Here is a 576,716-nt window from a genome sequence, read left to right as displayed (position 1 = left end):
ATAGACAAATGAAGCCCCCAGCTTACGTTATCACTAACTATACTCATAGTTAAGTTACGGGATTTCCCGTCGCCCGGCTTAACGGCCCCCGGGTAGAAAGGCGCGCCCATGCCAAGCGCGCCTTTACCCAAGCGGGTAGAAGGCTGACGAGCCGTCCCGCTGGCCGCTCCGAGGAGAGCGGCCGAGCCGAGGCCGCCGTGGTAGCGGCCGCCGCGCCGGGGCTGTGGAGCGAGAGTAGCACATGGTCCCGGCACAAATGCGGTTGGCGTTGGCATGGTGTGGTTTTAGTGGGTTCAAGTCCCACACACCTGTCCAGTCCCACACACCTGTCCGGCTTCCCGTGGCCGGATGGACGGGACGAGGTAAAAAAGGTATAACTATAACGTATATTTTCAGGCAGTCCATTTTAATACTCATTAATTTAGAGAACCTTAGCTATATTTATCCAATTATTTCCTGCTATCTTTTTTATATCTTTATCTTTTCTTTGGTTTACCGACTTTTTTTTCCGAGTGGCCCCTTCCATATTGGATATTGGATAAAGATAGCTAAGGACAGAAAGGTTTGGAAGAATATGAAGGAGGCCTTTACCCTATAGAGGGGTATAGGATTTCTATAAATCTTGGTTTACGAAAAAAAAAAAATTTACAGTACAACAAAAATGTAAGTGTTTATGGGAAATAAAGTGGCTTTATTATTGTTTATTATTAATTTAGAGAACAAGTTTCCGACGGTAGATACAATAAAATCTACATTAGTATACGTATCTCCTAAACTTAGTACCGAAATATTAAACAACAATCAAGAAATAAATATTGTAAGTCTGAGCTTGTTGAAGCCCGTAACTGAGAACAAATTTTGAGGATTTCAAACTGTTGTTTAAAAAGGATTGATGAACGAACGAACGAATGAACAAATGAACGAACGAATAAACCATTTATAATTAAGTAGTTGGGATTAGGATGGGATTTCTCTTAAATAAATATTCCTCATGTATAGACGCGAAAGAAAATCTTAATTTAAACCAATTTTTAATTAAATAACACCAGTATAAAGTTTCAATCTGTTTTCGATTCAGCTTCATTTAGCAAATATTTTCTAATCGATTAGACTAGAATAGACTTTAATCCTTTGTGATAAGGGTCAAAGTTTCGACGCGGCGAAGAAATTGTCAATTGAACCACGTAATTGTTGAGTCCCTGAAGTGCCTCTAAGTTTGGACGTGACCGAAAGATGGTGGATTGCCACATCGATGTCGATGTGTGTAATAGACATCTTAAGCTGGAAACATTCTATCTCATCTCCACATGTTTCGCATTGCTGGTTTATCAAAAGTGTTGAACAAAAACTCACTAACAAACTATGAAATGTATGTTGATTACTATAGCAAAATGAGTTTAAACGGTTCTCCGACAATTGCTTCGTCCACGATAGTTTCGTCGATGGAATGTTTCGACATCGGGCGTTTGAACGACAGAACCCTTCATCGACGAACGATGCGCTAACAGAATAGAGGAGACATTCTGTCGGCGAATCGTAAACGAAGCATATATCGGAAACCGTTACAGACTCTGGCAAAATCGCAGCCAATCTTTAAAAAAAGCCACAGTTGCGAATGTAACTTCTCGGTTATAAAAACACAAAGAACGGAAAGAAGCATTGCGCATACTTATATAAAAACTTAGTTATAGTTATTTCGCCAATTCCAATTAAATTCTATATGCTTCATTCAGTTTAGGATGATATACATCCCTCTAAATTTACTTAAATATCTACAGCCGACTTTCAAAGAGCAGGGAAGAAGGCGTGGTATAAATAAATTTCACCGCAATATTTTCTCCAAGGACGTCAATTAACAAATGTGATAAAAGATAAAATAAGTATATTTTATTTGCAGAAACACAGCAGTGTAAATTAATATCTACATAAAATCTTAAAACACAAACATGCCTTGTATTAGAATGGTGTGCAAATAAAGGTACAGTCTCAGCTATACATACTTAAGTAAAAATTAATAATAAACAATTTTAATATGTGAACTTATATTTTATTGACAGAGCGGGCGAGGTCTACAATTCTACTTGGGTAAAAATACATTTTTTGCATGTAGGTATGTGTCTGTTTGTATGCGATATCTTTCGAACCGTTGGCCCGATTTTGATGAAATATAAAAAGTAGGATCTGCCAATAGAATTTTAAGTTCGTGGGGCAACAAAATCGATTAAGCCATTTTTGAAATATTCAAAATTTTGTGAAAAAATATATTGTGTTCTCGAGTTCTAAGTTTGCGGCGAACAACTAGTCTTATAATAACTTGATTTGGAACCTTTCAATAATGAAACCTTATTAAAAAAGTTTTCGATTAAATCCAGCAAGACGAACAAACAAACTCGGGAGGCGACAACATATTTAAATTGTCTCCCTTGATGTCTGCAATTTCCCCCTCGTCCCATTTTCCTTATTGTTTTCGCCAATATAGGGTGTTTCCGCATTACAAAACGTAATTAAATACCTTTTTTGGATATACTACAGTCAAATAATACAGGCAATTTGCTTTGAGTTTGGCAGAGAGATGTATTTTTGATCGTACAAATGGAAAACCTAAGTTAAATTAAAAAAAAAAAGAAAATCGCCAAAAAATGCCAAAATGGCACATTGTCCATTTGTAGCTGAGAACACTTTAGATCGCTCTGATTGAAGTTTTCGTATTTTCGTAATAAAAAGTTATGTATTTTAATAAAATGTTGAATACTAGATGTTTTTCATCCATTATAACTGCAAAAGTTTTGATCAATGTTTTTGTTGTATGTATTTTTTTTTTTGACAAAAATGAGTGTGTAGAACTGGTGCCCGCGCTAGGTGTCAGAAGAACCTGTTGTATGTTTAAGATCTCATCTTGATCAATTTTAAAAACAAAGAAAAAAAGCTGTAATAATAAAAAAAAATAAATTAAATCTCAGAGCTAATCCAGCTCATGAGTTACGGGTTAATATGCAAGTTTCCCAGTACATGAAACTGAGTATATCCGCGTGCCAAACTTAGTCGATTTCTATGCAAATCACCAACCTGACGCGACAACGTATGCGCTAAATTAAACAATTTTGGTTCAAAACGAAACCTTTGTTTTTTAGAGTAGGCACAGTCTCTCTACTTGATGGGTAACTATTAAAATACAGATTTTTTCGGCATCCATTTTTTGCTATAAAGAGATGTTTGACTACAGTTTAATTCATAGCTTTCTTGGCCATCTTTTGTAATGTCCATATTGCTCGATCTTCTCCATCCCTACTAATAATATAAATACGAAAGTTTGTTTGTTACTTCATTCACACGCTTTGTCTACTGGACAAATCTTCTTGAAATTTTGAACACATGTAATTTCATGTACGGTGAAGGACATAGGGTAACTTTTCTCCCGGAAAAATAACTGCTTCTGTAGAAAATAAACGGGGGCGGAGCCGCGGCCGAAAGCTAATAGAATATAAGAGACAAGTTCACGAACCCGTAGTTTCAGAGATTAGAGCGCAGAAGTAAACAAAAAGAATAGGATACCTGGAATAATAATACCTGAAGTCGCTAATCATATCAGTCGACGTGATGTGTGAAACCTAGAAGGCCTATAGTCAGAAATATAAACTTATTCAAGGAAGAAACCGCGATGTCACATCACATATTCAACAAACTTACAGGTCACAAATCCATGTATTAAAAGGTTAAAAGTAAGTAGATTTCCTAGTTTTAACAACTCAATGAAGATTTTAATCTGTGTGGTAGAACCAGAGCGCTGGTTATGTATATGACGTCATAATTTTTGAAGATGTTCTCGTTGGATCTGTTTGATTCAATCCAATAGTAAAAACTTTAATATTATACCTGATTTTCAAGGCTCATTCGATTTTCTTCAAAATATGTACAGTTCAATACACCCACAGGATAGTTTCGTTCGAAAATCATATAATACCTTTAATTAATGCGATATGTAAGAAAATCAAATGTTAAAAGCTCCAAATTAGTTCCAATAGGGTAGTTGCCAAGGTCAGAGAATTGCAAAAAATATGTATAATCTAGATAAAATAAATATATTTAGGATCATTATGATAATTCATAGACTGTAACAATGCAGCTGGATATAAATACGAAGATTTAAGGAAGATTTTGGTTGGAAAGTTCATTTTCAAAAAGTATGAAATCATAAAAATAAATTTAACCATCATAAATAACAAACATTTTGTAACAACTTTTATTAAGATATAATAACCATAAACGTAATATTTAATGTAGCTGTCGAACAAACATATCTTTCTTCGCGAACATTTTCGCACGTTGTGACGTCACTTGTTCGTGTCATTCAGTATGGAGCATTTGGACGAGTCCAGAAATGTGTGATTTCATTTTTGTCATATCTTTGAAAGTATTATCATTATCACAGTATTTTTTTCACTGGTGTTTCTAATGATATAAGAGCCTTCGAATAGACATCAAAACAAACATTTGGCAAACTAGCCTATTCTGTCTGCAGACTATAGGTTCCACTATTGTTACAATTAATAATTTTGCTCACTTTGATCCAACGATTTATTGTAAAAATTTATTAAAAATAATTCATTCTTATACAGATTTCCGAAGCAGAATTAATAAAATTTTGAATAAGATTTAACATGAAGTCCAGTAGGTATTAAATCCTTTTTTACCACATGTCCTTGTTTTGGCAAAATATCTTAAGATGCACAAGACGTTAGACGTTTCAAAATTATACGCCACAAAAACTCCACCTACCAAATTAGGAGGGTATGCAAAGTAGCGCTGAATTATATCTGTCGCTTGCCTTATTATAATTCTCAAGGTTTTCTGTAAGAGGTTCTACAAATATAAGTGAACTAGATGTTGCCCGGGTCTTCGCTCCCGTAGGAATTTAAAGATAAAATTTAGTCTGTATCAATCTTGGATAATGTACCTTTGTAATGGTCAGCGAATTTTTGAAATCGGTTCGGTAGTTTCGGACTCAAACATATAAACTCACAAACGCTTACCTGTTTATAATGATAGTATGATTGCGAACTACCGTTATTAATACATTATATTTTTTGAAGCTTTTCAGAACTTTATGCCGGTTACTTTTACAGCTGTTAAGCGTCGAAGTCCAGGAACTGTTATATAAGAACTAGCAAAATTATTTTATGTTCATAATAATATAAGCTCGATAAGTAAGATTTTATATTTGTTAATTTCTGTTACATAAATGTATTTAACACTAGCGAGATGACTTTGAAACTATAATAAAAAAGTATGACTATAGTTTTGTCTATTTCTGTGCTGAATTTCATTGAAATGGGTCCATTACTTTTTGAATTTATTCATTACAAACAAAAATATAAATATTATCTCTTTATAATATTAGTATGGTTGTCTATATCGATAATCTTGTAATATAGTTATATCACTAAACTTGAACCGTTTTATAATTATATGCCTAGTAAGACGGTAATAAATTGTTTTTTTTATAACTACGTCCCAGCATATAATTATATCCCTAGGGATTTAACTATATTACGATTTTTCTATATTACTGTGACATATATAATGTTTGTGTATTTTCTTTTTGATTTTTTTAATTATTTTATTTTTATATATTATTTTATGCACACAGCACGCGCAAGGAGAAGTGGTACTTAGGTACCACTTCTCCTCTCACGGGACTTATGGAAGAGACTTCATCTGCAACAAGTATCACCCTTGTAATAATTGTTATTATGTAATTTACATTATAAGTTTCTCGTGTAAATAATTGAAAAAAAAATGAATCTATTTTTGTGCCAACAAAACACATAGCACTTTCTTGCGTAATCAATACATATAATAAAATTGAAGAAAGGCCAAATTTGTATATTGGATATTTTTTTAAAATTCTTCATGGAATATACTTAGTTACTGATATAGATGACGAAAATATAGTTTTGGAAATTTACCGGTTTTACATTTGTATCATGACCCGGTCGGGTCATGATGGAAAATGATCTTTATCTGATTGGCCCGGGTCTTGGATGTTTATATATATATATTTGTTATAAAATATAGTATCGTTGAGTGAGTATCCCATAACATAAGTCTCGAACTTACTTTGGGGCTAGCTCAATCTGTGTGATTTGTCATGGTGGCAATAATAGGATATGTACTTGATATCTACTGAGTACGCGATAAAAAAAATTACTGAGATTTTGCTATGAAATTTACGCGGGCGAAGCCGCGGTTAAAAGCTAGTAGGATAAATAAATAACGACGACTTCGGAATTATAGCTATATTGAGCGATCGGATTCAATTAAGTGTCTGTTTAACTTTGCCAATCAAAATCCGATTGTTAGCGATTTGATTTGACAAAATTTCATTAAGGGTGTGTATTACGTTTCTGAGATTTCTTTGTCGTTTATTTTGTAGACAATTTTCAATAAAATGTTTGGTTTTTAAAATGGATTCGGGGTGTCACAGCATGAATAAGAATGAAACCGCACGCTACATAAGAGAAAAGAAGAGACTTTTGCTTGCGTCTATTACGTGTTCACAAATATTTTTCTATAAATAAACAAATATATTAGGACAAATTATACAGATTGAGCTAGCTCCAAAGTAAGTTCTAGACTTGTGTTATGGGATACTAACTCAACGATACTATATAACATATACACATACAAGTCTTGTTCTGATTAGATCAGAACAAGACTATTTTCCTTTATGACCAGAGATCAGAGGCAATTTTTGAATTACCTATACATATACATATATATATATATATATATATATATATATATTATATATATATATATATATATATATATATATATATATATATATATGTATATGTATCTGTCTATCTATCATCTGTTTAGAACTTAACTAACTTTAGTCTATGAGGGAACTCAACATTAATAAACCAATTTTTTATCGTACAAAAAAAACGCGTTCGTGCTATAAGTAAGGCGTATCCATTGGATTCATGTAGACCCTTGTTGAAAACATTAAATATACTAACGCTTACATCTTTATACATATTAGAAGCAGGCATATTTGCAAAAAAGCACCCAATACTGTTTGGGAAATCTAGAGATCCAACTAAACATTAATATCCAATTACGTATTAAACATTATATAAAAAATTGTTATGTTATCGTTATAAAAAGATTCAACAAGATTCCAAAATTTATACGCGAATTGCCATTAAATCATTTTAAAAGACAATTAAATAAATGGCTTCTTGATAAATGTTTTTACACAATCAAAGATTGTTTGGATTGCAATGACATTAATTACCATACATGTAGATTGTAAGTGACATTTTATCTTAATTTAATCTGATGTCGTTTTATAGTTTTTTTAAATATGCCATTATTAACATTTGCATGGTGTTGACAACGGCTAAATAGGATTGTTCTAAACCATTATGTGGATATTGTATTAACCTACCCTATTTAAGCAAATAAAATGATTTGATTTAGATTTTATTATTATTCTATAGCAGCTTTTGCCCGCGGCTCCGCTTGCGTTTATTACGTGCCTCCGCTCATAACTTTGTCAGTATCTTAGGTTCTAAGCAACGTATATCTATATCAGATTTTAAGTTAGATCATCTCCTACAACTACAACAACTCTGAAAACCGCTTTTAATTCCATACAGTACTTTTTACGTGATGCGCGAACAAACATACAGACAGACAGACAAAAATGTAAAAGAAATGTTTTGGCTTCTTTTAGTCCCATAAAGATTATATATATATATATATATATATATATATTTATTTTTCTTCAATAACTCCGCACAGAAACTGCTTACAGTTTTATTAAAATTATGTAATTTATCAAATTATTTCCAAGTTGTAAACATCCACAGGATTACGAATGGTCCGGTTCTAGGACGGGAACCACAAGCGTAGACAAACAATGTAACAAATAGATTTGTGATTCTTGCCTTAAAACTTATATTTGCAACGGAAACTCGCTCTGTTTCAATTAACAACTGTTTCATGGTCGAGACACACTAAGACACACTTGCATGGTTTATGGAACCAACTTATAATCCTGTCGCTACTGTTAAATAATTGTCATTTTTTCCAAATTTGTTTGCCGGTTAATGTATTGTAAACTGCAGATTGCTAACACATTAATCGCTTATGCGCAACACACAAAATTCAAATTGCTTTACAAAGATAAGCTTATATTTACAAGTTATCTTAAAATGTATATTATTTATATTTGTACCTTTATTTATCACAAATTTATTCCCTATATGGAAGAGGGCCTTATTTTCTTTACATAAGTGGGTAATAACAATAATTTTTATGTCTTATTTTCTTTTACGTCCATCTTTTTTACTGAACACGTCTCAATCGACGTCTATTTTAACTTGACACGTCAACATGTCGTCGTTCCACTAAATCTAAAGTCATACAATAAAAAATATATTTGAATAGCTAATATATGATAAATATATATATTAGGACAAATCACACAAATTGAGCTAGCCCCAAAGTAAGACCGGGGATCGAACCCGGAACCTCTCGGTTCAGAGGCAAGCACTTTACCACTGCGCCACCGAGGTCGTCTAATCCAGGTTTCTGAAAATAGAAAGAAAAAACACAGATAATAGCAAGCGAAAATAAATAAATTCCATTGCACCCAAGTTTAAGTTACATCCCCAAGTTTAGTGCTAGCTGCAAGCATTTAGTGTGAAAACTCACTACTCATTATTTACAATAAACTTAGACGTGAACACTCAAACACTACGAAATGTAATATTTACACCGAGCTCAAATGAAGATTTAGATTTTGTGAGAAAACTATAACTTTGGCCACAATATTATCATTGAATAGAGGATTCACTTAGTGTTGTTATTATAAATTTTCCATATACCCACTTTATAAGATATGTGCGTTAACTTTAACGTGCGCAGTTAAGCTCAAAGTAAGCTATTTTGCCTAAAAAAATGTTTTATCCACAACGAAGTTATTGGGGTTCCTAATTGGCCTGAATTGCTTCGAGGATGCAAAGGATGGTACGGTCGTGCCGCTTATTTGGCTCTACTTACGGGGGCACTGCCGTGCCCCCCAGATAAATGAATTTGACGATGCAACTCACTCTAAGGTGTAATGAAATAAATTTGATCTAATAATCTTGACTCCAAAATTATTTTCATCCGATGGTTAGCTTAAAATAGTTGTAATTTTACAACCAAACTTGACCTTGTCACCATATTATTAACCTAGCTTCTATGACTTACCTACTTTATTAGACTTACTTTTGCAATAAAAAAAATAATCTTTTTATTATTATCGATTACAAAATATATTAGTTTAATTAATAGAAACTTGGTCACTTAAATAATTGAAATACAAAGAGAAGAAACTTATTCAACAAGAGGCTATTAACTTGCCAATGCCAAAATTTAAATCATATATTAAAAATGCTTTAATGGCTAATGCTTATTACACGATTAGCGACTATTTAAATGATAAAAAACCTTGGACCCTTCCTAAAACTTCCACCACACTTGATTTTAATTTTTTTATTATTATTTATATATTTTCTTGACATGTTTATTACATATATTTTGACATTTACTTGTAAAACATATACGTGATTTGTGATCTTCAAGTGTCTGAAAGTAACATAGGTATCTATTATGTTAGATTATGGAGATCGAGTATGTCATGCACATTCAAATGGTCAAACCGGTAGCGGCGTCGTGGATCGGGTCGGGAGGTTCCCTCTATTGTGGTTGAGCTTCGCGATGGCTGACTCACGCGTCAACTCGTGAACGGGTGCTGCCGGGGGAACTGGTCAGCTCGATCTTTTATTAAAAGTTTTTTTTTGTTTGGTTAATTATACATATATATATAAGTATATATATTTTCCTTTCATCAGCACTTGATCACAATCATAATATGTTTCAGTATACCTTTTGACCATGTACTTTATTATGTACTTATGTTATATTACTGATAAAAAATTATACATAAATTTACATTTAAAAAATGGTTAGCCCTTCTGGCATAATAGGGACCAACACTGTTTGAATGAGTTTCTTTCGGCATTTCTTCTCAGCAGTGGTCGTTCCGAAATGCTAGTAGTTTGTAGCTTTGGTAAACATCATTTAATTTAGATTATGACGTGAAAAAGTGCCTGTGAAGGCCTAATTTCTGAATAAATGATTTGATTTTGATTTTGATTTTGACAATGTTAAGGAAACGTGTACAAAACCCGGAAACTTACAAGTATTTTTCAATTATTATTATGTGCCGCAAAGTTTTTGTCCCCACCGTCAAAACTTGCCAAATGCCACTCCAACAATCAGAACACATCAGAAATATTTGCTGAGGTGAAATTATAACCACGAACTTCTTCGAATCTTGAGAAATATTTACAAATAAAAGATTTGAGTTGCAATGTTACATACATGTTTTGCAAATAAATAATCTTTGTCTTTGTATTAATTTATATTAGTGTGGTATTTAGTTATAATATGAAAAATTATGTGAGCAAATATTTTTTTCATATAATAACTAGATACGAAACTTATATAAATTAATATTATATTTCACAACAGAAAACAAAGTCACGTTGTGTTATTTCATACAGGATTAAAAGTTCCGTGACTGAAAAGCAAAGTTTAAACCGAGGACCGTCTCAAGTGGGATACGCGGTATGAATTTTAAGTGTTAATTTTCAATTTGTGCCCGGCACCCGGCACAGCCCAAATTCTGTTAAAGACTTTTTTTTTAAGAATGCTTTTTTATTTTTAATTATTTACATCGCTGGCTGAGCGATCCATTGAGGATATTGGCAGATTCTAAAATTTACAAACTCTCTCTTTCACCAGAGCGTTTTCTCGGTCCCTTCCTCAGCCGTTGAGCGTCGGAGCCCAGGGTCCGCTTTCCTACTATTTCGTCTCCACTACGCACGGTCGTCGGCATCCCTAGTTGTCAGACCATTGACACGCATGTCGTGCTTGACGACATCAAACCCATCTTTGATTTCACAATCAATACACAAATATAAATAAAAAACAACTCCCAAAGGAAATGTATTATATTTATTATTAAACAAATTATCGAAGCGGTGGGTGGTGTAATGATTATGACATATTATTCTTTTATCTATGGTTAAGACGCGCCGTCTGTGGATCGAAAGGTCTCAGGTTCGTATTCTCCTCGTGTCATATGAGTTTGTATACCAATCTGACTTATATATAGTAGTTTTCATAGACCACCACTTGCTTCCGGTGAAGGTAAACATCGTGAGGAAACCTGCACACTGGTGGACAATTTAGTTGTACACTAGTATGTATGCGACTACCTGCCACTAGATGGCGGTAAGTAGTCGTAAAAGTCATGACACAAGTGTCAGCAATAACACACTTGATATGATGATGATACACAAATTATGATATACAATTCTATTTATCAATTTTAATAGAATAAAGTGAGTAAAGTTGTTAAAATATGGACGATATCAAGCGTTAAAGAAATGTTTTAATTTTCATATACCATGGTGAAACATGTAGAGTTTTATATATAACATTTTCTATGTAACAGATGTTACATAGAATAGCAGAAGGTATATATGTACACAATTACACGTGTTTACGAAATATATTACTATTGTTATAAATGAAAGAAGAGGAAATACGATAATCACAAGGCAGTTACACACCATTACTGAGTAATTTATATGATAATAATGATAAGGCTTTTACAAGAAGGTTAATTAATTTTCCCAATTTACTAATAAATAGTGATGTTAAAATCGTTTATCACGGAGCCACAATATGTTATGCCAGCCGAATGAAGACATGTAATGTATGCTTGCGATTAATTGAATTCACACAAAATATCTTATTCTACTCGTAATCAGTAATCGTATACCCGACGGATAAGACCAAATTTCGTCCAAAAAGCAAAATCTCCGCATGTTCTCAGTTGCGTTCGGGGCTGTAGAGCCGCGATGCCCGGCGTCAGCGAATACAATCTTGACGACCTCGGTGGCGCAGTGGCAAAGTACCTACTTGCTTCTGAACCGAGAGGTCCCGAGTTCGATCCCCGGTCTGGTCATGATGGAAAATGATCTTTTTCTGATTGGCCCGGGTCTTGGATGTTTATCTAAGTATATTATGTATTTGTTATAAAATATAGTATCGTTGAGTTAGTATCCCATAACACAAGTCTCAAATTTACTTTGGGACTAGCTCAATATGTGTGATTTGTCTTAATATTTGTCTTAATATTTATTTATATTTATTTAATTAATCTTAAAATTTTGAAGATTCGCTTGTGATTTTACAATTGGCTTTTCAAGTTTTTACAACCGGCCGCCTGCCTGTCGTCAACCCTCCTCGGGAATACTATTGTTGCCCATCAACTGCCTAGGCTGTTTGTCCCTTAATCGCCTTGTACGACATCCGCGGGAGGATATGGAGTGGTCCCACTCTGAGGCTTTTTTTTTCAGAAAACAGTAAAGTATTTTGAAACTTGAAATAAATTACTGATTAAATGTATATAGATATTACATACATACATACACATTGTCATAAAAATTGTAAACCCACTTTGGGTTGCACCAGTTAACTTTAACCTGAGCAGTAAACCGTTTGTCATTTTATTTCAACCACAAATCTGACCGGTGAAACTCGCGTTTAAAATTTTAAGTAGGTATAAAAAGAAATCGATATTAGTTTCAATTTATCTGTGCCATCTATCTCAGAAACTAATCCGTTTTTGTGACGCTCAAAAACCAACAGAAGCGGGCGTCTTAATAGAATTATAAACTATTAAACTTAACTACGGCTTTGCTCGACTTAACCGCTCAAAGTTGAACTATAATTTAGTTTAACTTCGCAGCAAAAAAAGTTGCGAACCCTAGTCATTGTCAGCAAAACATTGTTAGTTTATACCGAGTAGTTTACAATCTTACGCCGACAATACAATATTGGCAAACAGTTTGTCGAATTTCGTGCGGTTTTGACGTACACTGCTGTTTGTTTCTTAGGTTATATGAAGCTTAATGCGATCAACGCAGTGTATATTAACTAGCTTCGCCACGAGACTTCGCTCCCGTGGGAACTTCGGGATAAAAGGTACCCTATGAGTTATTCCAGGTTATAACCTTACCTTCTACCCGTATAACAATCCGTCCAGTATATTTTGCGTGAAAAAGTAACAAGCATACATACATACACACATCCTCCACATTTGACGACCTCGGTCTGGCGCAGTGGTTAAGTGCTTGCCTCTGAACCGAGAGGTCCCGAGTTCGAATCGATACCGAACCGATCGGGTCATGATGGAAAATGATCTTTTTCTGATTGGCCCGGGTCTTGGATGTTTATCTATATATATATATATATATATATATATATATATATATATATATATATATATATATATATATATATATATATATATATATATATATATATATATATATATATATATATATATATATATATATATATATATATATATATGAAAGTTCAATGGCGAGAGTAAATTAAACTGTATTTTTTTTCTAACAAAAAATTATTTAATGGGAACTACAATTATTATATATTTCACATCTAGTATCTTATACAATAAATAATTACAAATTTGTTTTTGAAACTTCATTCATAAAGATGGACGTAAATCTAAAATTGTACGTGTCTCACTTCAAAAATAAGAAAAGTTTCATACTAAACTTTACTCCCTATTTCTCACCTTTCGGGATAGAATTTCGGGATACAAAGTAGCCTATATTCTAATCCAGGCCACATTCTATCTCTGTGCCGAATTTCATGCAGATCCGTTCAGTAGATTTTGTGTGATACACGTACAAACATGCAGACAGACAGACAGACAGACAGACAGACAGATAAACAAAAATTCTAAAAAAAAATGTTTTGGCTTCTATTGATCCTAAATAGTCCTCTCCTATTTAATTTTCGTAAATATCTCCTACGTACAGACATAGTCCAGTTACAGTTTTATTATAAGTATAGATAGATGTGGCACATCAAAAAAAAAAAAACAAAAATCAAAATCGGTTCAGCTGACAGTATATACTATACTGTATGATGACAAACACACAGACACATTAACTTAGTTCTTGTTCTATCGCCGGTGGTTAATTTGATATTGAACATTTTTAATATCTGTCTAAACTTGAACAATGAAATCATCCAAATATCTGAGTCTGCAATCTTTCCTAAGACTCGTAAAGTAGACATAACATCAAAAGGAGTATTAATTTATTACATCTATAGAAGTTTTTCCATTATCGACTTATCTACGTCGTTATTCATAGAAAGGCCGTTATGAGGGCATTACTGAGGTACGGGCTATGCTTTATCTTCAGGAATGAAGACCGTTCGGTTGAATGATAGGTTTCCTTATGGGTATTTGGCTAATAATAAACCTAGTGTCTGTTAGTTTACAATATGTTGGAAATCTGTTTTCTACATTGAAGAAGAGATTCATTGTCATCATGGGGTGCCATCTTCGGATTGAAGTTTGGAGGTCAGCATACGGAAACCCTCGCGGCTTTGGGCCGCTATTTTCAGTTGTATCTAAGTCCGATCCAATCCTTTATGTCATCAAACCACTTTCGTCGAGGGCGGCCAGGGATTTTGCCTTCAAGAATCAGTCTTAGAAATTCAAACTGGGGTCCCCTTTGTATGTGGAAAAAAATCAATGCCACAAAGTAGGCAACATGGGTGTTCCAGGCGTTGATAGGCTGTGGTGACCGCTTATCATCAGGTGGGTCCGTTACCTGCTTGGTAGAATAAGAAAGACATATCTTCTATGTGAAATAAGATCTGATGTTATCTGCCAAAATATCTGCTTTGTGGCTAACTTGGTAATTGATAGACTAACCTCTCTCTCATCTGAGCATTTTCCAGGTTTCATCCTCAGCAATTAAGTGTTTAAATTTTTCGTCTCCAATTCGCACGGTTCCTAGTTGTAAAACTACTTGTAAGACCATTGGCGGGTGAATTTCACGAAGGTTTTGAACTCTGCCGATGTCATTATTAGTGTTTACAGACAGTATTAATAAATTAAATTAATAAAATACATGCTGCTCCAATGTAAGTTTTATAAATGTTTAATCTAAAAAAAAAAAGTTTCTTTATTTAAAAAAAATGTCGGACACTAATGAAACGCTACACGCCGCGTTCAAACGCTTGTGAAATTCACCCTGGCATGCATATCATTCTTGACAACATAATACAGGTTGATTTCTTATATACATTGGCATTATTTTATGTACATACTCAGTGGATGGTACTGAACAACGTATGGAAGCAACCTTGAAATCGCGAAAAAAAAATTAACTGATCGATACATTTTCAACAACATAGGTATTTAATTTTGTATAGAAAAGCGATTTCGGAGTTACTCCCATACTAAAAGTAGTTCAGAATCATGTACTAAGCATGTAGACAAAATAAATATATATTAGGACAAATCACACAGATTGAGCTAGCCCCAAAGTAAGTTCGAGACTTGTGTTATGGGATACTAACTCAACGATACTATATTTTATAAATAGATACATATATAAATAAACATCCAAAGACCCGGGCCAATCAGAAAAAGATCATTTTCCATCATGACCCGACCGGGGATCGAACCCGGGACCTCTCGGTTCAGTGGCAAGAACTTTACCACTGCGCCACCGAGGTCGTCATTCAATCATATCATATCATCAAAATATTGCCAATGTATAAAAAGTCTTCCTGTACTCGTAGATATACTAACAACCTATCACTGATAATAAATCTCAATTCTATCAATTAGTCGACCACAACACGTGGCTGACTTAGTGGTCTACCCCTCAAGAGATATAGATAATACTATACCACAGGAGTAGGGAATCGTAACAGAGGCTAAGCTTCTAAGGAGCGTCTATTTTAGACGTTCCTTATGCTCCTACGTTGTTAGCTATTAAAGAAGTGTTGGGAAGATTTCAATAAAATAGACAAAACATTTATTAAGTTTACTTCTTCAATTTACACTTTCCTAATTACTCTTACACTTTTTGTTTCTCTATGTACACTTAACAGCACATCATACTACCCAAATTCATTGCAAAGTCGCCGCTATTACCGCGCGATAGAGGTTCATGCACGGTAACTTGATGTGCTGAATGTACATCAACTGTGAAAGATATTTTGATTAAAAAATATAATAATGTGTTTTTTTTTATAAAAATATATCTTTTTAAATATACTTCATTTCAGTGACACAAATAAACTCCTCGTATTTTTTGACACAGGATACTAAAACAATCCTGACACTAAACCACACTTGCACCAGTCAACTTGGGCGTTGACTTTAACCTGCGCAGAATAACGTAAATTTCACCTTACCGGTAGCGGTAAAGTTAACGTCAAAGTTGACTGGTGCAACAAACCTAAGCTATCCATTTGAAACCATTGACAAATCAGAGCTTATAATAATTAGGTTTCCTGGAAAATTGAAAAATCACGCTAAATTAAATACTGGCCAGTTTAATTTTTTGGTAAAGAAAAATATTGTGCTGGCTGGTAAAATAAATGCCTCGAGAAAACTGACGATTACCACAGTTTGAAATGGGGGAGGTAAAAAAAGCCATGAAGTATCTCTCTCATCCTCGCGCTTTCAGTTCAGGTTCCTTTCGGAGCTGTGACACCCCGAAGCCCAGGGTTCGCGTAAAATATCAACCATTGAATTTTGAAGATTTGCTTATTTCAATTTATATTAATTGCTATCAGTTCCATGATGTCGAACACAAATTTTCGTTGATGTGTTAAAACTTATTATTTCAAGATAGAATTCGGAACACAACTTTCGCTCCTATTACTAATAAACATAAGCATCTAAATCGAATAAACGAAAATTCCCTGTGACGTCAATGTTGTCCTTAAATACATACTTGGTTCAGTTGTTAGTTTAGGACCTTTTTAAACCCTCTGCTGAGCGATGTTTTGGAAGTCAAATAGAAGTTAAATAAATTGTGCTGCCATATCGTCTCATGGAAAAAAGACTTATCTGATATTAGTTTTTACCCGCGGCTTCGCCCGCGTTTAACTCGTGCGTTAAGTTCATAACTTATTTATCAATATCTCGGATTCTAAGCAACGTATCGCGATGAAACCTATACCAGATTTTAAGTCACACCATCCGCTATATAATTACGAAACATAGTATAGAAAAATATTATATTTTCTATAATATCTCCTTTGTAGAGACGTAGCCTACTTAAAATTTTTTTAAATGCTTTTTTTTCGAAAAATATACAGTGGCCACAACTTAGTATGTGAGAAAAATCAGTTTCCCGTGGGAATTTCAGGAAATCCATTCTTAGTGCTCCCCTAGGTACACTGTCCTAAGAATCTACACACCAAATTTCAGCTTTCTACGCCCAGTAGTTTCAGCTGTACGTTATCTGTCAGTCAACTCTTTCGATTGTGATTTTTCGTAAGTCAAAACCGTGTTAAACCTTATGAAACATTTGGAGATTGCCTTGTTAAACAATTAATTGAGATAACTAGAAATACTCTTTTAGAAAAGAGAGAGAGAGAGAGAGAGAAGCAGAGATTTGAGTAAATTACTGTAAACGGTTAAAAATATATATACATGTATACGCTTTTAACCTAAATACGTGCAATGTATAGACGACCATTTCTGAGCAAGCGTTCAACATACGCCCTCACATAAGTTTGTGTTTGTTTATTATATTTGATTAGCCTTTTAGATTCCGCTAAGTGTAAAGGCGTGTTTGTGACTAAATGACTCTATAAGGGCAAGAGCTTACCTAATGTTACATATTATTTTAGCTCAATAGTCGGTATACAAGTTTTTTTTTTCTTTTTTTAATTTATTTGACACAAACACAGTCATGAATACAAATTAAACACATATGCAGTTTCTGAAAAATTGACCAAACAGTGTCGAGTATTATTATAATAACTTTGCATGCATATAAACTGAGTGAGATGGTAACAGCTGTGTCATCTGTTGCCATCTCACGCAGTTTATAATAAATAAATATTAGTTATGCAATGAAAAGACAAACTAATTGTATTGAAGAAGTCAGGAATAATAATAATAATAACAAACCAGACATTTTGTTAGGAATGTTCAAATATTTTGATACAATTATTTTCGTATTGATAGTAAATTAAAATTAACTTAATTTTTTGTACGCTGCAATGAGTTAAAATAATTTATTAAAGTTTATTTCTTTACATTTCGATACAGCTTTTGAACAGCTAAAACAATTTTGATGAAATATACCTAAGAACCACTGCATAAAAATTACCTATCAATTAAATAAAACCGCATCCAAATCGGTTCACCCGTTGACGAGCTACAGTGCCACGTACACAGATACACTTAGCGGTTAAACTTATAACACCACTCTTTTTGCGTCGGGGTTTAACAATATATCGATTGAGATGAAATTTTGTATTCTCGTTTAGTTGGGATTGAATTAATTTAGCTCCGATAGCAATACATTATGGTAATAAGCAAGACCTGGTGGTCCAGGATCGGCTCCTAACGAGGGAACCTCTAAACGGTTTCCTGCACGGACATTAATTTTTGTCACATGCTGAATGAAACTATGACGATAATAAAGAAACTTGTGTCAAAAATATATTTACTTGATTTATATTAGAATAAACGTTGCCCGGGGCTCCCGTGGGAATTTTGAGATAAAATATAGTACAATCTTGGATAATGTATAGTCTGCCACAGAGAAATCAGACCCGCGGAGAAATCTGACTCCCCCGCGTACAAAACGCGGGGGAGTCAGATTTCTCCGTGGTGGACTGTCTAATCGTGAAATAATTTTTGAAATTGGTTCGGTAGTTTCGGATATTACCCGCCTCAAACATACAAACTCACAAACGCTTACCTCTTTATAATAATTGTATAGATTGAATAAAAAGCCACACATAGCAAATATATCTGCAATAAGATACAACACGAACGATTTTAATAAAATCAAATAGGTACAATTATCAACAATAATGGCGGAGCTTCCCTTTCTTCCCCTCCGTATACATTCCAAGTTGGGCGTAACTCGTGTCCATCATCATGATAAATGCACACAATATATTAGGACAAGGTTCAACGCTTTTTTTGCAGTCTTTTTTAGCCAGGTGATGTTCGTGCGCAGTGATATTAGGCTATTTATTAAGAGACATGTTTTGTATTAAATTTAGGATAGAAATCCCGTGGCCGTCAGAATTTTGAGATTTCAATTAACGTGATACAGTTAATTAGTCAGTTAACTTTGGGTTACATTTTATTACTTTTTGATTTTTTAAATTTTATTTTTGTTACTTTGTTTTGTTTTAAATTTATTTTAAATTTTGTTTTATTTTATCTTATTTGTTAACAAGCTTGTGTACGTTGACTTGACTAAATAAATCATTCATTCATTCGTTCGTTCATCCGTTCCTCCATCCGTCCGGCCGTTCGTTCGTCATCCGTCCGTCCGTCCGTCTGTACGTAATTATATATTAATAATGATTAGCTTTTTCACGCGAGTATTTCCCCCCCCCCCATTATAGTGATTTGTGGGTTGAATATTGAAAATATAAGTAGCCTATGATTGAAAGGAGGTCTTTAACTACATTCATACCAAATTTCATCAAAATCGGTTTAGCGGTTTATCCGTGAAAGCGGAACAGACAGACAGAGAAAAGATGTAAATAGTGGCGTGTTTTTCCGCTTTAGAATAGGACACACCCATGGATGTCGTACAAGACGACTAAGGGAAACATAGCCTAGGTAGCTGATAGGTAACAATAGCATTTTCGGCGACTGCCGGTTGTGAAATCACAGCGAATAAGGTTATACTTTTACGCTTACTCCGGGTTTCGAAATTGAGCGGCGTAGAAGAGACAGATTCGCCCTAAACAGATCATTACGCTATATTGACATGAATGTTTACACATAAATATTGTCACATAGATATATTCTACGCAGTCATCGCTATATCATTATACTATGTCTATCATAGCTGTAGGTATATGGCAATAACAAGGAGGTTAAACTCCTTTAGAGGTTTGAACGTAAATAATTAAATTAAATTTTAAGAAATATTAAATCATCTAAATTAATTTAAACTTCTTAAATAAAACATTAAGTACCTAAGGTTAAATATTTAGCTTGTTCTTATTTTTTTATATTTAAATATTTAAAAAGTATTAATGGAATTCAAACATCATTTACTTTTTGATGATTTTATTTGTTTTGCAATAGTTTACCTTATAGCATATATTTGTTAAAGAATTGTCTTCGAGGAAAAAACTAAAAGTCGGCAATAGACTTAATTTTATTTAAGTACATTTTTATGCAATTAAATGGTGTATACAATTCTTTCTTTAAATAAATAAAATTAAAACTAATTAAATTAAACTTACACTAAAAACTTGCAAATTATATATTTACAAAAATGCCAACGCAGCGCCCAGTCACTTGTATAATTTTTTTGGCGATGTAGAGAGATGACCTTAGTTGAATAAAGTTGAATAAAGTTGAATAAAATTGTTACTAGATCTTATATTCGTGTCGGCAAAGTTCTTGCTCTATAGAACCATGGAGTTTTATTTTCGTGAATAGTGCAAACTCTATTGGATTACTGGTCCTTGGATGTGAACGACACATATTTGAGAATTTCCGCGTATCGCGCCATATCTCAGGCCGTTTAGTATTCTGATTGTGAGCGCATCTTGTAGGTATATGTTCAAAACGTGGTAACTGCCTCGCGTCTTGCTAAATGTCAAAAGAAACTTTTTATTATGTAAATTACGAGTGTGACACAAATATGAATTAAAATATATATGTAATATTCCTAAAGTATTTTATATTTCTAAATACGAACATGTATGATGGTCGAGTTTGTTTTTATAATTTTATACTAAATATAAATTAAATATATTAGGACAAATCACACAGATTGAGCTAGCCCCAAAGTAAGTTCGAGACTTGTGTAATGGGATACTAACTCAACGATTTTATAATAAATACATATATAGATAAACATCCAAGACCCGGTCCAATCAGAAAAAGATCTTTTTCTATCATGACCCGACCGGGGATCGAACCCGGGACCTCTCGGTTCAGTGGCAAGAATCTTACCACTGCGCCACCGAGGTCGTCAAACTCATACTTACGTCATACTTGTTGAAAATTGAATACAAACCTTCATAATAATCCAGCATTGTTACAGCCTATGAATTATATTATTAATAATCTACATTACCTACTCTGAAGTTGTCAACCCTTGACGGCAGAAATCGTCGACTTCAAAGCGCAGGTGAAGAAGAAGCGGCGCAATAAACTTCACCGCATCCTTTTCTGAATATATTCAACACCAAGATGTCTAACATAGCAAATACAAGTTAAACAAGTATATAATTGTTAGTTATATCAAAGGCACCCGGGACGCAGATACTATGAGAAGGGATTCTATCCGATTATTATTTAAATGAAGGAATATATTTCGCGATACTCTGATTTATTTACAAAGGGTCCAAGTCTCTAGTGTAATATTGAAATCTAATAGAAATTCAACCTATCTTATCTGGTCATGAGTGGAAATTTGTCAATAAATTCTGAAATTCAATTAGGATTTCAGATCAAAACTAAGTAGACAATTGAGGAGATATTTATAGTTTTTTTTTTATTATCATTCGATTACAATGTTTAAGTAATATTTGACTTTAACCTAACAATGTATCTAAACTAAGCAATGTATCGCGATCAAACCTATACTTGATTTTAAGTTAGACTATCCGCTATACAACCGTTAAAACCACATCAAATTCCATTCAGTGGTTTTTACGTTTCGCGCGAACAAACATTAGCCCACTTACAGTTTTATTATATGTATATATAATAAATAGATATAGATAAGATTTGAAGTAAAACCTGAGTGACGTGCCCTAATATTCCAAAACAGTTTAATAAACGACCTCGTAATGACGGCAGTTGTAATAACGTTAAATATTATATTCTGTTAATAGCATTACAAACGTTTAATATCCTCGAAATTGATGGAATTTAATATTATTCGCTAATTTCCATATTAAAATTAAATACGCTATGATAATAGAATTAATGGGTGATTGTGGCGTGTGCTTCCGCCCTAGAATAGGACCACTCCATATTCGGATCCACTATACGGAGGAGGAAAGTTGGTTTCTTTGGCCACATACAAAGGGGACCCCAGTTTGAATTTCTAAAACTGATTCTTGAAGGCAAAATCCCTGGCAAAAGACCTCCTGGCCGCCCTCGACGAAAGTGGTTTGATGACATAAAGGATTGGATCGGACTTAGATAAAACCAACTGAAAATAGCGGCCCAAAGCCGCGAGGGTTTCCGTATGCTGACCTCCAAATTCAATCCAAAGATGGCACCCCATGATGACGATGATATACCTCGTGGATGTCGTACGAGGTGACTAAGTAAGCATATAGTATACAGCCAAGGTAGTTATTTAATAAAACCAAAAAATGAAATTTTTTGACACAATCTTTTATTGTTGTCAGAGAGATCTTAATAATAAGAATAATAAATACTCACCTTGTTACAGAAGGCCGTCATTCTCAACAACTGCCGTATTACTCGAAAATTCTTAAGTTCGTCTAGACTATCATCCACTATTTGTATTCAATAATCTCCCTTACATGCTTGGCCTAGGCCCGCATGTATGGTGTATACCCTCTTTCCTCAAAATAGGAGACAAATCGTTTCACGAATAAAGAATAATAATAATAATAATAACTTCGTCTACCTTCAGCATATAAAACTTTTCCCTCTTACGCTTGGCTTCGGCCCGCGTATGAGGTGTATACCCTTTTTTTATTTTTATTTAAAAAAAGGAGAAAACATTTATAAAAGTATGATAATAATAATAATTCTTTATTGCAGACACAAGATCCATATCACAAAATAAATAAATATAAAATAAAGTAAAAATACATAAAAACAACAGATGTTGTTCACTAAAAACTTATTTACTTATTATTAACTTAATAATAGGAAACTACCGATTACGAGACCATGCGTCAATTTAACCCAACACTTATATGTTATGGTCGTCAGCAGTCGTGTAGACAGGCTGCGGATAATTTCGTTTTTACACCTATGAGACTCTCGACATAAAAATTAATGCACAATGTGTGACAAACAAACATGTCCGTGCAGTAAATCGTTGATAAGTTTCCTCGTCAGGAGCCGTTCCTGGGTGCACTATCCAGGTCAAGCTTATCACAATAATGCATTGTAATACAAACTGTGTTTGTGTACAAAATTTCAGCTCGATCGGTTGAAGATTTACAAGTTACAAGATTCTACCCGAGCATACACTGCAAGTTGAATAGAAACTTGTAAATCCTTCAAACAGATTACTTATAAAATGATTATTTTACGACTTTGAAATTCGATTTTTAAATTCAACATTTGATTTCTCAAGACAATAAAAGAAAAAAAAAAAAAAGTCAAAACTCATCCCTTTTCACAATAAGGGAACACGATATCATAGACAAAACACAAACAATAACAATTAAAGCAGACAGTTATCGTCTCAATAACAATAGACGACAGGTTTTGTCCTAAGGGATGTGGTAACAATACCAGAGGCGAAGCCATCGCGCCTTAATTTGGCATAAATGCACCCATTTTCGTATGCACCTCAGGGTGAGTTGCACCGTCAACTTTGACGTTGATTGTAAACAGCGCATCGCTGACGTTTAGACAGAATGACGTAGGTAGTTTGCGTTTTTCTGCGCACGTAAAAGTGAATGTGAAAGTTGACGATGCAACCCTCATGCATCGTATATTATATATGTAAAGATTTAAAAAATAGGTAGCTACTAAATATTTTATGACTAGCTGTTGCCCGCAGCTCTGCATGCAGAAGCCTAAATTTGACCTCGATCGCTTAGGTATATTTATTTCATCAAAAAATTCATCGAAATCTGTCCATCGGTAAATCCATGAAAGCGTTACAGACAGACCTGAAGAAACTTTTGGATTTATATTATGTTCGTGAATAGTTCAAACTCTATTTCATTTTATCTCTATTTGAAATATGAATGAAATGAGTAGGAAAGTGTTGATAAAGAATGTAGCAACAAGGTCCCTGAGGACCACAAAACATATGTTTTATGTTTATATACAACTGTGGAATTTTTTGGGTATCTTTGAAAATGGGTGCGTTTCGCAAAATACCCAAATTGCTATAGGTTTTGCTGATGGCTCAGCAATCGTTTATATGGCCTTAAAATAATTGTTATTTACAAAATGTCTGATGGTTTAGTGTAATGGTTCGTTCAACAAATGCAAATTTAGATACTTAACCCAATTTAAGTGACAAGCAGAGCGTCCCGGCTTCGCTTGTGTTAAATCATACCTAATAAATTGTATACGTAAAACTTCCTCAGGAATTACTTGTATTACTTATGCGTTGGTGAGTTTATCGCGAACATAGGCAGACAAACAGATAGATGCGCCAGTGGACTTTGTTTTGTAATATGTAAACAAAATTCTAAACTTTCCCATTAATATACACACATTACATCTGCGCTTTGTCTACAAAATACTTTGCGTCATAACCAAGGGGCGTACCATGAAACATAAAACACGCAGCACGTCATTGCGTCCAAACGTTCTGCTCCCATTGCTCAGTCGTGATAACGGACGTTGTGGCTACGGTGTGCTTTTTTGTTTTCTATTTTTTGACACTGACGTGCATTGACATACATTAGGGATGGGCAAATTGGAAAAATATATCGATATATATCGAATCGATATTTTTCAAATGTATCGATAAATATTGACCAAAAAATATCATTATTATCTTGCTCTTTTCCTTTTTTTAGAAATCGGATTGGAAAAAATATATCCATTTTTATACGAGTTTGATATCTGAAAATAATTATCGAAAATCGATGTATCGCTGGAAAAATTTCGCTGATTTATAACGATTTATTTCTGAAAAAATATCGATATTTTGATACTTACCAATTTTTTTTTGCTCATCCCTAATATACATCGAAATATCATACAATTTCTGCGTTGCCCTACGTTGTCTGTCGACGGACGTCAAAATGATAAAACGCGTCATGGCTCGAACACGCTCAGAGATGAGAAAGTGATCTTGAAACCCACTCCGTAAAAATAATGTACAACTATCTGTGAAGTAGAGAATCAGTGAGCAATCGGGCTAAAAGCCGAGTGGCCGACACCCGCGTCTCAATACCAGCTATCCAGGCGAAGGTAAAACGAGGTACCGACAGCAAAACTATAATTTTTATTTCCTATATTGTAATCATGAGAATAGGTTTAGTTACATAGTGATTGTGAAGGTGTAATTTCAGAATAAATGATTAGAATTTGAATTTTGAATTTGAATTTATTAGTGTGTCTGTCACCTGTCACTGTCACTTTCACCGGTGCGTTGCAGACTTTTTGATAAAACGATAGACTATTTTATAGGGACCAACACTGTTCAAATGAGTTTCTTTCGGCATTTCTTCTCAGCAGTGGTCGTTCCGAAATGCCAGTAGTTTGTAGCTTGTGAGAAATAACTATAAATATAAAGATTGACGAGAAAAAGTGCCTGTAAAGGTCTAATTTCTGAATAAATGATTTGAATTTGAATTTGAATTGGTAAACTTAATATAAAAATTGCGTTGTTATCGTAAATTAGCAAAAAATTTCATCGTAAAGTAATAAAAAATTGAAATAACAGTCCTCAAAGGATTAAATTTTCAGTTACTCAATTTAATGATCATCGTTATTACTGGGAACAATAGGGCTCCCTAGCGTGTAATGTGCCCAAAAAGTTTTATACAGTGCGCGGTGTCAAAAGTGAGTGTGTTTAATTTTGGTAAGCGTAAACTTTTATAGCTACCAACCCAGTTCGACCTAGTTTTATATGCCGTTCAATTTATATCTAGATTTATGAATATTTTATAATATTTCGCTATCTATAAGCATAAACATTTAAGTCATAATGTAATATAGTATACTGTATTATGACATAATGATTTAGGAAAATTAAAAAGTAATAATGGTGGACTTAATATACTATAACAAAAATTCCAAACATTAAGCGTTTTCCGGGTTGCTTCTAAGCCTTTCAGCGTCGGAGCCCAGGGTTCGCTTACAATTTCGCACGGTCGGCATCCCTAGAAAGATAAACTCTTTGTCATTATATTTATCAATTTACAGAAGAAACCTTACTGATAAAATCAAAACATTCTCTAAGGTATAGGAATTGTCAGACCATTGGCACACTTATCGTCCTTGACGACATTAAGCCAAACAAGGAATATCATTTGTTCTTGTCCACATCTTTCAACACTAGGCTTAAATTTAATAACAAGCATTAGTAATACAGTAAAATTGCAAGTGACTGTCTAAACTAAGAAGAGCCTGTATCTGAACACCAAAAAAAAAAAATAACAGAAATATGATTTAATAAAACTTTTTCTGCTATCGGTCCTGGTGTCGGGTCTCATTAGTGGTATTGTGTGAGCGAGCGTTATCGACGCGTCGATTTCTCAGCGACTTCCACGAGCGATCTTCGTAACTTTTGCAGTGCAAAGATGGCGCGTGTAATGCTCGAAGGATTTTATTGCATGTATTTAAATAGGCAGTGTAAGTTGAACTTTGAAGACAAATATTTTATTTACTTATTTATGTTTAAATGGTTTTATTATACATGTCACACATGTTTTTAACGTCATACGCCGGAATGACGTTAAGAGAGGAACTCAGTGGTTGCGCACTGTCCCGTGTGGACATGACCGGGCGTGGTTTCTATTCCAGATTTTTCTCATCTCAAAATTACTAGCTGTTGCTCGCAGCTCTAACCATGATAGCTTAAGTTTTAACTAGGTTTTGAATTAACTGTATTCATTCTAAATTTCATTAATAAATTGGACTAAAAAAAAAAATAGACGGACTAACTTTCGCGTTCGTAATATTATAACGAAAGTTGATTTTTTTATATGTCAATCTCTGAATGACACACTCGTTCAGCTTTATCGATATGGCCACCTCTTATATCAATATGTTATGACAATTATCGCCAGTGATATTTTTTTCTTCTGATAATGCACCTTACTGTCCACTGAAAGAAGTGCGTAAATTTTCTTTACATTAAAGAAAATTCGCTCACGAATGTTTCGCGATTTTAGTAGCGCATTATGTACCCAAGTCACGTGGATCAAGTTTGGTATAAAAAGACGACGTGTGTTGCCTCTGTGGATTTTTTCTATTAGTCGTTCGATCTGCGACACGTTTTCTCCGTACCTTCTAATGCAATTTTTTTTACAACCGCGAGGCCCGGAAGAGAGGTGATTTTTCAAGTTTGACGTGTGTTTGGAGTTTTATATTGAGTTGCACGCGCGGGACTTTTGCAGAAACTTGTTTGTTTTCTGGAGTTATCCTTGTGCCGTATAGATGTTGTATGATGGATATAAATGTTGTTTGATGGAAGCAAAATAAAATGTTTATATGTATATATATTATTCAGAAATTGGCACTTTGCCACCTAAAGTTTTATATTATCCACAAATTTTCCAAAAAGCTGCAAACTACTGACATTTCGGAACGACAACTGCTGAGAAGAAATGCAGAAAGAAACTCATTTAAATAGGTGTTGGTCCCTATCGTGCCAGAAGGGCTTATCTGTTTTTTACTTTTTTTTAACTTTTTTTCTTTTATAAAAAAGTAAAGTACAAATGAAAATCGAGCGGGCCAATTCCAAAAACTCTAGATTTAAACCTGATTTGAAACAAAAAAAGCTCACAGCCGATTGGTTTATTTTTAAACTGAGCGAAAATGGTGCTAAAAAATAACCCCTACAAATTGAAAGCAATAATTCATCCTCCGAACAATATTAAGCAGACTACTTTCCATTTTTAGGAGCGTTATACAATTATAAGTATGAATTCGCACGGTACGGAGAAACTCACTAACGATAAAATAATACCCATTTAATAATAATTTACCGAGAAGAGAAAAAATGCCAAGCGCAAGTACGTCTTTTATTTTCTGGCTGGCAACACTAACATCGGATTGTTATGTAAAAAATGTAATCTGTCACTAGGACAGACGACATAAGAATTTACCGCCTTTGAGACATATATTTTATTTTTGTGAAAAACTGTTATAATTCCTGTTGAATGTTCATTCGTTTCCGTCTCGAAAAACTAGTTTAAACTCGATTTCACTGTTTGGTGCATGGCCGTGAGCACCTTGACATCTGATACGTGACGAGAGCATTCCTAAAGAGTGTTGACATGAGGCGGGCCGGTCATAAAACCACCACAGAATTTTCAAATTATTAAGATTTTTTTTCTTTCTTCTTAGGTTTCGAGTATGACAACTACAAATGAAGTCGGGTCGGCAAAAGGTTTTATGAAATCAAGTCATTAATTTATTTATACTATTATTATTAAGAGGTACTTAAGTGTTTGTGAGTTTGTATATTTGAGTAGGGATCTCCGAAACTACCAAACCAATTTCAAAAATTCGTTCACAATTAAAAAGGTACATTATCCAAGATTGCTATATTTTATCTCTCCAATTCCCACGGGAGCGGAGCCCCAGGCAACATTTAGTGTGTTAATAAACTGTGAAACAAGCCATACAAAACGGAACCCTAAAAGCCTAAAAGGGCAACAGGGTCTTATACGGCGGGAAATAAGAGAAGGCAGCTTTTAATTATAAAAGGGTAGCTCTGATTGGGCCAGCACTTTAGCTTTGTGGGTTTTACCGCGATCTTAAAAGTAGGTTATCAATTATATATTAAACGACAGGTATTAAATGCGCACATACCTTTTTTTATTTCCCAGACGTTTCACAGACGTAGGTATGTGCACGTTTAATACCTTTTGTTTAATATATAATTGTGCAATGCGAAAGTTTAAAAGTAGTTATTGGTTATTAATTTATAAAAACTTTGTATTTTCTTCGCACACAGAGTACCAAGAACGTGCAGTAACAAGATTTTATATATACATTCTACATCGCCCAAGTTAAACTTTTCACTATCATCCCAGATATCAGAAGGTGGTCTTTTCTTCTTAACTTTTACCTAAAAAATTAACTTGATGTTGCGAATGTGAGATGCAAATGGCTACCATCAAACATAAAATACTCTTTACACTTTGCGCACGAGATATGAGATACGTGTTATATGTTTGTGGCAAGGCCTTCTGAACTGGAAGTAAGCCCCCAGGTCACTTTATTTTTCACAGCATTAGCAGTAGACAATCAGAAAGCAAACCACTTCAAACACATTTGTTAGGCTCACGTTCTTCGCAACGCCTATTTACACGTACCTAGATGGGGTTTGGTGCAATTTAAGAGAGCATGCCCTGATTTTAAAAAAAGATATTTGTCACAAATTTTCACAATAGATACTTATTCTATCTCGTTTTCCCATACAAACTTTGAACCCCCTTTTTAGCCCCTTAGAGGATGAATTTTGAAAAATTATTTCTAAGTGCACGCCTAGACCACATAAGGAACCTATGTGCAAAATTTGAAGTTTCTAGACCTAGCAGTTTGGGCTGTGAGTTGATATGTTAGTCAGTCATTCAGTCCCCTTTTTAAATTATTTTTATAACATTTATATATATATATATATTAAAATATGTACTACTATGTACTATTATTTTTTATATATGCATGCACTAATTACATGCAATATCTTCTCCTTCTGGCAGAGATGTTATAACATTTCTGTTGGGATCGACTCTCCTAATCTCCAGAACAATCGCTGCAGAGTTAATCGCTGTTGGGTCGTCGTATTTTGGGTGTATGTACTTTCCATATAATTTTTCACCACAGACATCAATGTCATTCAGGGTCAATATCGGATCGAGATTTAGTATATTCTTTATATTATATGTAATGGTCACCTCAATGTATTCAGAGTAGTATCTCTTCTTGAAGTTTTAGACACATTCTTTAAATTCGGCAAAAGTGTACAAATCTATAATATTTGCTATCCAATTTCTATGTGCTGTCAAAGCTATATGTAACTTTGGTAGTATGTAGGCAATAATAGCATTTTCAAGGATGGTCAACGTCAGACAGACAGCCAAATCTTCACAATTTAGGTTAAAGTTAATAAACCTATCCGGCCGACCTAAAAATAGACGGGAGCACGTGGAAACATTTGAAATCCGCTACCAGCCTATCACTTGCTCTTCAAGTTTTCCAAAACAAACCCTGAGGGGAGGTTCTTCCATCGTGTATTTTATCTCTTATATTGCCGTCTTATCTTAAACGACTCGACTTACTGCTAAAGTCCCTAAGCAGGTAACACCAAGACTATGAGAGATTATTAAATGTACCATTAGTAATATCATGCAGTTTTTTGGAGTTCATTTTAACTTACTACATCAAAGTTAATGTTAACTTCTATATGTCGATACAATGCCTCTGTGATCTTCTTGATGATGTCTATCTTTGGCCTGATGAGCCATCATGTTGGTCATACAAGAGGTTCTAAGTTCAATCCTCGGTCAAGTTAAAATGGAAAATTATCGCTATTCTGTATTTGAGTAGTCATTTATTTTATATCACATTATCGTTTATTAATTATCCCAAAACACTATATTACTGCACTCATGTTTCGCACCAGCACCTACTTAGTAGTAAAGGATCCAACTGAAAATCAGTGTATTGCTCCTAGAGTAATAACATCACTGAGTTGTGGCCTGTTTAGATTACTGCAGTACACACACCCATAATCACTTTTTGTACTTGCCCACGTTTTGTTTTTTGTTTTTTTTTTTTTTTTTATTATTTTTATTTTCTTTTTTTGATATTATGTGTGTGTCTGTAGTTTTATTGAATAAATTTATTTCTATTCTATTCTATTCTAAACAAAACTTTCAATCTTCAATATCCGATTAACGTTTTATCGAGTGTTAAATTAACTTTATGAATCAATGTTACTAGTTTTATGCTACTCCTATATCTTCATATTTTTCGAATAGCAAGCATTTGAGTAAAGCTTACATTAGTCCCTATAAGTGATGTTCAAATACACACATTTCTATCTGCATTGAAATAAATCAGAGCTCTGAAACTACAAAACCAATTTAAATAAACAAATACACAAACCAAACAATAAACATTTGCCGTGCACGGAATCGAACGCGCACATCTTATGAATACGTAAATGTGACCTACGCTTTGATCTATCACTTGCAAACTTACGATTTCCGAGTAGGGTAATAGGTATATATAAAAGTTTGTATAGTTTGAAACGATAACGATTGATAAACTTTGAAAAATAATATTAACTATTAATGCTATGTAGTGAGAAGAGGAGAAGAACATACCGTTAATTGAACCTTGGTCATTTCTAACGCAAAAATGTGTCAACTGCCAGCGACGTGGCTGACAACCGTCATCAAAGTTTTGAAACGGGCTCGGCTGGACACGCAGACAACCCAAGATAGACCATCCTGGTGAATTCTAGGAGAGTCTCCTCCAAATGTAGGGATAAAGCAGTGAGGAAGAAGAAGATTTCAAACAATCTCATTCAAAGAACACAAATGAGAAAGGATTAGCTTATAAACAGCATATTTGCTTTAATTTTTCAAATAATTCTGCAACAATGGCTGAAATAATGCTGAAGTTTAAATCTAATAGGTCTTATTATACAGCATATTCAAGTTTACAAAATAAATATAAATCAAGACATTGTTTTAGCAGCACATTCAAGAATTAAATATAAATATTCATCTAATAGTTGTTTTAGTTCATGAAAAAAGTTTTAGCAAATTAATATTTCATGATAATTTAGGAAGAAAACGAAACTTGGTGAGTAATTAATTAAATAAATAAATAAATTCGGAAAAATCATACAGATTGAGCTAAGTTCGATTTTGGGATACTAGGTATATTTTACAATAAATACAATCAGAAAAAGATCATTTTCCATCATGCCCGACCGGGGATCGAACCTGGGAGCTCTCGGTTCAGAGGCAAGCACTTTACCACTGCGCCACCGAGGTCAACGAGGTCGAGATAAGAGGTACTTACGTTATGCTTCTCATTCTGCATTTATTCTAACAGGAAAAAGATCTATATACTGAAGATTTATTTTAACAACCGATGGACTTAGCAACTGGTTAATATTAGTAATCTCATTTCTCAAATAAACTCGCTGTTCAACGAAACGTAGCGTTCGAGTTTCGTGTTTCTTTGTGGCTCTGTCTAACCCAGGTATAAGGACGACATACAATAAATTTTGACAATATCCCACGTAATACAGCGGCTGTGTACTAATAATTTAATCTATCCCCAACAAACGTGAGAGAGAACGCTCCAGCGCGGCCTTAGTCACGTGACCAGCTTACCTGGACCCCGCTCGCAATGCGTTTTAAAGAGAATCCCATGAAATAGGGCATATTAAGTGAATTAGATGGGTCTTCCTTGATTGGCGTGGTGGATATATAGGCAGCACTATATCAGCCGACCCATGGAATCGTCAATCTCTTAGCATAGTTGCGGAATGTGTGGCTGTAATTCATAAGCTGGAGCGATTTTGCATTTGTCACGTCGTATGTCATTAAAATTGAACTCTTTGACGTATGTATTTATGTATTAGGACACTTTTTTAAAATTATATGATTGATAATTAAGGTTTAGTTGAAAGTTCTATTAAATTGCGAAATTCATTGAAATTTAATAGAACTTCCAACTAATCCCAAAGCCATATTTTAAATTGAAATACTAGGTTAGAAAGTACACAATTGATTGTTTTTTTGTTTCTAGTACAGTGCCTATAGTTGATGTTGTATCAAAATAAGTAGGTATATTGACAGATACAGTTGGCGTGTGGTTCCACAAGACAAGAACAAGACCACTCTATATCCTCCCGTGGATGTCGTACAAGGCGACTAAGGGACACACAGCCTAGGCAACAATACCATTCCCAAGGTGGGTTAACGTATAGCAGGCGGCCAGGTTGTCAAATCACAGTCGATCTTGCAAATTTTGTGGTTATTTCTTGATGCTGACCCCGAGCTTCGTGGCTTCACAACTCCGAACGCAACCGAAAACATGCGATATACATTGAGATAATACTAAGTAAGTAAATTATGTTATGGATGGTTTCAGTTTGCAACTAATCTATATATATAAAACTCTTCCGTTACTGAGTGACTGACTGACAGACAACGTACAGCCGAAACTACTGGGCGTAGAAAGTTGAAATTTGGCATGTAGGTTCCCTGGGTAGTGGAGGTAAGCATTAAGAAGGAATTTCTTGAAATTCTCACGGTAAACGGATTTTTACTCACACACGAAGTTGTGGTTCATATTGAATACTAAAATTTAAATTATTTTGTGTTCGATCAAATTTACAACTAGGTATATCAACGATTCAACGTTTAAAACGCTTCAGCTTATGAACAGATATGTTCTAAGGCCACACCCTACCAGCATATATCACAACATAGTGTAGTTTAACGACACTATCTTCGTCTCAATCGGCCACCAAAATTACGAGTCTTTGAAATTATTGCGTCGTAATTCCAAGGCTTCTGTATTGTTAGGGTGTGGGTATGTCGATTGATAATCTATACTATTATTATAAAGAGATAAGCGTCTGTGTGTTTGTATGTTTGAGGCTGAGGAACCCAATCAGCTATTTGGAAGTTCTATATTCGATTCTTAGCACGTGCAAATTATTTTTACTTTTAACCTATACTATTATAATAAAGAGGTACCTAAGCGTATGTGAGTTTGTATGTTTTAGGCGGGTAATCTCCGAGACTACTGAATCAATTTTAAAAATTCTTTCACCATAAGAAAGATACATTATCCAAGATTGCTATAGGTTACATATGATCTCAAAATTCCCATGGGAGCCAAGCCCCGGGCAACGTCTAGTTTATAATATAAAGACACGAAAAAATGTCTATAAATCACTAATTTCTGAATTTTTGGCCGTTGAAGCCTCACAATGATCACTAAGCAGAGCATAAATAGGTACGACATACCCAGAACCGCAAACAAATATTTGTGATTTTAGCTAAAAATAATGTGCCCGCGCTACAAGAAGCAAAGACAGGACTACCAAACAGCTGATCGGGATGGAACAAGGTTGGAACCATTTTAAACTTTTATTTATTGTAGAATTATTTGATTTATTTCTTTAAATAAAAATCAAATCATTTATTCAGAAATTAGGTCTTCACAGGCACTTTTTCACGTCATATTCTAAATTAAATGATATTTACCAAAGCTATACTACTTTCGGAACGACCACTGCTGAGAAGAAATGCCGAAAGAAACTAATTCAAACAGTGTTGGTCCCTATCATGCCAGAAGGGCTTACCATTTTTTAATTAAAAATAATTTATGAATCATTTTTATCAGTAATATAACAATGTAAGTACACAATAAAGTACATGGTCAAAAGGTATATTGAAACATATTATGATTGTGATCGAGTGCTGATGAAAGAAAAAAATATATAAAATATATTTTTTATAGATAAATACAAGGGATATTTTTATTTTATTCTTGTAACATTATATCCAATTAAATCTTATTCAGTTAGAATTCTTCATAGTCAGGTAAAAGCCTTTTTCAATTTCTACTCAAAAATCACAATTAATTATTTAACTCAATCTGTGTGATTTGTCCTATATTTTTTAATATCCTCCACTGTCTGGTATTAACCGGAAAATATGAATAACCAAAGTGTGTCCACACCCTAACCTCCTAGTTCTCAATTACCGTAGGCCCTTAAGGTGGGTTTGTCAAGTAGACGAGGGTTTATGTGCTCGTGAAATGGATTTTCTTCATTGTGCAAAAAGGCGTGAAGGATGAAGTCTTAATTACTTTTGTTCTAGTTCGAGTACTTTACGAGTTTAGGTGTAATTGCACACAAACACGTTTACATTTAGTGTAACTACGACAGCCAGTAAACTATTGCAGGAGTATTCAACGAATGACAAAAAAATCGTGGCCGCTCCTTGAACGGTTTTTGATACAAGCTTTATATAACAATTTTCGATAAGAGATTTTGTTGTATTCAACGCGTTACAAAAAATTATATCCATACAGTAACCTTTGAGGGACTCCTTTGTCAGAAGCTAATCTTGGTGAACTATCAAGTCATGTATAATGATAATTAGCAGCCCGCCCCGGCTTCGCTCGTGTTAAAACTTCATAAATTATGCACCTAAACCATCCTCAGGAATCACACTATCTTTTGGCGAAAACCGCATGAAAATCCGTGCAGTAGTTTTTGAGTTTATCGCGAACAGACAGACAGACGAGGTATAGGCCTTGTTTTATAATATGTAAGGATAATGTTCCATTGTCATGCAAACTAAACGTGAATACAAAATTTTAGCTCAATCGTCTGTAGATAAAAATGCCATTGAAATACTAATGAGTAAATTGCAAGTGAAATAACAACTTGTAATAAATAAATATAAAATGGGAGCGAAAGAAAAATGTGCTATGTGCCAGCTGTTTCTTCTCCGCATATTGTGAAAGTCAATCAAGGGAAGAGCTTTAAACTGCAGATTCTTCCCACAAGCGTTGGGTTATCTACATAATATATGTAATATTAATATTATTAATCCACTAACAATCCCAACTTACAACTAAACATGGCTTTCGAGCTACTTTTGGGTCTGTCTACCCCGTAAGAGACAAAGACGTGATATTGTATGTATATGTATGAAAATATGTGAAAAAATGTGTGAAAACCAATTTCAGACAATTGAACCATTAAAATATGAGCTGCCCGTTACCCGTTCACCACATTACGTTATTCCCTTCAAAATGTCCATATAAAAAATACGAAACGTAATGGAAGAGTCCCCTTTCAATATCCGCTTCATAAATATATATCGAATATATTGAAATGAACAGTATTTTTCCCTGGCAACACGTCATAACTGTGGCAATTTTTCAAACTGCGGCGGATGATGGAAACTATACTTAACCATTTAGCTATGTCACCATTTGATTGAGGCGAAGCAGCGTCTGTTTTCGGCTCCAGAATAGGTTCAATATATAATTCTTCCGTGGACGACATACTTACTGCAAGATTCTTATAGATTACGTTCCTAGAGGTCGATGATATCACCCGTAAAATCTATACATAGTTTTGTGTTTTCTATGACCACAAGTTTCACACACGTAACTGCAACTGATAACATGCGAATATGTAAAAAAGATATACATAATATGAGCAAGAACTGGGCTCTTATCATCATATTTTAATACGATTCAGTTCAGGACCAAAACAATTTTGATACTAAACTGAATCGTATTAAAATATGATCATACCATCAAATAATGCAATTTATTTCAGTTTCCTAAATTGAGTCTTTATATCTTGCGGTAAAAGTAATTGATAAATTGGCGTCACTAAATTTATAATCACGTTTGTTGTATTGAAACCCTTAAATATTGATTAATATATTTCATTTTTTATTTATACATCAATTATTGATGTAAAAAAATTACTTCAACTAAGTCTACTGCCGGCTTCCAAAGCGCAGGTGAAGAAGAAGCGGCGCAACAAACTTCACCGCAGCCTTTTCTCCAGAGACGTCAATTAACAAATGTAGGTCTTAGTATTAGCGTCATTAGTATTTTGGTGTTATAACGGCAATAGAAATACATCACTTGTGAAACTTTCAACTGTCGAATTACAGTTCTTATGACAGCTGGTGTCAGACGGATCGGCGGCGGAGTCTTTCTCGTTTATTACTATAATGTTCTTTATATGTATGGTTTAACCCTTTTCGTACGGAACACTAAAAAGGATGAATATCATAAAATCCTACACAATCGACCTGATATTCCCTTTCAGCGACCTTACGTCGCTAATAACTATGATTAATTATTGTCGTTTGCCAAAATAATTGCGACATTTCGGGTAAATAATGACATTATTTATTGCGTTTCGCCTCTTGTTGTTTGAATGTGTGATAAGTTTCATGTAATTACTGAGTGTATGTGTCTTACGCACATGTTACGAGAACAATTTTGGGTTATGTAAGTAGAAGGGAAAACTTGATCAGAATTATAAATAGTTTAATTTTGTTGTGTAAGGTTTTGACCAAAATAAAATATCGGCAATAATAAATTTAATCTTGTTGTACTGAATCCCATTGTTATTTTATAATCAAGTACAAAACTACAAATTTATTATTAATTAATTATTTTACGAATTAATTATTTTACGAATTAATTATTAATTAATTATTTTACGAGTTAATTATCAATTAATTATTTTACGAGTTAATTATTAATCAATTATTTTATGAGTTAATTATTAATCAATTATTTTACGAGTTAATTATTAATCAATTATTTTACGAATTAATTATTAATTAATTATTTTACGAATTAATTATTAATTAATTATTTTACGAGCTAATTATTAACTAATTATTTTACGAGTTAATTATTAATCAATAATTTTACGAATTAATTATTAATTAATTATTTTACGAACTAATTATTAATAAATTATTTTACAAATGCTTTTTCGATTAATACTCCATGCTTTGGAGTACCCAAAAAAAATATCTTCGATGAATGTATTTATTTTTATAAATTTTACTAATAATATTAATGCGAAAGTTTGTGTATGCGAATACTTCACGTGTAAAACCTATATACTTCACGTGTATACACCCAATTGATCGTTTAGCATACTAATGATATCATTTATCACCATGGATAATTAAGTATACTATTGTCTAACCTGCAATAAATAACAGAGCACTGATGGCAGAGTCGATTGCTTGTAATTTAGTCAATAGCCGATTAAGGGAATATATTGTATTGCTTTACGATCGAACCGTCTAATTAGATAACTGTGTAGATAGATACTAGTTCTATGAAAGATACTTACTTATTTGAAAACTTTAATTGTTTTGAAAGAAATTTAAGGAGTTTCTTTCTTCTGTTATTTTCCTACTAATAAAGAAAGTTTGTGAGGATGTATGTGTGTATGTATGTTTGTTACCACTTACCTTATCATTTGGCATATATTTTTTTTCCAGGTAGACGAAAAGGTGGAAACTATAGGTATTCTTCATAAAGTAGTACCAGTCGCTTTAACAATACAAAGACCACTGTTTTTATTTCAGCCACGTACCTTCAAAAAAGTATAATCTCACTGAAAAAAAAAACACTGTACGAATTCGCTTTTATGTCCGACGATCAAATTTTTATAGCTGTAGAGACAAGACGATTTCTAAATCATCTCGGCTTGTCCTCGAATGCTAACATCATTCATATTCCGGACACGGCTCCTTGAGCACGATAACGTGAATTACTGAGATCATCTTGTGACATATCATTGTTTTTTGAAACACATTAGAGAAAAGCCCCATTTCTTAGTCGAGCTTCAGCTCCGTAAATGCTCCGTTCTTTTTATAAGCTTTTTGATTGACGTGCGTTAACGTACGTTGAAACTTCATACAATTTCCACGTTGTTCCGTGTTGATCCATCGACGGACGTAAAGGAGAGCAACCGTCTTAGTTTGTTCATAATGAAAAATAGGGGTCACTGGCACTCGTCTTAAAAAAGTATGCTAATACTATTATCGACTTTTTCGTCGATAATCACGCACATCAATATTTTTCATTAACGCATAAAATCTATTTCTCTTACACACCAGCTAACAATTTCGTTTACCAGTGTGTATGTGACTGCTAAGCGGTGGTGGTGTAATGGTTAAGACGCCCGCCTGTGGATCGAAAGGTCCCAGGTTCGAATCCTACTCGTGCCACATGAGTTTGTATACCAATCTCACTCATGTATAAGTAGTTTTCATCGTCCACCACTTGCTTCCGGTGAAGGAAAACATCATGAGGAAACCTGCACACTGGTTGATTCTTATTAACTTGTATGTGAAATGGAGAAGGCAATGGCAAACCACTCTTGCCACTAGATGAGTGCAAAAATCAAATAATATAATGTTTTTAAACAACGTGGGTAAAATTTGACACCAGACAAATAGAAAATATCCGAACCCTATTATAGCATTAAGGAATACGGGAAGGAAAGGAATTAAAAAGAAAAGTTCATCGCTTAATTACAAGGAAAATAATCTATGACCTCAATTCAAAGTCGTCTTTAGGGAGGAGACATTGATTTAAGATAACGAACCCAATGGATATCCTTAATCAATCTGACATCAGCGTTGAGCCCAGTCCAGCAAACGCCTGGCCTTTCAGTTGTCTCACTTCCATTTGTCTTATACTGTGAGTGTTTCTAATGATAAGATACTACCAGTGTCTTTTAGGATACTTTTAGGCATGCATGTATATAGGATAATTGTATGTGTACAGCTTAGCTTAGCTTTGACAATCTCAAATAATTCTAATCCTAATATAATAAATACGAAATCAAGTTTGTATTTTTCACGCGCTATCTGCTTGAAATTTTACATACAAGTGGACAAGGACATAGGGTACTTTCATCCCAGAAAAAATATTGGGAAATCCCGTGGGAAATTTACGCAGGCGAAGACACGGCAAGAAAGCTGGTAATTTATTAAATAATTTTGTGGCGTTATGTCCGATAGGTAAGTTAGGTTTTATCACTCGTTTATCGCGTAATTATGCAATGGGGCCGATAGTTTCGCCACGTGATCATAAAATACCGGCGTCTATTTATTGGATAAGGTACAGATTCCTCAAATAATAATATAAACATATAATTATATCTTGAAACAGAACTCTTATATAACAAACGTAATCTAAACAAAGTACCTTATAGTCGCTGAGGTAACGCGTTTAGTAACCCTGGTTAATAATAATGTTATTTCTCTTTTAGACTCTTGTCTTGTTTTTTCAATGTCAAATAAATGACAGAAAAACTAATTATTATTCGACGCCTAATCAGTAAATAACATTTTTGTAAATAGTTTTATTATTATAATCACATAATTAAGAAGGTTATAGGACTGTTCTTAATACTTACCTATAAACTTTTGTCTTCTCATGAGACACGAGATATTGTCTTATCTTGCGGAGTACACTTGGACTGAGGCTTGACAGTGATCGATGTCAACTGAAAGTCATTATAATTGTAATTTATTTTAAAAGTTTTGACACACAACTACATATTTTTTGTATGAGTTAAGTAAGTTTTTGGTAATTTTAACAATTCTAATAATAATTTCTAACTGATCAAAAATTTTCATTTTTTCATACTGACCTGTCAACTCGTGAACGGCTGCTAAGGGGAACTGGTCTACTCGATTCTCATATTATATTGTTTAGTTCATCGTGTTTTATGATGAACTTTATTTGTCATCTATGGTAAACAAATAAAAAATTTAAATAATAAAAGCATAAAATATGTTTATTCAATAACATTTCGTATAACAAAACACTTTAAATAGCAGATGAATATAAACACTGACTCGATGTGTATAAAATTATTTACATTATCGATAAAACTGTTGAGAGTATATGGCATTATGCTTTGGCTGTATTCGGCACAATTTTTTTTTACGAAGTGTCGTGTCCACCTTAAATAAAAAAAAAACACATTATAATGATTATTATGTAAATATCTAAAAATATTTGAAAAGACAGTGAGGGCGAAATTAAAAAGTAGAAAATTTCACTATGAATGTCAAAAAGGTAGGTGACGTGATCAAAAACGTTAATTTTGAAACACTAAATTTGATGAAACTTTTCATTAAAAAAATTCCTTCCAATGCCACAAAATCCAATATTCATCTAATACAAGGAAAAATACCGATAATTTTTGAACATAAAATAAACTTAACCTAATTATACCACGAACTAACTACGGAAACAAATACAAATTTATGAGTATGGGAGTACAACTGTATAACAAATTGCCCAATGAGCTGAGAACTTGTTTGAGTATTAATTCATTTAAAAAGAAACTTAAGTTACTAGCACTTAAATTAAATTTTGGATGTACTTATTTTAGTAATTAAATATCTTATTTTAAGTGAAATGTAAATTTCTTATGAAAATAAAGTTCTTTAAACCTATAACATTAATCGTAACTAATATTATAAATGCGAGAGTAAATTTGTTACCACTTCACGCGTTATCTACTCAACCAATCTTCCCGAAATTTCACATATATATAATTAAGAGTATGGAGAAGGACATAGGGTACCTTTCATCTCTGAAAAATATAGTTTTCGTGGGATTTGTGAACAGCCGTAAATGCTAATAAATCCCAATCCCACTTTCATACGAAGAAAAATCTGCTCCGGGCATTTAAGCGGACGAAGCCGCGTGTATTGTACAACTAGTGTGAAAATATAGCAAAGTTCATTATGAAAAATATGCGTCATTATCGACTCGACAAAAATATGAGATCTAATAGAGTGTGCCAAGTTCTATGTATAAAATGATAAACTTATAGTTAAAACGCAATACTGTAAAATTATTACTTTGAGCAGGAGCATCTTACCAAATTAAGCAGTGGTGGTGTAGTGGTTAAGACGCCTGTGGATCGAAAGGTTCGAATCCTACCAATCTGACTCATGTATAGTAGTTTTCATCGACCAATACTTGCTTCCGGTGAAGGGAAACAACGTGGAAGAATGAAAGAAAGGAAAATTGTTTATTTGGCAACATTAATATCATAATTAATGATATATAATGTCCTAATGTCATGATACTCACTTCAAAATACCTGAACCCTATGATTTTCCCGATCGCACACGATAATATTCCCTCCGGACATGACAGCTATGCCTTCCAGTCCCTTGAACTCTCCATCGCCAGAGCCCCAAGACCCGAAGGCTCGGAGGAAGGTGCCGTCAGGATGGAAGATCTGAATACGGTTATTGCCGGAGTCGGCCACCACGATGTAACCCTGGTCGTCAACAGCTACACCCCTGGAGAGAGAAAAAGGGTTAAAATGGTATTTTTGGATCCCGGTGCTCCGTTGCAGAGGAAATAAAATTGTAAAGTCTTTCTCTCTTTCATATCAGCGTTTTTTCGTTGTCTTCTCCACCCAGGAGCATTGGAACCCAAGGCACATCTCAGATTGGAGAGAGAGAGCTGCTTTCTTAAGTTTATCTTGACTTTTAGGCCATGACAAACCTAAGAAATAGTAGGTTTGATTTTTGAAGTCAATAAGTTAAAATTTCGTTTTCGCTATTTTTTATTTTGTTTCTGGAATTTATGTGTTTTCAGCTAATTTTTAGCTTTTGTTTACTTATATAAAATAATAAGATTTTATTTTAAAAGTTTCAAATTAGGTCTTTGTAAAAATTACACTATGAAAAAATATTTTGAAAACTTATCAATTCGCTTTGTAAATTTTTCGGGATTAAGAAATAACAACAATTATTTAAATGTATAAACTGCACAACTTAAAAAAGTTAATAATCATAAGTTAATATCTAGAATAAGTTGATATCTATATATAATAAGTTCAAAATCAAAATCTAAATCAAATCATTTATTCAGAAATTAGGCCTTCACGGGCACTTTTTCACGTCATATTCTAAATTAAATGATGTTTACCAAATGTACAAACTACTAGCATTTCGGATCAACAACTTATTTAAGGCATTATTTGCCTTATCATTAAGTCTATTTTTATTAATTTGAGAAATAATATCTTCCCCGCAATGCATCAATGATATACAAACCTTGATCTCATTTAACATTTTGGGAAAAACATCAATCGTAGGAAGTTCATAAAATGTATTTTTAGGCACCATATATTTTCGCATTTAGGTCATAAGTTATTATTGTACAGACAAAGTGATTGCGGTCGAGGTTTTGGTAATTATAGCTATATATATATATATATATTCTTGTGTTAGAAAACGTCTAATTCTTATAGCATAAGAATTAGACTTTTATTCAGGGACGGGTTTAATATTATTTTTTATTAATGTATAAAAAACGACCACGGTGACGCAGTGGTAAAGTGCTTGCGACTGAATCGAGAGGTCCCGGGTTCGAACCCCGGTCGGGTCATGATGGAAAATGATCTTTTTCTGATTGGCCCGGGTCTTGGATGTTTATCTATATATGTATTTGTTATAAAATATAGTATCGTTGAGTTAGTATCCCGTAGCACAAGTCTCGAACTTACTTTGGGGCTAGCTCAATCTGTGTGATTTGTCCTAATATATTTATTTATTTATTTTATTTATTTATTGAGGAAAAAATTTTTAACACGTTCACTGGCTGACTTCGGTCAATTACAGACTGAATGTGTCTATTCACTTGTACCCGTAACGTCGAGTTATACGTGCGAGTGCAAATTGTTTAAAAGTATTCTATATTTTTGCGAGTAGCCGCCTCTCGCACCAATCGTCACGACTTACAGTTTTACTTTACAGTTGTTATCAACTTGAACTAAACATTCAGATACACACACGCACTTAAAATTTTTATCTCGGAATTCTCTTTCGACTTTCGGAGTTGTCTTCCTGAGCCATAGAGTATTGGAGCCCTAGGCATATCTCAGATGACAGAGAGAACCACTTTCTTAAGTTTCCCTTGACTTTTACGTCTGTTTTTCATTTATTCATACATGTACAGTATATAGAAATAGATGTTACAAAATTTCAAGTAATTGTTTGATTTCAGAAGTATATTTGTTAAAATTTTGTCAAGTGTGAAGTGAAAAGAACTAAACACTTGCCACTTATCAGTACACCTTCAGACACACTCGCACTTGACATTTCTATCCCGGAATTCCCACAGGACCCCGGAGCGCAGCTAGTTAATTTCATAAAAAGGGTGTGCTCGGCCCCATAACGTACCGTGATTTAGATTGAGAATTTGGGCTGCCGGAGTGAACGTGTTAAAACGATCTAGATATCATATATTTTGTGCTGACCGAACAAACCATAATGTTGACAAACTTTATGCCTTATGTTTTCAATTGCCAATAAAGTGTGGTTTTTGGTCTTCTAAATCCCCTTTATGATGCCCGAAGTTTCGTCCAGCATAGGCCTAATGTATAAAGTTTTTAGGTTATATCCCAGTCTGAGGTATAAATTTAATAGCTATTGTATTAATGTCCGAAGTATTATTACTTTAGTAATTTATAATTATAATAATTTGTGTCGATAAATTTATAACACATTTTTCAGTTAAAGATAAACATAACACTGAACACGGTTCGCTTACATTCTAGCTATTTATCAGTCTAAAATGCCGCGTTAATATATGTTAGTAATTTCAATTATATTGTTGGCATCTATGTTGATGTTTAAAGAATTTATATATGACTATAACATTGAAACATAAAAGAACAAATACATACATAAGAAATAGAACAAAAGTTATCGATGCACTACAACACTGCAAAAAATTAAAATGGAAGTTGGCTGGTCACGTGGCACGTATGAAAAACCTGAGATGGGCAAAAACGATAGCGTCATGGAATGGTCCAACAGGAAGGAGGAAGAGAGGTAAACCAGTGGAGAGATGGCTCGATGAAATTACAAAAATAGCTGGAACAGATTGGATGAAAAAAGCTACCGATAGAGAAATATGGAGAAAATTGGAGGAGGCCTTTACTCTTCAGAGAGGTCCTTAATGTTTAATATTACGTAAAATTTAAGTTAATGATTCAAATTTTAACCATTAAATAATTATTTTAAATGTAATTTAAAAATTAAAGATGTATTATTTTTTTTAAGGATAAATAAAGGTTTTTTTTTATTATTATTATATGACTAGCTGCGCACTGCTGCGGGGCTTCGATCCCGTGGGAATTCTGGGATAAAAAGTACCCTATACACACTCACACACATGTGTGTGTGTGTGTGTGTGTTTGTTTGTATAGGGTACTTTACACACATATGTGTGTGTGTGTGCGTGTGTTAGTTACTCTTGCACGTAAAATCTACAGGACGGATTGTTATGAAATTTGGTACACGCGTAGAATATAACCTGGAATAACACATTGGGTACTTTTTATACCAGAGTTCCCACGTATGTTACTAATATTATAAATGTGAAGTTTGTGAGGATGTATGTGTTCATCCTCACAAACTTCCGCATTTATAATATCAGTAAGATTATTTTTATCTTTTAGTCTGTTGTTGTGTTTCACTACATTGTTGTGAATTTGTGAAATTTTATAATCTTTATCTCTCATGATAATTTTATCAAAATTAACCAAATCAAAAACCATTTAACTTACATTACACTTTCTTCTGAGTAATAATATTTTATGATCTGTGGATGATTGGGTCATGTAAAGTGGATATATTTTAATTAAAATATGAATTAAATCTAGAATCCCTTTCCTTCACAACACGAAATAAATATGAGATTGAGCTAATACAAAAAGAATCATATTATATCAATCTTACCTCGGGAATTTGAACTGCCCGTCTTCAGACCCTTCATCGCCAAACGAAGACAGCACACGTCCATTGACGTCGAACACCTGAATCCTGTGGTTATTGGAGTCAGAAACCAGGACTCTGTTAGTGCTGGATACAGCGATGTAGTGTGGGTGTTCGAGCTGACCTAGTTTCGAGCCGAATGAACCGAATTTTCCCACAAACGTACCATCGGATTGGAACACCTGGAAGATAATATTACAATCACTATATTGTTTATAACAATTGTTATTCACCAATCAATTAAATCATACATAGGTTTATATAAATAAATTAGGATAAATCACACAGATTGAGCTAGCCCCAAAGTAAGTTCGAGACTTGTGTTATGGGATACTAACTCAACGATACTATATTTTATAACAAATACATATATAGATAAACATCCAAGACCCGGGCCAATCAGGAAAATGGGCTATATATTCATGGGCAATGAAAATGTAGATTTGATTCTTACGCATACACACGTTTCTTTTAATTATTACTTGCCTTAACCTAAAAATATACAGTCAAAATTCCAAACTGATTCGGAATGAAATTTGCTAAGGTCAAAACCACAAGTACTTTAAATCCAGTTGGGCCTGACAAAATGTTTATTGCGACAGCTGGCGCAAAGCCAAGAAGGAGTCGTGACGAGACACGTGTTTACGGCACGAGGTGGTCATCTGTGCTCTATTTAGTTTTACTTCTACGTTTTTATGTGGGTTTCTTTACATATTATAATACTAAGTGTTCTACCGTTTCTGTTGTGATAAACTCTAAAACTACGGCACGAATTTTTCACCAATAGATTTTGTGATTTTTGACGAAAGTTTAGTTGTATAATGTATTATGTTTTAACCAGAGCAAAGCCAGGACGGGCCGCTAGTCAATGTCTAAATATATACCTGTACCTATTGCCGGTTGACTTTAAGAAATTCCTACATGGGATAAGTCATCGCTAATGTTGAATAAACACAAGACTTTAATATCAAAATGACTAAAGATTCCTATTTGGTCACTTAGTTGACTAAGTGACCAAATGTCCCGTTTATAGTGTCCCGTTATTCTGCACTCACCTGAACTCTATGGTTTTCCTTGTCACATACGTATATGAAGCCGAGCGCGTCTGTGGTGATACCCCATGGGTAGTTAAACTTTCCGTCCCCTGTGCCTTGGCTACCAAATGCCCTCAAAAAGCGGCCAGCAGGGTCAAAGACCTGAAACAAGAATACATATAAGTATGGACAAATCATGCAAATTAAGTTCAGGCCCACACCTCAATTCGTCCTTTTAATTTTTAATATGTATATAAGACCTATATTTGTTAATTGACATCCTAGGAGAAAAGGCTGCGGTGAAGTTTGTTGCGCCGCTTCTTCTTGATCTGCGCTTAAGAAGTCGGCGGTAGACTTAGTTTAAATTATTTTTTGACGTCAATAAGTTATGTATATCATCCTAAATTCAATAAAGAATTTTGAATTTGAATTGAATTTGAATTTGACTTCAAAGTAAGTTCGAGACTTGTGTTATGGGATACCAACTCTCACTCAAAGTAGGTACGCCATTTTGTCTAAATGTCCGCGTAGCTCCGCTATTATTTTTTCATAAATCTTGTATCGCCTAAAAATTAAATCGAATTCCTTTAAAAATTTTTAGAAGAACATTTTAAACAATGCCAAATTTACTCCACGTGTTATTTATTTATTTTAATGTCTGTCACAAAATATTTCCTTTTTAATATATTGGTACAGAATCTCAGACAAACAACATTAATTGGACAGCTCCAATAGATTTTACGAAGCGGGTCGCTTTTCTTTCAATTTGTTTTTGCGACGTCACCCCCTAACTATTCCTTTGGGATACGTATAGAATTCAATAAATATTTGAACAAATACTAATTCCCAGTGTTATCCTGAGGGAAATTCGGTAAGAGATCGAATTTACGCAGTACTGATGGGAATTTTAAATGGTTATCTTATATTATGATTAGCCACAAAACCCTGAGGTGCGCAGGGCAACGAAATATTTAATACCTGTACTATTTTTCAAAGTTGTTTGTTTATTAAGTTTATTCAAAAATTACGACTTTCTCGATCTCTCGATCCTTTTTACGTTTTAAATTAACAATACAATATATTGTAACTTTTTTGGCTCAAAAATATTAACTTTAGCATGTTACAAATGTGCACTTGTTTTAAATACTTATTTTGTCTATAATTGATAGAGGTCCGATACGACTACTCCGATATAGCATTATCTGTGTCGACAACCAGTTATTTTCAGTCAGAAACATATTCATTTATATATTTTGTTTACGTTATAACATTTATCATTTGATCTAATTCTCTTAGTAAAGTCGAAAGGCTTATCTTTGCTCCAGTCCATTTGTCGCAGACAGCATACAAAAATCTTTTATCATCTACCCGTTCAATTATTTTATTGTATATTTTATTGTATATATATATACAGTGGTAAAGTGCTCGCCTCTGAACCGAGAGGTCCCGGGTTCGATCCCCGGTCGGGTCATGATGGAAAATGATCTTTTTCTGATTGGCCCGGGTCTTGGATGTTTATCTATAGATGTATTTGTTATAAAATATAGTATCGTTGAGTTAGAATCCCATGGCACAAGTCTAGAACTTACTTTGGGGCTAGCTCAATCTGTGTGATTTGTTCTAATATATTTATTTATATATTTATTTATTATTTTAAACATCTCAAGTCGCCAATTCCATGGCCAGCTTAATAATCACATCTTCAACATTTCCATACATTCTAAAACACAGTTTTTGCTGTTCTAATTAATCTAATATCCAATTAATTTGGAAACTAAAACCAACGCGAGTAAAGTTCATTGCATTGCCCGTAATCCCCGATGGTATTTTGCAGAACGGTTCACGTCTACACTGTCTTATGCTTTTAAGAATTTTCAATTAATTATGTTTGCCGGTAGTAATAGCACTAATATATTTCGTGAATCTTTTTACATTATTAGTTGCTTATAGATTATCCGATAGATCAATTAATTTTCTACTTGAGTTCTTAATATTATTTATCTGTATCTATTTCATTATGATGGTTATATATAAAACGTTATTTAATCTACACAAGACAAATACTACAAAGAATTCGATTGCTTTTGGAAACGAATTGTCAAATATATAAGAATATAACTGTTTATTCAGATAACTTCCATTCAAAGCATGCTTAAATTTGATACATTTGGGTTTATTTTTGAAAAGTCAATTTTCGACAATTCGATTTTGATTTCCATTACAGATTTTATTTATCGGATCACATATAGTTCTGTAGGTAATATAACTCATTACATAGAATTATATAATTTTATTTGGCTGGGGTAATCAAGGTGTAATTTTAACCATGTAATTTTTAACAATAATGTTATTTACAAATTTATAGTCTTATTAAATTTGTTACACAGCAGTCCACATCCATCCATCCAGTCCATCCCCACCTATCAACTCCACTTCCACTAAGTACACAATATCATACCTGAATACGATGGTTATATCTGTCAGCAATGATGTACTGCCCAATGCGGTTGACTGCCACGCCTGCCAAGCAATCAAACTCGCCTTCGCCACTGCCATACTGCCCGAACTCCTTCACGAAAATGCCATTGGAATCGAACACCTGTGTTGCAAACAAAATCTTTGTTTTAAAACTCTACTACAACGATTCAGAAAGTCTACGAAAAGTTATATAATCTTAAAGGTAACTAAACAATGTTTTTCTTAAACTATATATCGAATAAAGGTCGTTTATTCTATCACTTTCACAATTCTCAGCAGTTTGTAACCTATCTCTCATCTGAGCGTTATCTTGGTTGTTTCCACCGCCGCTATGTGTTGAAGCCTAGAGTCCGCTTTCCTACTTTTTCTTCTGTACTTCACACGATCATCGCCTCCAAACATTTATTGATTTTACCAGAGATTTACTACCCGCTGCCTGTTTGACGTCAACCCGTCTATTAAAAAATAATACTTTAACTAATCTTTGTTTTTTTTTTTACATTTAGCATTTTTTTTTGTAATAAGCGATTTAATGGACATCAAATACTTCCAAATTCACTTATTAATAGACTTCCACATTCACATAAAAAAATTGTCATGGTAAAATATAAAATTGGTGTGATTTCACAAAAGGAAATCGATTACAGTGTGAAAGAGTTGAGATTGTATAACTAAATATTTGATTGTAAATTCCCCTGAAATTTAGACAACGATAGTGGATATTAGATTTCCCAAAGGTGTTAGATGTCTGTCACCTCTGTCGACTGTGACCTCTGGCTGTTTAAATGAAGAGTTATCAAGATGATAATTTCATGTGAACAGTTATCAACAGTACTTTTTAGTCTAGAACTGCTGTTGCAATTGTTTTTGTCATTGATAAATCTTCACAAGGTACTAGCGAAAAAAGTAAAATTAATAGGGTCACCCATTAATTTCAACATTTTTTTAAAATACTAAGTGCTTAGTAAATAAATAGAAGCAGTCAATAAAAATATCAATTCATGGGATGGAATTCACCATAGCCAAAATTAAATTCAGTATTTTGTTTTACGTGTGAATTTTTGAGCTCAGATTGAGAAGTAACGAATTAGTTATCATTTGTGATATAAATATATTTTTACGAGTCAGAAAATTATAACTAAAATACCCAGAAACTCCATTTTGAAACGTAATTCTCAAAATGTGCACGATAAATGAACATAAAACGCGAATCTGGGAAGATAAGTTAATGTAATTCACAGTCGTGATTATCCATTAATTAGTTCTATTTACGTCTAAACCTCAGATTAATCTATGCTAATTTGAAATATTCGTAACTGCCGTAATCGGGAATAGAAATCTAAACATAGACATTTTCAACGGAAAAATCTAAAGTCGTATAAGATATTTATAAAAAAAAAATAACAAGGTTGAAAGTAAATATTATTCTATTTTTTAAAACAATCACAGTGTATAAGATAAAATCAAATCTAATAAAGATTTGGCTCATTAGAAACTACCTCCGTTATGTGTAAAATTATATATATATATATTATATTTGACGACCTCCGTGGCTTAATGGTCATCATGCCGGACTGCTACAGTGGAGGTCCCGGGTTCGAATCCCGGTCAGGTCATCATGAAAAATGATCTTTTTCAGATTGACCTGGGTCTTGGATGTTTATCTATATATGTATATGTTATAGAATATAGTATCGTTGAGTTAGTATCCCATAACACAAGTTTCGAACTTACTTTGGGGCTAACTCAATCTGTGTCATTTGTCCCTATTTATTTATTTATTATTATTTATTTATTATATTATATTATTTTATCAGCTTTTGCCAAGATTTAGTTTTTGTAATTTAACGAAACTTTCAAACTCATCTCGATGCAATCAAAACTAAATTCTTCTCGGCTAAAAAAGCACCTCAAGTCTTTATTAACTGATAAATGTTATTATACTTTAAATGATTTCTTTAATGATAGACTCGGATAGAATTTAGGGCTAGTATAGTACATTATAGTTCATTATAGTTTGTTTTGGATTTGTAGTGGATAGCATGCTCCTCTTTATTTAATTATATTTGCATACCTATATTCGGTAAAACGTGTAGGTCTAATTCATTTTGACTATTTGTACTCATGTTTTTGGCAAATAAATGTTTTCTTTCTTTCTTTCTTTCTTTCTTTCTTTCTTTCTTTCTTTCTTTCTTTCTTTCTTTCTTTCTTTCTTTCTTTCTTTCTAAGTAAATAATTTCTCGGGAAAACTTATATTGAGATTATTTCATAAATTTGCAAGTTCATTCTATCCTCTTATTATTTTGTGGCCTTGTCACGTGAAATTGAGTGCAAGGTCAGGCAATCACGATTATTTTCAGAGCGATGTAAACAGACAAATTCCAGACAGGAATAGGATACCTGCTCCTGTTTACTAAGTAAGCAATTGGACTAAATAACTTCATCAATCAAGTGTTAAAATACCAAAGGTTGTTTAAAATAAAACCTACATGAAGTACGTTTTGACATTATGTCTCTTTTACAGGAGAATTACCCACCTGAACTCGATGGTTTGAAGAATCAGCCACGACCATAGTATTGTCGGGGCCTACAGCGATACCACGAGGCCATGTAAAACAACCGGGTTCGCTCCCCCGGCTCCCCACGCTGAATTGTAAACGGCGTTTCTGCAGATACTGGCTCCTAGGGGAGGAACCTGCTGCTGCGAAACCTAAGATCAAAAATTACGATTAAAAAACAAACACAGATTATTAAGAAATACAAATTAAACAGAAGCGTCAAACCTATTTACACGCCACTCTCATTTCTAACCTGCTACCGCTGCTGTAGCCGCCGTAGGGGAGATGGGGGAGCCTGCCGCGTTTTTTGAATCGTCATCAGAACTGGCAAGCTCATTAGCTGAACGCAAGGGCAGCCCGAGAGACAGGCGACGCGACGTACTCGACGATGTGCCAGTATCTCGCTCTTTGCCCCGCGACCCGTATTTATTCTTCAAGTATCTAGCCCAAGAACTCAAGGCCGCTCCGTCTTTCTCGCCTGTCGTTGGTCTTTCTGGCGAGCTCTCTCTAGACTTCAATGCATGCGATGAACGGCTACGAGACAACTCCGAACCTCCTGTGCCGGAGCCGTATCGAGCCGCAAGATATGCTGAAGGTGATGCTGTAGTCGGAGACACAGGGTCATCTGCGTCGTCATCGTCGCCTACCCCAAAACCGGTATGACTGCTCTTACTCCTTGCAAGACGGTTACGCCTCTCTTTGAGAGCAAGATATCTCGATCGAGCGGTGGGGTATTTCGTTTCGTCATCAAATGAAGATGACGGCTCATCATCTTTTGGTTTGCTTCCATAACGGTTGCTATATGAAGACTGGGTATTTGTTCCATACCGAGAAGTAGGTTCTTCTTCAGTTTGTGATGAGTTTCTAGTACGGTATCGTGTAGATGCCGGAGGGTCTTTGGATTTGTTGTCATGGGCGTCGTTACGAGCATTAGTGCTTCGTGCTAATAGTGGGCCTATATCGCTACGAGCCATCGCCTGGCTCTCGGGCTTTCTTTGCGAAGCAGGCTCCTCTTCACTCTCCTCTGACGAGTCTGTTTCCTCTTCGGAACTTGTATCGGAATCTTCGTGAGCCGGCTCGGCGGGCGCCGGTGCGGGAGCCGGTCGCTGAGAACCAACGAAACGACTTTGTACCCGTTGTGCCCCGCCGGCAGTTCCATTCGTTGTAACTGGTGCGGTTCTCTCGTTGCCTGTGGAAAATAAACGAGTTGGTTTTGGTGGGAGCCCGTCACTACTATATTTTGCTTTCAATTCAGCAATTGATAGTATCGCACCTGTGTGTTTTACCGCCGAGCCGGAACTTTCTGTCGATGCGCTCGATTCAGTACTGGGAGCGCGCGCTGCCGGTCGGTGTGGGGCAGGTGCTTCAGATGCTGAGGGTCTCCGAGCTGGAGTTGCTGGTTTTTGAACCGGAGTTGCATTTTTACGCTGTTGTGTTCGTTGCCGAGATCCAACAGATTCATCAGATTCACCATCGCTGGACGCCTGAGAAATATATCGAAATTCGAATTGGACACCAAAACGTTATTTATTTGTCATGTGTGTATGTGGAATATATGTTAAACGTGGAGTGTATTTATGGAATGCCGTTAGTTTCGCTTTTTCCTTGTTAGTATCGATGATTTGTCTACGTTCTACGTTGTACTGTCGCTGTATAGTTTACTCTCTATCTTCTTCCCAACTCACCTCCCGAGCAGGTGTTGCTGGTTTACGGTTAACAGCGTTTCTTTCTTCTTCAGCAGCTCGTGGAGTGGCGCGGTCTGGTTCTTGAGAAGACGCTGCTCCTTTGTTTTGCCTCTTTAGACGTGTTATTTCATCGTCCTCACTTTGTTGCCTTTGCGTGGGCGGTGGTGGTCTACGAGGTTGAGGTGCAGGTTGAACAGGTTTAGGAGGTGGTGGTGGTTCTTTCTTCTCCTTTTTTTTACCGCTGTCAACATCTAATATCCTTTGCATAACACGAGGGCAATCGCTCAATCTGAATATTCCACTGAGTGGGCCACGAGTGGCATCTTCAGTATCAGCTACCTTCTCTTTTTCCTTTTGTTTTTCTTCTGCTTTGACAGCGCGACTTGTTTGTTCAGAGTCAGAATCATCTTGTTGGTGGCTCCTCACAAAACGAGAGCGGAACCTACGAGACGGTCTGTGTTCAGACTCGTAACCACTGTAATCTTCCGCGCCGTAATCTCTTGTGTGTTTCTCTGGAGGTGGTGGTCGTCGCTCACCAAATTTACGGCCACCCAATATTGGTTCATCATTCTCCGTATATCCTTTAGCTTCCTCTTGCTGGCGGAACTGTGTTGCCAAACGATGATCACTCTTAGACCTTGTAAGTCCAGATTGACTTTGTTGTACGCCACCAGAATAGGCATTAGGGTGAGTAACATTCAGCTCGCCGTAGCTTGCAACATGTAACACTAACTGATTCGGATCATGAGTCATTATAAACCTCATTCTACGGTTATAGTCACCCGCTTCATAATCAAAGTTTCTTAAAAATTCAACGGTCTTTAAAAATATTTCTTTAGTGTCTACTAATTCAGTGTCTTCCCATTCGACGTCATCGTTCATATATTTATCAGCGAGATCACAATTACTCTGTATGTTGCTTAATTCTAATTCTAGATTATCTTTAAGGTGTGTTAGGTTTCTGAGCTCAGTTGCAAGGTATCTGTCTACTTCATTCCTTAGGAAATCGGTGCGATCTTTCAATGCTTTTAATAAGCGTTTATGAATCTCATCAATCTCTCCGGCGACTGAAGCACAGTTTGTTTGAAGGTTTGTTGTGTTGCGCTCAACTATACCTAAAATATCTTGAAGCCTATTTATACCACGACGTATTTGATTATTTATTCTGGAGATTTCTCTCCTCAAAACTTCCATATGTGCTGCTTTGCAGTCTTCGCAGACTTTCTTGTCGCAATGGGCACATGGTGCGCAATATGCTTTTTCTGAGCAAACATTGCACCGTTCCATGACCTGGCCTGCAGTAGGATCCGGAAGTTCCCCTGCGATTTGAGCATGCAGTTCCAAGAACCGCTGCAGGGTAACATTCGTTGGGAACCCCTGGACTCCCTGGTATGGGATTCTGTGTTCTGCTCGACATTCTGGACATTTTACCTGAAAATACATTTAAGTGAGTAAAAAAATATCAATAAAATTTACTTGAAAATTACTACACTTTAGAGTGTGTAAAAAGAAAGTAAATTTTGTTTTAGCATAGTGTTTTTTTGTTATATGTAAATCTTGCGATAAGCCTTTCTGGATAAGAGCAGATATGTTGTGTGATTATTTTAAAGTGCAAGTTATTTCCAAATGGAAATGACTTTTTCTTAATTTGGAGCTCAATCCGAGTTATTTAATTTTAGGAGTCTAGCATAAAGAGGTATCAGGGTGTAAAAAGTATCGTTAGTTGACATAGTATTCTATAACACAAGTTTCGAACTTAATTTGGGGCTAACACAATCTGTGTGATTTGTTCCTATATGTATGTATGTTCCTATATGTATAGTGTGGTCTCAGCCACAAGTGAACTGACCTGTCTTCTAACATAATCAACCAAGCCGTCCATGCATGGCTCCATACAAAAGCTGTGCTGGCATGGCAACAGCTTCGGATTCCGATACCGGTCCAGACACACGCAGCACGTCAACAGCGACTCGAATTGCTCCATCGTTTCTTAGTGCTGCTTTATGTACCTGTTGAAGAGAAGACATTTCTGAATCTTCTAGAAACTTGTACGATAATATATATATAAATGGTAAATAAGAAAATAACCATAGTTATAATATAATTTGCGTTTGTTCCTTCTGGCGTCTACTATATATAGTATTCAACGTTTAACGGAAGTAGCATTGTATTTTATACATTAAGTTAAAGCTATTTACAAATCTTAAATTGAAAAATAGATAATATCTAGCTAGTGTCACCTCAAAATAGGCACGTGTGTGTCCCAATCACAATATTTTTTTAAATATCAGTTTTATATCAACTTTAATAAAGTAAGATCTAGAACAAATTAGGCATTACGTCGTTCAAACGTTGTAAAAATGTAAACAAAAAAACTGTATGCGCGTGTAATTTATTGGTGTCAAAATTTTAAAAATAAATATTGAAAATGTGTTTTGTTTATTTGTATAAGATTTTCCTTCTTTTAAGTCAAAACTGGCAAATGTTTACGTGAAGTAATTTAGTAGGTTGAAGTGGGAGTGATGTAAACTACTTTTTGCCGCAGGCAGACCCGCGGGTATCAGCTTAAATCTCAATCATTCCTTAGTAATATAAGTCTTATATACATATTCATAGTTTTATATATATATATTCCAGCCGGTTTAATTTAGCGTTAGCGTGAGTTTCCGCAAAGATCCGGTGGTTTATAAATAGATGCGTCTGGCGTTTCACGCGCTCTATACTTGAATAAACATTTAAATAACTTTCTGCTGTAGGATTTGCGACTCTCAATTCAAAACTCGAAAGTTCAATTTGTTTTGCAGTAAAAATAGATACTTTAAACAATTTGAAACTTTGTGGTGACGAAGCTAAAGATCGCACCGTATTGAACAAGCTCACTAGACAATGAAGCAGTAGTGTATATAGTATCAGCTAGTTTGAGTGTCAATATGAGAGTCGGCCTTGTTACCGATGTGTCAGTAGATGTCATGAGAAATGTGTGGTTTGGCATTGAATTTGCAGAAAAAAAATTAGTCACTAAGTATTCGTAGGCTACTTGTGTCTATTCTTCTTCATAGTCGTATTCCTCATGGCTAGGTCGGGTCTAGGAGGGTCTTGGTCATTACGTGGAATTATATACACACAACAACTTTCTTGGCATTAGTAATGGAGTGGTTTGCCATTGCCTTCTCTATTTCACACACGAGTTAATAATCAACCAGTGTGCAGGTTTCCTCACGATGTTTTTCTTCACCGGAAGCAAGTGGTGGACGATGAAAACAACGTGTGGTACGTCATGTGGCACGAGTGGGATTCGAACCTAGGACCTTTCGATCCACAGGGCTTCTTAACCATTACACCATCACCGCACCGACTTAGTGTCTATACGTATCTACAAATATTGTTTTCCGAAAGAAGATTTTTTAAGATGAAATCACTAATTTAACCATTTCATACAAGCCAGTGTTTTGATTTAGATTTGGTTCGATTTAGTAATTAGGTTATATTAAAGTATAAAACTAATTCGTTGATAGCTTCCTAAGAATTACAAGTATTTTATGATTTTACGTTAATTAAAAAGGCTTCACTTAGCTTGTGTCATAACTACTGTGTGTCATAAGTAATGTCTGGAGATATTTCAGAAATGATTCCTAATGCCCTTTTCTAGGGTAAACATTCTCGGCAACATATCACGTGAAAACGCAGACGCATGTATGCTGATTTCCAGTCATATCATGAAATGGTTAATGACACCCAACACATTTTCCTAGAAATCTGTGAGTTATACGAATTCAAAGTTTATTTTTTAAACGTGAGTAACATTTTCCGTTTTGTCTTTGGCAGGTGCTTTTCAATTTTTTTTACGTATTTGGCTGAGAATTAGATTACGTGATGCCTTCTTGGAAGTTTATTAATATGAAAGGGAAAAGAACAAAGATCAACGCGTAATTCTTTTGTTTCTGAGTATATAACTAGCGAATTTTCCCGGCGTCGCTCCGTTCAATTCAAACCATTATAAATTAAACACCTTATCCGTCCTCGGGAATAACACTATCTATTGGTGAAAACTGTACAATAATTGTGCTTCATATTTTTTAATGGCTTCAAATTGGCTATATACTAATGTATACATAAAAAAATACTTCGCGTTAGTTGCACCGAGTCAACATGAACGTAAACTTTAACTGTCGTTTAGACAAAATTGCGTTCTTTGCCTTTTTCATGTTAAAGTTAACCGGTGTAATCAACTCTTCTATAAATTCTGTTCCACGTAAAATATATGTATGTGTGTATTTGTATACATTTGTTTTAGTGTAATACTTTCGCGCTTTGACACTGCATCCACCTCCACAACTTCATACCGCAAGCTCCTATCTGGCTGTGACCATGGCGACTGCAAGTTTGTTGAAACGTCAGCAGCATTAAATAAATAAAAGTTCTTGATAAGTCCCATTAATATAATGTGTAGTTTTATTTATTTTAGTTTGAAATCTTCGTATTACGTACACTTCGTTAATTTTTATTATTTTTTTATTTATTCAATCGATTTATCAATATTTTTTATTTATTGCCTTTACCTTCCTTTTGTTTGTACCTATTTACTTTTGTATTGAGTAAACAATACCCTTATCCTTAATATCATTGATTTAATACTAGCCGCCCGTCCCGGCTTCGCTCGAGTAAAAACATAATAAACTACACCCCTGAACCTTCCTCAGGAATCACACTAGCTATTTTTAGCTTAGCTAGCTTTATTAAAAATATTACAAACAAACAAATGACTTTAGTCAGCTTCTATTGTACAGTCAGCACATCAAGTTACCCTACATGAACCTCTATACGGCGCGGTCATAGCGGCGAGTTTGTAATGAATTTGTATAAGTTGAGGTGCTGTTGACTGTACATAGTATTTGAACTATTTTAGAAAAATGGAATGAATGAACAATTTTCCAAATAGTTTCAGTTGTCAAAAAGGGACTGGCACTTAAATATGCCTGGTTGAATTTTTTTACATACCGGAAATCGAATTTACACATCTTATTGATAGCATAACTGTTTTACTATGTCTATAGCATATATTTTATGTTATACAACAATAACACTAATCACGAGTTGAACGTTTCGTCTAAAATCAACAAAAGTCAGCTTTTGACCGTTAAATCAAAACGTTGATATTTCCTAGAATATCTGACTTAATAATGTATTTTTGGTTAAACATGCAAAAGTATTTGAGAGTTTTTTTTTTGTTCGTTGCCGCAGAATTAATTAATGGATTTATTAACAAGTAACTAGCACTTCATTTTTGTATATATCAATGGCGATTTATTTTGATTATCCTGCAGAAACCTGGAGCCGTCTCTCTATGATAACTTTTAGAAATTTCTTGTCACTACATAAATATTTCTATATTTAAACAACGTACGTTACCATAAGGCATTTTTGTTAGTCTACTTTTGGAGGCTGTTCTCAGAGCAGATACGACCGCCGCGGCCGCGCTGTCATTTCAATTTTTCAAATTGTAACAAAGAAAAAAATTAATGTTACTATCTGACTTTAAAATAATTAATCTGTACTGTGGTAATGTCAATTTTATGAATAATTAATTGGAAATGATTCCTTCCAATGGAATTAGTAGTACTAATTCCTAAACACTAGTACAGACATAGCCCATTTACAGATTTATTAAATACTAGATTTTGCCCGGGGCTTCGCTCCCGTGGGAATTTTTAGATAAAATTTAACCTATAGCAATTTTGGTTAATCTAACGTTCTAATGGTAAAAGAATTTTTGAAATCGGTTTGGTAGTTTCGGAGATAACCCGCCTCAAACATAGAAACTCACAAACGCTAAACTCTTTATAACAGTACTAGATGTTGCCCGGGGCTTTGCTCCCGTGGGAATTTTGAGATAAAATATAGCCTATAGCAATCTTGAATAATGTACCTTTGTAATGGTAAAAGAATTGTTGTAATCGGTTCAGTAGTTTCGGAGATTACCCGCCTCAAACACACAAACTCACAAACGCTTCCCTTTCTATAACAGTATAGATAGATTATATGTTGTGTAACAAAGTTTACATAAATAAATACAAGTATAGCCATTTTGCTGTTAATGTTAAACTTAATTTAACCCTAAGGTATTTCGATCACGTGTTTCAGTAGTAACAGTTAACAGTGTAATGGGCACTAACGGTCGGTTTACACGTTAAACAGTTTATTTTTGTTGAGCAATGCAAACAAGCGAATTAAAACTCGCCCGGTATGTATTTTCACAATTTAAATTGCCGCATTTTGTGCTCAAACTGTAATGAAAGCCATTATATGTATATTTTTTTTGTTATGTGAGTGTTTATATGGGGTCTCGTGTAACCCGGTTACATTCGAGGCTGTGACGCCGCGAAGAATGTAGTCGACGTTAAAAATAAACTAAAATCATTAAAGATTCAAATGCAATTTTACAGTTGGCTTGCTGGACAAAAATACTCTTTGGAAATACTATTGTCGCTTATAGTCCTAATCTAGGGAAACAAGAAAGTAGGTAAGAGGGCCCTGGGCTCCGACGCTCAACGTCTATTATGTGGTAGCAATCGGAAAAACGCTCAGATAAAAAGAGTCCTTCTCGAGATTACGACGATCGACGACCTCGGTGGTGCAGTGGTAAAGTTCTTGCCACTGGACCGAGAGGTCCCGGGTTCGATCCCCGGTCGGGTCATAATGGAAAATGATCTTTTTCTGATTGGCCCGGGTCTTGGATGTTTATCTATATATGTATTTGTTATAAAATATAGTATCGTTGAGTTAGTATACCATAACACAAGTCTCGAACTTACTTTGGGGCTGGCTCAATCTGTGTGATTTGTCCTCATATATTTATTTATTTATTTATTATTTATCTACGAGTAGGTCGGGACCACACGCTCATTTTGTACGTAACGACTGACCACAGTTGTAAGTTAACATTACAATTTTCGATAGTGAGACTCTAAATTCTTAGGTATCTACTCTAAATTCCATCTTCATGTGGCGAGAAGCAATGATGATTTTTTTATTTATTTACTTTCAAAGGCAACACAACAGACATTAAATAAAAATCAGATAAGGTATTATACCTACTTAACGTCCCAAGCATACAAATGCACAGAATATGCTTGAGCAAACAAACAAAAGACAACGTTAAATATTAAAACAAATTAATCAGTTTTATAAGTTAAAACACAGTATCCTGTATTTTATTATTAGTGGTAGCAAGTTTTGAAGTAAAAATGCCTACATAATAGGAGCAGACACACTCGGCGCAAATCATTCTAAATTTTCTGCGCATGGCGTGTATTTTCGTTTCTAGTTAAAAATGCGCATAAAACGTCATGACGTCCAAGAACGTCACACTGAGATCATCTGCGATACGGTCAGCGGAGGAGTATGAGTTAATGAACAATAAATAGATGGAAAGGAAAGTTTTATCGACTATTACTTGGATAATACTCTATATTTGTCTGGTTAAAAATAAAATGTACTATCTAACATATCTATACATTGCTACGGTCGTAATATCAATTGCAAACGAAACATCCGGAACGTTCATTTCGACAAGAAAATTATTAATTAATCATTGAATTGATCGAATATAACTATAAAGGATAAAAGAAGGCGTGGACTTATATATATATATATATATATATATATATATATATATATATATATATATATATAGTGATATTTTTGACGAAGCGTGTGGTGGGTATTTTCCTGTCTTTAAATTGACGACGTAATTAGCGGATTTATTTCTGTACATTTATTCACGAAGCGTATTGCGGACTTTTTTTTTGTTATTCTGCAATGTGTGATAATTAATAAAGTGCTATAAACCATGGATTTATATTAACCTATTCAGCAACTCAGGATTTCTATAGAATAATATGTCTAGATATTGATAAGTAGGTAGATTTATAATGAAGAAATAAATAAATTAGGTTGAGTTGCACCGTCTTTGACGTTGACTGGCGCGCCGGTAAAGTTTAAACAAAATGTCGTACTTTCTCATTTTTCTGCGCACTTTTAATATATATTTCAAAGTTGGTGGTGCAACCCGCCCATAGAGTAACAAACATCCTAACTTTCGCAATATTGTCATTTATATTTCTATCGCTGTTGACAAATCCGAAGTGGAGCATCATGAATGCGGAAGAATTCAGGCCGAGGTAATAATGTATGAATGTTCTAACGAATTAGTCACGGTGGAAATGATACAAAAGTTCCCTGTAAAAACGTTGCAGAAAATATATTTAATAGGAATATAGATGATTTTGGAGATATTGAGTGAAACGTTGCAGATTGAAGAAATACAATAATTGCGACAGGTACTTCAGAACTACAATATTCTTTTATTTTTATTTTTCTCCACAAAAACCGCTTCAAAATAACACTAGATCAGTCAACTGCACATTAATCAAACGTTTTAAAAAATCACAATGTACGATCCTAATGCTAATATAAAAGTGACTACTAGAGGGACAAGGATGATTATTTGGTGCACTTATTATAAAAATCCGCCCTGAAACAAATCTCGAAATATAACCTGCTTTAAGAAAACTTATAACTTGAAATCTCTAGATTACCTACCTATTAATATCTATACCAAAAACGCCGTCGACAAAGAGTTGAAATTTCTCACGCAATAAATTTTCTTGTTACCTTTGTTAGGCAGTGAAGTTTGCATGACTTTCATTTTAGTGATACGTAAATAACGACACGCTTTGCGTTGAAGGTCGTCACATGGCCAACTATTCTTCGCTGTTTGTTTATTTAATTTGCCAGTTTTTCTATCTGCTTCCGTGGGATTAAGGATAAAGTTTCATACGTCCTTCTTGATTTGGACAAAGCACAAAATATATCAGAAGAAATGGTAAAGGCGATGAAAGCTGATCGAAATGTAGTGAATATTGTCGTAGATATCTACAATGATCAAGTCTTGAAACTTTTGAGAATTAAAGAAACTGAATCTTGTACTGAGAATGATTTAATAAAGGCCAATGACAAAGCTGTGCAAAGGTAATACAGAAATCTAGAAAAATATCAATATTTTAAGGTTGGTGGAAACCACCGACATGGAAAGAAGGGTAAAAAACGTTATGATGGTACATTAGTCCATTTAGTACATGCATTAGAAAAACTTTACACAAATTATTTTATTACAAACATAGATAATTATTATTTATTTTGTGATACTAATTCTATGATCCCTGAAGGACAAATCGATAGTGTATGACATGGGTAAAAGACGAATTTCTTCTTTGAACCACTGTTAATGTCACATGCTTTAGTAACCAATATCTGTTTGGATGAAAACTTTATCGATAGGAAAAAATCGTTCCAAGTTCCGTGGTCAAATGTTGTTTATGAAATTCATTATGTATTAAACATAATATTGATAGAAGTGTTCGGAAACAACAGCTTGTTCTCTGAGACAAAAAGAGAAAAGAAAATGACACTTTTAAATACGGCAGAAGCACGGCTCAAGATTCTTTTTTTGCGCTCCAAACCACAAAGCACACTTCTCTTTCAGAATGTATTCTTTAAGTTCTCTTTGTTTGATGACATATCCATAATTTCTACTGCAAAAAATGGGATAGGTAGCTATTATAACAGACGAATGAAATTATTATTCTTAAGTAATTATATATATAATAATTTCTCAACAATGATAATTTCAAAATTATTTTTTTTCAAAAATATATCATACCAACGTAAAACCCTGTCATTTCACAGCGACCAACGGAAGAGATAAACTGAATTTCACAAAGATGTTATATCAAATACTAGCGGCCCGCCCCGGCTTCGCTCGACTAAAACCATAATCACTTGTGATGGTTTCGTATATGTGCCAAATTTCGTCAAAATCTACTTAGTAGTTTTTGAGTTTATGCATTACAAACAAAAATACAAATAATTTCTCTTTATAATATTATATTAGTATGGATGGGATAACGTACGATTATGGGCAAAACACCAAGATTTCAGTATTGCAAATAAAGCCGATACTTACAGCTTTAGCAATCCGTTAACACAAGCAAAAATTAGGGGGTCAGGTTCAAAACACTCCAACATTACTTGTCATATTGCTGCATAGATGGCGGCACAATCGACTAGATTTATCACAGGCGTATGGGCAGGGAAACGCGCTAGGAGACACTGAGGGAACTCGATACGCCGTGCGCGGGAGCTTATTTTGGGATACAGAGTCGCGCACGCGCAGTTAGGATTTATTTTCTTCCCGTCACAGTTTACTTTTGGACGTGAAAAGGTCATTGGACACGTTCGATTGTTTTCGTTTATTGAAATGTTAATTTTGTGTCTTATTACATTAGCAATATCAATTTGATAGGTACAATTTTTTGGGGCCTCCCTTATGGTATGAGCCGTGACCCACCACGCCCGATACAGACCAGTAAGTTTTAAGGACTGCAGAAACTGGTTTGAAGTGCGTTCCTAAGAACGAATGAGTTCGAGAGAATAGATTTTGGTTAATCACACGATGACCGACCATTACGAAAATAACAGTTAAAATAAATGTTACTGCAAATATTAATATAGTGTCGGAAATTATCGAAATAATATTTTTCTAACAATGCTTACAATAAGCATATTATATTTTATCGCTATCATTTGCATGCAATATTCTCGTATTGGTTCCACAATTGCCCGCTGGGTCCCATTAGAAAATGGGACGCATTCTGTTACATAGTGCAACTTTATTGTTTATTGTTCCGCTTTGCCAAATATGTGGTCGTTTCAAAAATTTATCACCTACTCTAAGTTTTATGTATTTTTACATGATTTCATAACTTGAAACACGAATTTTCTTTCGTCTTTCTCTTGGTTTCAAATAGAATATTAAATTATTGCATGTAAAGTAAACATTCAGCATTTTTAACAGGATGTACCTAGGTACATGCGGTGGTGGTGTTGGTGTAATGGTTAAGATGTCCGGCTGTGGATCAAAAGGTCCCTGGTTCGAATCCTACTCGTGCCACATGAGTTTGTATACCAATCTGACTCATGTATAGTAGTTTTCATCGACCACCACTTGCTTCCGGTGAAGGAAAACATCGTGAGGAAACCTGCACACTGGTGGACAGTTTAGTTCACTAGTGTGTATGCGACTACCTGCCACTAGATGGCAGTAAGTAATCGTAAAAGTCATGTCAGATGCCTTTAGGCAACTTGGACAAAATCTGACACCAGTGTTAGCAATAACACACACTCGATATGATGATGATGAGGACAGGTAACACGCGTGTATGAGAGAGAGGGTTCCTCACCATTTTATGACATGAAAAATAAAGCTTTTTATGAAAAAAAAAAAGCTTCCAGCTCGAATCAATAATTTTTACATGTAATTATTATTACCAAGAACGAAAGTCAGAATGTATTCAAATGCAATGTGAATGTGTCCTCAAACTGCATGAAACGCATCAACACTCCCTTGAAGTTACCAAGAAATATTTGCTTGTGAAATTGCGCATTATTTTTGGAGACAAAGAGCGGCTCTAAACAAGGGAAGTAAACAACATGTATTAAATAAAGAAGATACGTTTGTTGTTATAACGTATCTGTTTTATTTTTAACCTTTTGTCTGTGTTTGTGCTATCTAATACGAAAATAATAAAATGGAAAATTAATTTCGAAGCACTGGGGGTTTTGATCACTGCGATCATGATGGAAAATGGAAAATGATACGTATCATTATGGAGATTGGTTTTTTCTCTAAAGGGTGAGTTGCACAAACAACTTTGACATTGACTTTAACCTGTGCGCCGCCGATATTGCACATGGTCCAAATAATGAGTTTATTTGTATGATTAAGATATGTATGCCGCAAGCCGCTAGATGGGCACGGAATATCACAACTTGGGTTCCTGAAGTGAAGTGAAGTCACACATTAGTGAACTAAACTGTCCTGTCAGAAGCCTTTAGGCGACTTGAATAAAATCTGACACTAGTTTTAGCCATAATAATAGACTCGATATGATGATGAAACTGTTATTTTAGACAATATGTTTCATTTAAATATTATATTTATAACACATTTATGTTCAATCAAATTATTACATTTTTTTTTGTATTTAAGAATTTATTTATTAATGTGATATTACTTGTTTAAACTTCATTTCTTTTGGTATATAGCTTCTTTTGCCAATTATATTTGTAACTATAGCTATTCCCGCCCGTCGACTGCAAGAGTCTTTTAATGGGATAAGTCCGCCGTTGCTAGTATTGTTTTCTATAATTTGCTTCTGTGGTTTATTATGCAATAAAGTAATTTCAAATAAACAAACGAAACGGACACTGAATCTGCCAATACACTTTCAATTTCTATCCACCGTACCTGGCATACATCAGCTAAATATAAACATAAAGATCCACTGTCCTTTCCGATACAAATGCCAATGAGTTCACTTTAAATACTGTGAGCTAGTGCCAAAATAAAATCTTTGATGTGAAACCGGATGGGTTGCCTTCCAGTTAAATATTAAACCTAGTTTTGTTTGACTGTTATTGCAAGGCTCTCTGAAATTTATTAATACATAGTAATTAGATTTGCTTGTAATAATACTGACAATTTTAGTGGTGTAATGGTTAATACGTCCATCCGCCATACTAATTGAAGGCTCATGGCTGATTTCCAGATTTGCAAAATAATAAAGATAAGGACAGATTTGGTATAATTAATTATATGAAGGTTTTAAACTTATAGCAAAAATTAAAATTAAAATGAAAGTCAGTTAAAAATATAAGATGTTATTACAGAATTATTAAAGATTCTTTCCATTTTTATGGACGATAAATTAGGATAGAAACTTGTGGCGTAGTTATTTTACTAGTTTTCACAGATATTTGCGGTTTTAATTACGTTTACAATACAACACGGTCAAATCCTCCGTGGCTGTCATACGAGGCGACTAAGGGACACATACCTTAATAGATTATAGCATTCCTAAAGAGAGTTAAAACGTCAGGCAGGTGGCCGGTCGTAAAAGCATAGTAAAATCTACAATTTTTTTATGGTACATTTTTTTACGCGAACCCTCTACTTCAGGGCAACACAGCTCCGATGTAACCGGGAACACGCGAGGTTGAGAGATACAACCTTAAAAAATCAAAATCTTTTAACATATTTCATATATCAAATTATATCTAAAGCTAAAATTCCTGAATACATTTTTTTGCTGGGAAAATACCTATTATTAGAAAGGCATTATGAACTATTTTTAGATGTCAAAAACGAAATATTAAACAAATCTAACGGGAAATGAAACTGATCATTCTGGAGTGGATTATATTTAACCGTTTCCATTTATAAGAAGATATTACACTCAGGATGTTTATAATCGAAAATTATAACGGATTCAACCCACGTACGTGTACAGTGGCGTCATCTATATCCGCCCACTGGGAAGCGTAAGCCGTGACGCCATAATTAAAAATAATAGGTTTGCCAACAAACTTATTAATCACTAGCGTCTGCCCGCGACTCACATCATTGCCAATATCTCGAGTTCGTAAGCAACGTATCGCGATAAAACTTATACATGATTTTAAGTTAGACCATTCGCTAGACAACCTTGAAAATCACGTAAAATTCTATCCAGTAGCTTTTACGTTTTGCGCGAACAAACATAGCCCAATTGCAGTTTATAAATATCTATTTGTGGGTTGACCTTGTCATGTGCATTTATAATGGTGAAAATTCTAACAAACTTTTTATTTATTGTGTCTCAATGTGTCTCAATTATTTTTCAATGCCCTTCGATTGTATCAGTAATTCAGTATCGAGATCCGTATAAAATTTTACAAGTATTTAAACTATATATTTATATAGACTATATTGCTATCACACGACTATAATTTAATGATAGCACAATAGACTGCCAATACCTAGAAAACCGCTACACTACATAGTTGAAGGAAATTATTTGGTAATTCCATATTTCTTTTCCCACTTTTCTTCATTTAAAATAAAATATATCTCTCTTAATTTTGTTCCCGGTAGCATTCGTGGCTATGGTGCCCATAGCCACTGACTCATAGCCTCTGGTTTGGCTCTGATTTTGTGACCAACCGCCTGCCTGACGACACCCCTTTTTGATAAAGGTTATTGCCTATCATCAGCCAAGGTTTTGTCTTTCGTACGACGTCGACGACATCAGTGGCGCAGTGGTAAAGTGCTTGCCCCTGAACCGAGAGGTCCCGGTTTCGATCCCCGGTCGTGTCATGATGGAAAATGATCTGATCTTTTTCTGATTGGCCCGGGTCTTGGATGTTTATCTATTTGTTATAAATATATAGTACCGTTGAGTTAGTATCCCATAACACAAGTCTCGAACTTACTTTGGGGCTAGCTCAATCTGTGTGATTTGTCCCAATTTATTTATTTATTATTTATTAATGTGTGTTAAATAAATAGCTTTGAAATGCCAAGAATATGCCAAGTTTTGATCTATATTTAAAAATTTATCCACAATATTGTGTAATCTCAAATTCTGTAACAATCCTCGCTTATTATCTTTCTACTTTTATTTTGTGTTTATCCTTGATTGGTGAGTTTACAGCAAATGGTGGACGGGAAAACATAGCGTCGTTGGTTTGCGCAGAGTGTGAGATATTTCATTATGCTCGATAAAAACGCAGTATGTGACATTTCACTGTGACTATTGTTTCTAAGATCACGACTGGACTTCTCTTCTCTGATTGGTCTAAAAAGTCTGGCAACTAAATTAAAACATTTTATTTATAAGACAGGTAAATGTCTACCATTTTTTTAAACCCCGTCGCTAAAATATGGATGTTATAAGTTTAACGTGTCTATCTGTGTAAGTGATTTTCGTTTATTTTTTTTTTGTGTCATGGATAATTTTATCCCGAGTGTTTTTAGTAATGTTTGATGAACATCTAACGAATAAACTTGTAAAATCTTTTGATACATCAATCTACTAAGATAGACAAATTAGTCTCTCAGGAGTGATCGTTACTAAATAGTACTTTGTAACTTTTAGAAATGTTACACAACTTAAAATTTGTCTGAAAAGAGTGCACGTTAGGGACTTAAAAACTTAAAATGTAATGAATGAATTGTCAATCATTTAAAGTTAATAAATAATATAAACTTTTAATATTGATGTTGATGATAAAATAGCTTGCTGAAAATAAATATAAGGATTTGAAATCATATAAAACAGGAAACACTGCCGTCTATCCTTGCATTTTATTACCCTATGTACCTAACAACAGATGAAAAAAATGCGACGATGCCAGAACACAATATCGTAGACAAAAAGTTTCCTTATTATGTTTTAGTCATTCCTGCCACTGATAACTAAATTTACACTCGCTTTATAAATATATATCTTTCAAAATAAATAATGAACCACCTATGACAAATTTTGATACAGAATTTACCACGGGAACAGTAATTTTTCCGGGATGAAAGGTCTACCCTTGTAGTATGTAGTACTACATGTACGCAAAATTTCAAGAAGATTGGTTGTGTAGATAGAGCGTGAAGTGGTAACAAACAAACTTACTTTCGCGTTTATAAGTTAGGATTAAATTATACACGGTAGCTTAAAAATGAGCCAATGCGATGTAAAAGTGTAAATCTTGGTAAAACATCGGTTAAAGTAAAGTACGAATTGGCTGCAAATATGTACGTACCTATACCCTATACATCTTGGACTGAGACAAAAGGTAAACAAATCTTGAACAAAAAATCATTATATCTCGTTATTCCTTTGTTAATTTTGTTCTTACTTTCTTTTAATATGAAATTTTTTGTTGTTGTTGTTTTATGGAGTCATGTCGCTTACTGAAATGTTTGGCTTTTGTTAATTTCTCGTTTCTTTTTTATTTACCTTTTGTCTCAGTCCAAGAGGAATAGGGTATAACTTCGACGTAAGTTAACTCGCAAAATGGTAGCTGCCGCGTTTTTCTTCACGGACGTAACGCAATGCACTTGCAGTCAACAGCCATTGTGCTTTTTATTTAACCTTTACTGCAGAAAACAAAGAGAACCCTGAGAAAAATTTACAAAATTAAACATGTTTTCTCGGTATTTGATTTGGTGATTTTTTTTTTACAATATATCGCGTTTTTCATTTATTAATTCATAATCGTTTACATTAACTCTCGTCGGGTATTGCGAAAATAAGTTGTAGACATATATATATATATATAATGACCGAAAAAAATTATAATTGACCGAGCGAGCAAAACAAGGTATACAAATCATCTTGGGGCAAAAATACATTTTTGTAACGCGATAACTTTCGTACTTTCGAAATACAAAAGGTATGTAGGATGTCAATAGATATTTATGTCAATAGATTAAAATTGGTTAATAAGTTTTCACAATTTTGTTAAAGTTTATTGTGTTCGCGAGCTCAAGTTCACAGCGAATAACTAAGTAGTTTATATTAATTTCCATATTTTAAAATCTCGGTGAAACCCCCTGAGGCATAGACTCAAGAATTGTTTTCAACACGTAGGTACACGTAGGTACTTAAGGTTATAATTAGCATACTTCTGTACCTCTTTTGTTGATGAGTTTTCGCAAGTCGAGAGTTCCTTTGATCACAACTCCCGAAGAAGCATTACTTGATGTCCTAGATAAGCAACAGCAACGCGACAAATCAGTGCGACGTCTATTTGAAATGCATGTATGAATATAATTTTATCTAGCTAAATCAATTAGTAATTAGATCATCTAGATAAATGACGGCCTGGACAAATCAGCGCGATGTCTATTTCAAATGTATGTTTTTTTTTTTCAGCTAAATCAATTATCATAAATAAATAATTTAGTATTTATGACTTCATTTCCTCTGCTGACAGACTAGTCTAGTGTCTGTATCTCAGAGGTAATTTATCAACAAGATGACATGGTAAAATTTTTAATTATAAAAACATATAAACTTATCGGCCGGTCAACGAATAGACGATTTTGCATTGGCTTTTAGCCTTCACGACTATGCCTGAACAAGGGGTTCCGCTAGAAAAACGAATCTCAAATTTGAAAATTTTGCTGTGGTTTTTCAACCAGCTGCCTACATGACGTCAACGCTCTTGAAGAATGCTGTCAAGGCTTTTCATCGAAAATGATCTGATAGAATATCCACGGGAGGGAGTTAGAGTGCATTTATTATATAGCAAGATCCACATGACATTATTACTTGTGGTCAGCATTGCATTTACTTTCACTCATATTCGCACAGCGTTGTTTCGCGTTGTGCACCGTTACGTCGCTTAACAAGGACGCAGCATTAAGCAAAATATTAATTCCTTGTTCAACACATGTCAAGTTTCGCTTCTCGTTTCGATTTCGGTGATTCTATTGTATAATGTCGTAATTATCAAGAAAATTTAATGGAACGTTGATATAACTTTGTCGAACTTAAATTAATTCGACGTCATAATTCAGCACATACGTGTACTAAATATAAAATGTCTTTTTGTCTTTCTGTGCGTCACGCTGGCTAACAAGTTGGGGCAATTACCTGTTCCCATGAGTACAACGATCGGGCAAAGCCGCAGGCAAAAGTTAGTGACAAATATTTTAAGAAACCATCTTTTTATAGTTTCATAAAGATGTTACCAACTAAATCCGATTCCAAGATAAACTAGTTTTGCCTAGGCCAAACTAATTCTTCCTACATGCTATAGGATAAACTGGTTTAGCCTAGGCTATACTAGTTCGCCCTATCGCATGTAGGAAAAATGAGTTTATCCTAGGCCAAATTAGATTTTCCTGATAGAAATAAACACACTCAGCTTAAACAGGAATGACCTGGTCTAAATTAATTTAGCCTAGTCCAGTCCAACAAGCTTAATTAAATAGTATTTTATCAAATTTACCTATTTATTTTGTCTTTCTAGATATTCTGTTTAGACTAGGCCATGCCAGTTTATCCTAAGAGTGTGTATTTCTATTACGATAATCTAGTTTCGCCCAGACTAAAACTGTTAATCCTATCCGGGCTTAGGACGAACTGGTTTAGCCTAGGTTAAACCAGTTTATCCTATCGCATGTAGGAAGAATTAGTTTAGCCTAGGCAAAACTAGTTTATCCTGGAATCGGGTTTGGCCGGTAACATATACAAAATTTGGTCCTTATAATGTCTGTGGAAGTATATTTTGCAACTGGTTTGTTAAGTAAATTAAAAATGTATAACTTATTGAAGAATTTAATTTAATTTTTCAGAAAGGTATATAACAATATTCAAATTTAAACAATAAGTTAGAATACTAGAACACTGAATAATATATCAACAAACTTGAGAAGTTACGAAGCAAAATTTTAAGTTGAACTTGTGAAGTTAAAACTAAACCTTAATATAATACGTTCTCACATGCGAAAGTTTGGTTCAAAACTAATTAACAAAATACGGACTGAAATTTATATTTCTACGCAGGTTAAAGAGAACAATCAACTATATGGTTAACTTTTTAACCAAATTATATTAAGCTTTAGTTTTAACTTCTAAAATTTGTAAAAAAAAGGGTGTTATAATTGACAACCCTATTATGATAGAAAAAATAATAAAGAACTAGAAAGACAAGTTTATTTGTTAGACAAATTAAAAAAAACCCTGACGTTCTTTTCGCTACAACTTTTGAACGGCTGAACCGATTTTGATCAAGCATCAAGATATGCTTGATCAAATTTTTAGATAAGAATTAGCTATAAATAAAAAACCGCATCATTATCGGTTCACCCGTTGATGAGATATGGTGCCATGTGCGCAGAAAGACAGACCTACAGGCAAACTTAGCGATCAAACCTATAACACCCCTCTTTTTGCGTCGGGGGTAAAAAATGTAAGGAACAGAGAAGAATGCAGAAGAAAGAAAAATTATTTTGCTCAACATTAATAGCTAAAATAACGAAATAAAGCAACAATTACAAGATCGGGATGTCAGCTATAAATTTAATTGCAGATATTAGACTGTGGCTGCAGGAAGAGAGTGTTCAATTGGCACTATATCTCCGTAATTACATTTCACGGGTCGCTCCTGTAGCGCAGATCAGAGGTGGAAGGAGATGAGGCAAATTATTTTCTCTAAAAAGCTATCCTTCTATCAACCCCGCGAGTGCACTTCTAATGGGGGCTAACAGGCTTGAAAAGTAACCTACAAATGTTGAGAATCAAAATTTTTAGGTTATTTTCACTTAACCCTCTTTGGGAATGTTATTCTTGCAGTTTAAAAAATGTGTGTGCCCTTTTTATAAAGCGAGACCACATGCTCAAAATGCTATTATATTTTGGAAAATACTGATGTATTTGGAGTGTGATTATTAATTTGCCTGAGGTCAGTTGAATTTGCGTTATTTTTCACCATCTAATTATTTGTGTGTTATCGGATCTTGGAAGTTTTGCTAAGTAACGAAATTCTAAATATTTATTTAGCATGCGCATTATTTATGAATGAAATGAATAGATGAATGGTGATGATTTTGAAGCAAGAAAATAAAGACTGTCGTGTAAAATACAAATATAATTTTATTAAGCGTACAAACAGTGTTCACGGTATCGACAGTAGACAAGAGAGAGAAAATCTACAGATTGGTTGCGTTCTCAAATCCCTAACAAATAGTTAAGATTAAAAAAATATTTTTTGTGGTAACACATATCATGACGGATCAAAATAAGCCAAATGTGTGTCAAATTCTAAAAATTGTGGTCTCCCACTGTTTTTTCACGAAAATTGCTTTACAAGACATTTTGTTTTGTTACAAAACTACATCTACCATTTCTTTGATCTCCAAAACAAAGTCAGCAATAGATAGCCGCAGTTTAATAAATGTCTTAGAATGTGAAGTCTTCCTGTATAAAATACTAATCAGCAAAGAATGTTACACTGGAGATTCTTGTCACGTATTTGCGTTTATAGTTTCTCTTCCTTATACATATAATTATTAATCTAATGTATAATAGTATTATTTTATAATTGTCTTTAACTCAAAATTTGCATTCGGAGTTTTTAAACAGCCGATTTCGTTGAGGAAAGGACACGGAGGGCGAATTTTTTCATACATTACTTTGTCTATAATTTGATACATATGAGAGAGAGAGAGAGAGAGAGTGAGAATGAGTGGCTCATCACAGAGATGATAGCCTGTGCTACATTTGTTGTATTACACGGCCCGATTGCTTTAGGAACTCGTCCATTTGCGGCAGTTTTTACGTCCGTGATATTTTTGGCTTATTCAGAAATATTATGCCTGCAGGTGAGGTTCTAAACAGTGCTGGCTTGATGTCACCAAGAAGGATACTCGTGAAACGTTCTAAAAATCCGAGCGCAACATCTTGTTTTAACGGAGACCGTGTGAGTTGGAAAAGAAAAAGTAGAAATTCGTTTGGATAACTGGAACCAACAGTAAACAGCTGATGAAGAAACACATCTGGCTTCTTCACCACGTGTTAGTGTCGGTTCCAGGAACAGACACTAACAGCTGGTACCTGAAACCGACACTAAATAGCTGGTGAAGAAACTGATCTGGCTTCTTCACCAGCTCTTAATATCGGTTTCAGGAACCGACACTAACAGCTGGTACCTGAAACCGACATTTAAAAGCTGGTACCTGAAACTGATATTTCACATCTGGCTTCTTCACCAACTATTAGTGTCGGAATCAGAATGAGAGGGCGTGATTATAACCAAATATGTTTTGAAACATCGAAGTCTTAATTAACAGCGTTGTTTGAATAGAAACAGCGTGGCAAAATGTCCGAACAATAATAACAAATGTCAAACTTCACACCCAGAACAATAGTTTGAAGTTTGGGAACTGTCTAAACTTAGTAAGTAGGGAACAGAAGGCGGTCATCAATTTTGGAGGGCCTTTGTGGCCACAATCGTTAATTAGATTATTCTATTTTAAGATTTATAATTATAATCACTTCAAAGTAAAATAAAATTTTATTCACCGCAAGAATTTAACCATGCACCATGTTAAAATTGGTTGAAGTCGGAAAAAAAATTGGCAGCTTTCTATTCATAACGCATGGCCCCAGCGTGTTGCAGTATCCTCATAACATATGTAATTGATTAACGACATTATTACGTATGTTTTGTACATTTAGCGTTTTATTTATTTATTTATTTTTTTGTGAGACAATTTTCAATAATTTTATAGGAAACACAACTTTTTTTTATTTTTTTTATTCATTCAAATTTTTACATTTTTAATAATATATAATAATAATAATAATATTCTTTATTTCGAGCATCAAGACTCATTAATAACGATGTAAATTTGTCCTCCTAATTTTTAATATATGTATAAGACCTATATTTGTTATATTAATTTGAATTAGTTGTAAAATTTATACTAAAATCGTTAATAAAAAGATGATGATATTATTTTTAATTAAAATTTTTATGGTATTTCAAATAATTTGAAATTAAAATAACATTTCTATTAAAAATAAAATCACAAATACGGAAATGGAATTACTTACTTACTATTCAGTACTTTACTATTACTGTTCTCGTCACAGAATACAAAAAAAAAAATCTATTGTATAGAAATGACAGATTTCATTTTACAAAGTAATGGTAAAATTATGGGGTCTACTGGAAGTGTCAGCTAAGCTCAGCCAATCACGACTGATTGGGTCTGAGTAGACAAAATAGAGGTTTGTTAAGATGACACAGATTCACATAAAAGCGAATGAATGGTTCTAACTTTTGATATCTTACCTCGGGAGAGAATGAAGTTTTTGTGACTGGATTTTATCGTCTCCCCGAATAAGGAACTGACAATGTTATATCATTTTCACCGACCTCGAAAATTGGTATTAATTATTGTGACGCGCATTCATTTTCACGATAGTAAAATTATTTCATACCAATTTAAATAAATCAATTAAGATTTAGTACCGAAAATTATCCTTATTTGAAAAAAAAAATACGCTGCACATCAGGCACACCATAAACCATTTACTAAATTTCACCTGATTCGGTCCAATACATTCGGAGCATATTGTCTGTGACGGACGGACAGACAGATGGACAAACTAATACTCCTATGAGGGTTCCGTTTCTTTCATTTACGTATGGAGCCCTAAAAATAATAAAAAATATATCTAGGTATAATAAAATATGAGCAGAAATATTTAACAAATATATAATCATAAACGTCCTATCAGGTTAAAAAGGACTTTATTTGGACATTCTCGGGTTTTACGGCGTCTTGTAATCTCAAGGGGTAATCGGCAATATATTTTAATAAATTCACATTAAGATTGTATCTACCCTCTGCTGCAAACCTTTAATATCAGCGAAAACATGGCCGCCACTCCCGCTCCGGGCTATGTTTTGATAAAGTGAATTGCCATTTATGAAATGTTGTCCATTTATGACGGTTTCATGAAAAACGTGAGAAAAAAATATGTAATTTGTTAGTCGTGACAGAAAATTATTTCTGTCACGACTAACAAATTACACGTGGACAAAAAAATCTGAATAAAATCATGACACGAATGTAGTAATTTTTGGATATCAAAGGAAATTTGGTAATGTCATTGTAAACTGGTTTATTTCATTCAATCAATGTCAACAACTTTTTCAATATTAGAATTTTATATAAGTTCAATCTGGGCCTTGGATTTTTTATGTAAATGACCAATAAATTCGCATAAGCTGACGTATGACAATAATTTATTACTAGCCCTAAATAAATGAACAAAATACAATTAGCTGGTTTTTTTTTAATTTTTATTTTTATTTATTTATTGGTGCACACAACAGTATTACAACTTAAACATTCTTAAAGTAAAACTCCACATACAGTATACAACGGCTGGTTGTAAGACCAAAAGTGGGTACACACAGCATGATAAACAATATTGTTCAACAAGAAAACATATGGATACGACAGTAGATTTATATGAATTTAGATTATATGTAAATAGTCAGAAAGTTTGGAAGCAGTAGCATAATTTGGTTTGACCGGTTACATACGATATAATACAACAAAATTAAATACAGTACTTAAGTATAAATTTAAAATTATACTTAAGTACTGTATATTGACAGAAAAAGGTTGTTTTTTTTTTTTTTTTGTTTTTGTGTGATACTAAGATATTAACAAGCGAACTTTGTATTTGAAGCTATTTAAGGTTTTTTATTAGATTGATATGACATCGTCATATATTTGCAGCTCTTGTCGGTTGAGTTCATTCTATTGTTTTTTATAACATATACTTAAAGATATTTATAGGTACAACATGAACATTACGATAAATACCAATTTTATGTAGGTACGAATACAAAACTATTTATTTTACACCCTTTCCTTCTCTTGCAGTGGTAAAGTGCTTGCCTCTGAACCGAGAGGTCCCAGGTTCGATCCCCGGTCGGGTCATGATGGAAAATGATCTTTTTCTGATTGGCCCGGGTCTTGGATGTTTATCTATATATGTATATGTTATAAAATATAGTATCGTTGAGTCAGTGTCCCCAATACAAGTCTCGAACTTACTCTCAATTTGTGTGATTTGTCATCAAATTTCACATCGAAGTAAAAAAAAGACAGAAAACAAAGGAAACAACATACTACTTAATCATTATTTATACAAGAATATAACCTTATCAAATCGCGTCTCCCCACCACTTAATTACGCGTCGACTGAGGCGATCAACTTCGAAATATGGCCGTATTATACGGAACAACCCTTGATGATACCCGAAAGATGCTTTCTACCAGATTGCATAATCAGAACTTTGTTTTTATGCCGGTTACATATTTATCGAGTGGCGTGTGGTTCCGCCCTAGGATGGGATCATTTCATTTTCTTCCGTGGATGTCGTACGAGGCGAGTAAGGGACACAGCCATAGCAGCTGATGGGCTACAACAGCATAGCCTACGCACTGTTTACTTTACGTCAATCCTCGTATGAAAATAAAATCACAAGTTTAATCTTTTAAAATTTAAAGTGTTTGTTTTTATGCGGACCCCGAGCTTCGAAATTACGCGAAAATGTAAGATGAAATTGACTAAGGGTGAGTTGCACCGTCGAATTTAACGTTGATTGTAACCAGCGCGTCGCTGACGTTTAGTCAGAATAACGTGCTTTGCGTTTTTCTGCACACGTTAAAGTCAACGTCAAAGTTGATGGTGTAACCCACCCTAAATAATAGGCAGCACTGTTTCAATTCCAAAGTTAAATTAAAAATAAAGCTAAGAAGGTAAACAAAAATGCGAAAAATATGCAAATCCGACGGAACCACTTTACGGTACATCGCTTTGTCCAAAATGTTTCTTTTATTTGAAATATCTCTCTTGTGTCCATTTGAGTTTAAAGTACACGGTCAAAAAGTAAACAAAAAAACATCGATCGAGTGTTAATAGAAACACAATATACCATAATCAAAGCACCACCCGACAGCGCCCGTTCCCGAGTTGACGCATGGATCAGCAATTGCGAATATGATGATTTTTATTTCCAACAATACACTGAATTGACGCCTCAAGCGGAGTTACATTTGAAAATAAACATTACACGGCCATTTTTATCCCCGCTGCTCTGATACACTATCACACTCAATAAAATGTTACGACGGGAATTATACTTTTTGGCGCACTTTGAAGAGTGGTTGTAATATAAATGTTAAAGGGCTGTTACAGTAATAATCGTTAGAGATCGGGTGTTGTAAGCCGTAACCGAATCTTATGGTGTATTTTATCTGTGGGATTTTCAGACGAGTTTTTAGTTCACGACCAAAATTATGTGACATTTTTTGTGTTGGTTTTCCAAAAACATAATTTATTTCTTACAACATTTAAAAATCCTGACTGGGATTGTTATGGCTACAAACATTCGGAGTATTACCATACAACTGTCCAACCAACCATCTAATGTTATGTGGTTACCGCAGCCTATCAACGCCTGCAACAACAGTCGCATGACACGCGCATTGCCTATTTGTGTTAGGACACAAGATTCCAGGGAATCTTTTGTCACAGTACCTTGTAAAAAATGATAATTTATTTCTTGTCAGTCGGTTAAGGATAAAGGGTGTGTTGCTTACATGCGACGACGCAATTTAAGTTAGATTAATCGACGGCTCTAAAGCGGTATTTCCCAAAATGAAATTGCCAAGATATTTTTAGAAATAGCCGTTTTTATCTCAATTATATTCTTTCTTAATAGCAATAAGGCTGATACTGTGACACGGTTGTGAAGCATGGACACCAACACTCAAAGAGGAGAGAAAGAGGAGCGAAAAATCTTCCGGAAAATCTTCGGCCCCACCAAGAAATTAGACGGAAGCTGGAGAGTCCGGAAAAATTTCGAAATAGAGGAGCTCGTGAAAGAGCGTAACATATTAGGCGTGATAAAGTCACAGCGATTACGCTGGCATGGTCGTCCAGAGAGAATGAGGAAGGATCGTGGCGTTAAATCAGCTTATTTGGGAAAGGTGTCGGGGAGGCGCCTCCCAGCTCGTGCAGATCAGCCTTCACAGCATCGCTCCAGCGATGAGCTGGAAGCGGTCAATTGGCAGAACTCCGTGCAGAATAGAAGATTATGCCGTACTCTTGTTTCGGAGGTCAAGATCCACTTTGGAGTCACTGAGCCAGCGTAGTAAGTAAGTAAATTCTTCATCAGAGCCTCATTTCTCTTGACAGCGGGTCGTAGTCATTGAGAGTAGGTTGCACCACTCAACTTTGATATTATAACTTTAATCTGTGCAGAAAAACGCAAAGTACGCATTTTGTCTATGTAAAAGTTAACGTCAAAGTTTGTGCAACTCGCCCTTTTTGGATTTAAAATATACAATGACTTTCTTGGCCACATTAATGAAGTGTTTCTTCTAAAGTTTCCTCACGATTCTTGGTGATTTATAAAAACTACTATTCATGAGCCAGATTGATATGCAAACTCATAGGGCAATTGAACCTGAGTCCTTTCGGTCTTTTAGTCTACAAAATGATTATGATTAAGTAGAAAACAAATGAAATTTCATCAGTGTTTTAAATAACCAACTCAAATAGACGTTACAATTTTATTATTTGGATTGAAGAAAAGGTTTTATTTATTCCTATTCATTATTTACTTAAAATTTACTAGTGAGACTTGTGCAAATAAATAAATTATTTTGATAAGCTGATATTTTTGTATAGTAACTACTTGTTTTTATTTGTTTTATGTAAATGTAAGTAAACATAGCAAATGAGAGTTTAATATTTTCTTACTGCATAAATATTTTAGCATTGCTTGTAAAGCGGGTAAACGTTGGAATGAAATACTATTCCTTATTCCAATGCTTGAAATGTAGGAATATAAATTAAAAACGTACCTAGAAATCTAGTTTAAGGCGCCATGTAATCACAGACTGAGCAATTAAAATGATCGTGATAATGCCACATTAGATAAATAATATTATCAGAAAGTATCAATTTTATCATTACACAATGTATTCATAGTTTATCTATATATGTATGTATATGTTATAAAATATAGTATCGTTGAGTTAGTAACCCATAACACAAGTATCGAACTTACTTTGGGGCTAACTAAATCTGTGTGATTTGTCTATATAAATTTATTTATTTATAGTTGACTAAATCGAAAACGGTGACCACCAATTGACTGTATAAAAATTCCGTTCAAATTCGTTTAGTCAACTGTCACCTTGTATTATAAAATTATTTATCTAGTGTGGCATAATATATTACAATTTTTTTTTGCTAAGAAGTTGATAGTGGCGCTAGTGTGCGACTAATAGCGCCTTAAAAAGTATTGGTTAAAAAAACTTACTCGTCTCGTCGTAATTGGAAACCGTGGTCTTTTTGTAAACACTGTAATTACAGGGTCGCAATAAGGTGCACGATGGCGTCTTATACTTTTTGCAAGATTAATGTTTTTATTCGTTTTGCTATTTATTTTAGCTAGGGAAGCAGACTTTTTAAAATATATTTTCAAGGCAGTTGTGTGGTTAGAACATAATGTCTATGAGCTGGATATGTTCGGATTCTTGCTGTTATGAGAATTAGATTGAATAGTAGAAATTTTAGAACAGGACGTTATAGGACAATGAACATTTTGACAAACAGGACCATTAATTATGAAAGTTTTAAAAGTGACTAAACTGACTAAGGTAATACATTTCCAGTCATAACTTTATTTACTTTTGAGATTTAGGCGAAGATGTAACGATAATATTTTAAAATTGTTATTTAAAGTATTTAATATGTATTCATAAATAATCTAAGTGTCTAATATTTGAATATGAATTAATTAAATCATTTTTTTTTTATAAATTTGTATCTATTAATCAATTATTTTAACATTGTTTTATATAAAATATACTACTGTAATGACTACATTTGCAATACTCGCTGAGTTGCTATGATAAGAACAAAATTGTACATAACACCTGTATTGTAATTATGACTCATAGTTGGCAAATAAATGTTTGAATCTTTGAAAAAAAAAAAAAAAAAAAAAAAAAAAAAAAAAAAAAAAAAAAAAAAAAAAAAAAAAAAAGGATTAAGTGAAATACAAGAAGAAAGGGATACAGAAAAACCCAAGAGGAAGGAAGTAGGAATAAGAGTTGAGTTAAATGATAAGTGACAGAATTACATGGAAGGAGTTGATATATACCGTGCAAGAAGAGGAAAGACCACTTAAGCAAGGATTGTTGATTTGACGATTGATTTGAGGATGAAGATTTGACAGCCTCGGTGGCGCAGTGGTAAAGTGCTTGCCTCTGAACCGAGAGGTCCCGGGTTCGATCCCAGGTCCGGTCATGATGGAAAATGAACTTTTTCTGATTGGCCCGGGTCTTGGATGTTTATTTATATAAGTATTTGTTATAAAATATAGTATCGTTGAGTTAGTATCCCGTAACACAAGTCTCGAACTTACTTTGGGGCTAGCTCAATCTGTGTGATTTGTCCTAATATATTTATTTATTTATTGTTAGCATAATATACCTATAGCCGTAGAAATGATCCCTGCGCTCTGTCTGTCTATTCCCTATATATGCTTAGATCTTAAAAACTACGCAACAGATTTTGATGCAGGTTTTTTTTTTATAGTTAGAGTGTTTCAAGAGGTTTGGGTGTATAATTTAATATGGTTTTAGCCGAGCGAAGCCGGGACGAACTGCTAGTCGTATCATAAACTATTAGACTTAGTGTTGGAGTTTATGTTCGAGCTGGACTGTTGCCGACATTGCATCTCAACCGGCATTGCTTTTGTCATAAAACTGCAGAGGTTTATGAAGCTTTAGTATAAGTCGTAAAAATAGGGGGTCTACTACGGAAATACTACGATTAAATTTAAAGAAAACAAATGTATTAAAATAAATATATTAGGACAAATCACAAAAATTGAGCTAGCCGCAAAGTAAGTTCGAGACTTTAGTTATGGGATACTAACTTAACGATACTATATTTTATAAAGATAAACATCCAAGAGCCGGGCCAATCAGTAAAAGATAATTTTGCACCATGACATCGGGTCATGGTGCAAAATTGATTGAACCCGGTGATTGAAAATCGGTGATTGAAACCGAAACCTCTCAAGTAAGTATAGTATTATTAAGCATGTGGCGATAACACGCCACACAGATGTAAAAAGCCGACCAAACGCAACGAATAACAAGCCACACAAGAGATCCACGACTCTACGGACAGATGGCACTACGGTCGACTCACTACCAGAAGCTAACAAGCCTAGACCGCGCAGACAGTGCGTTTTCGATTGGAAGCATAAATACAACCTCCGACATGACACCGTCGGAGCCGTGCGGTTCCCCAGGCGCAACACCTAGCCTGGCGGGAAGATCTTCCCTTAGCTATAAGTATAGTTAAAACTTGTTTTAATAGATAGCTCTTGAGCTATCCAAGCTGTACTCTTACGTACCCCGGGGGATCTCGGGTTCTAAGCAATAATACAATAATATAACAACCATACAACTTTGAAAACTGCATGAATTTCCATCCACAAGTATTTGCCTGATGCACGAAGAAACAAGTAGATAAACTGACAGATAGAGTAGACTTATATAACTAACTCATGTGGAACGAGTAGCTATCGAATCTGCGACCTTTTGATCTCTGGCAAAATAACTTCCCGCCACAAAATGGTATCGCTTGTATAGAATAATATAGAGGACGTTCGCAGATCGTTTCGACCGCTGCGCTCGCGCTGTCATTACGATCTCTCAATTTTCTTGAGCGAGGAATCATTTTCAAAATCGTAAAATTGACAATACCGACATCAATAATTTTGAAGACAGATAGTAAAACTATTTTTTGTCTTTGTTAAAATTTGAAAAATTGTAATGACAGCGCGGCCGCAGCTGTCGAAATGCTCTGAGATCCACCCATAGAGATATTCAAATTTCGCTTGCGTCATAGAGCATCAGCTAAATTTGAAAATCTCCATATGATTCCATACAAGCTATAATTTTTTGATAAGTCGTATCACGTCACGTCATATATGTGTAAATTTTATTTAATCATCGAATTAGTAGGCTACGGTGTACAGTCAACAGCGCATCAAGTTACCCCGCATGAACCTCTACGGCGCAGTAATAGTTGTGAGATTTCAATGAGTTTGGGTAGGTGGATGTGACGATACCTATTAATTCCATGGTCTGAATAAATAAAATTTTAAATACTTTTTAATAATCGTTAGAAGAGTTTTGTGGTAGGTACTCTTTTGTAGAGTGACGCCGTAATAGAAAATGTCAAGAATAATGTTGTTTATGGAGCTTTTCCTTACTGATGCATCAAATTGTTTACACATAGTAACGAATTTGAAATAAATGTTATTTTTTCAATAAAATAATTTTAAGGAATCATTGTCATTCTAAAAAAATAATATAGAAGTTAAAAATTAATAAGAATATTTTGCTGCATTGTTTTGATGAGAAGTGGTCACCCATCCCGTGACCGATCATTAGGAATGTTGCTTAACAACCACTATCAAAGACCACTAGCGCAAACCTTAGCGCTTTTTTTCAAAATTAAAATTTCCTCAACAACTTATTTTCCGAAATTTAATTACACCAAATTTGTCTACAATTTCCGTGACTCTTGGCTCTGTCAAAGTCGTACAGAAAGAAAACAGATGTTTACAAAATATTATTATTACTCTACATTGTCTCAAATACTTTCCAACTTGCTAGAAAATTCTACAACAAATATAGCCAATAACAATGATATTCCATTGCTATACTCCCCTTTACATTATCAAGTTTAGCCGTGTATGGTCTCAAGGCGGTACTGAAATTTTACTTACATTTATTTTGGGAGATTCAACCATATGATATTAAAGAGTTATTGAAGCTAAAAAGTAAACACTTAGCCTAGTTGTGGGATACAAAATAGACATAAATAAATAAATAATAAAAGTTGTGTAACTGCACTAAAATAGTAATTCCTGTCACTGATGTCATTCGAGTCGACAAAGGTATACAAATCTAAGGGGTATCAGTTTCAAAGAGAGTTGACGTCAGACAAGTCGACCTCGGTGGCGCAGTGGTGAAGTGCTTGCCTCTGAACCGAGGGGTCCCGGGTTCGATCCCCGGTCGGGTCATGATGGAGAATGATCTTTTCCTGATTGGCCCAGGTCTTGGATGTTTATCTATATATGTATTTGTTATAAAATATAGTATCGTTGAATTAGTATCCCATAACACAAGTCTCGAACTTACTTTGGGGCTAGCTCAATCTGTGTGATTTGTCCTAATATATTTATTTATTTATTTATTCAAGTGTCCGGTTGTAAAACCATAGCCGAATCTTTAAATGGTTTAGCTATATAATTCCATTAAAAGTATATGTGTAAACTCGTGATCGGGTGCTGCCAAGGGTAACAGGTCAGCTGACCAGTTATATATCATATAGGTATTTTGTTTGGTTAATAGTGTATATAGCTTAACAGCTTCACAGCCGTGAGTGTAAACGAAATCATGCTGAGAGACAGAGACACATAGCTAAGACACACTTTATCCTTGCGTTTTTCTGTTATCCAAAGAAAATTAGAAAAAGACGGAAGTTAAAAAATGTTCCATTCCCTTTTCATAAAGAAATAGTCAGTTGTGAGATATCATTGCTTCGATCCAGGAGTAATGGCATGCCAACTAATATAGATCAAAGTGGAGGAGACAGGGATAACGAGCCTCGCCGCTTTATGGCTGAGAAGGAAACCATAAAAACGCTCCGATGAAAGAAACTAATATATCGATCGAACGACGATCCATTAGAAACCTACATTCAAAGATAGATAAACTCTTTATTGCACCATTCACAAAGGATTACAGTTACAACAAGATATTCAAACATAATGAGTGCAAAGGCGGACTTGTCGCTAATGCAATTTCTTCCAGACAACCTTTGGGTGGAAAGAGACACAAGTAGACTAAGAGGGTGCAGTAAACTTAACAGTATTATATAATTAGACAAAAAAAAAAAAAAATATTAAAATAAAAAGATATAGAAGCTAAGGTTAATATTTAGTTACAATAAAAAATGCGTACTTTATTGCGTCGTCACCATAAGATATTATATTTTACCCTTATCTCTCTCTCCCTTATCTTGTTTTCCCGATTAGTTCCACAGCCGTTGGGAGTCAGAGCCCAGAATCCATACTAAACATGAAAAAATGAAACAAAGTAAAATTTTATCAAACAATAATTTAGGAACGAAAAAGCGAGAAAAGTCTAAAGTTATCTCTCAATTTTCACAATTAATTTACGTTTCGAAATTGAACGGGCTGCCCAAACAGCTTCTTCGGATATATTTTTGAAACAAAGCCGTTTTAACCCACACTTCTAATTTGGCTGTGTACTAAAAATTTGCATAAAACACTTTGCTACATTAAGATTTTGTAAAAGGATACCTGAGGAAGGCTCATTAAACTTAATGGAAGCAGGTAATTGTTTTTTTTTTCGCTAGCTTTTTTCGTAAAACGCTTTCACTATTTTACAAGATTTTATTCTTTTGTGTGCAATGAGATAGCGACCAATCTGACTTCTGCTTAGTATCGTAATACCTAGTTGTCGTCGTAGTTTCGACCTGCTGTGTCGTGTGGTTTCTGGCCTAAAATAGGATCACTCCATATAGATCTCATACGACGCGACTAAGAGACGTAACCTAGTAGCGATATTATTCCCAAGTAGGGTTGACATCTGTAAAATCATAACGTAACCTTTAAAATGTTAATTTTATATGTAGCAACACCTGCGCTTCGATACCTAAATACTGAGGAAGAAGCTGAGAAAACACTCAGATGTGAGACAGTCATTAGACGACGGCCGCTGTTATAAGCATGGATTTAGTAATTACTTCGTAGTAGCTACTAATTCCATGAAGTTTTCACTTTACCACACATTCACAAGAACTGTAAATCATATTAAACAAAGGAATATCGTTGTTTATGCCTTCTGAATTTATAACGCATTTTTGTTACATACAGCGATACATATTTAGGTATCATAAAATGTTAGATAGGGTCGCTCTAAATTTCGCACGCGGGCAACCTTTCGAATGAATTTATAATGTTAATACACATTTCGTAAATTTATTTCTTGTGATATTGTTGAACACAGATTTTAAAGTTAAGTGCGTATAGTTAATCTGTATGGTTAAGTGAGATTACTATATTTATATTTAAATATGGAAAAGAAATTAGAGAATCAGAAAACATGTTTTTATAACGTTCTTTTAATAATATTATGCTCATTTTCCTCTTGCTCCGGTAAATTGTTGGAAACTAGCCGAGTCATTAAAAACATCCAAAGATCAATTGAGTCTTACAAAAGGAGTTATTTTTTTAAGTAAGTACTTAGGGTTGGTTGCACCGTTAAATTTAACGTGCACAAAAGCATAAAGTACGCCATTTTGTACAAAAAACAGCGACGCGCCCGTCAAAATCAACGTCAAATTTGACGGTGCTGGGTGAGTTGCACTCATGAAATTAGTAGGTGCACCGTCGAAGTTCTTACTAAATCCATGATTGCGCTGCATCAAAATTAAAAATTACAAAAACAGATATTAAAAATGAGTAAATAAAAATATCGTCATGTACTTATACAATATTCCTAAATTCATATAAAAATTAAATATATGTGTAACTAAACTTTTTTTTTGTGTTCTTATGTTTTATTTTGGTATTCGTGGAAGACCAACGTCCCGGCTCTTATTCTCTTATCAGAGCGTTTAAATGGTTCCTATCATAGCCATTCTAGGGATTGCCCCTTCTGCCAGGGCCAGGCGCGAACGGCATCGCCAAAAGGGTGGTCCGCAGAGCGTTTCGACCGCTGCGCCCGCGCTGTCATTACGATCCCCCAATTTTCTTGAGTGAGGAATCGTTTCCAAAATCAATCATTCATAAAATTATCATTACCACAGTCAGTACACATTAATAATTTTGAAGACAGATAGCAAAACTAATTCTTGTCATTGTTAAAATATGAAAAATTATAATGACAGCGCGGCCGCAGCTGTCGAAATGCTCTGAGCATGGAATTGGTAGTCCGTTGTACGAAGTACTTATTAAATCCATGGCTCTGAGATCCACCCAGGCATTTATTCCCTACGTGATTTATCGATTAAAAAAACGAAGAAAGAATATAAGAAATTATTTAAAAAAGCACATATTGTTGAAACAATAAAAGGAAAGAACGAAATTAAAAACACAACCCTAGACTGCGAAAAAAAATATTTTTTTTAATGATTAATAAGATTAAAACTAAGTATATCTAGTAAAAAGTCAATAGGAATAGGAGTATTTTGTGATAAAATTTGATCAATAGCATGAGACGGAGTTAAAGTTATTTTAAACAATAACGTTTCAGTACTAGTAACAATAAGTTATAGAGCAAATAACAATAGACACAACAAAACTTAGAAATACATGGATTGAGCATTAACCATAGAAATCGGAATTACAGTTCAATAGAAGTGACGAATAGAATCGAATTTGAATTTACAAATATGTCGCTGTAAATGGAAACAAACATATATTGACCCCCTTCTTTACCGTAGTTCCCCCCTAATGGGAATCTTATTCGCATAAATGTTTTATCCTAATTTAATTTAGCATAATGAGTTAGGCACATATTGTTTTGACGTAATAATATTTGACATACTTTTCTTTTGGCATACATTTTAAATAAGCATAATTATAGTTTAGGCTAATGTTAATTTTACCATAATTTTGATTTGCATAAAGCTATAGTGTAGCAGTTGGTTAGGGTGCGGCACTGGCCGGTAATATGCTTTAGAATATTATGCTTAAAACTTGTTATGCCCATGGTAGGTATGCGTAAAAAAATTGTGTCTAAAACTTTATACCAAATTAATATTGTGCGTAACTAGTACTATGAGAAGTAAAAGTATGCCATGTTAAAATATGAATTGTTTGCATAAAAATAGGCGTAAAATCGGGGGTGCGGCCCCCTGGTGTGTAACGGCTATTGGCTTTTTTTTGTTGATGTCACACGTGCTAATTCAATTCGATTACCGTTCGTATGTAGATTTTTTCATCTCATTCAACGTTTTCAAAACCTTTTATCAAATTTTGTCATTTATTTGTTTGTTTGAAATAACTTTTTTCATAAGAAAACACAGGAATCATAAAAATCACTGTGAACGGTGGATTTATCCCATGGAGGGATCTTTTACAGACAACTGGCAGAAAAGACATAGTAAAAAATACATTCATTAATTTTCGTCATATTTTAATTCATGTGACATAAGTACAATATTTCTACAGTACGTATATTGTTTCAAAAAGAAGTAAAAAATTACTTAGCTAATTGACAGTCTCACCAATATTAAAAACTATCAAAAGTAATTTATTGTTTGTTCAACAGCAGCGACCTCTCCGGGACATACAAGATTGTAATGGAATGGCATTTCTATTATTCTTATTATTTCTAATTCTGTTGCATTAACAGTGGAGTGCTTTTGGAAAATTTCCGTGCGCTGTCAAACTGTCGCAAACAATGAAACTTTTCGAAAAATGACGTAAAAGAAATCTATTTTGCTTTTAAATAATACTTAACAATACTTCAAGAATCTTTAAGGGAATTTTGTTGGATTGGTTAATCGATGGTTGGAGAGTGTTTAAAAAGTTTACCTGTGGTCAGTTGAAATCCTAATTTTGTTATTACATTTTATTAGTCCAAGTAAAAATATATATTTTAAAAAAATGTGAAGTTAATGCCAGAAGTATTTCTCTCCGAGCGAACCATTAGGACAAAAAGTGTGCAGCGCAAAAAAAAAAAAAAAAATTAATGCTTTCGGATTACATGCGGTTTAGGGGATAATAATCCTAATCGTGCCTTCTAAGTTTTTATAAGTAACATGACGACCTCGGTGGCGCAGTGGCAAGGTTCTTGCCACTGAACCGAGTGGTCCCGGGTTCGATCCCCGGTCCGGGTCATGATGGAAAATGATCTTTTTCTGATTGGCCCGGGTCTTGGATGTTTATCTATATATGTATTTGTTATAAAATATAGTATCGTTGAGTTAGTATCCCATAACACAAGTCTCGAACTTACTTTGGGGCTAGCTCAATCTGTGTGATTTGTCCTAATATAAAAATAAAATAAATAAATAAATAAAATATTTCTATTTCGATGAATGAGATCTGTAATATAGTCATGGGAATTCAATATGTCATGCTCAATCGAATGATTAAACTGGGTGTCGTACCGATGTAAATCCTTTTGAAAAACACTGTATAATTAAAAATTTTACTAATTTGATTAGGCAATTGTTTAATTTATGAATATATATGAATTTTAGTTTGAATGGTAGCTAGTTAGACTTATTGTCAATAAAAGAAAAAGCTAAAAAAAACTTAATACATACATTTCTATGTATGTATTAAGTTTTTTTTAGCTTTTTCTAATAAAATTTAGAATTGTATGCTCCTAAAAATGAGAAGTACAGTCAACGGCACATCAACCTACCCAAATTTATTGCATACGTCGCTATTACCTCGTCATAGAGGTTTATGCAGAATAGACTTGATGTGCTGTTGACTGTGTACTACTTCATCATAAACGATGATTTTTAATCCCCGACGCAAAGAGTGTGTTATAAATTTAACGTGTTTGTCCGTGGTATCGTAGCTCCGAAACGGATGAACCGATTTTCGTTTAGTTTTTTTTTTTTTGTCATAGATAATTTTATCCCGAGTGTTCTCAGCCATGTTTCATGAAAATCGGTTCGGCCGTTAAAAAGCGGTAGCGAAATGAATATTGAAAGTCGGATGTTTTTTAATTTGTCTAACAAACAAATTTGTCTAACAAATAAATTTGTTAGTAGTATATTACTTACTATGTTTACAGTTATCTGTGGCGGGCCCACCAAGACGGCGGGCCCGCACGGTGCCGCTGGGTGCCGCCTCTCTGCTAATAGTTTTTATCGCCTCCTGAAATTGAGATGAGTTTTTAATTAATATAACTTAAAAAAAAACACATGGATGTGTAGCGAAGTTGAAGGGAGACATTTAATCAGCCGCGAGACACAATAGACTAATAAAAATTTTTTTTTAACGATTCATATAATATTTTCTATATTGACTTAAAAATATGTTAATGCGCTTCATAGTTTAATAAAGGCAATTTGGCGTAGCAGTTTCGTAGCATATGCCTACGACGAGCTACGTGGTCGTAGCGGTGCTACGATTTTATGTAGCAGATGTATCATTATTGTTGAATTGAAGATTATCATATCAAAACTACGTACAGTTTTGTTTTGATATGATAATCTTTTGACAACGTCGGTGGCGCAATGGTAAAGTGCTTGCTCCTGAAACGATAGGTCCCGGGTTCGATCCCCGGTCGGGTCATGATGGAAAATGATCTTTTTCTTATTGGCCCGGGTCTTGGATGTTTATGTATATATGTATTTGTTATAAAATATAGTATCGTTGAGTTAGCCTCGAACTTACTTTGAGGCCAGCTCAATCTGTGTGATTTGTACTAATATATTGATTAATTAATTTTTTTATTAGTCTTCTGACTTCTTAATAAAAGTTGTTACAAAATTTTGTATTTTTTTTTTAATGATGGTCGAGTTTGTTTTATAATTACATTACTTGTTGAAGATGAGCTTTCCAACCAACTTCAAATCTTCGTATAATGAGCTGCATTGTTACAGTCTATAAATTATTTTATAGATCCTAAATATCTATTTCATCTAGATTATATACATTTTTTTACAATTCTCCAAGCTTGTCAAGTACCCTATTTATGGTCTATTGATATAAATAAATGTTCAATATTTTGACAACTAGAATAGACTCGCATGAAGTTAAGTGTATGGTACAAACACTTTTACCGGTAAAATTTGTGTAATATTGTCGGGGTTTTATCGTGGGTTGGTTAGTAAATAGGCACTAGGCAGTAGGTAGTAAAGTAAGTTTATTATAAAACTTAAGGTAAGACCCTTATTGGGTCTGTTCTTATTATTTTATATAATGTATATAAATTTATCACGGCCACCCTCTTGCGTCGCTAGCTTGATCGTAATGTTTACGCGTCAAAATGTTCGAGCGGATTTCGAATTTCAAAATTTATGACAGTAGATCCAAATGTGCCAGCGCTGGCGAAATACATCGAAAGAGATTCCAAACAAAGCTTAGCTGCGTTACAATATAATTATTTTAATTTGTTTTCAGTGATATCTGTGACACTGGTGTCAGATTTTTATTCAAGCCACCTAAAGGCACCTTACATTACTTTTGCGACTAACTACGGCCATCAAGAGGTAGGTATTCGTATACACATTATTAAACAAAATTGTTGTGGTTTCCTCACGATGTTTTCCTTCACCGGAAGCAAGTGGTGGTCGATGAAAACTATTATACATGAGTCAGATTGGTATACAAACTCATGTGACATGAGCAAGATTCAAACCAGGGACCTGTCGATCACATGAGGATGGTCTTAACATCTGGATCACCATCGCTTCAATGTAATCAAATAATTTTTATAAAATCAAATATCTGTTATGAAGCATAAACTGAATAGGTATGTTACTTGTTAGTATTAGCTTATAATAAAATAAATTAATAAAAATGTGTGGTGATCTTTAGTTGCACACTAGCACAGCCGTCACATAATATTTATCAATTTATTTTATTTCTTAACGAAGAATAAAAACAATATCTTAACAGATTATGCCACACCACTAGATAAATAAATTTTGTATAATTTTCAATAACACAATGTGATTACAGTTGACTGAACTGATTTCGGTAGCCACAGTTTTTTTTTTGGTCAACTGTAACTATAGTGTTATGGAAAACTTTCTAGTAAAATTCTTTATATCAGCGTGGTATAATTTGTCAAGAATTTTTCTTTATTTTTCGCAAAAAAAAAATAAAAAAGATAAAATTATGACTACATAGCGCGTTAAGGGGTAAAGACCATGAATTTAGTAAGCACTTCGTAGGTAGTACCAACTAATTCCATGGTAAAGATTCTTTTCTCATCACCTTGCGCCACACGACAAGCATGGCGCGCCGCCAACCGCCTGTGGGAGCACAGATAAACGACAAAAAGGAAGCCTATTCACAGAACTGCGCCGTACCACTGCCGCCTAACAATCCGTAGCCATTTGAATGTCGTAAGACTTCTGGCTGGATTTACACTGGTTTTGATGTGGCATATCTTGTCACAGATATATAAATCACTAGCTGTTTATCCGCCGCTTCGCCTGGTTAAATGCCGTATTAAAATGGGATGATACATGAAATAAATTTAAAATATTCACAGGGCATTTATAATGCATACAGCGCCATCTAGTGCAAAGTATTTTTCATTATATATATAATGAGTATTAAATGAGTTACTTCTTCTTGAGTTTACTTCTTCTCGGCAGTGATCGTTCCGAAATGCCAGTAGTTTGTAGCTTTTTGAGAAATTTCTATATAATATATTAGCATTGGCCGGCGGCTTCGCTTATTATTAAATTCTAAACAACATATTGCGATGAAACCTGTAACAGATTTTAAGTTAGACCATCGACTATAAAAATCTGGAAACCGCATCAAATTCCATTCAGTAGTTTTTGCGTTATGCGCGTACAAACTTACAGATAGAACACCAGACAAAATTTTTGAAAAAATCTTCTTTTCGCCTCTATTATTACCATAAAGACATTCTATTATTTTTATTTAATATTTCCTATGTACAAACTAGCTCACAATTTTATTATATGTATAGATTCCGAAAATATTTCGACTTTTACGTACGAACAAAAAATAACTTTACCTTGAACCCAAAAAGGAACAATTTATGTCGTAAGTAAGCTAATACCTTAACAAGGTGAAATTAATAATAGTTTTAGTGAATCCGGAGCAACATGTAAGATCTGGAAGCTTGCCAAGTTGAAGTTAGAGTTACGTGGCAGCTGTACTAATGAAATGTGAAATATTAATTGTATTCCTTATCTAATTAACTCATTAACAATATGTACGGTGGCGCTCACCCGAACTGTTCATATTCATATTTATTTATTGCAAGTTACAAGTTTGAAGATGTTACATAAGTGGATAAGTACAAGTGACGCCCTGTAAGGGCACAGCAAACTGTTTCTGAAAGTGAGTACTTGGCTAGAAAAATCTATGTAGGCACACTACGGACATATATAGTGGTTTGGTTCGCAGAGCGTTTCGATCCGCTGCGGCCGCACTGTCATTAGGATCCTTCAATTTTATTGAAGAAGGAATCTTTACCAAAATCAATCATTCTAAAATTGACATTACTACAGTACAGATTAATTATCTTAAAGTCAGATAGCAAAACTAATTCTTGTCTTTGTTAAAATTTGAAAGACTAAATACAGTATAATTTGGCAAAAATAACCACATTTTGAAGTGTTCATATATAGGAGACAAGTATAATGATGTATCGCAAGCTCATCATGCAGGAAACTTATCTCGAAATCTGAACAAAAAGGACTCTCTCCAGGGAAATAATATGAAAAAGACAAATCGGCTCGGAGATTGCTCCCGGTCAGATTCCACTGTTTAGTCAGAGTGAAAAATGACCAGATGTACGGACGGTTGAATTTTTTTTAGGTCCCTAGCCAATGGCATATTACTTTTAAGATGTTATATTTTAGTAACATTCTTGTGAAAATTGAAGATTTCAATATAAGACAGGATAATCTCCAGATTATGTTCATAGGTTGTCACTATTCAATCTTAAGTCCGCTACAGATTATCGTGGCTTTCGAGTTTTGTAACTGTTGACATTGTGCAAAGGACAAAAAACGTATTGGATATTAAATACGGTTTTGAGGTATGAAGGGCTCAGGTTTGTATCTTACTCGTGCCATATGAGTTTGTATACCAATCTGACAGATATATAGTAGTTTTAATAGACCACCACTTGCTTCCGGTGAAAGTAATCATCGTGAGGAAACCTGCACTCTGGTGGACAGTTTATTTCACTAGTGTGTATGCGACTACCAGCCACTAGATGGAGGTATGTAGTCGTAAAATCACGTCAGATGCTTTTAGGCGACTTGAATAAAATCTGACACTAGTGTCAGCAATAACACACTCAATGTGATAATGAAGTATTAAATAAGAAATTAATCAAAAAATATTTTTGAATTAATTTGTCAATAAAATGTTCAACTGAAAAATTGTGTACTTACATGTTATATTACTGATAAAAAATGGTAAGCTCTTCTGGCATAATAGGGACCAACACTGTTTGAATGAGTTTCTTTCGGCATTTCTTCTCAGCAGTGGTCGTTCCGAAATGCTAGTAGTTTGTAGCTTTGGTAAACATCATTTAATTTAGAATATGACGTAAAAATGCCTGTGAAGGCCTAATTTCTGAATAAATGATTTGATTTTGATTTTGATTCAACAAAATTTAATCATGTACAAATGAAAGAAATCTTAAAACCACATGGAAATTGTATTCGGTACCCACATCAGGGTGACTGGCAGGTTCTCGACCCGATCTCATCTGGACATACATAAGTTTATATCTCGTGAGATGGACTTGAGACTGGATGGTAGTATGACAGAATAAAAATATATTATTTAATTTGTAAATTGTATGATAGAAACGGTGGTGGTGTAATGGTTACGACGCCCGCCTCTGGATTGAAAGGTCCCAGGTTCGAATCCTATTCTTGCCACATGAGTTTGTATACCAATCTGACTCATGTATAGTAGTTTTCATTAACCACCACTTGCTTACGGTGAAGGAAAACATCGTGAGGAAACCTCCACACTGGTTGATTATTAATTTGTGTATGAAATCTGATTATTAATTTGTGTCTGAACTCCATTAATAGTGCCAAAAAACTTGTTGTGTGTGTTTCATTCCACGTAATGACCACGACCCTCAGCCATGAGGAAATACGACTATCATGATGAAGAATAATAGAAACGATAGAGTTTATAAGAATTAAACAGAGGATCGTATTTATTTGTATTATCTTAGGCCAGCGGCTCGTCCCGGCTTTGCTCGGTTAAAAATATAATTAATTGTACACCTGAATCTTCCTCAGGAATTACACTATCTATTGATGAAAACCATATGTAAATTAGTTCAGCCAATCCCGTGCGTTTTCGATCGCGTCTTCTAACATGAAAATTTAAATAACATAGGTATTTCTGATTTATTGGATAAATCAAATATTTAAAAGCAAGATTTGGCTCAATTGGTTAAAGAAGTAGTTTCTTATAAATCAATAACGGTCTGATCGATATTTTCATTTTAGTCAAATATACCCAAATGTAGTGCGAAAGTAAATTTGTTTGTTTGTAAAATATAGTTTATAATAAGTAAATCTGAGTATGCAAATCCGTGCAGTAGTTTTTGAGTTTATTGCAAACAGATAGACAGACAGACGCGGCAGGAGACTTTATATAATATGTAAGGTATGTATAGATATAGCGTGAAGAGCGCGCTTTATTTACTCAGCCAATCTTCTTGAAATTTTGCACAAATATATTTTGAAACACGGACAAGAACAAGAACATATAAATATAGAACTTTTAAATTGAAAATCATGCGGGCATAGACGCGGGCAAAATCTAGTAAGTAAATAAATTTAAAAAACTTAATAGTGAAAAAGATCCTGATTCTGTATGCGATACATTCACCTGGGTGCCACGTAAAACCCCACCCAAACTTAGTTATCCAAAACCGTAGAGCCTACGTGAATGGAATTACGGGGTATATCCTGCTAGCGCGAAGCGTTCGTACTTTTACATTGTTCGAATTAGTCAAATGCAGCAATTTAGATACAAAATACCCAAAGTATTTTGTATCTAAATTGCTGCATTTAGAACTGGCCCTATGAGACTTAGAAAGATAATATAATTCCTTGCAATTGTAGAAGTTGCCAAAAAATATCCACATCCAATCATATGGACGATTTGCTAGGCACACTCCATGAGTTGGTTGCACCTGTCAACTTTGACGTTAACTTTAAGTCGCCATCATTTAGATAAAACTAGCGGCCCATCGCGGCTCCGCTCGGGTAAAAACTTAATAGATTATACTCCTAAAACTTCCTCAGGAATCACTCTATTTATTAGTGAAACCGCATGAAAATTCGTGCAGTAGTTTTTGAGTTTATCGCAAACAGAGAGACAGACAGCCGCGGTTGAGGACTTTGTTTTATAAAATGTAAGGATGGCTCTTGGCTCTGTCTGCCCCGTAAGAGATGAGGACGTAAAATCTTTAAATAACCTTGGATATCTTGTTTGTATTAAAATCTAGTAATATCATTTTAAACATAGCTTTGTGGTACAAAATATTGATCATAACTGGAGTCAAAATTTTATTACATTCCCCAAAAGTTTTTAATTCAACGAGATTCAATAAAACCGTTTTATGGTGGAGTTTTTTCTAGCAATGTAGCGCAGAAATGGCACAGAAAATAAAAGGAACGATTTGTCTGGAGCTTAGAATTAAGAATAACAAAAAGATAGAAATGTTTTAGCTGCATTATTTGCTCGTTAACGATAGAAATATTCAATAATTCTTACTTACAGTTCACTAAAATTCAATCAAATTGAATTTGAGTTTAGTTTCAAATTTATTATTAGTCGAGGGCAAATTTACGTCCAGTTTCGCCGGTCCGGCCACGTTTTTTGTAAGCCAGCAAATTACATAGGGAATAAATGTGTAACTTTGCCGTTTCCTCCTGATCCTGACAGGTACTGGCTTGATGTCGTCGATTATGATTATATAGATAATAATAATAATAACTTTATTCACCAAAAAAGGACAATAGTTTGACAGAATCATTTCAAGGTAGATTTACAATTTATAAGTTATAAATAAATATATTAGGACAAATCACACAGATTAAGCTAGCCCCAAAGTAAGTTCGAGACTTGTGTTATGGGATACTAACTCAACGATACTATATTTTATAACAAATACATATATAGATAAACATCCAAGACCCGGGCCAATCAGAAAAAGATCATTTTCCATCATATCCGACCGGGGATCGAACCTGGGACCTCTTGGTTCAGGGGCAAGCACTTTACCACTGCGCCACCGAGGTCGTCCAGTAATCACCAAAATAACAATTAGTCATCATATACATTAGCGATTTAATTTTTATAGGTTGTGTTATTGTTATTACACCACAATCTGTCATTATTTTCTTACGTGTTTGAAATTTGTAAGTAGCATTTCTATACGCCTTTCATTCGTAATTCTGTGGTACAGAGTAAATCTAGCGGATAGCGTGAATTATAGCAAGAAGCTGTTTATCTGGTAGCCGAGAGTTGCATTTGGCGATGTTAGCCTCGTGTTTGTGAAGCTTGATACTATCTTTCATTTATTTATTTTATTCTTGTAGTTCTTGTCGGAATGGATGTTATATACAATTTTTGATCGGTATACGGCTGGGTGATCACCCTCCTCCTTTTGTAATGAGTATACTGGGCTGATTTTGATGAAATTTGGCACAGAGATAAACGAAATCTTCAAGAGTAAGATAAGATTTTAAGATATTTTTTTCATCATAGTTTTGCCCTAGGGAAGCCGAGACAGATCGTTAGTTTTTATATATACAGTTTTATAGTGCACCGCAGGCTTTGCCCTCAACAACGAATTAAACTGGGAACGCGATCATCTGATCGCTAATTCATAGAATCTATCTCCCTTCTCAGATGAGAAGGGAGATAGATTCTATGAATTAGCTAGTATTAAAAATAAAAATAAAACTTTGTCTATGTGTTTTTGTTTGTATTTTTTTTTTCACATTACAAAAGAGCATTAAATTTAGATGATTTTGATGTGAAATGGTGTGAAAATATTTTTGTTCTAAGTAAATCAATTTAAAAAAAAAACACATCATTTAGTGTTTCTACTGCGGTCAACCATAATGCATATCGTGCTTCTCTTCCTAATAAATAGCTTAATTGGAAATTCAAGCTGCAATCTGGATTTTAATGAGATCAAAGGCCAGAAACCGAGACGTTTCCAAAGAAATAGAAGAGCAAAGACATCGGATAATGTAATTAATGTAACAAATTTAAGGGTTTTTACGCAAAATGTCACATTCGCAAAATGTTTTTTTTTTTTTTTGCGACACATTAAAACGCATACATGTGTGCCAACTTAGTTAAATTAATAGATATAATATCATGTCTTTAGCATTTACGGGGTAGACAGAGCCGTAAGTTGCGAAACTCGGAGGTGACGTTTGATGAGATATGAAACTACGACAGGTTGTAAGTATATCGCCAAGTTTTGCTTTAAATTAGCCCTTGACTGAGTATTTTTACAATCTACGCGGTAGGAGAAGTAGCAGTCACGACCTACGTTTTTTCACTCCCAAACTAGCTACCAAGTATTGTACCTACAAATAGTATATTACAGTCTTTTATTGTAGTATATTATTTGCATTTTCGTTTAATTTTTCTTCATTAGAAACGTTTTGTTAAATTTACCCAATGTTTCACTCTGACATTTTGCTTATAGAGTGAAACTTTGTTCACTCTGACATTTTGCTATACTGACTTTCTGCGTCAACATCGATTCACGTCTTGCGGAACAGACGTTGCTAACTATGTTTAAACTTGACCCGAGTTTATTCGTATTTCCACTGGTTCTTGGAACTTTTTCCAAGTATCTCTTGCGTTTCGGAAACTGGATGGATATTTTTTTATTGATGCTCGCGACTACAATATCTTGTGTCTTTCTCACTCATATGTTGACGATGGCTGTCACGGATATGAAGCCATAAAGCCCAGGATTTAAGTTAAAAAATGAAAGAGAAAAATGCAAAGAATTTATGAAAAACTAACTAAATTGAATCATTATATAATACTTCAATATTTTGACAAAATCCGTTAGAAGATTCAGTTCATAAAACAGAAAACAGAAAACACATTTGGAGCGAAAAATGGGTAGCTGAGAAATTTAACTCTTGCTCATTTTTCGCACCCCAATTTCACCCTCGCGATAAAAGAAAAAAAACATATGAAAAGTTAACGGATGGAGCAAGACGCAAGCTCGATAAAGCCTGTGATATGCTATTTATATTTTTGTGTAATATTTTTTTTATTAAATGAGTTTCTTTTTTAATACACTGAATGACTGACTGACATATCAAACCGCTGGGTTTAAAAACTTCAAATTGAACACGTAGTCACGTCCTTATGTGGTCTAGGGGTGCACTAAGAAAGGATTTGTCAAAATTCCTACTTTAAGGGGGTAAAATGGGGGTTCAAATTTGTATGGGGAAACCAATTAGAGTCTAAATATTTCACTGAAGGGAAAATCACGCGGGCGAAACCGCGGGCAAAAGCTAGTAATTATAATATAATGGACTTATTTAAATAAATTTAGTTTAGGGTGAATTGTACCAGTCATCTTTGACGTTTAATTTGACCTAACTTTCAAGCCGTTGACTTTCAGACATAATTGCATACGTGCGTGTTTCTGCTCAGGTTGAAGTTAATGTCAAAGTTGAATGGTGCACCCTTATTATATAGTCGTTTCTATAAAAATCGTGTCTATAAAATTCACAGTTCTAGTCGTTTCATTAATTATAATTATCATGATATTATCTTTCTATGAAATATATAAATTTTGTTTGAAACATACACAAATTTTCGTATATGTGTCCAAATCCTTAAATTTGTGTTTGTTTGAAATACAAATATGTTTTCTCCAGAAAATTTGTGCAATACATTGCATCAGATATATAAATTACGGAATAAAGTATTTAAATTACATGCATTTTGAATTAATGTAATAGCATAAAATATTGAAAAGAATGATCAAAGAATAGATTTTTACCAGCTTTTATTTAGTTTCATCTGTCCCGCAAGTTAGATTTCTCCGAATTCCAGTGTGCAGGTTTCCTCACGATGTCTTTGTCAAGTGGTGGTCTTTGAAAACTACTATACACGAGTCAGATTGATATAAAAACTCATGTGGCACGAGTAGGATTCGAACAAATTATACATTATCGATTAAAGATAAGGTTTATTAATTTCCAAAAGATCATATTGGAAGTCTGTCATCACCGATGCTCACTCACTCGTGAAATGCTCGTCTCTGGGTTAATATTTCTGCTGTCCTTATACTTAACATACTGAAGTTTAAGGTATGCTTTTGCTTTTTATATTAATAACAGGATTTAATATTTTGACCGGAAGTCGTTAAAATTAATTAATAAAATTATTTATAGATCAATAACTATCATCAATCATCAATTAATTAATCATCAATTAATTTATAAAACTCTTCCATTACTGAGTGAATGACTGACAGACAGACAACGTACAGCCGAATGTACTGGGCGTAGGAAGTTAAAATTTAGCATGTAAGTTCTCTGGGGAGTGTAGGTGAGCACTAAGAGAGTATTTTTGGAAATTCCACCCCTAATGGGGTGAAAGGGGTGAAAAACTTTTATATGAAAGTTCTACTCTGTTGAAGTTAGTGACGTGAAAATTTAGATTTTAGTTGATTAGAACAAATTTTAAATACGTGTTTCAGATTAAATAAATAAATAATAAATAAATATAAATAAATAAATATATTAGGACAAATCACACAGATTGAGCTAGCCCCAAAGTAAGTTCGAGACTTGTGTTATGGGATACTAACTCAACGATACTATATTTTATAACAAATACATATATAGATAAACATCCAAGACCCGGGCCAATCAGAAAAAGATCATTTTCCATCATGACCCGACCGGGGATCGAACCCGGGACCTCTCGGTTCAGTGGCAAGAATCTTACCACTGCGCCACCGAGGTCGTCAGATTTTTTTTAAATTAACCCTCAACCCGTTCAAAAGGGGGGTAAAGGATTGTATGGGACTTATTACAATTTCATCGACTCTTCATCATTTGTCTTAAAGAATGACCGAGATTTTACTATAAAATTCACGCGGGCAAAATCTAGTTTATTTATAAAATACACGAGATCAAATTTTACTCCAAATAAGATTTCGAAAGGTACGTCACAAGACATAGCTACAACAAGCATAATTTCCAAAGCCCACGCAATAAAAACCTAGTCTTACTACGAGTACGTAAACTGCGGTTAAACCGGTTTTATTCTATATTTAACCCAATGATCGTAGTAATAACTTGTTTTGACCATCTTTACGTTCATTTTGTGGTAAATGTCCCGCAAAGTTTCATACTATAACGTAACTCCGTTGGGACAGTGTTAAGGTATCACACATAGAGCTAGAAAGAACAGACATGAACAGTTCATTTTCATACAAATCAATAAAGTGGTGACGGTAAGCCTTTACGACAAATGGGTAAAGGTATGTTATTGATTTGTTGTATGTATATTTAATTCTGATGACAATATTTTTTGAGTAGCCAATCACAGAAATATGCGATAGATGGTAAGTAAAAAAGCAAAAATTCGATATCAGTTTTATCTAGTACTAGCGGCACGACCCGGCTTCGCTCAGGTAAAATCATAATATAATTATACACCTAAACCTTCCACAGGAACCACACTATCTATTGTTGAAAACCTTATGAAAATCTGTGCAGTAATTTTCGAGTTCAGAGAAAGGCAGAGACTTTTTTTTATAATATGAAAGGATAAGACGTTAAAATATTACAGTTTTTAGTCCCGTGATGTGATGTACTTCTCAACATCAAATATCGTGCTTTGTAAATCTCAAGGACTCGTTTAATTGAAATTAATTGGTACATATTCTCGGAAAACAGAGCAAAAATTTTACAAAAAAAAAATTATGATGAATAATTACGTCAAGTGTGGCGTAGTTCCGAGGCGAAACGAAAACACCATAAAAGTCTTCGTTTTATTTTTCCTTTCTTATCATTCATAGCTCTGTATGTCATCCCGAAGAACGTCGCGTGTGATCGCGCGGCACTAAAACTCAACGGTCTGGGTTAAAATATTAGGGCCGGGTCATCTTCATAACGCTGACTGGACTGGTGCATAGCTTTTGAATATGGAAATATAACATGGAATTGTGTAACTTCCTTTCTTCGAAAATTAGACGTAGATCTTTACGTATATAAGACGTACCTAGCACTGGAATACTTTATCTATGGTATTTCCTTTGACTAGCTACTTTATGGATGGAGAAGAATGAGTAGAACACAAAAGAGAGACAAGATGATCCATTATTAGAACTTTTTCACATGATATTTTTCAACATACGAAAGTAATACGAGTACAGTTAACAGTATAAGTCACCTGTATGAATCTCTATGGCGCTGTAATAGCGACGAGTTTGCAATGAATTTCGATAGGTTAAGTGATGTCTACTGTACATCTGTTATAGGTTCTATTATATTCATTATTTTTAAAGCGTGACTCTGTTTGCTTCCCAGTTGCATTCCAAAGCCCAAGGTTTAGCACAGCAAAGCATAAAGTTGCTAATTCTTTAACATTAATGACTGCAGTGTAATCTAAGGGTTGTAAGAATACACTGTGGATGTTTTGCTCGTAAAAACAAACTGATAATTGCGCTTATAGATGGCTTTCTATTTAATTTACACCCTATTGGACGGCGATTTCCTACTGGGTTTCTTTCGCCGACATTTTTATTGTTATGAATGAATATGGATTTGGCTATAATTTTACAACCAATCGCCTGTCTGATGTCCATCCTGCCTGGGAATGCTATCGTTGCCTATCAGCTGTTAAGGCTTTTAGTCTTTTAGTTGTCTCGAACGACATCTATTGACGACCTCGGTGGTGCAGTGGTAAAGTTCTTGCCTCTGAACCAAGATCCCGGGTTCGATCCCCGGTCGGGTCATGATGGAAAATGATCTTTTTCTGATTGGCCCGGGTCTTGGATGTTTATCTATATGTATTTGTTATAAAAATATAGTATCGTTGAGTTAGTATCCCATAACACAAGTCTGGAACTTACTTTGGGGCTAGCTCAATCTGTGTGATTTGTCCTAATATATATATTTATTATTTATTTATCCAGGTGAGGATATGGAGTGCTCCTACTGTAAGGGGGTTCCCCCTCACATGCCGCAAAATTATATATTTATATCATAATATACTATACATATATATTAGCAAATATGTATTAGATATAGAATTGAAAATTAGTTTTATTTAACTTCATGGCTAACTGAGTAAATCAGTTAATATGTTATGTACAAATGGACGATACAGCAAAACAGTCGATTGTATCATCCTTTCGTACATAACATTGAATTCAGTGTCGTAAAATTCAAGTAAAGGAAAACTGTTGTGTTCAGTAAACGCTCGAGAAAACTCACGTACGTTTTTATCAATGACTGTAAAATTGCTATTAACGACACAGGAACCCAAATCGGTTTTAGTTTTACGTTTTGTTCTGATCCCAAAGTCATGCCCAAGTTTTATGACTTATATATTGGCTGTACGATTCATCCATACTAATATTATAAAGTCGAAAATCTGCTTGTCTATCTGTCTGTTTGTTCTGCTTTCATGGCTAAACCTATGGACCGATTTTGATGAAAGTTGGTACGGAAGATGGATAAAGATCTCCATTCAAACATAGGCTTTTTTTTGTTTAAAAATTCAACCCCCAAATGATTTTCATGGGGGGTGAAAGTTTGTATGAAAATCATATCTGTAGATAAATTGACGCGGACAAAAGCTAGTAAAAATAATTAAATATTCAGCATTGACACATAGTTAAATACATTATCAATAAGCTTCAAATAATGTCGTGGATGTGACAGTTATTCAAAACGTACACTTGGACTATCGCCAACTCGATTTGCCGTCTGCATCATATGTGCTGGAATAATTTTCGTCTCCGCATATATACGGCTTTCGTTTCATATCTCGTAATATGGCAAAAGGATTTCATTTCTTCAGACATTGACATATATGTTAACAAATTGCGTCAAAGATAATTTTTTGCGCATGTATGTATGTAAAATTATCCTAAATATAGGTATATAATCTTGGTAAAATAGATATTTTACCTAGATTATATACATATTGTCTACGCCAGTACACCACAACACTAGGCACGTCCCGCCCGCGACCCCTCGCGCGGCAGCCAATGGCTATCGAACACGACAATTTAAATTTTATTCCTGCGCGCGCACTACAAATCTAGTTTATTTCTATTGTTTTTTTTCCTGTCATTCGATTCGATTTCTGTTTTTCATTATACCAATTTGTAAGAACAAAGAAAAATATAATTATCTAATTCTTAGCTCCAAGTATTTTATTTTAACTACCTATTAGTTCCGTAACGAACACATATTTTTCACAATTCTCTGACTTTGTCAACTAATATTGTATTGAAATATACACAATCACATTCAATTACAAGACCTCAACTATCCTAACAAATAATATAAATGTGAAAGTTTGTTTGTTACCTCTATACGCTTTATCTACTCGACCAATCTTCTTGAACTTTTGCATACATGCAGTTTGAAATACGAAGAATGTGCCTTTAATTCCGGAAAAAATAACTGCTCACGTAGAAAAATCACGCGGACGGAGCCGCCGGCTGAAGCTAGTGTAAAGATATACCTAACAACATTAATCGACTGAGTGAGCGAAACGAGTCAGGTCTAAATATGTATAATGCTGGGGCAAAAAATATTTTTTTGTATACATACATACAAAAAATGATTCTTTGTGTAACGCATATAACTTTCGAACCATTGGTCAGATTTTGATGGAATCTAAAAGATATCTTTTATTTAGGATTGAGGTTTACTTTTGGTGTCGGACATAAAGAAAAGTATTATTGATAATGTTTAGAGCTTAATTTTAAGTAATGTGTTTTTCATGTTGTACCGTGTATCGAACGAAGCCGATACGGGCCACTAGATTATAAATGATTCGAAAAAGATTTCTCGAATATCTCGAAGAATGTAAATACATATCTCAATTACAAATATTTTCTATATGCAAAACTCGACGACAAGTTAAAAGTATAAAGAGACCGGACCAAAAATCTTCAACTGTGTTTGTCTCCAGTCCGAGATGTTGAAACTTCTATTACGTCACGAGAAGTCCCTCCGATAAATTCATCGTGGAACGTTCAAAGTATTTCGTAAGGAAAATTGTAAATAAATTTGTTTGCTTATAGGGTTGGCGGAGTTTCGAATTTTTTTTTTTTCGATCCGGTTAATGCAAATATATGTCTTTACTTGAAGACTTGGCAATAAATATTCAGCATATTTTTGGAGAATACAAAAGACTTTTTCCATGACAAAGTTTTATTTCTTTTTTTCATATAGAAACTCGATAAAAAAAGAATGTAAATCCAAATATATATTGTTTTTTTCATTCATATTTAACAACGAGTCATTATGGTGGCCAGGCCACAATGACGTTGGTACGTTGTTAAATCTGAATGTTAAAAAATATGATTTTAAATCTAGCTTTAAATAAAATGATTTGTTATTGTTATATTTTAATCAACTTTGGCTTTATAAAAGTTATACACAAAAATATCATTTTTGAATCTTTTACGGATAAAAGTAATTCAAATTGTGACAAAAAACTCACGACCGTGCAGTATACCGTTCCCACAACTGGAACCGTTCCAAGGAGATCCGGTCCTACTTATAAAACGGTTGAAGATATCTGCTTCAAAATTGACATGAAAGATTCCACCTGAGACTTAGTTACATTGCAATTTAAGTAAAAGCTAGTGATATTATTTTGCATCTCTCATATTCGATAAGTAGGTCCTTATTACTCCCAAATGGGGCTTGTAGGTGACCAATAAGCGCTCTAGGGTAATAATGTAGCTAGAAAACCCCTAGGGCGGTAAGTAATTTAAAAAAAAACACTACACTCTCTCATAAAGTTCGCGTACATCTAACCATCATACTGGCAATAGACATCATGCATTCAGCCAATGACCAAAAAGGTCGCTTCGCTATTCAGCCTTGTCTTCGTATGAATATAGTCACCAATTTTAAATATCGAACGGTGAAGCTCAGTTCCGTTCTTGAAAAAAAAAAAATGTTCTTTACTTGTTTATTTTTAATGAAAAAAGGCGGGAATAGAAAAAACTTTTACTTTAAATATTGCTTGTTTTTGGGATTTTTTTTTTATAATTACGTGCGTTAGGAAAAGACAATTCTTGTAATAATGTTTTTTTTTTCTACTTACCTCACAATCGAGGTGTGATGCAGAGTAGTTAGCTCGGATGTAAGCATCAGTTGCAGCCTCGAACGTAGGGCTTGATATATCGGCCTGCAATTGATGCCTTACAGCCCTTGGCTACTAATCTACTATTATTTCAGTTAAATATAACATACGTACTGTATAAAAAATCTTGTGTTATTTTTTATTTAAGTGACAACCCTGCAATATAGTAGCCGGGCTGTAATATCAAGGTTTCACTTTAAACTCTAGAAAGATTGCAACCCTTGTAATAGCTTTTTTGATACGTGAATTTGTTTCTCTTAGGTCAATAAATCTCTCTTTTATCATGTTCTCGGTTTCATTTGGAGCTGTGACGCTCCGCGACGTTTGAAGTAATAAAGACGGAAAAATTTTTTTCTTGCTCAATGTACATAAAAGTTATGATTGAATTCTAATTTTTACCGTTTGAGCACTATTTGGCACTTTCTGTATGTGTATTTTATAAAATGTGTTTTTATTACTGAATATGTAAGGACATATTAGATAGAGAAAACAAAGTCATTTGCCGCTACTGTCTCTCTGTCTGTTCGCGATAAACTTAAAAACTACTGCACGAATTTTCATGCGATTTTCACCAATAGTTAGTGTGATTCCCGAGGCACGCTTAGATGTATTTTACCCCAGCGACACTCGTCGCTCACCTAGGACGCAATAAAGGCGTGGACAGTACGAAAAGGCTTATTATATTATCCTTATGAAATTTGTCAGCCGCCTTTGAATAGTATGCTCCATTGCGCTTGTATTACTGATGAGGGTGCGCGACGGACGGCCAGGATGGAGCAGTAAACTTTTATTGATAGATAAAATAATGGTTTGGAGTTTTTTGATTTGCATGGCCTGGCAATTCATAAAATAAATATTTTATCAGTAGAAAAGGATGAACAATATAATTAAGTAGAAGCAAAAATATGATATCGTTATGAAAATTGTTCTCTTTAAAAGCTAAAATGATTTGGAGAAAATAGTTATATTGATAAAGGCTGTGGACCTTGTGTGCTTGTGCGACGTTGGACAAAAGACTGCGATGAAGTTTGTTGCGCCGCTTCTTCTTCACCTGCGCTTTGAAAGCCGGCAGTAGACTTAGTTTAAGTAATTTTTTGACGTCAATAAGTGATGTATATCATCGTAAATTGAATAAATAATTTTGAATTTGATAAGTGATAATGATTGTTAATTCCTAACATGGAAATGTTGCTACTTTAACTATATCAACTATACTTTAACTACAAAAACGACACAAATATTAAGTTATAAATATTTATATATATAATTTAATTATAACCAAATATTTAGTAGTGTCCACCAAGTATGAAGTCGGGGGAGTTTCGCTCCCGTGGGAATTTTGAGATAAAATATACCCTATTAGCGATCTTGGACAATGTACCCTTTCTAATAGTGAAAGAATTTTTGAAATCGGTTCGGTAGTTTCGAAGATTGCCCGCCTCAAACATACCAACTCCCAAAGACACAAACTCACAAATAATAGAATAGATCATTTTCTTGTCCATAGATTTGCATGATTGGTAACTAAGTACTTGGTTACTAAGTATAGTAAAATGACGTGAAACCCAGTCAACTACGGATCCAAGGCATCACAAATTGACACACAAGACACATTTGTATAGCGATTACTGATAGGCCCCGCGTCTAATTAGCACGACAATGATTGAGTACTATACCCTAATGATGGCATTCATAATTGATACCAAATTGTTGGAGATTGTGAATGTAATGCAAATATACATTCAGTGAAAAGGAAAGCCGTCTTGCGAAAATTTACATCTATGGCGGTGGTGGTGTAATGGTTAAGACCCCCGCCTGTGGATCGAAAGGTCCCAGGTTCGAATCCTACTCGTGCCACATGAGTTTGTATACCAATCTGACTCGTGTATAGTAGTTTTCAACGACCACCACTTGCTTCCGGTGTAGGAAAACATCGTGAGGAAACCTGAACACTGGTTGATTATTATTAACTTGTGTGTGAAATGGAGAAGGCAAAGGCGAACCACTCCATTAATAATGCCAAGAAAGTTGTTGAGTGTGTTTCATTTCACGTAATGACAACGACCCTCAGCCATGAGGAATACGACTAAGAAGAAGATATTATGTACTATGTACTAGTCCAGGCTTCGCTCGGGTAAAATAAAAAATATCCTAGTCTCCTGAAGGTTTCTTCTCTGTGCCAAATATAATTTAAATATGCTCTATGTTTGAGTTTATTCATTACAAACAAAAATACAAATCTTTTCTCTTTATAATAATGGTATGGATCATGGATTTGAGTTTTTTTTTAGAAAACTTTGGAATATTGGGAATTCGACCATATTCAAAGTTTATAGTGGTCTCTATGACTATATCTCCTCTGTGTGATAGCGCACAAAAGTTCCGCATCAGAAACAAGCGACGCCGTGCGGCGAATGCTGAAGTTCATTACCACAATTGAAAGCTGGCAACACCGAGAGCAATTTCTGGAAATTTCCGACGATCAATACAGGACTGACAACTGGCAATACACGAGTCCGTAACTTTTGTTAGATTATTTATTTGCTACTTTCTTTTACATGATTAAATTACATATCACGTGACAATAACGTAAGAAAAGGGCGCATAGATCAACGCCCCATTGCTTAGTCGTGCTCCGTTGCGACAATGCAGAACGATGCTCTGTTGTTTTCTAAAGGTTTTGACATTGTTATAATGACATATGACGTATGTTGACGTACGTCGTAGATGTCTACATCTACAAAATACGTTGTTTTACGTTGAACCTTCAAAGGGACGGCGGACAAGGGAGCGCAACGGAGCAATGGGGCATGGCTCTCAATTAGATATGATATTATATACATTAGTCAATTTCTCAGTAAATAATTGTGCTTTTGACATGTGTCATTTTGTCTTACAGTTTCAGATTTTTTTGTTATGTTATTTTAGTCTCATTCTGTAACTAGGTAACCACAGTTTTAGTTGTCAAAACTTTTTACTGTCCAAATACATATTCCTATTCGTGTTATTATCTCCTTGTTTTGTTAGTAGATTTGCAATTTTACAAATAAATAAAATTAAAAAAAAAAAAAACAAATTATATTTATCAGCGTTTGGAACACATATAAATCACAAGAACATTCGAAACATAACACTTCTTTTTGGAAAGGCATGTAAAAAGGTGAGACGAGGTGTGAAGTGGCAACGGATTTCCTATGTCGGCTAATTGCCTACCCAAAGCGACGACGTCGTTTAAAAGCTTTTCTCATACATTCAACTCTCCAATCCCAAAAGTCTTAACTGAGCTTCGAAAGTGACAAACCAAACGCTGCGCGATAATATCAAACTTGTTTCTGTATTTACGTGTGTCTTATGCTGTCGCGAACGTGAAAATTCTTTTGGGTAAATTTAAATGAATATTTACCACATGATGTACTTTTTAACACTCAAAATTTTGACTAATAAATAATAATAATAATTTTAATAATAATAATTTTAATAATAATTTTCAATGACATATTTCGCATTACGCGGTATAGTGCTCAGACATTCAGTGAAGACGCTACCCATTGAAGCAGTAGTGCTGTAATGGTTAAGACTGTGGATCGAAAGGTCTCAGGTTCGTATCCTACTTGTGCCACATAAGTTTGTATACCAATCTGACTCATATAAAGTAGTTCATCGACCACCACTTGCTTTAGGCGACTTGAATAAAATCTAACACCAGTGTTAGCAATAACACACTCGATATGATGATTTAAGGGTTCCGAAGTAAAGAAGGAACTTTTATCAATTCGCAATGTCTTTCCGTCTTAGACCAACTTATCTCTGACACAATTAATAATCAATTGAGCACAATTTCGTGTTTTTGTTGTTTTATGATACCTACTTTTTAGAAACTATAACTGATTAATAAAAACTAAAACTTAGTGATGAGAAAATAATTTATAACTTAACTTACAGAATATAACTTTTAACACCTCAAGAAGTAAATTAACACGAGTAACCTTTCGTCCTAAGTAAGCAGCGTAAACTTCTTGTACAAAGTAAAATGAGTGAACAATCAATTTAAAAAATACGTATTCATATTGAAGCCCGATACTGTCCGAAGTGGAAAAGAAAAAATAGGCAAAACTGATGCTCTGTTGGCCTTAGAAAGAATCTGGGAAATCATTACAAGGAACGATTAAAAGCTATCTTATATGAAGGCGTAGCGCCGCGTCGCGCTGCTTTTCTGAATTTATCACTAATATAGGGCACCGTATAACGAAGAATTGAACAATTTGTACCTTTTACGCTTCAAGAGGTTTCTTCTTGTTACAGTTACAATGGAAACACTCTCTAAAGAACTTGAGTATTGAATTAACAGACTCCTGCGAATCACATCTGAACAAGTCAATTGTTTAAACTATTGTAATAAGTTACTGATGGCGAATTAATTTATGTTACCTATTTCTAATGAAAGAAAATTTATTTGCAACACACGTGCAAAGGTAAAATGTTTGAAAATATATAACAAAATTTTAATGAAATGGAAATAGATTTTCATTAAGACTATTTCTTCCTAACTACTGTTGTACTAACTACGTTAAAAAAATGGAGACGCTTGTTCATCACAACACAATCGAACGAATTAAAATTCTTTATTTAACTTTGGATGATATTTATTACTTGGTGATGTCAAAAATCCACTTAAACCTAATCTACTACCAAATTCCGAAGTGCAGATGAAGAAGAAGCGGCAAAACAATGATACAATGACAATCCAACAAACATTTCACACACATAAAAAATTAATAATAATTTATGTTCATTACTTTAAAATCTACAAATTGCTAGCACATCTGTGAAGAAACGCCTCTCTGTTTCTTTATATTTTAATGGTATGTTATATTAACTGTATATTTCAGTAATTTCAGAGATTCATTGTTTTTGCTCGGGGATTTTGCGTTTCTATTAACATTTTAATTGCTTTCGTTGAATGCAAAGTTATTCATTGCGACCATGATTGTTATGTTTTGTTGGATTTAAATTCATTTCGAATTTCCGGCGTACAACTGGCAAATGCATTAATTTTTACATACCGCGCTGCATCGCTCAACCTTGTGGTTTTTGTTTCTTAACTAGGACACCGGAAAAATATCATTACACTGCGATTGTTTAGTAAAATAATTTTATACAAAACAATATACAGTTGAACACAAATGAATAAAGAGTCGTGGGCCACGCCAGCAATCCAGGTTGACGTCAGGCAAGGTCATAAAAACAAGGACCAAATTTTAAACCATTTTGGACCATTGGACCAAGTTTTTTTTTTTTGTTCAGTTTCTGACTACGGGTGTCACCGTTTCGAATGAAACCTGTACATTCACACTATTAAAACGCAAATGTCTGACTGTTTTTCTGTCTGTCTGTCATGCTATCAAGGTTAATCAATCCGCTAGGCCGGTTTTCGTGAAATTTGGAACACATACAGTTGAAGACCCGAGAGCGTCAAAGATCGCGGGATATAGTTAATGACCAATCAAAGATAGACTACCGCGGGCGAAGCTGCAGGCAGCAGCTAGTTACATCTAAAATATATTCAAGTATTTCACAAAACTGGCGTTATACGTTAAGTTCGCTCGAAACTTTGCGTAGATTAACATTTGTGAGGGCATAAAATATGATTTGTTTTGTTTCCCCTCTGCTTATTGTGTGAATTTTAAATTTTCCGCTTTATCTATGGTCTTGCACTACTTTCGGCTTTTATTTTAAAATGGCTTTGAAAAGAGAATTATTCCCATTCGTTCTTTATTCTTGGGTCACGGGTGTTCGTAATTAATGATCTATATTTCTATTTGTATTTAGGCGCAATTTGAATATAATGTGTTTGGGATTTCATTGTCGTTTGTCTATTCAAAGTTTTTGTTGTCTTAATTTTTTCGAGTGTGTTATTATTAACACAGGTGTCAGGTGCTTTGTTCAAATTGTCCAAAGGCATCTGGGGGCTTACCATCATCCCTTAACGCGATCCACTTTAAGACCTACAACTGAACTGCATCGCAAATTCGTACCATCGAGTTAATTTTTAGTATGAATGCGATTCATTTTAGGTTCGAATTGATTATTCATTTAGCGATCAAATTGAACTGAGTTGCATTGGAATCGTTCTGTAAAAGTTGATGGTAGGTAGCTGATCTGTTTATTTTTACGACCTCCTACCGACGTAAACATAGCAATAAATATAAAAGAACTTAAACTATCGATCAGTGTGCAGGCTTTCTCGAATTAGATAATGATAAATTATCAAAATAAAATCTAGTTTCGATGGATCGAAAGTTTCGTCTGAATTTATTGGCTAATACCAAGACTCTGACTAAAAATCTGGATTAAACGATCGAAACCGACGGAGAATATTCGATTAGACACTGATTAAAATATAATTATCAGAAACACAGACAATTTCGTCCCGCTACCCGACAAGTGGTTCCCGTGGGCCGTAAAAGCTTTTGCAGGCAAAAAAAAGGAGTGCCCATCGTTTATTAAAAATCTACTTTGAGGCTATTTTGATATAACGCACTCGTAATTTTTCACTCGAAATAAAAACTTGAATAACACATTTATTTGTTAGACAAATTAAAAATCCCCCCCCCGACTATTATATAAATATTTATTTCGCTACAACTTTTGAACGGCTGACCCGATTTTGATCAAACATGTCTAAGGACCACCGCTTAAAATTTTTCCATCAAATAAAAAAATCCGCATTCAAATCGGTTCATTCGTTGATGAGCTACGGTGCCACGTACACAGAGAGACAGACACACTTAGCGTTCAAACTTATATCACCCATCTTTTCGCGCCGGGGTTAAAATGGAGATATCGATTGCATCATAGACCATCAGCATCAAAATTTTAAGTACCCGTTTTTAATTATTCCATGTAGCAGATATTTCAGCAACTAAAAGATGAACCTTAGCGCTTCGAGGGATACTTCTAAAATCACAAATTTCGGAGCAATCGATCAACTAATAATGAGACAAAAAATCTGGAATCGAGCGGGAACCCGCGCACCTGTCTATCCGGGACAGTGCTCTTGACCACTGAGCTATCGACACCATGCCAGTTCAGCTGAATTAATTCATCTCTTTCGTCTTACGCCGACGTACAGTATTTTCATTAGAGAGAAGCAGGCACACTTAACTAATCAACATACCGCTGTTACAAATAAGAAATTATGTTTTTTGAAAATATAAATATCTATTAATCAATCGACAAATTTAAGAACGACGTTCGTGTCGATGGAGTTTTTCCAGTCAATTCTGTTCCATGCCATAGATTTTATCAGCTTTAGCTTTCTAGACACAAGCTTTACCTCGTCTTTTATATCACCTAATAATTTCAGAGCTCAATAGAATCTACGATGTACAGAATCGCGCCGTCGTCCCAAGTAACAATCCCCGGTATGTACGATGGAATTTTAATGCGACCTAAACTGTCTCTTGGAAATCCATTAGCGTTCGTCTTCTTCACCATTACAGACACACGAACGGTATATGGACATGTTTGTGCGAAACCACGCACTTATCCGGCGTCCTAGCTGCGCTCTGATATACAGCATGACGCGATGCGAAGCGTGCCTACCACGAAAGCCTATCACGAAACCTACAAACGTTTAGCACTTTAATAACTTCCAAATCCTGTCTCTTTCTCCCGTATCGTGTAAAAAAAGTTAGAACGTGTGACCGCAATTACTTGATACGTATTTTACGTTTCACGGTAGTCGAAGTTTTTTTTTTTTTCACTTGGTTAAATACCGGCTAATCAAGTTATTCGTGATTGCTCCGAGCAAAAAATGTCGAAGATAAATACAAAAAATAAACAAAGCAGGTCACCAAATTTTTTATGTGTAACATTTATCATGGTAAAAGACGGATAGTATAACAGGAAACCGGAAAAACGAATTCTATTTAATTTAGGCTTATAACTAAGATTAAATCTCAGAGTTCTTTTGTTATTTTCAACTCTTCATATTCGTATTCCTCATGGCTGAGAATGGTCATTACGTGGAATGAAATACACACAACAACTTTCTTGGCATTATTAATGTAGTGGTATGCCATTGCCTTCTCCATATCACACACAAGTTAATAATCAACCAGTGCGCAGGTTTCCTCACGAAGTTTTCGTTCACCGGAAGCAATTAGTGGTCGAAGAAAACGACTATACTATGAGTCAGATTGGTATACGAACACATGTGGCACGAGTAGGATTCGAACATGGGACCTTGCGAACCACATGCGGGCGTTTTAACCATTACACCACCACCACCACCGCCATTTACCTTTACGGGAAGAGACTTTTGACACATTGAAATGGTGGTGGTGTAATGGTTAAAAAGCCTGTGAACCAAAAGGTTCCAAGTTCAAATCCTACTCATGGCACGTGGGTCTGACGTGTAGAAGTTATCATAGACCACCACTTGCTTCCGGTGATGGAAAACATCGTGAGGAAACCTGCACTCCACTCAATAATTTATCATCTAGTGTGTGAAATGGAGAAGGCAATGGTAAACCACTTCATTAACATTGCCAAGAAAGTTATGTGTGCAAAGCACACGTCGTGTGTTAAAGCTCACATGTCTTTCTTAATGATTGAACTTTCCACTCAATGACCACGACCCTCAACCGTGAGGAATTCGACTGAATTCAAATTCAAATTTAAAATTCTTTATTCAATTTAGGATGATATACATCACTTATTGACGTCGAAAAATTATTTAAACTAAGTCTACTGCCGGCTTCCAAAGCGCAGGTGAAGAAGAAGCGGCGCAACAAACTTCACCGCAGCCTTTTCTCCAAGGACGTCAATTAACAAATATAGGTCTTATACATATATTAAAAATTAGGAGGACGAATTTACATCATTATTAAAAATGTCTAAATTTGAATGAATAAATAAAATAAAAAGAAAATAAATAAAAAATTAAAAACTGAAGAAGGACCTCTACAAGAAATGATTTAGTAATCTATATCTCTACTCTTCTACCGATAGTTTTAGTATAAAATATACATACGTATGTCATAATAAATATTACCGAGCGTAAGGTTTAAAAGTATTTCCGTGTTGGGGAATAAAGTCATGTTTTGATGTATTGGCTTAATAAAATGTATGCATTTGACATGTAATGAGAAGTTACGTTGTTATTTTCATCTCTTGACTTTTGACGACCTCGGTGGCGCAGTGGTAAAGTGCTTGCCTATGAACTGAAAGGTCTCCGGTTCGATCCCCGGTCGGGTCATGATGGAAAATATTTTTTTTCCGATTGGCCAGGGTCTTGGATGTTTATCTATATATGTATTTGTTATAAAATATAGTATCGTTGAGTTATTATCCCATAACACAAGTCTCGAACTTACTTTGGGGCTAGCTCAATCTGTGTGATTTGTCCTTATAATTATATATTTATTTATTTATCTCTGTCATCGTCGCGTGTTCCTTTAGGTTAGAATTTTGGCTGTGATGTCTGAAGTTTCAAACTCGTAATTATTTATACAAATTAGGATGGTATATTAAACATCACTTATTAACAATGAAATTTGCTTAAAACTAAGTCTAATAACGGTTTTTAAATTATAGAAGAAGAAGCAGCGCAAAAATCTTCTTCATTTTTTATCCCCGACGCAAAAAGAGGGGTGTTATAAGTTTAACGTGTTTGTGTATCATTTAGTTTTTTTTTGTGTCATAAATAAATTTAAATCGAGTGATCTTAGCCATGTTTCATGAAAATTGGTTGAGCCGTTCAAAGGTTGTAGCGAAATTAATATTGAAAGTAGTTTTTTAACTCGTCTAACAAATAAACTATTAAAAGTTATTAATCTGCCTAATTTTAAAAGTTACTAGCTTGAGTGCAAGCTACTGTCATTTCCGCTTATACTAAAACCATAAATTTAAATAGATTTATATCAAAAAATAATTACTCTCTGAAATGTTATAAACATCTAAAAAGATTCCTGTTACAAGAGTCAATCATCTATTTTTATCCCGGTCGGGTAACCTTTCGCGACTTCTAAATTTATCAGGCTTACAGGTGGCGCACGGAAGTAACAGGTGCCAAGTGACTCAACAGATCACTCGTGCGATTCGTAATAAGGTGTGAAATGCATATTCTAACGTCAGAGAGATTCTATCAAAAATAAATATCCATCCAAAAATGTATGTTACTCTTTCACGCAAAATCTACTGGACGATTTGTTATAAAACACATGCGGAATACAACCTGGAATAACACATAACGTTACTCGTTATCCCGAATTTCCCACGTGAGCGAAGCCCTGGGGCGCAGATATATAAGTATATAATTTACAAGTCTCAATCATCACAAAGAAATATAATTTACAACTTCTATTATGAAGTCATCACCATAAATGCAATATTTCAGGTAGCTGTTGAAAAAACATAGGTTTCTATGCTAACATTTTACCAAATCGTGACGTCACTTCTATGTAATAAATAATAATAAATAAATAAATATATTAGTACAAATCACACAGATTGAGCTGGCCCCAAAGTAAGTTCGAGACTTGTGTTATGGGATACTAACTCAACGATACTATATTTTATAACATATACATATATAGATAAAGATCCAAGACCCGGCCCAATCAGAAAGAGATCATTTTCCATCATGACCCGACCGGGGTTCGAACCCGGGAGCTCTCGGTTCAGAGGCAAGCAATTTACCACTGCGCCACCGAGGTCGTCTATATATGTGTCATTTAGTATGGAGTATTGGGACGAGTTCAAAAATGTCATATATTTGAAAGCATTTTCATTATCACGGTATTCTGTCACTGGTGTTTCTATTATTATAAGGGCCTTCGAATTGTCATCAAAATAAAAAATTGTCATCTACTAGATAATGTATCTTATGTGTGTGTAAAGTGTGTTTCATAAATGATGAATATGACTACTGACCAATCACTTACCGCTGATTTATATTCTAATAATTACAACATGGATCTTAACTAATATTATAAATGCAAAAGTAAGTTTGTTTGTTACCTCTTCACACCCTATCTACTCGACCGTGGATCGTCTTGAAATTTTGCATACATGTAGTTTCAATTATGGAGATGGACACAACTAAAATAACACACCACGAAAATATAGATATTTACGCGAGCGTAGCCGCGGGAAAAGCTGGTATTTTATAATAAAATTGTGAAACAGGCCTTCAATTTTTTTTTCATGTTACGGAGCGTTCGCAGACGTGTTAAATGGTTTATTATATATAATCTTTAATTATTAATTATTTACCTTTTATCAAAAACCCGGGAGCATCTTCTTGTGTATTGAGACTGCAGTGAATTTTCACAGCACTGGCGCCGCACCTGTGTAAACATGACAGTTAAATATGATATTCGTATTCTAAATCGCTTTGTATCATTCCTCACGGCTTAGGGTCGTGGTCATTACGTGGAATGGAACACACACAATGACTTTCTAGGCATTAGTAATGGAGTGGTTTGCCATTGCCTTCTCCATTTAATACACAGGTTAATAATCAACCAGAGTGCAGGTTTCCTCACGATGTTGCCTTCACCGGAAACATGTGGTGGCCTATGAAAACTACATACATGAGTCAGATTGGTATACACACTCATGTGGCATGAGTAGAATTCGAATCTGGAACCTTTTGATGAACAGGCGGTCTTAACACATATTTTAAGAGCTTTGAGTAATTGAAAATTACATATTATGTTGACCTTCATTAAAAAAAACATAACTATATATACCACCAACGGTATATACAATTAGTATAGTAATTAATAAAAATGTGTTGTCTTTACTATGTTAATTCAAATGTTTTATAGACAGTATTTATATTTTATTATACAAATTAAATAATTGGTCCGGCATCGAAATATACGGCTTCACATCTTAATTATCTTATAACTATTAAATATTATTGTTAATAATATTATTTTGTACCTGAAATATTACAATTAAAATTAGCGGGAAAATATCTTTATTTGCTAATAAGAATCGCATTCTAAATTATTTGAATCACTTCGGAGCCAGTATTAATAGCCGCGACATCTGGCAACATTGAGTGTAGAAAAATGTGCTATTTTTTTCTGTTGTCAACACCCATAAAAACTGGGTCATTTTAATTGTCATGCGAACAGCTGTTGTCTCTGATTTTTACGATCGGCTCGTAAAAATTATAAAAAAAGTCTTACTTTTTTAATTAAACGTCAAATAGGTGATGTGTTTTATATTCAAATTTAAATTTATTTGCTTAAATGTAGGTATTTACAAATCATTAAGCCGTTTACATTTTACCCTGTTAAATAGTGCAAATATTATATGTTATTATATGTTAAATATAAATAAATTTTACTTAAACAATTTTACGTTTGACCTTCTTAATACTATCTGAAAATGTCGTTTCACTCATGGTAATAAAATCATGTGAACAAACCTCATAAGTTTTCTCACTTAGCAAAATATATAAGATACATTTTTAAAGTATTTAAAATATATAACAGGTACATTAATAGCTACCAATCTTTTTCTGAATTCACACTCTAAATAATGGCATGATCATTTCATTCAAAATAATTGGAATCCGATACTATCCAATTTGAATAAAATACCGGTCGAGACCATCCTAAAATAGAACCGACGACTGGGACCAATCATTCAGACTTCGCGCAAAAAAAATGTCGACACTATCACTTTTCACTTTCACTCCATTGGCTATCACTATTCACATTTTTTAAATTTCACAATGACATTATTTTATAAATTCGAATTTAGAACAGCTATTCCAATTCTAAAATCGATTTTAAATCATAATAGACTGGTTTGATTTACTTTTTAAGGCTGGCATAAAATATTTGCAAATGATGTAAAACTTTATGAAAAAAAATTATTTTTTTAAACTTACTGTAGTGCGCGCGCCTAACACAACGATACTGCGTTCGATAGTCACTGAAATTCGTTCGCTGAAGTCTAAAAAAAGACGCGACACTCGTACTATAAGTGTTAGGCATTAAGCATTCTTATCTCACCGTGAATTGAGTGAGTGTACGTATACATTCTTCTCTAGCTCAAAAATAGTCCTTGAAATAGTAAATAAAAACCACGGACCGTTGATTTTGAAAGATCAATTTACGAGAGTATTTTTATGATATTTTGTCTTAAAAAAAAGATAAAAAAAATATTACTATTTTCATGTACTTCATATTTTTAATAGGACAAATTTATTATGCTTAAATATTATTATAACACCTTCACAGGGTATATATAATTACAATATACTAGGTATCCTGATGTATTAATTTAAAAACTTATTGCAAAAAATTTAAGAATTTATGTACAAAGGCTTAACGCCATATGGCATTCTCTACCAGTCAACCATAGACCAGACAGAAATAGCAAGGTCATGCCATAAAGTGCATCTAAAAAAATGAGTTGAACTCCGGGAGTGCCGGCAGAAGTGAAAACTTGAATATTAACATTTTTGTCGTCTTACGAATTTTCGATCAAGTCACGTGTCACCTGACGCGAGTTTCAAATGTTTTACCCATCACAAAAAGCGCACAACGCCGCTAAAGAAGTTTTAACTTCAAAAATGTGCATTTATGAGTAATATGTGAGCGAAAAAAAAATCTAAATTAAACTGTTTCAATAATTGTCTTGGCTTGTAAAAAAAGGAAAACAAAATCCCGTATGTAAACGTCACTACTATATTACAGTCACGGAAATCAATTTAAAACAAAAAAACTTTCTATTTTCAAAAAGTTCCTAACGTTGCATTTTCTATTTCAGCTATCACAAATAAATATCACGTTCCAAATTCAAACTAAATCTTTCTGTTTTTTTTTTTTAAAGGTGACAAGCGCCAGTGCCATTTTCATTTTCGCCAGTACTTGAATGTTGAAACAGTTTGCTCTAAATTCCGTTATAAGTTGACTATGAGCTTTGAACGGTGCCCAGAGAAACTTTAAACAAAGCTTCCATTAGAGCTTCCGGCTGATTAAGAATTTTCCTCACTTTGGGACTCTGCATACAAAACGCATGTTTAGTTGAAATAAGTTTTTTTACAAATATGTCATTTGAGATACAAGTTTTCATTGTTGTCATTCAATGTGTGACAAAATAATCATGTCCATTAAATTTCGAAGACTCGATTATGATTTTACAACCGCCTGACGTCAACCCTCTTTGGGAATACTTTTATTGCCTAGCTATAGGTAACAATAGCATTCAAACAAAAGTTAAGGTCGTCGTGTCCCTTAGTCGCCTCGTACGACATCCACGACGGATATGGAGGGAGACTACACGCCACATAGATTTTTATTTATAAAAATGTGTTAGATACTTATATATTTAAACTTTATTTACCAACTATCGGGAAAAACTGATTGATGATTCTGAAGATATTGTATGCAATAGGTTTAAATAGAAACGTTGCAGTGAAGGAAAACATCGAGAGAAAATCTGCACACTGTTTGATTATTAACTTGTGTGTGAAATGGAGAAGGCAATGGCAAACAAGAAAGTTGTTGTGTGTTTCATTCCACGTAATGACCACGACCCTCAGCCATGAGGAATACGACTATGAAGAGAAGAGGTGTAAATATATAAAAAAAAACACTGTTTTATATGTGTATTGAATTTATATAAAAAATAGAACCAGTAATATGAGTATGTCTTAATGTCAACGCCAGCAAATACGGTAATGACTTGGCAATGAATATTGAACACCCTGCAGTAGGTACTTTACCTCAGATATGCGGCTGTTAGTAAACATTTGGCAATAAACGCGAACTATTCTTCATACATCGTAAAGTATGTACGCAATCAAAATAATGATCGCCCTTAACCCGCTCGAAATAGATAGAAACCCGTGCCAAAGTTTCGCAAGGGACTGGCTGGAAAAATTTTGAAATCAGAAACATTTATTTATTTTTCTTTTTTTTTATTATTTATTAGCCATTTATTTTATTATTCCTGCATAACAGGTTTTGTTTTTACACAGACGTCGTTTCCGACTGATGCTTTTCCTTGCAGTTGAGGAATTCCCTCGTCGGGACAGAGGTAGACGAGACGAACTGCGTAAGATAATCAATAGAATAAACTAATGACAAACATTTATAGATAATATAGGCGAAAAAAATAAATAAACATAAAAAACAGACTTTAGCAACTAAAATGTGTCTTCTTTTAAATCCTAACTAATATTATAAATGCGAAAGTAAGTTTGTTAGTTTGTTACCTCTTCACGCTCTATCTACTCAACCAATCTTCTTGAAATTTTGCATTGACGTACGGAGAAGGACATAGGGTACATTTTATCCCGGATAAATAACTGCTCCCGTGGGAAATCACGCTGCCGAAGCCGCGGGCCAAAGCTAGTCCACTATAACCTTAACGAGCTTGCCTTCGGGTTGGATACTACTCTTATCAAGATCAAACGCTAGATACTGTTCTCACGACACATCCATCAAAACTTTCTATATTTCCACCCTGATAAAAACCAGTACCTAATGAAAGTTTTGATTCAAATTGATCCCATGCGAGCTTTTAATAACATAGACTCATTTTATAAATGTTCAATAAAAAGTATTAGAGTTTTTAATATTTTTAAATGTACAATGAAAAATGTTTAAAAGGTTTTCAAAGCGTTTAATGCTCGAATGGAAATATCCATTAAAGTCACAAAATATGTTTTGTCACTGTCGCACTTTATGATATTTGACATTGACAGAAAGAGACAGCATACTTTAGCTTGAAGAATACTTAAACTTTTTTATGGATAACGGCATTAATATTAAATTTTGGACAAAATTTGGTAGATGATACCTCAATTAGTCTTCGTATTTATAATAATAAAATGAAACTACTTTTTATAATCAGGAGATGAAAAAACTGGAATCGAGCAGGATTTGAATCCACGCCCATGTCCATCAGGAATAGTCCTATCGAGACTTCGGTCGTGCGTGTTCTGCCGAATTAATTCATTGTCATTAGAGAGCAGTAGATAATTAATCTCATAACTATTCAACATACCTCACTGTTACAAGTGAGAAATTAAATTTTTTGAACATACTCAAGCAGATATTTGAATGGTTAAATCTAAAATTATATTCTATTTAAAAACCATTTAAAGTAGGACTTTAAAATCAAAAACAATAAACCTTTTGACAAACTTTTAACCATTTTCTCTTCTCTTCTCAACGACTTGGTAAACTCTGAAAATACTAGTAAATCAGTAATGCCACATGTTATTGGAAGATGTGTCGCTTTTTTATTTTTCTCGACCATCGAGTGTTTGATGGTGAATTAAGTACCATTTACATCTGTTCGTTGTCATAATAAATAATAAATATATTAGTACAAATCACACAGATTGAGCTAGCCCCAAAGTAAGTTCGAGACTTGTGTTACGGGATACTAACTCAACGATACTATATTTTATAATACATATATAGATAAACATCCAAGACCATTTAATAAAATCAAAAAAAGATCATTTTCCATCATGACACGACCGGGGTTCGAACCTGGGACCTCTCGGTTCAGAGGCAAGCACTTTACCACTGCGCCACCGAGGTCGTCATGTCATTAATATAACAGTATCTGTAGAACGACCTGTGTCTTTTATATCATCTACTTAATCATATTTATGGCTTTCTTCCATTCCCTCTTTAAGCCTCTATTCCTCTTCTTATCATCAATATTTTAAGTACCATTCTGAGAAATGTTAAGACTGTTAAATAAATACATAACAATTTAACATTAGCCGTCTAAAACTTCAACGTCTCTGGCGCGATCCATCCATCATCTATGAAGTTGTACCCGCTAATGTCGGCTTAATGTAGCATAACTAACGTGCTCGTAATCACTCGTTAAAATGTGGATGATACGGGTTATTGTTGTGTTAATTGGCATTTGGAATAAAGTGGGATACATGTGGTTATAGCCTTAGAATAGCACCACCAGATATCCCCTATAGTATATTGCAAAGAGGTAAGCGTTTGTGAGTTTGTGACTTTGGGAGTATGAATGTTTGAGGTAGGTTTTCTCTGGAACTACTGAACCGATTTCAAAGATTCTTTCATAATTAGAAAGGTACATTATCTAAGATTGCTATAGGCTATATTTTATCTCAAAATTCCCACGGGAGCGAAGCACCGGGGCGCAGATAGTTATTCATATTTTGACTGCACGGGGTTGCTCGCGGAATCGGCGCGTGTATTAAAGCTGTTATATAGCGCTGTTCTTGAACAAGAGCTGTCTGAATATATTTAAACATTTAATAAAAAGTATTTATACGTTTTGAATTAAATGATATCATTTTAATCTTTGACAACAGATATTCAACCATAGCATTCGTTAGGAAAACAGCTGGTTGTAATATCACAGTCAAAAATTCAAAATTCCCACATTTATATTTTACGTTGACCTCAGTCCTCACGGCGTCACAGCCCCGAATGGACCACGATGCAGTGTAGACATAACTTGAATACTACTGAAAATAAAATTGTCAGGAATGGCTTTGGGAAAATGCCCGACCATTTTGGTCAATTTGCCGTTTAATACTCTCTTTATACACCAAGTGATTCGTTATATATATTCTGTCTTAGATAGTTCGTGGTTCGTTAGCGAAAACTTGGCGATTCTCTCACCTAGGATTACAAGTTGGAGGATACTTGATGCATATTTTAACCAACTTCAGAAATGGAAGAGTTTCTTTGTTCTCATTGGAGAAAGAATGTACGTAGGTATTAATAATAAAATGTGGTACTGCATGTTACCGATACATAAGTCGTTCCCTGCATTAATTTATACTGTGGGCTGGCGGCAATGCGTATGCTTTTACTATACTGGGACACGCGCAAATAACGCGCCTTATTTGGTAATGTTCGCGGTCCTCGATCGTGATTGGCGCTCGCAGTCGCTATAGCCCGTTGATAGCATCACGCGTTCCCGCTTCCCGCTTCCCGCGCCCGCTCTCAAGTCAGTCTGTGTCGTCGTTCGTCTTGTAACAGTCGTGTGTGATAAGATAAATGTTCCGTGATTGTAAAGTGTTAAGGCTCCTCATTGTACGATAATAAACGCTGTTGTACCTACCTAAGTCCACTAATCTTTCATTTCTAACATCTGGTCCATTCGAGTCGGACAGTTAATATTAAAGTGCAACCGCGTCGCGTTCCGCGTGCCTCAGTCAGGACACCTACCAGTGAACTCGTTTCATCACAATGGTGGGAACAAGAAGCACGGCGAGGGAACCACTCGAGGAGCCATCGTCCATCACGGAGTCACCCCGACCTATAGTCACTAGCGGCGGCACTCAAGATGAAACGCTGCACGACACGGCCGCAGCACTGCCGCCCGGTGGCACTTCGGCACCCGTCGCTCCCGTCACAACTGCGTCCAATGGGTCGCACGCCACCACGACGGCGGGAGTACCACAGCCAAACGACACCAGCCAGCCGTTGAGAGACCTAACGGCGGCTTTATTAGAGGTAGTTCGCGGGGTTCGCCCCGCACCCGCGACTCACAGGTATGCTGACTTACCTTACTTTAATGGAAATACTGGTGACTGGTTATATTTTAAAAGTGCATTTGTCGAGTCACAGTCCGCCTTTACGGAGGCGGAAAATAAGGCCCGGCTTCGCAAGTTCCTAAAGGGAGTAGCTTTGGAATCGGTAAAGGGTTTATTTGTAGGAGGTATTGAAGCGCTAGAAATTGTGGAAAGGCTAGAAGCACGTTTCGGCCGACCACACGCTTTGGTTACAAACGAACTGGAAAAATTACGCCACTTACCAAAGTTGGTAGATAGTCCAAGGGAAGTCTGTATTTTTGCTTCTAAAGTAAATAATATTATATCTACTATAAAGGCACTAAATAAAATCGAGTACTTACATAACCCAGAAATTACTAACATTGTATGCGATAAATTAACGACAGTTTTACGACATAGGTGGTATGATTTTGAGGCTTTGGCGGATGCATCTGAACCTAGGCTGCTTGTCATTGCTCGTTTCTTAGACAGAGAGGCTGATCTCAATTCTAGGCATGCCAAATGTGAGATAGTCGAAGAGCGAAAGGACTGCAAGCGCCATCACTGTGGCACCACAAACACAAAAGTCAACATGTGCCCTATATGCAACGCCTCAAGCCATTATACCCCGGCATGCCCTAAATTTATATCCATAACCGCTTCAGAAAGGTGGGAGGCAGCTCGTAAAAACAAATTATGTTTTAGATGCCTTGGCAAACGGACATGGAATCACAGATGCAAAGGGAAGAAGTGCGAAGCGCAAGGCTGCGAGTACTACCACCACAAGCTGCTGCACGACGACGCAGCGCAGCCAATGAAGAGTGACAACGGCGTGGCGGCACCACGACAGCGAACGCAAAGCAACAGAGCCGGAGGTCAAGCGACTGTCTTCGAGTCGTGTAGCAACGCGACTACAGCAGCGGCGGGAGCACTGCGTTCGGTGCAAACCTACCTCAAAGTTTTACCAGTTCAATTATCGGGACCACATGGTGAGATAGATACTTATGCCTTATTAGATGACGGGTCCACCATTACATTGCTGACATCAAGTCTGGCAGACAAGATTGGTGTCGCTGGGCCAGCAGCACCTTTTGTCATAGAGGCCATAGCAGGAGCGCACATCGACGCTGTTAGCTCCCAGCGAGTAAAGTTCTCCATTAAAGGTAAGTACACAAATAATAAAATTAATATCGAGGCACGTACCATAGATAGTTTGAACATTTCCCCCCAGTCTGTGCCAACCGAAGCCCTAGCTCATTGTGAACATCTACAAGACATTAGTGACCAACTTGTCTATGCAACAGCGGAACCACTTATACTAATAGGACAAGACAATTGGTCCCTGCTCATTGCATCTGAGGTACGACGTGGTAAGCTAGAACAGCCAGTGGCGTCGCACACACCTCTCGGCTGGGTATTACACGGACAAAAAAGAGTATGTCCCTACGGTCGCGGTGGCTACATGCTGCAAGAGCGTTTTCATTGCAGCCATGCACATATGAAAGACGAAGCCCTTGAACAATTAATAAAGGAGCACTACGATTTGGAGTCATTGGGAGTAGAGCCGCGCCGACCTCAAGCTGACCCTGAACATCAAGAAGAATTTCCCGAAGCTGTAGATCCTATAATAAACAATCACTATATGGATGACTATTTACAGAGTTTTGACACCGCGGCTGAGGCGAACCGTGTGGCTCAGGCAGTGGATGCTGTACACCGTCGAGGCAACTTCGTGCTGCAGAAGTGGGCATCGAATGACAGCAACGCCATCGCCGGTCTCGCAGTAGAGCCCATGACTCCTAATGTCAACATCAATGAAGAAGAAAAAATATTGGGGCTCGTTTGGCGAATAGCCGACGACACCCTGGGTTTTAATTTATCTAAATTTTCCTTCAACAATAGTATTACTAAACGTCAATTGTTGAAAGAAGTTATGTCTCTCTATGATCCTTTAGGCCTTGTAACGCCAATTACCATCCAAGGCAAACAAATATTACAAGAGGCTTGGCGCAGTAACGTTGGGTGGGATGACCCCTTACCATTTAAATTAGAACAAGTTTGGCAGACTTGGTTAATTTCTTTACAAGGTTTAAAGGATGTAGCACTACCCCGATGTTACCCATTATTTAGTTCAGCAGAGACACTTGAGCTGCACGTTTTTGTTGACGCGAGCGAAGTCGCTTACGCCGCTGCGGCTTATTGGCGATCAGTAAACGACAAAGGCGAGGTACAGGTCTCGCTCGCGGCAGCAAAGGCACGTGTGGCCCCCATTAAGATTGTTTCTATACCTAGACTTGAATTACAGGCGGCTGTTCTGGGTAGTCGGCTGGCGCACGCCGTCGGGCTTCATCACTCGCGTCGCCCGGATCGTCGCGTGCTGTGGACTGACTCGCGCACCGTGTTGTCGTGGCTGCGCGCGGGCTCGCGTTCATTCAAACCCTTCGTAGCGCACCGCGTGGCCGAACTGGAAGAGACCACAACGACCTCGGAGTGGAGATGGGTGCCCACAGCTGACAACGTCGCCGACGACGCTACTCGTCGCGTACAGACCGACTTCACAGCTGCACATCGTTGGTTTCGAGGCCCGGAATTTCTATACAAAGAAGAAAAACTCTGGCCGCACGACAAGGACCCGCTCCATTCCACAGAAACTGGCGAAGAACGTGTGGCTGCGACCACCATTCGCCCGCAACTCAAAGATGCCCTACCCGATGTGTCGAGATTCTCATCCTGGATCCATCTAATCAGATCAACCGCACGCATACTGCAATTCATCGATCGCTGCAAAACCCACACCGTCACCGCCATGCGTAGAAAACGCACTCGCTGCACTCCATCTGAGGACCCTGACTGGACAGGAGTCCAACCCCGGTCATCCCGCGCTATCGCAAGAACGACTCCACAGCGCAACCACAGCAATGCTAGCGCCTCCCGCACCTACGTGCCCCTCGCAGCCTTTTACACGCGCCGCGCTGAACTCATATGGACACGCGCCCTTCAGGAAGACTGCTTTTCGTCGGAGCTACGTGACATCACCGGCGGGAGGAGACTATCTACTGACAGTCGCCTTCGACATCTATCCTTGACTACGGACCAAAATGGCGTAATGAGGTTACGCTCTCGAACTGCCGCCGCGACTGATATCAACGAGGAAACTCTGTCCCCAGCAGTGTTAGACGGAGACCACGCCTACAGTCGACTGTATATAAACTGGATCCACCGAAAGTTACATCATAGCGGCGTCGAATGCGTTACAAATGAGATACGCCAAAGATTTTGGATGCTACGCATTAGACCCACAGTAAGAGCAGTCATCAGACGATGCCAGCCCTGCAGACTGCGCCGTGCCACGCCTCCTGAACCGCTGACGGGGAACCTGCCACCGTGTCGCCTCACCCATCATCAGCGTCCATTCACACAAACAGGATTGGATTATTTCGGGCCGCTTTCAGTCACCATAGCGAGACACCATGAGAAGCGCTACGTTGCCTTATTTACCTGCTTGACGACAAGGGCAGTTCATTTAGAAATAGCGTCGTCACTCTCTGCTGATGCTGCTGTGCTCGCACTACGTCGTATGATGGCTAGACGTGGTTGCCCCGACACTGTATGGAGTGACAATGGTTCTAACTTCCACGGAGCTGATGCTGAACTACGAAAGGCAGCCCTAACCTCTATGAAACAAGAAGCGGACATTCGACAAATAAACTGGCATTACATTCCTCCAGGTGCACCGTTCATGGGCGGAGCTTGGGAACGGTTAGTGCGTTCAGTTAAAACCGCACTGACGGCTACATTGCACGAACGTCACCCTCACGAAGACGTCCTCCACACTCTACTTACGGAAGTCGAACATACGATTAATTCTCGACCACTGTCACACGTGTCGGTCGCACCGGAAGACGACACCGCCTTAACCCCTAACCACTTCCTATTAGGGGGTCCTTCAAAGGTTCCATTACCGGGCGCATTTACCAAGGTAGACGAGCTTGGACGGTCGCATTGGAAAGCTGCTCAACGATTGGCTGATCTATTCTGGCAGCGCTGGGTGCGGGAAGTCCTACCTCTCCTTCATCATCGGCGGGAGCCGCATGGTCACGGCGAGGCGGTAAAAGTAGGCGATGTGGTCGTCATAGTGGACTCCACGTTACCACGAAACGTATGGCCGAAGGGAAGGGTGGAGCAGGTCTATCCAGGCGCGGACGGAGTAATACGAGTCGTAGACGTCAAAACTAAGAATGGCCTAATGCGTCGCCCGACTAAGCGTTTAGTTATATTGCCAGTAGAATGTTAAGCTGCGTTGTTTGTATAATTCTCCAAAAGTCAGATTTGTAATTCATTTAGTCTATAACTTCAATGTAATAATTCAAGTTATCATTGAACTTTATTAGTTATATTCATAATTTGTTTAATCTGCCTATAACTATACTAGTTGTTGAACTGTAATAGTTGTTGTATACATGACGCGTTTTGTCGTGGGCTTGTCACGACATAGTAACTCAAATTATTCCTTACAATCGATAAGCTTATATTACGGTACAGCGCGTCATTGTATTCATTGGAATTATGTTCCTGTGTAAGTCATTGTATTCATTGGAATTATGTTCCTGTGTAAGTCATTGTATTCATTGGAATTATGTTCCTGTGTAAGTCATTGTATTCATTGGAATATGTTTTGTGTACGTCATTGTAAATGTTAGCATTTATTGTATATTTCCTTGTACACCGAGCTATAACTTGTACCAGTTAGCTAAGTAAGGACCACTTAAGTATTAACTTGTCATCAACGGGATTACATGTATCGGTAGCTGAATACTGCCTATATGTTTACTGCGTTCACACGGCGGGAGAGATGTTACCGATACATAAGTCGTTCCCTGCATTAATTTATACTGTGGGCTGGCGGCAATGCGTATGCTTTTACTATACTGGGACACGCGCAAATAACGCGCCTTATTTGGTAATGTTCGCGGTCCTCGATCGTGATTGGCGCTCGCAGTCGCTATAGCCCGTTGATAGCATCACGCGTTCCCGCTTCCCGCGCCCGCTCTCAAGTCAGTCTGTGTCGTCGTTCGTCTTGTAACAGTCGTGTGTGATAAGATAAATGTTCCGTGATTGTAAAGTGTTAAGGCTCCTCATTGTACGATAATAAACGCTGTTGTACCTACCTAAGTCCACTAATCTTTCATTTCTAACACTGCATCTAAATTTATATTTACATTCTTTATATAGGGACAATCACGTAGACTGACTTCGCTACAAAGTAAATTCGGGACTTGTGTAATGATATGACTAACTTAACTATAATATTTTATGTCATCTCGCCATTGTGACGCAACGACAACCAAACTGCAATGTGATTGGTTCTCGGCGTTTCACTTCGAATCGCGTTTCACTTCGAATCGATTCGATGGTGAGAAGTGAAATGCAAAGACTTCAAAAATGCATAACGTTAATATTCAAGTTTTCACTTCTGCCGGAACGAAACTAGTTTTTATTTTTTACTATTATTTTACTTATTACAAAGAAATAACAATATTATAAAATGTAATCATTACCTGAGACAACCAACTGTCTTTAATTTCTGTAATTCATATACCAATATTTTTCTTTAAAATTTCAAATCAAAAGCATTCCAGCGAGTCAATATTAAACAACTTTACGATCCTCGCTGGAGCTTTTAAAGCTCCTAAAGCTGTGTCCACACTCCCGAACATCGCATGTACTCTTGACCTTTCAACAATTTGCCGTAGAGTGTCAAGTAAACACATTACCTCTATCATACTTTAAATGTCTATGGCCTTTTCACTTTGGAAATTTTAATGAAAATTTAAATTTTGTTCATTTGTTTGTAATAACTTCATTGCACGAAAATAAGTATAGTAATCGAAATTAATTCAAGAAAGATACGTGAACAACGGCAATCCTATCCTAGTATGACTCTTATAGTCAGTAAAATTAATAAAGAAATGTTACCGTTATATACTGCTTTTAATCAAATCTAATCATTTATTCAGAACTAACTTTTGCCCACAACTTCGCATGTGAGTAGAAATCCGTTTCCCGTGGGAATTTCAGGAAAACCCTTTTCTTAATGCTCCCCTACACTGTCCTAGGAACCTACACACCAAATTTTAACTTTCTACGCCCAGCAGTTTCGGTTGTGCGTTGTCTGTCAGTCAGTCACTCAGTAACGCAAGAGTTTAGACCTTCACACGCAATGTGAACGTTCACGTCAATTATTATAACAATTATAATAAATATAATAATTTCTCCAACAACCAAAACCTACTGAACGACCACTGCTGAAAATAAATGCTTAAAGACACTCATTTAAATAGATTCGATGAACGCTTATCGAATTGCAAACATACAAATCATTTTTTAATTCTATTCATTTCAATTAAAATTTACGACCTCGGTGGCGCAGTGGTAAAGTGCTTGCCTCTGAACCGAGAGGTCCAGGGTTCGAACCCCGGTCGGGTCATTTTTCTGATTGGCCCGGGTCTTGGATGTTTATCTATATGTGTATTTGTTACAAAATATAGTATTGTTGAGTTAGTATCCTATAACACAAGTCTCGAACTTACTTTGGGACTAGCTTAATCTGTGTGATTTGCCCTAATATATATATATATTTATATATTTATTCGACATAAAAAACTCAGTACACTTTGTAACTTAACCTAGTAACCCCGAATATATTCTCTTCAGAAGTATCTACATTGTACACTTTACGACCAAGGAAGTAGTACTTTGGGCCCGTTTTTATTGTTTTGAAAGTTTCAGTTACTGCTTTCTCGTTTGTAGAATAGTAAATATACTTAAGTATATGTACTTAGCATTTACCAGAGGTTTTACTTGGGTTTATTTTTGGGATACCTTTTTTCGCATAAATTTTTTATACTAATTTAATTTAGCATAAAATCAAAATCAAATCATTTATTCAGAAATTAGAACATCACAGGCACTTTTTCACGTCATATTCTAAATTAAATGATGTTTACCAAAGCTACAAACTACTAGCATATAACGAGTTAGGCATATATTTTTTTTACATAATAATATTTTGACACGTTTGTTTTTTGCCTATACCTTTTCAAGAAGCATAATTAATGTTTAGGCTAATGTATTTTACCATAATTTTGATTTGCCTGAAGCTATACTGTAGCAGAAGATTCGGGCTGCCCCTGGGCCAATATGCTTTAGAATATTATGCTTAAAAATTGTTATGCTTATGGTAGGTATGCGTGAAAAAATTGTGCCTGAAATATTATGCCAAATTAATATTGTGCTTATCTATTATTATGATAAGTAAAAGTATGCCATTTTAAATTATGACATAAAATTGTATGCATAAAAATATTATGACATAAAATTGTATCCATAAATATAGGGAACCTTTATTTTTTTGTATGTTCATATAATTATATCGTAGTGAAATATATAGAAACTTGTGATCCGCTCGGGTAAAACATATAATAAACTAGCCGTGCCCCGGGGCGGTGCTCTCGTGGGAATTTCAGTATAAAAAGTACCCTATGTTTTCCAAGTGATTTGATGATATAGTAACTTTTATTCGATTTTGTTTTGTGGGATGCTCGTGTTAACCCTCTTTGGGAATGCAATTTATGCCCATATAGTGCAAAAGCTTTTAATCCCTTAGACCCCTAGTACGATATCCACGTGAGGATAATGCTATTAAGGCAGGCATTAACTCAGGGCAAAACAGGGCAATTATATAAAAATCAATTTACGTGAATAACACCTGCAAAATTTTTATGCGACTATTACAATCACCTAGGCACCTTGTGCCGCCATATTTATTTTCGTTTCACCTCTCCACGACCGGTCGTAAGTAGGTATGTCTGGAAATATCTCGCAAACATTTCGTGCCAGAATAGATAACCAACAAAAATAGACTAGGCGTGTGTGGGTTGAGTAATTTTAGAAATTCTCTATTCTATACTATACAGGAGATGACAGAAAAACAAGATTTTAATACACTAACCATCCGTCCCGGCTTCGCTTGAATAGAACAATAAAAAAATTGTCTATGTTACTATTAAACTGTTTCGTCTACACGTATCTCTGTGCCAAATTTATCAAAATCGGTATTTTAAAAACATCCAAATCTTTTCTCTTTATAATATTAGTAAGGACTACTGCTCTGGTTTCGCACGGCTGTAACATTATGCATCTTACATACATATCTAGATCGTTACATATCACCGTTGTTTAATTTCAAAGATATATATTATAAGATATAAATTATAGTAAAATACATTAGCCTAAACTATAATTATGCTTATTGAAAAGGTATAGGCAAAAAAAAATGTGTCAAAATATTATTTTGTGCATACAAAGGGACCGACAGACAGCGGGAAGCGACTTTTGTCTTATTTCACACATGTCACATGTATGTATACCAATAAATATTTATTTAATTCATATCCAGTGTGTTAGGTATTGCTAACAATGGTTTTAGATTTTATTAAAGTCGCCTAAAAGCATCTGACGTGACTTTTACGTAAACCTAGTGGCAAGTAGTCGCATACACACTAGTGAACTAAATTGTCCACCATTGTGCAGGTTTCCTCACGATGTTTTCCTTCACAGGAAGCAAGTGGCGGTCATTGAAAACTTCTATACATTAGTCACATTGGTATATATGTGGCATGAGCAGGATTCGAACCTTCAATCACAGGCAGACGGTCTTAACCACTAGACCAATACCGCTTCAATAAATACTAAAAACATCTTTATATTAGTCGCATTTTCAGGACCCCAAAAAGACCTTGAAGGTGTACTGCCGAAATATTTTTTCCCCACCACCTGATCGACAACCTACCAATGATTTCTACCTGTGATATATTGCTTAGCGTTTTTGTAACAAAACAACAGAGCACTGTTGTTTTGTTACAAAAACACACTGCCATTAATGGGGTGAAGCTCGTGTTGAGGCTGTGTTTTTATTGTTTATTGTATGTATTATTCCACATTTTGCATTTCGGGGGTGAAAATATTTCAAATATGATTTATTACTATTACTTATAATATATACCACTGATGTCATATTGAAGAAAAAAAAATTATTTATTTGGTTTCAAATTACATATATAATGTATGTAAGACTACATTAAACTATAATACAAGGTATATAATTAAATATATACCACTAACTAATAATAATTATGATTAAAATATTTACTTTTAAATAAAATGTTTCTCATGTCAAATTCAAATTCAAAATTCAAATTCATATCATTTATTCAGAAATTAAACCTTCACAGGCACTTTTTCTTGTCAATTTTTATATTTATAGTTGTAAATAAATAAAAAAATATATTAGGACAAATCACACAGATTGAGCTAGCCCCAAAGTAAGTTCGAGTCTTGTGTTATGGGATATTAACTCAACGATACTATATTTTATAACAAATACATATATAAATAAACATCCAAGACCCGGGCCAATCAGAAAAAGATCATTTTCCATCATGACCCGACCGGGGATCGAACCCGGGACCTCTCGGTTCAATGGCAAGAACTTTACCACTGCGCCACCGAGGTCGTCAAGTTATTTCTCACAAGCTACATGTGTAAAATGTTCTGTTGTCTCAAGCCAATATTCCAACCAAATATTATTAAAATTAATTATAATCGGTTAAGACGTGCAAAACGTTTCATATAGATTTTTATACTTATAACATTAGTTAGGAAACTAAAGTATGAACATAAAACTTTATCCCCACTGCAACATTCATAAACTTTTTCCCGCAATAAATAAATCCCGATTCGACACTTGCGATTTTGGGAAGCACTGAAACAAAATGTCGCTCACATTGTTTACTGGACGAGAGACGAATGGCTAAAATCCATTCGCGGCTCGAGTGATTCATGCTTTTGTTCGCAATAGTTGTGATTTTTAGGGTTCCACTATCTAAAATCTGAAAGTACCAATCACTGAAAAAATTGTAAGCGAACGCTTTAAAGATGACTTTCCAATAAACGTAATCTTGGCGAGTGGTGCAAAGTTACTCGCTTTAATCTTAGCTAATAGCATTATCTACCACTAGCTTTACCCGCGGCTTAGTCCGCGTATATTTTGCACCGTTGACTTCGCAGCTTCATACAATAATTCAACTCGATTGTATAGCACCGTAGAAAATAACGTCACTTATGAGACGTACGGAACATCACATATAAATAATTCATTCGGTCTTCTTGCCTCTCGCACCGTAGCCACTATGACAGAAATATGATTTTCGGAATCATTATGTATTTTATTCACGTACAATATACTATATGTACCCTTGATGCAATATAATTTTTGTTACTTGGGTCATAATTTAGTATAGAGTACTTTTGTTTGATTCTACGACGCTCAGAATTTTGCTATGAAATGCCTACGACGCTAAGATTTAAGTGTTTAACTTTTTTTTGTGATTCATTTTTTTTCTTATATATCTAATAATAATATTGAATTCTATCTAATAATATTGAATTCGCATATCTATATATTTTACTAGCTTTTGCCGGCGGCTTCGCCCGCATTTATTTCGTGCGTCCACTCTAATTATAGACGGGTTTTAAGCAACGTATACCAAAGTCTAACTTGAAATCTAGTAAAGGTTTCATCGCAATACTTTGCTTTAGTTACTCTACATGCGCAGTAAAACCGCATTAAATTCCACCTAGTAGTTTTTGCGTATAAACATATAGACAGACTTCGTTAATATATCTTATGTACAGACATAACCTACTTACAGTTTAATTAAATGTATACTTTTTTTGGGATACAAAGTACACTGTAATAAATTAAATTTACAATTTAATTTAATTCAATTTGTAATTTATAATTTGTAAAATAATAATTTGTAATCAATCAATCTATGGGCAAACGTCTGAAAATAAATTATTTTTATTTTATTTATTTATTTAAGCTACATGAAAAAAAAATCTTATTTCTTTCCATTTGTACACCCAGTAGAACATGTCTGGAATTATGACAAATAATGAAAATCACAGCTAATTTTATAAATGCGAAAGTGGTTTAGCAAAGAGAATGTAAGACAACAAACAAACTCTTTGCTACTCAATCTACCTACATGAAATTTTGATAAGAACGGAATATGACAAACTACTATTATCCCCGAAAAATGTTTTGTTCCTATGGAATATCACAAGGGCAAATCCGCGGGCAAATCCGCTGTTATTAAACGAAATATTGAAGAAAGTAAACCAACCGGTCAAATAAACGAGACTTTAAATGATCCACATTTTATTATTCTTCTCTTTGTAAAGGTAAAAAATCGATGAAGTGTTGATTGTGTCTTTGTCCACACTTTTAGTGAGAGCTTTATTTACCAGATATTGTGAAATTACTAGGAAAAATGAAAGTAAAATTACGAGAGGAATTCCGTGCAAAGCCGCAGGTGTAAACTAGTAAGTCTATAAACGAAATATTGAACAGACTGACGACACAGTAAGCCAACGACTTTCAATAATCCACTTAAACACACGGGACACGAAAGACTGGATGAAAGACTGGATTGATCGATCTGTAGTCTCGGGATCCCTCGGGAGGCGGCAGGAAGCATTTCGGTTATTGAGGGAACTGTAATAATAATGCGAAAAAAATGCCGCTTTTTTTTCTTTATAATTTACTGCTGCGCCCCGGGGCTTCGCTCCCGTGGAAATTTCGGGATAAAAAGTACCCCTATGTGTTATTCCAAGTTATAATCTGCCCGTGTACCAAAATTCATAACAATCCGTTCAGTAAATTTCGCGTGTAACAAACATACACTCTCACAAACTTACGAACTTTCGTGTTTATAAATAGTAGGTACTTAGTACGTACCTAACTTTTAATAATAGATAATTAATGTTTTTATCCTTTTCAATACTATACTTGTCTTTAGGACTCCGTTTTCTATGAAAATCATTATAAGGACTATAATGATTTTCACAGAAAACGGAGTAATTTTTAAATATTATCCATACAAAGTTTCAACTACATATTTGCACCCTCAGGGGGTGAATTCTAATAAACCATGAAACACGTGTTCAATTAAATATCTATATAATAATATAAATAGCCAAAATATAATAGTCTGAATCTTAATGTTTATAAAAATCGGTGCCGATTTAATGACTTTCCATACAAATTTTCAACCCATATTTAAATAAATAAATAAATAAATATATTAGGACAAATCACACAGATTGAGCTAGCCCCAAAGTAAGTTCGAGACTTGTGTTATGGGATACTAACTCAACGATACTATATTTTTATAACATATACATATATAGATAAACATCCAAGACCCGGCCCAATCAGAAAAAGATCATTTTCCATCATGACCCGACCGGGGATCGAACCCGGGACCTCTCGGTTCAGTGGCAAGAACTTTACCACTGCGCCACCGAGGTCGTCATACCTTCAAGGTTAAATTTTTCAAAATTCCTTCTTAGTGTTTTACTTTATGAAAATAAATATCTGTCCAAATTTCACGTTTCTACCATCAGCGGTTCTTCGTCATCTTCTCCTTTTATATATAGTTTAATACCTATTTCCTACAGTAGAATGTTTATACTTACTGCTAATTGCACATACTATACAAATTTTCCAAATTAAAGGTGATATCATATTAATGAATCACCATATGGCCCAATTTGTGTGTTATTGTACTCCCGGGATAAGAAAAGTTAAATTAATTTTGCCAAAACCATTGTAAATAAACCCCGCTCAGGCGGTGAAATAAATTTTAAAATTTATTGACTTCATTATAAATTATTCATTCGGTTCGGAAGTATTGAGATAATTAATTATAAATTCAATAAACTAAAGTATATTGCACTTTAGTTTATTGAATTTATAATTAATTATCTCAATACTTTTCGAACCGAATGAATCTGTCTGTCTGTCTGTCATCTAAGAGTTTTCCCAGTTTCTTCATCAGCCGTAATGTATTCTTCACTTTGCGTGATCGTTTTTATTTTTACAAGCTTTTATTTTTAAATTATTTCAGTTCATAGATGACTTAAATCCTAACTAATTTTATAAATGAGAAAGTAATTTTGTTTGTTACCTCTTCACGCTCTATCTGCTCAACCAATCTTCTTGAAATTTTGCATACATGTAGTTTATAGTATCGAAAAGAATATAGGGTACCTTTCATCCCGGAAAAATAACTGTTCCTGTTTGAAAACACACGGGAGAAGCCGCGGGTAAAATCTAGTTCATCATTCCTTATAAATTATAAATCAATACATAATTGTCTTTTTTCTAAAAAAGACCGTTATTTTTTGATCCTAAAAAGTGTTTGTTACAAAATAAACTAATTAATTGTTGATTTACGACTAATAAATTAATAATGTTTTATGCGATATTGGCACAAAGGTGCAAGAGTTTAAGTTAAGTTCGCGCAACTAGAAAATTGGCATGCGGCAGGCTCATCCAATTACGGGAATTCCTGCGGCGTGCCTGAGAAAATCCTAAAGGGGATTATACACAGAACACGTCTATAGAATCATTTTGAAAAATCTACTCCGGACACCTCACTTATTGACTGTTGTGTTTTATAGTTCGTGTGAAAGTGAATTACATTGAAGTTACGTCAACGATTGACTTAAAACACTTTTTTTTAAAAAACGTCAATTAACAATGGTGAATTAAAATAATATCTAAGTTTATTAAAATACACACAATATTACAGTCGATATATTTGTCTTGTTCTGTAATTATTCTATGCAAAAATGTAATGTATTTATGGAGAAAAAAATATACGTTTATCGCGAACAGACAGGCATACAGACAGACGCGGCACAGGACTTTGTTTTTTAATATGTAAGGTTATTATTTTGTATATTGTTTACTTCAGAATAACCCGGTTCACAAGCATATACGGACCAGAATGTATACCAAGTTCTTTTTTTCTTGCTACAGAATCAAAGAACAAAGGAAGACCTAAAAAGAAGTAGTATCAAGGATGATAATATACGAATGGCGATATAAATTGAAAATGTGGCAGCCCATAAATACTCCTTCCTTATCCATTCTTTAGAATAGCTTATGCCCCACCAGTGGGGACGTTAAAATGGCCGACAATGATGATCGATTGAAATGACAAAATTGAAGGGACCTTACATACTATGGCTTAAATTAGCGGGAAAGTAAATTAAAGGAGGTTTATTTACCACTAGTGGAAAATAGCGTGTAATGTGTAAACCTCTTTATTTGTTTGACGGGATGACCTCTCACCTGCTATTCGAAGCATGTAATAAACACTAGTGAGAAAGCAGAAATGGAAACAAAAACCTAAAGTAATTACTTTTACTGTTACATCTTCATAATAATTTGAAATGTTACATGTGCCAATACTGTGTCCGTATGTAACAAATATAATGTTTAAAAAAACAATGAGAAAAATCTGTCAGTTTTTTTGCGGTACTCTTAACTCTTTGGCAGGCCACCAATTTACTACTTCTTGTTCATAGTCGTATTCCTCATGGCTGAGGGTCGTGCTTTTTACTTGGAATGAAACACACACAACAACTTTCTTGGCTTTATTAATGGAGTGGTTTGCCATTGCCTTCTCCACATACAAGTTAATAAGAATCAACCAGTGTGCAGGTTTCCTCACGATGTTTTCCGGACGCAAGTGGTGGTCGATGAAAACTACTATACATGAGTCAGATTGATATACAAAGTCATGTGGCACGAGTAGGATTCGAACCTGGGAGCTTTCGACCCACAGGCGGGCGTCTTATCCGCTACACCATCACCGCTCCTCAACCGCACCAATTTACACATAAATCTATTTTTATTTTGTTTTTCCAAACTTACTATACAACACAAAATCATACGTCAACGAGTTTCAAATGCTTTTTGAAAGTCAACTTGTTTAAAAACCGTCCCGCCAAAGAAAGGATTTCGTAGACTGTTGTCTACGAAATCCTGTTGTTGGTGGGTGAGTTGCACCAGTCAACTTTAACATTGACTTTAAGCTGCACGCCACCGATGACGTTTAGACAAAATGGCGTACTTTGCGTTTTTCTATCAAAAAAAAAAAGTCAAATCAAGTCGCAAAGTCAAAGTTAACTGATGAAACCATAGCGTTTAAACAGAGTGCTCCTATTAAATTAATTCCATTCAACTAGATGTGATCCAGACGCACACCCACGCCCTTCTAAATCTTTGATGTGATCACTCTTTGTTTTTTAAATGTCCCATATACTATAATTGTCGTAATGTTGAACTCTATAGGCAAAAGGAAGAAAATGTCATTACATTGGTTAGGTATATAAAAGTATCTATATTTGCCATGGATTAATAAATCTGTGCCAACTGATGTATTTTGACGACATTTGTGGCCTAACGATCAACATTGTTTGAGCCAATAAATTGATAGGAATAACAAAATGACCAATAGCCTAAACCGAGGAAAACAACATGGGTATAAGATATATTCTATAATAAACACAAATTCAAAAATTCAAATAAATTATTCAGAAATTATACCTTCACAGGTATTTTTTCACGTCATTTTTTATATTAAATTATACTAAATAGTTATTTCTCACAGGCTACAAACTACTACTGACATTTCGGAACGACCACTTGACTGCTGAGAAGAAATGCCGAAAGAAACTCATTTGAACAGTGTTGGTCCCAATCATGCCAGAAGGGCTTACCATAATAAATTGTTTTTTACAATTTTTTTTTCTAATAATATATCAAAGTACATAATGTATATAGTCAAGAAGTATATCAAAATAAGCAATAGTAATAAAAATAGAACGGAAAACAATGAAAATCATATTACTTAAATCTATTCAAAATTTAAAGTAAGAAAGTTGGCTTGTTCAGTGATTTCTTCGGGTAAAAACTAGATTTAAAGTACTATTCTTTGAATCGAGTTTGAAGATAGTTGTGTATGTTGAAGATTTCAGACATTTTAATTACTCAATTAGAAATGAAACTTTTAAAAAGCCAAAAATTCAAAAGATTTTATGAAGTAATAATTACAGTAGTATGAAAATAAATCCTTGCATTATAAAAAGAAGTCTGTAAACTCAAAAACAAAAGGATTTTTGTACAGTTTTCATCAATTAATAGAATGATTTTTGATGAAGGTTAAGATGTAAAATTTATTATGGTTTTATCCTAGCTCAGCCGGGATGGGCCGCTTGTATAAAATAATTGTGTTGTTTTATTCCTTATAAAATAGCCATTTATACCTATACCTACATCACCAACCAACGTTGGACTCCGACTACAAAATGGAGGGGGGAAAAACTTCTCGGAAAATTTCCAAAAACCCAAAGATGGGTTGATTATCTTTGACGACCTCGGTGGCGCAGTGGTAAAGTGCTTGCCTCTGAACCGAGAGGTCCCGGGTTCGATCTCAGGTCGGGTCATGATGGAAAATGATCTTTTTCTGATTGGACTGCGTCTTGGGTGTTTATCTATATAATGTATTTGTTATATAATATAGTATTGTTGAGTTAGTATCCCACAACACAAGTCTCAATCTGTGTGATTTGTCCTAAAATATTTATTATACTTACTTATTATATAAAAAGATAGCGGAAAAAAATGGGATAAAAATATAGCATAAATGGGTTTAGAAATAAAAATCGTATAGTGTAGTAAACCAAATGTACAAATATTATATGTTATTCGTCTAAAATATAGAAATGAGCTCATATTGTCTAAAGTTAACAATTCGGAGGGTCCTGTTATCTAAGCCGGCACGAAATAGCGAGCAAATTGAATTTCGTACCGGTATTTACAAGTTTAAACTGGATTTGCACTGGGAAATACTAGTTCCAACTGGTTACGTAGAAAATTATCTCGCCCAAATTATTTTATTTCATATTGGAATACATACGATTATGTTTAAAACTTGTACGTGCTACGATTCGCTTTGCTTGTGATAGCAAAATTTTGTTATTATAATACCAAAATTTTGTTTGTTTTAGGTAAAATATTTTAAACTGTCTCTCTCTCTCTCTCTCGTCTCTCATCATGATGACATTATTATCATCTCATGGCTGTGATGCCACGAAGCCTGAAGAAAATTCAGCTGTGATCTTACTACCGGTTGCCAGCATGATGTCAACCCTCCTGGAGAATGTTATTATTGCCTATCACCAACCTAGGCTATGCGTCCCTTATTCATCTCGTACAAAATCCACGGAGACATATGGAGTCCTATTCATGGTGGAAACACATGGTTACTGGTATCAAACGCAAAACCTCCTAAAGACTACTTGGGTTCATAAAAACAAGCAACTTTTATTCTACGACTTTTCGAAATTCGTAGTCTTTTTTTCATTTGCGATTCTACACATCTTAACTCTATGTAATAGCCAAGCAACACGAGATAGTACAGTAGCGTTATGTAACGGAATCTAACGTAGTGTTAACATTTTATAGAAACGACATTAAAAGTAAAAAAAAAGGTTTTTTTTTGTATTTATTACGTTTAAACAAAAGTCATAGAAAAAAAGATGTTAGTCTGTATGTACCAGTAACCCTGTATATTTTTCTTACTAATGTATGTCCTTCTGTATTTATCCTATTTGTCATTCATGGATTTCAGAAACAAATAAATATTACTAACTCCTAGCCAAAAGCAATATATTTATTATAATAATATTTGACGATTTCGGTGGCGCAATGGTAAAATGCTTGCCCCTGAACCGAGAGTTCGATTTGATTCGGGTTCGATTCCCGGTCGGGTCATGATGGAAAATGATCTATTTCTGATTAGCCCAGGTCTTGGATGTTTATCTATATATGTATTTATTATAAAATATGGTATCGTTGAGTTAGTATCCCATAACACAAATCACGAACTTACTTTGGGGCTAGCTCAATCTGTGTGATTTGTCCTAATATTAATTAATATTATTTATTAATATAAACAATGAAACTAAACAAACAAAGAAAATAACGCTTAAAATAATACATCTATTGATTAAACTATTCATTATTATTCGGAATAAATAGTAACTGAAAAAACTGCTATAGAAATTACATTAACTTCTGTACATACTATATGCAGCTATATAGTAACTTTGTGCAGTGCATGCATCTTGCCTCCAATTTTTTGCTGAGTTCAATAAAATCCGTCTTTGGAGGTAAAAGGAACGTTGCTCCAAGTTAGACTTAGAAAAGTGTGATCAGGAAAAAGATTTCTTAAAATTGAAATGGTTTAGATAGAATACATAAAGATCGCCACGAATTGAGAAACTCCTCTTTTTTGAAGACGGTTAACAAACCTTTAAACATGTATGTCACGTGTCACACGTGCTTTGAAAACACGTGAAATGAAAAAGATTAAATAAGATAACAGTACCTATTACTCCCCAATGAAAGTGCTGTACGTCGGTGTAAGACTTAAAGAGATGAATTAATTCAGCCGAACTGGCATGGGCTCGATAGCTCAGTGATCAAGAGCACTGTCTCGGATAGACAGGGGCGCGGGTTCAATACCCGCTCGATTGCAGAATTTCTCGTCTCATTATTACTTTCAAATATGAAATGAAAAAATCTGTCATCAAACTGGCATTGTCGGTCTTATTCATGGATTTAATAAGTGCTTCGTAATTTCATGGTCTTAATAGATCATGTCCCGTATCTTGCCTCTGAACCGAGAAATCCCGGGTTCGATCCCGGTCGGGTCATGATGGAAAATGATCTTTTTCTGATTGTCCCGGGTCTTGGATGTTTATCCATACATGTATTTGTTATAAAATATAGTATCGTTGAGTTAGTATCTCATAACACAAGTCTCGAACTTACTTTGGGGCTAGCTCAATCTGTGTGATTTGTCCTAATATATTTATTTATTTATTTATCGATTTTAAATTTAGTTAAAAATACGGTAACAACCATTTGAATAAGTGGGGTTGCTTTTAAATAAACTGAAACCTAATGAATTATATACTCCTTGAATATACCACTTATAAGGATCTAGCGTGAGTTGCACCGTCAAATTTGACGTTGATTTTAACCGCCGCGCGCCGCGCCGCCGTCGTCATTTCTATAAAATTAGCTGCTTTAGGTTGTACCTAATTCGCAGGTTAAAGTTAACCTCAAAGACTGAAACAACTCACCCTTTCTAGACAGCCTGACACCTGTCATTTCATATAGACCTTATTCTTGTATATTGTTCTTTTTATAATACTTGTCCGTAGTCCATAGACTCAGAAGCATAACTGTGATCTCAAAGGCTCTTTATCTCGGAATCTCAAACGGAACCGGATCTCAAGTCGCGTGTCCGCCATTGTTAGCTTTAGACAAACTCTTTTGCTTAGTGTAAGTACCTACTTTATTGACTGTATTTCTGACGACCTCGGTGGCGCAGTGGTAAAGTTTTTGCCACTGAACCGAGAGGTCCCGGGTTCGATCCCAGGTCGGGTCACGATGGAAAATGATCTTTTTCTGATTGTCCCGGGTCTTGGATGTTTATCTATACATGTATTTGTTATAAAATATAGTATCGTTGAGTTAGTATCCCGTAACACAAGTCTCGAACTTACTTTGGGGCTAGCTCAATCTGTGTGATTTGTCCTAATATATTTATTTATTATTCCAACTTTATATAATCCTAAAAATGCGAAAGTAAATTTGTTTATTTGCTTGTTACATCTTCACGCTCAATCTACTCAACTAATCTTCTTGAATTTTTGTATACCAATATGTAGTTAGAAGTATGGCGAAGGACATACGGGTACCTTTTATCCCGGAGAATTAACGAAAGTCAATTCAAATGTCAATTCACGGTTTTTCAGGAGGAACATTTCAATGTATACGACATTGACAATGTATTACGTTGAATTTAAATTAGTAAATGTTGTAACCTATAATATAGGTAGGTGTATAAAAGAAAACAATAAATCTAGAGTAAACGGACAGACGGATAGACACTTCCGTTTCCAATACAGAATACATCCAATTTTAAATGCAAATATCAATTTACGTATTCAATCTGACTAGAATCCTCGATATCCTCGACATTATTAATTGTAGTGAAATCTAGATTTAACTCGTTTATTTTCACCCATCAAATGAAGGGAGGTTGTGATTTTATGTTCTATATATATATATATATATATATATGATTTAGTTTACTCTGTGGCTTCAGAATTAAGCTTAATTATATCGACCAGCATACCACTGTGTTTACAGAATGCAAACGAATGTGCTTTTTGAAAATTTTCTGCATTGTATTTTTTTTCTTACAGCTCTGGTTGGGTTAGAGTTTGACCTCAAAAGAAACAAACTGGTTTTTTCCCACGCAGATTGTAAAAGTTAATCAAGGGAAGATATGAACAATAGTTTGTTCTCATAGGCGATAGGCTACCTGTCTAATTATTATAAGTTCCAAATCAAAATCAAACCATTTAGGTATTCAGAAATTAGGCCTTTACAGGCACTTTTTCACGTCATATTCTAAATTAAATGATGTACAAACTACTAGCATTTCGGAACGACCACTGCTGAGAAGAAATGCCGAAAGAAACTCATTCAAACAATGTTGGTCCCTATTATGCCAGAAGGGCTTACCACGCCATATATTATTTATTGTCATTCATAAATTATACTATATCAATCTTCCTGTACTCAAAATTATTTTTAATAAATATAATATTTATATCATAACTCATTAATAAATGTAGGGCTAAATTATGTAAAACGGTAATAAAAATAATCATTCATTAACGAAAGTTATGTTTGATCTTTATCTTTCTTATCTCTTTTAGACTTTTTAAACAATACCTGTGCACAATTTAGAGGTAACTAAATATATATATATATATATATATATATATATATATATATATATATATATATATATATATATATATATATATATATATATATATATATATATATATAATAATAATAATATAATATAATAAATACAATTTGAAAACCTCAAAACAAACAAAAGTCCAATCAATGTATTATCAAATTCCGTGTGGCAATTGAATTCAAAAGGGACTCACGTTGAATCATCGAAGGTAATTTACATGGCAAACATATTGTTATACAATGGAATTACTAAGCCGCGCGTAACCTCACTGTATTGGGTTACTAATAGACATATATTTGCATTTGGATTTGCATAGTAATACTATCTGATAAGGTGATGGGGTGAGCCCTAGATTTAGTGATAGCTCGGGTCAAAATAAAGGGATATTTGCTCTTTTATACGTCGGTATTTTATCGGTTTGTTTCGCTTAGACACTCTTAACTTCTGATAGGCATAACTTATGCCTATCAGTAGTTAGAGGAATACACGAGAAGAAACTAGACTGAGTAGTAACATCTTTTGTATCTCACCATGTGCCATGTGTTTACAATGCCCAACCTGCTTCATTATATGTCATAGACCGGGAAATTGTCTCAACATCTTCTATCTCATTTGGGTACACCAGCCCTTTGTCTTTGGCCAAATATCTTTATTTAGTCATTACCAATTAAACATTTTGATTCTGCATCACAAGCTAAAGTTTAAGAGATATCGTTTGCCAGAACTCCATCTTTGTATTGTATTGTATTGTTTCATCTTAGACCTTCATCTTCATAGTTTTATTTACACATGGCTGAGGTTCGTGGCCATTACGTGAAATGAAACATGCACAACATTCTTGGCGCTATTAATAGATTGGCTTGCCAGTGCCTTCCCAATTTCACACACAAGTTCAATCAATCAGTTTGCAGGTTTCCTTCACAGGAAGCAGGTGGTGGTAGATGAAAAGTAATATACATGAGCCAGATTGGTATACAAACTCATGTGGCACGAGCAGGGTTGCTTGTCATGGTTGTTTGGGCATGTTTGTCTTTAACGCAAAGTCTACTAGACGGATTGTTTTGAAATTAGGTGCACGGATAGATTATAACCTTGAATATCACATAAGGTACTATTTATCTCGAAATTACCACGGTAGCGAAGCCCCGGACGCCGCGAGTGTTATATATTTTTTACAACTTAGTGGCCTGATGGTAAATAAACAACGCAGCCCATGGTAACAAATAAGCTGTATATACATATATACATAGTAGCAGAATATAAAAGTTATCTTTCATGTGTAAGTATGTGCCGAAAAAAATCATAGGGTGAGTTGCTCCAGTCAATTTAGACGTTGACTTACACCGACGCGCCGCTGACGTTTTGGGCAAAATGGCGTAGGGGATTTTAATTTTAAATTTCGATGTGAAACTGTATGTTTGTTTTACTTTTTATTCGTTTTTTAAACAAATAAATTGTGTAAGAAATACTTTATATATTAAGCTCTTGAGTAAAACGAGTAAGTATATAACCCAAGGGAATTCGTCTAAGTTAGATCCGTTTGTAAAAAGATTAACCGGTTGTGTGCTTAGAATAAATTCTGTAATATGTCTTATTACCAGGGATAAATAAAAGCCAAAATTTTGTATTATTTTTATTAATGTATATCGTACGAGGCGATTAAGATATACTCAGCCTAGGCTGATAGTCAACAATAGCATTTCCAAGGAGGTTTCACGTCAGGCAGGCGGGCGGTTGTAAAATCCCAGTCGAATCTTCAAAATTTTAAGGTTTCTTTACGCTGTCCCAGGGCTTCGCGGCTTCACAACCTTGAATCCAACCAGGAATATGCAGAGAAATGAGAGAGAGAGAGAGAGAGAGGTAAAATATAAGTTTATTTAGTCACACAAATCACAATATATGCACAATATAGTATCTATTGATGGCGGGCGAGTAACCAGTATGAACAGACAACGACGCTTTAAAAAACCGCCTAGAAAAAAGCTAAAAAATATGGAAGGAACCATTCACAGCTTATAGGCGACAGCAGTATTCCCGAGAAGGGCTGACATCAAGCAAAGACATTAAAACCACAGATGAAACTTAAAAATTTCAAGTTTCTAGATATTAGGTCAAGTTCTAATTTATTGAGTACCGCCGATTTTTAATAAATAAATAAATATATTAGGACAAAATCACACAGATTGAGCTAGCCCCGAAGTAACTTCACTAATTCAACGATAATATATTTTATAACAAATATATTATATAGATAAACATCCAAGACCCGGTCCAATAAGAAAAAGATCATTTTCCATCATGACCCGACATGGGATCGAACCCGGGACCACCACTGCGCCACCGAGGTCGTCAAAGTAAGGATCTGCTGTTCTATTTATTCTGTTATTTTGTGTCTGTTACAGTTGAATAAACAATTTATCTATCGATTTATTTTTTAACTTATATCTCTTCTTCTTCATCAGTCGTATTCCTCATGGCTGAGGGTCGTGGTCATTACGTGGAATGAAACACACAACAACTTTGGCACAATTAATGGAGTGGTTTGCCATCACCTTCTTCATTTTACACACAAGTTAACAACCAACCAGTGTGCAGGTTTCACGATGTTTATATACTTACAAGACGAAAAAACCGCAAAAATTACAACATAAAACCATACTTATCAGACAAGGATATCCCGAGAGACTTAAAAAAAATCAGCAAACGAGGTGGTGATCCAAGCTTGTAATTTTTATCGCGGTCCGTCTGTCTGTCACCGGGGATTTAGCTTCGAAAATGCGTCAAGTTGTTAAACTACGGTCCCTTGATCCGTTTTAACAAGAGATTTTTTTTTTACGATTTCTAATTTGTCAAAGTGGCCGTTGAATTTGAATAAAACAATTTTTTATTCTGATTTTCTTTGTTCTAATCTAATTCGTCACTTTGCTGTTTGTTTTATTTTTATTTTAGTTTATTTGTGTACAGTATAAATAAAAGATTTTTTGTCGATTCTGTTATTATATAACTAACTAGATGTTGCCCGGAGCTTCGCTCCCGTGGGAATTTTGAGAAAAATATAGCCTCTAGCAATCTTGGATAATGTACCTTTCTAATGGTGAAAGAATTTTTGAAATCGGTTCGGTAGTTTCGGAGATTAACCCGCCTCAAACATACAAACTCACAGAGTCACAAACTCACAAACGCTTACCTCTTTATAATAATAGTATAGATAGTAGGACTGTATGGACTAATCACATGTATTAAAAATCCATTAAGATATACCTACATCGTAAAATTTTGTAGCGTGTGGTCCCGCCCTAAAATAGGAGGACCAAAATACATACATACAAGAATAAATGTATGATAACGATATCGTAAAATGAATCGCTCATTTTATATCACTATTTCGTCCCAGATCACATTTTTGATAAAGAGATCGAACCTCCTTCTATCATTCTAAGTTGACCCGGTGGAACACTGAATTTGAATTAATATAAGGCAAATAGAAGTGACATAGACAATTTTGTTCAAACACAAACATAGTAAAAGTTTGTGTCAATCCTACTAATATTATAATTGCGAAAGTTTCTGAGGCTGTGTGTGTTTTTGTTGCTTTTTTACGCAGAATCTACTCGACGGATAGTTACATAATTTGGTACACGGATAGAATATAAACTAGAATAACACATAGAGTACTTTTTATACCAAAATTCCAACGGGAGCGAAGCCCCGGGGCGCAGCTAATTAAGGCTACAAACTAAACATTCTTCTCATAGGCGATATCTATTAAATCTCAATTCCACAAAAAAACTTGTCCACCTAAATAAATCAAGCAATCAATTTAAGAAAGATGTTTTTGTCTATGGAGTATTTTCCATTCTACACTGTTCCTTGCTATAGTTTTTACGTCTACTATACAAGCTTTGCCTTGTCTTTTATTTCATCTATTAAATTCTTGACTCCCATTCCACGCTTAATTTATTTAGGTACAACTAAAACTTAACACTCATTTTTAAACTGTCGCGTATTAAAGAGAGCAGATAACACTTCCATGCGCCTTATTATTCACAATACTGAGCAGTAGGTTAATGTATTCGCAATTTTCTCCAAAACTCCGAACCATTCAAAGTAACTAGGCAATAAAGAACAGGATAGCATAGCAGTAATACCTTTATATATCTCGCCTGTCCTCGGCGACATTAGACGGGTGGAATTAGGCATTTTTCTCACAAAATGGCGTCGCTTTTGGAACAAACGACTTAAGAGTAATGTTGAAATTAGTTGAGCGGATTAAAAGGGCGATATCCTTAATTTTACGCGTTTCAAATGAATAATTAAGTCGTGAAGTGTTTTTAATTTCGTTCGACAAAAGCATGTACCCTAAAAATACATAGGATGGGTTGCGCCGTCAACTTTGATGTTAAATTTAACGTGTGCAGAAAAACTCTATTAAGTACTATTAAAGACTAAACGTCAACGGTGAGTCGATAAAAATCAACGTCAAATTTGTAACATTAAGTTAACATTTATAACTTGTTTCAAAAATAAAGTTTTAAAATCAAACGAACAGTCAGTTAAGTTGTCTCAAAGCCTACAGCAGTTTAGCCGTGTATCCGATACCAGGTCGTATCCCGGGCTTATGGTGGATCCAAGGATCAGCTCAAATTATCTAGTCGTAACGATAGTTTCCTACGGGATAAGTTTAACCATTCCGCCCCTACACGATGTTTCTTTAATTGTTTCTGTGTTCGGTTTTTAGAAGTGATTTTGAAGGGGACGCGTTTAGTGATGGGCTATTTTGTTACAACTTTCAGTTTACTTTTTTTTAGGACAAATCACACATTGAGCTAGCCCCAAAGTAAGTTCGAGACTTGTGTTATGGAATACTAACTCAACGACACTATATGTTATAACAAATACATACATAGATAAACATCCAAGACCCGGGCCAATAGAAAAAGATCATTTTCCATCATGACCCGACCGGGGATCGAACCTTCAGAGGCAAGCACTTTGCCACTTCGACACCGAGGTCGTCGTATTTGTAAGTACAAATTAATATATTTTTAAACTTCGACGACTGAAGGAAGGGAGTTGTAAGTTTAACGAGTCTGTGTATCTGTATGTCTGTAGGCTATGAGCTGATTTTGCATCTAGTTATTTTTATTTGAAAGATTCGTCGAGAATGTTCTTAGCTATGTTTGGATAATATCTTCAGCCGGAGAGAGGAAACCCGTTCTTTTCCAACAGATTTGAGGTCGTTTTCTCAAATTTTTAATTCAATTTTCTCACGAAGCATGTTGCATTGCATCTCACTTTCTGACGAAGCATGTTGCATTGCATCTCACTGTCTGACGAAGCATGTTGCATTGCATCTCACTTTCTGATGAAGCATGTTGCATTGCATCTCACTGTCTGACGAAGCATGTTGCATTGCATCTCACTTTCGACGAAGCATGTTGCATTGCATCTCACTTTCTGACGAAGCATGTTGCATTGCATCTCACTGTCTGATGAAGCATGTTGCATTGCATCTCACTGTCTGACGAAGTATGTTGCGGATATACTTCTTTTTTTATTTGTCCAAATCTTAAGTAATTAAACACACACAAATTTCAGGATCAAATAAATCTCCGGCATTCAATCTTTACTTTATTTATAATTTATATTTATAGATAACTAGATGTTGCCCGGGACTTCGCTCCCGAGAAAATTTTGAAATTGCCTATATATTTGCCTATAGCAATCTTGGATAATGTACCTTTCGAATGGTAAAAGATTTTTGCGATGCGATTTTTGAAATCGGTTCGGTAGTTTCGGAGATTACCCGTCTCAAATATACAAACTCACAAACCTCTTTATAATAATAGTATAGATATTACCACTCGCTTTGCAACTGTGAAAACGGCAACCAATTCATCTAGTTCATCTAGTTAATTATGCGTGATGCGCGAACAAAAATACAGACAGACAAAATTTTTTTTAAAAAATGTTTTGGCTTCAATACTCCAATAAGAATCCCCCATATTATTTTTCATTAATATCTCCTATGCACAGACATATGCTATATACAATTTTATTATATGTATAGATTACTGGAAGTATTGTCTATTGTGGCATAAATAATGAATAATTAAAAGAAACTGGAGTGTTGCGTAGGTTGGCGAATATTCTAAAATTCATTGTTCCATTTTGAGTTTCGGAACGTGTATTGTGTAGAACTACGAATGCAAAAGCACGTGCAACGCATTCAAAATGTTAAATGTGGTGAAATGCACTGCGCGGAATATTGCATAGAAACATGAGTAGGCAGATCGCGATTGTGTATCATTGTTTATAAATTCACGTGCCGAATTGTATCAACTTACATAATATTCGAATAGCATCGATATTGTATAATTATTATCATCATCGAATGTAAGAAGAAAAAGAGTTTCGAACGATTTCAATCACATTATATTTATATTAATTTCTTATTAATCTAAGCCATTTCCTGGTTGTTTTCTCAGCCATAGAATCTTCTTCTTCATCTCATATCCCTTTTCACTTGGGGTCGGGCTATGGTGAGACAACAACAAGTTTATTTGTTAGACAAATTAAAAAACCCCCAACTTTCAATATTCATTTCGCTATAACTTTTGAACGGCTGAACCGATTTTCATAAAACATAGCTAAGAACAATCGGGATAAAATTATCTATGACACAAAAGAAACTAAACGGAGATCGGTTCATCCGTTTGGAAGCTACACAGACAGACACGTTAAACTTTTTGCGTTGGGGGTTGAAAAGCGAAGTCGCACACTGACCTGTAATGCGCGCGTTTATGGCCCTCGATAAATCATTTCACGCCATTTTTGATAAACTAATGTTATAGTTTCTAGACAAAACCATAGCATAGAGCTTGTATTATACAATCCTAAAGTCCCTAGTCACAGTAGAACTCATACTCATGAGAGTTTAACATCAGCTGAAAAATCTACAGAGCAAATTCACTTCATAAATGTTTTCTTAAAAACGATTTTTGAGACTTTTCTTAACTTTAATCTTCTGATAGCTGACAGAACTACCATTGAGATCAAATGTAGATTCGTTTCATTAAGCGAAGTGAGAACAAACGATGCGCACGACTGAATAATGCATGGTATTCTTTATCCTGTTGTCCGTGTTGACTTGAGCCGTACACTCGCGAGCAAGGAATGGGATAGCTCTCGATTTGAATAAGGAATTGGCGTTCGACGTATTATTTTTTAATTATTGTTTGAATGTAGTGTAGTTTAAATTTTGTTAATTGTTTGTGTAGTTTTATTATTGCAAATGTTCCTGTAGTATGTATAATTTTAAAATAGTCGTAACTTGTGAAATCTTCATTGATCGAAATTTGTTTAAGCATTAAGAGTTATAGGCACATTTAAAAACAAATAAATTCTGACGCAATCTTATTGTTATTCGATTGTTTTTATTATCTCCTTGATGGAAGGGTTAAAGGTGGGTAGCACTAATCAACTTTGACTTCAACTTTAACCTGCGCAAAAAAAATGCAAAATACACCATTTTGTCTAAACGTCAGCGGCGCGCAGATCAAAGTCAACGGCAAGTTGATTGGTGCAACTTATCTCAAGATACTAAAACGCATTCCTAGTTAAATGACGCCATTTTGTGTCTCGTTGCCCGTGTAGACCATTATGTAGTTTTGTCGATAAAGATGCCTCTAATGTTATAAAAGCAATTTTTTTTATGTTTCTTACTTCTTCAATATTTAACTGCAGGGCCAATTATTATAAAATATGGCATTGAATACTTTTGAAATGTGGGGCCAAGCAAAAGAGAAAAATATATCCAGATCGCTTATCGATTAACATGAGTCAGAGTTACTCGTATCTGTGTGATCACAATTCCTTGATCACAAGTGTAAATGGTCAAGTACGATTGCGTTTGTCACTGAAAATTACTTGGTCATAGAATTTGTGGCCATCCAATTTTACGGTACGAAATATCTGATCAATCTTATTTATAATTTGGATTGGCAGAAGAGTTTCTTGGAAATAAATAATTCTGATATCATTTCAATTTATTTTTCAATCATTTAAGAAACACGTTCGTTCAGGTCGACTTCATCTTTCTTTCTTCCTATCAATAGCCATTGTTTCGACCTCCCTATAAGACACCCAATCAAAATCCAAATCTTAAGCGTGTGGTCTGAGGGCCCACTTCCTGAAATTCTTAAACATATGCTAGGGCTAAGTCAGTCATTCTTAAAATGGTCAGTCATTAGTGCAAATAAAAGCATCATATGTTTCTGCTGGGCAGCTAGAATCAGTTAAGAAGGATTTTCTTAATAGTAAAAACGTCTCGCCACCTTTCTCGGCGGCAAAAATCAATATGAAAAGAGGCGCCTATCGTGACAGTGGTCCTATAGGCCTATCGCTTTTTGATGAGTCTCAAACAAATATTGAAGAACCTTTGTCATCGAATACTTTTAATTTACACTACCGAGACATTAAATGTAATGATAGTGAGGGTAAGATCAATACATCGCAAACAGCCGTAAGCTTGGTAACCGGCTGTTCGAGTGATGATTCACCTACGCCGCCGGCGCAGAGCGATGTACCTACTAGTGAGCAGCGGCCGGCCGATCAGCCGTGCGGTGACGTAACTAAAAATGAGATATCGTATGCACAAGCGGCGGACTTAATGAATAACGAATGGACAGTTGTTCAGAAGAAGGTTAAAAAATCGAAAAATCGTGTTGAAGGAAAATCTGGGATAGCAGTAGTCGGAGAAAATGAAAATTTTAGAGCTGCAGAACGGAAATCACCTGTATTTATAACAAATATTCATCAAAGTACAGGTGAATCTGATATAGTTCGTTATATTTACAAAGTGACGCAGGAAACAATCAAATTAGAAAGAATATCTATTCAACGACACTGTGACTATAACGCCTATAAATTCTATGTTCCTCAAAGTAAACTATCTAAGTTCTTAGACGAGAAGATATGGCCACAGGGAATCATCTTTCGTCGGTTTTTCAACTTCAAATTGAATCGTAAAATGGTACCTTTAGATAAAGGAGTCGGCCAGTCTCGTGGGAATAAATAATGTGTACCTACAAATTTGTTACATTTAATTGTAAAAACGTTAAAAGATCCGTGGATAACATTCGAGATCTATGTAAGGAATACGACATAATAGCATTGCAAGAAACATGGCTCACGAACGAAGATATCTCGTTCCTGAACACAATAAGCGATGACTTCAGCAGTACTGGGGTCTCAGCCATGGACACATCGACCGGCCCGATTAGAGGTCGGCCCTACGGAGGAGTAGCTCTGCTCTGGCGGCGCAGTGTATTTTTGAATGTGATTGTGATTGAGTGCGATAACCCGCGTATTTGTGCGATTAAGGTAATATCAAATGAGAGATCTTTCCTAGTGATGTGCGTTTATATGCCTACGGACGAGAATCCGAACTTGGCTGAGTTTACAGACGTCTTAAGTGCGGTAAGTGCTATAATAGACACTTGTAATATAGACTGTGTATACATACTGGGAGATTTTAATGCCCATCCCTACGAACAGTTTTATTATGAACTATTAAATTTTTGCTCGGATCTGGAATGGTCTTGTGTCGACTTTGACATGTTGGGTTTAGCCAGTAGTACGCACACGTATGTTAGTGAGATAAATGGGTCTAGGAGATGGTTAGATCATATTTTAACTAGTAAAGCTGCAGTTAACTCGATCCAAAATGTCTATGTTGTCTATGATGTTTTTTGGTCTGATCACTATCCTCTAGCTATGGAGTGCAACTTAGACATTGTTTTGCCTACAAAAAATAATTATAATATCTCTTGTCATAATGAAGTTGTGTGGGGGGAAAGGACACAGGAGCAAGTAGATTTGTATAGGCAAGAATGCAATCAGAGGTTAAGGCTTATTGACTTTTCTCCTGAACTGAACAACTGTTGCGATAATATGTGTAATAATAATAGCCACAAAATTGTAATTGATAATTTTTATCGAGATGTAGTTCTGGCCCTTAAAGAATCCTCCATTATTAGTAAAAAATGTAAGAAACCAAAAAGGAAAGTGATCGCGGGCTGGAATAAACATGTGGCTGACGCTCATGGGAAAGCTAGACTTAAATATCGATTATGGGAATTACAGGGCAAGCCCGCAACGGGTAATGTCTGTAATGAAATGTGTGAGGCTAGAAAAATATTTAAATCACGGCTAAAATGGTGCCAAAATCATGAGACGCAAATCAAGATGGATATTCTGGCCTCGCACCAGGCTAAAAAAGATTTTTCATCTTTTTGGAAGCACACCAAACGGTTGCAGTGCAGGCCGGGCCAACCCGTGAGCGTCGGCGGAGTGAGCGAGCCCGTAGATATAGCTAATATGTTTGTAGAACGTTTCAAAGTAAATTCCCCCCTCGGGCCCTCGAAATCAACTCTGAATGCTGAGCCCGACGTGGAAAGAAAAATAACTTTCTCGATCAAAGATATAGCCCTTGCGATTAAATCGATGTCTAAAGGTAAATCACCAGGCCACGACGGGCTCAGTATCGAGCATCTCAGGTTTGCTGGCCCGCACCTTCCACGTGTGTTGTTTTTGCTATTTAACTATTGTATAGCGCACAGTTACATGCCAGACGATATGATAAGAACAATAGTTGTGCCAATAGTTAAAAACAAAACGGGAGATCTTTCAGACAAGAACAACTATAGGCCTATATCGTTAGCAACGGTAATTTCAAAAGTGTTTGATAGTGTGCTAAACAAATATTTGAATAGTCATGTGAAGTTGCACGACAACCAATTTGGGTTCAGGCCTAAACTATCTACTGAAAGCGCTGTACTATGTGTTAAGCACACTATCTCATACTATGTGGAGCGAAAAACACCAGTTTTCGCCTGCTTCCTTGACCTGTCGCAGGCTTTTGACTTGGTTTCTTATGATATCTTGTGGGAAAAATTGCAAAAAGCTCACCTACCAGTAGAACTCATCAATCTCCTCAAATACTGGTATGGAAACCAGGTAAACAGCGTGCGATGGGATGGGGCTATGTCTAGATCGTACAGGTTGGAATGCGGGGTGCGGCAGGGGGGGTTGAGTTCGCCCTCGCTTTTCAACTTGTATGTAAACGACCTGATTGATGGGCTGAGCAGCACTGGAGTCGGCTGTCACATAGACGGCATCTGCGTCAACAACATCAGTTACGCGGACGACATGGTGTTGCTGAGTGCATCCATCTGCGGTCTGCGTAGACTGGTGTCGGTTTGTGAAGAATATGCTACATCACATGGATTGGCCTACAATGTAAAAAAGAGCCAAATCGTTGTTTTTGGGGCCGGGAGTAGATATGACAATATACCACCTGTGCGAATAAATGGTAATATTCTACAAAGAGTTTTTATGTTTAAATATTTGGGCCATATGTTGACTCCCGACCTCAAAGACGATGAAGATATTGAGAGGGAACGGAGAGCGTTGTCAGTGAGAGCGAACATGCTGGCACGCAGGTTTGCACGGTGTTCGCGAGAGGTTAAGACCACATTGTTTAGAGCCTACTGCACATCGTTATACACCTGCAGCCTGTGGGCTAGATATACTCAGAAAGCTTACAACGCTCTCCGTGTTCAATATAATAACGCATTCAGGGTGCTACTTCAGCTGCCTCGCTTCTGTAGTGCATCAGGGATGTTCGCCGAAGCAGGTGTAGACTGCTTCTACGCAACAATGCGCAAACGGTGCGCATCCCTGGTGCGCAGGGTACGGGCCAGCGATAACAGCATCCTGAACATGATCGCTGGCAGGCTTGACTGCCTATATGTCAAGCATTCGTGCGCCATTTCGGGGGGAGTGGTGCAGGAATGGCCCCTCTAAAGTCTACAATTTTAATTATATACTAACATAGTTTTTTTAAGCTCTACTAACAAAATGAGTCTTTGTTACTTATATAAATAAATAAATTCATTCATTCATTAATTAGATGGGTTACCAAAACCGTTTTATCTATCAAATCATATGCGTGTGGTCTGAGGGCCCACTTGTTGAAATTCTGTAAACATATTCTTGAGTTAAGGCTCTCTTACCCTGTCATACTATTATTCTAATCATATCTATACTATTATTTTATAGAGGTAAGCGTTTGTGACTTTGTGAGTTTGTATGTTTGTGGCGGGTAATCTCCGAAACTACCGAACCGATAAAGGTACATTATCCAAGATTGCTATAGGCTATATTTTATCTCAAAATTCCCACGGGGTCGAAGCCCCGGGCAACATCTAGTACGTAATAAATAAGGCCTGTGGCCAAGCGTTTAAATAGCTGTTGATAATTGTGCTTGAGATTTAATGAAACAAAACAATACAAAACAATTGTAGAAGTTGGAATTTGATTTTGTGTAAGCGAAGGCCCTTTCATATTATACCACTATAATAGTGCGGTAATGAAAAGGGTAAAACACTCGTGTGCAAATCGCGTACTGCAACCACACTTGAACTTATCAACTAATTACTAAAACTATTCCCCGAACAAATACACTATAGTGTAAACTATCCGTGTAAACTAAACTAATATCGTAGTGTATTCGATGCAGACTATTTGTGAATTAAGCGTATATAAGCAATTATAACTTCGAGCGTGAATGCCGTATATGTTTTTGTTACGCGAGTGTTAGAACAAAGGATATATAATATACATATTAATTATATTATTTCATAGAATCTACACAAATATTTTAAAATATTCTGAAAATGTGGCATATAGAACTTGCGCACCGGACTTCTGTCCGGTTGTTTTTGTTATGTACTTTTATATTCATGGTGTTAAGATTTATTCCTTTACTTACACATGTATATCATACTTATGGTAAATTTCATGATTATTGGTCTGGTGAAGTATGTTTTTGATCTTTTGATCGCGTCGATTTACAAATATGACTTTTACACAAACAAATGTAGCGTAATAATTTAGATATTATAATTTTCTGGTCTAGCTTTTAAAATATTCATATATTGGAACATACATGCATAAAATACAATTTTTAAAAGTACAATAGATGTATTTAATGCTCTATCCTAATGAATATCAACGTTTTGCATTACTAAAAAGCAAATAACTAAGGTTAATAGTAGTGTTTGGTGGTGTCACGTGGCCTTACCAGTAGCACAACTCTGTGCAGCAATGGACACAACACAGAAACGAAATTTTTCATAAGCACACAATATTTCACTGACGCAAAAAATAAACATTACACCTGGAAAAGAAATGTGTGCTCAAATAACAGCGGGAGTTATAAAAGAGAACCCTAATATAAAATTCATTCCGGAGCGATGTCACCCTATTTGTGTAATGTAAAGCATAGTCCACTACTGTTATTCCGAGTTTGTGCAGAACAGAGAAAGTATAGAAGTAGCCTGGCAGAAACAGCAAACAATGAAGATCCAAGAAGTTCTGGCTTGAGATGATATGCGAACCAATGGTCTGACAACTAGGGATGCCGACGACCGCGCGAAGTGGGCATGAAAAAGTAGGAAAGCGGACACTGAGCCCTGAAGCTCAATGGCTGCGGAAGCCGAACCGAGCGTCAATTTTCTTACTTTCTTACTTTTTCACTTTACATTGTCCTCTCCATCAGTAGTTGTTAGACCATTGGCACGCATATCATCTCCAACGACGTTATAACGACTGAACATAGCTTAATTCTCAATTAATCAAATAATAACGACGTTCTTTTGTTTTGAAATATATTCCATTCTACACAGTTCCGTGTCATACATTTTATCTCCATAATACGCGACGTTTTTCCTTGTGTTTTATTTCGTCTATGAATTATTGGCTGTCCTCTCCCTCTTCTTGGTGCATTGGGATAATTCCGACAGAAATTTCTAAGATATCGATTAGTTTAATAGATTTTTTTTTAATTTCGGAATATATCCACTATAATATTTTCGGGATTCATGTACTATATAATATTTAGCTTGATTTCTACACTCACAATATTTTCCCGGTGAGTGAGCGTCGTGAAATCGCACACGTATCGCAACAGGTGACATGTTATATTCCTGTGACGTCACACAGCTCGCCACTTGCATACAAATTATGAAATGTAATGTTTTATCAGCTTTTTAGCTTTTATGTATTGCGTCGCTAATTTTCAACGTGTTATGTGGCCTTATGACACTATATTTGCATACAACGGCGCTTTTAACGTTTTATTACTACAAACTGTTAAATTAACGTTTTAGACATTGACAATAATAAATTATGACCGGAAGCACGATATAAACGCGGGCGAAGCCGCAGCCTAAAGCCAATATTTTATAATAATAAAAGTAAGTACATATTATTCATACGTAAGGATTATCTATATTTTCTCAATAACGTTCCAGATATTTTGCCGTGAAATTCTCATGATAACAAAGTAGTATTTTTCTTGACAAACCAATTGAACGTGTACCTAATCTAGTTTAAAGTAGTTTAAAACACTCAAAGTGTCATACGGTCCAAATGTCATCCATTGCTAAGTAAACTCCGGATCACTGTTTCCCTACAGTTTAACTTAACTTCGATCGGAGCTTAAAGTAACTTTGTGCGAGTGTAAGCTCCTATTATTGGCTCCACTTGTGTTTGCTCCGTCTCGGTTCATAGGTTTGTTTACATTGGAATCTATCTATAATTATTATTATAAAGAGGTAAGCGTTTGTGAGTTTGTGACTTTGTATGTTTGAGGCGGGTAATCTCCGAAACTACCGAACCGATTTCAAAAATTCTTTCACCAATATATTATTATTATAGGCTATATTTTATTTCAAAATTCCCACGGGAACACACAGTTTTTATCAACAAATTTTTCTCTTGTTTTTTCTGGTTTGAAATATATGATACCAAGAAATTTTTTTTAGGGTTTCATACACAAAGGATAAAACGGAACCCTATCATTAAGAGTCCGATGTCCATTTGTCTGTCTGTCCGTCTGCCAATAAACTGTGTCTCATGAAAAGTGATAGTCAAATTTGAAAATTGAAATTTTCACTGATGTTACACTTCTGTTGCTCTCATACAACAAACGTAGCTTTTTTGCCATGATACGAAACCCCGTTAGAATTGTACTTGGCCAGTTCTATGTATTTGTATGTATGCTGTTTCACATGGCTTTGCTTGCATCATAAAGTAGCCTATGACGACCTCGGTGGCGCAGTGGCAAGGTTCTTGCCACTGAACCGAGAGGTCCCGGGTTCGATCCCCGGTCGGGTCATGATGGAAAATGATCTTTTTCTGATTGGCCCGGGTCTTGGATGTTTATCTATATATGTATTTGTTATAAAATATAGTATCATTGAGTTAGTATCCCATAACACAAGTCTCGAACTTACTTTGGGGCTAGCTCAATCTGTGTGATACTCTCTACACTCTAGAGCTCTCTAAAAATCCAAATAGCGGGTGTCACTTTAGGATTACGTAGAATATGGGTAAAAACTATCACATATTCCATCAAATAGATCAGTTTTAATGATTATAATAGGTAAATCTTTTGCTAAAAACAAATTGGGAAAACGTCACAATATGCTGAAACCCAAAAATCGTGGTTCAAAATCTACATACAGAAGTTTAAACCTTCCCACAGTGGCACTTGATAGTTGGCGCACTCATTTTAACTTTTCCGACATTTTAGTAGAAAGGGCTGGGTAAAACAAACAGCCATACTTTATTACTAGATGTGCTATTTACGTTTTTTTCAAATAATTTTAGATAGATAGGTATCTATCTTAGATCTATCTAGATAGATAGATTTTTAAATAATTTAGTTTCTTTAATAAAGAGTTTATCTATCAATCTATCTATATTGATAGATAGATAAACTCTTTATTGCACCATTCACCAAGGAGTAATAAGTTACAATAAAATATTTACTGGTCAAACTCAAAACCTCCTAACGACTACTTGGGTACATCAAAACAAGCAACTTTTATTCTAAGACTTTTCGTAATTCATCGATCACAATTTTTTCGCAAATTAGATTGTATTTTTTTATATATAAAAAAAATACAATCTAATTTGCGATTCTACACATCTTAACTCTACGTAATAGCCAAGCAACACGAGACAGTACAGTAGCGTTATGTAGCGGAAACGAACATAGAGTTAACGTTGAATATATAAACGATAGAAACGACATTAAAACTAAATAATTTTTTTGTATTTATTACGTTTAGACAAAAGTCGTAGAACAAAAGATGTTAGTCTCTATGTACCTTATGCCCCTTTGGAAGGTTATGTGTTAGATACCAGTAACCTTGTATAACTGAACATTTGCTTAAGATATTCATCAATTAAAAGACATCAAAAACTTTCCACCCACATCAAAGCGAATGTGATTTAGAAAAAGGCTGTCCGAAAGGGGCATAAACCGCTCGTCTGCCTCAGCCCCTCGTATCGTCGCTCATCTTTTGTTACAAAAATGGCAACAGACGTCTCAATGTTTTTCAATACCTATGTTAAATCAATTTATTATACTTATGTCAAACAGAAGCGTGTCGCGATTTAAAAATCTTTATTTAAAAAAATCTTGCTATATCTAGCTTCCTATATCATAGAGGTTTTTGTCTCGCTGCGTCAGATGGCGTTGGATGGCGGCCATTACAGAGGTCCGGGCTCCAATCTTGAGCTGACCCTGCAATTTATGTTGTCAGGACAGAAATATTGTAATCAAGTCCTTATTAACACTTTGCCACACTATGGCATAATTCTATAATGTCAGAAAACAAAACGTGTTAGTCTACTAGCCACATCCGTACTTATAACCTCATTTCTTTTAACATTTTATATAACTACTAGCTTTTTCCCGCGCCTTTCTGCCCTTTAGTGAAATATTGAGACTCTTTAACTAATCTGATTTCCCCATACAAACTTTGAACCCCCTTTTTACCCTATTAGAAGGTGAACTTTAAAAATCCTTCCTTAGTGCACCCTTAGACCACATAAGGAACGTGCTAAAATTCTTGCATGGCTTAGGATGAGAGAGAGAGAGAGAGAGGGGAGAGACACCATTTTTTTTTTTTATTTCATTACAACGACTTTTGTTGCATATTTTGCGATTTCACAAAGGGATCGAAACGTACCTACTTCTCCATGCGCGCGACGCCCATTCAAGCGTGGCTTAACATTCATACGGTTATAAGCAAGATGTTCCAAAAGCTACATTTCATGGAGGTGCCATTAATTTATTATTTCATGCATTTTCAAAATAACAACACTATTTTAGGTTATGTTCTGCATTATTTGGTCAACTGTGGTCATAAACTTATATAAACTTGATTTTGACTGAAAATCTTAACTGTATCAAGTCCATATTTTAATAAGTCTTCACGTGTGAAGTGTTCCGAGCTTCTTTTCGACCGATTACTGGCTCGAAACTTTTACAGCGTGAGGCGTATTCCATAGTTATCGAAGTTTTTTTATCTTATGGAAAACGATTTTTCCCAATATTTCGGCACCCGAATGTGCTACATTGTTGTATATTGTCACAAACGAATGCTTACGTAATGAAAGGATTAACAAAGTACTCTAAAATAAACGTTTTAATCGACATAACAAAAGGCGGCAAAGCTCTTGTGTACCTAACATACAGTGCTGTACTCTGGCGGGATAAATGTGCAGTAATACTCCCTATTAATTAATAAATTATTTGATTTTGATTTATGACAGAACACAGGGAGAAGTGGAGGAGATTGATATGTTGTACCGACTCCAGATAAAGTAGGTTATGGGTTTATGGATGATAATGGCTTATTGTCATCTATACTACTCTTACATACAATAAAACTGGAGTTGGCTATGTCGGTACGTATAAGATATGAATAAAAATTGGGATCTTTTTGGACCAACAGAACATTTTTTTTTTTTTAAAGAATTTTCCGTCTGTTTGCTTGTCTTTCTGTCTGTGTATGTTTGTTCGCGCATCACGCAAAAACTACTGGATGGAATTTTGATGTAGTTTTAACAGTTATATAGCGGATGTTACTACCCAGTTCTATAATATATAGTTTTATTTACACAAGCCAAATATGTGGTAACAACCTTAATTATAGTTTCTCATGTTTCTACATAGTATCTGCTACTTTACCTAAATATGACAATGAAAATTATATCAAAGGTTACTGTTAAGGTCAATTAAATTTTTACCTAATTATTTCTGTGAGGCGTTACAGTAGATGGCGATAATCCTAAATATCATGTCAGGTGCCTTTAGTAAAAATCCACTCGATATCTATAATTGAAAATACAGTTTTTAAATCAAATTATCAATAAATGAGCTTGACAATAGTTTTCTTAAGTTTCTTTATAATTGGTATTTAAGGTACTTGGTGGTCCATATACACGTTGTATTTTCTTTTTTTTTTCCCTGTTTGCCAGTGTCGGGGACAGGTAATTAAAGTTGCAAGTTAAGCGTATTCTAATTGTTCTAAACTTGAAATTGGTTAAGACGTTCGAAATTCGAAATTGACTCCGGCTTGAGTTTATTGGCTTTGTCAAATAATTTCAGTTTAAAACTTTTGCACTTTATTTCTGTTTTTGTCGTAAAATTGTTTAATATTTTGCGAGGTATCACTGTAGCATGTAGCTGTTTTTTAGGAATACGTTTAGAATAAAAGGGTGAAGCTCGTGTAAGTCCATGGTATCATCACTTCAAGAGTTTCAATCAGAACTAATTCAGTTCTTTGCGTCATTTTGGTCATTGAATGTGCTGTTTTACCCTAACAAGCTGTTTTATCAACAAATATAATTTTATTCACAAAACATCTACTTTTTCTTGAGTTTATTCAATAAAAATATTTGAAAAGCAATATTTAATAAGAAAGATATGAAAACCTCCACATATTCGAAATCCCTGTAAGAATCAGCTTATACAGAGTGTTCATCGAACCGCGTGGTTCAATATCCGCCTCTGACCAAGCTCACAGGAACACATCTGTGGCGAAAATATTGTAAAAACTTATGCATTAACTAGCTAGCATAATATAGAGATATTATATTCCCCCATATATTTAAATTAACTATTTGTTCGCCGCGAACTTAGACCTCGCAAATAGGTTTTACAAATTTTTTTTACAAAATTTTGAATATACGAATTGAATACTCAAAACCGATTTTGTTGATCCATGAACTTAGAAATTCTATTGACAGATCCCAGATACTTTTTAAATTTCATCAAGATCAGACCAACGGTTCGAAAGTTATCGCGTTAAAAACATACAGACAAAAAAAAAAATTGCCCCAAGTTGATGTGTAGATCTCGCTCGCTTTGCTCGCTCGATCCTTACTTTTTACATCGTGATCATAACATAGGATAAAACAAATTAGCTTCCAGCTCCGCTGTCAGTCGGTCCCTGTATTCGCAACGGATATTGATGCTGTTTTTTTAAAGAGATAGAGTGGTTCAAGAGGAAGGTGTATATAGGCATAATATTATACCCGTGTGAAGCCGCTAGCACATATTTACATAATTAAATTCGTAGTAGAATTCCTATAAGTTGTGTCAGTTTTCCCTAAAAGACTAATAAGATCTTACTCGATTGTGTCGAGTATTTACTCGATATGTAGGTTACGGAACCCCAAAAATGAAGCGACATAAGAGACATTGCACGATTTGATACAAATAAGTATCACGTAGGAATAGTAAAGTGGCAGATTGACCGAGTGAAACCCTACGTGCGTTGTCTAGATTTCAGATGTTTCTGGAAAAAATGGCCCAAATGAATTCTAAGGATTCGGGAAGTGACAAAAATATTTTTTCAGTCCTATTTGTTGAATTGAGTCACGAATCCCCCTGTTCTGGGTAAAAATATAGACGTAATATATTGTTTACTAACAACCTGACCCTGTTTCGTATCTAATAGGCTGTTTTGTATGTTTAAACCTTCGTTAATAAAATGCCTAAGTATCAGTGAAAACTGCATCAAATTCCGTTGCGTAGTTTGAATGAATAAAGCTTAGAAACAGACAGACGTGAAAAGAGACTTTGTGATACTATGTTGTGAATACTTAACGAATTGTGTGCGTTGTGCGACTTTGCAATTCACCATCAGGTCGATTCGCGGTGAGACGCAGCTAACCAATCACAGCGCGCTATTGTGACGCAACGACAACAACACCGCAATGTGATTGGTTCGCTGCGTTTCACGAACGAATCGATAAGAGAAATGCAAACCCGTAATTCGCCCTCTATGTGTACTAATGAAAGATTTTAATAAATAGCTATTTTTCTTATAAATAAATTAAATATATTTAAATTATAAGGTATATTTAATTTCTAACAATCAACTTCAATTATGAGTGGTTATCACAGCATTTCTATGGCTGCGGCGGAGCTGTCATTACGATCCGTCAATTGTCTTGAGGAAAGAATAATTTCCAAAATCAATTATTCATACAATTGTCATTAACACAATACAGATTACTTATACTAAAGTCAGACAGTAAAACTAATTCTTGTCTTAGTTAAAAGTTGAAAAATTGTTATGACAGCGCGGCCGCAGCGGCCCAAACGCTCTTAAATCCACCCTTACCTACAATGTGTAACAAAGATGAAGTACAATACCAAGTTTTCCTCAAGCCATGGTTACTTGCTGATTCTGCGTCGCTCTGGACTTAGACCCCTAAGGACTAAAACCGGCAATGGTCTTCCCGACTAAACGTGACTAAAATCCACTTTCACCCCAAGGAATTAGAGACAAGAAATATATCTGGTTATATAGTCGCGCTTTCGACAGCGGCGTTCAGACGGGCGCGTTTTTTGCACGCCTGCGCACGCTAAGAAAGCTTGACGTCATGCAGAAGGCTAGTTGTATAATAACAGCCGTATATTCAAAATGTTAAGGTTTATTATTTACGCTGTCCTTATGTATCATGGCGTCACAGCCCCGGCAAATGTGATAATGCGAAAATGTTTCTTAACCTATGTCAACAAAGCCTTTAGGCTCCATAAGTTTATGTATTGGAGTTGATCAGCAATATTATTGATTAAGAAAACGTTCAGTGTTAAGTGAGCATTAAACAGGAGAAAAAATATTCTCACAGTTGAACCGTGGTAAATTATGCCCCCATGGTACAACCAATTAAAGTTACCTGTCAGACCACGGGTAGGGAGGGTTATCTGTGGCTGTAAAAGTAGCACCAACTTTCAAATTAACGCAGTATTTTTATGTTTAATGATAAAAAGTCGTTTTAACACCTAGACGTCGCTTTTCAAACGCCCGTCTCTGTTAGTCGAAGCAAGTTTTTGCTAGTAAAATATTTACGTGGTACAGATAAAAATGGCTATTGTAGTTTCCGAGTTTTATTATTCTGAATTCAAATGGGAATATGGGAGTTTTATTATGTTTTTCTATTGTGGGCTAAGTTTCTTTTAAACTAGTTAAAAAAAAAGTCATGAGAATTAAAAAGGTCAAATATTAATTACAAACAAACATATAGAAAATAGTTTTTGCGCTTATGTACGTGTAGAAGTTCTTAAACCAGTGATTTTGTTAACTTATTCGCCGATAGATGGCGCTGTCGATATGGTTATAGTTTCGCTTTGGCCATACACTTTGTAAAATTTCTAATATTTAGTCGCTATTTGAACCACTTGTGGTGGTATATACAAGTGTGATAGATTAGAGCCTTATTTAAAATTGGATTTTAAAATATATGCCACAAATTTGTCATGAGTCCGGAAAAAGTTTTAGAAGCAATTCCTGGCGTAAAAATAAAGAATCTTTTATACAAAATCAAGGCACAGGCACATTTTGTTGAATAAATGAAGATTGGAAAAGAAAAAAGGATGTTCAGAAGAACTAGTTTCAAAAACTAACTTGGAATTTGGACTGTCATTATCCGATCACGTTTTAACTGAGAGATAACATGAGAAGCTGTTAAACGACGAAACACAGTACGAGCATTTTGTTTCTGACTGGAAAATCTGTCGTTGTCTTGTTTTTTGTTTAATATTATATTAAAAACGCAAAACATTTAGTAAATTTATATAAATAAATAATTTGGCCACAAAAAGACAGTAAAATATTCGCCACTGTAATGAAATCCCTAAAGTTTCTAGATAGATAGATAGTTTCTAATCTCTTTAAACACATAGAATAAAAAATATAAAATATAGAACACCTTTAGTTTTATTTTAAAGGGTCACAATTATATGTGGAAACAACTTTATTTTGTGAAATTCCACGAGCTTGAAATAATATACACATGAAGTGCGGTTACACCTAAGTTTAGCTGGCTAGACCATGATGTAACTGCATTTCGGGGTTTAGCCGTAACATAGACATAAACAAAGACGTAACGTAGCTTCTTCCCCTTAATAAAGACAAAGAAGATAAGAAAAGTGCCGACATTGATATAAACAGTGTTATGTTTATATCAATGTCGGCACTTTTGCACTGTTTATAACAACCATCGCTACTGGGTTTATCACAGCGTTTTGATGGCCGCGCTGTCATTACGATCCGTCAATTTTCTTGAGGAAGGAATCATTTTCAAAATTAATCATTCATACAATTGATATTAACACAGTACAGAATAATTAGTTTAAAGTCATAAAGTAAAAGTAATTCTTGTCTTTGTTCAAAGTTGAAAAATTGTAATGACAGCGCGGCCACAGTGGTCCAAACGCTCTGAAAACCAACCCTACTTCGATAGTGATAAAATATTGCCACATACCTGGTCCCCGCACCAAACAGACCTCTCATTTTGACGTAACAAAGTAGAGATTTTCAATCCGTATTACGTCCGTCTGGGGAGTGATCCGGGCGCCCTCTGTGTAATTCGGATAAACAAACACTTCAACTGCTATTAGATTGAGATCCGATTGGACTCTGCTTCAACCCACTCAGAAAAAGCGGGTGTTTAATATATTTGATAAATATTTTGAAATAGAAGCTATCCCAATCCCAATTAATATTATAAATGTGAAAATAATTTTGTTTGTTGCCTCTTCACGCTTTATCCACCTACTCAACGTTCGTCTTGAAAATTATTTTTTGAAGTACGGCGAAGGATATAGGGTACCTTTCATCCCAGAAATATCAATGGTTCTGCGGGAAATACACGCATATATAAAATCGCTCTCATGTGATTATCGACGTAACAACTATGGTTTGGTTGTAGACGAGACCTTTAAAGACGAGTGCGACAGTCTCTCATATCCACATGTTCCTGATTGCGTTCGTGGTTGTGACGCCACGAAGCCTAGGGTCAGCGCAAAAAAGTTAAAAAACCTTAAAATTTCAATTCCTTCTAACCTGACCTTTACCTAATCAGAAACTTTTCTCTAAAATAAACGACATAAATCAATACTGTTTGTAGGAAAAAAATGATGTAAATTAATTTCTAGAACGCAAATGTCTATTTAGGGTGGGTTGCACCAGTCAAATTCGACAGTAAGTTTTCATTATGCAACTTACTTTTAGTTTTCAGTATAGTACGGAACTCGTAAGTATTCATAAATCCTCAAAAATATACATATTGAAATGCTTTTTCTTCATAGTCGTATTCCTCATGGCTGAGGGTCGTGGTCATAACGTGGAATGAAACATATACAACAACTTTCTTGGCATTATTAATGGAGTGGATTGCCATTGCCTTCTCCATTTCACACACAAGTTAATAATAATCAACCAGTGTGCAGGTTTCTTGTTTTCCTTCACCGGAAGCAAGTGGTGGTCTATGAAAACTACTATACATGAGTCAGATTGGTATACAAACTCATGTGGCACGAGTAGGATTCGAACCTAGGATCTTTCGATCCACAGGCGGGCGTCTTAACCACCACACCACCACCGCTTCGCACCACTTAATGAAATGCAACCGCTGAAAAACAAAACTTAGCGATGGATTCGGAATCTTCTCGGTATTAAATGAAAAACTGGAAATGGCGGGCAGTTGTCAAACTATCGATTATTTTATTATCGATAGTTACCCACGAAAAGACTAGCTCATTCCCGCGGCCTCGCCCGCGTGAATTTATCAGCGAAAGTGGAACAGACGATTTTCATACAAACTTTCACCCCCCATTATAGTCAATTGGGGGTCGATTTTTGGGAAAATAAAGTAGCCTATGTTTGAACGGGGATCTTTAACTGTATGCATACCAAAACAACCAATACCAATTTACGCACAATTAAATCACTATTACCACATTGATTAAAACAAAGTCGCTTCCAGCTGTCTGTCTCTACGTATGCTTGGATTTTTAAAACTTCGCAATGGATTTTAATGCGGATTTTTTCACTCAAGAAAACTTCCAAAATTAATCATTCATAAAATTGATATAGGATTCCGAGCCCGTTGGACCTAGGTAGGCCCAAGCGAAGACAGGACGGGCCGCTAGCAATAAGTAAAGAAAAGGCGGACTGTGTGAAGAGTATTTGTTTTAATTATTTTACATTTTTTCACTAATCTCCTACACTAAAAAAAATACCTTAGTAACATCCGTAAAAGAAAATAAACCACTTGTCAAATTCCAACACATTTTTTTATATATTACACAGTTTTAAATAAAGATTGGAGAACAAAACAAACTACTTCGTCTAAACTATGCTTATTTTATACACTATGCTTATTAAAACAAAAATCCCACGACAGCGTTCAATGCAATCTGAAATCTATTTCTAGTAGTATTGGGTAGATTTTCGGTTGGAAACTGTAAAAAGGCTTTTAGAAGGTTTTCTTTAGAGTGCCGTGACGTCGTGTATTAGACATTATGTATTCTTAGGCGACGTCTCGAGTCGATTTCATTTCCTTCTGCGCTTTTCTTGTAGCTTCGCGAGTCTATTCGGTTGACAACTTTTGTGTAAAATGTGTTATTAGGTTATATTCGTCGGGATTTCTGCGCTTAGAAATCCGAGGATTCGCTACTTTGTAAATCTTTCTTATCGAGTTTGTTGCTAACATTATTGTCTAATTTTATTCTTCTGTCTTAAATCGGAATGATCTGGTGGCGGCGTCGTGGATCGGGTCGGGAGGTTCCCTCTATTATTGTGGTTGAGCTTCGCGATGGCTGACTCACGCGTCAACTCGTGAACGGGTGCTGCCGGGGGGGGAACTGATCAGCTCGATCTTATATATATATATTTCCTTTCATCAGTACTTGATGACAATCATAATATGTACTTACCATGTACTTTATTGTGTACTTACATTGTTATATTACTGATAAAAAATTATACATAAATTTATATTTAAAAAATGGTAAGCCCTTCTGGCATAATAGGTACCAACACTGAATGAGTTTCTTTCGGCATTTCTTCTCAGCAGTGTTCGTTCCGAAATACTAGTAGTTTGTAGCTTTGGTAAACATCGTTTAATTTAGAATATGACGTGAAAAAGTGCCTGTGAAGGCCTAATTTCTGAATAAATGATTTTGAAATATCTTCGGCTAGTGGCAGCTTTATATAATAGTCGTATATTACATAAATGAATTTATTGTAAATCGATGTACAGATTTTCTTACAATAATTCCCTGAACTGTAAGTAAAGTGGTGGTCTATAATTTTAATAATTAATAGATGTTGGATAATGTACCTTGCTAATGGTGAAAGAATTTTTCAAATCGGTTCGGTAGTTTTTGATATTACCCGACTCAAACATAAAAACAAAAGCTTACCTCTTTATAATAAATAAACAAAGTAACTCGGTTAGATGGCGACTGAGACGACTGAGGCATATACTGATAATATAATCGTGATTGTATAATTTGACGACCTCGGTGGCGCAGTGGTAAAGTGCTTGCCTCTGAGCCGAGCGGTCCCGGGTTCGAACCCCGGTCGGGACATGATGGAAAATGATCTTTTTCTAATTGGCCCGGGTCTTGGATGTTTATCTATATATGTATTTGTTATAAAATAGTATCGTTGAGTGAGTATCCCATAACACAAGTCTCGAACTTACTTTGGGGCTAGCTCAATCTGTGTGATTTGTCCTAATATATTTATTTATTTATTAATTTATTTTTTATTGTGAAGCGTCTTTGTTACAAAAGCTACTATGTAGATTTAGATTAAATTAAAATGAAAAATGAGAAACTTGAAATAACATATACTTTATATTCTACTAGCGGCCCGCCCCGGCTTCGCTCTCATAAATCCTATTAAGAAAGTAGCCTATGTCACACCGGATGATTTTGTCTATCTCTTGTCAAATTTTATCGAAATCGGCTCAGTTTTTGAGTTTATTCATTGCAAACAAAAATACAAATCTTTTCCCTTTATAATATTATGAGTCAAGCACGGAAAACTGAGGCCAGTATATTGTAAAAAAAAAAAATCAGCATAATACAAACAAACTTATCTATCTTTCTACGATCGTGTTATTGCTAATCTAATATCGGATTTTATTCAATTCACCTAAAGGTATCTGACATGACTTTCACGACTACTAGTAGTACCTAAGTAGTTGCATACACACTGATGTATTATGTTCTCGTGTAAGTGATGTAAAAATATGTCTTAATGAGAATAAATGTCTTTAAACCTAAACCTATATAGAAAACTGTCAACCGGTGTGCAGATTTCCTCACGAAATTTTCATACAGTCAGATTGGTATGCAAACTCATGTGGCATGAGTAGGATTCGAACCTGGGACATTTTAATCTGCAGGCGGGTGTCTAACTCCATTACACTACCGACACTTCAAATTGATAATACTACAAATATTATGAATGCGAAAGTTTGTAAGGATGTGTGTTTGTATATTATATATATATATATATGTTTGTTACTCTTTCACGCATAATCTACTCGACCGATTGTTATGAAATTTAGTACACGGGTAGAATATAACCTGGAATAAAATACTGGATACTTTTTATCCCGAAATTCCCTCCGTAGCGAAGCCCAAATTACACATACATTAAAGACAACAAGGTAATGCTTTTAGGACCATTTGTCGATACGAAATCCGTATCTCCTGAACACTAACAATTAGCTTAGAAACGACCATAATCATAGTTAGCAAATCGGCAGAGAAATTAATAACTTGGTGGCACACGGATAATCTTTGACACAGTATAATTTATTAACAGTAGTATGGCTTTATAATTCTTCTTGACTTTTATTCCCTACCTCATGTGGGGTCGATAGTTCGGTACAGTATGTTAATTATTTATTTCCATGTCAGTCAACATTCCTTTTCATTCATACTTTATTTGATGCAATACATTCAGATTTTTTAGTATTGCTAATTCTTTTTCTTTATAAAATATAGAAATAAGTTACGTTGGTTAACTAAAATGGCGTATATGGTCCGCCATTAAGAGGACAACTTCATATACTCTCATGGTTGTCGTACGAGTCGACTAAGGGACACATAATTTTATCACCAGACATAACTTACACTATTGACCATTTTTTCTAGACTGTGGCGTATCGCGGTGTTCCGCCAGAAACTGGAAAACGGAATCAATCCACGTAAATACCTGCAGAAATATGGCACCGCGGAACAATTGTTACTCGGAAAATTTTACTATACTTACAATGTTTTTGACGTGACAACGTCTTAAATTAGGTTGCGGCTGGGAGTCACTTATGAAAAAATGTAACGCCCGGTAACGTTACGATGAGTCACCGAACGAGAGAGAGGCCCGCCGAATGCCTTGCGTCTCTCTCCCACTCAACTATGATCGGTCTGCCGCGCGCGTAAAAAGACGTTGTCACGTAAAATCTTCGCCCGTAAAACCGACTTTACAGGCAACCATTTTTTTCTCTTTCATTTGAGAGTACCGGATTTTTATTTGCTTCCTAGCCGTTGATTATCGGAGCCCAGGGTCCAGGGATTTTTTCTTTACTTACTGTTTTTTCTATACTGTGACGTACCAACCACGGCGTTCCGCCAGGAACTGGAAAACGGAACTAACCCACGTAATACCTGTAGAAATATGATACATAGCGATAACTGCCGCTATTTCTCACCTCATTGGAGGATATGAATAAATCAACTTTAGTATTTTTTTAAATTGACATTTAGTATCAAGTATCTTGTACGGGACGACTGTAAAATCATTGCAGATTTTTTAAAATTTCAAGGATATTTTTCCCGGGCTTTGCGTCAACACAGCCCCGCATGGAACCGTGGACATGCAGAGATATGAGAGAGAAAGAAATAGAGAGAGAGGAAGATACATAGGAAGAGAGAGAGAGAGAGAGAGAGAACGGGAGTGGGAAGTTAACTTGAAAAGGTTGAAAAATTGCTGGGGGGCGGTCAGTCTGAGAGGCGCTTGTGGTTCATCAAGAAAAAAATATGTTTGCATTAATTGTAGTAAAACATATGGTACAAAAAAATACAATTCACATGCGTCTATATACCAATCTGATTCATGTATTATAATAGTTTTTATACACTACTTATTTGCTTCCCACGAAGAAAACTTTCGCCAGGAAACCAGTGCATAACACTTCGCTAGTGTGTACCTATGACCACCGGGCTCTAGGCGGTTTAAATTAAATCTGACATATGACATGAATAACAAACCCAATAAGGAATCACACGAAAATCAGTTTAATTATTCGAAATTCGAAACTAAATCGCAGTTGAATTATGTTGTCATAATAATCACTATAATAGGCTAATGCTGTTAATCTGTTAAGCTACCACACAATCTAGTGTGCCACGATATATGGAATTAATTCTAAACAATGTTATACGAGTTGGACCTAATTTACATAATACATTCTCTCTTATCATGTTCGTCATCCTTTATCAATCAATATATAAAGGTATAAAACTCTTCCGTTGCTGAGTGACTGACTGACTAACAGACAGACAACGTACAGCCGAAACTACTGGGCGTAGGAAACTGAAATTTGACATGTAGGTTCCCTGGTCTTAGTCTCCACTAAGAGAGGATTTAATTGGAAATTCTACGCCGAGGGGGGTGAAAGGGGTGAAAAACTGTTAATATGAAAGTTCCACACCGTTGAAGTTAGTGACTTTAAAAATTTGGATTTTGGTTGTTTACAACAAATTAATGAATACATGTTTCCGATTTTTCTGAAAATTAATCCTCGACTCCTTCAAAAGGGGGGTGAAAGATTGTATGGAACTTAATATAAATTTCAAAATAAAAAGGTGAAAATTGGTAAACATACTCTTCAACAATTTTTCTTAAAGAAGAAACCGAGATTTTGCTATGAAATACACGCGGGCGAAACCGCGGGCAAAAGCTAGTCACCTATAAAGCGTTGGTATCCAGGGTTCGATTTCCTACATTTTTCTCCCAATCGCATGACATGAGGACTGCTAGAGGCACCTTGTAACAAAGGTTGTCTGCGTGGGTACCTCACTCAATCTATCTCAGCCGCCAAACAGCAGTGTTTGCATTGTTGTGTTCCGGTTTGAAGGGTGAGTGAGGCGGTGTGATCACAGGGCACTGTGGCAACGCGCATATGATACCTCTGGTGATACAGGAGTTCTTGGGCTGTGGTGACCACTTACCACCATGGAAACAAGTTTATCTCTCCACTGACAATGATAACCTAATTTTTATGTAAAAATTAAATCTCATCGTTAGTAATTTAGCGGCTTCACACACTTAAACGCACACACACTTAAACTGCCTACCTGTAATTAGTGGGAAACAAAATGGATTTCTTTTTGTTAGCAAATACGAATTTCCTGCCAGCAATTTGTTACTGGCTTCAAAAGCCTTGCCTATGAAAAAAAAAAAGCATTTGTACTAACCTAGAGGTGATTCATTTTTCAAATTTTTTTACATGACTTTTCCACAATGATACATGTGTATAAAACATTTCAATATAGACACCATAAATATTCACCACCTTTGTACCAGCATATTACCAGCGCACCAGTAAGAATATAATGAAAAAGTAGCCTATATTACTCCTGAATGTTTCATGTGCCAAATTTCATCAAAATCGGTTCAATAATTAAGTTAATACAAGCAAAAATACAAATCTTTTCTCTTTATAATTACCTAATATTAGTATGCATATAAAAAATAAAATCTGCTCTAATTATTAAACTTAAACGTACACAACATAAATTAACAACCTCTCTTGCAAATTATGGATTAAATCAAACCACGAAAGCTCCAGCCCAATCAGTTCCTAATTTTGAAGCTTATGAGTATGTAAATGAAACTTTCGCAAGCTCAATGCGGGCAAAGCCTTAGAAAGGGGCTTAATGCGGACAGACAGGCTTTTAAGCTGTAGCTTTTAGCCTCCTCAAACCTATATTGTTGTATCGGATGCTGTTGGTTTCCGGGTTGCTCTTTATTTATTACTTATAGCTGGAACAGTTATTGTTCCGGGTTGAAAAGTACCCTATTTCCATATTCCATACTTCAAACTACATGTACCTACACAAAATTTCAAGAAGAAAGAGCGAGAAAAAGTAACGAACAAACAAACTTACTAACGCATAATATTAGTTAGAGTTTAGCAGCTGTTGTGTTCAGCTCCGCCTTCGATAGCATATGTTTGACTTCTGGTCATCGACTGACTATATTCATTCCAAATTTCTTCAAAATAGGCCGAATTTTTTAGCAGTAAACGCCTTGAGCCGGATTCAAAAGTGAATCTTTCTTACAGAATGCAAATTTGTACGTCATCTCATATATATTTGTCAAAGTTCCGGAGTGAGTTTAGTTCAACTCGCCGACGCACCCGCAAGAGTAGCGCTTGTGCTCGAGTGAGTTTTATAGAATACCAATTATGCGCGCGAATTCAAGGTGTGAGTTTTTTAAATCTTTGTGTCTTACAGAATCGCACTGTGCTTCGGGTAAGTAAATACACAAATCAGATATTCATCTATACAAACTAATGTGGTATGGGTAGGTTTCATTCACATTTTATATATTATTAGAAAGAAAAAAACATTGTAGAAAAAATAATGGTAAGCCGATCTGGCATGATAGGGACCAACACTGTTCAAATGAGTTTCTTTCGGCGTTCCGAAATGCCAGTAGTTTGTAGCTTGTGAGAAATAACTATAAATATAAAGATTGACGAGAAAAAGTGCCTGTGAAGGTCTAATTTCTGAATGATTTGAATTTGAATTTGAATTCAGATTCGAGTAGGACACGAACCTGCGACCTTTCGGTTCACATGCGAGTGAAGCACACCAAATTAATGTAATGGGATTTCCAAAATTAATGATTTAGTACGCTTACACAAAAAAATAACGAAATCCATTAATATGTAATCAATTAAAACACACCTATGTTAATTATGATTTAAACCGGCAAATGAGACCGCAGTTGTTGGTAGATCGTCGTAAATAATATTCATATAGAACTGTTTTATCGATAAAGCACATTAATTCGAAATGGTGTTGTCATCGATATAAATCGATTGTGCATGAAAAGTTGTTTTCAATTAGGTACGCACGTCAAATACACCATCCAATTTATATTAACGTCAGCGATGCGCCAGGTTAACGTCAACGTCAAGTTCCACTTTCACGGCTAAGCCGCTGGACGGATTTTGATGAAATTGGGCGTTCATATATTTAAACACTTTACAGCTCAAACATAGGCCACCTTGTTTTAAAAATCGTCCCCTAAAATACTTCAATGAGGGGTGAAAGTTTGTATGAAAATCGTGTGAAAAGACGACCAAATTGCTATTCTATGATGACGAAGTCGCCGGTAAAAATACTTCAATGAGGGTTGAAAGTTTGTATGAAAATCATGTAAAAAAACGACCTAATGGCTATTCTATTCTGTATAAAGAGCTAGTATCCAATAAGTATTACATAAACATAGCTATAACGAACCAAACTCGCAAAAAAAAAATTGAGAAAAACATCTTACGATAAATGAAACAGCCATGAATTTTTCAGTGAGATCCGATCGGGTACATACCAAAGCCGATGGGCGCGCTGTGAATTTCATTATTAGTTCTGTGGCCAATTTAAATTGAATCGATCTGGGATAATCTCGTCCAACCTGGTCGAAGCTTACCCTTAACCGGTAGTCCAAGTTATAAGCACTAGAGGCAAAATATTTAGCGATAGCCGCAATCAACTAATACGCAAATTCCCTCACATTGTTTTCTTCACCAGATGGAGCTTAAAGATTTAAGCCACCTACTTTTTGTTTACCCGTGGACTGCAACAATGTACCAAGCACTTTTGAAAATAAACAATGATAAACATTACGTGTATTTCTTTTTTTTTAAAATAAATATAAGGATTCGCCAATCAACGACAAGAAATGGTTTGTTTTCATAAAAAATATCCACAATTAACTGTAAACTTACTTTTGGTTCCATTTTTATTTAATTTGATTTAAAGATAATTGGTAACCATTTTAATTGGTAGAATATGCTAAAAGTGTGTTACTTGCACCGTTACAATTAATTAACCTTGTTAACTAACCATATATCTAACGACTTCGTTTCCAATCTAGTGGTTTTATCATAATAAAACATACATTTTTATTAAGGAATTTTACGCTACACTGATTTTCTGCGGAAATATTGAAATTAAATTTTATATAGTTTGTTTGTTTGAAACAACATTTTTACAAGTAATAAAATACAAAAAAGTACATAAATTTAAGAGTAATTAATCCATTTTGATGAAATTTAAAGACCTCAGTTATAAAATATAGCCTAGTTTTTTCAAAATCCCAACTGCCCCAAATGTCTCTAACAGTGTGAAAATATGAACTTGTGAAAGTTAAGACTCGCATACTAGTTTTAACTAAGCTTAGCGAGCAGCAAATGCCTGACTTCACACGAAATTAGTCGAACCCAAACAGCATTTTAATAAATGGAAGTTTAAAAATTTTTAACCGGCAAAACTGCTGGAACGTACGAAATTAAAAAAAAAAAAAACACTCGACCTGGACCGTATCCAATTCCAAAATATTTTACCGAACCTAAAATTATCAGCATTGTCAAGTGCACACTGCGACTTTAAGGCATGCTATTCATGGTGCGATTTTTTTTTTCTAAAAACCTTCCTAAAATAATGTGTCTAAACGAAAACGTAGCTAAATATTTCATCCTACCAGATTGAAATTATATTGAATTATTATTAATTATTAATTAATTATTATTATTATTAAATTATATTGACGATTACAATAGAAAATGACATTTCAGCACGGTGGTGTTGAACAAATCGTTTTATTTTTATGGAAAAAAAGAAAAATTAAAATAAAAACAATTTGACTCTTTAAGGTGAAGGTGCACCACATTGACGCAAATTAATGTTAACGTCAAATTTAAATGGTTCAACCCACTCTTAAAGTTGCGTAAATTGCCAGATTGAACTCCACTTTCTTTTTCACATCCTTTACATTTCTTATCTCGTAATAAAGAAAATAAATAATTGACATAAACTCACTTGTAAAAGGGGTTGTCGAGCCGTTGAAAGTAAATTATTTGACACTTAATACCCATATTCTTTTTCTCACGAATAGCCATCGTTATTGCACAGAAAGTCAACCCGGTCCGGCTGCGAGTGACTTTACAAGATTTTAATAAAAGATAACAATATATATGCATCCCATTCTTGCAGCTCCATACAACCGGTACAGTGCATAGACATTATAATAACATAGAAATGAACGTTCCTTTTAGCATTTGATTCTGTTAATTTTAATAGTATAGCGTGAGAATACCACTCTTCACAGTCGTATTCCTTATGGCTGAGGGTCGTGGTTGTTACGTGGAATGAAACACACACACAACAACTTTCTTGGTATTATTAATGAAGTCATTGCCATTGCCTTCTCCATATCCAATGCCGCGAATATTATGTACATTTTTGAACCGAATACGGACTTATACAATGATGATGTGGTTAGATGACAAAGGTCAGAAAATTGTAAAAAATATGTACCTATCTAGATGTAAAATATATATTTAAGATCATTGTGTTAATTCATAGACTGTGACGATTCCGCTGGATCATTATACGAAGATTTAAAGTTGGTTGAGAAATCCATTAAAAAAATTTACCAACTTTTATTAAGAAGTCATCACCATACATATGCAATATTTAAGGTATCTGTCGAACAAAGCACAAAGAACGGATATATTTTTGTGTATTATTTTTTGGTACTAGGAATGTCATTTCTTAACTAAACTTACTACTAACTTATGTAATTTCAGACAAATTTTTTATTATATTATGAAGAAGGTGAGTGTACGACAGCAAATTTTTATACGTCCATACTATCTATACTATATATTATAATGCGAAAGATTGTTTAAGTCAAGATCTTATTTAAAAAATATACCTATAAATGTACTTACATATTTTTTGTTACATCTGTTCAAAAATGCATTATGATTGTATCAAACACATTTTAAATAACAAAATCGTTTTAAAAAACAACAAAGTTGAATATTGTACTAACGCATTCCATCAGAATTAGTACAACAAACTAAATGAATTTAAATATCTAATTTAGATCGAAAGGGACACCTACCGACGCGACCGTGCGAAGTGGAGACGAAAATGTAGGAAAATGGACCCTGGGCTCCGATGCTCAACGACTTCGGAACTAACCGGAAAGACGCGCAGATAAGAATGAGATTGAAATCCGTTTTGATTGATGAAAAGATTGATTGATTGATTCTCATTTCATTATTTTATTTAATTAGACGAATGTCATGGATTTTTCTCATAAATGAGAAGTTTAATTCTGCATTCTTAGCAACGGAATTAAAATAAATGAAATGTCTAAATGTTTATAACTCTGTATTGTCCTCCTGCTGAATAAACTTCATCTGAATAAGTCTAGGTTTTGTTATAATGTATGCAACGTAGACGGACAATCCGGTATTTCGGGGAATATACCCACGAATCAGGTTAAAGTTCATCTATTAAAATCCGTTTGAAATAAAATCTATAAACGATAGTTTTGTTCGTTTGAAATAACTTTATTGCACATAATAAAATACAAAAAAAAAGTGAATACATTGAAGTGTAACTTAAAAGCGAATTAATTAATTAATTAATAATAACTGCGAATTTATCCCACGAAGGGATCTCTTCCAGTCGACCGGTTAGCGAAAAAAGAAAAAAATAAAAACCAAAAATGTTCAACTAGAATTTGAAGTACCTAAAGGTTTTTTAATCTTCATTTTTAATCCAAGTTTTTATTGTGATCAGGACATATAAAAATTTGGATCAAACAATTACATATATAATGTTCTTATATCTGTGTACGTCACATTGGTAATGTATCTGAGGATCTAGGGAAACTTTATTGCATTCAACGCATGATAAAAAAACGGGTTGGACTTCGGGAGTGCCGGCAGACGTGAAGTGAAAACTTGAGTATTAACGTTGTGCATTTTTGACGTCTTACGAATTTTCGATCAGCGGGGTTAGTGTGGGTTAGCATTTCACTTCTCACCATCGAATCAATTCGAAGTGAGACGCAGCGAACCAAATGACATTGGCGTGTGGTTGTCATTTTGTCACAATGGCGTAATGTGATTGGTTCGCTGTGTCTCGTTTCGAATCGATTCGATGACGCACTTCACCCACAGGTCACGTGTCCTGGTGTGAATTTAACATTTTGTACCCATCACAAAAAGCGCACACAATGCCGCTAAAGAAGTTTTCACTTCAAATTGAGGAGTTGAGTGAGGAGTTCCCCCGTTCTTTCGTTCGTTCTGACTCTGAGTGCACCATTACGTCTTGCTTGTCAAAATACGAACATTGAAACCGTTGAAAATATAAACTCGATAAACTCAAAAGCTACCAAACAGATTGTTTTACGGTTTTCACCAATAGATAGTATGTTTCCTGAGGAAGGTTTAGTTCTATAATTTATTATGGTTTTACACGAGCGAAGCCTGGACGGGCCGCTTGTTTAGAATAATACGAAATTATAAAAAAATCCGTGGCCACCTTTTTTTAAAGCAAGGCAACATGAAATCAAATTTAACGCAAAGTAAATGTGAAAATGTGATACATATAATATTTCAGTGAAATTCCCGGGCCGTTATAAAAATTTCAATTTACAATAAAAGCGCCAGTTAATTAAATTCGTTTCGTAGGAAAATTTTATGTCATCCTTAGGAGCGTGACAAAAATGAGCGAGAACTCGGATCAGCTTTCTGCAATTTTCACCCTTGGAGTAAATTTATAATGATAAATAATTTTATTTTTTAATCAAAATACACTTGTTTAATTTTTATTTCAATCCCCAACGTAAAAAGAGGGGTGTTATAAGTTTGACCGCAGTGGTGGTGTAATAGTTAAGACCCCCCCGCCTGTGGATCGAGAGGTCCCAGGTTTGAATCCTACTCGTGCTGCCACATGAGATTGTATACCAATCTGACTCATGTATAGTAGTTTTCATAGACCACCACTTGCTTCCGGTGAATTAAAACATCGTGAGGAAACCTGCACACATGCTATAGAGAATTATATATATATACGACATTTCAAGAAGGTTGGTTGACTAAATAATGCGTGAACACATAAACAAACATCCTCTCACGGGTCTACTGGAAGAGATTTCATTTGAAATAAGTAGCTCCCTTGTACTCATTTTTATAATGTAATTTATATTTTAATGTAAGTTTTTTGTGTACATACATTAATAAATAAATAAATAAACTTACTTTCGCATTTATAATATTACTATCTTTTGCCCACAACTTCGTATGTGAGTAAAAATCCGTTTCCCGTGGGAATTTCAGGAAATCCCTTCTCTTAGTGCTCCCCTACACTGTCCTAGGAACATACACACCAAATTTCAGCTTTCTACGCCCAGTAGTTTCGGCTGTGCGTTGTCTGTCAGTCAGTCACTCAGTAACGCAAGAGTTTTATATATATATATATATAGATAGTTATATAGATTTGGGATATAATCGACCCGATTTCCAGCGATGTCAAGACTGTATACTTTGTTACTCTGTGACATAAATTTACTTTGTGATTCTCTCTGGGATCGTATCGTTTGTCTTCACAGATACAATGTTAAGACAAAAGATTTCAGCACTGTGATCTATCACGTAATATACTTGCCCAGCGTCCTAGATGCGCGACGTAACGCTTGATAACGCAATGCGGCGGTTTGATCAGCATAAGACAAGCTGATGATTACGTTTTTGGGGATTTAAATATTGACGTGAGAAGATGTGGAATTTTGTATTATAAAGTACAAGATATTGCCCGAGGCTTCGTTCCCGTAGTAATTTTGAGATAAAATATAGCCTATAGCAATCTTGGATAATGTTTCTTTCTAATGGTGAAAGAATTTTTGAAATCCGTTCGGTCGTTTTGGAGATTTCCCGCCTCAAACTTACAAACTCACAAACGCTTACCCCCAATAATAATAGTATAGACTAGGAGAATTACCAACGCTATACCTTAAGGTTGGTATTTTTATGCATATGCTCGATTATTTTATAAAGCGACTAATCGTGTACGCGGCCAATCACAATTCCAAATCAATTTTGAGTAATAGGTAAAGTACTAATGTTCCGTTACGTTATAACTTTGCACGTAATTCCGAATCCGTCACTTATTACAAAGCGTTAAAAAATTGCACCACATCTAGCCATTTCTCACCAAAACAATTTACTTGGTAGCGAAACACCATAAATATTCATTTTTGTCTTGGAAAATAAAAAATATGGCCACCAGGAGTGCCTCCAAAGGCTCAATCTTTTTCTCATTTCTTGAGAAAACTCTTTAATTTTAAATTCGCCGCGCAAAACGGTGGCTTGCCAGCGCCGAGTAATTAAAAAGAAAATGAAAAAAAAAAGTGTTTTGTCAAACCCGGAGATTAAAAGGCTATCTTCATTATCATGGGCCGGTCTGACATTGCGGACGATTTAACCGTTTTATCCTGGTGGTGTACGGTTTAAAAGGATGTGTTCGGTGTAACGTGATTGGTTGTTTCCCGCATGTATTTATTTAATAAATTCCTTTTTTTAGGTGTGTTAGTTGCCAGTAAATTTACAATATCAAAATAAAAAATATATAAATACATAAATCAGCATATTTCGTCGAATAAGATTTGTAATTATGAAGTCATGGGAATCGAGTGTGTCATGCTCACTCAAATGGTCAATCTGGTGGAGCTACGCGATGGCTGACCATCAACTCGTGAACGGGTGCCGCCAGAGGGAAAGCCCTTCTGGCATGATAGGGACCAACACCGTTCCAATGAGTTTCTTTCGGTATTTCTTCTCAGCAGTGGTCGTTCCGAAATGCCAGTAGTTTGTAGCTTGTGAGAAATAACTATTTCATATAAAAATTGACGTGAAAAAGTGCCTGAAGGTCTAATTTCTGAATAAATGATTTGATTTGATTTGAGCTAGCCTTTTGGTTATGCCTCTGTGGAATATTATGACACCGCCAGATCTATTTTATATATAGTTTAAGATTTCGTTTTATCAAGTCTTTTTATGTTAATATATACTTATTTTATGTAGACATAATAATTTTAATTTTGTGAAAACAAAAGTGCTTTAAAATTACTCATGTATATTCTGAAATACAATACTCGTATTATCTGCACATTAATAGTTATATTTAGTTGAAAATAAATTGCTGTAGACGCTTTTCAGCATACAATACAATAAGTTACCCCTATATAGTGGTAAAGTTCTTGCCACTGAACCGAGAGGTCCCGGGTTCGATCCCCAGTCGGGTCATGATGGGAAATGATCTTTTTCTGATTGACCCGGGTCTTGGATGTTTATCTATATAATGTACTTGTTATAAAATATAGTATCGTTGAGTTAGTATCCCATAACACAAGTCTCGAACTTACTTTGGGGCTAGCTCAATCTGTGTGATTTGTCCTTATATATTTATTATTTATTTATTTATATTTTGGCTAAAAATACGAAGATAGTACCAACAAATGCAAGCCAAATTAGTTACACAATAATTCATTTAATTCATTAGGCATTTTGGAAACGTGAATCATCACATTAATCCAAATATTAAATTCAATCGAACTGTAAATCTATTCGTAAACCGTAATTTACTTAACTGTCAATCGCCAATTTTGACATCTATAAATGAACCAATGCAAACATAGTCATGTCATTAGTGTACCAGCAAATGATAAACATTTTTCAAAGTAAACTGTTGAGGCAGCAGAAACTGACGTATATACTTCATTCCCCCAAGTTTGTGAGTTGATCTCGCTCATCCAATTTGTTTGTTTGTGCCCCGTGCCCTGTTTACGCAATTTGGGATATCACTTAGCTCATCTTAATATAGACCGGGATCCAGATGCGGGATCCAGAATCTATACTATTATTATAAATATGTAAGAGTTTGTGAATTTGTGAGTTTGTATGTTTGAGGCGGGTAATCTCCGAAACTACCGAACCGATTTCAAAAATTCATTCACCAATCGAAAGGTACATTATCCAAGATTGCTATAGGCTATTTTATCTCAAAATTCCTACGGGAGCGAAGCCTCGTTTAAGTAAAATACATAATTAATACATGGATATTGAAAAGGAGGTTAATTTGTTCTTTGAATATCAGGCAATTCTATATAATGGCTATATTAGTGACATCGTATAAAGGCTGGTCAATGTACTTTCCCACCTGCAATGGCTGAGTAGAGTGAAGGTGGATTTGGTGGGTTGGTACGTCGTGTCAAAAACATAGAAATTTATGCGAGAATACTCTTATTCTCGGTTTAATACTGGTTGTACAATATGACAGTTATAATAAAGTAAAATGGATTCACAGCTAAGATTTGGTTGCACCAGTCAAGTTTGATGTTAACTTTGACCAGCGCAGAAAAAAGAAAAGTACGCCATTTTGTCTAAAAGACGGCGGCGCGCAGATTAAAGTAAACATCAAAACTTGCCACTAGATGTCGGTAGGTAACCCAAATATACATGTCATTTAGACTAGCTGATTAAAATCTGACTCCAGTGTTAGCAATAACACACTGGAAATAAAAACAATTCTAGGACTTAATAACTACATAGTCTTTGTATCGGACATCGGACAATACCTAAGTTATCATCAACGGGAACACAATAGCCCGATCCGAATCTATTTGAAGAGTCGTTTTGTCTGAATGGAATCTGGATAAAATCCAGACATATGATTCAAGCCACTCGCTTTGTGCACGGGATCCGTTATTTGCAAATGTGACGCCGTTTCGCACGTCTCAAAAACATTGATGGTACAGGAAAACAGTTACGTCGCATTGATTATCCCGAGAACTTTAAGAATGAAATGTTTATGGCTTCAAAGCTGTCAGCTAATGCGTCTGCAACATGTCGCGCACGTCATGGCTTGAAATATTTGAATTTATATGCATATGTTCACACCGACATGACAGTACGTTTGCGTGCTGTATATGGCAGTCTTAGACATATTACAAACTAAACTCTTATGAAAAAACTCCGTTCGAAAATACCGACTTATTTTTTGTTACTGAGGCACCCCAAAGATCAGGGTTCGATGAAAATAAATATTTAGATATCTGAGACTCTGCTGTCATTTCAAGACCTGTCCCGCGACAACCCTTCTTAGGGAATATTGTTCAACACTTCGCTACATTACTATCTTAAATAGAATTACATTTATTATATCACTTGTTTATAGTATATATCAAAAAGCATCTATCAAAGGTTTTTATCGCTTCATGATCTCAAACTACTTTCACTAGTTAAGAAATGATCCTATTATAAGGTGGAAACCACACGCCATATTGACTTTCCCATACTTGATAAATTTGTTATAAATTTATAAATTTCTACTCTGCAATATTTCACTTATGCAATAGCTATTGTTCATATAAGGATTTTGTTAATAGGTTTAACAAGGTTTTGATAATTTATTATGGTTTTAACCGAGCAAAACCAGGAGGGGCCGCTAGTTGCAAAGACTTAAACTTAAAACTTTATCTCTAAGACGTAGTGTTTTAATATTTCTTCTTTCAACATCTTAGATTTGAACGCCTCTTAAATATTACAAAAGGTTTTCTGCGGGCTTTGGTCTTATACCAGGAGAAAATATTTTATTCGACAGTACATGAAGCACTATTTTAAGGTTCCATACGTCAAATTCCAAACGGAAACCTTCCAAGAAGGTCCATCACACCAATTTACTCTAATCATCAATCAAATTTGGTGCATTATAAAATGTATGTTCTTCATGTTGTTCTATGAGTTTTTCATAAACTATAAACCTAGGTAAATGTAAATAACATCTGTCTGAAACATACATTGTAGGTACTTATTTTCCAATTAAAATTCATATTTCGTTGTTTGTTTTTGTTTACGGCTTGTGGTTCCGCCCTAGAATAGGACCATTCCATATCTTCCCGTAAGAGGTGACTAAGGGATACAATTGCCTTGGCAACTGATGAGTAACAATAGCATTCCCAAAGAAATTAACGTCAGGCAACCGGCAGATTGTAAAATCATAGCCAAATCTTTAACATTATAAGGTATATTTTTACGTCACTAAGATGAGTGAGTGATAAATGTGACTGGCTTGTAACAAAATAAATATTATTTTTAAATGCGTTTTTTCGAATTTTCCCGATCCTAATGAAAATCGTTTCCTCTTGTCTTTTTTGATTGATAAATACGTCACGTAAGAGAATACGTCACAGGCTCTTGGACTATTCAATGTTAAATTGTGTAAGAATATAATCATATTTATTGTGTCACAAGTTACACAATGGATTCAATTTCATTACCAATTTGGTCGTCAAATAAATTAATATGCCTTGTTTCTTTTGCTTAGAATAAATTATCGACAAACTTTTTTCTATAATAAAATATAGTAAGTAAGTAACATTGGAAGCGGTTGTGGTGTAATGGTTAAGACCCCCGCCTGTGTATCGAAAGGTCCCAGGTTCGAATCCTACCCGTGCCACATGAGTTTGTATACCAATCTGACTCAGAATCCAACCCGTGCCACATGAGTTTCAATCTGACTCATGTATTTTAGTTTTTATCGACCACCACTTCCGGTGAAGGAAAACATCGTGAGGAAACCTGCACACTGATTGGTTATTAACTTGTGTGTGAAATGGAGAAGACAATCGCAAACCACTCCATCAATAATGCCAAGAAAGTTGTTACATGTGTTTCATTCCATGTAATGACCACGACCCTCAGTTCTGAGGAATACGACTATGAAGACATTGGTATGAAAAAGGCATGCTTATTGTGTTTATAATTAGATAGATATATTGAAAATATATAAAATAATCAACATATTTTGGATATTACAGATTCTTTTTACTGGAAATTAACTCACATATTAAAAGGCACTCCAGAAAAAAATTCTTGCTGTAATATTATCAAAGTTTTTTCTTGATAAAAGAAACAGGTAATACTTTATCTTATTTTACATACCATATTTTTGTATCATTCTTAATGTTCATCCAACACATCCAATTCTTCATCAAAGTACAAGAAAGAGCGAAAAAACTTTACATTTAATTACAAGCACGGCGGACATAATCCGACTGTGATGTAAGGTTAGAAAAACAAGGGTATCTCACGGGCCATTAATAAGAGGATTAATGACGATATCCTTTTTTGCTGACGGTCACCTAGTGACAAAGTGCTGCGTTGTACTATTTGCGATGCTAACGATATTCTTGCTTTGGGAAACAAAAGACATTGTATTTATTTTTGTACGTATAATTCAACTTCCGTTTGAAATATAGGGTATAATCCGACAAAATTTGATACATCTCAGCTCAGCCCTAAAAAGCCGAGGATGTCAGTGCAGGTGCACTCCAACTAGGAACCTATCCGAAACGGCCGTATAGATCTAGCGTCCAATCGGATGAGCCGCGAGATTCCTTATTTGAAATCTGTGTTCTCTATGCACGAGCTTTGTAGCGTCACAAACTAAATTTGCAGCCGAGATATGCCAAAATCAACTCTACTCCAAGCACCCAAAAGCAGGTATTTATGCACAATTGAAAGTGTTAGCAGATAAATCCGCTTAGGTGCCCGCCGGTTCCAATTTTAAAATGGTTTTACCAGGATGTCGTTAGATTTAGATTTTTATTTTGTTTTTTTATTCAGACCGAAGGCCAAAAAATATTATTTATCCTAAGATTAAATGTTATAGAAAAATACCCAATTAATGTATTTTCACTAAGAAATTACATACACCTATTATATTTATTAATTTTTTTAAGCGTATAAAATATCATCTCTCTATATATATATATATATGTTTAAGTATATTTATTTGGTATTAATTTGTTGAAAATTAACAACCATCAGTCTTACCTGAATTGAAAATGGCTAATAAAAAGAAAGTTTTATTATAATAACAAATAGATACTTTATATATTTTTTCTTCAAAGGGCCCTTTCTAAAGTAGCTAATTGGGCAACTTCTTTCCACCCGTAAAGAAAAAAAGCGTTGTTACGTCACTAAGTTCCTTTCTTTATAGTAGTTAAAACGGTTCGACGAACATACGCTCGCTCCTTTGTCAGATTTCAAGTGATTTTTTTAATAGCTTCTTTGTTATATAATAACTAGCTTTTACCGGCGGATTCACCCGCTCGTATTTCCCACGGGATCTTTCATTTTTCCGTTATGAAAGGTACCCTATGTCCTTCTAGATACTTCAGGTATCAGGAAAAATGTCAAGAAGATTGATTAAATAGCTAAAGCGTGAAGAGGTGACAAAGAAACATACTTTCATATTTATAATATTAGAATATAATAGAAATAGGAAGAAAGGAAGGAAGGATAATTTATTTTCACTTCAAAATAAATAAATTTATTTTGAAGTGAAACTAAAAACGTATTATACGTAACGTATTATATGAATAATATTGTCAAAATCATTACATTTAATTTGTTTTGTCTAGCTTCTTTGTATGGGATTGTATAATCAGGTTCTTAAAATAATAGCAGCATTAAAAACGGCCTGACATTTGTTCCGATCCAATATGTCACTTACAAATAACCTAAATAGCTAAAATTAGGTACTACTTTATTGTTTTAAAAGGCAAAAACCACAAATGTTGTGTGCGATTTACTAATTAATCTCTCGAATCTTTTTATTTATGGCGACGTAATTAAAAAAACAATAGGTTTAAAGACTATTAAGAATACAAATATTCACTTGTAATGTGTCTTTAGCTAATTATAATTAACGTGTTATTAAACGTTTAAAACAATTAATGAAATTACTTAATAATGAGCAGTTGTTTATTTAACATTTGAAAAATTTATGTTTATATTCTTCTAGTATTAATTAATACGCTAAATACGAAAGTAATTTTATGTTTGTGGCCTCTTCACGCATAAACTATCATTACAATGTTTTCGAAATTTAGTTTTTTTTGGAAAAGTACATAAAGTAAGTTAAAAATTCACTCGGGTAAAGCCGCGGGTAAATCCTAGTCGCCAATAAGCTTTAAATAACTTTATTTATTAGACTTATTTTTATCAATTTTGCGGATCCAATGGTCGGCAATATTTTATCGCTTAAAGCTCTACACAGCTTAAGTTGCTCGACTCTAGTTAATGACAACGCGTTTGTTCTTATTGCATCAAGACAAATCTGAGAGCTAAATATAGATTTTTATTTCACTCCTCACTGTCCGCATTGTCCGTCGGACAATCGAAACAACGGAGGATGACGCAGCAGTTGAAACTGGGCCAAATAAATTTGTTTTACTGCTGCTTTGCTGGGCAACTAACAAGAGATAAATTAAACTACCGCACAATACTAACCGCATAATAATAACCGCAACACTGCCCTTGACGTTTGTCAAGTGACAGTGACAGCGAAATATCGACCGGCACAGCCAACATCGATCCACTGCCGCGATCGACGTTTACACCGTTACAAAGGAAGGAAGGAAGGAAGGAAGGAAGGAAGGAAGAAAACAAAACGGAGGATGACGCAGCAGTTGAAACTGGGCCAAATAAATTTGTTTTATACATATACAAATATAACGTATAAAAAAAACAATCTATAAAACATGAGCTCCACTTAATGTTATTACCACATTTATTAAGATTATAAATGACAAAATTCTGATAGATATAGTTAAAGACCCGAAGTCAAACATAAAATATTTTTTTATATTATCTTATTCTGGCATCAAACGTATTAACAAAAACAGAAATACAGTTGTTAAAGCGTTCTAAATAGCCGACTTGAGACTTTATTATCCGATGAAGCGGGAACAATACTGCATTTCCCATATTAAATTGATCAGGAATCTCTAATATTCTCTAAAGCGACCAAAATCCAGGATAAACTATAGTAAGTACATTAAAAGATTTATCGTCTGTTTCACCACTTTCTGATAATGCGCCCCGGGGCTTCGCTCCCATAAAAAGTACTCTATGTGTTTTTCCAGGTTGTATACTACAAGTGTATCAAATTTCATAACAATCGGTCTAGTAGATTTTGCATATAAGAGTGCATATATAAATACACACACATATTCTCATAAAAGTTTCGCATTTATAATATTTAGTAGGATATCACAGATAAAATATTTTATTATGTATATATTACTAGCGGCCCGTCGCAGCTTCGCTCGGTTAAAAATATAATAATAAATCATACACCTAAACCTTCCTCACGAATCTCACTATCTATTGGTAAAAACTGCACGAAAATCCGTGCAGTAGTTTATGAATTTATCGCGTAAAGACTGAGAGACGCGGTAGAAGAGTTTGTATAATAATATGTAAGGATTATTATATATCTACAGTCTGTCAAGAAAGCCCAGAAAACGAAGTTTGATCGTATTGTTCAATCACAGGCGGACGGTATTAATTACTTGACCACAATCGCCTCAATTATTTTGTCGATTAGGTAAGTACTTAATGACACCTTTGTATCATTAGATTACTTAAATATATCTTTTTACGCATATAAGCATTATCTCTCATTAGTTTTATTATAAATTCCCTAAAATATATGAAGTGATAATTAACAGAGATAATTACACATTTAAAATATAATTGAGGTCCATTTGTTAACGAGCTCTGCAACCCTTTAGCAAATCTAATATTAGCTAATTATTTCAAGCTTCACTATAAAACATGGAATCATTTTAAAGTTAATCATTCGATATTCAAAAGCCGTTGAGATAATATATTTTGGTAACAATTTAAAAAGTATTTTTATTTTAAATATGGAAGCAACTATTGATGCTAATGAAAGGCCAACTTGTCGCTGTGAATTCGTAAGTGTTTTTTTTTTTTTTTAATGTTTTTTTTTTCACGATTCTGGCCTGTTCATATCATATATATTTTTTTAAATGTCTGTATCTGAGTTTTCGAAAGAAAGTGTTATCTGTACCGATTTCGTATTTTTTTTTTCTCAATTCAATTTTCTTTTGTTTTCAGGTCTACCGCTGGCTCGAAGCCCATGAGAAGTACTTCCCCCAAACACAAACTTTACCTCATTTGATTACACATTTTGCAGGACGGACGTTCGGACCTAGCGAAATTGTATACGCCTATAGCAAACCTATACCTTTTTCTATACAGGAAGTCAATCTGCCATACATTACGCCTGCGCCTCATAGAATATCGCCTTTGAGGCCTGTTTACCATTAGTACCTAACTATTTTTTAAATAACTTGTTTAAACTGAACTGTACTAAAGTATTTTTTATTGAATTAATAAACTATTATGTATGTTTTGTATTAATAAAATATTTTATTAATTACTTTAGATTTTTTATTTATATTTATTATAGAAAATATTCAGATTTTTTAAAAGAAAATATTTTGATTAGATTTATGGAAACATAAATCCATTAGATTAAATAAATCCATTAGATAGAAATTAGATTTATGGGAAAATAAATTTAATCAAAATATTTTCTTTTGAAAAATCTAAATATTTTATATTTCTGTCAGCAGTCTTTCAATTTGTAGAAATGCATGCATTTAGTAATAATAAAAAATATTGAATTAAATGTTCTCACATTACTCGCACTCACTATTTTCTTCTTCTTCTTCGCGTGTCGATGGCAAATCAACGCTCTATTGGGTGCTACCTAAATATATTCCTGCCAGAACCGAGCCACTTCGACGGCTTCATCGGAAGCTGCCATCAAGTCAGCCCGAGTACAGGTGTTTGGACACTCGGGACAGGCGAGGAGATGAGCCATCGATTGCGGGGAGAAAGCACAATCGCACATGTTCTGAGACTGGTCAAGCATACCCCACTTAGCCAGATTGTCTTTGCACCGGCCCACTTGAGTGCGCAATCAATTTTGAGAAGCCCAGATACGTGATATCCTTATATTAATGCTAGCAGGGTGGATGAGCTCATCCGAGATTCATTTAAAAAGTTACCAACACATTTACTATGGATTATGTCCTAAATAAATAATTATTTTAATGAAATGACAAAATCAAAAGGAAACTGTTTTTAATTCAGATTTAATTTCTTTATTATAACCACTGCTGGATTGTTTTCTCTTGATTAAATTGTAGATGCATTCAGATTCTCACATACAGAGACTGTGTTTCTAGAATAGTTTAAAATTAAAAATACTTTTTTCAAAGTGAACGATAGAAGTTCAACTGAAACAAGTCCCGACAAAAAATGCAATCATAACAGCAAGGTGAGCAATCCAGAAGGAGAGGTGTCGTGTTCAATAACAAATTGCTTTGGCGTAGCGTTAGTACAGCTAACTGTTTGCAGAGCATGCTTTTATTTATATCTGCAGGGCGTCACTTTGTACTTATCGATTTTTGTAACAACTTCAAACTTGTGAGATCGTCGAGAATCGTCTGAGACCTTTTGCGATGGAATACAGCGAATGTAAAACAACAATATGACTGAATTGTTACTATAATACCAGTCATCATTAATTGCGATGCTTTGGTTTATTAGCCAGCGCAGTGATCAATTTATATAAGTTCACTAGCTAGTCTAGCTGAAATAAATAAATCATGTAAGTTTTATCCGTGCGAATAGCACCCGTGCGGGACGCGGTGGTGGTGTCATGATTAAAACAACCGCCTGTGGATCCAAAGGTTCGAATCATACTCGTGGCACAAAGTATTTATACCAATCTGTCTCATGTATAGTAGTTTTCATCGACTACCACTTGCTTCCGGTCATGGAAAACGTCGTGAGGAAACCTGTACATTGGTTGATTATTAACTTGTGTGTGAAACGGAGAAGGCAATGGCAAACCACTCCAATCATAATACCAAGAAAGTTGCTGTGTGTGTTTAATTCCATGAGCGACGACTACGACCCTCAGCCATGAGGAATACGACTATGAAGTGGACCCGTAGAACGGGATTTATTGTAGTTTTGTAAGTATATACCTATCTCAGAAACTATACTACATAAATTAATATATTAAAGAAACCAGCAGAGTTTACAAAAAGGATTTCTATTCAATAATAAGTCCAACAAAAGGTTTCTCTCACTATTACAATAATATAGTCGATTGAAACAGCTGAAGAAATGAATGTGACTATGTAATGACGTGAGTAATAAATATGTAATGAGCAGAGAGAAGAAAATTAAAGATAATTTTCTTTAAGATACCGAATCCTCCTAGAAGAGGACCTCCACTATAGCAGTTCGGTATGATGATCGTTATAACACGGAGATCTTAAAAAAAATCTTGGTGTTATCCATATACATAAATCCCTCTGGTAGTTTTTTTAGTTTATCGCGTACAGACACAAACATTGTTTAGCTAGCCTTGTCCATTTATGTTATTATATATAAATCGGTATAGTTATATATATTAAACTGTAGACAATTCTACAGAATCATAGTTACTCTAAGCTACGGAGGCTCAAACACGATCGTAACTCGCAACTGATATAAATAAGAAAACAGGAACTTTAACCAAGCAACATTAATTAGTTTGAGAAGTCCAGTCTTCATTCTCAGAAAGTTTCGATAGTACCTGGAGCTTTTAAATTAAGTAGTTTTAGTCAAATAGGAGAAATAGAAGCCTCATTTGTTACTCTTCTTCGTAGTCGTATTCCTCATGGCTGAGGATCGTGGTCATTACAACGTGAAACACACGCAATGACATTTTTAGCACTATTAATGGAGTGGTTTCTCTCTCATATCACACAGATTGGACAAATCACACAAATTGAGCTAGCCCCAAAGTAAGTTCGAGACTTGTGTTATGGGATACTAACACAACGATACTATATTTTATAACAAATACATATATAGATAAACATCCAAAACCCAGGCCAATCTGAAAAAGATCTTTTTCCATCATGACCCGACCGGGGATCGAACCCGGGACCTCTCGGTTCAGAGGCAAGCACTTTACCATTGCGCCATCGAGATCGTCTTTGTTGTCAATGTTTCTATGGTTTTTCAGGTTAATCGAAAATATGCATTATTTAGAGGTTTTTTTAATTGAATTTGAATTGATTTACATTGGTTTTTAATTTGGGTCTCAAAAATGTCTTGTATTTAAAAATGTTAAATGATGCTTCTCAGAGCGTTTCGACCGATAACGCCGCGCTGTCATTATAATTTTTCAAATTTTAACAAAGAAAAGATTTTACTAGTTTCACTATCTTCAAAATAATTAATTTGTAGTGTGGTAATAAGTAAATTTTATGACCACTGAAACCATAATTTTCAAACCTTTTTCAAGATTAATACACGGAATATTAATATGACGGCACTAATCCTTAATATTCAGTGACTTAACAATACGGGTCAAAAGAATTATGGATAGCAAAGCAAACGTCGCGGACCAGTTAATCCTCAGTGGCGTAGCTAGCTACTGAGCCGCCGATGTCATGCACTGGGAACCTTACGCTCAGGGGCCCTTCTAGCTCGAGCTCTCGTACCCTTGCCAATGACGTATCTTGTCACTACAAATTCATTTGTCTCTCTCATGTTTGTGTATTCTCTTTTTCATTCGAGGTTGTGGCGCCACAAAGTCCGGATTCATGGTAATAAATAAAACATAAAGTTAGAAATATTTGACTGTTATTTGACAATCAGTTACCGGCCTGACGTTAATCCCACATGCAGTACTTGTGGATTTAACAATCCTATGGAGGAATTTTATTTCCAAGACTATGTGTCCTTTAGTCGCCTCGTACGACTATCACGGCAGAATATAGTATTGTCCTATTCTAGGGCGGAACCACACGCCAAAAGATTCTGCATATTTAGCAGTTTTAAATCTCATGCTCCAGTACATTCACGCATTGAATTCTTAAAGGTAGCAACTGAATTAGGAAAATATAGTTCTTATAAGAATTATCGTCACACGCTTCATTACTCATAATAAAACTTAAACAACTTTTTTGGAGAAATCTTCATGCGCTTGTTGTGTATGTAGTCTATGATTACGATACGTACTCATAATATTTATAAGATCTATACTATTATTATAAAGAGATAAGCGTTTGTGAGTTTGTATGTTTGAGGTGAGTAATCTCCGAAACTATTGAACCGATTTGAAAAATTATTTCACCATTAAAAAGGTACATTATCCAAGATTGCTATAGGCTATGTTTTATCTCAAAATTCCCACGGGAACGAAGCCCCGGGCAACATTTAATAAAACGTAAACAGCTAAATTTGCGTCCTCATATTTTTTGCTTACAGGGCTCCTAATGTTGTATAGCTACGTCACTGGGCCTACAGTACAATATACAGCCGGTTTAGTTCCATTTTTACCCGGGTCTGACAATTTATACCCGGACTTACCCTTCCGGATTAAAATCCCAAACATGCACAGTATACTTACGTTTTGATGTCTCTTGCATCTTAAAGGATTACGATACTTTTCAAAATTACTTGATCCTTTCGAAAATGGATTTGAGTCTCTCTTATCTGAGCACTATTCTTCCGCAGCCTTCAAGTGTTGGAGCCCAGGAATCATATATATTTTATAGCTGAACTTAAAAAGATGGCGATGCGTTTGAATGAACATTGCGTAGTTCGTAAGAGATCTCATATTCACCGCAGTGAAAGACCAGCATTGTATGATGAATCCGCCAAAAATTTGCGAACATTTTACGGGCAGTTTTCTTCTTTGAAGAGTTAATAAACAAACTTACTTTCGCATTTATAATTACTCGGGATTGTTTTTCTAAATATTCACATATAAAGGAACCGTTAGCATAATGTTCAACAGTGAAACTGGCCCTTAGGGTGGGTTGCACCAGTCAACTTTGCCGTTAAGTTTAACCTGCGTGCCGCTGTAGTATTGATAAAATGGCGTACTTTGCGTAAGTCCTGCCGCCCAAGTTGAGTAATGCAAATATATATAGCATCGTTGAGTTAGTATCCCATAACACAAGTCTCGAACTTACTTTGGGGCTAGCTCAATCTGTGTGATTTGTCCTAATATATAACGATATTATATTTTATAAACATGATATCGTTATACAGGTCAATCAGAAAAAGACATTTTCCATCACGACCCGACCGGGTATCGAACCCGGGACCTCTCGGTTCAGAGGCGTGCACTTTACCACTGCGCCACCGAGGTCGTCAATAGATAATGTGATTCCTGGGAATTTTATTTTGTTTATACCTGAGCGAACTCAGAACGGGCCGCTAATATATTATAATCGACTAGCATTAATCTTTTAAATCTAATTAATAATACATTTAATCGTCCATAATCGCGTATTCCCATTGGAAATTCACAGAAACGGTTTTTAATCACAGCGTCTAATAAAATATAGGGTCGTTAAAATTTTACGTGCCTTAGAGCGAATCACTGGACCGATCTGTTATCGAGCTGAATTCATTCGATCGTAAGGGATTAGGGAAATTAAGTTGTAAAATTAATTCTTTTTTATTATTTAAACTGCTTAAGTTAAAGTAGAATGCTTCTTTTATTTGATATTATGTCTATTTTTATCACATAATAGCTTTTGCCCGCGGCTTCGCCTAAGTTAATTTTACAGAATGAAAGGTACCCTATGTCCTTCTCCATACTTCAAACTATATGTGTGCAAAATTTCAAGAAGATTGATTGAGTAGATATAGCGTGAACAGATAAAAAACAAACTCACTTTTTTATATTAGGAGTAGCGGCCTGCTTCAACTACGGGGCTCCGACACTCCAAGATGGTCACATGACCGATATATAGGTACTGTTAGAGTTTTATTTAAACAATTAGCTTAACCGCACAATGTTACCAGCGTAATTATGTAAAAAAATACTTTAGATTTTATGAATAGTAGCGCCATCTATTTTATAAAGCGCAATATATATTAGACTTTTTGTCCAAATCCCACAGGGATCACGTATATTTGCTGGCATTTGAGAGGTAATATTTTATGATAACTCGAATACATTTTCGTCGCTATTGAAAATATTAGATTATGTTCTTTGTCAGGCTGATACACATCAATAGGACATACTCAGATGGCGACATCAGTACATATTACCTCGTTTCATTTTTCCTAAGCTACCTGAAAAGCAACAAATTATATCAAGTACCTACCTCGCAAAGACGATTTATAAGTAGCGATATTTTTATTAGATAATATATTTTTAATGACTCTATTTTCGATCTGGCGCATAAACTTTAAACTGCCAAATAAAATCATCAATCACCTGTATTCAGATGAAATTTGTAACTGTTTGTTATATATTTTTTATTTATTTATTAATAACTAGCCCTGCCATGACAGCGTTACCCATTACAATAGAGTCGTTAATTAAATTATAATTATATTATTATCATCTAAATTAAGTATAGGATAAATTCATAAATCATTTTTTGTTTTTGTGAACTCATCCAAAGTACAGTTGAACAAGTCTATTATCTATTCAATTAAGTGATTAAAAAAAATATGGTTATGTGTTGTATTTTCATCAGATTATTTTTCCAAATTGTATTTTATCACTAATTGTTAAAAGATTTGGAAAAGTAAAGGTTGAAATAGAAGGGATGGATGTTTCTCAGAGCGTTTCAGGCTTCCATAGGCTGCAGTGACCACTGCCCATCAGGTGAGCCGGGGTGCCTGTTTGCTAGCTCAGTAGTATAAAAAAGGAATCTTGATCTCTTATTAAAAGTTTTTATAAGGGTAAAAGAAATTAAATCGAATAAAAACAATTATTAAAATAAAGGAAAAAAAATATTTATATATATTTACAAAAATGTTAGTCCCTGCAATTCGTTGCAGCATTGCCACGTTGAATGGCAATGTTTAATCTCTGCCTTAGATATATGCCAGCCTTTTGGTCACCTGTTACCTCAATGATTAATTAATTATACATTTTTTTCCCTTTCATCAGCACTCGATCACAATCATAATATATTTCAATATACTTTTTGACCATGTACTTTATTGTGTACTTACATTGTTATATTACTAATAAAAAATTATACATTTTAAAAATATAAATTTAAATCATAAATTTATATTTTAAAAATGGTAAGCCCTGCTGTTGAGAATGATTTTCTTTCGGCATTTCTTCTCAGCAGTGGTTGTTCCGAAATGCTAGTAGTTTGTACATTTGGTAAATATCATTTATTTAGAATATGACGTGAAAAAGTGCCCGTGAATGCCTAATTTCTGAATAAATGATTTGATTTTGATTTTAATATATGTATAAGCAAGATGTTATGTAAACTGGTATGTTCTCTTTGTGTACATCGAGATACGTCTTAATGTACACAGAAATACCTTACGAGGTGTAAACGCAGATATAAAGAAAATTACATTGAAATATTCTTAAATCTGTGGGTGTAAAGAACACCAATGCGAACTTTTTATACAATCCTTGCGAGGTCGGGTCAGAATATTAAAATCGGGAATATGAATAATTCAGTGATATCGGAAAAGGAATTCTTAAGGTTATGATAGAAACGGACGATAGAATCGCACAGTTTGTGTAGGTACAGTGCACACCGAATGCGCATTACTTGTTGCGTTGGCATACGCGTATACATGTACAAATCGCAGTGAAAGTTATTCCTATAAAAAATAAAGAATTTATTGGATTGGATTAATGAGAAAAAGTGTTACATGACAATACATGATTTTGTCAGTAGTGTTATCAGAATTTGCCCGATTTATATCGGAAAATTGTTTCTATATTTTTTATTTTATCCTTTACTTCCTTTATAAGAAAGACTTCCGCATAAACTTCCCACGAAAACAGAGCTAGCATGCTACAAATTTCTTCCATTTACAAGTACTTTTATATATTATTAGAAAGAAAAAAAAAACATTGTAAGAAACAATAATGGTAAGCCGATCTGGCATGATAGGGACCAACACTGTTCAAATGAGTTTCTTTCGGAATTTCTTCTCAGCAGTGGTCGTTCCGAAATGCCAGTAGTTTGTAGCTTGTGAGAAATAATTATAAATATAAAGATTGACGAGAAAAAGTGCCTGTGAAGGTCTAATTTCTGAATAAATGATTTTAATTTGAATTTGAGTTCATACGTAGGTCTAATTTTAATTTTAATTTTAATTTACCGCTCCTTATTGTGATAACAGTAGATTATATACCACGTTAGTAAAGCGTAGCATTTTGACATGGCGTAATGTGGATAGTGACATCGAGGGTGAAATGTCACCTTAATGTCAAGGTGTATACTCTGCTTTTCAGTTCGATTGTGAGCAAATTGACAGGAGGAAATGCGGGTTTGCATTTAACTTCTCACTATCGAATCGATTCGAAGTGAGACGCAGCGAACCAATAACATTGCGGCAACCACCGTCGCGTCACAAGATCGCGTTGTGATTGGTTAGCTGCGTCTCACTGCGAGTCGACTCGATGATGAAATAAATGTAAATAGCTAAGTCGCACTAAGCACAGTTCGGGCCCGTTTATCTTGGTTAGTGGAATTACTGGCCACTTATAAACATATTGGACGAAGATTTTACTTTTTTGCTCTTAGTATGGAATTAGTAGGTGTTGTACGAAGCACTTACTAAATCCATGCTTGGTATATCATTTTACATTTGTATGAGAGCAAAAAATAAATTTATAGGCTTAAAGATTTTACTATTTGTTATAGAGCTCAAAATCTAAATTGCGGCATCTGGTCCCTTAAAAATAGGACCACTGCATGCCCTCCCGTAATGTACGAAGCGACTAAGGGACACAAAAGGCGGCCGGTTGTAAAATTATAACGAAATCTTCAAAATTTTAAGATTTATCTTTATACTGACCCCGGACTTTGCGGCGTCATAGCCCCGAATGTAACACGTGAAGATAAGTGAATTATGTGGCCTACATCCACTCATAATGTCAAACTTTTGAGCATGAGAAGTGAAAATGATATTTGTTGTCTCGTCAGGTTTTTAAGGAAAAATAAATAAAACAAGAATTTATAATCAGCAGTAATATTTTAAATTGCTTTGAATCACAATTTTGTAGTGTTTATAGATTATAATAGTTATTATAAAGGAAGATTTATATATTTTTAAAGTACACTTATCCAATAGACTCAATGTCTAACACTCTTAAATGTCCATCGTCTGTATACAAATATATAAAAAAAAATTGTAACAAAGGAATGTAATACTTATTTCATTGTATTTAGGTACATTTTGGTAACTAATGAATTGCTTTTTCATCACATAAATGGTTGAATTGTAAAGGGCTGTGTATTTTTATGATCATTTAAATGTTTGGAAACAAAATTTAAAAAATAATGTGGATTTAATAATAAATCATATTTTTATGAAAACAAAACGTAACTTGGAGTATAATTAGAGTGGTTGGCACGGATCAACTTTGAGGTTAACTAAAAAATACCGATATTTGTATAGACCGCGTACTTCGCCTTGATCTGTGCAGGTCAAAGTTAATGTCAAAGTTGACTGGTGCAACCCATTCATAAAGTCATATAGGACTATATTAACATGTAAATACACTGAATAAATAAACCATTTACAATATTTACCATTTTTACGTTACGTTAACATTTAAAATCACTAATTTCATGGCGTCAACAATTGACTTTTCTTTTTTCAGTCGGCTAATTTGCACGTTTATTTTTTTAGTTCCATATCCAGCACTTTAGGTGAAACGCTATTGCATCAAAATAGATAATTCTACCACAGTTTAATGAGATTCATACAGTTTTTCAACGGCATTAGTGTGACGGCACCATTAATGAACAAAACCCAGTTATGAACACATAAAAAAAATATTAATATTAACCAAGAATACATGAATTTTTGCACTAGCAACAGCTCAACTCAATCATTTACTTCTAAGCTGTCATAATTTCAAATGTCATTGAAGTCAGCCATTTTGCTTCATTCTGCTTCAAAATGGCTGACTGTTAAAATTGCCGTGTTGACTGATGCACAAAAAAAAATCCGTTTATACTGGGATAATCCTAAAGCTGCTGTTTTAGCTTTATGAGCTTTACGATACAGCAGTTTTGATAGCAATCAGCAGGCCCAACATCAACTTTTACAGATTCCAACGCAACTCGATTAAATTTAGGAACCTAAAATGAATCGCATTCATAATAAAATTAATCGAGTCGATGGTACGAACTTGCGATGCAGTTCAGTTTAGGTCGTAAAGTGGATCGCTTTAAGAGATAATGGTAAGCCCCTTGGGTTGTGAAAAAATATGAAATATCTGTATTAATTTTTCGCATCCTTGGTGCTCGAAAACCTTCGCCCTGGATGGATGCGTTCGAAATTTGTCTTTAGTACCAAAAAGTCGGCTGTGCGTGCTTACAAATAAGGCAGTTGACTTTGTATAAAAGAAAATGCATAAACGCATTCACATATTGAAACACGATAATGTATTAATTTTATTTAATTAGTATTTTTATGTTCTCATTATAGTATTATTAAAACGTTTTTTGTTAACAACAAATTTTGTGACGTTCTTGTGCCCGCTGTCATACAAGCCCCATTTTTTTTGACACATGGAAAAAAAGTATCTCAATTGACTTAAAAACTTTTTAAGTCAACTATTGACTCAAATGACAACTACCCTATTAGTTTCATTTGTATTCCTGTCTGGATTCCTGACATACCTATACACGGTATCAGGAATTCAATTAGTAGGTAATGGAGCTATGGTTTCGTTGCAGATAAATAGCGTTTCACAATGTGTGCTGGGCTTTATAGTTTTCTGTCCTAAGAAGACATTAATTCTTTATCTACAGCATTTTGAAGAAGAAAACAATGAAATATTTTTGAGATATTTCACAAAAGTTTAAAGTACATGGCACTTTATACAATTGAATTTCAGGTTGTAGAAATTCTTTTTTTTTATTTGGTGCACACAAAAACAAGGAAAATGTTGACACGTGACAAAACTGACTTTTTATTTAAATCATTCACAATTTTGGACATTTCACAAGCCCTCCATTCTATAACATCCTCCCAAAATTGGTGTTTTAGAAACCTATAATCTGGCAGTACACAACGATTTCTTACATTTGCTAATTTATGAAAACAAAATATTAATGTTTACAAATTTTCTTTGAAAAAATATTTCAATATATAAAAAAAAATATATATAATTTATGTGATGATTAAACTAAGAAAAATAGCCTAATTTGAATGAAACTTATAAAAAAAAATATAAATGCACAGCTACAAATGAAAATACTTTCCACCTAAATCTTTGGTATTACTAACAATGAATTGCACTAACAATGTAAGATTATTAAACTAAAATATGCAAAAACAATTAATAGATAGCAACTATTAAAATTAACTACTATATGTCTAGCATTTTTCAAATAAAACAGACTCGTTTTACAATCATTAAGTGACAATTATCTAACTTGATATGCAATACATTAGGCAGGCTCACTTCGAATATAAAAAAAAAAAAACTTTTTATTTTCCCATAAAACGCAAGCCACTAAGCAAGCGTCTGAGTAACAAAAATTTGAACACTATATCTATCTTACAAATAATTATAAATAGACTAGAATCAAATAAATTTTTGTTATATCACAATCATAAAAAAATGTGCCTTTGGCGATTTTTAGCATACCTTTAACAGCCCACCCAAGAAAAGTTTTTTTTTTTTCAATCATTTATCCTCCCAGGACTCATTCCAATACCTTTGGTGTCTCCCCTATCTTTTAGTCTTAAATACTTACTAAATATGAAGTTAAAATGTGTGAACAAGCCTTACAATATAATAATAAAAAGTATTAGTTAAACTTTTAAATTTAAATTCTATGTATAGTTTTTAAGATTTTATTATTTCAATATAATTATGTAGTAATTTATCTAACTATAAACTACGTCTAGTGCACTATATCTTTTAGCTGTGGTCAAACTAACGCTTTACGTCAGTGTGCTGTTTTCAATTTATTTTTTCTTACGTTTTGTTATTGCTTATGTTGAACAGTTGGCGTTTTTGAATAAAAAAAAATACATTGAAATAAAGGTCCTAAGTAAAAAAAAAGTAAATATAGTTAAAAAAAAAACACATGTAAATGACTTTTTTTTTCAAAAAAAATGTGAAATAAGTTTTTTTTTTTATTTTTTTTTAACACTGAAAGCAGCACATTTGACGACTGCACTAGAAGTGTCCTATATCTGGTTGTGACGATTGCGGGGATAATAAAATACTCTCTTTACACATCTGAGTACATAACTCCACCACAAAAATATTATTGCTTTCGGAGGTTCTGCGTTACGATTAAAAATATTTCTTAAATTCCTCGAATCGGCCTAAGCAACCGTGCACGCTATCGAAAAATATATAATTACGTATGACCACTAGCTAAACGAACTATTTATCCGTTTATAAAGAAAAAATGGGAGAATAACGATTTATGCAAAATTAATACATCAAAACTTTGGCGCAATACGTCTCGAAATACTGGTATCGTATTCGCCTCACTACATATACATATATAAATATAACATCTTAAAATTAGCGATCCAAAAATATGAAATATACATGTGTTCGCGCCCTCAGGTGCCCCCTACCGTTCAAGCGAGTCGCGACTTTAAATTTATCGTCGTTAAACGTGTTTTCGCTTGTATCCGCAATGCGACTTTTGCCGTGTTGCCACCAGAGGGTGCAAGAGCCGCCACAACTGGACGGTTTTCTCAATCAACGTCGCATCTCATTTCCCTTTTATTTCTTAAACATCCAACTTTTCTCGATTTCGTAAAAAAATCTGTTGACATTACTGGATATAGGTACTTAAACAAAGTTCGTCAAATCTACAAAATTCACATCTAATTTGTTACGATAAAGATTAAAACTGTATGATAAAAAGAAACGTACAATTGAAAAGACAAAAAAGCATAAATACAATAACAAAAACTTGCGAGCCAAATCAACAATTCAGATGTCAACAAGAAATTCTCTTAAGGAATCGAGAAAACAAAACATCACTCAAATACCACAATGGGCCTTTTCAAATCCAAATAATCAGGAATCAGTATGAGGAATGTACTTTACACATACAAAAAGTCTTAGTAAAAAATCAGGTACAACAGAATCAAACCATACGAAAATCAATTAAGGGTAACAGAACACAATATTAGTCAAACGAAACAAGACTCTGTTCCACGGCCCTGCTCAAGCAAAGCAATCGTACTCTCGTAACTTTTGCCTTATAAAAATACTAATCGAAAATATCTCGACGACCTCATGTCGTCTCCTGGTTAAGCTATTTACTCTAATACCTTAACTATAGACTATACTACATTAAAATATCAGAGAATCCAGAAAAGGGAATAATTATTACTATATTTAAGTGGTGCACAACCTTTTTTTTCATGAACGCTAGATAAGTACGGCATTTAGCTTTATCGAGGACCTAAAACTAAAAGTATCTACTGTCAAACTAATTGATAGTAGATAAGAATTCATTGAGGAATTTCATGTTTAAATAGGAACTAGAGGTGGAGAAAATAATAGTACAAACACAAAGGTTACAGGGCTTGTAATCGAAATTATTATAGACAATGTTGACAAAATAGTCAAAGAGAAGTTTCTATAAGAATTAGATCTATTCTAAAGAAGTTTTAAGATCATGTTCGATGATATCTAAGGCTTTATCTCTGCGTAGACTAAAAGATATCCTATTAGGCTGGAATGAAACCTATCCTCTCGACCAATAGTCAAACTATAATAACGGCATTATTACTTTTAATTTCTTTCTTAAATACGATAAAATCTCAAAATACTCACAGCTCGTCGGGTTTATTGTAATTAACACTAGGTGCAATCTACATTATTAGAACAGTGGCATTTAATAATTTGAATTTGTACTTATCCTACATAATTTAAAATCCGTTTGGAAATTATCAATAGAATCTAGAATTCAAGTTTTGACTTGACTTTCTAATGTCTTAAGCGAAACAAACAAAAACAGCCCCAAATTTGGAGTTTCCAAAAAAACAAAACAACAGCCAAACATTTTGATCATTAATAAAGACTCTTCATTAAATTTTTCATCAATTTAAGAAAAACCTGCCAATATGGTTGTTCTAGTTTAATTATTTTATATTCAATTTAGAATTTTCAAAAATATGAATCCAATAAATGTCCTAAACAAATGTCTCAAAAATACATTATGAAAATATAATACAAATACGATAAAATTTATACTAAATATAACCCTGTCTATGACCTGAAGAGTTTAAAATAAAAGATAATTTGAATCCAAACTCTAAACAAGTCATTTCTAAGGAAATTGTTGACTAGTAGACTAAATTATAGAAACAAATATAAAGAGACGAATTTCATTTCGGTTGAAGTCAAAACTCTCATTTTGATAATCCTAATAGGTACGGTTAAGTTATATGAACAGTTAAAATTTGATTAGACAAGGCCCGAGTTATTTCACAACACTAAGAAGAAACCTGTTTTGTGTGTTTGTAACAATGAATAGAACGTAATTGAATGGGTGTTATTTGATATACAAAATGAATCAGTAGTGACGTGAAAAGAGATGATAAAAATTCTTTCAGACAAGATAGTGATATACAAACGTAGGAAGTGCAGTCAACAATAAAATGGATACTTTCAATACATTGGTATTGCTCGTATCAACTACCAGAGAACTACAAATCAGCAGTTTTACAATTGCTTTGATATATTGCAGTTTTGACATTCATAAAGATACAATTTAAACTTTCTTTGTAATTTCCTCGATTATTGCTATAATATTGCTTAGGTTACTGCAAATGTTCAAGTAAACTGTATTCATTGTAGTTCATCAAGACAAAGATCAATCAGCGATTACTGAATCGCAGAATTATGAATTATACTGATAATTAATAGTAATATAGATTGCAACCTGAACACCAATTATATTGTTGACTGTAATATAGCATTCAAACTCATAAAGACATGATTAGGCTGAGTAAAAAGACAATACGAGTAAATAAAAACCAATCGTACACTTCCCAACAAAATTGTGTGAAGTTAGGAAAAACACTCTGTGGCGTGGTGTAATGGGTCACATTTTGAACAGAAGCTCCAGAAGTAGATCTTCATCCGCATTCATAGGTGATTCAGGCGCTAAATAATCGACAATCCTGGAATAAAATACGATGTTAATGATGCTATTTCCTTATTATTTTAACTTATTTTAATTGGTACTGTTTCAGATTAAGGGACTATTTCACGGCCTGTCGATATATCTAATAGTTTATAAGTAATGTCACGACCTGTTAATATAGTATCGTAGTCTATATGTAACCTAATAAACAGATAGCGTTAATAATAGTGTTGCACAAGTGTTGGATAAAGCTAACTGGCCAATCACATGAGGCAGATTAATCTAGCAGTTCATTTTCATTTATTAGTTAATTTTATCTGTCAGATTACAATATAATATATTATTAAAAATTGCTGCACCACACCTACTTGTTACTACTTACACAGAAATGCTGATATAAATACATAGTAACAAGTCTAATATTAAATTTTTATCAAGTTATGATGATATTCATACGGCGAGACGATGACGAGAATGAAAATTTTGTTGATGACAATTTGCCCACGGTAATGATGATAATGTTGTCCATGTTGACGATGATGACAATGATATAGATATATAAAATAAATATTGCTCTCCTGTACAAAAAGACACACGCTATACAAAAAGATTTTAAAACAAACTTAAAACCAATCATAAAGCTAAACATGCATTATGTGTGCCACAGAAGCAACAAAAGGCAGCAAGAAGCTCAGCTTAAAGTTGCCCCGAAGGACAACCTTTGATTTTCAGCTGCTACCTTCGACATGATGATAGTGATCTAAGTTACTAGTCTATTAATAATTTTTAATCAAATCATGTTAATATTCATCCGGCGAGACGATGACGAGAATGAAAATTTTGTTAATGACAATTTTGCCCACGATAAAGATGATAATTTTGTCCATGTTGACGATAATGATAATCACAATGTTGTATATGATGACGATGATGATATTACCTATTGTGAGTGGGCGGTGTACTGATGATGGGCTGCGACGAGCTTGGGTGGGCACCCGGCAAGCGCAGGTCCACCCTCGCGCTTTCGGCTCGCGCGCTCTGCAACCTGCCGCAACACTTGGATTACTACACTCATTTATAATTTTTTACTTTTGTTATTTGGTGGCTCAGTGGTAAAGTTCTTGCGTCTGAACCGTGAGGTCTCAGGTTCGAATCCCGGTCGGGTCATGATGGAAAATAATCTTTTTCTGATTGGCCCGAGTCTTGTATGTTTATCTATATATGTATTTGTTATCAACATATATAGTATAGTATCGTTAGTATCCCATAACCCAAGTCTCGAACTTACTTTCATAGTAAATAAATCTGTGTCATTTGTCCCTATTTATTTATTTATTATTTATTTATTTATTTACTTTGGAGCTAACTCAATCAGTCTTATTTGTCCTTATATAGTTATTTATATTTATTTATTTATATTCAAAATTCAAATTAGGATGACATATATGAGTTATTTACATCAAACCCTTGATAAAAACAAAGTCTATTGCCGATTTTCAAAGCACAGGTAAAGAAGCGGCGCAATCAACTTCATCGCAGCATTTCTCCTTCTCTTTAACTGCTTAGCATAGATCAACAAACAAAATAATTTTAGTCACCGGAGAATAACTAGGAACTATTCGAATCGTTGTTCCAAAAGATTTATAACTTTATATGTATCAAAATGAACTATCACATTTTTCGAAACTTACGTTTGTTGAAAACTCTTCCCAAGTGCTTGAAGCGTGAAACAAATATTCATTTAAATAGCTTAAATATAAATTCATCAATGAAATTACGTAAATGTTCAAATCCTATTGCATTTTAAGCTGATTCCACTTTTTAAAACTTTTATACAATTTGAAATGGAAATAAATTTATTCATAGCATACTAAATATACATCACAAAAAATTAACAAAATATAAATGTTACAAAGGTACAAAATGGTATAGCTTGTGCAATGACGCTGATTTTCAATGTTACCAAACAAAATGGCACTACCAGAAAATAATTAAAGATAAATCCGCGAAACATGTAAACACAATTATATTATCACAATAATTAATGTCAAGATGAATGAACATTATTAATGTCTGGGAGGAAAATACAAGATTTATCTCTCTGAGGACAATAAAAGCTTATTTAGAAAATGACATTTTTGTAAAAAAGAAACTTATTAAAGACATAGATCGTAATAATATGAAATGGAAATATCTTAAAAAAATGTTCTTCAAAACAAGAAATGAGATACTAATTGCACAAAGAAGATACCCTTTTCCCGAAATTGAAGTATTAAAGACAAAATGAGGAAATAATATGAAACAGGGGCTTATTTAGCTTAAAACGTGACGAGAATGAAATGGCAGTAATCAACACAAGTCCTTATAATTGCGAAACGAAGATAGGGCGGGTAATATATTGCGTTATTAGATGATGGCCCCGACTTCGCACGTTACGCAGCAGTAAACACTAATTTCTGTTATTATCCTACTATTATTATTAACCTGACACAATACTTTCACACACTAATTTCTGTTATTATCCTACTATTATTATTATTATCACTAATTTCTGTATTTTATTATTATACTATATGTATGCCACTCTTTCACACAAAATCTACTGGACCGATTGTTATGAAAACCCGACATTCCCACGGCAAAGCCCTGGGGCACCGTTAGTTAATTATAAAACTGACACCAGTGTTAGCAATAATCAGATTTAATAATTACTATTGACCCTAAACAGTCCTCTCCTATTTTGTTTTTCGTAAATATCTCCTACGTACAGACATAGGCCAGTTACTTAGTTACCAGACATAGTACAGTTAGTTCAGTTAGTTTTATTACAAGTGTAGATTTTCATACAATTTTTCAACCCCCATTGTCAGCAATTCGGCATTATAGGGTTGATTTTTGATAGATAAAAGTTATCTAAGTTTTATTTTGGTCTTAGGATAGCCTAAATACATAGTTGTGTTATTATACATAGTTGTGTTATGAATATAGATTCATAACACAACTATGTATAACTTTAGTTGCGGCCCTGTGCTTAAGTTTCGTGGACAATGACTCATAGGGGAAATATTCTTTAAAACAAAAACTGCCTTTCTTAAAGTCCAATATTCGCCTTAAAAAAGCATCCGTTTACGTCTAACAAAGTGAAATTTGTTTAACTTAAACATCTCAAAGGTATTTGTAGATTAGATTATTTTAAAGGGGATAGAAGATGGTTGAGTGATTCCAAATTCATTTAGCATCGAACTCGGGCTCCGCTATATTTAAATCTTTGAAACGACTTGATATACTTGTAACTTTGTTATGGATTTGCGCTTTTGTTTGCTCGTTATTTTCGTTATTGATTCTTACCCAAAATATTGATACTTATTTGAAATAATGAAGATTTGGCACGAAATAGTTGGGTTTGGTATCGTATAGAATGTCTTGGAAGGGGTTGGGGGAGCCCACACATTTATACAGGGTTACTGGTATCAAACTCAAAACCGATTAAAGACTACTTGCGTTCATCAAAACAAGCTACTTTTATTCTACGACTTTTCGTGATTCGTAGTTTTTTTTTTCGTATAAAAAAAATACAAATGCAATTCTACACATCTTAACTCTATGTAATAGCCAAGCAACACGAGACAGTTCAGTAGCGTTATGTAGCGGAATCGAACATAGAGTTGCAACGTTTTATAGAAACGTTCAAACATTCAAACTAAAAAAAGGATTGTTTTTGTATTTATAATGTTTACACAAAAGTCATAGAACAAAAGATGTTACTCTTTATATACCTTATGCGCCTTTGGAAGGTTATGCGTTAGATGCCAGTAACGCTATATATTAGAGTGACTCAAAGTTTGTGGTCAACCTTTACTCACCAGTGGGAAATATGTTGAAAACAATAAAGTCTGACAAGTTCTGTCAAGGTCAGAGAATAGTAAAAAATATGTATATCCTAGGTAAAATAGATATATTTGAATTATCATAATGCTAATTCAAACATCTATTACATAATCTATATATCTATAGATATATAACAACACTGTAAGTGAGCTATTTCTATACTCAGGAGATATGAAAGAATATATAATTATGGGGGTCTTTAAGGGACTAATAGAAGCCAAAACAATTTGTTTTGAATTTTTGTCTTTCTGTATGTTTCTTCGCGCGTCACCCAAAAACTAATTTGCTTATAATATGAATTATCATTATTATAATTCATACTCTATAACCAATATTATACGAAGATTAGTTGATTTGAAAGTCCAAAACACATTTAACAATCAATAAAAATCATTTGTCTGGATCATTTGGACGAGTAGAAAATTCATTTCAAATCCATTTTAAAAGCGCATTATCAGTAACAGAATTTATTGGATAATATCAATGTCAGAAAAAAATCTATTTCCCTTGTAAAATACTTTTGGAAGTTTAAATATTGAAATTCAAATTCAAATTCAAATCATTTATTCAGAAATTAGACCTTCACAGGCACTTTTTCTCGTCAATCTTTCTCACAAGCTACAAACTACTGGCATTTCGGAACGACCACTGCTGAGAAGAAATGCCGAAAGAAACTCATTTGAACAGTGTTGGTCCCTATTGAAACTTGAACATCAGTACTTCGGTCATATCTTTACAAACAACGCGAAAAGAGACATTAATATCAGCTTAACGTCTACCTATGATTATGTAGCTGCCGTTAAACAAACTCGGGTAGGGTACCATTTCTAAACTTTCTTATTAAAATCCTCGGAGTTTGTCCTTAAAGTTGGACTAAAAGTTTTTATCCTATCGGCCGTTGTTATAACCAAGGTTATTGGGACTTTTGAGGGTCGTCTTTTGATAAAATCATTGTTAACGCACGATGGCGTGTCTGTTTTCGAAATTATGTTTACTAGCCACGCCTCCTCGGTTTTACTATTTTAGGAAATGGAAACGCTGAAATGAAACTGAATGGAAACGTTGATAGATTTATAAATTTAAGATTTACATAATTAAAGTTTTATTCGCCATGCTACGATGTAATGATATATTTATTACAAGACTTTTATAAGACTATTATCTTATTATGGTCAATATCTTGCGTTCTAAGCAACGTATCGCGATGAAACCTATACCAGATTTTGAGGTATACTATCCGCTATACAACTGTGAACCGCATTAAATACCATCTATTACTTTTTGGGTGACGCGCGAAGAAACATACAGAAAGACGAAAATTCAAAACAAATTGTTTTAGCTTCTATTAGTCCCTTAAAGACCCCCATAATTATATATTCTTTCATATTATATACTCCTGAGTATAGAAATAGCTCATTTACAGTGTTGTTATGTGTATAGATATATAGATTATGTAATAGATGTTTATGAAAACTACGTATTCGTATGAAACAACGAGAAAAGCGATACATAATGTGATCGGAAAACTAATAACTAGTATAAAAATGTTAGTAAAGACCAAACGAAGTGCAGGATAAAATGTAGGAAAACAGACCCAGTACTCCAATGCTTAATGATTAAAGAAGAAGCCGAGAAAACGCTCAGATAAGAATAAAAAGCGATCAAGTGCGACTCGCCCATGAAGTAACATAACATAAAAGTTCTTGTCGATCGATTTTTGTATATTTTTATACAAAAATCGATCACCAAGAACACGGACGGACTGACGGACGGACAGACAGACATGACGAATCTTTGTCTTTCTTTTCATCCGTTTTTGCCATTTGGCTACGAAACCCTAAAAAGACGTTATGAAAGGAACCACCGCTTATATTATTTAATATCCGGGTCTATTCAGGGACGCTGGCCTTTTGTCAGTGCATAAAAGAGTCACGGTATTATGTCCGGTCAAACAATTTCGGAACGTCTTATATTCTAGAGATTATTTAGGTGTGACACACATAATGAAACTGTAACCGTAGGTGAGGAATGTTTATATATCAATGTGTATACATGTATATACTATATTTGTACCCGAGCGAAGCCGGGAAGGGCGGCTGCTAGCGGGAGATATTTAAGAAATTATTCCCGAAGAAAAACTTATTGACGAAGGTGACAGTAAGATATTTAACATATTGGCTAGGTCAATACTAGATAAAATTATTTGTTTAATAATTTTTAAAACAGACAAAATAACTAAAGTATATAGTTAATTACTCAGATATGGAAAGTACTCAAAAACAACGAAACGACAATTGGAGAAATACTGACATGTATGGAGAATTAACAAAGTTTGTAAAAGAAATTAGGCATAAATTTATTAAATAACTAATATATACCTTTACAAACATATTGCTTGTATTGTTGATAATAATACTTTGTCCCAGTTATACATTACAAACATAAAAGAGAAAAATTCCAAAATATTGAATACATTCACATAATGAAAGAACGCCATATTTTGTGTCCACGTAGCCGTAAAATTGGGACCGTTGCGCGTTGCTCACAAAATTATAATAATGTGGACCCAGCATTCCGAAAATTCTCTTTCAAATAGTACATTTACTTGACCGGTTGCTTTCATTTTGTATTCGTATAGGATACATTTCGGAGAATGCCAAACTACGGAGCATAGGCCGTATAATTCAATGTGTAGGAATATCGAATTGTTGCTCACATATTTCTTATTTTAGCCGTAAAAATAAAACAATATACCAAATTGAGTTATGTATGGTTATTATTGACTGGACAATTGAATTGTCGTTGAAATTCACAAAATTCAAACTTCGATTGTTAACCATTCAAAAAAAATATTGACGCCAAAAATTACCTAATGAACGTATTAGATAATTTTTGGCGTCAATATATTTTTTTTAAACTGGAATCTGATGTGTGTCTTTTGATTTTGATTTCAGTAAGTATGAATTTAAAATGCGTGCCAGTGTCTTTATCACTGATTATCCAACTAATATTAGAGATGTGAAAAGAAGAAGAGAAGCGTTTGAGAAGATATATGTATATACATACATATATATTTCACGCGAAATGTACAGATTATTTATACATATAATAATCATATATACATACACACATGTTTTTTTTTTTATTTACGAAATTCCCACGAAGCGAAGCCCCGGGGCGCAGTTAGATGCTCCAAAATTTTGCTATTATTTTTTCCACGACCCTTGGGCTTTAAATGTAACAGGGACACGCAAAGATAAGGGAGACAGGGAGAGAGAGTCGAGTCCACAGTATAGTCGTGCATGGCGAAAAAACTCGTTATAACTGCCGTCGGTAATTAACTGCCAGCTGCCAGTTATCCAGGTGAAAAGAATGAATTATAGATTTATGACGATTAACGCGGCAGTCATGTCCTTCCAAAACATTATATAAAATAATTTAAAAAGGCTCCATCAGGATAATACCTAGAGTAAGTATTAATATACTGTGTAATATATATTTTTATATTTTAAATGAATAAACAGCTTGATTAGCTAGCTACTCACTTGATTTTCGATAGCCTCATGAACTGCTGTATCTTCCTGGCAGCCTGGTTCTGTCGACGTTGAGAATAGGTTCTCCTGGGGAAAATATGCGATTAAGAGTACCTGCTACTCTCTAATGAAAGTACTGTACGTCGGCGTAAGACGTAAAGAGATGAATTAATTCAGCCGAACTGGAATGGTCAAAAGCACTGTCCCGGATAGACAGGGGCGCGGGTTCAATTCCTGTTCGATTTTCAAAAATAATTTAAAAAGCATGTGGCATGTGACATGTGTATAACAAATCCATTCAAAAATATTGCGAGTTAAATACGGGTTACACTCTGGGAGTTCCGGCAGAACTGAATATTAACGTCTTACTAATAATTGTCGATTAGGTCACGTGGGCTGACGCGAGTTTACCATTTTTCACCCATCACAAAAAGTGCACAACACCACTAAAGAGGTTTTCACTTCAAAAATTATCTTTCTTATAGTCGTATTCCTTGTGGCTGAGGGACATCATGTTTATTACTTGGGACACAACGACTTTCTTGGCAATATTAATTAAGTGGTTTGCCATTGCCGTCTTCATTCACTAGATGATAATATTATTAAATATAGAAACCCTGAACACGACGACTATACGTACCTTCAGATCTTAAATAGAATCTGTCACAATTCATTTTATTCGAAGTAAACTAAAATTCTTCATAGTCGTATTTTCCTCATAGCTGAGGGTCGTGGTTATTACGTGGAATGAAACATACACAACAACTTTCTTGGCATTGTGAATGGAATGGTTTGCCATTCCCTTCTCCATTTCACACACAAGTTAATAAGAATCAACCAGTATACAGGTTACGATGTTTTCCTTCACCGGAAGCAAGTGGTGGACGATGAAAACTATTATAGATGAGTCAGATTGGTATACAAACTCATGTGGCACGAGTAGGATTTGAACCTGGGACCTTTCGATCTACAGGCGGGCCTCTTAACCATTACACCACCACTGCTTCAAATACACACTAGTAAAACTTGTGTGTGTTTTAGTTTACTTCGAATAAACAATTATTCTTTCTATTCTAATTCTGAATTAAGAGAATAATCGTTTATTTTGGTAGACACTTATCCTCATTGATTAAACGGCCAGTGTATAATTACATCGTAATAAGGCAGATATAATTCACTAGTGTTACTAGTTGTCACTAGAAATACTCATGTTTTTGCAAATAAATAATATTTGTCTTCTTTGTAAATAAATGCCGATACGTAGTCGTAAAAGAAATGTGAATTATAAAACGCCTTCAGCAGACTTTAGTTAAATCTGACACCAATATTAGCAATAACACACTCGAAATATATAATACGGTAGATGTGGGCGAAGACGTACTTGATCGGAGTGGTATTAACGTCCATCCTCCTCGCCCTCATAGAACGATAACCGCGCTGGATCACTGTCGCCGCAGCGTGCATTTGTTTCAGGTACGCGAACTATAACAAAATTATTATTAGTGAAAAATACGTGTCAATCATCTACAATTTTATTTTTATCAAATGAGATACCGCTTTTAAAGCTACAAACTACTGTAAACCTACCTGTTTGTACCGCCTGTAGCAGTTCTGTATGGTGATGGCGGCGGCCGCAGCTCGTCGTTGTAATTGTCGCCCGCGGTACTGCCTGTATGCTTTCTGTATTGTTATAGCCGCCGAGTACAGTTCACGTTGTTCCCGATCTGTCAATAAAAATTAATTTAAAGTTTATTGCATATAATTAAGTATACGAATTAGAGTTTCTCATATGCCAAATGGAGGGATTCAATGATTGAATTTCAAATATGATTGCAATAAAACCCGTTGGATCTAATACGGATCCTTGGGTGACACCTCTATTTGTATCTTGTTAATTTCCGAATTTTTAAGTATTAGCTACATAAGCTACATATATAATGTTTTAATCTACATAAATGTAATCAGTTTGTAGTCTCTGGATAAATGATAGGCGACGACTATAAGGTAGAGCTCGTTTTAAACCATTCATTTAAACCTAGAATTGGATGTCGTTCGAGACGACTAAGAAACAGTTCTCTATTTTTATGCATAAAATTTTATGTCATAATTTAACATGGCATACTTTTATTTATCATAATAATATTTTAGGCACAATTTTTTTACGCATATCTACCATAAGCATAACAATTTTTAATCATAGTATTGTAAAGCATATTGGCGGTTTTTATTGTGGCACTTGAGCCACCCCGTCGCACCCTAACCTATAGCTTTATGCAAATAAATATTATGATAAAATATATTAGCCTAAATTATAATTATGCTTATCGAAAAGGTATTCCAAAAAACAAGCATGTCAAAATATTATTATGTAAAAAAATATGTATGCGAAAAACAGGGATCCCCTAAGGAAACAGCTTTGACAGCTGATAAGTATCAATAGAAATCCCCAGGAAAGTTGTATTGATTTAACTTTATTACAAAAACTCCACTCAACCAATAGGTGATGTAGAGAAAAAAAAATATTTTTGGACTGAGTACAAATAAAAGAAACGAAGCAAATGGACTATACAATAACAGCTATAGGGCGCCTGTAAAGTACCATTTAGTGTAAGATTCGAGAAATGTGTGGCATTCAGAAACTCCTGCAGCGTAGCAGATGGCGCTGCGGTCGTCGGCCTCGGGGAGGGCGGCGGCGGGGACAGCGCCGAGCCGGGGGACACCGAGCCTGACGAGCACGGAGTGGAGCCTCCGCAGTACCTGATTGCAAGTGAGCTTATCAAAGGTCTGTTTCAACACTTTCTGGAAAAAATACTATATTGTAATCTGACAGATAAAATTAACGGCCAGATAAATCTGTCTTAAGTGATAGGCCAGTTATACAACATTTGAGAAACATACCTTTAAATACTATGAAATATTTTATCGGAAAACGGTGCAACAAGATTTAAATGTATCAAATAAAATTTATAAATATGTTTTTTACAAAAATGAAATTTTTGACGTGCGATTTTATTGTCAAAGAGATCTTGTTAATGAGATCGACTGAACGGAGATTTTCGTAATATTTCGGTTTTTCGACGATCGATCAAACGATCAAGACGATTATAACCATCATCATCAATATATATAAAACTCTTCCGTTACTAAGTGACTGGCAGACAACGTACAGCCGAAACTGAACTGAGCTTAGACAGCTGAAATTTGTTGTGTAGGTTCCTAGGACAGTGTAGTCGGAACACTAAGAATCCGATTTGCTAAAATCCCACGGAAAACGGATTTTTACTTGCAAACTTATATTTCAACTTGTATCATAATCATACCTGTAAGTATTATCGCAGAACTCGAAACTGAATTCAGTGTGGAAGGTGGTGGTATCATCAAGCAATGGCACCATGAGCGTGTCCTCGCCGCCGCCCGCGCCGCCGTCCAGACAGCCTGACAGCAGGGACGAGCTCTCGTTCTGGGCAAATACAAAGCCATCAAAAACATGCTGTAAAACACCCAAGTCTCGCAGCTCAGTTTTTACACCGTAAAAAGTTGTGAGCTCCCAAGTCGATTAATTTATTTAGTCCTTAATTAAGGGATCTTCGTCTTAAGTTATTACGTAAGTTATTATCATATCAATATTAAAAATCTTTTAGATTTTAAATTAATAGATCGACTTGGCCATCGCATGATTAGGTTGTTTAGTATGTATCACACCAAACAACACTACGGGCCATCAACCTGGTTTCTCACCAAAGTCCTTCCGTTGTGCGATGATTTAGGTGAGTATCTATAAGAATTTAATGGTCCTGAAATTTAAATGGCACTTGAATTGGTTGCACTAGATCTCGTATCCAATTCTCGGTGGAAAAAAATAACAGATTCCAACAAAACACTAGTGAGACGTATTTTCTTTCGAATGATAATTAATGTTATAACAAAGGCCCGATTTATGATTAATCAAATTTTAGTCAGTTAGCATCTTTTTATGAAAACTGTAATTAAGTAAACAGGAGAAGCTGGACTACTTTCATTTGTCATGTCAAAATAATAACTGCAGTGCGATTCTGTAAGACACGTCAAAAAACTAACTTCAGGAAAAAATCTAACTGGAAGAAATCGCTTATAGCGATATGGCCGCTGCCCTTTGCACATTTTCTTGTTCATTTATTTAAGTTTTAAATTATATGTATAATATTTTTATGTTTTTTATTCATACCTAAAATAATGAGCAAAAAAGATTTATTTTTTTTTACTGATTTGGTGATCACTGATCTCGTTCTCATTTGCCGTTGAGCTATACACCTGCCTCATTCAAACTAAAGACAACATTGAAGAATTTTTTTTAGTAATTATTAATTAATTCATACTAACTTTTATCCTGTCCGGCATTGCCGCAATGATCTGCTCTGCTAGCGTGAACACGCGGTCATCCTGCTCCCCTGAAAGTCAATCGTCATGTGGATCTTCATAGCAAACATCTACTTCGATTACTTCAAATAATATTGTTTATATTTTACATATTATTATACTTTTTATATCAATTTCACTAACACCGAAAAATACACGAATTTAACAATAAAATTATATCTGTCATAATCGAAACTAATTTAAATCTCTAAAGATATGAAAATAAAAATTTTACTGACAACGAGAAATTATGATGAGTTATTACTCTTGTTTAATTATTTGAAGTAATCAAATATAAACACACAAATACAAGCAACATTGATTCATACCGTGATTTATTTGTTTAAGTCTTAAATAACACAACGTCAAATTATATTACAGTTATGATTATGGCTAAACCACAAACACAGCCATTCTAATTATCATTAGCAAAAATAATACCAGTGATAAATATAGTTGGTCACATTGTGAAAAATAAATTTCAAAATAATTGTGTCAAAATTTAGAGTTGATGAAATAAATTTGGAAAACGTGAAGGTTTTTGTGATGACAATAATGAATTTGGTGCTCCACAACATAATTACCTACCTGTGAATATATCTGAAACTACACATAAAAAGCTCCATAATATAAATATTCATGCAAGCGGATTAGCCAACATGCAGTGTGACATGTCTCGTATACTTGTCGAAGTGTTCTGACTTTTAACAACGAAATCTTGAAGTGTCGATCGAAGTTGAAGAGAAAAGCCAATCAGTTGAAAGGTGTCTGAAGGTATAGTGATAGTGGATAGACCAATACGAACCATTGAAAGCGACATCGAAGGACAACATCGAGCAAGCTAATCCGAACTTTATTTCATTGTACACAACATTAAATTTACTACAACAATTGTTAACAAATTCGGTTTAGCTTTGAAAGGATCTACTACACCAACACTGGGAATCTCCGCTCAAAATAGAATAGAGAAGAATCTACAAGTGGTCTAACGACATAAAGTGAGGGCTACTATCTGGTAACAGAGAGGGACAGATATATAGACATTGATATGTTAGAAGAAGAAGATCGAGCGGCCATAGAGGCGATGCAACTACTACAAATCACAACATCGATAGGTAGGAGCGGAGAAAAGCTGCGAATTGAAAGGGTATAGAGCAGTGATTGTCAAACAATTAGCCAATTATAAAAGGAATATACGTTAATTTTATAGTAATATAGGTAATTACTATAAAATGGAATTTACTTCGAGCTTCAGATCATGTATTTTAAGCCAGAATTTAAATTAGTACATTGTATCAAAAGTTGTTAACGTTTCTGAAATATGAACAACTGATTTCTGGCAATTATAATCGTTGTTAATAATTATTTCTGATGACAGGCTTTAAACAATATAAATAAATGCTTATATTCATATAGTTCAACGTTTCTTTTCAGATTTTAATATCATTAGTATCTGTTATATCTCAAAAGATAACATTTGAATTAATATTTTCTATCGTCATATTTTGTAAATCATGCACAATTCCTTTATCAACCGTATCATATTAAAGCTCAAGTACAACAGCCATAATCACTTTATCAAATGTGTCATTCGTATGCTCATTTATTTAACAAGGTTCAGATTCTTTCTCTCGACTCTCAAGTAAAGAATATATCCGATAAATAAGAAGGATTTCTACGGATTATTCCGAGAGACCTACAAAGACCAGGACGGGGAGAATTTGGGGTCCGTCTATACCGTTTCGTGACTGACCTTTGGTGGGCTGCGGGGGCGGGGAGGGCGCGGGGCTGGAGTCGCTGAGCGCCTCCACGTCTATGAGCGGACTCTGCGCGCGCCGCCACGCCGTCTCGCCTGGACAGGGCCGGGGTCTTTCTTAATGGCTTTTTATTTATTTGTTTTCACTTTTTTTTTTACCCATTATGACCTGAATTTGCTATTTGACTGGGTAAAAAATAAATTACTTATATGATTTGATAATTTTATTAATAACGTGATTTAAATATTTTTAAAGATCATCTGTTTTTTCATAAGATTTTTCTATTACATTGAAAGCTATCTTTATAACCTTTCTTCTAATTTATCTAGTGGTAGAAACTTTAGTTTTCTTAAAAACTTTGCAAAAAGGGTTAGGATACGGTAGAGTATTTATACACCAAAATTATCTTTATTCATTTATGTAAATTATCTTTATTTTCAAAATTATTTTTAACATTCCAATTGTCTCTATTTACAGCTTTACCCCGTCTTCGCTTTAACTAGATAAAATACCTTTAAACTGACTCCCTTTAAGTTTCAAAATCGATCATATTATTGCTTTTTAAATTCTAATATTCATTGTGTTGTACCAGTCAAATTTTAAGAGGCATATGTAATACTTCTATGAACATTATTAAATGATTACCGTTGACAGAACTAGACTAATCAATAGTATCGTTGAACTTTAAAAGATCCGCCGTACCCTTGAGCGGCCGTTCACTACGATGCCATCATATCAATCGAACGTGACAGATCCACTTGTAACTTTTCTTCATTAATTCAAAATTTATCAAAGCCATTAAGAAAGAGCCTGTTTTTATCCAAAACCAACTCCGAGACCGGTTACTGTTCCTAAAGCGAGCAGCGGAAAAACCTTCGATCCCTCGAAATTAGGCGCCGTGCCGATAAATAAATAATCACCAGCAAATGAAAACGGAACACTATGGTGAGGCCTGATCGTTGAAGACTTACAGAGAGCGAGGTCCATGCGTCTCCCGATTTTGGAGTCTCCAAGACTGTCTTCAGAGTTGTCCGAGTCTAGAGGTAGGGACATGCTTCGTTCCCATCTGGAAATCATATTGTAACAAATGTTAATTAGAAGGTAATGAATTTCATTTAGTTATGAATTTCATAAAGTATACAGTTTTCGATCATAAGCAAAACTCGGATTCACTGATAATAGGTATGTCACGAAAGAACTAGTTACATGATACTTCGTCCAAATCATGTCACTTTACATTTTAACTCTATCAGCTCGGAAACTTTAAAAAAATGTTAATTTTTCTTTTTTTGTAGCATAGTGGGCAAACGAGCATGCAGATCGCCTGATGGCAAACACCGCAGGCCATGAACACCGGCAAATGTCAGCGTTGTGTTGCACTCTTTTCTTAAAAGCCCCACTGTCGAACATTAAGTGCAAGGTGCAAAGTATAACATATTCTATTATTATTCTTATTTTCTCAATTTCATTTAATCTCAAACGTTTTCTGTTAATTTAAAATCGAAAAACAATCGATCGACGTGTTGTATTAAATATTTTTATTTGTGATTTTCTTTTTACCTAGCAGAACTGTTATCAGCCTTGTCAATGGCCGAGCTGGAGCGAAAAGCGTCAGCCATGTTGATGCCGCTGTCGATGGACGGTCGCTTCACCAGGTTGCTTTCCAGGCTGCCCGCGCGACCTTTTTGAGATAAACTGGAATAAAACGAGTAAGTTATTAACAAATATGTAAAGCACAAACCGAGGATAACAAATATATGTAAATTACAGATAAAATTCTATTTATAATCTATGTATAAGATGTGTCCTTAGAAATATTCCATTTTATAGGTGTTGGGTGTATACTGTTTAGTCGAGCACCGGCTCCCGGTGTCGGCGCCCCATCGAGCTAGTACCATAACTACGAAGGGACATCTTTAAGTTCTAAGAACCACAGAGTGATCAGGTATATCAGCCTCTGGAATATTCCTTCTTTAGGCGGCGGGTGTATCCTATTCGACTCGTCTCTCTCCTGTGCCAATGCCCCGGCGAGTTAACATCACGGGTCACGGCTACAATGATTTACCAGTGTGGCCTCAGAAACACCCCGTCGTTAGGCGGCGGGTGTATCCTGTCCAGCAAGGCGGCGAGGCGCGCGTGGCCGGCGCGGCGCGCGGCCGCCGCGGCCGAGCGCGCGCCCGCCTCGCGCCGCGTGCCCGCGCTCCAGCGAGCCAGCACCACGGCCGTCTCCACGTGACCTTCAGCGCTGGCCACCATCTGGAATTACACCAACGAATGCTTAACCACTAGTTGTTCGGCTCAGCTTAGACCTCGCGGACACAATAGTTTTTAGATGAGTTTTTATAAAATCATGAATAGGTATTACAAAAACGACTTAACCGATTTATATTCACGAACTTAAAAATTCCATTGACAGATCCAATATACCTTTTAAATTTCATCAAAATCAGACCAACGGTTCGAAAGTTAACAAGTCACAAACAAACAAACATACATACATACATACACACATACATACACACATACATAGATACAATACAAAAAATGTATTTTTGCCCCAAGTAGAATGTTAGATATTATAAACAAATATAGAAAGAGATACAATAATATAAGCAAATATAAGATAGAGAGAGATAGAGAAATACAATAATTTCTAATATACTAATGGCTTTTTTGGACATGTGATTACTCCCTAAAATAGGACTTCATATCGAATAAACAATGCATATCATCCTAAATGAAAAAAAAAATTGATCATCATCATATCGAGTGTGTTATTGCTAACACTGGTGTCAGATATTATTCATGTCGCCTATAAGGTATCTGACATAACTTTTACAATTATTTACTTTTTGCTTGCTCACAGACTTATTATATTAACTTCGTCTTTGGTATGATTTGATTATTTTATAATTTAAATTTTAAAATAGATATAATCACATAAATAACAACTAAAGAATTTAGGGGACTCGTCTTTCAATCGTTCGCAATGTTGAATTGACTTCAATTACCAAATTTGTTGTTCATCTTATATAGGCCTCGATCGAATGGCTGTTCAATGATACGTCTAATATTTCTTTGAATATTAAAATTTATTTATTTGATTTATTTTTATTATTATTTATATATATATATATATATATATTATGATTTATTTGATTTAGGTATGGCAATAATGAATGTTTGACAGTTGTTAAAAAAATATATATTTCCTACCACTTACCAAGGGCGTACAATTTTCACTGTCCCTTGCACCCAGATTTACTTCTTTCTCCAACGCCAGACTGCTATCATCCTGTTTCCACCTCAACAGCGCCGTGGTCAGCTTCGTGTAACCCAGTGCTGCCGCCAAGTGGAGGATTGTGGAACCATCTTCACCAGGCTCTGTAGTGAACCCTTCGGTGTTCCCAGCTGAACGGGCGCTCAGTGATTGGCAGAATGAAACTAGTCGCTCTTCGAATTTCGGGTTGGAGTACAATTGAACGTCTTCAATCTGAAAACATCAAGTTTAAAATTTAATTCAAAGCATTTACATTGCAATAGTAACTACTGTCGAAATATATGTTTAATATTGCTGTCACTAACATAGCTATTGAAGGTGATTGCTACCAAAAATAACTAATATTAATTAAAATAATTATCATCAATTAATTTAAGAACTTTGTTCTTGTCGGTGGAGCATTTTCCATCTAATTCTGTCCTCAGCCATCGATTTCACCTTCCTATACGACACGAGATATGCCATTTCTTTTATTTTATCTAGGAATGTCCTTCTTGGCTTTCCTTTTCCTCTTCTTGCTTCGTTTAATTAAAATAATATTCAAGCATAAATCCTTAAAATGTAATTCAACTCTACTTCTATATTCAAGGATTGGCCTGCACCTTCAAAATCGAGGAGTCACTTAAATCTAAATAGTAAGAATGGCCAAAATCTTACCTGATTATTATCATCCATAGGCTCAATCTTCACTTGCAGTCTGCCGTGGAGTCGCTGCAGCCGCTGCAGAAGCGAGAACCGTCTGAAGTCCAGCGACGGAAGCGGGGCAGAGGCGGGGGAGGACGGTGCTGGTGCTGGACCTGCCTTGTACTCGAACGCTACCGTGTCTGATACGACGCGACCTCCGCGTGCCACTTGAAGAGCTGCTAAGCCTGCTTCGTGAGCTGAAAGTAGATTTTTTACGTAATAGGGCAGCATAGTGGGTCACATGATGGTTGGTAAATGATCTTTTGAAATGATTATCTGAAGTTTCATCTTACATGATACGTAAAATCGTCTGCACGGGTTTCATTGTAAAGTTACATAAGGGTATACTATAATCTGGAACTATTTACCCCAAAATTCAGTCATAATAATATCAATAAGATATTTTTTCTTATTGATATTATTCTGACTGAATTTTAACTAATCTTCAAACACCAGAAAAGATTTTCTTGGATTATAGACAAACATTTAATCATAGTTAAAGTTGCCTATGTATTTCGATTCGAAGATATAAGAGTAAAATGAGTCGAACATAAGACAAGAAACAGTTTATAATAACAAAAATAACCTCTTACCTGGGCAATAACACCTTAGCAATCCATTCTGCACCAGCTTAGAAGGAACAGGAAAGTTATCAAACAGCACTGTATACTGATCAGCGCTCTCAGTCCAGGGTCCGGCTATGAGCACCTTCGCTCCACCTTCGGGGTAAGCCCACTCTGGGGAATAATCCGTGATGCTGAGAGCACCTTCGCTGTTTGAATCCGTTTGCATTTTCTCGTCTTCCTGGGGTGATTTTTCGCACAACTGGAAATATATATTTTTTTTTGTATTTTGTCATATAAAATAAGATTATTTAAAACAAATATATGTGTCACTGTTCTGGCAACGATATATCATGTTATAGCAGAACATGTAGTATCATTTTGTAAACAATGACCTAATATTTTATTTATTAAGCTTTGATAGTAATTTCCTCTTTACCATAATAAATGTAATTTTAATGTAGTTTGAAAAAGGACACTCACCACGGGATTCGTTGTAATAGTACTAGGATCCAATACTTCTAACTCCGGAAAGTCACCTAACATATCAAAGGCGTCGAGATTTACAAATACATTGTCGTCTACCACTTGAGTGGGTGATGCCACAGCCTCACAACTCTCTATAAAGTCCATCGTATCAATTCCTGATACCATAACATTAGCCGTGTTTGAAGTTTGAACACCATTCCTGTCCAATTCACAATTAGGCATATTGGCTGACAACGTCTTCTGAATATCTTCGTGGGATAACTCTAAAGTCTCATCAAAGAAACCACTTGAACCTAAGTGCCCATCCGTGCCTAGTAATACTAGTGTATCATCACAGTTGTCTGTCAGAACTTTACTCTCTAATCTTTCAACTAAATCTGGATACCTTGACGGCGTCGCAGGCGCACTGGCCACGATGTGATTCCTACTTATAGTTCTCGGTTCCATTTTAATTTTCCTATCAAAAGCACTAATATCAACTTTCTCCTCAATCGTCTCTACTTCGTACGTATTCGAATCTGTATGGTGGAGACATGAAGACGGCTGGCTATCTGGTATCTCTCTCTTTAATAGAAAAGTGGGTTTATACTGCTGTCGGTACCTATCTCTGGGTTCTTCGCAAACGAATGACGTCACTGACAATGGGGATACTAAGGACGAATGTTGTTGGGCAGTGTTACTGGTTCCATTAAGTATAAGCAGACCACCGCCTCCTTGTATTTGTCCAAGTGATAGCAGTAATGGCGACGCTGATTGTGGGGAAGGTCTGTGATCTCGGGTGTATTGTCTTGGTGGTTGCGACATAGGTCTCGGTGAAGGTCCAGTGGTAGATGACACGTGGTGGTCTGACGGAGGCGGTTTGGCGGCTTGTATCCGTCGTAACGGATGGGCACAAGTTCGGGAGTCTTGGCAAGTTGAGTCTGGACATCCGCACTCGAGCTGTCGAGCTAAGGCTGCCGCTCGTGCCGCTCGTTGCTTCTCCATCAGCTGGCCCACGATCGCTTCGACAGTTTCCGCCGTCTGAAACATTTTGCCCTACATCTAAATTTTCAAGAATGCTCTTTAATTTAATATCTAAAAAAGGTATGCGAACGGATGCTCACTGAAATTTCCAACTCATTGTTGATATCAGACTCATCTTCGCTGAAGACTGAAAAATGAAAAAAGAATAATTAAAATGTATGATCACAATTAATATTTATAAAGGGGACAAAATTTATGCGACATAATGAAATGGGTTTTATAGCTGATTTCATGAATATTAAAGGAGTAAACTTTTCGAATTAGGTTCCAATTCGACGCTTAACATTTATGAAAGTTGGAAACTGAGATAATCTTTCGTAGCTGATTATTCTGTTCTGATAATGCATATATTGTGGTTGATAAAAACTTTTTTTTTGTGCATTTAGTTTAGTGCATAATACATTTTACAAATCAAAATACTAACTATAATAATTAGACACTGATTTATGAATAAACTAAGCATTACCAGTAGATTTTTTTTTTTGAACTGAAAACTTCTTTGGCGTTGTGCACTTTTGATGATGGGTAAAAATGTTAAACTCGCGTCAGGACACGTAATTCGTAAGACGTCAAAAATGCACATCGTTAATATTCAAGTTTTCACTTCTGCCAGCACTGCCGGAGCGCAACTGGTTTTTTTAGAGGCTGTCAATACATCGTATTTTTTTAAAAAAAAACTTATAACAAATTCTACCCACACATGGGCTTTAGTTGGCTGACCAGCTCATCTTTCGTCCACTCTTTCTTGTCCGCCCACAGCGCCAGGCTTGGCGCCACCGTCGCCAATTTATTGTCGTCAGGGTACGGCACGTTGAGATAGTGCACGAGGACTATGTCGGGATTCTGAAATTAAACAAAAAATTTTATGTCATAAAAAAGTTTTTTTCTTTGTTTATTTATACTATTATTACAAAGAGGCAAACCTTTGTGACTTTGTATGTTTGAGACGGATAATCTATGAAACTACCGAACTGTTTTCAAAAATTCTTTCACCATTAGAAAAGTACATTATACAAGATTGCTATAGGCTTTTTTTTATCTCAAAATTACTACGGAAGCGAAGCCCCGGGCAATATCTAGTCTATACTAATATCTTTCTCTTCGCGTGGTTACATTTGAAGCTGTGACTCCCCAAAGCCCAGGGTTAGCGTAAATAAAATTGCAATTAAATTTTCAAGATTTGGCTTTTGACTTCACAATAGGCCGCCCGCCTGACGTCAACCCGAATGCTATCGTTGCCTGTCAGCTATTAGAGCTTTGTGTCCATTAGTCGCCTTGTACGCCGCCCGCGGGATCCTATTGTATATTCTGTATCTTATTCTAGGGCGGGACCACATGCTAGTTTATCTATACTAATATCATAAGTGCAAAAGTGTGTCTGTCACGGTTTGACGCCCCAAACCATAGTCGATTTTAATGACATTTTGAATAGATATAGGTGATGAACTGTGGTCAAGCATAGAGTTTTTTTTTTTTTTTCAAATTACAACACTTCAAAAAATACTTTACGATGTGTGAATACGTAAGTTGTTACAATAAAACCTATTTAAGACAGAGAATAATCAAATTATTATACTGAATTAATATGTAATTAATAAAAAACACAAGCTATTAATAAACTAATACTTCAATTCAATTTAAAGTACTTAAATGCTCAAAACGTTAAATACGTACATATATTTAAAACATTTTCAATCTTCTCCACTTATATTAAAAACTAATAAAGCAATGAAAAAAAAAACCATTAATTTGGTACGAATGGGATAACAAAGATAAAACACATAGAACTGTGAATACTAAGTGCATACAGAATGAGGAAATTGCATTAGGGTTGGCAACCTCCTGTTTGTCACAGTTCATAATTGAAAAACTTAATATGTATTGTTGAAATAGCTTGCATGCAAGGAGAAAATTTCCATTGTCCAAAACAATGTTTTAATACAAATGACATGAATGATATTGACGAAGTATGTAGGATAGGTGACTAAGTTATAAGCTCTATTTGTAACTTTTTTAGGTTTTACCGCATGAGTTTCACACGGGAAAGGTTATGTTTCCGGAATAAAAGCCTTCTCCATACTTCAAACTATATGTACGCAAAATTTCAAGATTGGTCGAGTAGATAGAGCGTGAAGAGGTAACAAACAAACAAACTTACTTTCGCATTTATAATATTAGTTTGGATTTGGATTACTCTAAGATTATTATAACACTTAATTGTATGGCGAATAAATAATATTAATATATATTATAATATTAATATAATATATTACACCGTTTGTAATAATATTCCTTTCTATTTACATTCTTCGTCAGAAGCATGTAGCGAATTTATTTTTGTACATTTATTGATAAGCGTGTATATGAAATAAATTAAAATTTTATAACTATATACTTTTAATAATATGTACGCTGATCGGCAGCGATAGCACCTAAGAGGGTTGACGTCAACCAAGCAGTCATAAAATCAGAGCCGGATTCAGATAATTTAAAGATTTTTTTTTCGCAAGTCCAGCATTTTGGATATCATAACCGAAAATTGAGCAAAGAAAACTCGTTGGTTAAAAAATAAATGGTTATTATTTGCTATGCGACATGATCCCACATAGAACTTCGCTTATGTTAACATATTTCGTTCGTTATTCCGGTTCTTTATTGCTATTTCCAAATGAAAGGGTGAAACTTTATGTTTTATTGTTTGTAATAAATAATAACCCCTAATTGCCTTTTTCAAAAATCAACAAACTACACTAAATTTATTGTACCTAAATTATACAAATCAGTACATAAATACAATCTTTGCATATTAAAATTAATCTAGAAAAATCATTCAAAATTTAATAGTACCTATTACATAATTTGAAAAGTTAATAGGTGCACGTTAATTGATATTATAATTTTAAAAAGTTGTTGTGTGTTTGTCCTTCTCTCACGTCAAAACAGCATCGGAATAAAATTATTTTCGGTGTGGAGGTAGAGAGCTGACGATTGCCACAGCGTTACATTTTGCCACAAGCGGAGCAACATGCAACAGCTAGTTAACATAACTAACATTCTACTTGGGGCATAAATACATTCTTTGTATGTATGTATGTTTGTAACGCGATAACTTTCGAACGGTTGGTCTGATTTTTATGAAACTTAAAAGGTATGTAGGATCTGTCAATAGAATTTTAATATTCGTGGGTCATCAAAATCGGTTAATTCGTTTTTGAAATATTCACAATTTTGTAAAGTCTCATCGAAATTTATTGTATTCGCGAGGTCTACGTTCGCGGCGAACGATTTGTAGTTCAATTTTTAAAATTCAAAATATTTTATCCACCCAAGCCACTATCGTCTACATTTTATATCTATGAAAAACCTTCAAGATTGCAATTTCCTCAATTTGTAATATGTTCCGATCAAACTACAAAATGTATAAGTAACATATTTTAATTTCCGAGCTGAAGAGCGAATGTAAAGCGGAGTGTACCGTAATAACTATCCATTTGTCTTCAAAATGGCGCAATAAACATACAAACATTATTTATGAAATGGCCGCCAGGGTTGTCACATGTGTTTTATATACTTGTGGTTTTTCATTAACTCTTTGCTAACAGAATATTGCGGAATTATTAATATTAATCGTCGTACAGTTATCATTGGAGGTTAATTAGTCTTTATTGTGTTTTAATTAAGGTTTACTGTTGGAAGAATTATTTATTATAATGAAGCATTATATCCATTATCGACATAAGTGTTCGAGGAAAATTATATCATTATAATATAGATAATTATATTATAATGATATAATTTTCATCGTTTTGTAATTTAAATTTCTTTTTAAATTACAAAACGTACTTACCTACATAAGTACGTTTTGTAATTTAAAGCATAAAATAAATTGTTTTTGCTTGAAAATAATCAACTTGAATGTTCACAGTGCACATCATTTTATACTTTGTATTATACAGAACTTTAAGTAGGACTAACTTAGTAACTAATCTATGCTTCTATAGTTTTTTTATTGTTATTTTGGTAACTTAAAAAATGTATTAAATAGTATAATTTATTATGATCTTTCCCGGACGGGTATTTTGCTAGTGTTTTACATGACTACGAGTCTACAGACAGAGGTCGTTAAATTTAAATCTAATTAATAACAAATATTTTTAAATTGTTAATTTAATTAAATTAAAACGCACTGGCAACCCTAACAATATATTGTAAACTTCTGAATTGTAACTTGGGCTTAGAAGAATGTAGCGGGCTGCCGACAGACGAGAAATATTGTACGATTCGGACCAAAATTGGTTTTTTGTAGAAAATTTTTAGTCTTTGTTACAATGGCCACTTTATTTGTAGGGTTGTCCGAATAGAAGTGCAGTAGCTACTATGTATTTTCTCGGTAGATTTTTTTCTGAAGAACTGACGTGACTTCCTGGTTGACTATTTAGTTCACTAGTATGTGTATGCGACTAATACTTGCCACTTAATGGCGGTAGTGGAAAAAATCTTGTCAGATTTTCAAGATACCAGACCATTTGCTGTAAAATCTGACTCATACTCAAGAAACTGGCGTGTCGTCAGTCCTAGAATAGGACCACTCTATATCCTCCTGTAGAAGTCGTACGAGAAGAGTAAAGGACACGGCACTGGCAGCTGCAATAACATTTCTAAAGAGAAATAAGCGACAGTAGAAAAATCACCGCCGAATCCACAAATATTACAGTTTTACCTCGACTCCGGATTTCGTCGCCTCACAGCGCCGAATGCAACCTCGCGAGTATGAAAGAGAAACTACAGTCCATTTTGGCCCAACTTACTACTATTAGGTACAAACTACAAACTCAATCGCCACCTGTTACAGCGCAATCAGGAATTCAATTACCGCTGCGGCGACGCTGGCATTTCAGACCACTTCATAATGCACCGAGCTAACAGTTTTGTAAACTTTACCTCCAGTTCTGATTATAGTGCTAAATATTAATTTTACTGGATACGATCAACACACATTTACTTTATCCTAACTAATATTATAAATGAAAGTAAATTTTGTTATCTCTTCACGCTCTATCTACTCAACGTATCTTTTTGAAATTTTGCATACATGTAATTTGAAGTATGAAAAAGGACGTAGGGTACCTTTCATCCCGGAAAAATAAGTTCCCGTGGAAAATTTACGCGGGCAAAAGCTAGCTCATTATATAGCTAAGCTCATTATAAATTTCACTCGAAAGTACGTTTAGTAAAGACTTACAATAAAAGGGAAAAAAATCTGAAAATCATATTTTTTATGTACAAAACGAGAAATGGCGAATTTTAAGGAACGCTCGGAGAGCGAGTTCAACTCAGACGTGTTTTTTTTTTATTCAATTGAGCACTTAATGCCTTAAAGCGGTCCATAATTAAACAAGTTCCAATTAAAGTTACGTAATTATACCGCTTAACTTTGTTCTCATACGGTCTAATAGAAAATTCACATCCAAACAAAATATAGCTCAGTGCCCGTCAATATAAACTTTGGCTTAGACTGGCGACTTTCATGCCATATAAATCGGAAAAGTCGTACTTCCATTAATATTAGAGATTTTCTAGAATAAATCGGAAATATTGGGGAAATTTGAGGTTATTCCAATTCGTCTAGATTTTCATTTCTAAAGCTGGTTTCACGTTGATTTATTGAGATTGGATTAGTGTAAATAAAATTATTTAATGTGAACCCAAGTCTCCGATGCTTAGGGTGCGTTGCACTCAGATGACGGTGCAACCCACCTTGAGTGTTGCCCTAATGGCACAAAACTCCAGGCAGATTTACCTAGCGGTTAGTTTGTTTGTCAGATTGATGAGATGACAATAACGACTAAACATACTTTCTAATATAATTAGGATAAATCACACAGATTGAGCTAGACCCAAAGCCATAATCAGAAAAAGATCATTTTCCATCATGACCCGATCTCCCGAACCCGGGCCCTCTCGGTTCAGAGGCAAGCACTTTACCACTGCGCCACCGAGGTCGTCGTATCTGTGTAACATAACTTATAGTATAACAAATAGGTTTAATCTAGTATTAGCGATCAGTATCATCGTTAGCAAACTGCCGCGTGAAAAGTCCAAAGATTTTTCAAAAAATCTTGACTATGCATAAATCGCAAATAAGCAGAACATTGCTACACAAGCGTGCATTATATTTGATATTACACTGGAGGCGGAATTATTGCGCGAGACAAAGCCGATGGCTATAATAAGGCCGACATCTTGATTCCCACAAGAACAGGTTCTGCCTAGTGTGGAAGTCGCAGGTTAAGGTTTTATATTGTAAGGTTTATAGGTACTTTTATTACTCTTACAATGTTATTTGGTTAATATCAGAAGAAACTTTGTAAAATTCTTTTTAGTAAGGTACATTAGTGGTACTTTAATCAAATATTCATTAAAAAAGGTTACATTAATCTAATAATGACCAATATGCACGATGATTTTTTTGCGATGTTTTTCACCATACTTAATGCCGGCTCCACACTGTCGCCGAAGTTCGGCAACTTTGGTAGAATCGGTATACATTGCTGATCTTGCATTGCGGTAAATAAAAGCACTCATACATACTAAGCGATGTTCGCGCATTCGCGTCGGCACCTGTCTGAGTTCGGCGGCAGTGCGGAGCTAGCATAAAGTCGAAAAGTGTACTGACCAGAGGTTTTTTTTACAAAAATGACAATTTTGCCACAAGCTTTTATTATCGTCAGAGACATCTTATGGTATTTAACGCCTTACAAAAAACCCATGTCCGTGCTGTAAACGGTTGAGGAGTTCCCTCGTTTGGAGCCGACCCGGGCAAATAATGCATTGTCATGGGAACTGAAGCGACGTGGGCAATTTCAACTCTATAGGTCAACTGGAAGTAGGATACATCTAACTTGCAAGATTTGATTACAGACAGACAACGGGACAGGTGAAACTAAATAAAAGCTTGTAAAACATTAGCGCTGGAATGTTTTAAAGGATATAAAAATACAAATGAACACAAAACAAACCGTACATTTACCTGTAACAGCCAGTAGCAGCGACGGTGGAAGGTCGGCAGTATGGCAGAGTGCACGTAGCATCCGTAGATACACTGCAACAAATAGAATAAATAGGTATGAGATATTTTACACTGTGACCATACCAAAAGACCTAGTAAAAGACAACAGTATGGCAGAGTGCATGTAGTATCAGTGGATACACTGCCATTTGGTAGAGCATAGCTTTTTTTAAATACCTAGATTTTGGAAATTTTAAAAAGATATTGGATTTTTAATGGAGTTCTTCTATCGAGTCGAAGTTTTATTATATAAACAACAAAATATCTTCATATTGCCAGAAGATTCAAATATATATTTCTAGTTTTCATTATGATATAACAATTTATAATCTATTTTTATAGACTGTAATTTTATTTAAATTATTTACGTGTAATTTTTATTTAAGATCAAGAATCTTTTTACGCAAATGTCTTGTTTAACATGACGTTATCAAAGATAAATCTTTTTGCATTCAAACGTGACAAACGATCATGTCCGTAGGTAGAGTAAACCGTTGAAGAGTTTCCACGTCTGGACCCGTTCCTGTTTACGCCATCGGGTCATGCTCATCAAAATAATGCATTGTCATCCAAACTAAAAGTGTGTACAAAATTTCAGCTCAATCGATTGAAGATATCTGCTTCAAAATTGAATTACAAGATTCCACCTTACATATACAATTTCGGGTTAAAAAGTACCCTATGTGTTATTTCAAGTTATAATCTACCCATGTAACAAATTACATAACAATCTGTCCGGTAGATTTTGCGTGAAAGAGTAACAAATATACAAATGTACAATATTAGTAGGAGTTGCATTGCAAGTTACATAAAAGCTTTTAAACGTCAAAAGCTTTGTACGAAGACTTGTTTTCCTATTTACATTGTGGATGCGTGTAAATGCATGAATGCAATAATTATGCAACAAGCAAACGGAAACTGTTTATCATACAGTAGGAATGTCTTTTATAGGGCACCAAAGGAATACTTGTCTTTAAACTATATCATACCTCTTCTCTTATCTTCTCTTCTTTATCATATCAATTAGAAGGTTTTTGCAACAAGACATTGGCAGCGGACGCACGCAAGCCCGCGGCTTTAGTGCGTCCGTTGTGAATATCTCAGATTCTGAGCAACGTATCGCGATAAAACCTATACCAGATTTTGAGTTAGACCATCTGCTACACGACTGAGAAAACCGCATCTAATTCCATACAGTACATTTTGCGTAATGCGCGTACGCATACAGATAGAAAGACAGACAAGAATTAATCCCACAAATATCCCCCATAATTACTTTTCATTAAAATCTCCTATGTACAGACATAGCCTACTGCCATAGCGTACTGATAAAAAAAAAACTCTAAGCAGAAAAAAAAATACTAGCTTAGCTTATTTTTACGTAAATTGGGACACTATTTTGTCAAAGAAAATCGCTTATCTCAACTAGATCTTAAGCACTGAAAGACATTTTATGTGACTTAGCTAAAACGCTCCATACAAACATTTAATTTTCTTAAATCAGCCAAATTATTCGGGACAAAGTTCAGTTCTATTTTTAAAATGCACTTCAAAGAGGCAATCACGCAGCGACAAGCGACTTTGTAGCGATTTTATCATAAAATTGCACGTTTTTAACAACTTTAATGCCTTGTCCGGACTATTATATCTAGAGGCTGAACGAATACAGATGTCCAAAGGCTAGACCAGAATTGGCACCTACACTAAGTTCGTTACTCTGAAGCCTCTTGCATTGTATGTGGCGCAATTTACGAGCTGCGCGCGGAATATTCGCCGTTTCCAAATATTTTTGCAATGTCTGTGGCACGTAGCCGCAGAAAATAAAGTGTAGTATTTTTCATGTTTGTCTCAAAGAATTTAAAAAATATTTCGCTTATAGAGTGTAATGTCACTTTTCTTCCGATAAATATTTTTTTCAAATTTTGTTAATAGTAAAGATTCGTTATATTCACGGCCCATTGCCATTAGTTACTTTATAAACCACATGCTTTGACGAAAATTTTGATACAGTATCACTTCTTATACCCCTTACAGGGTAGAAGCGGTGGTGGTGTTATGGTAAGACAACCTGTGAATCGAAAGCTAAGGTTCGTATCCTACTCGTGCCATATGAGTTTGTATACCAATCTGACTCATATATAGTAGTTTTCATTGACCACCACTTGCTTCCGGTGAAGGTAAACATCGTGAGGAAACCTGCACACTGGTGGATAGTTTAGTTCACCTGTGTGCATGCGACTACCTGCCTAGATAAAAATGTAAAAGTCATGTCAGATGCCTTTAGGCGACTTGAATAAGATATGATTAGTATCATATCTTGGCAATAATATACTGGTAAAGAAAGAAAGCAATATTTAAAACGTTCAACGTGTTTATATCGAAATATAAATCCCAAAATAAATCCATCTCCGCCCATTCTCATGCTGTGGACCATAAAAGTTTACGCTTCACGGTCACAGTTGTGCAAAATGTATTATTCAAACTGTACGTACGTGGCGACGTCCATACACCCAATATCAATGTATGTCCTAGTATCAGTTGCCACAAGCTATGGGCAAATGGTCCCATGCCAAATTGGTCTTTTTAACCCCCGACGCAAAAAGAGGGGTTACAAGTTTGACCGCAAAGTGTGTCTGTCAGTCTGTGTACGTGGCACCGTAGCCCATCAACGGGTGATCCAATTTGGATGCGCTTTTTTTTATTTAATAGCAAATTTTTATGCGGTGTTTCTTAGATTTGTTTGATCAAAATCGGTTCAGCCGTTCAAAAGTTGTAGCGAAATATGATATGTATGGCCTCATGGCCAGTATTGGCTCCCAACAAGGAAACTCAACCCCAAAACTGTTTCAGACTTTATTAAAAGTTGGTGATTGTTGGATTTACCGTAGTTGGGGATTTTACAGTAACATAATATTATCGTATTATTTTGTACAATTGTTATCTTTATGGGCAATAAAAATGATGGGTAATGTTGAGATTGACCTGTGGCTTTTGTTGAGACAGGTCTTGCCCTTTTTCACGACCAGCGCCATTAATTTTAGCGTAAATATTACAATGTACATGTTTAAATAAATAATGTTTAAATAAATAATAAATAAATATATTAGGACAAATCACACAGATTGTGCTAGCCCCAAAGTAAGTTCGAGACTTGTGTTATGGGATACTAACTCAACGATACTATATTTTATAACAAATACATATATAGATAAACATCTAAGACCGAAAGATTGTGAGGATGTGTGTATGTATGTATGTTGGTGACTCTTTCACCCTCAAAATCAACTGGACCTTTTCTTATGAAATTTGGTACACGGGTAGAATGTAACCTGGAATAACATATAGGGTACTTTTTATCCCGAAATTCCTACGGGAGCGAAGCTCCGTCACGCATTGTTATTGTTATAAAAAAGGTGTTTTTGAAACTATTTAACTTAGAATTTAGTGGGCACATGAAAAAACGTTTTCTTCCTTTACAAAAAACCTTTTTTTTCATTTGCAGATATCCGAGCTTGCTTCATTACACCTCTCAAAGGATTTCTAAACAACAATACGGGGCAAACTTAAAATGCATTTTAAAACGAAACGCCACTTTGTATTTAAATCACGTAAACAGACCGGACGATTAAAAAATAACGTAAAATCCTTTGTTGAAACTGGGAAGAGTTGCGCGATACCGTACGTATACATTTAGGGAGATCGTTCGCTTTTACGATATTTGTAAAGTGTCCATTTTTTTGCTGTTTCGTGTAAAAATGTGTAGAGAGAATCGTCCAACGACCACTCAACATTTGATCTTTAATATTTAAGACATATTTTAATTGCATATATAAATATTTGACGACCTCGATGGCGCAGTGGTAAAGTGCTTGTCTCTGAACCGAGAGGTCCCCGGTTCGATACCCGGTCGGGTCATGATGGAAAATGATCTTTTTCTGGTTGGCCCGGGTCTTGGATGTTTATCTTTATAAAATATATTATCGTTGAGTTAGTTTCCATGTGATATTAACACAAGTCTCGAATTTACTTTGGGGCTAGCTCAATCTGTGTGATTTATTTATGCTACTGTTATTTAATATTCAAAGTCTCCAGCTCACAGAAGCGGACTTAATTGCATAACCTCGTAAATCTTCATAAAATTGTGTTCATACGGTCAAAAGCATTTATGTTCCCCATCATGGACCTTTATGCGGTTGTTATAAAAACGACTTTGCTGTGAATTTGAATTGGTGGATGTGTTGACTGTACGTCATTACGATACGAGCCGATTCATAGAATCGATTTCCGTCGTAAAAGTCTAATTCACTCACAAGCCGCCTCTACCCCGGATATTGGTGTTTGGTGTGAGTTAAACAAAACTGGCTTCCAAAAAAAAATATGATAAAATATCAAAGTCAAAGCATTTAGATATATTTAGACCTTCACAGGTACTTTTTCACGTCAAACTATTAATAATATAACTTTATTCACCAATTAAAATTACATTATAAACTTTTTTTTTCTTTTAACAATATAGTATTGCTTAAAAGCTACAAATTTAACGGAACGACGACTGCTAAGAAGAAATGCCGAAAGAAACTCATTTAAAGAATGTTGATCCATATCATGCCAGAATTTTTTTTACAGCTAAATAAGAACGGACTAATAACAAACAACTAAAAATATGCGACCGTGCGAAACGGGGACGAAAATGAAGAAAGAAAAGGTATAGCCTATACCAATCTTGGCTAATGCACTTTTCTAATGGTGTAAGAATTTTTGAAATCGGTTCGGTAGTTTCTGAGATTATCCGCCTCAAACATACAAACTCGCATAGTCACAAACGTTTACCTCTTTAAAATAATAGTATAGATAATAAAACACAAAAAAGTATAACAAAAGGTGGACTACGAAGCAACCTAGAAAACGCTCAGATGAAATAGAAATAAAGAAGAAAAAAACAAGTTAAAAGTCTGGAATACTGAAATCAATTTGAATAAATAACTTTAGTTTAGCATTCATTCAATATATCAAATAAACTGTAACAATATAAACAACAAGGCGCATCCAATATTTTTACGAAATTCAAAATACAAATACAAGGAATAAATACTTCATTTTAAAAGAATAATTTAAAAAAAAAAATGCCCCTCTAAATGACATCTATATAAACATACAATTTCTTTTTTAAGAAACGTATAATTTTTAAAAATACATACTAGCAGTTTAATTAATCGCTTCAACTCATGACTTAGGCCAGAAAACCTGCTAGACCATGGATTTCCAAGAACCCACTACCAACCGGTTATTGCATCCGATGATGTCGCAGAATACACTCCTCTATGACTCTATTTATATCCGAGGAACAGTTTAGGGAGGGCCCTTGATAGGTGAATAGCCATAATTATCATTACATTTATTTCGGATTTGTTGATCTTCACCTAATTTAAAAGGATTCAATCATTCATTAAAATCATTGAATCATTCATTAAAATCATTCATTAAAATCATTCATTAAAATCATTCATTAAAATCATTCATTAAAATCATTCATTAAAATCATTCATTAAAATCATTCATTAAAATCATTCATTGAAATCATTCATTAAAATCATTCTTTGAAATCATTCATTAAAATCATTCATTAAAATCATTCATTCATTCATACGTTCATTCATACGTTTAGCTACATCTCTCTCATCTGATCGTTTTCCTGATTTCTTCCGCAGCTATAAAGCGTCGGAGCCAAGACTCCGCTTTCCTACTTTCTCATCTTCACTTCAGTTTACTTCGTCTTCGGCACCATAAATTTTCAGACCATTTGCACGCATTCTTTTAACATCAAGCCAGCATTTTTGTGACACGTTATTTTAGGTTAAAACCTTTCTATAATATTACGTTATTTGAAAATATAACAACGTTTTTTACTATTCTAGTTTTAAACTTCACCTTTTTAGTTTTTTATCATTCTCTACTTATTTGTTACTTTAAATTTAAATTCTATTCATATAAAATAATCAAATGGAATGAAAAGTTTTTCGCATAGAGTTCAATTCGAGTTTTTGAAATTATGAAGTAACAGTCCAAAGAGACACAAATTATTTACCCCAAAAATATTTTTACTACTTCAACAGACAGTCGTACAAAAAGTTATCTAACCCTACCCGAGTCTGTCATGATAGTAGACAGTTTACTCATCTCTCCAGAAGCCCCTATAAGCCATATTTGCCGAAGGTTTGACGGGATAATCTTACAAGAACCCACAACGAAATCGAATATTCAATAGATATTTTTGTAGGGTAGATTAGTTACACAAAATGAACTTATAGGATCGAATAATAACATATTGACGTAGTATGTTTCTCTCTCTAATATCTGAGCCTTTTCCTGGTTTCTTCCACACCCATTGAGCGTCGGAGCTCAAGATCCGCTTCGCTACTTTTTCGTCTCAACTTCGCACGGTCTCGTCGGCATCCCTAATTGTCAGACAATTGTCACGTTTACATCCTTGACGACATCAAGCGCTTTTTGGGTTTGCCTCTTCTGCGACATAACTCCTGATTTTACATGAGTTTAGGGTAGTCATTCTATTTTCATCCTCATTAATTCTTCCCTTCGTATAAGTACATATTATCAAAAATCGTAAAATATTCTTGTTAGTTTGTTTTAAATAACTTTATTGAACACTAGATGTTGCCCGGGGCTTCGCTCCCGTGGGAATTTTGAGATAAAATATAGCCTATAGCAATCTTGGATAATGCACTTTTCTAATGGCGTAAGAATTTTTGAAATCGGTTCGGTAGTTTCTGAGATTATCCGCCTCAAACATACAAACTCGCATAGTCACAAACGTTTACCTCTTTAAAATAATAGTATAGATAATAAAACACAAAAAAGTATAACAATTAAAAACTTAAAAGGCAATGACGAATTTATCCCATGAAGAGTTCTCATCCAGTCAACCGGATTTCCATCCTACCTTGAATAATTGATAGTATTATTAGTCAATTATGTTCTAATATGATAACTGTAACCTCAAAAAACCTTTACAGTAGCGGTGCTCCAAGTTCCCAAGACACAGGGTTCTCTATTTTGGGAGCCAATGTTTATACTGTGCACATTTTTTTAAAACAAACTCATTTTATTTAATTGGATTTATTTATTTTATTCCTACGCTGACGTCGAGTCTCTGGGCGTAACAGCCGCGAATGACAAAATAGGAGAATTCTTCAAAATAATTAAAGCTTTCCGGTCATTTCCTATTCGTAACAGTCCCATAGATCACCCGGGCACATTGTGGTCCCGGCGAACGTTGCTTGGTTACAATAGTTAGCTTTGGCTCAACGCCAGACCACCTAGCAAATAGGCTTAGTTATTACTCTGAGAAAAACTCACTAATCTAACAAATAGTATACAAGATAGTAAATCTATACTTATATATCGTCTATAGAATAAGTATAAAATCCAGTAAAATATGTCAAAGTGAAACTTAGAAACTGCCCCCCCCCCCCCCCCCCCCGCATACTAGAGGTTCGAGGGCCGTCTTTTAGAGAGAAGATTTGTATTTTTGTTTGTAATGGATAAACTCAAAAACTACTTGACCGATTTTGATGAAATTTGGATAAGAGACAGACGAAACCTTCTGGAGTGACATAGGTAACTTTTTATTATGCTAAGGTGACCACTTCAAGTGAGCCGCATGACTGTCTCTTTGCTTGCTCGCTCAGTATTATAAAAAATGTATGTACAATAAATAGTATAACTAGCTGCGTCCCGGGGCTTCGCTCCCGTCGGAATTTCGGGATAAAAAGTACCCTATGTGTTATTCCAGTTTATGTTCTACTCGTATACCAAGTACCATAACAATTTGTCCAGTAGATTTTGCGACGATTTTAGGACAGTAGATTTTCCCACGGGAACAGTTATTTTTCCGGGATGAAAGGTACTCTATGTTCTTTCCCACACATCGAACTAAACGTATGCAAAATAAACATACCTTCGCATTTATAATATTAGTTAGGATTAGGTTTAAAAGGGAATTTCAGTCACACGATAATACTCATAACGAAGCACACCAATATCCTTGAAAATAAACAATAATCTTAATGAACCAAAGTTTAAACCATACTTAAAGTGATACAGCAAAAACTTATATCTAAATGAGCAACACGAAACGCCGAAAACGGGGTTGCAACGAACAATTTATTTCACTGAATGCATTTGCACTTCGCATGCGAAAAAATATAGTTTATGCCATTAATAATATTGTAACCACAGTTACTTACTTGCTTATCATATTTATTATTTCTCTGATATTTATTTACAAGACATTAGACATGATTCATTATGTAAATAGGCTTTCGTATTGTTATATATAATGTAATCATAACTAACCTGTATTTATTTAATGCTAGATATTCGTATAATAGGACGTATTTTTACATTTAGTTTTATGCACGCAAAATTATTGTAATATATTAAAAATATTGAGCAAGAAATAATCTAAGAGACTTTATAATAAAATCTAGATAAAAGAAATTAAAAATATAGATATCGGCCCGCCCCGGTTTCGATCGGTTAAAATCATAATTTAAAAACTGTTACTCCAGATGGTTTCGTCTATCTGTGTGCCTAATTTCATCAATTCTAGTAGTATTTGAGTTTATTCATACCCTACTTCATTTAAAAATACATATATCTCTTTATAATATTAGTATGGATAAATATATCGAACACAATATCGAGGCTAAATAACAGATGACGCTCAAAAAAAGAAACAAAGAAAAAAGAAAAACAACAGATAAACCAGCCAGTATCGACACAGATTGATGAATAAGTAAATGAATTTATTTGAATTTATTCCAATTAAACCGCGCCACGCTAATTGGAGCGAATCGTTGCGTTGGTTTGTTTTCAGAAACACTCGTTTTTAAATTTAACTTTAAGGTTTAAGACGAAGCTATTCTTTATTAGGATAGTTTGCATGTGTAAAAATATTTTTATATGCATATAATGAAACACGATAATCAAATGTCACTTTAATATTACGCAAAGCTCGGCGAAGATGGCGCTACTGGTACAACTAAGGTACACAAAACCGCCAATTTGAATTTGAAATTGCCAATGGAGGCAAAAAACGCCAATTCTCAGTATGGTTGCAGATTTACGATCAAAAATACCTTCTACGCAATCGTGGTGCGTGTTTAAAGGAAAAAGGAAGGATTGAGAGGATTCTCCTGAAAATAATAACACCATTTTAGGTTATGTTCTGCATTATTTGGTCAACTGTGGTCATAAACTGATATAAACTTGATTTTGACTGAAGATCTTACCTGTATGAAGTCCATATTTTAATAAATCTTCACGTGTGAAGTGTTCCGAGCTTCATTTCGACCGTATCCTGGCATTAAAAATGCGTGCGTGCGGCGTATCCCATAGTTTTCGAAGTTTTTTTATCTTATGGAAAACAATTTTTCCCAATATTTCGGCACCCGAATGTGCTACATTGTTGTATATTTTCACAAACGAATGCTTACACAATGAAAGGATTAATAAAGTACTCTAAAATAAATGTTTTAATCGATATAGCAAAAGCCGGCAAATCTTTTGTGTACCTTGTTGAGACCGTCCCTGTAATCAAATGGTCCCAGGTTCGAATCCTAATGTCGCAAATAGTCATGTCAGATGCGTTTAATAAAATCTGACACCAGTGTTAGCAGTAACACACTCGCTATGAATGAACAGTTTAAGCTAAAGACCTTGGAAGCATAAGTAGAATATTATATAACCCTTAAAAATAACAACAAAGCCTTAACCTGGACATATGCCAGTTGGGGTAAAGCAATTAGAACAGGCCTTGAATTTAACCCGAAGTTATTATTGCTATATGTAACCCTCACTCGTGGGAGGCAAGTTTCGGAACTTAAAGTTGTAGACGGAGACACATATGCGACTTTACTACAACAAAGCCGCCCATGACATCCCGTTCATTAGGTAGATCTACTACTGATACAGACTCCAAAGTTTTGCTTTCCGAAATATTAATACTTCGCTTGGATAAAAATATAATAAATTATATATACTTAAACCTTCCTCAGGAATCTCACTGTCTATAGGCGAAAAGCGCATGAAAAAGAGCGCAGTAGTTTTTGTTTGTCGCGAACAGACAGACAGAAGGGGCAGATGACTTTATTTTGTAATATTGTAGAGTAAAAAAAATATTTAGTGGTAAAATTTCGCGATTCTTATTTTAACTTCAGACTTCAACGCTAACATGTCAAAATTTTCGCCCGTTTCAGTTATCTGAACTGAATAATCGTGTGTTCAGTCAAATAATAAAAGTGTCCAATGATTATCACGCAAGCCTCTGATCGAAACGTCCCAGGTTCGAATCTTACTCGTGCTATATGACTTTGTACACCAATCTGTCTATAGATCAACACTTATTATTTTAAAAAAAACTTCTGGTGAAGGAACATATCTGTTGAGAAGTTTTTTTTTATTATATGAGAAACCTGGAAGCCTAAAGACTTCCCGTAAATACAATAAAAGCAAACCCTACAGATTTAACATAAAAACGTAATTAATCTTCACAAACATAAATACATTGAATTCATTAATTAAAAGCAAATGTCCTTCGTCCGGTCGTGTAGTAATTACCATGGGTGAGTTGGCCCTGCAAATTATATGGGTTCAGTGATAAATCAAGTTAGAATTTATTTAACGAATGTGTTATTTTAAACACATAATTATGTCTTTTATTTACAATCTTATGTTCGGGATCTCGAAGGATTGTGTGCTCATAGTATATATTTTATGTCTGTATTATTAATTTTATTAATATATTTTATTTTATTAATAAAACTTAGTTCTGCCCTTCGGTTTAGTAGTACAAAAATATGCATGATTTGTAAGTATTTATATTAATTTAAGAAGAAAATAATGTATTTAATATTTCTGTCCATTTTTAGGTTGAAATTGGTAAATATAAATTAAAACTTTCAATAAATGTAATTGAATTGGATTCAAATGCCTTTAACATTGTTATATTAATTGTTTTTTGTCTTCCCATAAAATAAATAAAAATAACATATTCAGACTAATAAATTATACTACGACGATGTATCTTCTAGATGTATACTTCTAGAATTATATAATAATTCACTAAGAAGTGAAGAAGATTCACTCTCCATTGTACAAACACAGATTTTGCAATAAATGTTTTTACTTTGACTACCAGGCATGATATTTTCGGATGCAACGTCTCATATAATTACAGTCAAGCTTAGGTAAGTTTGTTCAACCATCAATAACTTAGGAAATACAACCAATTTTCATTGCACAGTCGTAAAATCTCTAAATTCTTATACATAAAACCATACATCAACCGAGACACGCAACACTGTCACAAGTTTAGGCAAAAAGCCCTGCCACGTGTATAGTGTAGTTGGAAATCGTGGCGAATTCACTCTTCAAGATTAGGCTGTAACAGTTACATTACGTTCAACTGTCGCGAAGATTTGTTGCGTTGAGATAAAGCAGGTTTTGTACCCGCTTTCAACATTTAATTAAATGGTGTTTGAGTTTACGCGTGAATTTACTTATGTTTAGTTTAAAAAGCTCAATGGCATACTTAGTTCTTTTGACATTTGTCAATTTTTAATATGTTGAAAAACTGGTGGGAAGTCTAACTGGGTAGAATTGTTTAAAAGCTAAAATCAAACTTTACGCCAGTAATATAACAATCGAGAATGACTTTGTCGACCTCGGTGGCGCAGTGGTAAAGTTCTTGCCTCTGAACCGAGAGGTCCCGGGTTTTATCCCCGGTCGGGTTATGATGGAAAATGATCTTTTTCTGATTGGCCCGGGTCTTGGATGTTTATCTATATGTATTATATATGTATTTGTTATAAAATATAGTATCGTTGAGTTAGTATCCCATAACACAAGTCTCGAACTTACGTTGGGGCTAGCTCAATCTGTGTGATTTGTCCTAAAATATTTATTTATTTATATATTGTGTCGATTCCAGAAGCACTCCTGAACTAAGCTTAAAATAACAAGAATCCTTAAATTAACAAAATAAATGTAAACAAAGCCAGACACGCTAAATGTGGTTATCTGAAACCCAATATGGTATCGACCAAAATAACATACAAACAAAAGAAAATTCATATTAAAACTTTACAAAGTGAATGCAAACCTAATTAGGTTTTGTGCACGCATTGCATATTTGTTGGTAGTTGAATTAGTTCAGGTTCATCGAAATGAATGCTTTTTTTTATAAAAATCCAATTAGTTTTGCTTGATAAAACTATTGGATTACTTTAAAGATTTATTTTTTTATTAATTTCGATTAAAATCCTATCTTATATTGAAACAATCATACAAACTGTTAACATTTATTGTGAAAAAAAAATGTCATCAAGAACTGTTTCGTGGATCTTATGTAATAAATAAAATCCACCTAAAGTCGCTCACCGCGTCAGTCTGTTTCTATAAAAGCAAATTTTTTAGCAATTCTCACTAGTAATTTCTGTAACTTTCGTTTGAAAAATGAAGTAAAAACAAATGTATATAATCGGTGTAAAATAAATTTATTTGATTGTTTATGGTTATCACGGCAAGTCGAGTAAAAAAAGCGGCACAGCCGTACCATCCTTTTCTCGAAGCAATTCAGGCCAATTTCAAACCCCAATAACTTCGTTGTTGATAAAACAGGAAGCCTGAATTTTCAGTAACCAAGCAGGTATTGTATAAACACTATATATTTCAAATTTCATTCAATTTGAACCAGTTGTTTAAGAATTGTAACTTGTTAAAGTTTCTTAATTTTGTCACTCACTCACTCACTGACTGGCTGACCGTTTCAGACAATTTATTCCCGAAGCTTTATAAATCTCGTACAAAGCCTGGCCGGATCGCAAGTTATGATATCATAATAAAATTAACGCTTATTTTTCAATGCATCACAATATAAGGTCATTTAAAAAAAAAATCTTTCAGCACTAAATAAATCATGGATTTTCCAATTTATTTGAAAACCTCTTGAAGCCTTTGATGAAAGCACTCGCTTCTGAAGCATTTTCGAAAGCGTGCAATGTAAACCATAAGCTGTCATAGAACACCGAGTGGCATTGGAAAGGAAATTGGAGATTGGAGAAAGTCTACAATTGGCTTAGATTGTGTAGCAATTATTTGTTTTTTTTTTTCAATTTGAGGCGCGGATTTAGATTTGGAAATATTGGTATCGCATATATTATATTTTGTCGTTTATCTACGTTACCTTTATGTTATAATGTCCTCTGTAGTTTATAGCTCTTATGGATAAAACTATACTATAATTATAAAGAGGTAATCGTTTGTGAGTTTGCATGTTTGAGGCGGGTAATCTCCGAAACTACCGAACCAATTTCAAAAATTATTTCATCATTACAAAAGTACATTATCCTAGATTGCTACAGGCTATATTTTATCTCAAAATTACCACAGATTTGAAACCTCGGGCAACATCTAGCACAAAATAATTTTAAATTTTAATAAAACTGATAGATTAAGATGGAAATGCGATCTAAACTAGAAATAAAAGACAGATCTTTGTAAAACGATAAAATGGCGTAATTCTATTTTTTTCTTAATAGTGACAAAGAATGCGTTCCAACACTTATGTTTATGGTTGTTTGTAGCTGCGTTCATATTTCTACAAATTTTACATGAAAAAGTGCTTGTAAAAGTCTTAATTTCTGAATATATGCTTTGCCTTTGATTCTGTGACCTAGTTGTTATTGTGCCAGGCGATTATTAAGGTCCAGAATTCAATCTTCAGTCAGTCCATATATCAGAACATATAGCAGTAGGACGTCGAGTAGAACCGTCTGTGATGTACAGTTCCTGATATCCCACATGGTCAGTGCCATATATGTGACAATCAGTACAAGATAATATTTATTAGGTACTGTACCTCAGTGCCCTGGACTTTAAGTTTCATATGGTCTTCCCTGGTGGTCTTCCCGTCTTTCCTCTTCTTCCAGCAGTATCCGTCCCGTCGGTACCGGACTTTCTTACGGCTGTACAGGAGCATGGAGCCGCTTTTCGGACTGAAACAAAAAAATGGCATTAAAATTTATAATTAACACTACTATAAAACTGATAAATATTTTCTAGTTTTTCCTAAGTGTTCGTTTATTAATAAAAAACGGATAGAATGAAATGTCAATATATTTTTATTTTTTTTAATAATATTAAGAATTGACTTAATACAAGAATGGGTCTTAGTAAAAGCTCAAATCGATGACATAAAAATGGTAATAAACATGACCTTATTTTATTATTTCTGAGTCAGAGATGATAGCTGAGGTCTGGTCGTGAATTTTTCATCCGAATTTTACATATTCAGTGATATTTTATTGGTACAGTTGACTTCATGTATTCTACATTGCAAAATCGCAAAATGACAGTCACAAAAATAACCTACGAAACGAACGAATGTAAGATACTTCGAAATATACGACACGAGCTCTGCCTTCTCTTTTATTTCATCAAGGAATGCCCTTCTTGGCTTTCCTTTTCCTCTTCTTGCTTCGATTTTTCACACTTTATAGTGACAATATCCCGCAGGTGGTGAGGAACCTCCAGGAGCTCTACGGTGACATTTACACGCTGAAGAACGTGATACTAGCTGGTGCGCACACGCACAGTGGGCCGGGCGGTCACTTGGTCAACTTTTTGCTTGACGTCAGTATACGCGGCTTCTCCCGCCAGACTTGATTATAATATGATATTTTATTGGTACATATGTACCAATAAAATATCATATTATAATCAATGATTTATTATTAATATAGCAATAACAAATAATTTATTTCCGTGACAAATATTTTTTACAAACATGTCATTTTTGCCACAAGCTTTTATTGTCGTCGGAGAGACAAAAACCTATTTGTTGGTTGATATTTTGCACATATTATCTTGTAATTAAAGTTTTAATTAAATAATTTTACATTATTGTGTTACTCACTGTACCAAATAATAAAGAGCTTTCCCACACATTGTTTGTGGATACAGTAGTATATACAACGTTGCATTTTTGTTCCTGGTCCTAGATTTTATGACACCATTTTAAATAATTTATCAAAAATTTCATATGATCTGTGTCTCATCAAGTATTCATCATTCAATCGGTGGCGCAGTGGTAAAGTGCTTGTCTCTGAACCGAGAGGTCCCGGGTTCGATCCCCGGTCGGGTCATGATGGAAAATGATCTTTTCCTGATTGGCCCGGGTCTTGGATGTTTATCTATATATGTATTTGTTATAAAATATAGTATCGTTGAGTTAGTATCCCATAACACAAGTCTCGAACTTACTTTGGGGCTAGCTCAATCTGTGTGATTTGTCCTAATATTATTCTTCTCCACACGTTTAATTGTAAATATGTGAAATTTCAAGAATATTGGTCGAGTAGATAATGCGTGAAGAGGTAACAAACAAACAAACTTACTTTCGCATTTATAATATTATAATATTATTTAGAATAAAGAAGCCTACAATTCTGTCGCCTTCCTCTTTACAAATTCCATTTCTCAATTTCTGGACTTTTGCACGGTTATTTACAGCAGATACGATAATTCGCTCGTAAACCGGACCGGTTTACGGCTCTATAAATCCGTTTCCGGACCGTGTCTATAATAATTCAAATGATCACGATTCATGCTTCGAAACCGGCCGTAAAGTTATCTCATTATATAGATTTCAAGGTTCGAATGTATGAAGTTGTAACACCTACTGTTTAAATATTAAAATCTTAAGTTAGCTGTGACTAGGAGATTCGCTGTTTGTTTTTTTTTTAGGATAAAGAACACTTTACGTTTTTTTTATTTAATCTAAACTTTGTTGAACAAAGTTCATCGAAATTCGCTTGCTAAAATAAATGGCTTAACAATGTTTGATGTGCCCTTGGCGGGCGTCAACCTTCAATTTAAGTGATATTTTTTTAACTTATAATAAAGAAATCGGAATTAGAATATATTCCACATAATTGAAACATATGTACAATCAAACGCTCATCACCTTGTAAATAGACCTATAGGAAGCAGTACTAGCATCGGTTTTGCAATGAATTTGGATAGTTTGATGTGCGTTCGACTGTACATTCGAACTTTGAATGCGAATGTCTAGTTTAAAATAATTATTCTCATTTTAACAGACAAGTTTCTCCTCTCGTATAAAACAAAACGCTGTTCTATATTCAAACCCCATTTCACCTTTAAAACAAAGGCTCCCATCGTAATTCACTGATGCACTTTTATTTATTCAAGCAATAACCCGTCGATAGTAACTGCCAATATATCCCGTGACGTCACAACCATACGCAGATGGCGATTTAAAAAAATAATAAAAAAAGTTAGAACAATCCATTAGGATTGTCAAGTCACAAATCACGAATCGAACAGATATATCTGGCGATTTGTGTTAGTTTTTTTTTTTTTTTAATTCAAATAGAGAATTTGTCAGCCATGATGGTATATGTCAGCAATGTGTTTGTCTAAATGTGACGAGTTTAAGCTTTGCCGCTTAACATTTGTTTGTGGAGTTTCTAAAAATGCTTTATATTTTTAGAATTGAGTTTGAATATGGTTTTATTTATCGTTTTATTTTGACGTCAATAAGTGATGTATATCATCCTAAATTGAAGAAAGAAATTTGAATTTGAATTTTCGCTTAATGTACTTTTTTCTGTGTATTAAGTTCTTCAGCTGCGTACCTCAGAATGTAAAATGTGAACCATGGAATAATTAGTTTTGAAAGTAATTAAATTTAACTTATTTCTTTATAATTTAAGTACATTTACTTTAAAATTCAGTATTGTGTTTGATTAAGCATTATTATCTTTGTCCGTTAATAATGTTTAACAACTAATTTCAATTAATTAACTTTTGTTAATTTTGTTTTATTAACACTCCTTTTGTAAAACTAAACCTGATTCTGCAGTCAAACCATAATATTTGCGGAACTTATTTACAGTATGCTTGTATTGTATATAATGATACAAATAAATAAATCTAAGCATAATCTAAGCATTATTACTTCATGAAGAATACATAATTCATTAAAACTCGAAGAGCATATGAAAAACTTGAAACGATTTAAGAGATATTCGACGGTATACCTCGATTATTTATACAAAATCTGGTACATATATCTCTGCAATTGACCGAGACTTTGTATCAAAGGGGTAACCTTACACAGCAAATTTGGGTTCATTTTAAACGCGACTCGAACTTTTGCTTCATCCCGCTTTGTTCGTAAAACAGGCCACGTATATGTGATTTTTATGTGTATTTGTGAAATATTTAAAGTGTAAGCAATGAATATTTAAGTTAACATTCGAAAATGCCCGTTTTTATTACGTTTCTCCGTCAAAATTGGCTTTTCGAATTAGAGTTTTAAACCCAATTCTTTCTTCACATTAAAATAAACAAATAAATATATATCTTATATATTTATTTTAATTAAGACCATCTGGTCTTATTATTCTTCTCGGCTGCGGCAACCGCTTCTTTTTAGTACCTTAGTAATACTTGGTGACGGGTCGGACACTCAAAATTTTTAGTCCTAATATGACGCAGTATTCTTATAAATCTATAATTAATTTACGTCATAATTAAGGCACTGTTACAGTTGTTAAATTTTTACGGCAATTTAAAATAATATATTGAATATTTTTCATGTATTTCATATTTTGTGACTACCCTGACTTCATTGTCACCTGCTGGCGCTGTTTCATCTTTATCATGCCAGTAGTTTGTAGCTTGTGAGAAATAACTAAATAAATATAAAAATTGACGAGAAAAAGTGCCTGTGAAGGTCTAATTTCAAAATAAATGATTTGAATTAGAATTCAAGGCGTATGGATCTAATTAAACAGTGACTTAGCATTAAAATAACACTTTATTTCTATAACAATTCCTAGAATCAACTTGACAAATCGGCCGCGGTTCACTTCCTATCCAAAGGACACGACACGAGCCGCCATTTGTCCGTACAGATTAAAAAGGCGAGTCGGTAATGTCCACTGCGCTCGACGTAAATTATTTTTATTGTCCTTTCCGGCCTTAATTAAAATATGCTCGGCATTTTTCGGGGTTTTTCGGCTCCCAACGAGCCTTGTTTATTGCGACTAAATAGTAGGACTATGCGCATGCGTACATATTTCAAGAATTCCGGATTTTAAAGTCAACACAGATTAGTTACGGGCTTGTTTTATGATAAGCGTTTCAACACCAGAAATTATTACATTGTACCTATTATATGTATATTATATATATTTTTTCAGAAAACGTTTTGTTTTATGATACCTTATTTATGTTTTGCATTAATTTCAAATAACTTTTTTCGACCTCAGTGGCTTAATGGTTAACATGCCTGTCCGCTAGTCACGTGGTCTTGGTTTCTGTCTCCGGTTATGTCACGATGGAAATTGATATTTTTCTGATTGGATGTTTATCAATAACATATAATTATGTATCATATATAGAATAGTTGAATTAGTATCCCATAATAGGTCTCGAACATACTTTGAGGCTAAGTCAATCCGTATAATTTGGCTATATATTAATCTATTTAAGTGCTATTTATGAGACACTTCTGTAAAATCTTATTTTTTGAATTCGGAAAAATGAAATGTCCGAACAATAAACTCGGATTAGTATTTTTAACTACGAAAAATGCAGAAAATAGCGCGCCGATTTCCCAATCGATTAATTATGGCCTACAAAAACAAAAGTTAGCACCGATGTGCATTCCCAATATCGTTGATAGGCTTATCGATAAATCAGCAGGCAATTTCCCCACATTCCGGATTTATCGTCGAAAAACGTCAAAATTACTGGCATGCGCTGCAATAAAGAGCAGTTGTTAAATAGCAAATAAATATCTCAATCGAATAAGAGTTATGTTGGCAACACACGAACAGTGAGGCAGATGTTTGACGTGTGGCCCAATAGTGGGGCTTTGAGCTAATATAATATGCTTCTATCTTGACTGGAAATGGAAGAACATGTTTCCGTACTTAGACTCTTGTAATGTTTTTGTTATAATTCATATAAATATATCAATTATTTTTACATCTGATTTTTACCTTCCGTCAAAATTTCCTTTCATATCGTAATTATTTTCAAAAAAGATAGGTACTTTCATTTCTTGTTATCGTATTTTTTATTATGCCTGACGTCATAACACGAGTGCTAATGACGTCTGTGTGAGTTTCTTATGGCTAATCTATTGAAAAGGTCTACAATATAATTAATATAATACAATTTAATAGCGCACATAGTTCAGTTTTAAGAAAATCTGTGAACTGTTTGAGCATACAAGAATATGGCACAGCAAATTGTAAGAACAGATCCCAATACAGGACAAAATTGCAAGTAGGTAGACAAATTCCAATATTATATATCATGTTCACCGAAGACCATAATCCACAAGAGTCATGTTACGTATATAATGGGGGAAAAAAATGACAATTGTTCCATTTTTGAAAAATAGGCAATCGTAAATATGGGGAATTGGGGAATTGCCGACACTTTATTTTCGACTCAGCCATCAAATTATGAGGTTTGAGTGACGTGTAACCTTCGAATCAGTGGCTTGCACCACACGAATGTTCCCAAACAGTGCTACTCGCTTCGCCTGACACCAAATGCTTCTTGATACAGTTGACTACATTTTCAAGTTTAACGTTTATTTTGATAAAAAATATCATCTCAATATATACCCATACTACTCGTATTATTATAAAGAGAAAAGATTTGTATTTTTTGTTTGTAATGAATAAACTCAAAAACTCAGTAATTTTTTAAATCATTTTTTTTTAATCGGCTACTGGGCCGATTTTGATTCGGCACAGAGATACTAGCGAAACCTTCAGGAGTCTAATTTTTATTATGGTCTTACCCGAGAGAATCCGGGGCGAGCGGCTAGTTCCTTATATACTACTAATCTTACTAATATTAGAAATGCTTAAGTTTGTGAAGATGTATGTGTGCATGTTTGTTACTCTTTCACGTAAAATCGACTGGACGTATTGTTTTTAAATTTGGTACATCGTAGAATATTATAATAGCACCCGCAGGGATAAAAGTACCCCATGTGTTTTTTGGGATATTTTTAGACGCCGCTAGTTGTATATAAAGAGTACTTCTAGTAGTAGCGACAAGCATACGGCTTATCTGATGGAATGTTTATTTTATCAAGATAAATAACATCAAGTACTCACTATTTCATACTAAATGAGACAGTTTATTTGTCTTCAATAATATTTGTACTTTTATTTGTTGGTTTTTTTTTCTCATTTTATATAATAATGCATAAATAAAAATTTTTGATCAACTTCAATCTTAGAAATTTTCTACATTTTAAATTTTCAAAAATCTTTAATACCGCTTTAAATTTGCTTTAAATTTTCCATTGTGTAATTGAAATATTTTGTTGCCCAAATGTTCATAGCCGCAAGTTACACCCTGCATTCTCCAAGGTGGTAACGGTGTATCTGCAATGTCTTAAGACTAGATCGATGTGCAGTTGACTGTACAAGTCGCTACGCCTGACACCGAATGCAGTGCAATGCTTTAATTGCAATCACACGGCATGCGATCCCTTCGAAGGTAGGCGAAAAATTAGTTTTTCTTTGTTGCTAGTTTCGCTGTCATTTGATTTGTAACGGAACTTGAAAATGCAATTTCTTTCTTTAACTTTTTTTATACTTTTGAGCAAGCTTGCAAACATGCCACTAGATAGCAATTGATCCCAATTTACACCCTACCGAAGCGATGGTGATGTTATGGTTAAGACTCTGGATCGAAAGGTCTCAGGTTCGTATCCTACTCGTGCCATATGAGCTTGTATACCAATCTGACTCATATATAGTAGTTTTCATAGACCACCACTTGCCTCCGGAAAAGGAAAACATCGTGAGGAAACCTGCACACTGGTTGACAGTTTAGTTCCCTAGCGTGTATGCGACTACCTGCCACTAGATGGCGGTAAGTAGTCGTAAAAGTCATGTCAGATGCCTTTAGATATCCTAATTTTGTCTATACGGGACAGTGCTCTTAGATAGACTGGGAACAGGGTCGTGGGTTCAATTCCCGCTCGATTCCAGATTTTTTCATCTCATAATTATCAAAATTAAGTTAAAAGCATGTGTGACGTGTATGCATAACAAATCCATTTAGATATACAACTACGTTTTATTTTATTTATTTCATGAATTTCTGTCTTAGTGTTCTTGCTTCTTTGTCCTCTTGTAATAAAAATAAATAAATAAATCTCTCTTATCTTCGCTTCTTTCGACATTTCTTCTCAGCAGTATTCGTTCTAAAATGCCAGTAGTTTGTAGCTTTTTGAGAAGTTACTATATGATATAAAATTTAACGTGAAAAAGTGCCGTGAAGGTCTAATTTCTGAATAAATGGTTTGATTTGACATGTTTCCGTTGGCAACCTTCCTTGGGCATCCTATTATTACCAAGGCTGCGTCTCCCTTAATCGCCACGTACGACATCCACGGAAAGATATAGAATTGAAAAAGAATTGAATGGTCCAATCCTAGGGCGGAACCACACAACACAATAAGATTAATGAACATTCACACGTAAACAAGTCTCCCAATCGATTTACATGTCGACATCTAAAAAATTAAGGTACCAATCAGTCGAGATTTGAGGTCAACACCTTAATAGAAGCAACGTGACCTCTACCTGCATAAATCACGGATTTCGAATAGGTACGCCCTGGAATAGGAGGGACGTAGGGTTGGCACATATTATTGACGATTTTATGTCTCTCTCTCTCTGTCTCGTCTAAGCACTTTCTCGGTTTCTTCTGCAGCCATTAAGCTGCGGAGTCCAAGGTCCGCTTTCCTACCTTCGTCTCCACTTCGGACGGTCGTCGACATCGCTAGTTGTCAGGCCATTGCCACGCATATCATCCTTGACGACATCAAGCCAGCATTTTTTGGGTTTGTCCCTTCTGCCAGGGCCAGGCATTGAGAAATTTAAGTAATGATTCTTAATTCTAACTAACCTATCCCCGGTTAACTGTAACAGATTCCTTCATGAGACAAAACCACAGTTCTATATAATTATATTTTTCTATAAAAACAAATTTATATAAAAACAAATTAGTGGCAATGTTATTAATTTAATAAACATTTAAGCTAAACTTAAGTTTATTTCCTAAAATAATATGAAAATCATTTGAGATCTGATGGTCGTAGTCAATACGTGGAATGAAACACACGCAACTTTCTTAGCACTATTAACAAAGTGGTTTGCCATTGCCTTCTCTATTTCTCACGAAAGTTTGATATAAACCTAATTGCAGGTTTCATAATCGTAACGATGTTTTCCTTCACCGGAAACAAGTGGTCGTTTTAAACTCATGAGTCAGATGGGTATACAAACTTATGTGGCACGAGTAAGAGCACCTGGGACCTTTTAATCCACAGGTCATCTTAACCATTACACTACCGTCGCCTCTAGAAATTGATAAAAGCAAATTATTTTTACTTAAATATATCTCCAATCTTTTCACGTTCCAAATCAAAGTTGTGTCAACCCTAGCACCCTGTCCGCCATACAAATAGCCCACAAATTATACCTACTAGGGCTACCAATTGTGGGTTTGTAGGAACGGCTCCGGATATCCGGACCGTTTGTGAACAATACCCGGGATGACCGGATAGTGACGGGGAATTCAGCTGTATTGATATTTGTCTTCTATCTACAATATCCGGCTTTTTGCATCAGCTTTCAATTGATTTTGCTTGCCAGTGTTTGTTTATATACCCACTGCGCCATTTGGCTTTGCTCACATAAAAATTACGGGATTCATAGAAGGCATATTAAGAATAGAACACTAGAACGCACTCGTCGAGGATGTCGTAACAGGCGACTAAGAGACAATCACATTCCCTATGAGGGTTGAAGTCGCCACATCTTGAAAATTTTAAGGTTTATTGTTGAAACTAAATCCCGATTTCGTAGCCTTACACCTCCATAAGTAATCTGAAACGTTCGAAAATTAGTACACTACCCGTATATAAAATTTCATCAAAAACCGACAATTATATATGCATTCCCTAAGAGCATAGCACTTTCAAAATATGATTTACAAAGCAGGCTGATCATAAAGTCACTGAACTAGAAATTTTGAGGATACGTCCTCAAAATTTCTAGTTGGAACCGGTTGGACTCAGGCTTCACGATGTGTCGGCTGCGAAAACACATTATATAAGAGGGAGATATATAGAATAGCATATTATGGTAGTAAAGCATCTTAAGCCAATCCCAATAGCACGTGTTTGCCTAATATCCTAACCTTTACCCTCATACAGAATAGAATATGTCCTGTTTACATCCAGAGAGAATTCTAAATTAACATTTTCGAGTGCGATTTTCGTATCTGTTCTATATATTAATATGTATTTTCCATGAATGTAAATTATTTTTACCAATCTGACTCGTGTATCGTAGTAGTTTTCATCGGTCACCACTTGCTTCCGGTGAAGGAAAACATCGTGAGGAAACCTCCACACTGGTTAATTATTATTACCTTGTGTGTGAAATGGAGAAGGCAATGGCAAACCACTCCATTAATAATGCCAAGAATGTTGTTGTGTGTGTTGCATTCCACCAGCCCTCAGCAATACGACTATGAAGAGAAGATAAATTATTTTTTAGATAGAATGCGAAAAATTGTCGTTTAATTTATATATTCAACTTGTATGTATTATATAGTCTTTGTCATTTATTTCGCCTCTTTGATGTTTAATTTCAATTAAATAGGGTTTATTTTTAAGTTTACTTCAAACAAAGCTCAATAAATCTTACTAATGTTATAAATGCGAAAGTTTGTGAGGATGTATATGTGTATGTATGTTTGTTACTCTTTCACGCAAAATCTACTGGACGGATTGTTATGAAACTTGATAAATAGATAGAATATAACCTGGAATAATACATTGGGCACTTTATCTCCCGAAATCCCCACGAGGGCGAAGCTTCGGGGCACAGCTAGTATTTTATATAGATAGTTTTTGTTTATTATTGAGTTATTAAGGAACAAATCGTTAGGTGGCTTGGGATAGGCATATTTTTGCTTAAGGAGGTTCCTACACCTGAATTGTTAACTTATTAAATTAATATTTATAACTTATTAAAATTTTACATTTGAAATACGCAAAAGTTTTATTAGGTACAATTCATCCGTAAAATAGAAGTGTTTGAAGAAATTGACGCTGACGAAGCCGCTAGTGAAGCTTAATATCATATTCTATTTACACAGAGCGAGTGGAATGTCACGGCTATCCCATCCCTAGGTGAGTACACTCACTTATTTAGCACTAGGTACCTGCCGGTATCAGAAACCAATGGTTGTTAACAATCCATAATCATATGTTGACCTAGATAGAGATAGCTGGAATATATATCGTACATACTGCGCCCTGGGGCTTCGCACCCGTGGGAATTTCGTGATAAAAAGTACCCTATGTGTTATTCCAGGTTATATTCCAAACGCACAGGTGAAAGCGAGAAGGAATCTTCATTTGTACTCACATAGGCTGGATTGCATCGTCTAATTGCAATTTGACGTTAAATTTAACAAGGGCAGGAAAACGCAAAGTACGCGCCATTTTGTCAAAACGTCAGCGCGCGCCGGTTAAATTCAACGTCAAATTTTACGGTGACACCCATAGTCTTTTTTCTGGTGTGTGTTTCCGCCCTAGAATAAGCATATTCACCCGGGAGTGTTGGATGAAGCTACTAAGAGACGTGCTAGACAGATAATAGATAACAATAGCATTTCCAAGGAAAGTTGATGTCAAGCAGGCGATTGGTTGTAAGTACAAGCACCGCCTAATTTTCAAAATTAAAGTTTATTGTTAAACTGACCCCGGGCTTGGCGGCGTCACAGCCCCGAAAGATGCGAGATGAGAGAGAGTCTTATCTATATTATTTACGGGTAATCGCTTAGATGGGAGTGAGAGGATATCTATGAAGCTGTATTATTAAGCAGTTCTTTATGCTGCTGACTGTACATTTAGTTAATGTTCAAACAATTCGGTACTCTACTTTCAATTCACGCCATACAATGATATTGAATGGCGGTCAAAAGTTTGTATTAAGAAAGTTGTAGTTTTGGCGAGATTCGCAAATGAACTAATCAATAGCAGCAGTATTGAAAAAAATTTCAATGTTTTTAATGAAATTTAATCAATTTTATTTGCATTTTTGTTTCGGTTTTTTAAGTTATTCTCAAAGGAATAAAACCTGCAGACATAGTCACAAAAATAACATTATTTTACTCTCAAACCTATAATTCCCAGGACTTATAATGTTCTAATGGAAACCAAACACACTGAATGAAACATAAACTGCTTAATACCAGTTCGAACCAGTTTCAAAATGCACCACACGCAGCCACGCCAATTAAATTTGGTCGGCTGAGCGGACTTATTGATTAGGAAATTGGTTGAATTCTTTTTGAAGTGGTCGGTATTTTTTATGATTCTTGAGTGGGAAAATTTCATCAATAAATATAGGTATATATATTTGAAACTAGCTATAAACCCACAGCTTTCAACCAAAAATTTCAAAAAAATTCTTATCACCAATTCCCAAATGTATCGAGCAGAATATTAAATCCACTTATTCAAACGGGGTTCTTGAAATGCGAACTGCTCTCGAATCGTAGCCGTCAATTAACGCTGCATTCGGATGCAAGCTGCATACCAATGACCCTTTATTGACGAGCGGTTACTGTGAAACTGAACGGTTTGTATTTATCCATTACAATATTCTTACTTTCCAATACAATATTCTTTATTGCACCAAAGAAAAAATATAAAAACGTACTCTCGTATAAGTAAATATTTTTTTATTAATGATGATCATTTTTGTCCGTGACGCCACTAGAAGTGAAGTCTGAAAATCAGCGCTGGACTCTATCCAGCGTAATACTTAGACGTCACCTATTTGTAGAACGCTCACACACTAATAAATATATTAGGACAAATCACACAGATTGAGCTAGCCCCAAAGTAAGTTCAAGACTTGTGTTATGGGATACTAACTCAACGATACTATATTTTATCACAAATACATATATAGACAAACATCCAAGACCCGGGCCAATCAGAAAAAGATCATTTTCCATCATGACCCGACCGGGGATCGAACCCGGGACCTCTCGGTTCAGTGGCAAGCACTTTACCACTGCGTCACCGACGTCGTCAGTAACTAATGTTTATTACATATTATTAATTTAATGTGTGTATTCACAGATATATAGTGAGTATTAACTACTTGTGTGTCTGTTTATCTTCTTTTGTTTTTTGTATTTTATGTTCTCTGTAGTTTGAGCTATACATGTGTGTGTTTTCTGTAAGTAAACGGTTTTATTATTATTATATATTTTTAAAACAAATCAAGGGCACAAAGGTGGATTTATCGCTAACACTTATCGATAAACGTCCAAGATCCAGGTAAAAGTGAAAATAATCATTTTGCATCTTGATCTTTAACTGCAACAATGAACTTATCGCTTCATTATATCAGTCCGACATGATGACCATTAAGCCACACAGAGGTCAAATATATGTATATTGTAAGACGAACTCCGTGTCCAAAGTGTCACGCCGGACTGCTACACTGGAGGTCCCGTGTTCGATCCCCGGTCAGGTCAGGATGGGAAAATATATTTTTCTGATTGGCCCGGATCTTGGATGTTTATCTATATTATGTATTTGTTATATAATATAGTATCGTTGAATTAGTATCCCATAACACAAGTTTCGAACTTACTTTGGTGCTGCCCCAAGTTGTCCCTATATATTTATTTTATTTTATTTATTGTTATTATGTATGGTGACCATGTTTATTTGGTTAGATTTTAGTAAAAACATTATAAAACCCAGTATTCCCGTTATGTGTTTAAAACAACGCACAATCAAATACGTAGACGTACAAACGTACTTTTTTTTACGTGTGTGTTACGAACAACACTGAAGTGTCAACACGTCAAAGTAAATTACTCATCATATTTAAATATAAAATAATCATTAAAAAATGGTTGCCTGTAAAGTCGGTTTTACGGGCGAAGATTTTACGTGACAACGTCTTTTTACGCGCGCGGCAGACCGATCATAGTTGAGTGGGAGAGAGACGCAAGGCATTCGGCGGGCCTCTCTCTCGTTCGGTGACTCATCGTAACGTTACCGGGCGTTACACTTTTTCATAAGTGACTCCCAGCCGCAACCTAATTTAAGACGTTGTCACGTCAAAAATATAATATCTCAAGATATCTTTATGTAAATTAATAGAATAGCCTAAAATCAAGTGGAAGCATATATTGTGTCCTGTATAAACACAACAGTTTGTGTATCAGCTGTGATAATAAAGTGACAGCTCGCCGCCGGCCGGTTCAACGGCGAAATTTAAATCATTTATTCAAGGAACCTACATAAACCAGATAAGTATTGCTTTTAGTATCTTTATACTACAATAATATTCTTTCCACGCCAATTACAGTAGTTACCACCTGTTATTATTAACCTCACACCCAGCTCAGATTTGCTAAATAACAATAACCACTTAATTACATTGGCATTAATTTGAGTTCTCACTTTGCTCACCAACCTGAAAGTGAAACACTTAACTGTGTAAACACTCGTAATAGGCATAAACTTTGTATGAACAGATTCCGACTTAAAAAGGTTAGGCGTTCTTTCGTGGGTCAAAGTGTAAAATTGTTCAATAAACTCCCTGTAGAGGCTATTAACTTGCCAATGCCAAAATTTAAATCATATATTAATAATGCTTTAATGGCTAATGCTTATTACACGATTAGCGACTATTTAAATGATAAAAAACCTAAGACTTCCACCTCTCACACTTGATCTTACAAAAAGTTAACGTGTTTTCGAATATCTCGAACGAAATCAAATCCGAATATACTCGTATACCGTACTTTTTCAAATAAGAAATACTTTTTGCACGCCAAAGTTAGCACATTTTTCATAATTAATTCGGAATCAAATGAGAGCTACTAATTGCTAAGTACTGACGTGTAACTAACGACTTCACTTGACTGATGAATTTATTTTTTGCCGATTATGTTAAGAAAAATGTATCGTAGGTGATTTACCTTAAGAAGTGTACAAAATTAACATAAAAACTATTGAAGTACCTACTTTATTTAGTGGAAAAATCTTTTGATAAAATCATTTACAATAATAATAATAAATTTTCAATAAAATTTTAGATTTTTGTACACGAATATACATCTGGTAACTCTTCAGAGCAACGCAACGATCGAAGCACGCTCGTAAATCGTGCTTATAATAACTACTTAATTTTAATTTAACAGATTTTTTTTATTATACAACTAGCGACCTGGCCCGACTTCGCACGGATCATATTTATATCTATAAATATTCAGGAATAAATTGTCTAAATAACAATAAAAACTGCATCAAAATCTTAGAAACTGACAGAGGTGGCGGTCGATTTTGTTTTTTTACTATAAAGTGATAAAATTACAGGATATGTAATAACAATTGCTTTATAAATTGAATAATATTGAAAAAATATAAATTACTAAATGTTGTCCGGGGCTTCGCTCCCGTGGGAAATTTGAAATAAAATATAGCTTATAACAAATTTGGATAATGTACCTTTCTAATGGTGAATAAAATTTTGAAATCGGTTCTATAGTTTTGAAGATTACCCGCCTCAAACATACAAACTCAAAAAACTCACAAAAGCTTACCTCTTTATAATAATAGTACAGAAATACAGATGTAGTACAACTGTTTCCTTACGAGTCATTCGCGTCACTTGCTACAATTTCTCAAAACCAGAGCTTAATTGCAGCTTTTTTGCGACCGGTATATTAGCATAAAGTTAACTAAAGCCTACTTAGACTAATTGTGAAAGCTCCATCATTCCCTAACTGGTTATTTTAACAAGAACGCTTGGTAAGTCTTATTGGATAATGGATATTAAATTAACAACGTGTCATTGTTATTTCAAGGCTCGGTCAACTTCAACGTTGATTTTAACCTGCGCTTTCTGCGCTTTAACAAAATACAAATTCGTAATGATTTCGAAAAAATGTTTAAACGTATAGTTTATCATTTTACCTTAGCGAAGCCGGGACGCGCCCCTAGTTAAATATAAATAATTAACTTAAGGTAACAATTAGGATGGTCGACTCAACGTAGAAGAATTTAAAAAATTAAATAAATGTATAAAATAATTGTGATGGTGGCGCTAGTTGGCGCGTGTGTCTAGCCTCTTAAAAGGATAAAAAAACTTCTAGAAAATTTAAAAAATATGTAAAGTCCATTTTCATGTCGCGTTTTCGCATCGGTAGGATTTTTAAAATTACAAATTACACTTTCTTTGCGACATCCAAAATTAAAACAACGGAAAATGTTTGTATTATATCTCCTCTTCACTACCAAACCACCACTGCCGACATCCAAGTTCACATAACGCTTCAGAAATTTGCATCAATTCAGTAGATCCACTTAACTTGCGGATTATCGGTTAATCTCAGTGGTGAAGACCAATAACTATGATTATATACTGGCTTTGTAGGGATCATATAGCTGTTGACTGATTTATGACAGATACAATATTAATGTATTGTGCGAGTGTCTTAACGCTGGGCTGGGCTTTCGTTCAGTATTTGTGGAAGTCTACAAATCAACTTGGGGCAAAAATACATTTTTTTTGTATGTGTATATATATATTTGTAACGAGATAACTTTCGAACCGTGTTGGTCTGATTTTTATGGTATTTAAAAGGTATGTGCGATCTGTCAATAGAATTTTTAAGTTCAACCAAATTTTGTTTTTGAAATATTCACAATTTTGTAAAAAGATATTGTGTCCGCGACGGGCAACTAATTTATTTAAATGAACCAACAATGCCATATGGCCTCTATCAGTGAACCATATGACCAAGAAACTCGTCATGTTAATGGTTATACGAAGAAAACAAAAATATATATTATAAATCAAATTTCTCAAAAACCTACTAACCTAACCTATACCAAAATCAAAATAACTATGCCATTTGCAAACTTTTGTAACTAACAACCTCGAATCCGAATCGAATAACTTAAACATTAACCGAAACTTAAACTCATTTGTTATCGAACTTCACCGAACTCGAAATAAACAATCAAACACAACAAAAATTGAGTCGTTATGGGCAGTGGCGGTTATAGCAGTATAACGCATTGGGCGAAATTTCTGCAGCGCCCCCTGTTGAGAGTTCTTGTGTATAAGACGCAAAAACTAACGGTGACTTCGTTTTCTCTAATAATACATTCTTAGTATTTAGGCTATATGTAATGTTACATCGCTCGAGTTGTGACTTGTGAGTCTTTAACTATTAAAGGGCGAAACCACAAGAAGAAAAAGAAGAGATGATATGAAGTGGTTCTATACATACTCAATATCCTTCCATTTTCAAGAAGAAGACTTCTTCCAGTCGGAATGGCTAATCAAATGGTGTCCAAACAGTATGTCCACCCTGACCGTGCAAGACCTCCCGTGGATGAATCAAAATCAAATCATTTATTCAGAAATTAGGCCTTCACAGGCACTTTTTCACGTCATATTCTAAATTAAATGATGTTTACCAAAGCTACAAACTACTAGCATTTCGGAACGATAACTGCTGAGAAGAAATGCCGAAAGAAACTCATTCAAACAGTGTTGGTCCCTATTATGCCAGAAGGGCTTACCATTTTTTAAATATAAATTTATGTATAATTTTTTATCAGTAATATAACATGTAAGTACACAATAAAGTACATGGTCAAAAGGTATACTGAAACATATTATGATTGTGATCAAGTGCTGATGAAAGGAAAATATATATACTTATGATGTCGTACAAAACGACTAAGAGACATATTGACACTTGATAGGCAACAATAATATTAGGAGGGGTAACGTCAGGCAGGCTGTTGTATGAAATCTTAAAAAAATTAAGGTTATTTCTTTACAAATTTTATTTTTCACGAACACGCGAAGATGAGTATTGTGTAGCAGCGTAGGTACGTAGGTAGGTCTACCTATGTCAAGCGTAGAACAATGGCCATTTGCAGCAAATACAAATAGCTTATGAATAGCAAATCTGCGGTGCCCCTTTAAATCTAATGCCCTGAGTGGCCACCCAGCCGCGTCCTGCCCTAACGCCGATACCGCTTATGGATTTCAATTGAAAAGTTAACTTAGAGTTATGAACCTGAACCACGAATGAAACCACAGTGCAAAGTATACTTATAAATCTGGTAATATGACGTTATGCTCACAGTATTAACGACTATTTACTTTGGCAGTAAAAGTTGAATGATTAATAAAATTTTATTTTTTCGTGAAACGCCAACTCGTTTGAATGTTTCTGTATCTATATCCTTATATTCAGCTGCCAGATATTAGATCATTTTGTAAACCTCAAAAAGTTGATTTTTTTCTCGCGTTCCCACTTTTTTTTAATTAGTTTTTTTTTTCTGTAATCACGATCTCCGTCTGTCCCTATGTATGCTTAGATCTTTAAAACTATTTTTTTCTTGCGTTTGCACAAATTTTTTATTACTTTTTTTTCTGTAATTACGACCTCCGTCTGTACCTACGTATGCTTAGATCTTAAAAACTACGCAACAGATATCGATGCGGTTTAAGTGTATCATTTATTACGGGTTTTACCCGAGTGAAGCCGGGACGATCCGCTAATAATGAGCAATTTCCGATTTTTCCCTGTTCTCGCCAAACATAGTTGTATTCTTTGCTCACGTTGACTTTCAAAATATGCTTTATTCACAATTCAAAAAAGGGTCCCTTTTTTTGGCATAATTTATTTGGGTTTTTGGCGTACCGGTTGTGTCATAACATATTTTGACATAATAGGTCTAAGACTTAAATTATTTTTGGCATACGGGTAAATGTGACATATTTTTTTTAGGTTTTAGGTTTAGTTACGATTAAAAATGATTATATGCCATAATACAGCATATTACATTATGGCTTATATTTTTATGGTTATATAATAGACAAAATTATACCTCTAAATAGACCCTTCTGCCTAAATTTTTGTAGAATTCTTCCATATCTCAGGCAAATAAATACCGGGCTATCTAAATCTATATAATTTCTGCCTATATAATTATTTATAACTAGCTTTTGCCCGCGGCTTCAACCGCGTAAATTTCCCAAGGAAACGATTGATTTTTTCCGGAATAAAAAGTACCATATGTCCTTTTCTCCATGCTTCAGATTACATGTATACAAAATTTCAAGAAGATTTGGTCGAATAGTCAGAGCCAAGAGAAAATTAATAAATTAACAATCTGACTTGCTTTCACTTCCTTTCGCATTTATAATATTAGATGGGATATCTGTTCACTTGTTTTCATCTCTATGCTATTTTCAAAAAATTTCACAAACTTTTCATAAGTTGTCGAAACAATTTCATCCGCCATCACTCACGCCGTGTTCGAATGAAGATTTGAACAACGCTCCCAGGAGAGCATCTTGGAGGGTAGACTGTAATTTTTATTACAAATCCCAAGACATTGCTCTTAAATCATCACTGGTCTGTTTTTGCTCACAGGCATATTTTTTTCTCCCTTTTTTTCGGCAGTTTGCTGTCAATTTTAAGTTCTCAAAGAGGAGAATAGTGGGACTTTTAAGAAGCATTTTTTATTGTTTCTGTTTTCATTTTACTTTTGGTAATTATTATTTACCAAAAGTAAAAAAAAAAACACATATTCACAATATATAGATTCATGTTAATGTGGCTTTTAAATCATAAGTCTACCAAAATATTTAATAAATTTATTTATTTTATTTAATAAAGATACCTAAAACCATATTCTTTTTTCGCCTAGGGATTAATATTGAAATTACGCAATTAATTTAAAAAAAAAAATGACGATTTTGTATCAGTTTTTTTTAATTAGAATTTGAAAAGAGAAATGCTGGGAAATGTTTACTAATAAGCTTAAACGTGTTAATCTATGTAAAAACATGGCATGCGAAAAGTACCCACTTAAGCAATGGAATTATTCAAAAACTTAACTCGAGTTGACAATGTTGGTACGAAATAAATTTACATCTTTCGTAATTGCTCATTGCGACTCGAACACGAATGAAAGCGATTACCTGTGATTTATGCTAACTCTAAGGGCGCAAGTCCACTTGAGTGTGACGTAAAGGTTCATATCGTATCGGAAAATTACAACAAATCACATCTAGATAAAAAATAGAGACTACAGGAAGATATTTTTTTTTAACTAAGGTATGTATGTCCCACAATTGGATAAAAGCCCTAATTACGAAGATAAATAAAATACAGTCAGAACAAAAAAGAAACCAATGACATCTGTCAAATTTTAGCGGCAATTTTTTTATGATCGACAAAAAACAACTGACAGAACAACAGCCGTGTAAATTGTTTATATATAACGACAACATAAATATTAACGTTTTTATGTTCGCTATAAAATATGTAAATTATTGGTAAAGGCATATAAAAGATTGGTATATAAATACAGAGCAATATATACAGTTTCGTTTATTCCGATCACATTACCTTCATAACCAATAGCTCGAACAAATTACATGACAAAAATTCGATTGGTTTCATTTAAACCTTAACCAGACTACCTCTATATATTTGGTCATCATGCCGCACTGTTACACTGGAGGTCCTGCGTTCGAGGCCCGGCCAGGCAAGAATGATCTTTTATGAATTGTCTTCGATATTTAGTTATGTATAAGTTATAAAATATACTAGAGTTAGTATCGCATAACACAAGTCTTGAACTTACATTGGGACTAACTTAAGCTGAGCCATCTGTTCTAATATATTTATTTAGCATTAATATTAAGAGGGCTTTGTGTATCAAATGATTGCAATTGAAATAATAAGTCTAGCGTTGGGGCAATTTTTCCGCATTCACGGCGCCAGCGCCACACCAAGGCAGCGGAATCTCGTATCGGCCACTTAATTGCGGCGGCTATGATTTATTATCGATAAATTTTATGATAATGAGTCTATGAATAATCTGCACCGTGACACTATTCTGTAAACGCTCGATACGTGCAAGTGAAAACTTTCAGAGGTACTTAGCTAATTTTATTTTCAAACTATCCATAAACTGACGCTCCTATTCGAACGATAATAAATAAATATAAATAAATAAATAGTAGGACAAATCACAAAGATTGAGCTAGCCCCAAAGTAAGTTCTGGTTAATATATTGATTATTTTTAAATATATAGTTACCCTATATTGAAAACCAAACATATCGCAAACGGCAAAGATTACTTAGCTCAAGTGGCCAAGTGGAACGGCAGCCTAAAGCAATACTTTAAGTCATACAATGAAGGAAACCTTCTCGAAACTTCCAGACCTAACCAGCTTGGGGCGCCTAAATGTGGTTAATAAATTAAGTCGAAGGATACCCAAAGGTCCTTATAATATTTTTGGATTTTTATGCGGCGACCGGCAAAAGTTTCACTGTATGATTCACTATAGCCATCCTTCTTCATAGTCGTATTCCTCATGGCTGAGGGTCGTGGTCATTACGTGGCATTCCACGTAATGACCACGACCCTTGTTTCATTAAACACACAGAACAACTTTCTTGACATTATTAATTGAGTGGTTTGCCATTGCCTTCTCCATTTCACACACAAGTTAATAATCAACCAGTGTGCAGGTTTCCTCACGATGTTTTCCTTCACCGGAATCAAATGGTGGTCGATGAAAACTACTATACATGAGTCAGATTGGTATACAAACTCATGTGGTACGAGTAGGAATCGAACCTGGGACCTTTCGATCCACAGGCGAGGGTCTTAACCATTACACCACCACAGCTATAGCCACAATTTGTTCTAAGACAAGAAAATACAAAAAATATAATATATTTTTATGTCTTTTTTTATCTTATATTATAGACGAGGCGTTTACCCAGAAGTGGGACATGGCCAATAAAAAAATAAAACGAAGTAAAAACTTTTGACATGCGCAATTTTATGCATATTTACACTTAATTCCAACACATTTGATCCAAATTAATATTTGGATCAAATGTGTTGGAATTTAAATGAAACTGTGACGTAGTGCAGTAATCTGCACTAAGTCACAGTTATCGACTACAAGGGTATTAAAAAAATGTAGCCTAACATGTGTGCATTTATCATTACATACCCGGCTTTATTAAAATGCGCTCGGCTTCGCGTCTCGCGATAATCCCACTTCGTATTCAATGTCCAACACGCTATTATCAAAACAACCTGTCCCTGAACACGGAATCCGCAAATTTTTTAACCTCCATTCCGAAACACTTCAAAATTATTCATTAATAAACCCATAACACCGTACACTAATTAGCTTAGCTGGAAAATCGGCTATCAGCTAACATAAGTACCTTAATGAGGACAACCGCCGTTAGAACAAATGGTCCTTCGCGCCGGACATGATCATCTAATACGACATTAAATCAGCGCGCTGCTACATACGTTCGTCTCGCTCTGGTATTTATTATCCCGATTAGTGTGATGGAGACAGAAGATTCGAATTAACACTGACGAATGAGCCCCGAAAACTGGGCAGCGTTCCCAATGGACGGACCCTGGTCTGAAGCGCTAAGATTGGAAATAAATGGTTCTTAAAGTTATGGGATTTTCGGAAATCAGTCGGCTTGTTGAGGTTGTTAAAAGATGTTTATATTACAGTCTTCATCCTCGAATAATATTAAGAATTGTAAGTAACAAACTGGTGATAACGGGAGACTGGAGAAGAGAATGAACACAATCTATACTATTATTATAAAGAGATAAGCGTTTGTGAGTTTGTGGCGGATAATCTACGAAACTACCGAACCGATTTCAAAAATTATTTCACCATTGGAAAGGTACATTATCCAAGATTGCTATAGGCTATATTTTATCTCAATATTCCTACGGGAGCGAAGCCTCGGGCAACATCTAATAAATCACAAACAGATAATTTGATATGTTGAATATTGTATTCAATATGGCACATTTTTACCATCTAAACAATTGTCTTCTGCTACAATTATTTTTTTTTGCGAAAAATACTATAATATAAATATATTATTAGGACAAATTACACAGATTGAGCTAGCCCCATAGTAAGTTCGAGACTTGTGTTATGGGATACTAACTCAACGATACAATATTTTATAACAAATACATATATAGATAAACATCCAAGACCCGGGCCAATCAGAAAAAGATAATTTTCCATCATGACCCGACTGGGGATCGAACCCGGGACAGCAAGAACTTTACCACTGCGCCACCGAGGTCGTCAATATAAGGATATTTGCGAAATGAATTTCACTGAAAGAATTTTTAGTCGCGAAATTACATACATCAAAACTTTATAGATGGCAATATGGCGCCTCAACTTCTTGACGCAGATTTTTGTCATCAATCTAATAGGGCTTGTCAAATAGCTTCTTTAAGGAATATGCATTAAGTATTAAAATACTCTGAGACGTGTAAGGCTAAAGTAGTTTTACTCCATCCGTGGGTGTCGTATTAGGTGAATAAGGGACACGTAGCCTTCAACATGAGGTTTATGACAAGCTAGCAGCCGGTTGTAAAATTAAAGCTAAATCTTCAAAATTTTTAAGGTATTTTTACGCTGATCCTTGGCCTCACGACGTCACAGCCGAGTACGAAATTAGAAATATGTGGAGAGAGGTTAAAATACTTTGAGGAAACAGATAAGGCCAGGGGAAACTTCGATAGCTCGATTCTCATACGTTTTGTATATAATGTTTTTAAATCGTGTTTTCGCTCATAACCATAACATGTTTCTGTAGTATAGGGGTTTGTTACATTACTACACATAACAGCTTAATCTTCGAAAAGTGTGGTTTATTTTTCCACAATTTTTCTTTTCCAGCATTTCATTTTGTACAAAAAAAAAACTTGTCTTAAAATTTATTGCAAAGCAATCGTAAAGTTTACGCTATAAAATGCAAAGAACGAACAGATGAATAATTAAATCTACAAGGAAGTTAAACCTAAAGGAAATATATCCCAAGAGTCGTGGATCACGCAAAAAGAATCAGGATCAAACGTTAAAATTTAAATAACGACAAAACTGTACTCTGTAACGAGGTTCCAACTAATCAAGTAACGTGGGCGAGTGGTATGGCTAACCTAACTTAGCATGCGAGTTATTTTAAATTCATACTTCAATACTATCTATAAATAAGAAAATTTGTCTCTCTGTCACTTCAATAAAATTTGGAGTTCATATATAGTTAAAAATCTGATGAGTTATGATGTTTCCGCGAGCAGATATACAGGAAATGGCTAGTTACTAATATAATGTGCGCTTAATATTGATCGATACTACATATAGAAGAAATAAATACAAATTGAGTGTAAAGTTACTTCCATATAATATTGTTTTATTTTTTACTTCACCACATTTGTTTTTAAACTACTGCGGAAAATCTGATGAGAAATGGTTACCGCAGCTTATGGATGCCTGCAATAATACGGGTGTCACACGCATTGCGTGTCCTGGTTGAATCTTTTCATACCCTTTTCGAAGTACTCCAAAGTTTGCAAAATTTCGCTCAGTGAGCACTCGACCATTGTGAAATATGCAAGTACACTGCTCCCCATAAAGAGTTAATATTTCAGAGGCACGGACAAAGAGAGCAGTAGTCACGGCCTAAGTTTTAATTTGCTTAAAGTTGTTACAAGTTGGAACGGGTCCCGTGGTGGGCGCCAAATTAGGTACCACAGAAGACTGGAAGACGTTAGTCTACTGATAGTTTAATCCGTTCTTTTCTTTGTATGCTTTTGTTCTGTACCCATTATTTTAAACTCGATATTTTTTAATTTATCCAACTTTTTGTTTAACTTAATCGAACTATTTGAACAAAGTTTTTACAAGATTTCATTTAACTTGCTCTGTATCATCTAAGTGATGGATGTACCGATGGAATATTGCATTCCATTTTTGAAGCAGATATCTTCAACCGATTGAGCTGAAATTTTGTACACACGTTCAGTTTGGATGACAATACATTATTATGATAAGCATGACCAGATAGTGCACCTAGGAACGTCTCTAACGAGGGAACTCCTCAACGGTTTACTTCAAGGACTTGATTATTTTTACGCATGTACATACATCGAAACAGCTAGGCTCGTGTATTACAGCTACTTTTATAGCATAATGTCTTACGGATTATTGTTATGGGGTAATGCAACTGATATAGGAAAAATTTTTGTTTTACAGAAACTAGCAATTCGTTTTATTTATGGGCTTAAGCCACGGGATTCCTTGCGAGAGTTATTCAAATCGATAAATATTATGACTGCTGCGTCTCAGTACATCTTCGACGTACTTATTTTTGTTAAATCAAACTTACACCTGTATAAAACATTGAGCGATGTTAACAATATAAACACTCGTAATAGGCATAAACTTTGTATGAACAGAGACACATTTATATTTAAAAAATGGTAAGCCCTTCTGGCATAATAGGGACCAACACTGTTTGAATGAGTTTCTTTCGGCATTTCTTCTCAGCAGTGGTCGTTCCGAAATGCTAGTAGTTTGTAGCTTTGGTAAACATCATTTAATTTAGAATATGACGTGAAAAAGTGCCTGTGAAGGCCTAATTTCTGAATAAATGATTTGATTTTGATTTTGAGATAGAATGTAATAAGATCTCTCTAACAACATTACAAGGTTATGTGAAAAATGTATTTTTTTTTGTTGTAAAAAACTTATTCTGTACTCGTATTTGTAGTTACTTACCGTATTTTGACCTCCTTTGATTGCCATTCGCTGTGCTTGTCGAAACTGATGAGTATTGCAGCGATTTCCTGTAACAAACAATATGATGTTTACGTTAAATGACAAAATAACATACAATACTTTACAGAAGTAACTTTACTTCTGCAATATTATGTAGAGTGAGAATAATGAACTCCATTTTCACGTGATCTCGGTTGCAATCTGGGCTGTAATGCCACGAATCCTGGTTCAGCTAAAAAATTGTAATCCATTTATATCGTAACATATGTGTATATACTGGTTATCTGCTTGAACAAAAAAGAAACTATATTTATAATTGTCTTTATAACTTTTGTTTTACCACGATTTAATTTTAGTTTTAATTTATACAAAGCCCACCTGATGGTAAGTGGTCACCACAGCCTATCAACACTAGGGCTTTCACACGCGCATTGCCTACATTGTGGTCTAAAACTCCATGGCAAATTTCCAAAAATCTAGTTTTGTATGTATATTTTTAATATGCACATAGTTACTAAATTTTAACCTCAGTTAACTAACTGAGAACTAAATTAACTATAAAGAACTATCCTATTAATTTACTTCAGTCCACCAACGTATAGTTCCAGGACTAGTCTTCCGCCTTAGTCCCAGGGTAGCAATAACTGATGTAAGTACAATAAACTTAATCAGATCGTATACTAAACTAAGGCTTTCAAGACACTAAAGATGGCTGAAGATAAATTAATGTAAGGAAAATAAGCTGTTTATATAACTACATACATTAGATCATCTATATATAATTGCTAATTCATTTATTTCCAAAAAAATTACAATGTTACAGCAGTTAGATGGGTCGATGGATGTAAAGGAAATTGCTGGCATTAACTGGATGGGGATGGCCCAGGACAGGACATGGTTGGCAGAGATGGAAGGAGGTCTATGCCCAGCAGTGGGCATAGGCCGCAGACGAATGATGAATGAATACATTGTTAAAACGTTATGTACATAAGTATCTTCTAAACACATTAAGAAAAATATGTACAAAAAAAATATTTGTATGAAAAAATATTAAAAGTGATATTTGCGTATCTCTTCTTCTTCATAGTCGTGTTACCTCATGGCTGAGGGTCCTAAAAATTTTTTTTATCTTTGTATAGTAAATCTCGAAGATTAGATTTTCCGAGAAAGTAGTTCCAAAACGACTTGAATTCACCACAAAAGTAAGTTGACACCGCGGGAAGGATTTTGGATCAAGATATCATTCAGGTCACGCGCCGACCTCCGTACACAAACAGATTTTCATTTTAGTCACCGAATCGCGTCCATTTATAATATTAAAGAATATCCAAATTGTAATGTCACTAAGTTTGGAGTTATCATTCCCAAGTCGACGATATTTTCTTTTTGTTGTAATATTTTTTCTTAATAATCGTGGAGGGAATGAAAATCAAAATTTATAACCTATTCGATGAAACGGACGCCATGATCGAATAGCCTTAAATGGTCAATACTCAACGGCCCACATTAAGCTTATATATTCAGCTCAATAGACACACACAACACACCCACATACAAATATGCTGCTGCGAATCGAATCTTCCGAAATAGCAGTTGGGCAATTGGGCATGGTCACCACTACGCCACGAAGTTCGTCAACAAGACATTATACTTTTTACAAACTTTCAGTTCCACATGTTTCTTTGTCTGAAATTAAATCTTGCTAGTTAAATTTCATCTACTTCCTCTTGTCCTACAGAGTTGAAATTTTCCACGCTTCAGTTTCCATTCCAGTAAGCATGACCACATGACCAGGAGCGGCTTTCAACGAGGGATCTCCTTAACTTACTGCAAAGTAGATTTTTTTTGTCACGCGTTGAATGCAACTAGATCTGACGACAATAAAAGCTTGTTACAAAAAAGACATTTTTGTAAAAAAACTTCTTGAGTCCTGAAGGCGAAACCACGTATATATAGTCATCTCTTTTTCCCCTATCAAATTATAATTACCTGCATTATATAACCCTGTTCAGTAATCACGGGTCATGAGCGGAAGCATGTTGGTAGATCAGACCATTATTTGTTGGGTCGTTAACCCTGATTATGACAGAGGCGTGACGTCACAGTTTTACGGCCTCGTTAGTAAGGAGTTAAAGCTGCGCTAATAAAAGTCTGAGCTGGGAGCTTGTTTTGAGTAACCGAGGGCTTTTTCGGGTGAGCTTTTAGTGATGAGCGGGGAGAATTTCACTGAGCGAATTTTTCTTTCTTATTTGTACATAAATAATTATTAATTGTCGAATATGTTATTGTTATAATTGTGTGCGACCTTGCTATTTACGTCTTAACATCGATTCGATTCGAAATAAGACGCAGCCAACCAATCACAGTACACCATTGTGACGCAACAACAATCACACTGCAATATGATTGGTTCGCGGAGTGTCACTTCGAATCGATTCGATGGTGAGAAGTGAAATGCAAAGCCGCACTACGCTCTTAGGTGTATTGTGACTAATTAAGACATCTGACGTGACTTCTACAACTACTTATCAACTTCTAATAGTAAGTTGGTAAGTCGTCGCATGTACACTAGTGATTGGTTGAATTAAATTTGACGACCTCGGTGGCGCAGTGGTAAAGTGCTTGCCTCTGAACTGAAAGGACCCGGGTTCGATCCCCGGTCGGGTCATGATGGAAAATGATATTTTTCTGATTGGCCCCGGTCTTGGATGTTTGTATTGTAAATATATGTATATGTTATAAGATCGTTGAGTTAGTATCCCATAACACAAGTCTCGAACTTACTTTGGGGCTAACTCAATATGTGTGATTTGTCCTAATATATTTATTTGTTTATTTTATTTAATATATTTAAATTGTCAACTAGTGTGCAGGTTTCCTCACGATGTTTTCCCATATTGCAAACAATTATTGTCGATTTTACAATCTACATGTATGTGTGTATGTTTTGTATATCTATGTTACGTAAATCGGTGGTTCGCAGAGCGTTTCGACCGCTGCGGCTGCGCGGTCATTACAATCCGTCAATTTTCTTGAGGAAATCATTTCCGAAATCAATCAATCACTACAGTACAGAGTAATTAATGTAAAGACTTATAGTAAAACTTATTCTTGTTTTTGTTAAAATTTGAAAAACTGTAATGATAGCGCGACCGCAGCGGTCGAAACGCTCTGCGAACCACCCAAATTATGTCACTTTTTCTTAGACAGAGTAAACACAAAATATGTTTATTAAGTATTTGGATATGTATATATTGATTTTTAAAATTTGATATTTGAAAATCTAGTAAAACAAATGAATACTATAAAATTTTCGTTTTTGAAATTACAAAACAGTTTTTTATATTTTTATTTAAATGAAAACCTAAAAATTGGCAAAAGAATATAATTATTGTGTTTCAAAAAATATACTTAATTTCTGATATGTATATAATTAGACTCCAATAAATACATACCCTTATACCTTATTGCAAAGGGAAAGGGAATGCCCCAGGGTGGAAATTCTAATGACACGATTCTAATTTTCATTTAATAATTTTTTTCCTAAAAATTTTCTTTTTATCTTTTATATTTTTATTCACGTGATTCAATTTATTTACCACTGCCTTTTATTAAGTTTAAAAAAACCCTAATTGAGGCATATTGGTGTATTGTTATACAGAATTTTATTTTTTTAAATGTTACATTTTTAAGCTAAAAATATCTGTCTTATTTGAGCATTTTGCCAGCTTCTTTCACAGACACAAAGCATTACAGATTATCTCTTACTCTGCTTCTCTCATCTGAGCATTGCCCTAGTTTCTGCCTCAGCCGTTAAGCGTCGGAGCCCAGGGTCCGCGTTCTACTTTTTCGTCTCCACTTCGCACGGTCGTCGGCATCACTAGTTGTCAGACCATGCATTGGCACACATACCATTCCTTGACAACATCAAACCAGAATTTCTTGGGTTTGCTTCATCACCAATGCAAAGATCCATTGACATTAATAAGATATTCACTTTACGATTTCACAACCAAACATTGACTTTTAGGGTGAGTTGAACCGTCAACTTTGATATCAACTTTAATGTGCACAGAAAAACGCAAAGTGCGCCATTTTATCTAAACGTCAGCTGACGTTTAGATAAAATGCGGTTTGCGGTTAAAATAAACGTCAAATTTGACGATGCAACTCACCCTTAAGGAACAAAACATATTGCCAAAAATACATTGTGTCACAAAAAACATGAAGGGATAAAAAGCCTGTGCAGCTGACATGCATAAATTGAATTTCGTCAAAATACCACAGCCGAATCTATGGTTTATTTTTTACATCAAAACCGCCAATGAAACATGGAGAAAGAGAGAGAGATTCAAATTATACTAACTAATTTATCAGTTGCCAACTATATCAAATACGTTCGCCACATAAAATATGGCCGAAGATTACGTAAACGTATCACGTGCACGAAAGTTATACACGGAAAATTATATACAACAGAAGGGACACATAACGCAGTAAATTATGTACTGCATATAAATAATGTTCCAGCCTGCCGGAATTTATTTCCACTTTTTTGATTGGACACATTTTATGTAGCAAAATTGCCTGTATGTTTTTTTTATTTAACGTCAGGACGAAGCTGTGTATGATTATAATGTTTGTCAGAAATATATGTCAATTTGCTGTTGCGGAATTGTAAAAATGTTTATTCAACATCTGAATAAATAGCATAACAACATCACAATAAATTTATTTATTTATTTTAAAAGCACCTCAGGTCTTTACTGATTGATAAATGTTGTGATATATTATTTATACTCGTATTGCACGATTTTAAAATGATAAAGATAAGATTTTAAATGAAATTTTAAATGCACGATTTTTAAATGATAAAGATAAAAATTTAGTTAATTTAGTTGTTGATGATAGCATGCTCTCCATTTAAATTTGTATACCCGTTATATAGTAGGATAGTTTTCGTTTTGAAAAAAAATCTTTGAAAAATAATCTTTGTGTTTAAATCAATATCAATACATATAATAAAATTTAAGAAAGGCCATATTTGTACATTGGATATATTTTTTTAATTCTTCATGGAATATACTTAGTTACTGATACAGATGACGAAAATATACTTTTGAAAATTTTTGTCTGTTTGTCTGTCTGTCTGAACGCGTATCACTCTAAATCTACTGGACCGATTTGCTTGAAATTTGGTATGTAGGTACCTTATATACCGGGTTAACATCTTAGATACATTTCATCCCGGTAAATGGTCAGGTTCCCGTAGGATAATTGAAAAACTAATTATGAATCAAAAATTCATCGGAATCCCGGGTTAACATTTTATAGATATTTCATCCCGGAAAATGAGGAGGGTCCTGTGGGAAAATTAGATACATTTCATCCCGGTAAATGGTCAGGTTCCCGGTAGGATAATGGAAAAACGAATTATAATATGAATCAAAAATTCCTCGGAATCCCGGTCACGGTTAACATCTTATAGACATTTCATCCCGGAAATGGGAAGGAAACACGTGGTGGGTAACGGGACGGGACACATTGCGAAAAACATGATGGCACATAATATGTACGAAACTGTACGGGATATCTACGAAGCGGGATTAGACAAGTTTGCGGGACGAGACACGCAACGAGAAACAGGAAATTGAACTAAAGATGAGAAAAAATGCGAATTTGAATCATATTTGTTAACCAGTCTTACTGAGTACGCGATAAAAAAAATACTGAGATTTTGCTATGAAATTCACGCGGGCGAAGCCGCGGGCAAAAGTTAGTAATAAATAAATCAATATATTAGGACAAATAATAATTGAGCTAGCCCCAAAGTAAGTTCGAGACTTGTGTTATGGGATACTAACTCAACGATACCATATTTTACATCATATTTTACATTTAACAAATACATATATAGATAAACATCCAAGACCAGGCCCAATCAGAAAAAAATCATTTTCCATCATGACCCGACCGGGGATCGAACCCGGGACCTCTCAGTTCAGTGGCAAGAACCTTACCACTGCGCCACCGAGGTCGTCTCACTTTGCCTTTGTAAAAAAATAAATTTAACGTTTCACGAGATACAGTGCCATATGGAGGGAAACGTTGTACTTTTTTAGGGTTCCGTACCAACAATCAAAAAAACGGAAGCCTTATAGGATCACTCGGGCGTCTGTCTGTCCGTCTGTTACAGCCAATTTGCTCCATGCCTACTGCTGCACGTTGCTTACCTTGTGGCCAATCTTTGCAACAGTACCCTGTAATTATACTGCCTCTCTTACACAACAATGCAATTTGACGACCTCGGTGGCGCAGTGGTAAGATTCTTGCCACTGAACCGAGAGGTCCCGGGTTCGATCCCCGGTCGGGTCATGATGGAAAATGATCTTTTTCTGATTGGCCCGGGTCTTGGATGTTTATCTATATATGTATTTGTTATAAAATATAGTATCGTTGAGTTAGTATCCCATAACACAAGTCTCGAACTTACTTTGGGGCTAGCTCAATCTGTGTGATTTGTCCTAATATATTTATTTATTTATTTATTTATTTATTTCCCTAAAATTAATTACCCTAATATTTATTCTGCTCTGGTTAAAGTTAATGTCAAAGTTGACTGGTCTGGCAAAAGTAATAGCGAATAGGATACATATATCTACACTTAAATCAAGTTAAAAATTAATCGTGTATGTCCATATTTCACAGGACAGTCCATTTACAATTCACGATCAATTTCGCAAGCGCTTAAAGGGAGATTTATTTCAGCTGTCACAAGTTGGCTTAAAACTAGAACAATCCGACCATTTCTATATAGTTCGGCCCTGGACAAGAGTACAATACGACCATTTCTATAGTAACGCCCTGTGCAAAAGCCCCATTGGGAAATTAGCCGCACTTAGTGAACTTTATAATTGTATGGTAACAATTAAATTTAAATGCCATTAAGTATAAATAAATATATTAGGACAAATCACACAAAGCCCCAAAGTAATTTCGAGACTTGTGTTATGGGATACTAACTCAACGATACTATATTTTATAACAAATACATATATAGATAAACATCAAAGACCCGGGCTAATCAGGAAAAGATTATTTTCCATCATGACCCGACCGGGGATCGAACCCGGGACCTCTCGGTTCAGTGGCAAGAACTTTACCACAGCGCCACCGAGGTCGTCGAAATTATTTATATCGTATTTTATTTAGTGTAAGTACGTTTGTAGGTTAAATCAGTATCATCAAAAACGATCGCTGGTTGACTGGAAGAGATCCCTTCATGGGATGAATCCATCATTGTATACTTATCTTCTATTTAATACTGGTTTTTACCCGCGGCTTCGCCCGCGTGATTTCCCACGGGGGCAGTTATTTTTCAGAGATGAAAGGTACCCTATATCCGTCTCCGTACTTCACACTATATGTATGCAAAATTTCAAGAAGATTGGTTGAGTAATAGCGTGAAGAGGTAACAAACAAACTTTTCATATACCGATCGACTTATGAATTATAAGAAAAATCACGTGTAAATATTAAGTTATTCGTATATATAACCTTAATAAAAACTCGATTTTTAGGCATTTGGTGTGTGCACAACTTAAACTTGCGACTAACGGCGGCGGGCAGGTTAACTTCAACGTTAACTGGTATAACCTCTAATAGCTCTAATAGTCTCTAAAGACGCATAAATTTAAGAATTCTAACCACAATTTTGTTGTTCCAAACACATAGTTGTACCAAGACATTACCCACTTTTTAGGCAGTTGTGTAAGCCTTACCCAACATGTGTTGCCAACCACTAAAATATTCCCAAACCTATATGAATAAAAACATTATTTACAGTCATGATACAGCATCGTTCTCCTGTAATGGGCGTGTTATACGTAACCATAAAATCCATTTTTATTTTATACCCAGTATCGCTCAAGTGCACAGTATTATATAATATTATGAGTTTTTGTGAAGCGTTGGTGGTGTAATGGTTAAGAAGGCCGCCTGTGGATCGAAAGGTCTCAGGTTCGTATCCTACTCGTGCCATATGAGTTTGTACACCAATCTGACTCATATATATATAATAGTTTTTATAGACCACCACTTGCTTGCGGTGAAGGAAAACATCATGAGGAAACTTGCACACTGGTAGACAGTTTAGTTCACTAGTGACTATACGACTACCTGCCACTAGATGGCGGTAAGTAGTCGTAAAAGTCATGTCAGATGCCTTTAGGCGACTTGAATAAAATCTGCTGACACCAGTGTTAGCAATAACATACTCGATATTCAGATGATGAGTCTCTGTATTAAAAATCTTCATATCGATCGATATTCTAACATTTTCATATTCTAACATTTTATAAAAACTAAATTAAAAATTTAGGAAGCCCCGAAGTTGCTGCCATCATCTCGTCTGCTGATAACAGCTGACAATACCCAAACGGCTCAACGCTATACCTAACTAATATTATAAATGCGAAAGTAAGTTTGTCTCTCTTCATGCTCTATCTACTCAACCAATGATCTTGAAATTTTGCATACATGTATTTAGTTTGAAATATGTATAAGAACATAGGGTACGTTTCATCGGGAAACATATATGATCCCATTCTATATATTACGCGAGAGAAACCGCAGGCAAAAGCTAGTATATATAACATGCATGCAATATTGGTCCCTATCTGTATACCTATATGGTTTATAAAAAAACATACAGTCGAATCCTAAAATAAACGATAAAAGTTAGCAATATAATAATTTACTTGTAAATTATAAATCATTAGGTTAACTTTTTCAAGTATATATCTCGACTTTAAGAAGATAACCCATTATCCCAATAACAGGTGATATCACGGCATTTAATCTTCAAAGTAGCGCCATCTATCTAGATGTGCATCAACATTAAGTAGACAATACTCCATTAATATTACATTAATCATGTTTAGACAAGCAAGTTCGAAGCTTTACGCTGTGGTTTTGGAGTTTTGAACTTGTTTTCACATTAACCTACTTATAATCGGCTTTTTAATACAAGAAGTAGAGGTACAAGGGTCTCCTAGCTAGAAGGAACAATGAATGGTAGACAAGTTATTACTGAGTGATGCCCTAGAAATGGAAAACGGTGCGTAGGACATCCGACAGCTAGATGGGTCGACGATGTAAAGGAAATTGCTGGCAACAACTGGATAGGGATGGCCCAGGACAGAGATGGTTGGCGGAGACGGAAGGAGGCCTACGAGCCTCGTATGCCCAGCAGTGGGTCATGAAAAGCTTCAGATGACAAGAAGTATGTACGAACCTTCAGTTATAAAAGCCACATTTGTCAATTGACGTCTTTGGAGAAAAGGCTGCGGTGAAATTTGTTGCAAGCCTCTCCTTCGCCTACGCTTTGGAAGTCAAAAATGGAATTCGTTATAAACAAATATTTGACATCAACATGTGATTTATGTATATCTTTCGTTATTTGGATGGAGAGTTTTGAATTCGAATTTCAAACTCCCATGGCGTACAAAGGGCGTAGGGATAAATACAATTTCTGATGGCTTTGTGAAAAGATGCGTGATCTTGAGGATCTTAATGGATTTTCGAGGTAATTAAATAAAAAGATCTTGGTTACGTCGTCTCCGTTTATCCGTATAATGATAATTTCACGGAATCAGTAGGTACTCCGTACGAAGTACTTACTAAAACCATGGATAATTTCAATTTATAATTTCAAGAAGTAAATTTTTCACTTTGACAATTACAAAGACGACATTGAAACTAAATATATATTTATATTTAGTTTCAATGTCAACAATGTGTGATTTGTCCTAATATATTTATTTAAATATATTAGGACAAATCACACAGATTGAGCTAGCCCCAAAGTAAGTTCTAGACTTGTGTTATGGAATACTAACTCAACGATACTATATTTTATGACATATACATGTATAGATAAACATCCAAGACTCGGGTCAATCAGAAAAAGATCATTTTCCATCAATACCCGACCGGGGATCGAACCTGGGACCTCTCGGTTCAGAGGCAACCACTGCGCCACCGAGATCGTCAAACCGACAGCTCTATCGTTATACACATTGAAAAGATTGTATGTTTGATTTTTACATTCCAACTTTCGCATTAACATTTATTTAACCAATTAAAATTAGTTAATTTGTAACGTCTTTGACATACACTATAATTACAGAGACTCTTTTATGAATCTTGTTTAATTCAATTCAATCAAATTCAATTCAATCAAAATTCAAAGTAAAGTAAACTATAAGCGAGGGGCGTGCTTAGTGGACAGTTTTGAATATGATAGTGGCCCCATGGGATTGCCTCCAGCACATATTGAACAAGACATATCAATAAATCATCATCTTTCGTCAAAAAATGTCTGCAGGTACCGCCCAATAATTGAAGGTAGTGTAGAATCACTTACACCAACGCAAACTATGAACGTATCTAAGAGCGATGTCGACGCCGGATCAGCTGACAAACCGGTAGCGGACCGTGATACTTGCGATGATTATGATGATACATTGATGACTCATGACGTCTGCTTATCGCCCGAGCCTGCTCCGCCGCGACACACTGCCGGCCCGAACCAGACCGATCTATGCGAAATAAAAACACTGACATCGTCAGAACTTCTACCGGAGGGTGAGTCGACGTCAGAAGAGGGGAAGTGGATACCGGTGCAAAACAGAAAGCGTAATCGATTTGCAGCAAAAAGAGGAAGTGCAGTGGTTGGCGATAGCACCAACTTTAAGGCCGCCGCTACTAAGGTTGCTATTTATATTTACAACGTTTCGAAGGCAACGACAGTGAGTGACATTGCTAACTATGTACATAAAAAAGTAAACATTCCTGTTACGCTAGTAAAAGTGAATATGAAAGTATTGAAGGATTATGATGCCTATAGAGTATTCGTTCCCAAACAAAATATTGATTTGTTTTTGAAAAATGATTTTTGGCCAGAGGGAATTGCATTCCGACGTTTTATCGACTTTGGTGGAACGAACGGAGGCTTACCCGGATTATCGAGTAAAAATACACATAAATAATGTCAGTTACAACAACAACTAAAATGATTAGTTTTAACTGCAAAAACGTAGTGCGATCAGTGGATTGTGTGAGATCCTTGTGTCAGAAGGCCGACATAGTTGCGCTTCAAGAGACGTGGCTACTACCGCATGATATCCAGTTTCTGGGCAGCATAGACGACAACTTCGCGTTTACAGGCAATTCTGCCGTGGACACATCCGCTGGAGTGCTGAGAGGTCGACCGTATGGGGGAGTTGCGTTGTTGTGGCGGAAAGCGGTATTCCCGTGTGTATCAGTGCTAACATGCAGAAGTGTGCGTCTCGCGGCTATTAAAATAACACAGGGTGAGCGTTCGTTTTTGGTTATAACAGTGTACATGCCAACCGATTGCAAAGAAAATTTAGTTGAGTTTACGGAGTGCATGAGTGAAATCTACGCTATTGTTGAAAGTAATGATGTGGAAACAGTGTTCATTCTGGGCGACTTCAACGCACATCCCGGTGAGCAATTTTCCTTAGAACTATTGAATTTTTGTACTGAACAGTATTGGTCGTGCATTGACATGGACTTATTACCAAGCGATACCTATACTTTTGTTAGTGACGTGTATGGGTGTTTGAGGTGGCTAGACCACTGCGTAGTGACTGCTGCGGCCCGTGCAACCGTATTGAATGTGTCAGTAGTCCATGGTGTGTATTGGTCTGATCACATCCCAATGTCAATTGAGTGTAATATTAATGCTATCAAGCCTAAAATATTGTTATCAAATACTCCGCAGAATACAGTACGTTGGGGGGAAAGGGATACGTGTCAGATAGATAAATATCATGAATTTTGTCATTCCAAGCTTAAAGAAATTCATTTTCCGTCCGAATTTATGGAATGTGCTGATAAATTGTGTCCTGATCGAAATCATAAATTATTAATTGACGAATTGTACAACAATATCGTCTGTATTCTCTCGGAGGCTGCTCAGATTACATATAGAGGTGCTAGAAATAAGAAGAAATTTCAGTGCGTTCCTGGCTGGAATAAACATGTCAGTGGCGCTCATAGGGAGGCTCGGTATTGGTATAAAACTTGGTTAACTTATGGTAAACCTGGCACAGGTTATATTTATTCAAAAATGTGTGAATCAAGAAAATCATTCAGGTCTAAACTAAAGTACTGTCAAGATAATGAAAAACAGATAAAACTTAATATAATTGCTCAAAATCATAGTAAAAAACAGTTTGGGAAATTCTGGAAAAACACTAACAGACTCAACCCTACACCGAGTCTCCCTGTGAGCGTGGCGGGTGTAACGGACCCACGTGATATCGCAAATGTTTTTCAGCGACACTTTCAGGTTCAGCCACATCTCGAACCAGTGACGAGGGTGCAAGATGCTGAGTGTAGTCATGAGACAGGTCAGATTGTGCGTTTTTCTGCGAAGGAGATATCCATTATTATTGATAAAATGGACAGAGGCAAGTCTCCTGGACATGACGGCCTCAGCATTGAGCACCTGAAGCACGCAGGAGTGCACCTTCCCAGGGTTCTGGCCTTATTGTTTAATTTATGTATTAGACATTGTCACCTGCCCGCCGATTTAATGTATACAGTTGTCGTACCTATATTGAAAAATAGAACTGGTGATGCTTCAGATCTGACGAACTATAGGCCTATCTCACTCGCCACTGTAATAGCCAAAGTACTGGACAGTCTGCTTGACAAACATTTGGGAGCGCATATTGACTTGCACGATAACCAATTTGGCTTTAGACCTGGCCTGTCTACCGAAAACGCGATCCTATGTCTCAAGCAAACTGTGCAGTATTATACAAAGAGGAAGACACCAGTTTTTGCCTGTTTCCTGGACTACTCAAAAGCGTTTGATTCCATCGCATATGATGTACTCTGGGAAAAGATGGCTAACGACACTACGCTGCCTCGGGATGTTATATCAATATTTAAATATTGGTATAGTAACCAGAGGAATAGTGTGAGGTGGGCTGGCGTGCACTCGGACGTATATAGGTTGGAATGCGGGGTGAGGCAGGGGGGAATGAGCTCACCGAAGCTGTTCAACCTGTATATGAACCGACTGATTGGGGAGCTCAACAGCACCAACATAGGCTGTCACATAGACGGGGTGTGTATTAACAACATTGGATACGCCGACGATATGGTGCTGTTGAGCCCTTCGATCGGTGCACTGCAGAGGCTGATAAACATCTGCGAGACGTATGCGGAATCTCATGGGCTCAGATATAATGCCCGCAAAAGTGAATTTTTAATTTTCAAGTCTGGGGCTAAAACTTATACCACTACGCCAGTACGGGTGTGTGGCACAGAATTGAACAAAGTGGATAAGTTTAAGTATCTGGGCCATTGGATAACCGATACGTTAAGTGATAACTTGGATATTGAGCGCGAGCGCAGAGCGATGGCTGTGCGCTGTAATATGTTAGCCCGCAGATTCGCGCGTTGTAGCAAGGATGTTAAGGTGACACTTTTTAAAGCTTACTGTCAGTCCTTCTACACGTGCAGTCTGTGGGCGGACTATACGCAGCGCGCATACAACGCTTTGCGCGTTCAATACAATGACGCGTTCAGAATATTGTTTGGGCTGCCGCGTTTTTGCAGCGCGTCTAAAATGTTTGCCGACGCCAATACTGATTGCTTCTATGCAATTATTAGAAAGCGATGTGCGGCTCTTTTAATGCGATTACGTTCCAGCTCAAATAATATTATCCGTGTCCTAACCGACCGATGGGACTCCCCATTACTGTCTCACTGGATTCGTCTTCACACCACGGTGGATGTACAAATACCGGTGACCAGGGGGTGGGATCCTAGCTGGTAGGACGTACTGTTTTGTGTCTTATGTGTGATATTTTTGGATAAGTACTGTTTTCTGTTACTAACACTAGTTTTAAGTTACTTTGTAAATTACTAACAATATATGGATTACGTCCGAAATAAACATTTATTTATTTATTTATTTATTTATTTAATCATTTTTAGTTTCTTTTCTTTTTTAAGCTAATTTAGTTTTAAGTATTAGTTTCATTGTGTAATTTGTAATTGATAAATAAATAATAATTATTATTATTAATTGGTAACATTAACATTAATCGCTGTAACAAACGAAACGTAGCAATAAATAAACTAAAGCAATTTTATCGCGATACAAGCCTCGTCTGATGAAGTACGGGAAACGGTCACAAAAACTAATGAGGCCAAATAGTACGGAACCAACATCACTAAGCTTGGTGACCGTAAGTGAAATAGTGAGAGACTTTAAGTGATACGGTCGGCAGAAAAGGAAGATAACATTTTTTATTAAATTCTCCAAATTGATGACACGTGATGTGAGAAAACTTTTTAAGCCAGCAAAAAAGATATTCAGGGTATTTAACATCAATAAACAAGAAAAAATCTTGTGATTTATTTTTTAAATTTGGTGTAAGGGAAGAATTTCGTATAAGTTGCAAAAAAAATTTTTCAATGCCTCTAACAAGATATAAAATCAAACGGTAGTAATAAAATGTATTTATTTACTTATTTATTTATTCAATACATAACACACTAGCATTACAGAGGTACTTTAATGCAATGGCGTAAATGAAACTTTTTATAAAGTTGCCATATTAAACGATGTCTTTAAGTACCTATATTAGGACGATCACCTGATAATTATGGACACAACACCACCCATCATTTGGAAGAACTCAATTAAAAGAAAAAAATATATCAAACATCATATTTAAGAAATACTTTTACGAACCTCAATATTATAAAGTATATAATATTTCATAAAAAATCATCCACAAACACCGTGCAATTTCAAACATCCTAACAACCAGCAGAAAAATTTCGACAACCGAAACCGACAGCTCAAACTTTTCTTTTTTTTTCACTTAACTTTTCTGCCATCCGTATACGTGCGGGGTCACGCGACTCCAAAATGGAATTATTTCTTGTATTCGCGGCTCCAAAACGCTTCGCGTGACGTGAGCTTAAATAATTGACTGCCAGTATTTACACTGCTTGTCCATGTGTGACTTTGTTGTCTAATAGATACTGTAATATTAATGAATAATGAATTGGAAACAAAAATATAATTAATTTCGATTTCTCAGCTGAACAGCTGTTAAAAATAAGCTAACAGCTGTTATTTAAGAGTGTTAAAAATTTCTAACTACCGTGCGAATGCTCAAAGGCTGAAGAAACCACCGACGATGCTAAAAGGGTATTGTCTTTTGCATGTCAGAAATGGAAATGGCTGGCATGTTGTACAAATATTTCTATAAACCTAAACGTACCCATGTTTCATGCAATCATTAAATTTATTCATTCAATTATTCATTCATTCATCCGTTAAACCTAAGAGAGAGAAATAGCGGTTAAAGTTACGCATATTTTTTTTCTATCAAGTAGATAAAAGTACCAGGATAACAGAAAACATCAGAAGGTAACAAACAACGTGCCAACACGCTGTCCGGCTGCAGGTTTACCGGCGAATGTTTTTGCCGGCATCAGGACACGGTGGAAAGCGAAAGCGGAAAAATAAAAGTGAAATTTATCGCTCCTAGGTGTTGTGCAGATTGAGAGCAAACTATGAAATCAACTTCGTTCCTTTCATTTGTTGCATTACTTCGACGTTGGAACCTTTAATAAATGAAGTCTGCCTACAACTTCTTGTAAGGCCATGTTCCCCTGTTATTTGCAGTTAATTCTGGACAGCCGTGATCTAATCTGTGGTATTTATAAACAATTTGTACATCATACATACATCCCGCGGTCGTACGTAAAAATGTAAGGTTTATTTTTACACTGACTTCAGGCTTTGTGTATTTATTATATATATATATTGTATATATATATATTTGTTATAAAATATAGTGTCGTTGAATTTGTACTCCATAACACAAGTCTCGAACTTACTTTGGGGCTAGCTCAATCTGTGTGATTTGTTGACTTCTATTTATTATGGATATTATTTGGAATGATCTATACAAGAAGTATGATAGATGCACCATTGAATGAGAAGATAACTATTGGTACCTAGTATAAAATAGGGGGAGATTGAGGCTCAATTTGTTGCTTCATAAAGAATTGAAAGTTCCTAGTTTTCATATTTGTGTACCTATAGACAAAACACGTAATTTCAATATACTACTCCTTCTTCATGTTCCTTACAAAACCTCTTATTAAATGGGATCGCCGTGTATATATAAACATAATGTATATAATTAGACGACGCATATTTAGACGAGAGTCGCGGGTTCAAAATTAAGTTTACAGAATATATTTAGGAAACTAATAAACTTGTATTAAAACAGAGTACACTCCCTACTTAAAGCTCATTATACAGTACAAGACCGGCAGAGGTTATAATCCCGTACGAATGTTGCACACAGATGCGCTTGTCGCTCGTATAATGCTGAGTTTACATGGTATTAGTAACATTTTGAAGCGATCGTGGTGTAATACTTAAGACGCACGCCTGTGAACCGAAAGATACCAGGAGCGCAATATAGGGTACATTAATTTTTATATTGGTGACTATTCGAAGGCCCTAATGTTATTAGTGAAAAAATACTGTGATATTGACAATGCTTTCAAAGTATAAATATGACAAAATTACATCACTACACCAATAACGCCAAGAAAATTGTTCAGTTCACCCTCAGCCGTAACAAATATGACTATGAGAAATATAACTTAATACTTGTTATTTTATTAACATTTACGTCTCCCAGAAAACCTTTTAAATATAAGTACTTACAAATATCTAACCATATACTTATAAATAATCCATATCAACACTTACAATTAGAAATTTTGTCACGGCTTAACAACTAGTATTTTACTAAAATTTTTACTAAAATCATCGAAGCGTTGGTGGTGTAATGGTTAAGACGCTGGATCGAAAGCTCTCAGGTTCGCATCCTACTCGTGCCACATGAGTTTGTATACCAATCTGACTCATATATAGCAGTTTTCATAGACCACCACTTGCTTCCGGTGTAGGAAAACATCGTGAGGAATCCTGCACACTGGTGGACAGTTTAGGTCACTAGTGTATATGAGACTACCTGCCACTAAATAGCGGTAAAATACTCGTAGCCCTTTAGGCGACTTGAATAAAATCTGACACCAGTGTTAGCAATAACACACTCGATATGATGATGACTAAAATTGATATATGATGATAATTTTCAAAGTCATATAGTAAAAGACAACGAATACACAGCCGGTGCAAACAAGGCATGAACCACATGAATACCGCTGCACTTGCCATAAACTAATGCACGCCCTGCCCTATGCCATTGTATTGAAATAGTAGAAAATTGGGATCACAATCTGTGCTATAACATCTACTTGTTTAGTGAAAGTGCTTTTGTTTTGTATACAAAGCAATGCTCCATACTGGATAGGATATTAAATGGTGAGGTTTATTCTGTTGACTGCAGCTGAGTTGATGTCAATTTAGAATGCAAATGTTCGTGTATCAACAGTAGAAGATAAGAGTCGTGTGATTGGGATTTGAGCCACGCGGCGAAAATTGCGATTTTGGACACTTTAATTTAATATTAATATTCGTCTACGTAACAACTTCAAAATTGTGACTTGCAATAAATTAATGTGAATCTAATTTGTAACGTAAGTTAATTCTTTCTCTGGAATCGAAATGTGCTCAAAAATCTGCTCAAAAATGATTTTTGAGCTGATTTTTTTCCAGTTTTCTGAACTTACAGCTACAATTACCGTTGAACAGAAACGGCTAAGTACCTCATTCTCTGTTTGGCTTCACCGCAGTCGGTCGCGTCGGTTTCCACAAATAGGCGTTGATAATAACATGACCTTATGGTGCAAGTAGGATTGGCCACTGACGACCGATTTTTTGTCACGCGTTGAATAGATACCTCTCTAACAACAACGACGAAAGTCAAAAATTACATAATTGAAAAAACTTACTTAATCCACATTTTAATGACACGTGTATACTATTTTTTTTTCTAATTATAAGAACACTAGATGGCCCTGTATTTATTTTCAGGTGGCGCTAAATGCTAATAAAAAACTTTGCAATATTAACACTAGATGGCGCTGTGTGTATATTCAATACGCAATGAATATTTTTGTTTCAACAATCCCAGTACCATTTTAATACGAAGAAAAAACTGTTCCCGAGGGCATTTAAGCATGCGAAGTTGTTTACCCGCGGGTAAACAACTAGTTAATTATAATTAGTAATTATAAATACGTAGTTATGTATAATTTGTAATTATAAATACGTGGAATCAATCCGCTTTCTCTTATCACATAGCCACCACACCGTTTTTACTGCGTGATAGATGTGCGAGTGAATAGGGAGCCCCTAATGCATAATGTTGCTAATCAAGCTGTGATATTAACATGAGCTGGAGGACATTTAACCCGCAGTCTAAAATGAGCATGTCATTATAGGTAGGTATAATTATTACACATAAAGAATTTTGAATTTGAATTTGACACAAATCAAAATCAAAGTCAAAAAATAAAAATTGTTTATAACTTACTCTTAAGCTACTTAAATATATATATATATAATTACAGAACAACTAAATTGACCTTAAATTAAAACAGTGCATAAATAAAATAACTTTCTCTGAAAAATACAGTTCAAAACTTGGGACTTCTTTAAAACAAATACATTGTAATAATAGAATACTGTTGCCATGAAGGACATAAAGTAGGCAACGTGTGTATGACAGGTGTTGCGTTACCATTCAGGTGAGCCGCATGCCTGTTTACCTGCTTGGTAGTAGGTAGATATAAAAAGACACAATATTTTCAACAATATATATACTCTTTGAATTCTATCCTCAATCCGCTACAGCTTATGCCTTAATTCCTCAGTTTTTGCCTATCCTGATAAATGTACATCCTGAACGCCACAACAGTTCTTATGTGTACAAAAAGACGGTTCAACTGGTGTCTTATTGTAACCCAGAGAAATCATGTGCTACTGAAGGCTGGGAAAAAGCAGAAGCGCGGCAAATACTATACGAGAGACATTCCTTTATATATAATTAAGTATTTCTTTTTAAGTACGTAAGCAGTATTCCTTTATATATATTTCATTAAAAGCATTTAATTAAAAGGAATGTCTCTGTATGTATAAACATAGTTACTTCTTTTAACAACAGTGTTTTTACACAGCAAAAATTTCGTGAGCAAATACGCTTGATGAAACTGAGTCAGTATCCAATATGTGGATGTCAAAAAACAATAATTATTTGGACCCTATTTGCCTGATTAGCCGATCGGACTTAATATAGAAAAGCGACTTCAATTTGTATCTCACTGCACCACGTATCTCATTGATAAACACTAATTTAAACATGCAAAAGTGCTTGTGCAAGTCTAATCTATATTTATAATAAAACTGTAACTGGACTATGTCTGTACATAGGAGATATTTACGAAAAAAAATAGGAGAGGGCTATTTAGGGTTATTAGAAGCCAATTTTTAGAATTTTTGTCTGTTTGTACGCGCATCACACAAAATGTACTGGACGGATCTGAATGAAATTCGGCGCAGAGATAGATTGTGGCCTGGATTAGAATATAGCCTACTTTGTATCCCGAAAGGGGAAAAATAGGGAGTGTAAGTAAACACAGAAGATTGCAGAAGTACATCTGGAGCAGACATGCTTTTCATTCATGGCCTGTAGTGTTGGAAGAACAAACAATATTCTATACAACCCAGTCCTAAAATAAATTTCAGATTTGTTCAATCACACAAAAAAAGGTGAAAACACTTTTTCGATTTCATGTTATTTAGTAACTACGATGACATGTTAAAGTGAGTTTGTATGTTCCTCTTTAAGCTTCTATTCAATCGACTCGAAATATTGCAAGAAATGATAGATCTATGAACTGTCCCCATGAGAAATTACACGGGCGAAGCCACGGGCAAAAGCTAATTTCTGAATAAATGCTTTAACTTTAAGAAAATCACGCGACTGAACCACAAAAATATGTCACGAAACAATTAGCAGGTTTTGTGTGGTAATAGATCTTAGATCCTCCTTTCGCTTATAACTTTTTCTGGTAGATTCGCTGTCACCTGCAACCTACTCCTGCGGCCCGTTTTTGCACAGCACCGTGATAAATGTTTGTCCAAATGGGGCCACAGTGATTCATAACACGGCTACCTCGGGTCTGACGTCACGTGATCAATGGATCGGATGATATCGCACTATTTATGGGCGGGGTCAATCTTAAAATCATTCTTTTAGTTGAGAACTCTGAATATCTTTGTCAAGCTAGTTAAATAAGAACTGTATTTAAAAATTGTATGTACTAATTATATATCGCTTGCTGATATTCAACACAATCGATCAACGCACGTAAATTTCAGCTACGCTTCTCTTAATTGTGAGTCAATAATATAACATACTTATTGATACATAGTATAAAAGAAAGTGGTTTCCCCTATGTATGCTTAAATCTTTTAAATTACGCACCGGATTTTGATGCGGTTTTCATAAATAGATAGGTGATTCCTGAGGAAGATTTATTTGTATAATTTACTATGGTTTAACCTGAATGTTTAACGACGACCTAGGTGGCGCAGTGGTAAAGTACTTGCCTCTGAACCGGTCGGTCCCGGGTTTGATCCCCGGTCGGGTCATGATGGAAAATGATGTTTTTCTGATTGGCCCGGATCTTGGATGTTTATCTATATATGTATGCGTTATAAAATATAGTATCGTTGAGTTAGTGTCCCATAACACAAGTCTCGAACTTACTAAGGGGCTAGTTCAATCTGTGTGATTTGTCCTAATATATTTATATTTATTTATTTGTAATCAATCCTGGACGGGCCGCTAGTTAATTATATAAATATACTTTCGCCCGAATCTATTTTGGTGTTTTTAGAGATTTAAAGCATCTCTAAAAACACCAAAACAGATTCGGTCGAGATTACTGTAATATTTATATCTTCGACATTAAGTAATTAACGAATGTTAATTTTCAAGATGAATTTTGACTTTCAGCTTTCAAAACACTAGGGAAATATTAATTTTCCGTCTGGTCCGGAACTAAAATGAGATAAATTGAATATACGAGATACCTTTATTCGCATTTTAAAATTTATAATATTTTAACATATTTACAATGCATAAATTGTCTTGGGTAATTATCTATATATGTACTTGTTACAAAATATAGTATCATTGAATTAGTATCCCATAAAACAAGTCTCGAATTTACTTTGGCGCTAACTCAATCTGTGTGGATTTGTCCTAATATATTTATTTAAAAAGCCGCGTTTTGTTGTCGTGCCTCATTAGTACTTATTTCGACATTGAAATAAACTAGTGCGCTACCACCCAGCCGGACTTGTCTTTGTAATTTTCAATACATTTCCGTTGTCATTCAAATTATAATTTATTATTGCAAATTATTCTAAGTGTAGTTTACTCGTACGAGTAGAATGTGGGACGAAAACTAAAGTGACCCAGAACGTGCACAAATATAATAATGATATTTCTCATGTTTGGCATGGTTCGCTAATCAATATCTGTGATTGTAACAGATGGCAAAGTTCCTAGTTTTATCCCTAGTGTTAAATTATAGTCACATTGTTCTTAGCTCAGAATAACAAAGGAACAGCTGTTAATCCTACTAATATTATAAACGCGAAAGTTTGTCAGGATGTATATATGTTTGTTACACTGTCACGCAAAATCTACTGGACGGATTGTTGTGAAATTTAGTACACGGGTAGATTATAATATGGAATAACACATAGGGTGATTTTTGTCACGGGTTTCTCACGGGAGCGAAGCCTCGCAGCTAGTATATTATAATTATTTAACCGGTGGTTGTTTTGTATAAATTTCGTGACAAAATGTCTTAGTTTCAGAGTTGGAATCTCTCTCTCTCTCTCTCTGTTTCGGATCTTAGTGTGTTCCTCGTTTCATTCTGGACTGTGATGCTACCAAGCCCAGGATGAGCGTAAATACAGCGTAATATTTTATAAGATTTGGCTATGATTTTACGACCGGCCACCTGCCTCAGACGTCCTTAAAATTGTTATTATCGCCTGTCAGCTGTCAGCTATGAGACCCTCAGTAGCCTCCTATATCCATTGAACTTGTATTTGTACGAATAACTACCACAACACCCATACAACTATCAAGCTCTCATATTAGTATACTAGCTTTACCCACGAGAATAATTATTTTTCTGAGCATGTATACTCACATGTATAAAAAATTTCAAGACGATTGGTTGAAAAGAGATAACATACAAACATTTATAACATTAGTTAGGATTGGGATAAATAAAAATATTCTTAGCAATGACAGTCACCGAATTATTCCACAGCCGCCAACGGTTATTCTACCAAATATATAGAAGCATTAAAAGAACACTTTAATCAATTTATATAAAATTATCTTGAAACAAAACAGCCGTGATGTCAGTCGAGAGGCTGCGACGGCGCATTAGTGGAATTGGTGCATTAGTGATGGGCAGAGTCGATAGATCTTGTGAATAATTTACTTTGGATGTTTATCGGTATATGTATATATTATAAAACAGTATCGTTGAGTTAGTAACACATAACACAAGTCTCGAACTTACTTTGGAGCCATCACTATCTGTGTGATTTGTCCATACATATTCATTTATCTTCGTGGATGTCGTACAAGGCGACTACATAAATCCTTATACTTACATATTATAAAACAACCTTCTGCCACGTATGTCTGTTTGTATGCGATATGTCTGTTTGTATGCGATAAACTCTAAAACTACTGCACGGATTTTCATGCCGCCTTCGCCAATCGATAATGTTATTCCCGAGGAAGATTTAGGTCTATAATTTATTAAGGTTTTACCCGAGCGAAGCCTCGACGAGCCTAGTTTATAATATTTGTACGAAATAGACGAGAAGCTTTTAGATTTTAACGGTTTTGAAATCTGATAAAAAAAATGAAAAAATGATAAAAAAGTGAAATATGTATTAGTATGATAACGATTTTTTTCCAATCATTTCATAACAAACTAACGCAATACAATTCTAGAGTCTCCTAAAAAATAGATAAATTATTTTTATCGACAGTTTCACATCACTAGCGGAAATTTAATTTGTATTGCCAGCCAGCCTTGTACCGATACGCTGATGTGTTGAGACATTGTATCCCAGACCATTCACAATTGCTTCTACCCTAGGAAGAACAGTTTTTATTACGAAACCAAGACGTAGTTTTTCTTTTTCCCATTTATTATTACTAGCGGCCCGTCCCGGCTTCCTTTGGGTGAAAACATAATAGACACATACACCTTAACCTTTCTCAGGAATCACACTATATATTGGTGAAAACCTTACGAAAATCCGTGCAGTGATTTTTGGGTTTATCGCTGACAGGCAGACGCGGCAGGAGACTTTGTTTTATATGTTTCTTATGGTCACTACGTGCATATAGGTTCACATAAATCTAATTATCAGCCGGATAGAAATTGCATCTGCGGCTTGTGGTTCCGCCCTAAAATAGGACCACACCATATCCTGCCGTGGACGTCATCTAAGGTGATTTACTTTATATATAATAGGAATGCTCTTTTACTGAATTAATTTTGAAGGTATTCAGCTGTGATTTTATGACCGGCCGACATCAACCTACTTTGGGAATGTTATAGTTATCTCTTGCATTATCGCTGGCAAGATTTATACATTAGTCGCAGTACAACATCCACAGGAGGATATATTGTGGTCGTATTCTAGGACGGAAATTACACGTATTAAAACCACGCTATTTATGTTAATGTCTGCCCGATTATACAAAAGCCTATGCTGTTAAGTTAAAACAACTTGATCGTCTGATAAAATCGTCCAAGTTACGAACTCCATCTCGAGTTAACAACTAGTTCGCTATCTCTTTCATGTGCGCCGCAAACTTGTAGGTATGAGCGAGAACGTCATACTTGTGCCATTGTTTGCCAACTACTCATTACAACTAAGTTGTATTTATTTTAACTTGAGATAACGAAATGATTCATAGTTAACAGTTAATCGATAATTTGATATCGAGATAGCAGCGATTTTGAAGCACCGATTCTGGCGGCATTTCTTCTCAGCAGTGGTCGTGCCGAAATATCAATTGTTTATAGCTTTCTTCAATTTAGAATATGACGTTAAAAAGTAATTTCCGAATAAATGATTTGATTTTATTTAATGTGCGACACAATATGTATTTGACATCAATGACGAAACATTTTATTATTCTCATATCTTATCAGAGATCTTATTGCATTCAATGTGTAACAATAAAATCGAGTCTGTGCAGTAAACCGTTGACGAGTTTCCATATCTGTAGCCGTTCTGGCTGCACCTTCAGGTCATGCTTATCATAATAATGCATTATCATTCAAACTAAACGTGTGCACAAAATTTCAGCTCAATCGCTTGAAGATATCTGGTTCAAATATGAATTGCAAGATTCCACCCGAGACATAAGGAGATCATTTGAAGTTAACAAAATAATAGAAACAGTTTATTATACAACTGTTTCCTAAAACTATACATATGTTGGATTCTCCTTTTAAGCAAGAGAATGTTTGTGCCAGAAAGTTCCGCTATTTCATATCATTATTGAAGTTTACTGTACTTAATTACCTAAAACACAGAAGAAAATATTAAACTAAGCGTTGGTTGCATGCAAATATGGAAAACATTATTTAAAGTTACTATGTATGCATCTTATGTAATAAATATTTTACAACTATATAGATGTGGTGTGTGGAGTGACAATGATAGATAAGATAAGGAACGTACATGTGAGAGGAAGTCTCAAGGTAGCACCAATCATAGGAAAATTGGAAAGTAAAAGGCTTCGATGGTATGGTCACGTTATGAGAAGGGAGGAAAATAATATTGTAAGAAAGGTTATGGATTTGAAATTGAATGGGAAAAGAAATAGGGGCAGGCGGAAGAAGAGGTGAATTGAGGGCATTAGGCAGGATATGGCTAAAAAGGAAGTAACAGATCGGTTAACATCAGACAGGGAGAAGTGGAGGAGACGGACTTGCTGTACCGACCCCACATACAGTGGGATAAGGGTAGGCTGATGATGATAGATGTGGTAAAAAGTCTCCAGTTTATCGTAACTCAGTCCTTTTAAGCAAATACTTAACACGGATTCACATTAAAATATGGTTTACTGTATATTGAGAATTGTCTATTAAGCTTATTGTACAAGAACTAACCTAAGAAGCATGTAAAGAAATCGTTGTCTATCTGGAAGTGCCATAAAAACTTGCCTCGATAACTCATTATAGTGTAAAATAAGAACAAAGACTAGCTAAATCACCTAAGACCTTGGCTAGAGCCGTCAGAACGCCTCCCAAGCACCCTCTATAGGCACTTGATCACGTGCGATCAAAGATGCCGCCCTAATCGACTTTCAGAGCCCTTTGTGATAGTTTTAGATGTTTTTTAGATAGCTTTAGTCTTAAATCACAGATCGTATGTGGTTCCGTCTTAAAATAGCACCACTTTATATCTTCCCGTGAGAAACGAGGTGACTAAGAGAGATGTAGGCAACAATAGCATTCATAGACAAATAATTGATTATTTTTATGGTTCAAGAGTAAACAAAGAACCTCCTATAGTCGTAGGCCGATACACACTTGACCATTATTTTATATAGTTATTAATGAAGGTGTTACATAACTGCACACTAGCGTTAACTAGTATTATAGTTAGCTTTCCATTGCACAATATAGGAACAGTCTACTAAACCGAAAACGGTGACCACCAAAATCTTTATAGTAAACTGTGACTACATAATGCGATAGTCGACTCGATAGACGACCTCGGTGGCGAAGTGGTAAAGTAAAGGTAAAGCCTCTGAACCAAGAGGTCCCGGGGTTCGATCCCCGGTCCATGACCCCATGATGGAAAATGATCTTTTTCTGATTGGCCCGGGTCTTGGATGTTTATCTATATATGTATACGTTATAAAATATAATATCGTTGAGTTAGTATTCCATAACACAAGTCTCGAACTTACTTTGGGGTTCGCTCAATCTGTGTGATTTGTCATAATATATTTATTTATTATTTATAATGTAATGGAAAACTATAATAATTTGTAGTAAATTTCTTTATCTAGTGTAAAATAATTTGGAAAGAGGATTGTTTAGTTTTCGCTAAAAAAAAAGAAATTGTTAAACATGTGACGGTCACACAAGTGTGCAATCATATATCACCTTAAATAATATCACAAACTACCTGGTAATATAGAAACTTGTGGCAAATACATAACGTACCCTTACTTGTTTAAATAATCTAAATAATCACAGTTTTTACATCGTTGAGAGTAGTTCCGGTATTTATCCAAAAACTTAAAACTGCACAGAGATTTTTTTAGTTTTTAACTATATTTTTTTTTAGTTTTTAACTAGGTATATCACGAAAATTTGTCCACATAAAAAAAAATATACGTGAATAAAGACGATAGTACATCTCCAACGTCTTTTGTAATTGACCAAATTTCCACTATCGTTAACGGCAAACAAGTCTTTAATATTGCAAGAGCAAAGAGTACCCAAACATTTGTCCTTAATTGACTCACTATAAACGACCAATTAAACAAGATATAAGACACAATTAGGCATAACGGCCGAACAAAGCTACCTTAAGTCATAAAATGCGAAAACCCGGGCATTTCGGTTAACAAAACCACTCATTATATGTAAATTTCTAGATATTAATAATGAGTTGGGCCGTACCTAACAAACGAAACTCGAGTCACTCATGCATTCTATGTTGCTTGTTATTATAATAGCGATATTAAGCACTGTTATTTGGAAATTCGCATTTCGTGGGTTGCACCGTTTTTCGAACATGCAATTTGGAAACGAAAATGTATGATCTGATTTTCAGTCGCTTTAGAATTTTCGAATTCAATTTGTATTTTTCCTTTCGTCTGTTGTTTTGTAATTTATTTTGTTTTGTTGTTATTCATAAGCTGTTGTTTCTGTAAGGAATTTTTACATTCTCTTTGGTAATTAATGTTTTATTACATTAAGTGTTACGTCTATTAAATAATCCTTATTACAATATATTATTATATAAATGCGAAAGTTCGTGAGGATGTATGTGTGGATATATGTTTGTTACACTTTCACACAAAATCTACTGGACTGATTGTTATGAAATTTGGTACACGGATAGAATATAATCTGGAATAACAGATAGAGTATTTTTTATCACAAAACTCCCACGGAAACGAAGCTCCGGGGCACAGCTAGTGAAAAAATATATCAACTAATGAGCTTTCGTGTTAGGACTTGTGGAAAATATAAAAAAAAATATGCTGTAATGTACGATAAAAATTATATCGAAAATTTTCCTTTTAAATCATTCCGGGAATCAAAAGCCCTCTTTCTATTTCTTCGTCGCGTATTCCTGATTGCATTCGGAGCTGTGATGCCGCTAAGCCCGCGATCAGCGTTCAAAATAAACATGACGACTTTTGGTAATGTTATTGAGTATCATATAAATTAATTCCACAAGATGTGACCAATGAAACACACGACGACTTTCTTGGCATTATAAATGGTTTGCCATTGCCTTCTTCATTTCACACACTAAATGATAAATCATCAACAGTACAAGTTTCCCCGCGAGTTTTCACGCTTCTTCACCGCAAGCAAGTCGTGATCTGTGAAAACTAATTTAGATGATTCTTGTCTATCTCATGTGGCACATAGGATTCGAACATGAGACCTTCCGGTTCTCAGTCAGTCTTAACCATTAGACCTTCATATACCTAAGGGTCCATTTATATATTTAGTTAGATATATATTGTCATAAAATAGTAAACATGGAAGGGCTGCAGCACGTGTGGTCGAACTTTATGTACTCGCTTGCATACAGGTGTGTTCTATAAAAAAGGTTAGGTTTAGGACAGGAAAGGAAATGGGTGGTCGCCCACGTTCGGGTGACTTCGAAATAAACCATTTGATATCTCATTTGAAGAACTTTACGTACACACGAAGACAGGTAAAATATATATTTAGTTTTATCTGCTCCCGACTGTAGCACTATCCTAATACTAACTATTTTTATAAACACGAAAGTAAGTTTGTTAGTAATCAGTCTTCTTGAAATATTACATATGTGTAGTATGAAAAAGGACATACAAAATTTCAAGAAGATCGGTTGAGTAGATAAAGCGTGAAGAGGTTACAAATAAACTTAGATAATTTCGCATTTCTAATATTAGTTATGACTACCGAAGGTATAATAATGGTAAGCCCTTGTGGCATGATAGGAACCAACACTGTTCAAATGAGTTTCATTCGGCATTTCTTTTTTTTTTACCGGCCAGTGAGAGGCGAGGAACTGCGCATTTTAAATCAATTCGTTTTCGAAGTTAAGAAAAAGAAAATCTTTTGGTGAATAATTAGAAAGTTCGAGAAGTAGATGAAACTGTTGTGTCCATTTACCCACGACGCAAAAAGAGGAGTTTTATTACTTTGACCGCCAAGTGACAGCAGTGGTCATTCCGAAATGCCAGTAGTTTGTAGCTTGTGAGAAATAATTATTTAATATAAAAATTGACATGAAAAAGTGGCTGTGAAGGTCTAATTTCTGAATAATTGATTTGAATTCGTAGTAACACGAATTATGTACACACCGAAACAGCTCATGAATCGTTAACTAAAGTTCAAAATTAAACACCAAATAGTAAGCATAGTGATTATCGAGTCAATTAGCGGTGTGAATGCGCTGTTAATACGCGGTGACTGCAAATACGAGTCGGGAAACGTATTCGATTGATTGCGTCTGCCTTCGATTTTCATTGCCGAATGCCGCCGTCTCATCGATTTACACAAATTAATTTCAATTTCGCCTCTATTACCTCCGCATAGAATCTATACGCGGTGATAATTTAATAATAACCCTATAATAATAAACCTAGCGAAGCGATTGTGACCTAGTTGATAGACATCCACCTGTCAACTAAAATTCCCAGGTTCGAATCCCACTCGGATCATGGGAAGGTTTTTTTTTTTATATTCTCCGATCTCGTGGACATATAAATAAATATATTATCCTAAGGTATATACTATCCGCGCAACAAATTTGATCAAAATCTGTCTAGTACATTTTGCGAGAATACGGATCAGTTCCACAACCCCAATCCCAACTAATGTTACAAATGCGAAAGTACGTTTCTTCACACTTTAACCAACCTTCTTCAAATTTCTCCTGCATGTATTTAAGTGTACGAAGAAGATCATAAACTATTTTTTATTCAAGATACAAATACATTTCCCGCATTACGAAAAACAGTTTGTTTGTCTTCACACTCTATCTACTCAACCAATTTTCTTGAAATTTAGCATACCAAGTAGTTTAAAGTATGGAGAGGGACATAGGGTACCTTTCATCGCGGAAACGAAGCCGCGGACTAAAGCTAATGTATTACACAATAAAAAATAATCCCTTTGGGGATATTGTAAGGTTATTGATTTTTTTAAAATCTTCTAATCCCTTCAACTCACACATTTAAAAAGCTTTAAATCTGAAGTGTACCTAAACATGAAGTGTTCAAAACACATTCCTTTTCTTCTCTATGCTAATGTAGTAGTAATTAGAAAACGTAAACACAGCTAATATAAAGGTATATTAGCTGTGTTTACGTTTTCTAATTCGATATTTCATACGCCGTGTGTCCGGACGCGGGATTGGCCGCATCAAACAGATTGTTTACCGACCTGAATCCGCCAAAACAGGGTGACCCTTATTGGGCTTGTGCAACTCTATGGGTTATGGAATGTAATTCAAGATTTTTGTCTTTATTACAAGCCTTTATTCAGTTTTCACCTGTCCTGTCAAATTCAAATTCAAATCATTTATTCATAAATTAGACAGACCTTCCCAGGCATTTTTTCTCGTCAATCTTTATATTTATAGTTATTTCTCACAAGCTACAAACTACTGGCATTTCGGAACGACCACTGCTGAGAAGAAATGCCGAAAGAAACTCATTTGAACAGTGTTGGTCCCTATCATGCCAGATCGGCTTACCATTATTGTTTCTTACAATGTTTTTTTTTTTTCTTTCTAATAATATATAAAAGTACATAATGTACTGTCGTTGTCTGTCTGTAATCAAATGTTGCAAGTTAGATTTCTCCTGATTACAGTTGACCTACTGAGTTGAAATTTCCCACGTCGCTTCAGTTATGATAAGCATGACACCCCTCGTTTTGCGTCCGGGGTTAAAAATGATGGTACGGAAAAGTTAATTCGAGAATTTGTGTTCAATACTAGGTTACATCTCAATAATATCTAGTACAAGCGTAAGTTAATTAAGTTATTAATATTAATTTATACCAACACTTGTGTTTCGATTAATTTATATATACTGGTGTTTCTCAAAGCTCTGCCGTATTTATTATACGACTTACGAAACATTAATTACCTATCCTAAAACGAAACGAAATTCCAACACAAAATTACATATAAATTGCAGAACTTTGCCAAAAATAGAATAAAAATGAGCCATTCCGGCATTATCGTGAGCAAATCAGAGTTATCGCCGTGTCTGCGGCAGTGTGGCGCTAGCGACGCCTCTCAAACCTCTTTCATATTACTTTGATAAAGTTTGAAGCACATTATGACCACAGGTGAGGTTTTGATTTTAAAAGAAACAAAAATTAATACTTTTACTAGTTTTTTTTTTAATAAAAAATTACAAATGTATACACCTATATATAAAACTCTTCCGTTACTGAGTGACTGACAGACAACGCACAGCCGAAACTATTGGGCGTAGAAAGCTAAAATTTGGTGTGTAGGTTCCTAGGACAGTGTAGGGGAGCACTAAGAGGGGATTTCCTGAAATTCCCACAGGAAACGGATTTTTACTCACATACGAAGTTGTGGGCAAAAGCTGTGTGACATAATAAAATTCCAATATATATTTTATATCTTAGTTTTAATTTATTAAAACATCAATCAATTTCGACTTTTCCTGGATTCATAACAAATTGTATACTATTAGATAATTGTATGACGTCATCAATCATATATCATGACTTTATTGCACTAACTTTTTATAAATATAATATAATGATTTTGTAAAATATCTAACCAATTCGACATTGTAATCTAATCACAATTTCTACTTTATAATTTAGTGTTGACTTGCATTCAGGTGTTTTGGATGTTATGTCTGTTAATCTGTATGTGTCTATATATAAATAAATAAATTATATATATATATATATATATATATATATATATATATATATATATATATATATATATATATATAGGTATAATATGCAAAGACTACAATTAATGAATTGTTTATTTATGTTTTCCATTTTATGAAGCCCTTTTATTGGAACACGAACAGCTAATAAAAAAAAGTTTTACGTGTTGCAAAATTAAATTAGACTGTATGCCCACGACATAAGGGGGTGAATGTCACGACTGTTTGAACGCGGCGTGTAGCGTTTCATTAGTGTCGCACATTTTTTACGAATAAAGAATCTTTTTTTTTTTTAATTAATTATTTATGAAATTAACATTATACCAGTACTTTACTTAATTGTAAAATAGCATAATTAAATTTATTACTGTGTATGGTACAATTTAATAAACACTAATGACAGCCCGCGGCGGCGTTCAAAACGCTCGTGAAATTCACCCAAGGACGCTTGTTTTATTCTATTCCCATCGGGATTTCAGGAAAGTGCTACATTAACCTGACTTCTCTCTTATCGCGTGTATGTTTAAATCCCTTCTTTAGCACCTACCTATATATATACTAAATTTATGTCTTTATATTTCCATTTTTTGACCAATAACTTCAGCTGTGCATTTTTTGATATTCTGACACGATGCGCCCCTTCATCTCGTCATCTCGTCGTGTTGGAACAATGTTAGCTACATTCAAATTTTTGCAAATAATTCAATGTTTGCTCCGCTATTCAAATCAATCTCTAATCCCAATATGTATTAAATAATTAATTTAAATGTTTAATTTACGAAATAAAAAATACTCAGTGTGTCCCGGCCCGACGAATCGCCTGAGGGCTGCACATTAACAAAACTCATACGTTTCGGCCCGGCCGGGGTAATCTGATGTCCTATATATTTCCTAATTGGTCGTTTTATGGGCATTGTTATTATGTCACTTGGTTACGAAATAGCTGTGGTATTTGCAGAGCTGTTTTATTGCCTTCTAGGCTTCTGTTGTCAAATGGCAAGAAACAGGAAATTATAGATTCGTAAATACTTTTTGACGACCTCGGTGGCGCAGTGGTAAAGTGCTTGCCTCTGAACCGAGAGGTCCCGGGTTCGATCCCCGGTCGGGTCATGATGGAAAATGACCTTTTTCTGATTGGCCCGGGTCTTGGATGTTTATCTATATATGTATATGTTATAAAATATATAGTATCGTTGAGTTAGTATCCCATGACACAAGTCTCGAACTTACTTTGAGGCTAGCTCAATCTGTGTGATTTGTCCTAATATATTTATTTATTTATTTATTATTTATTTATTACACTACTGAGCAAGCAAACGGGCGTACGTCCCACCTGATGGGAAGTGGTCACTGCAGCCTGTATACGTCTAACACCATTATTGTCTGTTGAGATACCTATGTCGCGAGTCGCGATCGGGTCGTGGCTCGTAGCTCTCTGCGTAGCGTAACGTAGCACAATGCGTAGAGCTGTAGCATATTAGTAGCATATTGCGTATAGCTGTAGCATATACGTAGCATATTGCGTAGAGCTGTAGCATATACGTAGCATATTGCGTAGAGCTGTAGCATATACGTAGCATATTGCGTAGTAACTGTTACGATCGTTGTAGGCGAGAAAAGTTACAACGGTTTAACGGGCACTTTTCCTAAAAAATCTAATTTCATCTCCATGTTCTCAGCTTTCGTACGGGGCTGTGACGTCGCGAAGCCCGAAATCAGCTTACAACAAAGACAGACAGCGGGAAACGACTGTGTTTTAAACTATATGTAGCGATCTACTAAAACTATCTATAAAATTACTTCTTTTATAATTATAAAAAATTGAAAAAGAAACCGTCCTTGCTATCGCATGGATGGCTGCATATGTAATTATCCTCGGCCCTAATGAAGCTCATGACGGATTATTAATTATATTGCTATTACATACGACTCTGGTTATTCCAACTGTCTCCCAGTTTCTAACAACCTTTAATTATTTTCCAATTCAACATTTTGTTTTTTTACAAAAATGACGTTTTTGACATAAGCTTTTATTGTTGTCAGGGAGATCTTATTGCATTCAATGTCCGATATAAAATAATGTCGCGCAGTTGAGAAGTTCCCACATCTGGTGCCTTTCTGGGTGACTATCATGTCATGCTTAATATAATAATAATGCATACTCATCCGACTAAACGTGTGTCCAAATTTTCAGCTCAATCGGTTGCAGATATCTGCTTCAAAATTAAGATTCCACCCGAGACTTGTCATAACTAATTATCCAAATTCATTGCAATATAGTCACTATAATAAAGCGACTAATGTTAGAAATGCGAAAGATTGTTTGTTACCTCTTCACGCTTTATCTACTCAACTAATCTACTTGAAATTTTGCATACATGTAGTTCGAATTACGAAGAGGGACATAGGGTATCTTTTATCCTGGAAAAATAACAGCTCGCGTGGGAAATTCACGCGGGCAGAGCCACAGGCATAATCGAGTTACTAAAGGTAATATATCATACAGATCCGTGAAGGATGTTGTGCGGTTTTCTATAACATCGGTTTTCTTCTACCAATTTAAATATTTTGTAGTTGTTGTTTATAAACGTACAAAAATAAGTAAAAAAAATGTTTTTTAAACTGCATACTTAACATACTTCATGGCAATGTAACTGTTCTCAGTGCGGTCGAAATTCCGCCAATATTTCCCGTAAACCGTCACCGGTTTCAATTTAAAACTCTATACGACAATTCACTAAACGGAACTTGGATAAAAACTAAAACATTCCACCCGATTTCGATTTCCACAATCGAATTTAAACCTTAAAATTTTCATAGCTAAATCCATTTTTGTTTGACTTATAGATTCGTGCAGATAGCGACAATGCAGTTTCAACCTTGCGACTTTGATTTTATATGTTATTTCAGAGTGTGACTGCGTGTCCTTTGACAAAAAGGCGAAGGCAGCCGAGCTAATGACGCGTACACAATAAAAGTAAAAACGTTTCGTTTTTTTTCGGCCCTCTTTTTTTCAAAAGGTCGATTCATAAGGTTACCGATTGGGAGGAAAATTGTGATTTTGAAAGGCACGTTAAATATTCGTAAACATTAAGATTAAGAAATCACTTCATTACTTCTGCGCTGTTTATTGAAGTGAAAACTTCTTTAGCGGCGTTGTGCACTTTTTGTGATGGGTAAAAAATTTTGACCTCGCGACCTGATCGTGTGGAGTGAAAGCCCCTTTTTCTAAATAAGAATATTGTCTATATTTTAGAAGATTTTAAACTAAAGACTTTAATTTGACAATAAAATAAATAAAATATTTATAGAAATATCAATTTGAACACTTATATTAAACTTTCATTGTCGTCAAAGAGATCTAATTTCATTCAACGCTTGACGATATAATAATTTCCTTTGCTATTGAAAATTGCTGGCCATCGAAAATAAAACCACATATTAAATTTAAAAACAGACTGTCTGCCTCAATTGATGGTATCCTAACATGTCGTCACTGCACTAGAAAACTTAGTGCAAAAACATATACATCAGACTTGCTGTATCCACATCGAAAATAAATAATATATATAATAAATAAAATAACACTCCCGGCACTCCCGGAGTGCAACGCGTTTTTTTAAATATTATTTGTTACTCTTTTTATTTATTGGAGTGTACCAAGTTAAATATAAATTCAGTTTATTTTTCGTTAGTTAGCAAGTTTAGTTTTCAATTTCAATGTTGGGATTAGTTTAATATTTGTGTATAAAATGAGCCAACTTATATCATAAGATACTTATATGTATACCTAGACATCGACATAAAACTAGGATAACACTTGACGTGGCGTGCGGCAGATCAATTAATTTTACTTTTGGCGCGAAAACAAATCCGCCATTTTCCCGCTGTAATGGCCGCTGTCACGCTAACCGGCTACAACCGGTTATAAGCGGATACTGACGAAATGTTAAGTTTAATAATGATCTATGCATATTATAAGAACATAATAAATGACTTACATAAAAACTTAGTCCCCCGTCTATGTCACGTCTATCTGCCGGTATGAACGCGATAACCCAAAAACTTCCAGACGGATTTATTTACGGTTTTCACCAATAGATAGTGTAAGTCCTGAGGAAGATACCATAGGTATATAATTTATTATGGTTTTCCACGAGCAAAACCGGAGGACACGCCGCTAATACTAATCAAAACTAAATATAAATAATGAATCGTTATTTGTTAAAATTATATTTGTGTAACATTCTCCTATAAATAAATACATAATACAATAACTACTAATCTCTATGATAATGCGTCCAACAAAAAATCCTTGGGAAACCTCATGAAGTCATTAAGATACAACAGAATATTATATATGCAATAAATTCCATGTCATAAATTTTTAAAAGCCGCGTCTCTATGGGCACAGTAGATCCGTTCATTTGTAACCCTGCAAGATAACCGTATATTCAGGAAAACGGTTAAACCTGGAAGCATTCAATAAGGATATTCTACCGGCAAGACTCTTATCGTGATAAATTTTAAGTTTCTTCCTAAATTGAACTTCTTTTGTTTTTTTTTTCTTTTTGTTACCGGAATATAGTCCTTTTTACATTTTTTTTTTTAATTTTCATATTCCTCATGGCTGAGAGTCGTGGTCATTACGTGGAATAAAACACACCATAACATTCCTGGCATTATTGATGGAGTAGTTTATGGTGCTATATGTAATTTCACACACATGTTGATAATAAACCAGAGTTGCATGTTTCCTCACGATGTTTACCTTCACCTGGCATGGTGGTCTTTGAAAACTACATTAGTTTGATTGGTATGCAAACTCATGTGGCACGGTTCGAACCTGGGACCTGTCAGTTCACAGGCGCGTCCCATCACCGCCACAGACTCGAACACTCCATCGCTTTTTAGATATAAATATCTGTAAATCACTATCGACTATCGAAATGTCCACACTAAATGCATATTTTTTAAGGAAAATTCCTATTAAAGCGAAAATAATAAGTATTAATTACTTGGCACCACCATTGTCCTTCCTTAAAAAAAATAATAAAATATTAAAATAAATGTGTTTTTGTATATAAAACAGAAGACTCTGTTCTATTCAGAAAAGCTGCAATTTTCGCTGTCCAGACATTTGGTGCTCTTATAAAATGCACTATATTGTATTATATGTTGAAACTGTTCCAGTGCTGTATAGTAAGCCACACACGTCAGAACTTTTGATTTAGGTACAAGCGCCAACAGTCATCTGTTAGTTTGTTTTTTTTTTTAAATAAAACAAGAAGATGTCGTACACGCAAGTTTCTGACCTGCGGACCTAAGTTTTTACACTTGACAAAGTTTTTTCTACGTAATTACAAAGTTTAGAGTTTATGATGTCTGTGTAATCTGTAAACTTAGGAAATTTATTTATGTCTTCTTTTGGATCTTCTTTTTAGGTGTATGAAATTGACACGGTTATAAACATTTTATGATAATAAAGCTTATATTTAGAAGAGCCCCGCGCATACCTTATCTCGTTAATAAAGTGACTTTCTCAACTTTGACATTAGCAAAATATCGAAATAGATCAAAATCGGTTCACTTGTTTGGCCGCTACGATGTCACGGACAAACATACATAAACACAGACATGTTAAACTTATAACTGCCCTCCGTCTGTCGTCGCGGGTTAAACAGTGAAATGAAGTGATCAAACATAACATAAATAGAAAAAAAAAATTGACAAATTTGAAAAAAAAAGTTTTTTCGAACTTAACACTACATACTTTATTCATTTTTACACGAGTTCGGCCATAATCTAATAATATATCCCTCGTAGCCGAATCAGTTTTACACAAGTTCATTTTTAAGATTTTATTTTCACATACCGTATTTAATTGACTCTCAATCCAGACTTTACATGACGGCTAATAATACAAAATAGACGACTGCTTATAGATTTTATCCATCATCTCATAAGATTAAATCAAGTATGGTAAGTAAACTTCATCACAACGATCACAAGCTTGCAGCGGGCCTAATCCCGTTCACTCAGCGTTCGCGAGCGGCGCGCCTAATGAAGCGAACACAATACATAATACGAATATACATCGTTATCTTTCTATATTAGTTTCTGGAGAAATTTTCCTAAGTTTTTTTATAAGTGAGTTTGAAGAAAATTCGCAAAGAACAAATACTAATTTTCTCTTCCTTCAATTCACTCAATAATTTTAGAAAAGTCTTGTTATCTCTCTCTCTCTCTCTCTCTCTCATTCTCTCTCATTCTCTACATGATCCCAGATGCGTTCGGGGTTCTGAAGCCGCGAAGTAAAAACCTTAAAATTCTAAAGATTCGGCTGTGATTTTACAACCGGCCGCTTGCCTGACATCAACACTCCTTGGTATTACTACTGTTGCTTATCATCTGCAATGTAACAAATAACTCGGGTAACACCACATCGTGTACTATTGTATTAGTCAGTAATTTAAACAATAATCTTCAAAATCAAACCAATGTTTTTGCACGAAGGACAAACATTAACACTCACAAAGAAAGATGTGCTATCGAGTTGGCTCCAATAAATTGCCATGTTATCCCAGCGAACTGCTCCAACAGAGCGTAACTCTAATATTTCATGTCAACTGATCGTTGGCCATAAAATTAGCATGTACAACGTTTAAACTCGGATTTATATCGATCGATTGTCTCATCTTCGCGTACTCCCGCGAATCTCTTAAAAATAATATATTACAATTCTAAATTTAATGTTACTAAATGCTATTTAATGCCTGTTCGATTTTTTTAACGACAAATGTGTTGTATAAACAGCCAATGTGAATTAAAAAATATATTTATCTAGAATTTAGGATGACCCTTTTGTGTACCGTACTTAAAATTTGAAATCAGATATAAAATACTACTTGTTGCAAAAACATCGCTTTGATTTCTCCACTGAATAATGTAATCTGATTGTTAGGATCGGATCAAAATATCAGATTATCATTGGAAATCAATTTGGTGTCGTTCAATAAAATGTATATACATCACTTTATCAATAACGATGCCTATTACTTACGGTTTTTCAATTAAATTATTACAATTACCAACTTGTCTTTCAACAATACAACGTAAAAATTGGCGCCTCGTTTTCACACAGCTAATACATGCCGACCGACCTCGTAACTTTTTAAAAATCGAGGTAACGCATGTCAGCAAAGGAATCATCAACGAACAATTGACAGCTGTCAGTGGAAATAATCGCTAATGTAAAAATAAGTAAACTAACATGATGTCAAATTAACTTTATAAGATAATTATATAGTATTAACATCAAGTTGCTCTCTGTTTGCTGTGTCCTTGCAGGGTGTCACTGTACTATCAACTTTTATAACAAATCTGTATAACCATAACTTGTGATTTCCAATAAAATCTGAATATTTCTCTAAATCTTGAAGATGCGGCTCTAACTTTACAACCGGCCGCCCGTATGACGATCCCTCTTTGGGAATGCTTTTGTTGAATTATCTTTTTGACCGTACGCTATATGTATTCTAACTATAACATTATTGCGAAAGGAAGTTTGTTTATTTGTTATCTCTTCACGCCTCATCTACTCATGCAACCAATCTTTCTGAAATTTTGCATATTTTAGGGTAGGGGGACATAGGGTACAATTTATACCGAAAAAAATCTGTTTCCGTGGGATATTCACGCGAGCGAAGCCGCGGGGAAAACTAGTACGGTGTATAAGGGTGAGATTTTTCTTCTTTGACGTTGACATTAATCGGCGTGTCGTATCACAAACATTACAAATTGGCGTACTTAGCGTTCTTCTGCGCACGTTACAGTTAACATCAAAGTTGACTGTGCAAGCCACCCTATGTAACTATATTTATATATTAATGAGTTTTGAACCTTATGTCCTACTAACCCAGTCCTTCCGTGTCGCAGTTATGTTAAATTCAAGTTTGTTTTAACTGTATGTATCAGGTGGCAAAAGTTTTACGTAATAGACTATATATAAATAGATATGATATTAATGACAGAGCGATGGAAGAGAGCGAGGTCTACAAATCAACTTGGGCCAAGATATTTTTTTGTGTGTATGTTTGTAACGCGATAACTTTCGAACCGTTATTTTGATTTTGATGAAATTTGAAATGTATGTAGGATATGCCAATACAATTTTAAAGTTATATAGTGTATTTTCACTATATTACAGCACTCATGTTTCGCACCAGCACCCACTTAGTAGTAAAGGCTCCAACTGATTTTTTTTTTGTTCTTACCCACTTTTTGTTTTTATTTTTTTTTTGTTTTATATGTGTGTGTTTGTAGTTTTTTGAATAAACTTATTTCTATTCTCTTCTATTCTAAGTTCGTGGGACATCAAAATCTGTTAAGTCGTTTTTGAAATATTCACAATTTTGTAAAAAAAACTTTATTGTGTTCGCGAGGTCAAAGTTTGCGGCGAACAACTAGTTACAATTCAACACGAGAGGTTCAATGTGAAAATTAAAATGAAAATAAAAATTTGTCAATTCTATTATTTTGCAATATCTATGTCCCGACATCGCGTGTTTCGTGTCGCGCTATAGTTCAACCGTGTATCCAATAGTTTATATATAATGTTGTATGTTCTAGTTGTATGACATCCATGGGGATACGTTAACACGCTCGTAAAAGCGGTTTACTATTTCTTACCATTTTATTGGGTCCCGACTTTAGATCGAGTCCCAATTCGATTCGGTGTTATCGAATAGCTTGTAGTTTATGTTGTACCTAGTACAATCTTCGAGCACATAAGTAATAAATAAATAAATAATAAATTTAAATATATTAGGACAAATCACACAGATTGAGCTAACCCCAAAGTAAGTTCCAGGCTTGTGTTATGGGATACTAACTCAACGATAAACATCCAAGACCCGGGCCAATCAGAAAAAGATCATTTTCCATCATGACCCGACCGGGGATCGAACCCGTGACCTCTCGGTTCAGAGGCAAGTACTTTGCCACTGCGCCACCGAGGTCATCAAGTTGAACCAAAATGGCGGCCGTGCGCAGGTTTAATTAGAGATGAAAGTATGAGAAAGGATTTTTAGTGGTTATTATTTATGAAAAAATAAACGACTATTTTGAAATCTTATAAATAACACTTAATTATCTCTAATTAAACCTGCGCTGACGGTCGCCATTTTGGTTCACCTTATGTGCCGAGGATTATACCTATGTTGACATTGATCCCAAAGTTGAAAAGTTTGCATAGGATTCAGAATTAATTATCCACGGTCTCAGGATCCTTTGCACCAGTCAATTTTGATGCGAAGAAAAACACAAAGTACACAATTTTGTCGAAGGCGGCGCGCTGGTAAAGTCAGAAGACCCGTGCCAATCAGAAAAAGATCATTTTCCATCATGACCCGACCGGGGTATCGAACCCGGGAACTCTCGGTTCAGTGGCAAGAATTTTACCACTGCGCCACCGAGGTCATTAAAGTACACGTTCTAAAAACATCTTCCGTATACTAAAAGGTTATGAAAGAGCTGCAAATGTGTCTCATGGAGTTTTATAAAAAAAGGCGCAAAGAAATTGCGGTAAGTGCTTTCCATCAATTGTATTGGAAACCTATTTATGTTAACCAGGTAAAAAAGTTTTTAAATAAAGATTCGGTTGTTATCACCCGTCCACTTGCCTGACGTCAACCCCATTTGGGAATGCCGTTACTGCCTATCAGAGCAAGGCTATGACTATCCCTTAGTCGCCTCGTACGACATCAACGGGGAGATATTGAGTGGTCCTGTTTAAGGGAGATCTATTCTAGTTATGTATGTATTATGTATTATGTAGCCGTAATTAAACGAAGAAATTTAAGTCACACGATAATTTTTCTATGAAAATAATGAACATTTTCGAGAATATGCATAAATCGTTGGTATTCCAAGTGTGTACATTCAAATATGATAATAACAATAAATTCTTCTTTTACGACTAAAAAACAGCTCTGGTGCAAAATTAACTGTATTAAAACGTATTTAATGTCTTTCTAGGCGAGAAAGCGCAGTATTTTACAACATTATTTTTGTTTTATTCATATTTTTTTTGAGTTATTACCGTATTATATATGCAATAATATTAAACTGAGAGAATTATAGGAACGAAATTTAAGGGATTTTAACGTATCGATGTTTGAAATTATAATTTATTTGATTACTTTTCATAGTTACCAAGCTTTTCCCAAAAATGTAAGATAGATACACAGATCTACTGGACCGATAGTTATGAAATTAGGTACAAGGGTAGAATAAATTATATATATATATATTAGGACAAATCACACAGATTTATCTAGCCCCAAAGTAAGTTCGAGACTTGTGTTATGGATACTAACTCAACGATACTATATTTTATAACAAATACATATACAGATAAACTTCCAAGACCCGAGCCAATCGGAAAAAGACAATTTTCCATCATGACCCGACCGGGGATCGAACCCGGGACCTCTCGGTTCAGAGGCAAGCACTTTACCACTGCGCCACCGAGGTCGTCAAAAATATAACCTGGAATAACATATAGGGTACTTTTTATCCCGAAATTCCCGAATACCCGGGAATAAAAAGTACTAGTAGGTAGGCCCGGCCAGCTAGTTATTTATATAGGAACGGCAATATGGAGAACTATGTATAGTAAGGGTGGTGTAAACAAACTATAAATATTTTTTTGTTATTTTAGTCCCTTGCTTAACACAACCTTACCTTCCTCCAAAGCCCTCCAATCAATTTGACTTTATAGTGTCCAAACGTCCAAACGGTCACCACTCCTCACCCTTCATTGCTACCCGTGCTTACCCTCCAATAAAACGCGAGTGTACGTAAATAAACCCTGCTAATGGTATTACCCGGGTAGATTGGGGTAAAACGGTGCATCGGATGCTAAAGAAAGCTTTTGCCCGCGGCTTCACCCGCGTTTATTATGTGCGTATGTGCTCATAAATTATTTTTGTCAATATCTCGGATTCTAAGCAACGTATCGCGATGAAACCTATACCAGATTTTAAGTTACACCGTCTTCTGTTCAACTGTGGAAACCGCAACAATTTCAATCTAGTAGTTTTTGCGTAATACACGAACAAACATACAGACAGAGAGACTGGCAGACAGGCAAAAATTAAAAAAAAAATTGTTTTGGCATCCATTACATAGATAGATAAAAGCACCACATATTTCTTTAATATCTCCTATGTACAGAGATATACGGAAATATCCCACTTACAGTTTCATTATATATAGATATAGATATCTAAATTAAATATTAGTTACACTTCGGTAAATGTTTGGAGATTTTTTTTCAATATGTAAAAGTTAACTATACATTTTTCCTTCATGAACCGTTCGTGAGCCAATTCGACTTGTTCAAGGTCGGTTTTATTTGTATTTGTTTTCTTTGTGCAACAAAGAGTTTACAAACAAACCAATTATATAACATACTTACCGACAAATACTCTTAAATAAATATACATCCAGCAATATAATTAACGATGAAAGAAACTGTTTATTTGGTAAAAAAAACAAAATAAGAACATAAATAAATATATAAGGACAAATCACACAGATTGAGCTAGCCCCAAAGTAAGTTCTAGACTTGTGTTATAGGATACTAACTCAACGATACTATATTTTATAACAAATACATGTATAGATAAACATCCAAGACCCGGGCCAATCAGAAAAGGATCATTTTCCATCATGATCCGACCGGGGATCGAACCCGGGACCTCTCGGTTCAGAGGCAAGCACTTTACCGCTGCGCCACCGATTGGAATTCAAACACACAAGAACCACCGCATAAAAATTTGCTATGAAATAAAAAAGAAACACATCGAAATCGGTTCACCCACAGACACAAATTCAAATTTAAAACATTTATTCAGAAATTAAACCTATATATTTATTATAGTAGTTATTTCTCACAAGGTACAAACTACTGGCATTGCGGAACGACCACTGCTGAGAAGAAATGCCGAAAGAAACACGCTTAGCGGTCAAACTTGTAACATCCCTCTTTTTGCGTCGCGGGTTAAAAATGGACACTACAGTCTCATCTACTTCTCGAACTTTCTAATTATTCACCAAAAGATTTTCTTTTTCTTAACTTCGAAAACTAATTGATTTAAAATGTTCGCAGGTCCTCGCCTCTCACTGGCCGGTAAAAAAAAAGAATAGGCTACGAGGAGGAACAATCGATCGCATAGCAATAAAATGCTTCGAAGGAAGACTTTGTAATTTCCCTACAGGACAATTAAGAATGGTTTCACCCGGCCTTCTGTTAAGGCCCTGTCCTGTATATACCACTAGCTTTTACCCGCGGCTTCGCCCGCGTGATTTCCCACGGGAGCAGTTATTTTATAGAGCAGTTATCGATGTAAGGTACCCTATGTCCTTCTCCGTACTTCAAAGTATTATATGTATTCAAAATTTGCAAGACACTGTTTCGCGTCAAATTTTAAATTATATTGAATTTGTCTACGTCTAAAATCATTATTTATCTTTTCGGAACGACCATCACTGCTGAGAAGAAATGCGGAAAGAAACTAATATAAACAATGTTTGTCTCTACGAGTAGTTTGTTTACACGTACGAAGTTAATTAATGCTAATGTTTGTGAGGATGTGTATGTATGTTTGTTACACTTTCACACGAAATCTAATATATGGATTGTTATGAAATTTGGAATAATACAAAGGGTACTATTTATCCCGAAATTCCCACGGGAGCGAAGTCTCGGGGCGCAGCGGGTAAACAAATAAATCAAAAAGTCTATCAACCTTTCCACACTATTTTATTTTTCAAATTTTAAATTCAATTCTGCAATGGAACCTAAGTACCTATTACAACATTTGTTCAGTTTTCCAAAACAGCTTGATATGGTATCGGCAGTTTATGAGAAATTGACTTGGAAGTTATGCGGCCGAATGAATAATGTCGTAGATAAGAGCAGCCGCGGTGAAAAACGATCTTCCTAAAGGATATGCATTAGTCATAATAAAGTTGAGAGCTTTGAATTTTATTTTACAGAACCTGAGATGTCCTACCAATATTATAAATGCGAAAGTTAATTTGGATGTATGTGTGTGTTTGTTACTCTTTCACGCAAAATCTACTAGACCGATTGTTATGAAATTTGGTACACAGGTAGAACATAACCTGGAATAACACATAGGATACTTTTTATCTCGAAATTCCCACGGGAGCGAAGCCCGGGGCGCAGCTTTATACTGATTTATTTTATTTTACATGGCTTGATATTATTTTTCACATCTTTAATAGATGAATACATGGCAACACGGGGCACTTTTTAAGGTTCCGTAGCCAAATGGCAAAAACGGAAACCTTGTGGTGTTGTCATGTCCGTCGCTATAAGATTGAAATTTGGTAGATGTATTCACAATGATATTCATTGATTGTAATTGATTGTATTGTATTGTGCTGTATGATTTTGGAAAATAATATTATTTAGGGTTGCACTCCTTTACATGTAATAAACTCCCATCCACCAAAACCCTTCGTGAGTAAATCCGAGTTGCCGATTTTGTTTTAAGGAGTACTTACCCGGCAGTTATTAGACAAAATGGCGTAATTTACGCTTTTCTGCGCACTTTAAAGTTAACATATCTATTTCGAGTCAATAAAAAAAAATTAATTACTTTTTCCTTCGTGATATCGATTGTAAATTATAGGTGATTTAAAGCTAAACAAATTTAGTCAAAATTTCAATTAAAACTTAAACCGAACTATAAAATACATCTACAAGTTAACCCTCCACTTAGCCTCGCTAATTATGAAACTAGATTAACTCGCTCATTATCTAACTTAGAACAGGTAACTTAACTACAGCTTGTGTAAGTTATATACTGGGTTCAAGTTAATCCAACAACGAATCGGGGCAAAATAGAACTTTAACGATTTAAGTAAGACTTAGACTTTACTTATTTTGTTTTCACTTAGTGTGTTCATATACGAGTATATGATCGTAAGTTGAAGAATTTCGGATTTTTGAAATAATGAACGTTATATTATCTTACATGCATATGTATCCAATTTCAACTACTTTACAGAAAATGAGCATAGAATATTAGGTTTTAGAACCAATCTTGTAAAGTTTTAAGTGCTAGCAGCCTATCCCGGGTTCGCTCAGGTACATACCACAATAAATTTTACCTAAGCCTATCCTAAAGCTTTCTCAGGCTCAACGGAGATTTTGTCTCTCAAGAAATGTACAATAGACATGACATTCCATATAAACAAAATTGACGCAAACATGGATTTAGTAAGTACTTTGTACAGTAACTACTAATTCCATGGACACAAATAATAATAATAGTAGAGAGAGAAAACAATAGTCATCGTCATATCTTCCGTCTCTCTCATACATGAAATAGAAACACGTATTAAATACGCGAGAAGAAACGGGACCTGTGTTTCGTCGATCATCATGTGCTTATCAGTTTAACGACGCCTATTCTGGCGTTTTGTATTAGTTACCTACGTTGGAAATATTCTATGTCATTTGGTTACTCATTTTAGTAATATTTGTCTTAAGTTGCACCAGCCTTTGACGTTAACTTTTACCTGCGCGCCGCCGACGTTTTGACTTTGATTTTGCTTTTTTCTTCACAGGTTAAAATTAACGTCAACGGTGACTGGTGCAACCCACACTTAATCGTTGATCGCACAAGATTTCCTTGTCATGTTTGATAAGAGCTGACTCGCTAAACGATAAAGATAATTGCGTATGGCAGTCAAAATTCGCCGTGCGACCAATTGGCTGTCATGATCAGACTGGCCATGACAGGACAAAAAATTGGTCGCTCGGCGAATGTCATCGCTCCGTTATCGCCGCAGCACGTGTATGATCTGTCCATTAGACACAGATCTTTACGTTTCAATGACGCGCAATCAGAGCCCTTACATTAAATCAACTAACCTCATTAGTGTTCCAGCGGTGTCGCTGCGCGGCGAAGTGTTCGGCTCGCGGCAGACTCTCCAGGTTCTCAGGCAACTTGATGGGCTCGCCATCTGCAAATTAATATGTTGAATATATCAGGCCAAATATAAATATATTAGGACAAATCACACAGATTGAGCAAGCCCCAAAGTAAGTTCTAGACTTGTTTTATGGGATACTAACTCAACGATACTATATTTTATAACAAATACATATATAGATCCAAGACCCGGGCCGATCAGAAAAAGATCATTTACAATCATGACCCGACCGGGGATCGAAAACGGGACCTCTCGGTTCAGAGGCAAGCTTTACCACTGCGCCACCGAGGTCGTCAATTATTATGTTATTATTATTTGTATCTCTCAAGAGTTTCACGGGCCGTAGCCCGGTCCTTTGAGGCTTGCATGGGGACATACATGGGTCCAACATATATATATATATATATTATTATGTATATATATATATTTACATATATCTTATTTTTTCACCCTTTTAGGGGACGTTAAATATCTTCACGGGCTTTTGGCCAAGCAAAGATATTTTAATAATTATTATTCTAAAGAAAGAAATTTTCTAACGACTCTGCAAGTATTGAGAATGGCAGCTTTTTGAAGAAGAAGGTAAGTAAGGGGGTGTATATTTAGATATTTGAGACTATTATGTAGGGTTTTAGGAACAACTCCAGTAGCCGAGATCACTATTGGAATAGTTTTGACGGTTTTTATAGTATTGTATTTTCACTTTTACGTTTTGTGCATAAATTAATGAATAATAAACACATGCCGAATCACACGTAAATTCCTAACTTCGTCTACCCTCACGTCTACCTTCAGCATATAAAACTTTTCCCTCTTACGCTTGGCTTCGGCCCGCGTATGAGGCGTATACCCTTTTTTATTTTTTATTTTTATTTTTTTTAAAAAAAGGAGAAAACATTTATAAAAGTATAATAATAATAATGATTTAATTTCCGTGGTGTGCTTGCGAGCATGCTTTGGATGATGCCCCGCACCATTTTAGATCAAACATCTCACAATGCCTCTACATGTTGGACCCATGTCCCCATGCAAGCCTCAAAGGACCGGGCTACGGCCCGTGAAACTCTTGAGAGATACAAAAGATTTTAGATTTGCATTCAAAATTAAGGTTTATTGTCAAACCAGCAATGAATTGAAATGAAATTGGATAAAAATTGTTTCAAATGTTCCAAAATAAAATTTCAACCCTATTATTAAAATTATGGTATGTACAATCGACAGCACATCAATCTACCCAAACTCATTGCACACTCACCGCGCCATAGGCAGGGTAACTTGATGTGTTGTTAACTGTACGTACCTATTTGTTATATGGTAAAGTTTGTTCTTAAATGGTTTCTCATAAAGTTTATGTAAACATTAATTTTATTCTCACACATAACTGTTAACAAGTTAATTTTAAATTTCACATCCACCTGCAGGTGCGTAATAAACCAAATCGTAAATAAAACAATAAAAGCCGGTGCGAACGAGGTGAAAACTGCCCAGTTTTGGCAACATTCGTCAAGACTGTCGGTATTGCAAGGGTTAAGCTTCATCTCAAGCAATAATAACCTTTATTACTCTCAATTTAAAGTAGTGAACGGCGCGAACAGATAGTGCACTGAGGACGACAGGCCAACTTGTTGAAATTCCACTGGCGTCCGCTTAAAGGCTCCCCAAATTTGAGTGCAACGTCCCCAAAATGTACACCATCTTTGTGCTGCTTGTTTTAAGGTCCAATTTAGTCTGTTTGTTTGCAGTTGGTGTTAAAATAACTTTGTGTTTTAGTACGGCGCTGGAATTTCCGCAAGGAAAGCTCTTGGTCGGGTAGCCACTAATTTTGGCCAATCGTAGCTAACGGATAACGTGTGAGACAAATTTTAAGATCTATCCGAGAGAACCCCAACTAATATTATAAATGCGAAAGTAAGTTTGTTTGTTTGTTACCTCTTCACGCATTATCTACTGGACCGATTGTTATGAAATTTGGTACACGGGTAGAAAATAACCTGGAATAACACATAGGTTACCATTTATCCCGGAATTCCTACGAGAGCGAAGCCCCGGGGTGCAGCTAGTAATAAATAACACACGTATTTAGACATGAAAGTTGATCTTACTATACATACTTATTTAACTCTAAAGTATAAAACTCTCAAGAATAATCTTTACTAATGTTATAAATGCGAGAGTAAGTTCGTTTGTTTGTTACCTCTTCACGCTTAATCTACTCGACCAATCATCTTGTAATTTTGTATACATGTAGTTTGGAAAAGGACATATAGGGTAACTTTCCTCTCGGAAAAATTTACGCGGGCGAAGCCGCTGGCAAAAAGCTAGTATTATATCGCAATTAACATACGGGCTTGTAAATTTAAAAAAAATGTATAAAAAAGTATTTTTAGATCATTCATAAATGTTTATATTAGAATTCACTTACTCTGTTTAATAGATAAAATTTATTGATATTTTAATTATATCAATTACCTATTAGAATTTATTCGATTTAATAAAAAAATATTTATTGACTTTTCATTCTACATTAATGTAATGTTGACTTTTAGACTTTTATTAGCTGAAAAATATAGCTGAAATAAATTTAACACTTCGCTGCGGCTGCGTCTTTAATTTTTATCTCGCTCGGTCCAAGGCATATTTTTGCCGTCTCTAGTCCTTTTTTATTTCTTTTTTTTTTAATTTACGACGCGGTTAACCCTATGTCCTCGCATTTTAAATTTGGCCGAATTCTTTGCTTAAACACATAAAATGCATTTTAAATCCGTGTTGAGCCGTACACGGGTTACATTTATTTTTACTCTGTGATTTAGTATTTTTACCTTTTTTTTGGTAATTTAGGTACGTTATTATGTCTATATGTTTTGATGGGCATTTTTTTAATTTATAAAGGTCGTTGTGTGTGTGTGTGTGTCTTTCACGTATTGACCGACGCTCATTCATAAGGAATACGAGTATTAAAAAGAATTGTATTATTATTTAGATAACTTATTAACATAATATTTGCTCTGAAAAATTCATAAAACCCCAGTTTCAACAAGGGATCATATAAAGACATGAGCTAGTTGAACATAAACAGATATTATGATAAAATTTATTTATAACTTTTTTTGTATATAGGTATCTAAAGTGTTGAGTTGGGAAACTCGATGGTCATATTATGTATATAGAAGTATATAGGCTAATAAACACGTGCGTGTGTTAAGAGGGCTTACTTTTTGAAATTCTACAAATGAATGGGACTGGGGTTCGTGATCATTACGTGGAATGAAACACACAACAACTTTCTTGGCACTTGAGGTGTTCGCCAATTGCCTTCTCCATTTCACATACATTTATAATAATCAACCAGGTTTCCTCACGATGTTTTCCTTCACCGGAAGCAAGTGGTAATCGATGAAAACTACACGAGTCAGATTGGTATACAAACTCACGTGGCACGAGTAGGATTCGAACCTAGGATCTATTCGATTGGTTGTAAAACACAATTAGTAAACTCGGAGTTTATTTAGGGCATGACTCGTGTTATCGTATCAAATATTATGATGTAATATGGTGACATCATACTTCACTAAAGCTATCGTAAGATCGTAGTGGGTATTATTTGATCAGATATAGGAACAGGTATTTTTTTCCTCAAGATTTCATTTCTTCTTATCTTGAGGTTCTTTTCGGGACTAATAGAAGCCAAAACAATTCCATATTTATTTAATTTTTGTCTATGTCTGTACGTTTGTTCGTGCGTCACGCAAAAACTACTAAATTGATATTAATGCGGTTTTCATAGTCGTATAATCAGATGGTCTAACTTAAAATCTGGTATAGGTTTCATCGCGATACGTTGCTTAGATCCCGAGATATGGACAATAATGAGTTATTAGCGGACGCACAACTAACGTGGGCGAAGTCGCGGGCAAATGCTAGTATTAAAAATAATTGTGATTGCCGGTGCGATAATCACAACACTAGACATGGTTATTATCAATATCACTTGGTCCTAAAGAAGTAACCACTAAATAGTTTTTACCTTGCAGTGCAAGCATGACTCTGCATTTTACTGTTAATATTTATCTATTTTAGGACATGGGATATTTTTTTAAACTACTGAGTTGTCTGCTTGCAAACAGACATGTAGTAGCTCACCTGATGGGCAGTGGTCACCGCAGCCAATGGTTTATTTAACGCTGATTTAGTATCGCAGATATTCTTATTAAATAAAGTCGGGTACATCGACCTTTACACCTCGGTGTCTAAGGATAGGAAAAGACATGAAACAGTGTCACTGCCCTTATACACAAAATGTATATCGCAAGTCTTTAAAATAAAGTATATTTTATTATAAAGAGGTAAGCGTTTGTTAATTTGTATGTTTGAGGTGGGTAATCTCCGAAACTACATAACCGATTTCGAAAATTATTTCACCATTAGAAAGATATATTATCCAAGATTGCTATAGGGTGTAATTTATCTCAAAATTCCCACGGAAGCGAAGCCCCGGGCAACATCTAGTTTAAGTGTGATTCGAAATAAAAACTCAGAAAATATTAAATCGTCAATTAATTTATTACCTATTAAATTTCATGGAATAAATTAATATTGTCATAAATAATAAAATCTCAGAGCAGCATGTTATGTTTGCGTCATTTTAAATATATAATATATATATATATATATATATATATATATATATATATATATATATACGCCGTTTGTTTCTATGCTTATTTTAAACCACACGGATTTTGACGTAATATTCACTGTTATTTAGACAATTGATTCCGAAGAGTTTATACATAGAAAACGTACCTATTAGACCGTGCACAGCAGGGCCGGGTTGCTAGTATATATTTTATATTGGTTTGATCAGATGTTACCTCTGCAATTTGTTCAATATTATTGTTATTTAAAAAAAAAACTCATTCCTCATATTTCGTAATATAGTAATTTTTAACAAGTCATATTAATTACGTAAACACTATGATAACAAAATTATACTCATTATGGCATGATAAACTAATTAGATATGATTCACTATACTTTATTGTTGTGAACTTTTTATATATATATATAATCTTGATTACTTGTTGATTACATAGAAAAATTAAATAAGTATATTTTTTCCATTCCCATAACAAAAAAATATACTTACATTATATAATTTTGCGATCTTTTGCCATTTTTTTGTACTTTACCATTTCAACTTAATATAAATCCGATAGTACAAATTATAAAGTAAAATTTAACTTTCACAATCACTAGCCTTTTTGAGTGTTTGTGCCAAAATAAGTAAACTGTGATAGATGAATATAATACGTAACAATGATACGTAATTCAAAATAATTCCAAAATAATTCCATTGATTTCATTTTACATAATGTAACAAAATATAACAATCATTCGCTTAGAAATAAGTTCATATAACGTATACATTATTAAAAATTGAGCTAGTCCGAAATACGCTTTATTTCTTCTTCTTCTTTTCTTCTTCTTTCGGTAAGAATAATGCTACACACTTCTGTAGCAATTCAGTGAATATCATTGTGCCTAAGAATACTAAGAACGTGCCGACCCAATGGCCCACAGTAAATGGATTTTTAAAATACACGATAGAAAATAATAATGACACAAACTTTCTCAACGTCACCGTCAAAGTGACAGTTAAAGACGCACTTTCAGTTGTCAAAACGTACACAGCACTAATGCACAGTCCTTGTGTCAACACATACAATATGAGCCACAACACTTGTCTTGGCAAAATGAAGCCTAGAAATTCAACCAATGGGGTTTCCGTCGCCAACTTGACATGACCAATCAAATTCGATGCCGTGGGAAGCCAAAACACAAGTGGTAACAAATGTGTATAATATAACGCTTCCCAAGGATGTTTTCCGTGTCTTGAGTACAAAGATTCTTGAAAAATGCCCATCCTGGCTGATACGAATAAAGCAAATGTCAGAATGGCTATTCCCAGACACCACCACAGCCAATCAATGAATTTCAACCTTTCTTCTTCCGCTGCATCTTCATGAGTCTCTCTTGGCGCTTTCACATCGCCACTTGATTGGATAGTGCAAATAGCTATGCCAGCAGAGATCATAAAAATTGATAAATATTTCAAAAATGAATATTTCTTTTTAAGAATCCACACGCCCATGGCCATATTGGCCATTAACGATCCAGCTCTGAAGATCATGTGTAAAGGCATGGATATGTTGAAGTCGAAGGCGTAGTTGTTGGCAACACTGCTCGTCCAGAAGAATCCGACTAGTATGAGGTATTGTTTGAAGGGAATATTCCTTTTAGCAGTCCCAAATTTCCCGACGGTGCAAAATCCTATGGACGCTATTAAGAGGAACTGAAGGAACGTGGCGAGGTTCCCCGCTCCGGGGTCTTCTTTCACAACCATTTCTAGAAAGACTACGTTGGAACAACATCCAACGAAGACCATAGTCACGGCCAGCGCTGCTTTGATATTCATCTTGAATCTGAAATATAATTTATGTCATTCGTAAATAAACCAATTGGGTTGAATATCATGTAATGTGAATTATGACATCTCACTAACGAATATTAATATAGATTAATTGTTATTTATTTTTTTAACTTCTTTGCACAGTGAAAAAATAAGTCAAAATCGTTAAAAAATTATTTCATTAAAACAATTTATAAATATTAAGAAATAAAAAATGCCTCGGACAAATGCTTTCAGTAACACTTGTCACGAATTATGCAAAGAAATCAACAGAAATGTAAACATTTACATAGTAAATACATGAAAAATTACCAATAATAAAATGACAGACATTATGATAATGATAACAAACACGACGATAACAGACTCGCGTTCTATTGACACGCACACATGCACACTCAAAACTGGTAGGTTATATTGTTAACACGGCACCATTCGACTAAATTAACAGAATACACATAACATACAACAAAGAACAGTATTAATTAAGGTAAATACTTACATTTAAATGTATTTCCGTGGGATAATGATAGATAAACACAAATATCACAATGTCATAATTTGTTATATTGACAAGAGTGACAGCAACGCGTTCAGTATTCGCCGCAACGGGCGCTAGTGTGCGTACTATCTGTGTGTATTCATGACCGTGGCCTCGAAACAAGTACGCATGCGCTGTCAGCCGCGTCGGTCAAACAGCTGGCGCTAAATTCAATACATAGATGGCGTTAGTACCTATGTCAATCTAGGTGAATTGTTTTCTTGATTTAAGTACCTATCTTTCAATAAAATATTCAATAGGTAGATTTTTCTCGTCTGTTGATTTGCTGAATAAAAAACCATGGGTAACTAACTACTTTTATCCTAAAAAACTTACCTACTTTCATAACTTGGAGTCATCAATTTAATTAAAAGGATAAGTCGTATTGAATTCTTGAAAGTAGGTACCTAACTTAAATCAATTTCTAACATCTGTGTTATTTTTTATGTAGCTATCTGTTAGGGAAAATTATTTGTTTAAAAGTGGTAAAGCAAATATTTTTTTAAAATCATAGATAAGTTTCTCACGCGCAACCTAAAAATAGGCAAGCGAATATGTTGATAAAGTGATAATATTATTTTTTCATCATCAGCCTATGTTCATGTCAGTCTCCTCCACTTCTCCCTGTCTGATGTTAACCGATCTGTTACTCCCTTTTTAGCCATATCCTGCCTAATGCACTCAATCCACCTCTTCTTCGGCCTGCCCCTAATTCTTTTCCCATTCAATTTCACATCCATAACCTTTCTAACAATATTATTTTCCTCCCTTCTCATAACCATACCATCGAAGCCTATTGCTAATAATATTATTATAATATGTTTATATTATTTTTTATTGACACCAAAGAAGATGCAAATAATATATTTATACTTAGTGACAGCTGCAAAGTTGATAAATGCTATTGAAAATTCAAATCTTGTCAACCCGAAAGAGCCAATAACGAAAAACAATTTAGAGGTACAACCTACATCGGATACTACAACATAGACGAGCTATAAAAATAGGTTTATTACAGATTATTACCATAACAATAAGTTGGAAACCTAAGCTCCTAGAAAAGGGTAACGATTTAGGTTGACAGGAGCTGATAGTGTCCAACAAGGGCACAGGATTTCGAATCCTATTTCCAAAAGAAAAATGACGATTTTAGCTTGTTTACCGCAAGGATAAGTTACAAGTCACAACTTGTAACTTCTACGCATTATATCCAATAAAATCTAGATTCCCTATTTGGTTTCGGTCTCACTCATACTTAGTATGAAATTTACCTTATACCTACATTATTATACCAACGTGAAATATCGCCTTTTTTATTTTAGAATGAGTAATTCATGAACTACTTTTAGATGCGTTTTGTGAACTTTCAAGCGGCGGCGAACTAATGGAGCTAAAGGAGTTTGTCCCTTGATTGACTTTTATAATTGAAGGAGAAAATAACGCAGATTTCCTACAGTGTTTTTAGTCCCGAGTTACGCTATTCAGTTGACGCTAAGGAGTTAGTAAGAATAATTATTATGCTATTAAATCTTATCACTCTGAGACATATTGTTTGTTTACTTTTTCGTGCTTTTTGTTCACAAAGTCGTGGGTCGTCTTGTGCCTATAAATCTAATTTTGGAAATTTTTAATATCAATTTCAAATCTACCAAATATCTGTACATTAAAAACGGTCATTGCTTTGTGCTTTTATAATTAACTTGTGTGTGAAATGGAGAAGGCAATGGCAAACCAATCAATTAATAGTACCAAGAAAGTTTTGTGTGTGTTTCATTCCACGCAATTAACATGAGCCTCAGCTATGAAGAAATACGACTATATATAAAGAGAGACTTGAGTATCTACTAGAATCAGCTAGTATCCCCATTCAATGTGTTTCACTCCAGCATAGAAGTAAAATGCACAATATTTCACTCGCAAAATTCAGTCTAGTATCGTATAAAGCGAACATAATAAATGTTCTAGACAGATACCTTAACCATTACAAAGCAGGGCACGTTTCAGACAATCTTTTAATCTAAAACCTGAGGTCCGGAGTCTTCATTTTTCTAAAACATCCCAGCCATCTTCAACCCTATAGCTTTTTCGGTTAATATTTTATTATAAATCGTTTTATTCTTTTGGGAGGAACAGTGACACAGTTGCCATCGCTTAAGTTGTATAACCAAATAGTTTTGAAAGGGTTCGAATTTTGAAATATTTTAAAAACTAATAGCTTTTGTCTATTTTTAAAACGAATATTGATTCGGTTACGAATATTGGCGGCGGTTATGATAATAAAGACAATCGAACAAAATAGGGTCGCAGTACGATCGGGCCGCGCGAGAACTGAGCTCTCATTTCATTTCAACGAAAACAAACGAATCCCTTTAGTAAGGAAGATGTAAATATCCTCGCGTGGATGTCATAATAAGACTTATAAAGCTTTGAAATCTGAAATGCAACTATAGCATTCCCAAAGAGGCAGGCAGCCGGTCATCAAATCAGAGCCCAATCTTATAAATTAAAGAATTTATATTTTTTTTTTGTTGATACACAAAGAAGTTAGGCACTAGATTGTATTCCAATTACATGTGTATAGAAACAACATATTTATGGGCAAAATCACAACTAACAAAAAAGTTTAAAAGAAAAAAAAAAAAAAAATTGGCTATTAGTACAACTATATTACCTAAGTTGGAATGTGCAAGCAGTTAAGTACAAAAAAACTTTTAAAACGTTAAAAAACGTTTTTTTACACGTATCACTTGATGCTGAGAAAATAATAGAACATTGTTCAATTATTGTCAAAAACACGCAATAATGTCATTAGATAAGCAACTTTTCAGCTTGAGTGTACCTCTGAGTTTATTAGCGATCAAACTTTATGAGAAAGTCGATGTCTGGTTCTGGCATCAAATCTAAATTTAGTCTGGTTGCTTAAGGCGTTTTGTACCACACTGCACACCAGCGCCACCATCAGATTTGTATCATTTTCTTTTATTTATTATTAATAGAAAATAGTGTTGCCGCTAGATAGTCAACAATCGTCGACAGATTATCGATAGTTTGAGACAAAAAGTACAGAATCGATAGGACCTAATATCGAATATCGATAGGCGATTTTAATAATTTTATTGATAAAGAACAACACCATCGCTAGTATCGTAAATTTTTAATTTTTCTCTATGAAAAAAAAAATGTGATGGCGCTAGTCTATGGGTATAAAGCGCTTTAATTAAAAATTACAAACTACTAACATTTCGTTAAACTAATGAAGGCTAAAGGCAGTTGAGCCGGCCGGGCGGCCGCTTGCAAAGCGTAATTGAGCTTTGTACTACTTATATGTCGCGGATGAAATTGCGCGCGTCATCCCGGTTCACGGTCCGGTGCCGGCACGCCGGACACGGGAAATTTTGTAGATACAATTTGGAAATTTATGTTATTTTCGATTTTTTTTTATTTTTTTTTTTTTGGAGTGTGACTTGGCACTGATCTTGCCGATTTAGTCGTTATATGGTTTTTTTTGTCAAACAATGAAAATTCAACTTTGCTAAACGTTTTTACTCTTAACTTCAGCACTAAACTGCTCATCGTGAAACAATTAGTGCTTTTCTACTTGAGTGCAAAGATCAAATTTATATATCCTGTGACGAAACGCCTTTACCTTTAGTTACCAGGACTCGACAATAAATTTTATCAATTCGCCAGAATATTTGCGTAACTAGCCCTAAAATCAATTCGTAAATTTTAACTAATTAGATTTACTTATCAAAAAAAAAAATAATTTCAGGTGAAACAGCTCGTCATTTATTTAATACTTAAAAAATACTTAAGATTTTACTGTGAACTTTTACTTGAGAATCCTGTAGGAATCACGTATTTTCGGCCTATGTGTTAATCCAAGGTATCAGCTACCTCAATGCAAAATTTCATAAAAATTTACCCAGCCTTTTGAGCGTGAAGAAGTAACAAACATACTCACAAACTTTCGCCTTTATAATATTAGTATATCCTCATTAAACTTCATCTTTTCGAGTACGTTATTGCTTACACTGGCGTCAGATATTCAAATCGCCTAAAGACATCTGACATAACTTTCACAACCGCCTATTAACGTAAAGCAGAATAGTTAAAACATTGTAAAAATCAATGGTATCGCGCGCGAATTTTTCAGAAAAAGTTAGACCGTCGAAGGCCATATTACTAGAAATTATGGCCTATATCCAAACGGTCGTTAGTACGAAGCGTCCGCGCGTAATAATTGAATTACGAACACAGCTCTCCGACGGTTATCCAATGAGAATTCCTCGTTTAAATATCAACTTTAGCACTAAAAGTATAAAGTTCAAAATCCCTTTGAAGTGGAAAGAATCTGATTAATTCGTGTGATATAACCTCCTTGAAGGGGATTTTTACCCCTTCCGTGTCGAGATAGGTTAGTGTAGGTGTCGCTAGTGATTAGTCTGATAGTTGGCTGCAATTTCGGATCCACTTTAGCATGTTTTATTAAAGTTGAACTAAGAAATTCACTTTAGCCGAACAGATTAAAAAATATTCTTACGTAGCTCCTCTCTTCTTTACTTTTGGCAACACTTTCTCTTTCTTATCGATCGAGTATGTTGTCGCTAACAGCTAACATCATATTTGGTTCAAGTCGCCTAAAGGCATCTGACATGACTTTTGTAACTACCAATCATCTAGTGAATACATACACGTACAACTACACACTGAATAACAAATTCAACAAATTCTAGCACAAACATCCTGACTTACACACAACCAAGCTTTTGCATAGATAATTATGTAGGTAATAAGATAAAAAGCCAACGTTTAAAAAAATAAAACATATGGAAGAATTTTCAAGAAATTAAGTATTTGACTCTACATTCAAAGGAAACTTGATTTTGCAACTTTTAAACACTTAGCTAAGCAAAACAATGAAAAATCAATTAATCTTACACGCTATTCCCACGCTAATACCATCTTTATAACAAATGTTTCAAAGTACTCATTCCTCTAAAGCTTCCCAAACAAAAGAATAACAAAAAACTCGCCCCATTTTCTCATCTTCTAAAGATAAGAAATATATTTGGTCACTTCAGCCAGTAACAAAATAACTCACCATCCGTCAATCAGTTTTAGACCTTTTTGCCTGTTGCAGTAGATTCATTTTCGAATGTTACCGGCTAGTATATTTTTTAGTCTATGGTTTAATAATAATGCAACATAGATTAGTTTGATTTATGGCTGTATGCTAGTATATCAATGCCTGAAAAAAGTTGTTGACGCGCGGCCCTTTGAATTAGGAACCTTCGCGTTTTGGCGGTAAAAAGTATGATTGATACTCGGAAAATAAGTGTGAAAAAGTATAATCAATGTTGATAAGGAGTGTACAAAACTAAATGGATCGTGAGAAAGTGGCAGTGTTTGCGATACTGTCATTATATCGTCATTACTGACTGTTTTGGGGAATTGGAACAAGTTTGTTAGGTTATAATTTAATGTCAACTACAAAATAATGGATATAAAATCAAATCGTATTTTGGAACATTTATGACCTACCAGTGTGGCTTCGAAGATGTACAATGATTGTTGAAAGTAAATTTGTAATTAATTATGTGTAATTATTTACATTTTCACATTATTTATTCCGAATAAGATTCAATACAGGCCTAAAATTTTAAAAATGTGAACAATTAAACACCAGCTCTTTCCGCCAAAATCCAGAAAGTAAAATTATTATTAACCCACAAAATGTTAAACCTCAATGAGCACTGGCCGCAAAGAAAAAAGAATATTTAAAATTTTCCGCGCAAAAGAAAATATTGGCACAAATTAGCAATGTTTATTAAAAACAAATTAAAAGTGGCCTGAATGTCATAATTCAGCTGTTTTCATTAAGGAGATTGCTTAGTCGCGCTCGAGTTTGCATAAATTTCCATGAAATTGTGATCACCAGTCAATATTTTGATTAAACTCGATACCCTTGCATCGTGAAGGGGAATACTTTATCAATAAGGGTTAATGGTGGATCAAAAACACGGTATTTTTTTACTGACACTCTCGATACTAAGAAAAACAACGATACCCACAGTGTTCCATGCGTTTATTGTCGAAAAAAATCATTTAATGTTTTAAAAAAACTGTTGATAAAAATATTCAATAAATGAAGTGAATTTTATTCAAGTCGCAAAAAGTACTGCTATAAAGTGACAATAGTAGTCGTATACACAATAAATAAATACATAGTATTATTAATTAGAACATGCAGTGTTCTATAATAAAAATATTATGTATTCTTTTCGATATTTCAATAAAAAGTGTAATCCAGACTATTTTAGATCTTGTTCTACTTAAGTCCCATTAAAAAGTGTTAGTTTAAAAACAAAACCGGCCAGACAACTATTAATTACTGGCCAGTGACAAACGTTCGTACGCTCCGTTCTATGCACTAGTTGGTTCAGACAACTATGCAATAAACGCATACCAAGTTGAACATGAATGTGAACAGCTTCAGGTACTTGGTAATGTGCTGAATAACTTAGCTCGTTTCGGTAAAGGAGAACTATAAACGGGGTCGGTATTGTATGGGTGCTGTTTGTTAGCTGAAAAACATATCTTGACCCAGCTATTGTCCGCGGCTCCGCCCGCGGCTAAAAGTAACCCGTGACGGTCTCCAGCTCACGCAACTATCTCCACACCAGAAATCACGTCAATTCGTTGCTCCATTTTGACATGAAAAACGGACAAACACACATTAATAATATGACTATATCTTTATTCGATGTCTATATTTCTATCAAGGACTATATATATGTGCCAAGCTGGTCTGACTACTTAGAATATCAAACACCATGTCAAATTTTAAGGTCATATTTTAAGCTGACCTCGCGCTTCGCGGCGTCACAGCTCCGGATCGTATATTTATAAAGCTATATTTACGCAAACGTAAGGAGTTTAGACCGTCGGGTGTACAGTCAACAGTACCCAAATTCATTGCCAAACTCGCCTCTATTACCGCGCTACACAGGTTCATGCAGGATAACTTGATGTGCTGTTGACTGTACAACACAAATCGATCGACCTTGTTCTTCCTAGTCTCAGTCCTTGTTGAGGGTTGTGCTAATTAAGTATAATAAAACAAAACTATTATCTGTAACTAGCTTTTACTTCCAGGCTTCACTCCATTATGAATTCCGGGAGTATCTTGGCTAATATTATAAATGCGAAAGTAAGTTTGTTTGTTACCTCTTCGCGTTTTATTTACTCAACCAATATTCTATAAATTTTACATAGGTACATGTAGTATGAATTACGGGGAAGGACATTCGGTACGCCACTATTCACGTAGGAAATTCACGGCAAAAGCTTGTATATGTAAATAATAGATGGCACTTCTATTTATATAGTTCCAACCTCTGCTGTCAAAACCAATTTACTTAATTATTACGTGGCCGTTTTCACGTCAGACACGCTGGCAACGTGTCATAAATCGTAACACGTAGAATTATGTCGATAAATATTGAATCGTATGCTGTTATTAGTTAAGTGAAAGATATATACGGTGTTGTGTTGGTTTAAAATTCCAAAGTGATACTATATTTATTTGTAACGGCCACGCATTATGGACCTCTTTAGTCATATCGCGTGCGCGCTGGCATGATTTTTATTTCTTTCATTCTAAATTCAAAATTTTAAATTATTGTTCCACTTGATATTTTGAAATCACATTTGGACTCATTCATTACCATAACGATATCGGCACGTACTACAGTACGGTGTAATAATAATAAAATATATATATATAATAAAATATCTTAAATTATTTATAGACCCTTGAAGGGTTTGTATTTTACTTATTAATTATACTATTATACAACTGTCTGCTTTTGCCTATTTCAATTCCAACCTACCCTGAGTGTCCCAATGCTGGGTAAAGGCCATCATCCATTATCTCCATTTGATCAGCTCCAGTGCTATCTACTGATATTACAAAAAAAAAATTAAAACGTCTTTTTAGATTTTTTATTATGATTTAATTTAACAGGAATGGACACGTAATGCGTGGTACTTTATTTTATTTATATATAATTTTAATTATTATTTTTTAATATATTTTTTTGTCATATTGTTCTTTGGCATACCGGTTTTCGCATAAAGTAAGGTCTAAGTTATAATTAAATGTGGCATACCTAATTAACTTTTAGGTTAGGTTAATTATGCTTCAAATTGTTATGCGTAAATCGTTATGTGTAAGATCGTTTAAGACCGTCCGCCTGTGATCGGAAGGTTCCAGGTTCAAATCTTACTCGAGCTAGATAAGTTTGTTTACCAATCTGCGTGTGTCATACATTAGCTATCGAAGAAAAAAAAACTTTTAAACTATTATTAAAAGAAATAAAACCTATAACAAATGACAAGGATTATGCCAACAGGGTATCAATATTAAATCATCGCAACGTCACGATGGCCGTTACGCCACGGAGGCCGTCAACAGGTCCATTAACGGTCACTGAAATATACTCGTATATGTGTGTGTTTTTCAATTTCCTCTATTTTTACAAACGTTTATTTAGTTCTGTATTCAAATCTTGCAGGTAAAATTTCACAACTACCCTGACCAGAGAAACGCATACTTCTTCCCTGTCGTTTCGCACTTGGCAGAGCGGTCGTGGCCACATCGAGGTGTCCATGTTGCCGTTGGAGACGGACACAGCTTTCTTTACGATCTTTCGCCATCTCTCTCTGTTTAAACGCATACTAAATTAAGTCAATTGAAAGTAATAGCTATGTTTTTATTTATTTAAACTTTATTGCACAACTTAAAAAGTTAATAACAAGTATAGGCTTAATGCCATATGGCAATATCTGCCAGTCACACCTTAGGAACCGGAAAATGGTAAAAAGGGTGGAGCTACGTGACATAAATGAAGAAAAAATTGTTACAAATGTAAATAAAATCGTTTATTCTTATTAGTATATAATAGTTTATAAAGTTGCTGAGCGTACGTGGACGATAGAAGCACAGAGCCGAGAAGGATGGCGCACAAAACTAGTGTTATGCTCACAGATTTATATGTTATGTGGTTATGTTCAGCAGTGGGCTCATACGTTTATGAAGTCGATACTACAGGCGCGTTTGCATGGACTATGCCAGTGTACGCCGCGTGACGCCCGTAGCCCGCCAGCGTGACTACTCGTGGGATACGAGAGTTAAGTAGAGACAGTTGTGATACTAATCAGTTAGCTTTTAGTCTACGCTTTGTGACGATCATAGCCTAGCAGCTCGCCGCTAGGCATTTAAAGCTTTCTAATAGTAAATATGTGTCACGACACATGAAAAAATCCAGAAAGTAAAATTATTATTAACCCACTGAATGTCAAACCTCAATGAGCACTGGCCGAAAAGAAAAAAAAATATTCAAAATTTTCCGCGCAAAAGAAAATATTGGCACAAATTAGCAATGTTTATTAAACACACTTTACACTTTAAATATGTGTCACGACACATATTTACTATTAGAGAGCTTTAAATGAAACTGAGACTTTATTTCAATTACAATATATCTTGGATATAACACAGAGTCAAATAATAAATCTAATTAACAAAGAGCAATAGAAAAAATGTCGGGTTTTGAATGACAATTCTTCTGAATGCCGCGTGCCGTCGGCCAATCGCGGCAGGGCATTAGTGCTGTTAGCACTCCGTAGAGATGGGACATCTAATGTATTGTGTTCTTGTGATTTTTCTCGTCTAACATTACATAGAATCATACTCACTTGCGTTGAGTGGTACGACGGGCGCGCGCGCATGGTACGCGCTCGTGTACACCGCGTGACGCCCGTAACCCGCCATTACTATGATTACACGATCGGCATTGTTAGACGAGGGGTATGTGGACTCAGTTGTGATCCTGTAAAAAAACATTAGATTTAGTGTCATGTGATTTCCTTACGAAGCGGTGGTGGTGTAATAGTAAGAAGAAAGGTCCCAGGTTCGAATCCTACTAGTGCCACATGAGTTTGTATACCAATCTGACTCATGTATAGTAGTTTTCATCGATCACCACCTGCTTCCGGTGAAGGAAAACATCTTGAGGAGAGCTGCACACTTGTTGATTATTAACTTGTGTGTGAAATGGAGAAGGGAAACCACTCCATTAATAATGCCAAGAAAGTTGTTATGTGTGTTTCATTCCACGTAATGACCACGACCCTCAGCCATGAGGAATACGACTATGAAGAAGTTTTCCATACGCGGTAGAGAGATATGCGTTTAGTACAGAGGGTAAAATAAAAAATATATAAATGCAAATCACAAAGATCGAATTTGCGCCGAAGTAAGTTCGAGACTTGTATTATGGGATACTAACTCAATGATACTATATTTTATAACACAAGAAACAGAAAACGAACAAATATATTTTGATCAATTTCCAAATGACAACGTACGTAATACGTTGTAGGTATAAACAAACACAGAAGGCAAATATCAATATCAATCAAGAATAAACATGTGTTTGTAATCAAAAACATCTTAAACATATTTGACTCATAAATATCAAAAACATATATGAGTCAAATATGAATAAATATCAAATGAAAGACAAAAATACCAATAATAATTTAGATATACATGTCATAATAATGTTGATACTTTTTTTTTCGTAATGCGACAACAGCATAGTTTAATCATCAAACAATCCACCACAACATCATATCGAGTGTGTTATATCGCTAACACTGGCGTCAGATTTTATTCAAGTAGCCTAAAGGCATCTGACATTACTTTTACGACTACTTACCGCCATCTTGTGGCAGGTAGACGCATACATACTAGTTAACCATCTGTCTGATCACAAGTGTGCAATTTTGCTCACGATGTTTTCCTTCACTGGAAGCAAGTCGTGATCTATGAAAATTACTCTATGCATCAGTCAAATTGGTAAACAAACTCATGGGGCGTGAGTAGTATTCGACCCTGATAAGTTTCGGTTCACAGGCAGGCATCTTAGTCATTAGACCACCACCGATATTTTTTTTCCATGTAAACAATTATATACGATGGGTTTTGGGCATAAAAGAAAGAACAGGAGTTCGATTGAAGTAGATTCATTTGAAGCACAAGAAAACACACCGTAATGAAGGAGTACAAGCGAGAGAGGGAGAGCTATATTGATTTTGACATATACATGGCAGAAGTTAACATATACTTGACAGTGACATTTGGACTAGTTATGTATTTATACATTCCGACTGTATATAATTTACCAGTAGTTTGTAGCTTGTGAGAAATAACTATAAATATAAAGATTGACGAGAAAAAGTGCCTGTGAAGGTCTAATTTCTGAATAAATGATTTGAATTTGAATTTGAATATAACCTAACAATATATATCTATATAATAAAGTTATAGAAACTAACGTGCGTCGCACGTGTCGTATACGAGCGCCATCAAACTTGCACGTCGCAACTCGTAGGCCTGCTACGAAGCTACGAAACTTTTGTCAATGTTTATACGTTATACCGACAACAAAAAAAAATTTTCGCACACAGTTTACAATATTTTTCAAGTAATATGAACAACGTAATTTCCCTATATCGTTCATTTGTTTGAGTACACATAAAATAATACTTTAATAAGGTATTTTGTGAGAAATTACTATTTAATAATAAAATTTGACGTGAAAAAGTGCCTGTGAAGGTCTAATTTCTGAAGAAATGATTCGATTTGATTTGGTGTACAGTCGACCGCGTGTCAAGTTACCCTGTCCCTATTACCGTTGTAATAGTTTGCAATGAATTTGGGTAGGTTCGTGTGCTTTTGACTGTACAATAAAAATGGGTAATCTCAAAATAAATATCTTCCTTTTTTAGGAGAGCTTGTATATAGCTGTGGTTATTGAATTCTTTTATTTATCAATAAAGTTATGTGTGAAGATCCAAACATGTAAAGTTAAAACTTGACTAATTATGAGCATCGAAACCATCGACAAAACTGTAAATTTAAAAATCTGGAACAAGACAATGCCACACTATAATCAAGAACTCATACGTTCCAATATCCCATCGATATACGACCCACTTCAACTCGAGCCAACACAACATTAACTGTATCTTTTTTGCTGTCGCTCCGTGACCGGGGCGAGTTTTCGTCGCCTGCGCTCGACAATAAAATGCATATTAGATAACGTGTTTTGTTGTCCGTACGTGATTGCCTCGCGCTAAAATAACGAAAACAAGGAACGCGAGGCTTGAGAATGTTCTTGCTTCTGTAAAAAACACAGTTCAGGCGGAACATGGATTTCCATATGAAATTAATACCAAAACTAGTTGTTCGCCGCGAACTTAGACCTAGCGAACAAATATTTTTTTACAAAATTGTGAATATTTCAAAAACAACTGAACCGATTTTGATGCCGCACGAACTTAAAAATTCTATTGGCATTACCTACATACCTTTTAAATTTCATCAATATCGAACTATCTACAGACTATAAGTTATCGCGTTACAAACATCCATACATACATACATACATACATACATACATACATACATACATACATACATACATACATACATAAATACATACATACATCCATAAATACATACATACATACATACAAAAAATGTATTTTTGCCCCAAGTGGAATATTAGATGATATTCAAAGCATGTTTTTGGATTAAGATAGTATAAACCCAGGTTTCTATTCAAAAATCTTTTCTAATATTTACTACTTAAAAATACCTATATTAGAAACCGTTCATTTTTTACCAAACAGAATACGAAGGGCTTTACTATTTCTTTCTTACCGAGTGTGTTATTGCTAACGCTACTGGTGTGAATTTGTTCAAATCTCTTAAAGTATCTGACACAACTAAAAGTAAAGTCATACACACAAGCATACGTCCAAGTAACCTGAACAGTCAACCAGTATGTTCAAACTTAAGATTTTAATTTTATTAAATTGAATTTTTCAACTGCTTGCATGTTTTCTTTGCGATTTCAAAAAAAAATATATATTTACACAATATCAATAAAATATCTTCATCGAAAAAACCGTAAAGTGCCCTTAGTATTTTATACATTGGTCAGAAAACATTTTAAATTTCAACAAAAACAAGGATGAATTTAAAATTAATAAGTCTGTAATGTCAATTTTATAAATCACTCATTTTGGAAATGGTTCCTTGCTCAAGAAAATTGACAGATCATAATGACAGCGCGCACGACAACGCTCTGCGAAACACCCAACCAATATAATAATTAAATTACATTACATAAATGGAACGCACAACATTGATGCTACGATTTCACGAATTCTTAATAATTTTGTACGAGAATTTTCGAAGAGTCTCATCTATGATCTCGTTATGTATCTCCTGTTTATTTATATGTGCCTTTACTTTGCTATTACGATTATACTCGATTTGGGGTTATGGTACACAAATATCGCTGTAATAAACGTTACTTAAAGTTATTGAGTTTGGGTCCTAATGTGATCTCTTTTTACACGACTGTCTAAAAAAAGGAGAGTATTATTTTCGAGGTTCAAGTTTCATCTAACACGTTTTCCAAACATAGCTAAGAACACTCTAGGTTAAACTCCCCTTTGAAAAAAAAAAATTATCAAAATCGGTTGCCGATGCCACGGATAGACATACAGATACACGGACACGTTAAATTTATAATTTCCTTCCTTCAAACATCGATGGTTAAAGCTAAATATTTATTCCAATCAAAATATTTCCAACAAGTAATAAAATATGACACTAAAAATAAGAAAGTACCCTAACCCGAGTGGATCCGGAAACGGGAAGCTGTGCCAAGTACTTAAACCCTAGTGCATAACCTACACATCTCGACGCTGTTAATAAAATTTAGGAGACTCTGCTGCAATTTGTTTTTTAACGTCTTACTTCTATTGTATATTTTTCTGTTAAAAACTAAAATTTTGTTCTCTTTATAAATTTTGTATAAAAATGTATTTATGAACTTGTTTTGTTGCCTTATTTTGGTCAGTGAATTACGCTATTGGCGCAAACATATTATATTTCTTCAAAAGCAATCATGCTATAACATCACGCAATCGTGTGTTAAAAGTATGCATTTATCATAAAATTTTTACTCTTCATATTGCAGCCCTTTGAAGTTACACGGCTACACTGTATCAAACAAATTTTATTAAATACGGTCTAGCAGCGGTTTAGCAGACAATCATAACAGACGGATATAAAATCACCTCAAATATGAGTATGAATAGATTAGGATAATTTATATCTGTAACGATTTCACGGCTAAACCACTATAGAATTTGTTTGATACAGTGCAGAGCCGCGTTCTACCAATGTTTTGTTTTTTTTTTTTTTTAATTCTAACTGACGAAGAATTTATATCCATACTAAAAATTATAAATGTTAAATTGTGTTTTTGTTTGTCAAAATAGAAAATTGTATTGATTTGATTTTTGGTGCCCAGAACTCTCCGTTGACATAAGCTTCTTTTCTACCGCAAAACCACATGTAATCCTGATGGCCCAATATACAGACTTCGTTTTCGGATCCAGTGCTCCACACAAGATCTAAATTTAATTAATCTTAAGTACTTATTTATGTTGTTGCCTAATAATTGTTTTAACTTGTAAAGTTAAAAAAAATCTTTGTATTTAAATAACAGATTATTTTGTCATGGGCGGGCACCTTGCCCTGTCCATTCCTATACAATTTTTATAAGTAATTTTATATTATGAATTGTAAATATGATTTTATAATTATTTTGTAATATATTTATTTTTTCTCACTACACACCATATAAACGTTTATTATCTATTTTATTATAAAATTTGTGACAAATTACAATCGTAAATCCGGTCAATTGAAGTGGTGACAAAACGTTTCACTTAATGAATTAGTTCGATCGAACAAATTACAGCAATTTCTTTGTTCGTTCGTACAATCAATTTTGTTAACAGACGTCTTTTTGAACCGACTATATAAGGAAGTATATTACCAAGATTTTGAGGTAATCTACCAAAATACCAAGTATAATTAGATTTGTGTGTAATTATTTGTTCGCATGTAAAATATGAACACACGGAAAATAGAAAGGCCTTTAGAAGACATTGGTCGGATGACTTAAAAAAATTGCAAGGAATGGTAAGCGAAAACAAAAGACCGGAATGCGTGGAAGAAGTTGGGGAAGGCTTTTGCCCAGCAGTGGGACTTAAATAGCTAGATCTTTTTAAAATATATACATATTTAGAGAATACGAATAGACAGACAGACACGGCATAGGTCATTGTGTTAACATAAGTAAGGTTATATGAATTTTTAGAAACTAAAAACCTAATTTCTATTAATATTATGCAATCAGGAAACCAGTGTGCGCGATTGGCGCGGTACCAGTAAATACCATAGAATCTGAATATCTCTGTCAAGCACAGATGAAAAATATTACAATCGTTCCCGCGTAATATAAAGGACAATATGCTTTTGCGTTGCACTTTGCAGGGTTGTCAAAAAATGATTAAAATAAATGAGCAGTTGACTATTTAATGACAATTTCTGATAATTTCTTCTAAGCCTTTTTAATTATAATACAAATAAATAAATATATAGGGACAAATCACGCAGATTGATTTAGCCCCAAAGTTCGAAATGTATGTTATGGGATACTAAACCAACGATACTATATTCTATAACATATACATATATAGATAAACATCCAAGACCCAGGTCAATCTGAAAAAGATCATTTTCCATGTTGACCTGACCGGGGATCGAACCCGGGACCTCCAGTGTAGCAGTCCGGCGTGATGACCATTAGGCCACGGAGGTCGTATATAATATATATTTATATAATAGATGGAAATTATATATTTATACTGTAAATTATAAAATCGTAAAACGAAATATTGTGTAAGTATTCTTCATAACAAAATCAAGACAAAGTTTGATCAAATCTAGAGCAAAACACAGAATATTTTAAAAACATACTTTTTAATCTACTGAGCTTATTACGAGTACTTAGCTATTTTTCCCACAAATTCGATTACAAAACCCTAAACATTAAACAAGCATAACTCTAAAAACACAATAAGTACATAACACCAAATCATGTAAGCAAACCCACAGGCGGCTGTTAGTCCGCCCGTCGCCGGCCAGGTCACGTCCGGACTTGGCAAAAATTGAAACACCCAGTAAATTTAATTTAGATCCGTCGTATTGAATCCAGCGGGCCTAATTAATTTACTGTGTTTAAAATAGAATCTTCAAATATAGGTACACGAAAATAGTGATATAGCTTTTAAAGGCCTGTCAATTTGTAGGTTACGTTAGCTTAGGGAGCTATGTTTAGACACATCGTTTTTATTGGCATTATAAATAATACATACATAGTATTATATATATAGCTGTTTGATTATTTTTTGACTTGTCAGCCATTTTAAAACACTAAGGACCTGTTATACCCAGTGATAAAAACCGGCTGATTTGTTTATCTATACCATTATTATAAAGAGGTAAGCGTTTGTGAGTTTGTATGTTTGAGGAGGGTAATCTCCGAAACTACCGAACCGATTTCAAAAATTCTCTCACCATTAGAAAGGTACATTATCCAAGATTGCTATAGGCTATATTTTATCTCAAAATTCCCATGGGAGCAAAGCCCCAGGCAATATCTGGTAATTAGATAATTTGAATTCGAAATTTTGTCCAAATTCCAAAGCGGCTGAAATGATACTGATAACATGTACGTATGAATTGATTTGAGGATATTCTCTAAATTCTCACCGGAGAAAAGCCGCGTGACACAGACCCTCCAGTGCCTTATACAAAAGAGGTACTTGTCTACAAACATGATAAAAGAACAATAATGCAGCTCTCGAAGGAATGTCTTCCCAGCAAAATGTCTGAAATTCCCGCCACTTTTCTGGGGCGAATTCCGGCGAACGTGCGGTCGCCGTAAAAATTACACGTTCGCTTTGCCTTTTAAAACCTCGTGGAATAAAAGCGTTAATTATTTTTAATCAACAACCATACTAGTAAATAAAAATCCAGAAGCGATGGTGGTGAAATGGTTAAGACGCCCGACTGTGGATCGAAAGTTCCCAGATTCGAATCCTACTCGTGCCACGTGTGTTTCTATACCAATCTGACTCATGTATAATAGTTTAAATCGACTACCACTTGCTTCCGGTGAAGGAAAACATCGTGAGGAAACCTGCACACTGGTTGATTATTAACTTGTGTGTGAAATGGCAATGGAAAACCACTCCATTAATAATGCCAAGAAAGTTGTTGTGTGTGTTTAATTCCACGTAATGGCCACGACCCACAGCCATGAGGAATACAACTATGAAGAGAAGAAATAAAAACCATCAAAGCTCTGTAATACAACTTAGGGTTAGCTAATTAAATAAATAAATATATATATTAGGACAAATCACACATATTGAGCTAGCCCCAAAGTAAGTTCGAGACTTGTGTTATGGGATACTAACTCAACGATACTATATTTTATAACATTTTATAAAATTGTCTGACAACTAGCGATGCCGACGACCGTGCGGAGACGAAAAAATAGTAAAGCGGACCCTGGGCTCCGACGCTCAACGACTGACGAAGAAACCGGGAATACGCTCAGATGAGAGAGAGAGCGAACTAAGGGTACTCTTTATACCAGAATTCCTTAAATCCCGCAGCTAGGAGATCAAGAGTTGATAGGTTGTAATATCTAGCAAAAACAGACACATCTGTTTAACATACTTTCCATTATTCTTGGCCGCCAATCACCAGACGTAGACCATGTTACAAGGGTCATCTGCATAGGTACCTCACTTATCTATTTCTATCAAACAGCAGTGCTTGCATTGTTGTGTACCGGTTTCAAACCGGTACACGACGACGCAAGCACTGGGTGAAACAGGGTGACAGAGGCAGGTTACAGGGCACTTTGACGACCTCGGTGGCGCAATGGTAAAGTTCTTGCCACTGAACCGAGAGGTCCCGGGTTCGATCCCCGGTCGGGTCATGATGGAAAATGATCTTTTTCTTATTGAGCCGGGTCTTAGATGTTTATCTATATATGTATTTCTCAATCTGTGTGATTTGTCCTAATATATTTATTTATATATTTTAGCAAAAGATACGAGTATAACACAAAGTAGACAACGTGCGTGTGACACGCCTGGTGTTACAGGCGTTGATAGGCTGTGGTGACCACTTACCATCAGGTGAGCCTGTTTGCCTGCCTGGTAGTATAAAAAAGCCAATACATTGCTGACCATTGCAAACGTTGCTTAACCGCCATTATGGCAAATTAGGAGCCTGTCAGGTAATTTCTTAGATAATTTCACGGTTGTCAGACATATTTCAAAATGGCTGAAGGTCCTAATGGAGATCGCTGGAGGGCCTTTAATGAACGTCAGTTATTTAGACGTAAGTACCTCTTCATGTTTTGGGACCATAGACAATATAATCTACTAGACACGACATGTCTCTTCGACACGACTTCTCTTTAGTCATTCTAATTGTTTCCTTTGCCTATTTAAGTCTACTTTATTAACGAATATTATGACTTAATTATATTGATAGTCATTAAAAAAAGGACTACCATTCCGTGGTAATATGGAGAAGGACATACGGTGCCTTTCACCCCGGAAGAATAGCTGTACTCGTCGGAAGTTAACGCGGACGAAGCCGCGGGTAAAAGCTAGTAAAGAATTAAAGAAACTGAAAAAATGTGTGCGCTATTGTATGGGTGCATAGGGCTTAAATGTAATTTGAATATGAATTGAGTATGTAACTAATATATTTATTAGTTATCTGTGGTGCAACTAGTTCCTCAGTTCGCAGTGAGAATGTAGCAATTAATTGTTTAAGAGATGGATCACCGTAGTGCTTCACGTATGTCTAGATTCTAGACCAAGATAATTGTATTAAACTCTGAGAATTTCACACATCGTATTGTTACGTTAGGTAAATGTTTCGAGCAAATGATTTTATGGGACGATTTTAAGAAAACTGATATTTAAAATATAATATATCTCAACCATTTCTTTTGACGTTTTGTTTCCGCCCTAAATATGATAATATTAATAGCTTTCTAAAAATAATAATTTTTATATCTACATATATTTTTCTTACTAAATGTTTTAATATTAGTATATATCTCTGTATTTAGATAATAACAAATAAATTACCACTACGTATCCTCTAGTGGAAGACCTACCAGATGTACAGGGATAAAAAGCCTTGATATTTGATAGACAACAGTATTCTAAAGACATCTGTCGACGTAGATGCCGTCAAGTCGTAAAAACACATAATCGAATCTTCAAAATGAAGGCAGGTGGATATAGAATGGTTCTATTTTAGGTCGGAAGCCACGCACCGCATTTCATCTGTTGTGAGCATCGAAGATTCTTTAAAATCACTTTTGTATTGGCGTAAGAAAATGGATCCAAGAACAATTTCTCAAGCTAAATATGTGGAATGCAAATATATGTTGAATTTTGTTTCATGTTGCGATATTTCCCGGGGGGCGCCACCGTCGCTTGTTTCCACACGTTTGGATCACATGCTCGCAGCTTATTGGTTACTATATATATATTTCACTAGCTTTTGCCCACAACTACGTATGTGAGTAAAAATCCGTTTCCCGTGGGAATTCGGGAAATCCCTTCTTAGTGCTCCCCTACACTGTCCTAGGAACCTACACACCAAATTTTAGCTTTCTACGCCCATTAGTTGCGTTGTCTGTCAGTCACTCAGTAACGCAAGAGTTATATATATATATATATATATATATATATATATATATATATATATATAGCGTCCCGTCCCGGCTTCGCTCGGGTAAAAACATAATTAATTATACACCTATACCTTCCTCAGGAACCACACTATCTATTGGTGAAAACGGCATGAAAATCCGTGAGTAGTTTTTGAGTTCTTGTACAAATATTTTTGAAAAGTAAGTTTGGGCTCAAATGGCTTAAAAAGTAGTTTCTTATAAACAAACAACAATCTGATACATATTTTCATTGTAATCAATTACTCTATTTCTGTAGTTTTGTTCGTTTTTAAGCCTCCCGACGCAAAAAGAGGGGTATTGTAAGTTCAACAATAACAAAAATAATCTGGATTCATATGTGACAGGCTGGACCTAGATCGGCTAATTCTAGTCTCTCCACCCCCTACAGCCTCTAATCCTTATATAAATGCGAATGTGTGTGAGGATGTGTGTGTGTGTGTGTGTGTGTATTAGTTACAGTTTCAAGCAAAATCTGTTGTTATGAAATTTGGTACAAGTTTAGAATTTAACCTGGAGGTTACTCCAAATCAAATCATTTTTATTTGTTTAAATAGGTAATACAATATTCACATAGTGGTTTAGAACAAGCCGCCTATTTAGCCGTTGTCAACACCATGCAAATGTTAATAATGGCATATTTAAAAAACTATAAAATGACATCAGATTAAATTAAGACAAAATGTCACTTACAATCTATATGTATGTTAATTAATGTCATTGCAATCCAAAAAATCTTTGATTGTGTAAAAACATTTATCAAGAAGCCATTTATTTTATTGTCTTTTAAAATGAATATAAGTCGGTATTAAATATAAGTATTTTAATTTGTCTAACAAATAAACTTGTATTTTGTGTGCTATAAAAAACATATTTTCAAACAAACTAAAGGTCTGCCCTTGCCTAATATAATTCAAAAACAGTCTCTCTCTGTTCATGTTCCCGGTTGCGTTCGGAGCTGTGACGACACGAAGCTTGGAATCTGTATTAAATAAGATTCGGCTATGATTTTTACAACCGGCCACTTGCCTGACGTCAGCCCTCCTCGGTAATGCTATTGTTAAGCTAGGTTATGTGTCCCTTAGATCATCATATGACAACCACGGGAGGATATGGAGTGACCCTATTCTAGGGCGGAACCACACGCCTCACAAAAAAAACAACAATCTTCAGCAATTGTTTTAAATTTTAAAGTTCATAAACGCAAATGGACACAATAGTTCATTAGGCGTGTATCTAATTAACTTAATTGTTAATTATTCGCTTGTGAGTAATTAAACTAATATAGCGTACACGGCTTCGCCTGTATATGTAAATGAGACGTATATGGTAATACTGTGTAATTTGGTGGTCTGTAAACTATCGCATTACATATATACATAAATGTATAATATATATATGTTACGGGTAAACCCTGCAGTGTGGCTACACGCCGGTTAGACCTGGGTGTGGACTGCATATGGTTACACCTGGATGAAGCCAGATTATTATCGACTAGACCTAAGTCCGGATCCGGAATAACAAAAATAATCTGGATTCATATGTGACAGGGATAAAAAGCCTTGATATTTGATAGACAACAGTATTCTAAAGACATCTGTCGACGTAGATGCCGTCAAGTCGTAAAAACACATAATCGAATCTTCAAAATGAAGGCAGGTGGATATAGAATGGTTCTATTTTAGGTCGGAAGCCACGCACCGCATTTCATCTGTTGTGAGCATCGAAGATTCTTTAAAATCACTTTTGTATTGGCGTAAGAAAATGGATCCAAGAACAATTTCTCAAGCTAAATATGTGGAATGCAAATATATGTTGAATTTTGTTTCATGTTGCGATATTTCCCGGGGGGCGCCACCGTCGCTTGTTTCCACACGTTTGGATCACATGCTCGCAGCTTATTGGTTACTATATATATATTTCACTAGCTTTTGCCCACAACTACGTATGTGAGTAAAAATCCGTTTCCCGTGGGAATTCGGGAAATCCCTTCTTAGTGCTCCCCTACACTGTCCTAGGAACCTACACACCAAATTTTAGCTTTCTACGCCCATTAGTTGCGTTGTCTGTCAGTCACTCAGTAACGCAAGAGTTATATATATATATATATATATATATATATATATATATATATATATATAGCGTCCCGTCCCGGCTTCGCTCGGGTAAAAACATAATTAATTATACACCTATACCTTCCTCAGGAACCACACTATCTATTGGTGAAAACGGCATGAAAATCCGTGAGTAGTTTTTGAGTTCTTGTACAAATATTTTTGAAAAGTAAGTTTGGGCTCAAATGGCTTAAAAAGTAGTTTCTTATAAACAAACAACAATCTGATACATATTTTCATTGTAATCAATTACTCTATTTCTGTAGTTTTGTTCGTTTTTAAGCCTCCCGACGCAAAAAGAGGGGTATTGTAAGTTCAACAATAACAAAAATAATCTGGATTCATATGTGACAGGCTGGACCTAGATCGGCTAATTCTAGTCTCTCCACCCCCTACAGCCTCTAATCCTTATATAAATGCGAATGTGTGTGAGGATGTGTGTGTGTGTGTGTGTGTGTATTAGTTACAGTTTCAAGCAAAATCTGTTGTTATGAAATTTGGTACAAGTTTAGAATTTAACCTGGAGGTTACTCCAAATCAAATCATTTTTATTTGTTTAAATAGGTAATACAATATTCACATAGTGGTTTAGAACAAGCCGCCTATTTAGCCGTTGTCAACACCATGCAAATGTTAATAATGGCATATTTAAAAAACTATAAAATGACATCAGATTAAATTAAGACAAAATGTCACTTACAATCTATATGTATGTTAATTAATGTCATTGCAATCCAAAAAATCTTTGATTGTGTAAAAACATTTATCAAGAAGCCATTTATTTTATTGTCTTTTAAAATGAATATAAGTCGGTATTAAATATAAGTATTTTAATTTGTCTAACAAATAAACTTGTATTTTGTGTGCTATAAAAAACATATTTTCAAACAAACTAAAGGTCTGCCCTTGCCTAATATAATTCAAAAACAGTCTCTCTCTGTTCATGTTCCCGGTTGCGTTCGGAGCTGTGACGACACGAAGCTTGGAATCTGTATTAAATAAGATTCGGCTATGATTTTTACAACCGGCCACTTGCCTGACGTCAGCCCTCCTCGGTAATGCTATTGTTAAGCTAGGTTATGTGTCCCTTAGATCATCATATGACAACCACGGGAGGATATGGAGTGACCCTATTCTAGGGCGGAACCACACGCCTCACAAAAAAAACAACAATCTTCAGCAATTGTTTTAAATTTTAAAGTTCATAAACGCAAATGGACACAATAGTTCATTAGGCGTGTATCTAATTAACTTAATTGTTAATTATTCGCTTGTGAGTAATTAAACTAATATAGCGTACACGGCTTCGCCTGTATATGTAAATGAGACGTATATGGTAATACTGTGTAATTTGGTGGTCTGTAAACTATCGCATTACATATATACATAAATGTATAATATATATATGTTACGGGTAAACCCTGCAGTGTGGCTACACGCCGGTTAGACCTGGGTGTGGACTGCATATGGTTACACCTGGATGAAGCCAGATTATTATCGACTAGACCTAAGTCCGGATCCGGAATAACAAAAATAATCTGGATTCATATGTGACAGGCTGGACCTAGATCGGCTAATTCTAGTCTCTCCACCCCCTACAGCCTCTAATCCTTATATAAATGCGAATGTGTGTGAGGATGTGTGTGTGTGTGTGTGTGTGTATTAGTTATAGTTTCAAGCAAAATCTGTTGTTATGAAATTTGGTACAAGTTTAGAATTTAACCTGGAGTAACACATAGGGTACTTTTTATCCCAAAATTCCCAAGGAAGAGAAGCCCCGGGGCGCACCTAGTATACCTAACATGCTTTATGTTTGTCCTGAGATTAAAAATAAAAAAATAAAAATCTGACGTTCTATTTGGCCGCGCCCTTACATGATTCGATGTAACGGCGACTGATCTCTAGTCGTGTCTCGGAATGGCAGCCGGTTTCATTTCCACAACTGTTTCGAAATTAACTTACTATGTAACAGGCCATATACGCAAAAGTCGTGGTTAAAATTTTTCAATTGTTCATTATAGTTTTAAGAATATTAAAAAAAATATTGAATAAGTGAAATTTACAATATTAATCAATATTAATTCACAACACACTTTACAATACAATATTAGAAACTTAGTCAAAAAGACCGCCCCGTGACGCACACGTCCTGAGTTCTGTGACGTTCTAAGACTGGTATTTAACAAGATATATATATACTTGGTAGATAGATTTACTTGGTAGGCGAATAAATAATATGAATATGATTTATGTATACTATTAATAATGTATTTACCAGAGAGAAGTCGGAACGGGCTGCCTGTTTTAAATCTTTCTTCATAGTCGTATTCCTCATGGCTGAAGGTCGTGGTCATTACATAGAATGAAACACACACAACAACTTTCTTGGCATTAGTAATGGAGTGGTTTGCCATTGCCTTCTCCATTTTACACACAAGTTAGTAATCAACCAGTGTGTAGGTTTCCTCACGATGTTTTCCTTCACCGGAAGTAATATATGAGTCAGATTGGCATACAAACTCATGTGGCACGAGTAGGATTCGAACCTGGGACCTGTCGATCCACAGGCGGGGGCTTAACCATGCATTACACCACTTTAGTTTTAAATAAAAGTAGATAAAATTCTCGATTCGCAAAGTTTATCCAATCTTATATAAGAAATTGTCAACCCAATTTCGGTGCAGTTTGTGAATATAGATTGATTCCAACTTCAAGCATAGAATAGTTTTGTCTCGAACGTTCGCAAATAAAACGAAATAACTTAACACAATAAAACTTAAACTTAAAGTTTTTCGGAAAAGCCAAGCCAGCTAGATCAATCTGCTGGTAGAATTTAGAATTTTATTGGTGTCATCTTATTTAAGACGCTCTGTGGAATAAATAACGTATTTAAGTATTTTCTTAGCAATGATAATAGATGTTTTACGAGCTTTTATTCAACTTGCAATCTATCTGTGGGTAAGTATATATATTCGGGTGGAATATTGTAATTGTGAAAACGTTTTATTATTATAAGCATCACCCAGGAAAGGCTCCGACGTAGGAAGTCAACGGTTTACCGCACGCATATGTTTTTTTTTTTGGTCACACATTGAATACAATAAGATCTCTCTGACAACAATAAAAGCTTGTGTCAAAAATATGATTTTTTTTATAACCTTATTTAACATCTCCACTTTCACAAACAATCAAAAGAATGTAAATTCACTGACGAATTTTCTATCATCAGAAGAAAGTAGTAGTAGAGCTTGTTTAACCTGCGCTGGTACGAACACATCTTGCTTAAACCGGCAAATACGTAAGAAATATATGTCTACACCGTTTCCACCTCGACTTGGGTGAAGATAAAAACCTAACAAGCGCTGAACTGGATGTCGAGAAGGAAGATAGACGTACCATTGGTCTGACAACTATAGATTCCGAAGAAGAAGAAGAAAAGACAAAGACAAAAGAAGAAAAGTGAACCCTGAGCTCTGATTTCACGGCTGAGGTAGACACCGACGGGAGTACTTCTCTTCTCTCTCATCTGAGGTAGCCGCTCAGAGAGAAACAAGTAGCCGAGACTGATCTAAACTCAAATATCTTTATTACAGTAACTGTGTAGTACAAGGTGTGGCCCATACAAGACAATACTTTCAACAGTTTACCCTTACAGACATTCAATATTAGCGTTAAGTTACGCTTATAACACATACTATGTTCTATATAGTAGTGCGGGTACGTGCGGACTAGATATTAAGATCCGAACCAAAGAATAGGATTCGACTAAACTCATCTTAACCACTCAACAACACCCGCTCATATCGATATGGCCCAACAAAATTGAATGTGTTTCAGCTCCACATCCCATAACATATCCCCATAAAATTGCCCATCACCCTAAACCAATTAAATTGATAAACGATACCAAAAAGACCCATTCCTGACCCCTCTGACAGAAAACATGATATGGTACAGAAATTAAACCACATGTACAAAAATATACAGAGTGCTTGTAAATTACCTTGTGGTTGACATCAAAGATAACATTTTATTAAAAACAAAGATGAACCTAACCTTCTTAAATATAAGAAAAAGGAAAATCTTTTGAACACAGTCATACTTGAATAGACATTATTCGAGATTCTATTTGACACAAAGGTGGTAATCGATCATACAATCGTGGATATAACCGATATATATATATATAATATCGTTTGAAGGTTCTAAAAAGTGGGCATGATGCTAACGTTTGCATAAAATTATTGTATTTCTAAATCAATTTCCGTACCTTCCATATTGCGTGTGTTTGGCGACACCTTATCTGGCCATAAACCATAAATTCGTACCTTTGTTTACGTAACTAATTTATCCGGGACAAGCTCCCGTGGGACGTGGCGGCGTAGTCCGGTAGCCTGTGTGCTTTGCCATCAACTTGCTCAATGTTGCACAATGAAAATATGTTTATTACTACAGTTCACAGAAACACTCTTGACGTAAACCACGTTTCGGCAATTTTTTTTTTTTTTGTTTCTCAAAATCTAGGTAAGTTTATATAAACGTTAAATATTCATTGATATTGTTTCTGTCTGAGGTTCCACACTCGAAATTATGGCATAATGTTTGATGTTCGAACTTTGCAAATAAACACCGTTGAATTGCAAATAAAAGTAAACACTATATTGAATTAATATTTTTCATTTGACGTTTTTTATACAGATTATAAACAAGTATTACAATTGTTTGTTTACATGTAAAAAACGTTTGTTACGGAAGCCTTTGAAAAAATATACGTAGTGATGTTCTCTCTCCCTCTCCCTCTCATCTGAGCGTATACGCAGTGGTGTTGTAGATACTTAATTGAATAATAATATATTTTATTTATTAGTAAAATAAAATGAAAGCCGAAAATTTAATGTTTCAAAGAAATTTTTAAAATGTATAGATTCCGAATTCCGTCGTAACTATCAAATGTCAATTGAATCTACGAATAAAATGTACATACTTTAAATTTTCGCTTGGCTCTCCGACTATAGGCGGCTATTCTGTAGGTATGTGTAAAGTGAGTTCAGCGTTTTTGAGAATTGGGTCGAGCCTAGAGCTTTATTGAGCTTTGTAAAAGCTTGCTGATGTTGGTGGTAAGTTTCTAAACATTATCTTAAATAGTAACGGTGTTTAAAAGTGATGTTAAATACTTGGATTTTGGAATTACTTAAATTTTAAATTTTATATTAAAAGAACGAACGAACGTAAGAACGAATCGATTAATATAAATTTAATTACAAGTTTAATTGAAGTTATATGAAAATAATAATGATAATTGAATAATAAATTGATCTATCTTATAACAAAATTTGTGAATTTGAATCTATAAAATATAATGAAGGTTTCTACAATATAATATACTAGATGTCGCCCGGGGCTTCTCTCCCGTGGGAATTTAAAAATAATATAGCCTATAGCAATCTTGGATAATGTACCATTCGAATGGTGAAAGTATTTAAGAAATCTTTTTTTTTTTTAATTATTATCATACCTAGATACATTACTACCTTAAATTATAAATATATACTTAATTGTAAATCGTTGTAGTGTAGTCTTCGATATACTACCAAATATATATAATATCATATGTTTAATACAAATTATTATCGTTATTTAAAACAAAACTGAAAGTGCTCATAAATAAATAAATAAATAAATGTATTAGGACAAATCACACAGATTGAGCTAGCTCCAAAGTAAGTTCGCGACTTGTGTTATGGGATACTAACTCAACGATACTATATTTTATAACAAATACATATATAGATAAACATCCAAGACCCGGGCCAATCAGAAAAAGCTCATTTTCCATCAAGACCCGACCGGGGATCGAACCCGGGACCTCACGGTTCAGAAGCAAGCACTTCACCACTGCGCCACCGAGGTCGTCTAAGTCATAGCAATATAGGAAACGAAAAATGTTTAAATATACCAATAAAAACTAGGTACCCGAAGAAACATTGGCATCCTAAACAGGTACTTTAAAGAAAATAAACGTATCGGCGAAGCGCAGACCGGATGCTTTCAGCAGAAAAAGTGGAAGTGTCACAACACTATCTAGATGAAACAGACAATTTCGACACTAAATTATGTCTACACACAGCCCACGCTAAGTTCAACCTTATTCCCAATGCGCTAGAGTCGCTTATTCTATGTGTGTGAGTACGTAGTGATAAGAATGTTTAGAAATGGCAGCGTGTAGCGGTAGGACCGGGATTGGCAGTTAGTTTGTATGTTTAATTTAAATGTGGATCTGTTTTCGTATTCATTGCTTTAAGGTATTTTAATGTTGAGTATTAGTAATAATATATTGTGTACCTTTTACCTTTGATGATGATGAATTCATAAGAATAATCTATTGATACATTGAAAATGATTTTATATTTTAAAAGCTGTTTTTGACTTTCTACGATATACCTAGTAAGTTTATATAATAAAATAACATGCAAAGAAACTTAAAAGTTAACAATATATAAATTCTCGATTATCCATACGAAGTTCTATCAACTTGTGCCAATTTGTCTGTAGCAAAAAAAGTGTCATTGTTTTTGATATCGATTTATTTTAAAACATGTTTACGTCATCCGAACCTTATATATAGATTTGGTTTTCGTAATTGATCGTAGTCTTTTCCCAAAATTTCATACAGTGCATCTTGCATTTAATATTTTTAATTTAGATATTCCTTCAAGGGAAACGTTTACTTCTTAGTCTTGCTTTTTATTACACAACTAAGTTGCATTTCTACCGGTGATGGCGTCAGAGTACAGAGGTCGGACTCTCCCAGGGCTCGGGATTAAAAGGGGCGCTTCAGGTTGGTGAATGAGCTTTACTTAGGTCGCACAATATCGTGGGTTCAAAGGCCAAAGAAACGCTTTTCTCGAGTTTAAATTCCCCTTTCAGAACGATCATGCCATTTTCATATTTGGTCTATTTTTAAAATGTTAATTAATGTTTTTTTCTGTTTTTCCAAACTGTACATTTGTTTTTTTACCAATCCATCTACTTCTGTTTCCAAAACGACGCCTTCGCATTCCGCTTTACTTTCCATCGGATTTGGGGTGTCTAAAATACTCAGCTCTGTATGCTAACTGAAGAAATGAGAACTGTGAGGTTGCCATCAGATCTTCCATGCCCCGCCCTAGAATTAAATAAGGGGGCGCCAGAAAAATTTTGCCCTGGTCGCTTCTTGTGCTAAATCTGTCACCGGTTGCATGTTCCGTTTCTATTCTAAATTGAGTTCAGCTGGATCCACGCTGTTCTAATGAGGAAATTTTAAAGCTTAAGAATTAAATTGTGTTTTATAATTTTTCCGCTTTATATCTTGTACAAGGTTTTGTTTCAATGGAGTTATTCACGTAATCAAAAAAATGCAGAATTTATAACGTTACTATTAAGCTAACACAAAAACATTGTTTTCTAACCGATTAGGGGCGTGGCCTAACAGTTATGTTAGAAAAATAACAAAAACATGCGCCCACTAAAGAAAGACGTAGAGCAGCAAAGCGCAATATGGAGTTCCAACTTGTTTTTATAACATGTAACTTTTATAACTTGTTTTTATAACATGTTTTTATAACATGTTTTTATAACATGTTTTTATAACATGTTTTTATAACATGTTTTTATAACATGTTTTTATAACATGTTTTTATAACATGTTTTTAGAACATGTTTTGTTAGAAAATTGGCGCTGCGGACCCGGCTTTACGAGGTCATAACTGGATGAGGATGGTGAAGGCCTATATCCGAAAAAAAAGCTGCAATGATGACGATTATGTATTTGTATCGGTGTTTTATCTACAGATACTGATTTAATGCATGCATCTCTCTTATACTATGACTAGATGTTGCCCGAGGCTTCGCTCCCGTGGAAATTTTGAGATAAAATATAGCCTATAGCAATCTTGGATAATGTACCTTTCTAATAGTGAAAAAAAAATTTAAATCGGTATGATAAATTCAAATTCAAAATTCTTTATTCAATTTAGGATGATATACATCACTTATTGACGTCAAAAAATTACTTAAACTAAGTCTAATGCCGGCTTCCAAAGCGCAAGTGAAGAAGAAGCGGCGCAACAAACTTCACCGCAGTAGTTGCGGAGATTACCCGCCTCAAACATACAAACTCACAAACGTTTACTAATAATAGTATAGATAACATTTAAAACGAAAAGGAATAGACGATTTTGAAACAATTCGTGCTTTTTAAAGTCAGCTGGGAGTTCCATGTACAAGATTCTACTTTCAATTAGAACTATACCGATTTTAATCTTTGAAAACGCAAAAATCACAATTATCACGAAATTAACTATTAAAAAATAATATCAGTATAGTGAACAAACGGTGATTGCAAACGTGATAAAAATAACTGATATGATAAGATAAATTAGGCCGGTTTGAAATCAAATTGTTTATCATACTTTGTAAGTTAGAGTTAGAGTGAATTTCTATAAAATAATAATAATGTTTGCTCGCGACTTTAACCGTGCATAAAAATACGGTTATTCCAAGCATACGAATGACGACCTCGGTGGCGCAGTGGTAAAGTTCTTATCACTGAACCGAGAGGGCCTGGTTTCGATCCCCGGTCGGGTCATGATGGAAAATGATCTTTTTCTGATTGGCCCGGGTCTTGGATGTTTATCTATATATATATTGTATAAAATATAGTATCGTTGAGTTTTAGTATCCCATAACACAAGTCTCAAACTTACTTTGGTTCTAGCTCAATCTGTGTGATTTGTCCTAATATATTTATTTATACGAAATCCTTAGTATTCTCTGCCATATTATTTTAGAGTTAATTTACAAGTAATAATAACTAGCGTTTGCTCGCGACTTCGTCCGCGCGTAACTACAGATGCTTATTCTATTCTATGTGCGTACGTAGTGATAAGAATGTTTAGAAATGGCATATGTCAAGATGGTTGGACCGGGATTTGCAGTTAGTTTAGTATTTTTATTTTAAATGTGGATCGACTATCGTTCGCGCGTAAAAGTACAGTTTTCTGATACAACTTCGACATTTGAGGCTCAAAGCCCGTCCTTGTATCCCAGACGAGGTTTACGAGTACTAAAATACGCGTACGTACAGTATAAATAACTTGTTATTTCGAATAGGGTCAATCAATAGTTACTACCACTGAAAGAATAGATTCCGTTGTTAATACATATTAGTTTGGGCTTCAACACATAATTTTCTGTTGGAAAACGTCCAAAAATTTTGCAAACGTCAACATTTATTTACTAAATTAACTTTATTTAACAAATAGGAAAAAAATAGGATAAGTACTAAAAAATAATACTATTAGTATAAAGAGGTAAGCGTTTGTGAGTTTGTATGTTTGAGGCGGGTAACCTCCTAAATTACCGAACCGATTTCAAAAATTCTTTCACTATTAGATAGGAATACAACAAATGTGATTTTTGCCGTTTTTATAGTACGGAACCCATCGTACGAGTGCGACTCGCACTTGACCGTTTTTATTATATTTATATATTTTTTAAAATTTATTTAATTCATACCATACATATTTTTAACATCGAATACCATGTTTTAAGCCAATAGAGTTGTGATTATCCTTCTGATTATTATAATGCGCAAGTTTGTGAGGATGTATATGTAACATATACAGGGTTACTGGTATCTAACGCATAACCTTCAAAACATAAACTAACATCTTTTATTCTACGACTTTTATCTAAACGTGATAAATGCAATTTTTTTCCTTTTTTTAGTTTTAATGCCGTTTCTATAAAGCGTTACTCTATGTTCGATTCCGCTACTGTACTGTCTCGTATTGCTTGGCTATTACATAGAGTTAATATGTGTAGAATCACAAATTAGATTGTATATTTTTTATATATTTTTTTATATGAAATAAAAAAAACTACGAATCACGAAAAGTCGTAGAATAAAAGTTGCTTTTTTTACCCAAGTAGTCTTTAGGTTATGCGTTTGATACCTGTAACCCTGTGTACAGTATGTTTGTTACTCTTTCACGCATAATTTACTGGACTGATTGTTATGAAATTTGATACACGTGTAGAATATAACCTGGAATAACATATAGGGTACCTTTTATCCCGAAATTCCCACGGGAGCGAAGCCCCGGAGCGAAGTAACATAATAATAACGCTTATTATTCCACAAAATGCTACCTCTTTCATTGCCTGGTTGTCAGAAGACGTGTTTGTTCAGTTATGACGTTATCTGTGATATATTCTGTGCTTGTGTCAGACGTTTTGCGGCTCACCTTCCTATTTGAATAGCGGCCAAGTTGGACTGAAACAATGTTGTGTTTTTCACGGAGGTCATCTTGCCTTTGTTAGTCCTACTGCAGCTTGGAAAACTTAGAAATTATATCTTAACATAGATGGCGCGACTCGCTTGCACTTTTGGTGAAAATAAATAGGTTTAGTTCGCAATTTTTTTTATTTTAATGTATTAGGTTAATATTTTTAATTTTATTTGTTTTGCAGTTTTGACTAGAGCTATTTTTTTTTTTATTTTGTATGTGCGTCGCTACGTAGTTTCTAGGTTTTTTTTTTTATTATTTTGTATTCTAGTATCCTGACGTGTCAACGTATTTTCTAACACAGAATTTAGTTATTTTTACAGAGACCGAATATTTTGGGACAAAATGCGTTAAGATCGAAAAGGGGTTTGAAGATTTGTGGCAAACCTACTGCCGCCATTTTGATTTTTTTTCAAAATCGCGGCCAGCCATGAAACGTATATAAATCGATAGCTGAGATAAATACCAACAAAAAATATTAAAACAATGACCCTCGTAAAGTGTCAGGTTTCTGAGATAATAACCGTCAAAGTTGATCACGTGACATCCATAATTATAAGCAAGGGTATGTGTTCTGATGAATAAAGATGTTAAAAAAAAACTTTTAGAACAAATATGTATGTTGCATTGTATCTGGATATATTTTTCAACTTAATAACATATTTTGTGACCATCTATGTGTGAGTGCAGTATCGTCATTAGATTTAATATGACATTTGACATTATAGGGTAAATGAAAGTAATAGGTACCTCTGTAAAACCATTTACTACATAACACAAGATAGGAATAATCATAAAATTAAAAATTCTCTTTACGTTTATATTGTGGCATAGTTTTATGGTTACCTACTTACTACAATTTCTCTTTGCGAAAATAGTTATATAAACCTGGATATCTTTTTACATTGGCACAAAAGGGAAAACAATTAGAAGTACAGTTTCGGAACAGTATTTTTATTGCCCGATAAACAATTTAAGGCATCATGCTTTTAGTATACACAATTTAAACACTTTTGAGACTACAAACACAAAAATCACATTCATAACATCAATACAAAAAACACTTTTTGACTTTCTTATACACATAAAACAAGTAATAGTTAATTACTTCCTCCGCCACACTCCCCCCACCCCCGCTTGTAGTGTGTCTCGCTTGCACATTAGAATAATACAATATATAATCTATTTTCTTGTTATATATAACACCTAAAACAATACCTAATGAACAGTACGTCTCCATTGACTTTTTTGTCGTAGTATAAAATATTCTTATTAAGTACATAGTAGCCGCAACATGTAGAAATATCATGAGGCATAGTTATCTATGTTTTATTATTAATATTATCTATACCTATTAGAATATTTTGTGTATGTTTACACATTGTTATACCAAATAGATGGGTTTATAGTCGCTATTAAAAAAAAAAATAGAAATCACGTGATCAACTTTGACGGTTATTTTCTCGGAAACCTGACACTTTATGAGGGTCATTGAATTAATATTTTTTGTTGGCATTAATGTCAGCTATCGATTTATAAAGGTTTCATGGCTGGCCGCGATTTTGAAAAAAAATCAAAATGGCGGCAGTAGGTATGCCACGCTCCATAGTAAAATCTTCAAACCCCTTTATAAGTTTGTAGAATAAGCGCTCTATTACTTTTTAAAATAAGAATTCTGTATATTATGCCACCACTTTTTGGCATACTATACAGAATTCTGAGGAACCTTTTTTAATGAACTTTCTTGGGAGGCCTATGGCGCAGTGGACTGCTATAGGCTGATGATGATGACACTAAATAACGATTATTTAAATAGATTTCATTCCACCAAGCGTTCCAGTTCAAACAAAATCATTTCACATCTACACTCGAAAAAAAAAACCAAGACAAAAAAACATCTCCACTCGAGTAATCTTTAAAAATGAGTTTGCTTTTGGGTAACAACCGAAACAAATGGACGCTTAGCGCCTGCCGACACAATTAGTTTAAATTTTTACCTTTTTAAAGCGGCCCATTAATTATTCGGCGCTGTGGCCGTCACTGGAGACAATAAGCTTGTTTGTCGACTGGATATTATTAGGGGGATTTATTCGCACTTTCATATCCTTCATAAAAAGTAGCGCGCAGTATCGTTTCACTGTCTGTTTGTATGAACGCGATAAACGCAAAAACTACCGGACGGGTTTTTGTAAGGTTTTCAACAATCGTTAGTGTGATACAGGATTGTGACCTTATTTCACATAAATTTTTTATCCTAATTTAATTTAGCATAACGAGTTGGGCATATATTTTTTTGACATAATAATTTTTTGGCATACCCGTTTAATAAGCATAATTATCGTTTAGACTAATGTATTTTACCATAATTTTGATTTGCATAAAGCTATAGTGTAGCAGTAGGTTAGGGTGCGGCGGGGTTGCCCTTGGGCCACCCATAAGCCGCCAATATGCTTTAGAATATTATGCTTAAAATTGTTATGCTTACGGTAGGTATGCGTAAAAAATTGTGCCTGAAACATTATGCCAAATGAATATGTGTAATTATTATTATGATAAGTAAAAGTATGCCATGTTAAATTATGACATGAAACTGTATGCATAAAAATAGGGAACCTTTCCAAAATCGTTTTTTATTATTATCGGTGGAATGAAACAAAAGGCAAGGGATCTAAAAGATGTTTTCTCGTGTTTTTTTTTTAAATAAAACTAGTTAAAAAGTTGGTGCAACCGAGCTAGTATGATTGTGTGGTTAATCTGATTTGTGGTCAAGCGCGTTATGTACTTATGAATATTTCCACTTAGCCTAAATTCGTTGCTATGGCGACGGGTCTGAAGTTAGGTCGTGAGCGCGAATTATAGTGCTTTTAAGGTTAAACCCAGTGCCCACGTTTAAAATTATACACAGAATTTAAGTGTCTTCTAAGTCGTAACGAAAGATGTCAATTGATATAATCCTGATATAATAAAAATGAGATAATTTTTATTCCTAAATTACATGAAAATAAACATATGCTCTCATATTAGGAATCACATCATTACAAGTTATTTTCGTTTTACATGCGATTAAATAAGCGAAAATGAGATAAGAAAAAAATCTAGTAATAAATTATCTTGCGATATAATTAGTTGAAGCGGTGGTGGTTTAATGATTAAGACCCCCGCCTGTGCGAAAGGTCCCAGGTTCGAATCCTACTCGTGCCACATGAGTTTGTATACCAATCTGACTCAAGTATAGTAGTTTTCATCGACCACCACTTCCTTCCGGTGAAGGAAAACATCGTGAGGAAACCTGCTGAAAACTAGTTGATTCTTATTAACTTGTGTGTGAAATGGAGAAGGCAATGGCAAACCACTCCATTAATAATGCCAAGAAAGTTGTTGTGTGTGTTTCATTCCACGTAATAACCACGACCATGAGGAATACGACTATGAAGAGATAGTTACAGGTAACTTGTGGTGTGTGATCCCGCCTTAGAATAGAACCACTAATCTTCCCGTGGATGATATGAAGCGAGAAAGAGACAAATATCCTTAACGGCTGAAAGACAATAGCATTCATAAAGAGGGTTGACATCAAGCAGACGATCTATTTTTAAGCTTTTATTTAGTCTCACCTGTATCGTTGTCTGTTTGTAATCAAATCTTGCAAGTTAGATTTCTCCTACTTCCAGTTGACCTACAGAGTTGAAATTTCCCACTGACACATTATTATGATAAGCATGACCTGATGGTACAGATCGGCTCCAAACGAGGGAACTCCTCAACCGTTTACAGCACGGACATGGGATTTTTGTCAGGCGTTGAATGCCATAAGATCTCTCTGACGACAATAAAAGTTTGTGGCAAAAATGACATATTTGTAAAAAAATGTTTAAATCAAGGCTCAATTCTTCAAAATTTAATATTTATATTTTATGCTATATATATTTTTAATGGACCCCAAGCTTCGAGGCGTTGCAGCCGCGAAAATACCCGTAAACGCGATCAGAAATTTTGAAATTATGCTTACATAATATAGTTTGAAATATGGAGGATATAACTTCCATCCCGGAAAATTAAATGTTACCGTGGGAAATTCAAGCAGGCGAAGCCGCGGGCAAAAGCTAGTAAGTAAATAAATAAATAAAAAATAAAATAAAACCAAAAATTAGTAACCTGCCCTAAAAAGTCGATCATAACGAAAATAAAACAATGAACTACAGGCTTAAGTTTTACGATGTGTGGCGTATTACGTGGCGAGATGAAAACGTAAAGTGTGGATAATTAACTCTACAGCTGTGGGAAAAGATAATGGAGGTAACTTAATTAATATTTGAATATTTAATTGTTATACCTCTCATCATGCCGTAGATATAAACCATTGAGAATTCATTTAACTTTATTGTTCTCAGAGTGGGTTGCACAAGTCACAAGTCAACTTCTACGTTTACTTCAGCCTGCGCGCGGGAACACGCAAATTACGCCATTTTGTTTAAACGTCAGCGGCGCGTTTGATATCAACGTCAAATTTGACGGTGCAACTCACTCATAATTATAAACTTATAATAATGGATTTTGTGCTAAAAGCATTTTTAAGAGAGTAAACTATCTTTCATGCCGATGTTCTTCAAACAGGCACAGATACAACAGCCATTACTAGATCCCATCACTGTAAGTTTGAATTTTCTATTTACAATCTTTTATTTGGTTTCAACTGTCCCGACGTTTTCTTGTCTGTCTGTAATCAAATCTGTCTGTAATTAGATTATACTTCTAGTTCTGCTATAGAGTTGAAATTTCCCACGTCGCTTCAGTTTCCATGAGAATGCATTATTATGATTAATTATTAGTGACAATTTTTGGGGTTCCGTATTTTATGTTAGTTTGATTTGAATGTGATTACTAAGTTTCTATTTAATTTGTTTGTATTTAACATTATTTATTAAATAAATTTATGTAATAAACAACTTCCATACCAAAGAAATACAAAAATAGTAACGCAGCGATCTTATCCCGTGGACGGATCTTTTCCAATGTTTTATTTTTCTTGACGTCAATGGGCTGCTGCAGCAGAGGTCCCGAGTTCAATCCCCTGTCAGGTCAAGATATAAAAAAATATTTTTCAGATTGACCTATATATAATAATAATAATATTCTTTATTGTCTTGAAAATTACAATTTTAGAACCAGGGTTGGGCCTTTCTTTTAAGTTATATAAACCTGTGTTAGAAAGACCCGCTCTTAAATAATTAAATATGTGTTATTTGCAGACAATGTGCAATTACAAGTTTTAATGCTTAAAAATAATAGGAACAAACATGCAATTAACAAAAAGCAATGATACAATTTAAACTAAACATTATGGGGTGGAATTGGGACTTCAGCCAGTTGTTTATAAATATTTTACAATATATAGTATATATATATATATATATATATATATATATATATATATATATATATATATATATATATATAGTATGTGTATAGTGTATAGTGACCTATATATATATATAATATCGTTGATGTCTTTACTGAATATATTTATTAAAATCCAATTCTGAACTATAGACAAATGTCTGTCGTCTGTTATGCACTAAAAATGGTCTGTAACTGTGTATCTACACAAACTTCAATAAATTGAAAAATCAATTCGTAGCCTATTAATGAATAAAGAAATGTAAATATGTATATTTAGGGTTAAACTATGTATATTTAGGGTTAAACTATGTATATTTAGGGTTAAACCCTAAAAATAACATAATAACTGAATGACACACGACTCTCTTGATATGTACTGAGCGTTTAGAGTAAATAATAACTTTAAATAATTTCTAAAATCTTTTTTTAAACAGAACAGCACCAACATTACATATATACGTTACTATCTCAGGAGTATAGTATTACCTAAAAAAACGTTTGTTTGTACCATTTCCTTTACAGTAACATTTTTAACACGCCGTAAAAATAAAAACAAAGTCAACAAATCGTAAAATATTAATTAAAATAAACATTTGTGGCGCTCGATAAATATAATAATTTGAAAATAATAAATCAAATTTCCCTAATAAATAGAGGTGAAAATGGCAAAACCGCGGAACCACCCCCCCCCCCCCCCCTTTTACGAGATGTCGTAAAACCGTTGCGACGGGCGAATTCTATTTTTGAAGTTTATATAACTGACGACGCGCAGTCGCTCAACGCATTCGAATTTTTTTAATTTGGGATCCTTTGTTTAGATATACGTTATAAAATTAAGTGAAGTTATTTTACTTTTCATGCTCTTGCAGACCTGCGTCGTTCACTAGCTAGTGTCGGCGGCAGCCGGCGGCAGCCGGCGACAGGTCAATGCTGTAGTTATGCCGACGACAACTGAACGAGTATTTTAACGACAAAGAATTAAATATTTGTCATTTTAAATTACAATTTTTATACTAATGATTTTACACGATCGATTATAAAAACCACACGGAAATATTGGCGGTCTGCCTTTAGAATTTGCAGTCCGATGCATCACTTGCAGTCGGCACACGAAGTTAGTCTGCCTGACCGTTTAGCAAGACCGTTGTAACCGTGATAGACGTGTTGTATAGTCACGTTTGCATAATAAATTACAAAAGTTTCAGCTTTCCTTGTTATTTCGGTTGTTGCTGATGGCGTTCTTATCTTAATAATGGTTTTATAGATTAGAATATATTCACATACTCTGTGTTGTTAAATTTGAAATGTTTTTGACATTATTACACAAATAAATTTGTCTGATTAACCCGCCTATTTTCCTATTCATCTATGAACTTAAATTTGTGTTTTTGTCTCTAACTGTGCACCTGATATGGCGAATTCTGATAAAACTCAATTAAACTGAAAGAATTCTACCCAAAATTGGTTTTACTTCACCGGATTACATTGAAATAGTTTTTTGATTGTGGTCATTTTACCCTTTCTGAGCACTAGCGGCCTCTCCCGGCTTCGCACATGTAAAAACAATAAATTATACAACCAAACCTTCCTCTGGAATCACACTATCTATTGGCGAAAACCACATAAAAATCCATGCATCAGTTTTTGAGTTTGTCGCGAACAAAGAGGCAGATGCGGCAGTGGACTTTGTTTTATAATATTGAACCCGTTTTATGTATATAACCCGATGTCTAGTTACAAGGTTGAATTTTAACGCTCACCCCAGGCTTCGCAGCCCCGAAAGCAACAGACGAATATGAGAAAGAAACCCGATACAAGTTACAAGGTTAAATTTTAACGCTCACCCCAGGCTTCGCAGCCCCGAAAGCAACAGACGAATATGAGAAAGAGACTCAATTAAACAAACAGTCGATGGATGAAGATCGTTGAGTGTTGTCCATTTATCGTTACCAGTTTTGATTTAACTTGCAATGTATGTATGTCTACAATTCAAGTTTGAAACGTTAGATATATTCAACTGATTGAGCTGAAATTTCGTACACATGTGTTGAGCATTTTAAGCATGTTACATTATGTTAAGCATGATCTGATGGTGCACCCAAAAACGGCTCCGGACGTGAGAAATCCTCAACTGTATGTACATGATTTTTTTATGATCCCTCTGTTGGTAACAATAAAAGCTTGTGTCAAAAATGTAAATTTTGCAAAAAATCTTATATATTACATATTTATGTTATCTCAAAAGTTTCTAACCTCTAATGTACATCAACATGACGGGAAAGAATTTGACTTATGAATGGAGATCGCCGTCGCCGTATTGCAGTTTCGTGCAATTTGATAAATGCACTTTTAACCTTTTCAAAACAACATTAATCATTTGAAATGTGCCCGGATACGGATACGGCAATGAAGTCTGTATTTCCAACGAATAAATTGTAAAGTATTTCTGAATTGAAATAGACTTATTGCGTCTTACGTAATATGCGTATAGAAATAAATGACAAGTGATAATTAAACCTAGCTAATATTATAAATGCGAAAGTATGTTTGTTTGTTACCTCTTCACGAATTATATACTCATTCAATCCTCTTGAATTTGCATAAAATTAGTTTAAAGTATGGAGAAGGACATAGGGTATCTTTCATCACGGAAAAATAACTGTTCCCATGGAAAATTTATGCGGGCGAAGCCGCGGGCAACGGCTAGTATAGAAATAAATTAGCAATGGTAATCTCAGTGACAAAAACCGATCCTTTAGTCAACTCATCCCATTCAATCTGAGTCCATGGGGTGAGTTAATCTAAGAATTATTTGAATATAAATAAATATATTAGGACAAATCACACAGATTGAGCTAGGCCCAAAGTAAGTTCGAGACTTGTGTGGCATACTAACTCAAGGATACTATATTTTATAACATATACATATATAGATAAACATCCAAGTCCCATTAGAATTATTATAAAACAAAATCCTCTGCCACGTCTGTCTGTTCGCGATAATCCCAAAATCTACTATCTATCTTTCTACACGGATTTTCATGCGGTTTTAACCATGTGAATCCTCAGGAAAGTTTAGGAATATAATTTTTAATGCCTTTACCCGAGCGAGACCGGGTCCGCCCGCTAGTAAATGTAATAACAAACAACCTTGAGACTCAGCCCGTTACCCAGAACAATATCCATTTTGAGCGAGATATTATGTGTAACAACTTGCAGTGTCTGTCTGGTTGGAACCGAAAAATTGTGGATTTCAAAGAGAGAGTCTGTTTCCGACATTTTTAAAATGTATCCATTGATATTTAGTCAGTTTTCTATGATGCTGCACTATACGGAATGGTTTTGTTTTGAGATATGAACGTTGATATAAAGCATAGAAACAGAATGCAGAATGATATACACAATCTATAGATACTTACATACACATAAAATTGAAAATCATCCACGCCTCTTTTAGGAGATATTCGAGAAAAAATATGCCGCCTTACTAAGACCGAAAATTTGTGTCCGAACAAGAATAAAAGAACAACAGATAAATAAAATGATTTTCACGATAAATTCAAACTGGTTCTTTAATTTGTAATTGGTTTGGATTGAAATAATTTTAATTTGAACTGAAAGGAAGTCCTTTCAGTTCAAATTAAAATTATTTCAATCCAAAATGGTTACGTGTATATTATACACTTGTTGTATAATTATTATATTAAATATTTTTAGTGTATTTAATTAAATTATTAAATTTGCTAGAATTCAATAGTTATTCAAAGAAACCCAGAAGTATGAATTGGATAGATCCAGTTTAAACCGTACACAAAATATGAATACAAGATAACTGAAAAAAGTTTCCCCAAGGAGACATGAGGAGGTCTCGTAATATTTTGAAATATGGACACTCTTCTACGGAATGGCCGCCGCGATCCGGTTCGCGCCAGAAAATACCGGATTTAGACGAGACACGTGATTTATTTGACGAGTCGAACTCTTCCCTTTTCAATTTCACTTGGCCCATTCGTACCGTAAATATGTTTAACTTTGTTTATTTTTTTTCACCAAATAAGCAATAAGTTTTCAACGAAAACTCTAAAAAGTCCTTGCTGGTGTCATCAGTATTATAAGCGTCTGTAGTCTAGTGGCAAAGACTATTGTCGAAAGATCCCAGGTTCTAATACAATGCGTGTCATTATAAAAATCGTATTGTGCGTAGTGCGAGTTTGTTATTCACATCACACCATCGAGTCGATTCGAGTTGAGTCGTGAGACGCAGCTAATGTGACACAACGTCAACCACACGGCAATGTTATCGGTTCGCTGCGAGTCACTTCGAATCGACTCGATAGTGACTAGTAAAATGCAAATCCATACTTCTCCAGTTACACAAATCGTATCAGACCGACAAAATTCCGTAACAGACCGTAAAATCACTCACGAATTGAATGAAATTAATGACATACGTTCATGTAACACGTTCTTTTTATACTGTAGGTTGAAAACCCGCCCTAAACACATCAAGAGCTTGCGTCATCATTTATCACCCTCTAATGCCCGATATTTGGGGAACACATCCATTATATTAGTGAGAATGGTTTTGGTACGTCTACGTTCCGTGTTCGGCCAGCCTTGGCGCCAAGGTACGTAGGACATATGCTGATTTTCCATATTTGTTTAAACTTACAAAAAAATATATGAAACGTGTTAATGTTTCAACTGGTGCCTAGGTTTGACTTCTGATATGGTAACAATTATTACCCCTATATCACGTTTGTACGGAAACAGATCACGTCTTCATGTTTTACAGGGTAGACAGAGCTAAGAATCGCGAAGCTATGAGTCGAGGGCGACGTTTAACTCTATCTATTAAAAAAAGCATCGCATTAAAATTCGTTGCGTAATTTTGAAGATCTAAGCATATAAATAATAGACAACAGATAATAATGATTTAAAACAAAAAAATATATACCAAACTGATGTGATAATCGCGTCACAATTCTTTCAACAAGCATTTATATTGTCAAATATTGTAATAATGTAAAACGCGTGCTAATGATCTGACAACTACGGATGCCGGCGACCGTGCGAAGTTGAGACCAAAAATTAGGAAAGCGGGACCTAGGCTACGACGCTCAACGCCTGAGAAGAAACCGGAAAATCGTGGAATAACTTCGATGAGAGGAAGATTTCGGCTTTTGAATTAGATGCCAACTATCTGATATTTCTTCTCCTTCATAGTCGTATTCCTCATTGCTGTGTGTCGTGATCATTACGTGGAATGTAACACACTTAACGACTTTCTTGGCACTAATAACGGAGTGGTTTGCCATTGTCTTCTACATTTCACACACAAGTTGTTAATCAACCAGGGTGCAGGTTTCCTCACGATGTTTTCCTTCACCGGAAGCAAATGGTGGTCGATGAAAACTACATGAGTCTACATGAGTCAGATTGGTATACAAACTCATGTGGTACGAGTGAGTAGGATTCGAACCTGGGACCTTTCGGTTCGGCGGGCGCCTTAACCACCACTTAATCTCATATTTAAGTACTTTTAACTCAAAAACCGGTAATACCTAAACCTAATGCAATAAAAAGTTATCTGCTATCCCGATTTATGTTTCAACACAAATCATACTTGGTTCATAAAACTTATTCTTCAGTAAACCCGCTCTCAAACAAAACATAAAAGTGAGCCACTGTCCGTGATATCTTAGAGTGAGCATAACATAATTTAGTAAAGAAGCATTCCTGCCAATAATTGCTTAATTTTAATTAAGCGAAATTTTAATGATTAAGCGATGATAGTATTGCGATCCATTAATGATACCTAATTAATACCGACAAGTTTTACATTTTCTTTTCTTTTACTCGCAATGAATCTCCCTATGTCTCGGATGGAATCTTGCAACGCAAATTTGAAGCCAATATCTTCAACCGATTGAGCTGAAATTTTGTACACACGTGTGGTTTAGATGACAATGTATTATTATGATAAGTATGTCCTGACGGTGCACCCAGGAATGGCTCCAGAAGTGGGAACTTCTCAACGGTTTACTGCATACTGGATGTTTTTTTTTTGTCACGCATTGAATGCAATGAAAGCTTATGTCAAAAATTATTTTTTTGTAAAAAAAAACTTATTAATACTAATGCGATTGATTTTAGGTTACTAAATTGAACTGCATGAGAATCGCTCCGTAAAAGTTGATGGCAGACCTGCCGATGAGAAGAATATAGTTGTAGTAATTTTTATTGCGACGTGTAGTTTTCACTCCACACTTCCATGGTCAAGAGGCCATTAAGGGATGAAAAGCTTTGACAGCTAATAGGTAATAACAGCATTCCCGACTAAAGTTATTTTAGGTGTGGAGATCGTTTGAGAGCTGGAGAGTAACACAGGCTACTTTTTACAGCTACATACCTAGTCTTATTTATTCAATAACTAGCTACGCCCCGGGGCTTCGCTCCCGCGGGAATTTCGGCATAAAAAATACCCTATGTGTTATTCCAGGTTATGTTCTACCTGTATACAAAATTTCAAGAACAATCGGTCAAGTAGATTTTGCGTGAAAGATTACCAAACACACATACATCCTCACAACTCTCGCATTTATAATATCAGTAGGATATACTAATTTATACAAGCAATAACACACGGAGTGCGCCCCTATTGCATTAGCGATTGAAATATTTTCCGCTCCACACGTAATAGTTACTCTATGGGTAATACCATAAGTTATTCCCCAATAGGGTTGTCAGTTGCAAGACAATTATCATTTTCACAGCTTCCTTTGGCTCGGTTTGTGAGCGCAATGGGTTTTATAGAAGCGAATTCGTCTTTTATTTGGGAAAAATAGGCTATAAAGATAAGTAATATTACAAAATTTTGACATTTGGTTTTTTAAATGACAATTTATTATTAACCAGCACGTTTGCACGTGGATTCGCCCGCGTAAATTCCTCAGAGAAAGCGGTACTTTCACACCCCGTATAGTATGTAATTTGAAAAAAAAAAGTTGCCTATATGTTTGAACGGGGTTCTTTAACTACACATGCATACTAAATTTCATCAAAATCAGTACCGCGGTTTAGCTATGAAAGCGAAACAGACAGACAGACAGACAGAGACTCGAGAGATCACCCATCCCGTCACTGAACATTGCAACGTTGCTTAACCTTAGGCATAATATATATTATAAAAGCTTTTATGGTCTCTAGTGTTCCTTTATATTAGCTTTTCTCATTAACGTACTTTTGCATCTCTGAATCAAGTGAATGCATAAAACAATTCATCTTTAAAACTTTTTAGTGCGCGTACGTCCCACCCCACGTTCCCCCAGGGCCCCGGCCCTAGCCTATTCAATGCCGGGGTGCAAGTGTACATTGGCGCCCCCTATTGGAGCTGAAAGACAGTTTTGTAATAAATATACTAGTTAAGTTATTATTTAATTATTGTGTTAACTATCATTGTAAGCCCCACGTGGCAGGACTTAGAGAACTCTCAAATGTATTTGTACCATCTTTTGTTAACCTACGGTTCACAATGGAATAAATTAATTGAATAGAATTAACTGTCAATGTGACCTAAAATGTAATTAAAATAAACTTTCACTAAGTACCTTGCACTCGGCTATTGAATAAAATGTTTTTATTTCGCATCTCATATTGGACAATACAATATTTGGTGGTCCCAGGTTCAATTCCCAGCGCGGGAAAATATAAGTCAACATCGTAAACTGAAAAAGTCATTCCAAACAACGCGGGTGTAACGCAACTACTTCACCCCCTTGTAGGGCCGCCTCTGCTTTCACCCCCATCTCCCCCTAAAAGCCGCTCTGAATGCTAACCACACGAACACAGCGCATTCACAGACGGAGCCGGATAATCAGCATATAGTTGGAAAGAGTTGAAATAAAAATATAAGAAAATCAATTACATTAACTTTTCTCATCGCCTGAATGTACTTACTGTATGTAGGCCTGAAAATGATTATATTTAATATAGCTCAAAAACTCGGTTGCTCAAAGAGTTTTGGATGGTTATAAATGAAACTTTCGTATGCTGCGGCATAATTTCTATTAGCTGAGGGACCGGGATAACCTTATTCATGTTTTGTAGCACACAGACTTGCGAAAATTTAACGCATCTTTTAGTTTTGTGGATGAGAATAGTGTTAAGCTATCCTATGAGAAAAAATCTTCAGTATGTAATCATTTCCCTTGATTGAAATTACGTTATCACTCACCAAATTATGTTTTTTTTTTAACACATATAGCTAAACTGTATGCATTTATCTATTTTGTGATTTTATCAAGAATACCTATTGTTTGTAATACATTTTAGTGTTTTATCGAAATATGCAAGAAAGTACATTATTGAAATGACTAAAAAGATATTTTCCTTCACTATGTCAGCTGGTTACCATATAGGAATATAACTATATTTCTATTTTTTCGTAATCCGCTAAGAAAAAGGATATCTCCCTCATTATTTCATGTCACACGTCAACTTCGATTTTACTTGTAACAATTGTTTACTACTAGATAATTTTCGAGGATCTACATTGCCTGGCTTCTACATTGGAGGTCCCGAGTTCAATCCCCGTTTAAGTCAAAATGGAAATTGATCTTTCACAGAAAGATCTGGATCTTGGATATTTATATCTATATATATATATATCGCTGAGTTAGCACCACTTACTTTGGAGCTAACTCAATCCGTTTGATTTGTCATTAGATCGTTAGATTATCGTTAGATCGTCTCTGCTCGCTGCTTTTACCCGCGGTAGAAGTCGCGGACTAAAGCCGGCCACCCTAACAACTAATAACCGATAGTAATCTACGACAAACTCATTTATATTAATAAGCGTGACATTTAATTTGGGTCAAATCGTTTTTACTGTCGCAATTGAATGCATATTCATAAACAGCAAAATTAATTAGTTTTGTTTAGCGCTCTTAATTAGTTAGTTTAAAAATCAAATTGTAGTAGCGATATTCGTTCATCCTCAATGCAATATTACGGATATACGTTCGTTATCTACACATAAAATTACAATGTCAAAAATTGACCGAAACCATTCCTGTTAAATAAATTGTGCCACTGAACACTGAATTGGGGGCGCATTAAAATAATTATAAGTCGTTAAATTAAGCCTAATTTTATTATAGCTCGACCTATAAACCAGAAAAGAGTTGTTTATTATTAAAGGTAAGAAATTAACAAATTTTCACAGTTTGAATTTCATTAAAAGCCAGCAAACAATTGAACGCCCAGGCCGATTATTGATGGAACAATCAATCAACGTTCTAGTTGGCTTATAGTAAGCAACGCCCTTTGAAGACGGCTGACGTAAAATCATACAAAATTATTCTATATATTAAATAAATAAATATGTGTAGATAATTCACACAGACTGAGCTAGCCCCAAAGTAAGTTCGAGACTTGTGTTATGGGATACTAACTCAACGATACTATATTTTATAAATACACAAAGATAAATATATACAGAAGAACGAAAAACGACTTCCCATCTTTTTTTTTTACCATAATTTGACATTGATTTCTTCGTATACAGATTTTTGCTACAGTACAAAAGTGCAATAATATCACGCTGTACACCTTTATTGTCCATGGAACTCCACAGACAAGAACGGCGTTCATATTTTACATGTAAAAATTGCAAGCAACGCGTTGTACAGTCAGCTAAACACCTCGATTCATATAACGTTTCCATTTGTGAGATTACGCAGACCAAAGGCCGCAGTTTCCGAGGTCTATTCTTTGACAAACAGACGGTCAAGTTTAGCTTATAAAGCTTAGGGTTTGCGCTGTTGACATGTCTGTTCAAGTGCAAGGTTTGCGGTTGTTTTCGTTTTGTTTATTCGTAACTAGATGTGGCTCGGGACTTCGCTCCCATGGGAATTTTGAGATAAAATGTATGCCTATAGCAGTCGTGGATAATGTACCTTTCTAATGGTGAAAAAATTTTGGAAATCGGTTCGGTAGTTTCTGAGATTACCAGCCTCAAACATACGATTATCTCTTTGTCATAATAGTAGAGATTCTTTCTTTTCGAGTGTGTTAATTGCTAGCACCGGTGTCTGATTTTGTTCAAGTCGCCTAAAGGCATCTGACATGACCTTTACGACTACCAGAAAAATATGTACCTACATTAATTAAAATTAATACAATAATCGTCCTATATGTGGCAATTGAAAAGCAGTAAATAATTAATGTGGGCATTACATACCAACACATCAAATCTGTTCAATTAATCGCTATTACGTTGCAATAGAGCACGTATTCCCTAATTCGACGGTCATATTTAGCTTGCAAAATTAAAAACGTCCGCTATTAGTTAACCTCCAAAATCGAATATGTTGTTAAAGATTACAGGTCTATTTTAATTGGTGGTTTGTGACCCAGCCGTGACCCCCGAAATAGGCTTCTTGCGTGCCAGTGTTAATAGACTAGTAAAGGGGGTTTGACTCGCTCAAAGTTCACATTGTTCCAGTGACTTGAGCGAGATTATCTACCACAGAAATATTTAGTTATTGATTACTGTCATGTTTACACGATAATGTAATGTGCGTGTAGTCTGAGAGCCCACTTCTTGAAATTCACATAAAATTATGCTTGGGATTTAAGTGAACATTCTAAAAAAATTGTGAAAGTTGGAATTGGATTTTGTGAAAGCCAAATAAGCGTGTGAAGTTGTTTTACGAAAGGCCCTCAGTCCTCACAGTGTCGTCTGAGGGAATGTACACGAAAAAGTTGTTTATATAAAATACAAGACGATAATGATTAATGAGCAAAATGTCTCGGTTTTTATTTTACTCAAAATGGATGAACAAAGCATGACAAACTTTAATGAACTTTACAAAAAGCCTCTTCTTTTTTCATTTTCCTTTCGCGGGTCTACTGGAAGGGAATGTATATAGAAAGAAGTAGTACCTTTGTACTTACGTTTCCTATAAGTAAGTTTTATATTAACACTGTTTTATGTGTACATAAATAAATAAATAAAAATAAAAGTACAGCGCTATACAAAAAGAATATCTAGACAAACATAGTTTGCATCAAGACATTCATAGACAGAAATATTATGATATAAAATTGTACAGGGGTTTAATTATATTCATACTAGCTTTTGCCCGCGGCTTCGCCCGCGTTAATTTCTCTGCGAAAGCATAACAGAAACTTTTTTCTTATAAATTTTTATCCTAATTATAGTAAATGCGGGATTGCTTTTTGGAAAAAAATACTAGCCTATGTGAAAGCAGAACAAACATAGAGACTTTCGCATTTGTAATATTAAGTATGAAATTAAGGATTATAGCATAATACCTAGTAATGGTACTAATTATATTACGGGCCGCAAGCAGGTTTCCTTATAAATATTTTCCGTTATCACTGTGCTTTAGTTGTAGGACTTGTCCCTAAACTTGTGTGAACCACTTGTACCAGTGTGAACCAATAAGTATGAATATCGTTAATGTTGAGATTAAAAACATATGGGAAATTATTTTAGTACAGTTAAAGCCTGTCGCGTGCACATATAAATTAGAAATCGGATTTTGTGCAATGGCCCGCTAGGATTTCGTTGTTTATTGGCCAAGTTTCGGCCACGACAGTGGCGTAGCTACTTAGCTAGATATCCAATGGCCCTGGGTCATAAAACAAATTAGGGCTCAATTAAACTACTTCAAATCGTCTCTGTGCTTGTTTTGTTTCTAATTCGACGTACTCCATATCGACGTAATCCAGATTATCAATAAAAGTAAAAAAATAATAATTTAGTTGTGTTTAAATACTAGGTGATATGTTTACTAGTTCAATTATTAGTTTGTATGGAAGAGTCTGAGTGGTCCCCTGTGTTTGGGGGCTCTGGGACCCGGTCCCGTCTAGCCTTTCGCTAGTTACGCCACTACTTCGTGCAAGGAAATGCTTCATTTTGCATATAATTGCATTTACTCATTTTAGTTTGTGAGATGTTTTGTATGTAATAGATTAGTATTGTAAGTGCCTTTATTGTCGGTTACAAACATTATATAATTGCAGGGCTCAAATTTTTGAGTGCAGCTTTGCGATTTCGTAAAACTCGAAAGTCACATCACATCACTCATCACATCACTCCACATCACTCATACTTGTCAAATAATTTTCACTTCTCCTGGCCATCATGCTTTGAAAGTGTGGTCGCGATAATTAATTTTTTTTTTCATATATACTAAAAGATTAGGTATATATTATAATTACTAGTTCTTACCCAAGGCTCTGCTTGCTTCAAATTTGGTAATATCGCGTCTTTTAATGAACGCGACAGCGCTTTTTCATCAAACTTATTTTACACATATCTATCATTTATTTAATTTACTACAAAGATTGTTTTTACCAAATTTCAGCATTTTATCTTGAAAATTGTATTAAGTCCCATAGTATCTTTCACTCCGCTTTAGAAATAGTTAATTTTCAGAAAAAATTGAAAAACACATATTCATTAAATTGTTGTAAACAACCACAATCCAAATTTTCAAGTCACTAACTTCAACGGTGTTAGAACTTTCATATAAAAGTTTTTCACCGTTGCTGTACGTTGTCTGTCAGTCACGTCAGCCAGCTAGTCACTCAGTAACGGAAGAGTTTTATATATTTATATTGATATATAAGATTATTATATAATTAACAAGAACAATGTTACAAAATACAATGCTTGTTGTTTATTATGTAACGGACTAATTAATGAAAGTTTACAGAATTGTATCCATTTTCGTAAAAACGTGTACAGAAATCGTAACTAATATTATAAATGCGAAATTAAGTTTGTTACCTCATCACGCTCTATCTATTTAACCAATCTTCTTGAAATTTTGCATACATGTATTTTGAAGTATGGAGAAGGACATAGAGTACCTTTCATCTCGGGTAAATTTACGCGGGCGAAGCCACGGGCAAAACGCTAGCGTATAATAATGAATTAATTTGTCATTATTTGATAATGTAACCCCACAATTGAGATTATTTTACTTAAAACTTTTAGCAATAATTATAATTAATTAAAACATTGGAGATTTATTGATTGTAGAATACATATTTTGAAATAACGAAAATATCATTTTTGGATTTTATAATTCTAGGCTCTGTCTACCCCGTGAGGGAAGCAGATGTGGTGTGTATGTATGTATTACTATAAGCTTTTGACGTATATCTTTAGTCTGTCCAGAAAGCTCATTTATGAGCTCCCATCAAAGTTTTACGATACTTAGGCTCAACCACGCTGTAAACCTGTGGATTTGTTTTATGAACCTTGTTTATAGTCCAGGAGCTTGCGTTAAAGTTCACACCAAACTTTAAAGATTGACTTCGAAGTAGTTGTTATTTCAAGCTATTAAAATGCATAAAATAATAAATAAAATAAGTATATTTCAATCGCTAACCAATAAATTGATACATAATAAACATGTCAACCGCTCTTAACAAATCTTCATAATCGTATTTCTCATGGCTGAGGGTCGTAGTCATTAAGTGGAATTAAACACACACAACAACTTTCTTGGCAATATTAATGGAGTGGTTTGCCATTGCCTTCTCCATTTCACACACAAGTTAATAAACAACCAGTGTGCAGGTTTCCTCACGATGTTTTCCTTCACCGGAAGCAAGTGGTGGTCGATTAAAACGACTATACATGAGTCAGACTGGTATACAAACTCATGTGGCACGAGTAGGATTCGAACCTGGGACCTTTCGATTCACAGGCGAGCGGAGCGTCTTAACCATTACACCACCAACGCTTCTTCTTTATAAATAGCATTGTATAAATCAATTCAAATCTATCACATACATGTGCAAACGCATTCAATGTTAACGTTTTGATGCGAAGTATTTTCAATAATTACTATTATTAATAAATATAGAGATATAAATCACTCCATTAGGTACTAATGCCAAGAAAGTTGTTGTGTGTGTTTCATTCCACTTAATGACCACGACCCTCAGCCATGAGGAATACGACTATGAAGAAGAAGATAGTATAAGTAATTTAATTGTAACGATTTGTTACAGAGCCTCTGTGTCGGGCTTTCTGTGGCATTTTAAGTTATAATTTACTGTAACAAAAATAAACTAAAATTCAAACTTGAAATACAAGGTACCAAATAAACAATAAATTGTTATTTATTGAATTGCAATTTTTATATTCAATACGAAATACATTTTTCCATACATAAATACAATAAAAGCTGTTTTGTCATAAGACGACAACGTAATGCTACGATATTACGAGCGTCTCCAAACATTTCTTTCAAAATTCATTCTTGGCAAAAAAACATCTTTTTCAATCAATCATGAACAGCTTATTTGCCGGCTTGATAAGTGCTGGTTCTTAATTGACCGAGCGAGCGATGCGAGCGAATTCTACAAATCAACTAGGAGCAAAAATTCATTTTTTTTGTATGTATATATGTTTGTAACGCGATAACTTTCGAACCGTTGGTCTGATTTTGATGAAATTTAAAAGGTATGTAGGATCTGTCAATAGAATTATTAAGTTCGTGGGGCATCGAAATCGGTTAAGTAGTTTTTGAAATATTCACAATTTTGTAAATACTCACCAAAATTCATGTGTTCGTGAAGTCTAAGTTCGTGGCGAACAACTTTATATTAATTGATGTCAATTTTTTTATTGAACTTGAAACATACAGGTCAAAAGGATTATTATCTGTCTACAAAATGTAATATACTTAGTACATTGTACTAGCTTGTGCCCGCAGCTTCGCCCGCGTAAAAGATACCCTATGTCCTTCTCCATAGTTCAAACTACACGTATGAAAAATTTCAAGAAGATTGGTTGAGTAGATAGAGCGTGAAGAGGTAACAAACAAACTTTCACGAACACGATGATCAAATTTTAGTACATGTAAATTTAGATATTTTGTTCTCATTAAAGTGTAATTTAAAACGCTTTTCGACATGTGTCATATAGTTTTGTGTTTTTGTCACATGGAAAATAGTGTCTGATTTGACATTTGACTTGACAGCAGTACCCTATTATCCACGAAGTTTAAAGGCTACTGTAGTAATACCCCTATTTACACCGATCATTAGTTTATATTACCAGAGAAATAGTTTTATTTTAATCATAAACTATAAAACATAAGAATCCGGAGTTCAAAATTAAACTCCGTTCATTGCAAGGAACCACTCACATTCGTAAATTTCCCGAGATATAGGGTGGGGCCATAGACATACAACTAACTAGATACCAAATCATACATCGTTCATTCGAACGAAAAGGTTTGTTTTAGTTGTCAAATTCAAATCATTTATTCAGAAATTAGACCTTCACAGGCACTATTTCTCGTTAATTTTTATATTTATAGTTATTTCTCAAGCTACAAGCTACTTGTGAAGATTTGAAATTGGTTTGTTGTTGCTATTTACCAGGTTTACATTTGATGTTTTTGCTGTTCAAATTTAATTTTGTTAAAATAATAAATAAAATGGGGACTTTAAAGAATAGCTCTCCAGTTTAAAAAAAAAAACAATTTTGAGAAAAACAACTAAATAAACACCAAATATTTGTTAAGTTATTATAGTTAATAACTGAAATTATTATGTTTGTAGCTTTTGGTCTTCTCAATTAATAATAACAACTAATGCTTTCTCTTTTAAGAACTGAATTATTACCGTGTCGTCAAGTGTACAATATTTTTGAGGCAGAAAAGTATTTAAACAATAATATTCAATTTATGTTCAACAATAACCAGGTCACAACAGTTGAGCCGAGTTAGAATTAGTCAAACTACTTATTATATACAAATATTTTAAAAAAAGGATCACGAATTCTTAACTACACCATATCGTGTTAACAACACGGGAAATAAGTCGCTGTGTCTAGTGTTATGTACATCTAAGAAAATAAAATAGTTAAAAGCAAGTTAAATAACACTTACACATACCGTGATAAACTAACGTAACTTAAGTACTACAGCGGTTTTATATCTTACCAACGGACATATATTTTCACTAGCTATATAGTCTGGCTTCGCATGTTGGTGTGATAAACTGTCTAAGCTATATTAATCTTGACTTTAAAAGTTGGTACTCAATTTTTGCATGATTAAATAAAAAAATTAGGAATTAGGTCACTATTGCTATACTTTTAAAAATGGCTGTTCATATCTTTACCACAAATGAATTAATTTAATTAATTAATAATTTAAATACAACAAAATTTCTTGTATAGATCATTGTTTCGGGATAATATATCCCAGAAATTCACTAATCAGTTAATAAAGCTAATTCTGTCTTTGCTAAAATTTGAAAAATTATAATGACAGCGCGGCCGCATCGTTCGAAACGCTCTGAGAAACACGCATATATTAATACTAGCGTTTGCCCGCGGCTTCTGCCGCGTGATTTTCCCTTCGGTGAAATATTTAGACTCTTTTAACTAATCTGGTTTCTCCATACAAACTTTGAACCCCCTTTTTACCCCCTTAGTGGACGAATTTTGAAAAATCGTTGAACGTTGAAAAAACGGAGCGGTTTGGGCTGTGCGTTGATATGTCAGTCATTCAGTGTTTTCTGTTATATACATATATAGATGGATATAATGCTTTATAAAACAGGATAATTCATCTGATTTTGTAACAAAACTAGGACGTGCCAATAGGTTATTGTGTAATCCAACCTGATTCTTTCTTTTAAAATAGACAATTGATTTCGGCTCTGATAGTTGGCAGCGAACTGTTTTACGTGATATGGGCTATGAATATCATGTCATAACTGGGTTCGTAGCATACGAAGTAGGTATGTTTTGTATGTTATTTTTACATGACTGCCAAAATAGGAATCGGTCTGTCATTCTCGGGATGGGTGACCAAAACGAATTCTCTTGAGCTACACCGCGCTTCGAATTATAATAGATTTTGTATTCGCTAAAATCCATCAATCTACATATGAGTATAATCTACATGGTGGGACATTAAAATGAGTAATTGCACTCGTCCAAAAGCTCCATACTAAATGATACTAAAACGTGACGTCACGATAGAGTAACATCTTAGGGAAAAAAGCTATGTTTGTTCTACAGCTACCGCAAATAGTGTATATGGTGATGACTTCTTTATAAAAGTTGTTACAAAATTTTTACGATGGTTGAGTTTGATTTAATAATTTCACTATTGTTTACAATGGACTTTCCCACTGTATTTAAATGTTCGTATAATGATCTAGCTGCATTAGGTATAACAGTCTATGAATTTGAATTATCTATGAATTATCACAATGATCTTATATATATATATATATATATATATATATATATATATTATCTAAAGTATACATACCTATGTATTCTATTGTACCTACTTCTTAATAAAAGTTGTTACAAAATTAGTAGTTTATCACGATGGTCGAGTTTAATTTAATAATTTCATTATTTTTTATATTGGACTTTCCCACTGTCTTTAAAAGTTCGTATAATGCTCCAGCTGTATTGTATTGTACAGTCTATGAATTGTCACAATGATCTGTGATATATCTATTTTATTTAAAGTATACATATGTTTTCTATTGTATACCAAAATAAAGTGATAACTACATATAGGTAGATTGTAAAAAATATTTTTTTCAATTTTCTGACTTTTTGTGGTATTAATTATTTACGGTTTTCATCGTAAAAACTAATTCCCAAACATCTCCCTTCTCCCAAAGCTTTAAACACTGCGGAGGCTAACGAACTTGTGTTTCCACATCATGTTAATATGTGTGCATTTAGGGTGAGTTGCATTGTCAAATTTAACGTTGATTTTAACCGGTGCGCAGCTGACATTTAGACAAAACAACGTACTTTGCGCACGTTTAAAGTTATAACGGTGCAACCAACCCTAATTAATATTTACTTAGTGATTTGTTTATTTTTAACTTGATAAGATTCGATTTAGGTACTTATTTCTATGCATTTTTAGACATGCGTTAATTATATAGATAAATTCATTTAATTTTTGTTTTGACTAAAACTAATTAATGAGAATTATTTTTTACCGAAAATGAAATGTAAATAATAAATTTTAGTTTTGAATAAGCGTTCTAACTGAATATGAGTTTTGACTGTAACTGAACTAAGAGAACAAACAAAAAAATTAAAAATCACAGACGATTTTTGACATTGCATGCATTTTTGTGAAATAGCATTCATTTTTTTTCAAAATTTTAATATCTTTTTCTAAATATTAATAATTTTTTTGTTACTACAACAACAACAATATATTTTAACAATAAGTATTGTAATTTTCTTCAGACAGTTTTCAACAAACAAGTCATTTTTCTGGACGAACGAACGAACGGTATCGATCCATACAAAACAACTTATTTATTAATATACCTAAACAGATGCCTAAGTATGTACATATATATTACCTAAATATATACATATATATTTTGACTTTATCATTATATTCTTACCTGTTAATTTAATAGATTTTCTTGGGTTTGTCACTTTCACTATCTAACTGACGCAAGTAAATAAACAGCATAGTTTCATATCATTTCATGTATATAACGATAAGTCACAGATTATATGATAAGGACTATCAAAGATACGTGAATTGCAATGTTCGATGGGAAAATGTACATTTTAGTTGGCAGTTTCATTATATTTCTTTAGACTGTAATCGGCTAAAATTATTTTTTTATCACCTCTCGCTAAAAGGAAAAGTTAGATTATATGTTATCTGTGTGTGCGCTGCAGGAATTAAACTTGTTTATTTTGTACACGTGAAATATTTCAGTTTAAGGTGATTAAGTAATCCAATTTTTCTCATTCAGTCACTGAATTATAAGTAATTATTTAATGATATTATATGTATTTTACAGATTCTGTTCTATTTTACTTTATTATCTAAAGTCTAACTTAAACAAAGTGTCTAAAAATAACCTTAAAATACGTTTTCTTTTCAAGGAAATAAATTTGACGTCAAGGCATTCAAGACTTAAGTGAAGCCTCTAACAATAGTCCATATTTCGGCCGTGAAACGAAACACAACTGTCATTCCTATTTAATAACGTTTCCAATCGGATTAATGGAATATATTTTCCTTTGCTAGCTAGCACAAGCAAAACCGACTGAACAATTCGTAGTAAGGACAATTGAACGAACGTGTGTTTAATAACCGGTCTGTAACACGTGGAAAAAAACTGAAAAGGATACCGAATATTACATAGATAAATACCTTTAATTCCGCTGTGAAGTCACGTGAATGGGGACATAATTATTAGCCACGTGTTGGGAGTAAACAAATCGAATTAAGTAGTATATGATGGCGGTAGACTGGAATACTGTGCGGTGGTACACGCGCGTACTGGGCGCGGCGCGGCGCGCGACTGTTAGGCGTCGAGCGATGTTGCCAAATACTGAAAGAAATTGCCCTAAGCTTTCCGTGAAACACCCCTAAGCAACCCTAAACGTGTATCTGACTATGAAAATAAAAGATTACCAGATAACGCGGTGATCTAGTTAAGCTTGGTGCATATCAATAAATATATTCGTATTACAGTTTTTATTAAATACTTTTGGTTTTGTCAAACTTGTGATTCATTAAAATATTATGGCCCCGAAACATCTGAGTCGCATGTTTCCGCCCTAAATTAGGGGTGGAAAGCGAAAAGTTAGCAACACTGGCGGCTGGCGTTGGCGCTTGCGTGGGTCGATGGGCTGACTCGGTCAGTGGGCCGTGGGCTTGGGACTCCGAAAACAAGACTTTTAGTCTTTGTCTCAAAGGGGCAGACGATAAGGCGCCGGAGCACCAAAATTAGGCCTGCACCTGTGGATTTTTGGGAAGTTTCGATTATTGGTAATTTATATTAGTTAAAAAGTCAATTAGGTTTTTATGACAAACATTGTGTATGCTATTGCTTACTTGCCACTAGTTGGCGATAGGCAGTCGTAATAAAAGCCACGTCAGAGGCCTTTAGGCGACTAACACCAGTGCTAGCAATACCTAGCACACTGGATATATGAATTATGAACAACCATGTAATGAAACTGCTATTTAAGATAAGTTAATTAAGGTATCGAAAATGAAAAGTTTATGGAAAATAAAATTATTTATTTAGACCAAAAATAAAGGCACTGTTACTCGTAATATATTCTGGTATATAGAACCTCCAAATTACATTAAATCCATGTTGTCATACCTTAATGAAACACCTTCCTTCTTAATATTGGGATTTAAACTATAACCTCAGTCATACCAGCAATATAAACCTATCTTATCGGAGCTGTTCCCCGTTACTTCCTCAGCAGTACAGCATCAAAGCCCAGTATCCGATTGTTTCCCTTCCTCTCGAATAACTCGATCAATCTTTTGTCTCCTTATTTTGCACTCGTCCAATAGCGCACATACCTACTTTATGACATCAAGCCAGCACTTTTTACTTTGGCCCTTTCTGCCAGGTACAAGCGGAATCAACATTGAAAAAAGTTTACTTCCTATATGTAACTTTGCACTCGACTAGAAATAAATACATAAATAAATATATTAGGCCAAATCACACAGATGGAGCTAGCCCCAAAGTAAGTTCGAGACTTGTGTTATGGGATACTAACTCAACGATACTATATTTTATAACAACATATGTATATAGATAAACATCCAAGACCCAGACCAATCAGAATAACATTATTTTCCATCATGACCCGCCCGGGAATCGAACCCTCTCGGTTCAGAGGCAAGCACTTTACTCTGCGTCTATGGGATTATGTATCTAGCGATAAGATAAATTATAAAATATATTACATTTGCAAAACATGTAATTTTAGTTTTTAGCTATGTACGAGTAAGTCCCACAGCTGGGAAAAACCCTAACCCTACATCTCCCGCGCATTTCTGTTTTTGCTGTAAATTGATAAATAACCCTTGTGCCTTTAAAAAATGCCTTTTCTTGTCTTTTTTATATAATTATATATCAATTAATTAGGGACAAAAGAGGTCTACATTTTATCATGCAAAGAAATTAACCTATGTTATTATTTTCAACATTTAATCAATTCGAAATTCTCAGGCTTCTTCATGGTCTTCTTCTTCTTCATAGTCGTATTACTCATGGCTGAGGGTTGTGGTTGTTACGTGGAATGAAACCCACACAACAACTTTCTTGGCATTGTTAATGGAGTGGTTTGCCATTCCCTTCTCCATTTCACACAAGTTAATAAGAATCAACCAGTATGCAGGTTACGATGTTTTCCTTCACCGGAAGCAAGTGGTGGACGATGAAAACTACTATATTATATACTATACATGACTCAGATTGGTATACAAACTCATATGGCACGAGTAGGATTCAAACCTGGGACCTTTCGATCCACAGGCAGGCGTCTTAACCATTACACACGCACCATGAAGAATCATGGTAAATCGTGGTAAAGTCGATTCACAATTTGAAATAAACAAACTTAGATTGCAATCAAAATGATACTATTTACATACCTTAATACTTAATTCAGTAGACAATTTCTTTAATTTCCGAAACACGGGCGGTTACAAGACTTTGTGTAATAAACTTGCATAACACCACAGAATTTTATTTAAGACTAATAGAAGTGTTACTTTCTATTTTTAAAATGAAAATGTCTGACTCTCTAATTTGACTTTTCTCACTATAAACAAAAGTAAACCGAAAAATAGGACGAATAGGATAGGATAATATTGTTATTCTTACATGATACTTGATCTTACATGATTACTTGATATCTCTAAAATTCATTGTAGCCTGTATACGAATATGTTTACCATTGAAACACATATTGAAAATTGAGTCTACACGAGTAAGACATACATATATTACCGGCCCTAAAATTTAAAAAGAATTTATTTCAAAAGCAACTCAGGTGCTTACTGATTGATAATATTATTATAATTTGAACGATTTTTTTAATTATAGACTCAGATTAAAATTTAGTTAATTTAGTTACTTTTATTTATTAGATTTTGATAGCATGCTCTCCATTTAAATTTGCATACGGTGCAACCCGTCGACGGTGAAACATGTGGGATTTAGTTTTTCTTTTAACACCACATTGTAAAAAAAGTGTGAACTCATGTTTTAGCAAATAAATAATTTTTGTCTTTAAAATGAGGCCTATCCATCTTCTTCATAGTCGTATTCCTCATGGCTGAGGGTCGTGGTCATTACGTGGAATTAAACACACATAACAACTTTCATGGCATTAGTAATGGAGTGGTTTGCCATTGCCTTCTCCATTTCACACACAAGTTAATAATCAACCAGTGTGCAGGTTTCCTCACGGTGTTTTCCTTCACCGGAAGCAAGTGGTGGTCGATGAAATGTATATACATGAGTCAGATTGGTATACAAACTCATGTGGCACGAGTAGGATTCAAACCTGGGACCTTTCACAGGCGGGCGTCTTAACCATTACACCAACACCGCTCCATATCCTTAAATATCGTAAGAAGCGACTAAAAAGTTATAATAGTAAATGTCACTCATGTGGCGAGTCATAAAATTACAGTTGTAACTTCAAATTTTTTTTTTGTTCACGCGGATTCTAAACTTCATAACATCACATCCAAGAATGCGAAGGGATACATACGAGGATGTTACTAAACATGTATAAAACAATGTGTGAGAAACGAGAACTTTATTTGCATTAGCATATAATATAATATAAAAATAACACATCAATGCCACTTCTATAGTTTTATAATTTTAAATTCGGTGCTATGCACAAACTTAATAAGGCAGCCAATTTAAAAAGGCCACAGTTGTTCCCGTCGCATATTCCTATACGGCTCGCTGCATTTACCAAAGAAATCTCTGGGAAAAACAAAAGTGGCTAAATTCATTCCGTTATAAAGCTTTAATTTTTATAAGGAGTTGTTAGCGGAATTTGTATATTATTACTAGCTGCAGCCCTGAGCTCTCGGAGCTCGGGATAAAGATTACCCTTTATGCTATTCAGGTTATTTTCGTATACCAAATATCATCGAAATCCGTTTTTCCGTGTTTATACTCCAATTATAGGTATATCAAATCCGTCCGTGAAATTTTAAGTAGTTTTTGCATTATCAGCTTTTGTCCGCGTGAATATCCCACGGCAAAAATTATGTTTCCGGGATGAAAGTCTGTGTCCTTCTCCGTACTTCAAACTACACGTATGCAAAATATTAAGAAGATCAGTTGAGTAGATAGAGCGTGAAGAGGTAACAAACAAACTTATTTTCGCATTTATAATATTGGTCCTTACATATGAAATTGGCGTTTGATATAGGAGGAACAAAAAGTCTAATATTTTTTAATATAATATATTTATTTAATCAAAGTAAGAACCATTATTATCTATGCACCTCTCATAGGAAGTTCATTGATCTCTTTACTAAAACAACCATTCGAACGGGAATCAATAAAATCTTTGAAGGCGGTTATCCGCGGAAGAAGTTATCCAAATTTCGAAAAAAATGGTAATCTGTTGGAGCAAGGTCCGGTGAGTACGGTGAATGTCTTAGACATTCCAATTGAAGCTCCTCTAATTTGGTAGCCGTTTGTTGTGCACTGTGTGGTCTAGCGTTGTCGTGAAGCAGCAGTGACGTGGAGCGATTGACCAGCCACGGTTGTTTAGCAGCTAGCTTTTCCATCATAGTTTGCAATTGCTGACAATAGACGTCTGCCGTAATCTGGGCAGATTTGAGAAAACTGTAATGAACGACACCGGCACTAGTCCACCAAACGCTTCCAAGTAACTTTTTTTGGGTCAATTTTCGCTTGGGGCAGGATTTGGCTGGCCAGGGTCAGCGTTTCCGATTATCGTAGAGAATCCACTTTTCATCACAGGTAATGATTTGATTTAAAAACCCTTCATTATAGTGCCGGTTAAGTAATGTAACGCAGCAGTCGACACGCGTTTGCCAGTTTGCTTCACTCAATTCGTGAGGTACCCACCTTTCAAGTTTTTTAATCTTCCCAAAATGCTTCAACTGGATTAAAATAGTTTTATCACTAACACCGAAGCATGAAGCTAACTCGGACGTGATTTGCAATGGATCCGCTTCCACAATAGCCTTCAATTCTTCATTATCAACTAGGGTATCCGGCCGTCCACGGGGCTTGTTCTGCAGGTCGAAATTTCCAGAACGAAAACGTTGGAACCAAAAACGCACGTAACGTGTTTTCTTTTGCGACACGACCGCCATACACATCATTGACCCTTCGAGCTGTTTCCGCAGCACTGGTGTCACGGTGGAACTCGTACTCGTAAATAACGCGATAAACTGAGTGACGCAAACAGAAAAATCTGAAGAAAAAAAAAAACAAATTTATGACGGTTCACGAAACACAAATACATGTGTAAATAGCTGTATAAATTTTAATTTGGTATTTCTAACCAAAGAGGAGAAATTTGTGATTAAAGTAGCCAGTACAACAAAACCCCAATTTCATATGTAGGGACCTAATATTAGTTAGGATTCACAATCGAAAAGTTACAATTGCGAATATACAAAAACTCTTCTAAAAAAATCGAGAAAATGTTTTCTCAATTTATTTTTAAAGTTTTTCTATTGCTTCGGTATCGGGCGCCTGGGACCTTTTCATCACGCAATCATATCTACTCGACCACCATTACAGTGCCGCTATAATAGTGTTGCATCCTCAGCAAATTAATATTTACAGCTGTCATCAACTTCTAGAGCTAAGTAGGCTCTCTGGCGCGCCCATATATCTACATACAGTCAGCTATTCATATTTATTAAACAACAGAATAACTTCTGTGAGAATACGTATAAAGGGTGACACTGGATATTTCAATTCCTATCCATACTGATATTATAAAAAGAAAAGATTTGTATTTTTGTTTGTAATGAAGAAACTCAAAAATTACTTATTATTTACCGATTTTGATGAAATTTGGCACTGAGATAGGCGAAACCTTCATGAGTGACATGAGCTACTTTTTGAAGCCGGAGCAAGCGGCTATGATAACATTTGCAGTATAAAAATTTAAAAGAAATGCCAATGCAATACCTTACAGACTAATGTTACACATAAAATACTGGCTGATCCCCGGAGCTTCGCTCCTGTTGGAATTTCGGCATAAAAAGTACCCTTTGTGTAACTCTAGGTTATATTCTACCCGTGTACCAAATTTCATAACAATCAGTCTAGTAGTAGTCTAGTAGAGTAGATTTTGCGTGAAAGAGTAACAAACATGCACACATACATCCTCACATTTCGGATTTATTAACCTAGCTGCGCCCCGGGGCTTCGCTCCCGTGGGAATTTCGGGATATAAAGTACCCTGTATTATTCCAGGTTATATTCTACACGTATATAAATTTCATAATAATCCATCCAATCGATTTTGCGAGAAATATACCAATATATATATATAATATATAATGCCTAAAGGCATTTGAATACCTTTTGAGACAGCCGGTTGTTAAAGCTTAGTCAAATCTTTAAAAAATATTTTTTTATTTTTACGCGAACCCTGGGCTTCTGAGCGTAACAGTTCCGAATGTAGCCAAACACGCGAGGATGTGAGAGAGAGTGCAGATTGCAAATCTTAATACCAACCATCCTGTAGTGTACCTACATATGTAATAATTTACATGCACCTGCCTCCCTATTGTTCAGCAAATAGAACCGCTAATTTGCGAGGATACACTACAGAATGTAAACACAATACTGAATTATTGGTTGATTGAACTGATACTCCTCTAATTTACCACCAACACTGCATATCCTCACGTACGACGCGAGTAAGGGATGGAAGGGATAATAAGCCTTGACAGCTTATAGACACCATCAGTATTCCAAAACGTGACTGTTTAAATGAGTCTGTCTTTTGGCATTTGTTCTCAGCAGTGTTCGTCCAGAAATACTAGCAGTTTATAATATTTTTTGGCTCTAAACCGAGAGTCGCGGGTTCGATCCCGGTCGGATCCGGGTGATGGAAAGTGATCTTTTTCTGATTGGCCCGGGTCTTGGATGTTTATCTATATATGTATTTGTTATAGAATATAGTATCGTTGAGTTAGTATCCCATAACACAAGTCTCGAACTTACTTTGTGGCTAGCTCAATCTGTGTGATTTGTCCTAAAATATTAATTTATTATTTATTATACATGTATTAGGTATCAAGAATAATGTATTTTTTATTTATAAATTTGACGTGAAAACAAAATTTCCAAATAAATGCTATGATTTTGATTTTAAATTGACGCCATATATGTGGCCAGTCGTAAAACACAACCATTTCTTAAAAACAATCTTTATTTTTTACACGTAGTTTGCCCAAGGCTTCGAGGCGCCATAGCTGAAGATAAGAGAGAGAGAAAAACACACATTTCATCACTTACATTTGAATTGTTTCAGAATTCAAATCTTCTAAAAGACTATATGGAATACAAAGTAAAAATTCTCCCTACATTAGCATCAAAATCGAACATTGCAGCACTACACAGGTCAGGTGGACTCCAATAAAACTTTCTCTAATATCGGCCAGTTCCCAATTTGATTTGTTTCGCACAAGTTTTTACTTTGTGGTCTCATCTTGTAATGCCTAAGTTTTGTTGTCTTTTTAAAAGCTGATTTTTTAATGTAAACATTTCATTAAAAGACATTGTATTTATTTTACATTATTATTACATTTATATAATTGTTTACAGGCCCAATCACATGGAGCAAATGTGGTTAAGAATGCAAATTATATATTTTGATATATTGTAAATAAATATGTAGATACATAGAGTGTGCCATGTCCTTTTGAAGTGCCTTGGTGTAGCGCCAACAAGAAAAGTGTTCCTGGAAATTCCAGAGTCCATGAGCGAAACCTGCCGTACACGATTGGCAGCGATCCTCTCATCCTCCTCCTCTTCCTGAAGCAGCAGGAGGCTTATCATCAACTCTTAACGCGATCCACCTTGCGATCTAAACTGATCTGCATCGCAAACTCGTAGGTAATATCGAGTTACATTTTAATATGAATGCGATTCATTTTTAAGTTTCTAAATTGAACTGATTTGCATTGGAACCGTTCCGTAATAGTTGATGGTAAAGACACAATGGTACATAGATTCAGTTAAAACAGTTCCTATAATTATCTCTTCAACAGGTGTTATCCCGAAAACTTTACATTATAGTTTAAAAACCTTACAAATACACACTCTTATTTTTACTCTGATGCAGAAAGCGGTAATTCTTAATACATGCCGTTTAAGTTCGTAAGTTTCTATCTCAAAATTCTTAAGCTCCTTTTTATTTTTTTCCCCATTGATTCCGCTTGGTCACAAACCCGCGTAATCAATTATTAACCCCAAATTTTATTAATTTGGGAGAAAAAATAAGAAACTAAATAATAATAATAATAAACTTTATTGCCCTTAAACACAGTAGGTACACAAAAAAATTGTTACACAGATTAAATACATATGAAGCAAAGACGGACTTATTTCCCAACAATCTCTTCCAGCCAACCTTTAAGATCTCACTTACGACAGTAGAAACTTATATAAAAAATAAGTAAGTAAGTCGGTTAAAAAGTTAAAATTAACTTTCAACACCGCCGAAGTTTATTGAAAGCGGAAAAGCAAAACGCTCTTTGTGTCCGAAACTGTGTTGACCATTGAATGGGCAATGCAAGGCTTCAGCGCTTCTAGTTAACTTACGTTCATATTGTTATAAAACATTCCTTTTTAACTCGTTGGAACCTATTTTAAACGCCGGAATTATCGTTTCGTAAATAAAATGCTTAAATGGACTTGTTACGCATATCACACTCACACAAATGCTAGTAATTTGTAACTTTGATAAATATAATTTAATTTATAATATAAAGTGAAAAAGTGCCTGTGAAGCCCTCATTTCTGAATAAATGATTTAATGTCGATTTTAACTTAATTTTGAAAATAATAACCGGTCCCTATACCCTGTCTAAGAGCACTGGCCCGGATAGACAGGGGCGTGGGTTCTATTCCCGTTCGATTCCCGAATTTTTTCATCTCATTATTATGTTCAAAATTAAGTTCAAATCATGTGTGACGTGTATAAAAAATCCATTTAATTTTATTTTTTTTTGTTAAGAAACAAATTCCAGCGATAACATTCTAAAACCATTCGCTACATCTCAACAGGGGACTGACAAACATTCCGAATAGTTCCAGATAGTTCCTGGGAATTCCAATAAAACGGGAACGACAATCTTAGGATCCAGGAAGGCCGCGACGGATCGCTTTGTCGGCTAGAAACTGATACAAAACAACATATTACATTCTATTTTTAGACCTACATTTCTTACTATTGCATAACGTGGGTAGTATTTTTTAGTTGCTATTTAAATATTAATAAATGTCGATTGTAATTTATTATATTAATCAATGTAATGTTTATTAATTTAACAATATGGAAATAAAATTTCTAAAATAAATTATTTATTATTATGTATGTATGTATGTCCTTTTCAGGGGGTTGTTGAACACCTTCACGGGATTTTGTTATTATTAAATATACATTAATAAAACTATCACAGTTCACGAGATACAGCCTGGTGATAGACCGACAGTTTTACTAATATGGTTAGGAAAAATAAAATGTAAAAATGTATTGAGAATAATTAAATTGATTCATAATAAATAGTGATGGTGATACCAATTTTTTAATCTTTACAAACAACAAAATCTAAACTATCAGCATAGTGCTGTACTTTACAAACGTGCCATATCAATAATCGAGTAAACAGGATATCGACTAAAATCGCAAACGCAAACTGGATTCGATGCGGAAAGTCGAAATCGACGAAACCAGAGCTTGGCGCAAATAAGTCAGCGCGAGGGCTCTTAACAGGTGTTCTGGCGGTTCGATTATCGATAGTTCTAGTGTTGTGATCGCTAATGGATTTTTGAACGCCGCCGTGGGCTGTCATTAGTGTTTATTAAATTGTAATACACAGTAATAAATTTAATTATCCTATTTTATAAATAAGTAAAGTACTGGTACAATGATAATTTTATAAATGTTTAAATTTAAAAAAAATCTTTATTAAAAAAAAATGTGCGACACTAATGAAACGCTACACGCCGCGTTCAAGCAGTCGTGAAATTCACCCTAAAGTGTTCCTAATTAAGTAAATTTATCTATCTATATTGTGAGTGAGCCCAAAATTGTATTACTAGCACAAGATTTTATTGACCAGAAACATTAATGACGACCTCGGTGGCGCAGTGGTAAAGTTCTTGCCACTGAACCGAGAGGTCCCTGGTTCGATCCCCGGTCGGGTCGTGATGGAAAATGATCTTTTTCTGATTGGCCCGCGTCTTTGATGTTTATCTATATATGTATTTGTTATAAAATATAACGTTGATTTAGTATCCCATAACACAAGTCTCGAATTTACTTTGGGGCTAACTCGATCTGTATGATTCGTCCTAATATATTTATTTATTTATTATCTGAATTGAACTTCCCGGGCTACTAAAAAAATATATAATATTTCACTTAATATTTATAACGTTTGCAAAAAGAGTGCTGTGAAATATTTTTCACAGTAGCGTGACTACAGTGGCTGTACTGTGGTAGTGTTAATAAATAATAATAGCATTGTTAATTGCGATGTGCCGCTGACAAATCTGTGCTCTCGGAAGTCTCCTTCCTTCCCGCAGAATTCAAAAAGAAACAAAGAATTTACGAGAACGATCTGAAGTTCTCGGGAAAACTTCCTGACCATTTCCGCGCATGGACGTCGCTAATTGTGAACGTGTTAAATAATCATTGAACAAAATCTATAACCATCGTTATTTTTTATCGATAAACATAATATTTATAAATTGCCCAACACTAGCTCTCGAGGTAAGACGCTCCGTCAGCGCTGTCGAGAGAAGATTAAAACCGATCTTATTATTGTAGAGATTGCAGCATGATGGAATGTCGAATTGCATATTGTTTTAGGGTTCCGTCGTGAGCAGGATTCTTTAGTTTTTGTGTGCGGTTACAATAGTCACACAGAAAATAATAATTTAAACATGACATCCCAACTGTTTACGAATAAACTCAAGAACCACTGGACTGATTTGATGAAATTTGGCCAGGACTGATGGCTTAATTTTATATCGCGAGAAACGCATAGTTTCGGAAGAGAAATGAATGAAAATAGAAATTAAATATGATGCACTTTAAACGTCATCAGGTCTAATATACTCATAAGTAGATATAGCCTAGCCAAGTTTATCTACCTCTAACCCATAGGTATTAAAAACTAAAGTCTTTCAAACGTTTTATATTTATTTAATCAAAATATTATACGAGAATTACATACATATGAATGCCTTCCATTCCTAATACCGGGAAGGGTGGTCTAGACGCAATAATCTGCATTAATTCTGCATCATCATACAATTGAACTAAATAAATACACACAATAATTCTTGTATTAATTTTGATCCAAAAAATATAGTGATCCATAAATGTCGTCGAATGGTTACATTTAGACTGGTGCAAAACCGAAGTGCTACCATGAAACATAAAGCACGTAGCACCTCATTGCGTCCATACTTTCTCTATTTTTTATTACACGATGCGTCGCGACATGGGAAATAGAGACAGTATGTGTACGTTAGTAACGCGTGCTAGACTGCTAGTGTTTGTATGTTTGTGAGTTTCTTTACAACCTTCCATTCCACTGCTAACTCTTTCAAAGCCATTCTCTCTAATACCAAATCCAACCATTACCTAACCGCAAATGAGTTTTATAGTGATTTCATAACATTTAGAGCCTGTTTCACAGATTGCTGATAATTTATCTGCGTCTATTTCGTCTGAGTTTGGCGACCTCGATGGCGCGGTGGTAAAGTGCTTGCCTCTGAACCGAGAGATCCCGGGTTCGATCCCCGGTCGGGTTATGATGGAAAATGATCTTTTTCTGATTGGCCCGGGTCTTGGATGTTTATCTATATATGTATTTGTTATAAAATATCTCGTCTCGAACTTACTTTGGGGCTAGCTCAATCTGTGTGATTTGTCCTAATATATTTATTTATATTTATTTTATCAGTTTTATAATTTTGTGAAAATTTAGAACTTAGTAGTCAAGGTATTTATTTATTCAGTTTAATACGTATCTATTTTGTCCCAAGTGTGCAATTTCACTCGGACACGCAAGACCTAACTAAATCTTAGCTTCTGGTTATATATGAAAACATGTAACGGAACCATTGATCTATAAGAAAAACCCAGGCAATATTTTTAATGCCCATTCTTATCTATCCTAAAAGCCCGCTCGCTAGATTTGTTTTTCGGATTGCGCTGTGCTATTGAATTTCACCTTATTTTCCTTGCAATTTGATTTCCATTTTTTTTTAGTTTACTTGCGTAACTTAGTCAAAGCATTTCAGAAATTAGGCCTTCACAGGTACTTTTTTACAAGTTACAATTCATATCTTCTTCATAGTCGTATTCCTCATGGCTGTGGTCATTACCCAACAACTTTGTTGGCATTATTAATGGAGTGGTTCGCCATTGCCTTCTTCATTTCACACACAAGTTAATAATTATCAACGAGTGTGCAGGTTTCCTCACGATGTTTTCCTTCACTGGAAGCAAGTGGTGGTCGATGAAAACTATTATACATGAGACAGATTGGTAAACTCATATGGCACGAGTAGGATTCGAACCTGGGATCTTTCGATCCACAGGCGGGCGTCTTAACCATTACACAACCACCGCTTCTACTATATTTTATAACAAATAAATATATAGGTAAACATCCAAGACCAATCCGAGAAGGCCAATCAGAAAAAGAGAATATTATAACAGTTTAATACGTAACTATTTTGTCCCAAGAGTGCAATTTCATTCGGACACGCAAGACCTAACTAAATACACGACTTGAATATCTAAAAGTTTACGTAGGCAAATTTCTGTCTGTCATTAGAGTTTGTATACCAATCACTCATGTATAGTAGTTTTCGTAGATCACTACATGCTTCTGGTGAAGGAAAACATCGTAAGGAAACCTGCACACTGGTTGACAGTTATGTTCACAAATAAATACGTGATTACTTGCCTCTAGACGCGGTATGTGCAAGTTTCCTCATGATGTTTTCCTTCATCGGAAACACTATTGTGTTTTTATGAATATGAAAAAACTATATAACTATGTTAATTTGCGGTTTTTTTTTCCATTATTTCCCGTGTTTGACGAAATATTCCCACTTATTTACTGGGCGAAGCGGGATTTCAAATTCCCGCTTCGCCTACATACATACTTAGTGTAGGGCAAAATTATTATAATACGTTCTTTCTAATTAAATATTTTACTTAGTGTTGCATAAGTTGTCACGATGACCTAAAATAAAACCACAGAGTAAAACATATGCTATTTTCTTGCAAAAAGAACTCGCAAGATGCCATGCAATGAACATGACATTTTATATTAAAACACCCACAAAATATCGATAGATGGCGCTGAATGTTATTAGAACTCGCTATGGTTTCGTTTTCACAAGTGGATTAGACTAGCCATTAGGTCTTTACAGTATTTACAAGCTTTTATTGCACATGTCCGTGTAGTAAACCGTATTTTTTATGCCTTCCCTCTAATATTGTATTATTAGAGAGGAGCGATATAAAAGTTAAGTGTTCCTGCTGAAAATTTGGATTTTACAATCAATACAATAGTTGAGTACTTTAAAACATAAATCAACGAAAAAGAAAAATATAATGCTTGAAAATAATTTAGCCAAAAAGAGGCACAATTTTATTTATTTGGTTGATTCCTGTGGTCAGCTCAGCTATCACTAAGTTCTGTGAAGTTCAAGCTATACAGCTATATATCACAACACCACCACTAGTAAAACCGTTTGAGTGAGCTCGACATATTCAATCCCCACGACATTGTTATAATGAATGGATAGAAGATATGGAGTGGTACTACTTTAGGGCGGCACCACATGCCTTCACACTGTTACTAATTGATCTTCACGCCAACATATGCTCTTGATATGAATTCAATTCAGGAAAGACCATAAAGCAGGTAAGTAGACGGAAAATCTAGTATATTATTATTTAATGTACCTAATCATTACCGCCTAGCTAGTCAAGGTATTTGTTAAATACTCTTGAGATCTACCCCAAGAGTGTAATATCAGCCGGGCACAAGGATGGTGTGAATAAATATCAATAGATGGCGCTGAATGAAATTAAAACTCGCCATGGTTTCGTTCTTACAAATAGACTAAATAGACAGTCGGTAGGCGATTGGCTGTGACAAGCTTTTATTCATGACCGTGTAGTAAACTGTATTTTTTGTCTCGGCTCTTAGAGTACTACTAGAGAGGACGTAGACAAAAAAAGAAACTATACCTATGCTGTGAGCATGTATTTGATAAGTACTTCGTACAACCGGAGTACCTACTACTTCCATGGCTGTGAGAAAGAACTTAGTCAAACTTTCTTCGTTCGTTTTTCTCATAAGAGAGAATGCGTTTGAAAAAACGGGACAGAACACTATTATCATGTATTATCCGTGGAATTAGTAGGTACTCCTAGGCACCTACTAATTGTAGTAGGCACCTAATTGTAACATAATAATGTATTGTCCCTCCTACCCTCACATTTTTTGTATGTATGGGGACAGACATTTTCGGTAGTATCTACAGTGGTCAATTTAAATTTAATGTCTGTGGAAATAGGTCGAGTTTTGGTTATTAGAAAACCAATTCATCAAAAATCCGGAAGCCTTATAATTTCAACTTTTTTTTTTCTTTATTATACTTGGTATTTTGAGAATCTCATATTATTACGCAAATAAAGAATCAAAACATACGTTAGCTTAAAGTTATGCTTTAATTTTCTTATGAATAATAAGATTATTTTAGCCTCTCTTCACATTTTTTAGGATTCTTCCCGCACTTTTAGCGTTGGAGCTCAGTGTCTGGTTTCGCTTTGTCTATTCTCCTCTTCGCACCGGCCGATCATGTCTATTTGGGGTGTAAAAAAATTGAAACGACATTTTTTTATTATTTATTTTACATTATTTGTAACACGATACAATATAAGCTACTTGAACGTCATGCACTTTTCATTCTCATTTAACCGTTATGATCCAATCAAACGCAAAATAATCTAGAAGTGTACTGACCCGGAGCACACGATTATAAACAAAATTATGACAATAAAACAATCATAATAAACAATTTTCGTATCGATTTCTTCTAAAGGACAAGGGAAGTTCAAAACTGTATTAACTGCATCGAATACATTTTTATGGTTAGATCATAAACATTTTTTAAATTATTTTTGATAAAATACAATAGAACAGTATTTTTTATAATAACGTATGCTCCAAATCAGAGCGCTTCGCAAGCATTCCTACAGTTACTAACATCATTAACTTTGTATAGTGATATTGTAAATACTATATACCAATTTCATTAATCTACATACATAAATTGATCAATAATTCTATAGGAATGGTTAAGATTAGGAGCCCATTACAATGTGGTCAGATTTTATAAATCTTTTAGAAATTTGACTCATCGAATTCTGGCATTTTTGATCAGTAAACGTCCTTTTTCATTTTTATACAACACCATTCTTAACAGATATAAAAAAACGAGAGAACACCGTAGTCAAATCTGACATTAAGCCGATTTATTTTCTACTGACCGCTGAAGTCACGCCTCGCGTGTTTTCGAACACGTCACGCTGGTTCTAATAGCACACGCGTGGCGTATTTTCCTATACATATTTCATATACATTTGACATACCGTCACAAAGGTAGTCCATCAGCAACCGGGAAAATTTACACTACCATATCAATCTTACAAACTAATTACAATAAAAAATTAGAACAAATCAAAAATGTTACCAATTTATTGAATTTCAATCAATTGCAAGTTTGAATAGTATTTTTGTGTAAATGATAAATAAATATTCTTATGTTTTGTATAGAATGATATCTGCACAGAAATAGATTAATACAATCATAGGCCTGTTTTTAAAATATTAGATTCTTCAAGCTATCCAAAAGCCTATTTATAAAAAAAATGTGCATAAATTTATTTTAATTAAGTCAATAAATAAATTAATATGGTTGTAGACAAATCTCAACATTGTAAACAAATGTGAATAGATGAAATATTATTCTTCAATCATATAAAAAAGAACTGAATGTATACTTAATTTAATCATTTTGCAAAGAAAACTGGAAGATTTAAAATTCGACATACTATAACTTTTATACAGATAAAAATACAAGGTCATTTAAATTATATGTTTAAGATATATTAAGTATTTATTTAAATCATATTTTAGTTAGGAACATGTCCTTACGAGAGCATCAAACCAAAATATACAATTAATATATAGATTTTGAGATTCGATGCGTATATACATTATATTAAATATATCATATACTGTTATACAGATTAGAATTATTTTGTGCAAAACGTGTTTTCAAAATCTCTAATGATGTTTTGAAACATACAGTAAAGAGAATCCATTTTCTAAATCTAAAATTCCAAATATTCGTTTTAAATAAAAGCGGAAAAATGGTCCATGAAGTTTATTTTCTGTCGCTAACTTTTCGAACGACTTTATAATAAAGATATATTTATTTCTGCAAATTTCTAAAACAGACTATTCTTGTTTGTTTAAACGAGTTTCTTTCGGCACTTCTTCTCAGCAGCGGTCGTTCCGAAATGCTATATAGCTAGTAGTTTGTAGCTTTAGTAAATATTATTTAATTTGGAATATGACGTGAAAAAGTGCCTGTGAAGGTCTAATTTCCGAATAAATGATTTGCTTTTGTACATGTTTTTAAAATCAGAAAAACATTCCATCGACAAGAACCTCGTTTTTAAATTATCGATTGATATTTTTGAATATCTATCTATCTGAGAATCAAAACACATTTAGCACAAAATTTAAATAAACTACCAGAGTTCATACAATAGCTATAATAAAATTAAAAAAATAAAACATTTGAGTGTAACTCGCATCCCGTAGTTTGTATAAGTGAAGTTATACATACAATATAATATTTTATGTAACATGCCATTACCTAGAGCATTTTACGGTTGTCCAAACAATCGGCAGCGTCCTGTAACCATAAAAATAAATCATAAATCAATATATATTAAACTCTTCCATTAGTGAGTGACTGACAGACACAGATACAGCCGAAACTACTGGGCGTAGGAAGCTGAAATTTGGCGTGTAGGTTCCCTTGGGGAGTGTAGGGGAGCACTAAGAGAGGATTTTTGAAATTCTACCCCGAAGGCCGTGAAAAATTTATATGAAAGTTACTGTTGAAGTTAGTGACTTGAAAATTTTGATTTTGGTTTGTGGTGTGGTATTACAACAAATTAATCAATACGTCTTTCAGATTTGTCTGAAAATTATCCCTCAACCCCTTCAAAAGGGGGGGTCAAAGATTGTATGGAAATAAATACAAATTTCAAAATAAAAAGCTGAAAATTGGTAAACATAATTTTTCTTAAAGAATGACCGAGATTTTACTATGAAATTCACAAATTCACGCGGGCGAAGCCGCGGGCAAAAGCTAGTATACTATAAAAAAATAACCACGACGCTGGTCTTCCGCGGACACCATTTAAAAGAAAAACATTAAAATTAAAACAACTCACACGTGTGTTCAGCATCTGGTCTCGTAGAGTCCGGAGCGTCCGATGTAGCGCACCCATTTGATGACGTCGTGGTCAGAGTAGTTCAACTTCGGCTCGAACACCTTCAGGTACCGGACCTGGAATATACAACAATATTTCATCGCAAGGAGAAAACACATGTTTAATACCTGTATCCCTGTATATTTTATTTTTCTAACTATAATTAGAAGCATATATATATATATATATATATATATATATATATATATATATATATATATATATATACACATATATATATATATATATATATATATATATATATAGCATATACTGGTATCAAACGCAAAACCTCCTAAGACTACTAAGGGTACATCAAAACAAGCCACTTTTATTCTACGACTACGTGATTCTACGACTACGACGTTTTTTTTTTCATATAAAAAAATACAATCTAATTTGCGATTGCGTACACATCTGAACTCTTATGTAATAGCCAAGCAACACGAGACAGTACAGTAGCGTTATGTCATATCGCTCACTGTTTGATATCTTGCCTACCTTGAAGCCGGAAGGTGCGAAAGGCACCTCGAAGCCCATGGAGATGGGTGGCCGCGTCCACTTCTTCTTCGTGTCGGTCTCCAGCAGCTCGATCTCCGCCGACAACTGAGTTTCTTTCATACCCGCCATGCGCTTGATCCTTACAATTTTAGAATAGTTTTTAATATTTATTGATTTTTTTAATACTTGATGGTCTCTGTGGTCATCAAGTCATCATGCCAGACAGCTGCACTGGAGGTCCCGGGTTCGATCCCCGGTCAGGTCATGATGGAAAATTATATTTTTCAGATTGACCTGGGACTTGGATGTTTATCTATATATGTATATGTTTTTAAATATATTATCGTAAAGTAAGTATCCTATAACACAAGTCTCGAACTTACTTTGTGTTTTGAGTACTTTAGGGCTAACTCAATCTTTGTGATTTGTAGATGATATTAGTATATTTATTTTAATTTATTATTTATTTATTGTTGAAATTGAAATGGTTTGTTCTAATTTTATAACAATGAGATAAAAATAAATCTGGAATTGAACCCACGCCCCTGTCTAGGACAAACACGAGTGAATTCGCGTGAAATCGACGCCCGAAACACTGGTGTAGCGGAAGATTAAATGCCAAAGAAAAAAAATACTTTTGCGTTGTGCGTATGTGTATATGCGTAGGACATAACATGTAACACGTTATATTTTGCTATACTTTTTTTTTACTTTTCAATTTACCCCTAAAATAAAAATTCATTTACTTATGTTACTTGTCTGTCTTTTTGTCACACATTTACATATTTATACTAAACAAATGATTCAAAAGTTTCGGAGCAAAGATAACAGAACCCTAAAAGTTTATATAGAAAAAAAAATTTCAAAAAAAAGTTTTTGACACAAGCTTTAATTATTGTCAGAGAAATATTATTGTATTCAATATGTCACAAAGAGATAATGTCCGTGCAGTAAACCATTGAGGAATTCCAACATCTGGAACCGTTCAGGTCATGCTTATCATAATAATGCACTGCCATTCAAACTAAACATGTGTACTAAACTTCAGCTCAATCGGTTGAAGATATCCGCTTCAAAACTGAGTTGCAACCGAATAGACATAGGAACATATACATACATATAGTTACATTGCATAAAGCTTGTAAAAATAGAAAAGCAATCTCAATACTCACTTCCAAACAATTGCATTCTCGGACGCCTTATATTTTGCCTTCCCCTTGAGACAGATCAGTTGAACTCCGCTCGTGTTCAATGGCGTGGGGATTTTCACTTCGATCTTCTGCCCGAGGAGCGAAGGCTTAAAGTTGCTCTTCAGGACCACCTTCACTTCCATCTTGGTGCGGCCCACCTCTCTGACCAAAGGTATCACCCGGAATGGCAGGGATATGTCCTTTGTCGTGCGGTATCTGGGTATCGGTTGGATTTGATTTCGTTTTTAATAACACAAAATCTTCATTGACAAGTTTCATGTGTAACAACTCAAATGATCATCAACGGGTCATTCCGCAACCGACCATCCTAGCTAATAAATTTATTTGTTAACTCCTCACGCTATCTACTCAACCAATCTTCTTGAAATTTTGCATATCTGCAGTTTGTAAGTATGGAGAAGATTGTAAGTATCTTTCATCCCGGAAAAATAGGTGCTCCCGTGGGAAACTCACGCGTACGAAGCCGCGGGCTAAAGCTAGTTTTTAATAAATAAACAAACATCAAAAAGGCAGGGATCGGTTAAGCCAAAAGCCAGATGATTTGAACAGGGTCCGGTAAAACAGTATCAACAAACACAATATTTAAGGCTGGTGAACAAATAGCTTTGCGTCAAATGCAAGCGTTAAATTACGCTTGCAATTTAATTTTTATTGAATTACTACCAGCCCGTCCCGGCTTCGCACGTGTAAAACCATAATAAATTATCCACTGAAACCTTCCTCAGGAATGACACAATATACAAAAATCCGTCCGGTAGTTTTTGAGTTCATCGCATTCATTCATACAGACAGACGCGACATTGGGACTTCATTTTATAAGTCCCCCGTTGCTAATGTTTGTGTATCTGTGTTTTTTTATGCAATGAATTTATTTAAAACAGTCAACACGAAGATTCTAATGCCAGGCAGCCGGCCAATCAGAAATCATTTTTGCAAATAATAATGAGATGAAAGAATTTTAGAATCGAGCGGCAATTGAATTAATCATATATATATATAGGTAATTGACCACCTCGGTGGCGCAGTGGTAAAGTGCTTCCCTCTGAACCGAGAGGTCCCGGGTTCGATCCCCGGTCGGGTCATGATGGAAAATGATGTTTTTCCGATTGGCCCAGGTCTTGGATGTTTATCTATATATGGATTTCTTATAAAATATAATATCGTTGAGTTAGTATCCCTATAACGCAAGTCTCGAACTTACTTTGGGGCTAGCTAAATCTGTGTCATTTGTCGTAATACGAGGGCTGCTATTTATGTATCCGGAACTGGCCAATAATTCTAGAATATTTAAAAAGTAATTACAACATTTGAAAATAGAACTCTTCGGCTAGAGAATAAATATTTTTCATGTCCCTGTCATTTGTTTTTTTCAATTGGCGCCAATTTTGAAAATAGCTTGTCTTCATTGCCATGGATTTAACTCGTGAACATTTTCGCGCGATGATTTATTATGATTTTCGGCGTGGATTAACTCAAAAACAGTGCATCGAACAACTGATTTTAACTTTTGGAGATGAAGCACCATCGAAAACCACTGTGTATTATTGGTTTAAGGAATTTCAACGTGGACGGTCTATGCTCACGGATGAAATTAAGGAGGGTCGTCCTAAATCGGTAGTGGTACAACAAAATATTGATGCTGTGCGACAATTAGTAATGCGAGATCGTCATGTTACATACCGCGAGATAGAGGCGTCTCTGGGCATTAGTATGACGAGTATATACGCGATATTACACGAACATTTAATTGTTAAAAAAATTTGTTCGCGTTGGATTCCGCACAACTTGAGCGTAGATCAAAAACAGGCTCGTGTCGACTGGTGTAAGAAAATGATAAAAAAATACAACCGTGGCACGTCAAAAGCTGTTTATAATATCTACACAGGTGACGAAACCTGGATCTATGCTTATGACCCTGAAACTAAACAGCAGTCAACGGTGTGGGTCTTTCAAGATGAACCGAATCCAACAAAAGTTGTTCGTGCGAGAAGCACTTTAAAGCAAATGGTCGCTTGTTTTTTTGGTATCAACGGACATGTAGCTACAGTGCCACTAGAGAATAGTAGGACGGTTAATTCTGAATGGTACACCACCATTTGTTTGCCAGAAGTCTTTGAAAAAATACGAAAGAACAACCCACAACGCAGAATCATACTTCATCACGACAATGCTAGCTGCCACAAGTCGGCTGAAACAAATAATTTTTTGGAGGGTCAAAAGATTGAATTGACGGGTCATCCGCCGTACAGCCCCGACCTGGCACCCAATGATTTTTATTTATTTCCAAACATTAAAAATAAATTACGTGGTCAACGTTTTTCGAGCCGCGAAGAGGCCGTTGATGCGTTCAAAACACACGTTTTGGACATACCTCAATCAGAATGGAAAAAGTGCTTTGAAAATTGGTTTCATCGTATGCAGAAGTGCATAGATCATCGCGGAGAATACTTCGAGAAACAATAAAACCATATGTAATAATATATGTTTGTTTAATTTTGTTATTCCGGATACATAAATAGCAGCCCTCGTATATTTATATTAATTTATTGATGTGTTTGTTATCCGTTGTGTTTTCCTGAATAAATAAATAAATAATGAGAAGTGACCTCATGAGCTCGAACTCCCCGTCGGGTGGTATGAAGGAGATGGAGTGCTCAGTCTCGAACTTGCTGAGCTTCACGCACTGGTGGAACTGGCAGTCGTCGATCACGACCACCGGCTTGCCCGACCGCGCCCCGTCGCTGTCGGTGTTGCCCGATATACCGCCTAATTCAATTTTTTAAATTATTTTTATTTATTTCTAAACGAGGCATATGACGTTGGTGACAACGTTAACTTGTACTAGTTTTAGTAAAAACAAATCCCAATGATATTAGAATGGTGAAAGTTTGTGTATGTTTGTCACTTTTTCACGCTCAAACGGCTGGGCCAGTTTTTATGAAATTTGGTATTCGGGGTTATAATAATACTAGTACCAGTAATAGGGTACTTTTATCCCGAAAGTACGGGATTTCCGTGGGATTTGGTTAAATAATGTGATAGCCAATGGCGCTTATGAAAACGTAAGTATTTTTTTAAAATTATCCGTGGAGTAACTGCTAGTATTTTGTATATACACTATCAACATGAAGCCGCAACCAATACTGAACTAAGAATGTATCCCATTGGTCAATAATCGAGACACTATCCATATTAATATTATAAACTAGCTTTTGCCCGCGCCTTCGCCCGCTTGAATTTCATAGTAAAATCTTGGTCATTCTTTTATATATTCTTTGGTAAATATATATAATTCAAATTAGTGTTTTTTTTTATCGTTAGTTCATATTCCTGTTTCCCGCTGTGTCTCCTCCCGCAATTTATCCAATCCCGCTTCCCGCTTCCTTTCACGTAGGGATCCCGTACCGTTTCCTACATATTGTCCAATCGCGTTTTTCGCAATATGTCCCGCCCCGTTTCCCCCACTATTTGCCTCGCCCAGTTTCTACATCGCGTCTCCATCCCATTTCCCGCTACGTCTCCCACTTCCACTTTCTGCAACGCGTGCCGTCCTATTTTTGAAGTGATGTTTAGTATGGAGATATTTGGAGTGTCATAGAATAGAATACAAATCATTTATTTACAAGATTTACATAGATCTTAAGTCAACTGTAACCAAACTGCATGCAGCCGTGATATATTTATTATTATTATTTTTTATAAATGTTTTCTCCTTTTTTTAAATAAAAATAAAAAAAGGGTATACACCTCATACGCGGGCCGAAGCCAAGAGTAAGAGGGAAAAGTTTTATATGCTGAAGGTAGACGTGAGGGCAGACGAAGTTAGGAATTTACGTGTGATTCGGCATGTATTTAATTATTATTAAAATAATACCTTAATTTAAAATTACCATAGCAATAAAATATTTATATAACTATGCTAATTTTTGCCGCGATCGTAGCCACGGGCAACAGCTAGTAAGTCTAGTTCAAATACTCGCCGTTCCCTTTCCCCTTGGCCTCCATAACAATCTTGTCGTTGATACCAAACTTGCACTCCGGCATCCCGGACAGGTAGGACTTCATCACCACCTTGCCAGCCACGTGCGCTGACAACACTTGACCTGAGGATAACATTTTATTATTATTTTTTAAAGCTACTACTGTCAAGCATTGAAACTACCTGTTTCGACACCTGTCTGATGAAATGTCTTATTGTAATCTGACTGATAACCTGACTGCATTAGTCATTTAGCCCTAAAATTAGTATAGGATAAGATTTTAGGCGACTTTAATGAAATTTGACACCAAGTGTTAGCAATAACATTAACTTCCACGTTTTGTACTTTTGCAATAGAGTTTTAAATGAATAAATAGACACACTTGATGAAAAAAGACTTGTGAAACATTGAAATATGAATTTTCAAGCCTATGCGTTTATATGTTACATATCAGATACTTAATTAGCAAGCTGTTAAAAAGGCCCAAAATATTTTTTATCACGCTATCACTTATCCCACTGTTGGGCAAAAGCCACCGTTTTCTGTTTTCAAAATTAATTAAATAATATTAAAATTGTTTCTCTAACACGTTTTTCATGTTATATGTACGTAGGTAGCCAAAGTGCCCGTGTGTAATGTATTGCTGAACATTGTGTTGAGCAGTCCATTATCACAGGTGGCTAAATCCATTTATATCTTGTGGACAAGCATTATGGAAGCTAGATAAGTTTATATATGAGATACCCCATGTGGCTGACATAGTCACACAAAGTGCACTGAAGCCTTATCAAAAATAAATAATAAAAAAAGTACGTAGGTACTTTGTTTTTCATTTCGGCCAACATGCCTTGCAGACTCCGTAAAGGGGAACACACACTTTGATAAGAAATTCTATAGTTTCTATATTAAAGGAGACTCATGGGATTCCAGATCACACGAGTGTGTTGTTGTTAAATGTTCTCACCTTGTGGCGACATGAGTAAGTTGACATACTCCAGGACGTCCAGGAATAGTTCGTTGCGTCTGTATTTGATCCCTTCGCGCCGCCATCCGATTTGACCTGTCACCTGAGATCATAATCAAATCAAATCATTTATTCAGATATTAGGCCTTCACGGGCACTTTTTCACGTCATATTCTAAATTAAATGATGTTTACCAAAGCTTCAAACTACTAGCATAGATAAAATCACTCATAAGACTTTATAAAAACTGTCACAGTTTTGATGAAATTTGGGATAGAGATTATAACCCAAAGACTAATATAAGCCATTGCGGGCTAAGTAGGTAAAAACACACTTTATTCCACCAAACAAGATTTAGACAAAAACTTAGGAGACTAAAATATAGAAAATAAGTAAGACTAAGAGTGACGAATTGACTAAATTTGTGAGGACTAAATATAAAAAATGTGAAACTAATTAAATTTATTACTACCTGTGAAGTGATCTGTGCTTGTTCTTCCTTGGAGGCAGACTTGATGCCCTGCTGAGTGATAAAGGTCTTCAGTACTCCGGTGTCAGAATTCTGGGGGTATCCAAAGTCGAGGATCTCTGAAATATTTGAAAAAGTGAAAACCATTTGCGAAGTTTGGGCAGGTTTTTGAGAATTCTTTATACCCTTTAGACTAGTTTTCATTTGGGGTCAAAGAAATTAATTGGACCCTGCAAGAACTTCAAAGCAATTAAGTGTTTCAAAAAAAATGTAAGACTTTTTCAAATACCTACAAACAGGATATAGAACACATTATATTAAATGCAAAAGTTTAAATTATGTAGCTAGTAGTTTGTAGCTTTTTCAGAAGTACTACACATTTTAAAATTTGATGCGAAAGTGTCTTTACAAGTCTAATATCTGAATATAAGCTTTGACTTTTGACTAAAAATTGTATATTTTAAGATTTTAAGTGTATAGTTACCATCAAGCAGCTCATATATGAGAACAAAATTGTTTTTGATGTTCTCCTCGGAGATCTTGCCAAAGTATGACTGCATCACATCAATGATCTTCAGTAGGAACTCAAACACCATGGCAGCATTCACATTCTGCTTGGTCACGGCCGCTAGCCAGATGTTAGCGCGCTGTTGACAAAATTGTACTGTATTTTGCTTACATTGATAGATAAATCGATACACACCAATATTACGCGTGTGCTTTTTGGTATGCAATTCTAATGCTTATCTACACAATCAACCACAATAGCAGTAGAAAAAAAATTCATGCATTAATGACACACTTTTTAACAAAATTGATACTAACATTTTGGATCTGAGTTACCTGAATAAAAAATTAATATTTTTATATAGGTGTGCACCGGCCTTAATAAGGGGCAGTACAGAGTAGTAGAACAAAGTTAAATGGCCTATTTGCCTCTAGTGCAAACTTTGCACCAATGGTATTTTTTATAAGTATCATGTCAGCAAGAATTGTGTTGTGATAGAGGAACCAATGATGATCATAAAAATTGAAAGAGATCATACCTCTTCTTGTTAGTTATGGATGCTTTGACATCAGCACTACAAGGAGAGGCTACAAGGAGAGGCTGGTGTATGCTATTTGCAGATGATATCATACTTATAAAGGAAGAAGGTACACTTTTACAGAGCAGACAGAAATGCAGATGTTACGCTGGATGTGCGGGGTTACAAGAATGGACAGGGTAAGGATTATTTATATCTGAGAAAGATTGAAAGTTGCATCTATAAATGATAAAATTAGAGGTAATAATAGGTAATATAACTCGGTTGGTTTGGACATGTGATGAGGAGAGAAGAGAATCATTTACTGAGGAAAGCTTTAAGTAGGAAGGTACACGGATATAGAGGATGAGGAGGTCCTAGGAAGAGATGGATGGATTGTGTCAGGGAGGATATGAGGTTGCTGGGGGTGGATCCAAATATTGTGGAGGGAACAGACATTTTGCACTGACCCCAGATGATGGTACAAGGTAAGGCAAGTGATGACTTTTACTCCCACTGGAAACAAACATGATATAAAAGGAAAATTCATGATAGTACATACTGGAACTGTAATTTCTGTGTCACACTTACCTTGCAGGCTCAGTGACCCAAAGGGTATACCTTCAATACTAGAATTTTCGACTCTCCTATTCTGTGTCACTTCTAGTGTGACAAAAAGGTGTGATGAAGAGTTGGTCACGATTTTTAAACCTCTGTAACTCTTGCCATAAACGATATAATAATGTGTATGATATAATAATGTGTATGATATAATAATGTGATTCACCTTAATGTGGAAGAAGGACGTCCGCGCTATGTTGGTGACGGGCGAGCGCACTTGTTGGCGAGCGTGGATCACGTTCACGCGGAAGGCGTCCACGGCATTGCGGCCGATATCATCGCGGTACACCCGCGAGATCAATACCTCGCCTTTGTGGTTGTACACGAACAGGCCCCCGATCATGGTGAATTAGGCCTGACGAAGAACATCATCAGAACATATCATGAAATATAAGTCTGAAATCGATTTTAATATTGAAAAACAGTCTAATATGATCAAAATTGAACTACCAAGGAAGGAAAGAAGTAAATTTCAAGGTAGGTAGTGGTAGGAAATTAATAAATCGCTTCGAATCAATAAGGCAGGATGTGACCAATCTTCGATTTAGAAATGAAGCTATAACTTAAGAAATAACGTACCTGTCGTGCTATTATCAAGTACATCAGCTTTGAAAAGTAAAAGAATAGCCTCCTAGTCTAAAAAGGGCAGATATCGCATTTTTTACTGATAAAAGTGCCGAAAGTAATAATCATACCCGCCCCCTAAAAACTGAAACGTCAATATATATGCCACCAACCAACCATCGACAATGAGCGACGAGCGTCGTCCACAATGTCAACGTCGCCGACAATCGGAAATCGCTTAAAAACCATAGAAATCGAAAATATTGATAATTTAAGAACGTCACTAGCAACATAGATAAAATGAAAGCAAAAGTTCTATTTTGTTTATGGTGTTGCGAATTGGGTCGATTATGTCATGGCGGGTTGGTTAGTTATATGTTTTCGCCAGTTGAATTTATTGAAATTGTTTTGAATTACGCCGTCAATGATCTCGTTTTATTCGTTGTTGTTTGACATTAAGCTTATTTATATATTCGTGACCCTCTCCTAAACAATTCAAATGCTGAAACAATTGCAAATGGGCCTTCGCACGTTTATGCTTATCGCATCTAAAGTATGGAGTTGTTTTTGTTACATGTTTAAGAAGCAATATCGAGCGGTAAATATAACATAGTGTGTGTACTAAGTGCAAGAGTATTGGTTATTTCAGGACTTGAGTCTCATGTGGTGCTTGGTTTCAGTTGGCGCAATATCAATCTGTCAAGTATGAAATATATCCCCTTTCCCCGGTATCTAGACACAGGCTGAGTAAGTTATCTGTTTTATCATTAATATTGCTATAAATAAACTGATACGCTACCTCCTTCACTTATCTCCACAAAGATTTGCTACTATCTCTTCATGATTATCAAATTTGAAACTCTCTTTGATGGTGAGTATTGGCACAAAATGTTCGCAACTTTCTAATCTAGTGCAGAATCTTATCAGATCATAGTAAACTCAGCTGTCATTATAATTTTATTTACTTTGTTTTGTACCATAGTAATAATATTATGATAAAAGTTTGTTTTGACTGAATCTCTTACATTGCATCACAGCATATTTTGAAATTATTTTTACTAAAAGTTTTTATGTAAACTTCCAATGTTTTGTCCAATTTTTTTCCTTGTTTGTAAAGCTTCAACAAATACATTTATTGAAGTCTTTGAGTGTGACACCCCTGGTGTTGCACACATCCCTAATCTGCATATACCATATCCCATCAGCTGTCTATCTTCCTTGGTTATATAAAAAAATCTGTATGTTTACAAAGATGAGTGTTATGTTTGGCTCATAATTGCAGTGAAAACTTATAGTGGCTATTTAAACCATGCAATGGATTTTGATGCAGTTTTCATTGTTATTTAGACAATTTATTCCCAAGGGTAAATGCCACATACATAAATGCCCCCGTGCGAAGCTTGACCAGGTAGCTAGTACCTACTATCACCTGGTGATTGTTAATTTATCATTGTACCAGATAACTATTGCTTTTCAAAACATTGTATCTATCTGTAGAAGTTTATGAATGATATAATTGAACAATGATTTGTACAATAAATATGTATCATTTTTTTTTTATTTGGTACCTCAAGAAGCAAATTGGTTAGAGATCTATTTTTGCTGTTTGATTTTGAATAAATCCGAGGTTAACACCAGTTTTAATTTATTATATAGACAACATGCTCCCTGGACTGGAATAATGTGTTAATATCCACAGAGTGAGGTCCCTGCTAGCTGGCGACGAAAAAGGGGCTGCCCCTAAACAAGATGAGCAATTTTTGTACCATGGTCTATCTATGGCAAATCCTTTTCTTGTTGCAGATCTGGTCAAAAGGAAAATGTTGGTACTAGATCTGGACGAAACATTAATCCACTCGCACCACGATGCGATGTTGCGGCCGACAGTGAAACCCGGCACTCCGCCGGATTTCGTGCTCAAAGTCACCATAGACAAACATCCAGTGCGGTTCTTTGTGCACAAGAGGCCGCATGTTGACTATTTTCTAAATATTGTGAGTATATTAATCATTCTATCTAACACTAGCTTTTGCCCACAACTTCGTATGTGAGTAAAAATCCGTTTCCTGTGGGAATTTCAGGAAATCTTCTTAATCCTGTCAAAAATACACTGTCCTAGGACCACACACACACCAACACACCAAATTTCAGCTTTCTACAACCAGTAGATGTGCATTGTCTTGTCAGTCACTCAGTAACGCAAGAGTTTTATATATATACAGATTGTGTTGTGGAAGCCCCATATAATTATGCACTTGTAATTTTTTACATTCAGCTTTTCGCTTAAAACACCATCAAGAACATTGTTACAAAGCAGATATCTGTTGTGATATATATAGTATTTAAAAAAAAATTGCGAAATAAAATTTCACTCTCATCGTCATGTGCCTGGAGTCCGTGTAAAAATCAACATTACAATTTTGAAGATCTTGCTGTAATGTGTGAAGAGTGATGATTATAGAGTAATAGAGAGAGATTTGTCAGAATCGTGACATGTGAAAATCCCTAGTCTCTATCTACTTCCAAAGTGTGATAGATAATATGACGTGTGCTGTAATTTTACGACCACTACGGCCTAACGTCTATTGGTCAAAGCTTTTTATAGTCGCCTCGTACATCCAACAGCTTATGGAGTGGTCCTATTCTAGGACGGGAACCACACGCTGCATTAGAGAAATTAAATATAACACAGATCAAAAATTTTGATTCAATAATGTTGCAAATATAATATTATTGTGACAATCACTCAGGGCAACGAACTCATTGATAAACATTTGCACACCATATGTAGGGCGTTCCCAAGGGCTATATTATTGTTCATTTATATTTTCCTGGTACAACAATGCAAGACTACATAATAGTGTATAAGTTGAATGCAATCCATAGGTCGCAAATGTCACTATCTCAATCCAGATTTATTGAAAATATGCAAAATCCAGCTGCGCCCCGGGGCTTTGCTCCCGTGGGAATTTTGGGATAAAAAGTACCCTATGAGTTATTCCAGATTATTTTCTACCCATGTACCAAATGTCATAACAATCTAGTAGATGCGTGAAGAGGTAACAAACAAACTTACTTTCGCATTTTATAATATTAGTTGTGATGAGTTTGTTACCCCTTCATACTTTAACTACACAACCAATCTTCTTTGAATTTTGCTAAAATATAGTGTACATAAAAATCAAATATAATGAATAGGGGCATGTGGTGACGCCCTAAAATAAGACCGCACCATATCCTGGTATCTGATAGGCAACAAAATCATTCCCATGAACGTCGAAGTCAAGTAGACAAATTAAAAAAAAACACAGGATTTTAAAAGTAAGCTCTTTTATAATCCTATGATTTTTAAAATTTAAAGGTTTATTTCACGCGGGCTTCACAACCTGATTGAAAAAAACTGAACTTGAAAAACTGAATTCCTTTTTCAACCAGGTGTCACAGTGGTACGAGCTGGTGGTGTTCACGGCGTCGATGGAGATATATGGCGCAGCTGTGGCTGATAAGTTGGACAATGGCCGGGGTATACTTAGGAAGAGATTCTATAGGTAAGCGTGATGCTTGTAGCCTGAGTAAGAGGACACCAGAAATCACACATGAAAGTAAGGCACTTCCACAAGAGAGTCAAGTTTTAGACGTGCGCCATGCGTCAATGTAAAGTATGTTTACAGTGAACGCTTTAAAGCTCACTTTTTAATGACCGCCAATGATCTTACCATGATGGAACGGTTCGCCAGAATACGACTTTATGACGATATGACTTTTCATAACGCATTCTTAGTGCAGTGTTTTGCCATTGCCTTCTCCATTTAAACGCTTGCTGAATTATAAACTAGAATGCAGGTTTCCTCACGATATTTTCGGACATCGAAAACTATTAATTTAGAACAACTACATATACATGAGTCAGATTGGTTTTATACAAACTCATGTGGCACAATTGTGAATTATGTTTGTATACACTAGTCAGATTGATATACAAACTTCATGCGGCATGGCAGTATGATTCGAACCTGGAGCCTTTCGGTCAACAGGCCTTAACGACTGTACCACCACCGCTTCTGAACACAATTTGTATGTATACAGGGTTACTATCGTATGAAACGCAAAACCTCCTAAAGACAACATGGGTACATCAAAACAAGCCGTAGTTTTTTTTTTTTTCATAAAAAAAAAAACAATCTAATTTGCAATTCTACACATCTTAACTCAATGTAATAGCCAAGGAATACGAGACAGTACAGTAGCGTTATGTAGCCGAATCGAACATAGAGGTAACGTTTTATAGAAAAGACATTAAAACTAAAAAAAGAATGCTTTTTGTATTTATCATATTTAGACAAAATTCGTAGAACAAAAGATGTTAGTTTCTATGTACCTTATGCGCCTTTGGAAGGTTATGCGTTAGATACCTGTAACCCTGTATATTTGGTATTCGCAGACAACATTGCACGGCCGAGCACGGGTCGTACACAAAGAATTTGTCGTCAATATGTGATGACCTCAACAGGGTGTTCATACTGGACAATTCACCCGGCGCTTACCGGGACTTTCCAGGTAATCATTCACATTCTAAATTCTTTATTCAGCATGTGAACTCAGATATTCATAGCTTAATGACGTCGGCAAGGACGAAGATTTATTTATTCAAGCTGGTAATTTATGATTAACTAGATGTTGCCCGCCCCTTAGCTCCCGTGGGAATTTTGAGATAAAATATAGCATATAGCAATCTTGGATAATGTACCTTTCTAATGGTGAAATAATTTTTGAAATCGGTTCGGCAGTTTCGAAGATTACCCGCCTCAAACATTGACGACCTCGGTGGCGAAGTGGTAAAGTGCTTGCCTCTGAACCGAGAGGTCCCGGGTTCGATCCCCGGTCGGGTCATGATGGAAAATGATCTTTTTCTGATTGGCCCTGATCTTGGATGTTTATCTATATATGTATTTGTTATAAAATATAGTATCGTTAAGTTAGTATCCCGTAACACAAGTCTCGAACTTACTTTAGGGCTAGCTCAATCGGTGTGATTTGTCCTAATATATTTATTTATTTATTTATTTATTTATTTATTTAAACATACAAACTCAGAAACGCCTCTTAAAATAATAATAAAAATACCTATTTAAAATAATAGTATATTTGCTCGTAAATTACCAGCCCTGAATAAATAATCTTTGTTGAATACCTATCGTATAATTATTTACAATACTTAGACAAGATATAACAATATGCGTGAATGGTCTGTTAACTAACGGATACCAACGATTGTACGAAATGGAGGGGGAAAAGTGGGAAAGTGGATCCTGAGGACGGTCCACGGCTGTGAAGCAACCGCGAAAATTTGAAGGAAAAAATAGTTTCTGGATATTAATTGCGTGATGTGTGACGTGACGACTAAGGAAGGAACAAACTTACAAACTGTCCATTTGTGACAGGTACGGGAAAGGTGTCAAAAAATTGTGAAACTTATATTTCGCTAAGAAATTGGTGGCGCCAGTGTTAGGTGGCGGGTACAAAGCGCATATGCACATTAGCGCCACCAAAATATGGACTTCATACAGGTAATATCTTCAGTCAAAATGAAGTTTATATCAGATTATGACCACAGTTGACCAAATAATGCAGATCATAAACTAAAATAGTGTTATTATTTTCAGGATAATCACTAAATCCTTCCTTTTTCCTTTAAACTCGCACCACGATTGCGTATAATGTATTTTTGGTCGTAAATCTGCAACAATATTGAAAATTGGCGTTTTTTTTGCCTCCACTGGCAATGTTTGTGTACCTTAGTTGTACCAGTAGCGCCATCTGCGCTGAGCTTTGCATAATATGCCCTATCTCCGTCGAAACACACTGAGAACCACCTATAAATAAAGAACTTGGTCCGTTGCAGACAACGCCATACCAATAAAGTCGTGGTTCTCGGACCCGCTGGACGTGGCGCTGCTGAACCTGCTGCCCGTGCTGGACGCGCTGCGGTTCACGCACGACGTGCGCTCCGTGCTGTCCCGCAACCTGCATCTGCACCGCCTCTGGTAGCACTGTGAGTGGCCCGCTTTATACACTCTTGAAGACATAACTGACTAACGTGACTTATGAAGTTACATAAGTCGACATGACTTGAGGTTCGTGGTCATTACTTGGAATGGAATGGAACGCTACTAATTTCTTGGCACGATTGATGCTTTCTTGGCATCGCTGTTGCCTCTACATATTCTTTTAGCGCGATTGACCTCTCCTCTCGATCATTTAGACTAATTAGTATAGAATCATTCTTTGTTTATATTTAGTTTCACCTGTCCCGATTTTTATCGGTCACTAAACGAAGCAAATTAAATTTCATCTACTTCCGCTTGTCCCACAGAGTTGAAATTTTCCACGTCCCTTCAGATTCTATGACAAACAAAGATTATAAGCAAAACCAGATGGTGCACCCAGGATCGGTTCCCAACGAGGGAATTCTTCACGGTTTATCACTCTATATGGATTCTGGATATGATTTTTCTGTCTGGATAATTAAAGTTTATGGCAAAAATGTGATTTTTGTAAAAAAAACTTGTTTTGTTTACACCACAACTCCCACTGTGAAATGAATGAATAAGAAACAATTAATTCTCACACAATTTCTTGCTCTCTCTCTTTCAGATGAGTACCAGCTTTTGTACAAATAAGGACGCCACAGGTCTCCTAATCTTATTTATTTTTATTTTCTGTTAGAGCAGCGTATCTACTATACATATAGATATAAATAGTTAATAATTTTTGTACTACCCGCCAATGTTTAAGATCCGTTCTATAAGTCTTCCCTTTGTAAATATGCCAACAAACATTTTCTATCTTGTTTATGGGTCGTTCATACGAGCGTTTCGACCGCCACGGCCGCGATTTTATTACAATACGTAAACTTTCTTGCGAAAACGATCGTTCCTAAAATCAAATATTAATAAAACATTACTACATTATTATATAAAGTCTGGTAATCTGTTCTTGTGTTTGTAAAAATTTGAAAAATGTAAGGACACTGCGGCTTCGGCGGTCAAAACGCTCGAAGAACGATCCTTATATACCAAAGTGACTCATATTTAATAGTTTTTCATAGGCCGCCACTAGTTTCCGGTTCCGGAAGGGAAACGTTGCGAGGAAACTTCTTACTGAATAATATCAAGCAAATAAATTGTGTTTGTTTATAAGTTCATTTGATAATAAACAATGAGAAGTTCTCACTTATGTAAATATCACCGAATATTTACATTAGTGAGAAGTTCTCACTAATGTAAATTTTCTGTTTGTTCTCACTGAGAACTATTACGGTTTCAAACGTTCTTGATTGTGTTGAGTGTAGATTGCATATTGAGTCGATGGATTATTATGAAACACAACTGTTATTAAGAATTTGTTTGTTCGCTCTGTAAATAGTTGACCAGGAACTTGGCACGAAGCTCTTATTTATTACGGCTGATGTTTCAGTGTAGTTGCATCCGTCGTGGTCACAGCTATACCAGTGGAGTTAGCGTCAAAATAAATAAGATGATCGTACTAAGAACCAATAAAGTGAAAAGCTATTTAACTCTGTGCGCGGATGGTGTCGCTATAATCATTGCAATTCTTGCAAAAATATATGGGCCACGATTAGTTTGTGATTCGACCGCGCGCAATAGTTATGCGATTGCTTTTTTCTATCGTAATATAAAAAGATATAAAAGATTTGTGGCGGGTAGTATAGTATGATTGTGACGCGTGACGAGGCGTTGTGAGTTACCTACGTTCGTAGGAGTGCGTTACGGACGCAAGTCTATGCATAACAGTTCCCTTAGTTTGTAAAGTAAAGTAAAATGGAGAAAATTTGCGGTTTATAAAAAAAAATTGGGTAACATAATTTTACCTTCTTTGTACTTTTTTTTTTTAATATTTTCTCTAAAATGCAAATATATGAACGTTGTGAAATGAATATCCTATCGAAAAATCATAGACAATATTATGATAGCAAAAGAATAAATGAACTGATGTTATATTCAGATCTTTGTTTTTAAAACGTCCGCTGTGTTCAGCAGGACACAGCAGGTTCTACCTCATTAAGAAAATTTACCTGTGACAGAAATGGGCTATCCGTAACGGACTAGTTCCATCTCTTTCGCACGTGATATTTGTGACTGAGACGGGCATAATCCGCCGCGTGCGTTACGCAGATGACGCCCTAATGAGTCGTGCCTACCGGTCGAGTGTAGTATTCAAAAACATCAAAACATTAACAAATAAGTAATTTATTTTTTTAATTGATTGAAAAAAAACTTAAGATAAAAACCGCAATTCGATCATTCTATAGTGATATTCTCTATTATTATTAAATAAATATTATTTAGGAAATCGGTTATTATTGGTTTTCGAAAATGATTCGCCGATTTGACTCTCTGGAAGAAAACTTGTTTATAATAATTCGACGATGCTCTTCGGTGTTGCGGGAAAGTTGAAAGAAAATATTATACTCAATTTGTACTTACATGCAGTTTTCTTTGAGCCTGTACTTAAAATTAGGTACTTGCTATTTTTAAATTAACAACCATTTTATTCATAAAACTATAACTTTAGGGGAGATGGGCCCAAAGCGGGTACCTCAAGGTTTGTGTCAAAAAATAAAGAGGTTATTGCAGTTGCAAAGTGGTTTTTTTTAATTATTTCGTACAAATATGTATTAAACTTTGTAACAAAAACTAAAAAACACTTCTTTCTTCATAAATTTCTTCAAAAACTTAAAAATTATTCAGTTGTTCATATTACCTGCTTTACCCGTAGGGGGTGCCTAAAGCGGGTATGGCCCTTAGGGCAAAACGGGTCAAGACTGGGCAAGGCGAGTAACAATGAGATTTTTTTCTTAAAAACTAAATAATGATAACAAAATAATAAAAATATCCTAAAACTTTTCAAAAAGTTGTACACAATCAAATTTAAATTGAAATTAAATTAATTAACAGCCAGTATTTAGATTTTTTTTTATCTTATATCTAATCAACAATCATTGCTTCAAAAAAAATCAGTCTTTTTAATCAAATTCGTCAGTCTTAATTAGTTACTGCTACATTTATTTATATAAAAAAAGGTTTTGTGATTAGTTTAGTATCTAATCAAAAGTAAAAATATCGAAAAATTAAAATAATAAAAGGTTGCACAAAATAAAATGTTCAGAAACTTTACGTGATTTTTTTTGTGTTACTATTCTTGACATAGATCACAATAGTAGGCCCCTTTGCCTAAATAGCTTGTACACTCTTCATGAGCCCAACCATGACAATCATCGCACCTTATCCAGTCTTCTATTGGTGGATCTTCGTACATCTCGTGGCATATGAAGCAGACACTTTTTTCTTCTGCGTGCTTCCTTGTCTTTCCGCTTCCAGTAATTTTTTTTGTGTTCGAGGTCGAGGCTTTTTGTTTTTTACCTTTTTTGGCCACAGGTGGATTTTTTTTAGACACAGACTTTACTTTTTCTTTAAGTTTCTTAAGTGATACTTTCTGTTTCTTAGACTCAATTTCTCTCTGTTGCTCTTTAATGGGAGTGCTGGTTAAAATTTCTGACTTTTGTGCTCTTCGTTTACGTGATGTCTTTGGTGCAGTTAGTTTAGGTATAGGGCGAATGTCCATTGGGGTTACCTTGGTAGGTGTAACACATTCAGGAATCACTGTTTTAACAAGCAGAACTTCCTCAGGTCTAGGGGTGTTGCTGTCAATGTCTTCAAGCATTCTATCTAATACTGACGGGGAAATTGTGCGATCGGAGTCTACAGAAAGGCGACCAGGACTATAATTTTGCATTTGTGGATGGTCGATAGTATTGTCACCTGGAATGTCTATGGGAATATCAGGGTCAAAGTTTTCTTGAACATTGGCAGGTTCAGTAGCGATTATGGTATCGATTTCATTATCTTCAGGAGGATCATTGACAGAGGTGTTTGGAAGATGTTCAGTGGCTATCGTATTAGAAATCAAAACGTCACATGCATTTAATGCCAGCGGCCTGTCTGTCAAGGATGAAGGAAGATAATCATCATCGCTAAATATATGTCGGTTTACTGGCCATATACCAGTTGCCTTAAATCCATTTACAGCATTTTGAGCAGAAGCTGCTTTCAGGTAAGCGTCGCCAAACAGCTGACCAATTTCAAATGGTGAAATGGTTCGTCCCACATGAGATCGTTGGTAAACCGAAACCGTCTGTTCAAAATAGGTTTTTAAAGGGCCATATACGCTTACATCTAGTGGTTGAGTTCGGTGACTGGTGTGTGGAGGTAATGAAATAAATATCACATTATTTTTTGAGGCATATTCTAATGCTGGCAGATATTTATGAGAAATGTGGTTATCCATCACAAGTATTACTTTATTTTCCTTAGTGGGTCTCGTCACCTCTACAAAATGGCGTAGCCAGTCTAAAAAAATTGGACCGGAAATCCATCCACTATCAGAACAAGTAGCTACTGTGCCTGGTGGTGATCCATCAAGCAGTCGGGGGTTCATACGTTTTCGAGAAAATATCATAAATGGAGGAATAAAAGATCCAGCTGCATTGCAGCAACACACAATTGTTGTCAATTTTCCTCTTTCAGTACTTGATATTATTCCTACTTGTTTTTTTCCAGTTCTGGTGAGAATTTTTGGTGGTTTATTGCTGGTGGTGCGCACACCCGTTTCGTCAACATTGTAAATTCTAGTCGCGTTGATTTCATTGCGATCTACTTGATCTTGTAAAAGATCAAAAAACCTCTCAACTTGCGGTCTATTAAAACCTCGGGCACGGGCTACTGACGTTGGCTCTGGCTTTCTCAAAGTTAATTCGGGATGTCTTGTTGCAAAGGCTCTATACCAATCTTCTCCAGCAGTTTTCTTTTTAAAAGGGTGCGGAATTCTATTGCTCTCTGCGTATTGATATACTAGAGATAAAAATTCAGATTTTGTCAGACCATAAAAAAGGTTATCCATATGAAACAAATATTCTATTAATTCAGATTCTTGTTGGTCATTAAAAACTGTAGAAAACCTACCGAGTTTTTTGTCTGCGGAGCCTTTTTTTATATGCCTTTGTAATGTTGATAAATTTATACCATATTTTTTTGCAGCACCATTTACTGAGCCCTTCTTTGCCTCTTCCATTGCCAACTTCATTGTCTCCACGTCCCAAGAAGCTTGTTTGGTCTTCCTTTTGTATTTTTGAACCATCTGCAAATGTATTATCAATGAATGATAGATTTCAGTACTTTACAAATACCTACCATGACTAAATATGAATTATGAGAGCCAATATATTGTAGGATCTTAACGCGAGAACAGTCGGTGTGCGCCAAAAATGTCTTGGGTAAAGCGGGTCAGGGCAAAGCGGTTACCTGCTTTACCCATACCTGCTTTGCCCAAAAGTTTATTTTTCACGATTTGTAAAATAACCTCAAAATCTTTATCAGAAATGTTGCACACACAACGAGGATTCAAAGCTGTTTTAATGCAGATTAACACACAAGTAACAATAATAACATAAGTCTCAATAGAATGAAGAAATTCGTAGTCACATACCTTGATATTTTTTAACAAAACAGGCCAATAAAAACACCCGCCGCTCAAAACGCCGCCGCGCGTCGCTGACGTTTCCGTCAAACTGATTCGTGTTGGTACGCGTTCGGGCGTCGCCGCGGCACGCACACATTTACACTATATGCTTGTATGCATGAATAACGAGGCCTACCCGCTTTAGCTGGTATACCCGCTTTGGGCTCACCTCCCCTAACTATATTAAATATGAAATATGTTTTGTCACTAACGCACTTTACAATAACTATCAAAACGTGTCCATCGTTTTCGTGAATAAGAGAGTAGAACTATAAAATTGAATTTAAAATTTTCCGTTACACTTTGAGTATCTTTTTTTTTGGCAAAATCATGACGAAATTTTTTTTCTTATATCCGACTTATAAATGCGTTTATAAGTAATTGATTCGCCAAATTTTGTATACAATATCAAACTGTCTGAAATTAACTTCTGGAAGTACTTTACTTTGGTTACTTATTGTTTATCGTTCTTTGCAAAAACTTCAATAATTCTGATATAAAAAGAATGTGTTTGCGACGTTTCGGATCCTTAACACCACAGGCTTCACCGCTGATGTTGCAAAAGGTAATTTTAATACCTATTTCACTAGCGACAAATAGTGATTGTTTCTGAATGCAAGAATACATATTTTTTTATCGAAAGTTACTTGCATGTGAAAAAAATTTAAAATATTCGTTAATGTTCCTTATGGTTCGAAGGTACAATTTAAATATTAAAGTGACAGAGCTAACTGTCTTCTTTTACATTTATTAGTTATTTTAAATCGGATTTTAACCGGATGTTACTACAACTTCAGCATTATTAATCGTAATTTTAAAAAAAATTGAATCATAACTATATTGTCTTATTTCTCATCGCCACATGAAAATAAAATTAATTTATTTAAAATTACCATAATCTAATTAAAACATTTATTTGAGGATAGGGCATATCAGTAGATTCTGTAGTCAATATTAGCTGATATAATACCCACCAACGACTTAAAGAAAATAACTTATTTAAAAAAAAAAATAATGAGATGAAAAAAATCTGGAATCGAACGGGAATTGAAAATAATTTAATTTAAAGCGATATTCTCGACTGTTATGGCATGAGTTGCATATAAATAGACAATGCGCAAGGGTATTTCAATCCAACAATGTATAAAGAATAATCAACACGTCGAATCAAAACTTTTAACGATTGTTGTTTTTTTTCTTTTCTACGCATAGAAAATGTAAATATCTTTGTATAAAAAAAAATGTAATGTTGATTAATAGTCAATATTAATGTATAGTTCAATGATTTTTTTTCCCTGTTTCCATCGTTTTTAACTTTTAACGGCGAACTTCTTAATAAAAGTGAGTTTCAAATTAGCAACTGTTTTCGCGCCAACGTATCGCTCTTTCTCAAACTACGCAATTGAGAAACACGATTTGCTGTTTCACTTTTCAGTGTAAATTAGTGAGATACATATTGCACTTCATGTTGCTAAGTGGAGGCGATTAGTAACCGAACGTGTGATATACGTGTATAATATGTATAAGTAATTCTGAAGCATATATTGCGTATATGATTTTTTTCTAAATATCAGTTTTGCATAATATTCTGATTGAATAGAATGCAAAAAATACGTATGGAATGTTGATTTTTTTAATTAAGAAAAATTGTGGAGTTTTTTTATTTTATTTTGAAACACAAACAGGGACTCTCTATAATAATGACCAGTGTAAATTAGAATTTATTTTCTCTTTTCTATAAAGCCTTGTTGAAATTATCGTTAAGCATATGTACTTTTACTAGATTATGTATTTTCACAATTTCAATATAGCAGTGATATTTTTTGCATATATTTCAAATGACGAGTTCAAAAGGGGAATTACCTTTTTTTTTTAATGTAAAGGCCTAAGTACAAAAGTTCAGCAATAAAATTATAACCAGCGATTATTTATTGATTATCAAATAATGATCTTTGAAAAAAAAAAACTGTTTTAACGTATAACTTTCCACAGATGAATTTTATTTTCGTCTAAATCCACATGAGGAAGCTTCTTCACTCAGTTCCAATGTGACCTAATATGTATCTCCTTGCTCGTAAAGGCCGCGCCACAAAAGTACGCGACAATATGTGAAATCAACAACAGATCGGCCACGTTGCTGTTGTCAGCGACTGTTGCGCTTCCGAGGAATTCTTTCCTAGTGCGGACTCTAGGCGTCATTTGTTTACTTTTGGTGGGAAGCTATCCTAATAATGGAAAACAATAATGTTTCACGCAATATTTCATGTAAGTAGGGTATTTAAAAGAGAAGATTTTTGTACATCCAACATGTGAATTAAAAAAGTGCTGCAGGCTGAATACATATATTTTTTTTTCTTTTTTTTTTACCGCGAGTAATTTCACTTTTACCTTTGTGTTGTGTGCCGCTGATAAATTCTCTGTTCTCGGGAATTTCTTGAGAACAGATTTCCAAGAGAAATTCTCATTAGAAACCCGGAAACGGTCTGAAGAAAATTCTCGATAATTTTGAGAACATGCCCACGGCACAAACATCAAATCTTTGAAAACTAATATGTCTGAAAACCAGCGCCCCCTAACGACGATTTGCGTTAGCTCATTGCATATAGTTTAAGTGGATCACTATAATTAGATATGTAAAAAAAACTTTCTACCTTCCAGTGATCAATCTTTTTGTGTAAATATTATAAATACAAGTTCTGTCAGAGTGGTTTGCCCATTTTTTGAAATGTGAAGCAATGATCTCTTAGTTATTAATCTACGAATTACGCTCGCGTAACTGTTTATCGCACAAAGCTGTGCTGTAATTTCATAGGTTTTAAAATATAAATTTCGATTGCCAAATTAGCTCGATTTATACTATGTTTACTTACTAGATGTTACCCGTGACTTCGGTGGCGGCAAAAAGATTATATCTCCACACCAAATATTCACCTCGATCAGATGTTCCATTTTGACGTGAAAGAAGGATAAACGCTTTCACATTTGCAATAGTTACTATAGATGATCAGAAATCTATCAAATTTACAATATTATATAACTAGACGTTTGATAATATGACTTCAAAATAATTGGAATAACTTTTTTAGTAATGTAGTAAAAATTGAACATCTTTGGCAAATTCGTTAGTTTTACGAACGATTTTAGTGAATGTTCCCTTAAGTTTATTGTTTAGACATAAATGTTCAAAGAACTCCAAATTAATGTTTATATGTTATTTAAAAATCGGCAAATCACCACGGGTGCATCCAATATTTGTTGACATAACCATGCACCAGAATTTCGATGAATTTCAATTTGTGTCCTCATTTCTATGGAAATAAGCTTTAAAATTGAGTTCAGTTTTGTCATTCTATGTATGGAATGGATGGACCTTTTTAAGTCACACAAGCTGTGAAACAGGTTTAATGACAATAGGATTACGTAACTATATCATGTACAAAGTATACTTACTCAGTTGCAAGATTTTGTGTACTAATAAATGCTGTTTAATATGATGGACTTTTTATTTTTTAATTTTATTTATGTAAACTCAGGCACACTGAAGATTCATGACGTAGGCCGTTGCGCTACGCAGCCATACACAAATCCATACAAATACGAAATATTTATCCTACGTTTTTAGATGTTAGGACTCTTGTGACATCTAAACAAATGAATTTTATTGAAAATCAATTTAAGTTAGTTATTCTATAAATAATAATAATAGCCACGAATTTTTTTTCCTAGTATATTAAAATGATATAGAAAGATTTATAACAAAAAACTAACTTATTGATACCGTAAACGCGTATGAAGCACAACGCGTATCTGTGCGCTTACGCAGCGATGCGCGTTGTATAGTATAGGGGTATAAAAAAAAAATGTAAAATACTTCATGAACCCTTTAATTTGAGACTATTTTTATGTTGATTTTTATTGAAAGTTTTCCAAAATGTTAATCACCAAAAAACAATGTATTTTAATCGAATCACTATTCAAGGGAGCAGACAACAAACAAAATACCAATTTTTTCTAAAATTTATGGAGGATTGTAGGCCAAAACTAAATCACAGTTGCTCCCATTTATCTCCACTAAACTCACTATTTTTTTTTTTTGTTAAAATCGTTTATTTCGGTTTTAACTATTTAATAGCCTGATGACATGGCCTTAAAAAAGTATTTTATTTTTAATATAAGAGTCATTTCAAAACGTAAAAATGAAACCTATATAAAAGGGATAAGATATTGTAATCCCAATAAATTATATTTTCACACACTTTCTCCAAGAAAGAACATGAAAATATGTACACATATAAAATTTATTCTTAGGAGAAATAAAACTTAGAAAATGTTTCTCCCTAAAGTAAGAATTAAATTTTAGAGGAAAGTAATTTTAAATAATAAATTCGATTTCTCTTCTACCTAATGAATATTAAAGCCTTTCATAATCCATAAATCGAATTCAAATAGACTAAAATTTACATATTAGATAACACGAGAAATCAATCTTCCAAAAAGTGACTGCCAAATTTTATGAATTTAAAAAAATAATTATCATATATAAATAACTAAAAAAATGGTGCGTAAACTACTTAGGGATAATGTATGGATAAGAAATTACAATTCATGTAAAGAAATAGCAAATTTTTGCAGTCCTTATAACATTAACAAAGTCTACTCTCATCATTATGTCCTTATTTTCAAAAGTTCATTGCAACAGCATCAGTTTATAAAGCATTAGAAGTATATCTCTTGGAGATAATATATCTCTAAAAAAAAAAATATTGTCCTTTAATTTTTTTTTTTACAATAAATTATATTGCAATGAACTATGTAGTAAACTAAACTAAATGGATGAAGAACGTAATGTTTGTATAGAAGTATAGTTTAGCACACCCCAAGCTGTAGCCAATACAAATATCACAAACAGCTGCTCAAGGAACATTGCAATAAGTCCAACCATAGACAACACTAAAATTCATTCCGTAAACAGGCTGAAGTCATTTTTTGCCAGTCGGATAACTAACCACAGAATCTATATCTGACCAACGACTCATAGCAAATGTATTATGACATAGTCAAGGTTTAAAACTTATTTAAAAATACTCTGTCCAAATAATGAGTTACTACAAAACTAGAGGGTCTACACAACATTTTAGTGGATTTATACTTCAATATAACTGTACATTGATAGCGACTGGCAACATCAGTCGCTTGTCCGAATAATCAATTTTATGATACTGAATATGCCTTATCTGAAAAGGATTTAACATAAGCCTCATGCAGTTTGTTTACAAAGTCGGCATCATGTTTTAACAAGTAATTGAACGCTTGCAGCAGCTGGTTCCTCGTCAGCGGTTCTGGAGAAGGTTGCATGTCAGTTCCAGTACTAGCAGTAAACATGGTTGGCGGCATCAGAGCGGGCTTCTGTTGAGTTCCGAGAGTGTTCACCAATGGATAAATTCCAACATCATCCAACTTGCTGCCATTAAAAGAACTCACTGAGTGGCTGACATCCTGAGACTGGTTCAAATATGTAGCCAGAGGTGATGTTGGCTTCGGTGATGAAATATGCATCAGATTTAGATCAATTTCCAATGGGTTAGGCCCATTTGCTTCAACAGAATCAAACACTTGTCCTTTCTTCATTGATGTTGGTCGTTGATGGTTTTGCTTTTCAATGGGGGTAGATTTCAATTGGAAACCACTATTTTGTCGCAAGGTTGATTCTAAATTTCCATTAGCTGTGTGAGCTTCCTGGGGTGTTACAGATCGTTGTTGTTTCTCTATATGTTCCACAGAGTGTGCCGGGTTACTCATGAGCCTCTGGAGAATTAGTGGGCCTTCCCGAACGTCGGTCTGCCGTGGCCCAAAGATTCCGGGTGATGGTAGGGACGACACTGCCGGCATTTGGGCTGCTGCGCCGCTCCCGGCCTTAGCAAAGAAATCCATCACGCTTTGCGAAGTCATATCAGGAGCCCGCGACGGTGTAACTTCACATTTGTTAGCCACGAGGCCCTGGTTCGAATTGAAATCGTCTTGGGCCTTACTTAGCATGCTAAAAATATCAACGGGCGGGTTTTGCTGCGTAGAAGCACTGTATACGGGATTCTGAGCCATATCAGCGGGCGCCTGCTTAATTGATTCTTTAACAAGTGAATTTAATTTCGTCGCGACTCGTACGCACTCTTTTTTATCATAAAACCATATGCCGTAGATATGACACTTGGCGTTCCTATACAAAAGGAATGGTTCTTTCAACTGCAATTCTATTCCTTTCGACACAGGTTCAATAAGATTATTCGTACTCAATCTGTTCATAATCACTAAACTGTGGTAAGGTTCTCCATTTCTACTATACACAAACAAAGCACCCTCAATATTCGTTTTTTCCCATTCGTTTTCCTCAAATGTATAAAGTGCGACGTGGGTAGCACTGTCAATTATTTCTCTGGCGTATGGATCTGCCCTCTTTAAAGCAGCGAAATTCATACGTAGACCGGTGTCAGCCATTTTAAAGCCACAAATTACAAGTTTTTACAAAACGAGCAAGCATAGCATCACAAGAGAAAATGACAAGAACGAATATTTTCGCCATGTTTGTGTTTACGTTCCATTCATAAGAAAACAATATTTTGCATTTACCCACTTTTTAATTTTAAAATCCATCCATATATTTTTCTACTCTTTCATTTATGCAAATAATAAGTAATTAGACAAAAATATTTTTTTTTATTTTAAAATATTTCTCAAATAAGTGATTTACTTTAGATAAATGAAATGCTTTAATATGTTTTAATTAAATAGCTATTGATAAACGAAACGTGCGTGTTTATCCCAACAAGCAAACGCAAGATTCGCAAGTACTAGTATCGAGTCGTATTCGATTGAAGAAATATCAACTCACAGATATAAAAACATTTAAATCTGTGATCGAAAATCTAGCTATTTTTGATGTCTCGCTCGATCTATTTGTGGTGTCAGACAGCTGAAACAGCTACTATTTTATGAAACTTGTAGCTAAAGGTTTCAGCCACTTTTACTAGCAACTTTACAAATATCGCAACTATCGATATGGTTGATTATCTATCGACAAAAAGATTTTTTTTAATTTAAAAATAACTACTTCATATAGCAATTTAAATAATCGCCATTTTTTCCTACTATCGGTAGACTATCGTACACAAGTAATCCATCCGATGAATTTGCCAGTGGCCTCAGACGGTATATTTACGCTGCTGACACCAAGCTAAGCATAGATTTAGAAGGGCCCCGCGCGCGAAGCTTTGTCACAGATATGTACAGAGCTAAGTGTACCACCATATGTCCCAAGGTCCCAACACAGTGTACCAAAAGCATAGATTACTAGGATCTATTGTATATGTGAGCCAGGTTGGTTTCTATCTTTAAATGAAAAAAATATTTTAGTACGAAAGGATTAAGTATTTAAATTAAATTTTAATTAGGGATTTTTTTTAATCCCATGTAGTCCCATCCCAAGTCTCCCAAGTGCCGCCGCAACCGCAGTTGTATATTTATTTGAGATTATCGGTCGTTCCGGCTTCGCTCGGGTAAAGCGTAATAAAAAAGTAGCCTAGCCATACGATCTTGAACGATTCGACTCTGTCCTTTGTGCGCCTCTGTTTAAGAACAACAAACAAAGAAACGATACGACTGAGCGTCGTGGTCATTACATGGAATGAAACACACATAACAACTTTCTTGGCATTATTAATGGAGTAGTTTGCCATTGCCTTCTCCATTTCACACACAAGTTAATAATCAACAAGTGTGCAGGTTTCCTAACGATGTTTTTCTTTCACCGGAAGTAAGTGGTGGTCAATGAAAACTACTATACATGAGTCAGATTGGTATACAAACTCATGTAGCACGAGTAGGATTCGAACCTAGGACCTTTCGATCGACAGGCGGGGGTCTTAACCATTACACCACCACCGCTTCAAGTTGTGTTTTGTGTAAACCTAATGTACCTAGATAATTTATTTTCTTTATGACTGGCCCTTTTACAAAAAAAATGCTGTAAAATGTCATGCAGGCATGACATGGAGAATTTTTTTGTGAAAGGGCATGTAAAAATCATCATTATATCACTATTAGGTACATGTATGTACGAGTAATAAAAAACCACGGATTTAGTAAGTAGTTCCATGTAAAAAACAAAGTCGCTTCTCCCTTTCTAATGTCGGTTTGTCCATAAGTTTGTTTAGATCATGGAATTAGTAGGTACTACGAAGTACTTTTTAAATCCATAGTTTAGATATTTAAAACTAGGCAAATAGAAGTTCTAGGTGTTTAATAGATTATGGTTTTACCAGAGTGAATCAAGGACGGGCCCCTAAGTACCTACTATATTTTTATGGCGCTGACGAACAATCTGACGAGTCTGATCTATTTATTACAAGAGCGTTGCCACTACGTTCTCATACATAATGATGTAATTTATCGCAAAGCACTGAAAAGTATGACCGATGCCTTTTGACATACGAGATAAAATTACATTTTGCATTTATTTTATCGTTAGGGATGCGGCGACGTCTTCTATAAACAGATATTATATTTCTTAAATTTTTATAAAGTAGCTAGCTGCGCCCCGTGAATTTCGGGATAAAAAGTACCCTATGTGTTTTTCCAGGTTATTTTCTACCCGTGTACCAAATTTCATAACAATCGGTCCAGTAGATAATGCGTGAAGAGGTAACAATTACATTTATTTATTATATTAGTTGGGATTGGGATAGTTGGTATTTTGCAGTTCACGGTATTATTGTTGCTATAACTGTTGAATGCATGTAATTGATATAAAAATAAATAAGTACATGGCGGAGTGTAAATTTATGTCATTTTCAACTGAACCACGAGATTTGTTTGAAGGTTAGGTACCGCATTCTCAGTTAAACACGGTAAAATAGCTCGTATTACAAAATTGTACCCATCAGCATAGTGACTCATATTATGGGCGATGGAACGATGGGACGTTTATTAGTAGACGTAATTGACTGTGACGTGCAGTTCCGTGCGAGATTGTGTACGGATCCTTTCGTAGTTAGGTAGGCTTTCTGTCGTCTTTTATTTATGTGGTAGTCAATATTATGACCCGAGTCTATCGTACGTAATTATGGATAAATTAATTAATAGATATAAATCTGTGACTTCAAATCACCACTCACTAAACGATTTGAAATTCACACAAATTTTACATACGTACACGTAAAATATACGGAACCCAAGATTAATGTATTTGAATATTCGATTTATCGATATCGAAAGATGTTCTTTCTAGTCGCTTCACTAGTCTTTATAACCTTTGATGTGAAGGAACGTCACTTGAGAGTTTACTTGTGTTGACTGTTGACGATGGTGCCGTAAATATTGTAATTAATTATACGAAAAAAATTAAATTACGAACGAATTAGCTGTTAAGTTTTCGCCTATCGTTAGTTAACAGTTCAATAAAATTGGATATAATTCAGAGAAGGCCGGTTTGCATTTATTAAAAGTTTAATATATGAAAACATTGTCCGACACGTGACAAACTTTGAAATTGTAAACAAGTGGTTTTTGATTGAATTAAATTGAAATGTCGGAGAGCAACGTACTTGTGATCGGTAATGGTGGTCGGGAGCATGCTTTGTGCTGGAAACTATCCGATTCACCCTTCGTTAAGAACATTTATTGCGCTCCTGGAAGTGTGGGTATATCTACTACAAATAAAGTCGAGAGTGTCGACTTGAACATCAAGGATTATCCAGTAAGTTTCCTATTAGAATTGACATTAAATACAATAGTGAAAAAAAAATTAAACAAATACTTTGTTAATAAGTATCAATTATTGTTTCCCTCTAAACTTTAATTGATAAAATTGTGGCTAGGTACTTTAAAAAATATTACTTCGATAAACTTATTCTTAAATTCCGTTTAACTTGTCTTAAAAGAATATTTGATAGATAAGATCTATCTATCAAAATAAAGAATATATTCTTCAGTCAATAAAACTAGACATAGATCCATATCTATGTCTAGTTTTATTGAGTTATTATATAGTTTTATTGAGTTACCATTAACAATATATTAATTAAATCAATCATGTTTCATCAATAAATGTGTTTTATTTTGTTTACAAAAAAATATGCCAATATAAACTTACAAAGCCAATTTAAACTACTTTATCAAATAGACAGGTCATGATTTGTGTTTGATAACCCAAGAGTGTCTCGTGGTTCAACATACAGAAGTACATTATAACTTTGGTCCACCGAACGTTAGATGTAAACATCTTACATAAGTATCTAATAAGATGTAATTATTAGTGATAATGATCTTGATTTTGAATCTTTAATTTTTTACTATAAATGTTATGAAATTCATAGGTTGTTTATGTATAAAAAATCAGTTAAAACTCATAAAAAGTAATATATTTAAGTTTAGAACACAATTCTAATTTCTCAAACCGTAGACACAGCTTATGTCTATAGTTTTATGTCATTAATGAAGATACATCGACTAGATAGATATTATGTATATACATATAAATTCATAAGATAAAAAAAATTCTGGACTCTTGAGAAAAACAACTTCCCAACACTGGGGAGCAGTGCTCCTACCTGAGTTATCAACTGATAATGAGCTGTCCAAAACATTTTCTCAACTTATTAAAAAGCATTGTAACTTGTACAACTAATAACAAAAACAATTATTGTCATCAGGGAAAGGTGGTGATGATTTTAGGTGCCATAAATTATTCCTTTATTTGCATAATATGAGATTCTCAAAATATCAGATTAATACAGAATTTTTAGTCCAACACAAAAAGTACCTTTAGTTATAATTTCTTCATTCAGGCTTTAGCAGAATGGTGCAGGGAGAAGAAGATAGATCTGGTTGTTGTTGGTCCAGAAGACCCACTAGCCGATGGTATCGTCGACGAGCTGACAGCTCTTGGAGTGCCGTGCTTCGGGCCCACAAAGGCTGGTGCTCAGATTGAGGCTAATAAGGACTGGTCAAAGACATTCATGAACAAATATCAGCTGCCGACTGCGAGGCATAAGTCATTCACTGATGCTGTGGCTGCGAAGGAGTTTATTAACAAGTATGTTTTAATTTTGATTTTTTTATTTTTGTGATTAGGGATGACAGGGAGTGAACAAGACAGATAACAGGTCCGTTTTTGTTGATTTTGGGTGATCTTTCACCCTAAATAATAAACATACACACATATATCCTCACAAACTTTCGTATTTATAATATTAGTTAGGATACTGGATATGCAATATAGGATATGCAAATATATATGACAAGATAAAAAAATATTCTAAAAAGGTTAATTAATGATTTAAGTAGCTTTTTTATTTAGTTAGTTTAATGTGCTGTTGACTGCATTATTTCTTACACTGTTCCAAAAATGAAGAATTTTTAACAATCATAAAATGTGCATACTTAATGGATCTTATTAGTTATCAGTACAATTTCTCTGAATGTGGATCAATGTCATTATATTTTTAAATTGTTTTTCTTGCAAAGACCTTGTCGACATAATGAACTGCGATTATAATTTCTTGATTAAACCAATACAAAGTTCATGGCTCCAAGAAAGCATATAAGATGTGATGTGATAGGATATTCAGGATCGCCTCCTACTGTGGCATTTCGACGACTATGGTTAACTGCACAATTTAATTTTTTATAGAGTTTTCTCAAGTTACAAAAAAAGAGTGAAAGGTAATTCCTAGGTTTTAAACACCGCAGTCGCGCTATTATTATAATCCGTAAATTTTGATTAAGGGAGGGATTTCTAAAATCAAATACCTATTATTAAAATTAACATTAGGTACCCAAGTATAGGTTAATTTAATTATTGTCTTTATTATTAGAAAAATTGTAATGACAGCGCAGCCGCGGCGTTCGAAACGCTCGTAGGATCGTTCCTACGAGCGTTTCGAAAGCCGCGGCTGCGTCCGCCATTAACAACGCATAGTCTTGTCAAAACAAAACAATAGCATTTCCAAGGAAGGTTGACGTCAGGCTGGCGGCAAGACCTTATGGTGTGCTCTGGATTTTCTGCCGACGAGAGAACTCGGGCGTGATTTTTTAGTCACGTGTTGAATACTATGCGATCTCTCTAACGATAAAAGCTTGTGTCAAAATGACATATCAATAAAAAATATTATTCCAAAAATACTTGTTTCTTCTAGCGCACCATACCCAGCCCTGGTAGTGAAGGCATCAGGGCTGGCCGGTGGAAAGGGAGTGGTGGTAGCCGCTACCAAGGAGGAGGCCTGCCATGCGGTCGATGAGATATTGTCCGAGGCGAAGTATGGGGGAGCTGGTGAGACGATAGTTGTTGAGGAGTTGCTGGAGGGAGATGAGGTTTCGGTGAGTCATATTGTGTTGCTAACTGGGCCCCGGCGTGGATATTTCGGGATAAAAGTACCCTATGTGTTATTCCAGGTTATATATTACCTGTATAGAAAGGGAGATGAGGTTTCGGTGAGTCATGTTGTATACCAGCTGCGCCCCGGGGCTTCGCTCCCGTGGATATTTCGAGATAAAACCCTATGTATTTTTCCAGGATATGTTCTATCCGTGTACTAAATTTCATAATAATCGGTCCAGTAGATTTTGTGTGAAAGAGTAACAAACATAACACAAACCATTGTCCGAGGCGAAGTATGGGGGAGCTGGTGAGACGATAGTTGTTGAGGAATTGCTGGAGGGAGATGAGGTTTCGGTGAGTCATATTGTGTTGCTAACTGGGCCCCGGCGTGGATATTTCGGGATAAAAGTACCCTATGTGTTATTCCAGGTTATATATTACCTGTATAGAAAGGGAGATGAGGTTTCGGTGAGTCATGTTGTATACCAGCTGCGCCCCGGGGCTTCGCTCCCGTGGATATTTCGAGATAAAACCCTATGTGTTTTTCCAGGATATGTTCTATCCGTGTCCTAAATTTCATAATAATCGGTCCAGTAGATTTTGTGTGAAAGAGTAACAAACATAACACAAACCATCATAAACATTCGCATTTACAATATTAGTAGGATAATACGTACTAGCGAGCGAGCCTAGTCATTTATGTATGTCTAAACCTTCGGGAATAAATTGTCTAAATAACAGCGAAACCTGCATAAGAAACCGTCGTGTAGTTGAAAAGAACAAAGCATTGAGTGCGGTTGCAAAAACGCTTTACAAAGAAATTTCTTTGGTCTCTGGGGACCAAGGGCTGGTGACTATTTTGGCCAACGTTTGAGTTTGGCCATACAAAGAGGAAATGTCGCCAGCCTTCTGGGAACTTTAGCAATTTTTTATTTAATTTAACATTTATTATCTAGTTTTAATTTTTAATTTAATTTGGTGGTTATGAAAATATCTATTTATTAAGAAAATTAAACTTATATTTTTTGCTTCACTTCAAGCCCCTATATCTCTTGTTTACATACCCTTACTTTATTAACAGCATGTAATTGTGGTTGTTATTTGAATCATTTCCTTAATTATATGTTTATTAAAAACCCTCAGTGATCATAAGATAACCTTAGGTCATATCGGACACAAATAACTCGCGAGGCCACATCACCGAGGTCCTATTGCAATGGGAATAAAAGTTTTGCTGGCTCTCGTCGAACAGTTTGCCAAACTTTGTCGGATTCGGTGATACATTGCTGGTTTTTCATTGAGGCAAATAAAAGCACTCATACTAACTAAGCAATGTTCACTCATTCGCGTCGTCATGTGTCTTGAGTTCGTCGAAATAGCATTAATCAAATTGCATTAATTTAGACCATTATATTGAACTGACTTTTACCTGCGGCTTCGCCCGCAGAGATGAAATGTCCGCGTGAACAGTTATTTTTCCGGGATGAAAAGTATACTTCAAACTACATGTATGCAAAATTTCAAGAAGATTGGTTGAGCAGAAAGAGCGTGAAGATTTAACAAACAAACTTGCTTTCACATTTACATTATTAGTTAGGATTAGGATTTCTCGCCGAGTTCGCAGCCACAAGCAATAGTATAGTATCCTTATATCGACTTATTCTACAGCTAATTATCATCATGGGGTGCCATCTTCGAATTGAAGTTTGGAGGTCAGCATACGGAAACCCTCGCGGCTTTGGGCCGCTATTTTCAGTTGGTTGTATCTAAGTCCGGTCAAATTACAGCTACTATCAACTGTATACTGAGACCAGGTTTGTATCACAGGTGCTGGCGTTCACCGACGGTGAGACAGTGTCAGTGATGCCACCAGCGCAGGACCACAAGAGGATAGGCGACGGCGACACGGGCCCCAATACGGGCGGCATGGGCGCTTACTGTCCCTGCCCCCTGATCACTTCCGACCAGTTTGCTGACGTCAAGGACACGGTGTTGCAAAGGGCTGTGGATGGTTTGAAGGCTGAGGGGATCAAATATGTCGGTAAGTAATATTTGTGGCAGTCCAAATCAAAAGGGGACCTTATGGCGCCCGGCACTTACACCATTATTGGCGTTGTTTTGTATTCGAACAACGGCAATAAAGACTTAAGTGCCAGCCGCCATAAGGTCTCTTTTGATTTGGATTTGACTTTAAGAAACTAGGTTTTGAAATGAAATAAAAAAATTGCAGGCATACACGGTACAAGTATATCTTAAGACAAAGAATGTCTAAATTCAGTTGAACAGGCGCGTTGCGCCAACAATTGGCATGCAAATGTTCAAACAAAGCGGCTTCGCCCGCGTTAATTTCCCACGGGAAAAGTTATTTTTCCCAGATGAAAGGTATATCTATATCCTTCTCCATACTTCAAACTACATGTATGCAAAATTTCAAGAGGATTGCATGAGTAGATAGAGCGTGAAGGGGTAATAAACAAACTTACTTTCCCATTTATAATATTAGTTAAGATAATTTCCGTGACATGTCTGTGGTGTAAAAAAAGGTGCAGTTGAGTTGAAAGCGACATTTAATCTGCCTTCCAGCGCGAATCACGGAAACTCATATACTCTATTCGTGAAACTTCGCCTGTGCTATGTTTCGTTATAAATGTTTATAAAATTCATGATAATTTTTATCCAAGATAAACCATTGTTGTGTTAAAAGTCGAGTTGACACGTCCTTTTAGCGAGAGCCGTGACTTTGCGGGTCGCTTTATCTCTTATAAAATTTCCATTTGTATTCCAATCTGCATGTCAAGTTTAGAGAAATAAAGAATTTGTTTTATGAGAAAATGAAATTAGTTTTCCAAGAAATAGCAGACTTCTTCGCAGAAAGAGTCAAGAAAGAGTCTCAAAATATATCTTGCCCTAATCGCAAAATGTATCTGTCGCATAATGCCTCTTTTAAAAGAGATAACTTTCGCACAATGTCTAATGGTTGTAATTGGTAAAATAGTTTTGATTGGTAATTGGTAAAATGTGTATTTCTTCAAATTTCGCAAGCTATCCCTTATACTATAGGCACCTAGGGTCCACTTTCCTGCTTTTTCTTCTCCACCTCGCCCGGTCTTCGACATCCTTAATTTATCGGAATAATTGCATAAATAATATTGCGCACACGCCACTAATTCATTCTAATGATAGCAACATAGAAGCAGACAAGAAAATATGACCATATTTCAATATGGTCATATGCTTTATGATTGACGTTCTGTGATAACTTTATCAATACAACCTTAGAACTAATAAATAAGAATGATCTAGTAATGTCGATATAGAACTCCAGAGATATACTAAACAAAGTCTAATATAATTTACCGAGCGAGCGAAGGTCTACGAGTCAAACTTAGGGCAAAAATATTTTTTTTATATGTATGTATGTATTTAACGCGATAAGTTTCGAACCGTTGGTCTGATTTTGATGAAATTTGAAAGGTAAAAACTCCAAAGATACATACATAGATATGTATGTATGAAAGCTATCTTCTAAAAATTATATTGATGTATGTAGTAAGCTATCTGTCAATAGAATTTTTAAGATCGTAGGGCATCAAAAACGGTTAAGCCGTTCTTGGAATATTCACAATTTGCGGCGAACAACTAGTTTACTTCATCATAGTCGTATTCCTCATCAATGGAATGAAACACACATAACGACTTTCTCGGCACTATTTGGTTTGCCATTGCCTTCTCTATTTTACAAGTTGATAAACTAAAATAAAATTAATGAAAACTAAGTATATTTATCTTAAAAACGATAAAGAAACATGTAAATTTCTTGTTTTACTTTTAATAAAATTAATAATAATTCTCTCCATAATGTTATCAAAACAATGAAATCTGTTTACCATTTTTGATCTTCCTGTTTTATATTTTGTTTCCCTATCACCAGTATAACACCGGGTATGATTTCTTCCTGAAACTCTTTTCCTCTTCTCTATCTAGAATTATTTATCTATATCAATCATCCTCAATCCATAATAATATTATACTCGTAAATGCGAAAGTCTGTTCCGCTTTTCCGCGAAATTCACGCGGGCGAAGTCGCGAACAAAAGCTAGTATTTATATGAAACTCTTCTGTAACTGACTGACACACAACGCACAACCTTGACTTCACACATACAGATTCACCAACAGGAAACGTTAAAACTCCTGCCTTCTGTAGTTATAACGGGGTTAAAAAGGGTTAGTATGGAGCTCTTCAAAAAGGCGTGAAAAAAAAAACATTTAATGGGCTGCCCTTTGCGTGTACTCTCCTATTACAGGCGTCCATAGGCTGCGGTGACCACTTCACATCAAGGGTGCCGCATTCCTACTTGTCTGTTTATTAGCAACTAGATGTTGCCCGGGGCTTTGCTCCCGTGGGAATTTTGATCTAGAATATGCTATATTGGATAATGTAAATTTAATGTACCTTTCTAATGGTAAAATAATTTTTGAATTCGTTTTGGTAGTTTCGGAGATTACCCGCCTCAAACATACAAACTCACAAACGCTTACCTCTTTATAATTATAGATAGACTAACTCTTTCTCCATGCTTAATATATATGCGAAATTTCAAGAAGATTGCTTGAGTAGATAGCGCGTAACAAATAAACAAACTTACTTTCGCATTTATAATATTAGTTGAAATATAAAAATCATCAATGAACTCTCCGATTATAGGGAGCGATAAGACTAAAGACACAGTTAAATATAAATAAATGTATCTTTGTGTTCCTTTGTTCGTAATTAATACTATGTATATGATAAATAAGTCGTTAATCGCCTTGGTAACTACATATAACCTAAAATAGATATAAAGGAGTTGTTTTGACTAACATTGTTGAACTCGATATGTTGAATCAGGGAGATGGCGTGATGGTGGTCAAATTTCACTACGTAGTATAAAGCAAAGTCTCTCACTGCTTCTGTCTGTTTAAAAAAAATATTTTAATGCAGTTTTCTCTGACATTTATACATTTTATTCCGTCGTAGGTTTATAGACTACGTGTGACTACTAGTTATATATTAACACTGTTATGTTGTATATATATATATAAGAAATTTCTATAGAAATATGTAGTATATTTGCCAATTTGTTAGTTATATATTAACACTGTTATGTTGTATATATATATATATATATATATATATATATATATATATATATACATATATATAGAAATTTCTTCCAGTAGCGAAAGAAAAAACTTTACAAGAAGAGACCAATGATTTTGTGTTCCAAAATATATTTACAATAATTTTCTCTCATCTTTCATCTGAGCTATTGAGGTTTTTTCCTTAGCAGTTTTTTCCCTGACTTAAAAATATCTACATATCCTTCTATTCACTCATTTGAGTGTATTGGTTTCTTCCCCAGCTGTTGAGCATCGGAGCCCAGAGAACACATATCCTCCTTGACGACCTCAATTGGACACAGTTAGCACCAGACATATGTTATCGTAAACTCCACTTTAGAAGCCATGTGATTTGATACCACGTGGGTTGACTGACCTTTTCTTTTGATAAGTAAAGAAATCAGCTTTTTATTATACGTATGTACGTACATTGAATTGCATATCAGATTTAGCCGATATCTATTTATCTGTAATAAAGGCGAATATGCAATTAATTTAACTAAATCTCGTACATGGAAACAAATTTAGACTTCTATATAGCGGTAGTAAAGGCGAATTTGCGATGAATTCGACTGTACTTGTACATGGAAACCAGCATAGCGATAACCTTTAGCGTCGTATATTATCACTTATTTTCGTATCAATGATTAAGGTTAAACATTAACACGTGGCTTTAGTTTGATGCCTTTTCCTTAATGTAATTCACGCCATGTTTACAGTATCTTGCGAATTAGTTCATCCATTGTACTTGTTGATAAAACAGTCAATTCCTTCTTTATTTTTTCATTCATCTTCGCGTTTTCCGATCCATGCGGTGAAAAATAAACTTTACACTTCTAAAGATTCCGCTGTGATTTTGCACCTGGCCACCTGCCTGACATAAACCCTCTTTGGGAATGTTATCGTTTCGTGTCAGCTGCCAAGACTAGTGTCCCTTAGGCGCCTCTTACAATATTCACCAAAGAACATGAAACGGTCCTATTTTAGGGCGGGACCGCACGTCACGATATATGTTATCAGTTTTAGTATATTTTTAGGGTTCCTTACATTCCTTTCGTCTGTTTTTGATGGAGTTGAAATTGTTGAAAAAAATTGCATAAATAGTGACAGCTTATATGTATAAGCTTATCATTGAGTGTCCATGGAGGATCTGAACTCGTGATGCAATATTGATAGCTCAGTCTCTCACCTGAGCGTAGTTCTTCAGCCAAATGCGTTGGTGCCCAGAGTTGACTATCCCACTTTTCCTTCCCTACTTTACATGGTCTTAATTGTCACACTAATTACTAATAAAATATATATTAATTAATAATAAAAGTCACGGGGGATCTAAACTCGTGATGCAATATTGATAACAGTCAGTTACGTCGGTGACTATGCCGTCGACCCCTAACCTTTAATTTATTTGTGCTTTATTTATTAAAGGCAGAAAAACCAGATAAACAATGATAACGGTGACAAACAATAAGTTATTATTTGATTGTGAACCGTATTGCCAGCGATCAGGATTGTTTATAGTTTATAGACGGCGTTTAGTTAATAATTGTAGAAGTTACACTTAGTTTCTGAAATGATGTAAACTTTTTGAGTTATCGTTTCAGAAGTTTTCCTTGTTTTTGTTAGAAATAATGTAAAACTTTTTTAAAACTTTCAAGTTTGCTATAAATAATTATATATATTGGCATAATTATATTTCTGTCAGCTTCCTCAGCCAAATGCGTCGGAGCCCAAGGTCAACTATCCCCTTTTTCTTCTCCAATTTAAATGGTCTTAATTGACAGATCAATCAAAGAAATTCTGTGTGCTGAATTCCATATTATGAGTTGAATAAACTCGAAATAATAGTCAAAAATTAAAGCATTGATTCAAAAATAAGACCTTCACAATCACCTTTAAACTAGACCTCTTTCACGTTTAATTTACTAAAGCTATGAACTAATAAGAATTCTTATAAAATGTATTCTATTTAAGCTGTAAGTTTAGCTTTAGTAATTCAAGGTATGGCCAAAATCTTACGTTTTCCCTACGCTGTGACATGTTTGTATAATTCTTTGTAGGTGTTCTGTATGCTGGTCTGATGGTGACGAAAGCTGGCCCCATGGTTCTGGAGTTCAACTGTCGTTTCGGAGACCCAGAAACTCAAGTGCTGATGACTTTGCTCGAGTCTGATTTGTACAAAGTTATGAAGGTTAGAAATCTTTTTTATCCTGTTAGGATTTTTATTTCGAAAATAAATGCGTACTTAAGTAGAATGTTACATGGTGGAATGTATAATGGGAGGACCGATCAGTCGCCTCATTCTTGCACTAGCATCCTAAACCAGAATAGGTCGAATGTTATTGTGTAAATTCTAAATAAAATATTGAAATCCCCAGGCCTGTGTAGACGGAACCTTGAAACAAATGCAGCTGGCATGGAACACAAAACTGTCTTCGGTTGGCGTTGTCATCGCTTCCAAAGGTTATCCGGAAACCTCGACTAAAGGATGCGTCATCAGTGGTATGTCGTCTACATATATAAAACTGTTACTTTTGATTTTTTGTAAATAGATAGGAATTATGGTTGTGAAAAAGAAACACCTAAGGTTTGGTGCAATACATTCAAAACTGTATTTCAAACTTTCAATACTAACTATGGAACACACAGTAATCATTTTTGGATATATTAAATTATTTCGAGAAATTTGATGAAATGCTGAACTAAGATCTATCTTTCCAAATTGTTTTGAAATCGTGTTACAGTCACTGTTTAAAAATATGGTTTTTGCAGTTTTAGTTTAAAAGTAACAAAGAAAAAGTTTAGCTCTTTACATTTCGTTCTAGGTCTCTCCCAAGTGGCCAATATGCCAGGGCTGGTAGTTTTCCACAGCGGCGTGGCCCGCGGTGCTAACGGCACCCTAGTCACTTGGGGAGGCCGTGTTGTCCTCGTGTGTGCCAGGGCTCCTTCCCTAAGGGCCGCGGCCGCAGCTGCGACCGCTGCAGCCTCAGTTATTGACTTCCCTGGAGCTCAATACAGGAAGGATATTGCTCATCGCGCGTTTTCCAAGTGAGTTTTTGTTTTGGGGCGAACTTAATCTTGGGGAAAATTTGAAGCATGATTATGTATGCGTAATGTGATTTCACGTACGGAATTTAAAAACGAGTTCGTTACATAACACATACCAATTAGAATTTTGATGCAAGGCATGCGACGCATAAAATACCTTTCATATAGAATAAATATGTAAGTAATAAATAAGTTTATCTATTGTGTTAATGAATGGAATTTGGATCATTAAGAAATTCAACATTCCGATAACAGAACTGTTTTTGTTTTGACTTTCGTGCGTTGTCGAACATGCATTGTAGAATAGCAAATTTATACCTTGATCTCATTAATCGGTAGTTTATAGTTGTTTCCTTCATGTATAAATCACTTCAAAGTAGTATTCGTTTGTTTCAGAGGAGCCGAATGAATGCTTCAGTTTCCTTTCCAATTGTCCCTTAATACATTCCATCATTTTATGACAAATCATGTTAACACATTTTGAATGTATATTAACGGGTAATTTAAAGTTAAAGGGTTAAAGTTTTATATCAATAATAATGTCTTCATCTTGTAGCTTTCCATTTGCGTGTTTTTGGGTGAGAAATCTCATTAAATGCATTTATTTTGTTATCGTGTCATTTAGAATCTCATGTGATGTATTTTTTGTTTAGTTTTTTTTTTACCTATAAGTCGCTTTTGTTTTGTTTTTACTTTTTATATTAAAAGCAAGTATTCTTCTTATCTGGGTTTTGATTCTTTTCCTTTCCTAAAATTTTCATAACCATTTGAATTTGCATGATGTTGCATGTTCTATAGCTGTTAATACTCGAATTGATATATACGTATATTATTTGAATAATATGTTCAACTGCAATTTTTATATCGTCAAAATGAACATATCTTTCTCTTGTAACAATTATTTACATTTTAAAATTAAATTAATATCTCGCTATTTCTTATCCCTACTTGTTCTCATTTATTAGAAGTTCAAGTATATTGAAATAACGAATAAAGAGACCCTTTTCACTCCTTCAGACTCAACGGCCTATCCTATCTCCAAAGCGGCGTGGACATAGACGCAGCGGCCACATTAGTGCGGCAAATTGAACCTCTGGCCACCGCCACCCATAGAAGAGGAGTACTGGGTAGATTGGGGTGCTACAGTGGGCTGTTTCAACTGTCTGCCATGGACCCTAGCCTCAAAGATCCAGTTTTAGTTCAGGGTACGGATGGAGTCGGAACTAAGCTCAAGGTAAGTCTTCAAATACGACGTATATAGAGCTTCAAGCCCCGCTATACATCGACTAAGGATCGTGGGTAGAATGGGTGGTCGCAACTATCTACCATGGAGCCGTGCCTTAAACATGCAATTGTGGTGAAAGAACCATAACTCTCTTATTTTCAGATAGCAGAAATAATGCAAAAATACGACACCCTCGGCCAGGACCTAGTGGCCATGTGCGTGAACGACATCTTGTGCGCCGGCGCAGAGCCGTTCGCGTTTCTGGACTACATGGCGTGCGGGAGACTGCAGGTGGACGTGGCCACCACGATCGTGAAGGGGATAGCTGATGCGTGTATCATGTCGGGCTGCGCTTTGTTGGGTAAGTAACTTCCAGAATTTGCCACTAGATGGCGATAAGCGTAAAAGTCGCGCCAGATGCATTTTTGGTGCCCGACCCTATTGCTCTTTTGCGCTACGTTGAGCTGTGCTCCATCGACGGGTTGACGCAGAAATTGTAGGGTGCGTTGATGTATGTCTATGAAAGTCAACGTCAAACCTATGGATAAACAACGGAGCTGCATCGCGCTGCCTTGATACGACGAAGGAATGAATCTAGCAATCGTATCTATGCCCCACATTAAAATGGCTATAATCATACGTACAATGAGGATCGTGATCCTTATGTGATACCTTCTTATGCACTGTACAATCTCTCTAATATCCCCATATTCCTAGTTGCGTTCGGAGCTGTGACGCCGCGAAGCCCGGATTTAGCCTTAAATGAACTTACAATTAAATAAATTTGAATATTCATCTGTGGCTTTACAACCGGTGGCCTGCGTGACGTAAACCCTGCTTGGAAATGCTATTATTGTCTATCAGCAGCCTACGTATCTTTTAGTCGCCTCGTACGACATCCACTGGAAGGTTATGGATTACTCCTATTCTAGGGCGGAACCACACTTATGGATTGTAAAATAAATGTGGTTAATTCCCAGGTGGCGAAACGGCAGAAATGCCGTCAATGTACGACATAGGAAAATACGACTTAGCTGGCTTCGCTGTAGGCGTTGTGGACAATTCTAAACAACTGCCTTTGATCAGCAAGATCCAAGCTGGCGATGTTGTGTTAGCTTTGCCGTCCACTGGCGTGCATAGTAACGGATACAGTTTGGTCCAGAAAATCATGGCTGAGAGTCATTGCAAGTATGTGTACTTTTGACGCTAATTTCGTGAGTTAAAAATGGAAAACTCTTAAACTTTTTTTGTCTTTGTCCTTACCAACGTTTATAAGCATTACTAACATAAAATTAGTATTTGTAAACCATTAATTTATTAAAATGGCCTTCGATATTTCCAGCTTATTCAATTATTTTCCATACGAGCCTCTTTTTATATGATCATTCAATCAGGGAAATAACACATAATCGAGCAGAAAACTGTAAATAAAATAGTTATTTAGAATTACTTCATTTAACTCGCAAACAATGGGGAAAATTATTTTTAAAATCCACACTAATAATAATGAAAGTTAATTAATATATTTTGACAATTCTTTAGGTATACAGAAAAAGCTCCGTTCAGCACTACAAACAAATCATACGGCGAAGAGTTCCTGGCACCCACAGGCATCTACGTAAACGCTTTACTTCCCGCCATCAAGCAGGAACTAGTTAAAGGACTAGCGCATATAACCGGTGGGGGACTTTTGGAGAATATACCAAGGATTCTACCCCCTGGTGTTAGAGTGAAATTGGACGCTACTAAGTTCAACATTAAGCCTATTTTCGGGTGGCTTCAGGCTACAGGTATGTTTATTTTATTCTTTACTATAAATAACAATTACTATAAATATATGTAACACTTTGGAGAGTTTAAGTCAGAATATATTGTTTCGACTAAAGCTTTTGATTCAATTAACCATCAACGTTTTTCGAGACTTAATTAATCCAGATGAAGTGATGAATAATTTTAGTTTAAATGTTAAAGATTTAATCAATTGTTGTATTAATTCGAGTAGAATTTTTATTGTAATGCTAAAAGTTACTAATTTAGTTTAGGGTACACCTCAAGGATCAATCCTCGGCCCATTTATTTTTTTACTTCAATTTTTGTATAAACTATCTATAGCAAGTACGAATATCGATCAGAGATGATAATTTCGGTACGACTTCCGCTGAGATGAAATGCCGAAACAAACTCATGTAAACAGCGAATTATTAATATTATCATTTTCCACATAGGAATGGTGTCGGACTTCGAAATGCTGCGTACATTCAACTGCGGTGTGGGTATGGTAGTGATAGTGGAGCCAGGACTTGTTGACAAGGTGCTAGAAGCTATTGACGGGGAGATCGCTGTCGTTGGTGTTGTCGAGGATTTGGGCAAAGAAGGTATGAGTTGCAATATCTAGGCTTCATCTATCATCATTTCTGTCGACTGCTACAAACGTGTGAAGCGGAGACGATAAAGTATTTAGTTGCGTTTAACGGCTAAGGAAGAAACCGGTTTCTTCCTTTTTAGAGAAGAGCCTCTCATCATTTTCAGCCTACATTAAAAAAAAAAATTCAAAAATTCTTTATTTTTCTCCACAATCTATAAATACTTTAACAAAGTAAACAATATGTTGCGAATTACATTTAAGATTGCGAGAGACTGGTGCCTAAACTAAGCGGAGCTTGTATCTCAGTACACCAGCCTCTCCCCACTTGGTGTACATAGTGTACATATTGTTATTAAAAAGTAAAAGTATAAAGAAAAACAATAAAACGACGAAAAGTAATCTATAAACAAATATATAACACAAGAAGAAAAGTTTTTAAATGATTTATGTAATTGCTCAAATTAAGCAATAGGCTGTAACAAATTTTCTGTACAATTATAATCAAGACCTAATAATTATTACTAATAATATACTAATAACATTAACCCACTGGATATAGGCCTCGTTTTATTCGCGCTTCCTACGGCCCTGTGCCAGTCTTATCCATCGCCAACCCAAACAATAAATTTTTTTGTAAATGTCAAAAACAGTAATTTATATGGATCATATAATGTGTAACTCCCACTTAACCAAATTTTTTGGCACACTTTCCTTAAGATAAATACAACAATATAAATAAAATATTTGACAGTGATGTCGTCATAATAAAAAGACAATTTACAAGTTTATCTGTTACGTAAATTAAAAAACATCCAACTTTCAATAACCGTTTCGCGACAATTTTCGAATGGTTCAATCGATTTTGATCAAACATATCTAAGAGCAACCGCATAAAAATTGGCTATCGTAAAAAAACCGCATCCAAATCGGTTTACCCGTTGATGTGCTACGGTGACATGTACACAAACAGACACTTAGCGGTCAAACTACCCAACACTGTTCTTTTTGCGTCGGGGGTTAAATAGAAACAATGTTTATAGGAGGTCATCAAGTGGTTGTGGACAAGTTCCAAGAAGCGATGGCTCCGCTCACAGCCCCGTACAGCAGACAAGCCCCGGGCAACAAATCATTGTCGTACAAGGACAGCGGCGTCGACATCGAGGCCGGGGACTCTCTGGTCTCACTCATCAAACCACTCGCCAGGTTAAAATCTACAATTTTACACTAATAATATTATAAATACAAAAGTTTGTTTTTTTTACCTCTTCACGCTTTATATACTCAAACAATCTTCTTGAAATTTCGCTTATAATACAGTTTATATAGCATATAAGGACATATATACACATTCATTTGCCAAAAAGTCTGATTGTCAATGGTGTTTTAATTCAAATTCAAATCATTTATTCAGAAATTAGACCTTCACAGGCACTTTTTCACGACAATTTTTATATTAAACATTTATTTCTCACAGGCTACAAACTACAAACACTTTATAAAGTAGATGGCGCTATTGTGCATGAAAACGTATTTATTTTAAAAATAATCATGCTGGTATCTGTAATAGAGTATTCATATGCTCCGCTTCTGCTTTATGATTTGATATAAGCCGTCTAAAACTGAATTTTAAACTTTATAGCATACAGTAAAATCGACGTCTAATTTTTTGTTGATTTCTTTCTTTCTTTAATTTGTTATAAACATAGCAATTTGCTTTAACAGATCTACAACTCGTTCCGGTGTTTTGGGGGGACTCGGGGGCTTCGGCGGTTGCTTCCAATTGAAAGCTGTAGAGGAAGAATATAAGGTAAGAAAAATAACGTGTAATTGCATTTTGGTTTGACGATGTATTAATTTTCTTACCTATAATTATTAAATTATCAAACAATATATTTGCTTTTTGACAACGGCAAACATAACGGTTCTAATAAAGAAACCTACCGTTGTACACACATTACACTGTCTCAGAGTGCCTGGAAGATAAAAATATTTAAATAGTATTATAAATGAATATCCTTGTAAACAAAATAAAATATAGTAATAAAGAAATAATAGTGAAGAAACTAATAATCAATGAAAAAATAATTGATTTACTAATGGAAATTGAATCAATATATTGTGGTAATTATGGTCAAGTCAGCCCCTCTTCGATTGCTGCGCCCGTATGAGTCCTCAAATGTCACTATTATATATAAGAAAGATCTGTTACTTATATTTCGGATGCAAATAAAGACTCGGATATTGAGTACCTATGTTTTACAAATTAATGATTATTTATTTTACTAGCCACAAGTCACAGTTCAGTTAATGTTTTCTATTACACAAAGTAAACAGATACAAAAAATCTATAAGAAGAGAGAGAGAGTAAGCGCCTGTTTCACCACTTTCTGATTCATCATACAATAAATTGACAAACTTATAATCAATACATATAATAAAATTGAAGAAAAGTCAAATTTGTACATTGGATTTTTTTTAAATTCTTCATGGAATATACTTAGTTACTGATGTAGATGACGAAAATATAATTTTGGAAATGTTTGTCTGTCTGTCTGTCTGTCTGTCTGTCTGTCTGAACGCGCATCACTCGAAATCTACTGGACCGATTTGCTGAAATATTGCATACATATAGTTTGAAACATGGAGGACATAGGGTGCCTTTCATTCCGGAAATTAAATGTTACCGCGGGAAATTTACGCGGGCGAAGCCGCGGGCAAAAGCTAGTATGATGAATAAACCCTAGATAAATTTGCCTCTCCAACACTTGGAGGCAGTGAAACACACTCTTAATCTTTTTTTTTTTTTAATTTTGATTCATTCATTTATTGAAGTGAAAACTTCTTTAGCGGCATTGTGCACTTTTTGCGATGGTTAAAAAATATTAAATTCGCGTCAGGACACGCGTGACCCTGATCGAAAATTCGTAAGACGTCAAAAATGTACAACATTAATATTCAAGTTTTCACTTCTGCCTGAGTCCAACCAGTTTTTTTTTATATTTCAACCCAGGACCCAGTCCTAGTCCTGGCCGCCGATGGCGTTGGCACCAAACTAAAAATCGCTCAGAAGATCAACCAGCATTCTACAATTGGTATCGATTTAGTCGCGATGTGTGTCAACGATATTCTGTGCAACGGAGCGGCGCCTGTCACATTCCTGGATTACTTCGCGTGCGGCGCTCTTGATGTGAATGTGGCGAGGAATGTTGTTTCTGGAGTGGCCGAGGGCTGTAGGCAAGCGAGCGCTGCTTTGATTGGTGAGTCTTTGATGCTATAGAACGATATTTAAAATAAATAAGGAACGATATTAAAAATAAGGTAATTATTTAAAAAATTACACAATAGGTTTCTCGGTGTTTCCATTTTCGGTGATATCCGTTGTTCCACAGAATTTATCATTTATTATTCAGAGAGAAACTACAGGAATAGCTGTTTCTATTGCTACTGCTGTAGGCAAGCAAGCGCTGCTTTGATTGGTGAGTCATTATGTTATAGAACGAAGACGAACGGTAATTATTTAAAAAAATACACCATAGGTTTCTCGGTGTTTCCATTTTCGGTGATATCCGTTGTTCCACAGAATTTATCATTTATAATTCAGAGAGAAACTACAGGAATAGCTGTTTCTATTGCTACTTTAAGCCTTTTTAATTACAGTGTACCGATAGTAAGTCTGTCAGTCAGCTCTCAGAATCTCATATATAATTGTAATTATTTATTTTTCCAATTCGTAATAGGTGGAGAGACAGCAGAAATGCCCGGGATGTATGAGCCGGGAGTGTATGACGTCGCTGGGTTCGCGCTGGGCGTCGTCGAGCGCTCACACATACTGCCCAAGATCAACGACATCACTGTAAGTACTCCGATAGATAAATAATTGAAATCAAATCAACTTGGGGCAAGATACATTATTTTTTGTTTGTTTGTTTGTTTGTTTTTTGATGAAATTAAAAAGGTATGTAGGATCTGTCAATAGAATTTTGCAAGTTCGTGGGGCAACATACTTGTTTACTTACTATTACTTGTTTATTTACTAGATATATATATATATATATATATATATATATATATATATATATATATATATATATATATATATATATATATATATATATATATATATATATATATATATATATATATATATATATATATATATATATATATATATATATATATAAACAAGTTAATTTCTCACTTGTTTACATAACGCTACGCTGGCTTTTACAAGTCCAGCTTACCTCGGATGTATTGTATCGTATATTGGTTAAATTCAAATTCAATATTCTTTATTCAATTTAGGAAAATATACATTACTTTTTGGTTACGTTACATTACTGTAACAAATTACACTGTCTTTTCTCCAAAGACAATAACAAATGTGGGTCTTAGAAGTATATTATATTACAACTAACTGGACGTGGCATTCTTTATAAAATCAAAATCAAATCATTTATTCAGAAATTAGGCCTTCACAGGCACTTTTTCACGTCATATTCTAAATTAAATGATGTTTACCAAAGCTACAAACTACTAGCATTTCGGAACGACCACTGCTGAGAAGAAATGCCGAAAGAAACTCATTCAAACAGTGTTGGTCCCTATTATGCCAGAAGGGCTTACCATTTTTTAAATATAAATTTATGTATAGTTTTTTATCAGTAATTAAAACATGTAAGTACACAATAAAGTACATGGTCAAAAGGTATACTGAAACATATTATGATTGTGATCAAGTGCTGATGAAAGGAAAATATATATACTTATATAATGTGAATGTCTACAGGTAACGACAGTAAAAGCTTGCATAAAATTTTTTTGAAATAATTTTCTCACGTAGGTGGGTGACATAATCATCGGTCTCCCTTCAAATGGTGTGCACAGCAACGGGTTCAGTTTGATCCACAAACTTATGAAGAAGTCCAACCTCACGTTGTCTGACAGAGCGCCTTTCAGCAAAGAGGGACTTACTTTGGGTAAGTTTCAATTTTTCGTCCTTTCTCACCATCAGGCGTTTCCGGTTAAAATCGGAGCTGTATATGACGGATTGTTGTGAAATTTGGTACACGGGGAGAATATAACCGGAAATTACATACAGGGTACTTTTTATCCCGAAATTCCCACGGGACCGAAGCCCCGGGGCGCAGTTAGTAAGTTAATAAATATAATTTACTCAATTTCTTCTACAGAAAGTTGCTTAAGTGTAAATCCCAACTAATATTATAAATCGACTGTAAGTTTCTTTGTTACCTCTTCACGCATTATCTACTGGACTGATTGCTATGAAATTTGATATACGGATAAAAACAAATAATGTGGAATAACACATAGGGTACTATTTATCCCGAAATTCCCACGGGAGCAATGCCCCGGGGCATAGCTAGTAGCTAAAGAAGTAAATAAAAGACCTTTAATTGATCACCCATATCTTAATAATCACAATACTAATATTGTAAATCCGAAATTAAGTTTGTTTGTTTGGTACCTCTTCACGCTCTATCTACTGAACATTGGTTCTTGAAATTTGAAGCATACATGTAGTTTGAAGTATGAAAAAGAACATAAGAGTATCTATCATCCTGGAAAAACAATTGTTCCCGTGGGAAATTCACGCGGAAGCGTGAAACCGCGGGCAAAAGTTATTACAGCCATTTTTGTGCTGGTCCTACGCCCAACCATCTACCATCGAACTAGCAGATTTATATCTTGATAAATGATTTCCAGGCGAGGAGCTAATCAAACCGACACGCATCTACGTCCGTAGTGTGCTGCCAGCCTTACAGAGCGGCAGAGTAAAGGCGGTCGCACACATAACCGGCGGCGGCTTGACCGAGAATATACCCCGTGTGATCCCGCCTTCTGTTCGTGCGAGATTGAACGCCCATTGGTGGAACGTTCATCCGGTAAGATTGTAATAAATGTTATAATATCTAAATAATAGACACTGAGAAACCTTGGAAAATACCTATCTAACAGTAAAGACTGAGAAATTTTGGAAATCGTATTGTATTCTTCTCCTTCTGGGTCGTGTTTTCAATCAGATATTTCACTTCATACAAATAAACATATCAATTTTAATTATTGCGGATCTATACTTTCGTATTAATGTTATAAATACGAAGATCTGTCTTTCTGACTGTCTGTACCGCTTTCACGGCTAAACCGCTGGACCGATTTTGATGAAATTTGGTATAGTTAAAGAGATAGGTTAGGTTATTCAAAAGTAATCCCCCAACTAATATAGGGGGTGAAAGTTTGTATGAAAATCATGTCTGTTCCGCTTTTGCAGAGAAATTCACACGGGTAAAACCGAGTGCAAAAGCTAATCTATTATAAAAGAACAGATAAACATTATTTTCTGTTTCTATCCAGGTGTTCGCGTGGATCGCGGACGCAGGTTCAGTGAAGGACGATGAAATGCTGCGGACCTTCAACTGCGGCATCGGCATGGTGCTCATCGTGGCTCCTGAAGACCAAGCCTATGTAAGAATATGATAAATCTATATATATATATATATATATATATAATATTATAAGTGCGAAAGTTTGTAAGGATGTATGTGTGTATTAAATATATTAGGACAAATCACACAGATTGAGCTAGCCCCAAAGTAAGTTCGAGACTTGTGTTATGGGATACTAACTCAACGATACTATATTTTATAAATAGATACATATATAAATAAACATCCAAGACCCGGGCCAATCAGAAAAAGATCATTTTCCATCATGACCCGACCGGGGATCGAACCCGGGACCTCTCGGTTCAGTGGCAAGAACTTTACCACTGCGCCACCGAGGTCGTCGGTATTTATGTTTGTTACTCTATCACGCGAATTGTACTGGACGGATTGTTATGGAATTTCTTATACGGTTAGAATATAACCTGGAATAAGAAATAGGGTACTTTATGTCCCGAAATTCCCTCGGTATTTATTCAAATAATAAAAATAATAAATATTTACTTAAGAGAATTTACAAAAGTGCTTTAGATAGTAACCTCTAAAGGTGTTTCTCAGCGTTTCCACCGCTGCGGCCGTCGATCCGTCAATTTTCTTAAGGAAGGAATCATTTCCAAAGTCAATTATTTATAAAATTGACATTACTATAGTACATATTAATTATTTCAAAGTCAAAAAACAATTTCTTGTCTTTGTTAAAATTTGAATTTATAAATGGTAATGACGGCGCGGCCACATCTGTCGAAACGCTCTGAGATACACCCTGTAACAATATCAAAAGTACATTAGTTACAATAACGTCAGGTCAAGATGGAAAATGATATTTAACAGATTGACCTTGGTCTTGGAAGACAAAGGAAATCAGTGATGTGGCGCTGAATGTGCGAGTTTGAACGTGGCAACTTTTGATTGAAGCATAGTTGTTGTAACATTATTATAATACATTTATTGTACAGGTAATGAACAGCACTCGAGCCCACGGCGCGATGGTGATCGGCAGCGTGCAGGCGCGGCCGGCGGGCGGCGCTAGGGTGGTCGTGGACAACTTCCCCTCCGCCATCGACTTCACCCGGCGCATGCCCCTCTTGCCTAGGAAAAAGGTGAGTGCGGGCTTGCTGATTGGTTCAGTACGCCCGGTAACTGCCCAAGTTTCTTTCCATATAAACTTTTTGTGAAAAAAACTAGGAAAACACTGGGTGTAAACCCATCTATGGTATAAATAGTTCATTGTCAACATCCATACTAATATTGTAAATTCGAAACTCTGTTTGTCTGTTCCTCTTTCACGGCGACCGACAGTTCAAAATATTCTTAAATTTAAATTCTTATTCAGCACATAGTCCATTTTGTCGATGTGTTGTCACATAGACCTACATAATAATTTTTATTTGTATTGTAGATTTATAATATTAGTATTGTTTATCTACTATTCGTTTAAAAAAGTAACTGTAAAAAAAACAATACTTGACCAGCCAGCTTTAAAATAAAAAGTGATTTAAACAAAAATGTTTCTTATTATTATCTGTGTGATTTATCCATATATATATAAATATAAATCTATATATATATATATTTCCATCTCAGGTGGCAGTCCTAGTGTCAGGCAACGGCAGTAACCTCCAATCGCTGATCGACCACACGCGCGACCCCTTACAATGCATGTGCAGTGAAATATCCCTTGTGATCAGTAACAAGAAGGACGCTTATGCCTTGACCAGGGCCGAGAAAGCTGGAATACCTAGCCTGGTAATGTATCAATATTTATCGTATGCTGTATTTATAGGACTCATTTTATGTAATAATAATGTTTTTCTTTATTTCTGTAGTAATAATAGCAATATATAAATAACAAGGGTTCTAGTACAAAACCTTGTGGTACACCGTTCTCAAAATAGCACTTAAAACTTTTCAAAAAAGCAAAAATTATATATACACAATATAAATAACGTATCAAAACTTCCAGCATTTCCCTTGTTTATTCCCAAAATATTCAAGACTAAAATGTGAATCCAGAGATCAGAGAGGTGCGGCAAACATTCCAACGACAAAAGCACAGTTTCAATAAGAAAAACAACAGAGGACCTAGTATAGAGCCTAGGGTCGCCGTGCCATTCATTTTAAACACCTGAACTTAAATACTTGGACATATTTACCTCATTTAGTAGTATTGTATTTACAGTATTTAAAAAAAAAGTCGTTTCGTTTGATGTAATAAATTTTTTATTAAGATTTTCTATTGTGATATTTACAGTCAAATGCTTTGGATAGATCATAATTTGTGCTTCCCAGTTTTGCCAGCCAAGAACAAAGGTCTGATTTATTTAAGCCTTTACAGACAGACCGCAAATTAAGTTTCGGCTTGATGTGTATGTTGGTTGACTGTACATAATGTGTGTTGTGTTCAGGTGTTCAATCACAAAGACTACGCGTCTCGCGAGGAATTCGACCGCGCGATCACGGCCGCACTCGACGCGCACAAAATTGATATCGTGTGTCTCGCCGGCTACATGAGGATATTGTCGACTGAGTTTGTTCAGAGGTACTATTCCTTTTTTTTTTGTGTTGTGGCTCCATCGTTCGCCAAAACGAAGATTTTGCCAACATCAAGGTTGAGAATTATATCTGATAGTATATTAAACAGGATATAGAAAAATATTTCGAACGTTTTTTGTTTACCTAAACCTTATCTAAAGTAAGTTTTTACGTTCAATTATTGCATTCAATGTGTGAAAAATGGTTGCCTGTAAAGTCGGTTTTACGGGCGAAGATTTTACGTGACAACGTCTTTTTCTCGGTAGAATATTTATTGATATGAATATAATTAAATTTCACAATAGGAACAAGGAATTGAATGAAAATAAGAATTGCACAAATTTTAACTATAGAAATATATTTTGTTTACTAAAACATTGTACATGTAAACTTAAACTTAACTAATTCCTGCGCGCGCGGCAGACCGATCATAGTTGAGTGGGAGAGAGACGCAAGGCATTCGGCGGGCCTCTCTCTCGTTCGGTGACTCATCGTAACGTTACCGGGCGTTACACTTTTTCATAAGTGACTCCCAGCCGCAACCTAATTTAAGACGTTGTCACGTCAAAAAACAATGTCTTAGTCATGCTTGTCGGAAACTAAAATAAAACAAAATTTCAGTTTAATCGGTTGAAGATATCTGTTAAAAAAAAAAATAGTAAGTTTATGAAACTTCATTATAAAATATGTTGCGCGTCAAATGTTGGCTAGATTATTCATAGCTTGATAAAACTATCGTTTATGCTAGATGGAAAGGTCGGTTGCTCAACATCCACCCGTCGCTGTTGCCCAGACACCCCGGGCTCAATGCGCAGAAACAATGTCTGGAGGCTGGAGACAGGGAGAGTGGGTGTACTGTACATTTTGTTGACGTGAGTATCTGTTGAGACCTTTGTCCTACTGATAATGCTTTCTGTGAAGGAAAACATTGTGAGGAAACCTGCATACTAGTGGACAGTTTAGTGCACTAGTGTTTATGCGACTACCTGCCACTAGATGGCGGTAAGTAGTCGTAAAAGTCATGTCAGATGCTTTTAGGCGACTTGAATAAAATCTGACACCGGTGTTAGCAATAATACACTCGATATGATGATGATAGTTATGATCCTAATAATATAAATGCGAAAGTTTGTGAGGATGTATGTGTGTATGGATATTTGTTACTGTTTCACGCAAAATGTATTGGACTGATTGTTATGAAAGAGGATTGACTTGATGAGATTTGTGGCATACTTACTGCCGCCATATTGTTTTTTTTTTTTTTTTTCTTTCAAAACCGCGGCCAGCTATGGTTATTTTATGTCAGCTAAATCGATAGCTGACATTAATGCCAATAAAAAATATTAACACAACGACCCTCATAAAGTGTCAGGTTTCCGAGATAATAGGAATGCTCTGTTGGAATGCAGGAGGGCGTGGACACGGGCCCGGCCATCCTGCAGGAGCGCGTGCCCGTGTTCGCGCGCGACTCCGAGCGCGCGCTGGCGGAGCGCATCCTGCAAGCGGAGCACCGCGCCTTCCCTCGCGCCTTGCGCTTGATCGCGACCGGCCGCTGCCGGCTCAGCCAGGGCAACATCATGTTCTCATCTTAACGCTGTATATATATATTTCATATAATTATATGTCTGATTCGACGCGACCATGTCCAATTTTCTTTATGTTATTAATCATGGACAGGGAAAAATGGAGACTTATATATAAATGTTTATCCTAATTTTGTAAATGTGAAAGTTTGTCTGTTATATCTGAAGGCATAATGTACATTATATGTAGGTACGTCTGACGAACGCCATATTATGGTATAATATTGATATAATATAATTATATTGATATCCACACTAATATTATAAATGCGAAAGTAACTCTGTCTTTCTGTCTGTCTGTCTGTCTGTTACCTTTTCACACCTAAACCACCCAACCGATTTTGCTGAAATTTGGTATGTAGATAGTTTGCATTCATGAGAAGGACATAGGCATATTATTTTTTGGAAATTCAACCCCTAAAAGGGTTAAAAGGGGTGGCAAAGTTTGTATGAGAAAAATATTTTTATTGCACATTTTTGCATGAAAATTTGAATTAATGCTTTTTAGTACAAATGATGAAACACGTATTTCAGGGTTTTTCGAAATTCACCCCCATTAAAGGGGGTGGCTAAGTTTGTATGGGAAATTCAATTCTATTTAAATATTTTGCGTGACACTAAAATAATGCTCTGCAATACAAATTATGAGATACATATCTAAGCGTTTTTATGAAAATCAACACCTATGGGGGTTAACGGGGGTGGCACAATTTGCGTAGGAAAAATATTTAACAGTAATTTTTACCATAATATTAAGTCCATAACAATGAACCACGTACATCAGTTTATCATTAACGAAAAATACACAAAGAAATTATGATACACATAGTAGCAAAATTGGTTAAAAATAGGAAATAAGTTTTAGAAAGCGCAGCAGCGGCGGCACGGCAGGTGCACGGCGCGCGCGGGCACGCCACGCCCGCCCGCGACTGTACGTACGCTGCAGCGAGGCGGGTGGGGAGGTCTCATCACTAACTACGCTTACACGAACGTGCAGACACGTGAGAGCAGACGTCGTTGTCGCACGTTTGGAAAATATTAAAATTTCGACATGTGGACTGTCGAATCCTCAGCAATTGTGGGACAAGTACAGAAATGATATGTCAGACGATATATTATATAGATTGCAAGAAAATAATCCTAATGTCACATACATTGATTCTATTTATGACGAAGCCCTAACAAAGATTGAAGACCAAGTGATAACTATTACTGGTAAAGATTTATCAGATTTTGGGATGAGTAGACCACGTAGGACAGGGCAAGTTTGTAGTGATGTGTTACGCGAACTAAATTATGACCATGCTTTTTTACAACAGCAAATAACGGAGTCCGTTCCACGTTTGAACCCAGAACAAAGAAATGTCTTTAATAGTGTGGTGCAAAAAATCGAAAACGGCGTAGGTGGTTTGTTTTTTCTTGATGCTCCTGGAGGCACTGGCAAAACATTTCTTTTAAATCTCCTTCTTGCTCAAATCCGAAAAGATAAGGGAGTTGCTGTTGCAGTAGCGTCCTCTGCCATTGCCGCCACACTGCTCAGTGGTGGCCGGACAGCACATTCAGTACTCAAGCTTCCTTTAAACTTAGCTCATGAAGAAATGCCAGTTTGCAATATAAGTAAAAATAGTGAGCGCGGAAGAATGTTGCAGCAATGTAAGTTGTTGGTTTGGGATGAATGTACTATGTCTCACAAGAGAGCAGTCGAAGCATTAAACCGGACAATGCAAGACATAAAAAGCAACAGAAGTATTATGGGAGGGATGGTTGTTCTTTTGGCTGGTGATTTCAGACAGATTCTACCCGTGATAACTAGAGGTACACCGGCAGATGAAATAAACGCATGTTTGAAGGCCTCTACGCTATGGGCGCATGTGCAAAAATTTAGTCTGACTACAAATATGAGAGTACAACTGCACAACGATTCACAATCGGGGCTGTATGCGGCCACTCTCCTGAAAATTGGTGAAGATCGTATGGCCACAGACATTAACGGTATGATCACACTAAATCACGAATTCTGTATATATTGTTGGCAGCACTGACGATCTAAAAAACAACGTATATCCTGATCTGCGGACTAATATGGGAGACCAAGAATGGTTGTGTGAAAGGGCAATTTTAGCACCAACGAACGAAATTGCTGGACAGATTAATGAAAATATTATGTCAGAAGTGGAAGGTGACGTCGTGGAATATCTCTCTGTAGATAATGTAATGGATACAGAACACGTAACATCAGTTCAACCCTGTCGAGTTTCTTAACTCTCTAGAATTATCAGGCGTGCCTTCCCATAACCTGAGGTTGAAAGTTGGTGTCCCCGTTCTATTAATGCGTAATCTTGATGCACCTCGGCTATGCAACGGTACTCGATTGCAAATTACGCACTTGGGGAAAAACATCGTTAAAGGAACAATTATGACCGGAACGGCAAAAGGAGAAAATGTTCTGATTCCACGTATTCCCATTATTCCAAAACCTGTACATATTGTCAAAAGACGGTAAAACAAAAAACGTAGTCTATAGAAACGTATTGTAATAAAATATCGCGTCTATAAACATATATTCCTACAATATACACGTCCTTAGTAAAAAATGACGCGGACGAAGTCGCGGGTAACAGCTAGTTATAATATAATATGTTTGTTGTTTTTGACGACCTCGGTGGTAAAGTGCTTGCCTCTGAATCGAGAGGTCCCGGGTTCAATCCCCGGTCGGGTCATGATGGAAAATGATCTTTTTCTGATTGGCCCGGGTCTTGGTTGTTTATCTATATATGTATTTGTTATAAAATATAGTATCATTGAGTTAGTATCCCATAACACAAGTCTCGAACTTTGGGGCTAGCTCAATGAGTGTAATTTGTCCTTATATATTTTTATTTATTTATTTCAATGGTGGCTCCCCGCCGTAAAGCACCACAAGCTTCTTCTTCTTCTTCAAGCTCTATCTACTCAACCAATCTTCTTTCAATTTTGCATATATAATTTCAAGTATGAAGAAGGACATAGGGTACCTTTCATACCGGAAAAATAACTGTTTCCGTTAGAAATTTACGCGGGTGAAATCACGGACAAAAAGTTAGTTAGAAATACATGACAAGGAACGCGACAGAGCACTAATATCTTTTGTCTCGCCCCAGTCAGCTCAGTTTTCATTTCCACTGCCTTCATTTTTCATTTGTCCTCACTAGTTCGATTCATTAGTTCTATCGTCGATTATCTGTCTTCTTCACATATATTTATAATTATATATAATTTTAGATGTACAAATTTATGTATACAAATATATATTTTTTGTTAGACGTTCGAATAAATGAGAAAAAAAACATTCTCAGTAATTCGACATTAGAACTAATGGATGTCAATAGAAAATGAAAAAAAAAACAAACTATTGAGAACTAACGTTAATTTAAATTAGGGACCAAGTTTTTACGATTATCTTGTGATCGATAGTTATTTTTCGGGTTCCGTATCTTTCAAAACCTGGACCCTTGTAGTTATTATCTTTTGTTACTGAACGCATGACTGTGTTCATTTGTGTTAATCTATTAAATAAAGACACTTATCTCGAATGTATAAGATCTTTAATTTGATGTACATAGATATTGCTATATGCTAGATATAAGTATTTTCAGCTTCTATATTTGTTTTTAAGACAGATAAAATTGCTTAAATATCACTGAATGAATGTATATGCCATCCTTAGTTATATACAACTAGCTGTTACCCGCGACTTCGTCCGCGTCATTTTTTACTAAGGACGTGTATATTGTAGGAATATATGTTTATAGACGCGATATTTTATTACAATACGTTTCTATAGACTACGTTTTTTGTTTTACCGTCTTTTGACAATATGTACAGGTTTTGGAATAATGGGAATACGTGGAATCAGAACATTTTCTCCTTTTGCCGTTCCGGTCATAATTGTTCCTTTAACGATGTTTTTCCCCAAGTGCGTAATTTGCAATCGAGTACCGTTGCATAGCCGAGGTGCATCAAGATTACGCATTAATAGAACGGGGACACCAACTTTCAACCTCAGGTTATGGGAAGGCACGCCTGATAATTCTAGAGAGTTAAGAAACTCGACAGGGTTGAACTGATGTTACGTGTTCTGTATCCATTACATTATCTACAGAGAGATATTCCACGACGTCACCTTCCACTTCTGACATAATATTTTCATTAATCTGTCCAGCAATTTCGTTCGTTGGTGCTAAAATTGCCCTTTCACACAACCATTCTTGGTCTCCCATATTAGTCCGCAGATCAGGATATACGTTGTTTTTTAGATCGTCAGTGCTGCCAACAATATATACAGAATTCGTGATTTAGTGTGATCATACCGTTAATGTCTGTGGCCATACGATCTTCACCAATTTTCAGGAGAGTGGCCGCATACAGCCCCGATTGTGAATCGTTGTGCAGTTGTACTCTCATATTTGTAGTCAGACTAAATTTTTGCACATGCGCCCATAGCGTAGAGGCCTTCAAACATGCGTTTATTTCATCTGCCGGTGTACCTCTAGTTATCACGGGTAGAATCTGTCTGAAATCACCAGCCAAAAGAACAACCATCCCTCCCATAATACTTCTGTTGCTTTTTATGTCTTGCATTGTCCGGTTTAATGCTTCGACTGCTCTCTTGTGAGACATAGTACATTCATCCCAAACCAACAACTTACATTGCTGCAACATTCTTCCGCGCTCACTATTTTTACTTATATTGCAAACTGGCATTTCTTCATGAGCTAAGTTTAAAGGAAGCTTGAGTACTGAATGTGCTGTCCGGCCACCACTGAGCAGTGTGGCGGCAATGGCAGAGGACGCTACTGCAACAGCAACTCCCTTATCTTTTCGGATTTGAGCAAGAAGGAGATTTAAAAGAAATGTTTTGCCAGTGCCTCCAGGAGCATCAAGAAAAAACAAACCACCTACGCCGTTTTCGATTTTTTGCACCACACTATTAAAGACATTTCTTTGTTCTGGGTTCAAACGTGGAACGGACTCCGTTATTTGCTGTTGTAAAAAAGCATGGTCATAATTTAGTTCGCGTAACACATCACTACAAACTTGCCCTGTCCTACGTGGTCTACTCATCCCAAAATCTGATAAATCTTTACCAGTAATAGTTATCACTTGGTCTTCAATCTTTGTTAGGGCTTCGTCATAAATAGAATCAATGTATGTGACATTAGGATTATTTTCTTGCAATCTATATAATATATCGTCTGACATATCATTTCTGTACTTGTCCCACAATTGCTGAGGATTCGACAGTCCACATGTCGAAATTTTAATATTTTCCAAACGTGCGACAACGACGTCTGCTCTCACGTGTCTGCACGTTCGTGTAAGCGTAGTTAGTGATGAGACCTCCCCACCCGCCTCGCTGCAGCGTACGTACAGTCGCGGGCGGGCGTGGCGTGCCCGCGCGCGCCGTGCACCTGCCGTGCCGCCGCTGCTGCGCTTTCTAAAACTTATTTCCTATTTTTAACCAATTTTGCTACTATGTGTATCATAATTTCTTTGTGTATTTTTCGTTAATGATAAACTGATGTACGTGGTTCATTGTTATGGACTTAATATTATGGTAAAAATTACTGTTAAATATTTTTCCTACGCAAATTGTGCCACCCCCGTTAACCCCCATAGGTGTTGATTTTCATAAAAACGCTTAGATATGTATCTCATAATTTGTATTGCAGAGCATTATTTTAGTGTCACGCAAAATATTTAAATAGAATTGAATTTCCCATACAAACTTAGCCACCCCCTTTAATGGGGGTGAATTTCGAAAAACCCTGAAATACGTGTTTCATCATTTGTACTAAAAAGCATTAATTCAAATTTTCATGCAAAAATGTGCAATAAAAATATTTTTCTCATACAAACTTTGCCACCCCTTTTAACCCTTTTAGGGGTTGAATTTCCAAAAAATAATATGCCTATGTCCTTCTCATGAATGCAAACTATCTACATACCAAATTTCAGCAAAATCGGTTGGGTGGTTTAGGTGTGAAAAGGTAACAGACAGACAGACAGACAGAAAGACAGAGTTACTTTCGCATTTATAATATTAGTGTGGATATTTTACAAATACATTATATATTAAGTTAACATTAACTATGGACTCTTGTGCAATTATTTTTAAATATACAGTTAATCAGGTAAGACATGTTTTAATAAAAGATTTTTTTACTTTAAACTTCTTTTATTGTTGTATAAATAACCTACAGAATATTTTTAATTCATATCACAGATTGTTTTCATTAATTTTGACTTAGCTTTGAAGTCATTTTCAATAATTTACATTAACATGACATGAAGTAAATAATTTATTGAAAAAATGAAATTTAAAGAAATTATAAATTTTTCTACAATTTTACTTCTTTTTTTTTCACAAAAAACAATGTCGAGTGTCTAAAACGCTTTGCTAAACACATATCCTGCCATTTTAAGATGTATTTTCTAGTTCAGTATCTATAAGTATTCATTTTTTATTGTAATTAATTGTTATTACACAAAGAAGGCTTTTTTTATTGTTTTGTTCATGAGCTCTGCCCGCGGGTAGCCATGTTTGACCTCGTGCCATTGACTTTATCTGTTTCAAATTAATTTACAATCGTATTAAAATCGCCTTTATGTTCACACACATTTATAATATTAGTGTCCATTGTTTGTATTGCACTATGTTTATTTACAACAGAAAAACAAAGTGTCAAATACAAAAGTGTCTGATACTTTATTGTTTTTCTTTTTTGAACGTAAGTAACTCTATGACGGCCTTGAAAAACAGTCCGAATATGTCTTCAGTGTCACCAGCAGCCACAAATTGTGGATCTATCTTTTTTACCACATTTTTTTCGCGGCTTGTCGACTCATCCAGACAATTTGCACCGTTCTGCAATACATTGTTTAGTATGCCCTCTATGTCAACATGAAACTTTTGCTTATTGATCAGTGGCACTATCAAATTGTAGGTATTAATTTTGTTGTTTATCGATTTTGCTAAATCTCGATGGAGGTCACAGAGGCGCTCCCATTTCTCTAGTTCGTTGGAGGTAAGGGGATATGGTCCTAATTCTATTCTATCTTTTACCACTTCTTTTCTTAAGTGTTCAATGTCCTCATCGATCTCTTTTGCCATTGTTATCCATTCTGGTGTGAAACCATTGTTTATAAGCACCTGGAAGAGTCACAACACATTTAAAATAACTTTTGGAAATATTTGTTTCTATGACGTTTGGTACATCAATAAACAAATGGACAAATCACACAGATTGACTTAGCTCAAAAGTAAGTTCGATAATCTGAAAAATATTCTAGAAACTAAATTGCAATGGCTTCTAAATTCGAATATCAAAGCTACACTCACTTCATTCAATTTATGTGTTGTAAAGTCCACATAAGGATTCCTGTTTTGCGATTTTAGGGGCTTCCCCTTGCCACTCAAATTCTCAAACTCCCCTTTAGACATAGACTCTTGAATCAAATCCTCCACTAATCTGTCAAACCCATATTTGGTTTTGATATCATGTTTTTTTCTATAGGTATCTTTTTTAATTAGTGTGTTTTCTGTGGCAACTGCCTTTGAGACCCTATGCTCCATGACATTGTTAGCCGCTCTTTGTGCTTTGGCTTGGGTCCATTGTTTCTGACGTTGGAATGGAGTCCCGTGGCCAACTCCTTCGAAACTTAGGTACTGGCGGTGTTGGGGGGCAGTGTGCTGGAAAGATTAAGCTTATGTAAGCATGTTTATCTTTTTTGAATTAAGATGATGAGACTTAAATTATATTTTGAATAGCTTTAAAACTGACTGCAAATAGCCTAGTAGTGTTATTCCTACCTGTGGAGGGGCAAGGTGGCCTACAAGCTGAAATGTTATGCGGAATTAACGAAAATATATTTATACTGTCATGTACTCCACATAACAGTGTAAATGTAAAAATTATCCAACTGTATTGTTATAAATTGAATTTTTGTACAAAATTTAGAAATAAGAATGGGTACATATCTTGTTTGAAATTTGTAAAAATATATATATGGATGATTCTACAAAAATTGGATAACTCAATGTCATCAGTCAATAGATATATGATTATATTATATTTTAATTTATTCTAAATCAATCAAAACTATTTTATTTGGTCACTCAATTGCAGGTTTAGAATTTAAAAGAAATACACACATTTATGTCATAAACAACTTTTTCAGCCTCCTCAACATTCCCAGTATTGTGTTTGGTCAGAGTCCTGAATGCATTCTCTATGGCCACAAATTTATCCATGTCAGCGTCTGGGGAGCCTGAATCTGGGTGGTATTTCTTTGCCAGTTCTAGGAATGCTTCCCGGACAACATCCTGTTTTGAATGCACTGGCACGTTCAACAACCGGTAGCATTGCTGTAAGATAAATATGTATGTAATTGGATGACTTAAAAATAAAAAAATATACCTATCTCTAAAATTATACATTTGCGTAACTGGGTGTTCGGGGGCGTTCATATCCCTCTCGCAACCCTGTTTTAGCGCGGCAGAAGAAATACACTTCCAAGAATTCTTTTACATTGAATTTTTTTTTTCGTTGTGGTACAAGAAACATTGGTTGAAAAATTACCTAAAAAAAAAAAAAAAATAAATTTATTGATAGTTTCTTAAACTACTTACGCTAAAGTACATGGTTAATGTAAACAGCGCCAAATCCGCATGCTCCACAAATCAGCAACCCGCGATTGAGCTAGGAACTAACCTGTGATTACAATTCACGTGAGGCGTCATGAGGGGCTTACGGAAGTGGCTTATTAAAGAAACAATTGAAAAGAATACAGATATGTTTGATTCAGTAATTCCCAAACTAGAAATTTTCTGTATTTTGGGAATTTGTAGAAATTAGTCTGTTGACACCATATTTTGTATTTTAGAAAATAAAAATAAAAATCTTATTTCTACATAAATATATGCTCTCTACCGTCATTAAAAGGAAAATAAAAGAATATGTCACAAGTGCCCATTTACAACTCAATATATTCGCATGCATGTATTGTATATGTATATTTATTTATATTTATTTTTGAAGTTTATTTTTGAAATAGCTCATAAGTTAGATAAGGTCTTCTGTTTTGGTATAATCTAGTGTTAATAACCATTGTTTAATTTTCTCTTTAATTATTCTTTTAGAATTGGGATATATATTTAATATCTTATTAACTTTATTATATATGCAGCATCCAAACACTTTAAAGTGCCGAGATGCAAAAACTGTTCTGTGGATGGGGGTAGCGCACACGAGATCCGATCTGCGTCTCCGCTCATATATAGTCGGGTCATATGGCATTTGTGTGTGTTTCCTTTGAAGGGTCATCATAATATAGATCTGTCTTACTGTTAGCACTGATGTATCGGCATAAAGTTTTGTAGAGGAATACCGATAAGGTTTTCTTGTCATAACCTTAAGAACGGCTCTTTGAGCTCTTTCCAACGGCATAATCGTGGTCTTGGCTGCACCACCCCATGCAGTAATACAGTATGCTAATAAGGACTTACAAAGTGCATTATAAACTAGCTTTAGTGTATCCAGGTCTGCGCATTTATTTAGGTTTTTAAAAATGTATATGAGTTTTCTTATTTTTGGGATTAAAGCTTTAATATGCTGTTTCCATGTTAAGAAATTATCGATTTGAACCCCCAAATACCTAACAGTACACGATCTAGTTAAAGGCAGACAGGTACAGTTTGAGAAATTATCCCCACAAGTATGCGCTTTGATACTGTATTCGTTTTCTGGAGGCAAAGTGGACGAGTTTATCGCAAAGGTTATATAATTTGTTTTGGTTGAATTTAGGGTTAGTAAGTTTGAGTCTAGCCAAGACATGATCTGGGATAATGATTTTTCAGCACGCTCAAAAGCTGTCGGCCAATTTGGAGCTTTAACGATCATAGCAGTGTCGTCTGCGTAAACGAAAATCTGGCAAAGAGGGATGTGAAGCTTACATAGATCATTTATGTATATGAGAAACAAGGTTGGGCCAAGAATAGATCCCTGCGGGACACCAAATACAAGTTTTCGCTCATCACTGACCACCCCATCTATCTTTACACATTGAGTGCGATTTTGTAGGTAGTCCTCGAAAATTGAGAGGGGAAGACCGCGAATACCAATGCTTTCTAATTTTGTTACAAGCAAGGGAATCGAAACGGTGTCAAAGGCTTTGGATAGATCCAAGAACATACCAATACATCGGTGTTTACCATCCAATGCCTCAACAATCGTTTCGAGTAATGAATTGACTGCATCTTCTGTACTAATACCCCTCCTAAAACCAAACTGATTTTTTGCTAGAATATTTTTTGACTCCAAATAGTTTATCAGCCTATTGTTTAAAATCCTTTCTAAAATTTTAGAGAGAGCAGTTAGAACCGATATGGGTCTATAATTGGACACATCATCTTTATTTCCAGACTTATAGATTGGATGCACTAAAGCTTTCTTAAAAGCATCAGGAAATTTGCCAGTAGATATCGCTAATTGACAAATGTGGGTAAGCAAGGGAACAAAAACCAGTTTCGATGTCTGCAAAATACGTGCAGATATACCATCCCAGCCAATAGCGCAGTCACTGCGGAGACTTGTTATTATCGCATCTATTTCGTGTTCATCGACATCATAGAAAACCATTGAGCTTGGCTCAGGATGAGACTTCACCGTTGGGCTGTTGGGGGGCTGTCGGTTTTGTATAGCACACGCCAAGGATTTACCAACGTCCACAAAAAACTCATTGACCAGATTTACCGATGTTTTTTGATTAGGATGCAGATTTAAAAGGGATTTTGCATCGGATATCGAAGGTTTTACATTAGCTATTGTCTTTATAACACTCCAGGTAGATTTTGAATTATTTTTAGCATTATTTAATAATTGTTTATGATATGTGCGTTTAATATTTTGAAGAAGCTTGTTTATAAAATTCCTATATCGTGTGTATGTTGTTTTGAGTATAAGATTATCGGGATCTCGCTGTAACTTCCGGTGCATTTTATCGCGGTTTCGGATACAACGAAGGAGGCCAGGGGTTATCCAAGGCTTTATATTTATTTTGCTGCGTGGAACTTTCACTGTACATGTATTATTTTTTATTATATCTGATGTAGTAGAAATTAAATTATTTACCGCCAAATTTACATCCTGTGTCGAGTAAATATGAGAAAAATCCGTGTTTATTATAGTACGATGGATATTTTCGTAATCTATTTTAGTTTTTGTATTTAATGAGCCTTCAGGTTTTTTCTTGAGATTCGCTATTAGGAACGTAGGTTTGTGATCCGTTATATGCGTGTCAAGAACCAAAGTCGTAGAGAGCAACTTGGATTTCAGCATCACATGATCGTAACATTTATCACCTCTTGTCACAAACGTGTGAGTTGGTAGGAGACCATGAGTTGCATTTAAATCTAGATATTCATTTGCATACGAATCCTCGTTATCCAATTTTATATCTATATTTAAGTCTCCCACCATACTTAAAACTTGAGAATTTGGTAAGGACATGAACAAGTAATTAAGACTATTCAAGAAGGTGTCGATATTTTGATAAGATGGTGAACGGTACACAGCTACCAATGCAAAGGACTTTCCAATCTCACATACCAAACAATCAGCTTCTTTTATGCAATTTGGCTCATATACTTTGCAATTAATATTATTTTTAACAAATAGTACTACGCCACTGTTTTGATTGGCATTTTTAAGAGTGTTATGGCTGTTATATCCAGGAATCTGTGGCAAGAAAGGAGCCTTAGATAACCAACATTCACTGAGAACGAGAATGTCGGCCGTTATATTCATAGTAGCCAGTAAAACACTAAAAGAGTCAAAATTATGATTTATGCTACGTATATTTAAATGTATTACAGTTATAGTATTAAAATTATCACACTTCAAATAATTTATACATTGTTCCGGAAAGCAGACAAATGAACGCGATGAGCTAAGATTCTCAAGTTCCGACGTAATAGTAATAAAATTATCTATAATCATAATTAAAGTAAATTGATATATATTTTGCATAAAAAAGAGGGAACTCAGAAAAAATCAGCCCAGCGCACGTGACCGGGGTCAGCAGCGAGTCCGATCTATTTAATCCGATACTCTTAACTACATGAAAATGTTTTGACAAGCCTCTATTACAATACACAAGTATACTCGTAAATACTTCACATGGCACATGTAAGCATAGCATATTGGGCGTGGGAGAGAATTTGTGACATTTAATTTTACGTATGTTTATGCTACATCTAAGACGGTGAGAGATGCATAATAATAAATTAAAAAGTACAATCTTAAGACTACAACAGTTATGTTTAAAAACCCATTTAAAAATAGAACTTACAAGATGAAACAAGTGCATCACATAAGAAAAAACATAATAATTTCCTGAGGCATCGCTACCATCTAGTCATTTCCCCTCTACAGCGTCCAGAGCCGCTGCGGAATCCACTCTAATAGCTTTGGAATGTTCATATTTTCGAATATATATTTTATTATTTGCAGACCAGCAAAATTTATAGTTGTGTAATTTGGCAAACTCTCGACATTGATAAAATAATTTCCGTCCACTTCCTGGGATAAATTCAGAAATGTAAATTGGGTATTTTTTATTACCTGTAAATCCTATCAGAGATGTATTTAGCTTATCTACCTTGCCATTAGAGTCATTAAACTTGCGAACCGCTGCAAGGAAGTTATTTTTATGCGACACCGTTGTGAACTCAGCAACAATGGTGCGGGGATTACCCGGTTTTCCTGGGAGACGGTATACATCTCGTATGTCAGAGGACTGTGTGTTGCAGCCTGTAGCAGCTCCAATACCTGTTATATGGGAGAGAATGTCTTCCGTTGTCTCGAGATCAGCACAAGGGACATTGCGCACTTCTATAGCGGAGGACCTAGAGTTGAGTTTTAGGTCGCTTAATTGGGTTTGTAGCTGTTGAACGTGGTTGACTAGACTTTGCTTCTCACTTTCCAATTTTTCAATTTTACGAGACATTTTTTCCTGACTTTCTCTCATATCTTCAAGGTTTTTCACAATACACGTATTTGTCTGTTGAATTTGGAGATTTTGATGCTTGATTTCAGACACATCATCACTTATTTTTTTAAAGAAAGCCATTTGATTTGCTTGGAGCGATTCCATCATGACTCGCATTTCTTTTTGAAAATCGTTCGTTATAATATTTTCTGGAGATAATGACTCCACTCGTAAACGTTTGCACCTAGTCGTAACGTTGATTTCCGGCGCATCATATTTAGCGAGATTCGGTATATCAGAGTCGGATTGTGACATGGTAGGAGTATTCGGTGGCGTTCTTTTAAGCGGCATGCTACTGTTGCAGGGAAATCTAAGCCTTATTTCGTACACTGATGTGCTCAAACTACAGTGCTACAAGACTCGGCAACGTCGTAGACGGTCACGGCAGTAAGTATCGTCGTAGCACAGGTGATCGAGTGCGTAGACGTTCGTAGCAGTCGTAGCGCGGCAGGTTGGTGGGGTACGGCACGCAGCGCGTTGGTGGGGATCCCGCTAAGTGCGCGCGTAGCTGCGATGACGTCGAAACTCGTAGCGGTTGACTTGTTTACTCAAATTTCGCACGTAGCTCACCGCGCTGTCTTGGTGTAGCGGTCGGGTTCTCACTGCACTCTCCACAGTTCCGAGTTCAATTCCGGGACACCAATAAGATTTAGCACAACTTTAGTTTTTTAAGACGTATTTACATTTCACATCTATCTCACTCGCGACACGCCTAGGAGGAGGAGCTATACCATTTAAAGTCCACAAGAGTAAGCAGGAATTGAAATTTATCTAATTAGCCAATAGGAATTTAGAAATTTGATTTTATTTGTACACAGGTGACACACGTCTGCTCACAATGAGGGCACAAAGGAGGAATAAAATGAACCTCCATATGCTTTTGTGACGTCGATGTTACAGTTCTACAAAATATAGAATATACATTTGAGTAACGCAGGTGAATAGCGTTATTTACAGAAAATGTAGTTAGCATATTTGTTGATAAAATTATCACATTATGTTAAAATTTCGTTTCGTAATACCACGAAACGAAACAAAATAAATACGAAGCTGCGGTCTTTTAGGACATGACTTGAGTGACAAATGACACTGACAGATCAAATCAAAAACGAAAATAATATATAGGTATAGTGTTAGCTACTTTAGACTGTGTTGTCTGACTGTAGGGCTGTGGTTAGTCGCGCGTCTTTGTTGTCGTTGCCATGCCATTCGGCTAGTCGTTAAGTCGGCCAGTCGATTGCCACTGCAGTCTTAAGTAGTGCTTAAGCAGTGAGCTTGATCTGCGTTGTCATCTTTGCATATTTCAATTTATTTTTAACCTAAGGCTTACACTACAGTTAAATAATTAATTTGATTTTGAACATAATTTGCATGTTAGTCTTAACTCAGCATGGCTAGTTGCGTGTGAGCAAATCATCGTTTAACAATATAACAATAATCAGGTTTATTTTGGAATGAACACTGAATTAGTATCTACAAATTCCATATGAATCCGTTAAAATTAGTCGATTATTTAATCAACTAGTTTGATGATATCAACATGACATGTAAAATTGACATATCTATTATATACTCTGTGGTCTTATGTTGTCTATCATGTCAAAGTCAATTTTGACGTGACATTTTTGGGAAGAGAGCGTGAATTTTGTCCGATTTTACGTGTAAATTAAATTAATTTAGCTGTAATAGAGTAATTACGATTATCTACAATGTGCTAAGCTTTCACCAGCAACTTTTCAATGTATTAATTTGTAGGAAACTATTGTAAGTGCTGATATAATGGCGATAACACAAGAAGAGGTCGCTAATCGCTATCCTATTCACTGGTTGGTTTGGAACAATAATCATGACGAATTGAGGGTTTCATTGGAGACCCATAGGGTAAGAACTACTTTTTTATGGTCCTGTAATCGCTGGACATATAAATCTCACTTATAAATTTTTACCAGCATTGTTAGATTAACAGAAACTTGATAAGTTTCAGTAATAACAATGAAATTATACATTCACAAGAAAATTGATATAGAAGTTAGAACGACTTTAAAGTTTTCTTATGTGTAATGTAAATAGATAAGAAATGGGTGAGGTGGTTTGTTGATGCCTGTAATTGAGGCCAGTACAGTTCATGAGTAATACTAGTTTATTAAGTGATTCATATTTTGGCTATTCATAAATTTCATAATAAAACGCCTTATCTCTATCATAATTCATCAGTACACTGCTAAAACTATTATACATCAATGCTTATTTTCAGTTTTTTTTTTGTTTGCGGAAACTTGCCCTGTTTCATTGTTTGACTTAGTCTTGTGACATGCCAATCGTGTTTTCCTATTAGGTATTCAGGAAAATGTAAAACAATTATTTTTTTTGCATAATTGGCAAATAACAAAAATTTGTGGAACTTAACCTATGTAAAATTAAATAATATGTTTTCATGCTTACTTACTTTATTATTATGCTACAAATAAATCTCAGTGTAAATTTATAGTAGTTAAATAATATAGTTCATTGACTGCAAAACTATTTTGTTCATAAGATATTGTGTTAACATATTTAATTTTAGTTTCATTTAAATAAACAATTGATTAGCATAACATGCAATGTTTTCCTACATTGCTTATATCCATCTCAGTGTGCCTAAAAATAGTTTCTATTTGTTTATTTTGAAAGTGGAATAAAATCTCAGATATCTGTATATTGTTTTATCTAAATAATATATATTTTTTTATCAGCTACTATTACTATTTTTATAAATAAATCCATAATTTAGCATAAGAAATATGACACTTGAAGTTCGTGATGTAAGAAAATATTTATCACTAGGATTAAAATAGACACCTTTATCATCAGTAAGAAATATTGTACTCATAATTATTGTATTAGCTAATGAAGCCAAACAATTAACGACGTGGACATATAATATATCACATAATATAATCTTGTTATCTCTGAAGCCATATAGTCGTTGGAAGAGGACAAATGTGTTTTTATGAATTGTGATGTAACATTTGAGTTCAAGAATTCATAGTTGTCCTTGATATTTTTGAGAGATCCAGGCTTTTTGGTGTTTCAGCCGCAAATTCATCCAGATTTGTGGGTTTTGGTGGTTTGGTGCCAACAACTCAGGACCACTAACACATATATCATCCTTAACATTATCTAGTGGCAACATTGCCAGCCTCTTACAGTTTTTATTAGATTTTACATGATAAATGTGTTCCAGTTCACAGCAGAAGAGCTGGAGCAGAAGGACCCACGAGGGCGCACCCCGCTGCTGCTGGCTGTGACCCTGGGCCACACGGAGTCTGCCCGGCTGCTTATTGACGCCGGGGCCGACGTCAACTGCGAGAAGGATGGCTGGACTGGTGTGTATTATGTTGGCTATCGGCAAACAGTTCGCCAAACTTTGGCTGATTGCTTGTTTTTCATTGCGGTAAATAAAAGCACTTATACAAAGCACACAATGCTCATGCATTCGCTTCGGTATTTGTCCGAGTTCGACAATAGTTTGAAGCCAATGTAGGCTATCTTATAACCTTTTTTCATTCCGATACCATCCTTCCTTATTTAATTTTTATTGTATGGCAGAACAGAATACAAATAACAAAGAATAGAAATTACCTACATAATAAAAATTATAAACTAATCTGCAATCCCAAAATTGAGAGCTCATCCTTAACCACAATCGTCATGGCTGAGGGTTGTGGTCATTACTTTTAATGAAACACACACAACATCTTTCAAATATTAACATTCATTTACTAATTTGCCAATGATTATGCATAAACAATGACTATAGTTCTTTCCTCTTTGTTCGCAGCGGTGCAAGAGGCGACAGCGACGGGCGACTCGGAGCTGCTGTCTCTGGTGCTGTCCCGGAGGGACTACCAGCGGCTGCTGGTGCGCTCGGGGGGGATCCCCGAGCTGCTGCACAAGCTGTCGCTGGCCCCGGACTTTTATGTCGAGATGAAGTGGGAGTTTACTAGTTGGGGTGAGAGACACTGACAAAACTTTGTTATAATATTAGAAGAAAAAAAAATTACATGCAAGTAAAAAGAAAAAACTGTAATGGCAAATTCGGTGGTGACCGGGACCAAAACTGTGCTTGTGTGTATGTATGTATGCATGTTTGTTACTCTTTCACGCAATATCTACTGGACCGATTGTTATGAAATTTGGTACACGGGTAGAATAATAAATAAAGTAATTTTTATGCCGAACGTCCCTAGGGGCCAAGCCCCGGGGCACGTGAACGTGGGGGCAAGTGAACTTGTCATGTGAAGGTCAAATTTTTAAATATTAATATAATATAATTCTTTGTGACATTTAAAATATTTTGTATAGTAAAAGGGTACATATAATTATTATATAACTCTGTTTGTCTGTTACAGTGCCCTTAGTGTCCAGAATGTGTCCGTTCGACACATACAAAGTGTACAAGCGTGGCGGGAATGTCCGAGTGGACACGACCCTCGTCGGCTTTGAGAACAACCGTTGGCAGAGAGGAGACAGGACTTACATATTTAGGGGCCAAGGTGAGAATACAGCACATTTTTTCTTAATTTCATTTATTGTCAGACTCTATTTTCTTAACCCAGTATTAATTTATTGAATTGACGTCTTTGAAGAAAAACATGTGGTAAAGTTTGTTGCGCTTGCGCCGCCAATTTTAAAGTAAAGTTTTGATTTCAATAAGAGATGTCATTCTAATTTAAAAATTAGAAATTCGAATTTGATTTCTTTTAAAACTTTATTGCACAAAATTACAAACGTTATGTACTTACAAATGTAGATAAATATACCTATATTATATATTAACATAACTAAACAAATAATCCCCCCCCCCCCCCAGGGCGCGCGGCCAGCCTCGTGGAGCTCGACCACGAGGCGGGCACCTCGTGGACGGAGCACCTGGAGCCCCTCGACGACTCCGGGCGCCAGTGCCCCGCGCCCTCCGCCCATTCGCTGCAGCAGCGGATGTCTTCACCGTTGGCTATTAACTATCTGGACACTGACAAGATCAGCTTCGAGAGGTGAGATCGATTGTATCGAAGATTTATAAATAAATAAATAAATAAATAGGGACAAATGACACAGATTGAGTTAGCCCCAAAGTAAGTTCGAAACTTGTGTTATGGGATACTAACTCAACGATACTATATTCTATAACATATACATATATAGATAAACATCCAAGACCCAGGTCAATCTGAAAAAGATCATTTTTCATGTTGACCTGACTGGGATTCGAACCCGGGACCTCCAGTGTAGCAGTCCGGCATGATGACCATTAAGCCACGGAGGTCGTCAATTTATCGGAGGCATTCGATTAAATTCACTTTGATGTTTTCGTTTGTCGAGTGGACATTTAAGTAATTTTAAGGTTGATTTCATTCTACAGGATTGGATAGGATTTAATTAGTCTTATCAAATTCTTTCTTTCTAAAAGATGTATGGTTTTTTTATGTATGTAGTATTTGTATGGCGGTCTAAATCAGTTTGGGGTACCACAAGGCTCAATGTTATTAATTTACCTTTGAAAAACGGAGACACGCGATTATGTGAGAGATCACATAATCGCGTGTCTCCGTTTTCATTCTCGGCTGTGACGCCTTGAAGCCCGTGGTCAACTAAGCTATGCTTAGAAAAAATAAAAAAGATTTTCATGTGACAAATGACAATTATATCCTACTACTTACTAATCCTATAACATGAAGTCCCCCTTAAAATTACGTGAGGAGGAGAGCGGGAGAGTAAGCTGTGACTTTCTTTTTTAAGAATAACTTCCTCATCTGAGATTTTTCCTGGTTTCTTCCCTAACTGTAAAGCGTCGGGGTCCCAGCCCTAACTTGACATTCTCTTCAGGAATAAAAGTGGCATTTGGGGTTGGCGGCAAGACAAAACGGAGAACGTAAACGGTTACGAGTGCAAAGTGTTCAGTGCTAATAACGTGGAGCTCGTCTCCAAGACGAGGACCGAACATCTGCCGAAGGGGGAGAGGAGGGCGTCGCCGCGGGCGCCCCTCGCTGGGCTGCTGGCGTTGGCCGAGCCCGCGACCCCGTCCTCTGATAACACGCCGCTTTTAACGCCTGACAAGGTAAGGGCTAATGTTATTTTTTGTTTATTTTTTTATGGATGGAAATTTTGACTGATTTATGTATGGGTGATCCTAATAAATATTGTATTATACGATGCGCTGCTTGTTTCCAATGCCTGTAAGTTAAAAGGTACTATAATAATGGCCTTAAAATTAGGCTATCATTTAACGCGCACGTACAACGACCCAAAACATCTGAAGTGTAAAAGGTACGTGCGCGTTAAGTACCAAGTTAAGCAATTAATAATGAAACGCGAAAGATTAAAATTAGTTAAGACCACCATTGCACGCCTAATGGACTAATAAATGATTATTAATAACGAATAATTATCATCATATTTATTGTGAAATTCGTCAGGAAAACTCCCCACCCCGCAGCCGTTCGCGCGAGGAGCTGTCCCCGGCGAGCGGGTCAGTGACCTCCGCGTGCCAGGTCGGCTGGCAGCAGTACTTCAGCGGGCAGCCGCTGGGCCGCGACGTGGGCCGGCCCAGGGACGCGGCCACTAAGGTGCAGAAGTTCAGGGCCACCTTGTGGCTGTGCGAGGACTATCCTCTAGAGGTGAGCTGCTTCGAATCTCATGTTCCTATCGCAAAATGTCCGTTTCGCCAAAAATTAAACGATTGTTGTGTCGAAATGTCCCTTTAGCGATGGTTCAAAAAATCGCTTCCGCAAAATATCTAATGTCCCTTTTGCGTAATTTACAAGGAACACCTAACGCGAAATGCTAAAAGATCTCTTTCGCAAAATGTCAAATGAAGAACATTTGACATTTTTAGGAATTCGATTACGCTAATTCGCAAAATTTCCCTTTTGTGAAACGTCAAATGATCCCATTCGCAAAATGACACTTTCACTAATTGCCATAAGGTTAATTTCTCAAAATGTCAAAATTTCTTTCTCGAAAAACAAAAGTGTGTCGAGTTTGTGTAGAAAAGGCTGAAGTTTACCTGCCCTTTGGAAGTCGACAGTAGACTTGGTTTAATTTTTTTACGTCAATAAATAAATATAAATAAATAAATATTATATTAGGACAAATCACACTGATTGAACTAGCCCCAAAATAATATGATGTATATCATCCTAAATTGAATAAAGAATTTTGAATTGAATCGACTTCGCTAATAGTTTCCGACATCGCCACTCCCTTTCGCAAAACGTCCTATCTGTTCTTCTGCAGTTGCAAGAACAAATAATGCCGATTCTGGACCTGATGGCCGCGATATCTTCCCCACACTTCGCCAAGCTGAAGGACTTCATACAGATGCAGTTGCCATCCGGATTTCCGGTTAAAATAGGTGAGTTATCATTTATTATTTACTAGCAGTCCGTCCCAATTTCGCTCGGGTAAAACCATAATAAAACTTTCACAGAAATCACCCTATCAATCAATCAGAATCAGAAGTGCAGGATTCGAACCATCAATAGTAACAACTTGAATTCAATGGTGTTTACCGCTGAGCTGTCAACTCATATATTAGACGAAATTTTGAATGGGATTATTCGTTATTTCTTTTCACCCTCATTTAACTACCCTAAAGGTTACATTAAGAAAAAACCTGAAACACGGGTTTCATTATTTTTGTTCCATAGCTGTCTATCTGTGTACGTGGCACCGTAGCTCATCAACGGGTGAACCGATTTGGATGCGGTTGGATTTTTTTTTATGCGATCAAAATTGGTTCAGCCTTTCAAAAATTGTACCGAAATCGGGTTTTTTAAAATTGTCTAACAAATAAACCTTGTATATGCCTATTATATGCTTCAGAAATCCCCCTGTTTCACGTGCTAAACGCGCGGATTACGTTTGGCAACATATTCGCGACGGAGACGCCGGTGCCGCACATAGAATGTATACAGGAGGGGACTCGGCTTTCTTGTGTAGTCGACGATGCTTGCTTCAGGTCAGTCATTTATATATATATAGATATTATTCTCAAACGCGCGTTTTACAGGGTTCCGTATAAAATATATGAAAAAACTTATAGGATCACACGTCCGCCTGTCACATTTCATTTTCTTCGCTTTATTTCTTAATAGTACATCGCTTGTAGATTACAGGAAAACCTATATTTTATAACAAATACATATATAGATAAACATCCAACAAAAAGATAATTTTCTATCATGACCCGACCGGTGATCGAACCCGGGACCTCTCGGTTCAGAGGCAAATAAATAAATAAATATATTAGGACAAATCACACAGATTGAGCTAGCCCCAAAGTAAGTTCGAGACTTGTGTTATGGGATACTAACTCAACGATACTATATTTTTATAACATATACATATATAGATAAACATCCAAGACCCGGATCAATCAGAAAAAGATAATTTTCCATCACGACCCGACCGGTGATCGAACCCGGGACCTCTCGGTTCAGAGGCAAGCACTTTACCAGTGCGCCACCGAGGAATAGAATCGAAATAGATTCAGATTTTCAATTCAATTCGTTTATTTCTTGAACACAGGTTACATAGGTATAATACATTGGAATGAGCTTCTCTATGTCCCGCCATAAGGCATACGAAATTTTTGTCATAGGTTTTACAAAATGAAGTTACATAATATATTTATACAATAATTTATACTATAAAGTGTCTACATAATTTATCTAATTGTGAGGTAGGTATACATTAAAAGATCAAATACTTCATTAAATTAATTGAAATTGTCATTTAGATATTCGGTAACAGAATAATAAGCTTTTTTGATAAGTAGCTTTGATAGTTATCTCTTAAAGGTAGGTAAGTTATTTCTAGATTTCTAGGCAATTTATTGAACAGTTTAGGAGCCATTGCATACACACTTTTATGGAGAAATACAGTGTTAGTTGGCAATAAATGCAGTTTGTCTGAGCGACGTTGACTCTCTACTCGACGAAACAAGTTAATATTATTTTTTACAAATAAAACAGTTGCATAAATATATAATGATGGTAGAGTTAATATTTTGAGTTCCTGAATGTGTATTTTGCAAACTGTCAGAGGGTTTTAGTCTAAATATATAATTTATTTATTGCAAGTCACAAGTTTACAGTTGTTACGTAAATGGATAAGTTTAAGTCACTCCCTTCAAGGGCACAGCGAACATTAGGGTGGCTAGTTCCCACTTTACTTACAAATTACATGTCGTCTTTCTGTAATTTATATATAAATAATTTATAATTTATTTATTTATCCAGCGTGGGCCGTGGTTACCGGGACGCGGCCCACGTGGACCGGCTGGCGTGCCACCTGGACGACGAGGAGGGGCTGCTGCAGTACGCCATACAGCAGAGCCTGATGGAGGCCGGCACGAGCGACGACCAGGTGAGCTACAGACTACCTGCATTCTAAATTCTTTATTCAACTTTGTGTCATAAATGTCACTTTTTTACGTCAAAAAAATATGATACATGTCACATTTTCATTATCGAGCTTCAAAGCGCTGGTGAAGAAGAAGCGGCGGAAATCTTGGTGAAAATTCGTGCCGTTGTTTTTGAGTTTATTGTGTGAACAGACAAACGGACAGACAGAGGACTTTATGAAAATAATATCTATGTAAGCCTTAACAGCTGCCGATAGGCAACGATGCGGGCGGGCGGTCGTAAAATCACAGCTAAAATTTTCAAATTTAATGGTTTTTTTTTACTCTAACCTTCGGTAATAACCCCCCTCCCCCCTCCCCCCCCAGGTGGACGTGTGGGAGGCGCTGCGCGGCGCGCGCACGCCGCTGCCGCACGAGGACACGCAGCTGCAGAGGTACACTCGCTGTCTTACTAACTAACGTAGTAATTAACATAAAAAATATCCATTTCATTTTCCGTTCCCTTCCTTTTGCGTCCCCTTGTTTCGTCTGTACACTTCCACACGATTTAAAGGGGAAACACTGATATAACTCAACCACTACTGTTACCGCACTCAATAGTTTAGCAGCTTTATTTTACGTAGTCATTTAGGCAGTCTATGCACGATGAATAGTAATGTTACTTGTTTGTTTTATCCACTTTTTATTATTGTATGAGGTGTCGTGTCCATTGGACGGCGGCTCAACGCGTCCGTTTATGGTGATAACTGAAAATCAGTGTTTGCTCTTTGAGCAATTCCCACCACTGAGTCCCACCAATTTATCACTGCGCCACACATTTACGTCACGGAAACAATGTTATTATTGTTATTTATAGATGTGACTCTATCTAACATGTTCCAACTTTTGTTTGTACGTGTCTCAGTTAATTCAAATAAACTTTCTATCTATCTAATGCTAATCGCTCTGAGAAACACCCAATAGTGTGTTTCTGAGAGTTGCGCGCGCGCTGTCAATGCAATTTTTAAAATTTGAACGAAGACTAGAATGAGTTTTACAATCTTGGAACTGTTTTACTATATTCGAACTATATTGGAACTGTTCCACTTTGAACAAAAACTGTTACAATATTGTTTTGCACTGTATATGATTATCATATTTATTATAATAGTTGTGTGTTCCTGTGTTAAACTTTTTTGTTTTAAACTTATTTCGTTTCTTATTGGTGAGGACCTTTAATGCTATCTAGTTTTTTGCCTAATTGTTTATACAAATGTAGCTGTTGGTATTCCTGTTCAAATAAAATTAATAAAAAATATAATAAATCTGACTTCAAAATATCTGTATTGTGTTAATGTCAATTTTATGACTGATCGATTTTGGAAATGATTCCTTGTTCGAGTAAAATGACGGGTCGTAATGACGTCGCGGACGCAACAGTCGAAACGCTCAAACGAGAATTACACTTACTGTCGTTAAATTTGTTAATCATAATAGAGATCAATGTTTAAGAGTGACATAAGCTACTTTTGCAGCGAATCAAATTGCGGGCTATTGATGACTCTTGCCACTGCACAGTGCATATTTTATATAGGTGATCACCTACTAAGCATGTATATAAGCGAAAGACGCGAAAGACGAAAGACTAGGCGCCGTAACACAAAAACACAGAAAATATAATCTCTCATTAATTACTTAAAACTTGTATACCGCGTGTTTAATACCTGTTTTAATTAATTAATAATTTAATATCAGGCCGCTTACCATCAACTCTCAACGCGATCCACTTTGGACCTAAACGGATCTGCATCGCAAATTCGTACCATCGTCTCATCATCATATCGAGTGTGTTATTGCTAACATTGGTGTCAGATATTATTCAAGTCGCCTAAAGGATCTGACATGACGTTTACGACTACTTACCGCCATGTAGTGGCAGTCGCATACACATTAGTGACCTAAACTGTCAACCAGTGTGCAGGTCTCCTCACGATGTTATCCTTCACCGGAAGCAAGTGGTGGTCTATGAAAACTACTATATATGAGTATGATTGGTATACAAACTCATATGGCACGAGTAGGATACGATTACCTTTCGGTCCACAGGCGGGCGTCTTAACCATTACACCAGCAGCGCTTCAACCCTATCACCATCGACTTAATTTTTAGTATGAATGCGATTCATTTTAGGTTACTAAATTGCACTGAGTTGCATTGGAATCGTTCCGTAAAAGTTGATGGTAGGCCTGCATTTCTCGTTTTTTATTTAGTTGTTGTTTTTTATGTTCCAAACAAAATATAATAATATAATTTGTTTTCAGACGATGGCGTTTATAATTGTTTTTTGTGTGGTTGAGTGTGAATCGTATATTGCACTATTTAAGCTTACATTAAGAATTATCAAGTCTGTTATATGTGTTTATGCGTTAATAAGTGTTATAATATATATATATATATATATATATATATATATATATATATATATATATATATATATATATATATATATATATATATATATATATATATATATATATATATATATATATATATATATATATATATATATATATATATATATATATATATATATATAAATAGAACATCATCTGATGTGTATTATTTAATATTATTTTGTTGGTCACTTTCACTAATTGATTGCACTTTGTTAGTGTTCGCATCATAAAAAGCACTTCCTCAGCCGTTAAGCATTGGAGTCCCAAGGTCCATTTGTCCACTCTTTCTCGTCATTTTGCACAGTTTTGGACGTAAGGAAGTAATACACATTAATCCTACGGATCGCTAAACACTAGTGTTTGCACTTAGCAACTGTCTGCATAAACAAAGTAAAGCTAGTGGTAACCAGCTAGGCAATCCGCAGAGCAATCGAAGCGTCGCTCCGCGTGATGTCCGTGGCGGACCTGGAGCTGGAGCCGCCCCCCCCGCCGCCCCCCCCCTGCCTCGACCCCGACCGCGAGCTGCAGGAAGCGCTGGCGCTGTCTGCGCGTGAGCAGCAGCGCAGGGAACAGGAGCTGGTGGCTGAACAGCTGGCGTTGGATGAGGCGCTTCGGCTGTCGCTGCTTGACCATTAGCGGTGAGTTTCAGTGGTTTTTTTATTGTAACAATAATCTAGGTTAGCGATCGTGTCATGTCTCATTTTTCTTATTCACTAACGTGGAGATTGAAAAAAATTGTGAAGTTTTATATGTATTTGTAGCCCCTATGCCAGGGGAAACGTGTAAATATATGCCATCCCTATAGGGGAAACGTGTAAATGTATGCCATCCCTATAGGGGAAATATGTAAATATATGCCAGCCCTATAGGGGAAACGTGTAAATATATGCCAGCCCTATAGGGGAAACATGTAAATATATGCCAGCCCTATAGGGGAAACGTGTAAATATATGCCAGCCCTATAGGGGAAACATGTAAATATATGCCAGCCCTATAGGGGAAACATGTAAATATATGCCAGCCCTATAGGGGAAACGTGTAAATATATGCCAGCCCTATAGGGGAAACATGTAAATATATGCCAGCCCTATAGGGGAAACGTGTAAATATATGCCAGCCCTATAGGGGAAACGTGTAAATATATGCCAGCCCTATAGGGGAAACATGTAAATATATGCCAGCCCTATAGGGGAAACATGTAAATATATGCCAGCCCTATAGGGGAAACATGTAAATATATGCCAGCCCTATAGGGGAAACGTGTAAATATATGCCAGCCCTATAGGGGAAACGTGTAAATATATGCCAGCCCTATAGGGGAAACATGTAAATATATGCCAGCCCTATAGGGGAAACATGTAAATATATGCCAGCCCTATAGGGAAAACGTGTAAATAACACTATGCATTTAAAAAAATGCAGTTATATTAAAATAAGGCTTTGATGGTATGGGCACGTTATAAGAAGAGAGGAAAATAATATTGTAAGAAAGGTTATGGATTTGAAATTGAATGGGAAAAGAAGTAGGGGCAGGCCGAAGAAGAGGTGGATTGAGTGCATTAGGCAGGATATAGCTAAAAAGGAAGTAACAGATCGGTTAACATCGGACAGGGAGAACTGGAGGACACTGACATGCTGTCACAGAGAAATCTGACCCCCTAAGAGATGGTGTTCAAATCGGAAGGGGGTCAGATTTCTCCGAGCCAAACTGTACTATATTTTATAACTAATACACATATATATATATATATATATATATATATATATATATATATATATATATATATATATATATATATATATATATATATATATATATATATATATATATATATATATATATATAAACATCCAAGACCAGGGCCAATCGGAAAAATATCATTTTCCGTCATGACCCGACCGGGGATCGAACCCGGGACCTCTCGGTTCAGAGGCAAGCACTTTACCACTGCGCCACCGAGTGACTTGTTGCACTTGTACACTGTGACTTGTTATTAATGTATTTATTTATTTATTTCAGATCTCAATAGAAAACAAAGCGTCCACCAAATGAAGACTTACGCCTAAAGGTACTTTAAATTAGTTATTTATAATAGACCATTACTGACTGCAGATATTTATTGGCGTTGCGATGTGTATAGACTGTGACTATCGATGTCTTATTACGGTGTAATAAGGTTTATAATTGATTGTACTTGCTAGGTGGGCGATCGTTCAATGTTCAGTAAAGCTCGACATAGATGGCAGCACTATTGCGAACCGTTGCCATGGTGCACAAGTCGATGACACTTTTTATTTTATGCCTACATCGTTAGCTAATGTTGCGTAGGAGAAATCACGTTATCGCTATGTATTATTATTAGATAAACTTGTAGCGGGAGCCAGGTTATCATGCTCGACCGCCACCGCAGGGAAGATCTTCCCGCCAGGCTAGGTGTTGCGCCGGGGAACCGCACGCGACATACGGTGTCATGTCGGAAGTTGTATTTATGCTTCCAATCGAAAACGCACTGTCTGCGCGGTCTAGGCTTGTCAGCTTCTGGTAGTGAGTCGACCGAAGTGCCATCTGTCCGTAGTGTCGTGGATCACTTCGTTGCCTTTGGTCGGCTTTTACATCTGCGGCGTTGTGCATGTGACGTGGTAGATGTCGCCACAAACTTGCAATGCACGGGCGATGACGCTCAAGGAATTCGTTAGCAATTTGAGTTTGTAACTAGTTCTTTTTACGGAGCTACTTAGCTCCGTGTGGAAGGCTTATTAAACAAGGGAAACCTAAAACAGGACAATAAAAAAAAATAGAAGTCAACAAATAACATATGTCATGCTTCGGAAGACTGTCATTGTCAAACTTGCAAATGTCAAAATGCGCGGGTTACATATTGTTCTAGTGTTTTAAAAAAATCTGTATTTTTGCAATAAGTTAATTGCAATCTTGTTATTTGAATCGAAATATTTTACAAAATCAATTTGGAACTATCGTTTGGAATACAATATATAAAGGCTACAGTATATTAACGCTCGTTCCGCGTGTGGAATTTTAACGCATGCGTACGCGCATGTGTTTTTGTGTGCTCCTGCCTTAACAGAGAATCATTCAGTATTATTTTTTGGTGTGATACATGTGAACGATCGCTCTAAACTATAATGTATCAGAATTGTGGAATTGAATAATTAATAATCGTTCCCAAATCCGCCTTTTGGTGTTGTTAATTTTAGGGTAAACTGCTCAGTAAATGATCAGATATTTTTTATTTTTTTATTTTAATTGTTTTTCATGTGATGTCTGTCCAAACATTTAATGTAACTAGCTGTCGCCCGCACATCCGTACGGGGTTTCCTAAGTTTGTCTTCGGGTCATCATCAACTATATGTTTTTAAAATTTTCAAAAAACGGCTCAGTTAAACTTACATAATACATTTATTATATTAGTTTGGGAGGTGAGGCTATCGAACAATGTTCCCTGTGAAATATATATAACCTGATTATAACATCTTTCAAAATTATGCTTATTATTTTTTAATATAGTTTTCACTTTTTATGTAATCCGTCCAGTAGTTATACCTTTTTAATTTATGGTTCAATTATGTCCTCCAGTATAGTTTTAAGGTTATATATTGTTACTTAATAATAAAAAAAAAATCATTCTAAATAATTAAGTGATATTTTTGATTCGGAAACTATAAACTTTTTGCATGCCGACTATTTTGCGCAGTTTACCCTATATTTCGCGCAGTCATACTATATACCAAATGTCTTCGATTGTAACTTGTTGTTATTGTAACTAATTGTATTAATGGGCAATAATTTATGTTTTAGGTTAGTTTACATTACAAGTAATTATTTATCATTGATATCACGCAAAATACAAGACCTGTTACTAGCTTTGGACCTGTTTCGAATACTACATATTTACTTATTTTATTTTAAAACGTCACTTCTTCTCCATTATTTCATATCCCATGTGAAATGAAACACATAACGGCAAGTAATGGATTGGTTTGCCATTGCCTTCTCCATTTCACAAGTTTATAATCCACCAAAGTGCAGGATTCCTCACGATGTTTTCCTTCACCGGAAGCAAGTGGTGGTCGATGAAAACTTACTATACATGAGTCAGATTGGTATACAAACTCATATGGCACGAGTAGGATACGAACCTGAGACCTTTGGATCCACAAGCGGGCGTCTAACCCATTACACCACCACCGCTTCGGTATTGCAATGGCAAAATGTAATTATTTAAAAATTCGTTTTCATCTTTTTATTGACAGACTGTACTGATTTCAATTTGGTTAAAAAAATCCAACAGTCTCTTTTGCGACAAGTACAAGATACCTGTTTGTATAAATAATACATTTAATAAATAATTATTGTCGAAAATATTCAAATCAAACTCACCTAACGACAATGCTGGTTTGAATACTTGCGAAAACGCGACCGTATCGACACGTCAAAATGTATATGGAAACAATAGTTATTGATACTTTTTGGAGGCACAGTTAATTTTCTATATAAATTTTGTCTATGTGTATGGATAAATACTATTACGAACGTCTCAAAAACGAAGCAAGAGATATAAACGAAGACTTTTATATACAGGGTTATTGGTATCTAACGCATAACCTTCCAAAGGCGCATAAAGTACATATAGACTAACATCTTTTGTTCTACGACTTCTGTCTAAACGTAATAAATACAAAATGTATTCTTTTTTAGTTTTAATGTCGTTTCTATAAAATTTTAACTCTATATTCGATTCCGTCACATAACGCTACTGTACTGTCTCGTGTTGCTTGACTATTACATAGAGTTAAGATGTGGAGAATCGCAAATTAGATTGTATTTTTTTATATGGAAAAAAAAATAAAAACACGAAAAGTCGTAGATTAAAAGTTGCTGTGTTTTGATGTACCCAAGTAGTCTTTAGGAGGTTTTGCGTTTGATACCAGTAATTAATATCGAGCAAAAAGTTTATTATATTATCAAAAAGTCTAGTATATTAATATTTGCATCCAAAAGTAATTTATATATCAATTAGCAACAGAAACAAGCTGGATAAAACCATTGTCTGTTAAAGCAATGAAAAGCATGGCGTAATACGTTGCACCGTGGGTGGTCATTGCTAATGGATATTAATGCCACGAACGTTGTTACCGAAAAAAGCAAGCGTTGAACATACTAAACTTTTTAGGGTTCCGCACCGGAATGGCAAAACGGGACCCTATTACTAAGACTCCGCTGCCCTTTCGTCTGTATATCATGCACCGTGATATTTAGACAGTTGAAATTTTCAGCGGTGATGTGTTTCTGTTGCCGCTATTATATTACCGGAAAGCAGAATAAAATTGATATTTTAGAGCGATTAAAGGTCATTTTAATTGATCAATTTTATTAATAATGGATTCTTTTTAGTCACAGTTTTCATTTTCAACAAATTCGTTGCTGTTACAAGCGTATAAGGTCCAAATAAAATCAGACTGTACGTGATGGCGAATGTAAAAGGATTTATTTTATTTTTTTAACTTTTGAAAATTAACGCGATTATGAAAAAATAATGACTCTGATTTTTTTATATATTAATTCTTTGTGTATTAACACATATAGTATATAATATATGTATAATTTAGTATAAAGTCTGTATAACTTTGTAATGAATAAAATCTCTTAGATCCAATAATGATATGCTACCTTTCTGTGATTTTATATAGGTATTTGTTAGATATTTAGGCTGTCAGCATCGACACGATTAAACCGATTAAATCTACACTGAATATAAGTTCTCGAGGAATTGAGACGCCTCTTTTTTTTCCAAGTCGATTTAAAATTATCCAACCAAGATTCTATTAAAATTTGTAACAAAAATATGCATACAGTCAACAGCACATTGAGTTACCCAATTTCGTTGCGAACTCGCCTCTGTTACCGCGGCTTAAAGATCCACAGGCTAACTTGACATGCAGTTGACTGTACACAGGGATTTTTTCGTGTTTAAGTGCCAGATATATGTAGTACCCTACCATTAATAGATTATTATGTAATGTTCATCCGAAACTGTTTAGTCGAGAACAATCTAGATGTTATTTAGCCAATATAAGAGTACCTTCCGTGCAGTCATCAAAGGTGACGGCAGACCCAATGCGCAATTTATAGCAACGATTGTTGTGTGGAATTGATTCAATTCAAATTGTATATTGATTCTTTAATGTAGAAGCGATCGAAACGGTGGTGGCTCAGTGGTTAAGACTTCCGCCTGTAATCGAAGGGAGCCAGGTTCGAATCTCACTCGCGCCACATGAGTATACCAATCTGACTCATGTATAGTAGTTTTCATAGACGACCACTTGCTTCTGGTGAAGGAAAACATTGTGAGGAAACCTGCACATTGTTGGATAGTTCACAAGTGTGTATCCGACTATCTGCCACTAGATGGCGGTGTAGGTAGTCGTAAAAGTCATGTAAGATGCAAAGGCATCTTGATTGCATATGTAACTTGAATATAATCTGACATCAGTGTTAGCAATGACACACTCGATATGAGGATGAATGTAAAAAGTAGTCTTCATTTACAAATATTTCATTCATTCATTCATGCATTTATTCATTCATTCATTCATTCATTCAGTCATTCATTCATTCTTTCAAACATGTTATGGGAGAAGGGCTATGTATTTTGTTAAGCTTTTAGTTGTGTCCGTTACAATTCCACACAATAAGCGCATAAGTATAGCTACGCGGAAGGGCCTGGCCCCATTGCTCCCTTGTGTCGACGTAGCGCGTTGCCGCTTAGTTGTTTTGATATAAACGTGCGCCTACGTACATTAAAACACCACGCGACACAACAGAGAACGACGGAGCAATGTGGCCGGGCCTTTAGCTGTTACCGCTGCATCGGCCTTAAATTGTTTCGGTTATAATTCCATTAGTTTTTTTAAATTATGTATTAATCTGGTTATTAACTGTGTTTCCATGTACTTATTTAATTTTAATAATAATGTTCGATACATAACTACTTAAACTTTCGCGTTGCATAATTATATATTAAACAACTTGTATGAAACGCGCACATACCTGTTGTTTAATATATAACGTTGGATATATATCTCCACGCAAGCCTCTCAAAAGACCCGACTATGTTTCATGTAATAATAATAATTCCCAATATTTAGGGGAGGACATCACATTTAATTTGTTATTGAAATATTTCCATTGTGTAAGATCATTTAAATATATATTGTCTAATTTGAATCACCAGCATACTTATACAAAAACGAGATATGAATATTGTACAAACTTTTCTGTACGTACCTCATTCCCATGTACACTTGAAAATGTATGATAATCTATTATATAATGTATTATATTTCTGTATATTGAATTTTTAAACGGTGTTTCATTTTATCTTTATATTTTAAAGATGATTTCTTGTCCTTATTAATTAATCTGTTCTTTGTCTAAGTAATTTGTCTGTTAGCAAGTTGGCATTACGGTAAATATTTACCATGAGACTATACTTAAGCTGAAATATGTTTTGTCATATGAGCCATGATAGAAAGTGACAAAATATACTTTAGCTGAAAACATTTTAAACTTATTTTAAACCCCCGACGCCAAAAGAGGGGTGTTATAAATTTGACCGGTATGTGTGTCTGTCTGTCAGTGTAGGTACGTGGTACCGTGCTCATCGACGGGTGAACTGATTCGGATGCGATTTTTTTATTTGATGGCTAATTTTTATGCGGTGTTTCTTAGATATGTATCAAAATCGGTTCAGCCGTTCAACAGTTGTAGCGAAATGAATATTGAAAGTCGGGTTTTTTAAAATTTGTCTAACAAATAAACTTTTGGGAAATATGGACAGTAGTTACCTATCTACAGTCTGTCTATAAAGAGTACGAGATAAGAGAGGGCGCTGTCTCCTCTTGGCTGGCAACACTGGGTCTTTAACAACCAATCTTAACCGTTCTGTTTGGTGTTACAATGGCAAAAAATGTAAATGAAATGAAATAATTGATTGCATAAAATTTTGTGGAATAAATAAATATATTAGGTCAAATCACACAGATTGAGCTAGCCCCAAAGTAAGACTTGTGTTATGGGACACTAAACTCAACGATACTATATTTTATAACATATACATATATAGATAAACATCCAAGATCCGGGCCAATCAGAAAAAGATCATTTTCCATCATAACCCGACCGGGGATCGAACCCGGGACCTCTCGGTTCAGAGGCAAGCACTTTACCACTGCGCCACCGAGGACGTCAAATAAAAAATAGCTAGTTAAAAATCGATTTCCGCTTTTATAGATAGGCTTAAACTAATAGTTGACGAATTATGATTGTTTCATTCTAGATGTTGCCCGGGGCTTCGTTCCCGTGGGAATTTTGAGATGAAATATAGCCTATAGCAATCTTGGATAATGTACCTTTCTAATGGTGAAAGAATTTTTGAAATCGGTTCAGCTGTTTCTAAGATTACCCGCCTCAAACATACGAACATACAAACGCTTACCTCTTTATAATAATAGTATACATAAGACAGGCGATAGATAGTTACTGTCTGTTACGTCAGCTGAATTTTATAAAAATAAGTTATGTATTGCAGGGATAGGCAATGAAAATAGGCAAGGAGATAAATAAATGAACACCCACAATATTATCTATGTATTTAAAATTTAATTTTCGTTACTTATATACAAATTACAACATTCACTATTATAGTAGGTATTAGTTCCTCCTATATTTACATAGTAACACACTTTAGAAGCGTAATTTCATTTATCAAATCGTAATTACACCAGGAAACTTTTGAAATAGTGAATATTCACTAGTTAACCAACATTCAGCCCAACGGGACTGAAACTCGAAACGGCGACCGGCCTAAAGTGATACAATCTGAATAGAAAAAAAATGGATTGTACACTAGAAAAGGATTAAATCAAAAGGTGTTGCCAGTACTGTTGTCTAAAACAGAAAATCCAATTTGACATTTCTGAATCCGCGCAAAAATTTTAAATCTGGGGGAAAAAGAATGGTAGCCCTGATTGTCAATCGTCGCGGTTGAACAGCGACTGTATGAGAGCGAGATGGCAATATTTATATACCCTTAAAACGGGTATTACAAAACACCTTATTAAAAACTGACTTTATACTTTGCACGGATATAGTCAACACCAATGCTGTCAAATTACATTTTAACAGGTTTAGCCAGAAGTGACGTTTACCGATATTTACCGGTGGTTACCGATATTTCGCGTCCCGTTTACACACTGCACATGAAATTGTACTTATTAATACTAAATCGATAAAGATTCCCAAGGAAAGTAACGAGAACAATAAAAAAAAACTTAAATAACAACGAAATAAATAGTTTATTTTTTTTTATATAAAAAAAAATTATTTTGCACCGACATCAATTTCTTATGACTAACTAGAACTTGTTGTTCTATAATCTATAAAAATAAAACACATTACATACAAATTCTATTCGTATTATACAGAATTTGTATGAGACACATGTATGATTTGATTATTATATTATATTAGAGTAATATTAGACCCATTTATTATTATTATCTATTGTTAATATAGAAATAGAAATCATAAGAAAGAGAATCGGTTTCACTACAGATCTAACACAGACTTGGCTGGCCAAAGTGAGAGAGTAGGAATGTACACACCAACCGAACGAATTTAATATATTTAAAATGATTTTTCCATAATATGCATGTTTCTGAAGCTATGAAGCGAATTTGACTCGAGTGAAGTTATAATCATTTGAACGTGAGCGCAATATACTTACAAATGCATAAGAAAAACAAAGACAAAAAGCAAATCGATTGTTTGTTTTTTTCCCTTGTAGCTAAGGAACAGACTATACATAATTCAAATATTATTTTTGTAGAAAAATTAATCCATTTTGTGGAAGTAACAGTGTTGTTATAGAAGGTTAGATACAATTTTCTTCACGTGTATAGAAACCACTTTTATTTTACTTTATTTTTACTAAGTTTATCGTTACTCCATATACTTACATCATTGTACAGACACTTAAATAAAAAAGCTAATATTATTTTTTATATTTCTAAAAAAATAGCCTCTATCCCGTTATTATATATTATTAGAAAAAAAAAACATTTTAAGAAACAATAATGGTAAGCCGATCTGGCATGATAGGGACCAACACTGTTCAAATGAGTTTCTTTCGGCATTTCTTCTCAGCAGTGGTCGTTCCGAAATGCCAGTAGTTTGTAGCTTGTGAGAAATAACTATATATATAATGATTGACGAGAAAAAGTGCCTGTGAAGGTCTAATTTCTGAATAAATGATTTGATTTGATTTATTAGTGTGTACAATGTCCTATAACATGAGTATACTTATTAATAACACAGTGGGAAAGAGATCACGAGTGTTTCTTCAGCTAGGCCCTCTCATTTTAGCCAGAACAATGTTACCAACCGACGATTGTTTATTTTATACTGATTGGTAGTTTTTTTTCCCAAAATATTGATATCATTTTACATGTGACTTAGCCTTCAGTTTTTTATAGGGCAGATAAATTCTTTCAATTAATTATGAGCTAGATAATGAAAGTTCTTTTATTGATGACTTTTGCTTTCATGAAAGATATAATTCTAATAGGCTTACGAATAACAAAGAATGTACTTACTCCAATCAATACACGTGTATTCCATCTCAAGGACAAAATATATTTGAATAACATTCTATAGAAATCGTCGGCTGGAACACGGTTATTATTACAAAGGATGTCAACAAGTCGCCTTTGGAATTACAATAAAACATCAATAAAACGATTATATAAAAAAACGGAAACTATCAATAAGGTACTTATTAAAATAAACGTAAAAATAACATTTTTACAACAGTTCAGTTTTACAAAAACAACTTGTTGTCACCGCACATATAAATTAAATGCATCATACACTGCCACTTAACTTTTCTAACTACGATGTACAGTCCAACTTTCATTGCACTCTTTTGGAACTAATGCGCTGCCGCCGGCGCGCTTCGTGTCATATACTTAAATATCACAACTAATAAATAATGTTCTATGCACTTTCCGTCACTGTACCCGATAAACACTTAATTTATAGATATGATAGTTTTCTGAGCATCTACATATGGTAACACTAATTGGCGCCAATTTCGTTAACCGTTCTTAACAAATTTAAATACGGAACTAGATTCTCAAATCGTTTTGTTCAAATTACCGTCTTATTTCTATTGGGATAAAGTACGATTGAGAGTGTAGTAGCCGATGCAGATGCTTAAAGGTGGCTTCACATTAGAATTAGCAATTCCGTACGATAGGCATAGCGGTGTGAACGTATCTGTATTGTGTTTTACTGAGGTTGCCAGATAAAAGAGCGTGAGAGAGGTGCGGTGTCGTGCGAATCGACCCTAGAAGTCTATCGCTGATAATCAACTAATTTGAAAGTAATGTAGGAACTACAGTACATTAATAGACGGGACCTGGGCTTTGGTCTAAAATCAATGTACACTTTAGTCCAACATTGTGGCCAATCAAGCATTCTTAGGCCGGTTTTCTACTTGTCAAATGTTCTTGTTTCATCTTACGATATCAGAATTTGACAAGCGGAATACCATTCTTACACAAACACATTGAGAAAAATTAATATAATGTGATGAACATTTGATGAAGATGTTGATCACTACAGTTGTGGAAATCTGGTGCCTGATCTAGGCCCGAAGACCTGTCTCACAGGTCACCAACTAAGCACTGAGATTGGCTGGGACGTTGGGCTAACGTATACATGCGACAAGAAATACGAAAGTCGAATTAAAGCTGGTTGGAATGAGTTGGCAACGAGTTACAGATCAGTTCACGTGGAGTCCAGGTTCCGCAGCGACTGGGGGTCTACTATACCGGACGGATCAATTCGTTCACTTCTGACTTAGGCTGGGCGGGCGAAGGCTTTGGTTAGAGAACCTTTTCTTTTTGAGAATTTGTTTTTTTTTTTAAATTAATAATTCGAGTGTGATTGAACTCAAGATGAGGAAGCAAAGATGAGGTTTAGGTAGTTAAGATTACTGATCTGAAAAAGCACTAGGTGTGATAATATTGTATCTATGTTTTTTGTTCTGACCACATAAAGTCTGTCCAGAAATTAAAGAAACGGATTTTCGACGAACTACATTGGCAACACCAACTATAATGGTCAAGATTGGTTGATAAACACCCAGTGTTGCCAGCCAACAGGAGACAGCGCACTCGTATAATTTCTTCACTTTCTGGTCAGACTATAAGAGATGTTTGGTTTGCTATTGAAATAATCTAGCAATGAATCGTATGAACATGTTTTAATAAATTAAGCACTAGAAAAGTTGCCATGTTTAGTAATATTATGCGGCGTGACGTCATTTCAAATAGTATGTAATACAACCGCGTACATCGTGGTAATGATGATGTCACACCTAGCGCTTCTCACCCTGCGTCCTCATTGAGATAAAGTTCAATAATTTGAAGCCAATAATGCCTTACGAGCCCTCGCCCCCCACCGTCTGCCCCCCCTCCCCCGTTCACTGCGGGTGCGCGGGCGGCCCGCGCGGGGCCCGCGGTCATTCGCCCGTCGCGGCCACCGTCGTCCAGCTCCAAGGGCTGCTATAGTTCTTTTGGCTGGAAAGAAGAGAATGACAGCGTTAGATTGTTGGTAGATTTAAATGGAGATAGAGAATGGAGATCTTTGGCGTGTGTCTAGGCATGCCAACCGTTCCGGATTTTCCGGACCGGTCCCGCTTCTGGGTCAATTTCGGGGCCTTTTGTCCCGGAAATCAGTGATCATATTATTGTTTTTTGATTATATGATGATATTATTATTTTTTTATTAATTAATAATATTAATAATCACCTTATGCATTACGTTTTTCACTTGAGGAACGTTCGGTGTTCGTTTGTTTAAGCTGTACATATGGGTAGGTATATTTAATTGTTTTTTTCATTATATGATTTAAAATATATAAATAGTTTTTTTACTACCATTTTGTATGTGTTTCCACCGTGGGTGTCGTACGAGGCGATAGACAAAAACCGCATTCTTCAATAATTGATATCAGGCAAGAGACCGGTCATAAAATCAGAGACGTATCTTCAATATGTATTGATTGCACGGGGTATGTCATATTTGTTAATGCAACTGGGAACAGACGAAAATGAGAGGAAGAGAAGTGGCTGTGGCTTGGACTCTCGTGCATGGTGGGCACTTGATACTATCTGCTTATAATTCATAATTATGAAATCAAATTAAACCTCTAATTATAATTAGAGGTTTAAATTAGAGGTTTAAATTGATTTTAAGCTTTTATCCTCATTTACGTAAAGCCATAAAACCTTACATGGAAATTATACCAATTACAAGTAACCTTACAAGTAAAGAACGCCTAAAACCCTAATCAAGTGTTTGGCTAATTGTAAAAAAAACTTAGTGCCAGCTTTTAGGGCTACCGAATGAAGTATATGTGTGCCAAATGTAAAATGCCTAAATTCGGATTATAGCCAGTTACAAATAATTGGCGCCGCCATTACAATGTTTTTTTATTTTATTATTTTACGAGGTATAGTTTAGTCTTGCAACGTTGTTTATTATAGTCCCGAATAAAATGACTGTGACATACAGACAGACGGAGATGACGAAAGTAAGAAAGTTTCGCCTATTTCGATGTCAAATTTCATCAAAATCGCCCCAGTAATTTTTGAGTTTATTCGTTACAAACAAAAAATACAAATCTTTTCTCTTTCTAGTAGGTATAGATATGGACAAATCACACATATTATGGGCGAGTTGCACCAGCCAACTTTGACGAAATACTTTGCGTTTTTCTGCGCAGGTTAAAGTTAACGTCAAAGTTGGCTGGTGATATTTCTCCTATCTTTACATGACCGAGTATAGAACTCGGGACCTCCAATGTAGCAATCTAGTGGGCAAAATTATAATTACAATTACAAAAGGTAATTTATCTTGATCATCAATTCAATTATAATTAACTAAATGTCTAATACACTATAACGTTTAGCATTATAATTAAAATTCGTCTTTATTACATATGCATTGAAGTAGATATTGCAATAACGTGTCAAAATGCATTAAGTACGCAATTAGAGGTGCAACGGTGACCACTTAACATGTAATTGCAGAATGCTATAAATGCATCCATAGATTATTGAATGGATGGAGTCGAATGTATGTATAATTATTATATAAAGTAAGTGAAATATATCCTCATCTACTCCACAGACTTCACTTTGTGTTTGCCGGAAAAGTTCCCTCCATGAGATAAATCCGTCGTTGCTAGTGTCACCGGAAATCAAATGTTTACGTCTTCCGATTAGTTTGACCATGTGGTCCAAATGATAGAATCAATAGTCCAATTAGTTGCATCGAACCAACAGGAAAAAAGTTCATGTAGTCGAGGGAAATCAGATCACGGAGCGGTTTTTTTTTGTTTCTCGTCTATCTGTCTTATGCAATAAATTGTTATTACAAACATATCTTTGCACTTAATAATAATAATAAATAATAAATATATTAGGACAAATCACACAGATTGAGCTAGTCCCAAAGTAAGTTCGAGACTTGTGTTATGGGATACTAACTCAACGATACTATATTTTATAATAAATACATATATAAATAAACATCCAAGACCCGGGCCAATCAGAAAAAGATCATTTTTCCATCATGACCCGACCGGGGATCGAACCCGGGACCTCTCGGTTCAGTGGCAAGAACCTTACCACTGCGCCACCGAGGTCGTCAAAACTTGTTCTTGTGTTGCACTTCTTCTTCTTGACCTTATTTATCCCACTTATGTGGGGTCGGCACAGCGTGTTCCATCAAATTCCTTCCATCCTTCCATTTCGTTCTGACATTCGCCATATCCATTGATATTCCTTTCCTGTTCATACTATCCTTGACACACTCTATCCATTTCTTCTTAGGTCTTCCTCTATTCCTGGAACCCTTTACTTCCATCTTTAATGCCCTTTGAGTGTAAATTTAATCTCTTCTTAAACCATACCAGCCTAACCTATAACTATGTAATTTCTCATTAACTGGTGCTACTTTCATACTTCATATTACATGCTCATTCCATATTTTATCTAATCTAGTTACCCCGCACATCCATCTCAACATTCGCATCTCTGTCGCATGAAGTTTCCTTTCATCCGTCACTTCAAATCGTATCTTTGCACTTATAATATGCAATATTAGTTGATGCTTCATTATAATAGAACTGCAGCTAAACTTGACACGAAAATGGCGTCCTAAAAAAAAGTTGTTCAGCCTGAAAAGCATTTTCTGTTCACGTATAAAAACAAAAGAGCTATTAAATTATACATAGTACATTATTAAATAATATATATTTATTTACCATTTCGACTCAAAGACACGAATGATAAAAATAAATGATACCTATTTATGGTCCTCACAAAAATTTTGCAGATTCAAGAACAGAAATAGACAAGACATTGAGCGTCAGCTGAATTTTATACGATATTATTTAATTATTTACACTTATATAGGTTAAAAAGTAAACAAATAAATATATTTGGACAAATCACACAGATTGTATAATCGGCTGCACTTAGATATTTTATTACCTCCTGGTTTCTAGGCATAACTACTTAGTATCTAATATACATATAGCGTTTATGTAAGAGCTGTAAAATTGCTATTGCACTTTATATATATATACCATAAATTAGATAAATAGGTTTTAATTAGATGCATTAATATACATTTTCTTGCATGTCAATGCATGAGACATTTTTCCACTTTTATATTTGTTTGTAGAACTAATATTACAATAAATGTTATGTTACTTAATAGTAATTTCATTTCATTCCAAGTATAGAATGGGTTTTGTTTTTAATTATTAATTTTCCCTGTCGTTTTCCTGTAACGTATGTAAAAATATGATTAATGGATGATATAGGAAATCTGGAGTATAGGTATGCATTATTGGAATTGACCGATAGAACACAAGAAAAAAATTTTAATATCATACTATAATATATACCCTTTCTTGTTTTCTTTCTTTCGAGACTTTTCTCATACGATTTGTGTTGATTTATATTTGAGTATATTTTTCATTCAAATTTTTATTAATTTTACATATTATCTACTTATGTATTTTAATCCTAAAAATTAGTTTATTGCAAGCTTATTATTTATTATTCACACGGTATTAGGACATTTAATGTCGCTTCCAAAATTTTATTCTGATATTATTGTGGTACTAATTTAATGTACTTACAATTAATTTAATAAACTTATATCCTACATCGTTTTATTATATTTTTATCATACACCAAAACTTAGGGGAGGCCTTTGCCCAGCAGTGGGACACAAAATACGGGCTATAAAAAAGAAAAACATGATTTTATCCTGGCTTGTGTGGCTTCACCTTAACAAGAAAATTGTCTCTAGCGGTTTTCTACACTACACAGTATGTATGGAGACATAGTCGCATTGGTAATGCTGCGCGCGCGCAGCATTACTAATGCTGCGCGCATTACCAATGCAACTATGTCTCATCCGACGAGACGCACGCAAACTTGTCCCACTTACTGCAATCATAAATTATTGAAAACTAGCTGATGTTCGCGTTTCCATCCGCAATACCCAATGTGTTATGGGATACTAACTCAACGATACTATATTTTATAACAAATACATATATATAAACATCCAAGACCCGGGCCAATCAGAAAAAGATCATTTTCCATCATGACCAGACCGGGGATCGAACCCGGGACCTCTCGGTAAAGAGGCAAGCACTTTACCACTGCGCCACCGAGGTCGTCAATGTTTCAGAGCTTCACCTTAGTTGGAGGTTGGAGTAAAGAAACAATACAAACATCTAAATTAACTGCAAACTATTAAACGCCTATTTTAACACAATTTAAACGAAATGCATAGTATCCTTGTAACCTTAGTGCATTACGAATGCAAATGTTAGCCAACAGTTCGCAAGCGAACTTTTCATATTTCTATCTGCATTGAACAGAAGGTTGCAACATACTCCAGGCAGTATTTGTATTGGCTCGAATAGTTTTACAAATATACAGAGAATTAAAGTTTGTATTTTTCAAAGAACTCCGTATATACCTAACTGGCGACACGCCCCGACTTCGCATGGTCGCGATATTATATTTACATGTTATATACCTACATATGAACCTTCCGTTTAAATCACTCTAGGTATCTACCGCATAAAAATCCGTTGCGTAGTTTTAAAAATATAAGTACATAGTCATTTTTGAAGGGAAGGTGAAAGGAAGAAGAGGTCCAGGGAGACCGAGGAAAAGCTATATAAGCCAACTGAAAGAGAAGGCAGGTTGTGACGTATCGAGACCTTAAAAGCAAAGCCGAGGATAGAGAGGCGTGGCGTATACTCCACCGACAAGAGCATCGCTCTTAAATAAGAAGAAGGGACAGACAGACAGCGGGAAGCGACTTTGTTTTATACTATATAGCGTACGATCATGTAATTAGTAGGTACTGCGTACAAGTACTTATTAAATCCATGCGTACGATACAGCTAGAAATGGCATCAGCTCAATCTTGACCATAGATAAAATTAATATATATTTCTTTTATCTATGATCTCGACGCTCACTAAAACCCAAGACGAAAACACTGACGGTCGAAATCGGAATCATACGAAATTAATGCTGGAATGTCTTTTTCTTGTCAAATTTATTCGACAGCAGCGATTCCATCACCCGACCTGATCCATGTCGATTTGTACACGGAAATACTAGCAGACGATTGAAAATTTGAACTAAGCTAATTTACAGATAAGGTTTATATATCTTTACAGATAAAGTTTTACTCTTACTATTATTTCGATGCCGAAATTTTCAATAACACAATCCGTCCGGAATCCAACAAACAATTTCAGAAATTCTAAAGACATTCGTTTCGAGGAATCTCCGATGAGGAGAGTATTTGTCGGCGGCACATCACTATACCGGTGTGTGGAAGTTAAAACAATTTTCACGACGGGCAACCCTCTAAACTAAACAAAGTATTGCCAGTAATGACAGCCATTTGTGAGGCGGAACGTGTTTGGAAAACTAAAACTGCTAGACATGCCCGTTGTTGCTCAAAACAACCATTTTATCTACATTTTACTGGACGTGGTATTTTCCTAGAACACGTAACGTAGTGGTGTATTTGTTGTAATAAAACTAAACATTGACTATCTTTGGTGGGACCATAGATGAAAGAAGTATATATAAGGGGTGGGACCGATTTTTTGAGGCCAGGCTCAGTAGGGAGTATTACTGCACAGTTATTCCGCCAGAGTACAGCACTGTATGTTAAGTACACAAAAGCTTTGCCGCCTTTTGCTATGTCGATTAAAACATTTATTTTAGAGTACTTAATCCTTTCATTATGTAAGCATTCGTTTGTGAAAATATACAACAATGTAGCACATTCGGGTGCCGAAATATTGGGAAAAATCGTTATCCATAAGATAAAAAAAACTTCGATAACTATGGAATACGCCTCACGTTGTAAAAGTTTCGAGCCAGTAATCGGTTAAAAAAAGAGAAACACTTCAGACGTGAAGACTTATTGAAATATGGACTTCATACAGTTAAGATCTTCAGTCAAAATCAAGTTTATTTCAGTTTATGACCACAGTTGACCAAATAATGCAGAACATAACCTAAAATAGTGTTTTATTTATATATATTTTCAGGATAATCTATTAAATCCTTCCTTTTTCTGCAACAATATTGAAAATTGGCGCTTTTTGCCTCCATTGGTAATGTTTTTGTACCTTAGTTGTACCAGTAGCGCCATCTGCGCTGAGCAATAATATGCCCTATTACAATTTACCGAAAACGTACTGTCTTTAAACGTCAAATGTGAACCATAGGTTATAAGTATTGAAGCAGGAAAAATAACCCATACAACCATATCCGTAGGAGTTTAGACACACTATAATAATAATAATAATAATTGTTTATTTCGGCAATAAATAAATACCATATTAAGTGTTAGTAACAATGTTCTTAAAACTATGTTAGTTACTTATTTAAGTGGATATGTATTATACCTGATTTTGCGACGCACTTTCAATATCAGTATAAAACAGTCAAATAAATCAGGTCCCAATCAATATTCGTGTTTAAAACAGTAATCATCTAGAACTAGGTTTAATGAGAAGTAGACACGGAATCATATCATTTTGGGTCATTACCTTAGGTACAACAAATCACGGAAACTAATAAGCACAAACAGCATTATAAGGAACCGCCCGCCCGGCTTCGCTCGGGTAAACCATAATGAATTATAAACCTTCCTCTACGATCACACAAATTATTGGTGAGAACCATACAAAAATCCGTCTGGTAGTTTTCGAGCTCATACAGACAGACGCGACAGGGTAATTCTTTTTATAATATGTGTAAACATAGGGAACGATAGATCTTTTAATGATAACATTACGATACTAAATATAAATAAATATATTAGGACAAATCACACAGATTGAGCTAGCCCCAAACTAAGTTACTATAGTTACGATACTATAGTTTATAACAAATACATATATAGATAAACATCCAAGATTGGCCCGGGCCAATCAGAAAATGATCATTTTCCATCATGACCCGACCGGGGTCGAACCCGCGACCTCTCCGTTCAGAGGAAAGCACTTTACCACGGTCGCGCCACCGCGAGGTCGTCATTTCGATCGACTATCCTAAATTTACATGATCATTTGTCTACAGCTCTAATGATTTCCATTCAATCTCTCTCAATTAAGCGCAAAAGCGAATAACTATGCAGTTAGTTCTCTTTACAGTCGTATTTCCTCATGTCTGAGGGAATTACGTGGAACACAACAACATTCTAGGCACTATTCATGGAGTGGTTTGCCATTGCCTTTGCTCTTTGTTGGATGTTATCTTTCATCGGAAGCAAGTGGTGGTCTATGAAAACTACTACACACGAGTCAAATTGGTATATAAACTCATATGGCACGAGTAGGATTTGAACCTGGGACCTTTCGATCCACAGGCGGGCCTGTACTGTACCTACCTACATGTACTTAGTAAACACTTTATTGATAGGTTACAAAGATAACCGGTAACAATGTAACCGGTTACAAAACATACAGCTCTTAATGTCAACCATAATTCATAGGTTATTCGACATTTCGGGGTGAAACGACCACGTGCAATGTATGTTGGTTAGCAACGTGTTGTAGTGACACTAATTTAAGCTTGCTTTATAACTTTTTCTCTTCAGTAATTTACTTGGTTATAAACTATTTAAAATGGTGGTCGAGAATCGTGAAGATCAGAGAGTGGAGATGGGAAACATACATTTAAGATGGCAAATCACTCCATTAGCATTACAATGAAAGTAGTTTGTCATGTGTATCGTCTTTTTATACACAATTCTTTATTTATGAATACCAAAACAAGTATTTAGGTACTTAATTCAGAAGAAATTTATTAAGTAGTTCCAGCTTGTGAAGACAGGTGGAAAGAATCGCTAATATAATAGCGTTTCGTCGCAAAATGACCCTTTCGCAAAATGTCATTTTCGCAAAATGACCCTTTCGCAAAATGACCCTTTTGCAAAATGACCCTTTCGCAAAATTACTCTTTTGCAAAATGACATTTTCGCAAAATGTCATTTTCGCAAAATGACATTTTCGCAAAATGACATTTTCGCAAAATGACATTTTCGCAAAATGACATTTTCGCAAAATGACATTTTCGCGAAATGCCCCTTTCGCAAAATGTCCCCTGGTAAGAAATCGCTTTTTGTCGCATAATGTATAAATTTGCCCAGGTTTTCTAAATACCCTCCTGATAGAATACCTATGTAAATATGATGATATTGAAAAAGGCCAAATGTGTACATTTTACCGTAAGTCAGTTCCAAGTTAAAAGGTTACTTTTTTATGATTAGGCATGGCGTAATAACATTACTAAACAGTGTTCAGAATTGTTCTATTATTTACTTATTTTTGTTTTGATCACGAAGCCGAAACATAAAATATTAATGGCCCCTTAAACGCGCGACCCGTGGGCATGGCTCGTAATAATAAAATATTGCGACATAAATGTAATGAAATTGTCATTTTTATACAATTTTAAGGATACATTGGAAGAAATACGTAAGTAGTAAGCCCGTATGTTACCTATTACCATGAAGTTAGGAACGAAAATCATACGTTCGTTCGTTCTTTCGTTCGTTCGTCTAATTTTGAAATAAGCTTGACTTTGCACAACATTTCTTCTAATCAATCCAATGCCTAGGGGTGCCTACAATTTCAGAAAGGGCACAGTAATTCGATGATTGATAGTGCCTCGCTTTACGTAATAGTTCAAGCTTAAAGTTGGCAGTTAGTGCCTGGTGGCCTATCAGCTCGGAATCGTAAATTACTGGCGTCCCAGAAGGTCAACAGATGAAATTGTGACATTTCACGTCAGCGACTTTCAACAAGGAACCGATTTAAATATTAAGCCCTATTGTTAAGACTTATTTTCATTGTGAGACTATAGTGGCGTGTATATTTTAAGTTTTCTGGTCACCCATTCAAAAATGTATTATCTTGGCGCTTCTCCGTGTTTTGGAAGGCACGTTAAGCCGTTCGTCCCGGTTGTATTTGCAGTCGTTAAAACCCGCCAATACGCACTGGGCCCGCGTGGTGGGTCATGGCCCATACTCCTTATCCATCCATAAGGAAGGCCAGGGTCAAAGCAGTGGGGACGTTTAAATGGCTGTTGATAATGTTTATTATTTTGCATTATTAATAAAAAGATAAAACATACTTTAAGCATGTTTTGTCTCGTTCTGTCAATACTGAATTTTGTAAAGCGATAGTGATAAAAATATTTTAGCAGTATGCTTTATTTGTTTATGAATAACAAGGTCTATCTCGTAATGTACAAAAGCGAGTTCGTTCATTCGTTCCCTCATTCATTCATTCAAAATGAAATGCAGGCGAAGCCGCGGTCACTTGCTCGTCGTTTTGACATTACAGGACCTTCAGATAAATTGAATGGAGCGAGTGATATGGCTCCGACGTGGATAAACCTAGAACCACACGGTGCATATGTAACCGATTTAGAAAAATGTAACTCATATATTTAACTATTTTCATTACATTGTTTTCTAATTGTTTCCAGTAGTTCGTAGCTTGTGAGAAATAACTATAAATATAAAGATTGACGAGAAAAAGTGCCTGTGAAGGTCTAATTTCTGAATAAATTATTTGAATTTGAATTTGAAATTAAATAAATATTAATAAGCGATAATAATTAACGATTTTCCAAATTTCTAGTTATTCAAAAATATAAATTAATAATGATCTACAATAAACTAAAACTAATTAAAAAATCATAACTAACTCTTTAAAAAAAAACAAAAAAGTATTACAAGCAAATATACTTACAAGTATACTTTTTTCAATCATAAATGGTAATAAGCATTTATATAAATGTTAATACTTAATATTCATAATTCTTAATTGTTATATTTATAAAATATTTAGATTACATTAAGTAATTTGTTGAAATTGATTTAACCCGTTATATTTTATTTGTAAAATTGTTCGACAAAAAAGAATGACTTATATTGTAACTAAATAAAAAAAAAAGTATGTATTCATTTCAAATTTTTAAAACGAGAATCCAATTTGAGTCTTAAATTAATTCATCAATTAGCGATAAGTATTTTTTTATAATTTCTACCTACAAAAGTTCCATTGTAGGACTTATTCAGGGCGTTTCTTTGTAAAGTAACTTGAGATTTATTGCTGAAACTCGACTCTCGGTAAACAAAGCAGTTACTACATCTAAAGTACTAGGTACAGTCAACAACAAAAAAATACTAGTTATTCGCGACGAACTTAGACCTCGCGAACACAATAAATTTTAATAAAATTGTGAATATTTCAAAAACGATTTGCTGATGAACTTAAACATTCTATTTACATATCCTACCATAGAATCCTACATACCTTTTAAATTTCATCAAAATCAGACCAACGGTTCGAAAGTTATCGCGTTACAAACAAAAATACATACATACAAAAAATGTATTTTTGCCCCAAGTAGAATGTCAGACCTCGCTCGTTTTGCTCGCTCGGTCAAAAATGCATAAAGGTATCTATATGAAACAAATAAGAAAATGTATGTGTGAATATCGTTTTCATTCATCAGTTTTGTTAATTACACGATTTATTATTTTTTAACCATCCACGACAGTAGGAACTATAAATTTAACGTGTGTATTGTATGTCTGTCCGTGGCGAACGGTGGAACTGATTTTGATATAGATTTGTCATCATGGTTAGATTTGTTATCAGATAAAACGGCTTGGAAGGAGTTAGGGGAGATCTTTGCCCAGCAGTGGGACGAGACAGATAAGAAAATCTATCTTTATGTACATTGGTTACCTAATTTTGTTGTTGTTAACCGTACTTTTCTTAAGTGTGGGTGGGTACTTCTAAGAAGTCTTAGGAAAATATTTCTTTGAATAGTCAGAATTACAGAAATAAGTAAATTGTTATCCTGCAATCATGGCAACCGGATATAAGTCAGCTTCCGGTGAATAATACTAGCGTGAGGAAACCTAGCTGATTAGTAAGTTTACTGAATATGTCTGTAATGTAAAAATGTTGTGTTAAATCTGCAAGTAAAATGACAGACACAGATATCCATTGTTCCAAAATAAATACAGTTTATTTAGGTTTTATTAAAAACTACCCTATGTCATGTCATTTCTACCCGTGTACCAAAATTATTCGTTTTAGCGAGATCGAGTATAGGAAGGTATAACATTCTTTAGTTCATTACTGGGATGAATCTATAATTTAATGTATTGTTGTGTAAGCTACAACATGGAATTTTTATACTTCTATAGAGGAAAGATTTGTAATGTTGTGTGATTGAATTAACCAGTTGTTCGCCGCGAACTTAGACATAGTGAACACGATAAATTTTTACATAATTGTGACCGATTTTGTTGCCCCACGAAGTTAAAAGTTAAAAATTATATTAACAGATCCTACATACTTTTCAAATTTCATCAAAATCAGATCATCGGTTCGAAAGTTATCGCGTTACAAACATAGTATACAAAAAATGTATTTTTGCCCCAAGTCGATTTGTAGATCTCGCTCGCTTGGCTCGCTCGGTCAGTTAGTTCAATGATCAGGTACTTCTCCACAATTGGCCGCAGTGATAAATTAGGATGCCAAAAACCATTTGAAATGGAGAAAGAGTAGAAAAGATAAGAATAGTAAGACTGGTCACTCCTATGTGATTATCGACGGAAAATTCAATTATAGTTTCACTCTAATAGACTTTTTTAGAGTTATAAATATTTGTAGGATATTTATTATTAATATTTTATTTATTATGCTGGCGCCTGTGTAGCCAAAGCTTTATGTAGCGGCGCGGTCACAGGCCAATTGGCGCCAATTGCCGGGTCACAGAGTATGTATCTTGTAACGTCAATCGAAATGATTAGACGATTGTCTCTAAAGGGGTCATTCTACGACAATTATGATGATCTAGGTAGGATGAGGATTTTCCTAAGGATTTTCTGAACACGGTTTGAATTTAGGATACGAAGTTCGGACCTATCGCCACTTGTGAAAATATAGTTACGCGTGAGAGAGAGCATCTGAGAGGTTAGTGTGGGTTTGCATTTCAATCACATTGCGCCAATTGTGACGCAACGACAACCACAAGATAATGTGAATGGTTCGCTGCGTCTCACTTCGAATCGATTCGATGGTGAGAAGTGAAATGTTAACCCGCACTTCGCCCACTGAAATAACATAATGACACGAATATGTTAGGGGTCGTCCACTAATCTCGTGATGTATTCTTTAATATTTTACGATTTCGACGAGATCGACGTCAGTAATTTTTGCGAGTTGATAAATAAAGAAGAGAGAGAGAGAGAGAGAGAGAGAGAGAGAATAAGAATATGAAGGCTGAGTGTAATCGCTCACTCGCGTCGTCATCGCCGCAGAAGTATTTAGGAAAATATTTCCGGCAGCGGCAGTAGTGGCAGTGGACTGAGTGTAAATGTGGCATAAGAATACATCAAAGTTCATAACACATTAGAAAAGACAAAAAGATCAGCCTTTTCAATATATTCAAAAATTTTAAAGGTAAAAATCATGTGATTATTTGACCAGAGAATTTAACTATACTTCGTATATATTTAACGATAATGACTACACGGTACTTATAAGCCCTTGAAACAGAGGACAATAAGTGTAATTAACCAAGAATAGCTTCCATTTATAAATTACGTATGTAATAAATTTAATGATATAAGCGCCTGGGTATTATGTAAAAAGAGAATTTGGTCGACGTTCGATACACACACCTTTCGGTGAAAAAAAAATGTACGTCGGTTTATTAGTATCATATAGGGTAGGCACGAAACCCTAACTTTGTAAGTGGATGTCTTCCACTAAATCAACTACTTGTATTTATAATGATCGGAAAGATTGCCGGAAAGCGAAGAGTTGAAGAATGCAAGAAGTCTTGACTCAAAAATATCAGAGAGTGGACGGGAGTCAAAACAGTCGAACAATTATTCAGACTGGCTCTGGATAAGATAAAATTTAAGGAGCTGATGGCCAACATTCAGTATGAAATGGGCACAAAGAAGAAAATTTAACCTTTCGAACCTGGAGATAACAAAAACAATTGTACAACAATAGGCCCGCAATATGATCGGGCCGCGCAAGAACTAAAAGGAAATGCAGGAAAAAAATTACACCATCTCAAAAGCTACGTAGTCAGTCATGTAAACTTAATAAAAAAGTAACAAAAAAAGTTTCCTTTAATCGCCATTTGCAATTAAGAAAACGCGCTAATTCTCAAAGAAACTACTGCGACAAAAAAAGAAAAAAAGTCCTAATTGGAATTAGAGAAAAAGAAAAAAAAAACGCGGAAGGACTTCAATTGGAGCACGCACGGAGGTCGGCCCAGGGGGTGGGGCGTGGGGTTCCACCCCATACCACCCCTGACCTACAAAAGTTACACCCCATGCGTACCCTTAAGCGTAGTGGTTAGTGCCAAGGATCGCGGTTAAAAGGTACCTCTTTTTGCTTTGTTTTTTTTTGTGTTAATTTTATTGGGCGTACTTAATAAGATTATTTTTCCTGGTTGCTCGTAAAACGGGATTAATGTAATTACAAAAATAATTAATTTGGGCATCCGTTGATGGAATATAATATAGGGAGTTCGAAGGGGGTTTTGTTTAGTTTAGAATATTTATCTGAGGGGTCTAGACTATCTTGATATAATCTTCAATTTCAGTAGGTTTAGATACGTGATGTTTTGAACTGGTGGAAATGTGGTGCAACCGGGACTTTGATCAGATGGGAGGAAGAGATAAAGGTATATATTTACGTTTGTCAATAAAAACATATATTTTTTCTATACTACTAGATGTTACCCGGGTCCTCGCTCCCGTGGGTATTTTGAGATAAAATATAGCCTATAGCAATCTTGGATAATGTAATGTAACATACAAACTCACAAAGTCACAAACGCTTACCTCTGTATAATAATAGTATAGATTATTATAAAGAGGTAAGCGTTTGTGAGTTTGTATGTTGGAGGCGGGTAATCCCTGAAACTACCGAACCGATTTCTATTGGATTCGATGGATCGCATGTCCATTTGTGTTTCCAAAACCAAAATCAAATCATTTATTCAGAAATTAGGAATTCTTAGGCACTTTTTCACGTCATATTCTAAATCAACTAATTAAAATTATATTAACCAAAGCTACAAACTACTAGCATTTCGGAACGACCACTGCTAAGAAGAAATGCCGAAAGAAACTCATTCAAACAGCCAGAAGGGCGATACCGATATAATTGCACTAATTAAATATTTTTATATTTAATATGCCTTAAAACATGACAAGAAATCTAGAGCACAAACCCTATAAAAATACGCGTAACAAAATATATAAACATTTAATCTGTCGTCTGTCGACTACTGGACCGGAGCCAATTAATACCTTCTGTAATTAGTGCTCAAATTAATCTAGGCTCAGACCAACTGAGCCCGTCTGTACCCGCGGGCACCTAAATGAATTTGCCAGTGTAATGGACATGCACTTTGTTGGATGATCATTGTGTCCAGTGCACCGGTCGCATCACATTCAACATAGACTGCATGTCGTGTTAGCATAACTATAGACCTTCCGTGACGGTAATAGCGACGAAATTGCGATGCTTTCGGTAATTTGAGGTTGTGTGCGCTGTACCTGTCATGCAATTAAATGACTGAAGTGTAGTGTTGTACAGAGGTAGGTAGGTTTAATTTTCCGAAATGCAATCAAAGGGGCGCTGGACGGCGGTTAGGGCCAGCCGACTGGAAATACGGTGCAGGATCAAAGTCAGCGAATCAAGTTCATGTTTTTTTTTTATGGAATCAATAATGGAATCATGGTGAATCGTGCTGTAATTAAACCATTATTGTCGTTCAGATTTTCACCAAAATAGTTAACTGTTAAGCATTAAGTATTCATAAAGATTTTGTCCCATTATTAAGAACCGAGCAGATGAGAATTTTTGTAATAAATATAGCTATATATTTTATGAATGGCATGGCGTAGACAGAGCCGAGAATTGCATTATATTCTTAAAATAATACATGGCACATCCTTCCTACTAATATTATAAATGCGAAAGTTTGTGAGGATGTATGTGTGTATGTTTGTTACTACTCACGCAAAATCTACCGAATGGATTGTTATGAGATTTGGTACAAAGGTAGAAATATAACCTGATTAACACATAGGGTACTTTTTATCCTGAAATTCCTACGAGAGTGAAGTCCCGGGACGCAGGTAGTGTTAAAACATGTACACGAAATAGGACATAATTATCTCTAATTATGTCCTGCTCTTAAAGTAGAAGAAGCTAGTAAAGTAAGCTAGGATAACTCCCGCCGAAGCAGGATTTCGGTATTTTACGTGTATTTTTCAGAATTTTGGTATTTTATTAGTCTTTTTTTTTTTAAATAGTTCATTTGAAAGTTTCCTTGAATTCTTGAGTTCTTCCCAGTTGTTACGTTCCCCTACGCGTAGGAGCTCAGGGGCCACTTTCATACATTTTGCTTCTCCACTTCGCACGACATCATTAGTTGTCAAACCGTAAGCGTGAAAACTAATCGCTATATAAAAATAAGTATATATATATATCAATGAGTTGCGTGCGAGCTAGGAATGCCTCACGGCTTTTCTTCCGTTGAGAATTCCCGTGAAACGCGTCGCGTGGACATTGTTGCTTAATGAAGGAAAGTAGTTTTGCACATTTAGGGAAATGTATGAGGAAACCTGCACATGATTTCAGTGTATTTGTATGATTAATGTGATTACTACTTAGTAATTACATTAATCATACATTTACGATGATTTTGTATGGATTTATTTGCTCACTTGAGCAAATAAGTCCATACAAAATCATCGTGCCCCTCAAATCAATACGACGCGAAAGCTGTTTATGATACCAGATTTTTGTTCCAATTTAAAAACTGAAAATATTTTTTTAAAATTCTCGAGACTTTTTTTGTGACATTTGAGTGTGTATTTAAATTAGTCGGTCTTGTTAGTTTCCCAACACAATGCGAATCTCCTTTTTACCCGACTGCAAAGGAAGGGTATTGTTTTTCGCGCGTATCTTGTATGTATGTAATATTCTTTATTACCTCATATCTCCAAAACCGCTGAACTATCTTCTTAACTTTATGTTACTATCGTCTTAACTTTCCGAGTTTTCTTAGACAGATGACGTTAAAAAACCGAACATGGCGGCTGTGCAACGCCATTGGACTTTGTGAAAAACAATTTTTTTTCGACTATCGTATCAAATAATCAAATGAAAGGGCTCAACGCTAGGATTTTTAAGCGGGTGGGTTGATCAGTTTACACGTTAATGACGCCGACAAAGAGGTCAATAAAATATTGAACACGTGAAGGGAATGAATTTTATTTTTCATCTTAATTGGGATTGATTAACATCTTTTAATCAGGTCACAGATTATACAAAACGCGGAACAGCGCAGCGGTCTCTGTGCTCCGACTTTATGGCTGTAAAGAAACCGAAAAAACGCTTAATGCGAAAGAGAGAAAAAGTATATCAAACAGCTTTTAATAGTAAGTAATATAGCTTTATTGACGTCTGTTACCTCGGCAATAACTATAAAAACTTTGAGCCCAGCCAAGATCTATAAAAATAATACTTATAAGAGCTCGTGAGGCTTACACGGACTGAATGCCGATAGTAGTTACATAAAATTAATGACAACGCCAAAAAAAAAAAAAAGAATATTTCATTTTCATAACTCTAAATACGGTACTGGTGCAATTTAATACGACCCCTGTTTCTAGGTCGAGGACTCGCAAAGAAATTTAGAATCTAGCACTTGGCAATACGAATTATTCTCGAATACCGATGTAACTTTTGCCGTTGACATATGTATGCTTTATATGTTGTGTATCTCGAGGAGATCGATAAAGCGACGTTTGGTTGGTTGTGTGTGTGAGGTTTGCGTGTATGTGTGTGCGTTAAAAGGAGGACTTATTGACAGGCGCAAGCTGTGAGCGACTGTAACATTTACATATTCAGATATTTTTAAACCCCGACGCAAAAAGAGGGGTGATATAAGTTTGACCGCTAAGTGTGTCTGTGTACGTGGCACCGTAGCTCATCAACAGGTGAGGAATTCGAAGAGTTGGGGGTGTAATAGTTGCCTGTCCATAGAAAGGTCCCAGGTTCGAATCCTACTCATGAGTTTATATACGGATCTGACTCACGTGTAGTAGTTTTCATAGACCACCACTTGCTTCCGGTGAAGGGAAACATCGTGAGGAAACCTGCACACTGGTTGATTTATTAACTTGTGTGTGAAATGGAAAAGGGTGTGTTTCATTCCACGTAATGACCACGACCCTCAGTCATGAGGACTAAGGAAGAGGACCGTGAAGAAGAGAATAAAATAGTAAAACGAAATCCTAAATACAAATTATGTGTATATACAGATATACATACATACCTATAACAAAGTGTGTAACACAATTTCACTATTACAAGACTTGTAAAACATAGCTCTTCGCCTTAAAGGAAACGGATGTAATTTATAACATACTAAGTATATAGGTAGACAATAAACCGTCCTTATGGCTATAGCAATAAGATACAACCTTACGCTGATAATTTCAAGCCTTATCTCGAGTCGTTAATAGTGATGTGACCATTGCGGAAACGTTTCCCGGTTTCGTACACGAAATTGACAGGAAAACTGTGATAATATTAAATTTTCCTTTTTAACAAGAAAATTACGTTTGAATGTTTCCAATTTTGTGCATCCTTGTAATTTTATTACGTGTTTTGCTCTGACTTTACGAGATGTTTACTACACTTATAAACTATTCGGAAAAATATCTGAATATCTACTTGTTACTCTACGCTAGAGTATATTACGTCAACTTCCGTCCGTTGCGCGTCAAGATTTTTCCTGAATAGAAAATACTTATATTCATACAATGCGGTTAAGTACAGTGTAATTTTATTTGTAAAACAATCAATTTTAAATTTTATAACTAATTTTTTAATTTTATTATTTAAATTTTAATTTTATACGACTGTCTCCAAAAATCCAGTAATTCTATACTGAATTGTTCACATAAATTCTCATGTAATATTATATTTTGAAACATATCGAGTTCGAATGTATTGAAATCAATCCCGCAATCTTGAGACTTTTATTAAATTCTTGGAAAAGTTTTCCAGAATGGAAACACGGGAACGGGACAACACTAGTCGTTATCCTTAATTTGCGTCTTATGGTTCTCGTAATACGGTTTTTAATGGCGTAGTAGATCACCAGATGTTCATGTTGATCTATCGATTGTTTGTTTGTATGTACAACATCCGTTTGCCCCGGATTTGCGATTTATTATTGAAATATTCTCATTTTGATTCCGAGGAGAACAAAAAAGCGAGCAGAGACCTACCTTTAAGTTTTAGTATTGTCGGGGAAAAGATGTAGAAAAGAAAAAGATGGACGACAATTAGTTCCAACCGATGGGTTATTCAATTGACTATTTATGACCACTGACTACATGTGTCGATAAATGGTAAAAAGGAATCAATTACGCAAAGAAGCATAGGAAGACTCTGCTCGTTCTTCCTATGCTTCTTTGCGAAATTAAATCTGGCCGTCCAAATCAAAAAGGACCTTATGGCGGCTGGCACTTAGGTCTTTATAATATATTTATGCCGTTGTTCGAATACAAAACAACGGCAATAATGGCGTAAATGCCGGGCGCTATAAGGTCCCTTTTGATTTGGACGGACACAAATTATCACTTTAGTTGGGTTGAAAACTGCACGTTAAAAGACAAACTTTAAAAATCGAACATTCGACTGTAACTTTTCAACGGGGCAATGATATTATTTCCTATCAGCTGTTAAAGTTATGTTCCTTAGTCGCCTCGTACGATAGGGTCTAATTCTAGGGCGGAACCACAGGCTTCATAAGCAGAATACATAATAACCATTCAAGGAAAACTCGGGGTGTATAGTTTGTGTATAAATAAATCTTATTATATATTTTTTCCTGTAGAGAGTTATCGTATTTGGCATAACAAACCGCTTGTTATCCCGTGTCTACCCCGATCCCGAGGGATTGCCTGCGGGATACACCGATTGATGGGATTGCCCAATCTGAATAGGATTATAGTATTGGGATCGTAATAGCAGATGCGAGTACGAATTGTCCCTGAAAGGTACAACGTTTCACAACATGTCCCAACAAAATAAAAAAAGTTATATTTTAGAGATTTTCTTTCATCATTCTCTGTAGTTTTAAAAAAAAAATACCATAGGAACTATTGAATTTTCATATAATTTACCATTAAAAATATTTTTGTCGATCATTTGTATCAGTCAACTTTGACGTTAACTATCGTGGGAATTTCGGAATAAAATGTACCCTACGTGTTATTCTAGGTTATATTCTACCCGTGCACCGAATTTCATAACAATCCGTCCAGTAAATTGTGCGTGATAGAGTGACAAACATACATACACACAAACTTTCGCATTTTATAATATTAGTAAGATTTAAAACATCTAATAATGCGAAATTTTAAAATTTTGTATATTAGGCTATATACTGCGATTTTACGGTACCATTACGGTAACACATTAACCGTCAAGGCTTTTAGTCCCTTAGTTGCCTTGTACGACATCCACGCAAGGATATGGTTGAGGTTTCTGTTATATATGGAATGGAAAAATTGTCCAATACGATAGTATTTTACTTGCCATCGTATAGTAATGATTGAACTAGAAATACTTAAATATTAACCCTAAAATCGTAACACTGAGTACTGAATTTTACCTTACTTTAAAACTGATGAAAATTGTTGATGCTTACCTGAAAATAAAGAAAAAGAAAAAGAATTAGTAATTATTATAAAACACGATGAGAAATATGTTTAGCTGTAGTATAAATTCACAAACATAGACAAAAATAGACAAATTCAGCAGTGCTCCCGTGGGAATTTCAGGACGTATTTTATCCTTCTAACAAATTTCAATTTTGATCGCTAGGTTAAGTATTGTCAACCGCAGCGCCACATAAATTACATATAGTTTGACGTTGACAAACTATGGGTATATGGAGGTGGGTAATTATTTGTACCCCCGACTGTACCGTACCACGTCTGTCTGTCTGTTCGCGATAAATTCAAAAACTACTGCACGGATTTTCATAAGGTTTTCATCAATAGATAGAGTGTTAGGTTTAGAGGTATGATTTATTAAGTTTTAACCCGAGCGAAGACGGGACGGGCCGTTAGTATTATATATAATTAGTTTATTCTGCAAACAACTGAAGCCACACCGCACAGCTAGTAGATAAACTGAAATCTCTTTATATCTTCCATCCAATTAGCGATGTACATAACATACATATTTAATCAAATCACGCTAACATAGTCATTTACCGGTACAGTAATTAGATTACTATATATACGTACATATATAATACACGTACAGAAAGGTATTCAAGGAACGATAAATGAAGTAGGTCAATGTATATTGGATTCGCCGAGTTAAGATTAACTGGTGCTTCAAGAAATACAACACGATCTATAAAATAAACGCTATTCGCTAAACTTAGTTTAGAAAGTACTGATATTTGTATTTATGTAATAGAGAAAACAAACTCATATCCTTATCCATACTCCTACTAATATTATAAATTCGAAAGTTTGTAAGGATATATGTAATATTTGTTAATCTTTCACGCAAAATCTGCTGGATGGGATTTGATACATTCGGGTAGAATAGGTAACTATAACCTGAAAAAACACATGTACTTTTTATCCCGAAATTCGGGATAAAAAGTACATGTGTCAATTATTTGTACCCCCGACTGTACCGTACCACGTCTGTCTGTCTGTTCGCGATAAATTCAAAAACTACTGCACGGATTTTCATAAGGTTTTCATCAATAGATAGAGTGTTAGGTTTGGAGGTATGATTTATTAAGTTTTAACCCGAGCGAAGACGGGACGGGCTGTTAGTATTAGAAGAAGCGAAGCCCCGTGCGCAGCTAGATATAAATGCGGAAGTCTGTCTATTTATCTGTTACGCTTTCACGGGTAAACCGCTGAACCGATATTGATTTAATTTGGTATGCATGTAGTTAAAGACCGCCGTTTAAACATGGCTCCTATTTTTTCCAATATTAACCCCCAAATGACTATAATTGGGGGTGAAAGTTTGTATGAAAATCATGTCTATCTTTTCCGCTTTTAGTTTACGTATAGCTCTTAAATGAGCGACAAATGAATCATTTTGAATGTAATATGAATGAATGTAAATACCGTTATATACAAACTGACTCTGTTAATTGAAAATATTTTAAATCCTTGCATGTTATATAATGTGTAAGTATTTCTTCAGTTTGCCGCTCGTTATCATGTGACTCAATGTTAAAATTACGTGTTCGATAAAAATTTACTCAGTCCTCTTATTTTTTAGGTTACAATAACTAATACAATTTTAGACTAAAGATTGGCTTAGGAGTTCAGAGAAAATTGCGAGGAAAACCTTTGGTGAAATTCAATTGACTGAAAAAAGGCTGGCTTTATCGCGGTTAGATCTTTTTTGTTCAAAAGATTATCAATTTTAGGAGCCATTTAGGATTTTTATGAAGGTACCTTTGGTACAGTCGACTGTATGTCTACTTTACCTGCAAGACCTATACGGCGGTGATTTTGAGAGAAAACTAAAATTTGTTGTAAATGATAATTTTTGATGTAGCTTTTTGTTTTGAAAATTATATTGTTTTCCATTCTGGTAATGGTAGCAAAAAAAATCAGGCATTTCAGTTGCTTTTCTTCCGCCGAGTTTGATAAGTTAAGCAATGGAAAGTGCCAACTGGAGGTTATAATGTTTCCTTGGAGTTTATAACTCTTGTTTTTGTCTACACCTCCATGATTCTGTATTGCTAGTAGTTTGTAGATTTTTGAGAAATCCTAACTTTCTAACTGATATAATAAATGCGAAAGTAAGTTTGTTTTTTTTTACCTCTTTACGCTCTATCTATTAAACCAATCTTCTTGAAATTTTGCACAAATATAGTTTGAAGTATGGAGAAGGATAGAAGATACCTTTCATCCCGGAAAAATTCTGTTCCCGTGGTAAATCTACGCAAGCGAAGCCGCGGGCTAAATCGCGGAGCTAGTCACTATTTTCGGGTCAAATGTTATCTTATATATATATATTAGATAAAATTTGACCCGGAAAATTGTCTTTGAATATTGAAAAATTAGTAAATATAATATCATAAAGATTGGGTGCGTTTTTCCGAGTGCACGGGAGTGCTCGCCAAGACGTGCTTGCTCGCTCGTATTTAGCATTCTAGCAACGAAGCGAAAATGGCACTCCTTACTTTTTCACTTAAGCATTCAATATCGTTTTGAACCCTCATAATTTAGTTTTGGATAATACTAGGTACATAATATTCTCGTAACCCATGAATCAGTAAATAATGAATGAGACTCGGTGCGTTAACAGTTATTCTGACCGTCGGTTACAGTTAGCTAAAACGGACGTCGGTTGATATACTGATTGATGATGGTTTTAATGAGATCTTGCTTAGTTTTAGACATTATCCCTCTTATTTATCAAACAGTTAAAGCTAAAATATGTTTTTTTCACTATAGCAGATAGCACTTTGCAATTATTGACATTGACAGAACAAAATATACTTTAGCTATTGATTAATCTCACGGAACAATAAAAAAAGAGTCTATTTATTGTTCCGTGATTAGTCCAAATTAGATTAAACTAGGATTGGAGCTTAAACCATCGCTGATATTAAGAAATAATCGAGATTAAGGTTTAAACTAACTTTCACAGTTTAATTTGTGATAGATATTTAAAGTTCTAATATCAAGTTAACTTTATGAAAAAGAGGGCGTAAATTTACACGTAATATAAATAAAAAATATTAATGATGCCTTTTGGCTGGCTGTACTATATTGTAAGATAAATTTTTTAACTGTGATCCACGATAACGATGATTTGCTTTAAAATCATTTATCTTAAACTAATGGGTTTATCGAAATGAATTCTTTATAGAAGTTGTTAAAGAAGCTTTCTGATTTTTACACTTCTCAAAAATTATTCTACATAATTTTATCTAAATGTGTGCAATTCTGACATTGTCATTTAACTTAATAATAATTACATGAAACGTTTTGTAATCCACAAAGCGAAAGGAATAATTTCTCCATCCTGTTCGTCTGTTCGTAAACAATTTCACATAAACCGTTGTGTTGCGGCTAACACTAATGATGATCTAGAATTCCCTAGCCAAGACAATGCCACGTCATTTATAGCGTGAAAGTCTGGATTTATCACTAGAATTAGTCACACACATTGAGCTCAAAGAAAATTGATGAGTCAAATTGTGACGTTTTAGAATAGGACAATTGTAGATATAATCTTCACGTGGATATTGTAAGAGGTACCTAAGGGACACATAGCCTAGGTAGGAGATAGGATATTTGATTGCATTCCCAAGGAGGGTTACCGTGAGGCAGTCAAAAATGAAAGTTGTAAAATCACTTCAAAATTTTGAGGTTATATCTAATATATTTACTAGACTTTAGCTGCGGCTTCGTCCATTTAAATTTCCCGAGTAAGGTCCTGCATTTCACTAAACTTGAGGCTTCTGTATTAATTGATTATACGGAGCTATAATATTCAATTCAATAAAATTTATTATAGTATATATAGTAGTAAGTATCCTAATGGATTTGAAAACTCATGTGCCAAGTGCATTAACTAAAATAACAGCGTGTGCTTAGAGAAAAGCCCTTCGTCACTGTATTTCTTAGGTTATGACAGCTCGAATTCCACGTTGGACGGGTGGGCGAGGGGGTGAGGGGCGCGCACGATCGCGGGGAGGGGTGAGGCCATCGACCGGCTGGAGAGAGACTGCGCGGGTCCACTACACTACGACCACGGTGCTATAGTAAACAGATGTTTATTCTATGTTCTAGCCCTATGAAGCGGTGGCGGCCCAGTGGTTAAGATCTTCCGCCTGTGATCCGTAAGAACGCAGGTTCGAATCCTACTCTCGCCACATGAGTTTGTATACCTACCAGTCTGACTCATGTATAGTGGTTTTTATAGATCACTACATGCTTCTATTAAAGGAAAACATCGTGAGAAAACCTGCACACTGGTGGACAGTTTAGTTCACTAGTGTGCATGACTGCTTGCTACAAGATGGCGGGGTGCAGTAGTGAAACTCATGTCAAATGACTTTGGGCGATTTGAATAAAATCTGTGTTTAGTAATGTAAGCAATAACTATCTTAACTACCTTAACTTTAAGCAAGATAAATTCAGAGTTTCTCGAATTTAACTTATTCGATTTTTGGCTACTTATACCCAGTTATGAGAATAAAAAACATATATTTGTTTAAATGGCCAAATACAATAATCAAATGTCACTTGAATTGATCAATCAATTACGAGATTTACTATTTTTTCGACTTTAAATTATTTTAAAGTATATTTGGAATGCTTTTTGACTCCAAAATTTCACGTCACATTACGTTACTGTCATTCGCTTCTTAACATTTTGTTTTTGACATTAGAAAAAAGTATTTGACTTGACTAGTTGGAGAATAGCCAATTGACTGTTTCTTGACCGACAATTGATTTTAAACTCGCGACTTACGAGTAAGTACCTACTCGTTTTACTTATATTGGGATACATGGAGTGTCTGTCACAAATGTCAGTTGTGGTCGCCGCGGTGACGACCACCAAATAGCGGGCTTTGACCACTGTGCGGGGTCCGTAGGGTTGTCACCGTATAATCTGTGTGATATTTGCAGTTATTTCATTAAAGATGAGATTCAGATTTTATGCCAATATATTGTTTTAATTTGATTTTGTAATAACAGTGCAGAAAACTAAACACAAGTGTCGTCATTATTAATATTATTATGGATGGATATTGTTGTGGATTTGGGGTGTGCTTTTAAAGCGATCTTGCATGTATTTCATAATTAAAAAGTTAATATTGTCCTCTCAGAGACTCAAAGATTTTAGGCATAAAAGTCATGTTTTGAATTTTCATCATCATAATTTGCACCAATCCTGGTACTGACTTCAATGAACAGATGAATGAAATCAGCTGTTCCAGGGTTGGCACTGCACTAATTTTACCATAATCTAAAATCTTAATTAACTCCCTATTGTGACGTTTTTTCCACATGGAAATATTTTTATGAGAATGTGGATACGATACCCTATCGACCATTTTCGGCTTTATATACCTACTATTGACCAAACACCTTGTATAATAGACGACGTCATACAAATTATCTTTAGTTGACCGAGCGAGTGAAGCGAGTATGTGGAGCTATGGCTTCGATCAACAATACCAACTGGCAATGTTGATCTCAGGCACAACATCTCCAAATATTAATTCAAATAAAAAATCTAATAATTAATTAAAAAAAACATTGTAAGAAACAATAATGGTAAGCCGATCTGGCATGATAGGGACCAACACTGTTCAAATGAGTTTCTTTCGGCATTTCTTCTCAGCAGTGGTCGTTCCGAAATGCCAGTAGTTTGTAGCTTGTGAGAAATAACTATAAATATAAAGATTGACGAGGGAAAAGTGCCTGTAAAGGTCTAATTTCTGAATAAATGATTTGAATTTGAATTTACAAAGTCCAAATGTTGGTAACCCTAGCAGCGACAGAGATGCGATTCCAATGTTCGGTTGTATGCGGTTGTAGGACACTGCAATTCGGTTTTATGAACTACGAGACAAGCCTACTCGATTTGAATCGATTTCATTATATAAAATTTATATAAACTTCTACTTGTACTCTGGGACTATTAAAAAGTGGTTGCAGTGCCAAATTTGCAATGAATTTGAGATTGACGATAATTAAAAAAAAATGTTGGTAGATGCATAATACGAACATTTAAAGTTGGTTGGAAAGTCCATTTAAAAAAATTATAAAAAAAAATTCAACTACCATAATAAACTAAAATTTTGAAACAACTGTTACAAACAAGTCATCAGCATAAAGGCAATATTTAAGGTAGCTGTCGAACAAATAGTACTTATAGCTTTTTTTTGCAAGATATACTAAGACGCAATCACGTGACGTCACGTCAGAATATCACTTAGTAAGAAGCGTTTGTCGACGTCCAAAAATGTGCGATTTAATTATTGGCCCAAGCATGGTGCAGTATCCTCATAACATATGTAATTGATTTATGACATTATTACGTACGTTTTGTACATTTAGCTTTTTATTTATATATATATATTTTGTGTGACAATTTTCAATAATTTTATTGGAAATACATATTTTATTTTATTTATTTATTCAAATTTTGACATTTTTAATAATGATGTAAATTCGTCCTCCTAATTTTTAATATATATATAAGACATATATTTGTTAATTGACGTCCTTGGTGAGAAGACTGCGGTGAAGTTTGTTGCGCCGCTTCTTCTTCACCTGCGCTTTGGAAGCCGGCAGTAGACTTAGTTTAAGTAATTTTTTTGACGTCAATAAGTGATGTCATCCTAAATTGAATAAAGAATTTTGAATTTGAATTTGAAAAAAATTGGATTGTCATATAGGGCCGAATAGTCGTCAAAATAAAAAAAAATTAATATAACCTATTTGTTAAAAAGAGAAAGCTTGCGTTAAATAATAGGCGTTATAATCATCATACCTATACCGCTTTAAATACCAAAGATTGATATTTATAGTAATTGTACGAAAATATAAAAGATACTTGTAATGTATAAGTTTATGAGTGAACGTGAGGAAACCTTTAGAATTAATGTTAGATAAGGTCCTTTACTGAGAATAGTGTCAGGGCAAACTGAATATTACACTAAGCACTTTATTAAAGCTATATTGTTTTATAACTTGATAATAAATTTACTGTAGATTTGCTGGAGTCGACGATGTAAAGGAAATTGCTGGCAACAACTGGATAGGGATGGCCCAGGACAGAGATGGTTGGTGGAAACGGAAGGAGGCCTATGCCCAGCAGTGGGCCATGGAGGGCTGCAGACGATGATAAGATTCTCAAATGACAGTTATTAACAGTATACTATTTAAGGACACAATTAGTCCTATGTGCTGCCGAGAAATTTTCTGTTTACGGAAATTTTGTTCCTTGAAAATTCCCACAGATATTCCAAAGAAATTGCCATCGCTATGTCGGGAATTATCAAAAAAATATTGCTCAGTATTTTCCGAGAAATTCACTTTAATTTCCTGACCTTTCCCGCCGTGCACTTTCTAAAATCGAGATAAAGTTAAGCCACCTCCTTCATTCTTGAGAGTGTTATAACTCACACTGGCATTCGGTTTTATTCAAGTCGCCTAAAGGGATCTGACATGACTTGACCATCTAGCCATATTTCTTGTTCTATATTATAGTCGTACGCTACAATGCAATTCATATTTCACACACAACAAATATATGTATATATCATACATATACATACGAAAGATTTGGTATTGTCTAGTAAAACATGAACTGAAGGCGGTCTGAGTATGTTAATGCACCCTGAACGCTGTTTACTTAGCAACAGCCTTGAGCGGTGAACCAGCTTGAACCTAAACATAAATATGTATGTGTGCCTGCGCCACCCAACGCTGCTATGTCAAGAACGAGTGTTTAACGTCCACTCGAGAAAAACATACTTCGAGTACACTAGTAACTATAATTCGATAACTGCGCTTTTTGTTTCTGCTTCTTCCTATTTAAGAGCTATGCTCTTGTCGGTGGAGTATACGCCACGCCTCTCTATCCTCGGCTTTGCTTTTAAGGTCTCGATACGACACAACCTGCCTTCTCTTTCAGTTGCTTGCATCACTCTTCCTCGGTCTCCCTGGACCTCTTCTTCCTTTCACCTTCCCTTCACGAATAGTTTTAAACAAGGCGTCGTTCTTCCCCTATTTTCTACTTCTGTCAGCAGTCTCCTTTTCGTTTACAATTTCCAGTACTTTCTTATTGCTTTTTCGACGACTTTGGTGGCGCACTGGTAAAGTGCTTGCTTCTGAACCGAGAGGTCCCGGGTTCTATCCCCGGTCAGGTCATGATGGAAAATTATCTTTTTCTGATTGGCCCGGGTCTTGAATGTTTATCTATAATATGTATTTGTTATAAAATATAGAATCGTTGAGTTAGTATCCCATGACACAAGTCTCGAACTTACTTTGGGGCTAGCTCAATCTGTGTGTGTGTCTCTTTGTCCTAATATATTAACTTTTTTTTATAAGTGCGCTTTTTGTTAAGTCGAGTGAATAAGAAACTAAAGGGCGTCGGACGCAAATAACTTGCTTATCACAAATTCCATGAGTTTCCAACAATGTATACAGTGAAGCTACGCGGCGTTGCCTGAATTAGCTTATGGTCCATTTGCGATAAGAAAAGAGATTGATAAATCGATGCTTGCAAGCAATAAATATGTGTATGTTGTTGCCGTCAAGGATTTTATGCATGCCAATGGTGAAGGGGTATGTGTCAATGGAGTGATGATGAACAACATTAGATATGAAATCCCTGGCAAAAGACCTCCTGGCCGCCCACGACGAATGTGGTTTGATGACGATAAAGGATTGAATCGGACTTAGATACAACCAACTGAAAATAGCGGCTCAAAGCCGTTAGGGTTTCTGTATGTTGACCTCCAAACTTCAGTTCGAAGATGGCACCCCATGATTATGAATGGTCAAACAGCTAAGGGTGCCGAAGCCCGTGCGAAGTGGACAAGGAGAGATAAATATGATAAATGAACAACACTCAACTGCTAATACTAAGACCTGAAGCCGATACGATTCTCACGCAATCGAAGTTCATATAATCAATTTTCTCAAATTTTTTTCGAAGGTTTCGAGCAAATTTATTATGGGAAAAATCGATCGAATGATGCATTGAATTGAACTCTTTCAATTGTGATTTTTCTTAAGTCAAGAAACCGTATTAAACCTTCTAAAAAAATATAATATAGACTTGGATTGTATGAGAATCGAGCCCCTGAGCTTGTACGAGGGTCCGATGGACGCAAACACAGAAACGAGCACATCACACCCATAAACGAATATGTAGGAAAGTGTGGAAAATGTTTAGAAGAGACAATATAATGTATTTACTACCATTTTGAGTTACATATATTGTGTTTGTACCTTGGTGCCACAGTGTGGGAGATTTCTTAATATTGTATTGTATATGTATTATGTAAAATATTTATCAAAAATACATCATACTTCGAAATATTAAAACATTCCCAGTTATAATTCCGTCCTTCAACAACAACATTAGCATGGATCAGAATCGCAAAGTTACAGCAAATTCTCCCGAGACGAGCTGAATATTTCATAGGAAAGGTCACTGACCTAACCCACTTCGAATGATGACGTCAGCCAGCTATTATGGTAATACTGAAAATGTAACTTACATATCAGAATTCAGTTCAATGGTCGGAGTGCAACATACAAATAGAACATTATGTTGCTCGCAAACGAGTTTGGTGACGCCACTTTGTATGGCGTTTGACATTTTAAAAAAATGCTCTTTCTCATCCCCGCGTATTTCCAGTTGGAACCCTGGGGTTCGCGTAAAAAATCATCCATTAAATTTCGCAGATTTGCCTATTCTTTTATAACCGGCTGCCTGATCAGCCCTCTTTGGGGACGCTATTGTTACCTATCGGCTGTTAAGGCATATGTCTCTGAGTCGCCTCGTATTAGGGTGGTAGGATTTGAAGTTTGAAGACCATTACACCACCGCCGCTTAACCCTATCTTCACATAAGTGTAAAGTGACATTATAGTTCTCTCGTATAAAACTTTAATTATTTAATTTTTTTTTGTACAAGAATTATTATAAACAAACAAGTCGTTAAGACCGCCCGATAACTTTTATATGGCATTATTAATATAAATTTAATTGATGATGATTTATAATCATCGAGTGAAAAACGGTTATCCTGTTCAAAAAGAGTGGAAAGTATCGTTTATTATTACCAGCTGGTCGTTTGAAAACGATAATAGGTATTTTATCTATACATTAACAATTGAAGCGTGAAAATACCATATGTATTGTAAAGGAAAACAGATAAGATAAAAAATGTTCGCACACTAATTCGCGCCATTTAGTGCTGTTCAAAACAAGGTTGTCCGTGCACTTTTTTATATGGCGGACCCTGCTTCGCTCGGGTGAAACCATAACAAAATATACAACTAAACCTTCCTAAGGGATCACGCTATCAATTGGTGAAAACTGTACAAAAAACAGCCCGGTAGTGAGTTTATCGCGTTTATTCAGACGTACATCTTTTTTATAATATGTAATAAGCATAAGGATATTGTATGTATTTGGACACAGATATAGGCAATTTTTATTGTACTTTATTTTCGTCAAAATAGTGCGTTAGATTAAAGTGATTATTGGTTTTGGAGATAACTTGGAGAAAGATACCGGCACTTTTTAATAAAACACTTCAATCAGGAGCCAAAAATTTTAACGAAGTAAAATTTTAAATATATGTATTTTAAATTTCATAAAATTCACCTGAAAGGCTGAAGCTGTGAAAGCAGTAACAGACAGATAGTCTTTCGCATTCATAATATTATTATGAATATAGACAAAAATTAAAAAAATACTAACTAAAAGCATGCAAAAATAAAAACCTGGATCACAGACATGCAACAAAAATGCCTGCAGAGCCTACACTGCACAGTGATCAACCTACCAAAATTCATTGCGAATTGGCCCTTATTACAGCGGCATAAAGAGTCATGCAGGATAACATGATAAGCGGTCGACTGTACTAGTGCTGCTGTACTAGTTTTGTGTTCTGTACTACTAAAAGCTTTTCTATTCCGCACGGCTGGCCAACTGTATCAAATTACATTGTATTAAGCTTTGAGCTTTTTATTTTTATTTTGTCGACAGTACTTGTGCGATTTTTTTTATTGCCTTACAAGTTCAGCTTGTGAGTTGAGTGGCATAGACCATTTTAATTACATCTGTTTAATTAAATTTTATTATATTTTCGCTAATATTAAAAAATGACTCTGTGAATATACCTCTACACTACATTCAACCAAGTATTGACTGATCGATTGACTATTAAAAAAAATACTAACCATAAATGGTTATAAACCGTTGCAGTGTTTTAATAACCGAAATCATTAAACTAAGGTTTTTAAAACCATTTAAATAAATAAATATATTTGGACAAATCACACAGATTGAGCTAGCCCCAATGTAAGTTCGAGACTTGTGTTATGGGATACTAACTCAACGATACAATATTTTATAACAAATACATATATAGATAAACATCCAAGACCCGGGTCTTGGTCCGGACCAATCAGAAAAATATCATTTTCCATCATGACCCGACCGGGGATCGAACCCGGGACCTTTCGGTTCAGTGGCAAGAACTTTAGCACTGCGCCACCGTTGTCGTCAAAAATACAGAGCTCTCTAATTATATTAATTAGTAGGAAAACAAGCCGACATCGTGTGTTGAGAAAAAATATATTCCAAATGTAATTTTCATGTTTTGTTTGATGTTTTTTTAATTAATCGTGCTACCTAAGCATGATTATTAAAAAAAAACATCAAACATGTGTGACATCAACATTTTTTTTATGTTCATATTTTTTTAAATATATTTATTTATATGATGTTAAGTATATGGTAATTTTTTATTCAGTGCACAAATTTTCACAATCTGTTATGTGTTATAGTTACATATAATACAACAACTCCCATGAAATGAACCATTAATAAATAAAGTGGCAGAAGAAAAACAAATTTCGACTTTCCATACAAGGTCCGATCAGCTGACCAGTCAATTTGTATGGGAGACAAAAAAAAATTACTATTTTTTCACATATTGACTCAGTTTCATCATCCCGTAAACCTTGATTTTTTAAAGTATTGAATATTGAATATTCGTGAATCACTATATGCTTCTGAAATTCTGACTCCATACAAGATTCAATGGACACGAACCTTATAAATCCCACTACACAAATTCAATCAACAATTATCTTTAACACCACAGAAATAGGGTTTAAATCACATTGGCAACATCTCATTAGTTTCAACTATTAGAATAACAACTCTAATCCATTTCAATTAGAGTTCAAACTCGTTTGTATCAATGCGCAATGAGATACAGCCGTACTCGCAGTAAGAGGGACATTAGCATAGCACAAAAGGGTGTGTCAGTCTGTCTGTTCGAATCGCGAGAACTACTAAACGGGTTTCTAGGAGTTGTCCTTCGGTCACTGGTCTCTGGTGGGAACGTTTAATTTGCTCGTGTAATTTAATTTGTACTGATGGCGGTCAATTGGCTGAACCAATTGAGAACTTATTCGTACAGTCGACAACATAAGCAATTTATCTTTTCAAGTTATAGTATACCAGCCGTTTTTTCAAAATAAATGGACGACGCTCATTTGTTCACACTATAAGCATTCAGTTTGTATCGCCGATCAGATGTACACAGAAACAGAAGCGGGCTCAACATATCCAGAACCTCAGACAAATATTTTTATTTATTAAAAACTTAATAACATCATAACAGGGTTCACAGTAAAGCAATGATATAAGTACATGAATATTTAAAACACACACTTATTACATAATTCTATTATACTTTTAGTTAAAGTTTGTTTGTCCAGTAGATTTTGTGTGAAAAAGTTAACGCAAAATCCATTTTGAAGCTGTGACGCTCAAAGCCCAGAGTTCGCGGAAAAAATAAAAGTAAAATTATTGAGATTTGCCTACTTTTGCGAATTCCAAAGCTAGGGATCTTTAAACTGTGTAATACATACTTACGCAAACGTAGGTGGGTTTTACTACGGATATACCATATCAAACGATACAATTACGAAGATTATCAAAGATATGCAAGAGATGCACTCAATACATTTAATGTCAATACATTTTCTACAATTGCTCAATATTTACGACGCCTTATATACAAAAGCAAAACATTCGATTTATAACTCTAGAATAACTGTACACAATTTCTAATGACTCCAATAATAGAGGCAAACAAGGGCTAGCTTTTTTCATCTCGCACCATCTCTAATCTTTTGACAACAACCTTCCCTCCAAAAATCAGAATCTAATTATTTTCGATTGGTTGTTTCAGAGAACACGTCAGTCTGTGATTGGTAGATTTCCGTACATCTGTCATGTCAATGTCATTGTGATAGTTTGTATTGCCATTATTTTAAATGTAATTACTACTTAATTTTATTGGAGTTGCCCGTATAATTAATAAAAATACAAACAAAAATAAGAAATCACGACACTACGAACAACATAATATGAATATAATAATTTCTTTTTGACTGTTACTTTTACATTTTGTAGGCAGCTAGTAGATTTATGCATTGATCTATAACAAAGTAGACATACTGCAACTACAACGTCAACCCTCTTTGGGAATGCTGCTGTTGCCTATCAGCTGTCAAAGCTCCTTTAGTCGCCGCGTACGACAGCCACGGGAGTCCTATTGTAGGGCGGGACCACACGCCGCGAAAACACACATATTGTATCAAATGGATGGAAGTTTAAGTATATGGATATGTTTTGATAATAAAGATGAAACTAAAGGAGAGGTCAAGTCATTAGTCATAATAAGTAGCTCGTTTAAGAACGACGCGTTGTATGTTCGTCTATTACCACATACCACGGCCTAATTGAAGACCGTTAACACATCCAGTGCACACAACTTTGTTACTTGTGTCTTGTTCCCAGAGAATCAGGTATGCTGTCTAGACTATTTTTTAGAACCAGTTTAAGTATGTCGTTACAACGAATCGGTTTAGTAGTATGGCAAGGACAGCCATTACTTCATGTAAAGAGTGTAGCTTTTTTTATAAGCTTTCATTTAGTTCCACCTGGCCTGATATTTGCTTGTGTCATTAATCAAATCTTGCAAGTTAGATTTGTCCTACTTCCAGTAGTTCTATAGAGTTGAAATTTCCCACGTCGCTTCAGTTTCCATGACAATGCATTATAATGATAAGCGTGACCTGACGGTACAGCCGGGTGATTTTCCGAGCGTTTTCAACGCTGTGGCCGTACCGTCTTTATGATCCGTCAATTTTCTTGAGGAAGGAATCATTTCCAAAATCAATCATTCATAAGATTGACATTGATCACAGTACAGATTAATGATTTTAATGTCAGATAGTAAAACTGATTCTTGTCTTTGTTAAAATTTGAAAAATGTACAATTACGCGCGGCCGCATCCGTCGAAACGCTCTGAAATTCACCCAGCCAGTTGGCCCCCAATGAGCGAAATCCTCGATGGTTTCCAGCACGGGTATAGGTTCCAAACACCAGTTTTTAATCACCACAGTAATTACACATCATTTTCATCATCAGTATCAACAGTTAAATGTTTTTCAATAATGTTATTTCTGCTCGACTTACAAGTTAAGTATTTATTATAAATATAAATATATTAGGACAAATCACACAGATTGAGCTAGCCCCAAAGTAAGTTTGAGATTTGTGTTAGGGCATATATTAACTCAACGATACTATATTTTATAACAAATACATAAATAGATAAACATCCAAGACCCGGGCCAATCAGAGAAAGATCATTTTCCATCATGACCCGACCGGCGATCGAAACCGGGACCTCTCGGTTCAGAGGCAAGAACTTTACCACTGCGCCACCGAGGTCGTCAAATTTATTTATTTATTTATTATACACACAACATTTACATATGTTACTAAATATGTATAGCCTTCGTAAGTATAGACTTGTAACAATTGTGTTACAATTACAGTATTTACATAATAAAATGCATTTTTTTTTTGTTATTTTTGCATAATCATTTAAGAACGTCGTTCTTGTCGGCGGAGTTCCTTCCATCTCTTTCTATCCTCAGCCGTTGTTGCGACCTCCCTGTACGATATCAATCGTGCTGTCTCCTTTATTTGGTCCATATAAGCCCTTCTTGGCTTTCCTTTTCCTCTTTTCGCTTCTATTTTGTCTTCTATTATGTTTTTAATTAGATTATCATGTCGCACAAGTTGGCCAAACATTTTTCCACGCCTCAACTCTATAACTTTTAATAACGTTCTTGAAAATATTTTTGCATGTCTATTATTAATGTGGTGGAAGCGGTGGTGGTGTAATGGCTAAGACGCCCGCCTGTGGATCGAAAGGTCCCAGGTTCGAATCCTACTCGTGCCACATGAGTTTGTATACCAATCTGACTCATGTATAGTAGTTTTCATCGATCACCACTTCCTTCCGGTGAAGGAAAACATCGTGAGGAAACCTGCACACTGGTTGATTCTAATTAACTTGTGTGTGAGGAATACGACTATGAAGAATTATTTTTGACATTATCAATATATTATTTCGTATTAATTATTGAGATCGAAATTAATCATCACTAATTATATGAAGAGGACTTGTTTGTGAATACTAGGGGGTACTCTCAACCGTTCCAATAATTATTTCACCCTATAATGTCGCTTAGGAATAATGTAGCTTACATTCCCTATTCCTAGGTGAAATACTCGTATGTACGTTTTATCCCGATTGTCTCACGTTACCACAACACGACGAAAAGTTATGTGAAAGAAAAAGACTTTTTCTACTTTCGATCAAAATATATATTTTAAATGTAACACAAATTCATATTTACGAAGAATTAGTTGCCCACAGATCCACGTAGTCTAGTCTATATATTCCAAATTTCATTCAAATAAGTCCAGCGGTTTAACCGTCCAAGCGTGACAGTCTTTCGTGTGCATACTTCCATACTAATATTAGAAATTCGAAAGTCTGAAACCATATGGATCAGTGGTAATTTGAGGCAGGAAATCAATAAAGTTTGTATAGATCTTATACTTACATGGTTTGTTTCTGTTTCTATAGAAATCACAATTGTACTTTGAAACTCACAACTACTTATAATTTTGCGCAGTACAAACTCTTTTGATAACTTAGTCTTTTGTTCTCCGGCGACAAACAGACAATTGGAGTCAAAACCACGCGTTTTGTTGATGTCATATAGAGGTTATAATAGCTGAAATGAGGGGCCGCTACCGTTGTCAGAAACTAACTTTTATTCATAAAGAATTATGGTTTTAAATTGATTGAGGGATTTGTTTCGCGTCGTTGCGTGTGGTATTAAAATGAGCGTGTTTTGTTTTTGTTTTATAATTCGTGATTGTAGTAAGGGAGGCGCTATATAGGCTAGTTGCCAAATGTTTGTTTTCATGTCTATTCGAAGGCTCTTATATCATTAGAAAAAAATACTGTGATAATGACAATACTTTCAAAGATACGACAAAAATAAAATCACACATATTTTGACTCGTCCATACTAAACGACATGAACAAGTGACGTCACAACGTGCGAAAACGTTCGCGAAGAACTATATGTTTGTTCGACAGCTACATTAGATATTACGTTTATGTTGATGACTTCTTAATAAAAGTTGTTACAAAATTTTAGTTTTTCATGATGGTCGAGTTTGTTTTTATAATTTCATACTTTTTGAAAATGGACTTTTCAACCAAGTATAAATCTTCGTATAATGTTCCAGCTACATTGTTACAGTCTATGAATTATAATAATGTTCCTAAATTTACCTATTTTATTTAGAATATACATATTTTTTACAATTCTCTGACCGTGGCAACTACTCTATTGGGTCCTTTTAGTAACTTTTAATTGTCACATAATTTAATGAGACCTTAAGACCTGATTTCATCCCTGAAGCTCAGAGTAACCGGTATAGTATTGTCTATTGCACGGCAAATTACCATAGGCCTCTACCGTTTGGTAATAACGGAGAAGTCAAAATGAATTTGAGTAGACTGATGTGCTGCGGACTGTACAGTAGGTTCTGATGAGGATTTATTTAATCATAGCTTTCACGTACTGAAATCGTTCGGTTAAAAACATAATAAAATATACAATACAAAATCGACTGCACGGATTTTTATGCGGTATTCGCCAATAGTGTAGTGTAGTATGTGATTCCTGAGGAAGGATTAAGTATGTTATTTATTATGTTTTTACCCAAGCGAAGCCGGGACAGGTAGCTAGTTATACTTATAAGAAAGTAATTAAGGCGATCGGAAAAATGTAATAAAGAAAAGCCGGCCAATAAAGCAAATAGCTACCAAAATAAATAAATCCCTGAAATTCCGATGTCTGTGCGGATATGTGGATAATTCTTTACAACTATATACCGATAAAGTTTGTGCATTCCTGCTGAGGCCCGACATATTCTACCTTATTGACTAAATTGCTATACGTCGATTGTTGTATATCGATAGAAAATGTATCGATAGTGATCGTCAAATCAAATCAAGTTTTTATGTGTGTATGTTTGTTACTCTTTCACGCAAAATCTACTGGACCGATTGTTGAAATTTGGTACACGGGTAGAATATAACCTGGAATAATACTTAGGCTACTTTTTATCCCGAAGAGATTCCCACGGAAGCGAAGCCCCGGGGCACAGCTAATAATAACCTGGAATAATACTTAGGCTACTTTTTATCCCGAAGAAATTCCCACGGAAGCGAAGCCCCGGGGCACAGCTAATATATTATAAGTTAAAATTAAAAGCTATCGTTTTAGTTATCGAAATTGGGCTAACTGTTACACTGGGATGGATTGAACGCTTGATATCTAAATCAATAATAATATCTAATATAAAATTGTGAATCTTCACATTTTTATTCCCGTATTTTACTATAGCCGGGTTAAGGTAGGTTATTTACAAACGATATATTTTATCGATATTCGAATTATCGATAGTTTTGCATCACTACGATCCTGACCTCACAAGACACTGGAATTGGGTCTAGTGTTTGCCCTGGACAAATTTTTCCGTATTTTCCCAATGTTCCGTATTTTCCCCGGAGAATTTCATCAGTCGTATAGTCAACATCACGTCAAACTACCGAATTTTTCAAAGTCGCATTTATTACCACCGCATAAAGTCCACGCATGATGATTTAATATGCAGTTAACTGTACGTAACTCAGTTTTTACAACAATTTACATAACTCCGAAAATACATTTCTGTTTTTTTTTTTTCACTACTTATGCGAATTGCGGAACTCATGCGACTTTTCCAATTACTTAGCGAATTAGCTACTGAGATGATCATGGAGATTAAACAATCGGTCAAGAGTGAGTCGGATTTTCAGAACAATATTTGAAATTATTACAAGGCTCAGAAGATTATTCTCTTGGACAGTTCTTTTTTTTTTCTTTTAGTTATGTTTTGCTTTGTTTTTGGTAAGTCTATGGGATTTTCTTCAAAATTTTGAATGAAGTAAGTATATTATGTGCTCTGTTACCTATATGCCGAAAACCAAAATATTTTTGCCTAAAATGCTACGAGTGTAAATATTACCAGGTTCTTTTTAGAATTAAATACTAAGTTTACCAAAATATTGTTTGTTTTGTTTTGTGAAATAAGCATTATATTTAGATATTATTGGCTGTAAAATCCAATTATACAATATAAAAATGCTAAAAATAAAGAAACAATAATATTTTCAAAAAAAGAAGCGTGAATTTCATACAATAAATAGGGAAAAGAAGTGTTGAATCTTGATAGTAACACGGCACGTTGGTAGATTTGGTAAACAGATATGGTTCGGGCGTCGAAGTGTGAATCTTGTCCTGATCTTTCTAGTCGATAAAATCTCACTTTTGTCTATGATTTATTTTTGAAGCGAAAACCTTCTTTATTTATGGGGGCGTTGTGCACTTTTTGTGATAGGTAAAAAATATATACTGGCATCAGGACACGTGTAAAAATGCGTTAACGTCAACGTTAATATTCAAGTTTTCGCTTCTGCCGGCACTCCCGTAGTGCAAGACGTTTTTTTATATGGCCACGGATAACTGTCACGGCGAATACTAGTTGCGGTTACAATAATTCCGTACGTATATATAAAATGTTAATAATATTTGTATCATAATATTACTCTTTCAAACATATTTTGCAGCGTTAGTTTATCATAGATGAAATTTCCCGGGAGTTTTCGCAACAGAATACCTCTGAATCGCAATTAGTAAAATCAAGATAAAATTTATGCGCTTTAAGCCGTACACCTTTTCCACATCCTGTTTATACGAGATCTGTGATCTTCTTACGGTTCGAGGGTTGTATATTTTGAATACTGTTCTAAAATTTCATAGGATATATATTTGTTAATTGACGTCCTTGAAAAAAGGCTGCGATGAAGTTTGTTGTGCCGCTTCTTCCTCTTCCTGCGCTTTGGAAGCCGGCAGTAGACTTAAAGTAATTTTTTGACGTCAATAAGTGATGTATATCACCCTAAATTGAATAAAGAATTTTGAATTTGATAGGACTACTGTATTTGATCCAGATGTGTTACGAAAACGACGAAATCCTATGGTTGTGCCGCTGCCTGCTGTTAAAACTCAATTTGCAGGACGACAATATACACGACAATCGGCACTAATATATAATAGACTAAACAAAATACTAAACTTTTATCCACATACAAAATTTATTAAGAAACACATTCTGACTGCATATTTAAAATCACTAAATTACGACCAAGTTGAATCCCTATGTGTACAATTACAATTATAACTATTTTACTACACACACACACACACACACACACACACACACACACACACACACACACAGTATACATTACTGCCTTCAAAATCGTAAAGTGTGAATTCTTAAAAAAATAATAATAATAATCGTTCCCCAGTGCATTGTACAATTTAAAAAATAGGTATAGGTAATATTTTTGCATTTGTATTAATTATTGTGTATTTATTCATTATTGTTATTCTAATAAGATAAAATACATAAATGTTAAATGTAAATACACACAAATGTATTTATCTAAACAATTTGTTATTGAAGAGCGGGATCTCCTAACACAGGTAATTATTCACTTAAACACAAATGTGATCATGTAAACCATGGTACAGAAATAAATATTTTTAATTTTTATTTTAAAGATAGCTGGTACCGGTGCCGGTTAAATGTATTTCCACTACTCCACTTACTTTTCAATGAGGCCATTTTCATGGGCTACCGGCTAATGTACTTTTATTTTACAAGTTTTCATTTAGTCTCACCTGTCCGGTTGCCTTTCTGTAATCAAATCTTGCAAATTTGATTTCTCCTACTTCCAGTTGAACTACAGATTTGAAATTTCCCACGTCGCTTCAGTTTCCATGACAATGCATTATCATGATAAGCATGACCTGATGGTGCAGCCTGGATCGGCTCCAAACGGAGGGAACTCCTCAACGGTTTACAGCACGGACATGGATGGGATTTTGTCAGGCGTTAAATGCAATAAGATCTCTCTGACGACAAGCTTGTGGCAAAAATGACATTTAAAAAAAAAACCAGAAATATAACTTGCAAAATTTCACTGCACTCTGATGCCAGATAAGAACTAAAAGCTTCTAAATTAAGCAAGTTTCCTAAGGCATAAGCTTTTAAGCTTAATAAAGTTATTAATAGCACACCAACATCAGTTAAGTAGGTCGTTGTCACTCTCGTGGCAGATAATTAATTATAACCTAACATTTTGGGATTAGGTATAGATGCTTTTAGCCCGGGCACAGATTATATAATACTTCCAGTATCCCTGGCAAAAACGTATCTCTCTTATATCCTCATTTTCCCGGTTGCTTTCAGGGCTGTGACGCCGAGCAGACAAAGGTCAGCGTAATACCTTAAAATTTTGAAAAAAAAAAAACCTTAAAGATTCAGCTGTCATATTACTACCGGCCGTCTGCCTGACGTCAATCCTCCATGGGAATGTTATTGTTACCTATCAGCCTAGGCTATAGGACATCTACGAGGAGGATATGGAGTGGGATATCTATTCTATGACGGAACCATGCGCCTGCACCAATTGAATGCACTTTTTCATCGCAGCGAAATTCCATGCGGGAGAATACGCAGCGAATTGATACATACAAACATACAAAGATAATGTGTTCAGTGTTAATGCGCCAACTCTGTGACGGGCATTAGTCCCAGTTATGCAATGTCAGCAGACGCGGGGTCAACACCCGGCCGTGCCAGTGACGTGCCACAGAGATAGATTTACGATCGAGCTTTACGACTGTCACTCGTCTTACTCAAACGAAGTGTAACGCGTTTGTAGCCTTACGTTTCAGAAGTGGATTGCACCATTCAACATTGGCGTTGAATTTAACAATCAGATAAAGAGTCAAAAGTCATTGTCGTCGTTTAGACAACATGGCATTCTTTGTGTTTTTTGCGCAGTTAAAGTTAAAAATTGACTAGTAAATTGACGTCCTTGGAGAAAAGGCTGCGGTGAAGTTTGTTGTTTTTTATAACTGGAATTACATGGGTACAAGTACAACTGAACCTTGCGATGAAGCGGTGGTGGGTGGGCGGTGGTAATGGTTAAGACGCCCGCCTGTGGATCGAAAGGTGCCAGGTTCGAATCCTAATCGTGCCACATGAGTTTGTATACCAATCTGACTCATATATAGTAGTTTTCATCGACCACCACTTGCTTCCAGTGAAGGAAAACATCGGGAGGAAACCTGCTCACTGGTTGATTCTTATTAACTTGTGTGTGAAATGGAGAAGGCAATGGCAAACCACTCCATTAACAATGCCAAGAAAGTTGTTGTGTGTGTTTCATTCCACGTAATGACCACAACCCTCAGCCATTAGGAATACGACTATGAAGAAAACAACTGAACCTTACGTTTCAAATGCTGATAGTGATGTAAATTTTTTTAATGAAGTCGACAAATTTGCTCACTAGCGCCACCTACTAAATTAGATTGTATTAGTTTTCTATTGGACACGCAGTTGGCAATTTACAAAGTCGAAAACAGTTGCCATCGAAATCCTAGTATTAAAATGACTACATGTGGCCATCCAAATCAAAAGGGACCGTATGGCGATTGGCACTTAGGTCTTTAATGTCGTTGTTCGAATACAAAACAACGGCAATAATGGCCTAAGTGCCGGGCGCCATAAGGTCCCTTTTGACTTGGACGGCAACACATTGTAAAATTGAAACTATAATATTTTCTAAGAAAATAATTTATCTAATGTAGCACAATTACCATAGATTGCTTTTCATTTTTCGCTAATAAATAAAAGAAATTGATGATGTTGTCATGTTGGTGCTAGGGTTTAAACATCGATTATAAATCGATAAATGAAATGTATGCAAGTAACGTCAGTAGATTCCATAAGATATATTTCTTCATCTAAAACACATTGCGGTCAATGAAAATGTCAAAAATAATTTACAACGCGTTACAGAAGAACAATGTTGCATTAATAAATTAGATTAACCACATGGACCGTTAAAATTCTCGATTCGTACACGTCAGGTGGCAGAAACTGTTGATCGTTAATGAAAAAAACAGTGAATGAGTGAACGCGAATGCATAATTTCAGTTTTTGCTACCACAATGGGCCTCAGAACCGGAGCGTAGCATTCCGGCAAACTGACACGATTGCGGGCGAACACTCGACTCATTCAGAACATCTGAATCGATTAAGCAATTACGAGAATCGAGAATCACGATCGGCGCGCCACTATCCCACGTATGACTTGAAGAAAATGTAATGAAGTACCTAGATTTTAGAGTATCTATGTGTACATAGAGCAGAATCATAAATTCCATGCTTGATAAATTATTATTGAACATTCTTACTTATAGTAATTGAAATTTATACCAATATCTATTATTTTTAACAAAATTTAATTTACTATATACTTAATATACACATAACCTCAAATATACTACATCCATCCAATAATCATGTTTCGTATAGTCTCTAGTAATCTAGAATCGAAATAATGAACTACCCTATTACAAACAATGACAATTATGTGCCACGAATTGTTTACATTGTGGTGCATTCGAAAAACATTTTTCTACTTCTATCCAAAAGTTTTGCGTGATATTTGAACGAGTAATGACAGCAATGAATTCTTAGTACAGTCTGTCTTCTTCTTGTTAAGAGTAAAACATGAATGAAGGGATATGTGCTCTTGGCTGGCAATACTAGAAGTTTATCAATCAATCTTGAGTGTTTGATTTGGTATTGAAATGTCATGAAAAATGTGATTATAAATCAGTTTTCTACTATTTATAAGCAGACCGCATGGATTTTCAGTAAAAATTTCATCAATGTGATTTTTTAATTTAAATTTGGATGTTTAAATTTCGATTTCTGTTGATAGCGCACGCTCTACAACGCTTAAATAACGATACTCTATGTAATAAAAAAATAATGCCGGACGCCGCTGACCATTATTGGTCATTTTTGTTTTAAAAAAGAAAAAGCCGACAAATTGGCGGGACGAGAAGCGATGTAGTTTTTTTTAGTTTTAACGAATGATGTTAGAGTCTTTGACACTTGGTATTTTGCTTTGGGCGTTTTTCTTCGTGTATCTGTGGCTATCAGAACAGTTAGCAATGGTCGATGCCGTTTTTTAAGACGACCATCTGTACTTGAAGAAACAAATAAAAATATCGTATGTTCTATTGCAAGTCGTGATTATTCTAAATTTGATACGTTAATGTTCAGTATATTATGCGTAACAAACATTTTTTTCTTCAATTTTATCACTCGCCGGGATACAAATCATTCGCATCCACACATACAAATAAAATTGAAGTGTCCGTCTTCAACTTCAAAATATTTGATTTTTAAATTGCATAGTATAAATTCAGTATAAACTTGTTTTAATATTAGTTCCCGCGTTCAGAATATGTATGAGACATGTCAAGCAAGCAGCATTATTAAATCCATGGGGATGGAAACCATATCCTCTTGGAATCGTAGATTTTTTTTGATCATTTGATCCCACGGCAATTATGACTATGGCAATGTGTCGTAAATTAATCGAAAATCGGGATGAAAATAAACCTGATTTGGCGATTTTCTCTGTATCACTTAATTGGTGGTCCAGTTGTTAAGACCGTCCGCCTGTGATCGATATGGGTTTGTATACCAATCTGTCTCATGTATAGTATTTTTCATCGACCACCACTTGCTTCCGGTGAAGGAAAACATCGTGAGGAAACCTGCACACTGGTTGATATTACATTAGTGGATATGGGAGTAATTAATAAACAATAATAAATATATTAGGACAAATCACACATATTGAGCTAGCCCCAAAGTAAGTTCGAGACTTGTGTATAACAAATACACATATAGATAAACATCAAAGACCCGGGCCAATCAGAAAAAGATAATTTTCCATCATGACCTGACCGGGGATCGAACCCGGGACCTCTCGGTTCAGAGGCGAGCACTTTACCACTGCGCCACCGAGGTAGTCGAAGGTCAATCTGTTAAAGATAATTTTCAATCTTGACCTGACACTATTAATGTACTTTTGATATTACTAATTGATTTTTTATTATTAATTGCCACTAAACCTCGGTGGTTAGTGGTAGAAAGTTATGTTAGATGCTGTAACACACTTGATAACTAAGAAAGAAAGATTATACTTAAGATATCTCAATGTCGTAATCTAGCTAGTTGATCTGTTACAGGCGACATTCTCTCACCGAACACGACTTTCCAATCCTTGATCAATGGAAAAGTTGCTAATGCCGAGTTTTCTTAGTAGTGTGCAGAAACAGTCGATGTTGTGTTAGAGTTTTGGTTATAGTTGATTATCATATATCAGGTTTTGCCTGCAGATTTGCCCGCGGCTTCGCCCGCGTAAATTTCCCATGGGAACAGTAAATTTTCCAGGAAGAAAGGTACTCTATATATCCTTCTCCTTTTTGACGACCTCGGTGGCGCAGTGGTAAAGTGCTCACCTCTGAACCGAGAGGTCCCGGGTTCGATCACCGGTCGGGTCATGTTGAAAAATGATCTTTTTCTGATTGGCCCGGGTATTAGACGTTTATCTATATACGTATTTGTTATAAACTATAGTATCGTTGAGTTAGTATCCGATAACACAAGTCTCGAAGTTATTTTCGGGTTAGCTCGATCTGTGTGATTTGTCCTAATATATCTGTTATTTATTTATACTTCAAATTACATGTACTTACGCAAAATATCAAGAAGACGTTGAGTATATACAGCGTGAAGTGGAATTTACTTTCGCATTTACAGACAACATAGGATAACTTGAAAACTTGCGAGTATTTAGAAAAAAAGCCGATGGTGTTTTAAAGTCTAAAATAAAAATCAAACTAGCTCCCAACTAGGTGCACGGTAGTGTTCAAGCCAAGTACAGTAAAATTAACTATCTAATTTTTTGTATGAGTATGTTCATTTAAAAATTTAGCCAATTATATACATTTAAATGGATTTGTCATACATGTCACACGTGCTTTTTAACTTATTTTTGAAAATAATAATGAGATGAAAAAATTCTGGAATCGAGCGGGAATTATATATTCATAAAGCTCGGTTAAACGTTCATAACAATAGGGCTAACGATTTGTAATTGTAAATTTTTATTGTATTGACAATAAAAAAAATACAATAATATGCGTCTACGTGTTGTCTGTGGTGTTGTCTACATTGTCATGCAATTTGCTATATAATCATAGAGTGAATTTATTGCTTTTTTTTACAATTTGCACCGGAATACAATTTGTCAATAAGTTTTCATAATTGTATTCAGTTAAATACACGTCTAAAATTATCATTTCAGAATTTTTAAGTGTCTTAATTTATCTTAATGACTTTTTAACAACGCTAATATTATACATTGTTTGAAATCACGACACCGAATATATTTTCTTCTAAATAAACGATAAATTTGCGTGATTAGGTACAATTAATCATAGTCTTGTACTTTTTTACCGACAGGTATTGTTTGTTTGTGATTCACGCAAATATTGCCAGATTTCAAGTAGGTTAATAAAAATTTAACATATTAAAAGCGAATAACTTCGGCTAGTTTGAATTGATTTCTGTAACCAGTAATATACAAAAATAGGTAATAAGTAACGGGATAGAAAATATCACATGTTTTAACGAAACACCGTCTAGGACAGACAATACAAACAAAACCTTGGCCGCTTGCACTACCCAATTATCCACCGAAAAGAAACAATCGCATAAACAAGGAGCAGTGTTCGAAGTTCAAAAATGGAAGTTAATTGTGGTGCTCATGAATGGAAGAGTCGCGTGAACAGCGGCAGTGACCTTGTGGACTCGACTGGGCCAGGCTATTGCACCGCACGCGCTGCACCCCGTACTCCCCCCTCCCCGGCCTCCTCAGGCCCGCACGCAAATTATTGAGCTGGCCTCCCTCCCCCCTGACGTTCCCCGCTGCACTTCCTTCCGTGGCCTCGTCGCCCGGGAATTTAGTTTCACTGAGCTGGATTGCGTTAGGTTATGATTTATAGTTATGGATGCGGACTTTGGGATCACTCTTGGTTGGCTCTGATTGATTTAAATAGTACCTAAATTGGGAACAACGCATGAAGTAAATTGATTTTATTATTTTTAATTATGTAGTCAGCATTAGCACCTACTTTAGTTAATGGATCATTTAAATCAAAATTATGAGTAAATACTTAAAGCTTATTATTAGGTATCACTTATGATCTCATCATTTTAATGATATTTATTCAGCTCCGTAGAACAGCCGTATTTTACAGGTAGAGATACTTTAGAGTTGGTAAAAGGTACCTACCTATAACAGATAAAACATTCTCGCCGCCTAAAATTCCTCAATTCAACACACGCGAATTTATCTCTCCCCGGAGGCACATCTCAAGACATATCGATTTTCTCTAAAGAAAGCGTTCCAATTCAGCCTCATCCCGAAATTCCCACAATTTCGTATCGTCCCACATCCAGCCCCCTGGAGACCGAATGAGCGCGAAACATCACGTTTTTACCGCCTGTTTTGAATTATAAAGCTTCCAACAGCTGATCGCTGTTGCCGCCCCGTTGTCAGGCGGTGTTGCCGCTTCGTGCACGAGGCGATCGACCGAGTAGACCCTGCCCACAGAACCGACATTTCCCGACTCCTGAAATAGTTGCTTAGCTGTTCCCTTTTTCAGCGAATTTTCGTCCAGCTATACGGTAATCGTTGCGTAACGAATGTCCTATATGTTATCTCGATCATTCAATGTTCCTTTTTTGTATTACCGATTTCGTACACAGATTCCGTATTTTAATATTCATTGATGTTAAATGGAAAGGATGTAACTTATGTAGTAATTTATTAATAAATACCAGTAGTGTTAGGTAATTTACTTCAATGGGATAAAAATATACTAATATATTATTATGGCCACGCGCAATATAAAATGTTTCATGATTTAGAATTAACGAGACATTTATTCTTTTGTACCACAACACACAACCAGAAGCTACTTTTAATAAAGCCCATGTGTTACTTTCGTCACGGTCTGCTATCCTCCCTAATGCCTTTATAATGTCATAAACTCTCCCTAGGGATTTGTTTCGGTTCGAGAATACGAACATTTTACTTACCGAGAAGACAAAACGTGATCTCAGGAATAGTGTGTTCTTTATCTTTTTGTCTCAGTAAAAAGAGGATAAGAATTTAGAGAAACTCGTAAAGAAAGAAAAGAAAGCAAATTTTATAGATTTGTTTCTTACTTTGTCTTTGTTCGTCCACTTCACTTGATTGGACACTTGGCTATTTAGAAGGTAATAAAACTTAATGAAGCATTCCTTAATTAAAGTAGTGGATAGTTCACTACAGTAACAAATAGACGACATAGAAAACGCTTGAAACATTTGAAACGTTTGAAACATCAAAAACGCATGTCATTTAATTTTAGTTTTTATTATATAAAACGAAGTCCCCCTATCGCGTCTGTCTGTAAGGCGATAAACCAATAAACTACCGGGCGGATTTTACACGGTTTTCACCAATAGAGTGTGATTTCTGAGGAACGTGTACGTGTATTTATTATGGTTTTACACGAGAGAAGCCGTGACGGGTCGCTAGTTAATAAGTTTTTGTGATAACTAAATTACTTACTGACATAAATAATTACTTTAACTTTTACATTAATGTTTTAGTTTTGATTCATTGCTTTTAAACTTGGCTCATCAAAGTCATCAACAACCGCGTAGCGTAGTGTGTTTGAAACTCGAAAATAATTGATTAGGTATCTATTTACGAGTACCACAGTAGTATATTATACATTGTGCAATATAATGTTCATCAAAAAAACTTTAATAAAAAGAATAATCGCAAAAAGAAGACAAAAAGCGTGTAACATTTGTCAACAAAAAAGGCATAAAGCTGAACATTTGTTTCCATGCTTTTATCTTTTGACAACGGACTTGGCACGTTTTGATGATAATAAATATCTTTTTTGATATGGTAAAAAACTGGTGCCGGCGCAGAAGCATTTCGTTTTTTAAGTTTTCTCCTCAAAAAGTAGTGTAATATAAAGACAATCCTTACATATTATAAAACAAAGACTATACTGCACGGATTTTCACGCAGTTTTCACCAAAAAAAAGAGTGATTCCTGAGGAAAGTTTAGGGGTATCGTTTGTTGTTTGTTTGTTTTTACGCGAGCGAAGCCGGGACGGGCCGTTAGTGGGATATAAGTTAATTTACATTTGCCCTGGGAAGAGTTCCTGAAACGCGAGTGAAATATCCGAACTATTACATTTGTAAGTAAGTTTGTTTGTTTATTTGTTATATATTACCTCACACTATCTACTCGAGCAAACTTCATTAAATATCTCATGCATATACTAGGTTAGGCGATAACTCCTTATGAAATACAAGTAATTAATAAAAATGTAAGATGGCCCCATTATGCGAGGAATAATCGCCTTAAGAGTACGGAGAAGGACACAGTCTAGTTTTAATTCATAGAAAAAGTTAATTTTTCGTGAAAATACCGCGCGTAAAAGCCATTGATGTATATCTGTCTGTTGTCCTCAGCTTCGCGGTAGCCTCTACAAGGATCGATGGTACTTAACAACATCCGTAATAAGAATCTGCTGATCCATACATTTCCCACAATTAAGGTATTAAATTTTGTATAGAACAGCTGATTTTTTTTTCGCAATTTCAGTGCTACTCCCATACTAAAAGTTGTTAGAATCATGGACTGAGCATGTAGACAAAATATTGCCAATGTATAAAAAGTAATTCTGTATAACCAAATATCACCAAAATCGGCCCAGGCAGCCGTTTTAGCCGTGAAAGCGTAACTGACAGATAGGTAGAGAGCGAAATATATGCTTAGATGTTAGTAATGTTCTTTTTAGAGCTAATTAGTACACCCGACTTCACTCAAGTTTGTTAATGTGAATAAACAATTATGACGGTTCGGACATAATGAAACACCTTATGTTTACGCCAGCTAAACGTGTCTATGTGAAGTATATACATTGTTGATTTGATACGAATAAGTAGGTCTTATCCGTATCATTAAGAAAATAATTTATATGAGTGTGACAATTTAAAGTAGGACCAATTTAATTCAAATTCAAATTCAAAATTCTTTATTCAATTTAGGATGATATACATCACTTATTAACGTCAAAAAAATTACTTAAACTAAGTCTACTGCCGGCTTCCAAAGCGCAAGTGAAGAAGAAGCGGCGCAACAAACTTCACCGCAGCCTTTTCTCCAAGGACGTCAATTAACAAATATATATTAAAATATATATTGGTCTTATATATATATATATTAAAAATAAGTCACATAATAAGTCACATTTGACATCTGTCAGCCTATAGCTAGAATTGTCAAAAAAATTCTTCTTTTTTTAGTATTATTAATCATTTGACATCTGTCAGCCTATAGCTAGAATTGTCAAAAAATTTCTTCTTTTTTTAATATTATTAATTTCTAAGATTTTGGATAAACCCCTTATCTTTGAATTTTTGGTAGTTCTGATTTTGTAACAATAAATATTGTACGCCCTCCGTTACAAGGTTACATTTATGAATTTGGACGAAGTGTCAAATGTGACCTGTTAAATTGATCCTACTTTAGGGTTTCCGACTATGGGGATATTTTATAATAATAAACGTGCTATACTTAACTCAACTCCGTATATTAGCGACTAAGTGGCGCAGCCACCACTACACAGACAGACACACATACCTACAAGGAGCATACATTTGTACATTTGTGTCCCTATATTATGCCCCCCCCTTATAAAAAAATTAAGTTACAATATTAATCACACGATTTAAATCACAAATGTATGTTGACTAACCTGAACTAAAACTCAGTATTCTATATTTTAAGTTACAAATAGTTACAAAGAGTGAACTATGTTAGCTAATGCTACTATACGTTGCTTAGATGTTGAATCACATTACTATACAATCACGCAGAAGTAACACTATCAGACATACATACCTACAAGGTGCATACATTTGTACATTTGTGTCCCTACAGACACATTTTAAAATAAGGAATACCTAGCATTCGAAAGTAGTTCCATCCCACAGTGTATGGAAAATGTTATAAAACTGTGGGAAATACGTCGTCGCCAAGTTTAATAGTGACCCTATTCCGCGGGGATAAAGTTTATAGTCGGTTGATAAATCAGTCGGATTTTCTTGTGATGTATTAGTGCCAGTAACGGTCATTGCACTCGGAAGTTCACATTGTTCTGTTGACCAGCCGAGTTGTCATTTGTGACATATTTATGTTGACTATTGTCAGAAATATGTAAAATGAATATCGAGAAAAGTGTGTCGGGAAGAGGAGCGTCCCAGTAAAAAAGGGACTAATAGTCAAGGGAGCTTTATGAAGTAGATGGCGCCACTGTGAACAAAAACGTAAGTGTTTTTTAAAACAATTACCGGGTAACACCGCGCGGTGCAGCTATTAGTTTATAATGTGTAGTTACATGCACGTTTTCACAATTAATAAAATCTTAAATCGAATTTATGTTTTGACTTTATGCAAAATCGTGAATTTCCCAGTTATTGTTATTATATTAAATCCTCGTCCCGGTGATGAATTAACTGGGACAGGGGAATTTAATTTAATTTAATTTTTAAATTTTACTTTTTCTGGGATGAAAGGTACCCTATGTTCTTTTCCATACTTCAAACTACATGTGTGCTAAATTTCAAGAAGATTGGTTGAGTTGAAAGAGTAACTTTCTTTCACATTATAAATATTAGTTAGATTTATCATATTCTCCTACGACTCGCCTTATATGAACCAGCTTAAAAGCAAGCTCTTTAATGCCCTATTCACATTAGTGATCTACGAGGCGATAGTTGCAGCAGTGTTGCAAAGAAATTCATAAATGTGCATAGAATTGCAACTTTCTTAACTGCATTGTGGCTGGGCCATTGTGTGTGGCAACAAAACAATGTTTTTAAATTAGAAAATATGAAAACGTCGCTATATAACCATCAAGTTATGTTTTTAATGCTTAGTTTCATATTTTATTACGTGTTAGTGGCTAGTGCTGTTGACAATTTTCATTTTCATTAGATAGATAGATAGATAAAATCTTTATTTGTAGTCACAACACATAATGCATAACACATACAGGTCCTTCATATTAATAACACACACAATACAAAAAGAATGTGTTACAGCAATACAAAAAGGACACAACTCAGCGGTACTATTACTCGGGGGGAGGGGGGGAGGGGGGGCAATACACTGATTTTCAGTTGTGACCTTAAGGTACCTAGATGCGAGCGCGATGTAAAAAGACGATGATAATGGGAAGGAAATAAATATAAAGTTAAATAACTAAATATAATGTTAAAATTTGAACAGCGGTTGGAAAAAATATATAAGACCTACGTTAAACTAACTCAGCGACACCCACCCTTATTGGCGACGATTTGTGGGTGTTTAAAAAAGATTCATTTCTCATAATCCGAAAGTGGTCGATTCGAATAGCGAGAGTGGAAGATGTGAAATCTTACTCTCTGTCGAAAAACCTATACAATATATATATATATATATATATATATATATATATATATATATATATATATATATATATATATATATATATATAATAAAACTATAAATTGTCTGTTGTTTGTTGTCTTGTCATGTTGCCTGTGCATAGGAGGTCTTTATTACGGGACTAATAGAAGCCAAAACATTTTTTTTCCGAATTGTTGTCTGTCTGTAGTTTTGTTCGCATATCATACAAAAACTATTAGATAGAATTTAGCGGATTGTTCTAACTTAAATATCTGGTATAGATTTGGTCGCGATACTTTGCTTAGAACACGAGATATTAAATATTAACATGCAATAAATTGGCTGAGTTTTTATTTTGATTTGAAAAAGTAACTCCTTTGTTTGGAACGGAAGTTCAGGCGGGTGAGGCCGCGGGCAAAAGCAAAAAAAAAATACTTAAATGGATTTATTACACATGCATTTTAACTTATTTTTGGAAATAATAATGAATTGAACCCGCGCCCCTGTCTATCCGGGACAGTGCTCTTGACCATGCATCCGCCTTCGGCTGAATTAAATAAGTTGCTTTCTTCTCGAGGGCGGGAAGTGTACAACCGTGTACCTACAACCGAAACCTACGGCCTAACGTGCCTTCCGAAGCACGGAGGAGCTCAAGATAATTCACATTTTGACGTTCCAATGACCATTGTGTGAGTGACTTAACTACCACTACACTACAGGAGCGCCTCAAGTTGTAGAGTAAAGGCCTGTACACACTAAAATATATAAACATCAACAAGGTATGACCTCAAAGAGAAAATAGACGCGCTTCTCTCTGGAATTAAGTGTTTAGCTTGAATAGGTTATGAATGTTGAAAATTGACCCGCGACCCGTTAGAATGTCTGATTTTCAAGTATAAGTCTAGATAAACTGTATAATAAATAAAGTTGCAGTGAGACCTAAGATTCACATGGATTTGTGCAATCTAAATCACATACAGGGTTACTGGTATTAAACGCAAAACTTCCTAAAGTAAAAAACTTGGGTACATCAAAAGAAGCAACATTTATTCTACGATTTTTCGTGAATCGTAGTTTATTTTTCATATAAAAAAAAATACAATCTAATTTGCGATTCTATACATATTAACTCTATGTAATAGCCAAGCAACACGAGACAGTACAGTGGCGTTATGTAGCGGAATCGAACATAGAGTCAACGTCATGTAAACGACATTAAAACTAAAAAAAGGAAAAATTTCACTACGTTTAGACAAAAGTCGTAGAACAAAAGATGTTGGTCTCTATGTACCTTATGCGCCTTTGGAAGGTTATGCGTTACATACCAGTAACCCTGTATTATATAAAACTCTTCCGTTACTGACTGACTGACAGACAACGCACAGCCGGAACTACTGGGCGTAGAAAGCTGAAATTTGATGTATAGGTTCCTAGGACAGTGTAGGGGAACACTAAGAAGGGATTTCCTGAAATGCCCATGGGAAACGGATTTTTACCCAAATAGGTAAGTACGGAGTTTTGGGCAAAAGCTAGTACATATAATGAAACTGTATAAAACTGTAAGTAGGCTATGTCTGTACATAAAATATATTTAAAAGCTACAAACTACTAGTGGAGTTTCGAAACAAGCGGCAGCCGAGCAGAAATGCCGAAAGAAATAGTGTTGGTCCCTATCATGCCAAAGGACTTAACAATATTGCTTTTTACACATAACAATAAAGTATATGGTCAAAAGCATACAAAAAACATTTTGTTTTCCAAGTTGAAAGAGAGCGCAAATTTGTCCATCTCTTTCTATGTCGGATTGTATAATGAACTCGGTACTATATAGGTATGCATGTAAAATCAACAAATTTTCATATTGACCAGGGTGATAAGTATTTTTTTATATCTCAATTAATTGACGTCAATTAGTCACTGCTAAGTCCACTTATCTAAAGATGGAAATAACTATATCGCGATTCAAAAATGACAATTCTAAATTTAATATATTTTTTTTAAATCGTGTACGCAACGACCATGATAACATATGTTAGTTTCTTCCTGAGTGACATAGGTTGTATTAGCAAACATTAATGCAATGTTGGTATAGCCTTGGATTTGAGAATTAGCAACTCGTCTCAAGTAGGATGGAGCTTCTTCTATATCAATTCATTGTCCGGGGCAGTGGTCCAACTGCTCCGTCCAACTAGTTGGACCACGGGCCTTTATTAGGGGCAGTTGTCCAACTTTACAAATAGTTGGACTACAGCACCTTTTGTGAGTTCCGTGGACTACACGTGGACACGTGTGTGTATGGTAAATATACAAGTCGATACCGGTAATTATAACTGTCAAACTTTAAGCATTTATTCAGAAATTAGACAATCCAGTCATTTTTCACGTTAAATTGAATTTTCTTGTGTAATTGTAATCGGTAAACAAATGTCTCATATAAGCGTTTTCCCGGTTCTTCCTTAGCTGTTGAGCGTCGGAGCCCAGGTTCCGCTTTCCTACTAATTTTTGCCTCCACTTCACCCGGTCCTCCTTTTCCGTACTTATACCATGGTTAACTACTGTACAGTAAACCAATTGTAGGTAACTGATATGAATATACGAGTACCATAGGTTTACATCAGCCAAATTCTCTCAGCTGGTGATAACAATATAAGTATAGCAGCTATAAAAATAGTGTCAATATTCCGGAATATGTATATAACCATTATATATATATATATGTATTAATAATCATGATATATATACATAGAGTATGTATTATTTTTGTAGACCTCGGTGGCGCAGTGGTAAAGTTCTTGCCACTGAACCGAGAGGTCCCGAGTTCGATCCCCGGTCGAAAGTATTGTCTTGTATGGGCCACACCTTGTACTACACGGTTACTGCAATAAAGATTTTGAGTTTTAGAAATAAATTTAGTATGCTTGTTTATTGCTTTTAGAGAAATCCATACTAATATTATAAATGCGAAAATCTGTTTGTCTATGCCTGTTTGTCCCGCTTTCACGGTTAAACTGATGAACCGATTTTGATGAAATTTGGTATGTATGTCAAAGACCCGTTCAAACATAGGCTACAATATTTCAATAAACAAACCCAAATGACTATGAAAGGGGGTGAAAGTTTGTATGAAACGTGCCTGTGAAAATTTAATTTCTGAATAAAAATAACATAAACATTACACTTGTATTTTTTAAAATCTCCCATACAAATTGTGTAGATAATAGAATGTGTATTAAATTTAAAGTTGCTTTATTGTTTTTATTTGACAATCTATTTAATGACATTTTATTTTTACCCCCGACGCAAAAAGAGGGGTGTTACAAGTTAACGTGACAGACAGCTGTCTGTGTCATCGTAGCCCCCAAACGGATGAACCGATATTCGTTTAGTTTTTTTTTCGTGTCATAGATAATTTTATCCTGTTCAGCGGTTAAAAAGTTGTAGCCAAATGAATATTGAGAGACGGGAGTTTTTTTAATTTGTCTAACAAATAAAGTCTACCGAACATGCAGAATAAAAATACAACAGCAACATTTTCATTTTATCGTCTCTAATGATAAAAAAATACATTACAACATATGTAAATACACCAAATGGGAAAAGAAGAAAACCAAATGAAAATAAATCGCATACTTACACACTGTGCTTACACCTATGAGTGGGTGTTATGTAAAACGAAACGAAAAGGAAAAAAAATCGAAAGTGTAGTCACACACGGCTATAACAGTTTCAAGGACAAGTTCAGTACATACACCTGCATAAACAAAATTAGTACGCATAATTTTATTTCCATCAAAAACAAAAGACATTATGAATTTAAATTTTTTGCCCATTAAAGATTTTTAATTTTTAATCAAAAGAACAAAAAACAGAATAAATTGCATCCCTTACAAAAATAATATTTCCACAGAAAATAAAAATATATTTAACTAGCGACCCGTCCAAGCTTTGGTCGGGTCATAAAATCTTTCTCAGGAATCAAACTAAATATTGGTGAAACCCGTACAAAAATTCGTCCGGTAGTTTTCTAAAGTCTATCACTTTTGGCATTCTTACAGACATGAGACGGGTCTTCTTTATATAAATATTTGTTTACTTAAATATACATTTTAACACTGGAGCAAATACGCTGGGCAAAGCACATGTATTAAGACATTTTCATACAAAACACAACATAAAAGAGGCGAATAAACTTTAAAAAAGTGAACATATTTCCCATAATGCAATGTGGTAAGTACGAAAATCTACATTTTAGTGAATGATTCCTTCTTTTTCTCCATTAGAACCAACTTATTTTGCAAATATTTTTATAATTGAATAATAAATAAACATAGATATATAAATTATAGACATATATAGCGACATAAAAACAGTTCAGCACACGAAATAGCGAGAGTAGATTTTTGCATATAAAAATAATTTTAAATGCACAGTGAAACATTAATCTAACCTCATACTTAAGTGTATTTAGATAAACAGACCAATAAACTCACCATCCTTTAATGTTCAGTACTGAAAAAGTACAAAAAAATATTAGTTCTACTACACATTTATCAAGCCTACCTAAATATCTTTGTCAATAAAATTACACAAAATGTTATCAAAAATCTTTTCCTAAATACTTCTTATATCATCAAATACTATGTTTCTATTATTTTTTTAATCATCTGATCAATCAATGTTTTTTGATTATTAAATAAAACTGCTTTTCTTTAAAAAGTAAGTATATAATTATGATTTTTAACGATATATTAAAAAAAAATCTATTTGAAACTTTATAAACCTGAATTACACTATTTTACCAGTGCGACAATAATATATATTAGTTAAGTAAAACTTTAACTATTATATTTTATTGCAATAGAATTAATTAATTTACATACAACTTATCAAAAGTAGACTTATCAAAAATAGATTGTAAATCACTTGTCAAAAAATCATTCAAAAGTCTAAAATTATTTTAATCCCAATAACACACGAGTATACCTACTATAGGTATTTGTTTAAAATCAGTCTGGCGACGAAAATAAAGTAATTTTTAACATAACCGAATGTCGTCTCCCTGTTAGTGTGCGTGGCTTTACGTCACTTGCCTTTGATCTGTCTTAACGAGACTTTAACAACAGACAGACGGATTTCAACAACTTATTTCTGTATAATTAGACACGTCGACACGAGATTATGAATAAAGTATCAATAATGCAGACTTTTAGGAATGGAACATGAACAGGAATATTCTGAAACGTGAAGAGTGATAAAGGATCACTTCGTTGTCCGTTTGTTTGTTTGTCAATCTGTCTGTCCCTTAGTTTGTCCGTCTTTCTGGACCCTTTTTCTTAGGAAAGCATAGTGCTATCAAGAAAATATCACATACTCTCGAAATGTATATCAAACTAGGGGCTCGTCCCGGCTTAGTTTAGGTACAACCATAATAAATTATACACCAAATCCTTCCGCAGGAATCACCTAGTTATCTATTAAAAAAACCGATTCCGTTGCGTAGTTTTAAAGATCTGAACATACATAGGAACAGACAGCGGGAAGCATCTTTGTTTTAAACTATGTAGTTGTGTCTACGATTTTTTAGATATTATTCAATTGACAGAATAATTAAATTATTTGAAATTTCATCGGCTGTTTTGTCTACATTCAGTAATACAAAATGCCACCAAAAACATTTTCATATAAAAATGTTGCCAAGACGAGTCTAGTTTGCTTCATAAACACTACACTTTAGTCAAAATGTATGAAAAAGTGGTCAGATCTCATGTGCGCCCTAACTTTACCAGACCTAACTTCACATACTGTACATTCTAGTTGAAACGTGTAGCTTGGCCGTTTCTTTACTATAGAAATAAGACAACGAATGCCTATGAAATTTACGTGACGATAGCTTCGACTAAAATCACATGATATCACGGAACGTATTTAAAGAAAGTGTGAGATATAGACTTATTTACTCAAAACTTAATATTCCACTACAAAGGGCGCATCGCTGCGTGCACACGATGCAACTGCGGGGATGCACGCGTTGCAGTCACGCGATTTCTCACTTTCCCTGTGTTACTTTGTGTATCTGTCTTCTTTTTTAACTATACGAATGGTTGCATCTATCATTGAGTTTTTATAAACTATCTGAGTAACGTGGCTTCGCTTCAGTGCGGACTTCAGTATTCTAAGTAGGTGGTTATAAACATGTACCTAGATGTCATTAGTTATCTTTTATTAGTCCAAGTTAAAAGTCTGTTACATTCATTTTCAACTGCCACCTCAAAGGTGCCAGTTGAAAATCAGCTGTTACTCTTCTGGGTAACATATAGCTGAGCTGTAGCCTTTTTGTTACTTTATGGCATAATGTCATTGTTCGTTTTATGTATTTGTAGTCCTACTACCATAGTGTTTGTCAGATCTGTCACCGGTCTGGCACCGGAGAATAAGCGTGCACAAAAATCTCTAGAGCGTCTTCGGTACGGATTACGGATAAAGTTAAGACGGACTCGCCGACGCCAGCCGTGGACCAACGGCCGGCAGCAAGTGACGGGAGGCAGAAAACCCACTATGTATTTGTAATGAAACAAATATGAAAATTAAATTATTATTGATAAATTATAATTAGGTTGACTATGTAAGTGTATACATTAAACAGATATTTTAAATAGTTATAATATAAATAGTAATTTTTTAACTGATTGATCTATGAATTTAAATTTAATTGAGTCCGTAATTTACAATTTACTTACAAACATTTATTTCGAGTGCGACCTCCTCTCATCTATTCATGTAGCTGTGCCCGCCAGGGTCCATAAATATGTGCTTTTTTATATAATTTATCACACCATGCCAACTTTATGGTATGCAATAAAAATATTGAGTATTGAGACTTAGTAAAAACGTATTTATCAAATCTTCTAATGAAATCTTTTAGATTGAAGGCATTTGCAACGCGATATAGTGCTTACTATATTTCGATTTGGCTATTGTCATGTCATTTCAGAACAAAACTGTGATATTCTAAGCGGATCAAAGTATTAAATCTAACAAAAGATAAGGCTACTTTCCACATTGTACAATGGCGAGAATAGACAGATCTACATACAAAGAGATACATATATTATATATAGATGCATATACTGTATGTGTAGTCGGTTATTGTTATGTAAATCTACGAAACACGGTTTAGCGGAAAATTTTTAATTTCATGCGGCGAGTCGAGCTAAGCCGAGGGAGTTAAGGTTTCGTCCATTTACATTTAAAAAAAAAAAAGATACTGGTTATTTGCAAAATAAAAAGGTAATTAAAAATCTAAATAGTAGTTTAAAATATTTTTTTTTTCCTTTTTATTTTTTTTCTGTCTGGCCAGAGTTTGTACGGAGATAGAATTGCTTTCGACTTATAAATTACATTCGACAAACCTACCGTCCAACGCACAGCGTTCAAAATGCAATATATAATACTATCTTACTAACATTATAAATGTGAAAGTTTGTGAGAATGTATGTGTGTATGTTTGTTTCTCTTTCATGCAAAATCTACTGGACCAACTTTTATGAAATTTCAAACGAAGATTGTATAATATAGGACAGTGTTTTACGATAATATGTTGTTTACATAAATTTTGTTATGCAAAACCTTGAGACTTTTGGGGTAAAAACTTTATCTGTAGCATGTATAGTTTTTAGATACAAGTGGGCCCTCAGACCACACTATGAGCACTGAGGGCCTTTCGTAAAACATCGTAACTCGCTTATTTTCTTGGCTTTCACAAAATCCAATTCCAACTTTCACAATTCTTCTGGAATCTTCACTAAATCCCAAGCATAATTTCATAGAATTTCAAAGAAGTGGGCCCTCAGACCACACGCACATCGGAATAATACATAGGGTACTTTTTATCCCGAAATTGCCACGGGAGCGAAGCCCGCTGGCAGAAATAGAAAAGATAAACAGTATTTGGATACCGCTAAAGTACCTGATATTATCACTGGCCTACCATTAATTTAATGGACCGTATGGATATGTACTAGGCGGTAAAGTGGTGAATTGCAATAGTAGAGGCAGATTGATATACAGCAGACTGTACCAAAATAAAAAAAAAAAATATATACTTTGACGACCTCGGTGGCGCAGTGGTAAAGTTCTTGCCAGTGAACCGAGAGGTCCCGGGTTCGATCCCCGGTCGGGTCATGATGGAAAATGATCTTTTTCTGATTGGTCCGGGTCTTGGATGTTTATCTATGTATATAGATTTTATATATGTTTCCTTCATAGTCGTATTGGAATGAAACACACATAACGACTTTCTTGGCACTATGAATGGAGTGGTTTGCCATTGCCTTCTCCATTTCACACACAAGTCGATAATCAACCAGAGTGCAGGTTTCCTCACGATGTTTTCCTTCACCGGAAAACATCGTTTCTTATATATGTATGTATTTGTTATAAAATATGGTATCGTTGAGTTAGTATCCCATAACACAAGTCTCGATCTTGCTTTGGGGCTAGCTCCATCTGTGTAATTTGTCCTAATATATTTATATTTATTTATTTATACTTGTTAATTACCAATTAAAATAAGCGAATGTGTCATGGCGGTCAAAGGCCGAACGAATGACATCTAACTGTTCCAAACACAATTAACGTGGCCGATGAGGCCTTTTGTCCGTCTGTTTGTACATATTAATCAGGGTCAGTGAACTTTTTTGGGTCCCCTATATTTATAATACTAGCTCTGGCGCTTCGCTCCCAAAGACGGATACAAAGTAAGATTTCGGGATAAAAAGTACCCTATGTGTTATTCCAGGTTATGTTCTACCTATGTGTACCTACCAAATTTCATGATAATCGGTCCAGTAGATTTTGCGCGATAGAGTAACAACACATCCCCATAAACTTTCGCATTTATAATATTAATAGGATTAGTCTAGTAGCCATTACTCCTGGCGAAACATGTAAAGTCACACAATCTATAATACACTAGGTGTTGCCAGGGGCTTCGCTCCCGTGGGAATTTTTAGATAAAATATAGCAATCTTGGTTAATGTACCTTTCTAATGGTAAAAGAACTTTTGAAATCGGTTCGGTAGCCTCGAACATAGGTACAAACTCACAAACGCTTAACTCTTTATAATTATAGTATAGATAAGATCTATTTGCACTATGTTTCAACTGAAAAAACATTTCGTTTCATTGATTCGGACACTCACATCCCAATTAAGTATTTATACTTACAAAAAACAAGGCCCTCTGCCGCGTTTGTCTGTCCGTTCGCGATAAACTCAAAAACTACTGCACGGATTTCCATGCGGTTTTCACTAATAGACAGTTTAGTTCCTGAGGAAGGTTTTGTTGTATAATTTATTGTGTTTTTACCAGAGCGAAGACGGGATGGGTCGCTAGTAGGTAATTCATTTTTAGTTCAGTTTAATTTAAGTAATTCTTTCTGCAATTCATAGTTTCCACGAGATGTTTATCTTATATTCGACGAATCAACAATAACGCAACATGCAAACGCCGTTAGCTAGCACTTAGTCCAAATTCGCGGAGTTATGAATACACCGTCTGGTTAGCAAAACAAATTGTGTAAGAGGGTAACGACCCCCGGATTTGAACCTGCGACCTCGAAATGCTCGGCCGATCACGACTACTGATTTTTTGCTTCCAACTAGTTAATTTTCGTATATAGTTATACGAAAAGTTTGTATATTTACGATAGATTCAATCTTTTGTGTGTCTCCCATTGCGAGATCTATTACCGGAAAAAAAAACGCATTGCACGCATTTTTTCCTCATCATCATCATCAGCAGCCTCCAAATTCAAATTTCCTTTTTTAGTTATCGAGTGTGTATTGTATTGTAAATGTCATCATCAAATAGCTCCAATAGTTTTTGCGTGAAGAGCAATAAACATACATCGAAAGATATAATAAACTAGAGGTCTCTGTCCAGGTTTCGCTCACGTAAAACCATAATAAAAAAGTTGCCTATGTCACTCCAAAAGTTTTCGTCTATCTCTGTGCCGAATTTCATCATAATCGGCCCAGTAGTCTTAAGAGTTTATCCATTACAAACAAAGTAATGGATAAACTCGAAAACTTCTGGGCCGATTATGATAAAATTTGAGGGTGAAGAATTATAGATAACTGTAATCTCACAAACATGACAGGACAGACATTAGAAAGTGTTACTTTATCAGATAAATAGATAGATGAACTGTATCTTGCACCATTTACAAAAGAAACTTAAGCAATAATTAAGTATTCAAACATAAATGAGTGCAAACGCTGACTTCTTCTAGTCAACCTTCTGAGGAGACAAAGAACTATGAAATGGAAGAGGATAAAGTAAACTAAGTATAGTCTCAGGGCGATTTCTCATCAGATTTTTATGAATGATTGACTTTGGAAATGATTCCCAACTCAAGAAAATTGAAGAAGAAGCTGAGAACGACACTAAATTGTGTCAAATAAATAAAAAAACATCAATAAAAAAATATGATAACTATATAAAATAAATAACAAATTATGATAAATAATTATAGTTCCATAATAAATTATAAAATAAGAATTATTTCATGGGAACAGTAGTCTTTGTATTATTAAATAGGTGTACTACTTCGATATAAATAATTATATCGTGTGCAAAGACAAATTACTTATAAGTTGTTCAAACAGTTTAATTTGTAAGTACTGCACGTACCCATATATAGAAATAAAGTATGTGTTATAAGTAACGCTAATATTGAATGCCTGTAAGGGTAAACAATTGAAACTATTGTATTGTATGTGCCACACCTTGGACTACACAGTTATTGCAATAAAGATATTTGAGTTTGAGTGGACAGCGGAATTTACTCCTTAATGTCCCTAATGTGGGGCAAAGGATAGTTAGGTGGTAGATATCGGAGAATAGACTTAAGTAGTTGTTCTTCTACAAAGTAAGTACAAGAAGCAAGCAAAGAGAAAGATCTTCAGATCTGTAATTTAAAGACAAGCTTCATTGCGAAGCGTTTTTAATGGCGATATTTATTACAGCAATAATTCAGCCACTGCTCATTATTTACAGCGGAGATTTATAAAAAGATTTCATGTGCTATGATAGGTTTATTACATAATTATACTATGTATTAAAGTTGAAGCTGCACGTTTTACGCTGTTCCCTGGATATGTAGATTTCTTATGTAATTCCGGATATTAAGCGGATATTATAATTACAAAAGTGAGTTTGTTACCTCTACTTCAACACAACCGATCATTTCGAAATTTTGTTTAAATTCACATATTATACTTATAGTAGACAGAAGAACGATATAAAACAACACCCTTGAAAATTACCACTACCGAGGAAATTTACGAGCTTGCATTTCACCAAAATTGATATAAGTATCAATTTTTCATCCAGAAAATATGTACTACTTAATGTGTACTTAGTTCAATGGTAAGTACAAAATTAAATTATTATAAAGAACCTCTGCAAATCCTAACCTACCTTACCTATTACAAATAACATCTATATTTTGACTATGTTACAAATAAAAAAAAATTGCTTCATCGTTCAGAGGTTTCCTCTCTTGTGTATCACTATATATTTATATATATTTATTACGCTTACTTATTAATAAGGTTAAATCGAAACCTTATTATTTAATAAGGTTAAATCGAAACCTTATTATTTAATAAGGTTAAATCGAAACCTTACTATTTAATAAGGTTTTCGTTTTCCGCCATTTTCAAGTTCTGTTGCTACGCATAAATTCTATAAAATAGCATGACCGTCAATGGGGTACAAAATGAAGACATTTACCGTTAAATACATGGTGTTGTACAGATAAGAGGCGTCTTTCTGCGCCATGTCGGGGCGTGGCCCGCCTGCCCGTTTTGTGTTGGTGTTTGACGATTAATATAATTCTACAATGTTCACAAGTTGCTCGAAATTCTAGTTTTATTGAGTTTAATCGCCCCCATGGTAGTTTACCTTATTGATGGACCCTTAGGCATCAAGTCGGGCAAAAAAAAACTCGGCTTTCGCCGTAATTACTACTTTTCAAATTCGATGTCGTCTTGTCGGCTCCTAGATAATTTTTGCCATGCCGAGTTTTTACCTCGCGAAGAATGCAGTAGTAGACTCTAGAAATCCGAAATCCGTCACTTTATCATTGTTGTATCTATCTTAGTATACACATAACAAAACTTTTAGTGTCTGTCTGTACATAGGAGATATGAAAGGACTAATAGAAGCCTTTGTCTGTAGGTTTGTTCGCACATCACGCTAAAACTACTGGATGGAATTTGATGCGGTTTTTACAGTTGTATAGAGGAAGGTCTAACTTAAAATCTGATATGGGTTTCATCACGATACGTTTCTTAGATCTCGAGATAACGATAAAAATATGATATAAATCTGAGCGGATGCACGCAATAAAAGCGAGCGAAGCTGCGGCAAAAGCCAGTTAAAACTAAAATAAAACTAAACAAACCTAACCACCAATAAATAATTATATAAAACAATTAAGTAAATATATTTTTTAAATGTGGTATCTTAGATTAGAGAAGTCATTCGCGGGTCCTATTGACACAAACACAGAAACGTGCGCAACACACCCAAAACTGCAGACTAAATATCTTTCATCTCTAGTACAAATATTTGCCCGCGCTGAGAATAGAACTCAGGACCTCCAGATAGGGGACGGGCGTGGAGACCAATACCAATTGATGAATCATGAGTTATGGTATCTATGTATAGTGTTACTAGTTGGGGCATCATCTCTTAACGCGATCCACTTTGCGACCTACACTGATCTGCATCGCAAATTCGTATCATCGACTTATTAATTAATTTTAAGTATGGATGTGATATTTTCAGGTTCCTAAATTGAAATGCATTTGAATCGTTCCGTAATAGTTGTAAAGGAACGATAAAAATCAAGCAAATTCTTGGTTACACATCAACCGTTCAATATAATAGTGAGTGGCTACTTTGATTTCCCCAACCACAATTACTCGAAGTGGGTCGACGGTCGAGCCATTAGCATTCTAGATCCAGTGCTAACCTAAACTTAGAAATCTAGATAAAATACTCGCGGTTATATGTAGCTATATGTTTTATATAGTTGAGAAATTTAGCTAGTATCAATAGATACTAGCTAAATTTAATGAAGAGTTAAAAGCATCAATTTCTTGAATAGCGAATTTTTTGGGGAAATTCTCGATAAATATCAGCGCCAACATTTTATAATTTATTTCTCATAAATAATGGATAGATTTATATGAGACTCGCACAACTACTTTAGTATACACAAAGAGTGTATTTTTTTTTAGTTTTGTGTAGTGTCCTTTTCACTTTCATAAATATGCTCTGTTGTAATAGAGGCGTGCCCTATCTACCCTATATGGCAGTAAATTGAGTTTTAATTATAAATAAATAAAATAAATAAATAAATAAATATATTATATACAAATCACACAGATTGAGCTAGCTCCAAAGTAAGTTCGAAACTCGTGTTATGGGATACTAACTCAACGATACTATATTTTATAACAAATACATATATAGATAAACATCCAAGACCCGGGCCAATCAGAAAAAGATCATTTTCCATCATGACCCGACCGGGGATCGAATCTCGGTTCAGTGGCAAGAACTTTACCACTGCGCCACTGAGGTCGTCAAATTACACCCAACAGACAAATCGATATCTTTTGTAATGTATCGCATTACACCTACAAATTCTCATGACACCTATTTCCTGCCACCCTCTTACGGAGCACCACGTCAGTCTTCGCTGTGACCTAGGACAGACAGTTAAACTGGGTCGCGAATTACACATTAACTATGTATCTGTGAAGACAGACTTCTGGACTACGGCTACTACGTACTACTACGGCTCTAGGAAATGATTGTGAATTAGTTTTAATTTTATGACGAAACTTACAGCGTTATATAATTAATTGACTAAACACTTCGTTGCTGCGCGAACTGATATTAGAAGGAACACAATCGAATATACAGGTCGAAACTACAATATATTATAATATAATAATAATAATAGTTATTTATTTTAGGTAAAAACCTACATACATTTGTACATTTACATATGTAAAATAAATACAATGAATTATCTAAATGAAATAAAGTAAAAATAAAGCCACAAGGCGTATTTTCAGTCTTACAATAATCATTTTTTGTTAGGTTCCCGATGTGCTGTGATCCAATACCGCATCATCAGGCTTGTCAAGTCAATTATGAACTTTAAATAATTATTGGCATACAGACGTACATTTCCGTTTTTCCTTGCCGTAAACAAAAGTTCTAGTAAAGTAAAGATTCCCCTGGGCATCTGAGTTCGCCGTATAGCCAGCATAACGTCGTATCCTGTTGTGTGAGATTTTGCAAGAAGTAATGGTATAGAGAAAGGCACAATTAAAAAACAATTGCGGTTTCTCATAATGAGGTTTAGGTAATGTTAGTGTTATAAATTTCGCGGCCGCTCAGCAATTTATGTTAAATTATTTTGTAAGAATATATTAACAATATAAACTTTGTTTGTAGTTATAACTAAGCTATAACGGATATATTAGGCATTTTATTGTATACTAAATGTTACCCGCGGCTTCGCTCCCGTGGGATTTTTAAGTTAAAATATGCCTATAAGCAATCTTGGATAATGTACCCTTCTAATGGTGAAATAATTTTTGAAATCGGTTCGGTAGTTTCGGAGATTACCCGCCTCAAACATACAAACTCACAAACGTATCTTTATAATAATAGTATAGATTACTAATATAAAATAATTATATGTTAGCTTCGTATTTATTTAGAACAATTATTTTGGTTTTCTTGATCTCGGGCCGCTAAAAAAAGCTAATATTGATGTCCATACAATTAAATAAAAAAAACACTAAAATTATCAAAGGGATGTAGGCCATACACATCGAAATAGAATTGAAAGATGCACATTTGTATTATATTTGAATAGATTCTTTGACGTAATTTTATTAAGAATGAATGAAACAAACCGGATAGACTGCGAAACCATCAATTATTTCTAGGTTTGCTTGAAGTCTGAGACGGTAAATATTTTACACAATAATTTCCTTCGTAACCATCGATTGAGGGAACAAAGATACCCCGATTTAGATCGACAAAGCCATCATAATTGGCCACTATCGTACGGAACTAATGAAAATTTAATTTAGACTTATATCACGATATTACTAGGGGACAGAAGTGGCGCTTTATTTGTGGCGTGTGATCCCGCCCTGGAATAGGACCACTACTCAGATTCCTATGGAATCGAGGCGTACGAAGCGACTAAGGGACACATAGTTTTGGCAGCTTTTAGACTACGATTCCCAAAAAGGGTCCACCACGTTAGTCCGATCGTTTTATTAAGTTACTTCAAAATTGTTTTACGTTTTTACGCTGATTCGCGGCATCACAGCCCCGAATGTAATTAGGAACAAGATAACAGAGTATATAAACGGTGCAACATCTACACCCTCCATATTCACAGCATTTGCATATAGGAAATTATGCAATTAGCCTATTTTCTTTTACAAACGGCGTTGTAAATAAATCAACAGCAATTACGGAGTAGAAACTCTTTTCATGTTGCAGAAATGGGTGAAATATGGTGCCTGACAGCTGTCGTTCTTCCCACCACGTCAGCGGAACCTTGGGATTGGTTCCAAGACGTATATTTACAACATTATAGTAATAAACACCTACAGTATGTTGTTTCCAATATACACGTACGTAGTATAAAACAATTATCTAACTCTTTTTAGGTCTTTCTATCCCCATATCCAACAACCTTCAATTTCATTCCATGTAAGTTTACAAATGCGATGAGATCATAGTATTTCCATTGATCCTATTTCAGACGCTGTAACTTTCTTATTACGGACACTGATGACGTCGGCCGTCAATCGCCCTGATTGGTCCATGTCACCCGCTCCGACACTGATTGGTCGATAAAAATTTAATCCCGCACCGTAATTGGATGTAATCCGATTGATGTTTTTTTATCGGATTATTTTATTTCTTCCGATAAATATTTGTTTTTCCGATTAAAGTATTTTTCCAATTTTAATTTTAGTGGAAAAGAATCAACAAATATTTTACAATAGCGAAAGTTTCAGAAGCTGTTTATTACGTATTTACAAACATTTACATGAAATTTAGTGTTATAATACAATGGAAAAGTCCAAAGGACATTCATTATATTTATATCAAAATAAAGAAATAAAGACTTATGTATATCGTCATTCATTAATTTCTGCATACCCCTAAAACACGTAGGTTTTACCTTTTTCTTTAAACACTAATTTTTATGTACCTAATCATGCATTTTTTTTGCAAATATTTTTTATTTCTTTCTATGGTTCCCCAGGGTGCAGCTGGTAATGTCTAAATATAAAGGCACTTGAAAATTTCTAGAGCCTAATTAATATTTTCAATAAAACTTGCAAGTGCTCCATCTAATTACACCTTTATTGAATCTGCAGCCTGCACCATTAAATTGGCAGCTAGCTGTCTCCCTCACACTGCTCGGAGGCTATACAGCTGTCCTGCTCTCGCACACGTCATAGCCAGCCTTCTAGGGGCTACCTACATTGATTTTATTTCAGCCGGACTACGAGTAACGGGCAACATTTGCTGGGCGATTCGGGTATTAAACATGTGTAGATGTTTTATTGATAGATACCTTTACAGGAAGAGGGTTTTATTAAAATACTTAATTGATTTTTTATAGCTTTTTTTCTGGAGTTTATTATCCACAGAAGATATATATATATATAAATAAGTAGGTACCTAAATTCAAATTCAAATCATTTATTCAGAAATTAGACCTTCACAGGCACTTTTTCTTGTCAATCTTTATATTTATAGTTATTTCTCACAAGCTACAAACTACTGGCATTTCGGAACGACCACTGCTGAGAAGAAATGCCGAAAGAAACTCATTTGAACAGTGTTGGTCCCTACATCTTCTGTGGATAATAAAGTATACCTATACCTGGCGCCGCTTCTTCACCTGCGCTTTGGCAGAGACAGACATACAGTTTGAATTAAATGTTTGACGTCATACAATGTGCTGTACAGTCAACAGCACATCAAGTTACCCTGCATGAACCTCTATGGCGCGGTAATAGCGGCGAGTTTGCAATGAATATGGGTAGATTAATGTGCTGTTGACCGTACTCGTACATCATGTTAAGTTTAATAAATATTTTTTAACAGAAATTCTGTTCCGTCAGTCGATGGTGTATTTCAATTTGCAACTAAGTATTTATTTTACGAAAACTTAGTAATGCCGTGTTTATGCCAGTACCGTATGTAGAATTAAATATAAGAGTCAAGTCTCATTGCTCAGTCGCGTTCCGTTGCGACGACAGAGTACGTTGCAGCTCCAACGTGCTCTGTCTTTTCTCTTCTTCCGTGTTATAACTAATGTATAATATACTTTAATAATTAATTTAATTATTTTTTTTTTTGATATAACGGGTATATAGCGAGAAGAGACTTTGTTTTATATAATAATATATGTAAAATAATAATAATAATTCGATGTTGCCCGGGGCTTCGATCCCGTGGGAATTTTGAGATAAAATATAGCCTGTAGGAATCTTGGATAATATACCTTTTTAATAGTGAAAGAATTTTTAAAATCTGTTTGGTAGTTTCGGAGATTACCAGCATCAAACATACAAACTCACAAACGCTTACATCTTTATAATAATGGTATACTTAGATAATATTAGGTAACTGTACAAAATGTTCATAACTTATTTATTGATTGGCGGAAAAACCTTGCCGTAATTATTGGAAAATTTTCAGAGATCTCAATTCATAATATCGTATTTCAATTAATTGGTTGTTATGACGCATGTGAGCACTCGTGATACGGCGCCCCCGCGGAAGGGAATAATTTCTTCGAATTTCAGGCCTAAATGTTAGTAATTATTCAAATTCAAATCATTCATTCAGAAATTAGACCTTCACAGGCACTTTTTCTCGTCAATTTTTATATTTATAGTTATTTCTCACAAGCTACTGGCATATCGGAACGACCACTGCTGAGAAGAAATGCCGAAAGAAACTCATTTGAACAGTGTTGGTCCCTATCATGCCAGATCGGCTTACCATTATTGTTTCTTACAATGTTTTTTTTTTTTCTAATAATATATAAAAGTACATAATGTACATAGTCAAAAGGTATATCAAAACAGGTTATGATTGTGATCGGAGTGCTAAGTGCTTATTCATTTTTCAGCCGCGATAAAAATGTTTTTATATTAGTCATCTATCGTTATATAATAATCGTGAAATTTACACGAAATGTTCATAACCCATACGTTTACTAGTTCGTGATGAAAAGGTTCGTGTTCTTCTCTATAAATATTTTTCACTCAAAGCAAAGAAGTGAAGCGGTGGTGGTGTGATTGTTAAGACGCCCGCCTGTGGATCGAAAGGTCTCAGGTTCGAATCGTACTCGTGCCACATGAGTTTGTATACCAATCTGACTCATATACCTACCTATAGCAGTTTTCATAGACCACCACTTGCTTCCGGTAAAGGAAAATATCGTGGGGAAACCTGCACACTGGTGGACAGTTTAGCTCACTAGTGTGAATGCGACTACCTGCCACAAGACGGTAAGTAGGTAGTCGTAAAGTCATGTCCGATGCCTTTGGGCGACTTGAATAAAATCTGACACGAGTGTTAGCAATAACACACTCGATATGACGATGACTCAAAACAAATGTCAAAATATCCTACATGGTACTTTGTATTCCACTACTAGCAGTGGCTTAAATAGCCTAAATACGGTGCTACGGAAAACGCAGAAAGGGCCCAGACATGAGGCCTACCAGCGGAAAATAGTCCTTGAAGGAAGAAAAGCAAGGTACAGTCAAGCTCTTATAGTTCATCAACCTACCCAAAATCATTGCACCTCGCGCCATGAAGGTTCATGCAGAGTAACTTGATGTGTGCTGTTGATTGTACTACGGAAACAGTGGCGAACTCGAGTTATGATTCCATACAACATTGGTATGCGATTGTCGTCATCGACAGTAATTTGGCACTAAGTGAGGGCCGTTGAGTGCTGTCGAAACGTCAGTAAATTACACAATTGATTGAGACAGAACTAGGAAGAGATTATACCACCATTATAGAAATAATATCACTGTTATATTGTTGCAAACGTAATGCTGTTTTACGGAGATCATTTTACAAATATATACTTTTGTCCATTTCCAAAAAGTAAGATCAAATTTATAATTATTTAGATAAACTAAAAGTATTGGAACAAAAATAGTACCTAACCTATATCGATCGAGTGTAATTAATAATTATTTAGTAAAATAAGTTTGGAAAACGATTTAATGCCTTCCGAAGATATAGAAAAGTTCGACAACCTAATCCAGTTATAGGATTAGGATGACGAACTTTTCTATATCTTGGTAAAATATTATAAAATCGAAAGTAAGTTTGTTTGTTTGTTTGTTCAATCTTCTTGAAATTTTGCACACATGTAGCTTGAAGTACGGAGAAGGACATAGGATACCTTTCAACCCGGAAAAATACCTAACTGTTGCCGTGGGAAAATCACGACAAATTAATGCTGTAGATATATAGATTGGAAGCTGAGATTTTTATATACTCGTATTATTAGAAAAAAACATTGTAAGAAACAATAATGGTAAGCCCTTCTGGCATGATAGGGACCAACACTGTTCAAATGAGTTTCTTCCGGCATTTCTTCTCAGCAGTGGTCGTTCCGAAATGCCAGTAGTTTGTTGCTTGTGAGAAATAACTATAAATATAAAAATTGACGAGAAAAAGTGCCTGTGAAGGTCTAATTTCTGAATAAATGATTTGATTTTGAGTGATATGGGTTTTTTAATAGAGGTAGGTAGATAAGTAGTGGAAGGATGAATATTTAGTTTTAGAGTTTATTATGTTATTACCCGAGCGAAGCCGGGACGGGCCTCTAGTCCTACCAATATTATAAATGTGAAAGTTTGTGAGGATGTATGTGTGTGTATGTTTGTTACATTTGTACGCAAAATCTACTGGACCGATTGTTATGAAATTACACGGGTAGAATATAATCTGGAATAACACATACTCTTTATCCCGAAATTCCCACGGGAGCGAAGCTCCGGGGCGCAGCTTGTATAAATACAATGTATTATGAAATAAGAAAGGCATAAAGTAGTTTGGCGAAAAACTTGCAAATTATATTGTGTTTTGTTCTTGTTAGGTATTCAAATTGAAGCAAAAAATATAGGTTAGTGGTTTCCATGAGAGTTTTAAAAGCAATCTAACGGCGCCATTAATTAACACACGTGCCGACTTCAAAATAAACAAAAGAAAATTCTCATGTTTATGGCCGCGTTATCAGCAAGGCAAATTGGATTCATTTCTATATTGTTTTCGTCAAGTTACGTGTGAATTTCGTAAAATAATAATATCCGGTGCAGTCGACCGCCAGCCTGCTAGCCTACACGGACCTATGCTAAGAAAAGCTGCAATGGAATTGGTAACAGAATCTGTTGAGTTGACAGCATATCTTCCTTCGAAGTCGTATTCCTCATGGCTGAGGGTCGTGGACATTACGTGGAATGGACACACAAAAACTTTCTTGACACTGTTAATTCAGTGGTTTGCCATTGACTTCTCCATTTCACACATAAGCTGTTAATCAACCAGTGTGCAGGTTTCCTCACGATGTTTTCCTTCACCGGAAACGAGTGTTGGTCGATGAAAACTACTATACACAAGTCAGAATGGTAACTATATATACAATTAATATAAATTCATGTGGCATGATTAGAATTAGAATCTGGGACCTTTCGATCCACAGGGCGTCTAAGCTACACCATCACAGCTTCAAAATGCGTAACATATTCAAATTCATTGAAAATTCGCCGCTTGAGAGTTTCACATTTAATCATTCACGGCTAATTGGCTGATGAAGAATCTTGTTCAGGTTTTTCACCGATTCCTTCGAAATGTGTTCATGTTCGAAATTGCTCACAAAAACTATAATATTTATAACACCAAAAATCGTTCTAAAGTACTCATAATATTAATAGAATTGATCATAATAAGTATCTAGTTTCTAGGACGTGGCTTTCAAAGTTACATAAAGAAAACTTAATAACCAAAGAAGCGGGCTTTTACTAGATACTAAATTAATGCAAGCAAAGCCACGGGAGTTATGCTTCCTTTGGACGAACTAAGTAATAAGTAAGTACTGCCTTAAAAAGTAAGTAACTACTTTGAAGGCTCACATTAAGTGCTAAGCAAGCATTTTTTTCTTTTGAGTTTTGATTGAGCTAGCCCCAAAGTAAGTTAAGAGACTTGTGTTATGGGATGCTAAGTCAACGATACTATATTTTATAACAAATACATATATAGATAAGACCCGGGCCAATCAGAAAAAGATCATTTTCCATCATGACCCGACCGGGGATCGATCCCGGGACCTCTCGGTTCAGAGACAAGCACTTTACCACTCCGCCACCGAGGTCGCCAAACACGCAGAAACTAAATTGAGGAATTCTCAAGCTAGCTAAAGGCTAGCTTGGATTTTTATCGCTGATGTTCCTTGGTTTATGTTCAAAATATTCTAAAATCAGTGCTGGGCACTATGTTCCGCGTAACACTGAGCATTCACCGCTCACTTCGTGTTTTCTGCAATTTAATGTTTAAAAGTTTTAAGTTTTTGAGAGACTAATAAAAACATGCTCAAATGCAAAATTAAATGATGGATTAAGAATGTGGTTAAATTTTTCCCGTCTTGATATTGTATGGCAGCATTATTCAAAACGATCATTATAATTTTAACATTACTTTTGTTTGTAATAAAAAAAATATGTAATGTAACTATATATAAGGCAGATGATTCGTACGCTAAAATCAATATCTCACGTTTGTGTTAACATTCTTACGCCTAATAACCTAATAACCAGAATACCTTACCCTTTTAACATACGCCTAATAACCAGAATATCGGTACCTTACCCTTTTAACAACTCTGTATCACCATGTTCTATGGAATAAATGATCTATCTATCTAAAAATGAGAAACCCTCTTCATTAAATCCATTAATTTCCATTAACGGTACTACTGACTCAAGTTGGTGACGAACAACTGTAGACCTCAAATTTATTTGCTGTGATATTAGCTACTAAATACTAACTCTAAGCTTATGTAAACGAGGCTCTGATGTAGAGTGGGCCTTTGGAGCGATTGTGAAGTGGTTATTACGTTGTAAATGTCATATGAATGGAGTCGTATATAGAGAGTCGGTTCTACGCAGATTGTGCTCAGTTTAGTACGAAATTATTGATTTGTTTACTTGATCTCTGCATTGTCATCTGATTTGCGGAATGCGTGAAAATAATTTAGTATACCTATGGATAATGAACATATAGAAATAGTTAATGAATAAATGATAAACTAGTAAATATTACATGAACATGATATATCCAGAAAATAATAAAAACAGTTAAGTATGATTGATTTAAGAAGATGAAAAAAAAGGTCAACGACATACAGTTTAGAACAGTATAGATAGGTACTCAAATCCAGTTGTCCTAACACGAATATTTTAAAGTACGAACTTAATCGTATCGCCATAGACAATATATAATTATGAAACTAACATCCCCTCTATTATAGTGATAATATATTATACATTTTCCACATAAATCATGACGTATTATGAGAAACTAGCAGCGCGGCCCGGCCTCGCACGTGTACCTACAAAATAATAAATTATACACCTAAACCTTTCTCTGAAATCACACTATCTATTGGTGAAAACCGTATGAAAATCCATGCATCAGTTTTTGAGTTTATCGCGAACAGACAGACGCGGCAGCGGACTTTCTTTTATAATGTTGAGAAATATTTACGCTAGCCTCATAGGTAGATATTATTTTCGGTAAAGAATTTTCTTTATTTTAACTAGGAATAATGCCAATCACTTTGCAATAACGTCTAATTTAAGCCAAGAAATCGCCAAATAATGGCTTCAACCGTCACGATTGGGACGTGATAGGTCGATCTTACTAGATTCACATTGAGTCAGTAGACGGGCAAGTTAATACTGCGAGTGGGTTACTTGTTTGTATTTAATAATTTCTTATTTGTTGTACGCCAAACAGTCTGCAAAAAAAGGTGGAAGATCGTGAAAAAAAGCTGTGTTTAATGCTAGCTACACTTAATGAACTCAAACAGACGCGAAGGCACGAAAGTGGCGAAGTTTGTATGAGAGCTTATATTTACTGCAAGGATAAATCGGCAATATACGTCGAAACAGTAAACTGGCGAATTGAAGAAGAGACTTTAAACTGAGAGAATGAATGAATAGAATGAGCCGCAACAATAACAAAATACAAAATAAACTATGAGTTTCTAGTATTTAGCTTATTAGCTGTTAATCAATCAAATATCGATCAATAAGACAATTCACAGCCAAAAACTACTGGGCGAGTAAGAGAAGATTTCCTGAGATTCCTATGGGAACGAAAAGAAAAACACATTTTTACACGCACACGAAGTCGCGACCATTATTAGTAAAGCAGCAGTGCTGAATCTTCCTACAGAAATTGACTAAACAAGAGTATTCACTGCGGGAAACAGTCCTTGACAGTAGAAGCTAGTTGTATGAGCTGAATTGTCACTCTACTCGCCCATCGCACTAAACCTATGTGAGTTATCCTAATTACATCAGGCTGAGACAGCAAACATTTGCACAAAATCGTGTGGATGTAACGGTAAGGCTTGGCTAAGCTCAGCTAAGCTCGCTAGGCGTCAGAAAGCTCGTGTTTATTTTGCGTCCGTGAGATAATTTATACCTAAATACGCATTTTCATTCGTATACATACTAATTTTGTTTAATTTAATGTTTAAATCAAGAAAAATGTTAGTTAGAGATAACATTAACTAGTCATTGCGCGAAAGCGATAAGTTTTATTTTCGAAGGTGAATGTTGACGCCACAGATTGAAAATATTTTGAATTTGAATTTGAATTTGAGCCGTAACATAACGATAATTTTTCGAAGTTTCAAATTTAAACACGATCATTATGTTTATTATTTGATAAGGAATTTCTCTCACAGCCTTTATCAGAAAGTTTCTTTAAATTAATAACTAAAACTGTGGCGTTAAAATCCACGAGTGTTCATTATAAATTAATATTTCAGTTACTAGATCTTGCTTGTGGCTTTCGCTGCTATATTCATACGTGGAAAGTGGGTCCCTATGTAATAAGCATAAAAATTTAAGCCAATATCATATATCATACTGTATTATGGCAAAATTATTTTTGGCATAACGTTCTTACGCTTAACTTTTACACATAACTGAAGCATAACGAATAACCTAACCTAAAAGTGAATTATGCCACATTTATCTAAAATCGTTTAAAATATTCGTGGCACGCATGGCATGTACAGTCAAGAGTACATCGAGCTACCCAATTTCAATGCAAATTCGCCCCTATAGCCGCGGAATAAGGATCTCTGCAAGGTAACTAGATATGCGGTCGATTTGCATACCTAGATTAAATTCTTGGTACAGATAATAAATGAAAATTACGAAATTAAGAAATCCCCAACAACGAAGTTGGTGCCACAGTATCATCTGTTACAAAACAGTTGACGTTTTCCAAACGGTTGAACACACTTTTTCCAAACATGGCTAAAAACACTATTGTATAAAATTTCCTTTGAAATAAAAATTATCTAAAACTAGGTTAGAATCGATTCAGCCTGGCAGCCACGATGCAACTGATACAGAAACATTGATTTCTGTCGTCTGGTGTTAAAAATAATATGAATAAAAATCTATATTTGTATGGAATCCTTCATAATGACTAGATACATGAGTTTCCAAACATATTCCCAGGTGTGAGACCTATTGAAATAGCTATTAAATTAAATCACTATTAATTTTCTAAAAGCTCTCCGTCCGACCTAATAAACTGATGTATAAATAAACAATGTTATTGAGATATTCCAATTGTTTACATGACGATATATTGCTCTGTAAACATAAACGAATTTTCTTTATTATACCTAGGTAGATAGATAAATGAACTTTTTATTGCACTATTTAGAGAAGAATCATAAGTTATAAATAGACATGCGTCATATCTTATTTATGTCTATATATGAGCACAAAGGCGGATTTATATACGATTTAAGCAGGGGTATAAAAACTTATGTTTTTCCATCAGTGACATGCCGACGCGAATTGCGTGAACATTGCGTGGTACCTGTGTATATGTGCATTAATTTACCGCAATGAAAAACCAGCAATGTATATCGAATCCGCCAAAATTGGCATAGAGTTAAAAAATATTTGGATAGGAAAATCTGTATTAAATTGTAATGTAATGTAACACAATGTACGATTATAGAAAACTTAGGTATTAACCCTGTTATTTATAAAAAATGGCTAGCTTACTGTAACATGTTTTATCACTATCGTACTAGAACGAATGTTTTACGAATAAGAGCCGGGTCAGTGTATGTGAATGCAAATATTTTTACAATAAGATTGTATACTTGTACCTATTCAATGCATATTAATATATTTTTTAACTGAGATTTTGTTTTTGTTTCATACAAATCTAATATTGTGTTTATAGTTACTGTATAGCTGACGTTATATGACGTTAAAGGCCCGTACGCACACGCGTACGATTGTGTGAAATTTTAACGCATTCGGTGTGCACGGACCTTAATCTTAAACGACTTAGTTCAATAGTGAATAATCGCAAAGGGCACGTCAAAAGGTGAACCATTGTGTAGTTTCAGCGTTAAGTTCACTAATAAACATAACCATTATTAAGAAATAGGTAGGAATCAGCGCTCTATGAAAATTTATCAAAGAGCGTACACATTTTAAGCACGCCATTAAATGTTTCACACATTTGAATGATGCCAAACGATTTGGCAACTTTAGCTAGATGTTAGCCAAAGTTTATAATGCCAATTAGCAGCTTTAAGCATATTTATATTTGGCTGTTAATTATATTTACAATCATATGTTTATTACCAAAAGTTAATTCAAAACAAACTGTACGCAAATATATGCAAAAATATTTGCATTTCTATATACTTATTTGCGTAAAAACAAATCTTTGCGAGACTGTAAACAAAATGCCGATTGGAATTCATCTCGACAAAGGAAACATTTATCGACATCACGTCGGTGAAATAAATAAAAGTACTTACTTGCCAAACAGCGGATGCCATAAATGGAACGTTGAAGGATCGTGCGGATGTGGGGGCAGGTGCGGCGGCGGCTCTCCGAGCGGCGTGGTGCTGCCGACCTCCGGCTCATCCCTCCTCCGGCCCAGCGCCGCGGACGAGCTGCTCCTCCGCGCCGACGACCCGACGCCTGAAGCAGCAGCCGCGGCCGTCGGCTCCATCAAATTCGAGAGCGACTTGACACTGATCCGCGGACGTGGCGACTCTTGTGAACTTGTACTATTACTTCTCTGGTGATTACTCTCAGATTGCTTCACAGATTGCAAGTAATTGTTGTTCGGATAGTACGGGGACGTCGGACTTTTCTGCTGGCCCGTTCGCGGCGATCTCTGACTCATCATATTTGGGTTAAAATACGGTATTTGAAGGCCCGGCAGCGGCATGTTCGGTCGTATGTTCGGGTTCATACCGGGATACATCCCTTGCAAGAACGGGTTGTGAGCCATGGCGCGCTGATTGCTGTTGTAATTGTGAGCTATGGGACTAGTGCGTGCCGCGGAATGCGTTTTGTTTTGATGACTTTTAGTGGAATGCACGTATGGGTTTTGCACGTCACTGGATTTCGACGCTAACTCCTTCATTTGAGCTTCCATTGAAGGTTTTTGTCTCTGCGACGCGTTCGCCTGGTTCATCGCTTCCTGCCACATTGCGAACTGCAACCGGTTATCGTAATCCATAGGAGGCATCATAGGAAAGCCCGCCGGACCCATAAATCTTGCTGAATGGTTGAACATTTGTGATAAATCAGGGTAATTTGAAGCTGTGTATCCAGATGAGTTGAGAGCTTTTAGGAAATCCATGTTTTGCGAACAAGCCGCCATTGCCTCTAACTGACTGAGATATGGCAGCCATAACATTTGATTGAGAGCGGCAGATGTTGCAGCGTCGATATCGCCAGCCAAGGCGTCCATTGATGGAATAGGTTTAGGTTGACTTTGGTCGGGCCTACTCTGGTCAGGCTGCGTTGTCGGTTGCTCTGTAGGTGTAGGTGTGGGTGCACTCTTTGGAGATTCAATCTTCGCAGGCTTTACCATTACTTTCGGCTTAGGAAACGGAACGGCATTGGGTTTAGCATCATTTTCTAAGATGTTCTCTAACTGTTGTAAAGAAACAACGAGTATTTCAGGGTCTTGCAACACTGAAGGGAACGCAAATGCTTGAGGCAGTCTCAATTCAGGACGTTGTATTAACAACGCTGGTATTTCTTTAGCTGGAGCTTCTAATATACCATTCAGTTTGTCTTTTGGAATCAATAACGGATCTGGAATGTTAAAATCTGGACTTGTTTTTAAGACTTGTAATTGTTTGATAGGACTCGGATTCGCTTCCTCAGTTGGTTTACGACTTGGTTTGTCAGTTTTCTTTTCTTTAGATCCAGATATTTGGTCTTCACTGCATTTATTAAATACTTTACTAATTTTGGCCAAATCTTCAGTGGATTCGCGTTTTATCCTTTTCTCTTGTGGCTCTTCAAAATCTTTGTTTAACTTCCTCATTTCGTCTGAACAGCTGGAGACAGTAGGGCTTGCAGATTTTCGATGTTTACCTAGATTTAAAGGCTCGCATTGTTGTTTAGTGATCGTCACCTCAGATGTGTACATTTTAGGCGAAGGCGAAGACAGAAGGGTTTCTAAAAACAGAGTTTGTTTACTTTTAGTGGGTGGCATAGTGAATATTTCTGGTGAAGACGGCACGGCGGGGATGCCACTCGGTTGGGGTGATTGCATAGCGTCTGACTCCCTCGACGGCGCCCGTGGTATATCTATCCTTCGCGGCGACGCATGCGGAGTAGGCAACCTGCGGTGAACGCTCAAGTCTCTAGGTTGTTCGTCACTTTTGTCAGAGAGATTGTCTTCGGTAGCATTTGTGGTTTCTGCTACGCTGGCCACTACGACTGGAATAGTAGGCTTATTTACGGCTTTTACGCTTAAGTCTGTAGGTGTCATTTCATCATTATTGGATGGTTGTGCAAGGTCATTTTCAAAGTCCATAGGTACAATATCTTGTTCTGGCTTTGGCTCTTGTACATCCGGTTGCTCAGGTTCATCAACTTCCATTTTCGGAACTGAATCACTAGTTTTCGCACTATTTTCTTCATTATTTGTTACAGGAGGTAGTGTAACTTCACTGTGATCAGGTATAGATTGTGTCTGTTGCTCTTCAAACGTTTTGTTTTCGTAATTAGCATGTGTTTCAGGTACAGGTTCGGTATACATGACATCAGTAATATTAACGTCATTTTCTAGCTTCTTTTCTTTATTAAAATGTTCTAAAAGGTTAACTTGATCCATTTCCTGTATATCTGCTCCAGTATGCAATGCTTCCAATGAACATTCCGTAGGGGGATCCGGGACAAATACATCATCACTTATATACGTTTGATCTACATCTTGTTGTTGTTCTGGAGGCGGGAGATGATCTCCTATATGATGTAGATGAAGTAAACCTTGTGCAGCGGTTATACTGCTACGTCCGGGTGATTCCAGAGATTGCTCTAACCGGTCAATGATATCAGCGACCGGAGCACCTCCCAACATCATGTCTTCCTCCTCTTCAGCATAATCGCCTGAACCATGAACGAGATGCGCTAGCTTGTCGAGCGCCTGGCCTAAAATCTGATTATCTTCACAACCTTTCTCTACAAGAGATTCCAGCAAAGCTTCATCATGCGGCCCGGTAAGCTCTGGTAAATAGTGTGCCTCACTGATAGTATCAAACAAATCCTTATGAACACCCATATCACTCTGGAATGCGTCGTCTTCGGCCGCGCGCTCCGGTGCATGCGTTTTACGCTCGAAGAACATCTCATCCGTCTTCGGTTCGCCGAGCTCGAAGGACATCACGTCTCGAGCTACTTGTTCCTCCGGCAGGAACGCGTACTGGCCGTTAGAGGACGCTTGTAGCTCCAGTTCCAGTTCCTCGCCGCGCTGTTGGTTGAACTCGAGCTCAGCCACCGCGAGGAGGTTGTCGAGCGGCGTCGGTTCGGGCGGCGGCGACGGCTGCACCATGCGGGGCACTGCGATCGTGTGCGAGGGGATGTGGGACTCCAGGTCGGGAGCGAGCCACGCGGCCACGGGCTCGCACTGGCGCTCGAAGCGGCCGGAGCGGCGGCGGCGGCGGGAGCGGCGCTCGCGCCTCGGCGTCAGCGGCACGCGGATCGCGTTGTAGATCTCGGTGCGCGGGATGACGCGCCAGCCGGTGGGCGTGCGGACTATGCGGATGCGGTTGCGCGGGTCGTAGTCCTCGCAGCGGACCTCCTGCACCGTGCCGTCGAGCTGTTTCGCCCAGAGGAAGACGGGCCGCAGTCGCGGCGCGGGCGCGGGCTCGGGAGCGGAGAGCGCTGCCAGGCTGTGGCGGCGCACGGCGGCGGGCTTGGGGGCTGCAGGGGGCGCGCTGAGGCTGCGCAGGGGTGCGGCATGAGCGCGGGGGCGGGCGGCGCGAGGCTCGCCGCCGCCGCCGGGCGCCCGCGGTCGCGGAGACACTCCGGCCGCAGCGGACAGAGAGCAGGCGACGACCGCGCGGACGCGGCCCCGGCACGGACTGAGCTGAGCCGCGCCCCGCCCGACCCCGCCCCCGCCCCGTATCGATCGCCGCCTGCACCCGCGTCTGCACCCGACACTAGGGCCGCCTCTTATTATACAAGTTCAGTATAACGACGACCACGACTTCAGTCGTCGACATCGTTATTATACCTACTTACTGTAATGTAAACGTAAGTTATTACGTAACTAATTTAGGACTGATTCTATAGTGGTTATAATACCTACATTGTATTTGAAGACGTATAAATAATTCTCTATTGATAATGATTGATACCGTGAGATTTCCAATCTAAATAAATAAATACCAAGCCACTCAAACAATTATCTACATATTTGATTAATATAGTACCAGTGTCATCGAAATAAAAGTTTACATGAAAAATAATTCAATTTAAATAGGTACTTGTAAACAAATCCATGCCAATTTGTTCTGTGTTAGTAAATTGACTAACATCAAACAAGTCACCGTGACATGGCGCTTATAAAATGAAGTTAAAATCATTTTATGGATATTCCTGCGCTGCGCCAGATAAATATCATTTCTAGTCATAACAAAAAACCTAGATAGGTAAATACAATATTAATCATCAATGAATAAATAAATCAATCAATAAGAAGATTTATTTTCTCAAATTTTATCATTTTTTGATTTGTTGTCTTTCCCAATTATGTAATATATAAAGACCTTGATGTTACCTCAGAAAACTAAAAGACACTAATCTAAGACTGTTACCTACATACAGTTGCCTAACAAAAACAAATAATGCTATTAAGAAACTTGCCTACAAATCTTGACTTTTTTATTTATTTTTATATCAGATGGCAAGTAACCACCGCAGCCATGGACACCAGCAACCCGATAGGGTCACCGATGCGTTGCCGACTTTTTAAGAAAGCGAGACTCTTTTCACGAATGCCCACTTATTTAACCTTATTTATTAATTCACAAACTTAAATAATAATAAAATTTTAAAAAAAATCCCAATTTTCCCAGCGCACGCAACCCTATTGGCATGTAAACACAGGCCCCCCCACCCCGCGCCCGCTGCTTGTCCCCGTTAATCTTAAATCCATATCTATGGGGCGCGCGGCCACGACGAACGTCTCACACGCCCCGGGCCTGACTTCCGGCTTCCGGTTGGAATTTTTTTTTTTTCATGTTTTTCTTTTTGGCCTGTTACCATAAAAATATATATCGTGAGCCTCCATTAACAGAGTGCCTATAAAAAAATTATTAAAGATAAAATTGAAATAAAATTTTAATATAGAATTGCGAAAAGTTTAGATATTTTTTTCAGGTATCAAAGGTTTCAGGAAGGTAAGGAAACTAAGGGTAGAATGGTAGGAGGAAGAATCTATATTTAAAATGAAACACATCCAGTTAGTATCACGTCCACAGAAGTCAATCACGTCTGTATCTCTTACGGTGTAGACAGAGCTAAGAGTTGCGAATCTCGAAGGCCATGTTTAGCGCCTGGCCTTATTGTCATATTCTGTTTTTAGATGCGTTTATAATTAAACTATTACTTTAAATCGGTTGTTTGTTAAAAAAACAGTTGGATACTATGTAGCTTATCAATTCGTTGCTCTATCACTACTGTCATCACGGAAGTATCTCTCGGATATAGATCTGTGGCTGTGTTAAGTGGGTGACACTTAGCTATGAATACAAAATTTAAAAAAATATGTTATTAAATACTTACAAAGTATAATGTTATTTTACTAGTAGTTTGTAGCTTTGGTAAATATCATTTAATTTAGAATATGACGTGAAAAAGTGCCTGTGAAGG

General features: G+C 35.2%; 12 protein-coding genes and 1 long non-coding RNA gene across 28 annotated transcripts; 5 read left to right on the top strand and 8 right to left on the bottom strand.

Annotated features, from left to right (window-relative positions):
* Positions 1 to 40,394: 40,394 nt before the first annotated feature.
* tn (thin) lies at positions 40,395 to 118,843 on the bottom strand. 6 transcript variants are annotated; one of them, XM_053753212.2, is made up of 13 exons: positions 118,775 to 118,842; positions 117,139 to 117,212; positions 89,538 to 89,631; positions 55,037 to 55,196; positions 53,188 to 54,618; positions 52,776 to 52,986; positions 51,756 to 52,691; positions 51,482 to 51,654; positions 48,925 to 49,065; positions 46,488 to 46,628; positions 45,397 to 45,614; positions 41,729 to 41,943; positions 40,395 to 40,584 (listed from the first exon to the last, which is right to left on the bottom strand). In XM_053753212.2, exons 4-12 carry the CDS (start codon positions 55,169 to 55,171, stop codon positions 41,730 to 41,732), a joined length of 3,600 nt encoding a protein of 1,199 aa, XP_053609187.1. In that variant the 5' UTR covers positions 55,172 to 55,196; positions 89,538 to 89,631; positions 117,139 to 117,212; positions 118,775 to 118,842; the 3' UTR covers positions 40,395 to 40,584; position 41,729. The 6 variants fall into 6 exon arrangements, with proteins under 6 accessions (XP_053609187.1, XP_053609185.1, XP_053609188.1 ...); XM_053753210.2 differs by having other exon boundaries at positions 51,756 to 52,986; positions 118,775 to 118,843; XM_053753213.2 differs by lacking the exons at positions 89,538 to 89,631; positions 117,139 to 117,212; positions 118,775 to 118,842 and adding an exon at positions 63,277 to 63,377.
* A 4,805-nt stretch (positions 118,844 to 123,648) lies between these two features.
* LOC128674842 (uncharacterized) lies at positions 123,649 to 129,571 on the top strand. The gene is made up of 2 exons (XM_053753777.1): positions 123,649 to 124,399; positions 125,105 to 129,571. The coding sequence occupies exons 1-2, from the start codon at positions 124,095 to 124,097 to the stop codon at positions 128,691 to 128,693; spliced, it is 3,894 nt and encodes a 1,297-aa protein (XP_053609752.1). The 5' UTR covers positions 123,649 to 124,094; the 3' UTR covers positions 128,694 to 129,571.
* Positions 129,572 to 187,973: 58,402 nt separating this feature from the next.
* On the top strand, positions 187,974 to 191,660 carry LOC128674802 (uncharacterized). Its single transcript, XR_008405204.1, has 3 exons — positions 187,974 to 188,124; positions 190,914 to 191,017; positions 191,554 to 191,660. It is a non-coding gene; the product is annotated as an uncharacterized LOC128674802 (long non-coding RNA).
* An 8,828-nt stretch (positions 191,661 to 200,488) lies between these two features.
* Camta (Calmodulin-binding transcription activator) lies at positions 200,489 to 382,566 on the bottom strand. 5 transcript variants are annotated; one of them, XM_053754066.1, is made up of 25 exons: positions 382,409 to 382,566; positions 335,304 to 335,437; positions 318,470 to 318,561; positions 272,177 to 272,244; positions 247,233 to 247,368; positions 233,249 to 233,326; positions 226,923 to 227,067; positions 226,305 to 226,351; positions 225,196 to 226,236; positions 224,743 to 224,974; positions 224,123 to 224,346; positions 223,409 to 223,678; positions 222,251 to 222,441; positions 221,746 to 221,880; positions 221,157 to 221,251; positions 220,182 to 220,280; positions 218,393 to 218,460; positions 217,354 to 217,493; positions 216,633 to 216,790; positions 215,621 to 215,757; positions 215,415 to 215,515; positions 214,046 to 214,120; positions 208,304 to 208,328; positions 207,553 to 207,657; positions 200,489 to 206,649 (listed from the first exon to the last, which is right to left on the bottom strand). In XM_053754066.1, the coding sequence occupies exons 2-24, from the start codon at positions 335,377 to 335,379 to the stop codon at positions 207,553 to 207,555; spliced, it is 3,738 nt and encodes a 1,245-aa protein (XP_053610041.1). In that variant the 5' UTR covers positions 335,380 to 335,437; positions 382,409 to 382,566; the 3' UTR covers positions 200,489 to 206,649. The 5 variants fall into 5 exon arrangements, with proteins under 5 accessions (XP_053610041.1, XP_053610039.1, XP_053610040.1 ...); XM_053754064.1 differs by lacking the exon at positions 208,304 to 208,328; XM_053754065.1 differs by lacking the exon at positions 208,304 to 208,328 and having other exon boundaries at positions 233,255 to 233,326.
* Positions 323,855 to 325,638, bottom strand: Efr (ER GDP-fucose transporter). The gene is made up of 2 exons (XM_053754071.2): positions 325,503 to 325,638; positions 323,855 to 325,013 (listed from the first exon to the last, which is right to left on the bottom strand). The coding sequence occupies exon 2, from the start codon at positions 325,004 to 325,006 to the stop codon at positions 323,990 to 323,992; it is 1,017 nt and encodes a 338-aa protein (XP_053610046.1). The 5' UTR covers positions 325,007 to 325,013; positions 325,503 to 325,638; the 3' UTR covers positions 323,855 to 323,989.
* A 15,481-nt stretch (positions 382,567 to 398,047) lies between the features above and the next one.
* Positions 398,048 to 409,402, bottom strand: AP-2mu (Adaptor Protein complex 2, mu subunit). Its single transcript, XM_053754070.2, has 11 exons — positions 409,227 to 409,402; positions 408,814 to 409,002; positions 407,486 to 407,648; positions 407,005 to 407,120; positions 406,533 to 406,635; positions 405,569 to 405,691; positions 404,195 to 404,354; positions 401,550 to 401,783; positions 400,378 to 400,516; positions 399,838 to 399,953; positions 398,048 to 399,290 (listed from the first exon to the last, which is right to left on the bottom strand). Exons 2-10 carry the CDS (start codon positions 408,988 to 408,990, stop codon positions 399,846 to 399,848), a joined length of 1,323 nt encoding a protein of 440 aa, XP_053610045.1. The 5' UTR covers positions 408,991 to 409,002; positions 409,227 to 409,402; the 3' UTR covers positions 398,048 to 399,290; positions 399,838 to 399,845.
* A 134-nt stretch (positions 409,403 to 409,536) lies between these two features.
* Positions 409,537 to 417,231, top strand: Dd (Dullard). Its single transcript, XM_053753510.2, has 7 exons — positions 409,537 to 409,809; positions 409,892 to 409,958; positions 411,015 to 411,205; positions 412,647 to 412,759; positions 413,653 to 413,768; positions 415,114 to 415,263; positions 415,866 to 417,231. The coding sequence occupies exons 1-6, from the start codon at positions 409,711 to 409,713 to the stop codon at positions 415,257 to 415,259; spliced, it is 732 nt and encodes a 243-aa protein (XP_053609485.1). The 5' UTR covers positions 409,537 to 409,710; the 3' UTR covers positions 415,260 to 415,263; positions 415,866 to 417,231.
* Positions 417,232 to 417,794: 563 nt separating this feature from the next.
* On the bottom strand, positions 417,795 to 420,908 carry LOC128674684 (uncharacterized). Its single transcript, XM_053753486.2, has 2 exons — positions 420,777 to 420,908; positions 417,795 to 420,428 (listed from the first exon to the last, which is right to left on the bottom strand). Exon 2 carries the CDS (start codon positions 420,426 to 420,428, stop codon positions 418,428 to 418,430), a length of 2,001 nt encoding a protein of 666 aa, XP_053609461.1. The 5' UTR covers positions 420,777 to 420,908; the 3' UTR covers positions 417,795 to 418,427.
* A 1,575-nt stretch (positions 420,909 to 422,483) lies between these two features.
* On the bottom strand, positions 422,484 to 427,405 carry DCP1 (Decapping protein 1). The gene has a single exon (XM_053753506.1). The coding sequence runs from the start codon at positions 427,299 to 427,301 to the stop codon at positions 426,021 to 426,023; it is 1,281 nt and encodes a 426-aa protein (XP_053609481.1). The 5' UTR covers positions 427,302 to 427,405; the 3' UTR covers positions 422,484 to 426,020.
* A 2,719-nt stretch (positions 427,406 to 430,124) lies between these two features.
* Gart (GART trifunctional enzyme) lies at positions 430,125 to 455,777 on the top strand. 4 transcript variants are annotated; one of them, XM_053753478.2, is made up of 24 exons: positions 430,126 to 430,557; positions 431,648 to 431,895; positions 432,998 to 433,178; positions 435,007 to 435,220; positions 440,399 to 440,529; positions 440,717 to 440,840; positions 441,164 to 441,386; positions 442,404 to 442,620; positions 442,774 to 442,972; positions 443,592 to 443,799; positions 444,154 to 444,401; positions 444,837 to 444,986; positions 446,017 to 446,179; positions 446,699 to 446,783; positions 447,987 to 448,233; positions 448,714 to 448,829; positions 449,817 to 449,952; positions 450,701 to 450,879; positions 451,349 to 451,459; positions 452,394 to 452,537; positions 453,022 to 453,183; positions 453,843 to 453,976; positions 454,718 to 454,841; positions 455,379 to 455,777. In XM_053753478.2, exons 1-24 carry the CDS (start codon positions 430,387 to 430,389, stop codon positions 455,559 to 455,561), a joined length of 4,098 nt encoding a protein of 1,365 aa, XP_053609453.1. In that variant the 5' UTR covers positions 430,126 to 430,386; the 3' UTR covers positions 455,562 to 455,777. The 4 variants fall into 4 exon arrangements, with proteins under 4 accessions (XP_053609457.1, XP_053609453.1, XP_053609455.1 ...); XM_053753480.1 differs by lacking the exons at positions 430,126 to 430,557; positions 431,648 to 431,895; positions 432,998 to 433,178 and adding an exon at positions 433,463 to 433,533; XM_053753481.2 differs by lacking the exons at positions 430,126 to 430,557; positions 431,648 to 431,895; positions 432,998 to 433,178 and adding an exon at positions 433,634 to 433,647.
* Positions 455,778 to 461,748: 5,971 nt separating this feature from the next.
* LOC128674693 (uncharacterized protein) lies at positions 461,749 to 469,741 on the bottom strand. Its single transcript, XM_053753508.2, has 4 exons — positions 469,510 to 469,741; positions 463,747 to 463,959; positions 462,934 to 463,284; positions 461,749 to 462,744 (listed from the first exon to the last, which is right to left on the bottom strand). The coding sequence occupies exons 1-4, from the start codon at positions 469,612 to 469,614 to the stop codon at positions 462,301 to 462,303; spliced, it is 1,113 nt and encodes a 370-aa protein (XP_053609483.1). The 5' UTR covers positions 469,615 to 469,741; the 3' UTR covers positions 461,749 to 462,300.
* Positions 469,742 to 470,251: 510 nt separating this feature from the next.
* On the top strand, positions 470,252 to 485,353 carry LOC128674685 (uncharacterized protein). Of its 2 annotated transcripts, XM_053753487.1 has the most exons (13): positions 470,252 to 470,522; positions 471,865 to 472,006; positions 472,462 to 472,632; positions 473,033 to 473,176; positions 473,494 to 473,674; positions 474,507 to 474,738; positions 475,097 to 475,297; positions 475,917 to 476,034; positions 476,505 to 476,640; positions 477,923 to 478,049; positions 478,414 to 478,481; positions 480,908 to 481,120; positions 482,503 to 485,353. In XM_053753487.1, exons 1-12 carry the CDS (start codon positions 470,421 to 470,423, stop codon positions 481,116 to 481,118), a joined length of 1,833 nt encoding a protein of 610 aa, XP_053609462.1. In that variant the 5' UTR covers positions 470,252 to 470,420; the 3' UTR covers positions 481,119 to 481,120; positions 482,503 to 485,353. The 2 variants fall into 2 exon arrangements, with proteins under 2 accessions (XP_053609462.1, XP_053609463.1); XM_053753488.2 differs by lacking the exons at positions 480,908 to 481,120; positions 482,503 to 485,353 and adding an exon at positions 480,348 to 480,464.
* A 3,782-nt stretch (positions 485,354 to 489,135) lies between these two features.
* LOC128674683 (uncharacterized protein) lies at positions 489,136 to 574,936 on the bottom strand. Of its 3 annotated transcripts, XM_053753484.2 has the most exons (3): positions 571,349 to 574,520; positions 549,582 to 549,600; positions 489,136 to 493,145 (listed from the first exon to the last, which is right to left on the bottom strand). In XM_053753484.2, the coding sequence occupies exons 1-2, from the start codon at positions 574,390 to 574,392 to the stop codon at positions 549,588 to 549,590; spliced, it is 3,057 nt and encodes a 1,018-aa protein (XP_053609459.1). In that variant the 5' UTR covers positions 574,393 to 574,520; the 3' UTR covers positions 489,136 to 493,145; positions 549,582 to 549,587. The 3 variants fall into 3 exon arrangements, with proteins under 3 accessions (XP_053609459.1, XP_053609458.1, XP_053609460.1); XM_053753483.2 differs by lacking the exon at positions 549,582 to 549,600 and having other exon boundaries at positions 571,349 to 574,936; XM_053753485.2 differs by lacking the exons at positions 489,136 to 493,145; positions 549,582 to 549,600 and adding an exon at positions 512,975 to 512,993.
* Between the last annotated feature and the right edge of the window lie 1,780 nt (positions 574,937 to 576,716).

This window comes from Plodia interpunctella, chromosome 13 (genome assembly GCF_027563975.2).
Source record: "Plodia interpunctella isolate USDA-ARS_2022_Savannah chromosome 13, ilPloInte3.2, whole genome shotgun sequence".
Lineage (NCBI taxonomy): Eukaryota > Metazoa > Arthropoda > Insecta > Lepidoptera > Pyralidae > Plodia > Plodia interpunctella.
Note: the sequence above shows the minus strand (reverse complement) of the source record. Positions and strands in the feature narration are given on the sequence as shown.

What these genes read in the sequence shown, in the direction of transcription:
- Dd (XM_053753510.2), top strand. Translation starts at nt 409,711, where the DNA reads ATGCTGAAACAATTGCAAATGGGCCTTCGCACGTTTATGCTTATCGCA. An exon ending in GGTATCTAGACACAGGCTGA is followed by an intron (nt 409,959 to 411,014) that starts GTAAGTTATCTG and finishes TTCTTGTTGCAG; the next exon opens with ATCTGGTCAAAAGGAAAATG. An exon ending in CGCTTACCGGGACTTTCCAG is followed by an intron (nt 413,769 to 415,113) that starts GTAATCATTCAC and finishes GGTCCGTTGCAG; the next exon opens with ACAACGCCATACCAATAAAG.
- Gart (XM_053753478.2), top strand. Translation starts at nt 430,387, where the DNA reads ATGTCGGAGAGCAACGTACTTGTGATCGGTAATGGTGGTCGGGAGCAT. An exon ending in GCTCATCGCGCGTTTTCCAA is followed by an intron (nt 441,387 to 442,403) that starts GTGAGTTTTTGT and finishes TCACTCCTTCAG; the next exon opens with ACTCAACGGCCTATCCTATC. An exon ending in GTCGGGCTGCGCTTTGTTGG is followed by an intron (nt 442,973 to 443,591) that starts GTAAGTAACTTC and finishes GTTAATTCCCAG; the next exon opens with GTGGCGAAACGGCAGAAATG.
- LOC128674683 (XM_053753483.2), bottom strand. Translation starts at nt 574,392, where the DNA reads ATGGTGCAGCCGTCGCCGCCGCCCGAACCGACGCCGCTCGACAACCTC. An exon ending in TGGCATCCGCTGTTTGGCAA is followed by an intron (nt 493,146 to 571,348) that starts GTAAGTACTTTT and finishes TCTTCTTTCCAG; the next exon opens with CCAAAAGAACTATAGCAGCC.
- Efr (XM_053754071.2), bottom strand. Translation starts at nt 325,006, where the DNA reads ATGAATATCAAAGCAGCGCTGGCCGTGACTATGGTCTTCGTTGGATGT.
- DCP1 (XM_053753506.1), bottom strand. Translation starts at nt 427,301, where the DNA reads ATGGCTGACACCGGTCTACGTATGAATTTCGCTGCTTTAAAGAGGGCA.
- LOC128674685 (XM_053753487.1), top strand. Translation starts at nt 470,421, where the DNA reads ATGGCGATAACACAAGAAGAGGTCGCTAATCGCTATCCTATTCACTGG. An exon ending in GTCGACGATGCTTGCTTCAG is followed by an intron (nt 476,641 to 477,922) that starts GTCAGTCATTTA and finishes TTATTTATCCAG; the next exon opens with CGTGGGCCGTGGTTACCGGG. An exon ending in CCGGCACGAGCGACGACCAG is followed by an intron (nt 478,050 to 478,413) that starts GTGAGCTACAGA and finishes CTCCCCCCCCAG; the next exon opens with GTGGACGTGTGGGAGGCGCT.
- LOC128674842 (XM_053753777.1), top strand. Translation starts at nt 124,095, where the DNA reads ATGGTGGGAACAAGAAGCACGGCGAGGGAACCACTCGAGGAGCCATCG. An exon ending in CCCGCACCCGCGACTCACAG is followed by an intron (nt 124,400 to 125,104) that starts GTATGCTGACTT and finishes ATTATGTTTTAG; the next exon opens with ATGCCTTGGCAAACGGACAT.
- LOC128674684 (XM_053753486.2), bottom strand. Translation starts at nt 420,428, where the DNA reads ATGGTTCAAAAATACAAAAGGAAGACCAAACAAGCTTCTTGGGACGTG.
- AP-2mu (XM_053754070.2), bottom strand. Translation starts at nt 408,990, where the DNA reads ATGATCGGGGGCCTGTTCGTGTACAACCACAAAGGCGAGGTATTGATC. An exon ending in CGTCCTTCTTCCACATTAAG is followed by an intron (nt 407,649 to 408,813) that starts GTGAATCACATT and finishes TTTTGTCAACAG; the next exon opens with CGCGCTAACATCTGGCTAGC. An exon ending in GGCCAAGGGGAAAGGGAACG is followed by an intron (nt 404,355 to 405,568) that starts GCGAGTATTTGA and finishes AAATTGAATTAG; the next exon opens with GCGGTATATCGGGCAACACC.
- Camta (XM_053754064.1), bottom strand. Translation starts at nt 335,379, where the DNA reads ATGGCGGGTTACGGGCGTCACGCGGTGTACACGAGCGCGTACCATGCG. An exon ending in GCTAAGGTGTTATTGCCCAG is followed by an intron (nt 224,347 to 224,742) that starts GTAAGAGGTTAT and finishes ATCTACTTTCAG; the next exon opens with CTCACGAAGCAGGCTTAGCA. An exon ending in ACACCGCCCACTCACAATAG is followed by an intron (nt 206,650 to 207,552) that starts GTAATATCATCA and finishes ATTTTATTCCAG; the next exon opens with GATTGTCGATTATTTAGCGC.
- LOC128674693 (XM_053753508.2), bottom strand. Translation starts at nt 469,614, where the DNA reads ATGCTAACTACATTTTCTGTAAATAACGCTATTCACCTGCGTTACTCA. An exon ending in AAGTTGTTTATGACATAAAT is followed by an intron (nt 463,285 to 463,746) that starts GTGTGTATTTCT and finishes TAATCTTTCCAG; the next exon opens with CACACTGCCCCCCAACACCG. An exon ending in CAACACATAAATTGAATGAA is followed by an intron (nt 462,745 to 462,933) that starts GTGAGTGTAGCT and finishes TGACTCTTCCAG; the next exon opens with GTGCTTATAAACAATGGTTT.
- tn (XM_053753210.2), bottom strand. Translation starts at nt 55,171, where the DNA reads ATGGAGCAATTCGAGTCGCTGTTGACGTGCTGCGTGTGTCTGGACCGG. An exon ending in GATATAACCATCGTATTCAG is followed by an intron (nt 46,629 to 48,924) that starts GTATGATATTGT and finishes TTCTTGTTTCAG; the next exon opens with GTCTTTGACCCTGCTGGCCG. An exon ending in AGGAAAACCATAGAGTTCAG is followed by an intron (nt 45,615 to 46,487) that starts GTGAGTGCAGAA and finishes ATTATCTTCCAG; the next exon opens with GTGTTCCAATCCGATGGTAC.